The following is a 435,000-nucleotide window of genomic DNA, read 5'->3' as shown; positions in this document are numbered from 1 at the left end:
GACCTTGTCGGTCTCTTCATTCTATACAATCTAACTAGCACTATAAACAACAAAAACATAGGACTATATATAGATGATGACCTTATAATAGTTGAAAACTCAAATGGCCCCAAATGTGAAAAAATAAAGAAAACCCTAACTAAAGAAATGAACAGAATAGGCCAAAACTAGACATCAAATCCAACATAAAAACCGTCAACTTTCTCGATATAACTCTCAACCTCTCAAATAAAACATACGAACCCTACACCAAAGACAATACTTACCCACTCTATATACACCCACTATCAAACCACCCAAAACACATCATTAAACACATCCCCACATCTATCGAAAAAAGACTGAGCACCAATTCCTCCAAACTCGAAATTTTTAACAAACACAAACCCTTCTACGAAAATGCACTTAAGGAAAGTGGTCACCCTAACACTACCCTCAATTACATTAAACCTAATCCATCCAATACCCCAAACAAGAGAAATAGAATTAGGAAAATAATTTGGTTCAACCCCCACCCTTCAATACAATGGTCAAAATAAAACTTGGCACTAAATTCTTCTAAACTAATAGACAACCACTTCCTGCCCAACCACGTATTACACAAAATCTTCGACAAAAACACAATTAAACTCAGCTACAGTTGCACAGACAACCTAGAACAAATAATCAAGAAACACAACAGAAAAATACTTAACAAAGATGAAAATACAAACAACACCAACAAAAACAAGTGCAACTGCACCAACAAATCGGAATGTCCACTTAATCAACAATGCCTACAAACAGAAGTAGTATATAAAGCTACAGTCGCACCTACAGAAAATCCAAACGACAAAAAATACTATATTGGCCTGGCCGGCACCATGTTTAAGGATAGATTTAGAGTGCATAAATGCTCCTTCACAAACCCCAACCACCCTAACAAAACCTCATTAACTACCCACTATCTACATCTAATCCAAAATAACCTTACACCAACCATTAAATGGGAAATCCTTAGAAAATCCAGCAGATGTAAATCCCTAAACTCCCCTAAACGAGAAACTCCTTATCTCCAATTTTAAAGACAAAGACAAATTACTAAACAAAAAACAGGAAATCACAATAAATTGTAGGCATTACAAATCCCACCTCCTTAGCAACTATACACCTTTCTAAAACATCCCTTAGACAACACCAGCTTAAATCACCTAACTATACACCCAATACACCTACCATATACACCAAATTACCATAACATATACTCAACTAAACCCCCTTAACCAATTCTCCCTACACCCTACATCACCTCATCCCATCCCCCAAGAATCCCCCTAAATCCAACAAAATAACACATACCCTCAATCACCACCAACCCTAACCACCCCATAACCTTATCCCACATAACCAACCAAAAATCGGCGTCAATTCTTCTCCCCCTAGCCAAATTCACCCACCCAACCCCAGCACACCCTACATGCAACCTCCACGATTTAACATAGGAATTTGTTTACATATAACTGTGGATTTACACTTGCACAGGTAAGTACGTATTGAAATGTATAACTGACCAGTGTCACGTGCATAGACATATACCTTGGAGTAAGACATATACCTTGGAGTATGACACCCAATATAGTCTTCCGCCTAAACCGATCTATAATACCCTAAAAAAACAAATACCCCAACTTAGAACAATAACTACAGTACTTAATCCCCATAAAACTACCTCAAACTCCTCCCCAAAATCTATAAGTATGGCTACCTAGGACCACTATCCCGAGTGTGTGTGAGTTTATTATTGCGTATGTAGGTACATGTGTGTGGAACCTATGTCCATATTTTACGACATGTCATGCTGTATATCTGTACATATATGCGTGCATAGATACCGGTGCGTATGTGCGAGTGGGTGTGTATCTTTGCAAATGTATGTATGTGTGCATATTTGCATACATGTATGCATGTATGGGTGTGTGTATGCATGAGTGTGGGGATGTGTATCTGTAAGTGTGTATGTATATGCGTGTGTGTGCGTCGGTGCTCACGTGTGCACCCACATCAAATCATTAAAAACCTCCACTAATGAAAATATTGCGTCTATGCATCAAGGAATGAGTTTATATTTACATCTATGTATACTCATATCTACATTCAACGAAGGTATTACGTCTATATATTCCCGAAGGAATTTAGATTTACATCTATGTAGACGAATATATCTATACCAATAACTGTCTGTATATCTGGGTGTGTATGTGTATACATGCATGTATGAGTCCATGTGTGTGTTCGTGTGTACATGAGGGTATCGATAAATGTACATACCTATGTATATTTATATGTATGTGAGAGTATATGTGCCCGCTACCTGCTGTCTACATATGTATGTATGAGCGTGCAGCTGTGTGTATGTCGATGTATGTGTTCACGAATATAAGTATCTGTATGTGCGTGTATGCTTGCATATATATGCGCGGGAATGCATGTATGTCTGAGTCGATATATGCAGGTAGGCTCATGTATACGCTTGCATGGATGTATGGGTGTCGCTGAGTGTGTGTGTGTGTATGTGTATATGTGCATCCATGCTTACGCACACGTACTCAACTCAACACTTTAAGGCCAATTGAGGTCAACGGGAGCAATGCGGGTGCATATGTATGCATGTATGCATATGCGCATGTGTTTACATGTTGAGGCGGAGATGTATGTGTACAGGTGCGCGTTTCTTTATGTGTATGTGTGTGGGTATGCGCGCATGTGTGTGCTCGAACATGCGGCCCAAGGGTAACCTTATCAAAGCACTTAACAACAAATGAATAAAACAAGTATCAAAAAATCAAAAAATCAAAATCAAATAGATAAACTGAATCGAAGCTCCCCCCCCCGGCCTTCCAGCCTAAGTGAACACCCAACAGGTCAAGACATACTTACCAAGAAATCATCTCACTAACGAGATGCCAACAACCTAAACCTTAGAACCCGAAATTTAAAGTAACCCCCTCTCCTTATCCTACATATCTCCCTCCCCCTCCATATATCCCTATGTCCTTAGTCACACCAAAGAGGAACTTCCCAGACCCTCCCACAATCACCTAAAGTTCTTGAACTCCAAAACTAAAGCATTACCGACGACCAAGCATCTCGCCTCCCACCTTCTCACTTTTCTCTTTCCGCTTTTCTCGCACCCTCCCCTGACATCATTCATTTCTTCATTCCACCATAAACAAGCTTTTCTGTAAAGTCTGAGGAGGCTACATAACGGCCAAAAAATGGTTGTGTAGCTGAAACAAAAATGTAACTGAACAGAAAAAAAACGGTAATAAAAGATAAAACGCATATTTGCTCTACAACAGTATTGAGCACTTTCTTCAGGTTTTTATTAATTACCATTTCTCCTATATATATATATATATATATATATATATATATATATATATATGTGAAATGTTTTTGACTCCTAATGGGGGTAGAGATTTACTTGCTGCCCACCTCAGCAAAATGTGGCACAAGGCTGGAACGTGGGAAACCAGCAGGCTCCCCTAAAGGAGGGGCACTCCTGCAATGGGAAAAATTGCCTGAGTAACCCCGTAGGCATTCCCCGGTAGGGGGGCCTCAGGCAGTAAGCGATAAACTTACTCCACCGGAAAGCCCAGTGGCAAGGCCTGGGAGGGTGGACCTCCTAGGTATTACCAGGCGGCATACCTCAGTTCGTCAGGCTAAAATACATAGAATTCTTGTTACCTTGTTTTTTTTATATACAAGTGGTGCCCAGTTAAGCCGGACAGCCAATCAGATCTATTGCTAAAACAGAAAGAAAAACATAGTTGGATTTATTTATTTTTGTTTGGTTGTTCCTTATTTTACGGCACCAGATTGTGTGGGGATCCGAGAGATATTTGAACTGTAACGAACACAGTTCGAATGTAATGGCTGCGTTACACGTTGTGTGACTAGTCACCCTCCTCACTAAAAGAATCTAATGTGAAAACAGGTTCTATTATTTTAACCTGATTATTTTCTTGCAAACCTGCTAGCATTTCCTTCTATGAAGCACTTTTAGCCACCATAACCAGCTATCGGATTTTTATCCTCAGCCCCCCCCCCCCAATTCAACAAAAATTAGAGCATTTTTGTAACGATATAGTTTCTGTTGATTGCTGCTTAATTCTGTTTCTGTGCAATTCTAGGAGGTCCACTCTCCCAGGCGTTGACTTATCTTTATTGCTGATTACTTGAGGTGCCCTTACCGGGGAATGCCAACGGGGCTGCCTAAGCATTTTTTGCAGCTCAAAGTGCCCCTCGTCAGGGGCACTGACTACGCAATCGCACTTTCTAACCATGGTGTCGCAGTACTTGCAGTGGGAGAGAACTAAATAAACCCACACCATCACCAGAAATTACTGTGCCACGCCCATTTCAGACCCTTTTTTTTGTCATAATTCTTGTTATACCGACTTGCCCTCAGCCTCATTCATCATGTATCAAGTGTTTTCATATTTTTTACCTGCTTTTTGATCACCCTACCAAAAGGGGCAAAGTGAACGGTGAAGAAAGATGTTGGCCAATTTGACCCAATTATTACTCATTTCTCATTTCCTTTCGCCTGTTTCGTGGAAACCCATTTTCAGATTTTTAGATAAACAGGAAATGAAGGGCAAACTTTTTTTTTGTTGCTTTTTGGAGAAGCTTTGGTTCTTTTTCATTATTGTAGTGAAATTCGAAAATTGAAATATTGAATTTCAAGTAAAACCAATGGTATCTACTGAATTGTCATGTCACAGTAATAAACATATCCAAAAATTACGAAAAACAATAAAGTAGAAAATTAATTATTAATGAAAATACTTTTTCAAGACAATTAGTGAAAATTAAGTTTTGCTAAATTGGCCAAAGATTTTAAGTTTTCAGAAAAGATTTACCTCCCTTTTTTTACAATTAGAACGCCTCAGGTTTCTTTTTTTTAGCAAAAGTCAATTTTCGCTCTTTGTCTTTGAAAACTATTTTCATTAATAATTAATTTTCATTAATAATTAATTTTCATCATTGTTTTGTAATTTTTGGGTATGTTCATTACTGTGTCATGACAATTTATCATTGATTGAAATTTAATATTTCAATTTTCCAATTTTGCTACAATACACAAAGAAGCGCCAAAAGTATTTTGATGCTTTCTGTTTGTTTGTTTGTTTGTTTTTTTTTTTTTCATTCCAAACTAGGAACGTAAGAGACATAAAGGATCATGACTAACTGTGGGAGTTGAGCAGCGAGATGTCTGTTCACATTGCATTTAAACTTTTGCATATCAGTACAGTCAGAGAAGCAGGAAACAGGGAGGGAATTCCAAAGTCAAGAAGCTCAAAGGAAGAAACTATTAGAGTAGAAGGCTTTCTGGCATTTAGGGACCTCAACAATAAAGGGGAGGGATTTTGTTCCTTGTCAGATTAGTCAGGAGTATGTATGTCAAAGGGGGGGCACAAGTGCTATGAGTGCATGAGAGCACATTCAATTAAAGTAGTTGTAAAACAGACACAGGGATATGACATGGCAATGATGAGACAGAGGATGGAGCTTGCCTGATAGTGCAGGACTTATTAGATTTGAGATTCTTTTGTTGCATGTCTAAGAGTGAGAGACGAGTATTAGATGCACCAGACTAGACGCGGCAACAATATCGCATACATTGGAAAATTATGGCATTGTAAAGATATAGGATGCTCTCTGGTGTGAGAAGTTTTCTAGCATTGTAGAGGGAGACCACCTTCTTTGCGCCAGGCTTGCCAATATCCTCAATGTACAAGGTGCCTAAATAAGTTTCCAGACGTTTTTGTACAAACATTAAAAATTGGCATAGACTCTCGAAAATCCAGTATGTCATTGCTATACATCTTATGAGATGACTGACCAATTTTTATGATTTCAGGTTCAACTGAACAGCTAGAGCAGGAATTGGAATACCCCTACTAAAGCCTGATTGTCACAGCTAATGAATTTCAAAAATACAATCTGGATGTGAGGACACTTTAAAAGAACGATATGCAATAAAATTCCATTTTAAACTTGAAAAAATGCCACAGTACAGCATGCTCCAAACTACTTTCGCACCATCTTGCATCAATTGAGCATCAGTTTTTGAGTGACTTAAGAGATTAAAGAAAGACAGATTCTGTGAGGGATGATGAGATGTGTGGGAGGAGGAATGACGTCAGAACACCAGAGTTCATTGGCCAAATAAAGAATTTCATGTATAAGGACCTTTGTGTGTCTATGAATGATACAACAAGTACATTGCAGCCGGAGAAGGTTACTGCAAAGGGGACTAGAGTTTCATGTATGTACTATCAATAAAAGTACCCACACGAAAAATGTCTGGAAACTTATTGAAGGCACTTTGTATTTTTAAAATTCATGTTGCTTGTATTTTTCTAATTCATGTTGCTTGTATTTTTAAAATCCATGTTGCTTGTATTTTTCTAATTCATGTTGCTTGTATTTTTCTAATTCATGTTGCTTGTATTTTTCTAATTCATGTTGCTTGTATTTTTCAAATCCATGTTGCTTGTATTTTTCAAATTCATGTTGCTTGTATGTTCAAGTTCATGTTGCTTGTATTTTTCTAATTCATGTTGCTTGTATTTTTCTAATTCATGTTGCTTGTATTTTTCTAATTCATGTTGCTTGTATTTTTCTAATTCATGTTGGTTGTATTTTTCAAATCCATGTTGCTTGTATTTTTCTTATTCATGTTGGCTGTATTTTTCTAATTCATGTTGCTTGTATTTTACTAATTCATGTTGCTTGTATTTTTCTAATTCATATTGGTTGTATTTTTCAAATTCATGTTGCTTGTATTTTACTAATTCATGTTGCTTGTATTTTTCTAATTCATGTTGGTTGTATTTTTCAAATTCATGTTGGTTGTATTTTTCAAATTCATGTTGCTTGTATTTTACTAATTCATGTTGCTTGTATTTTACTAATTCATGTTGCTTGTATTTTTCAAATTCATGTTGCTTGTATTTTTCAAATTCATGTTGCTTGTATTTTTCAAATTCATGTTGGTTGTATTTTTCAAATCAATGTTGCTTGTATTTTTCTAATTAATGTTGCTTGTATTTTTTCTAATTCATGTTGCTTGTATTTTTCAAATTCATGATGCTTGTATTTTTTTAATTCATGTTGCGTGTATTTTTCAAATTCATGTTGCTTGTATTTTTCAAATCCATCTTGCTTGTATTTTTCTAATTCATGTTGCTTGTGAATGCAAGATGTAGAAAGGTAGGATGAAAGCCTCGCGTGAAGAATCATTTGATTATGAACATTTGAACACTCTTTAAGTAAGATGACTTTCTCAAATAGCCAAGATCACTCAGCCACTTCAAACAAATATATCTCTTTCATGGGACATACTAGTCATCAAATAGTCATCGTTGAGTACATAATAATAAACTATAAATTTACTGTTCTGATTTTAGTTATTATATGTAATTTTCAATCTTCTTCTTCTGGTGCGTCTTTTCAAATTTGGAAATGAACTTGAGAATATTTATTGCCAGACTTGGAAATCTGTATGGAATCTCTAATTGTTTACCCTCTTTCTTTCTCTGTTTCGATTGGATTCCTTTCTTCCTTACTTCCTAAAGTAAGTAAGTTTTTACAGTAAGGTACTAACTCAAATAATCTCCAACCTATGAAAATCGTTCCTACACCAAAAGTAAACCACGTATGTGAAAATAGTAAGCCTACACAAGATTAGAAATTCCTATGAAATAAACAGCCACAATCTAGACACGGAGAATTCTCAAGCCAGCCACAGTTCCAAGGACTCCAGAACGGCTGCTTGACATCTTCCTCTGTGCTTTTTGGAAAAGACTCAATGACTCGCATACAAGCTTTCTCCATTCTGTGTGCACATTCCGATACACTAATAACAGTCATGCAAACAGAAACTAGCTAAACATATATCAACAGCGATGCCTCCATTCAATCTCAAAAGACAATGGATAAGGGTAGCTGTGCATGTAATTTTGAGGCAAAGGGTGTGCAATCCTTGACCACACCTTTCCTGAATCAGCTTGGGTCCAATGGCTAGGAGAGGCCCAAGACTGACTAGAAACAATACCGAAATAAGCATCAAGTACGTCCAAGGATGGAATACTGTTGCCATATCTGGGCAGGAGCTGCTAAAAACAACCTATCCTGCCTTGACAGAGTACAAAATAGACTTTGTGGCTTAGTGGGGGATGCCCTTTTCTCTACCCTGCAACCTCTCTCCCACAGAAGAGGCGTTGCGAGCCTATCCTTGTTTTATCGTTATTTCCATGGCAGGTGCTCGTCTGAACTCCAATCTCTGGTCCCCCCTCGCCAATCTTTCACGAAAAACACCTGTCTAGTTGAATCCACTGTGAAAAATTTCCCCCACTCTATATCTGTGCCTAAATCAAAATGCGGATTCCATGAACAAAGCTTCTTTCTTAGAACTGCACGCCTGTGTAACTCTGTTCCGTCTGCCTGCTTCCCACCAGACTACAACTTGGATGTCTTCAAGTCCAATGTTAACAAATTCCTAATGAACCGCCCCCTTAAGTAAACACTTCATCAAATCTCCACACTAACATAATGTACTTGCAATAACCCTTATCCCTGAGTGGCTTCCGGGCCTTGATAAGTGGTGATCACTGTGTAAAAAAAAAAAAGCGAAAAGCATATACAGCACCTGCAATTTCAAAATGGTCACCCTTTTCAGTACTGACCAGGCTCAACATTGCTTAACTTTGGTGATCTGACAGAAACTGGTGTATCAATGTGATTATGCCGTATATATACATAAACAAGAATAAGGCAAACCAACTCACATACATACAAAATACCATGTTACAAAATACTTACAAAAGTATATTGTTTACATACACATGTATATTCACACTATGAACATTTTGACTTGTGACTAATAACCCAACTTTTTTCACCAAACATGATGTAAGGTTTCCGAGTCGACTATCGTCGTAGTCTTCGTTCTTCCCCCGGTGCGTGCGTGCTCTATATATACTACTAATCAGACGACGGTGTCACTCTTTTGTGTGTCCCGTCTTAATGGTCGTTCCTATTCTCTACATGCCCTCCCTCCACCATGCGACCACACTACCGTCGTTTTGTGGTCATGTGACTGGAGAATTCTGTGTAGTAGTGAGTTGGTCCTTGCATTTGAGGGGAAAGTGGCCTTGGTCCTCGTGTTACCCTCATGCTGCGTCGTAGGACCAGACTCGTCTGCATTGGCTTGTGGTTGATCGGATCTTGGTCCACCTCCATATCTGTTTCTGATGTGTCACAATCAGCTTCTTCCACCTCCATCATCTCATGCATGTTGCACGGTGGTTTGCTGTCCTCCCTTCTTGGTGTTTGGGGAGGTGGTTGATGGGGTTGTTGAGTGGGTGGATACTCCGGCGTATCCATGACCGGTTTAATTTTCCTGAGGAAACGGCAACTGCGTAATGTGATCCTGCCGCTACCATCCAACCGTATCCTGTACTGCCTGTTACCCATTGTCTCGACGACTCTCCCAGTTTTCGCCCATCGTTGTGGATTTGGTCCCTCCTGATTCTGCACCTGCACAGACTCGCCGACTCGGAGCTGTTGGAGGGGGCGGCTGTGTATGTCGTACTGTTCTTTGTTAAGTACGTGCCTTTTCGCCATCGCCCTCTCTCTCAAATCTCTGGTCTCCGTCCAACGCTTGTGGATGCAGTATTTTTTGCGAAGTGATCACTGTGTAAAAAAAAAAAAAAGCGAAAAGCATATACAGCACCTGCAATTTCAAAATGGTCACCCTTTTCAGTACTGACCAGGCTCAACATTGCTTAACTTTGGTGATCTGACAGAAACTGGTGTATCAATGTGATTATGCCATATATATACTTAAACAAGAATAAGGTAAACCAACTCACATACATACAAAATACCATGCTACAAAACACTTACAAAAGTATATTGTTTACATACACATGTATATTCACACTATGAACATTTTGACTTGTGACTAATAACCCAACTTTTTTCACCAAACATGATTTAAAATAACTTTCATATTCTTATCTCTTGCATAAAAATAATTTGTGCTAAAATTTTGTTTTTCTCCATCTTTTACTTTACAAAACTCTCTTTATATTTTAGGTAGCACTTGCTATCTGGTGATCCTTCTATTCACTTAATGTTTCCATTTTTATTGTTTGCATTCCTTGTGTATATTCTTCATTTTATTCCTTCACTAAAACATAATTTTTATACTCAATATATATTAAATGTCGATTTGGCTATATACAAAGATGCTAACTACCAAGATCACACCATAAAAACACAGACATAAATACGGTTATAGAAATAGCAGTTATGCTCCTTGGACTGGGCTGGAGGCAGGCAGAAGTTATCTCCACTTAGGGCTATAAATAGTACATGCACCAGGATATGCTTAAGACCAATAAAATTTAGCAACAAAGACAAAAAGGAAAATTAACTTTGGATGCTGAATTATGCAGGATTACACCATGGAACAGGAATACCTTAAACATCTGGTAGAACTCCAACAAGAAAACATAGAACTCAGAAAAGGAACGTTTCGAGGCCTCCCTAACTTGCCACAAGTTAAAAAACTGGAACTACCGTTGATAGGGCTAGACACCACTGAAGGAGAATGGGCACTATTTCTGGATTCCTGAGCACGTTAAAAAGACGCACGCCAACTGGACCCAGTTACTATACGGAATGAGTCATGAGCGACCCTCACACCCGAGGCAAACAGGTTAATGTCTGACTTGATGAGACCAGCTACACTCAACTCTGCAAAGGAGGAGTACCTTGATAACACACTTTCTATTTCGTTAATGTTTCCAAGCCAGATTTTGTGCATTTAAGGTTAAATGTAATACTGAACCATGTAGACAAGAAGTAGACTTCTCGGAGGACATGGTTTCTCGAAAGTTGTTTGCTGTGCTAGTGAATTTGGAATATTAGAGTAAGATATTGGCAGAAGCAGCTTTGCTCATCATTCTGAAACAGAAATTTAACTGGTTGGTTTGTCTGGAAGCATCAGACAAATCAATGCCCTAACCCTAACTTCCACAGTAGCATGTCGTCCCTTGTATCATCTTAAGGGCAAAAATCAAACCAGAAACGGCTGATACAGAAAACTGAGGCCCAGTCAGCCCCGTGATGTGTCGACCTCTGCAGGGGATGTGGAAGAACTTCATACCCGGGTGGTGAGGGTCAATTAGCTGGAAAGATTGTTTGGCAGTCAAATTAAAATTCTGGACATGTGAGGAAGGTGTACCGGAAAATGGCAGGAGATGAAAATGAGACCTTGAGTAAAATGCTAAAAGGCGAGAAGTTGTTTATGTTCACCAACAGCTCTCTGAAGTATTGATACACTTGTAAGACCAACAGCACAACCTACGTATAAACGTGCCTCATCTCAAGTGGAATGGGAAACGATTTTACAGGACTACTCCAGAATTATCTCCCTCAATAAGGGCAGAAATAACCATGATGCCAAGATTCATGTGACCTTTGGATGGATGCTGAGGAAACCTGTAAAGACGCGTGCCAACTGGACGATCCAGTTACTATATGGAATGAGTTATGAGCGACTCTCATCCCCGAGGCAAACAGGCTAATGTTTGACTTAACAGGACCAGCTACACTCAACTCAACAATGGAGAAGTACCTTGTGCAACAAATATGGCTGATAACATTGAAAGGGTTGCACAAGGGAGTACACAGGAACTGATTCCACTCGATAACACAAGAAATTGGTGAGTTTATGCTCACCAAGAGCTCTCTAGAGAATCGATACACTTGCAAGACTAGCAGTGCACAGCCAATAAACGTGCATCATTTCAAGTGAAATGGGAAATAATTTCACTCCAGGACTATCTTCCTCAATAAGGTCAGAAATAACCATGATGCCCAAGATTCATGTGATTATTGGATGGATGCTGAGGAAACTTGTAACTGCACTCACCAACTCAATCCAAGCATTTGCAGATACAAGGGCACAGACTTGCTTGGCCGAGCCTGAAATTCAGACAGTCCTCAAGTATCCTAATGAGTACTTGGTACCAACCATCACCGATAAGAGGCATAACCAATAACCGGCTACACATTAAGGGAGTCATATTTTTATGCATAAGAGTAGGATCAAAAGAAACATGGCAAGCAATATATGTATCAGACAACACATCCCGTTTCTACTTGTCACAAACTGCATTAAAAGATCTTGGCCATTTGCCTTCTGATTTTCTAGCATCATTGTCACAGATGGAGAAAACAGCCCCTTGTGGATGCCTGTGCAGAGCACCAGCTCCGACAGAGCTGGAAACTAAACCTTTCAAGCCTATACAAGCCAACAGGCACACACTTTAGCAATGGTTGCTACCACTTTAAATCTAGTGTGTTCAACACATGCCCTCATCAACCACTGTAGACGATGGAGGGTAAACCACTAGACATCAAATTTACTCCAAGTTTACACATGCCAATACCTGTCTCACACCACTTGAAGAAGAGTTGGACAGAGACGTTGCTCTATGAATAATAGAGCCAGTATCAGTAGGCATCCCCAAACAAAGAATGGTTGTCGCACCAAAGAAAGATAGCAAGTGTCTGTATTTTTATCAAGAAATATATTGCATAGTAATTGTCTGTATTTTTGAGATGAGGTGTTTTCATTGATTGAGATTGTCGGACTGACTTCCTTATCTTGGTTGTTATCGTCACAACGTTTCGGCCGTTTTGCCTTCCGGCCTTCATCAGGTGTTTTGTATCGAACTGGGGAACCGTTTGTTGGGAGTCTCGAACCCTACCCTTTATTATTATTACGGGGGTACCGTGTTCGGACTACAGCTAGTCTCTGGGACATAGTTGCTGATTCTCTGTTTTGAATGTTACTTTTTCACTGCCTTCGTTCAGGATTGAACTCAGCACCTTTGGGTAACTGTAAACTTTGATACAACATCTAGGACCCCTCGGCCATATGTCAATATGTCGCTACAATTCTTTGTTGGTTTTTGTTAATGTTAAACCTATGTTGTTATTCAAGGTTTTCTCTCTCTATCAGAGGTGTCCAAATTGCATTCAGCTCTATGCTTGGTTTGCTCAGTAGGTTGTTATGTCCGAGCATGTGAGCTGTTTCTTTAAGTTTTCTCACTTTCCAGTGGGTCTCTGTTTATTATTTTTACTTCATCCCATAGGGGGCGATGGTCCCCCCTCTCCATCCAGACATGGTTGGCTATACCCGATTTTTCTGTCTCCCCTTTAGTTACCGCTTTTCGGTGTTCTTCCACCCTTACTTTAAGGGGGCGGCATGTTTCACCCTTGTAAACCTTTCTGTAACTGCATGGGATGGAGTATATGCAGTTTTTGGCCATGTTCTCCTCCATGCGGGGTTTCACTCGTACCAGGTGTCGTCTGAGTGTTGACTCGTTCTTGAATACCGTCCTGATGTTGTAGGGGGCACATATTCTCTGAATCTTTTCGGACATGCCTCATATGTATGGTAGGCAGACCGTTGGAGGTTTTTGGGTTTCATTCTCCTCTCTTATACTATTAACATGTCTGGTGGATAGTATGCTATCGGGGTAGTTGTTAGCCTAGCTGGAGTCCGAACACGGTACCCCCGTAATAATAATAAAGGGTTGGGTTTGAGACTCCTAACAAACGGTTCCCCAGTTCGATACAAAACACCTGATGAAGGCCGGAGGGCAAAACGGCCGAAACATTGTGACGATAACAACCAAGATGAGGAAGTCAGTCCGATAATCTCAATCAACCAAAGAAAGATGGTTCCCTAAAGCGAACGGTAGACTAAAAGAAGCTGAACGATGTCACTATGAGAAAGATAGGTGATAGATATACTCGATGGTTTGATGACATCACAGTAGGTATGACCTGAAAACCCCATTGCATAGACGACAACCTCTTATGAAATGAATTCTCATTCTGACATATGATTGAGTACATCAGCCACTGCACGGACAAGGGCTTCATGTTCAACCCAGACAAGTTTAAATTTGCCGAGACAGAAGTGAAGTTCATGGGATTCAGAGTCACCAATAGTGGTATTAAGTCAACAAAGAAGATGATGGAAGCTATTCTCCATTTCACAACACCTACAAGTATTATCGGTACCAGGTCCTGGTTTGGACTTGTGAATCAAGTATCATATGCGTTTTCCTAAGCAAAGGTGATGCTACCCTTTCGGGAACTGTTGAAAACAAAGAATAGGAACTTCTGTTGGGATGATGTGCTGGAATGCCTATTTCAGGAATCAAAGAGGATAATAGTGGAGAAATGAACAGACCGACTGGATTGGCAACTGACTACAGTAAAACAGGGATTTTTTATTTTCTATTTCAAAAACATCATAGATGTCTTGGCGAGCTGAACATGGGGATGCAGGGAGGATCTCATTTCACCAGTGAGGCAGAATCTCGATATGCACCAGTGGAAGGTGAAGCCTTAGTCCTTGTCTATGGGATAGAATTATGCCGAATGTTTATACTTGGGTGCCCGGATTTATTGGTGACAGTTGATCATTTACCACTAGTAAAAATTTTCTCAGACCAGGTCTTAGAAAATATCAAAAATTCCCGTCTGTTTAATTTTAAAGAGAGGATGCTGATATACAGATTCAAGATAAAGCATTAAAATAAATTTAGCTCCTGACTGTGCATCCTGATATCATGTAGGCACCCTACTGAGGACTACACTCAGACCATCTAGTGGAAATTACATTTTCATTGACGTGCAGAAGCGACCCCAAGATGAATGCTATCACATAGAGGATTGTCACCGTCATGGCCACTGATGAAGAAAGCCAGACCTTAGATGACATAATCTGAAATAGCTCCCCAGAATCAGGGAATAATCTCCTGCTTATAGCTCAGGTGTTCTGGCAAGTATGTAAGGAATTGTACTGCTTAGAAGGGATAACAATCAAGACAAATAAAATAAACTCTGAGTGGAAATGTTGGAATCACTCCATGCCACACATCAGGGGATAAATAGCATGCTGGCAAACACAAGGCAGTGATTGTCCTGGCCATCAAGCAAACTAATCCCAATGCTGCATTTGTAACACCCTCCCAGTTAAGAGAACCCTTAATGTTACCGAAGGAACCGGAATTTCTGTTCCAACAAGTAGTGGTTGATTTTGCAGACATACAGGGCATAAGCTACTTAGTATATGCCGACCGGTATACAGGATGGGTAGAAGTAGCCCTGATGTCATTAGGAAAAGCTAGAAGTATTTGTGACAGGCTAAGGACTGGTTCTACACATACAGCGCAGCTGATGAGATATTCTCAGATGGAGGACCCCCATTCAAATCACAAGAATAGAACTCCTTTTTAGAGACTGGGGTATACGAACATACACATCGTCAGTCTACTACCTACAAACTAATGGGTGTGTGGAGCTGTGAAGATTGCAAGACAGATACTTCTTGGGTGTGTGGAGTTGTTAAGATTGCAAGACGGATACTTCTTGGGTGTGTGGAGTTGTTAAGATTGCCAGACAGATACTTCTTGGGTGTGTGGAGTTGTTAAGATTGCAAGACAGATACTTCTTGGGTGTGTGGAGTTGTTAAGATTGCAAGACAGATACTTCTTGGGTGTGTGAAGTTGTTAAGATTGCAAGACGGATACTCCTCAATAACATAGTCAATGGCCGATGCTTTTGCCATGATAGGGCTACTAGAGCACTACTGACCCATCATAACACTCCCATCCAGGATCTTGACATGTCTCCAGCTATTATTCTCTATGGTAGAGTTATTAAGGATCATCTCCCTCTACTAAAGGACAAGTATCGAACACAGTGACAATCGAAAGAGATAGGCGAACTAAGAGAGCTAGTGATGCTTAAAAGGCACAAGCGGAATGAACAGTTAACTCAACGAGCTTTAGGCCAGAGACTTGGTCATGATCCAGAACTGGATTTTACATCAAATGGATGATTGAGAGGGTAGCAGTTGCTATTCGGGATGGTCAACATGGAGGATTCACACTGAATAGACATATTTATAAGATGATATAACAATGCATAGTAATTTAATGACCTTATATAAATTAAATATTTCCCTCTTGTGTCTGTTTCTGTGTTTTCTTCTTCTTTGATCTTTAGTACACGTATATCAAATCTGTTGCCAAGGCCGCTGGAAAAATGGTGGGATCTTTCTATCGATCCAGTAGATATCTCACTGCTGATGCTATTCTCTATCTATATAAGAGCCAGGTACGTCCAAGGATGGAATACTGTTGCCACATCTGGGCAGGAGCTGCTAGAAAGGACTTGTCCTGCCTTGATAGAGTTCAAAATAGACTTCGTAGCCTCGTAGGAGATGTCCTTTTCTCCTCCTTACAACCTCTATCTCACAGAAGAGATGTTGCGAGTTTGTCTCTGATGTATCGTTATTTTCATGGAAAGTGTTCAACTGAGCTTCAATCTATGGTCCCCCCTCGCCAAACTTTCACAAGAAACACTCGTCTAGCTGTAAACACTATCAATAATTTCCCCCACTCTTTATCTGTGCCTAAACCTAAACATAGATTCCATGAACAAAGCTTCTTTCTTAGAACTGCACGCCTGTGGAATTGTCTTCCGTTTTCCTGCTTTCCGGCTGACTACAATATGGTTGTGTTCAAGTCTAAGGTAAATAAGTTCTTGATGAGCCGTTCCATATAAGTTATTAAATTTACCAAATTTTCATTACTAATGATTACTATATTGACCAACTTCTACTGTACACTCTTTAACCCTTATCCTTGAGTGGCCTCTGGGCCTTGATAATGTGGTGATGCCTTTGTAAAAAAAAAAAAAAAAGTACTAGATGACCAAATGAGAAGAAACATTATTAGGATGAGGTTGATTAATTGATGTTATGTTTCATTGTAACTGGCAAAATATTGTCAGTCCTTATTGTATTGTCAGTGTCCACACACACACACACACACACACACACACACACACACACACACACACACACACACACACACACACAAAGAAAACAATGTATGAATTGTTTGAATTTGTGTCATCGTATGGGAAACGATATAAGTCCTGTCTATCTATTTTTCTGTCTGTCTATTTGTTCCACTTTTTCTCTGAAACTACTGGACCAATTTAGATGAAATGTTGTACAAACCTTTATTATGATAAGGTACGATGGCCTAAAGGAAATAATATTGACTACTCACCACCATGCCATTTTTTCTCAGAAACTAAAGTGCCGATCTGGCTGAAATTTTGTATGAACCTTTGTTATCATAAGGTGCAGCGAACTAATTATTTTGGTATTCATTTGATGCACAATTAGTTATTAATAAGGATCAATATTTAATGCAGAAAATGTGCACACATTTAACCATATTCAACCATCAATTTGGCATAAAGCACTCATTCTAAATCAACAAGCTATAACTTTATCCAGGGATAAAATATTTTGTCTATTTACATACACTTCTATCTATCTATCTATCTATCTATCTATCTATCTACACAGCTATCTATTTATCTATCCAATTTAATCTATCTAAACATTTTTTTACTGTTTCTCTATCTTTCTTTTTATATTCAAAAGCACGTCTATTCTTATCTATTCTGGAACTTGTGACTTCCAAATCCCTGAAGAAAACATGAAAGGCAACATTAAGTGGCGTTCTGGGAGCAATGTTAGTTTTAGTTCCTTTATTTCAAAATTTCCGATTTCGGAGTGGTCGCTTCAAACGGTAACACCATTTATTTTAATGAGAGTTCCAATTTTACAACATCCACATAATACAAACATCAATATATATATATATATATATATATATATATATATATATATATATATATATATAATCTTGGAAGCTTTTCAACCTTAAAAACTATGTAAATAAAACTTTTAGTCCCAAGTCATCTGTTGAAAATTTCTTTGCTTGTAAAGCAATTAATTTCTTGCAATCACTGTATTAGCTTGCTAGAATTTATGTTAGTTTTAATACTATGTGGTGATCATCAGTTGTTTACCATGAAAATTTGCTTTGGGGATTTAAAACAGTGTTCTGTATCATGGCACCCCAGCTATGTTGATTAAACACTAACTTCCAATATATATATATATATATATATATATATATATATATATATATATATATATATATATATATATATATATACGTTTTATTTTTTATTACCGTATCTTTCTGTTAAGTTACATTATTGTTTCAGCTACCCGGCCGTTTTTTTGGCCGTCTGTAGCTTCCTCAGACCTTTACAGAAATGTTCGTTATTATGGGATGAAAGAGTGAACGAGCGAATGAGGTCAGGGGAGGGGTGCGAGAAGGGCGGAAAAAAGAGATACGGTAATAAAAAAATAGAACGCATATTTGCTCTACAACAGTATTGAGCACTTTCTTCAGTTTTTATTAATTACCATTTCCACTATATATATATATACATACATATATATATATATATATACATATATATATATATATATATATATATATAAAACCAATCATCCTCATCATCATCATCATCATCATCAGTTTAATGTCCGTTTTATATGTTGGCATGTGTTTGACAGCTTTTAGAAATTGACTTCTAAACTAACCTATCTCTTTCCCTCAGATCCATTTTTATCACTTTTTCTATTGTTTTCCTTGGTGTTTCCCTGGGAACTGAACCTCATTATCATGCAATAGTGCGCAATGTATAAAAAGAAACATATGTAATATGTATGAAAGGGAGCGTTGAGGACATGCAGTGCATGAAGAGAAGTTATATGAGAATTTTATGATGGAGATGACATGTGAGTCATAAAGCTAAGCTTAGTTCTGATGCGCTGAGGGAGATTTGTGCAGAAGAGTAGACTTCATTGGTATGGCCACATTGAAAAAAATGGTGACAGTTCTTGGATCAGTAGATAATGAGTCAGCAGGTTCAGTTCACAAGGGAAGACCAAGGAAAACAATAGAGGAAGTAATAAATAGAGATCTGAAGGAAAGAGGAATAAATTAAGACCTGGGCAGAGATAGATTAGTTTTGAAGTCAATTTCTAAAAGCTGTCCAACACATGCCACCATATAAAACGGACATTAAACCAATGATGATGATGATGATGATGATTGTTTTTTGTTTGCTTGTTGACCATCATTCATTCATTTCATATGAATCAGATGATTATTGTTGGCATTTGTTTCCCTGATATCTTTCTAGTTAGAATTCCTTCCAGGAAGACATTGGATACTTACAGAAGGGACCATGTGAAGGTTGGCAACATCCTAAAATGAAATTGTTTTTGTGAACAAATTGAATTCGAACTTGGCATACCCAGATTGTCAGTCTGTGTCGTTAACCACAGTCATCGTCACCTCTCTGATGATGATGATATATGTTCAGGATAGTTTGATTGCCGCTGCAACATTCCATACACACTTACATAATCATTTCAGCACTTGTAAAAGCCGTCCAACACATGCCAACATGTAAAACGGATGATGATGAGAAGGAGGGGGAAGAGGAGGAGGAGGAGGACGACGACGACAACGACGACGACGACGACGACGGTGACAATGATGTCACTTTCTGGCAGAGATATATTTTTTTGTACAAGTTAATCAAAGACTAAAGAGATTCATTCGACAGACCCCACCCCACCCCATCCCCAGCAGACACGTAATTCTATTAAGAAAAATAATAAATGAATACAAAATTATTTTTTTAATTTGTAGAGGATGGTGGCAAATGGTACCACAGAGAAGCATTCAAACATTGGAAGAGTAAAAACAGAAAAAAAAAAAAAAAAAAAAGAAGGAAGGAAGAAGGTGCCCCCAAGTCAAAACGTCTTCATTGAGCTACTTTTCAGCAGACCGTCTGTTTTACAAATAATCCAAGTCACGTGGTATACGAGGGGGGGGGTTACTACTACTTTTCAAGAGATGATGATCGCTTCCCTCCTCTATCTTTTACACACACACACGCACACGCACACACACACACACACACATACACACACATACACACACACACATCAGGTGTGTAATATGATATTTAAGGACATGTTTTATTCTTACATAAAACAAACTGAATTAGAAACAGTTAATATTTTCATATGGAAAAAATCTTTCAGAATACAAATAATATATTTGGACTACTTTTCTCATTTTGGATATTATTCTGGCAACGTTCCAGTCAATGTAACTTCTGATCTTCTTCACGTGCATCTTGCCAAAGTTAGGTATCGGTACAGAATTTAGAGCAGAACTCTTTATTCAATCCATGGAGGTACGTGCTCTCATTCACTCAGCCATGTACAAATCTTCAGTCACTGTATTCTTAGTATCACCCGCCTTAAAGATTGAACCTTATACTTTCAGAAGACTATCACTTAAAATTGATTATTACTTAGCACTTATATCCTTGGAGACAATTGTGGTATGGATTTTAAGAGTCTTAAATCTATTCTTGTTCCAGTTGTGTAGTCTTACTACATATAACAATGATATGTAGTCTTACATATTTGCACAGCTGGGGTGCAATGATATATAGTCTTACTACATATCATTGCACCCCAACTGTGTTGATCAAACACTACCTACTTCGATATATATACATATATATATATATATATATATATATATATATATATATATATATATATGTATATATATATACATATAATATTTTTATTTATATAGACGGATAGATTACACAATCGCTACATTGAACATGCTAATGTTTCGGACAATTGGTTGGCAAGAACCCAAAGTCCTCATCAGGCGACGTATAAATCTTGATAAATCTTGCCTTTGGTGGCACATAAGCTTTATTTTATTGCCTGACTTTTGGGACCTATATATATATATAATTGAATAATATATATTAGATTCTATCTTGATGAATAAATGCATTGATATAGTTAAGTTTTAAATCAAAAGTTAAAGTATTCACACCACACGTTTTTAGAAGCCACATCAACATTGTCAATTGGATGTAGAAACAATAGATGAAAAGAGCAGATTACAAATTACTTGTGAAGATGGCTTGAAAAGTACTTGTTGATATTCACGAGATCAATTGATGATGGCCAGATCATGGTGGACAACACAAGTGAAATTGCGACAGACAAGAGAAATTAGAAAACATTAACTAAACGTCTAACTTCAGCACGAGATCTGGATTTACAGAATATATCCTATTTTAGATAATGTTCATTGGTTTATAATGTTTAAATTTGAAACAAAATCATATAAATTGAATAACCGCATATTTAGAATTTGGTTGCGTTCATGTCTTGTCTCAATTTGTACAGCCACATCACCTGCCATCAATTATCCAAAACTCTCCAGAGTCCTACATTGATGCTAATGTCATAAAGCTACATGGTAGGCCACTTTAGATATGACGGAATCATTTGATGCTGACTTGGTCCTGGCGGGTGACACAAGAGAAATGGTAACAGACAAGAGAAGTTGAAAATCATTAACAAAACCTCTAACCTCAGTCTGAGACAAGAAACTGAATAATAATAATCTGTTATAGTCAGCAAGGAAGCAATCCTGTAGTCATATTTTGTGAAAAAGCACTGATCATTGAAATTTCGTTTGAGTTAAAGAACAAAGACAAAACAGGAAAGTTACTTGCAGTGGTGGTAGCTGGACAAGTACTTGCTGTGAAGGTTTTGCAAGGTAGGGGAGTAAAAATTGTAACTCAGTCGAGCACCTACCAACCATGAAAATAACAACAGACTCAAGAAAAACTAGCAATATCTTATTTGTGAGAGACGGACTGTATGGAAGAGAAGAGATCTAGATTGTAAAGTCAGTTTTGTAGTCTGTCATGACAAGTAGGACGGCACCACTCAAGATGTGGCAAACCTTCTAATATATAAAAAGCAAAATGTACACATGCATTTGTGTATGTCCACGAAAAGCTTTTTGCGTCGGGGTCTCGTGTCGGTTAGATTCCAGGAGAAGGTTTTGCATACTTCCAAGATCATAATATCTAAGATTTGCAAACGGACATTATATCTATCTTTTTTTTGATCAAGTTTTAATAAAATTCCCTTGTTTCGAGTGTTTGTTTGTCTTTTTCATATAAATAAAGCAAAACTAATCGAACGCAAACAAACTCCCGGCCTTCTGGCCAGATAGTATCTGTTCTGTAATTGGTCGTTGGTCAATGTAGGGGAAATCCTTCATACTGAGGCAATTATTATTTATTTGGATACTGCCAGAGTGCCCCCTTTTTGGGGGAGCTGCTTTCTCCCCACATTAAAAACGACCTTCGTGGGAGGTTTAAAAGCATTTAAAATCAACGCCATTTCTGCAAGTCATGTTTTTGATTGACTACGTTAAATTTGAAAGCTTTACACTTCCAGTCGCGTCATGGAGTAGCGGTAAAACGTCAGGTTTTCTTTCACTTTCTTTTCCACCTTCACATCGAGCCTGCCTGTCTATTACCGCTTTTTTTCTGTAATTAACACACACTTCCAAACACCTGAGCAATGCTGGGTATCCCCGATAGTAATCAATAAAGTCTCCTTCACACTCAGTAACGGTTTCCATGTAAGGTCTGAAACGCCTGCATGTTAAGATTAAGTAATCTGTTATGAAGATGTTTATTAACCTCTATACCAACTATCCTTCACACACAGTTGTTCAGTAGGTTAAAATCTGGGAATGGGGCCTAAGTGTTAGGGGTTACGTGGTCATAAAAATTATCTGCCATCCATATTAACATAGTTCTTTTATGACGAGTACTCTCCTAGCAAGGCAGTATCGTAGATTGTAGGATTGGATTCTAAAGCTCCTAACACCGACACTGATAATAATGCTGTCATAACATTATCACGGTACAGTAACATCGCAATAAGGATACATATCACCCACTCCCACCCCCACCCTAAGTAGAAGGTAATCCTTGGGAAGATATCATAACCACAAAAACAAATACTAAACACTCCCTCCTCCTCATATACACAAAAAGGAAGAAATATTGCCTGGGAGAACGGTGTTACAGTAAACACCTATATACTACACTACTTATTCCAAAGGAGGAGTAATGCCTGGAAGGGATGGTTTCATAAATGAACAGATACTACACTACCTCCTCAAAATGGAAGAATGGTCTTGCAAAAAAACGGATACTACCACTTGAATTGAGCATTGAAAGATAGTACATTAATCTAAAAGATTAAACTGAATTGAGATAATAAAATGGAATCTTAACAGAAGTAATTTTGTAATAGTACAATTTTGTCTTCAGACAGACAGGTATCAAATCTCCATTAGTAACAGTTGACTTAATTGATTTCTACGTAGCATCCCTTCCTTCTGTATAAAGTGCGTTTATGTTTATTTTGCAGGTACTTATCCAGTTTATGACTCGATCTCCGACAACTTTGCATTGCATCTTCTGGCAGGCTACAGAAGCAGCTGGAAGATGCCAAAGCAAAAACTGCCAGACAGTTAATTCAAAACGTAACATCTAATTTCATAAGTTAAGAATCGCTATCTAAATAAAAGGCCATTCTTAATATGAGGAAGGAGGGGATTTCATATTATGATAGTATGTTGGAAGTCATTTTCGGTTTTAAAAATTGCTCTTGATTTAATGAATTTCATGCTTTCATTGAAATTTGTCATCTTTTGACATCTGATTGGATAATCACTTCAGCATATTGCTTATGTAACCTGCCAGAAGATGCCAGTGCAAAGTTGAAGTAGATTGGGACATAAACTGGATAGATTCCATTTTGTGTGTATGTATTTATTTCACTGTGAGTGTAACTGTATTTGTGTATTTGTGCACTGTCCAATGTGGGTTTATATGTGTTTTTTGTTTGTAAATTTGTATGTGTTTTGCTTGTTTTGTTCTCTTAATGTGATATAAACAGAGAAGTGGTTAATCACCTCAACAGAAACAACCTACTTAGTGACGTGCAATATGGTTTCTGCTAGATTTACAGCTAATGTGCTAACAGTAATATCTCATACGATTAGTGAATCTCTTTACGTGGGCCTAGTTTCTAGGACAATTGCTCTTGACATACAAAGGTTTTAGATAGGATGTGGCATAAAAGTCTATTACACAAGATATCCAGCTACGGAATAGCTGGATATGTCTTCTCAATCATTAAATTATTCCTCTCTGATAGGTTTATAAGAGTAGTTGTTGATGGGCAGAAATCAGAAGCTCACAGTATTAATGCTGGCGTCCCTCAAGGTTCCATCCTGGATCCAACTCTCTTTCTGATCGTCATCAACGACCTCCCAAATCACATTCTTAGATCATTCTAAGACATTTACGCAGATGAAACTATCATCTATGGCAACACTTCAAGGGCTGGAAATGGTCCAGATCGCTCTCATTCTCTCTCCTCTGATCTTGAGCATGTGGTGCAATGGGGAAAAAGTGGCTGGTTGATTTTAATGCATCTAAAACCATTTTCTATCATCAACGCTCTGACCCACATCTGACCCCTATTGAAATGAATGGTTTAGACACGCTTCTTAGTTTGACTTTCACTCCTGATCTGAAATGGAGCATGTACATCAAATCTGTTGGCAAGGTCGCTGGAAAAATGGTGGGATTATTCTACCACTCCAGTAGATATCTCACTGCTGATGCAATTTTCTGCCTGTATAAGAGCCAAGTATGTCATAGGATGGAGTACTGTTGGAACATCTAGGTAGGAGCTGTTCAGTGCTTCCTATCCTGCCTTGACAGAGTTCAAAACTGACTTTGTTATCTAGTAGTCGATGTCCTTTTCTTTTCTTTGCAACCACTTTCCCACAGAATAGATATTGCGAGCATGTCTCTGCTTTATCATTATTTTCATGGCAAGTGTTCGACTGAGCTCCAATCTATGGTTGCCCCCTTGCAAATCTTTCACAAAAAACAATCGTCTAGTCAAAAACACTATCAATAAATTTCTCCACTAAACCTAAACGTGAATTCCATGAACAAAGCTCCTTTACTAGAACTGCCCATCTGTGGAACTCTGTTCCGCTGGTCTGCTTTCCATCTGACTACAATATTGTCATCTTCAAGTCTAACGTAAAAAAGTTCTTTCCACCACAAACGATTACTACCCAACTGTCCTACTGACTATAATAGACACATTAACCCTTATCCTCGAGTGTCCTCTGGGCCTTGATATATGGTAACCTCCTTGTAAAAAAAAGTGCATCCATGCATTTGTATAATAGAACATAGGTATGTTTTGTTCGTATATTTAATATGTGTTTGCCTGATTTAGTGTATGTATGTGTGTGTGTGTGTGTGTGTGTGTGTGTGTGTGTGTGTGTGTGTGTGTGTGTGTGTGTGTGTGTGTTCTTTTTAATTTTCAAACAAAGTGTCTAATAACTGTTGTTAAATTTTCATAAAAATGTGGAAATGTAGAAGTTTCAGAAGCAATATCTGGTCTTGTTATGATATATAGTGGAACCCTAGGCCAGTAAGTAGCGATTATGTTAATTAGTATGAATTTTGGTGAGGGTTACATTCAGTGATGGGACGATTCCAATATTTTTCTCAATTCTGATACAATTGCAGATTCTGTACTAAATTCCCGATTCTGATGCAATTACCGATTCCGATTCCGATTGTAATTGTAAATTTATTTTTGAGATTAGGTGTTTTCATTGATTGAGATTGTCGGACTGACCCAAAGGTGCGGAGTTCAATCCTGAACAAAGGCAGTGAAAAAAGTAACATTCAAAACAGAGAATCAGCAACTATGTCCCAGAGCCTAGCTGGAGTCCGAACACGGTACCCCCGTAATAATAATAAAGGGTTGGGTTCGAGACTCCTAACAAACGGTTCCCCAGTTCGATACAAAACACCTGATGAAGGCCGGAGGGCAAAACGGCCGAAACGTTGTGACAATAACAACCAAGATAAGGAAGTCAGTCCGACAATCTCAATCAATCCGATTCCGATTCTTTATAAATCTCTAAATATTTAACCATAAAATTGTTATTTTTGTTCCGATTACTGTAAATGTCCCTATATTTTCTCAAACGTAAAAACACACTTGTGAGAGGGTGATCTAGAGATTTTAGTTTTACTGGAAGTTTAAATTAATAAATATTTATTATTTTATTATTGCTACAAGCAGTGGAAGATGTTTCTTAAACCAAAATCAAATAAAAAAAGATAATTTAAGGAATTGGTTTTGGCATCGAAAATAGGCTCAAATTTTTCCGATTCCGATTCTGATACCCCAAAAAGCTACGATTTTTCCAATTCCCGATAACCAGTTGTGATGTGTGTAATTTGTTCTACTGTATATGGTCGGCCGAAAATTTTGCTAAAAGTTCAGCGGATAAATGTGTCCTGCATCTTGTTTAAAAGTTCCCGTCATGCTTTTTCTTGTCCTGCATCAGCACGTGCCTTTTTTCTCTCTTGGCTTTTCTTTTCCTTCTCTTCCTTTGATCCTGCTGTGACATCACACTAGTGCCACGGCTTGGTCATTTGCATAAATGTCAGTGGCTTCGTTACAGATGTAGAATGATTAAGGCAGTGTTTTCAGTTCACAGGGAAAGACCAAGGAGGAAAATATTGGATGGACTTGAGAAAATGATGTATTTATAAAGACCTGGCCAGAGATAGGCTAGTTTGGAAAACAATTTCATAAAGCCGTCCAATGCATGCCAGCACATAAAACAAACTTTATACTGATGATGATGATTTATTGAAATAAAAATGCCAAAAGATAAACAAAATTGTAGCAATACTGTTTACAAAAAGTCAATGACAAAATTAAATCCAACATAATGCATTTCACTTTCTTCTTTAAAATTCAGCTATTTAAATTTTTATGTAATATTGTTGGGATTAATTTTACCATGAAAAACGTTCAAGTCTCATACGTGAGAATGCGGTAATAATTCTGTGGATAAATTCTGGGACAGAAATATGGCGACAGCTTTTGTGAGATGAAACACGACAAATGTATTTAAAGCAATTTTGCTGGGGGAGTAAAAATAACAAATAATGCAAGATAAAGATGAATGTTCAGAAATGTTTGCGAACACGTGCTCTGCGGAAACTTATCTGAGTGAAGAGTTTGAGTAACAGATTGGACGTGTGCATCTCTCAGTTCTGGCTCTTTTCATGCTTCTTGGCTTTAGTCGCAATGTAAGCAGGAATTGGAGGATGAATGATGACTATCTTCTTCCTGCCGCAAGGGACTGCGCTGACAAGTAATCACTGTTCAATGTGATAATGGCGAAGAAGGGATGGCTTTCTGTGACTGCCATTGAGGGCTTTGTCACCGAAGCTTAGCCGCTGTTCTGCTGGGGTAAGAAAACAGGCCAGAATGCAACATGCGAGAGTTTTTATAGGCTGACTCATGTGACCCCTAAGAAAGTAGGGGTTGGAATTCCTGCTTGCCAATTCATGGGCCTTAAAGGGACTAGGAAACAACTGTTCCGTCTGCCTGCTTCCCACCTGACTACAACCTGGATGTCTTCAAGTCCAACATTAACAAATTCCTAATGAACCACCCCCTTAAGTAAACACTTCATTAAATCTCCACACTAACGTACTGTACTTGCAATAACCCTTATCTCTGAGTGGCTTCCGGGCCTTGATAAGTGGTGACCACCGTGTAAAAAAAAAAAAAAAGGGAAGGGGAGACATAAATAAATTCAAATAATATGGTTGGCTGGGCTAATACAGTAAGCAGTATAAAGTAGCCTCTATCACCCATTATATATATCTATTTACATTCAGAAATAGCCAATGACAAAACAGTGTAAAAGGAAACCAAAGATGAAGTTCCTCCTTAAAAAATGAAAAAAGCTATTATTATGATGATGATGATGATGACGACGACGACGACGACGACGACGACGACGATGATGATGATGATGATGATGATGATGATGAAGGTGGGAGAACTAACTTTACTTTATCAGATATATCATTTTCCTTGAAATACACGTTTGTACTGTTGGAATAATTTTCCTTGATTGCTCAGTAAAAAAATATTAGTAAAATTGAATAAAGCAGACGTTTTAATGTTCATACAAAAGAGAAAATCAAATGAAAAAATGTGCAGAAATTTGAGGAAATCTTTTTTTTTTTACTTTCATTTAAAATTCAACAATTTTTTTTTTTTTTTTAATTAAAATGTTTTATTCTGGCTTTTTGTCTTGTGATGTTTCTAACAGCTGTTAATTGCTACTTATGAGAGAGACAGAGATAGTGAGAAATAGATAGATAGATAGATAGATAGAGAGAGAGAGAAAGATAAAAAAAAGAGAGAAAGACAGAGAGAGAAAGAGAGAAATAGAAAAAGAGAGAGATAAAGAAATAAAGAAAAAGTGAGAGATATAAATAAATACAGGGTGAAACGATAAAATTGTTGTGTTAGAAAAGACAACATGATTCCATTTCCGTTTGATGAAAACTGGCTTTCTTTTTTTTTGTAGACCTTCTACTAGTTAGCCTGTTGTGTACACATCCCAATAGCAATAGGAGCCTTCTATCATGTCTGGAAGTGAAACAATGTTCAACAAGCAAGATCGGATATATGTCGTCGTATAACTCATGCTCTCCACCGATCCAAATTATGACAACAGGACCATCACCAGCACCCTCAAAATTCAAATCCGGGCAGTTCAACGCTTCAGAGCACAGCTCAATGCATCAGACGACCCATGGTTATGGTCTTTGGTGTGATTTCAAGTGAAGGCCACGTCATACCACCTCACATCTTCAAAGTCAGCTTGAAAGTCAATACCAAAGTGTACCTGAATGTGCTGAAGAGTGTGGTGACTCTTGGTGTAGTCACTTAACTAATGGAGCGCCAGAAATGGTTATGATGTATTGTTTACCAATGTAAACTGTGGATACTGCATTTATGACCTCTGTCAGACTACAGCTGACTACAATATGGTCGTCTTCAAGTTCAATGTAAACAAGTTATTGTTGAAGAGCCCTCTCCCCCTAAGTAATCCATTTTTACTCCATTTACACCACTAACTATTAATATGCTGTTGCCTTAGTGACTACTGTATACTCATTAACCATTATCCTCGAGTGGTTTTCGGGCCTTGATAAGTGGTGACTTCCATGTAAAAAAAAAAAAAAAGATTAAACACAAGGGTAAGGTGTAGGTTTGATGAAAATGTTTCTGTGGAATGAACTCGACTCGAACTTGAACAGGTTTTCAGTCCATGCCATTATCCACTTAGCCACCATCAGAGTGAAGGCATTATCTTCACTAATACCCTTAGAAAAATGATGAATTTATTTCTCATCCTTTCTGCTATGGCTTAAATAATAAGATAGACTACACTTTGAAGCCTCAGTACGATTTTTTAAAAATTCTGTTGTTGGCATAGATTTCTCCGAGTCTTTGAGGTATTTATATGAAAGACCACATAAAAGTTACCAATATCCATAAGTGAAAATGGTGCTATAAAAGACTGCTTTTGTCCAATCGAGAATCCATATTAAAAACAACATTAGGTGATGCTGCTTAAAACACCTGCAATGTAATAGAAATTGCATTATATGAAGGCAGATATTGATTGAGGGGCAATTTACTCTTCCAGACTGTTGGAAACAATATGCATTATTCGAAAAAAAAACAAAAAAACGAACGACCAATTTGGGAATTCCAGGCGCTGTATGTAGAAAGACGTTGACACCTCCCTGCAAGAGTTGCAAAAACCTAACGTCGTCATCTCCCCTAACAGAGATATACATGCGACTGGAGACCACTTGTGAATTTTATACTCCCATGGAGCTTCCTCCTTCAGAGGGAGCCAGTTAAACCAAAATAGGGTCAATGCTATTTCACACACACGTTTGAAAAAAGAGACAGAATAAAAGAAAGGGAGAGAGAGATGCAGGAGGAAAGAGAAAAGTATATATATTTCTTTATTTTTGTTCATTTTAAACAATGATAAAGGGATACTGTGATAGGGGCCTGATTTGTAGAAGGCCAACCTGGATGAATAGTTGGATATCAAGATGCTTGTTCACATTACATTTAGATTTCTGCATGTTGGTCAGGAAAACAAGAGACAGAGAGAGATTTCCAAAGACAAGTGGTTCAAGATAAGAAGTTATTAAAGTAGAAAATAAGAACCTCTAAGGAGTGGGATTTTGCTGCTAGATAGGCTGGTGTAACAGAATGTGTATGAGTGTGTGTGAACATATCAGCAGCCGAAGGATAGATGGCCAGCAAATGTATCATCAGCAGCAGCAGTTGTTCAGAAAGTGCATGCAAATTGGCAAGTGTGCGCAGGCTTACATCAGAAGAAAAAGAAAAAGAAACAAGAAAAAATGCACCACCTGGTGAGGAGCAGAAAGAGAAACGCAGCCTGGGTGAGATAGACGTGTGATTGCATGGTGGTGGCGAGAAACTTTTAAGCTGGTGTTGAGACGGCAGGGTGTCGTTAATCTCATGGCAGACGAAATGAACAGTTAAAAAAACAAGAAGGAGGTATTGTTGGGAAAGTAATGATAATAAATGTCTTTTGCTAAAACCGAAAAAAAAATGTCGGATTTATTTATTTTTGTTTGTTTGTTCCTTTTTGACGATATCAGATGGCCTTGAGGGTTCGAGAGAGGTTTGAACTCTAATGAACATGGTTCAAGCATAACGGCCACATTGAGAATATTTTAGCTGAGCGGATACAAGTGAAATAAGTTCATCAGAACACATTCTCTGGAAGCACAATGATGGAACAATGCAGTGATGTGACAGAGGTTATAACTTGGCAGACAGTACAGGATGAGCAAAATTAGAAAATATTTTTTGTTATTTTGACAAGTTATACAATTTATTGATAATACATTTTATGATTTTACGATCAAATATAAATACAATTTGTTGATAATACATTTTATGATTTTACGATCAAATATAAATACAATTTGTCGATAATACATTTTATGATTTTACAACCAAATATAAATACAATTTGTCGATAATACGTTTTACCATTTTACAACCAAATATAAATACAATTTGTCTTTGTTTCATTTGTTAAAAAAAATACTTATTATTGTCTGATATTGTAACAAAATACAAAAAAGCATTTATATTTAAAAAAAAAAAAAAATAGAACAGTCTGTCCAGTTCGATTATTAGTATTACAAACAGATTTTTGGTGTGTCCACATATACCTATATATTGATACGGCATAATCACATTGACACACCGGTTCTCGTCAGATCACCAAGTTAGGCAACGTTGTACAAGGTGGGTGACAATTTGGGAATACTAGGTGCTGTATGTGCTCTACGTTTATTGTTTTCAGTCATTCTGAACCTCCACTTGCCACTGGTATTTAACAATGCTGACTCAGGAGAGGTGCGATTGGAGTATGCACAATTTTTCCCGTAAAAATATGCACCCTTATAGTGAGTATCCATAGTCTGTCAAGACTGAAGGAAGATACCATATTGATGCAATAACACTGCAAACTTCACTGTTTGAAACTCTAACCTTCGCCTCCCCATTCTCAAAGTCATCATCTTATCATATGAATGCAAAGATTCTATTGTTGGCATTGGTTTCTATGATATTTTTCCAATCAGAATTCTTTATAAAAATATAGGGGGGATAATGAGAGGGACCATGCGAAAGCTGTCAATATAATAAGTGAAAGTGATTTTTGAGGAACCAACTGGATTTGAAGTTAGGACACTCATATTATCAGTCCATGACATTAACCGCTTGACCACCATCACCTTTGAGTTTTAAAATACTATTCATTCAAGCACATAAAACTACCATCAACAAGACTCGATATGTGGATAGAGGAGGAATATTAAAATGTTTAAAAAAATTTTTTTTAATATTAATATTAATTTTAATAAATCTACCAATTTTAAATGATGTCAACATCATCATGGGCTGAGGATGACTCATGCGAGTTAAAAGTATTTCTAATCATGGCGAGTTCCTACTCACACTGCAACATAACATCAGATCATGTCATGAGAGGACATTTTCCTCTTTAAAATATGAAGAAATTAAAATTTCTTACATAAACAATAATATAAAATGAATATAAAATATATAAATATAAATAATAATATAAAATATATATAATATAATAATATAACACTTTTACTATTAAAATGCATTACAATCGGAAAATAAACAGATTCTTTTTAAGCGTTTCTGGAGAGTTCTAAAAATAGAGCAGAAAAATGTTCTTTTTCCAAGGGCTTCAGAAAGTTCCAAATTGTAGTGTTCCATTTTAGAAATTCTAGAAAGTTCCATCCACAACGACTATAAATAGACGCCAATAGTGTCATAACTTCAGTTATTAAATAAGCTTGGAGAAGGGACACTATTTGGGGGCGACTTTCAACTATTTATGGCTCCGGCCTATTTTTTCCTGGGATAAAATCCAGTCATAAGGAATTCCTGAAACAAGCCAATTGCAAACACCCTCTCAAAGAATTTAACTCTTGGTAAATATTGATTATCTTATCTTATATTCTGACCAAAGCAAGATATTATTATTTCTATATCTCAAACTCGGTTATTATTCACACCACGTAAATTAACCTAAAACAGGATTTTTCTCCTTTTCACCTTTTTCTTGTAAATATTTGTTTTCACTGTTTATTTATTCAATAAATTCTTTTATTTTTCTATTTAACTCCTTCTTTTAGTTTTTTTTTAATGTATGTTGTGTGTCTTCCACTAGACATTTTCTTGCACGTGACAACCACTGATCCACCAATTGAAAAGAATAGGTCAAAATAAACAGAATCTTTGGTTTCTGTTTAATAAAACTTATGTCAATGAAAAAATGCTGGCTGAATATACAAATGTACCTATATACCTAGATATTATTTTTTGGGTGTATATTCCATCACTTATATTTTGCAAGGATTGCAGTGTTGGCATTCATTTCCTATAAGTCTATTTTGTAATAATTCTCTAGTGGAGGGGAAGGGGCTGCATTCTCACCGGATATCCATAAGCAACAAAGACAAAAAACTGTAGAAGTTAAAGAAAGGAATAAAATGATATAATTTTTAAAGTTGAGAACAGAACAACACTAAAATCCTCACTCATTCTCAGATAACTTCGGACTTGTCTGCTGTCCAAAGATATTTGCTTCCTGACTTAAAATGTACCAAATATTCATGTTATTGTCTTGTTTTTTTCTTTTCTCTTTGCAAAATTCAATCATTTTCTGCAAAGTTAATTCTTTTCAACAAGTTATTTCGGACTGCTGCTTTCATATGTGATGAATAGAGCTGTGACAACAGCATATTCTTTTCATTGTTTTGACTCTTGAGTATATATCTGACACAGTTAATCAACCGAGAACCACATCACTCTATGTAAAAGCATATAAGATATCAACACTCGAGAGTCTAAACAATGAAAAGAAAATGCTGTTGTCCCAGCCCTATTAATGAACACACACACACAAGACGCATACATGTTTTAATGACCATTTTCTTTTCCCTCCAGGAAATAACCATGTGTGTTCCCTCTCAACATGAAAATCAGTAATTATTGAAAAGAATCAATTCTCGTTCAATATGGTACTTTCCTTGCTAAGAATTTAGGTGTATGACACACGCAAAATCATATTGGTGATTTTACATCCTACAAGACGAAGTTGAGCAGTGATGTTGTTATTCGTAGAACTGCATCCTAGACTGATTTGATTTACACGCGCAAAAGCTTATATAGGCGAGTTCTAGAACATTCCTGACTATTTGTTGTTTTACTACATGTGATGCGTAACATAGTTGTCTCGGTGACTACTGTATACTCATTAACCATTATCCTCTAATTGTTTTCGGGCCTTGATAAGTGGTGACTCCCATGTAAAAAAAAAAAAAGATTAAACACAAGGGTAAGGTGTAGGTTTGATGAAAATGTTTCTGTGGAAAGAACTTGACTCGAACTTGAACAGGTTTTCAGTCCATGCCATTAGCCACCATCAGAGTGAAGACATTATCTTCACTAATACCCTTAGAAAAATGATGAATTTATTTCTCATCCTTTCTGCTATGGCTTTAATAATAAGATAGACTACACTCTGAAGCCTCAGTACGATTTTTTTAAAATTCTGTTGTTGGCATAGATTTCTTCGAGTCTTTGAGGTATTTACATGAAAGACCACGCAAAGGTTACCAATATCCATAAGTGAAAATGGTGCTATAAAAAACTGCTTTTGTCCTATCGAGAATCCATATATAGAAACAACATTAGGTGACGCATGCGTGTGAATGGGTAAATTACGATGTTGTGTTTTTATGCATACTTCATACGCATGTGTGTTGAAAACGGTGATTACTATGAAATGTCTACGCCGAAGATTTGTTCCAGCTTTATATAGCAGATGCTACATGATGTTATGTGATGTTACGTAATGTTATATTTGGTCTGTTTGTAAATCGAATAACTGTTGAATATCAAAGGATCCCATGCTGATCATGATGCTAGCATTTTCTTATGAGTCCCATAACTTTTATATTTGCTTAGTGTCATTTTTTCATAGTTTTGTGGGTGTATGTGGTGACACCAAGCCCAAACATATTACCGCTATCAAGGTGGTTATGTTTTCAGTTGAGTTTGTTTGTTAGTTTGTCAGTATGTATGCACATTGCTTGATCAATCGTCACCAAACTTGGTCAAAATATCTGTTATTATCTAACTTTAGACTATTTTTATATTAAAAAATCTAAGGTCAAGATCCAGGTCATGGAAAGCGAAAATCACACTTTTAACAATCATTATACAGTCCTATTCATTGTAGAAATTCGATACTTTGTTCATATCATAGCCAATAAAGTCTCACATAATATTTCATATAATATCTTATATAATATTTCATATAATATTTCATATAATATCTCATATAATATTTCATATAATATTTCATATAATATTTCATATAATATTTCATATAATATCTCATATAATATTTCATATAATATTTCATATAATATGGAGAAGTTGGACTCAGATAAAATTTTAGCCCATCCTTACGTTGTCATTTGGAGGTATGTAGTTTCACAACTGACCCATGTTCTTAGTTTACCTGCGATCTTGTCACAAGAATAATATTGATTTATTCCATGTGTTGAAATAGCAATGCATTATTGTAGTATCATATTAGTGTGCCTGATCGATTATTATTATCAATATTGTTAAATGTTATGGAGAGGAAAATATTCAGAGAAAATGTTTTAATAAAAAGGAAAACAAAATATGTCAGTTAGGACTTTTAGCTGACATTTAATTTTTTGATACACAAAATACGGACAATTTGCATCAGGGAATTTTGAACTTTTGGTTATGTGGGTGGTGACGTAATGAGATAGAGAAACAGTTTAGATGTACACATAGGTTTGAGTTGAGAAACTACACAGTGAAGAGTGGGATTTGCTAGTGGTAGGATCGAAAGAGATCGTCTCTATATCCGGGAACCAGGGAACATAAGATTAGCAAAATGTAGCCGTCACAAAATCCAGGGCGTGAAATAAACATTTATACATAAAAGAGATAGTTTGTGTTTTGATGTTTTCCTAAACGAAAGGAAGAAACTCGAAGCGTGGTAACATGTCAGAACCAATGAAAGAGAGAGTGGAAAAAACGTCCAAAAAATGAAGAAAGGTGTGTTTTTTTTTCTGTTTATTGATGTAAACCCCAGAAATGGTTATTCATCACTCGTAAGGAGTTGTCTGTGTTACGTTAATTGTCTCGTTGTTGAACTGTTGTTGAATGTCTAAACACAGACACGCAACCATACATAAAAAAACACCATAACTAACATTTCTAGACGATCAGATTTATAAATATATAAGCGCATACATTAAGAGACACGTATATATATACACCCATGTTATACAGATCTACTATATTATGTTACCACTAGGGCTATAACAACAGCATATTCTTACCATTATTTTGACTCTCGAGTATATATTAGTTAATATCTTATGTTTTTAGATAGTGATGTGGTTCTCGGTTGATTAATTGCATCTAACTGTGTCGGATATATACTCGAGAGTCCAAACAATGATAAGGATATTCTCTTGTCATAGCCCTAGCTATCACACACATATATTGTATGTGTGGCATGCTTACAATAATGTTGATCAGTATTTGTGTTAATGGCCGACAACTTGGAAACCAAGCATTTATGCAAATAACATAATTCCAAAGTTATGTCATCAGTTTTCCAAACACCCATATACATGCATAAATATATATGCAGGGTGTGTAAGGAAATTTTTATTGTTACACAAAGGTAATGGTAGAAACAGTTAACAGTTGAGAATAAGAATAAAATATTGTTTTATAAATTTATTCAACAAAGTCACTTTCCGCTTTAACAATGGTTTCTATGTGATATCTGAAACATCTACACCCTAGGATTAAGTAGTCTCAATTCGTATCGATCATTTCTTTGGTGTAATTATAGGAGCAACTGGAATCATGAAAAAGAATTTTAAAAATTACTTAGCAAATATACCTGGTGAACCAAGTGCAAAAGAGATTCAAACAGTTGCGCTAAAAGGAATGGTGAGAATCGTAAAAAGATCTCTCGGTTGAACTATCTGAGTTAGCAGGTGAATGTTTGGCATTGGGTAGGATGCTCCATCCCCAGCTTAAATAAACTGATAAGAAAAATAAGCAAAAAACAAACAAAAACTATAGAAACTTTTTGGTTATTTGTATTATTTGGATTCTTTAGACTACTATTCTCATCTTGAGTGTGATTTTTACAGCGTTTTGGTCGATGTAACCTCTGGCTTTCTTCAGATGTATCTTGTCGAACTCAAGAATGTGTCCGTCCAACTCGAGAATTTGGATGGAATTATGAACGGAACCCTTTATTTACTTATCGTTCCATCAGCCATGACTGGATAAAGGTCCTAAGTAATTTGCAACTGTATTTTTCGGCCACCCACACTGAGAATTGAACCTTCAACCTTCACAAGAATATCACTTTTACGATTGATTTTTCCAAGTACACTAACCACTGCACCACGAGTCCTTGCGGGCAAATTCCTGAATCCGACAGAAACACTTCTGAATTCAAGATACACCTGAAGAATGTTGAACAAGACATTGACTGAAATATTGTGAAAATGACACTCAAGATGAAATCAATCGTCGGAAGAATGCAAATAATATGAATGATAAAAAATTCAAAAACAGAGGCTTTTAGGTATTCTTCAGTGCTAAAAGCTGCTTGTTAACATGCTCATCCCAATTGTGTTATGATTGCTTCTCGTACATGAAGTAACTATAAGTACAGTTGAGGAAATAGAGAATAAGTAGATATACGAGAAAATGTCTGGGTTTACCTACAGGATTGCCAAATGGAGCACTATATAGCAAATGAGCCAAACTAAAATTGCCGCTCAAGTTTATTGCAATCAAATATAAAGCTGGAAAAGTCAGGTTCCAGATAATGCCGGAATAATAGTGGGGAAGACAGTGCAACCCTTTCTTCAGGCTGGAAGGAAGTGGAAAGTCTGTGAGAGGCTATAAAAGAGGCTAAAGAAAACCTAGCATCGGACTCACTCAAGCAGGAAGATCTGGGCTAGGAATGGTTAGCATGCAAAGATGGTCTACAGCTTCAGTAAAAGATCAACAAGATTTGATCATTTGGGGCAAGGAGTAAAGCAAAAATCCTGTAAAGGGAGTTTAACAGTCATTGCAGAGATAATGGACGAACTAGGACGAAGCTATTCAAAGCTCCCTTATGTGGAACTAGCCTGAGTGCCCGGCATTGATCGGATGTTTGGAGGTGTATGTTGAGCAAAAAAAAAAAAAAAAAAGTGGTAGTAGGCAGGCAGGCTCAAACCTGTACTGAAAACGAGGAAAAGAACGTGAAAAAAAAATGTGATGTCTTTGCTGTTGCATCCATCGCCAAACCGAAAGTGGCAAAGGTTTGAATTAAGGTTAGTCAATCAAAAAGGGTGGATGACTTCCGAAAATATTGGTGAAAAAAGCGACCCCTCCTTGTAGGAAAATGCCCAGTTGAGGGTGACGAAATTAATATTTTTAGCCAATTTTTCGATATTTGTTGTCCGAAGAGCCAGGCTTCAAAACGATTCCAATTTCATTAAAATCCGTCACTTCTGTCGAAAGTTTTACGCAGATATACAAAAATCATACATACATACATATATTTAAACAGATAGGTGAGATTTATATTATAGATGACATTTAACATATGGCACTGCTGAGTTTCAGCTTAATACACCCAACTTACTATGGGTTTCTGTTAATAACTAACCTCACCAAATGGAAGAAGGGGGACGATTCAACCTGTCTTTTATGCAAAGAAAAACTTCAGACTATGAAACATGTTCTTAGTTTCTGCAGAGTAGCCTTTGATAATGACTAATATATGTGGCAGTACAACAGGGTATTAGATGAATGGATTATAACAATTAGAAATCACATGAAGCCCAAAGCAGCTAACATAAACCACAAGTTTTTGCTGAAAAAGGAAAAATGAGGATCAGATCTAAGCATATATCTGGCTCAATACTAGTATAACAGAGTGCGTATAAGCATGTGTGAGAAAATCAGCAGCAGCTATAGGATAGCTGGCTAAGGAAAATATTAGCAGCCGCCGTTAAAGCATGTATGCAAATTAGCAAGTGTGCGCGAGATTGTATCACAAAAAAGGAGAAAAATACACCACATGGTCAAGGAGAGAAGCAAGTTGAGTGTTAAGGAAGATGGATGTGTGAAAGTCGAGGGCGAGAAAGCGCCGGTTACCATCAAGTGGCAGCAACAGAGACTTTTAAAAAGCACATGTGTGTGTGTGTGTGCGAAAAGACTTTGGAAAGATAATGAAATGTATTGTTTTGGAACGAATAAATGCATTTTATTTGCACTTAAAGAAAATGCCGAGTCGGATTTTTGTTTATTTCCTTATCTATTTATTCCTGTGATGTTACACTAGTACCCAACCAAATATTCTTAGATTGGATGGTGATTGGATGGCTGCCACAAATCTTCCTTTCTGGTGCAATAATTACTCCAAAGTTATAAGCTAAAAAGAGCAACAGCCATTGTTCTAATTTCTACGGTTCCAGATGAACATTGTCTGAAGATAGCGGTTTCAATCCCACCCAAAGCGTGCCAGAGGCAATTGGTCAAAAATGTGGTGAGACGACAACAACTACGGATGGCAGTGATGGCTGAGAATGCAGTTAGGAGATTCGAAGTTCCTATCCGTCGCGGTTACCACCTGACGAAGGCCAGAGGAAGTTGGCCGAAACGTTGTGAACCAATAAAAAGATTAAAAAAAAAAAAAAAAAAAAAAACAACTAATAAAGATGAGACTAATAGTCCGAAATAAAAATAAAATTAACATATAATGCTCATCTCAAAATAAATTCCAATTAAGGAATAATATATATATATAGCCATTGTTCTATCGTCAAGAACAAGCACAAGACACATCTTGGTTGAATTCGTAAATTCCCTCTGGCTTCGATGTCCATAATAAAAAAAATTAAAAAAACCCATCTTCATCACTTTGCTGCCTAATTTCTTCCAACTGCAAAAACGCAACACTCTGCTCACAAGACTCGCTCCTTCTGTCACCAAATCCTAAATCCTGGAGTCTCAGGCTTTTATACAGCAATCTCATTTGCATAAAGCAATCAGTTGGATTCGCATAAAACTAGAAAGGCACCCATTTTTTTCTCTTCTTTTGTTTTTGTCTGCATGGGACCGCACAAGAAACAGGTGTGTCCTGCTTTTTTAATGCCTTTTAATTACAGAATTTACAGTACCTTATGAATGCTGGTAGAAAAACAAGATCAATACGAGATAGAGAAATATGAAGATCTAAAAAAAGAGTTGATCCGTGAAGGTTATATCGTAATCCTTCGAACAGTCGAAATTGGAACAAGGAGTTTCTTTGCAGACTCTCAATATCAGCTTCTAGGTCAACTGAGAATTAAAGACTGAAAAAAAAAAAAAACATCACAGCTATTAAACGCTTTATAGAGATAACCAAACAATGTACAATGTAGCTCTTAGCAAAAAGGAATATCACATGGTGATATAATAGCAAGTGTCTATAGTGCAGTTATCTCTGTGAGAATATTTATTTATTTATTTTTAATATTTATTTTTAATTTATTTATTATTATTTATCATTTTTAAAATGTATTTATTTGTTTATTTTATTCATATATTTTCCTCTTTCTTTTTGATAAGAGTGCATGTTAATTAAAAAAAATATATCAGATGCTTAACGATTGAATGACATGTGAAATGCTAAATACAAGACACATTAAATCATTAAACGTTCAGTTTAATTGTATTAAAGAGTTCATTTAAATATAATTCATACAATGGGGCCTCATATCAGTGAGGGGAAGGGTTGACACACGAAAAAATCATTGAGAGGAAAGCCTCAAGCTTGTACATCTTCTAATGACACAACATTATCTAAAGGCTGAAATGAAATACTCCACAAGTGAAAACAACTGATAAACACGATTATATACAAGTCTGCAAGTCAAATAGCCAAGTCAAAGAAGAAGACCCCAAAATAGTGTATATTCTCTCCTGATGACCCAATATTATCTGGGAACTGAAATGAAACATATTGCAAGTGAAAACAGCCGATAAACACGATTATATACAAGCTTATAAGGTAAGCTGTTTCTTTCAGAACAAAATATCTTCTGTTGTCTGCTCGCTTCATAGTGAGTTTTTGTTCCAGTAGCAAATTTCATTCTATTCCTATTTTTTAAACATGCTCCATACATAGTAGTCAAATGGAATAAGATTTGGAGAACTATAAATGCTAAATGTTAGGGGTTATGTGTCTATGAAAATTATCTACAGTCCAATTCTCTGTTACAGGTGTGTGTGTGATGAGTATTGCTAAAGCATATAAGGTCTTCTAGTATATCTCATTATTTCATGGCTTAACCATTCGATTCAGAACCTTTATGTATGCTGTAGACTTTACACACATATATGAGCTTGGAAATTTTATTTCTAAACCCATCAGCCATTAGCGGTCTAAATGTAGTGATGGAGTATTGACCTTTCTTGCCTGATGTCTGTTCTCTTATGAGTCATCACCACCATATATGCCCTCACCTATTTGGCATGGAGGTAAGGCACTAGAAGTTGACAAGAGAGGGAAGGATAGAGTTGGGTGTTTGGGGATGGAATTCCTTTGTGTTTTTTTTTTTGTGCTTATTTTAAAAACATTATCAAGAAGCATCCTTACTAAAAGAATGCCCTTTTGTTCTGCATTGGTAAGTTAATTTCATTTATATCGACATAAATTTGTCTTTCTCTTTAATTAAGACCAATAAAGCTTTAAAACGAAAGAATAAAGAAAAGAATATTAAGGCGAGAAAACCCTAATGAATTTTGGACTAACCTGAACTGGTTAACTAAAAGATTCTACCGGCCAGCCTTAAGAAGTCACCGGCTGTTAATAGGAAACTTTCTTATTGAAGAAAAGAAGATCCTTATCAAGAGAAAAGAAAAGTCAAGACGATAAAGTTAAACACGAAGCTGTTCAAAAAATAATAATTACAAGAAAAGAAAAAGTTTGTTTTTCGTTTTTGAGGAAGAAAATCCATGAATGTTTAAGTTTTCTGTGAGCAAAAGATTTAGTCTGAAGCGACTTATTTAAAAGAAGGAAAATGTCGGAGGAAAAAAGAGTGACATGAAAGACTTTTGGAGAGACGGTTTAGAAAGACAATTTTATATTGAATTTTTATTGCATGTTTTTTTGTTTTCAGCCTTTGTGTTATGTTCCTGTCTGTAAGAGGTTGATCCGTCCAAAGCTAGAATATGCCGCAGCAATACATGATGCATGTATTGCTGTGGCCATACTGGTGTGGCATTAGAACCCTAGAAGCATTGCAGAGGAGGGCTATGAAATTGGTCGCAGATCTGCATGATTTATCCTACGAGGAGTGAATGAAGCAACTGGATCTTCCAACTCTGGTATTCCGTCAAATGATAGGAGATGCTATCCAAGTCTTCAAATATCTGTATGGAGAATATAACGCAGAGTGTCTCAAAATGCTTCCTTTGAAACAAGATTTTAGGACGCATGGGCATTCCTTGTGTTTGGATAAGCAGTGACATTGGAAGGAGGCAGCTGGGTCTGTTCGAGCACACTTCTCCCAATGTGGAGTGCTGGAAGGAGTGGTATCTGCAGAATCACTAATTACCTTCAAAGCCAGACTAGACAAACATTGCAGAATCACCTGCTTCACTTTAACTACAAATCTAGCGATGATGTGTATTGAGAGATTGTAATCTCTGGTGTTTAGGCCTGTGTTCTTTTTCACCGTATATTGTAAGTAAAACTGATACTGTTTTTTTGTCACTGTTTTTTGAGGTAGAAAAGCGAGAAGAATTTTTTTTTTCTCTGCTTTATTAGTATGTCCCAGGGCAATAATAAATCTAAGAATTGTCTCTTTTTTAGAGATTCATTTTTTATGCATTTTATATTTTCCTGTGTTTATAAATCAGTACGTAGGTTAACTTTGTTAACCGAACTTTGGAAAACAAAAGCAACGGCTTTTATTCTTTTTTCTTTTTTTTTTTTTTAAATAAAATTGGACTTAATTAATTTCTTTCTGGGTTTAGTTATCATTTGCTCCTTCTTTTTTGTTGTCTCCCGCCCCTCATTTTTCTTGTTGTTACCAAAAGACGGATTTTCATATAACGACTTCCAAATCTCGATAATATGAGTGTTATATAATATTTGAAGGCATATTATATTCTTACACAAAATGAATGTTAGAAACAGCAATACTTTTATATGAGAGAAATTATGAGAGAAAATAAAAATACAGTTTTGTAACTTTATTCAATGAACTCTCCGTTAGCTTCAATAACGGTTTCTGAAACGCCTACATCAAATGCTCTGTGTTCATATTGGTCAGTAATCTATGTAGACCTTTGTGTTATGAGGTTATTCATTAACTTCTTATTTAACTATACTCTATACATAGTAGTCTGATTAGTCTTATAATTATTGACATAACTCTAGGAAGCTAAGAGGTCAAATTTGAGGGGTTAAGTGGTAAAAAAATTATATACTCTCCAAAACTGCATTCATATAGCTTTATGTGATGGTGCTGAATCTTGTTGTAATTCATAAGATCCTCTGTTGTGCACCTTATAAATCCATGCCTTTAAATATTTAGCATCGCTTTTACATGCTGCAACGCACTGGATGATTTTCAAAAATTGATTTCCAAAGTAACCTATCTCTGTCCAGGTCCTTATTTATCCCTCTTTCTCTCAAGTCCTTTCTTATCACTTGGTCCCATGTTTTTCTACTTTGCTTTTCCCTATGAACTCTGCTACCTTAATTATTCTACATCTACTAACCCAAGAACTCTCATTCAGTCTTTCAATGTGACCATACCATCGAAGTCTCCTGTTATGTATACATCTCTCTATACTGGCAAAATTTAATCTTTTCCCTAGGTCATCAGAACTTTAAGAGTCATATACATCATATCGTATCATTGTCATATTATTTTTCTCCATGTAACGCATGTTCCAACCCTCACAGACCAAGTTCACTTCCATTCATTATTACATAAACATGCCTGATAGACGCTTCCACTGGTCGACAGTGGTAACGCTCTGCTCGTTAGTAATGACAGAAGTTCCTTGCACTAACTCTATCCGCTTCTAACTCTTGCATACTAGCACCTGCTCCACCCTGTGCTTCAATGCCAACACCAAGGTAGCAAAACTTTCTCCCAATGTTGCAAACATGTACTGAAAGAAATAATATATATATCTAATATATAAAGTAAAGTAAGTCCTCCGCCTACATAGGTCATTTTATTCATTTTGTTTTTTACTCACGTTCACCCCTAACAAGGCATATCGCCACTAGAACATATTTGGGGTCATACCTAGGAAAGATTAAGAAGATGTTGGTTTACGTTACATTTAAACTTCTGCATATCAGTACAGTCAGGGAAGCAAGTAGCAGGAAGAAAATTCCAAAGTCTAACTATTCGAAGGAAGAAACTATTACAGCAGAAAGCTTTCTTGCATTTAGGGAACTCAACAGTGAGGAGGTGTGATTTTGTTGCTAAGGGAGTTTCCCGGGAATATGTATGTCGAGGGTACACAAGTGTAATGAGGTCATCAGAGCACATTTCATTAAAATACTTGTAAAACAGGCGCAGGAATGCAACAATGCGGTGATGGGACAGAGGTTCAAGCTTAGTTGACAAAGCGGAACCTCACTTCTTCTTTCTCATCAAGATTTATTTATTTAATAGTTATTTTTACTGAAAGTTGCTCCAGACATGGCATGGAACCACTTGATGTATGGAGCTAAAAAATACCATTACAAGGTCAAAAAATAGCAAACGATGAGTGTTGGATGGATAGATTCTGATATAGAAAAGGGTAATTCTTTCTCCTTTGTCAGAAACATTGCCCATAGAATGCGAGAACTAAAGGACAAAAAAAGAGGAGCAAGAGTTTTTTTTTTTGCATAGGTATCACCACTTATCAAGGCCTTGAGGCCACCCAAGGATAAGGGTTAAAGAATGTACAGTAGAAATTAGACAATATAGTAATCGTTAGTAATGGAAATTTGGTAAATTTGTTAACTTATATGGAACGGCTCATCAAAAACTTGTTTATGTTAGACTTGAAGGCAACCATATTGTAATCAGCTGGAAAGCAGGAAAATGGAAAACAATTCCATAGGCGTGCAGTTCTAATAAAGAAGCTTTGCTCATGGAATCTACGTTTAGGTTTAGATACAGATAAAGAGTGGGGGAAAATATTGATAGTGATTTCTGCTAGAAGGGTGTTTCTTGTGAAAGTTTGGCAAGGGGGGAACCATAGATTGGAGCTCAGCCGAGCACTTGCCATGAAAATAACGATAAAGCAGAAACAAACTCGCAACATTTCTTCTGTGAGAAAGAGGTTGCAGGGAAGAGAAAAGGACATCCCCTACGAGGCTACGAAGTCTATATATATAGTTGCGAGATTGCTGAAGTAACATAAAATACATATCATTATTATCATTATTAATTGCCAAAGTTAAGCAGCATTCAATCTGGTCAATACCAGATGGGTGACAATTTAAAAATAGCAGGCTCGGTATGAGGGTAACTTCCTACAAAAAAATAAATAAATAAAAATAAAAATAATAACAACAACAAAAAATCCCTACCATTGTAATTTATTTACTTTTTTCCCACTGGAGAAAATGTGACAAAAGGTCAGAAGAAGTAGTAGGAGAGCCAGGTTTACTGAAGGTCTACTCTGGCTTTGCAAAGAGTTTAGGCTGTTTATATCAGTTTAGGATACATCCTTGACAATCAGTCCAATAGAGTCTGGTTCATTTTCAAGCTAGGTAACCCTTTTTTGTTTTTAGCTGAGGTATTGTTTTGTGAGATTATAGAAAATCCATCTTCCCAGGTTTACCTTCTTGCATTTTGAAAAGGGGTTAGAATATTGCTAATCGCCTGAGACGCTTCTACTGGGAATGCCAATGAGGGTGCTCAGGCATTTTTTTTGAGCTAGAGTACACTTCTTCTTGTACATTGGCTTTCCATCCTGATTTCCCCATCTTGTGTCACATCTTTTTGTGGTGGGAAGTAAATACTAGCTTCGAACAAACCTGTTGGCATTTCCTGGTAGAGGTTCATCATGCAAGCAACAAAACATTAACCCCTTCTTGAAAAGAGGTAATCCTTGAGAGAGTACATATATTTTTGTTGCTGTGACAGAATTCATGATCAACTTTGAAATCTAGTGGGTAATAATCTCTTCTTTTCCTTCCAGCCCCTTTCTTACAGAAGAGACGTTGTTAGTCTTTCTCTACTCTATCATTATTTTCATGAAAGTGCTTGATTGGTTCTTCCTTGTAAGAGATTCATAGCAAGAACTCGTTTTCTACCACAATGAACAAAAATTTTTCTTTCTACCTCAGCAAAATTTTTACAACCACAATGCCTTCACAAATGTAGAACACACTGCGGTGCTTATTAAGATGGAGTCTCTGGCCGGCTTTGTGTAGGATTGAAACTGCTACCTTCAGACAATTCTTACCTGAAACTGTAGCACAGTGGATAGAGACGTTGAATCTCTATGGTTCCAGGTGAGAATTGTCTGAAAATAGCTGGCCAGAGGCTTGCTTGGCCAAAACGTGGTGAGACGACAACTATGGATGGCAGTAATTGGTGAGAATTCAGTTAAGAGATTCAAAGTTCCTATCCCATCGCAGTTACCACCTGACGAAGGCTAGAGGAATAGTTGACCGCAACATCTAAGAAAGATGAGGATGATAATCTGCAATAAAATAAATTAATACAATAGCACTTGTTCTACTAGATGAATTTTCGAAATTTTTGGATATATTACTATTTTCGACATAACAATTAAGTAAGTACTGTTGTTTTTGCTTAAAACCATATATTTAAAAAATCGATCTGTCGGCTCTATCTTAACAAGCACCCACATTACTGCAGGTCTACTTTACTGTAGATTACAACTTGATCTTCTTAAAAGTTATCTCAAGAGATTCTTATCTAGAATTATTCCCACAACTATTCGAACTTGATTCTGACAGACATTCCATCTCATTGACCTTTACCCTCGAGTGGTATCTGGCCTTGATAAGTGGTGATTCCTTTTAGTGAAAATAAAATCTCCTAGGATTGAGTCGGACTATATCCCACTTCGACAGAAGAGGGCTTTGGGTTGAGTGTAGCGAATAATTGCAGTAAAATTGAGGTTAACACCAAAATAAGATTTATATTCGTCAATATGAAAAACATCAGGTTATATATTACAAAACAGACATGCAATAAAAAATCATTAAGCTATGACCTAAAATGAAAGTAAAAAAAAAAAAAAAGACTTAGTGAACTATAATAATCTTTTTTTTTTTTTTTTTTAAGTTGTTTGGGGCAAAATTTTGCCTCCTCTTGTGTGCTATGAGATCAAGGAATGTTATTATTTAAACAAGCACAGATCCATAGAAAGGAAGGGGAAAACGCACGGAGATGTGCAGACGGACGGTTCTTAGAGAAGCAATTCCCAGCCAGCACACAGCAAGGTGCTCCCTAGCTGCTGCTGATGATGATTCCTCTACTCCTCCTCCGCCCCCGCCCTCCTTCCCGTCCACCGCCGCTGCTGATGATAACATGACTACTACTCCAAAAACGTCGATTTTGACGACCACCACAACTACTAAATAAAGCAATTACATTAAAATCCTGCATTGGCTTCGTTCTTTCCTTCTTTTTATGTTGTTGAGGGGGGGATTTTCGCTGGCTGTGTGTGTTGCAAGGCAAAAAAAAAGTAGTAGTAGTGGAGGTGTCCGCTAAATATGGCGTCTCGAAATGTTAGAGTCAATTCTACACAACAGGAGGAGGTTTTCGACCCGGCCGAAAGGATCCAACAGTCGAACACACTCAAGGTAAATTCACTGGCAGTAATTGGCCTCTTTTTGTGGGCAGTCAGAAGGACACTCATTTCTTTTTTTTTTTTTTTACCGAATGCCGGGTGGGGCGGCCCACCCAGCGCCCTCACGGGGTCCGCGCCCCCATACGATCTGGGGTGGACCAGATCAGATCCCACTATTCTCTGACTGAATAAGAAAAAATATTTACGAGGAAGAAGAAAATTACCATATTCTATCTTTTCTCGTTTGTTGCATGTGCCCCCTCTGTTTTTAAAATTTAAAATTTAATGATATTCCTGACAAAATCGAAAGTACTACTGGGTAAACACATTTTCTGTTCAATTATACTATAGGGGCCATCGAAATATCACATCCAGTTCGTTTAGTTTTGGGATAAGATCAATTTTTAGTAATGATCTTAAATTATATTTAAATTTAAATTGTATTTATTGTCCTGATATAAATTTTTTAATTTATTCTCAAAGTCCTGGAATCAATCCAATGTTTTAATCGCTGGCGGCCATGTTTTCTTTTTCTTTTTTTTTTTTTAGATCAAAAATATTTTGTAGGAAACACAAAAACATTTGTTTAAAATATTTATTTTGCACTAAAACATATTTAAAAGCGAATAATATATATATATATATATAATATATATATATATATATATGAGTTTTTGCCGCTTCACTCTGTCAATGTAAAATTAAAATGACATTCTATTCCCCTTCCTAACAACTATATGTCAACATCCTGTAAATAGCTAGAAAATAATAATAATAATAATCTACAGTGGATGTAACGTAAAATGATCTCTCAGTTTTTGATCACACTGCGTGAGAGAACGAGTAACCATTTTTTTGTATTAAAACAATGGAGGCCATCATTAAAAAAAAATGGATATCCGTTCTGTCATATGATATGTCATCAAGGAATTCCGCGATCAACAATAGGAAGTGAGTGATCATTTTACACTATATTTATATAGTAAAGAGAACCCTCACTTAAAGTCTAAAATATTTATTTTTTTATTTATTAAAAAAAGAATTCTTGGCATTTGTTGGGTGATTTTTAATCGCACGAAAGATAAATAAAATCTCATTCTTAGTTTTTCCTTGACAACCTGGGAGTCAAGGGTGTTGATATCTAACAATAATAGTTAAAAAATAAAAAAATAAAGATGGCTTGAGAAAGATCTGTGATAGGAGTTCAAATTTATATACGTGAAAAAGTAAATTAGAATTTTAGGTGCAAACCCAGAGTTCAACATAATCAAAAAACAACAAAAGAAAACTTTATGAAATACGTACCCGTCACGAAACCAAGATGTCATATTTCAAAAATCACGTAAATTGATCAAGTAGTTTTTTTTTCTTTTTACTAAGAAAATCAAATTTCATGAGGAAGCAAGAACGTTGTATTGATCCGCCATATTTAATAACGAGAGACAACTTAATTCGAATTACTGAGATCAAAATCAGACTTGTAATAATTCCCACAATTTACTATTAAAATCGCTTAGAATCGTAAAAAAAAAATGAAGATAATTATCTATTAAAAATATACGTTTACGTAATTTTTGGAATATAACATTTTCGTTCCGTAACTGGTACCATCACCATAAAGACTTTTTCTGTATTTTTGTTTTTATTTAAGTTGAACTCTGAACTTACTCCGAATTAGAATTTAAAACACATTCTATCCAAAATGTGATTGAAATGGAAATAGGCAATATATTCCATCGACCCCTATACTACGATTGAACCCAAATAAAAGATCGAATAAAATGCAGTAACTAATTTCAAATTAAAATCAATTTCCATGATCCAAAATGAAATAATTGCTTTTGTTATAATCATAATTAATAATAACAATCAATTATTGTCTTTAATTTTTAATTAAAAAACTTTTTTTTTTTTTTTTTTTTTTAAATATATATATTAAAATCGATGTTTATATAGATCAACCCCCATGGCTACCTATATTAGCTGGATAGAATCTAATAACAACAGCGGAAAAGCAGCCACACAAAGTGAAACCAGTATTCCTGAAACAGAAAACACTTCCTGATTTATTTATATTTCATTTTATTAAAAAACGATAACAGAAACAACAATAATTACAAAAAAGACTAAAACAAAATAAAAAGCAACAATTAAAAACAATGCAACAGTGTCGCATATATATATATATATATATATATATATATATATATATATATATATATATATATATATATAATGCAACGTAAATCAGTACGTTTTATTCGTTTTGCGTTTCGAGAACCAAAGTTTAAGTTTGTATGGTTTCTTTTCTCTTCTTTGCGGTCAATATTGGCAGCCATGGAGGTTGATCCGTACAAGTACCAAAATCTAAATCGATAGACAATTCAATAGATGATTTAATATATTTTATTTATTATTAGAAGAAAATAGTTGACCTTTATAATTTTGCGTTATTGACTACATAAAACGCTGGTACAAAAAAGCCCCTCACTTTCTGACCACTTGGATAAAAAAAAACACACTCAACAAACAAAAGAGGCAGGTTTAATAGTGCAATTTATTATTAAAATAATAATAATAATGATAATGATAATAATAATAATAATAATAATAATAAAAGGAATTAGTTTTTGACCGTTTGTAATTTGAAAGGAATTTAGAAGCCTTTAAACTGTTGAAAAGAAAGTCATTTAAATTGGCTGTAAATTTGTTTTTTTTAGCAAATTCTCATGTATTTAACGAAAATATATAGTTTGGAAAGTCTTTACATTCAGTAATTTGGTAGAGATTGAAACGTTACCTTAACGGTTTCTTAATTTTATAACCGTTTTTCTGGAATTATTATTACAATACTATAATAATTACATTTAAATCTCTAAATCTTATTAAAAAAAAAAGTTGATAAAAAATAAATAAACATAAAACAAAAATGAAAGTAAAAACACGCCCGGGCAATGCCGGGAAGGCAATTCAACACAAATAATAATAAACTCGCTTGATGGAAATAGTCTTGAAAACTTTTCGAAATTTATTTTCTATCTTGATTTCAGTATCAGATTTATTTTATTTTATTTATTTATTATTTTTTTTTTTTGCGTTTAATTTTCGCGTTTAACGACGCCAACAAGCACCTGCCTTTGCTTTTCGCCTTTAAAGAAGAAGAAATAGTCGAGCGTGATTCTCTTTTTCTCTTCCTTATTCCTTTTTATCTTTTTTGCCATTTCCTTTTCTATTCGCTTTCTATTTCTTCTTCCTCATTTTTCTATTGTTTCTGTTATATCTTCTCTCCTTTCTTCGTCCTTTCTTTCTACCTACTTCTTCGTTTTCTTCTTGCAACACATATTAAAAATAAATAAATAAATTTCATTCAATTTGTGATCCTTACAGATATTTCGGCATTACGAAAAATGGGAGAGCAAATTTAATCATATACCCCCTCTACTTCTTTACTAAAAAAAATATGCATGAAATTCTCCAGAATAAAGTCCTGATTTTTATTTTTATGCAAAAAAAAAAAAAAAAAAAAAAAAGTAGGTAACTGATTTTATAACACATTACAAAACAATTTAACTGTTAAATTTTCTTAAGGTCTGCATGGTATCTCAAACGGTTTTGTTGTGGAGGAAGCAACACGGGAGTCGCCTTTCTGCGATGTTAAGTGTAGTTGCTAATAACGTGCCATTTTCTCCGTGCTTAGAAATAAAGGTGAAAGTTTACAATTACTTATCTCCCTTATATATATATATGGACCCCATTCTGGTTGGACAATTGCCAGAACCAGATCCCTAACAACAATAACAAAACAAAATCTCTTGTAAATCTGAATGAACTTAATTAACCCTAGATCCTTGTTTCGCATTGTTCTTTGAGTCTTGGAATTATAGAAGAAGCACATTTAACGTTTAATAAAAACAATTCTTCTCAACCATATTTTTTTTTCTCGTTTTCAAAATTATTCGTTTTAGATTTTTTTAAGAGTTAATAATTATTGTAGCAGCTCCCTCACCTCCAGTCAGATTTGTTTTTATTGTTTACCAGAATTTTTGTCTTGAAGCCGACACCACAGTTAGCTCTCTCTCTCTCCCCCTCTCTCTCTTTCTTTCTCTCTCACAGTTCTTGTTGATTCTTCTAAAATTTTACCCGTCTTTTAGTCGATCTCCTAGAGAGGCTTCCAATTCTGCTTTAAAATAATAAATCTGAAGTCATCCGACGCATACACATCCCAGGTGCGTTTATAGATTGCCCCCCCCCCCATGATTGCCAATATTGGTTCGGTAAAGTCCGATAGTTATAACGCGCCAAGACTACAACCAAAATGCGATCACACAAAATGAAAGACAGGTTCCAGAAACTAAAACCGATGTATTTGGTAGTTGCATATAATAATAATAATAATAAATAATAATAATAATAGTAATTTAATAGTACCTCATAATTATTTAATTGTTATTAAATTATTATTCGACGCTTTTTATTTACGAAATTTTTGGAAAAGGACATTATTTAGAATATTAACACAGAAGAACGGATCATTGAAATAATAAATTTAAATTAGGGGCTTGTACTGTACACATAGATTCGAAAAAGTTGTCAAAAAAACAAATATATAACAAATAAATGTTATCAAAGGCAAGATAAGTTACTTTTCTACCTAACTGGATATATTTTTCGTGTTTTTATTCAATGTAACATGTTTATTCAGCTCGAAAAGCATACAGTGTTTACCGATGTATTGGAAAATTCAAAATGGCGCCCGACACTCTCTTTAACACGGTAAGTTCAGGAAAAGATCTTATAAATAATAAACTAGACAAAATACTGTTAGAAATTCGCTCATTATATGTTACCGTGACATAAGTTGACATATATTCGGTGTTTTTTTAATAGTATTTTGTCTAGTTTATTATTTATAACACCTTTTCCCAAACTTACCATGTTAAAGAGAGTGTCGGGCGCCATTTTGAATTTTCCAATATATCGGTAAACACTGCATGTTTTTCGAGCTGAATAAAAACAAAAAAATATATCCAGTTTGGTAGAAAAGTAACTTATCTTGCCTTTGATAATATTTATTTGTTATATATTTGTTTTTTGACAACTTTTTCGAATCTATGTGTACAGTAATACAAACCCATGTTTTTATTTTAGGCTCTTACTTTTTGGCTGTTGTGAATGATTATCAGGTTTTGCCGATCCAATATCGGCCGCCATTGGGACCGATCTGTAAAAGCACTTTAAATTGTCCTGAGATAAAAGTGATAAAATTTCTAACTCATTTCCTCCAAAGATGAAATTTTATTTATTTTTTAGGCAATGGGATGGGCACCCTGAAAATTCTTGGGGAGGGGGGCAGAAAATTATTTCAGAATTTATTTAAAAGTAAAATAAACTCTATTTCCGAACCCTTCTAGCGTTTTAGGGCAGTTAACGAATTTTGTCTTTTTGCTAGAGGAATATTTTTTTTTTTTTTTTTTAAATAAGGAGAAGTCTACTTTTAGTTGTGATTTTAGTGCCTTGCCAGTCGGACTTATGGTTGGTAATAAAAAAATTAGCTAACTGGCCTTAAAAATTAGAATAGCCCGGAAATGGGTGATCATTTAAATTTATATACGAAATTGATTCTCTACTCTACATTCTATATTTGTTCTTTTCTTTCCAAGATTTTCAGGTCGTTACTGTTCATACATAATAATCACCTATAAGTTAAATCTCATTTTATGGGTGTGTGTGTGGGGGGGATGAGGGTTGGTATCTAGAAACCCGCTCCCCAAAATTAGTATTTCTGTGTAATTGCACGAAAGAAAAATAAAATAAAACAAATCTAATTTTTCTTTTTTCTTTTAACAGTGTGTTGGGGGCAAAGAGTGAAATTTACCCAGTTCTCTCCATTTTCTTTTTTTATCGACATTGTTACGTCAGAAGTCGGAGTCACGTAGTCGGCGTTTTGCTGTTGCTTGTTTAATAAACACGTTGTATTTAGTTCATATATTAAACTTGGCGAGTCGAAATGAAAAATGTTCATTTCAACTTGCCGACATATTTCTATTAGTTTTATGCATGCGCAAATTCATTTATAGCTTGAAGTGGTTTAATTTTAAATCTTATATATCTGTCAATAGTTCAAATTGTAGGGAATGCGGCTGGAGCGCTAATTGTTTTGTTTTCGATTCTAGCTGATGGCATCCACGTTTTTTTTTTAAACTTAGGTACAATATAATATTCAATCTCTCTCTCTCTCATATATATATATATATATATATATATATATATATATATATATATATATATATATAAAAGTGAACGTATCTGTGTGTCTGTCTGTGTACATTTTCCTACGCAATAACTCTGTCAATTTTCAGTCTACAGACTCGAAATTTGATATACAGGATACTGAGATTTGGGAAAATCTTTGTAATCCGTTTTCGGCCAGAAATTTGGCTGTTAAGTGGTCAATGTTCAACGATTTGACCTTTGAGAACTCTACCAAACTCCTCCGCCAATTTTGGGTCTAAACACTTGAAATTTTAGATATAGGTTCCTTTGACATGGATAGAACCTTATAACTTGATTTGAGCCCAAAATCATAAATGTTAAGGGGTCATAAGTTAAAAAAATTGACCGCTGTTTTTTTTTTTTTTTGCTCACCATACACCTCCAAACCCCCGGGCAACGCCGGGCTGAAATGCTAGTAGAGAATAAATACAAAATCTGCATGAATTGAAATGTATTTAAGCGTATTTTACGACCGGATAAGCACCTCCGTCCTCGCGCTAGTCTATCTATATATCTATAAAAGTGAGAATGTGTATGAGGACACGTCTTAACCTATATACTCAATTTTTGATCTACAAACTTGAAATTTGGTATATAGGGTATTTAGACATGTGGAAAATATTTTAATCAGTTTTCATCCGGAAAAAAGAGCTACTAAATTGAAAAATTGGTACGTGGGGATGATCTAATTTTTATCTGTTTGTCAACTGTCTCATGAATGCGCATGACAGATTACTTTTGTTAAGAATAAGGAGGTTTGGAAACACTTTTTCAAGATCGTATCAAGCTGGCCTAATGGTTATCGTACTTGACTCACTGTCTTTAGGTTTTATTTTCGATCTCAGCTCGAGTATCTTTTATTTTATTTTTTCAAAACTTATGAACTATTTAGAAAAAACATAATATTCGTCTCAGTTTCTGTATCAATCAAAATATAATATTTATGCGATTTTACGACCAAGCAACGCTAGGCAACCTGGTAGTATAGAATAAAGAAGAAGCTGAAATGCTGGAAAACTCACTAAATTAGTGTCTTTAAGACAATTTAAATGCATATAAATGTGTAAGACATATTTATATTTCATTAAAATCGAATATTTATATTTCATTAAAATTTCATTAAAATCAGATATTTGTATTTGAAATTCATAATTATTCACTTTTAATCAAATATTTACAGAAATTAAAAATAACATAAAATAAACTCGTACGAATCTTATAGGACCAAAGGACCACATCAGTCGAGGAAACGTCTTCAACAATCAGTTTAACAGTAATTTTGTTGCTGATGTATAGTTCTGATCAGTTCTAGAAAGTAAATCTTCCCAGGCTCTACCTTCTCTCTAAAAAGTGGTTAGTTTATTCCCAAGCACCCGAGCTTCCCTTATCAAGAAATACTGACGGGCTGCTCAAGAATTTTTTGTCAGCCAATGTATGCTTTCTCCTAGTGCTTTTGTTTTTTAAAATCACATCTGATCTTGTGTCTAACATCTTGGGAAGAACATACATAAATATAATCACACTGATCAATCTATGCGTGCCTATAACAAGAGTTCTCGACCTTGTTTGGCCCATGCACCCTTTTCATCATCTGTAAGAAGATCATTCCCCAACCTCCATTTTCTATCCTTCCCAAGATTGCCTGTCTCAAAAAGTGAACGGCTTTGCTATTTCAAGTGCTATGACACATGAAGCTCCAGTAACTTTTTGGTTTTCTTCTTTAAAATCTGTTGAAAACAGGTTCATCTTTTTGAGAGCATTTCAAAACAGGTTTCGTTCTTGTCTTTGTGATGAGGATGAACATTTTGAAAATGTTGCTTCATTTTTGCTCGTTTCATGGAATCATTTGTCAAAACTTTACTACAAATAATAACACACTGGGGCATTTTTTCTCCATTTATGATTGATCCATATTCAATATATGATTGATCATATTTTCTTTTTTTGATACTCATAACAGGCTCTGAATTCTGTAAATAAAAACAAGTTAACACTATAAATGGGTTGAGAATTCACTCCTGAGAACCCAAAATTCACCCCTGTGAGAAGTTATGGTCTATAAATTCCGATGGTGTTCCTAAACTCACGATAAACAATATTTCCAAGGGAGGTGGAGCTGATCTAGAAAAGAATCATACTTTTTTGTTTTTCTGTTTTGTTGCGATTCTCTGATTGTTTAACATGAAATTAGCTTTTCTTTTTGTTCTTGCCAATTTGTGTCTATTGTTTTGGCCTTTTTTTTTTCATGGAAACCTTATTCTGATGAAAAACACAAGACCATTTAACGTTGATCTAATTATAATGATTTCACATATAATTACTCGCGGAAAATTATTTGGCACGTAATTGAAACTCGGCAGAAAGAAAACAGACAATCAAATGCTCTTTATTACCACCACCACCACCACCATCATCATCATCATCATCATCAGTTTAACGTCTATTTTATACGCTAGCGTGTGTTGGACGACTTCTATAAATTGATTTCCAAACTAACCTCACTCTGGCCAGGTCTTTATCCTTCTTTCTCGCAAATCTATTCTTATCAGTTCCTCTAATGTTTTTCTTGCTCTTCCTGTGCGGGCTGACCCTGCTACCTCAACTGTTCTACATCTAGCCTAAAAACTCTCATCCATTCTTTCAACATGACCATACCATTAAAGTTTACTGTTCTGCATGCATCTTCCTATGCTGTCCAGATTTAATCTTACACTGAGCTCAAATTCTAGTCTGTTGCTAACTTTCTGGATCTGATAACTGAATGGCTGAATTGCATTGATCTTATTTTTAAAAATATTTGTGCATAGCCATTAAACCCACCTGTAAGCAGGGTTTAGTTGGCATGATGAAAATTTCGTCACATACTAAAGTTTCAACGATTCTCTTTTTAATTGTAAAGGACTTTAATTAGTTTCAATATATACACTTTCCATAAGAAAATATATACACTTCCATAAGAAATATGCAAAAGATCCCTTGTGTAAGTCTACCATGATAAATGGTTTCCAACTCTAATGGAGCATGTGTGAAGATAGGAGCAGCAGCTGAAGGATGGCTGACTAACAAAGGTATTAGCAGCAGCAGCAGCAGTTTTGAGCGTGTATGTAAATTGACAAGTGTGTGCATGCTTGCATTAGAAGAAAAAAAAGGAGAAAAATGCACCACGGAGCAAGGGGCAAAAAGAGAAACACACTCCAGGTGAGATGGACGTGTGGCTCTGTAGTGACGGTGAGAGACTTTTAGGTTGATGTTGAGACAGCAGGGTTTTGTTAATCTCATGCCAGACGAAATTAACAGTTATAAAAAACAGGAGGCAGCCATTGTTTAGAAAGTAATGATAATAAATTCCTTTTGCTAAAACCGAAAAAAAAGCCGAGTCAGATTTATTTATTTTTGTTTGGTTGTTTCCTTTTCGATTGTACCAGACAACGTGGGGGTCCAAGAGAGGTTTGAACTGTAACAAATATGGTTTGAGCGTAACAGCCACGTTACACAATGTCTTGTGGCACCATAAATGTTTTGGAGAATTGTTTATAAGATCCGAATCTGATTTTTTAAAAATTGTTGTTGTGTTATGGATAACAATCTGAGAGTCAGATTTTAAAAAAAATTGTCGGCATTGTGTTATGGAGAATTGTTTATACAAATATGAGAGTTGAGCGTTTGACAGTGGAGAGAATATGTTGAGGTTGTGGCTAATAATGTGTCGTGGGTGTGCTGGCAATTTCATTTTTTTTCTTTTTACATTGCAAACTATTTTGGCAAAAAAGTAAAATTGATGTGACCATGTCAAGAGTCGGACTATGGTATGAAGAAATTTTTAGTATGAGATGAGTCGGATCTTTTACAGTCAACATCTGCATGTTTTAGAGAATTATTTATACAATTTGAGACTTGGATATTTGAAAAACTTGTGTTATAGAAAATCTAAAATAATAATCCCATAGTCAGATTTTTGGCAGAGAGCATGCCAAAGTTGTGCTAATAACGTTCATGTGGAAGTACTGGGAATTTCTTTTTTTTTTTTTTTTTTTTTTCTGATATATTTTTAGACTACAATAAATGAAACTTCCATAACGATAATCCATTTAAATTAAGGAGAAAGTGGACTTTCAGTTTACTTTCAGCAGCCTCATAACTCTTGCGTCACTTACTTTAGTTCTCGCATTCTGTGAGTGATGTTTCTGATAAAGGAGGAAAAATTGTTTTTGGGGTTGGAATTTATCCATATAACATACATTGACTAGTTTTTGACCTTAAACAATTTTTTTATCTCTTTACATGACATAGCATAATGCCTTGTCTGGAGCAATATCTCTTTACATAATGCCTTGTCTGGAGCAATATCTCTTTACATAATGCCTTGTCTGGAGCAATATCTCTTTACATAATGCTTTGTCTGGAGCAATATCTCTTTACATAATGCCTTGTCTGGAGCAATATCTCTTTACATAATGCCTTGTCTGGAGTAATATCTCTTTACATAATGCCTTGTTTGGAGCAATATCTCTTTACATAATGCCTTGTCTGGAGCAATATCTCTTTACATAATGCCTTGTCTGGAGCAATATCTCTTTACATAATGCCTTGTCTGGAGCAATATCTCTTTACATAATGCCTTGTCTGGAGCAATATCTCTTTACATAATGCCTTGTCTGGAGCAATATCTCTTTACATAATGCCTTGTCTGGAGCAATATCTCTTTACATAATGCCTTGTCTGGAGCAATATCTCTTTACATAATGCCTTGTCTGGAGCAATATCTCTTTACATAATGCCTTGTCTGGAGCAATATCTCTTTACATAATGCCTTGTCTGGAGCAATATCTCTTTACATAATGCCTTGTCTGGAGCAATATCTCTTTACATAATGCCTTGTCTGGAGCAATATCTCTTTACATAATGCCTTGTCTGGAGCAATATCTCTTTACATAATGCCTTGTCTGGAGCAATATCTCTTTACATAATGCCTTGTCTGGAGCAATATCTCTTTACATAATGCCTTGTCTGGAGCAATATCCATAAGAAAATAAAAAAGTCAGTTTTGATTTCCCAATTGTTCTAAATAGCTTGAGTAATGATTTTTATCAGCTCCTCAATCAGTATGAGCTACCACTTCATTTTTTGTCCTGTTACATGTTTGTCATAGATACATTATATGAGTGAAGAAGGATAATTTTTTGTATTGAATATATCTTTGAATATGCACATTTGTACTTAAAGTCGAATTCATATTTGAAGGTAATTTCTCGAAATATTATACAACACAGAAATTCCATCTGACTATGCTGGCACAAGTAAAAACATTATGTATAAAATACAAGAATTAAAAAACATATACTGTTTGATAAAGGTGAATTTGTACAGCTTATTCCACCATTATACCTTAACTGGCCTGGGTGCCCGGCATTGCCCGAGTATAAAGGCAGATGTTTGAGCAAAAAAAAAAAAAAGGGGTAGTAGGCAGGCAGGCTCGAACCCATACCGTGAAGGAAGAAAAGGACAGGAAAAGAACATGAAAAAAAATGTGACGTCTTTGCTGTTGCGTTCATCGCAAAACCGGAAGTGACGTACGTCAAAATTAAGACTAGACAATCAAAAAGAGTGGATGACTTTCGAAAATATCTGTGAGAAAGCGACCCGCCCTGGTAGAAAACCGCCATGTTGAGGGTGAAGGAATTAATGTTTTTGGCCAATTTTTTGATATTTGTTGTCTGAAAGTTTGACGTTTAAGACGATCACGTTCTGACACATTTGTCAAAAGTTTTAGGCAGACATACGTGTCTATCCGTTACATCTCTGCATTGTATTTTCTTTGTATACACACCTAGACAATTCTTCAAGCAAACTACATTAGCCCTTTATAATTTTGTATCCAAAAAAATGTCAAGGATAACTTTAAAGAAAAAACAATTTTTTTTTATTACTTCGAAGGCCACCACTTATAAAGGCCCAAAAGTCACTCTGGTGAGACAGCAAGATCAGGCATGCCAGAACTTGGGTAGGTCTAGATTATAAGAGGACAACTAGATAGGAATTTATTCGCATTAGATATGAAGGTAACCATGTCATAGTTCACCGATAAGCAGTTCTAGAAAAGAAACATTGTTAATGGAATTTTTGTTTAGTTTTAGGCACAGATAGAGTAGGAAATTGTTAGCAGTTGTAGCTAGATGATTGTTTGCTGAAGACGTTTAATGGGGAGGGACCATAGATTGGAGCTCAGTGGAGCATCTACCATAAAAGTAACAATAAAGTAGAGATAGACTTGCGTCTCTTCAAGTGCTCATATGAACTTCAATCTATGATCCCCCCTCGCCAAACTTTCACAAAAAACACTCGTTTAGCCAACACCATTATCAACACTTTCTACACTCTCTGTGCCTAAACCTAAATGCAGATTCCATGAACAAAGCTTCTTTCCTAGAACTGCACGCCTCTGGAATTCTCTTCCGTTTGCCTGCTTTCCAGTTGACTACAATCTGATTGTCATCAAGTCCAATGTAAACAAGTTCTTGATGAACCGTCCCCTCAAGTAATCCAATTTACAAAATTTCTACTACTTATGTTTACTACGCTATAATCACAATGACTAATGTATGCCCATTAACCCTTATCCTCGAGTGGCCTCTGGGCGTTGATAAGTGGTGATTCCTATGTAAAAAAAAAAAAAAAAAAAAGGCGAAAAGATTATCATCCACTAAATTTTGAAGATGTTTTTGTACTCTGTCAAAGCATGAAAGGGTGTGCTCTTAGCAGCTCCATCCCAGATGTGACAACAGTGCTCCATCTTGGGATGTATTCGACTCTTGTATAGGTAGAGGATTGCATTGGGAGTGAGATGCTTTCTGAAGCAGTAGAACGATCTGAACATTTTCCCAGTGATTTTTGCAACAGATCTGATGTAGATCTTCTATTTCAGGTCAAGAGTAAAGGTCATCCCCAAAAGTTTTTTGAAGCAGAGTGCTTCATCAAGGCAAGCTCCATTCATTTCAACTGGGGCAAAATGGATATTTGAGTATTGGTGGTGAAAAGATAGAAGTTTGGTTTTGAATGCATTAAAGATAACTAGCCATTTTTTACCCCATTTGTACCACACACTCCAGATTGGAGGAGAGAGAATCCAAAAGATCCTGATCTTTGTCAGCTCTTGAAGTATGACTAATTACCTTTAATGCATCGATAGGCAATATGAATTGAAATAAATAGGTTGCTGCAAAGGAGTTGGGATTTCTCAACTGTGCTAAAATTTACACTAGAGAGTATCCTATATTTTTACAAGGTCACAATTCATCCATGCGTGGAGTATTGTTACCACATCTGGTGCATCTACTACTAGTCTCTCATGCTTAGACAGAGTCCAAAAATCAAATCAAATAAGTCCTGCACTATTGGTCAAGCTCTGACCTCTGTCCTATCATCACAATGTTGCATCTATGGACGGTTTCACAAGTAATTTCATGGAATGTACTCTGAACTTATAACACTTGTGTCTCTTTAATGTACATGTGTCTGACTAACCTGGCTAGCAGCAAAATCCCACCCTTTTCATTGTTCAGGTTTTGAGATGCCGGAAACTTTTCTACTCTGATAGTTTCTTCCCTTGGACTGCTACACTTTGGAATTCCTTCCTTGTTTCCTGCTTCCCTGACTGTATTCATCTGCATAAGTTAATATGTACTGCTCAACTCTCCACAGTTAGACATGATCTCAAATAGAAGTCCCTTATGTCCAAGTGGTAATATACCTTGTTTGGAATGAAAAAAGAGTAAAAAAAAAGAAGTAATTATTAGAAAACATCCACCTTGAAACATCTCCAATCAGCATATTAATCAGTGCAAACAAATGAAGTCATTTGGAAATTAGCCTAACATTGAAGTAACATGCCGAACATATTGATATTAAAATCAATTTAGTATTACGCTTGAAATAGAAAAATAAAACACTTTAAATTAGTAAATTAGCCGACATACTGGCATAGATATATATCTCTTTAAATCTAACTATAAAAAATAATCTCAGATAATAGTGTTTCTTTTTTCCTTTTTTTTTTCTAGAAGCAGCAAACTTAAATTAAAATAAATCACAGAAAAATATTTTTTATACAAATTTGTGGTTTATTCCAAAGATTAATTTTTTGGCATTAATAATTTATAAGTACAATTTTGGGCATATGGTTTGTGCATATATGGTATACTCTAAAGTTTTTTTTCACAAACTCTATGCATTAAAATAGGCTGTATTTTGTCAATAATGTGTCAGTGTTGTCTTATTGGTGTCTGTGTGGTTTATTAGCATGGTCATGAGACTTTACATATTCCCAAAGAAAATAATCTAATGGAGCTAAAACACAGAAACAAGGTGGCCAGTTGACAGATCCATTTTGCGAAATTATTCTTTCATCAAATGTTTCGCTCAGTAAATTGATCGTACAATTTGCAAATGCTGCTCAGGTATCTGTTTCTTCATGATAAATTACCAAACAAAGCTGAACTCAAAGTAACCAATAGTTGCCAAATCTGCAATGTAAAAGTCAATTTTAAAGTCCACAGAATCTAAAAAAACATCTTTTCATGAAAATTTGTGAAGAATTTTAAAACCAGTTTAAATAACTTTCTATTTGACAGTTTAAATGCTTCCAAATTTCTTCAAATTTTTAAAGTATTTTTCCTTTTTTTTTTTCTCAACTATTAAAAAAATATTATGTGGCTGACTTGTTTTTGAATAAACCGAAATGCATTTTGGTGGATTTAATTTTAAAAATAGGATTTACTTTATGTAGAAGAAGATTTAAAGCTCTGATCAAAATATATCTGCAAATATGTTGGTATGAATAAAAAAATTTTACCTAATAAACAGCTCTATTTATTTTTGTTCCTATCCAGAATGCCTCTTCTATCATCGAAGCCTTACTAATTTGAGTAAACAAACTCACCAAACAAACTCAATAGAAGTGAAGGTGGCATACTAAAATGTTTTTGAAATGGTTTTAATCGATTTTTTCAATAAATTCACCAGTTTTAATTTTATAACTTATATATTTGATTCTTGACTGCTATCCTCATCTTCATAGTTGCTGTTTCACCATGTTTTGCCAAACTCATCCTCTGGCCTTCTTCAGGTGATTAGCCATGACGGGATAGGAATGCTGAGTCTTCTAACTTATCTCTAGTTATCTCACCACATTTTGACCAACTAATCTGGTCTGCTTAAGTAGGTTTGAAACCGCTATCTTCAGACAATGTTCACTTGGAACTGCAGAAACTCAATGCCTCTATCCACTGCACCAGGAGGATTAGTTGGCCAAACATGGTGAGACAACAACTATGGAAGGCAGTAATTACGTGGAATACAGTTAAGACTCAGCATTCGTATCCCATCGCAGTTAATCACCTGAAGAAGGCCAGAGGATGAGTTGGCCGAAACGGCGTGAAACAACAACTATGAAGATAAGGATAACAGTCTGCAAAAAGAATGAATGCACAAATTATGAAGCCTCATTTCAAAGAATTCCCCCCCCCCCAAAAAAAAATGAAGACTCCTTTGAAAACTTTTGCACATATGATGAGTTTCTGTTCACACTTGAGCAGAACGTTGGCTCACCAACTTGAAAGGATGGATCAGAAAAGAAATAAATAGAAATTGTCACTGTTATTTAGTCAAACATTCATCAAAGATATAAATATATGGTGATCACACCATTTCATGACGTGTAAAAAAACGATAGCTCAAATCTTTTACTTTTAATTGTGTAATTTTATCAAAAAAAGGTAGCTCAAATTTTTTACTTTTAATTGTGTAATTTTATCAAAAAAACGATAGCACACAAATTGTATCTTTTTAGATATGATATGCTGAAAATACTGGCAATAGAATCATTTGTATGAAATAGAAAAAAATGATAGCACTTTTTAAATTAGTAAATCAGCTGATATACTGGCATAGATCCAACATAGCCAGTAGTCAATATAAAAATAGAAATGTAGAAGTGATCAAATGAAAAGAAGTAAATTTATATGTTATGAAAAGCAAAACTTATTTTCTGAAATAGATATTTTTATAAACATTAATTTTTTAATGAATTATTTTTATATAACTCTCTAAAAGATTTTACTTTTATCATTAAACGGAAACATATTTTTAGAATGTTTCGCAAACTGATGGGTCACTTTCCTATGTGTGGATGGCTTCAAATAATGACGGGCTTTATTAAACATTCTGCTACATTGAAGTGAGATGACAAAGACAGCGAAACCTCTTGGGGATGTATGACTGACACTTTCACCTGAGTAATGCAATTGGATTCTGCTCAGAGAGATTGATGTATGGCATAATCGTATTGACACTCCAGTTAGGTCACTGAAGTAAATTGTTATTGAATTTAGTCAATACCAAATGGGTTACCATTTGAGAATACCAGGTGCTGTATGTGAAAGGATATCGGCACCTCTCTGCAAGAACCTAACATTGTCATCTCACCTATTTGGGATATACATGTGACTGGGGACTGTTTGTGAATTTAATATTCTCCAGAAACTTTCTCTTTCAGAGATCGCCGACTAAACCCACCCAGAATGAATGCCATTTTATTCGTATGTAGGCCTGAATGAGCCAGATGTATGGGTGGACATAAGCTTGTTGGTGCGGGGAGTAGCACCTTGACATGGATGAAGATGTCATCAAAGACATATGTGCTCGCTGTGACTGACAAAGGACGCCCAACACAATGAGTTGGAACTAGATGCTGTACTAAAAAGAGTAAAATTCACGCTAAAATTGAAGGCTATGCTTATACACATAAAAACAGACTCTCTGCATGTAACACTGGATAACCAATGCCCTTAAAGGAAGAGCAATTGACTACATTGATTTTACTTGTTAAGAATTACAATGTGTTGGCTGATGAGGCATTAGTAAGATCTTACCAGAATCAGATTTACTGATGAGTTAAATGAATTGATGAATTCCTCAGAGGTGACACTGTGCAGGGGGAAAACTGAACTCCTGCAGCTGGTGTGTGCTGTTGCCATGGGGAAGATTAGTCTTGCACAGTTAACAGAAGTTCATAGACAGGCGAGTTTTGGATAGACAGTATCAAAAGTTGTGGTAAACTCCATCATTTGGAATGGTGAAAAGTGTCAGTTTGTAGACCTGGCTCCAGTGAAGTGTCAGAAAGGAGGTGGGGATTAGTGTAAATTGGAATCTGCTGGGGATGAACACTATGCGCTACAATGATTGCCACTTTTTGACATTCATTGATTGTGACCCAAAACGATTTTTCAGTCTGGTCGCAGCTGCTCCTGCAAGACACTGGTAATTGGAGATATTGTTTTTTTTATGTGTCCTCTCCCCAAACTCCTGACTGACAATGACACTGTCTTCTGCGGTCAACAATTCAGAAAGTTAGTGGATAACTAGTGCATTCAGTTCAGGTGATGTTGCTGTGCCTTTTTAACGGTCTGGAAATGGCATAGTAAAGATGTGTCATTGGGCAATAAAAAAAATTGCTGCACAGAAGAATTGCCTATCAGGGAGGTTGTATACAAGATACAACACCCAAGGAAAATGTATCTGCCTTATCCGCACATGCCAATATGCTGCATTGTATCGGATTTGAGTGAAAGGAGTTGATGTTGTGCCTATTCTGAATCATCAAGTGATGCTAAACCAATACAGAGAGGGAGTGCAATGTGGATTAAACTTTCACATGGATAGTGAAGCACAGTCGGTGGTTGTTGATAGCATCTTTTGACATGAGCCTGTCTAATGTTGACAATACTGATGATGCATCGACATGATGCTATGAATGGAAAGAACAAGGGTTCAGTGCAAGAAGTAGTGGCAATCTCTTTGAGAGCAAGGGAGAGATAGAATCAATTGTTGCTGAGACCCCTTATTCAACGGGGTCAGATTCAGGCCTCAGCTTGTCAGATGATTCAGCCAGGGAGAAGAAAGTACTTGTTCCACTATGAATCAATACCAAGGTAAAACAGTCGGCTCCACACTTGCCGATGTGATCATGTGATCAGAGTAGAAGTTTAATGCTAAATGTCTGTGTTATGTTTTCACCTGTGAGTGATCGAGAAACTAAATCAAAGTCTTTACAGATACATGCACATGTTTACGTGCTGATCTTTTATTTATCTACATTGCCATTGTTTCATGTCATCTAGTGGTTTTTGATCACCTGTTTAACTTAGATGAATAAACCACTCATGTATGAAAAACAGAAGGTTTTATTGGAGAGACTAAATGAAATTATTTTCTTAGATTTTTTTTTAACTTAGGAAATGGGAGATGCAGATGGACAAACATCAAAGTAACATTCGCTTTAGATTATTTTACATTATTTATTTTACATTATTGGGTTGTGTCCTGTCCGTATGATTTCCAAAGCAAGGCTGATTAGAAACCCTTTGTTTCTCTGGGTCGAAAACGTGATGTCATGTCATGTTCGTTAGAATTTTGTTTTGTTGTAGAGTTTGGCCTTGTCACCTATCTTTCGTTAACCCTGGGAACGATTCTGTTTTACAAATCTCGGTCATTCTGACCTGTATTAATATGACCCTTATAAAAATTCACACTAGCTAACTTAATTGCTATTTACTGGCATAGGGCCCTTACTATGTAACATTTGCATTTATCTCATTCAAAGTGTCCACAGTGTCTAGCAGCCATTTGTTAACATTATAAATTGCATGGTTGGGATAAGGAGTACAGACTAATACATGATTTGCATATTAGAAGTTCCTCCCGTGTAAAATACAAAGGATGACAAGGATTGTCAGAAGCATGCATTGAGTGACAGTGAGGAAACAATTGTTATTTACAAATTGAATGCTAAGAAGAAAGAGGAACTAATCGTTGACAAAGTTCTATTAAGACATTTTGAAGAGAAAATTTGAATTTTTGGTGAGAAAGAGTCTTCTTTTTTATTAGGACATCACTTTAGGATGAGGATTAATGAGTGTCGAGTACAGGGTGGTCAAAAAGTCAGGTAACATTTTAAAGAAAAACGATATTAGCAATACACGTATATTTAAGTACCATACATTGAAATATAAAAGAAAGAAGAATATAAATGACACAAAACATAGATTTAAAATTAAAGTTTATATATTACACTCAAATATTTAAACAAATAATATTAAACGAATAGAGATTATAATGGATCATATTGTTTTTTCTACCTTTAACATGTTACCTGACTTTTTGACCACCCTGTAGACTGTGGGGACAACATCATGATGATCAGTAATTGTGGAAATTGGGTAGGGTTTGATTATTTAAGTAGATGGCTCAACAAAAACTTATTTACATTAGACTTGAAAGCGACCATGTTATAGTCAGCTGGGAAGCACCCCGTGGTATTGTGTTCCACAGACCGACAGTTCTAGGAAGAAAACTTTGCTCATGGAATTTTAGTTTAATTTTAGGCACTGATACAGATTAAGGGAAATTATTAACAGTTGCTGCAGTTAGACAAGTATTTGTTACAAATGTTTTGCAGGGGGTGGACATAAATTGAAGTTCAGTCGAACACCTGTCATGAAAATAACGATAGGACAGAGATACTCTTTCCAGCCACGTCTCCCCCTACACCGCGAATGTACCATAATGTGTTGCAATGTCACATAGACAGCAGTCGCTGCAGTGAAATAGAGAGAGGAGCAGTAGAGGGTAACAGGATTGGTGACGTCACGCAGAGAGAACAGCAGGAGCAGTAAGACAGAGAGAATGGAGTGGAAGAGATGTAACGGCATGAACATCAGGCAGAAAGAGCAGACGACAATAAATTCCCGCTAGCCAGTGACAGCTCTGTCAAAATTTGTTTATGAAATGGAAAGTACAGACAGGAAATAAAAGTGTCTCTCAAAAAGAGTGAGTTCAAAGGATTTTCTTTTATTTGTTTGATGGGATCGACAAATGAGAGGAAAAACAAAATGAGAACGCCTTTCTATAACATTACCCATAGAAGAAATTTCCACATTGTTTCGATGGAAAAGCCTCTCAAAAAACTACATCTGAGTTCGGTCTCATGTACTATCACCTATTTTCTTTTATTTGTTTGGCACTTCGATGGGATCGACAGACGAAAGAAAGAAAGAAATGAGAATGCCATTTAAACATTGCACAACTTGAGCGGTTGTGTAACCTCATACTTTTGCAAAATTTTTTTTATATCATTGATAAAGGCTTAGCATTTTTGTTGAAATGAGTTTTTCCAATCAATTTACTTCTGAGCGTCTTTATCCTTGTTTAGATCAATTTCATTTAGTTAACCAGGATTTTTTCCTTGGCACCAAAGCCAACACAGTTTAGGCCATTGTTGAGATAGTTTATTCCCTGTCAACTGAGGTCTGGCCCTGTGCACCTTAAGAGGTCAATATTCCCAGACGTTGCCTTTTCCTTTTAAAAAGAAGTTAGTTTATTGCTAATTGCCTGAGCATTCTGGAGAATAGTGACAAGGTTGTCCAGGCATTTTTGCAAATCAGAGTGCTCTTTCTCTCATGCGCAGTTTTTTAAATCCCACTTTCTGGCTCTTGTATCACATTATCCCACTGTGGGAGGGAGATAAATAACTTCATCAGTTTTCCTGGGCAATGTTGGGTCATGTTTACAGTTCACTTGTTCAAATATAGTGAGATTTACAATTTTTAAAGAATAGTATCTTAAAAACAATGGTCGTCTTGGGTTTCATTTCAATAACTATTCGATTGACAGTAAATAAAAAATAAATGTGTATTAATCAAAGTTACGTATAGACGAGAAACACTGATATTTTTAATTAATACAAGCTTGAATTTTACTTGATAAGATTATGTGAATCGCTATGTTGTTTAAGCTATAGTTTAAACAACATGGCGATTTACATAATCTTATCACACGTCAATAAGGGTGAGCGTTTTGTGCTGCAGTAGATTTAGCTTCTAAGCAAACAGCAACATATATTATTTAATTGGAATTTATTATTGAGATGAGTATTATTTATTAATTTATTTATTTATTGCGAACTATCATCCTCATCTTTTCTTAGTTGTCCCATGACTTTTTGGCCAACTATTCCTCTGGCCTTCGTGTCAGGTGGTAACTACGACGGAATAGGAACTCTGAATCTCCTAACTGCATCCACTGCAATTACTGCCTTCCATAGTTGTTGTCGTCTCACCACGTTTTGGCCAAGTAAGCCTCTGGCCGGTTTTGGGTAGGATTGAAACCGCTATCTTCAGACAATTCTCACTGGGAACTGTATAGATTCAACGTCTCTATCAACTGTGCCACTGGCCTCAAAGGGTAATCAAGGTTGAATGTTTTGGTCTTTTAAATTCATGTTTATTTATTATCTGATGCATCATCGGGTCCATACCGAATGGTATATATTATTTAATTGGAATTCATTATTGAGATGAGTATTATTTATTAATTTTTATTTATTGCAGAAACATTGTGAAACAATTAAGAAAAAAATGAGGATAATAGTCCACAATAAATAAAAATCAAACCTCAAAATATTTAAAAAATTCTTCTCAAAATTTTTCAAAAGTATAAAAATTGAACAGTATTTTTTTACTTTCTTTCCACCTGAACACTAACCTTTGAAATGACGACTTTTATAGATTTTTTGAGTATGCTGAAAACGAATATCACATTTAAATTTTTATGCAAACAAGTAGTTTTCTGAATATTAAGACCTTTATTATAAAATGTAATCCATTATGTTATTACTGGAGGTTATGTTTTTTTCTAAACTGAAAATTACTAATTCACATGCGTGTTCTTCAGATGCTGCACTTCTATTTTTTGTTCTCTTTCGGTGGAGGAGAAATCCTTCACGACTGAGACAATTTTTATTTTTGTACCTTTTCTCCACGTTAAAAAACGACCCTGGTGTCTAACTCTGTCCCGTGGGGAGGCATAGTAAATAGGTACAAAACACCCCCTCCTCTCCATGTTAAGAATGGTGAATGCCCCTGACATTTATTAAATAATTATTTGGAAAAAATATCTTAATATCCAGAAAACTACTGGTCTGCACGAAATTTAAATGTGATATTCATTTTCAGCATACCTGAAAACCACCAAAAGTCATGATTATAAAATTGAGTGTTAAGGTGGAAAGAAAGTAAAAATTTGCCAACAGAAAAATTTAGAAAATAATGCTGGATTAAACAGAGCTGAAAGGGGGAGGGGGATAACGAAATACTAAGGTCTTCTTTACAACATGAAAAGAAACTGGAATTTTAGGAAGATTGCTATTATTCCAGTAATTATAGGAGCAACTGAACTCATAAAAAAGAATTTCAAAAATACCTGTCGAATATATCAGGTGAAGTAAGTGCAAGAAAGATTCAAACCATTACACATTATTGGACGGTTAGAATCTAAAAAGATCTCTTGGTTGGAATGTATGACATTCGGTAGGATATTTCATTCCCAGCTTGAATCAAATAATAAGAAATTTGAAAAAAGAAAGTGCAGGTAGATAAAAAAGTAACTTTTATTGCTTTTGGTAACAGTTATTTGGTGATTTCTTTCTTTACTGTTGACTATTCTTTGCAATCACCAAAAAATATCTTTGTTTGTAATTATTGCAATTGTTTTTTGTTATATATATATATATATATATATATATATATATATATACACACTTTTTTTTTTGTTGGAAAGAGTTCTAAGATTTTGATGTATTTAAAACGAAACCTATTAGTGTCATTCATTTTAAGAATGTAACGTTTTTATCACACCTAGAAATAACTTAAACAAGAGACCGCCCTTTTTTTTCTCTTCTCTTCACATTGGGTGTGTCTCTACTCAAGGCATTTTCTGTGGCGGGGAAAGAAAATTATTATTGTACCTATTTACTATGCCTCCCCACGGGACAGAGTTAGACACCAGGGTCGTTTTTTAACGTGGAGAAAAGGTACAAAAATAAAAATTGTCTCAGTCGTGAAGGATTTCTCCTCCACCGAAAGAGAACAAGAAATAGAAGTGCAGCATCTGAAGAACAGATACTACACTTTGATTGTAGACTCAATACTTGGGTTTTTATCTACTGCATGTTAAAAACTGCCAATAATCTCACTACTTGGTCTCCAGGCTTGGCTCAAGGTGTAGAATCTGTTTTTTTTTTTACTCGTGTATCACCACTTATGAAGGCTTAAAAGGCTACCCGAGGATAAGGGACAAATGAGTATCAAATGGACGGTGATGATTAGTAATGATGGTGGTGATTGTGCAGATTTTGCTTATTTAAGAAGGCAGATCAACAAGAATTTGTTTACATTGGACTTGAAAACGATCATGTCAGTCAGCTAGTAAATAGTCCAACGGTATTGTGTTACAGACTGGTACTTCTAGGAAAGAAACTTTACTCATAAAAGTTTCGTTTAGGTAGAGAAGACAGAAAAGGAAACTATTGACTTGTTGTAACCAGATGAGTTTTGTTAATATTCTACAGGGGTAGGTGGGGGTGGTGGAATTCATAGATTGAAGTTCAGCCGAGCATCAGAAGAGTATGACAGAATAACTAGCGACTATCACCCACCCACCCACCCACTTTTGATGACGTTGTGCCTAATTTGTTCAAATGTATTCTCATATTCTTGTGTGGAAGAACCCGGATGTATTCATATTCATTACGTCATTATCAGACTAGACATACCCGTGACCGATTTATTCCACTTTAATTTTATTTTAAAATTCATCAACTGTCACACAGATGTTAAGACATTTTGTTTTGCATGACTAGAGATGAAGTATTGCTATTAATACAAGCTACACAATAAAGTGTGTGCAAATAGATCCAATGAACCATGTCTAAAAAATTGAATATCCATTGTAGCAGCAAGTCCTGGGAACATACACCAGAAAGAACTGTTAGAAATAAATCATGTATCATTGAAAACGGGCCTGGAATACTGATATGGGACAAGGAGAAAGTAGTAACCCTAGTTAAAGTCAACATCGCTTAGGATGATGGTTTAACAGTGCTAAGAGGAAGAAGATAACAAAATACTAGGGTTTTATGTATAACATGGCAAGAAACTGGAATCTTGGGAAGATTGCTATCATTCCAGTAATCATAGGAGAGTGAGTTTCCCTAATGATGGAGGTCTGAACAGAGCTGAAAGAGAGAAACAGACCAAATACCAAGGTCTCATGTATGATATAAAAAGAAACTGGAATCTTAGGGAAATATCAATCATACCAGTTATTATAGGTGCTACAGGGCTTATGAAGAAGAACCTGAAACCCTACCTAACTAATATTCCTGGTGAACCAAGTGCAAAAGAGATCCAGACAATTGCACTTAAGGGAATAACGAGAATACTAAAAAGAGCTCTCGGTTGGTTTCAATAAAAAGCAGAACAATGTTGACAGCTGGTTTGGCTGCCCCATGCCCAACGTTACAATCTTCAACGAAAGAAAATTTTAACAAAAGATGGAAAAGAATTTAAAAAACTAATTGGTGAATATATCCAATGAACCAAGTGCAAGAGAGGTTCAAACAATTGTGCTTAAAACAGCGATAAAAATCCTAAAATGATCTCTCAGTTGGAATCATTGAAAAAGTAATAAATGTCTTGTATCTGTAGGATGCCTTATCCCCAGCAAAACGAAAAAATACTATTAAAAAAGAAAAAGCAATAAGTTTCTTTATTTCTATATTATTTTCATGGAGTTAATTATTTCCGTGTCTAATTTACAAACATTTTTGCAGTGTGTTTGAATGCGCTATGTAAATTAGCAAACTGAAGACTTGGATAGAAACAGTGAGAACAGATATAGAACTGGTGGCTGATTCCTCTGTTTTTGGTGTTCGACATTGGAGTCAGGAATGGCTGAAATATGCCACTGACTCTGCTGCCGGTTAATGGGGGTGGACCACCTTGTTGTTTCAGAATGTTGAGTACAAAATGGAAAAAAAAACAAATTCGCACAATTTTCTTATTCAATTCAAGCTAGGCCGAAAAGCAGCTGAAACAGCTCACAATATCAATATGGGATATGTACATCGAAGGGGCACAAGTGCAACGAGTTCATCAGAACACATTCCATTAAAATATTTGTAAAACAGGCGCAATGATGCAACATTGTGGCAATGAAACAGAGGTTGGAGCTTAGTTAACAAAGTGGGACCTATCAGATTGGAAACTTTTTTGGACCCTGTCCAAGAAGGAGAGACTAGTGATAGATGCACCAGCCCAAATATGGCAACAACACTCCATGCATGGGCGAATGATGGCCTTGTAGAGGTACAGGATACTCTCAGGTGTGAGTAATTTTCTCGCTCGATAGAGAGAATTCATTTTCTTTGCAGCAGCCTTTGCAATGTATTCAATGTATTTGTTTCAGTTGATATCGTCCATGAATGTTAGGCCACAGTCGGAGATGCGCCACTGTACAATTCATGCTCTCTACTGATCCAATTTATGACAACAGGATCATTGCCAGTACTCTCAAATTGCAAATTCGGACGGCTCAATGCAGTGAACGGCCCTTTAAAGGTGGTGAAGTGAAATGCCAAGGTCAAGGACATGGCCAGGAAGACCTGGAACAAGGAGTTCATCGAAAAGGTCCAGGCAATCATTGATGAAACTCCCCAGATACCTATTTGGCAGATTGCTTGAGATTTAGGTGTCTCACACACAACTGTGAATGCATGTGTGAAGGAGGACTTGAAGTGTAGGTCCTACAGGCACCCGACAGCCAGATGTTGACTGAGAAGACAACTTCCAGCTAATCAAGTCAGGTTGCTCAACAAATCAAAAAATCCCAAGAGGCCAGATATGCTCTGGTTCTTTTCAGACAAAAACAACGTTTGCCAGGACCAGGCGCACAACAGCCAGAGCCATTGCTGGATTACCCCACAAATAACAGGGATATGCTCAGGGTGATGATTTCCGGCTACGATTATGGTCTTTGGTATTGTTTCAAGTGAGGGCTACATCATGCTGCCTTAAATTTTCAAAGTCGGCTTTAAAGTCAACACCAAAGATGTGCTGAAGAATGTGGTGATTCCCTGCTGGCAGACCCTGAGTGTAGCAGCGGGACTTGACGCCAACCCACAAGTCCAAAGAGACTCGAGCAGAAGGAATGCCATGACTTTGTACCCTTCTTTCACTGGCTCTTCCCCCTCCTCCCCCAACCTGAACCTGCTAAACTACTTCGTTTGGTCATATATTGAGAACATCACCAACATGACCTCCCACAACACTAAAGCCAGCCTGATCCCTGCCTCTGCCGAGCTCCTGCTGGCACTTGTGAAAAAGGTATGCTCCCAGTTTCAGACCTGTATTAAGGTGGTGATTGAGGCTGAAGGCTGCTACATTGAATAGATGTCAGCACTACTACATAATCAAGTTACCTGAATTGATTTTTTTCAATGAAAGTTTTACAATAGTGTTGTTTTCTTTATGATGACAATTTTATCATTCCACTCTGTACAAGGTGTTCCAAAATTAACTATTTTGAAATATAAATTAGTATCAAAATAGATGATTAATTGTAGGACACCCTGTATATGAAGTTCAAATCCAAAACAAAGGTAACCAATATTTCGTCATCTATGCTGGACTCTTTTAAGCTTCTTTTTAGGCTAAGGAGAGTCCAACAGATATTGGTCTCCTTTATTTGTATTTGAAATCAATGGTACCAATGTTTTATTTTTGTTTCCTGTAATATATATATATATATATATATATATATATATATATATATATATATATATATGAGCAAACAGTTAATGAAATATGTTAAAAAAACACTTTGAAATGAGTTAAAAACATATTTAATCTGAAAAGGAAACACTAGATAAATGGATAGCCCTTAATCCGCGGAGTTTTTTTTAACTCATTTCAAAGTGTTTTTTAATATATTTCATTAACTGTTTGCTCATATTATAAGCTCTATTTCCTATTTGGTATTATCGAGCTTTTATATCTGGCTGAGATAATTTTATAAATATTAATTCTTTAATATTTATAATTTACTTTAATTTTACCATCTTGGATCATTTTGGTAAATTCAATTGTAATTTTCATTTTATATATATATATATATATATATATATATATATATATATATATGCAAACTAATACACACTACTCTTTATTATACAATTTCGTCTTGGTGCTGTTGAATCTGAAGGTATCTTTTGATAGGTGTGGCAGGCTTTTCTACTAGTTTAACTCAGTGTTGGTTTCACCTCTGCAAGAAAATGGGGTCACTGTTCTCTTTTAATCTCTACAAGAGCTGGTAATCCTGATTTTGACCCTCTATCTAATCCCCCCCCCCTTGCCCGACCACATCCTGATTGACATTTTGAAGTCTATAGATGACCTATTTTTCTTTTTTATATAAGTTTTATTTCTGCAGTACTAATCAAGAGACTTGGTTTGCCTTGCAATCCCACAATGCAATGCAGTTATTGTTGAAACATTTTTAGAGCAATTAATGTGTGAATTTGACATTTCTTATGCGTGAATAAATTATAACCTTCATGGGTGCTGTTAGTCTGAAATAGTGGTACACCCAATATCGATATCTTGTATATATTTATATGATGAGGATGAAATATATAATATGATAAAATCTGAAATAAAAGACAAGATGGATAAAAAGAACAAAATGAAAAACTATTAAACATAGAAAGAAATCAAAAACAGGAGATTTATAAGTTTTATTTAGATCAACAAACATCCTTTTGTCTTTTTCACATATATATATATATATATATATATATATATATATATATATATATATATCTACACAGTAGCGTTTTGGAAATAAATAAATAATTGTTATAATTCTTTTTCTATCAATTGCAAATGATAACGACTACCAGTTGGCAAAATTTCAGCTTTAGGTTTTAAAATTCTGTCCCTTAGTTTTGGACACTACTGTGTGTATATATATATATATATATATATATATATATATATAGTCATCCACATACAGTACTGTTTCGCTGTTTCACAGCTCATCAGTGCGGCTAGACAGGCAACTACCTCAAGCCAGGATTGAAACCCGACCGTTTGTACGGCAGTCAAGGCTCCTAACCATTACGCTATTGGCGGCTGCTTGAACGAGTAGTGAGTTTAACGATGTTTTTGATATCGTAAAAAGTATATATATATATATCGTAAAAAGTATATATATATATATATATATATATATATATATATACTTTTTATTTACTTTTACATAAACATTTAAGTATCGTTACACATTCATGAGTATGTTTCAGTCAACCAGTTATAACTAAGGTTGTGACAAGAGAATATTCTTATCATTGTTTTGACTCTCAAGTATATATCTGACACAGTTAATCAACTGAGAACCACATCACCCTATCTAAAAACATATAAAATATTAACTGATCTGTACGCGAGAGTCAAAATAATGAAAAGAATATTCTCTTGTCGTAGCCCAAGTTATAACCAGTTGGACACATTGTCAGGTGATGTTGCTTTTACAAAAGTCAAGTCCTTAATGGATATTGGATAAAATTCACAAAAGTGCTTGTCTGGAAAGCAATCATATGATATGATATTAAAAATAAAATGAATTAAAAATTAAGATAACTACGTTAAATTAGTGAAGAAGAAAAAAAATATATAAGACAATACAATGAAATAACCAACAAAACAAAACATAAAAACACAGAAATAAAACTGCAGGGAGACAGCGGTAAGGGGAGGAGGGAAATTCAATTAAATTCATTATCTGTTTTACTTCGAAATTATATAAACCTGGAATAATATATATATATATATATATATATATATATATATATATATATATATAAGCGAGATAAGACACTGATAGAGTTCAGATGAAAAATCCTTATAGATATTACTTGAAGTAATACTTTCAAGGTGATCCTAGCCAAAAAGGAAAAGCTCAATATTTAAGAATAGAGCAATGTATAAGTTTTGTGGTTAAATTTTAAATTCTGAAAAAAAAAACAACGTATAGAGACATATATTTGATTTAAGAATTTATTATTTGACAAAAGGAATATATAGGAGTTATTTTAATTTCCTTAATCCATGGATTTTCAACAATGGCTCATATCATCAGAGGAAATGAAATGCGGTTAGCAAAATGTTCAGCTGCAAATGGATGCTAATTTTGCTTTTCAGCACAATTATTGAAAATAGTTTTTTGAGTGGTTGTGGATAATTATATGGAAAAAATTATACGAAAAGAGAAGTTGATACAACCTGGGTAATCCATTATCGGAATGAGTCCAATGTCGTTCAAGGTTATAAATCCAGGTGGGCAGAAAATAATATTCCCATATAGCGAAAGCATATTGCTCCTTATTGATTTTTTGAGAAGTATACGGGCCAGCTTTATTCGTTGTTGCGTTGAGTGTGTGTTGGTTGATGCAGTCCAAATGCTTTCTCTGTGTTGACAAAGTGTATCCGATATTGGGTGGATATACCATTCCATTGTAATTATCCCCGTGAGTAATAGAATTTGAGCATTGAGTTAAGTATGCAATGGACCTTGAAATCAATAGTATAGGTAGCAAAATAGCAAAATAATCCTGGAGATGATATTCAGAACGGTGCATTGAACGACTTTCTTCTGGTGTGAGTCCCGGTAGAAAGAAAGATAGTTTGCTTTCTTGTTGATAGTGGGTGAGAGACGCCTTGGAGATGAGGGAAAGAGAAGAGTGGGGTGAAGTAGAAAGGATAAAGAGAGAGGTGGGAGGGTTAAAATTGGGCGAGCATACAGGTTGTTAATGGAATTTTTTTGGTGGGGGGGAATTGTATTTTAGTATTCTTTAAAAGGGTTGACCTCTTGATTTTAAGTTCAAATGGGAAATGGATATTCTTGTGATTTTCAATAGAGGTGTGCATGATAAAGGGTGGGTGTGCTGTTTTTGCTGTGCGGATGAGTAAGCGGATGAGGTGGAAATATAGATGAGTCCTGGAAATATGGAATGTTTGGAGGATTACTTATTTAAGTGAGTTTATGGTTGGGTTCTTTTAATTTTGAGTGTATATTTAAAGGTGACTTGATAAGTTGAGATAAGTCAGTTCATTACACTTGTTGTCGTAGTGTGATCTGGTTTAATAAAGTTTTTAAAATTTTATTTAAAATACATATATTTCTGTTTGGAGGCGATCTATAGATGAGCTTGTTTTGTTGTTCATTTCCTCTGATGATATGAGCCATTGTTGAAAATCCATGGATTAAGGAAATTAAAATAACCTCTTCTATATATTCCTTTTGTCAAACAATAAATTCTTAAATCGAATATATGTCTCTATATGTTGTTTTTTCAGAATTTAAAATTTAACCACGAAACTTATATATAAGCTACTGACCATCACTTCAATTAGATGGATGAAGATTCAGTCCCTGGCTATATGCTATTTTAACATATAACTTAAAACATCAGAATAACATTACATTCTTATTTACTTTAATCTGCTCTTGTGACCTCTGACCCCGTCGAACTTGGAATAGTCATGATTGTCTTTCCTCTGAGAGTTCTTTATAGGATTCCTCTGCGTCGCAGGCCTCGTTATCGGGTTGATATGCCGGTGTCCACTGAAAATAATTAGCTTCTCATGCAAGCCAAAAGAAGACGAACACAGATGTTTCTAATCTACTCAAATTAATTCACGAAATTTATAAGTGTGTTACATGTGTACAGTTGTTCAGTTCGATCTCGTTACACAAATAAAACATTGGTGGTCAAAGGGGGTGGCGTCTCCTTGGGTAGTGTTTACTTCTTTCGAGATTTGGCTCCAATCTGAGATTTTGTCGCAGGCATTTCCTTATATTTCGAGGAAAGGATTGGTAGGGGTAAACCGCTACACCAATCATTGATCAGCACGTCATTCTGGGGAAGTCCCGATGCCTGGCACAGCTTGAGAGTCTGTGATCACCACTGTTGCATTCACACGCTCAAAGGGGTTGACAGTTTGACCCCCGGTTAACCTTGTACTCAAAAAACCAGACGTCCTTGAGTTGGGTTTCGTTCTAGCTTTCAAATGACATCTCTTGTCATTTTTCCCAAATAATAAAAGTATATGTCTGTTCTACAAAAACACAATAAATTCATCCTTCCAGCTAGGTTACCTGACGTTGCACGGGCACCCAATAATGCTAAACAGTTAATATCAGCCTGCTTGCCCAGCCTTACTCAGTATTTTGGGGATCTCAATCTCCCCCCAATGGGGAGCTCCACTGCTTCCAGAGGCGGTCACGCTACCCTTTATTTTTTCATTCTTTCGTATACCGTGTTCGTAACACTCCCCAGCTAATGCCGGATAGGGACAGCTAGTACATTATAAAAGGACTTACATATCATAAAGCACTGACACTTATTTGTTTTTGTACATGTTTTTTACTTTGTGAGGTTTTAACAAAAATTTCATTTTTTTTTTTTTTTTTTTTTACTCTGAAACAAAGTTTTGAATGTTGTCATCAGGTTTGTTGACAGTTACATGTGTTCGGATGGGAAAGTTGAAAGAAAATGCTTGTATCGGTTTACAAGTTGTTGAACAAATTAGGTTTTAATAACAACATACAACAAGTGACTAGAGATGGGATTGCCAAGTAACCACTGTGATCATGCATCGATGTGTGATCGGTTGGTGATGGTCGGTGGAGGAGAGCAGTTTCACTCTTTTAGTCAAATTGCTTTCAGTGTCTCACTTTTCTGATTCAGAGGCTGGGTTTGATAAGATTATAGATGCTGCCCCCCCCCCCGCCTTCAGAATACAAACATGGAAAATAAATAACTTTACAGCTTTCATTGAATTATACTTAGATAAAAATGATGAAAAAATGTTTGATTTTTCAAACAAATCAAGTTTTTGTATTTGGATTCTTCGGAGTACTGTTCTCATCTTGAGTATTATTTTCACAACATTTCGGTCGATGCAACCTTCAACCTTCTTTAGGTGTATCTTGTTGAAGTCTGGAATTTGTATGGAATTTCGAACAGAACCCTTCATTTACTTCACAGGGGTAACATGTTCTCGTTCCGTCAGCAATGACTGAATAGAATTCCTAAGTAATTCGCAATTGTATTTTTCGGTTGCAATTACGTCAATAGGAATGTGGGTTGGAACTTGACTGATAATACGGGACCTAAGAGGGAGGGAGAGATAGATAGAGAGATAGTGCGAGAGAGACAGAGACATAATGCATGTTTTCAAAACTCATTTAAAAAATTAAATCAAATTTTGTTTTGCAATTTTTAGATGAGGATTTGTAATGTGTATCATTTTGATTATTCAAATTGTTTTTATTCTGGATCTTATTTTCACAAGATTTTGGCTGATATCATTTCCAACCTTGTTAAGGTGCATCTTGTTGAACTCTGGGAATCTATTCAAAATTTTGAACAAAATCCTTTATTATGTCACACCTTATTCTTGTTCTGTCAGACATGAGCGAGTAGAAGTCTTAGGTAATTTGTAATCGTATTGCTTGCACTAAGGATTGAACCTTAAAACTCTAGAAGGCTATCAGTTAGAACTGGTTATTGGTCCCCTGACAAAAGGAAGGTGGACCTATAAATTCACCCTTGTCTATTCATCCGTTTGTCTGTCCGTCTGTCTGTCCGCACTTTTCTCAATAACTACGCCTTGGAATTTTTTGAAATTTTGCCCAAACATTAAACATGATATGAGTAAAAAAGTAACAGAATGGATTTTTTGAGAAAACTCCGGTTACCCCCCTAGGGGTGCCTTTCGGGTTAAAATGGCTAAAATTAACACTTATTAAAAAAATTGATGCCTTGGATTTTTATAAAACTTTCTGAAAAGTTGTAACTAACTGTATAATTTTGTTTGTCTATACTTCGTGATAACTCTTGGGTCTGTCCCAGGAGCTCTTTTAGGCCTAATAAAACACTCAATTTTGGGGACTATTTTACCATATTTGTCCAAAATGTTCTGTGTATGTCTATTTAGCAGTTTTGCATGGTGCTGAACTCAAATTTAAATATATTAAAGCTTTGTGGACTTTTGTGGCTAAATGGGGGGAGCGGGCAAATGATAGACTTTGTCATTTCCTTTCTTGCATGGTGCAGAACTCAAATTTACGTATGTTAAGTTCTAAAACTGCACCGTTTTTTCATTTTCACAAGGATTATGGGGGTGGTGGGCAAATGCTGAACTTAGTAATTTTTTTATGCCTCGTTCACTATGCTCTCACGGGGGACCATGCATACTTCACTTGTTATTTTAGCACTTAATCTGTTACGCAAAGACCTGTGGCATCAAGCATGAAAAATAAATAACTATTTATGTTTCATCATATACACTCTCTATTAAAAATTACAAAAGATTATGCTTTGCCAATGTTAACATGAATATTCTTATATATATTTTATATATATATATATATATATATATATATATATAAAATGGGTGAAATTATCAGGAAAATTAGAAGGAAAGTTAAAAAAAAAAATGAAAAAAAAACGTATCAATTTATATTGAATAAAAAATCTTATGGAAATAGTGAAGGTTTTCTTTCTGAATTTATTACGGATGGCAGGAAGGGAGATGTCTGATTTGCTATTTGCTCTACCTTAAAAACTTGAAATGGTTTTATATGAAACATTTTGGCTCACTAATTTTTGTGTGATATGATGGATATATATTTATATACAAATAATTACACACTGGTTATGTATTAGTCATTATTATAAATATATAAATATTACTGTCAACAAGCATATTGTTTTGTATGACAATGACTTTTCCTGTTGTCTCAACTATTAAGTTTTTTGGTTTATTAAATCATCTATTATATAAATCTCACCTGTCTGTTTAAATGTATGTATGTATGTATGTATGTATGTATGTACTGTTACATATGCGACAAAAGGTGTGGTAAGGCAATTTATAACGTAGGGGTATGAACAGAAACTTAATGATAAAAGCAAATATCGTTTACCTTTGTAACACGTTGCCAAAAGGGGGGGTATAAGGGAATGTATGGGAAAGCAAAAACCCAAATATTTTTCTCTTTATCACATATGTGACGCAGCAAAATAAAACAAGTGAGTAGAGATACAAGGATGAACACAATAAAAATGCGATGAAATCACATAACAGATACTTTTCCAAATTATACAAAAATAGATTTATTTAGGATAAAAAGGAAGAGTTTAACGAAAGAAAAAAAATGTATTCAAAGTTATAGTATCTGAAGTATATCTACGCGTATTGAAATGAGCGAAAGTCTTTGAGGGGGGTAATCGAAGTCTTTGCACTTACAGGTCTCTTGTTTTCCCCTTTTTTTTTGTTTCTTTTGCTGGTGTATTTCACAACTCGTCAACAACGCAGTTAATCCAAGATATTTCCTTCGGTGAGGAAAAAGTTCGAATAGCGAATTCAAATGTTCTCTTTTCTTGCTCGCATTTTATATATCTGTCTCTTTCATGAGGGATAAGGGATCACATCGTCCACATCAGTACATCCGCATCTCCTTCGCATGATGGGGAAAAAGTCATTGTCTTTTTCGTGAGAAAGTAAATTAATCGCATTCTCTTGCATGACCGGAGAAAAGGGTCGCGTCGTCCATGTGTCGTGTATCCGTATCTCCTTTTTCGCGTGAGGGGAAGAAGTCGACCCCCCCCCCTCCTCGCATGAGTCGGTGACCCAAACCAAAAAGAGTGACTTCCGCTAGTGTCCAGTTAAAAAAAAGGGGAAAGGGGAAGCGATACCACTTCTGGTCCCTCCTCTTCCTCTCTGCTTCACAATCCGGTCTAAAAATAGACTTGACAAAATCTCTAGCCAGTAAAGACTCTGCAAGTTTTAAAGGGGAGGGACATTAGATTTTTGCTCAGTTTAAAACAGCTACTATATTAGCCTATCTTGTGGGAATCATGTTTTATTTTACCTCAGCGACAATATATAAAAACAGAAAAACGATATATCTCGTCAGTCTAAAACTAAATATATAAATTTTGATTTAAATACATAATCTAAGTTAAAGATTAGGTCACAGTATGCATTAGATATGGGACAATTCCAACATTTTTCCTGATTCCGATACAATTACTGATTTCGATTCTTTATAAATCTCTAAATAGTTAATTATAAAGTTGCTATTTTCCCTGATTTCTGTAAAACAAACACATGTTAAATATACAGATATTTTCTTAAACCTAAAATTAAACTTATGGGGGATGATTTTAGCTTTTTTTTTTTTTTTTTTTTTTTTTTTATTACATTTTCACCCCAAACAAGGCACATTGCCACTTTGGTGTAGGGGGCTACTATCAGGGGAAACATCTACTGGGGTACTATGTAGGGATTAGGGCAGCGAGATGTTGGTTCACGTTGCACTTGAACTTATGCATGTCAGTACAGTTGGGGAAGCAGTGACCCGGAATGGAATTCCAAAGTCTAGCAGTTCTGGGGAAGAAACTACTGGAGTAGAAGGATCTTTTACATCTAGGGATCTCTACAGTGTGGGGGTGGGATTTTGCAGCTTGTCGGGTCTGTCGAGGGTGTTCACGTCGTGGGGGCACAAGTGCTTGCAGTTCTTCAGAGCATTCACCATTATAATACTTGTAGAACAGGCAGAGGGATGCAACGTTTCGACGATGGGACAGAGGCTGAAGTTTTGATGCCAGTTTAGGGCCTATCAGATTTACGACTCTCTTTTGAACCCTGTCAAGGAGCGAGAGACAAGTAGCCGATGCACCGGCCCAAATATGACAGCAATACTCCATACATGGGCGAATAGTGGCCTTATAGAGGTACAGGATATTTTCGGGTGTTAAAAGTTTTCTAGCACGGTAGAGAGAGCCCACCTTCCTTGCAGCGGCCCTGGCAATGCCCTCGATGTAACTGTTCCAACTCATGTTTCCAGTGAACGTTAGGCCAAGGAGCTTGAGAGACGTACTCTCAGATAAAGAGTCGTTGGCCATTGCTATAGGTGGTAGAGAAGGTTTCTTGTAATTATTGAATGAAACCAGTTTTGTCTTGGTGGCATTGAACGTTACCATCCATTTTTGTCCCCATTCCACTACTGATTGGAGGTCATCCTCTAGTGTTTCTGCCATTACTTTAGATATATGTTCGTTTGTTTTCCTGTCGTGCCTGCTATAGAGTGTGGTGTCATCAGCATATATCCCCATCTCAGAGGCAATCTTGTCGGGGAGGTCATTTATGAATATCAGGAACAGCAGAGGTCCCAGGATAGATCCCTGCGGCACTCCCGCATTTATATCATATTGTTTAGATGTACGACCGTCGAGGACAACCTGGATTTTTCTCTTATCTAAGAAGGATTTAATTACGTTAAGTATTCTACCAGTGATACCGTAAGATCTAATCTTCCTGAGGAGACCCTCATGCCACACCCTGTCAAAAGCCTTAGATATATCTAGAGCTACCGCTCGTCCCTCTCCCGCTTTGTCCAGTGAATGGTATATGCGTTCAGAGATTACAGTGAGGATGTCTGCCGTGGAACGGGCTTGTCTAAATCCATATTGACGGTCGGTCAGAAGTTTAGCATCTGTAAGGTGCTGGACTAGAGCATGGTTAATCAAATATTTTGGCAAAAAGTGGGAGGAGGCTAATAGGGCGATAATTTAATGGGTCAGTTCTTTCGCCAGAATTCTTGAATACTGGTACTACAGAAGCAGTTTTCCAACAGCTCGGAAAGCAAGATTCATTAAGGCATTTGTTGTAGAGTTTGGAGAGAACTGGAGCTACTTCGGCTGAGCACTTTTTTAATAGCACAGCTGGGATGAGGTCGGGTCCACATGCTTTGGAAGTGTCAAGGTTTTTTATGATAGCATGCACCTGAGCAGGGGTGATTTTCAGGTCGTCTAGCGTGGCGTCTGTCCGCATAGGAAATTGAGGTAGGGGGTGGTTTAGAGGGTCCAGTGTGGAGTTTGAGGCAAACCGACTGGCAAGCATGTTAGCCTTCTCGGTTGCTGAGCAAAGAACCTCGTGATTGTTGGTTAATGGGGGAATTGTTGATTGCCCATTATTTACTACACTGTTGTAGATTTTCCAGAAGTCACGAGTTCCTAGTTTTTGTGCTTCGATGCGTTTTTTCGTGGTTTCCGTAAATTCCCTCTTAGCTGTCGCTATTTCTTTCTTAACGTTACTTCTAGCTTCTATGTACTTCTGTCTGTTTGAACTGGACTTATGTCGATTAAACCTGCGGAATGCATGCTGCCTTTGAGCAATGGCAGTTGCGCAAGTCGAAGTAAACCATTGGGGAGAGTGGGGCTTGCTATAGAATTTCCGCATGGGAACATGCGCTTCGATTGCAGTTTTGAACCATTCAGTGGTCTCGGTTGCACACTGTTCAGCAGGAAGAGAAAAAATATTTCCCCATGGGGCGTCTCTGATAAGATCTCTAATAGCTTCCCAGTCAGCCTTTTTATAATATCTCGTTGTTTTGAGCACTGGCTCTTCAGTTTTGGGTCTAGAGTTTAGGGCGATTTCAACCATTATCACCGCATGATCAGCGTTCCCAAGTGGGCTGTCGGCTTTCGTTACACAATCATCAGGAACTGTGGTCAAAAACAGATCTAATAGTGATGCGTGTTGTTCTTCCTGATCAGGGAAGCGGGTTGGAAAAGTAACAATTTGCGCTAGGGAGTGAGATACAGAGAAGCTATGAGTTGCGCTGCCTGCTGCATCTGTGTAAGTAGAGAATCCAAGCCAGTTTTTGTGATGGACATTAAAGTCGCCAAATACATGTACTTGGGCGCTAGTGTCGAAGGAGAGTGCTGTGTCTATGCTGTCAGATACTTTGTTTATTATGGTGCAGTCTTGGGTCGAGGGAGAGCGGTAGAGAAAGTAAAAGTAGCTAATGTTGTGTTGCATGATTAGTCTAAAGCACATAAAGGCTTGATCATCTGTTTCTAGGTTTGTTTCTCTAGTCAAGGGAAGGGTATTACGAATGTAAACTCCAAGTCCGTGCATATGTCTGTCAGAGTCCTTACGGCAGAGTGGGAGATATCCAGGCATGTTAAAGTAGTTAGAGGGGATGGAGGAGTGTAGGTTAGTCTCACTTAGTGCTAAGATATCCGGGGTATTTGTTAGGAGAAATGCTTCAACATCAGCTAAATTAGTTCTAAGCCCACGGATATTTGTGAATGCAAGCCTCAAGGGAGGAGGCAAGTTGGATTTGTTTGACCCTAAGCCTGGTTTAAGCTTATTTTTAGATTGTACTGTCATCATCTTTACTGGTATTTTAAAATCAATAAATATTTATTACTAGCGAGGGGTACCCGGCGTTGCCCAGGTGTTTGGAGGTGTGTGTGGAAACACCGGGAGTGGGGGGGGGGGTAAAAAATGTTTTGGTAGGTAAGTATGAGGATCAAATCCGAACCGTTGAGGCGAAGTTGTAAATTAAAGTGTGAAAAAAAAAATGTGCGACTTAACCACGAGATGCTAACGGAAACACGTTTGAATTTATTTAATTACTTGGATTTGGCAGGTGCCCATTTTAATGAGTTAATGAGGTCAAGTTTGACTGCAGGATTTTTATTTTCCCAAGATGTTATAGGAAAAACACTAACCCACATGCGGCGAGCAACAAATGTTGAATATTTATCTTCCCGAAATCGAGCAAATTATATAGACAGGTGAGCTTCGTTGTTAACTGTGAGATATTACGATTTCTATGTGATATAAAAAGTTTTAAAAAGTTGTGAAGCGACCGACCGTTTTTCTGAAAAAAGCCTTTTGTAGACATATAGAAAAAGCGAACACACATACAAACATTTTCGCTTTTATATTTATAGATTTTATCATTATTGGAAAATTATACTTTAAACAAAATCAAATAAAAAAGACAAAAGAATCGTTTTGGCATCGGAAAATAGGCACCAATTTTTTCGATACCAATTCCGATAGCCCCAAATTTAATGATTTTTCCGATTCCTGATTCCGATCAATCGTTCCAACACTAGTTTGTATGTCTGCCTAAAACTTTTGACAGAGGTGATACATTTTCACAAAATCGGTATCATTTTGAAGCTCGTCCCTTTGGATGACAAATATCGAAAAATTGGCTAAAAACATTAATTCCTTTACTCTCAACTAGGCACTTTTCTACAAGGAGAGGTCGTTTTTTTTGCCGATATTTTTGAAAGTCATCCCCTCTTTTCGATTGACTAAATTTTAAGTCATCCCCTCTTTTCAATTGACTAGCCTTAATTTAAACCTTCTCCACTTCCAGTTTGGTGATGGACACAGCAGCAAAGACGTCACATTTTTTTTCAGATTTTTTTCCTCCTTTGCGGTACAGGTTCAAGCCTGCCTGCCACCATTTTTTCTTTTGCTCACCACACACCTTCAAACACCCAGGCAACACCGGGCACCCAGGCTAGTTGTTTATATATCAGATTTTGTTTTGAAAATTTTGTTTGAAGAAGGCCTTGAAAAATTTTGAAAAACCTTGAAAAGTCCTTGAAAATCTGCATGAACCCTGAAAATGTACTTTAACACTTTATCTGTGTTACTGCATCACTAATACCCTCGGAAAAGGTATGAACCCACATATTTTTCAAATATTATTAACTGGTAGGATAGACTCGACTTTCATGCATGTTTACATATTTGCTTGAGAGGAAGACGACTCAACCTGACTAGAATGATAAATATTTCATGCACAAATAAGTTATAGTAATATAGAAACTTATTTATTCATCACTTTGTGCTATGAATGTCATGGTCTAATGGATACAATCATGACTATGGGAAATTTATAAAGTGGGTGGAGAATAATAAAACCAAATTTAATTTATTTTTTCTTTTCTATCTATATATCCACCTATCTATCATCTTTTTTCTTTTCTTTCTTCTTACATAATAAAATAAGCACATTTTTTCTTCTCTGGAAAAAAGTGTTGTAGGTTTGCAACCGCAGCCATTACATATGAATTCAGTATAGCTGGATAAATAACCTTTTTGTGCAACTTATCGCTCACTTTTTTCTGTTATTGCATGATACTATATTAATTTCGAAGAGTGTCACATCCCAAATTATGACATGTTTAACAGATGGAGCACGATTTTCACCCACTAACCCTTTTCTCCTTATACTACCCTTAATGTAACTGGGAATTCCTTTACATTAGGAACACTTTCTAAGAAGACACCGTCTGTGCTTAATTTTTCTTCCCTTCACTTTAGTTCTTTCTACAATATAACTTGAAATAACGATCTCTCCTTTTGCCAAGCTCGTTTTACTACAGATTAGTTGTTAGCATATCAGTCTGTTACACAAAACATTTGACTGATTCTAAGAATAAAGGATTGCTAACAAATAATGCTGTGAACTACGGCTATATTTTCATACTTTCTTTAAAACCAATTCCATTAATTTTTAGAATGATTGTTTTATCTGCTTCTGCTTGTTTTCCTTATTGCCAATTATCATTGTACTTTTTAATAGTTGCATCTCTCTCCACTTGATGTAACGACAGGGTTTCTGAATAATAACGTTTGTTGAAAGCGATAATAAAAGCTTTGTGTCCGTGTGTTCATTAACATCATGTTACACTATTTTGTCTCTTTTAATGTTTCATTTTTCAGTACTTGTACAGTTTAGTCAAGACATTAAAAAAATGAAAATATCGAAAAAAGGTTATATTGTACATATCCGTTTTGGACTGAAGATCTCCAAAAAAAATTTCATTTAATTTGATCGAGTAGTTTTTTTTTTTTACAGCGGAAAAACATGTTCTTATGAGAGCGCGTTGAAGTCAGCCATTGCAAAATTTGCTAAACACACCATGGAGAGATAACTTCATGTAAAGTGTTGATACTCCCTCCCCATCTTTAATTCTAGCTTTTCTTCCTAAAAATCGAACCTTTTGCTCGGTATCATAACAAATTGTTTTTCCGCTGTAAAAAAAAATCTACTTGATTAAATTAAGTGAAATTTTTTTTTTCGGAGAACTTCGTTCCATAACGGATACGTGCAATATAACCTTCTTTTTGATATTTTCATTTTTTAATGTTTTGACTAAACTGTACAAGTATCCATTTTTATTCTTTCTTTTCATTAGCGTTCAAGTGACACTTTCATTTACCGCTTGCAACAAGGTCGATTTCTTTGTTTCATAAAGCTTATGCAAATATTATGAGCAAATTCCAGCCCTTCACCCCAAAAAATGATGCACTCTTGATTATGAAAAAATTTAAATTACCTCAGTCTAGGAGGATTTATAGGTCACTAACAGTGGACCAAATACAAGCAACATTTTTTGTTATGCTATTGGTTCAAATTCTGTAGAAGCACAAAATTCTACAACTTGTGATTTACACAATATCGGGAAAGGCTGAGTATTCTTCCTCAATTGTGGAAGTAGATATACAAAGATTTACCAGTATGTATGCACTTAGTGTATCATGCTGAAATAATAAAATTATTATTTAGAAAGCCATTCTTAACATGGGAAGGAAGGCGGAATGCTTTGTAACTATACTGTACTTTCGTCTAAGAATTTAATAAATAAAAGATATTGTAACACTTGAAAATACTTTTAACAAAATAGCACAGCACAATAACTGCATAAGCACCTATATTTGATTTTTTACCACTTTTTAAAACGAACCCTGTTATATTTTCATTTATTGTATTTCCATTTTCTCCCCCCCCCCTCCATTGAAATTCGCACTAGGTAAATGTTTGGGTATTTTCTTACTTTAACAGCAACTTAGCATTAATCGTTAAATTGACGACTTTTAAAGGTATTTGGGCATGCTGAAAATGAATATCACATTTAAATTTTAGGCAGACAAGTACTTTTCTCAATAGTAAGACTTTTATTATCTAATGTAATCCATTACGTTTTCACTGGCAGCCATGTTTTTCCCAATTGAACAAGTACTAATGCGCATGCATGTTACCTCCCCCCCCTCCTTCACACATTAAGAATGGTGACCACCACTGACATTCATTAAGTAATACATTGCAAAAAATGTCTTAACATCTAGAAAATGATTTGTCTGCCTCAAATTCTAATGTGATATTTATTTTCAGCAAACTCAAGAACCTATCAAAGTCGTCATTTTGATGGTGAGTGTTCTATGCTCTCTCTCTCTCCCTTGACTGTTCAAAACTCGATGCCCTGTCCTCTCCAATTCGTCCTTCTTATAGCCACACTGTCCGAAGAATTGCAGCCAGGTGCAGTGTTCGATTCCAGAAGCTGTATGCTGATATAATGTGACACCCAAGGAGGATGTAACACTATCAACTGTGCCAGCTAATGGAATCTACCCCTACAAACAGCATATAAAAGGAATGGATGTCATATTTCATTGGCCAGAGTTTTTGACACCTCATATAAAGTGGGAGACTGTGTGGGTTTGTATTACTGTACACATAGATTCGAAAAAGTTGTCAAAAAACAAATATATAACAAATAAATGTTACCAAAGGCAAGATAAGTTACTTTTCTACCAAACTGGATATATTTTTTGTGTTTTTATTCAATGTAACATGTTTATTCAGCTCGAAAACCATACAGTGTTTACCGATGTATTGGAATATTCAAGATGGCGTCTGATTCTCTCTTTAACACGGTAAGTGTGGGAAAAGATGTTATAAATAAAAAAACGGATAAAATACTGTTAAAAACTCGCTCAATATATGTTACCGTGACATAGGTTGACATATATTCGGCGGGTTTTTAATAGTATTTTGTATAGTTTTTATTTATAACACCGTTTTCCAAACTTACAGTGTTAAAGAGGCTGTGAGACGCCATCTTGAATTTTCGAATACATTGGTAAACACTGTATGTTTTTCAAGCTGAATAAATATGTTACATTGAATAAAAACACAAAAAATATATCCAGTTTGGCAGAAAAGTAACTTATCTTGCCTTTGATAACATTTATTTGTTATATATTTGTTTTTTGACAACTTTTTCGAATCTATGTGTACAGTAATACAAACCTGACTGTGTTTGGATAAAACACCTGAATGATTGGTGCACTACCAGATTTGGAAGTGGAAAAAAAATTGATGAAATAATAAGTCTACCTCAGTTGTGTCTCTTTCGCCTCGGAGGAGAATGAGGAAGATAGCGTATCATTCAAGGATGGCATCAATCCTATACTGCCACTTTGGATGAGCTCAGAAATGCTGCCTACAGAACCAGAAGAGATGATGATAGAATCGGGCGGTGGCGGTGAAGAGGATGAAAGGGAAGCTACTCCTTCTATCTTATGCAGAAATACCCATTGAAGGCTATTACCATTTGTGTGATAGTGATAATGGAGAGTGGTGGGGGTTATAGAAGGTATAACTCAAACCAGCAGATGCACCTTTGTTTAGCCCATTAGATGACGGAATCAGGGAAGGAAAAGAAAAATGTCAAATTTAAGTTTGTAGATGGATTCGTTATATACAAGTGGCATTAATTTGCATATGAGGAGAATAGTGGCTAAATCAATTTATCAGACAGATTTTGCTCTGATGAAACTAGGGTAATGTCAACCTGCATGCAATATTCATCAACTAGATGCTTTACTATTTCTCCCTCCCTCGATCTAGCTCTCTCTCTCTCTCTTGCTATCTCCCTCTATCTAGCCCTCTCTCTTGCTCCCTCACTCGATCTGGCCTTCTCTCTTTCTCCCTCACTCAGTTTAGCCCCCTCTCTTTTTTCTTTCTAGCTCTCACTTCCTTTATGCTTGGATCTTTCTCTTATTAATTTAAGTGAATTTTTCTCTGAAGAATAATTCCATTTGCTCCATCTTGTTTTAAACTAATAAAAGCAATTCATCCTAATTATGTTGCCTCCTCCGCAACAAATTCCAATTGTTCATCTTTCCATCGACACCCCTTCCCAACCACAAGGATGAAAAATATTTGCCGAACAATTCAATCGATAATCTCATCAATAAATCAGCCCATGTGTCTCTGCACTTCATAAATGTGGCAGACGGGTATAAATTGGTCGGATTTAGTCGGACTTCCAGAGTGCTGGAAAGCCAATGATTTTTAACCAGTGTTCCATGGGGAAAACGTGGGTGTGCCGCAAACATTTTGGAAGATTATTAAAAAAATTAATTTTTGAAAAAAAAACAAATGTCATAAATCTCTAAAGAGGTTCCTGTGTTGATGCTTGTCGGAAAGATATTTTTGTAGTAGAATCTGTATTCAGTTTGATAGGACTTTATTTCTTTTTCTTTATAAGTTTTTTTTTATGCCAAACAAGGCATATTGCTACTTAGAACATAAGGAACTACTATTTGGGATTGTGTCTGTTGGGAGTTGAGTAACGAGATATCTATTCACATTACATTTAAACTTCTGCAGGTCAGTACAGGTAGGGAAGAAGGAAATAAATAGGAAATTCTAAAGTCTAGCAGTTTGGGGAAGAAACTATTAGAGTAAAAGGCTTTCCGGCATCGCAATAGTGAAGAGGTGGGATTTTGTTGCTTGTCAGGTTAGTTGATAGATTGTACATCGAGGAGACACAAGTGCTATGAGTTCATAAGAGCACATTCCATTAAAGGAAGAGTAAGAATTATCTCCCCTCCCGGTCACATGATTTTGCTGACTTCTGTTCTACTAAGATCACCTCTGACCTCTAGTTGTCACTTAAACTTAATGGATTTCATTGTGTAACAAATGTGTAATAATGACAACTAATAGTTAGTGGACATTTTTTTTATTAATATGTCTCTTCAATCTGGAAACAGATTTAAAAAATTGGATTTGATTCTGTATGGGAACCATTAATTAACCAAATTAAGGGAAATATAGATATATTTATTTTAATGGTGTTCTCAGTATTAAAATAAATATGTCTATATGATATTTCCCTTAGTTTGTCTGGTAGTTTGTCTGTCCCTCCACTTTTTTTCAGACACTACTGGACCAATCTGGCTAAAATTTTGTATAGACCTTTTTATGATGAGGTGCAGCGAACTAAGTATTATGGTACCTATTCAAAGGAGTTTATTTAATGCAAAAATGAATTTGATGAATAATTTAGTGTAGATGTTGAAAATTGATAATTGTTTTGTCTTGTACTTGTAAATTACCGTTAGTAATGGAAATTTGGTAAATTTGTTAACAAGTGGAACGGCTCATCAAGAACTTGTTTACGTTAGACTTGAAGACGACCATATTGTAGTCAGCTGGAAAGCAGGAAAATGGAAGACAATTCCACAGGCGTGCAGTTCTAAGAAAGAAGCTTCGTTCATGGAATCTATGTTTAGGTTTAGGCAATGGGGGAATTATTGATAGTGTTTTCAGCTAGACGAGTGTTTCTTGTGAAAGTTTGGCGAGGGGGGCCATAGATTGAAGCTCAGTCGAACACTTTCCATGAAAATAACGATACAGCAGAGACAAACTCGCAACATCTCTTCTGTGAGATAGAGGTTGTAGAGAAGAGAAAAGGCTACAAAATCTATTTTGAACTCTATCAAGGCAGGACAAGTCCTTTTTAGCAGCTCCTGCCCCGATGTGGCAACAGTATTTCATCCTTGGACGTACCTGGCTCTTATATAGATAGAGAATTGCATCAGCAGTGAGATATCTACTGGATCGATAGAAGAATCCGACCATTTTTCCAGCGGCCTTGGCAACAGATTTGATGTACATGTTCCATTTAAGATCAGTAGTAAATTACCAAATCCTTTTTCATTTCAAGAAAAAACAAAAAAACAACACTTTCCAACTATAGTTATAAACTAAAGGTCGCAGAGTGATGCTAAAGGCCTCAATTGATTGGATTTTTTATCGACCGTTCTTTTTTGAGTTAGCTGATTAAAAAAAGTTTTTCAAGGGGTCAAAAATGGGTCAGAATTGAAAAAATCGTTATACATTTTTTGCATTCATCTTAGTTTATTTTTAATTTTTAATTCTTAATCAGTTCATATGTGTGCCACGTTGGTACAGTGGTAACGCCACCAGCTTTGAATGCTACAGTTTCGGTTTCGATTCTAAATGATGGCACCTAAATACTTTTTTTTTTTACTTTTTGAATTAATATATACGAAATCTGGACAAATTAAAATATCATATTTAAGCATGTTTTATGCTCAGGCAAAACCAGCCTGCTCCCCACTAGTGTATGTGTGTATATATATATATATATATATATATTCAAAATATGAGGTTAGAAAGAACGACCATGTGCGTATTTGGATTTTTTTAAATAAACAAATATTTATTTATTTAAAGTTTCAAATTTTCGGCTTATAAAAAAGCCCACATCTGGATATTTTTTTTAAAGCAATACAATATATATATTTTTTTCTTACGTGCCATGATGTTATTTGGCAGAGTTTGTTTATCGAAGGTGGTGATTGTGTATTGCCAGTTCAGTGTCAGGTTTAGATTCAAGCCATAAATGTGTAAATTTTCCTATTTTTTGAGTTCTTTTCTTTTGCTGATATTAACGTTTTGTGAATGATTTCCACCTTGCCATGTCTGTTGGCATTTTACTTGTGCTGCTCGCTAGAATCAGGTTGTCATCAACTCCCCTCCCCCTCTATATCTTAAGGGACCTACCATGCAGCCTTGGGCCATTGATATCAATAAGGGATGCACTTTGGAGCATTTGGGATGACTGACATGATGTGGCGGCCTTACCATTTGAGATGTAATATATTTTCTGTAGTGAGACCAGCTTGTGTATTATACAACATTAATTATCTGTAAAAACCCTTTGATGTATGTCTGAACGAGTTCACTGTACAAGATATAATCTTTCACTCGTGCTCGTCCAAAGTTGGTATTCAATTCTGAGATCGGTTACGTTGTCCATTTAATCTCGATCAATGCTGTAACAAAAGAATTCTCCTTCTAAATAAAATTTCAACTTCTGTTTAAAACAATTACCAAAGTTTTATTCTTTTGGCACTTACAATGATGCCTGTGTTCTCTTGATTAACACACCTAAGTTTAACCTGATCAAATGTAAACATAACCTTAATGGCTGAGTTCCCAATGGCCTATTTTGCTTGGAGAGGCAAACAACGTCAACTGTCTGTCAGACTATTGAGAACCAAACTGATTCTCCAATCCAGAGGACATACTCTGACTCACACCTTCTGCCTATCTGATGGAATATATATAAATATTCTGGGACCATCTCATAAAAGTCTACTTGAGGTAATGGCCAACCAACATCCACTTGAAGGGGCCAATTTGTTGGTAATCTCTGACCATGAAAATTTACTTTCTAGGAAGTCTCATATCTAGCTAGTTATTATGTGGCCTACCGTGTGGCCTACTACATCGACATCAATGAAAGACACAGTTTGGAGCATTTCGAATGAGTGACAGTGAGTAATGTTGCCTTACCATTTAAGATGTTGTGTGCGATATTTTCTAATAAAGATGTGTATAGTAAGACCGGCTTGTGTACTATGTCATTAAATATCTGTGGAAAACCTTTTTTTTGGGGGAAGGGGGGGTCACCAATTATAAAGGCCCAAAGTCATTAAATATCTGTAGAAAACCTTTTATTTTATTTGTTTTACTTGGGGGTCACCAATTATTAAGGTCTGAAGTCATTAAATATCTGTAGAAAACCTTTGATTGATGTATGACTGAGTTCTGAGTTTATTCACTGCACAGGCTGTAATCGTTCGCACATTGTGTCAGTCCAAAGTTGTTATTCCGGCACCAATCACAGTATCAATTTGTTCTCAATCAGTGTTACAACTGAAAAATTCTTCCTCTAAACATTAGGTTCAGGAATTGAGATGATGATAGATTCAAGTCATAATTGTGGAAATGTGCTTGTATTATTTATACTTATTTTATTATTTTTTCATTTTTCATTTTCTTGTCTCATTCTGAGGTCAGAGATTTCGTGAATTGACTTTCAACTATTTCATGTTCTCAGTGGTCCACTATGGGGTATGCTTGGGAATGTTTTTGATAACTGACAGTTGGAGTATGTGGGTGTTTGGAAATCCCCTCCTTGAGGTTCCAATTTGGGAGGAATAGTGATATATATATCTCGAAATGTACAGCACAATCACATTGATGCACCAGTTCTCACCAGACCACTTAAGTTAAGCAACAATAAGCTTGATCAGTACCAGATGGGTGACCATTCATGAAGGCTAGGCACTGTACACTCATGGATAAAAAAAAAAAAAAAATGGGCCAAGAGTGAAAGAAGGAAGAAATCGATTTTTCAATATTTTTCCATGAATTTTTGTTAATTTTAACTGAAAATTTCTATTTTGCAGATCATTATTATTATAGCATATAATAATAAGTGGAAAAATTAATCCTAAATATGGTAGGACCACATCTTGGCGAGGATATAAAAAACCGAATTTCAGGATTAAGGCCGTCCAAAATGACTTACAAGCAGATTTTTGCTATTTTAAGAAAAGAAAAAGTGAAAACATCTCCTTCTGTAATGAAGCAAATTGGTCAAAGGTTCGAAGTCGAATGCTTGGTAAAAGGGAAATCTGGATCTGGTCGCCCTAGAGCATTCACTTTGAAGGATGACCACAACTATTTTGAAGGATTGAAAGAAAACTTATGTTGACCATAGCAAAGAATTCAAAACAGGGACTGGAAATTCTCTTTCTAGATATACAATATCTAGACGAATGAAAGAAATGTGATTTTCTTCTAAAAGGTTTGCAAAGAAGCCATTTTTATCTAAGAAGAACATCAATGATAGAAAGAGATTTTTCTCGTATTATAGTAAGAAAGATACAGACTGGTTCAGGAATGTTTTCTGGTCAGATGAATCAAGAATAGTGCAATCGAAGAACTGGAGAAAGATTTTCACCAAGTTGCATAAAAACGACAGTTAAACATGGGAATGGAGAGATAATGGTATGGGGAACTTTTACTGCAGCAGGAGTTGGGGAACTTATTAGATGTGAGAGGTCAATCAGTGCAAGGCAATACATTCGAATATTAGAAACAGAACTGTTACCAAGTGTCCAGAAGCTGGGAATATCTCAGAACATTATTTTTCAACACGATAATGCCCCTGCACACACTCACAAAAAAATGGTTTTCTGATAATTCAATTAATTAATGCAATATTTTGGGCAGGTCAAAGCCCCGATTTAATCCCAATCGAGAATATTTTGTCCATAATATCTCGTGCATTGGATGGAAGAACCTTTTCGAACAATGACAAACTGTGGGAAGCTGTGCAAAGTGAATGGAATAGCATCTCCTCTTCACAGTGTTCCACTTTGGTTGAGAGCATGTCTAAAAGGATTGATCTTTTAAAGAAATCAAAAGGGAATGCGATTCAATCCTAAGCATTTATTAAAGTAAATGTCTTGTTCTGTGTTATTAGTCTCGTTTAAATTTCCTTGTTCAATTGTTCATTGTTTAATATAGCTTTTAGTGCAATAAAATGTATAAAATTTGTTTGGCTGATTTTTTTTTGGTCACGGGTGTATGTACCACACCGAGTTGTAGAAATTTCCAGATTAGTATCTGGGGGCAGATTTAACTCACCGGGGGAGATGCACCGCTGAATCAAGACGGAAAGCAACGGGAAACTATTGTCTTTACTTGTTTTCTTGAGATTACCGTGGCTCTACAATTTGGAGAGCCGTGGTCGCTGACACTGTTAATAAAAAATAGCAGGGCTGCTGATGATAATGAATGTGAATATGTCTTGCTGCTTAGCTCCTTACCAAAGCTGACTCCCTCCAATTTAAATCTGGCCTTTATCACAGCAGCCCCTTGCACTTCAGCGGCAATACAACTGGTTTAGAATGAATAAAAGGAAAAAGAAATTTTAATTAAAAAAAAAAATCGATGTCACTATATTGATTTTTGTGATAGAATTTTTGTAATACAAGGAAAATCTATTTGTTTATGTTGGGAATCTAACAATGGCAAATGATAAGTGTCATTCTGATTTGTTGTTCACAGAATTGATTTTGGAATTTTACAGATTGCAGGTTTGGCCCGTGTTCATGATGCGACTACAAATGTTTCTGCTTGAACAGATTCTGGCAAATTTCTTCTGATCATTGATCAAGTCCAACAAGTAGAAATGACGATTGGGGAAGGCGGCAGGTGATAGGTTGAGGTGAGACATGTGGAAGGGATGCAGAGAGGATGGTGTGTGTCTTGCAGGCATCTGGCTAAATATTTCTTATGATGTGGGTCATGGTCCTGGCCTCTCCTCCCTCTCTTATCAATGAACTCCCTAGCCTGCTACTATGCCCCTTCCTCCTGCACATCTCCAGGAGGAAGAGCAGGATTCTAGAAGAGAGACTGCTGATAACCTACTTTTGCTTAAGGAGGAAAAGAAGATCTGTTTGATGAATGAGTAACTCAACTGATGTGGCTGACAGGGTTGGCACATGGCTGGTACTCCCCACCCCATCCGTGGGTCTCTCATAGTAAATATTGGGGGTGGGTGGGAGCTTGGACCTTTACCTAAGAGGTTATGTTCCACATGACGGTTTTATTTCCTAACTGTGCCTCTGTGTGTGTGTGTGTGTGTGTGTGTGTGTGCGCGCATGCGTGCGTGTGTGTGTGTGTGTGTGTGTGTGTGTGTGTGTGTGTGCGTGCGCGCGCGTCATCCCTATTTACTTGCCTCCCCACGAGGGAGTTAAATACAAAGTCGATTTTTAATGTAGGGAAAATCCATCTCCCCAGAAAGGAGCAATCTGGATTGTAACAAGAATTAAAATTTTCTTAGTCTAGAAGGATTTCTCCTTCACTGACTGAGGACAGAAAATATGAAAGTGGAATATCAGAACAGATAGTACACTTTGAATTATTCATTTGCAGAAAATATTAAAAAAAAAAAATTATATTTAAAACGAATTAGGCACAAAACCATCAAAAGTGCGATAAAAAAAAGTGTCGTCGATCATCTTTAAGTGATAAAAATATTTATTCTATCCCTAACTAGAATCATTTCAGTCCCCCACAATACCGCATTTACATAACAGCTCCTTCTACATATGATAACGCCAAATTTGTTAGAATTTCATATTTTTACGAATATGTTTATGAGCAAAGATTTTATTGGAAAAAAACCGTAAAAAAAAAAAAATTTCCGTAGTAAGATCTTCCTAATCTTTTTCGGTCCTGGATATGACCTTATGGTGAGGCCCCAGCTTGCAGGCCTTAGGGAGTGTGGAGCCACCCTTTAATTGCCATTGCTCCCAGGTCCACTCTGACCCGGAGTGGTAGTACCTGTTAGGGTCCCAACTATGGGTTAAATAGAATACGACTTAAAAAACAAATATACTATATTAAAAAATCGTTCTTCAAAACCACCAGATTCGGTATTAAATAACCTGAAAAGGGTTGATATGCCATAAAACAAAATAACCAAACCAAACCTAATCCTTTTCAATAATAGATTGCCCACTGTTTTCCAATTTGTCCATTTTGAAAGTTAAATTTTGATTTTGTCATAAAATTATTAATTGAATCAAATTGTTATAAAATTATAAATAATTTTCTTAATTGTTCTTAAGGTAATATTTTAATCTCTATTTATAAAGTTATTGGATATAAATAATTTCTAAAACTTCAAATCTTAACACATAAGCCTTTGCTAAGAATTTTAAAAGGCATAAATAACTTTTTTATTTAACAGTTTAAATGCTTCCATTGCAAATTTTAAAAGATCACAAAGTAATTCATTTTTTTTTTTTTTAATTATTAACGATAGATTAGTATGGCTGACTTGTTTGAGCGGAGATATGTTTATCTGAATTTAAAAGTAAAAAACTGCAAGAACTTTCTTGTCAACCTGATAGATTATAATATCGTTTAATGATTAAAATTTCTTTTTCAACTATAGCATCTTTTAAAAAGACCAAGGTAAACGGTTGTGTTTTTGTCTAAAACATTTTGATGCTATCCATCAGTTTCTTTGGTTTCTCTTATCCGGATAAGCTGACATGAGAATACTTCATCTTACAAGTAAGCCCTAACCAAATATTCCAAAAAGCAATAGTAGTTCCTGGGCCAAACGCTTTGTTGATATCGCAAGTTGTTTTAGCAGATTTTTGGCCTAGCTTGAATTGAAATAAGAAAATTGTGCAAATTTGTTTTTTTTCCATCCTGTATTCAACGTTCTGAAAAAAAGAATTGTTTTAAAACGATTGTAATTTAAACGATTAGATAGAACGAAAAACGCTATTTAAAATGATATATAAAGTAAAGGTATTATAATGATAACTTATATGAAAATACATAATTTGAAATCAAAATTAAAAACTCCACAAGAACTTTCTTGTCAGCCTAATAATTAAAAGATTCATTTTTGGTAATGCAAAATAGGTACAAATATTTCCGAAACCAATTCTAATAAACTAAAATAAAAATTTCCGATTCCTGATTCCAATTAATCACCCCAACACTAATTTATATATATATATATATATATATATATATATATATATATACTAGCAAAAGTACCCGTCGTTGACTGGGTTCAAAAACAGCCTACAGAAAATGGAGTCTGATTTATGAAAGTATGATAGGTTATGAAAAGGAAGGGTTGTAAAGAGAAAGCTTCGAATTTGGGGTTATCAAAACCAAAGCAAAATATGATGAAAGTAAAAATAAAATAAATAAACCCCATAATTTATTATACCATACCTGTTCACACTGAAACACTTATCACAATATTCTGTGGATTTATATTAAAAAACCTTGTTAAACTTTGTGACATATTTCCATTCTATGGAGGTCATGTGCGAATGAACACCCCATAATTTTATTATACCATATTTCTTCAAACTGAAACATAATTATCAAAGTATGCTTACGCAGATAGATATGAAAAGTCTTTATTAAAGTTTGTGCCTATTTCCATTCTATGGAGGCCAGGCGCGAACGCAGACCCCACAATTTTATTATACCATCCCTATTTAAGTTAAAACATACTTATCAAAGTATTCTTATGTACATCTATATCAAAAACACTTGTAAACGTTTTTTTTTAAATTTTTAAATCTTTTATTTCCATACTTTGTGGACCAGGTGCGAACGCAGATCCCACAATTTTAATGAACCACCGTTTTGCCAGATCAAACATACCCATTCCTGTGTCTCGATACATCTTCTATAATTATATGTAATTAGTTTTTTAAAATAGTCAACCATATAGGAGCCTATTCGTGACCAGACACACACACACACACACACACACACGGACATTCAGCTTTATATATATATATATATATATATATATATATATATATATATATATATATATATATATATATATTTATTATATATGACAATTAAGCTACACAGAATATTCCGTGAAGCTTAATATTCTGTGAAGTTTAATTGCCATATATATTTGTATAACTTACTTACCTAACTCTACCTATGTATTGAGCACCGTTGAAGTAAATACTGAAAATTTACACATAAAAATTATATTTTCATATATTAATTTATGTGATTAAATGAAGTTGTCATATATATATATATATATATATATATATGAAATTCTATTTGTGCGAATTTTACTTGTGCGAATGGAAAATTAATATTACACTTTCTTGGATTTACATTTTTGGATTTTACCGTCATTGGATACTTTACCTTTCACCTGACTATCCATTCACATGAAATCACCTTTTTCTTCACCCTATTCCCTCTGCTTCACTTTTTCTTATCAAGTAAGATCGTTGACTTACTTGCAGTTTCATCAAATACTTTTGTATGCAAAATCCGATCCCACATTTTGCTAATTTCCTACCCTCTGATGAGAGGGAAAGTATTTCTTCGAAACTCTGCGGATTAAGGACTATCTACATATTAAGTGTTTCTTTTTCAGATTAAATATGTTTTTAACTCTTTTTCAAAGTGTTTTTTAACATGTTTTATTAACTATTTGCTCTTATATATATATATATATATATATATATATTAGTGATGAGACGATTCCAGTATTTTTCCTGATTCCGATACAATTACCGATTCCTTACTAAATTCCTGATTCTAATTCCGATTCTTTATAAATCTCTAAATATTTAACTTATTTTGTCAGGATTACAGTAAAACGTGTGTTAAATGTGCATAGATTTTCTTGAAACATAAAAACTTGTGGAGTTGATTTAGAGCTTTTAGCTTCACTTAAATTCAATAAATATTTATTATTTTATTATTACTACCAGCAGTGGAAGATTTCGTTTCAAAGAAAATCAAATAACAAAAAAAAGATAAATAAAGGAATCGTATTTGGCATTGGAAAATAGGCACACATTTTCCGATTCCGATACGATAAAAAATTCTGATTTTTCTGATTCTAGATTCCGATTGTCCCAACACTATATATACATATATATATATATTTTTGTAGTCATCGACATACAGTCCTGTTTCATTGTATTACAACTCATCAGTGCTGTTAGATTAGTACCTCTCCCAAGCCAAGGATTGAACCGTTGTGTTGACAGTCGGCAGTTCTTGCATTCGACCACAGAAGCGATGCCCACAAATAACCTGTCTGAATGTCTATTTAAACAAACATCCGTCCACCACTTTTACAGTGCTCAAAGCACCTGTTTGTAAATAGACACACAAACAAATATATATATATATATATATATATATATATACACACACATTAAATGGAAAGTGTTGCCCAGGTGGCCATGAAGTTCGGTTTGGACACAGCTGCTATAGTAAGGATATTGAACAACACTCACAAAAGAACGGAATTGCCCCCAAAACAGAAGTGAGTGACAACTTCCCCACCAGATATTTTGGCAGCCCATGTGCTGGACCCCTCTCCCCCAAATAAATGAATCAAAACAATTTTTCTTACAATCAAAATAGCAGCGAGTGTTCGTGTGACTGCAAAAAAAAAAAAATTTGCCGCAGTAGGCAGGCTCAAACCTGAAATGCAAAAGAGGGAAAGAAGGAAAAAACGTTTGCCCATCAGACCATGACGACTTCTGATGTCATGACACTGAAAAAAAAGTTTCCAAACATATTTTCATATTGCTATGCATGACTTGCAAAAATCACTATGCGAAAAGTGACCCTCCTTGCAAGAAATCGTTCAGTTGATCACCACAAAATTAATCTTTTTGCCTAATTTTCACATATTATGCGTCCGAGGCATTGCTCTTTCAGATGGTACTGGTTTCGACCTGGTCCGATGCAGCTGACGAAAGTTTTTAGCGGACATATGAATACACAAACATACGCACAAACACGCAAACAGGCGTTTGAGATTTATCTCTCTATATATAAAAGCGAAAATGTTTGTATGTTTGTATGTATGTTTGTATATTTGTATTCTTAAACTCGGTATCATATTGAAGCCCCATCCTTCGCCCGAAAAATTGGCCAAAAACATTCATTTTTCCACCCCGAAATCAACAATTTTCGACAGGGGGAGGGTCAACAAAAACGGTCCTCTCGTGATGACGACCGGTTCTACGCATGCGTCAGATGACGTCATGACCTGATTTACTTTAAATAGTTGAAGAACTAACTAAATTTCATGTACGTTGCATTAGCTCAGTTGGTTAGCATGTTGGTTCCTTATCTAAACGTTTTGGGTTCGAATCGTGGTGTGAGATTTCTTTTTTTTCGATTTTTTAAATTTAAATATTGAACCAGTGTTATTTAAGCCATTTTTCACATAACGTTCGTTTTTCTGTTTTTTTTTTTACTTCGTACCCACCGATTTTTTAAATTTTAATATGGAAACAGGCTTATTTAAGCCATTTTTCACGTGTTTTCTTTTTTGGTTTTAACGTTCATTTTTCTGTTTTCTTTTTTGTTTTTTCGATTTTTACATTTAACATCGTTCGTTTGCCTTACGTTAGTTTTTTTTTTTCGATGTTTTGATTACCCCCCCCGCTTAAATTATAACAAACAAACCTGATCATTGACCTCATTTGCTGAATAGCTATTGCTTTTGTCGTCGTCGTAACGCTCTATGACTTCTGTGCGGGCACCTGTCAATTTGGTTCTTACTTAAATAAATTCAAACATCTTTCAGTAACTCATTCTGGCTGCCCGAACGGTTCATGTTTTTTTCACATTTTATTTTCAGACTTCGCTCAGGGCTTCGGGTTCGATCCTCCCCCCCCTCCCCCCCTCCCCCCGGTTTCTTTTTTATTTAAGAGCACACACACCTCCAAACACCCGGGCAACGCCAGGTACCCCCGCTAGTATAATAGAAAAACAAGAAAGTGAAAAGTAAAAATAAATTTATAAGATTTTTAAAATCTTTACTTTTCTATGTTCTCCCCTCCCCAGCTGCCAGTCTGCACTATTTATTTTTTTCATGCAATTTTTGGTTTGTGGTTACTCATTCTAGTTTTTTATTTATTTTTTATTTAAAAATTTTTTTTTCCCCTTTTAAACAGAAATTGATTTTCTAAAATAAAAAAAAGAAAAAATATATATGTACTTTTTGTCCCCATCAACTTTTGTGCTAAACATGGCTGACGATAGTTCCTCCTAAAGCAGCATCAGCAATTGATGAAGAAAGGGAAAAAAAATTGATGAGCAACACTAGTTCATATTGTCGAGGGGGGTGTGTGAAGATTTTTACTCCTCCACCCTGATCCTCGTTGGTGTGGAGTGGTGGTGGTGGTGGGGGGTAATGGGATATGTGTCTTTTTAAAATGCCGCCTGAAGGGCCATGTGTGCAGATTCAGCGCCATCATCTAATGACGACAAGACGTAATCTGTTGTTCATGAGAATTTGAACCGGTTGTCACATATGACTAATACTGCCCCCCCCCCCCTGTCCCGGCATCTTATTGGAGCGGAGGTGGGATCAGGATGAAGGGAGCTAGGGTGTAAATGACGTGTGTATTTTCCGCAAAGCACAATGACAGTTGATATCTTCGAGGGACGATGAAATTCTAACTGAAAATTCTAAAGGATCCTTCTTTCCCCAAATTCTTGAAAGAACAATCCAAAGATTTTTTTATTATTATTCAGAACACACACACACACACACACACACACACACACACACACACACACACACACACACACACACACACACACTGCCTTGTGTATATGAAATGATTAAAGAAGTATTGAAAATTCTAAAAGGATAAGATGACGAGATAATAAAAAAGCTCAACATGCGAGGTGGAGCTTAGACACAAGAGGAAAAAATATCAACAATATAAAAGTATATGCTGGTAAGGAAGATACAGTAAAAGAAGTAGGGGTTATAAAACTGTTTATGCCTAGGCATTTTGAAGCTTAATGCTTCTCATCAGAAAAGGAGAGCAAGTGCAAGGTAACATATAAAGAATACAACATCTAGTGATAGGCACATTAGGAGTGAAATATTAGGATATTTTGTATAGCAGGTATTAAGTAAAGGAGGTTGGGAAGGATAGCCAGGGGATTATTAAGATAATGGTGGGGGTTGTAATTAAGTTAGAATGGATTTATTGCACATTGGAAATTATTGGCACGGTATAGGATTATAGGGTATGCCATGATACTATAGGCGATATAATTAGGGTCCAAACGGTGTGAAATATGAAAACCGACTGCTTATATCGTTATTGGATATCTCCCATTCAAGGTCACACTAACTTGGCTGTTTTGATTGAGCCTCATTCTACCCCTTCAGCAGGATTATATAAATGAACAATCGGATATTTTATTATCCATCACTATATATGCATATTTATATGTACTAACGGGACCTGTGGAATTTCCACAGCAGCTTCTTTCATATGTAATATATTGCTGCTAGGCAGTCTGTGGATGTTCAGTGTGAATGGAGATCCCGCGATATTATTGTAGTACTTTTATTAAAACTGTAAAAGTATTTATCTAAGTAATCTGGTTAATTTAGTGTCAGAATATATCTGGTTATTACGGTTTATCTACAATATCCTTATAGGAGTCTGTGACATATTTCTGTTGTATGGACGCCCGGTGTGAACAGAAACCTCGCGATATCATTATACCATCTTTAGACAGAACAGATACTACCTTTGGATCCTAGTCAGAAGACCAAGAAGGTATATTTTAGTTTCATGTATGGTCCAAAAGCGACATCATTTTATTTTTATTTTTATTTTTTACATTGCGTCTTCGGTGATTGGGAGATTCTATTTATTAGAACGGAGGATAGGTGATAACATACTACGAACATTAATTAGCATATCTATATACTATATATACGTAGTATGTTATGACATTCTTACCTCATTTTTAATAAATAGGATCTTCCGATCTAATAATGTATAATATGGAAATCGTAACACACAGTATTAATATAAATTCATATAATTCAAAAAGACTGGATTACAAGAAAGGAAATGATGATCCATAACTCCTTAGAGTACTACATCAACAGGACCAATCTTATCTATGATCCAAATCATATTGAACTCTTCACAATCCCCTTGTGTACCCAATTTTCATTTTTCCTAAATTTAATTTTATTCTATATTTTTCTTTCATTAACCTACTCATTACTTTTTCCTTATACTCCGTTGCCTTTCTCTCCCTCTCCTATCTTTCCCTATATATTTATTTCCTATCTCCTTTCTGATTTTTATTTCATTTTATAAGACATTATTATTATTATCGGTCCTGGATATGACCTTAAACTATATCCGATGGTTAGGCCCCAGCTTGCGGGCTTTGGGTAGTGTGGAGCCACCCTTTAATTACCATTGCTACCAGGTCCATTCTGACCCAGACTGGTAGTACCTGTTAGGGTCCCAACTATGGGTTAAATAGAAACCGACTTAAAAAAAAACAAATATACTCTATTAAAAAATTGTTCTTCAAAATCATTGGATTCGGCATTAAATAACCTGGAAAGGGTTGATATGCCGTAAAACAACCAACCAACTTATTATTATTATCATTATTATTATTACTATTACTACTACTATTATTATTATTTTTTTATTTTTATTTTATTTTGCTTCATATTTTTTATGCTCCTACTGTTATTTTCTTAATCTCCATTTTTATTTACTCTAATCGATCTTATCTTATATTCCTTTATCTTATCTTAATATCATATCTGTACCCAATATATAGCAGTGATTAGTTTTATAACCACACAAGCCGTAAGGCCTAGCATATAAAACCAACAGTAGGTTCTTTGATATGACAAGTGCACCTTCGAAATGAATGTTTCTTTTTAGAGCACAATTGAACCATGATACTTGACTTTTTGCATTTTAAACTTTAATTCAAGCCATTATTATATATAAAAAATAATTTTGTAAAATCAACACGAGGTACTGTACAGTGCAGTGTAGACTACAAAGTATTGTGGACTAAGTCACTGTTGAGAGGCACCTGAACCTTCCCGATGCACTGCAATGAATCCTCAATCGGTAATTTCACTAATTTCGATGACAATAAAAATATGGGAGTGTGAAACATTCGTTGATCATCATTCAATCCCGGGCAACGCCGGGTCTCCCTGCTAGTCTATTAATATTTATAACCCATTAATTTTTATATCTATTAATATTTATAACCCATTAATTTTTATATCTCTTATATATGTAACCCATTAATTTTTATATCTCCTAATATTCGTAACCCATTAATTGTTATACCTATTAATATTTATGGCTCATTAATTTTTATATCTATTAATATTTATAACCCATTAATTTTTATATCTCCTGATATTTGTAACCCATTAATTGTTATATCTCCTAATATTTGTAACCCATTAATTGTTATATCTCCTAATATTTGTAACCCATTAATTGTTATATCTCCTAATATTTGTAACCCATTAATTGTTATATCTCCTAATATTTGTAACCCATTAATTGCTGTATCTATTAATATTTATAACCTATTAATTGTTGTCTATATTTTATCTATTTTCAGGTAACATCTGTTTTTACCATCTTCCTCCAAAATGAGTTATCCATGTTGTTGAGTCTTTATCAAAAGAAGGGAAGTGAACAGATAAGAACTTTTTTTCAAAATCTTTTTGTGTTTCTTTACAACCACTCCCCCATGAAAACTGTATCTTGTTTTATTTTTTATTGTTAGAGTAGTGGTAAAGGTGTTTAAGTAGGAAGAACAACAAATAGTGAAGGAGGAATGGACGAATAGAATTTGATATTTACATCCTTTGCTTTTTATTAGTTGAAAAGATCTACAGCATTTTCTTTGATGTCGTTGCTGTGTGAGTTCCAACATATGTAGGTGTGTATTATTTTGAAGCATTAAAGTTGTGCATGTCTATGTGTATGCATGTGTGTGTTGTTGTTAATCGAGTCAGATTTCTGCATAGAACTCATGAAAATTGTGCCTCAGGACTGTCTGGTTTGCATGAAGTTCTTTTCTTTGGTCACAGCTATTTTTTTCACTTTTTACCTATCACAGTAAAAGCAACAAGTCTTAGTAGTTGCAGTCAAAGACGAGGAAGGTTTTCTCAGAATAAACAAATAAATGGCACATAAAGGAATGTTACTCTCACTCCATTCATTTGCAGTTGTACATCTGACACGTCTTTGTCTGTCGCATGCAGAAGCTAAGATGACCTAAGGGCAACAAATCCTGATGCCATGTTGTTACTGTTAATTTGGATGATTATTGTTAGCATTTGTTTCCCTGATATCTTTCTAGTTAGTCTCTTTTCTTGAAACACATTGGATACTTACGGGGGGGGGGCATGTGGAAGTTACTAATATCCTTAAATGAAAGTATTTTTTTTTTTGCATTTTCACTCCAAACAAGGCATAGTGTCACTTTGATTTTGGAGGCTGCTATCTGGGACATAATTTACAGGAATACTATCTAGGGAGTTGAGCAGCAAGATGTCTGTTTACATTACACTTGAACTTCTGCACATCAGTACAATCAGAGAGGAATTCCAAAGTTTAGCTATTCTAGGGAAGAAACTATTAGAGTGTAAGGCTTTCTGGCATCTGGGCATCTCTTGCGTCCTAAAATGAAGTACTGTTGCCACATTTGGGCAAAATCTGCTCAGAGAACTTTTTCCTGCCTTCACATGTCACTTAACACTCCGGGGTCATGGGGGACATTGCATTATTTCATGCAGCGTGTCTTGGGTAAGAATAGCCTGGCGGCATCCATCTTTCTCCAGGCTCTGAGCACATAAAACACCTAGTATTACAAAATGGTTACCCATTTTATTATTGGCCAGCTTCAACATCGCTTAACTTTGTTTATCTAATAGGAACCAGTGTGTCAATGTGATTATACCATATATTTGTCAGGATTCAAAACCGACTTCGAAATCTAGTGAATGATGTTCTTTTCTCCTCTTTACAACTTCTTTCTTACAGAATGCGTCTTGCATGGCTATCTCTGCTCTACCATTATTTTCATGGCAAATGTTCGACTGAGCTTCAATCTATGGTCTCTGTTTCCTGCAAAACATTCACAACAAACACTCATCTAGCTACAACTACTATCAACAAAAAATAAAATTGCACCAAGCTATCAACACTCGCTATTCACTTCAAGGAAATTGTGTTATCACGATAAAGACTAATTTCATCAAGAACTGCCACATTGTAATCTGGAAAACAACAACAACAAAAAATGAATGAGACAAGCAAGTGAAAAAAGTTGAATTAAGAAGCAAAATATTCAGTGTTTGATATACAAAATACAGAATCTGAGAAATCTTACTTAGATTTAGTAACTCCTGCATCACAACATGCTTAAGACAGTCAAAGCAATCCATTGTATACATAAAAATTTGAATTTATTTTTGACTATTTTCGTAGTAAAAATATTTTGCAGGAACATGTTGCTAGCCCGAATTCAAACCATTAACATTTATGAAGTTAAGAAGTCTCTGACACCGAGGCCTAAAGGTTGCATATGAAGTTGGGGAAGGTTTAGCCCAGAACAAAATAAACAATATATTAGTATTCTCACTGCTATTCTCACTCCATGACTTTGTGATTCCATGACTTACCAGAGATGCAGAGGAAAATGCAACCAGAGGATGACAGATCTTAATGTTGACTCTTCTTGGATTTTCATCAGAGCCGTGTTAGCTCAATAGCTCTGACACGATCAAGTTGAAGGTTGAATTTTAATGTGTGTGTGTGTGTGTGTGTTTAACCATTGCAATGGGACCATAGCAATCCATGATGAGATTGGTTCTTGCACCATGCCTTTTGTACCATTGCTTGCCATGTCTTTGTGTCATTGCTTTCATATAGTACAATCGGATTGAAGCATCAGTTTGCATTAAATCACTAAAGTTAAGCAACGTTAACCTAGTGACCATTTGTGAATATAAAGTGCTTTATGTAAGAGAACAGCAACAATTCACTGCAAAAACTTCTAAGCCTACATTGTTAAAATGATCTTGTCTAAGTGGTATATACATATGATTGAGGACTGCTTGTGAATTTAATATCCATAGAAACTTCTTCAAAGGATGTACTAAAGCTGATCTTTTCGCTTGTAAGAAATGTTTGGATAAATTGTGTGGCAATAGTTCTAATTGGTTAATAAATATTAGATTAAAGGTTGATGTAGTTTGCTTGAAGTTTTATGTCATATATATATATATATTTTTTTATTTTATATATATATATATTTTTTTATTTATTTTATATATATATATATTTTTATTTATTTTATATATATATATATATAGCAAAACTGGTAATTAGTAAAAACCTGAAGAAAGTACTCAATACTATTGCACAGCAAATATGCGTTTTATTTTTTTTATTACCGTTTTATCTGTTTAGTTACACATGTTTCGGTTACCGAATCATATTAGCGATCCAGTAATCTCATTGGACTTTACAGAAATGGTTACAGAAATTGTCTATAGCCAGTTAAAATTGTTTTTAAGAGATCAAAAATGTGCCAAGATTGAAAAAAAACATTTCTGTAAAGCCTGACGTGGTTACTGGATCGCTAATACGATTTGGTAACCGAAACATGTATAACTAAACAGATAAAATGGTAATAAAAAAAATAAAACGTATATATATATATATATATATATATATATATATATATATATATATATATATATACCCGATATTGCTAGGTCAAACTTTGCTGGGCGGAGGGTTTAGTTACATACTATTTAAGATACACCAAATATCCTAATTTGTTATGATTTTCCTGAAAGTGAACCTCATGTTGGATTTATGGAAGCATAGAACGCATACATCTTTATCTATGAAAATCAAACTGAAAATAACTCTCAGAGTTCCAAGGGGGAATAACTCCCATTGTTTAAATAAACATAGTTTACTTCCGTTTTTAAACACAACTGATGTCAGATAATAATAATAAGTAAATGAAACATAATTTAAATAAATCAACTGAATGTTTCTAATAGAACAATTAAAACAATTCTATTACTAAAAATCATAAATAACATGGAGCTAATAATTGAAATAGATTTTTTTGAATTTAATATGCAAATGAGGCAACTTCTATTGAATAAATAGTATATATATATATACATATATATATATATAAAAGTTATGTTGGAATAAGTGTGTAAATGACCGTTTTCAGTTGTGAAACAGTTTAACTTTTCTTCATATTAATCAAATTGTAAACAAACAGACAAGAATGCGACTTTATTATCTAATATATAAACGGCACTATGTCTGTCTGTCTGTCTCCATATTTTCAAACTCTATCTCTGCTGAAACTAAAAGTTGCAGAGCAGCACTAAGGACTGCAAATGATTGGATTTTTCCCAGACTATTCTTTTATGGGTTTATAGCCAGTTAAAATTGTTTTTAAGGGGGTCATAGATGTGCCAAAATTTTTTAACCTTGGTGGGCAATGGTGTCTTCTTGATAAAAACACCTCATCACCTCACAAAGTTTCTGTCCAAAAAGGCATTCATGCTATAAAAAATTTAACCCTGCTAAGAAAATAATTTCCAAAAGAAATCTGAAAAGAAATAAGATTGAAAGTTTTTAAAAGCCATTCAATTTGTGATGTTAAACCAAATATGATGATATATAATTTATAAAAGATGTCTACAATGTGCACTGTGAGGATTTATCAGATAACGTTTTTAATAACAAAATAAAAGTCTTAGTACGTCTTTTATTCTCGCTCCTTTTCGTTGTCACCATTTTGTCTAGTGGTTGCTATAGAAATAAGCTTCGTTTTATGAAGAAAGAGGACACAAGGAGACATTCGTTGAGGTTTCCTAAGGTTTTATTTTGGAGAGAATGGACTCAGGAGAGAGAGACTAATATTTTCTTTGCTAATTATTTACTTTACTTTCTAACTTAACGTAAATGAGTGACACACACGGACAAAGTAACATTTTGCTTAGGTTATCAAGTTTTCTACATTATGGAAAACTTGTATTATTTAATGTTTCACAATTAGCTTCCACAGACAAACTGAGTTTAACACCTTTATTTCCCTCAGCTCCAAAACGTGACATCATTCATCATTGTCCAATTCATAACTTTGTTTGACCTTCTGAACCCTGTTTCAATGTTATGTCACCTCTAGGAATGATTCTGTTTTTGCAGATTAGGATTATCATGCCATGCACTAAGTATGACCCTTATTAAAGTTCACACTACCTAACTTAATCGCCACTGTAGGGTCCCTAATATGTAAGACTTAAGGTAACATTTGGATTCAACAAAGAATATTTATTGGCTTAAATAGTTGTAGAGACGTTAAAGAAATTATTTCTTGTTAAATTACCATTGCTTTTGTAATTCTTTGTTGTATGCAATAAATAGGCCATTACCACTACTTAAACAAAATCATTCAAAGAACAGAGTACTTACTTGTTAGGGCAAAACAGTAAAAGATCATTTGATGCATGTTGCGACCTACAACACCAAATGTAGAGTCCCAAATATGTAACATGAAATCAAGACAAGATTAATGGAAAAAAAACAAAAAAACGAATAATAATATTAAAATAATAAAAAGATATTAATATTAAAATAATAAAAAAGATATTAATATTAAAATAATAAAAAAGATATTAATATTAAAATAATAAAAAAGATATTAATATTAAAATCATAAAAAAGATATTAATATTAAAATCATAAAAAAGATATTAATATTAAAATAATAAAAAGATATTAATATTAAAATAATAAAAAAGATATTAATATTAAAATAATAAAAAAGATATTAATATTAAAATCATAAAAAAGATATTAATATTAAAATAATAAAAAAGATATTAATATTAAAATCATAAAAAAGATATTAATATTAAAATCATAAAAAAGATATTAATATTAAAATCATAAAAAGATATTAATATTAAAATAATAAAAAAGATATTAATATTAAAATAATAAAAAAGATATTAATATTAAAATCATAAAAAAGATATTAATATTAAAATCATAAAAAAGATATTAATATTAAAATCATAAAAAAGATATTAATATTAAAATCATAAAAAAGATATTAATATTAAAATCATAAAAAAGATATTAATATTAAAATCATAAAAAAGATATTAATATTAAAATCATAAAAAAGATATTAATATTAAAATCATAAAAAAGATATTAATATTAAAATCATAAATATATCACAATATTTATAGCATAGATTATTCCAACGGCTGTTATTAGCATATTTTAAGAACATACGAGGGGTGTGCAGTAAGTAATGCCCCTGACCCACTTCCCATAGCAGTAGAGCAACGAAACTTGGCACAAGAACCAGCCAAAGTTATGCATTTCTCCCATCGGAGACCGTTTTTGTAGAACACCTCAGGTTGGTCCTCCAACCATGAGGTGACTTCAGAAATCAAGTCTACATCACCTGGGAAATGCTTTCCTTTCAAAAACAACTTCATGGCTGGGAAGAGGTGAAAGTCAGAGGGTGCAAGGTCAGGAGAGTAGAGAGGATGGGGAGAATTTCATAACCACACGCCTGTGCTTCTGATCTGGCGACATGCAAGTTGTGGACCGGAGCGTTGTCCTGCAGGAGGACGGTACCTTTGCTGATCTTGCCCCACCTCTTGATTTTGATAGTTTCCCTTAATTTACTCACAAGTGAAGCATAATAGGCTCCTGTAATTGTGGTACCCTTTGCCAGGAAATCTGTCATCACTACTTCGTCCTGGTCCCAGAAGACTGTGAGCATGAACTTGCCAGCGGAGGACTGCACCCTTGCCTTCTTTGGAGGTGGTGAGTCCAAGTGCTTCCACTGCATTGACTGGGCTTTGGTCTCTGGATCATAGTGATGGACCCAGGTTTCATCCTGTGTAATCAGTCTTTTGAAAAACTTTGACTCATCTTCTTGGCACATCTCCAAATTCATCCTCGAGCACTCAACGTGTTCTCACTTCTGTAATGGTGTGAGCAACCTGGGAATCCATCTGGCAGACATCTTATGCATATGCAAATGGTCATGAATGATAGTTTCCACAGACCTTGTACTAATCTCAACATCTTGGGCTATTTGGCGAATAGTAATGCGCCGATCTTCCAAAATAGCAGCCTCAACTTGACGCACAGATGCCTCGTCAATAGCAGAAGGGGGGGGGCGACCAGGTGTGGGAGCTGTTTCCACAGACTTCCAGCCATCTTTGAATTCACAATGCCAGCGTTTTACAAGGTCATATGATGGGGTATTATCACCATAAGTTTCTTTCATTTCATCAAAAGTCTCCTGTGGTATGCGTCCTTTCAAATACAAAATCCGGATCACTGCTCGACATTCAACAGGCTCCATTTTACACCTGACTCAGTTCAACCACCTTTAAAACAGAAACCACAATTAGTTCAGAGCTTTAATTTGCCACATAACCCATAGAGATATAAATCATTGCACATGCAAAATTTCAGCTAGATCAGACAACTGGACGTAGGTCAGGGGCATTACTTATTGCAAACCTTCGTATTTGAGTATATACCTGCTGAAAGGATATTTTCTATAAATATTGCTATACAAACTTCACCATCAAGTTAAATTTTCGGCAAGTAAGGTTTATAACACAATTTATATAGCAAGATCTGATTGAATGAGGATCACTACTATATAATTTTTTATTTATTTATAGTAAGAAACTATCATATACATTTTCACTATGCTCATAACACAATATTACTATGTTTTTATTGATTCCTCTTCCTGTTTCACTCCCAAAAGGCTAAACTGTTGAAAAACTTTCTGAACTTTTTGTTGCAGTAGTAGCAACTCAATTAGTTGTGACGTCAGGGTGTTGTACTTATAGTTGTAATTTTTGTGCTTGTCAGCAACAGTAGTCATAGTGTTATGGCTCCACTATGTGTAGAGTTTGTCTACCTCTCTTTCTCTCTTTTCTTTGTAATACCTAATGTTATACTGATGATGCTGTATTTATTATAATAAACATTTTTCTATTTAATAACAGCAGCTGCAATAATAATTAATAACAACAGTACACATTTTGAGGCTTAATAGCTTTCTGTTTTCATTATTTTTATTTAAGTTTTGTCTGGGACCTAGAAAAAAGACTTTTACTTACTAACTTTTGTGTGACAGGGCAAATATATATTCATTTATATAAGAATATATAAATAAATAAATACACACTGACATTTATTATAGAATGAAGATCCCCCACAGTAATCACCTTCACCTCTATGGGGGTGAGGGATATCCTTGAAACACATCCATTCCTTTTCTACAGAAACAAACTAAAATAAGATTTTACTTGGGTTATTTGCCATATTTTCCTCTTGACAGTATATCTTGATGTTACATGTCATCGATTCAATAACTTTTAACACATTCAACAAACTTACAGATTAGATGATTATGTAGAGACCACTGCTTGTATGATGATTGAAGTTTGTAATGAAGACACATTTTGTTTACCTCTAAAACTCATATCCGACTCTTTCAAGGGTGATAACTCTGTCACTTTGGTCTAAGGGAAATAATTCCATCATCATCATCATCATCATCATCATCATCATCATCATCATCGGTGGTGGTTATATTTTTAGGTTGTACTAATAGATTTTGTGTTTGTGACGTCATTTTCTTCAAACATGTTAAGTTAGTAGAAATTTCCCATTTTATGTAATTTTGAATGGAAATTTCCTCTTTCTACTTAATCACACAACTACCTACCACTTACCATATTACTAACAAAAAATAAAAAGAAAATAAAAGGCGTTGACTTAACATTCCAATAATCGATTTTCTATTTTTTTGTCTTGTCAATAAGTCAGTGAGGGATTTTTAATAGATTCTTTATTTTTTTATGGAATTTGAACATAATAAGACAATGGAGATTTGTTTTCAAAACGAACAAAAACAAAAAAGTTGGCATTGTCACGTTTCCCAGACTTGACCAACCTATAATTTTTCTCAGTGACTTCTTCACTTTATACTAGGTATCCAAAACCAAAATCTCATATAAATACAACCGACAAACCATTCATTCCGAATGCTGATGAAACTGTGTGCATCATATATACGAACATAATGTACATACATACGTACCAAATCCACAGATGTTTATGCTTTCTTCCACTGGAGTACCTCTATCTCTGTAAGACCATATATCAGTTGTTGACCCCAACGTTTGTGTGCCACTTTGGACTGGATATCCCAAACCAAAATCTCAATTTTATTATATCCATAACCTGTACTGAACCTTAATGGTAAGGTATAAATACAATCGACAAACCATTCATTCTGAATAAGATACATGCTTACAAAAATATAAAATCCACAGATGTTTATGCATAGAGATTTGCTTTCATCCATTGGAGTACCTATATCTCCGTAAGACCATGTGTTGATCCCTTGACCTTAATGTTTGTATACCAGTGTTCTCATTGTCTTCATCTCTTGTTCTAGCCATGTCGGCTATCACACTGATCGTTGCTGAGGACACAAGCACTGGTTTACAGTTATACAAAAACAAAGCAACACAAACAAGAAAAACCATGCTCAGATACATTGGGTATTGATCTGTTGTGCTTTGGGCATGTGTATGACACCACCATGAAAACGAACTCCTAAACACATCCAGTTAAGTTCCAGTACATCAGCTAAGACAGACCAACATCTCATTGTCTTCAACCTGATCTGCTCTTGCATGACTATTATTTCAGTCTGTCCAATCTAATCCTATTTACCTTAAGCTGAACTCTGACTCTTAAATATATTTAGTTTTGACTGGAAATCCTAAATGTCTTGTCTTGTCTGAGAGTGACTGATAAGCGAAAATGACTCGCTCTCTCAGCTGCTCAGAAATTGACCACCAACTGTGAGGCATAATCCTGTCTTGAGAGTTCAAAAAATTTCAGCAGTTCATTATCATCTTGCTCCTCTTACTTCTAATCACTTTGGTGAATCATTTCCTCACATTCTGCAGTCTCTTGTCTCTGATGAGGGTTCTCTGCAAAGTTTTTTAGGTAAAAACTTTGGACATTTTTAAAAAGAACGAAAGTATATCACACCTCTCATTCTTTTGAATGTTGTAGGGTTGGCCTCCTTGCTGCTTCAGTTGCTTGGAGACCTAGGTAGAAAGTGCCAGTCAAGACTCTGTTCTTGACAATCAGCCCGGCAGATGAGGGACCAGAAACTGGCCCAGTACCTGTAAGACTGAGGTATGTTGCCTGGGTATTACCTAAGAGGTCTACCCTCCCAGGTCTTGACACCCAGTTTTCGGGTGAGGCAAGTTTATTGCTTGTTGCCTGAGGTGCCCCTACCAGGGAATGCTGATGGAGATGTTCAGGCAATTTTTGATAGGCCAAAGTTCTTCTCCTTTAGGGGCCCTGGCTTTACATCCCTACTTTCTGACCTTGTGCCACATCTTGCTGAGGTGGGCAGCAAGTAATTATCTACCACATCTAAGTACAAGTGATGACGTCATGAAAAAATAAACAGATGTCAGCAACATTGATTTTATGCAAGATTATTTAATTCTCTGTATAAACCCGATTTCAATGTCATGAATCAAAATTTTATTTTCCTTACTTCAAAAAGCTTTTAATGTGGACGCATACATTTTTGCAAAAACATAAACAATGGTACCAAATTATTGCCATCATAATTATCTTCCTAACTGGAATATTTTCTTCTTTACAAACAAATTTCAATTAAAAATGATCATAGATTTATTTTACTTAAATGTATTGCTGAAGATAAAAACTGAATTGGCCAAACACCGGAGGAATGAGACCTTTATAACAGTTGTTTCCTGGTAAATTTTATGCAATTCCAACATCACTAAGGAGTTCAAATATAGATGTAACTTATGTGTAGAAGAAAAAAAAAAATTGAGATATATAGTAGTATTAATGTATGTATGGTAATTAAACCATACAAAAATGTTCATGTTTGATTCATGAAGGAAATCATCAGGCTAAATGCTACTAAACTCTACTCACATATTGAGCACTGTTGAAATAAATACTGAAAATACATATATGCAATATATTTCATTGATTGAGATTGTCAGACTGACTTCCTCATCTTGGTTGTTATTGTCACAACGTTTCGGCCGTTTTGCCCTTCGGCCTTCGTCAGGTGTTTTGTATCGAACTGAGGAACCATTTGTTAGGAGTCTCGAACCCAACCCTTTATTATTATTATGGGGGAACCATGTTCGGACTCCAGCTAGGCTTTGGGACATAGTTGCTGATTCTCTGTTTTGAATGTTACTTTTTTCACTGCCTTCATTCAGGATTGAACTCAGCACCTTTGGGTAACTGTAAACTTTGATACAACGTTTAGGACCACTCGGCCATATGTCACTAGGACATTAGCCAATTTTTGGTCTAAACATTTGAAATTTTACATAAAGTGTATTCAGACATAGGGCAAGCCTTTTAACTGGTTTTTGGTCGAAAATTTGGCTCCCAAGGGATGAAAGTTCAAAAGATTTGACCTTTGCGGTCTGAAGCAAACTATTCAGCCAGTTTTGGGGTGAAAATTTGGCTGCCAAGAGGTCAAAGTTGAAAGAGTTAACCGTTGCAGACTCTACCAAACTCCTCTGCCAATGTTGGGTCTAAACACTTGAAATTTTAGATGTAGGTTACCTGGACATGAGTCAAACATTATATATATATGCACATAAAGTTATGAACAGTAGATAGGGCCCGAGCAAAGCTGTGCTTAACTGCTAGTATATATATATATATATATATATATATATATATATATATATATATATAATGTGTGTGTGTATGTATGTAAACAGATATGTACCATTTATATTTATATATCCATTAGAATTAACTGAACCACCATATACAGCCTTCCCATTTTGGTTGGCTGGCAAGCTGATATAACAACTTGGTGGCTGTTTTATTTATAGATCTTCTGCCAGTTGCACCGAGCAGCATTAAACTATGCACCTGCTGATTTACTGTTACGTCAGAGGCTCAGTCAGTCTCATGCAGTGGCTTGATTTTTGCACAGCATGTTATATGACCATCCAACTTACATCTGCATTTTTTCCCTTTTTTTCTTTCTCCTTCTTGGAAAATTCTCAAGTGTTCAAATGCTAGATGTTATTGCAGACTATTTCCCAACTACTGATAGCTTTGTTATTTTGGATCATAAAGAATTTAGTAAAAAGCCAAAAAAAAAAAAAAAGAAAGACATTAATCTTGCATTTGAAATGGAGTGCTCATGATTGCTTTGCTTGGATTTGAAATATTCAAATCATTTGAGCAGTTGTGTAGTTTCATCATCTATACTGATGCATGTTGATGGACGCAAAACATGTCTACGGATATTAAAAATATTTATTTATTAAAAATAATTAAGTTTCATAAGTCGAGCACTTAGAGATTAAACTGAGATTCAAAGTTAGCCATGTTGTGTGTTATCTCCCTTTAAGTAGATTGAACACTGTTTCTCATTAATGTTAATAAAAATACAAAACTTATGTCTCTCACATTTGAAATGAAATTATTATAATGGTCTCATGAGTGATGACGGCTAATCCTGCTAACGACATAAACTAGTACATTTCTCCAACTCTCCTGGACAAAATCCTTGTTTATTTGTTATCTCCCTCATGGAGGCAGAGTTAAACACAATAGTATACACCATGTTTCTTTTATGCAAATGACTTTTGTAAGTGTTCGGCAAATATAAACCAGTAATCGAAAAAATTTTACTGAACAGCCAATCAAATATTTTTTTACATAGGATTCATCAATTATCAAGGCCTGAAGGCCACTTGAGGATAAGGATTAATGAGACAATAGGACAATATTGCAGTAATCGTTAGTAGTGGAAATTTTGTAAATTGGTTTACTTAAGCATGTGACTCATCAAGAAATTGTTTATGTTGAACTTGTAATCAACTAGAAAGCAAGCAAACAAAAGAGAGTTCCACAGGCATGCAGTTCTAAGAGTTTATGGAATAAGATTTGAAATGGAAAAGAGCAGTAATTATTTACTTGGGGAAATCATAAATGGTGAAAAGGTTGGTTTTTAATATGGAGAAAATTCAGTTCCTCAAAAAATAAATGGAGGCATTCTGAATCTCGATAAAAATAAAAATTGCCTTAGTCGAGAAGGGTTTCTCCTTTACTGATCGTAAGACAGAAATAAAAATGAAGTGTAGTATTGGAACAGATACTGCATTTTACTCCTAGCCAAAAAAGCCTTCCGTTCTTAAATGTCTTTAGAATATTAAATTGTGACAATAGAATATTAAATTGTATGTATACTCTCATCAATCGTGTACCTTAGTTTCTTTTCTTCTTTTCTCATTATTTTTTTCTCCTTATTCATTTTTCTGCTGGTGGATTTTTTTTTTCAGTGTTTATAAACACTTGGCTTAGTTTCATTTACAGTTTATATTTTTATGCAACATAATCGTTAGGGCTATGACAACAGCATATTCTTTTCATTGTTTGGACTCTCGAATGTGTATCCGTTGATATCTTATATGCTTTTATATAGAGTGATGTGGTTCTCAGTTGATTAACTGAGTCTAACTATTTTTATGCAGCATAATCATTTATCAAGTCAATTTTATAAATTAGCATTTTTGTGCGTTCACTGCAGAAGTTGTGATAATTTACTCATTGTCTCTGTCTGAATTCGGGTCTTGATTTTGTTACTGGATTTCGTGTCAATCATGTGATCTCTGTCACTACTGTGACAAAATGACTTTCTTCTGAAACAAATTCACAACTCAAGTTTAAAACAAAAAACAATGTTTTACGCTTCTGAATTTTTGAGATGAGGTATGGTTATTTGTATTATTTGGATTCTTCGGACTACTGTTCTCATCTTGAGTGTTATTTTCACAACGTTTTCCTCCAAATTCCCCAGTTCAACAGAAACATTCCTGGGTTCAACAAGATACACCTAAAGAAGGTCAGAAGTTACATTGACTGAAACGTTATGAAAATGACCCCTAAGATGAGAACAGTAGTTTTAAGAATCCAAATGATACTAACACTATTTTATTTTGAGATAATTGGTTTGTCTTCGAATGATGAATTTGCAATTTGGAAAAATATTTCTTCTAACCAAAGTGCCTTTGTTTAAGGCTCCTTCATTTCTCAGCTCAACAGAGACTAAACTGAACCCCTTTGCCCATTTTCCTGGAATATATAGAGATATTGCTATTATTTAGAGTAGGCGAAACACTGTTTTATGAATAGACATAAAAACTTATTGACCAGGGTCTTTCTTATCTGTAGTGGACATTAATTCTATATGATTTCAAGTGATATGATTTCTTAGTATGAACGCATTATTTCAAAGATTTCAGCCAATTTCTTGTTTGGTTTTTTCTTTTTGCTAAATATTTTCTGCCTGCACCTCACTAAACATGCAAATTAAAGTGATGCATCATGTGCACATGTTTGCATTTGTTATCGTCTGGATATTTTCAGTGTGCATCTTTATTGTTAGCTTTTTAATAATAAAAAAATACATCCTTGTAGAAGTTGAAGGATTTAGTAAACCATGCAACAACAATTTATAATCAATTTCCAGCCAGGGCATATCACATTGACTATATAATGATTTCCCAGATTGAGAGAGAGAGAGAGAGAGAGAGAGAGAGAGAGAGAGAGAGAGAGAGAGAGAGAGAGAGAGAGAGAGTTAGTGAATGAGTTAATTATACATTGTTTCACTATATATATAGTGATGATATCTGCAAGTGAAACTTGCCCATTGAAGGTTTAGGACATGGTTTGCATGGAGAGAACTTATGAGAATGATATGATGGATGTTTAACGTCAGTCTTAAAGACAGGCTTAGATCTGATGAGCTCATAGAAAGATTTAATCTGAACAATAAAGAAAGATGTGTGCAGAACAAGAGACTCTGATGGTATGGCCACGTTGAAAACGTGGATGAAAGTTTTTGAGTTAGTAGATATAGACAGTTTAGGTAGTGTGCTCAGTGGGCATGAGTAGGCCAAGGAAAACATGGGAAGAATGGATTTAAGAGAAAGGGGGGATCAATGAAGATTTTCTCTGAGATAGGTTGGTTTGGAAGTTATTTTTAAAAAGCTGTCCAATGCATGTCTGCATATAACATGGGAATTAAACTAAATGTGATGATAATTAATATGTGCATTGCTTCTTCAACGCTTTCAAAAGACTGAGACATAGGACTTGTCTACAGCTTCATGTGACATTATTTCTATCAAATCAACTTCTTCTCATAATACAACAATCATGTGATTTCTTCTGATCGTTCTGTTTTTAATCGCTAATATGTACTAGTTACCGTATCTACTAGCCAACTTATCCACTCTAACATTTGACATTAACAGCTTTCTATATAAACATTGGACATTTATTAGTATAGACAACAAAATGAAAAAAAAAATGATAAAAAAACAAATATATACAGGATGGAATGATAAATTTGTCGCCCTAAAGAAAACAACACTACAACTTTATTTTAAAACTTTTATCGAAAAAAAAAAATCAATTCAGGTAACTTGATTATGTAGTAGAGCTGACATCTATTCAATGTAGCCACCTTCAGCTTCAATCACCCCTTCGATACAGTTCTAGAACTGGAAGCATGCCTTTTCCATTTTCAAGCCGACTTTGAAGATGTGGCATGTTGCCCTCACTTGAAGCCATACCAAAGACATAAGCATGGCCAGAAACTTAATTGAGCTGTGCCCTCAAGCATTGAAACATCTGGATTTGCATTTGAAGAGTGCTGGTAATGATCGTGTTGTCATAACTTGGATTGGTAGAGAGCATGAGTTGTACAGCGGCACATCTCCAATCTTGCTTGTTGAACATCGTGTCACTTTCAGACATGATAAAACGCTCCTATTGTTCTTGGGATTTGTACACAACTGACCAATTAGTACATGGTTTGCAACAAAAAAAGAAAACCGGTTTTTATCAAAGGGAAATGGAATCATGTCGTCTTTTCTAGGACGACAATTTTATCGTTCTACCCTGTACTGAATAAATGTTATCAAAGACAAGCAGCGGGATGAGTTTTTAGTGTTTTGATTTATTTTAAAGCGTTTATTCAGTTAAAAAAAACAAATGTGGAGTGTAATGTTAGAACAAGAAAGATATGGCACCCATGAGAGGATCATATCTTCCGAGTTTAAATAATCGTTTAAAAACAGAAAATTAAACGAAATATTGGTAGAAACCCACCCAATAAATATTATGGCATCTATTGGGTGGATTTCTAACGTAAAACTCGACAGTTTTTTTTTAACAGAATAAACGCTTTAAAATAAGTAAAAATACTAAAATCTTAACTAGCTGGGTAGAAGATTAACTTATCTTGTTTTTGATAACATTTATTTATGTAATATATATATATATATATATATATATATATTTTATCACTTTTTCGTTTTATTGTCTATACTAATAAATGCCTAAACGTTTTCTTATTCTGGACTTAGTTTCTTCTTTCTTGAATTGTATTTATGTTTGTGAATTACAGCTTAATGTGACAAACATTCATCTGTAATTTCTTCTCATCTTACAATTCTTCTCTTTTTTCTGCTTCCCAATTAGAATTGTCTCAAGGTAAGTTTTGATATTTCTTTTTAGTATTTTTTTTTTTAGTATATATATATACATTTTTTACTTTTGCTATTTTTTGTTGGTATTTTGTGGTGTTCTATTTTGAAAATCTTGGTGATTACAAGTTTTTGTGTCTTATTTTTATTTGCTTCTTAAGTAATTTTTTTTAGCTTTACAGTTTATTGAATGAAAAAGGAATGACATCAAGGAAAAAGTTATTTTTATCAGAGCTTTCAATTTTTTCTTTTTGAATTTAAATTTTTGTGAGATGCTATTCTAGGCTTTATTTTTTAAAATATTTTTTTGGTGTTCACTTCTGAAAATCTTGGTAATAATTTAAGCTTTTGGTTCTTTTTATTTGCTTCTTATAATTTATTTTTTTAGTTTTACAGTTTAAATGGATAAGAAAAAAGGAAGACTGGCATCAAGTGTCAGTAAACATGAAAAGTTGACAACCTTGTGTATTTACCAATTCAAGCGACTTTTGGTTTTGAAACTAGTCAAACGTAAACACTGTTACTTAATCTGAAGACCCTGCTATCATTATTTTTTAACAAATGCACTTTTCTTTTCATTATGTTTGTTTTATTTACGTAATTTTGATAATGTGAAAAATTCATTTTTTAAAACTATATTAAGTAAACATTAATTTTTTTCCCATTTATTTTAATTTATTATATTTAAAGAATATTTTTTTCTTTCAGTATTAATTATTTAAAAAAAAATAGTTTCTATAAAAAAACATATTTCGGTGAAAATAACCAGGATTATTTGAGTTCTTTGAACTACTGTTCTCATCTTAAGTGCTGTTTTCACACGTTTCGGTTGATGTAACCTCCAACCTTCTTCAATTGTATCTTGTCGAACTCAGGAATCTGCACAGAATTTCAAACAGAACCCTTTATTTAATCCATGGAGGTAGTATGTTCTTGTTCCACCAGCCATAACTGGATAGAAATCCTAAGTAATTGGCAATTGTATTTTCGATAGCTCACACTGAGGATTGAACCTTCAACCTTCAGTAGAATATAGCTTATAAATGAATTTTATCAAGTATTCTAACCACTGCGCTACGATTTCTTGCAGATGTAATATGATAATAATCAGTTTCTATATGTATTTGCTTGCCTACATTTTCGTCAGGGACTTTAGATTAAGTAGGACTGTTTACTTCTAACATGTTTAGTTGCTTGAATCAGTAAATTTCGCAAGATCAACAAAAAGTTACTTTTATCAGAAATTTTCAGTTTTCTTTATTCGTAAATTCTCTTAACATTTCTAGATGAAAATGCCAAATCTCTTTTCCATGTTCTAAAATGCTGGTTAATTTGCGTTATTTTTTTTAAATAGATAGAGATTAAACTTGTATTGTACCTGTTAAATAAAAATATGTTTCAGAATTTTGAGATCGTTGTTATTTTCACAATGTTTTGGCCAGTATAATTTCTAATCTTCTTAATGATTGGTTAATTAGTTTAGGAGTGAATGTTGTGCATAAAAATATAGAAATCTTAAGTAATTTGTAACTGAAAAGTTTGGTATGGATGACCATAGCGGAAAAAGGAAGCCATCTACTTTTGAGACGAAGTAAAAATTATATACAGAGAAGAATGGTGGAGAGTAAGCCGACTCAAAGATGTGGCAACAGTACTTCATGTTAAGGTATATCTGACTCTTGTACAGGTAGGAAATTGCATCAGGAGTCAAATACTTTCTGGAGTGATAGAATGATTTAACCATTTTTCGAGCAACCTAGGCAAAAAGATTGAATATAATTTTTCATTTGAGACCCGGGCAATAAAAAGAAAGATACCTAGTTCTATAATCCTCATGTGTAGTGGAATTATACTTTTGATTTCCGGAAAAAGGAAAGTGCACACTCTCATTCTTCGGTATAATTCAGGAGAGATAACTTGTAGGTCAGTTAACCATGAGTTGCATCACAGTTGTCTGTTGGAGCATCAATGTCTGTAGCTATAGAGGCTGTTGATGGATTGATGGTCCCTGCTGCAGAAAACGCATCGGTTATCTCACTAGTCTGCTTGGACCATCACTTTGCTTTTGTATCACTTATGTCAGCTTCTCCTTCCCTAGCAAAGTGTTTAGTGATGCTTCCTCTCTATTTGTATTGGTTGGCTGCCAGGCTCTCTCAGAACTCTGTTGGTATCCATGTCATCCATATCATACTTCACAACACTGCAGCATCGATATTACCGTAAAGGTAGAAAAATGCTCAAACCAATGCTGAGGAAAAACAAAAAAATTCAATACTGCTCAACATGAGAATCAAGTCAAGATTTTCGGCTGATTAAGTCATTCATTAAAAACCAATGATTGATTTTTCAATTAATAATAGAAAATGTTCCGAGCGCCAATCAATAAATCATTCATTTGTATGAAATCCAGGAAAGAACGACAGATCGAAACACTGACTTGTTTTAGTCATGAAAATTCTTTCAAATCTTTGTCTTCCTCTATTTTTAGGTCCTGGATATGACCTTAAACTATATCCGATGGTGAGGCCCCAGCTTGCAGGCTTTGGGGAGTGTGGAGCCACCCTTTAATTGCCGTTGCTCCCAGATCCACTCTGACCCGGACTGGTAGTACCTGTTAGGGTCCCAACTATGGGTTAAATAGAAATCGACTTAAAAAACAAGACAAAACAAAACAAAACAAATATACTCTATTAAAAAATCGTTCTTCCAAATCACTGGATTCGGCATTAAATAACCTGAAAAGGGTTGATATGTCGTAAAACAAAACCAACCAAACCAAACCGCTATTTTTAATCTCAAGATTGAATGTGGGTGTATATGAAAACAGAATTATTGACAGGTTCAATGGATATTTTTTGTCAAAGCCAAATGTAAGAGGAATGTAAAAAATATAATGAATAAAGGGCTGAAAACTATAGAAGAATACCCGTCCCAGAATAGGTAAAATTCTCTGAACACGGCAGTTTTGTGTAATGTTGCTGTTACATGCAAGAAAGAAAAAAAAAAAAATCCATTTTTCTCCCTTTTGCCAAACACATCACCGTTACTTTCGGCATGTTTCTCGCTGCCACATGTTCATTTTTACCTGAAAGCGTTTCTCCTACCTCCGATCACAGCCAGCCCATTCTTGTCCTCAACTTTACATGTCCATTTTCTTTGATGCGTAATTTGCTTCTGCCCCGAGCATGTGGTGCATTTTCTCTCCTTTATTTTCCTTTTTCTTCTTGCGCATACTTCCTAATTTGCATATGCTAAATTTTTGGCTACTGCTGCTGCTAATCTCTTCTCAAGCCAGCCATCCTCCACTGCTGCTGATACTTTCCCACACGCTCATATGCACTATATTACATTTGCACCACTTTTATCTCCATTTTTAAAGATTAAAATCAACATATAATGATACTAAACCTTCTCTCTAGAATCCTTATTCCAATTTTGATAAAAATCCATTACATGATTTTCCCTTTAGAAAATGTTTAAAATTTAAGGCTTAAGCTTAAGGGATCTTAAGAAGACATTGAAATTTAGGAAATCTTGTTTAGTTGATGTCTAATGACTGTGGATCAAATTTAATACAACTATGAGCTATATTAATTTTCAAATGGGAAGTTGTGCCCATATTGTGCTCCACAAGTACTCAATCAAAACTGAAAGTTTAGGAACATTTGCTAATTGACACCTAATATTTATTGTTAATTCCAATTTTTGTAAAATTTTAATGAAATATCTGAATTTTCACAAAGGACATCAGCCCCCCCCCCTTTTTACCTTCTTTGCATAAAACTAAATTAACCTAAAACACACATTTGAACCTCTTATGCTTAGCAGCTATGTTCCAAAATTAATAATGATCTGTTAATTAGTTCAGGAGTGAATACTATACATACAACTATATAAACATATACACATAGCTAACTTTAAATGTATATGCATTTGTTAAACAAAAGTTGTTAGTGTAGGATCATACTGTTTGTTTTCTCTCTTTCCTTAAACATCTGGAATGGTTTCGTCCAGCAGTGTTTTTTACTCATCAACTTTTATGTGACAAGACGGATATATATTTATTTACATACAAATCAATACGCATTAGGGTACTGGTACATGTTGTGATCTACGAGGTGCCTTCAATAAGTTTCCAACCAATCCTCATCTCAAAAATTCAGAAATATAAAGTGGTTATCTCGCAACTTACCAGTAATTTCGCTGCACTTCTTGTTTTTTTAAGTAACACCAAAATCCTTTTTTCCAAACTGAGCAGCAAAACTTGCACACATATCATTATCATCTTTCTACGGCACTTTTTGTAAGTACTTGAAAAAATTACACTGCACCTGACTCTCTTTCCACAAACTAAACAGGAAAATATTTGTGCTTTCCAACACTACTGATCATCACTTTGAACATTGAATGAATAAAATTCAAGATGGCTGTCACCTGGGATTTTATAATATAAATAGCAGCCTTGACTTTGCGACAAAAAATCAAGATCGAGTGAAATGAAACGAACCAAATAAAAACTGACAAGACAATGAAACAACTGTTATTAATATTTCTATGAGTAAAAAGAAATTAAAAAGAAAATAGTTTAAGCAACTTTTATTTTTACTTATGTAGAATAAATGCAAGAAAAAAAAAAACATGAAAAATAATTAATAAAAAGTAATTCACTGTTTGAAGGACTTGATAACAATTTAAAATTTAATGGTTAGAAAAACCAGACCAGTGTGAACTTGTTTTTAATAAATATTGATATTTATTAAAAAATAAAATTCAATTTATATTTTTTTCAAATTTTCGACGCCACAATACTGTAATCGGACATATAAACATCACTTTTAACTTAACTACAAACATCTCAACTCATGCTAGGAATTACCACCACCATGTCATATAAGAGAAAAAAAAAAAAACCCCCAAAAAACCTGTCCAATTTCCGTAAGATGAATATTTTACTATTCAAAAATTAAAAAAATTTTTTTTTATTTTTAATAAGTAGCAATATTTATTTTTAAAAAACAATTTCACACTCGTCTGATCTTTCTAACCATTAAATCTTAAAATGAAAAATAATTAACGTTATCACAGTAACACCAGTGCATAAGTACCTTAAGAACTTTTAAACAACTTTTATTTAAAAACAAATTATGTTAAAAATAAATGTTGGGTAAAAGTGGTTTAAATTTTTTTTCATTTTCTTCTTGCATTTATTCTGCACAAGTAAAAAATAAAAGTGGTTTAAATTATTTTCCTTTCAATTTCTTTTTACTTATAAATCTATTAATAACAGTTGCTCTATTGTCATTTTCCAACTTGTCAGGTTTGCCTCAGTTTGTTCCGTTTCACTTGAGCTTGATTTTTGATCGCAAGGTCAAGGCTGCTACCAGGTGACAGCCATCTTCATTATGTTTACTCATTTTAACCTGGCTTTACTTTGTTGGGGGACAAAAAAATATTTATATTTACAAAGGAGGGATTGGACTGAGTAATTCCCTCCCGTCCATCTGTTCGTTTGTTTTCACTTTTCTCAATAACCACATCTTGTTGAATTTTTTTGAAATTTCGCACAAACATTAGTTATGGTTAAAGTAATGTTTTGCCAGAATGGATTTTCCGGGAAAACCTTGGTTGCCCCTTAGGATCCATTGTAAGGGTAAAATTTTCCCAAAATCGTTTGTCCATTCGTACTTTTCTCAATAACCACTCCTCGAATATTTTTGAAATTTTGTATAAACATTAGTCATGGTATTTATTTATTGCAGCCTGTTATCCTCATCTTAGTTGTTGTTTCACAAAATTTCGGCCAACTATTCGTTTGACCTTTATCAAGTGGTTAGCCAAAACGTGGTGAGACGACAACAACTATGGATGACAGTAATTGCTGAGGACGCAGTTAGGAGGTTCGGAGTTCCTATCTTGTGGTTACCACCTGATGAAGGCCAGAGGAATAGTTGGCTGAAACGTCATGAAACAACTAAGAAAGATGAGGATAATAGTTCGCAATAAATAAATAAATAATACTCATCTCAATAAAGAATTCCAATTAAATAATATATATTAGTCATGGTAAAAGTAATTTTTTTTTACTTTTGGAGTGGGACCCTGCATGCTTGGCTTGTTTAATTATATTACAGAAATTAGAAAGCCAAATTGTAAATCCGCCCACCGGTCGCATATGTCGGATCATGGTCATGTTTATTTTTTTGCTCATTTCTCATTTGCTATTGAACTTGAAGATTTCTCTCTGCAATTTTAACCATAAAGCTTTTTCTCTGTCCATGTTGAATGCCAGATGTGCAGCCGGTTGTGGAATTTCTCTTGCAAATATTATTCCTGATTAATTTTTCTTGTTTCTGTTGTGGAAAAGCTGAAAATTCCTGCAGAGGAAGACACAAATCAATAGACAGATATTTAATACTAGAAATTCTATGGCGTCATTTTTCTGCTGTTTATACTTGTGCATATTTTTGCCTATAAGTTCTAAAACTATTGGTCAGAAGTTCGAATTTGGCATGAACTATAGAAGGAGAAACATGTTAATACTAATACAACTGCTTCTACTAGTATGAAGGAAAATAAATGTTTTAAAAGATTAAATTAAAAATAAATAAATACTTTTTAAAAAATCGATATTAAAACAAAGTATAAATAAGTTAAATAACTAGCAAATAATAATAAAGAATTTTTTTTTTTAGTTAATATTTATTAATTTATTCAAATATTATCAATGTACTGACATTATGACATAAATACCACATATATTAATGTTCTTTTCTAAGTTCAAAACCACTGCTGTTATAATAACTAGGCCTATGACAACAGCATATTCTTTTCCGTGTTTTTGATTCTGAGGTATATATCCATTGATATCTTATATGTTTTTTTTATGTACACTAATGTGGTTCTAGGTTGATTAACTGTGTCAGATACATACTCGAGAGTCAAAACAATGAACAGAATATGCTGTTGTCATAGCCCTAGTTATAACTTAAAATTTTATGTCTAGTCACATGACTAAAAGTCAACCAATGAGATATCTACCTTTTGTACAATAGTCTGTTGTTTCACCTCTCCATCAAATTTAAGTAATTTTTTGCATATGACACATCCTATGTACACTTTGCAATAATATTCTTTTAAACTTAATATGGTGGACATCTTGATGTTACGGGACAAAAAGTGGTCATACATTTTTGGCATTTCATCAACTGACTTTTAAAAAAAGCTGCCTTCTGACCGTAAATGTACCAAATATTGATGTCATTGTTTTATGCTTTCCCTTTGCAAAACTCAATCATGTTCTGCAAAGCTAAAAACTAAATCTACAATTTTTTTTTCTATAAAAAGCCCCCCAAAAAACAAGAATTTGAAACATAAAATCTTTTACCAAAATGTCTAGATTCGGTATTAAATAACCTGAAAAGGATTGATATGCTGCAAACTAAACAAACCAAACCAAACACCATGAATAAATATTTGAAAATATAATGAACTTGAAGTATAAAAACTTTTATCAAATAACTGGATTTGACATTAAATAACCCAAAAAGATAAACTATGATGAGAAGAACACTTAACTCTACAAAACTAAATATTTATTTGTATTATTTCGATTCTTCAAACTACTGTTCTCATTTTGAGTGTTACTTTTGCAATGTTTCAATTAAAATTCCGTGCAGATTCCAGAGTTCAACAGAAAAATTCCTGAGTTCAGCAAGATACACCCGAAGAAAGTCGGAGGTTACATCGATTGAAATGTTGTGAAAATAACACTGAAGATGAGAATAGTAGTCCGAAAGAATCTGAATAATACAAACAATAATCAATCCTCATCTCAAAAATTCAGAAACTTGATAAATATTTATTTATCATTTTAATATATGTTAAAACCCTCTGATAGAGATTTTATTCTGCAAAATTTGATGAGGGAGGGGGTGGTTTACACTATTATTTTCTAGTGTCTAATTTAACAGACTTTATTATAACAGTTGTATTTTTGGTCAGTTTGATCTCTTACCCTTATTAAAAGGTCTAAGTGTTTCTGTAAGATGAAGCCATGTAAGAAAGAAAGAATACTTGACCTATTTATAGTAATCTGTATATTATTAAATGAAACCACTTCTTCTGCTGTTGCTCTCTGTGTGTGTGTGTATGTATGTGTGTGTGTGTGCTTATTTCTTGCTTTCACAAAATAGCACTAACAGTCCTTATCCAACGTTGCCCAGTTGTTTTTACTTTTCACGTTTGTTTTGTGTTTATTACAACTCGAGTATACTATCTCTGGGATGTGTGTGTTTCGTGGAAACCTACAAATCTTGGACAGTTAGCATAAACTCTTATTGGCAATCAAAACTCTGACGCATGTTTATATTTTAGACGCAGGTTTCTTGAGCATCGACAAATGTAAAATATTGTTTCAGAAACACGTGAATACAAAATAAAGACAAGGTAGAGACTAAAATCTAAAGAGAGCCATAAAGCTTAATAAAATTACAGAATCGAAATAATTTTGAGCATTAAAATAAAACTAGAAAGGACAAAAAACAAACTATGGAGATTGGCGAGTTACGAACGAAGAGAAATGTAGGGAAAAGGTAAACAAAGTTTATTAAATAATAAAAATAACACTAAAATAATACTAACGCTATTTAATTCTATCCTTAGATAGAAGGAAGGTAATATTTCTTACTGGCAATGCCCAAAATGTCAGGATACTTAAAAAGATAAGGGTTTTGAAGAAGGCAGTTGAATTGATGAGTCTGAAGGAATCCCTTAAGAAAAAAGGGGCTAACAAAGGGAGATAATTGCTACAGGATCTATTCTACACTAGACAGAACATCCAATTTAAAACAAGTAACAAAGGTTTATTTTATTTAGTTTTTAGTGGACTCGTCTGTGTGTATTCACTGCACAGGCCATGGTCGTCTACTCTTTGTCCTGTTGTTGCTCGAATCCGACATTTGTTGCAATGTCAATGAAGCTCATTTTGTTTTCTTGAACAACAGAATTGCATTTCTGAATTCTTGAGATGAGGACTGGTCATTCATATTATCTGAATTCTTTGGACTACTGATCTCATGTTGAGTATCATTTTCATAACAGTGTCCGCAAGGACCCATGACATAGTGGTTAAAGTACTTGGATAAATCAATTGTAAAAAGTAATATTCTCCTGAAGGTTGAAGGTTTAATTATCAGTGTGGGCGACCGAAAAATACAATTGTGAATTACTTAGGACCTCTATCCAATCATGGCAAGAGTATACTACCACCATGAAGTAAATAAAGGGTTCTATTTAAAATTCCATCCAAATTCCCAAGTTTGACAGAAACATTTCCAAGTTTGTCAAGATACATCTGAAGAAGCTTGGAGGTTACATCAGCTGAAACGTTGTGAAAATGACATTCAAGATGAGAACAGTAGTTTGAAGAATCCAAATAATACGAACAGACTTGCCAATGAGAATTCTCAGCCTGACCAAATCAAAACGCAAGTTTAATAGCTCAGAACTCGATGGCCTGTCTCACTCTGAGAGACACACAACCCCAACTGTCTATGAGATGCCCAGACAAGCAACTGACAACCAAATGCCCAGAGGGCCAACTGATTTCCCCGTGTTTACCTGCTAGATAATATATAGACATTCCTTGGATCACACCAGAAAGATAAACCTAATCACTGTCTCCTTAGGCATCATGTGAGCTCAATCATTGGTTGTCTTCCTCAAAAATAAATTCCAATTTTGCCAAGATGGGGTTCAGTTTGGAGGCCTTTAAATAACATTGCCAAGAGTAGCTCCTTCAGAAAATTTAATTTGATTTTATAATAATATTTTGGAATAAAAAAAACCCAAAAAAACTCAGCATAGGTTAAAAAACGTAAAAATAAATAAATACACTATCAGGCAACGTCAAGTTGTAACAGTTGTTTTATATCCTTTTGGTGGCCAGGTCTAAATTATTTTTTAAAATATGAAAATGTTCAATGCCAATAGTTTTAGTTGATTCACTTAGTACCTGCTGCAATGTAGGATAAACGCATGTTATTGTTGGCCAAACACCATATTGAATATCCATCAGAAACAAGGGACAACTAAATTGTAGTTTGATATGCAGTAATTTGCATATCAAAATTTATATGCCAAAATGATATAATAAAAGACCTGAAGTCAAGATGGCGGCGAGTCGAATTTGAAGAACTGGACTGAACGGATCATAGATTATAACGCCATTCGAAGGCTGACAAGGGTCCAGTTTGATTTGATTACATGAATATAAAAAAAAAAGCCACCAAGTTCGATAACTCCACCTTTAACAAATAACATTTCAGGAGTCTAATAACAAATATTAAATAATAGTTAACTAAAAAAATGAAAAGAAAATTGAGGAAGCAAATTATAAGCTATTTATTTACTAATTCCTGAAACCAACATGCAAGTACCAGGTAGTTTCTTTGGATGTCCTGCTGGCTTGATAGGTCGAGAGAAGGCTCAAGGCATTTTCATGAATAGTGGTGACAGAGGCATACTTGTAAAGCCAAGTCAATCAATTATAGTCTCTGCTGGGGTATGTCATTAACAGACCCGCGCTTGTTACGTGTGGCATCGCCTATCACTCCACTCATTTCCACGGTGATCAGTTGAAACGCAAATCTGTCCGTATTTTTGCTGCTGCATGTTTCGAGTTTGTTACTGATTCTTTCAATGAAAAGGGCGCAAAAGTGTTGACACAAGTTGCTTCTCATATAAGTGGCTTGCTGTTTGCCAAGGGAAACTCATTTGCCAAAGAGAACCCTGTCAGGCTATTTGCTATCCGCTTTGTTGAGGCCAACTGGTTTGAGGATAGATGGGGAAACTGGTGTTGTTTTTCTATAATTTTATATGTGACAGACAGATGGATGTAGCTACTTAGAGAAGTGCTTCGGTTCAAGCTTTAGCATAACTGATTGACAGAGCCTCTTCTTATAAATGCATCTAATAGTAATATAAATTCCGGTGTATTTCCTTTTGATTCAACCACCTCCTCCATCATTCCATACCACTCCCCCATCACTTTTGCTTATCTTTCTATTTCTCTTAAGTATTTTTTTGACTTGATTTCCTTTTCTTTCTACAACCCCATCCCTGCCAAATCTTTCTTTCGTGAATCATTGTGGGCAGAGGGCATCCGGACGGCTTTTGAAATCCCAGCATAACAGCACTTGAGGTTCTGTTACATGTCAGCACTTAAGCTTTTCATGTCAAAGGAAGGTTTTGAATTTCGTTAAAAATCCGAGTTAATATCGGGACACTCATATCTAAGATCTCATCTTTTTATTTATATAAACTACAAAAAATGATGAAATTGAACGTGTTCAATCAAATATGTACTTACCGTGAGAATAATGTTCCAGGAGTTTTCACACTGAAGGTAAAGTTAATCAAACACACATACACACATCATAATAATCTTCTTCTTCATCATAATCAGTTTCATCATTAACTTCATCTAATCATTCATCTTCTGTGTCTTTATTTATAAGTTACAATATCAAACTGGATTGCAACCCACAGAATCATCTTTCCAACTCTTTTCACCTGAAACGCTAATTTTGTATTTATCTTCTATATTCTATAATTTAATTTTTTTGTGTGTATTGATATTCATATCAAAAACCTTTTTTCTATTTATTTAAAAAAAAAATACAACTTTCTTATGTATGGGGCATGGAACTGCATTCACTTGCAAAAATCTAGCTAATTTGCATATTCTTTTAAACATTCATTTTAATTACTTCCTTATTAGTTTTTTTGGTTTTCTCATGAGATGATCATCTTTACTTAACTATTATGTATATATTAACTATTAACTATTATGTATATATCAATGCAGATATTGTACATGATTTATACTTGCATAATATTTGCGTAAAAAGTTTATAGTAAACACAAAACTCTTTCCATATATATTTATGTATGCGTATATACATATTTAAAAAAATTTTGCCTACCAAACTCCCCCTAGAGTTTTTGGTTTACAGACATGAAACTTCATATATAAGATATTTGAACCCATGTGAAATTTTATATTTGGGTTGTTGCCCGGGAAATCGGTACAAAAGTGTGAAAATTCTTAAAAAAAAATGAGATTTACCAGGAGGGTCAAATGCCAGCATTACGAATATGCATGCATAACGTAGTAGCTATTGGTTCATATTTTAATTTTTAGCGTTGCAGCAAACATGTCTTCATAGCTCAGTCATTAATAGCAGAGGAAAAAATAAACCATAAGCTAAACGTTTTGGTTTCAATTCTCGGTGGTGACACAAGAGTCATTTTTTTTTTTTTTAACTTTTAAAATCATTACTATATATTGGGTTCAATATAATATAAAAATAAATAAATAAATATGAAATCTGCATTAATCAAAATATCATATTTAAGCATATTTTACGAGTACACAATGCTGGGTGCCCTGCTAGTAATAAAATAATAATAATAATAATAATAATAATGTTTCTGAATTTTTGAGATGAGGATTGGTTATTTGTATTATTTTGATTCTTCAAACTACTGTTCTTTATCTCAGACCTTCTTCAGGTATATCTTGTCTAACTCTTGAATGTTTCTGTCAAACTTGGGAACTGTTAATTATAAATAATAGCTAATATATACAGTAATAAGCATTAATGATTTAACAAACTCCTCAGCCTAAAATTTGCAGGCAATATGAACTGGAACAAATATATATAGGACATTGCAAAGGCTGCTGTAAAGAAGGTGGGTTCCCTCTATCGAGCTAGAAGACTACTCACACCTGAGAGTATCCTGTACCTTTACAAGACCACCATTCATCCATGCATGGAGTATTGTTGCCACATCTGGGCTAGTGCATCTACCACTAGTTTCTCCCTCTTAGATAAAGTCCAAAAAAGAGTTGTCAATCTAATCGGCCCCACTTTATCAACTAAGCTCCAGCCCCTGTCTCATCGCCGCAATCTTGCATCACTGTGCCTGTTTTACAAATATTTTAATGGAATGTGTTCTGATGAACTTATTTCACTTGTATATATATATATACAACTTGAGTTCCTTCAACTATAATCGAAACCGAAACCAAAACTTATGAAGAATTCTTGGTAAAATTATTTATTAAAAGAAATGGAAGGTCATAACAATAAATGACAGTCATTCAGGAGAAAAAAGATGTAAGCTTGACACCCAAAATGACACACACACACACACACACACACACACACACACACACACACACACACACACTATCGTATTAATATATAGATAATAATAATAATTATGATAATAAAATCTTTTTTTTTTTCCGTTAATCTACTTTCCCTTACTCAAGCTTACTCTGCAGTTCTCATGATTTAGCACTCTTCAAATTCCACTCGCTTGCTTTCAAGTTTTCCTTGGCCAACGTTCTTGTGATTTAGGAAATTCATGCTTCTGCAGCAGTTTATCTAGCGCAGAATAAACATTCCACATGACCATGTCAGCGTAATTGATTTGATCTTAGGTTACCTTCAGGTAGACCTTTCAGCAAATCCTCTGACCTGATGTGTTGGGTTTGGTCCGATTTCACAAATCCATCTAATTGATCTGTCATTGTTGCGATCATGTGAGAGAGGTCTGGGCAAGAGCCCAACATTTACTGTTGTATATTAGGATACTCCTTATACAATATACCCTGCAGTAGAGAATGAAAGAACTAATTGAATTAGAAAACAATAATAATTAATGAGATGCCATTTTTCAAATCAATATGTAAATTAGCCAGAAGTATATAGATCTCGATATTGATAAAATTAGACGTTTTACTTGGCACTATATGGCTTATACATTGAATTAATATTTTTGTTTTGTACCTCTACCAAAGTTTTAGGTCAAGTTTGTTGGTTTGTGTTTATCCTGTATTCACATAATTGACCAATCATTACCAAACTTGATCAAATTATTGGCCAAAGTCTAACTTAGATTTGTTTTAATTTTGGCATATCTAGATCAAATTTCAAGATCACAATAAAGATGGAAGTTATATTTTTGGCAATAACTTTTGCTCTGTTAATCACAGACGTCACACTGGGACCATATTGAATCTTGCCTCTTATATTGTAGCCAATGAAATCTTGCCTCTTATATTGTAGCCAATGAAATCTTGCATCTTATGTGACCTTGACCTTGAAATGGGCCAAATTTGATCTGACGCTTTTGTTGATGCATCACACTTTACTGTGAAATAACATTTTTTGATATTTTCACACCTCTAAAACCAGATCGATTTTTAACATGAAAGGGGTGGGGGATGAATAAAAAGGTTATTTTGAATAAGATATGTTTTTAAACATTATAAGTTACCAAATACTAGAAAACTAATATTGTCATTAAATTTACAATTAAAAAAAAACATAAAAATATTTTTTTAAATATTTTAAGTTACTAAATATTAGAAAATTGATATTGTCATTAAATTTACAATTAAAAAAAACATAAAAATATTTTTTTAAATATTTTAAGTTACTAAATATTAGAAAATTGATATTGTCATTAAATTTACAATTAAAAAAAACATTAAAATATTTTTTTAAATATTTTAAGTTACTAAATATTAGAAAACTGATATTGTCATTAAATTTACAATAAAAAAAACATAAAAAATTTTTTAAAAAATATTTTGAGTTACTAAATATTAGAAAACTGATATTGTCATTAAATTTACAATTTAAAAAAAAAAATATTATTAAAATATGTTTCCTAAAGTTTGCAATTCTAAATTAGAGCATAAAACCTTATATGAATTAGAAGTGTACAAAAAAAATAAAAAATATGAAATGAAAAGTTAAAACCAAAATTCTAAATAAAATAAAATTTAATTAAAAACCAAGGAAAGCAATACTCCATATTTTTTAGTTAAGAGATGCTTACCAGGGAAGATAATGTAAGTGTTCTCAAATTTCTAAGTGCATCCCTGAGAGGACTATGGGGCCGAACACCCTTAAACTTTAGATATATCCTATTAAAATAAAATTTAAATTGTATGTATAAAATTCATAGGATGACAGTGGAAATGTTCCCAAATCTTCAAGTTCCTTTCTATGTGCCAAATATTTGTTTCTAAGTGACCCATGGTCTAAGATGTATTATCATGTTGATACTTCTGTTCTTAGAAGTCAAGTGACGCTGAGTTTGGCCAGTAGTAAATGGGTCACCATTTGGGAATGCAGATATGCATAATAGCTCCAGGAGCTGGATACCCTTGCCTTACACAATCACAGGTCACCCTTGAACAAGATGTGACACCTTTTAACCCCCTCTGATATTTTAGAGGTTTAATATGCAAAAGGTAGATGGAGCTCCTCATCTAGGAGAAGGAAACTTTCTTTTATAAAAAAACAAAAAAAAAAATGGATAGAAAGAGTTTGTTAGTCCTGAAAGCTAATCTTCCAGTGATGCTGTCACAAACAAAACAACCAATTTGTTATGAGCCAGTACCGAAGTAGCAAGGGTCAGAAAACTGTCACGAGAATCTAACTGATTTAACCAGAGATAGTGAAAACATATAAATCAGATGAATAAGAAACTAATCCAGAAAATTTTCCAACGTTTCAGCCTTTTCGTACTATATTATGGGTTGAGGGTGCAGTAAAAAACAAGTAATAGATTTGTTCCCGTCTTTTCAAATTAAGAGAAGAAATGAGCTTCCAATTGTCGGAATCAATTTGTGTAAGAACCTTTTCCAATAAGTTTAGCCTGTTTTCAATTCAGTTAATTTTCATTTTAGCCCTAATCCTAAGCCTAATCCTAATCACACAGATTGAGTGGACGCATCATAAGAATTAAGCTTTGCTTTTTTTAAACAAACATTTTAATTAACAAAACCATGAATACAAATAAGCTGCAATAGATTATTTTTTTAAAAAGTCCAAATTTTTGGATTATCTTTTTATTTAATCCTTCATAATTTGTCCATTCAGATTATTCACTCTTTTGATGCGTGAGAAATAAATCCTGATTTGGTGTGGGGGAAAATTCAAATTATTTATTTTTTATTTTTGAGCCAGTTCAAAATCGTTTGCTGATTTTCTTTTGTTTGTATCAAAATAAAAGAAAAGCAAAAAGGAAATCCAACAATGGATCCTTAGGAAACAGGATGCTATAAACGGTATTAATAGGAAATAGAACAGAAGTAATCATATCTATCTATGTCAGCTTCTCTCTCTCTCTCTCTCTCTCTCTCTCTCTCTCTCTCTCTCTCTCTCTCTCTCTCTCTCTCTCTCTGTGGGTATGGAAATGTATACATGTATGCATATGGATCTATTTATGATAATAAAAGGATAAAACAAATCTGACGGTATGAGTTAAAAATTAAAAAGGAAGACCCAACTACTCAACGTTTTGCCCCAACATTTTGTGGGGTTTTCAAGAGCAAAGAAAATAGTTAAAATAGTACATAACCATTTTAGCTATTTTCTCAGCTCTTGAAAACCCCCACAAAATAGTTGATTAATTGGTTCTTCCTTTTCCACTTTTTAATTCCAATCTAAAAAGTTATGTATATGAATATGCTTATATATTTCTATGAATAAGATTCTATAAACTTATTAACTAATCATTACGAATTTTAGAGCACAGCTTCTAGATCCAAAGGATCCAAATATAAACTATATATAGTTCAAGTTAGTTTTATGCAAAATGGGATAGAAGCCCTTCATAAAAATTCAGGCCACTATGACTTTGTGAAATTTAAACAATATCAATTAAATAATTCCCCGTGTTTTAGTACAATCTTCTATTTGAAGCTGCAAATATTTCAGATTAATGGACTCTTTACGTTCAACACCGATATCAATTAATTTAATCAAAAGTTTGTTTACATTTTCAAATGAACAATAGCTAGAATTTAATCACACTAGTATTTCAAATGTAAGGATGTGATTATAATTTAATTTTAATTAACCAAGTGTTTAACAAATAAAAAAAAAGCATAAACAATATCGATTATTCCTCATGTTTCAGTTACTTTGTTTTCAGATTTGCATTAAATTTAACTCATAATAATTTGACACCAATTAAGCAAGCTTGTATTTTAATTTCTCAGGTTGTTAAGCCTTAAATTTGAGACATTTTTAGAATCAAAATCATGTATGAATTTTAATCAAAATTGGAATAAGTAATATAGACATAAAAGTTAGTATCACTTTATCGTGATTTTAATATTTATAAAAGGCTTTAAGAATGATACAAAACTTTTCTGTTCAGAGAAGTTTATCATTTCTTGGATGAGCATTTAATATATATATATATATATATATATATATATATATATATATAGCCAGTAGAGTTTAGTTTCCTAGAAGTACATCCAATGAAACAACATGTGTCTACCAAAATAGTGCTCAATGAGTGAACAGAGCAGGTATATTAATTTTATTTATACAAACATTAATGGCTACATATGTGCATACATGTTTCTGTAATCACCCACGTTGGGGGATTACGTCTTCAGGCCAAGAATTACCGTAATTCTTGGCTTGAAGACGTAATCCCCCAACGTGGGTGATTACAGAAACATGTATGCACATATGTAGCCATTAATGTTTGTATAAATAAAATTCAGATCAGCTTGCTTGGGCGTTTAAATCGTTGATCTGCTTTGTGACTAGGGATAGAACAAAAGAATATTCTTCTCATTGTTTTGAATCTAGAGTATCTATTCGACACAGTTGGACACAGTTACTCAACCGAGAAGCACATCACTCTATATAAAAACATATAAGATATCAATGGATATATACTCCAGAGTGAAAACAACGAAAAGTATATTCTAATCCTATTTGTGACTTTCAATTTCAAAACATTCGTCTGCTTTCCTATTTCATTGCCACCCTGTCTTCCCACATTAAAAACGGCCCCGTGCCTAATTTGTGTTGGTGGGGAAGCAAATACTACTGCTATTCAAAGCATACACAAGGTCATCAATATTTTTTAAAACTTATTTTAATGTGTTTTCCTTACAAATAAATGTCATTTAAACCCGTTTAGTAAAAAAATACCCCCCCCCCCAAAAAAAACAAAACAAACTGATTTAAATATAAATATATAATCTATCTATCTATCTATCTATCTATATAATTATAAAACTTAAATTGTCTTGTTTGATTGGGTGTTTAAACCGTCCTTCTGGTTCCGGCTTAAGGGTCCAGTTTAGAATCTCCGTTTTTGCACAAAAACTTAATACATACAGACGTTATAGGCGAGATTTATTAATTAGCAACAAATAACAGTAAGACAATTGCTTAAAAGGAATAAATTCAAAAGATGATTTTAAAAAAGTATTTTCTTTACCCAATATATATTTGTGCATTATTAAAACATTTCTTCTTTGGTTTTTGTTTAAGATCTTTGTTTCGGTTTAGGATCTCTGGTTTCGTGCAAATATTTGATATATACAGACGATATAGGCGAGATTTATTAATTAACAACAAATAACAAAAGACAAAAAAAGATACTTTTGCATATAATGACCATCACTGAAATAATAACGTTAATATTTAGAAACCTATTATTTAACATTTGGAGGGTGGAGTGTTTTGTAAGTATTCTGTACTTTCACCTTATAATTTACTCCAAAAAGAGATTGTAAAACTTGAAAATACTATTTAAAAATAGTACTGGTTGTTAAATGCAAAAACATCTTTTAAAAAGTCGTAAATAAATAAATAAAAAATAATGACGGGGGATAGTAAACCGAACTTTTCTCAGAAGGAAAAGTCGTAAAAAATAGAAAACAAAATAATAATAATGGCGAGGGTGGGGGTAGAGTGAAGGAGCCAACGTCAAATCGGAGCTGTAAATCGGTTCTGACAATGGGAAATCGATTTACAAGAACGTTGTATGTGGAACTGAGCCCCGTTCCAAATCTTTAAATATTTTTTTTCCATTTTTTTTTATAATCTGGTAGCTTAGTGTCCAATAATCTGCAGAAATAGTTAAAAAAGACGAAAAGGAAAAAATTGTAAGAGGGTGGGGGAGTGCCAATTGTTCAGGTGCACCTGCATATTTGTTAAAAATATTTTCTTTACCTAAGTTGTGCGTGATTAAACCTAGAACTTGATTTTAAAAAATACTTCGCTTTTGTGTCCAAAATTATTTATTTACAATTAGTTTATTTGTATTTTTCACTGCAAGTTGAAATTGTTTTCAAACAAAAAAAAACAAAGCAAATATGTTTAGTTAATGAAAAAAAAACTACTTGATCAATTTACATATTTAAAAAAAAATATTTGTTTTTTTTTTTTTTGGCTCCTAACCCAATATACTTTGCTTCCTAAATAGAAATGAAAATCTACTTTTTTTAGCTAATATGTTTCAATAGCCTTTAAAGATAATATAAAAGAAGGAAATTGTTTTTTTTTTAATAATTAAAATTTGACATTTTAGCGTTGGGGATCACTTTCCTATATACATTTAACATAAAATGAGATCCCACTTTTTAGCGACATAGTGATATATGTAACCATTAGCATTTTTCCAAGTTTGGTGGTGGAGGTGTGGGTAGAAAGAGGGAATGAGGTGGAGATCATGAGTTCCAAACATTTTAAAAATACGTAAAAACACTTCTAAACGTGTGTGTGTGGGGGACTTTTATTTTTTTTATTTATTTTTTTTTTTTCAAGATTTGCTTTGAAAAAGTCTCATCGTTAAATATTAGTTAGTTAATTATTATTTCCTGATATTTTTAAGGCTGTTAACAAACACAAAAAAACTAGGATAGACCTGTACAATGCACACTCCCTTCTTGTATTTTTTCTCTTTTCGTTTTTTTTTTTCAATATTTTTCAATGGATTACACCCTTATTACATAAAGGATTTTTCATTTAATCTAAGGGCAATGCTGTTAAGTTATTTATTATCCAATGTATTCCATATTGTTTTCACTGGTCGCCATGTTTGTTTTTGTGCAAGCGTGCATTTAATTTTTGCGCATTTGTAGTATATATATATATATACGATTATAGTCTCGTTGATTTCAATGTATAGAGTTTTCTACAACAACTAACTAACACACAGATGATTTGCTTTAAGTGGAATGCAGCACCAACCACACTTTTTGGTACAACTGCTAATCTCAGTCGGTGCAATGGCTGCCATAGGACAGACCTCAAGTTTTACATCAGTTTTTTTTTCTCCCAGATGCATGTCTTAATGAAGACCGAGAGTGAATCTCTCCCGGTGGATTAAATGTGCCCCAAAATCTCAGCCTGTTTTTACATCCTGACACACTACATACAGCACCTAGCCCTCCCAAGTTGTCACCCATCTGGTACTGGCCAAGCTTATCATTGTTTAACTCTGGTGATCTGGCGAGAACTGGTGTGTCAATGTGATTGTGCCGTTATGAGTTTTGGGATGATTAATCTGAAAAAATAAGAGCCTTTCGGAGTATCGGAATTGGAATCAGAAAAATTTTATCCTGATTTCAAATTCTACAAAAATTATTTTAATATTTTTAAAAACTCAATTTTCCATAAATATTTCATGGCAAGAAATGCATCTGGCCTATAAAAATCTTGCTTCAATGTAACATTGTTGTTAATCTTCTTCAACGTTGTTGATACATGTTAACATGTTGCATGCAAAGGAAAAAAAAAACGAAAGAAATTTGACTCTGCTTTTTCATCAGTTGAAATAAAATGCATTTATTCATGGTACTTTCCAACAATGCATTGCATCTTGTTTTAAAAATCTCTCATCCCATCACATAGCCACACGCCCATCTCACACTGGCATGTCTTGCCAGTAATCTCATCACATGGTGTCCTTTTTTTTCTGTTTTTCTTTCCTTTCTCTTCCTTCATTGTGACGTCACATGACACACTGGCTTGGTCATTTGCATATATGTCATGCGGTTGCTGCTCCATTAGATCAACTAAGGAAATAACTTCTAAAAAAAAATCTGTCACATTTTAGATTATGTAATTAAAATAATGACCTGACTAGTTAGGAAGTAAATATCTAAAAGCTGTCCAACACATGCCAGCATGTGAAATGGACGTTAACCTGAATATTATGATGATGATGATTATTATGTCAATTGCTATTGATTATTGAAGTGCAACATTTGTGATTTACCGAAAGAAGTTCTGGTCAAATGCCATTTTATTATTATTCAACATCTGCTCTCTGCTTAAAAATTCATATTTATTTAGTGGCAAAACATTATACATTTTTTTCCTTCATTTTTACTTCGTCAGATTTTACTGTTAAGATCTATATTAAACTATTAAACTGTGGAGCACAGGCAGGAGCAGGTTCTAGTGTGATTACAACAAGATTAAATGGAGGAAGTTTTGGAACTACTTTGTCCATAACAAGCAGAGTATTATTACCATTGTGTATATGTTTATACATTTCTATGTTAAAGATTCACTCCTAAACTGAACCGATCATCATAATTATTAAGTTATTTTATTGAATTAAATATGATTTCATATGATCATCATCATTATTTAGTTTTTATTAAATTAAATATGATTTTATATAATTATCATAATTATTGAGTGGTTATTGAATTAAATATTATTTCCTATGATTATTGAGTTCTCCTGAATTTAATATTATTTAATATGATTATCATTATTATTAGAGTTTTTTTATTATATTAAATAACATTTTATTAGATTATAAGATTATAATTATTATTGAGTTTTTATTGAATTAAATATGAGTTCATATGATTATGATTATCATTGAGTTTTTATTGAATTAAATATGATTTTATATGATAACCATTATTATTAAGTTTGTATTGAATTTAATATTATTTCGTATGATTATCATTATTATTTAGCTTTTTCAATTTAATATTATTTCGTATGATTATCATTATTATTGAGTTTTTATTGAATTAAATATTATTTCATATGATTACCATTATTATTGAGTTTTAATTGTATGAAACATTATTTTATATAGTTATCATTATTATTGAGTTTTTATGTATTTACATATTATTTTTATCAAGATTCACTCCTAAACTGAACCGATCATCATAAATTTTATTACACAGCTGTTAAGCGTATGAGTGGGTAATATGGGTTATATTTAGTTCAATTTAGTTTTATGCAATGAGGACAAACAGTGGGTGAAAGCCCTTTGTGAAAATTCAGATAACTGACTTTTGTGAAAATTTAAACAATATTAGATTAACATTAAATATTTCTTCAAATTTCTATGTCTTTGGAGTAAGACATGGTATGGCACAAACTCTTATTTGAAAATTCAAATATTTCAGATCCATAGTTACTATATATTAATTATGATTAGGGATGTACCGATTATCAAAGTGGCTGACTACTGACTAATCGACCTTTGATAATCGGCCGATTACCAATTAATCTGCTAATTAATAATTTTTTAATACTGATTTACCAGCAAATGTTGTTGTCATGAATGATACTAATATAAATTATATTGTAAACGAAGACAAGTTTTGCTTGCCAGTGAAAATTGATTGTAGAGACATGCATCGTCTATACCATATTATCAAGTAACAATAAATGACGCGCTGTTAACGTGTAGACTTTTACAACTGCACTGAATTTGTAGCAAATAGATGTAAACATATGGAAAATTTCCCTCCTTTCTCATCCGATTGAATTAACATTTTTTTTTACTTTAAAATCATTTGTTAAAGAAAATTATTACTTCATCTTTCATGTTGAGGAATTGTACAGTAAATTGCAACGATGTGTGAACCGAAAATAACGCATTCTTCAGTCATACTCTTGTTCCTCATTTTTGGACTCTTGCTACCATTACATATATTTTTTTAATTTTTTCTGGTTTAGATAATGTATATTCTATTGAGATAAATTATTATTTAGATATCAGACATATGTAATTTCAATATGTAAAAAATTAACTAAATATTGGCAATAACCTTCAACCATCATGACAACCAATTTCTGCTGGAATTATTTTGATGGCCACCCCAAGAATAAGAATACATCTGCTTGCAAGTTATGTCAAACCATCAAAAGGTAGCAAATCAGCAAAAACTTTTACAACGACTAATATGTTAAACCATCTTAGAAATGTTCATTCAGAAGAAACAAAAGTTGCAGATAAGAAAAGGAAACACAATGAATATTCAGGGACAGACATTCCAGGAAAAATGGCAGCAACCACGAGCCTCCAGTGAAACACCAAACTAGAAAATTGTTGACCAAAACGAAAGTTTGGAATACTAATGATCACAGATCACAAGAGATCCATTATCTGAGAAGAAGAATGATTTCTGTTGATATTCAACCATATTCTGTAACATCTGATATTGGATTTAAGATGCTTATTGCAAAGCTTTGTTTAAATTACAGCATTCGCCCAAAAAGTACTTCACTCAAATAATTTTCAATATTTTTCCAAAAGTAAAACAAAATTCAATTGTCTCTTGCTGAAATTAGCAGCATTTCATGATCTACAGACATTTGGACAACTGCAACAGATAATGCTCCCTTTCTGAGTTTGACAGGTCATTGGCTTTCAAATGACTTTGAACAATGCAAAGCTGTGCTTAGACTTGTTTCATTTTCTTGTGCACACACAGATGCAAGAATAAGTGAAACATTGCACAATGTTTGGAATGAGTATAAAATCTTCAATAAAGTTTTCTTAATCTTGCAGGATTCAGGAACAAATATGGATGCTGTTGTCAGAAATATGAGTTAGAATAACTATTATACATTGTAACTCAATCTGTGAAGACAATCATTACATCTAACAGAAATACAGTCTCTCATTAATCGCTTTCTTTTAGCAATTAGCAAGTTAACTGAAATACAGGTTCAGCTTAATTTGGACAAACTCATTCAAGGTGTGACCACCTGGTGGAATTCAACATATTATATGCTGAAAATAAATTAAGAACAATGAAAAACTCTTGTAATGTGAGCTGGTGCTACGATTCCTACCATAACAACTTACCAATGGGGACTTGTTTGAAAAAATATCCAGTTCCTGAGTCCATTTGAAGAAATCATCAAAGAAGCAATTCACAGAACTTCAACCATATTAATTATACATACAAATTTAGCTCTGAGGTTATTTCTGTCAAAAGCTGTTCAGCCTGATTCTAGTATTTCCGACTTTAGTGGAATCCTTCTTACCATTGTTGAACAATTTAGGTTATCAATGGAAAGAATTTCATTTTATCTGAATGATAAAATCTTGTGTATGTCTACATTTTAGACTTACAATGAAAATATTAATTTTAAAACCTTGGCATAGAAAACATATTTAGAATTGGATCCTACGTCTACTTTCCATTCAATGCTGCTAAGACTAAGCTTGTTTCCTTCAATAACTACAAGAAACCTTCTCTACCACCAATAGCAATGGCCAAGAACACATTGCCTGAAAGTACTTCTTTTAAACTCCTCAGCCTAACGTTTACAGGGAATATGAACAGGAATAGATACATTGAGAGCATTGCCAAGGCTGCTGCAAGGAAGGTTGGCTCCCTCTACCGTGCTAGAAAACTACTTACACCTGACAGTATCCTATACCTCTATAAGGCAACCATTCGCCCATGTATGGAGTACTGTTGTCACATCTGGGCTGGTGCATCTGCTGCTTGTCTCTCGCTCCTGGACAGGGTTCAAAAGAGAGTCGCCAACCTGATAGATCCTGAACTGTCATCTAGGCTTCAACCTCTGTCCCATCGACGAGATGTTGCATCCCTCTGCCTGTTCTACAAATACTTTAATGGTGAATGCTCTGACGAACTGCAAACACTTGTACCTCCCCGACGTAACTACCCCCGACAAACCCGACAAGCTACTAAGTCTCATCCCTTTACAGTAGAGATCCCTAGGTGCAAGAAAGCCTTTTACTCCAATAGTTTCTTCCCCAGAACTGCGGGTCTTTGGAACTCTCTTCCGAGATTCTGCTTTCCCAACTGTAATGATATGCAGAAGTTCAAGTGTAATGTTAACAAACATCTTTCTACTCTTCTCCCTTCATAATGACCCCACTAATTAAGTCCCTAATAGTAGCCCCCTGCTCCAAAGTGGCACTGTACCTTGTTTGGGGTGAAAATTGAATTAAAAAAAAAACAAAAAAAAAAAACACTACCCTGCTGAGGGTGAAGAAGCAGGGCCATGTGTAAATTACAACATGGCAACTGTGAAACCAACTGACAAAAAATTAACCAGCAAAAATGTCACAAAAGATATTTTCATCACTCTTTGTATAAGAAGATAATAAGAAGTAAAAATACAATTAATTTTTGAGGTGTGAAAAGTCAGCATTGCATCATTTATAACAGCAAAATTGCACTAATGGACAATTTTTAAAGTATCATCAAATAAACCTAAATTAAATGACAGTAAATATGAACATTCGATATAATTCTATATGATTATTATGCCTATTTTTTAAAAAACAATTCCAGCTGCAACTTATAAGTCGATAAAAATGCTGATATGTTCAATTTTGGTGGCAGAAATAAAGTACCAAATGTCATAAAGATATACTAATTTCAAAATCACATATCACAAAAACTATTAAAAGGTACAGATCTGGCATATTGCATGCCTAATTAATACATATTGTAGAACACTATATCCAAATGTCAGCTCTTTACACCATGTACTTCAAGAAAATGTAATAATTTTACGTAGTGTTTTTCACTTTCATGGCGATTTAAGTAAACGTACATGTTCAACATCAATTTAACTTTAATAAGAGAGAGCTGCATGTTATTAACGATAGAGTTCTTTATACAATTGGTATTTCTTTGTGATTCTGTTGAATTCTTCGCTTGGCACTGATTACATTCGTTCATTTGAGGTGGTTTCCTCAACCGCTTCCTCAGTCAAACACATACAGAGAAAAACAACTTCAGTTTTTCTTCTTGAGTACTTGTGGCACAAATCACTTGTTTTGTATTGTTTATTGTTTTGTATTGTTTATTGTTAGGTGAAACTACAGACTAGGTAGAAAAACGCCCTTTTCTCCATATGTTAAGAAATGGAAAAATTTGATTAACTCAAATCTATTCCTAATAGAAATTTGATTTCTGTCTGCCTGAAACTGAAACTATTATCATTTTGTTAAGCCACTATTTTTAACAGCCAGCATTTCTGTCCAAAAGGTAAGAGTGAGGATCGTGTCATTCATTAGGAATTTAACCCAGAATGTTTTGTTTACAAGATTTCATTAATACGCCCAGCCTTGCGCGACCGTAAAATATGCTTAAATATATTTTAATTCAGGCAGATTTTGTATTTATTATTACAGAGCAATTCTCTATTGAATATCATATTGTACCTAATATACTGTACTGATTTTAAAAGATAACAGAAATGACTTGGGTGCCATCAGCTAGAATTGAAACTAAAATATTTAGTGCTTCAGCTGTGTTCCCTACTGTTTGAGTTATCAACAGATAGGAAAGGAAGATTTAAAATTAAAATTTCAAGCTATAAATGAATTTGTGTATGCACAAAGTAATAGAAATATGTTGGCAAGTTAAAATGAACATTTTGCATCCAGACATATTTCTGTATGTATTATTCATCCATCCAAACAAAGATTTTATTCATTATAAGTCATCTTTGGTGTATGTTTATTATTTCCTGTTAATTTCAGTGTTATGTGACCTGTAGTTTAAGAGTTTACCTGTTAAATATTTACACATACATACATACATACATGCATGCATACATACATACATCTACTATTTTATTGATATAAAAAAGAGCATTGCTTTGTATTGGTGAATTCTTGTTGAATAAAGAGTAGAAACTTTCCTCCCAGTGAGAAAGGAAAGTTGACACGAGGACTTGGGATCACGTTAAGTGTTTAATGGAGCGAAAAAAGGTAACAATTGAGTTGGTGTCATTTGTATCAGTTTACTCGAATAAAAAGATTCCTATTTTGTTAATTACAATTTGAGGGTCTGACTTTTGATGTTTTTGTGCACATTTTCAACTTTCAACACTACTACAACCATCTTTCAACACTACTACAACCATCTTTCAACACTACTACAACCATCTTTCAAAACTATTACAACCATCTTTTAACACTACTACAACCATCTTTCAACACTACTGGCCCTGACGGTATTCCAATTATAGTACTCAAAAAACTTCAACCTGAACTAGCACCCATACTTACAAAACTGTTTAAACGTTGTCTTAAGGAGAATAGTTTCCCATCTCCCTGGAAAATCTCATCAGTATGCCCTGTATTTAAGAATTCAGGTGATCGCTCATCCCCCTCTCAGTACAGGCCAATAAGTCTCCTGTGCGTCATGAGTAAGTTGCTAGAATCTGTGTTAAATACAGAAGTAATCAACCATCTCAACAAAAATAACCTTCTTAGTGACACTCAATATGGTTTCCGTTCTGCTAGATCTACAGCAGATGTGCTTACAGTTATATCACATAGGATTAGCAAATCTCTCGACGGTGGCAATCTTTCTAGGGCAATTGCTCTTGACATATCTAAAGCCTTTGATAGGGTATGGCATAAAGGTTTACTTAATAAGATCTCTAGCTATGGTATAGCTGGAAAAGTCTTCTCAATTATTAAATCATTTCTTTCTGATAGGTTCATAAGAGTAGTAGTTGAGGGGCAAAAATCAGAAGCTCACAGTATTAATGCTGGTGTCCCTCAGGGGTCCATCCTGGGCCCAACTCTTTTCCTGATCTACATTAATGATCTTCCAAATCACATCCTTACATCATTTGTAGACATTTACGCTGATGACACTACCATTTATGGTAGCACATCTAAGACAATAAACGACCAAGTTCTCTCTGATTCTCTCTCTTCTGATCTTGAGCATGTGGTACAATGGGGAAAGGAGTGGCTGGTTACTTTTAATGCATCTAAAACCAAGCTTCTCTCTTTACATCATCAACATTCTAATCCACATTTGGCATCAATTGAAATGAATGGCTCTCGTCTTCAGGAGGCCTCAAGTTTTGACAAGCTTCTGGGCTTGACCATTACTCCTGATCTTAAATGGAACACGTACATCAAATCTGTTGCCAAGGCCGCTGGAAAAATGGTGGGATCTTTCTATCGATCCGGTAAATATCTCACTGCTGATGCTATTCTCTATCTATATAAGAGCCAGGTACGTCCAAGGATGGAATACTGTTGCCACATCTGGGCAGGAGCTGCTAGAAAGGACTTATTCTGCCTTGATAGAGTTCAAAATAGACTTCGTAGCCTCGTAGGAGATGTCCTTTTCTCCCCCTTGCAACCTCTATCTCACAGAAGAGATGTTGCGAGTTTGTCTCTGATGTATCGTTATTTTCATGGAAAGTGTTCGACTGAGCTTCAATCTATGGTCCCCCCTCGCCAAACTTTCACAAGAAACACTTGTCTAGCTGTAAACACTATCAATAATTCCCCCCACTCTTTATCTGTGCCTAAACCTAAACGTAGATTCCATGAACAAAGCTTCTTTCTTAGAACTGCGCGCCTGTGGAATTGTCTTCCGTTTTCCTGCTTTCCGGCTGACTACAGTGTGGTTGTGTTCAAGTCTAGAGTAAATAAGTTCTTGATGAGCCGTTCCATGTAGGTTATCAGATTTGCCAAGTTTTCGTTGCTGATGATTACTATATTGTCCAATTTCTACTGTACACTCTTTAACCCTTATCCTTGAGTGGCCTCTGGGCCTTGATAATGTGTTGATGCCTATGTAAAAAAAAGAAAAACTACTACAACCATCTTTCAACACTACTACAACCATCTTTCAACACTACTACAACCATCTTTCAACACTACTACAACCATCTTTCAACACTACTACAACCATCTTTCAACACTACTACAACCATCTTTCAACATTATTACAACCATCTTTCAACACTATTACAACCATCTTTCGACACTACTACAACCATCTTTCAACACTACTACAACTATGTTTCAACACTACTACAACTATGTTTCAACACTACTACAACTATGTTTCAACACTACTACAACCATCTTACAACACTACTACAACCATCTTACAACACTACTACAACCATCTTTCAACACTACTACAACCATCTTTCAACACTATTACAACCATCTTTCAACACTATTACAACCATCTTTCGACACTACTACAACCATCTTTCAACACTACTACAACCATCTTTCAACACTACTACAACTATGTTTCAACACTACTACAACTATGTTTCAACACTACTACAACCATCTTACAACACTACTACAACTATCTTTCAACACTACTACAACTATCTTTCAACACTACTACAACTATCTTTCAACACTACTACAACTATCTTTCAACACTACTACAACTATCTTTCAACACTACTACAACCATGTTTCAACACTACTACAACCATGTTTCAACACTACTACAACCATGTTTCAACACTACTACAACCATGTTTCAACACTACTACAACCATGTTTCAACACTACTACAACCATGTTTCAACACTACTACAACCATGTTTCAACACTACTACAACCATGTTTCAACACTACTACAACTATGTTTCAACACTACTACAACTATCTATCTCAATTCAGTGTGTGTGTTGGGGTGAGTAATGTAGTGTCTATTCTATCATGATTATCATCATCTTTTAATTGTAGTCAAGATGATGGAGTTCACACATTTTATTGTAATGATACCATCCTCTCAGTTTTGATCTTTTCTGTTTTTAACAGGAGAGGGTAATTAGTATCGGTTCTATCATTATGAGACCATCCTTCCAGGCATTATATATTTCTTTGAGTACTTGTTCTGTTGTAGCTAGACTATCCGCCAAGCCTCCCTCTTTAGAAAAGTATACGTCTGTTTGTCATGATACTATCCTCACATGCATTACCTCCTTCTTTGGGGGTTAGTCTAGTATACATTTGTCCGTCAAATATACTAATAAAATGTTTCCTCTTGTCACATACTTTTGCTAATAATTTTCTATTCATTTGATGTCCCTTTACCGTTGTTCATTGGTCAGACGTTTTCTGATACGATGCAAACTCACTCTCCACTAATGTTTCCGACTTCTTGATACGAAGATTGATATTCTGTTTGGATTATTCTAACTGCTGTTCTCATCTTGAGTGCTATTTGCATAACGTTTCAGTCGATGTAACCTTTTTTTTTTTTAACTTGGGAGTCACCACTTATCAAGTCCCGAAGGCTGCTCAAGGATTGGGTTAATGAATGTAAGATTGTAGTGTAGTAATTGTTAATGGTGTAAATTGGGTAGAATTTGTTTATTCATGGGGCGGCTCGACCAGAACTTGTTTACATTGAATTTGTATTCAACCAGGAAGCAAGCTAGCGGAACAGTGTTCCACAGGCGGGCAGTTCTGGGGAAGAAGCTTTGTCCTTGGAGTCCACGTTTAGATTTAGGCACAGATAGAGAGTGTGGGAAATCATATATAGTGGGTATAGCTAGTCATGCTTTCTGTGAAAGTTTGGCAAGGAGGAACTATAGATTGGAATACAGCCGAACACTTGCCATAAAAATAATGATAGAGAAGAGACAAGCTCACAACGTCTCTTTTGTAAGGACGAGAAAATGGCATCACCTACTAGGTTTCCAAGCTGGTTTTAAACTCTACCAAGGCTGGATAGAGTGCGCCAAGAAGTTCCTGCCCAGATGTGGCAACTGTACTCTATTTTAGGAGTACTAAAATGGCTTTTATACAGATAGACTGGAACAGTAGAGTGATCCAACCATTTTTCCAGCGATCTTGGCAACAGATTTGATGTATGTGTTCCATTTCAGATCAGGAGTGAAGGTCAGTCCCATAAGCTTGTCAAGACACAGAGGTTTCCCAAGACGAGAACCATTCATTTCACTTGGAGTGTGATGGGGGTTAGAGCAATTGTGATGAAAGGAGAGAAGCTTGGTTTTTGATACGTTAAAATTAACCAGCCACCTTTTCCCCATTGTACCACTTTCTCAAGATCAGAATGAGAGAGTCAGAAAGACCTTGCTCGTTGCTGGCCTTTGAAGTGTTGCCATAGATTGTGATATCGTCTTCATAAATGTCTATGAATGAGCTAAGAATGTGATTTCAGTGATCATTGATGAAGATCAAGAAGAGAGTTGGGCTCAGGATGGAACCTTGAGGGACGCCAGCATTAATACTATGAATTTCTGATTTTTACCCATCAACGACTATTCTTATAAGCCTAGCAGAAAGAAAGGATTAAATAATTGAGAGGACATTTCCAGCTATTCCATAGCTGGCGATTTTGTGAAGTTGACTTTTATGCCAAACTCTATCAAAAGCCTTTGATATGTCAAGAGCTATTGCTTTATAAATGAAGCTCCTGTTGAGAGATTCACTAATCATCCAACCTTCTTCAGATGTACCTTGTCGAATTTGGAGAATCTACATGAAATTTCAAGCAGAACCCTTTCATTCTGTCAGTCATGATTGCATGGAAATCCTAAGTAATTCACAATTGTATTTTTAGTGTTGCTCGCAATCAGGACTTTCTACCTTTAGAAGTGTGTAACTCCTGGCTAGTACTTTATCCACTACACCACAGGTCCTTATGGAATAACACTCAAGATGAAAACAATAATCCAAATAAAATGAATCGCTCTTCAGTTGTCACAATCCAGTTGTAATGGAGCCACTGAGACGCTTGTATCAGCAGCTGCATGACACATATGCAAATAACCAAGCCAGTGCATGGAGTGATGTCACAACAGAGGAAGAGAAGAAAAAGAAAAAAGGGGAAAAAGGACACTCGTAGACAGCCAGTGAGAGCAAATACATGTTGGCAGCTTCTGCTGAAGACTGGAAAAACACATGCTTTTAAACCTGTGACTTCCTCCCAGACTAGCTACTTGTGCTGCCAGATCAGACTGTCTAAAGATATTGTGAGATATCTAAGGCTGATGTTAAGTCCTAGGGTTTGTATTACTATACACATAGATTCGTAAAAGTTGTCAACAAACAAATATATAACAAATAAATGTTATCAAAGGCAAGATAAGTAATTTTTCTACCTAACCGAATAATTTTTTTAGTGTTTTTATTTAATGTAACATGTGTATTCAGCTCGAAAAATATACTGTGTTTACCGATGTATTGGAAAATTTAAAATGGTGCCGAACTCTCTGTTGAACATGGTAAGTTTGGGAAAATGAGTTAAAAATAAAAAAAAACTATACAAAATACTGTTAACTTTTTGAACAAGATGCAATGTGTTGGAAAGTACCGGTAGTAAATGCCTTTTGTTAAAACTGAAGAAAAATACAGAGTCAAATTTCTTCCTTTTGTTTGTTTCTTTGCGACTGTCTCAGACACAACGTATTGGGTCTGAGTGTTAAAATGTAACAACACTGTTGAAGAAGATTAATGACTGCGTTATACAATGGCTCAACTATCTCCAAATTCCACTGTGCAGTCATGCTTAAACACTTTCTCCCAAATTTTCCTGCGATTTAAGTAATTCATGCTTCTACAGTGGTTTTTCCGAGCAAGAATGATTCACATGACTTTTACAGTGTAACCAATTAATAATTAAAAACACTTGCAGGTCCAAAAATATTACATAGGATTCCCTCAAATATAGCAGAGAGGATGGTAGTGTAGTATATATTTGTTCACTATAATAGCTCCCAGGCATTACACTCCTTCCTTTTTGGAAATGGGTAATGTAGTATCTGTTCTGTTGTCATGATACCATCCTCCCAGATTAGCTACTCGTGCTACCAGATCAGACCGTCTGAGGATAGTTTTTCTTACCTAAAATTAATGTTATTGTTTTTCTTAGCTAAAATTAATGTTATTGTTTTTCTTAGCTAAAATTAATGTTATTGTTTTTCTTACCTAAAAATACATAAAACATTAATATTATTGTTTTTCTTACCTAAAATTAATGCTATTGTTTTTCTTACCTAAAATTAATGCTATTGTTTTTCTTACCTAAAATTAATGTTATTGTTTTTCTTACCTAAAATTAATGTTATTGTTTTTCTTACCTAAAAATAATGTTATTGTTTTTCTTACCTAAAAATAATGCTATTGTTTTTCTTAGCTAAAAATAATGTTATTGTTTTTCTTAGCTAAAATTAATGCTATTGTTTTTCTTACCTAAAATTAATGTTATTGTTTTTCTTAGCTAAAATTAATGCTATTGTTTTTCTTACCTAAAATTAATGTTATTGTTTTTCTTAGCTAAAATTAATGTTATTGTTTTTCTTACCTAAAAATACATAAAACATTAATGTTATTGTTTTTCTTACCTAAAATTAATGCTATTGTTTTTCTTACCTAAAATTAATGTTATTGTTTTTCTTACCTAAAATTAATGTTATTGTTTTTCTTGGCTAAAAATACATAAAACATTAATGTTATTGTTTTTCTTACCTAAAAATAAAACATTAATGTTATTGTTTTTCTTACCTAAAAATACATAAAACATTACTGTTTTTCTTTTTTTTTAATACATAAAACATTATTGTTTTTCTTACCTAAAAATACATAAAACATTAATGTTATTGTTTTTCTTACCTAAAAATACATAAAACATTAATGTTATTGTTTTTCTTACTTAAAAATACATAAAACATTAATGTTATTGTTTTTCTTACCTAAAAATACATAAAACATTAATGTTATTGTTTTTCTTACCTAAAAATACATAAAACATTACTGTTATTGTTTTTTCCTTTCCCTTTGCAAAACTCAATCATGTTCAATCATATTCTATTAAGTCAAAAACGAAAACAGTAAATTTCATTTACAAAATCTGAACACTTTTTCTAAAATTATGGGCCTTTGCATTAAATAACTCAAACGGTTGATACACAGTAAAAAAAAACAACCAAACCAAACTCCACCAATAAATATTTGAAGATATAAACAACTTGAAAAATAACAATTATTTTTCAAAATTACTAGATTTAGCATTAAATATCCTCAAAGGAATTGATATGCCATAAAACAAAACAACCAAACCAAACATCTTCAATAAATATTTGAAGATGTAAAAAAAAACTTGACTCATAAAACCTTTTCCCAAAATTATTGGATTCTGCATTTGATTAGGGTTGATATGCAATCGGGAGTATATATTTATTAGTTTAATATCATAATGGATGAGTACATACGATTTATTTTTTATGTGCGATAAATTGAATAGTAGTCTGCTTTAGTTCCCTCTAAAGAACAAGTGCACGGTGTATAATGAAAGGTGAATTTATATAGGTTGTGTTTTCTCTCTTTTTTTTTGTTTTCTTTTCTTGTGGGTGGGTTCATCTCAAATTTCAACAGGTTTTCCTGTCGCTCAGGCACGCCATAATATAAAATTGTTTTTCCTCATAATAATGCATCCGACATCTTGCTTCTGCTGCCGCCTACCCCGTCATTTGGTGACACGCCCTTTTTAGTAAAGCATTTGTCATCAAGTTCAACCTTTAAGCAGGTTACCCTCTTCCATACACTTTAGAATAATAATGAAATACGTTGACATAATTATCGAGTGTGTGTCTTTATACAAGCCTACTTCTCTCTCTCTCTCTCTCTCTCTCTCTCTCTCTCTATATATATATATATATATATATATATATATATATATATATATATATAATGCTAGCAAAGAGATTTGACGTTGCCCGGGATTGAATGATGATCAATGAATGTTTCACACTCCCATATTTTTATTGTCATTGAAATCGCCATTTTTTAATCAAATCAATTGTCTGCTCTAGTTGGGGACCCATCACGGTACACTCACATCCCACCCTGCAGTGACTTAGTTCACAATGTATTGTAGTCTACATTGCAGTGTAGAGGACCTAATGTTGATTTTATAAAATTATTTTTATATATAACGCCTTGAATAAAAGTTTAAAATACAAAAGTCAAGTATCACGGTTCAGTTATGCACTGAACAGAAACATTCATTTCAAACGTGCTCCTGTCTTATTAAAGAACCTACTGTTGATTTTATATGCCGGACCTTTCTGCTTGTATGGTAATAAAACTTCTCAAATGCACGTGTGATGTTAGGCTGTGAAATCAAAATTGCCCGTTCCTTCTTTCATTAGATTTTTTTCGATTATCAATACTTATCAAAGACATTCTGATACAAAACCTATCTAAGAACACTATCTGATACATAAAGTACATTTGTGTAAAATTTCATAAAAATCGCCCCAGCCGTTTTGGAGCCCATAGGGAACAAACTCTGTCTCTCACATACACAAACACAAAGTTCCTTTTGTTTAATACTAGATAGAAATATATATGATTGCTTCTTCTTGACGGAAGTTTGCCATCTCTTCAGTTAAGTGTTGCGTGGCTGTGTGCACGTAGGTGACTTTTTAACCCAATTTTAGTCATACATGAAAGTACACATATGTGACATAAAAAGTTTATTGTAAAGGTGTTTGCATGATAATATTGTGAATCCTCGAATGTCATGTGAGGCCACTTCTAGATTGACCACAAATATAACAACTTAGCGTTGCCAGGTGTGCTGTAAAAGCCTCCTCATATGACTATCGTTCCTGTCTTTGGTTGTATAATTTCAGATGATTTACAAAACCAGCTTTTGACAAAAGGTATCTGCCACATATAGTGCACTTCAGTTCCTGTTGTAATTTCTCTGACATTATATTTTCATCCTGTTTTCTTAAAACGCATTTTAAGACAACAAGGTCTACATGCTGCTCTTCAAGAATTTGAAAACTTTCTCTGATGGTTTTTCTTCCACAGTGATCGATCTTTCACTTGGGCTTCCTAGTTATGTACATCCATCTCAAGTATTTTCAAGTTGTTTTTCAAAGAATCCCTAAACCTTTTCCTTGGTTTGTGCTGTGGTCTTTTATCCCTATCTATCTCGCCATAAACAGTTGTTTAGGAATCTTTTTGTCTTCCATCTTAACCAAGTGTCGAGTCCAGCGCATCTGATTTTGAATGATTTTCATTTCTATTCTAGTACTATTTGATCGTTCAAGAACTACAGTGTCAGGCGTTAGAGTCCTCCAGTTAATATTAAGTATTCTCTGAATACAACTTTGATGACATCTTTCCAATAGCTTGGAATGTGTTCTATATGTCGTCCAAATCTCTGACCCCTATAGCAGAGTAGTGATAATGCATTATTCGTAAACACTTAGCTGTTTTTGATGTGATTCCCCAATCTGACCACACGTTTCTCCAGTTTGCCAAAAGCAGAACTGGTTTTGGCTATTCTGTGATTTATCTCAGCGTCAAGCGTACAGTTCTTATTCAGCATACTACCAAGATATACCAAGTTGTCCATAACATTTAACTTCTTACCATTGGCGAAGATGTTTGGTTCAACATATGGCGTTTCTATAGAAGGTGATTATATAACATGTTTTCTAAAGGCTGATGGTAATTCCAAAAACCTTACAAGCCTCTGATAACTTGTCCATAATTATCTGCGTGTCCTCCACTGACTGTGGAACAAGGTTTGCATTATCTGTATATAAAAGTTTAAGAACAAGGTTCTGGAAAGTTTTTGACTTTGCGTTGAGATATCAAAGGTTGAAAAGTTTACCTGATGAATGAAACTGAAACTTCACCCCAATATCGCAATTGTTAAAAGCATGCATCAGCATCACAGTGAAATATATGGAAAATAATGTAGGAGCAAGGATATTATCTTGTTTCACACCGTTTTCAACTGATATTGGATCAGACAGAAACCCATTAAAGTTCATGCAGACTTTCATATCCTGGTGTAACTGCTGAAACATCTCCACAAAACTTGTAGGACAGTCTAGTTTCCTAAGAATCTTCCAAAATCAATTGCGATTGATCGTATCAAAAGCTTTTGTCAGATCGACAAACACTTGATACAAAGGCACTCACCGCTCCGTACATTTTTCCATTAGCTGTCATGCATATTATGTCTATTATGCCATGATGAGATCTAAAACCACATTATTCTCTATCATAGAGGGACAAATCCATTTCATCAAACAATTTAACAACATCTTTGCTAGAACCTTTCTCACTGCTTCAAGCAAGTTAATGCCTCTATTATAACCACACTCGGATTTTGAACTCTTTCCTTTATAAATTGGGATCATTATTGCATCAATCCAATGTTGAGGGGCAGCATTACATAACAAGGATGAGTGCATAGACTATGTTTATACACTATCACCCCCAAACAACAATAATTCAAGAGATATCCCATCAAGTCTCCTGGTACTTTTCCCTTATTAATCACCCACACACCCGTGCACTCAAAGCCCAAACTTATAGGCTGATACACAAAACATTTGATAGACGTTTATACACTCATGACAACAAAGACACGATTTTATATGTGAAAAAAACATGACTGCTAATGAGAGTTTATCAACTAGACGATTGATGCATCCCTTTTGTAAAGACAATGAAAATGTTAAAACAAAATTACACATGCATGACGTTTCTGATTTTTTGAGATGAGGATTGGTGATTCATATTATTTGGATTCTTCAGACTACTGTTCTCATCTTCAGTGTCATTTCAATTTCGTGGCACAGTGGTTAGAGTACTTGGAAAAATCAATTGTAAAAAGTGATATTCTCCTGAAGGTTGGAGGTTCAATCCTCAGTGTAGGCGATTGAAAAATACAATTGTGAATTACTTAGGACCTCTATCCAATCATGGTTGAAGGAACAAGAGCATGCTACCCCCGTGAAGTAAATAAAGGATTCCACTCGAAATTCCGCCCAAATTCCCAAGTTCGACAGAAATATTCTCAAGTTTCGCAAGATACACCTGAAGAAGATTATATCGACCGAAGTGTTGTGAAAATCACACTCAAGATAAGAACAGTAGTCCGATGAATAATACAAATAATATGAAATTTACACCACTATCATGACTGCGCAGCGCATATTATACATACGTGTTTATATATCATATTATACATACATGTTTATATATCATATTATACATACGTGTTTATATATTATATTATACATACGTGTTTATATATTATATTATACATACGTGTTTATATATTATATTATACATACGTGTTTATATATCATATTATATATATGTGTTTATATATTATATTATACATACGTGTTTATATATCATATTATACATACGTGTTTATATATCATATTATATATGTGTTTATATATTATATTATACATACGTGTTTATATATCATATTATATATATGTGTTTATATATTATATTAAACATGTGTTTATATATTATGTTATACATACATGTTTATATATTATATTATAAATACATGTTTATATATCATATTATACATACGTGTTTATATATCATATTATACATACATGTTTATATATCATATTATATATGTGTTTATATATCTTTCTCTTCTCTCTATATTAGCACTTATCAAGGCCAATAGGCAACTCGAGGATAAACTCGACGATGAGAGTTCAAATGTGCACAGTATTCAAATTTGGGAAAGAGGATGGAACAACTTTCTCTTCTGCCCCTCTCTCACACTCTTTATCTTCTCTCTCTCTCACCCTGTTTCTCTTCTCTCTATATTAGCACTTATCAAGGCCAATAGGCAACTCGAGGATCAACTCGACGATGAGAGTTCAAACGTGCACAGTATTCAAATTTGGGAAAGAGGATGGAACAACTTTCTCTTCTGCCTCTCTCTCACACTCTTTATCTTCTCTCTCTCTCTCTCACCCTGAAAGATTCCTCTCCCCTAAGAATAAAACATATGTTCAATATCTGCTTTTGTTTTTTCATTGTTTATACGGTCCCGGGCAAATAATATGAAATTTACACCACTATCATGACTGCGCAGCGCATATTATACATACGTGTTTATATATCATATTATACATACATGTTTATATATCATATTATACATACGTGTTTATATATTATATTATACATACGTGTTTATATATTATATTATACATACGTGTTTATATATCATATTATATATATGTGTTTATATATCATATTATATATATGTGTTTATATATTATATTATACATACATGTTTATATATTATATTATACATACGTGTTTATATATCATATTATACATACGTGTTTATATATCATATTATACATACGTGTTTATATATCATATTATACATACGTGTTTATATATCATATTATACATACGTGTTTATATATCATATTATACATACGTGTTTATATATCATATTATACATACGTGTTTATATATCATATTATACATACGTGTTTATATATCATATTATGCATACGTGTTTATATATTATATTATGCATATGTGTTTATATATTATATATTGTTTATATATTATATTATACATACGTGTTTATATATTATATTATACATACGTGTTTATATATCATATTATACATACGTGTTTATATATTATGCATACGTGTTTATATATTATATTATGCATACGTGTTTATATATCATATTATGCATACATGTTTATATATCATATTATACATATGTGTTTATATATTATACATACGTGTTTATATATTATATTATACATACGTGTTTATATATCATATTATACATACGTGTTTATATATTATACATACGTGTTTATATATTATATTATGCATACGTGTGTATATATCATATTATACATACGTGTTTATATATTATACATACGTGTTTATATATTATACATACGTGTTATATATTATATTATACATACGTGTTTATATATCATATTATACATACGTGTTTATATATCATATTATACATACGTGTTTATATATCATACTATGCATACGTGTTTATATATCATATTATGCATACATGTTTATATATCATATTATGCATACGTGTTTATATATCATATTATGCATACGTGTTTATATATTATATTATGCATACGTGTTTATATATCATATTATACATACGTGTTTATATATCATATTATGCATACGTTTTTATATATCATATTATGCATACGTGTTTATATATTATATTATGCATACGTGTTTATATATCATATTATGCATACGTGTTTATATATCATATTATGCATACGTGTTTATATATTATATTATACATACGTGTTTATATATCATATTATACATACGTGTTTATATATCATATTATACATACGTGTTTATATATCATACTATGCATACGTGTTTATATATCATACTATGCATACGTGTTTATATATCATATTATGCATACGTGTTTATATATCATATTATGCATACGTGTTTATATATCATATTATGCATACGTGTTTATATATTATATTATGCATACGTGTTTATATATTATATTATGCATACGTGTTTATATATTATATTATGCATACGTGTTTATATATTATATTATGCATACGTGTTTATATATTATGCATACGTGTTTATATATTATATTATGCATACGTGTTTATATATTATATTATGCATACATGTTTATATATTAGATTATGCATACATGTTTATATATTATATTATGCATACGTGTTTATATATCATATTATACATACGTGTTTATATATTATACATATATTGAAAGACACGCAGTGGGGTCGGTATATACATGCATGTGTAACATGTGCAGATTTCTTGAAGACATGTTAATTGAAATGACTTTTATGTTTTTCTTCAAATCAATCATCTTTATAAAGTTTCAAAATAAAGATAAAACGTTAATGAATATATAAACAATTTTGGTTTGTCTTCTTTTTTTTTTTTCATTATATATACTAGCAGGCCACCCAGCGTTGCCCAGTAGTAAAATATGCTTAAATATGTTTTAATTTATGCTGATTTTGTATTTATTATTACAGCCAATTTTCTATTGTTTACTACATTTTAACCAATATATAGTAGTGATTTCAAATGTTTGAAAAAAAAAATGACTTGGGTGCCAACAGCTAGAATCGAAACTAAAACATTTAGCTCTTTAGTAGTATTAACTACTGTCTGAGCTAACAACACATGTATATCAAAACTTGACAAATTAACGACTTCACCGATTTTTCTGACAATAAAAATATGGGAGCAATGTCGAGTCTCCATGCTAATATGTATATATATATAGAGTGAGAGAGAAATAAATAAATATATATATATATATATATATATATATATATATATATATATATATATATATATATATATATTAGAAAAATTTCATCTATTCGATTACTATTTTCATTTTTTCCTTATATTGAATTAATTATATAATTATGATATATACACTAGCAGAGGTACCCTGCATTGTCCAGGTGTGGAGAGGTTTTATATTAAGGGTAATGAGCCTAAAAAAATGTTTCAAACGAAAATAATAAAATTAACCAACCCCCTAAAAATGAAAATAGCAGCGAGTACCCATGCGAGTTCAAAAAAAAAATAAATAAGGCTTGAACCTGTAATGCTATGAGGAAAAGGAAGTGAAAAAAATGCGAACAGTTTAGTCGCCACGCCAACCGCGACAAATGACGTTGACGACATTTGAAATAAGGTTAGTCATTGCAAGGCGTATGATAACTTTGCAAAAATATTGACAAAAAAGTGACCTCTCTTTATAAAAAACGGCCCAGTTTAAGATGGAAGAATGAATGTTTTTGGACAATTTTTGGATATTTGTTGTTTGAGAGACTGAGCTTTCAAATGATACCAATTTTGTTAGTGTTGGTTGCGTGTGTTGAAAGTTTTTGCAGACATACAAACATACATACACACACTAACAGACATTTAAGATTTATATTATAGAGTAGCGGTAGCAGGGGGAGGGTACCCGGCGTGGCTCGGGTGTTTGTAGGTGTGTGTGTTGGGGAGGGTGATCAAAACAACCCTGTTTTAAAAAAAAATGTTGGCCGGGTGTTTGGAGGTGTAAAAGAAAAAAAGTTTTAGTAGGAAAGTAGGCTTGAACCGCGAATCTTTGATGTGGAGATGGAAACGAAATGGAAAAAAACCCTGAGACCTAGTCATCTCGGCTACGAGAGAAGAGGAATGAAAAGCATCTTAATTTAACGTTTATGAAATGAAATTAACAGGTGCGAGAAACTTAAGTCGCGTGATGTTTAACCTTGAAACATGACGCGGCTGCAAGCCAGTTTTCGCTTGTTTTATACTGAAAAGCGAAAGATACACGGGACGCTCTAAAAATCTGGAAAAAATAACACGTGAAAGTCGGGGAAATTAAATAGACAGGCGACCCCCGTAACTCATATAATCATTTAGACGTGATATAAAAAGTTTTAAGAAGGAATGAGCCAACTGAAAAGTCCAGCAAAAAAAGATATACACAAAAAGCGAATCACTTACATACATACATACATACATGATGATTGCAACGTCTTGTCAGACGAGTGCCACTCCCTCAGACACTTGAATTCCATGAGCCCAAAAATGACTTCCATCGCCACAAGACCATTTTTATAGACAAATGCCTGAGAGAGTATCTATACACAGATGATGTTACAGAGTCTTAGCTTTGTACGACAGCTAAGTCTCTCTCTCGGTTCAAAATGCTGAGATCCAGCAACAAGCAAGAGCAAGATAGCCAGCAACAAGTTAAACTGCAGACCAGCTTAATGCGGGTACTGGTCTCCCGCTTTATGATTTTTTAAATCAGAGATTTTCTTCTCCTAGAAAGGTTGCCTTCACGGCTTATGGGAGCCCTCTCCACCCCAGCACACACATACATACAAACACACATGGTGCTAGTTGGCCGTTAACCCCAAAAAAGGGTTCATTCGCCCTTTGAAAGATCTTGTTTTTAATCCTTCAGGGAAACTAGCCGCCCTCCTCACCAAACAAATCTGGTGGGGGAACCAGTTTAGTCGCCGGTGACCCGACCATGAGGCAGGTAGTACTGGGTTACATGGTACCAGTAGCATATGACATGACCTGACATATACATACATACACACATACATACATACATACATACACACATACATACACACATGCATACATACACACATACATACATACATACATACACACATTTTCGCTTTTATGTATATAGATATAGATAGAGAGAGTGAGAGTGAGAGAGAGAGATAAAGGATTAAATGTGTAAATGGAATGGAGGAAGTGCGAGAAGTGGGGAGGTGCTAAATTCAAGTCCAAATAACCCACTTAAAAAAAGACAAACGGAATTTCAAGGAGATTTTGAAGGGTTTCGGAAAATAGTTATATACAATCATTATCACAGAGGGAAAAAATATGAAAAAGATACCTCCCCCCTTGACCACACTCCAGTTTTTATTAAAAATAATATTCATTGTGTAATTACTGAGAAAATAGACACAAACGTGTGCACATGTTCACTTTAAAGGGATGGTTAGAATCCTAAAAAGATCTCTTGGTTGAAATGCTTGAGATAGCAGGTGAATCTCTGACATTTGGTAGAACTCATCACCTGGTAGAACAAAATAAAAGTGAAGTTTTTTTAATTTTCTTAATTTAGGGGTAGACATTTTTTGTCAGTCAGTCTTGTAACCTTTTCCTTCCCTTTTGGGCTCTTGTAGGGATTGCCTTTAGGCTAGCCTATTTTAAAGTTTAGGGGATTGGATGCTCCTGATGAGGTCTCTTTTAGGCTGGTTTTGTCACTGATGAATTATAGAAGTAGTTAAACATCCTTCGTAGAACGTGAGGTCATGGCGCTTTCCCGGGTAATAGTACGTGAGATCGAACTCAGATGTAGTTTTTTGAGAGGCGTTTCCATTGAAAATGTGGAAATTTCTTCCATGAGTAATGTTATAGAAAGGCGTTCTCATTTTGTTTTTCCTCTCATTTGTCGATCCCATCAAACAAATAAAAGAAAATCCTTTGAACTCACTTTTTTTGAGAGACACTTCTATTTCCTGTCCATTCCATTTCACAAACAAATTTTGACAGAGCTGTCACTGGCTAGCGGGAATTTATTGTCGTCTGCTCTCATGCTGTCACGTCTCTCCCACTCCACTCTCTTCATCTTACTACCCTTGCTTCTGTCTTCACATGACGTCACTAGTCCTCCTACATATTACTGCTCCTCTCTCTATTTTACTGCAGCAATTGCTGTATACATGACATCACAGCACATTATGGTACACATGGAAGTAAAAGACTCTGAAGACCGGAAATTCGCAAGCCAGGACTCTTACCTTGAACATTTTCTTGATTCAATTTAGCATTGCAGAAGACATTGTGTCATAACCGTGCTCCAAAGCTGGTAGTTGACCTCAATGATTGTCCTCTTTGACTGAGGCAGGTCAAGAATCAAATAGAATTGCGATTTAATGAATCGTTACAAAATGATGAAGTTCAAACGAGATCATATAAGTCATAAGTTTCCAAGAATGTTTCTGTACAAATCCTTCCATTCAATTCTTATAGAGACAAGACAAGGTATATTTTATTTGAACAATATCAAACTGGAAACTCATTTTAGCGCCTTCAAAATGAAATTATGCACTTTCATACATGAGTAAAGAAAACTTCCGCCAAGAAGCTCAACTCCCATCAGCCATTGCCATATACTGGAATTGCTCCCAGCTATGCAAATTTCAATACAGAGAATTCTCAAATGACATGTTGTGCAAGTTTGGTCATGAAAACAAACTTCTCCAGTTATTATTTAACTCCCGTTTCATCATCGAAATTTGCATAAAAGTTATAAAAGCAGGAATACAAAATATGTTGAGTCAGAATTTTTTGTCACGTCAGTACTCTACTTGCTAAATGTCAGATTATTCTCAAGTGCCATATTGTGTCCCGTGAATTATTTCCAACATGGATGACTGCTAAACTTTTGGTTTTTAAGTTAAATTATTTTGCCTCAGAATTTATCGCTGTCAGTTAAAATATATTACTTTTGTTTTTGTTGTATTAAAAAAATGTGTTCTTTTTTGAACATGGGAGTCACCACTTATCAAGGCCTGAAAGCCAATCGAGGATAAAGGTTAATGGATATATGGTAGTCACTGAGACAACAGTGTATTAATGGTTAATGGTAGAAATTGGGTAGAAATGGATTATTTGGAGGATGCGGTTTAACAAGAACTTGTTTACATTGAACTTGAAGATGACTATATTGTAGTCAGTTGGAACACAGACCAGCGGAACAGAGTTCCACAGGCAGGTAGCTCTAGGAAAGAAGCTCTGTTTATGGAATTTGCTTTTAGAATTAGGTACAGATAGAGGGTGGGGGAAATTGTTGATAGTTGTTGTAGCTAGACGAGTGTTTTTGTGAAAGTTTGGCAAGTTGGGGCCATAGATTGAAGCTCAGACGAGCACTTACCATGAAAATAACAGAGCAAAGACAGGCTTGTAACGTCTCTTCTGTGAGAAAGAGGTTGCAAGGAAGAGAAAATTATATCATCTACTAGGTTCTGAAGATGGTTTCGAACTTTGTGGAGGTGTTATAGATTGGTCAGACAGAACCAGTAAATTATCTGTTTATCTGTCTATCTATCTGTTTATCTAATTATTTCTGTGTATCTATGTATCTATTTATCGATCTATCTATCTATCTGTTTATATAAATATCTGTCTATCTAGTGATGAGTGGACAGCGGAGATTGGAATAGCCATATTTTGACAGGTTGTTAAACCTGTCAAACTGTGACCATGGCAAGTTTGCACCGGAAAGTATCTGAACAGAGACTGAAAGTAATGTGTCACATGTCATGTGTTCCGGTTTGACAAGCATAGTATTGAGTTGGGTTTTAGTTTTAAGATGCCAAAGAGACAGATGGGTTAAACAAGTCTCACCATAAGGGAGAACCAGTCTCAAAATGGAGACAGAAACAACAAGCCAAAGATCGTTGGTCATTCCATTTCTGCTAAAACTAATACCTGGGAATGAATAAAATATCAAAAAACATATTATTTTGGTCTGTCTTGTGAAGAGTCTCCCTTACAGCAGATCCGGATCCCCAAGATGGTTAAAGAAATTCCCAGAAGAAACAATAGCAGAACAGGTATGCTGTTATGTATATCTTGTTATATGTTTCAACGCATACATCAACACTACTAGATGCGAGAAATCATGGGCCGTAAAACAGACAATTAAGGATACAAGGATAACAGTCCATTATTCAATGTACATACATACATACATACGGTCCGTTTATGATAAGAACGCACAAACATTTAGAAGTGTCATGCATACACATTCAAACACATCACGCATCACGATGAAACAGTATACACATATATAGAACTCTTCAGCGACACAAATATGTCACAAATGCAAACATGTATGTTTATTTAGTATGGTATATACGTGGTTGGATATGTAATCACCACACTACAATGCAACAAAGGCAGGATAGAGTGCTTTGAGCAGCTTTTGCAACAGTACTCCCATTTTAGGATGTATCTGCCTCTTATGTACAGGTTGTATTGGGAGTTAGATATCTTCTGGAGCGGTAAAACAACACAACCATTTTTCCAGCAAATTGCAACAGATTTGATGTAAGTCTTCCATTTCAGGCCAGGAATAAAGGTCAGACCCAGAAGTTTGTCAAAGCAGGGAGCCTCTTTTAGACGAGAGCCATTCATATCAATTGAGGCCAAATAGAATCAGAGCATTTATGATGAATGTGCCCATATATTGTTCAAAGTAATTCTGAAAAAGAATATCTCGTCTTTGTGGGTGTGTCTTGTGTAGGTTTTGATTTGTAGGTGGACACACATATACTATAAATTACCCTCCCTCCTCCCTTAAAAAAGAGAAACTCTTAAAATTCAACTAATTTTCTATTTTTCTCCTTTTTTCTTTCTGCAGCGTCATCCGAAAATGGATTTAAACAAAACTGATTTGTTACGCCTTCTTAGTTATTTAGAAGGAGAATTACAAGCGAGAGATGTTGTCATAGCAACGTTAAAAGTAAGTAAAATACACTTTTCTTTTTCTTTTTCTCCATTTTTTTTTTCATTTATAAAAAAAAATTGTTTTTTTTTTATTCTCATGGTTTTTATCTCTTTCAGTTGAGTAAAACATATCCTATCAGATAGTTATATCAATAATAGATGTATGTAGTGCCAAACTTTCCTGCAGTTTCATGGCATCACCAATCATTAGAAATCTACCGACCTCTGATATTATTCAAAAAGCAAATAAATTAACAGTATTTCCTCAATTGGCATCAAATATTTTTGGTCCCCCGATTTATCGGAGAGGGATGTATGTTTTCAGTGACGTCCGTCCATGCGTGCATGCATCTGTCCATTAGTCCGGACGATTGCCAGATAATCGTCCATTAGTTTTTCCTGAAATTTTGCCACAAATTTTATTTATAGATGTGCACAGTAAAAAATTTTTTTTTTGTGAAAATTCCAGTTGCGTCCCCAGGGGCTCAAAAGAGGTAAAAAATGCCCCCCAAATGGCCAAAAATTACATAACTTTTGATCCATCCATTAGATTTTTCTGAAACTCGGCCAAAATGTAGAGCCCATTGTTCTTAATATAAATCCAGTATGTATGACCTTGGCAAAATTCTGGTTTGCGTCCCCGGGGAGTTTTAGTGCTAAAAACGGCCCTTTTTATAGCTCTTTTTTCATATTTCTCAACAAGAACTTGATATATCTGACTATATAGTGGGTTTTCACAGTGGTCAACTCAAATATACATATGTTAAGACTTGAAACTGCACTGTTATCCATTTACAATGGGATTCTGTGTCCTCAGGGGTTCAAAAGAGATTAAAAATGCTCCCAAATGGCCAAAAATGACACTTTTTGTCCCATAGCGTTTGATCTATCCATTAGATTTTCCTAAAACTTGGCCAAAATGTGGAGACTATTGTTCTTAATATAAATTCAGTATGGGTGACCCTGGAAAAATTTTGGTTTGCATCCCTCTTAAGAAAAAACGTGCCTTTTTGGAGCTCTTTTTTCATATTACTTAAAAACTTGATATGTATGTCTATATAGTGGTTTTCCATAGTTCTGAATTCAAATATACATGTCTTAAGGTGTGAAACCGCACCATTTTTCCATTTTCACCGGGATTCGGCATTCCCAGGAGCTCAAAAGGGGGTCACAAATGCCTCAAAATTGCAAAAAATGACACTTTTTACCCCATAACATTTTCCCCATCTATTAGATTTTTCTGAAACTTGGCAAAAATGTGAAGGCAACGTTGGTCCTTCACACTTCTCACATTCATTATTTCTTCACCATTTTTTTGTGGCATCATCTCATATGCAGCCCAAGAGTGGGAGCACGCACATGCGGCTTGTTTATCTTTATACACTAGTGTGAAATACAATGTCATGTATAAACTCATCTAGCTGCAACCACAGCAAAGAACTTGCCGTTTTCTCTCTACTAAAAACGAAATGAAACTTCTATGAACAAAGTTTCTTTCCTAGAATATCCATCTTTAGAACAAAGCAATCCACTACCCACCCCATTTATTGTTTCCAGTCTTTTAATCCTTTGGGTTTGCTTTTTCAAATAATGCCGAAATTAAACACTAGTTGGCTACATTTCTGATGATTGGTGATTTTGTGAAACTGCAGTAAAGTTTTAAAGCTCAGTGTATATGCAGCAATATTTATATGCTGATGCATTAGAAGGTTAAAATCAAGCAGATAATGAAACATGCCATTAGCAGTTAGGACTATATGTGGCAAGATATGATGTAACAGATAAGCTGATCAAATCTTTCTCTTTTTTTCTGGATGTTTTCATGGGGAACGAAAAAATAAAAAACTACCTTCCATCCACTAAGTTGTCTTTAAATTTATATATCTTTAGTATATTATAATTTTTGCCCTGTCGCCTTCCTCCTCTTGAAAACTAGACCACCTATAAGTCATGAGTGGTGACCTGTGATGTCTCAGTGGCTTGGAAAATATGTTTCAGGCAGTGGAAACGGCAAGTAATAAATGCCTTTTCTTTTAACTAAAAAGCAAAACTTGAGTTGAATTTCCTTTGTTTCTATGCAAGACTTGTACACAGTGTTGAGTCCGTGTTAAAATGTAACTACCACGTTACAGTGTGTTCTAAGCAATTTTTTAAAAAATATAAACAGTTATCCTACTTCTAGAATTATATCTGACAACTTTATTCAGCATTAAATAACTCATAGATTGTTGATATTCCCATAAACTAAACCAAACTATTGTAACTTTAAAAACTAATCAATTTTTAAAAAATTACCTCCCTTGAAAATTAATGAATATAATATTAACAAAAAAAAATTTTTCATAATTTTTTTAATAAATTACTTTAATTACTATTAATATCAGCAAAACTGTTGCACATGTATAAGAAAATGGGACAATAAAATTCCAAATGAATAACATCAAACATCCAATTGAGTTATCTGTTCTTCGTTCAACACTTTATATTTTTAAAATATAAATTCATTTCAGTTGTCTCAAATGGTCTTCACAGAGTCTGAATTTTGTCACTACATGCTTGTTCTTCACGGCCCTGCTTCTTGGCTTGAAGTACGTCTATTCACTTATGTGACTAAACTCCAACTCTTCTTAACTGACTAAACTTCCCGACCTTCTTTGAGAAAGATGTAAAACAAGCTTGCAAAGCTCCAGGATCTGATAGCATACCCTCAGAGATATATTACATAGGTAATCCCGCATTGACAAAAAAGCTACGTGAGCTATTTCTTTCATTCGGGGCAAAGGACCTAATTCCCCAGGAATTCAAACATGCATTCATAGTAGATATTTACAAGAGGAAAGGAAGATAGGGTTGCGACAACCACAGAGGAATATCTCTGTTCAACATATCTAGTAAAATTCTTGCAAGGCTGCTACTTAATCGCTTAACCAAACACCTGGAAGATGGCCTCCTCCCAGAAAGTTAATGTGATTTTTGCATGGGGTGTGGTACAGCGGACATGGTATTTGCCGCTCATCAACTTTAGGAACAATACCAGGACCTTTACACAGCATTTGTCGATCTGACTAAGGCATTTGACACTGTAAACTGGGCAGGTCTATGGAAGATCATGACCAAATTTGGATGTCCTGATAAATTAATTTCATGAAACAATTTCATGATGGGATAACTTGTGTCTTAGATAATGGAGAGGCTTCTGATGACTTCCCAGTCAATGATAGTATCAAACATGGCTGCTTAATTACTGCTACGCATTTTAGCATGATGTTCTCGACAGTGTTGATGGATGCATCCAACACAAAAGACCCCAGAGTAAGCATCAACTACTAAACAGACGGGAAATTGTTTAACTTACGACTTAGTACTGTCATCAGGATTAAGATCACCATCATATGAGACCTTGTTTTTGCAGATGACTTTGCCTGCAATGCCAACAGAGCAACAATTCAGTCTGACTATTAATCTAAAGACCAAAGTGATGTACCAGCCTGCTCCTGGGAAAACGTATGTTGAATCTCGGATCTTAATTCATGGAGCTAACCGAAAAGCTGTGGACAAATTCACTTACTTGGAGATGATGAAGTCAATTCCAGGATAGCCAAGGCTAGTGTTTCTTTTGAACATCCCAGAATCACTGTGAGAGAGCATAGAGGAATTCGGCTGCAGACTTCAATTATTATATGATTCTTATCATCCTCATGTATGCTTGTGAAACTTGAACCATATATGCTAGACATGCCAAGAAACTTAACCATTTCCACATAACCTGCCTCTAAAGATTTGTTAAAATCAAGTTGCAAGACAAGATATCAGACACAGCGGTTTTAGTTTAGTCAAACCTTTCTTCAGTACACACCATGTTACAGCAGTGCCAGGTTTGTTGGGCAGGTCATATATGCCGTATGCCTGATTCAAGGCTCCCAAAACCACTCCTCTATGGTAAATTGTCCAAAAAAAAAAAGACCCATGGAAGGACAGCGAAAACAGTTCAAGGGAAATCTGAACATTTCCCCCAAATAGTTTAGTTTATATTCTAACTCATGGAAAAACTAGCCCAATACAAATGTTCCTGGCATACCACAACTCACAAAAGGAACTACAATTGCTGAATCTTCATATAATGAAGAACGCAAGAGAAAACGTGATGTTTGAAAAGACGGAGCAGTCAGTACCTTTGCTACAGAATCATCGCACAGGTGTCCAGTATGTGGGAAATACTTCAGAGCTTGAATCAGTCTAACAAGCCATTTTTGAACCCACAGTACAATTGCATGATCACGATCATCTTCGCAAGTGATGAAATACATTGAAAAGTTTCAACCATTACATTGAGAAAGGATCTTCAGATCAAGTAGATGACTTGCCTGACTTTTTTTTAGCCATCTTGATATAATGGTGTTGTCTACAACAGTATCATGGTCATATGCATTATTGATGGAATTGAGTGGTTATAAATAAGATTGCTTTTTGTAGAATTCAGGGGTAAATCCCAGTTCAGCTTATCCTGAAATTGATTGATTTTAGGTTGGACTAATAATAATGATATACATGCAGTACAGGAAAAGGGAGGGTAAAAAAATGGCAACTGGCAATATGTTTTCTTCTATTCACGAGTCAAAAACAGATTTGGATCATTTTCACACCAATGCATATACAGATCAATGGATAATAATGAGATCGCCTGGTCAGTGAGAAAATTAAAATTTTTCTAACACTTATTTGAAATTCCAAGTTAAAATCATTAATTTAAAAAATCAGCAATCAGCAATTACAAGAAACCTTTTCAACCACTGGTTGCCATGACTAATAACATCCTACCAGAGAGTCTATTTTTTAAACTGCTTGGCCTAACATTCACAGGGAATCGGAAAAGCCGGACGAGACGCATAACAAAATTTACTCTATACAGGTTATATCAAGAAATCCAATGAGTAGCACAACAAAGTTCACTATACACAGGTTTGAACCCTTCTACACCCCCCACCCACCAGCAACCTGCTTTTATGGTGCTCAGGCACACCTCAAAATCATGTGTGAGACGTGATTTTTCAAAAACTGCGAAACCGTGGGCATTAAAGGACCATGTAAGCCATCTTGGATCTTTTTGTTTTTCCTTCTTAGCCCGCAGGACAGACAGACACGAGCACGTTTTTGAAATAATGTTGTAATGAAAATGTAATGTAATGAAAATAATAAATTACCAACAGAGATGATTTGATCTTTGGAATTTTTGCAAACTATTCTATTACACTAATATATATATATATATATATATATATATATATATGCAGTTTTTGGGAAGTAAGAATTTTTTTTTCATGAGTTAAGGTTTGTTTGTTTATTATATTTTTTGTTTTGATACATTTTTTTTGAATTTTTAGAAAAACAACTGCTTATAGTTTTCTTAGAATCAGGATTTCCAAGAATATTGTTTTAGTTTTCAAAATTTTGCAGATTTTCTGATTTGCTCAATTAACGATTGAAAATTGTAACCTGCAGTTTGATTGGTTAATCGCCAGCTTCCAGTTGTTTACATAAAAGCAGATACTGAAAAGAAGTTTTAGCATGGGTTATAAATTGTACCAGTGCTTGTTTTCAATTAAAAGAAAAATTTGAGGCTAATGTATTCACATACACACATAGTAGCTAATGAAGACGATGATCAATGATAATATAAACAAATCAATATAGAAAGCAAATGAATAAACTAGGAGCCCCTTTCCTCTCCTCTCTGTTTTTTCACCCCTTGAAAGATCAATTGATCACCCCCCCCTCCCCACACTGTTTTGATGGTATTGGTTTTAAAAAAAAAAAAAAGTGAATAAAAAATAAAAACTGGAGAAAATGTCCAAATAAAGAAACTGGATTGAATACTCTGCTTTATAAAAATCCAATGATGATGATTATCATAATCATATTCGATTTAACATTCATTTCACACACTGGCATGTGTTAGGCTGCTATTTTTTTTTTTTTTTTTTTACACAGGCATCACCACATTATCAAGGCCAAGAGGCCACTCAAGGATAAAGGTTAAAGAGTGTACAGTAGAAATTGGACAATATAGTAATCATTAGTAATGAAAATTTGTTAAATTTGATAACTTATATGGAACGGCTCATCAAGAACTTATTTACGTTAGACTTGAACACAACCATATTGTACTCAACCGGAAAACAGGAAAACGGAAGACAATTCCACAGGCATGCAGTTCTAAGAAAGAAGCTTTGTTCATGGAATCTACGTTTAGGTTTAGGCACATATAAAGAGTGAGGGGAATTATTGATAGTGTTTTCAGCTAGACGAGTGTTTCTTGTAAAAGTTTGACGAGGGGTAACCATAGACTGAAGCTCAGTCGAACACTTTCCATGAAAATAACGATACATCAGAGACAAGCTTGCAACATCTCTTCTGTGAGATAGAGGTTGCAGGGAAGAGAAAAGGACATCTCTTACGAGGCTACAAAGTGTATTTTGAACTCTATCAAGGCAGGACAAGTTCTTTCTAGCAGCTCCTGCCCAGATGTGGCAAAAGTATCCCATCCTTGGACGTACCTGGCTCTTATATAGATAGAGAATTGCATCAGCAGTGAGATATCTACTGGATCAATAGAAAAATCCCACCATTTTTCCAGTGGCCTTGGCAACAGATTTGATGTACGTGTTCCATTTAAGATCAGGAGTAATTGTCAGGCCCAGAAGCTTGTCAAAACTTGAGGCCTCCTGAAGACGAGAGCCATTCATTTCAATTGATGCCAGATGTGGATCAGAATGTTGATGATGTAAAAAGAGAAGCTTGGTTTTAGATGCATTAAAAGTAACCAGCCACTCCTTTCCCCATTGTACCACGTGCTCAAGATCAGAAGAGAGAGAATCAGAGAGAACTTGGTTGTTTATTGTCTTAGATGTGCTACCATAAATGGTAGTGTCATCAGCGTAAATGTCTACAAATGATGTAAGAATGTGATTTGGAAGATCATTAATATAGATCAGGAAAAGAGTTGATCCAGGATGGACCCCTGAGGGACACCAGCATTAATACTGTGAGCTTCTGATTTTTGCCCCTCAACTACTACTCTTATGAATCTATCAGAAAGAAATGATTTAATAATTGAGAAGACATTTCCAGCTATACCATAGCTGGAGATCTTGTGAAGTAAACCTTTATGCCATACCCTATCAAAGGCCTTAAATATGTCAAGAGCAATTGCCCTAGAAAGGAAGTCTCCGTCGAGAGATTTGATAATCACATGAGATATAACTGTAAGCACATCTACTGTAGATCTAGCAGAACGGAAACCATATTGAGTGTCACTAAGAAGGTCATTTTTCTTGAGATGGTTGATTATTTCTGTATTTAACACAGATTCCAGCAACTTACTCATGACGCACAGGAGACTTATTGGCCTGTACTGAGAGGGGGATGAGCGATCACCTGAATTCTTAAATACAGGGCATACTGATGAGATTTTCCAGGGTTTTTGATTAGCTTGGCAACATCATGTACAGATATTTGTATATCACATAGTGTGTTTTCTGATACAGGAGGAAATATTGGGGGTTGGCGGCCTTGGTCGCCAAGGGTAGGATTAGCTGCAAAGTTCTTGGCAAAGAGTTTGGCTTTGTCTGATGCTGACGAGATTACCTCAGGTCCATTGATGATAGTTGGGATAGAGCACACGCTTCTGTTCAGGATTCTGTTTGCTATTTGCCAAAATTGGTGGGAACCAAGCCACTGCTCAGCTACTTTGGACTTGACGGATTGAGCATACACCTCTCTTGCGTTCTTTATTACTTTCTTACAATGGTTGTTGGCAGTCCTGAAAGCGGCTTTAGTTTCCATACATCTATTACGTTGGAAGCAGTGGAAAAAGTGATTTCTGTGCGCAATGGCAGCAGCACATTCTGGAGAGAACCATGGCTAGCTGTTAGGTTTTTGCTGGAACTTTTTCGAGGGTATGAAACAGTCTATACCTACAATCAACCATTCTGTCAGGTCTGATACTATAGAGGGCACATCCTTTTTAAACATGGAACGCAGAGGTAGATCCGATATAAATGTACGGAAGCTATCCCAGTCAGCATTAGTGTATCGATATACTGTACAATGGAGAGGTACGTCTGGGGACTTATTACATTTCATTTTTATCTTAATCGATACAACAGAGTGGTTGGAAGATCCAAGAGGAGACAGAACAGAAACTGAACATAGTTCAGGGCAAGTTGTGAGAAAAAAGTCTAGTAGACTCGCATACTGGCTGTCATTGTCGGGCACACGGGTAGGTTCGTGAACAATCTGAGTGAGGTCATAAGCAATGGAGAAATCATGACAGAATCTCCCCTCATCATCGGTCTTGTTTGAGTGGCTTTAAGAGATTTACTTCTAATTTAATCTATCTCTGGACAGGTCTTTATTCATCCATATTCTAACAAATCTATTTTTATTACTTACTTCCACATTTCATTGGCTTTCCTCTCTGCTACCTCAACTGTTCTACATCTGCTAAACCAAGAACTCTCCTCCATTCCGTCAACATGGTCAAACTACTGAAGTTTACTATTTTGCATACATCTCCCTATACTGTCCAGATTTAATCTTCCTCTGAGATCATCAAAACTAAATCTGTTTTTAAGACTCAGATTAAAATTCCACAATATCATTCTCATATCATTTCTCTCCGTGCAACACGTCCTCAACCTTCATTGATTAAATGATGATGACTGTTCAATAAATCTTTATTCACATTTAGTCAGTGGCGAAGCAGGCATCTTGTTTAACAGACGGGATGTTCTAGGAAAGGAATTTTGGTCATGAAAGTTTTGTTTTGGTTTTGGTAAAAAGAGAAAGGAATTTCTTTTCTCTAGTTGTAGCTCGAGGATTGTGAATGTTTTGCTGGCAGAGTATCAGGTATTAGAGCTTGGTTAAGCACCTACTATGAACATAACGATACAGTAGAGAGACTACCAACATCTCTTCTCTGCAATAGTGGCTGTAGAAACAAGAATAAGAAAATTCCTTACTATATTGCAGAGTCGATTTTATACTCTGTCAAGTCAGAAAAGAAGTTTTCGACTGGCACCTACTCAGATGTAGCAGCAGAAAAGTGATTTATTATTTGGGCTATCTATCATTTGATTTTTGGTAAGAAAAGAGAAAAAGGAAAGTTGTTCTTGCTCTGAATATTTTACAGTAAAGGTTGTACCAGAAATTGAGCTCAATTAAGCACCTACCATGAACATAGCAATACAGTAAAGAAAAGGTAGCAGTATCTTCTTAAGTGCAAAAGAGGATGTAAGGACAAGAAGAAAAACTCCCACTAGATTGCTGAGTCAATATTATACTTTGTCAACTCAGAAAATAATTTTTTTGACTGGCACCTCCGCGAATGTGGCAGCAGTGCACAATCTTAGATGTATCTGATTCTTAGACAGAACATTGCTTCAGAGGGTGCAGTATTTTCTGGAGTGATAGAATAATCCAAGCATTTTTCCAACACCCTTAGTAACAGAGTTGGTGTAAGTCTTCTATTTCAGGTAAAAGTTAGCTGTGGAAACTTAGCTATCAAATTTTGCATTTCCAGGTCTAATCACTTAAAGTCACTTTATTGATTACATAAACACAGATTTTTGAATGTAAGATTTTTTTTTACGAGTCTATCTCTGCTTTATCATTATTTTCATGGCAAGTACTCGACTGAGCTCCAATCTATAATTCTCTGCTTCCTGCAAATCATTTACAACAAACACTTATCTAGCTATAACCACTGTCAACAATTTCTCTCACTCTCTATCTGTGCCTAAATCTAAATGCAAATTCCATAAACAAAGCTTCTTTTATACAACTGCTTGCCCGGGGAAATCTGTACCACACGCCTGCTTTCCATCTGACTACAATATGGTCATCTTCAAGCCCAATGATACAGTAGAGAAAGGCTATCAACATCTCTTCTATGTGAAAGAGAAGAGAATATACTCCAGTAGATTACAAAGTCGATTCTGTCAAGACAAGAAAGAGTGCTCCATACAGTAGCTTCCCACATATGCGAGGAGTAGTCCATCTTAGGACGGAATTGACTCTTATATAGGTAGAGTGCTGTGTCAGAAGATGAGGTGCTTTCTGGAACTGGAGAATAATCTAACCAATTTTCCAACAATCATAGCAGCAAAGTTAATGTAAGTCTTCCAATTTAGATCTTGGGTAAATGTAAGTTGTCAAAACTTATCAAAGGAGAGAACTATTCATTTTGATTGGGGAGAAGTGAGCATCCGAACATTGTATCCGAACATTGCACCCAAACATTGCACCCAAACATTAATGTTGAAAAAAGAGAAGCTTAGTTTAGTAACAAGTAATAAGCCACCGTTTTCGTCCACGTGCCGCAAGTCAGAAGAGTTAGAAAGTTCATGATTATTTATAAAATCCCCCTCCTCTTCTATCTCTCCTTTTCAATGTTTAAATTTTCTTGTGTTTCACTCTCTTCAGCTTTTTCCCCCTCTCTTTCTACTCTTTCCCCTTTCTATCTCTATCTCCCCCTCTATTTCTCACTCTCTCCTCCATTCCATATTCTGCTCTCTTCCACTTCCCTTAAACCTTTCTCTTCTCTCCATAATTGCCTTCACCATTTCTCCTTTCTTTGCTCTCTTTCCACCTCTCATCTTCTCCTCTCTCTTACATGCTTTCTCACTCTCTCACTCCTTCTCTTTCTCTCACTCTTCTCTCTTTCTCCTTCACTCTCACTATCTTTTTATATATCTATAATTTTACTACTCCTCTGACTCACCAACTTTATCTTGCTCCCTCTCTCCTCCCACATATTTCCTCCAATGCACTCCCCCTCATTTTCTCCGTCCTCCTCGTTCTCATTCATTCTCTCTCTCTCTTATTCTCCTCTCTGTCCCTTCACTCTCTCCCTCTTTCTTCATTCTTTTTCCTCACACTCTCTACCATATCTCTATCTTGCTCGCCTGTACACACACACTTTTTCTCTCTCCTTCCACAAAGTTGTCTTCGCTTTCCTCCTCTTATTTCTTTCACACGTTCTCTTCCCCCATTCTCATCCCTTCAAACTCTCCCTCCCTCTCTCTCTACTTCTTTACCAGAAAAGGCAAAGATTTAAGAATTGCAATATATATATATATATATTTATATACTAGCAAAAGTACCCGTCGTTTACTGGTTTCAAAAACAGCCTACAGAAAATGGACTCTGATTTATGAAAGTATGATAGGTTATGAAAAGGAAGGGTTGTAAAGAGATAGCTTCGAATTTGGGGGTATCAAAACCAAAGCAAAATATGATGAAAGTAAAAAATAAAATAGATAAACCCCATAATTTATTATACCATACCTGTTCACGCTGAAACACTTATCACAATATTGTGTGGATCTATATTAAAAAATCTTGTTAAACTTTGTGACATATTTCCATTCTATGGAGGTCAGTCGCGAATGAACACCCCCATACTTTTATTATACCTTATTTCTTCAAACTGAAACATAATTATCAAAGTATACTTATGCAGATAGATATGAAAAGTCTTTATTAAAGTTTGTACCTATTTCCATTCTATGGAGGCCAGGCGTGAATACAGACCTCACAATTTTATTATACCATCCCTGTTTAAGTTAAAACATACTTATCAAAGTATTATTATGTACATCTATATCAAAAACACTTGTAAACGTTTTCTTTTTAAATTTTTAAATTTTTTATTTCCATACTTTGTGGACCAGGTGCGTACGCAGACTCAACAATTTTTATGAATGATCATTATGCTAGATCAAACATACCAATTTCTTTGTCTCGATACATCTTCTATCATTATATGTGATCAGTTTTTTATAATAGTCAACCATATAGGAGCCTATTCGTGACCAGACACACACACAGACGTTCAGTTTTATATTATAGATATATTCAGATATTTTTTCATTTTTTGGCAATGAATCAAATGGATCCATCTTTTTTTTGGGAAAAAATCTCATTCAATTGGTTTTTGGCATTTTTTCAAAGGAGAAAAACTGGTCTGGAATATTTGACCTTGAAAACTCGCTAAATATTTGATGATTTGATGCCAATTGGTCGAAAAGATAAAACGACTTATCAGTTCTGAGAAGATTGGATGGAATGAAGAAATGTATCTTTTTATATCAGCATTCTTCACTTTTATTCTCTTTCTTTTTGTTATCTCTCTTTCACTTCTCTCCATCTCTCTCTTAATATATAAATCTCTCTCTTTTAATATCTTTCTCTCTCTCTTAATATATATATATATATATATATATATATATAATTATTTTTTTTTTTACTATATATATATATATATATATATATTATGTCATATCTCTCTCTTCATTTCTCTTTTTCTCTCTCTTCATATCACTCCTCTCTTTTTTTCTCTTCATGTCACTCCCTCTCTCTTTTTTTTTCTCTCTCTCTCTCTCTCTCTTAGTTTTTATTATTTCTCCTTACCTCTGTATTCAGTTTAATTTGTAATACAACACGCCATCACACAATTTTAGATGAAAAATCCAGCCATTTTTCTCTTCTATTTTACTCATCATAATTTTGTCTACGAGAAAAAGTCATAATAAAAAGATCGGATGAACATTGTTGAACGCAAGCTAAATTTTATACTTTCCTTACAGTGAAGAGTGCCAGATCAATATTTTAGCTTTTCTATTTCTGTTATTTTCTTGAATAAATAATTTTATGTAGTAAATATATATGTAAAAATATTAAAATAATTTAATACAGTAAATATATATGTAAAAATATTGAAAATAATTTGCTGCAGTAAATATATATGTAAAAATATTGAAAATAATTTGATGCAGTAAATATATATGTAAAAATATTGAAAATAATTTGATGCAGTAAATATATATGTAAAAATATTGAAAATAATTTGATGCAGTAAATATATATGTAAAAATATTGAAAATAATTTGATGCAGTAAATATATATGTAAAAATATTGAAAATAATTTGATGCAGTAAATATATATGTAAAAATATTGAAAATAATTTAACACAGTAAATATATAAGTAAAAATATTGAATATAATATGATGCAGTAAATATATATGTAAAAATATTAAAAATAATTTAACACAGTAAATATATATGTAAAAATATTGAAAATAATTTAACACAGGAAATATATATGTAAAAATATTGAAAATAATTTGATACAGTAAATATATATGTATAAATATTGAAAATAATTTGATGCAGTAAATATATATGTAAAAATATTGAATATAATTTGATGCAGTAAATATATATGTAAAAATATTAAAAATAATTTAACACAGTAAATATATATGTAAAAATATTGAAAATAATTTAACACAGGAAATATATATGTAAAAATATTGAAAATAATTTGATGCAGTTAATATATATGTAAAAATATTAAAAATAATTTGATGCAGTAAATATATATGTAAAAATATTGAAAATAATTTGACGCAGTAAATATATAAGTAAAAATATTGAAAATAATTTGATGCAGTAAATATATATGTAAAAATATTGAAAATAATTTAACACAGCAAATATATAAGTAAAAGTATTGAATATAATTTGATGCAGTAAATATATATGTAAAAATATTGAAAATAATTTGATGCAATAAATATATAAGTAAAAATATTGAAAATAATTTGATGCAGTAAATATATATGTAAAAATATTGAAAATAATTTTACACAGTAAATATATATAAATAAAATATTTAAATAATTTGATGCAGTAAATATATATGTAAAAATATTGAAAGTAATTATTAAATAGAATATTTTGGAAGAAAATTCATAAATTAATTAAAAGTGTTGGCACGAATAGTTGGATTTAATGACTTTGTTTGATAAATAGAAAAATAAAAACGTATTTGCAGCTTGCCTTCCAATTTTCAGATTTTAATCATGTCAAATCAGACTTCAATTCCTTTTGACGGATTGATTGTTGTTATTTCTTCTGATGAGTTAAGGGCATAATAGATTCACTGATTGATATATTAACTAAGTGGTTGATTTTGCGCTACGAAACAAATACTCTCAAGAATTGTATATGTCAACTAATTTAAAGGAATAAATTATAAGATGGTCAACATCATGAATTTTGGAATATAACTTTTTGTCATTTATTCTCTGTCTCTCTCTCTCTCTCTCTCATATATATACATATATATATATATGAAATAACTTCTATTGTGTTCCCTGTCTGAACATTTGATAATTTAGTCTATAATGTAAATTTTTTTATCCCTCATTAGTTAATATTCTTTATGCACTTAGCAGGCCACCCAGTGTTGTGTAATCATAAAATACGTGTAAATATAATATTTTAATTTATGCAGATTTCATAATTATAATTATAACGCCAATTCGTTATCAATTATTATATAATATCCAATATAAAGTAATGATTTCAACAGTTACAAAAAAAAGAATGACTTGCGTGCTATCAGCTGCAATCAAAACCGAAACGTATATAGCTTTCCAGCTGTATTCATTATCATTTGAGCTAAGTAACAAAACTTTAAAAATAACATAAAATGTATATCTGCACATGCGTAGAAGATGACTTTATGACTTATGGCTGTTAAGTGCCTATTTTGTTCAATTTTGACCCCTTAGCAGCTATTTTTACCGGCTAAAAACAAAATTGAATTTATTTCACAGGTCCAAATCCCTTTACATATTAAGTTTTAAGTCTATAGACCAAAAATTGACAGAGGAGTTTGGTAGAGACTGTTTCTCACACACAGACAAGGTCACTTATATATATATATATATATATAGTAGCAGGCCACGCGACATTGCCCTGTCATAAGATACACTTAAATATGATATTTTAATTCATGCACATTACATATTATTATTGTGCCAATTTTCTAGCGAATATTATATTGTACCTAATATACAGTAGTGATATGAAAATTAAAATATATATATATATCCTAGCAAAAGTACCCGTCGTTGACTGCGTTCAAAAACAGCCTACAGAAAATGGACTCTGATTTATGAAAGTATGATAGGTTATGAAAAGGAAGGGTTGTAAAGAGATAGCTTCGAATTTGGGGGTATCAAATCAAAGCAAAATATGATGAAAGTAAAAATAAAATAGATAAACCCCATAATTTATTATACCATACCTGTTCACACTGAAACACTTATCACAATATTGTGTGGATCTATATTAAAAAACCTTGTTAAACTTTGTGACATATTTCCATTCTATGGAGGTCATGTGCGAATGAATACCCCATAATTTTATTTTATTTTATTTTATTTTATTTATTTATCTTTTTTTTTACACAGGCAACACCACATTATCAAGGCCAAGAGGCCACTCGAGGATAAGGGTTAAAGAGTGTACAGTAGAAATTGGGCAATATTGTAATCATTAGTAATGGTAATTTGGTGAATTTTTAGACTTATATGGAACGGCTCATCAAGAACTTATTTACGTTAGACTTGAAGAGAACCATATTGCAGTCAGCTGGAAAGCAGGAAAACGGAAGACAATTCCACAGGCGTGCCGTTCTAAGAAAGAAGCTTTGTTCATGGAATCTACGTTTAGGTTTAGGCACAGATAAAGAGTGAGGGGAATTATTGATAATGTTTTCAGCTAAACGGGTGTTTCTTGTGAAAGTTTGGCGAGGGGAGACCATAGACTGAAGCTCAGTCAAACACTTTCCATGAAAATAACGATACATCAGAGACAAACTCGCATCATCTCTTCTGTGAGATAGAGGTTGTAGGGAAGAGAACAGGACATCTCCTACGAGGCTACAAAGTCAATTTTGAACTCTATCAAGGCAGGACAAGTCCTTTCTAGCAGCTCCTGCCCATATGTGGCAACAGTATTCCATCCTTGGACGTACCTGGCTCTTATATAGATAGAGAATTGCATCAGCAGTGAGATATCTACTGGATCGATAGAAAGATCCCACCATTTTTCCAGCGGCCTTGGCAACAGATTTGATATACGTGTTCCATTTAAGATCAGGAGTAATTGTCAGGCCCAGAAGCTTGTCAAAACTTGAGGCCTCCTGAAGACGAGAGCCATTCATTTCAATTGATGCCAGATGTGGATTAGAATGTTGATGATGTAATGAGAGAAGCTTGCATTAAAAGTAACTAGCCACTCCTTTCCCCATTGTACCATGTGCTCAAGATCAGGGAGAGAGAATTGGAGAGAACTTGGTCGTTTACTGTCTTAGATGTGCTACCATAAATGGTAGTGTCATATACCCTATTTCTTCAAACTGAAACATAATTATGAAAGTATACTTACGCAGATAGATATGAAAAGTCTTTATTAAAAAATAATGTAGTTTTACCTTTGAATATAAGTTTGTGCATGTAAACATGTTTAGTCAACTATTTTGTTTTTAATTTTGACCCCTTACTGTAATTTTTGCGGGCTAAAAACCAAATTGAAAATGTGCTTAAGGTCCAAATACCCTATATATCAAATTTCTACTCTGTAGATCAAATATTCAGAGACAAGTTTGGTAGAGACTTTTCGAACACACACACACACACACACACCGACAAGATCACTTTATTTATATGTATATATAAGGAACTTTGTCTGTGTGTCTGTGAGTTTGTTCCATATGGACTCCAAAATGGCTGGGTCGATTTTTATTAAATTTTACACAAAGGTACTTTATGTGCCTGGCAGTGTTCTTAGATAAGTATCGATAATCAAAATAAGTTGATAAAAGAAGGATTTTGACCAAAGTTAACATCTTAGACAGCCTAACAGCACAAGTGCATTTGAGAAGTTTTATTACCACACAAGCGGAAAGGCTCTACATATAAAATCAACAGTAGGTTCTTTAATATGACAGGGGCGCATTCGAAATGAATGTTTTTGTTTAAAGCACAATTTCACAATGATATTTGACTTTTTCATTTGAATCTTAAATTCAAGCCATTATCACTGCACAACCAGTAATGCCTGGCATATCAAATCAACAGTAGGTTCTTTGGTATAACAAGGGTTCATTGAAAATGAATGTTTCTGTTTAGAGCACAATTGAAGCATGATACTTGACATTTGCATATTACACTTTAATGCAAGCTGTTATATATAAAAATAATTTTATAAAATCAATAGTAGGTTCTCTACAGTGCAATGTAGACTATAAGGTATTGTGAACTTAGTCACTGTGAGAGGCATATGAAACTTTCTCCAGGTGCATCATGATGGGTCCCCAATTAGAGCAATCAATCGATTTGATTAAAAAATGGTCGATTTCATCGATTTTGATGACAATAAAAATATAGAAGTGTAAAACATTTGTTGATCATCATTCAATTCCGGGCAACGTCGGGTCACCCTGTTAATATGCGTGTGCTGGAACGTTTTCATCTGATATTTTACACAATTATGCAGAAACTATACTTAAATAGAATTCAGTGTAATTGTGAAATGAAACCAATTATCTAATAAGAAACCATAAAAAAAAAATAAATTATTCATTAACACTCGTTTTTCAAAGGAATATGCAAATTAGTTAACCTTCATTTAGCCGTTCGCATATTTATGACAGTATATTACAAAGTTTGTTTTAATTTTTGAATAGGAAAAGTAGGCTTTTAATGTCAATGTCAGAGCAAGAAACAAACTCAACTTTAATGTGTATACTAGATGATATACCCGGCGTTGCCCAATCATAAAATGCACATATTTTAATTAATGCAGAATTCTTATTTATTCGAAACAGAAATACCGTAGGTATAATACATAACATTACATTCCTTTTAAAAAAATTAAGTAAAAAACCATAAAGAAACTGAGACACATGCATGTGAGTATTATGTTTTTCCTAAACAGTTTTTCACTTCTTGTAAAAAAATACTTCAGCTGAGATCGAAACCAAAACCTAAAGACAGTGAGTCAAGTATGATAACCGTTAGACCAGCTTGACATGACTTTTAAAGAGTGATTTCAAGCCAACTCATACTTAAACATTAGGAAACAGTCTTGTTGTGAAACAGTTGAAAATAGATAAAAATCTGCGGGCCTTCCACGTACTAATTTTTCAATTTTGACCCTTTTCCGGATGTAAATGGATTAAGAAGTTTTACACATGTCTAAATATCGTATATAATAAATTTCAAGTCTAGATAAAAAAATTGTTGAGTATGTAGGTTGAGAAGTGTCCTCACACACACACACACACACACACACACACACAAACTTTTATATAATAATGGCAACCTTCTGTCTCTTGAAACAATGGCATTCTGCACCTAGTTTGGTTTACTACAGCACCTGCTGTGGCTAACCAGGTGCAGGACTGGGCAGATAATAAGAGAACCTTGGTTTGCTCATTTATAAGGGTCCCCCTCTCGGCGTTGGAGGTAGATTCCAATGGAAAAGCAAGCAATACAGTTGGTGCCAGCACGGCTGCAGGAAACATGTTGCAGAGCTTCATCATCCGCCATCGAAACTCCAGACCGGATTTTTTTGTCAGGTTTTACTCCCTTAGCCTTTGCCTTTCCCATCGACAAGGCAATGGGGCTATTTGCCCATAGCTAGGGGATTCTTCATGGTACACAAGAAATAACTAAATGACCAAAATAAAAACAAACTTTTTTTTTTTACCTTCAGTCACTATTGTTGTTGTCGTTGTATTTTTTTTAAATTAGTGACGTTAAGGATTTCCGCTGACGATCGAATAACAAAATGACCAAAATAAAAACACCTTTTTTTTTTTACCTTCAGTCAAAACAAAAACAAAACAAAAAAAACAAATTTTGTGTTTTTATTTTGGTCATTTCGTTATTTGATTCTTATATGCATTGTGTCTGCATGTATTTTCCTTCTTTCTGGATTCCTGATTAATTTTTGAGTTTCAGGTGAATTTTCCATACTCGTTGTGTACTCTAGTACTTCAGGCCCTGTCGGTGGGGCATTAGAATACGCTGACTGCCCCTCTGCAGAGGGCAAAAGTCCCTCAATGGGGATCCTGGATATGACCTTAAACTATATCCAGTGGTGAGGCCCCAGCTTGTGGGCTTTGGGGAGTGTGGAGTCACCCTTTAATTACCATTGCTCCCAGGTCCACTCTGACCCGGAGTGGTAGTATCTGTTAGGGTCCCAACTATGGGTTGAATAGAAACCGACATGAAAACAACAAATATATTCTATTAAAAAAATTTTTCTTCAAAATCTTTGGATTCGGCATAAAATAACCTGAAAAGGGTTGATATACCGTAAAACAAAAACAACCAACCAATCTAGTACTTTAGTTTTCTTCGGAATCCATCGTCGGAGTTGTATCGAGTTGTATTGAGTAAAGATCCTGTATTTTTTAAATGTTTAGTGATGGTTTTGATGGGAATCGTGTGCTTGTGTTCGAGTATTAATAGAGTACTAGACTACCCATGACCCGTTGGGTCAGTATATATTAACTATGGAATTCATGTATGAGCGTGACTCTTTTGACGTAAAGAAAATAGTTTTTTGTGACGTAACAGAAACATTTCTATGAAAGTATATTAAAATGAAAAAGAATATAGATAGATTTCTATGAGTCATTCTGTTTATAATTGTTTATTCTTGAAAAAAAAAACTTACAGTCATTGAATTATAAGTGGTTTGCCATACTTATAGGAAAATGTGCACTGAACAGATACCATAATTCTTAAAGATAAATTCAAATTTTGATATATCTTTTGATTTAAACATGAAAAAAAAAAAAAATTGGGTCGCTGAAAACGTACACAGTAAAACAATACATTGTAAAATAGTAGATTTATTTGTAAGAAAACTACATTAAAATAACTTATACGGAAATGGACGATGTAAAAAAAAAAATGCAGAAAGTATTAACAATTGTTTATTTGGATAATTTAAAATGCAAAAAAAATTAGTCAACAGGTCAAAGTTGGTTTATTTATGAGAAAATTGCGACAGTATAGTTGTAATACAAAATAGTTGCAAAACATCCCCTAAGGGGTCAGTATGTTATATTAGCTATGGAATTAATGTATGAGCATGACACTTGTGACGTAAAGAAAATAGTTTTTTTGTGACATAACAGAAACATTTCTATGAAAGTATATTAAAATGAAAAAAAAGAATATAGATAGATTTCTATGAGTCATTCTGTTTATAATTGTTTAATTTTGAAAAAAACTTCTTCTCCATTAGTAGTAGTAGTAGTAGTATTAATAGTAGAAGTAGTAGAGTAGTAGTAGGGAAAATACATGTCAACCAATAGTAGTAATAGTAGGATAAGGAAGAGGAGGCATAGTAGTAGTAGTAAGAGAAGGAAGAGGAGGCGTAGTAGTAGTTGTAAAGAGAAGTAATAGTAGTAGCAAGAAGAGGAGGCATAGTAGTAGTAGTAGGAGGAGGAGGAGGAGGATAGTGCGCAAGCAAACAAGCAAACAACCAAGAACGACAGAGTTTTAGTATTATATAGAGTATTAATAGAGTATTAGTACTAAAGACTTCGCTGCAACCTCTGTCTCACAGAAGAGATGTTGCGAGTTTGTCTCTGCTTTATCATTATTTTCATGGAAAGTGTTCGACTAAGCTTCAATCTATGGTCCCCCCTCGCCAAACTTATACAAGAAACACTAGACTAGCTGAAAACATTATCAATAATTTTCCCCACTCTTTATCTGTACCTAAACCTAAACATAGATTCCATGATCAAAGTTTCTTCCTTAGAACTGCACGCCTGTGGAATTGTCTTCCGTTTTCCTGCTTTCCAGCTTTCTATAATATGGTTGTCTTCAAGTCCAACGTGAATAAGTTTCTGATGAGCCGTTCCACTTAGGTTAACAAATTTACCGAACTTCCATTACTATCGATTACTATATTGTCCTTTTGACTACTCTACACTCTTTAACCCTTATCCTTGAGTGGCCTATCGGCCTTGATAAGTGGTGACGTATATGTAAAAAAAAAAAAAAAAAAAAAGGATGTTTCCAGTTTTATCAAAACTGTCTTTTTGTTTTTATACATAATATATTTGCAATATCTGTAGTTTTAGTTTTTTATTAAGAACATAAACTCTTAAATGTTTAGTAATAGTTTTTGTGTGAACCCTTATGGTTAGTTGTAGTCTTAATAGTATTAGTGCTAAAGGCAATTAAGGACATTTTCACTTTTTATCAAAGTAATTCTATTTATGGATGACTTTCAAGTTTTTATGCATAGAACTTCTAATATAATATATTTAGTTATGTTGTCCCTGAAAATTTAAAAAAAATTAATTTGGAATCTAGAATGAGTCAAGGAAAAACATTTTCAGATTTAACAATATATAATAATATAACAATACAATATAATAACAATACAGAGTGTCTCAAGAAAATGTACTCGTATTTAACCGTTATCAGCATTATCTGGACATCAATTTGAACATTTGTAAACATTTGTCTTCTGTATTCAAAGCTATTCCATTTCATTTTGGGTTCATAAACGTTTTATCATTTTTTGAAGTGTGAGTACATATATCTATATATATAAAAATGTAATTCTTGGTTCGTTCAAAGTCGATAAAACCATATTTCTACATTACCAATTTATTTGAAATTTTCAGACACCCCATCTTTAGAGTCAAGGAATGTTTGCATGTTATTAAAATAATTTAACATTGTGAATTATAAAAATATTAAATAAAATAAAAATATTTTTCGTAACTGCGAGACTGTCCGCCATTTCATTTCCGGTAGAAATGAGCCTTTCACTTATTGAGATGAGTATTATTTATATTAATTTTTATGGTTACTCATGCAGAGAGTGGTCCGTGCTGACATAATAACGTTATTATTTAAAAAAGTCATTCTTAACATGGGGAGGGGAGGGTGTTTTGTACCTATTCTGTACTTTAACCTTACAATTGAATAAAAAAAACATATAAAACTTTAATTAAACGTGGAAATGCAATTTAAAAAAAATAGCGCAGATCACTCTCTGCATTAGCACCATTTTTATTTATTGCGGACTATTATTCTCATCTTTATTAGTTGTTTCACAACGTTTCGGCCAACTATTCCTCTGGCCTCCATGAAAAGAATTAAGCCAACGTAAGTATGTGAGAAATTATTAATAAATGTTTAGTAATTTTTTCCTTTTATAAATGTTTAGTAACTTTTTCTTTTATTATTCTTAAAGAGTAAAACTTTTTTTTATTCATGAAAAGAGTTAAGCCAATGTAAATAAATAAATAAATGTTTGTACACGTGACAAATTATCAATAAATGGTTTAGTTACATTTTTTAAAAATTATTTATGACAAGAGTTAAGCCAACGTAAATAATGTTTGTTAAAGTGCGAAAGGCAACGTTAGTGGCGGAGTTGTACACCCATCACCCCCATGCGTAATTTCTATACTTATAGGTTTTTTGAAATTTTTTTTCACTGGATTATTATTGATTGGACACTAATTAACCAGATTATGAAAAAAAAAAATTGAAAAAAGAAATCATTATTTCGACCTTTGAAAGTTGTGCTCACTTTTTAATTACAACGTTCTGATAAATCAGTCACCCATTTTGTAACCAATAAAAATGCGGGTATATCAAAACCATAGAAAGTAAAAATAATATGAGCCTCTACCGCATTTGTAAGTCACAAATATATTTGTTTCTCAAAGAAAAAAAAAATAGAATGAACATGAGTTTTTTTTATTGTTTTTATGAAAATAAAGTTTCGAGTTTAAAAAAAAAAATTTTTTTTACTTATTTAGTTAAAAGTCAGTTTGTGAGTGTTTTTTTTTTTTTTTTTTAAATAATTTGTTTTTATGAAAGGTTAGTTTGTGGGTGTTTCTTTACAATAATTTATCTGTTTTTATGAAAAGTGAGGTTTTTGTTTTTTGTCTTTTTTCTTCAAAACTTTTGTTGTTTTTTAAAAATTTTTTTTTAATTATTTTAAATTTCACTAACATGCTGGAGAAATGTATAATAATTTGGTAATTTTTAGATTAGGTCCACCTCCACAATTTTCTTTTAAATGACGACTTTTAAAGGTTTTCGAGTATGCTGAATACGAAAATCGCATTGAAATTTTGCAGAAATAAGTTGTTATCAAGATATAAAAAGTTGTATTATGCATTGTATTCTTTGGCAGCCATAAGAATACAATGCATAATACAACTTTTTATATCTTGATAACTACTTATTTCTGCAAAATTTCAATGCGATTTTCGTATTCAGCATAGTCGAAAACCATTACAAGTCGTCATGTAAAAGAAAATTGTGGAGGTGGACCTAATCTAAAAATTTACCAATAATTTTCCATCCTGTACGCCTCCAGATACATTACTTCGTCAACATGAGACTATTTTATATCTCCCGAAGACACTTCCGTATTTAGAAAAAAAAAAAATGGGTGACCGATTTACCAGACTGTGGTAACTAAAAAGTGAGCACCCCTTTCAAATGTTGAAATGATTTTTTTTCTTTTTTTTCAATTTTTTTTCATAATCTGGTTAGTGTTCAATCAATAATAATCCAGTGAAAAAATTTAAAAAAAACCTATTAGTATAGAAATTCGCATGGGGGTGATGGTTGTATAACTCTGCCACGTAAGTAAATAAATAAAAAAAATGTTACGTGCGCATGCGTTAGCCTTGACTAAGGGGGGGGGGGGCTAAGGGAACGACCATTAAATTCTGCGGTCGCCATGGAACTCAACGCCCAAGGAGTACCAAAATAGTTTTCATGATATGAAGAAATTTTTTTCGAAAAGTGGGTGATCACTTTTCCATGTAAATTTAACTTAAAATGAGCACCCACCTTCTGGCCACCTGAGGAAGGGGCATTTATTTTCATGTTTATTGGCATAAAGGATTTTTGACAAGGCAGTTTGGTACACGAGTGCTCACGCGTAGCATAAACAAAGGCTACGTCTGCAATGGAAAATAGTCCCAGAGTTCAGAGGTTATTACCATGCAAAAGAAATCAAACAAAAAACTTTTTAGCCAAGAAACACACAGAAAAATAAAAAAAAAATAGCATTCATTTTTTTTTCTATCTAATTCATTTGCTGTTTTTATTGAAAACTCTTTTTCCCTCGGATTTTTTATATAATTTTTCATTAAGGGCCGTGCATCTAACGTTTGTATATAACAAAATTTTTTTTTTGTAGATTTCGGTGTGCTAAAAACGAATCTGCAAACCGTTTCCGTCGCAAAAAAATAGTTTTTATGATATGAAGAAATTACTTTTTCGAAAAGTGGGCGATCACTTTTCCATATAAATTTAACTTAAAATGAGCACCCACTTTCTAGCCACCTGAGATTTTTTCCCATGTTTATTGGCTAAACTGCTTTCGTTTATGCTCACGCATAGCGTAATCAAAGGCTACGGCTGTGAAATAGAAAATAGTCCCAGAGTTCAGGGGTTATTACCATGCAAAAGAAATCAGACAAAAAACTTTTTAGCCAAGAAACACACAGAAAAATGCCCCTCTCTCAGTTAACCAGAAAGTGGGTGCCCATTCTAAGTTAAATTTACATTGAAAAGTGATCACCCACTTTTCGAAAAAGTAATTTCATGAATATCATGAAAACTTTCTTTTTGTTACGGAAACGATTTGCAGATTCGTTTTTAGCACACCGAAATCTACAATAAAATATTTTGTTATATACAAACGTTAAACAGGCCTTAAAGTAAAATAATACCGGATTTTTTTGGGAGCAGATTTGTTGTTTAGTTGTACAAATATCCTCAAACCAGGTAATCACTAAAAGGGACTCTTAAAAGTCGTCACCTGTATCGAGCAAAAGTTTAAAATCACCGCCAGCCTACGTCATGGTAATATATATTGAGTGAGTTCCTAACAGTATTTTGTATAGTTTTTTAGTTTAAACTCATTTTCCCAAAATTTCTCCAAACTTAACATATTCGATACAGTCTGCCGCTATTTGTATTTTTCAAATATACCGATAAACATTGAATGTTTTTGAACCAATTAAACATTATACATTACATAAAAACACTAAAATCTTATCCAGTTAGGTAGAACATTTACTTTTCTTGCTTTTGATAACATTTATTTGTTATATATTTATTTTTTGACAACTTCTTTGTATCTGTGTTTAGTAATACAAACCCTTTTCATTTAATGTAATGTTTAGTCGGCCTGAAAAACAGTGTTTATCGGTGTATTTGAAAGCTACAAATGGTGGCGGACACTGTTGATTACGTTAAGTTAGAGAAAGTGAGTTAAAACTAAAAAACTATACAAAATACTGTCAGAAACTCACCGATTATGCCAGCCTATGTCATGGTAACATATATTCTGTGGGTTTCTGACACTGTTTTGTATAGTTTTTAGTTTTCAACTTACTTTCCCAAACTTAACATATTCAACAGAGTCTGCGACCATTTCTGTTTTTCGAGCCGATTAAACATTTTACATTACATAAAAACACTAAACAATTATCCAGTTAGGTAGAAACGTAACTTACCTTACCTTTGCTTTCATTTATTTGTTTTTGGACAACTGTTTTGAATCTGTGTATAGTAACTCCTTCCCCATCACCCAAATATTAATTACTAACTCACATTTTTGTATACAGAAAGCAAAAAAAAAAAAAAAAAAAACATTTAGCGTTTCAACATTTTTGCTACGTTCGGCTTCATCCACTGATTGTTGGTCGAGCCCAAACCATGATTGACAGAAACTCTCGAGGATCCAGATCAAATTCTGCAAGAGTACCATTTTTTTTCATTTTCACCTTCTTTTTCACTTTGGAGTGGATTGCTGTACTAAGAATATAAGAAACATGCATTTTCTCTTATTAGATTTTTCTATTGCACCAAATTGAGCCACTGCAACGCGTGGCAGGGTACAGCTAGTATATATATATATATATATGTTTATTTATATAGACAAATATTACATAGTCGCTACACTGAACATGCTAATGTTTTGGACAATTGGTTGGCAAGATCCAAAAGTCATTGTCAGGCAACATAATAGAGCTAATGTCTCAATGAAGGCATCTGGATGCGGACTTTTGGTTCTTGCCAACCAATTGCCCGAAACATTAGCATGTTCATTGTAGCAACTATATAATATTTGTCTATATAAATAAAAATATTATATTTTGCTCTTTTTTATTGAGCACTCTTAATAACCTCATTTTAATTCATGAGACTTCCTTTTTGAATACCTTAAACTTTGTACCTATTTTTCCAAATAATCGCTCAAAAATCGAAAATTAAACATGATTTTCCCACGAATCGAACGCCGACGAAAGTCATTTAGCAGCAAAAACACACATGAACCTACAGATGAGAAATATAAGAATGAAAAAAACCATATTGGAATCCTTCAACCAAGAAATTTAAAATCTAAAAAAAAATAATTAATAAAACCTGAAGCAAAAAAATAAAACCTAAATAAATAAAATAAAACTAATATTGAAACAGATTAGTAAATGTGTCAACAGATTCACCGTTCTCACACAACTATTTTGTATCTAGAAATGTAAACAAAAAATAAAAAAGAAGGAAGGAAGGAAGGATAGAGAGTAGTAGAAGTAGTCTTGGCTTTACTACAATTGTTCTTGTTTGTCAATGGGTTAAAGTTGTTTAGTTGTAAGAAAATAGCGACAGTATAGTTGTAATAAAGAATAGTTGCAAAACACCCCCACTCTTCCCATGTTAAATAATAATTTCGAAGTAATCACGTTAATATTTCAGTGCGCATGTCAAAATCTGCAAAAGAAGCGATTTGTGTTTATTTGTTTACGTTGTTATGGGTTAATGTTTATGCACACATGCGCAACCGGATGTCGTAAACCGGAAAGTGGGTTACATCACTCGTTACAAGGTCATTTGAGTTTTATAATTATATAGATGTATATATATTTTACGTATTTTGTATGTATATTGAGAGAGGTACATGTTAATTTTTTTTGGGTGTGGACAGTACATCAGTCAGTCTGTCAAGCTTTAGTTTGGTCTGTCAAACTTAAATCTTAAATCACATTTTCATCGTTAAATGTGTTGTTTGTTCTTGTTTAAAAATCTTTTTCTTCTCTTTTTTAGGCAGAAAAAGCCAAGCAGTTATTATATCAAGCGAAATACGGGCGATTTGGGTTGGGCGATCCGTTTGTCGCCCTTCAGCGTGATTCGGACAATATGAAGGACAATAGTTTTGATGAAACGGCTATTAAATGTATGTATGACAACCAACTTGCTCAGCTGGAAAACCTGATTGCGACGCAAAGAAAAGCACAAGTGAAAATGCGCGAACAACTGGCGCAAGTTGAGAAACGCTATCACAAGGTAAATAAATGCGGATTCTTCACTTTGTTGAGCGACTAGCAGAGCTACCTGGCATTGTCCAGGAGGCATAGATAATAAAATAACTAGAGTTAAAAAATGTCTAATCTCTTTCTTTTAAAACTGCTCTCTCTGTCTCCGATGTCCCACCATTCTTTTTTACCTTTACCTCTTGGCCCTTTCTTTCCTTATTCCTACCCTCTCTTTCCTTACTCCTACCCTCTCTCTTTCTCTCTTTGCTTGCCTTTGTTCACACTCTTTTTACCTCTCTCACCCCCCCACCTCTCAAATAGCCCCCCTCTTTATTTCTCCACTATCCCTCTCTCCCACTGTCCCACCTCTAGCTTCCTCTCATTCCCCGTCTCTCCCTTTCTCTCTAATAACTGGTTCAATGTAATAGAAAAATCAGACTAAATGTTTGATCTAGTTTCAATGCTATTTTTGAAACAACTACCCATAAGAATTTGAGATTTAGAAACCAGATTTAGATCTCTTACAAGATTTGAATTTTACATGTAAGATGGCTTAGTTTGAAATAATCATCCTGTCTCAATCTTTTTTGGAACTTGAAAAATGCCAGAAACATCTGTAAACAAAAATGTTTAGTAGGCTGCATGTTTATGGTTCATGCAAATAGCAGACTTGCAGCAAGTAAGAAATATTTAGTTAAGAGAAAAGAGGATTGGAAATATATCTGATTTTGGAATTGACCACCCAGAATTTGAATTTTTCTGGAGAAAAATAAGTATCTCTTTAAACAGAGGTTCTCTACTGTAGTTATAACTCATTTGAGTTGTTGCTGAAAATAATGGCTGAGATCATAGATTGGGGCAGATGAGCATTTTCAACTCAGGCTACATTTATTCCAGCAGATGGGCAGGGGAAGTCAGACAAACCATTTAGAAATGGAAAATATTTCTTATTTGGAGATTAGACCATTCAGAATTCGATTTGTTCATTTTTATAAAAAGCAATATTCCTTCAGGTAAGAGATTTTCTGCTGTAATAATGACCCATTGAACACATGTCAAGAATAATAACCAGCTAGATATGAAACTTCTCAGAAGGTAGGTTTTTATGGTTAAAGATAGTCAGCAAATTAGCCTGTTCAAGTGGATGTTGGTTGGCCATTATCTCAAGTAGATTTTTATGAGATGGTCCCAGAATATTTATATATATTCCAGCAGATAGGCAAAACGTGTGAGTCAGAGTATTCCCTGTCTGACTGACAGTTGGGTTTGTTTGCCTCTCCAAGCAAAATAGGCTATTGGGAACTCAGCCATTGGAGTTGTTTTCATTTGATTGGACTAAACTTTGCAAGTCTGTTATTCAAAGGAAGAACATGAGCATCATTGTAACTGCTGTGACAACAGTCATGGAAAAAAGCATCCAAGGATGGCATGTGCATATTGTAAAAGGTCACAGACACTCGAACTTGAAACCCAACCGATAGGAAACAAAAAGGTGACATATGCAAATTAAGACGTACCCAAATTTGGGCATATAAAATGCTGGTATTTTTTTCATTGGCGAGAACATTTTTTGTTTGTTGACTGAGAGTCGTTTGAACATATGGTGAATTCGCATGTCATGGGAAGAAATAAATATAGATTTTCTACGATCATCGAAACAGGAAAAACAAAAATGGATTGTCATTTTTTTGTGTGCCGAGAACATTGCAAGCTAAAAAAAAATTTTTTTTTGCATAAACATTTAATGGTATTCGACAATTCAAAGACAAACTTTAATTTCTATTAAATAAAAGCTATTTCATCATTAAATATAAAGTCAATGCGACTGAGACGAACGTGGGATTTTTGAAAATCGAAAGCGTCAAGAAAGGGAAATATTAAATGATTTGCATCAAACTGTAAAAATTGAAAGTGCTGAGGAAGGGAAAGATTAAATGATTTGCATCAAACTGTAAAAATTGAAAGTGTTGAGGAAGGGAAAGATTAAATGATTTGCATCAAACTGTAAAAATTGAAAGCGTCAAGGGAAAGATTAAATGATTTGCATCAAACTGTAAAAATTGAAAGTGTTGAGGAAGGGAAAGATTAAATGAGTCGTGTCAAACTTTGAAATTTGAAAGTTTCGAGAAAGGGAAACCACTACCAATAATTTCCCACACTCTTTATCTGTGCCTAAACCTAAACCTAGATTCCATGAACAAAGCTTCTTTTTTAGAATTGCATGTCTGTAGAACTGTCTTCGATTTGCCTGCTTTCCAGCTAACTACAATTTGATTGTCTTCAAGTCCAACGTAAACAAGTTCTTGATGAACCGTCCCCTTAAGTAATCAAATTTACAAAATTTCCACTACTTATATTTACTACGCTATAATCCCATTGACTAATGTATACTCATTAACCCTTATCCTCAAGTGGCCTCCGGGCCTTGATAAGTGGCGATTCCTATGAAAAAAAACAGGGGGGAGTAGATTAAGAGTTACGTCGAATTTTGAAAATTGAAAGTGTCGAGAGATTGAAAATATTAAACGATTTGGGTTGAGAGATTAGAAATATTAAATGATTCGCGTTGAACATTTGAAAATTGAAAGCAAATTAAATGATTTGCATGGAACATCAAAAATTGAAAGCACTGAGAAATATTAAATGGTTCAAGTTGAACTTTGAAAATTGAAAGCGTCGAGAGATGGAAATATTAAATGATTCAAATTGAGCATAGAAAATTTAAAGCATCAATAAATGACAAGATTCAAATGTGATTTGAGTCAGACTTTTTTCTAATTGTCATAGTATAATGGATAATTATGATTCAACTGACTTTTTTGTGTTTGGGAGGCTAGTAAAATCTAACTGTGTTTTTTGAAGGCTAGTAAAATCTAAGGTGTTTTTTGAAGGCTAGTAAAATCTAACAGTAATTTTTGAAGGTTAGTAAAATCTAACTGTGCTTTTTGAAGGCTAGTAAAATCTAAGGTGTTTTTTGAAGGCTAGTAAAATCTAACAGTAATTTTTGAAGGCTAGTAAAATCTAACAGTAATTTTTGAAGGCTAGTAAAATCTAGCTGTGTTTTTTGAAGGTTAGTAAAATCTAGCTGTGTTTTTTGAAGGTTAGTAAAATCTAGCTGTGTTTTTTGAAGGCTAGTAAAATCTAACAGTAATTTTTGAAGGCTAGTAAAATCTAGCTGTGTTTTTTAAAGGCTAGTAGAATCTAAGGTGTTTTTTGAAGGCTAGTAAAATCTAACAGTAATTTTTGAAGGCTAGTAAAATCTAACAGTAATTTTTGAAGGTTAGTAAAATCTAGCTGTGTTTTTTGAAGGTTAGTAAAATCTAGCTGTGTTTTTTGAAGGTTAGTAAAATCTAGCTGTGTAAAAACAAGGCTAGTAAAATCTAACAGTAATTTTTGAAGGCTAGTAAAATCTAGTTGTGTTTTTTGAAGGTTAGTAAAGTCTAACAGAGTTTTTGAGAGGCTAGCAGTGCCTAGCATTGTGAGAAGTTGTAGCAGAAGTAGCAATAACTAAAATGAGGGGAAAAAGAGCTTACCTCGGGTACGTCTGTTGTGTCACCAGTTGGGGGGAAAAAGAGAATTCCAAGATGGCGTCCGGGGGTTTTTATTAGCATTTACCCCATGCAACTCTCGGAAAATCACGTTTCTGTCTCATGTGATTATGCAAATGGATAATTCCCGGCCACTATAAAAGCAGGAGGCTAGAGACGAGTCGGCAGTGTCCTGCAAACTGTGTGTGTGGGTGTTTCTGGCGATTGGAGTGTGTCTTCTTTTACCACGGTTATCACGGACAGGAATTCCCTCTCTTCTGGAGGTGGGCGATATTGACTATTTTGAAGTTGTACTGTTGCTGACAGAACATTTATTTAATAATTTTTTTTTTTTGCCTACTACATTTTTGTTTCAAGCTATTTCGGCCCGAATATGGCAAAGGTGCGGATAAGCAGTGATATTATCAAGCCGTTCTCTGGCGAGGGAGACGTTGTAGCGTGGCTGAAAAAAGTGAGACTTGTCGCACAACTTCAGCAGGTGGATGACGTAGCGAGTCTGCTACCTTTATACCTGGAAGGCGATGCGCTGGCCCTCTACATGGAAATGGAGGAGGACGATCAAAAGAAAATAGACCAGATTGAGGCTCGATTAAAGGAGGCATTTACTGATGACGCGTTTGCAGCATATAGAAAAATAACTATGGTTAGATGGGCTGGTGAACGTGTGGATGTGTACGCCAACAAGATCAGGCAGTTGGTTGGATTGGCCGGATTCACAGGAGAAAGCTCAGAGAGACTCACAAAATTAATTTTTGTCACTGGATTCCCTGACACCATCTCAATCGCTCTTCAACAGGTGCCGAACATCAAAGCCCTGACCATGGAATTGAACGTGTGGATGTGTACGCCAACAAGATCAGGCAGTTGGTTGGATTGGCCGGATTCACAGGAGAAAGCTCAGAGAGACTCACAAAATTAATTTTTGTCACTGGATTCCCTGACACCATCTCAATTGCTCTTCAACAGGTGCCGAACATCAAAGCCCTGACCATGGAATTGAACGTGTGGATGTGTACGCCAACAAGATCAGGCAGTTGGTTGGATTGGCTGGATTCACAGGAGAAAGCTCAGAGAGACTCACAAAATTAATTTTTGTCACTGGATTCCCTGACACCATCTCAATTGCTCTTCAACAGGTGCCGAACATCAAAGCCCTGACCATGGGGGAGCTAATGTCGAGAGCGAGAATTTTGACGACGACTGGCGAACAAAATCAGGATGTGGTTGCGGCCACACGCTCACCCAACAACAGGGCCCAGAATAATCCTGTTAACGTGACCTGTTTCAAATGCAATGTTAAAGGCCACCTTGCAAGGGACTGTCGAAAACGTGGAACACGGTGTTACCGTTGCGGTGAGAGTGGACACTGGGCTCGGAACTGCTCGGGAAACGAGCAAGGGGAGGACGCATAAGCGCCAGTCTCCTTCCCAACCAAGATGTGAACACGACGCTCCCGGTGATAAGCATCCATGTTGACGGGACGCGATGTTTGGCGCTTATTGATACAGGATGCTCCAGGACAATTTTACATGCAGACCGGTGCCGGTCTTGGAGAAAAACAAACGTAAATGTCAACACAATTGGTGGAATGTCCCATGCGTGCTGCGGTGTTGGAACGGTCTCTGTATCCACTGATGAAGGTGTGTCTGCCAGAGTCGATGTGTTGGTGGTGCATGGCAAGCCACTGGGATTTGACTTGCTTCTAGGGATCGACGCCATAAAAGCTCTAGGAGGTGTCATTGTCAAGCCTACAGGATCAGTGCGGCTGGGCGCCAGGAAAAGTATTAAATGCGCAGCCATTTCTATCGATGAACCAGATTTCACTGCTACCTTTGACCATCAAAACCGAACGTGGACCGCATCGTGGAAAATGGTCTGTGGACCACCCCCCTGAAAGGCTGCATAATTGGCAATCTTGCTATGGGGTTATGAGGTGACCTTTAAGGATCAGGGAGGAATGCAGTCTGATATGCATTAATTTGCATATCTATGACATAATAAAAAGCCTGAAGTCAAAATGGCAGAGAGTTGAGTTCTGAGAACTGAACTGAAGAGGTTGAAATTTACAGTGTTCGAATGCTACCATTGTATCTGGAAGAGGATGCATTAACCCTCTCCTTAAGATGGACGAATTGATGCAACTGAAGTGAGTCTGACCTTTTTTGTTTTTTTTTAATTGGCATTACCAATAGGATTCCGTTGGATTAAAAAAAAAATTGTCATCATATATTAAAATACGATTCAGTTTTATGTTAAATGTGCATTCAAAAGTCAAAGTGAAAATTCGTCATGCTGTTGATAAATTTAAATATGTATTCAAAAGCTGGACTTTGCAAAAATTTGCTATGCTGTGGAGAAGTTTAAATATGCATTCGAAGATCAGACTTTGTGATAATTTGTCAGGCTATAGAAGAATTTTGAATGACAATTTGATTACAATTCTAGCTGGATCTTTTGTTTTTGGTTTTTGATTAGCATTGCATCGTGGGCCAGTTTCGTCCGGCGGTGTATCGCGGGCCAGTTTCGTCCGGCGGTGTAGCGTGGGCCAGTTGTGGTCAGAGAGGTTAACACACAATGGCGATGGAATGGAGCCAGATGATTTACATGAGGCAAGAGTAGAAGCAAATGCTCCCGAAGAAGTCGCAAACACTCGAACTCAAAACCCGACTGTTGGGAAATAAAAAGCCGGTATTTCTTTCATTGGCGAGAACGTTTTTTTTTTTTGTTGTTGACGCAGAATCGTTTTAAAGTATGGTGAATTCGCATGTCAGTGGGAAGAAATACGGATTTTCTATGAACGTCACAACAGGAAAAAAAAAAAGGATTGTCGTTTTGTGTGTGCTGAGAACGTTGCAAGCTGAAGAAAATTTTTTTTTTATTTGCACAAACATTTAATGGTATTCAGCAGTTCAAAGACAAAGTTTAATTTTAACCGTAGAACTGCCAAAAAAAAAAAATGTTTTTAATTGTTTTAATCTGGAGGTGTGACTTTTTTTGGAAGGAGAATTCGTTTGTTGCATCATTAACTGAGTCAAATAGACAATGTGACCGCTCTCGGAAGTGAATACCAACTATTGAAAAGACCAAGACTATATGCAAGTGATAAACAGTCAGAAGAAAGAGTTCCACAAACTTACAGTTTTTGGAAAGTAGCAACTAGATTAGGAAAATGTATTATAACTGGTAAAATGCCTAGTTACTGCTTATAAGCAAATAATCTGATTTATAAAACCATGGCCTACTATACATATTATTATAGTAGGCCATGATAAAACTCACTATGTCTGTCTGTCTGTCTGTTTTCATATTTTCAAACTCTATCTCTTTGAAAACTAGAAGTTGCAAAGTGATGCTTGGGGCATCAAATGATTGGATTTTTTATTGACAGTTTTTTTATGCGTCTTTAGCTGGTTAAAATAATTTTTAATTGGTCAAAAAGGGGTCAAAATTGAAAAAATCGATATACATTTTGTACATTCATCTTAGTTTTTTCTTACTCAGTTCATATGCGTGTCACGTTGGTACAGTGGTAACGTCACCAACTTTTAATGCTACAATTTTGATTTTGGTTTCGATTCTAGCTGATGGCACTCAAATACTTTTTTTACTTTTAAAATCATGTCTCTATGATAATATACATAAAATCTGGACAAATTAAAATATCATATTTAAGTGTATTTTATGACCAGGCAAAGCTAAGTGCCCTCCTGCTAGTAATAGTTAAAAATTGCTACAAACTTCTCATTTTGGGCAGCATGTTGGGTCTGTTCACAGGTCAAAAAAAGAGAAAAAAAACAAAACAATAATTATTATTATATGCTGGTGAGTTTAGTGAAGTAAGGAGATTCCTCATTAATTCATATGCAAATGAGATGATTTTCGCTTGAATAAAAAGCCTGTTTTTCGGAGACAGTGGAGAATTTTGAGTCGTGACTTTGAACAGCAGTGTGACGACTTTAATCAAAAAGGATTTTTTGATGAAAGTACAATCTATATTTGAAAGTATAGAATAGTTTATTTATTATTTGACTATAATAACAAGGTACCTTAACAGTGAATTGATGAAGATCACTAGATACGCAAGTCGAATGAGCTGGAACAAAGGAAGCAGGGAATAAATGAAACAGTTCTGAAGAACAAACTTTGGTGTAGCAGTTTATTTTTTTTATTTGACTTTTTGAAATATAAATGCCATACGTCATATGATTTTTTTTTTACGTATGTTCTAAATATTTATTTTTCTTCATCTTAAGAATTTTCATGTCCATGTTTTTTTTTTTTTTTTGTAGGTCTTAAGCGAACTTGAAGATGAAAAGCAGAAACATGCTCAGGATACGGCACAAGGTGATGATGTCACGTACATGTTGGAGAAAGAACGGGAACGTCTTAAACAGGAAGTAAGCCATGACAACAAATCTATTAATAAAAATGAATTGAGTTTTCATATATGCAGGAGGGATAAGAGTTTGCTGCTTTTTTAGTGAAAATCTTTTTTTTTTTTAACTCAGAAAAAGCAGATGTCCACATAAATCTCTAGCATATCCCATGGATATGATTTCTACACTTTTTGGCCCAAATCATTTTTTATTTAAATAATAAAAAAACAATGAGGTTTTTATTTAAAATTCAATCTAATTGAAAACAAAACAAAAAGAAACAAAAACACAGAAAAATCTTTATGGTGTATGGACCCATAACGGAATGAAAATGTTGTATTCTAAAATTTATGTAAAATGATCAAGTAGTTTTATTTTTAAATAAGAAAATCAAATTTTATGGATGTTGTGTGGTTGTTACATTTTTATACGAACCCAACATTTTGTATGAATATCTTGTAAAGAAATGAAAAAAAGAAATTCAACACAATTCTTTCTTTTCTTTTCTTTCTTTTTTTTTTTAAGAAAAGGCATTTATTACTGGTTGTTTCCATACCAAGCCGCTTGACACGCATGTTCTAAGCCAGCAACACTATGGTCGCATTCCTGCCTTTTTCTTCAGGGTCAATTAACAGTTTCTTAGTCTGCAGCTATAACCAGCTGTTATATCTGTAATTCATTCCACTGTATATGGTCGTCTGAAATCTTGTTGAAAATTTGGAAGATAAAGGAGTCTTGCATCTTGTTTAAAAGTTCCTGTCATGCCGCCACGTGGTTATAAAAAACTGTACTCTGTTGACACATGCTTTTTTTTTCTTTTTTTCCCTTCCTCTTCCTGTGATCCTTTTGTGACATCATGCTTGTGCCACAGCTGGGCCATTTACATACATGTTGCTGGCTTTGTTACATGAGTAAGCAACAAGGGACTGTCTTTCATTGCCATCTTGAAAAAAACAAAAAACAAAGGCAGATACGTCCACAATAATTCAAACTTGTGAGATCACCCTTGTAATGTTACCGATTTCACATAATTCATTTTAAATCATTTAAAAAATGATTTTCTTTATAAAAATAAAACTACTTGATCAATTTACTTGATTTTTGGAATATGACATTTTCATTCCATGACAGATATGTCGTACATCATAAAGGTTTTTATGCAGTTTTATTTTTTTTAATTAGGTTGGATTCTAAATAAGAACAAAAATTTATTTCTGCCAAATTATTAGGGCCTTACCTCCTTATTTTTTTGTCATTATTTGATTGGATTTTATTTCTCTTTGTTTTCTTTCTTCCTCTCTTTTTTTGTATATTTTCATGTTTTTTCTTTTTTCTCTCTTCTTCCTTTCTTATCCTTGGAATCTATACCTGTGGCATAATGGATATAAGTACTAAATAATAATCAGTTCTGTTTGACAGTCTTCTAGAGTTTTAAGGTTCAATCCTCAGTACAGGTGATACTAAGAACATAATTACAAATTATTTAATACTTCAACCAGATCATGGCTGACCGAATGAGAACAAGCTGCTACAGTGGATTAAATAAAGGATTCCATTTTAAATTCAGTACAGATGCTAGAGTTTGACAACATGCACCTTAAGAAGGTTGGAGGTTACATTGGCGCTACCAGATCAGGCTTCCTGAAGATATTGGCTTCTTGAGAGGAAATGCACCTGAAATTGATGCCTTTTGTTTTTCTACTTCTTTTTGCAAAACGTAATTATGTTCTGAAACAAAAACAACACACTCGCCTTTCCTTCTTCCCATTTCCTCTTTCTATTTCTATCTCCCCCCACTTTCTGACAGATTTCCATACTTAAAATGTACCAAACATTAATACTGTAATCCTTTACCCTCTCCCATTTCAAAGCACATTCATTTTCTGCAGGGCAGGGAACAAAAACGATAAAATTCACTATAAAACAATCAAACCAAACACTACAAATTAGTGATTGAAGATACAAAAAGCTTGTAGAAAAAAAATCTTCTACAAAATAACTTGATGCAACATGAATACTATTTCCAAAATAACTGGATTCAACATTAAATAACGTGAAAAGGGTAGATATGCCATAAAACAAAACAACCCCCCCAAAAAAAAGATTGTCGTTTTTGTGTGTACTGAGAACGTTGCAAGCTGAAGAAAATTTTTTTTTTTATTTGCACAAACATTTAATGGTATTTAGCAGTTCAAAGACAAAGTTTAATTTTAACCGTAGAACTGCCAAAACAAAAATGTTTTTAATTGTTTTAATCTGGAGTTGTGACTTTATTTAGAAGGAGAATTCTTTTGTTGCATCATTAACTGAGTCAAATAGACAATGTGACTGCTCTCGGAAGTGAATACCAACTATTGAAAAGACCAAGACTATATGCAAGTGATAAACAGTCAGAAGAAAGAGTTCCACAAACTTACAGTTTTTGGAAAGTAGCGACTAGATTAGGAAAATGTATTATAACTGGTAAAATGCCTAGTTACTGCTTATAAGCAAATAATCTGATTTATAAAACCATGGCCTACTATACATATTATTATAGTAGGCCATGATAAAACTCACTATGTCTGTCTGTCTCCATATTTTCAAACTGTATCACTTCCAAAACTAGAAGTTGCAAAGTGATACTTGGGGCATCAAATGATTGGATTTTTTATTGACAGTTTTTTTATGCGTCTTTAGCTGGTTAAAATAATTTTTGAGGGGTCAAAAAGGGGTCAAAATTGAAAAAATCGATATACATTTTGTACATTCATCTTAGTTTTTTCTTACTCAGTTCATATGCGTGTCACGTTGGTACAGTGGTAACGTCACCAACTTTTAATGCTACAATTTTGATTTCAGTTTCGATTCTAACTGATGGCACTCAAATACTTTTTTTTTACTTTTAAAATCATGTCTATATGATAATATACATGAAATCTTGACAAATTAAAATATCATATTTAAGTCATATTTTTTTACTCTACAAATAAATATTTAAAGATATAAAGAACTTGAAGCGTAAGAACTGTTTCTAAAATAACTGGATTTGGCACTAAACAACCCCAAACGGGTTGGTATGCTGTAAAACAAAATAACCAAACCAAACCAAAGAATAACATTGAACATGAGAACAATAGTCCAACTAATACAAATTATCAATCCTCATCTCAAAATAAGCTGAATTATTTGTATTATTCAGATTCGTGTTCTCTTTTTGGATGTTATCATCACAATGTTTTGACCTTCTTCATACTAGAATTGTTTGCAAGGTGAAAGTGCTAAGTAATAATCAGTTTTAAGTGACAGTCTTCTAGAAGTTGATGGTTCAATCTTCAGTACTATATCAGCACTATATCAGGGCTTTATGTTGCAAGTGAAACATTTGTGAGTGATTTCTTAAAGTGGTGACTGGAAATAATAAAACGCTTATCTTTTGGCGATTGTGTTATTTTTTTTTTCATTGACAATCTTCCAGAGCTCATTAGTGAGTGAAAAATGTCTTTTTAACCTTTAGTTTTTTTTTTTAATAAAACGAGCAAAGCCAAATTATTTAAATAACTAGTGGGTGTACCCGGCGTTGTGTGTAAGGAGGGGGGGTAAAGTGAAGAATAAGCGAAGTAAAAAAACGATGTTAAATTTCTTAGAAAAAAATCGGCAAGATGCAAACAAAAAGAAAACAGCGGACAAAGGTAAAACTACTTTCAAAAAGAAATCGGAAAAACAAAAAGCAAAATTCATGGAAAAACGTGTTCAGAAAACCAAAAACCAGAAAACACAGCGAAAAGCGAAAAAAAAAAATGGAATAAGTAACCCTTCGATTTGATTAATTCCAGTTTTCTTAAGCAACTAAGCAAAAAAAAAAGCACAGCGAAAAGCGAAAAAAAATGGCATAAGTATTTTAAGTAACTACAAAGTAACCCTTCGATTTGGTTAATTTCAGGTTTTTAAGCAACTAAACAAAAAACACAGCGAAAAGTAAAAAAAAAATGGCATAAGTAACCCTTCGATTTGATTAATTCCAGTTTTTTTAAGCAATTAAATAAAAAACACAGCAAAAAGTGAAAAAAAATGGCATAAGTAACCCTTCGATTTGATTAATTCCAGTTTTGTTAAGCAACTAAGCAAAAAAAAAGCACAGCGAAAAGCGAAAAAAAATGGCATAAGTATTTTAAGTAACTACAAAGTAACCCTTCGATTTGGTTAATTTCAGGTTTTTAAGCAACTAAACAAAAAACACGGCGAAAAGTAAAAAAAAAATGGCATAAGTAACCCTTCGATTTGATTAATTCCAGTTTTTTTAAGCAACTACTACAAAGTAAAAAAAAATTAAACCGATGTTTCTTCGTATCTGTTCCTTGTGAACGATCTCACAACAGTGTTAAGTGGTGGTGGGGAAAGGATGAATTTATTAGCGAGAAGAGATTTTAACACTTCCATTGATTGCAACCGATTTTGGTGGTGAACTCTCAGCAGAAAAAATATAGGAATCTACGATTATGGAGGAAGTGGAGAGGTAATAGGCCTATAACACAACTCAGATATTCTGCTGCAGTTTGTGCATATTACATTTGCATGAAATGTCTTGAATTTTAATCCTATTAAGGTCAAAATCAAAGGGGAAAAAATGAGTTCATTTTATATATAGAGAGATAGACAAGAGAAGACATAGAGAAGATAAAAGTTTAATAGAACAGAATGCTTTTTTTATTAAACAAAGGCTGTTTAGAAATTTGAATGTTTATACTTTCAAGTTTTTACATAAAATTTGTGCATATTTAGAATTACACTTATTTACAAAATACAGAAAAATCGTCATGAAATGTCATGGACATACTCATCATGGAACGGAGATGTCATATTCCAAAAATCATATTGGTTTGGCTAATAATTTTTCTAGTTGGCTAGAAAACAAAAATATTTAGTTGTCAAAGGTCAACTAAAGACAAATTTGTCCATAAAGCCTTGTATATATATATTTATATATATAATATATATATATATATATATATATATATATATATATTTTACATGGTAGTCACCACTTATCAAGGAAGCCACTCGGGGATAAGGGTTATTGCGTGTACAGTAACCAATGGGATAATATCGTAGTAATCGTTAGTAATGGAGATTTCAGAAAGTGTTTTACTTAAGGGGGCGGTTTATCAATTAAGAATTGCTTAAAACTTCTAACTGGTTATGGTGGATTTAACAAGAGTAATCTACCCTGTAGATAAAACAAACGGTTCCGTTCCAAATTCTCTACAGATTTCAGAGTTTAACAGGACATATCTGAACAAGTTAGGAGTTACATTGGCTGAAATCTTGTGAAGATAAAATCAAAGATGAGAATTGTAGTCCAAATAATACTCATTGTCAATCCTCATGTTTTTGAAATTTTGAAATGAGAATGGATTATTTGGATTGCTGCTCTCATCTTTGATTTTATCCTCACAAGGTTTCGGCCAATGTAATCCCCAATCTTCTTCAGAAATCATCAGTCAATCATAATTGTATTGTGCGTATCATGCGCCTTCAACCTCCAGAAATGTGCGACTTATGTATTCTAGTACTTTCTCCATTATGTCATGAGATTTTTGATGAGAGATATTCAAAGACGCAAAAACAATTTGGATGCTTGCTTGTGTTGATTGAGCTTTTAAACCAATGCATTTCAGGTGAAAACATTATTACATCCTTACGTATCATGTTGAAATTAGTATGAATTCAAAAAATTATGAAAAATGATTTAGTAGATGTCCTGAAATCGCAGAGCCTTAATTTAAGTCAAGCGAGATAAGTCAGTTTGTCCTACTGAATTGGTCGCACAACTCTTCCATATTAAAACATACGATAAAACTCAATGATTTGATAAATTCTATTTTTACTTGTAATTATTTTTCTGCTGGATCAGTTTTCGTAATTTCTGAAATGTGTTGGTTCAAAAAAACAATCTACATATAAGCATTATAAACCCTTTAGTCTTTCCACAGCCATTTTATAAAAATGGGATCATTTCATTTACAAATGTGAAATGCAAAAAAAAAAACACATAATTATCTGGTGTCGCTGAGGGGCAAAATTTTCGATTTTTACCCATTTTAAAATCAGATGTAAGTTCTTCACTTTTAAATAGCATTTTGATTTTTTTTTTAATTCAGTAAAGCAAATTTAATGTCACTAAAATAGGGTTTGTGGGTGATACGAAAAAATAAGTCTGTGTAAGATGTTTTTCATCTTAAACATTATTACATGAGGAGTCATTTTGCGTAAAAAGTTTATTTTACCATCTAAACTCTAAACATGCACAATTAAAATGTGTAAACATTGAATTAATAAAATTCAAGATGGCCGTCACCTGGAATTTCATACCATATTCCATAGGGTTTATGGATGATTTAAGAAAAATAAGGCATTAAAAATGTTTCTTATCTTAAACATTATTACATGAGGAGTCATTTTGAGTAAAAAGTTAATTTTTTTATCTATTGAAACTCGAGCAGTGCACAATTAAAATGTGTAAAATTGCATAAAAAATATTCAAGATGGATGACACTTGCAATTTCATAGAGCAAAGTAGCAGTCTTGACCTCGTGATTAAAAATCAAAGTCGAGTGAAACAGAATGAGCCGAGGCAAACCTGACAAGTTGGAAAATGAAAGTGAAACAGCTTTTATTAATATTTCTCTAAATAAAATAAGATTAGAAGGAAAATAATTTAAACAACTTTTATTTTTACGTATGTAGAATAAATGCAAGAAAAAAAAAACGTGAAAAATAATTTAAACAACTTTAAACAATTTAAATTTAAATTAATTTTTTTTTTAAGTTAGAATGACAAATAATTTAAACAACTTTAATTTTTAATTAAAATTTGTAAAAAAATTGGATACGAAAACATCCTTTTTTTATGCATTTAAATTAAAAAAATGCAAATGTAAGTATTTTTTTGTTTTTATGTTGAAATTCATCTAAAAAAATTTCTCTTTCTTGTTTTCTGTTTCATTCTTTCTCTCTCTCGTGCTTTTTCTTCCTTTCCCTTTTCCTGTTTTCTTCTCTCTTTATCGTGTCTGCCTTGCCTCACTTCCCTTCCCCCTGTATGACAATTCTCTGACATATAAACATTTTAATTTTGCCATAAATTAGGTTTATTTTCAGCAGCCCTGTAACTTTCGCTTTCCTTATTTTGTCCTTTAGTCCTCACATTCTAGTAGCAATGTTTCTGACAAAGAGGAAAGAATTGCTGTTTTCTGGGGCGGAAACTATTTATGCAACACTTATCGTTGATTAGTTTTTGACTGTGAAATTTTAAAATTTTTTATTTTATTTTTAGCTCCTTAAATCAAGTAGCTTCATGTCTTGTCTGAAGCAATTTCTATATAAGAAAAAGTTCAAATGATTCATATTACGAGTAGGGAAGATGTTGAAGATTTTTGTTTCATCAAACGATGACTTCTTTCTTCCTCCATGTGTGCATGATCTTTATCTTCAGTTTGACTGCGGGATTTCATTTACTGCTGAACGCTTTCCCCCCCCCCCCAAGATGTTATAGGAAAAAGACTAACCCACATGCGGCGAGCGACAAATATTGAATATTTATCTTCCCGAAATCGAGCAAATTAAATAGACAGGCGAGCTTCGTTGTTAACTGTGAGATATTACGATTTATATGTGATATAAAAAGTTTTAAAAAGTTGTGAACCAGCCGACCGCTTCTCTGAAAGAAGCCTTTTGTAGACATACAGAAAAAGCGAACACACATACATACATTTTTGCTTTTATATTTATAGATTTTTTTGCCGTTGAGCATTTGCATCCCTATGAAATTAATTTAACTCTTTATATTAAGTGGCTTCATGCCTTGTCTGTCTGGAGTGATTTCCAGAAAAAGAGAAGAAAACATTAAAATGATTCATGTTGCAAGTAGGGAGAGGGAGTTGACGATTTTTTGTTACATCAAAGATGACCTCTTTCTCCCCCTCACACATGCACTTTGTCTTTATTGTAATTTTGATAGAAGGAGTAGGGGCATACCTCTTGGAAAATTTATTTAAATGTAGTTTTTGGTCCGTTGTCGACAAAGGAGGGATTGGACCTAGTAATTCACTCCCATTCATCCGTTCGTTTCTTTGCACTCTTCTCAAGAACCATTTTTTTTAAAATTTTGCACAAACATTAGTCATGGTGAAACTAAATTTTTGCCAAGTTAGGTTTTCAAGGATAACTCTGGTTACCCCCCTGCTCTCCGAGGGGCCATTATAGGGTTAAACTTGCCTCAATTCGCACTTTTCTCCAGAACTTCAACTTTTTTTGAAATTTTACACAAACATTAGTCATGGTGAAAGTAAACTTTCCGGGATAACTCAGGTTGCCCCCCTCCCCCAGGGGGCTTATAGGGATAAAATTGGCCCCAAATTGTTCATCCATTCATTTGTTTGCACTTTTCTCAATAACCACATCTTGGAATTTTTTTTTTTAATTTTGCACAAGCATTAGTCATGGTAAAAGTTTTTTTACTCATGGAAGGGGACCCCGCATGCCTGGCTTGTTTTTTCTTTTTTAAATGAATTGTTCCAAAATTGAATGTAATGTTGAAAAAAGCAAAAGAAAAAAATTCTTGTACTTTTTATTGATGAATGATTTGGATTTTTGTTTGGCTGTTGTAGGTTGAATTTGAGAAAACCCAAAACCGACGGATGGAGAAAGATCTGAAGAAGACGTTGGCAAGTCTTGAGGAAGAACGAGCCAATTCTGCCAAGCATAAACAAGTGGCGCTAATGCTGATAAGAGAACGTCGCAAATTGGTGGAACGGATTCTACAGGAGAAACACAAATGCAACGAGATGGAGCATGTCCTCAACGACGAGAAGGACAAAATGCTGAATATGGCAGAGGGTTTAGTGCAGGAGAGCCGTAAATCTCTCAAGATGGAGGCAGCCATGGAGAAGCAGTTGAGTGAGTTTGATACGGAACGAGAACAGCTTCGGAGTCGGGTAATACGTGAGGAAAATAAATCAAAGGAGCTTCAAAGCGAAGCAGACAGTCTACGACAACAGGTGGATGAGTTGCATCGTAAACTAACAAATTCCCAAAACGTAAAAGACTTTGAGGAAAAAAATATGGCAACCGCGTTGAGTAGTTGTCCGTCAAGTAGAGAACCATCTGCGGATCGTACTGTTTTAGTGGCACCATCTGCTTCCTCCTTCACAAAGACTGTACATATACCTCCTTCTTCTGTAGTCTTAGACAATTCTTCAACATCATCGCCAATCGATGCTAAAAAGTGCACAGTGCAGTTCAACAGTCATCATTCACCCTCATCACCAGAGAAGCGACCGATATCCCCAGGGGAAATGTTCAGCCCTGCCTCAGATGTTCGGATCATATCTGAAGGATCATCTGGCAATCGGATCAGCCTCAGTGCCGGTGGTACGACTGTAGTTAGCACATCCGGTGGAAAAATATCGTTCCAGATCGGACAAAGTTCAGGCCCAACCCGAAAGTCAGTATCTATTGGGCGGGGTACGCCACCCCCGATTCCACCAAATAAACCAGTTTTGGTTGCCAGCGGGGGTAGCGGGAAGCCCGCAGTGCCTCCTAAAGTGGGGATAACTGTGAGCAAAGAGCGATTAACTGTATCTGGTTCAGAGAGTGATTCTTCCTCGTCGGGAAGCAACCAACCAAAGTCGGTTCAAATCCCTGTTAGTGTCGTCACTAGTCAGTCGAATGTACCAAGCAGCCGGACAGCGAAGGAAAGCTCCCCCTTGCGGAAAACAACACAGGTTTGTGTAAATGCTAAATGAAGGGGGAAAAAAGCTTTTAACGTCCCAAAAACTTAGAACTTTTAGATGTCGTCTTTCGACAAACTCATTTTGATTTTGTGTTAGTTAAAAATCAACAAAAAACGAAATAAATTATTAGCATCCCTATCTCTCTCGCTTCTGTCTCTCTCTCTTTTCTCTTTTCCTTTCTATTTTTTTTTATTCTATTTTATTTAGCAAAAATCTTTTACCTATCCCATCCTCCTTCCCTCCTCTCCATATTTCCACCTCCTACTTCTCTCATTCTCTTCCTATTTTCCAAACTATCGATCCGCTCTTTTCCCCTCTCATCTCTCTACTGTCTCTTCCCCTTCACCTTCCTTCCCCCTCTTCCTCCCCAAAGCATGCATCTTAGTTGGAATTTTAGTTTATAACAGATCATTATATAAAAATTTACAAAAATGTTCTTTTCTCCCTGATGTCCATCAGAAATTACTTAAGCTCCAGCAATCTTAATATAATGGAGCAACTGTGTCATTGTCATTGATATGTTGAACAAGAAAGCATTTTTATATTTGTACAGAAAATTTGAACAGATATTTTTATAATTTTCTTTCCCTGCTCAAATTGAAAGAAAGAAAAAGATAAAAAAAAGGAATAACATATTATTAGCAGCATAATTATTTTATTTATTTATTAGCTGATCTTTTTAAAAAAAATCAGCTTATTATTATAAAATACAATATTTAACCAATTGTCATTATCTGGTTTTCATGTTTAGGGTGTATGAGTCTCCCAGACCTGAAGGTGGATAACAAAAGGCAACATTACACATCTTCTATTCATGCGATCTGATCCAAAGGATTGCATGAAATGAAAATGAAACTGCAACACTAATCCTAATGCGGATTTAATCAGCTTCCTCCAAAGGAGGAAGTTCCGTGAGAGTATGAAATTCACAAGCAGTCTCCAGTCGCATGTATATCCCTGTTAAGGGAAATAACGGCATTAGGTTTTTGTAACTTTTGCAGGGAGGTGTCGATGTCTCCTTACATACAGTACCTGGTTACCCATCTGGTACTAATCAGGCTTAATGTTGCTTAACTTCTGTGATACTTATTGAACTGGTGTATCAGCATCATTATTCCATGTAAGGATTTCTAGGTCTTCCTTGCTTTATCATGCTCCCCTGCGTCTAGTATATTCAGGTGTTTTATGATGCAAGAGATGCTATGTTCTATATGATTGTACCACCTGAGATGTTGGGCACGTAAGTCACTAATGCCCACTTTCTGATGAAATACATTTGAAAAGATCCTCTTCTCTTATTTGCAGCTGTATATCCACCAAATCATTACGGCATGGTCATTATGCCAAAGCCATTGCAAATCAGAAGTGTTTGAGACGTTATACCTCACTGTCATGCAAGATGGAAGTGTGAACACAAGATGGAAAGATATTGTCCGAATGCTTTTTTATTTTCTTCCAGATTTTTGTTTTCGTAATTAATATTTAATTTTCTGACTACAATTTTTGCAAACTTCTTCACTTGTTTGTCGCACAACTATCAGTGGCAGCCATATTGTTTGTCTATTTGCCAGGAGGTTAGGCACAAGGTCATGTGTGGTTTTGAGAACCCAGTGCACTAGAATAAGCTCATTCTAACCCCCCCCCCCCAAATGCTTGAGCAGCCTCCTTGACATTCTGTGGTAGAGGTACCTCATGCGATTAGTGATAAACGACTTTCTTTCTAAAAAGAAGGTAAAGACTGGGAGTGTGGACTTCCTAGGACTGAACAGAACTCTACCCCAGACGGTAACAAAATCACTGTCAGACAGATTTGTATTGTAATTGTTTGATACAACAGTTTTTGTATTATTTGAATTCATCGAACTACTGTTTTCATCTTGAGTGTGATTTTTCACAACGTTTCGATCAATGTAACCCCCCGACCTTCTTCAGGTATATCTTGTCAAACTCAGGAATATTTCTGTCGGACTTGGAAATTTGGACGGAATTTCAAACCGAACCCTTTAAATAACCTGTAAATAAAAGGTTCTGTTCGAAATTCCATCCAAATTCCCAAGTTCGACAGAAACATTCCCGAGTTCAACAATATATACACCTGAAGAAGGTCGGAGGTTTCATCATCCGAAACGTTGTGAAAATGACACTCAAGATGAGAACCATAGTCTGACAAATCCAAATAATATGAATAACAAATCCTCATCTCAAAAATTCAGAAATGTCACAACATTTTTTGTATTAAATACAAAAAAATATCACTGCAGGTAAATTAACCCTCACCCTAACCCCAACGTAGATAAACTAGTCCTAACCTGAAGAAGACTGAAGAGTACATCCGCCAAAACATCATCTGCATTATTTGGATTACTATTTTACACTTGATTTTTATTTTCACAACATTTCGACCTATGTAATCACTGGCCTTCTTCGGAGGAGATTAGTTAAAAATTTTAAAACCAATTTAAATGCTTTTGGTAACTTAAATTTTTTTCCCAATCCCTTTTTAACAATTTTTAATTCCACCCCTCCTGTGTCACCCTTCAATATAGTTGGAAAACACTGAAATTTATAAAAAAAAACCCACTCTGAATTAGTGTTTTATACATATGATTAAAATTCCATTAAAATCAGATATACGTATTTGAAATTTTAAAGGGGTTATGTGCTTAGACTTCCTTTACAAAAGGTACGTAGAAATTCAGCACATTAAAGGGCACATAAAGACTCCGGGACCACTTCCATTGTTTTCCCCAGAGAATTTTATACATATGATTTAAATTCCATCAAAATAGAATACAGTTGAAGTTTTAAGGGAGGGAGTAGATGAAGGAAAGCTGTCTATTTGAGCTACTAACCCTCTAAAGAACATTGATGTTATATTTTTATATAATGATTTATATTTAGTCATTTTTTGTTCTGTTCTTAAACAAAATTATCTCCCTTCATTTTAAATTCAGTTTTTAAGTTCTTTATTTCATTTGGTTTTAAAATTACCAAATTATTGTTTGACCTTTTTGTTTTTATTTCATTTAAATGTGAAAAAATAGTTTTATATTTTTATTTCGAATTTATTTATTTTTTAGTGTGTTTTACCGAGCTTCAAATCAGCCATCAACAAAAACAGCAAATTTTGGAACTTTTAAAATCCACTCGACTTTATCAAAACCCACTCTACTTTATTAAAAAGCAATAATACCGATATTATCAGTTATGAAACTCCTTTAATCGAAGTATAAAACAATGACATTTTTTAATTTAAGAAATCCAGGAGTTGTTGACATTTTTATTAGCGATTGAGTAGCTTTCGGAAATCTACACATGCTATATATATATATATATAATGTGTGTGTGTATATATATATATATATATAATGTGTGTGTGTGTATATAACCCATTTTATATAAATATATGTGTATATATATATATATATATATATATATATATATATATATATATACATACATATATATATATGTGTGTGTGTATGTATGTATGTATAAAAAATAGTAGCATTCGTGTCTGTGTGTACAAATCTCCTACAACCCAAACCACTGAATCCATCATGATCAAATCTGGCATCATGATGGTCCCCCACCTAGGGATGGTGCACACCATTTTTCAAGATTAGGGTAAACGGTTAAGGTCATTGCTTATGTATATATACTCTCCTATGGCCCATCTCGTTAAACCGATTATGACCAAACCTTCCATGATTATGCCGCCACTCCACCTAAGGATGGTGCATACCATTTTTCAATGATAAGGTCAAAGATCAAGGTCATTACCTATGTATATATACTCTCCTACAGCCTAAACCACTGAATTGATCATGACCAAACCTGACATGATGATGGTCTTTGACTTAGGGATAGTGCACAATGTTTTTCAAGGTCAAATGTTAAGGTCGGGACTTCGCTTGTATATATATATATATATATATATATATATATATATATATATATATATATATTTGTAAGCGTCATTCCAAAAGTAAGTTCTATTTTTTAATTTCAAAACTAAAATGTTAAAAAGCTATAAAGACAGGTGTAGTACCATTAAAACAAGCGGCCTTTTGTTTTTACATAGTGATCACCATTTTTTTGTCAGGCATTTCATTGATGCATCTCTTCTGACACACGTCTATAACGACTGAGGTCGTTTTCTTAGTCGCACACCATCAATATCTGCAACAGAGAATGCATAAGTTCAGTCATCATAACAATGCAATTTGCAATCTAGTCAGATCCATTTGTACGAAATAAAAAAAATAGGAAGCATTACTTTTGGAATGTTTTTTGTGTGTGTTATATAGTAAGTTATGAAACGATATTTATGGCAATTAAGCTACACAGCTTAATTACCATAAATATACTTTTTATAACTTATTACCTTGCTCTACTTAAATATTTTACACTGTTAAAATAAATATCGAAAATCAATAAATAATATATCTCCTTATGATATTTTTTGTGAATACATGAAATAATATATAGTGAATAAATGACAAAAGATTATATTCCAAAGATGTTGACCATCTTATAATTTATTTCTTTAATTCAGTTGACATTTACAATTCTTGACAGTATCGGTTTTGTAGCGCAAAATCAATCACTTAATTATTATATCAGTTAGTGAATCTATTTTGCCCTTAATTCATTAGAAGAAATAGCAACAATCAATCTGGAAACATATTATAAAGTATTTACTGCTTCTCTTCAAATTTTCGGATTTTAATCATGTCAAAACTCACTTTATTTTCCTTTTTGTGGATTGATTGTTGCTGTTTCTTCTGATGAGTTCAGGGCAAAATAGATTTCACTGATTGATATGATAATTAAGTGATTGATTTTGCGCTACGAAAAAGACACTGTCAAGAATTGTAAATGTCAACTGAATTAAAAGAATAAATTATAAGATGGTCAACATCATGAATTTTGGAATATAGGCGTTTGTCATTGATTCACTATATTGCTCTGTAATTACATTGAGCTTCTTAAATAAGGATTGGTATATATTATAAGGAAATAAAGTACATATCCACAGATATATATATATTTAGAGAGGTAGAGAGATTTTCTTTTCATATATATATACAAGTCGATTTTACATTAGAAGCTGTATGTTTGTTCGGATATAACAACAAAGCATATACAAACAACAATTTTGTTATATTAAAAAATTCAAGGTTTTATTTATCTTACCAATCATTTTTTCAAAATAAAAACTTTTATGGATCTTTTTCGTTCATAAATAATGATCAATATTTGTACAAAACAACCCAGAAAGTTCTCAAAGAAAGAAATGCATAACAAAGTAAGAGATAAAATTGAGAAAATATCAATGGACTGGCATCTTGTCCTATGAAGAAAGGGTGTCACAATTACTACTACCCCATCAAATTAAATTTTGTAAGATTCTTTTTTGGTTACAGGTTACATAAAATTTTTGTATAAAAGAGAAAGATAAAAGCTGTTTAGCTGTATCACAGATCTACAGTACAGCTAGACTAGCACCCATCCCAAGTCATCTAGTTGATAATTGGCAGCCCTAACCACTAGACCACAGACAGGTACTGTTGGTAAATGATATCTGCAGTATTTTTATATAAACATTGACTGCCATTTGACAGTGCTCTATTTGTTTATTTACAAAGAGTTTTGCATTACATTAAATAGTTTAAGGTAATATCATTAACAGTGCTCGACCTGAGAAAAGAGGCTATATATAGCTATCCACAGATGACTGTTTCGTTGTTTCACAGTTCTTTAGTGCGTTAAGACTCACAGTCACAGATCAAACCTATAGCCATCTTGATAGTTGACAGTTGTAACCACTAAACCATGAGACGATCACAGTTGGTAAATAATGTTTACAATGTTTTAGGGAATGATAGAGAAAAAGAAAAAGATTAAAATTGTTGAAATTCATAATTTGCTTCTTGAAATTTTTCATAAAATTATATGTTGAAAATAAATTTATGAATAACTGAATAATATATTTGAAATGATTTTTTCAAAATTAGGAATTTTTATTGGAATTTATGGATTATTTTTTATTTGTTCAACCATATGGATTTCTGAAGTTTCCTTAAATTATTTAAGAACTAAAAAGTAAAAAAAAAAAAAAAAAATGATGGGGTTTGATTTAGGTGAGGTAAAAACGTATCTATTTTTATTTGATTTGAACTTTTTAAAGTTTTTGTTTGTTTTTTGAATGTTTCACATTTTATTTTCTTCAATTTAAAATTTTAATTTATTTTTTATTTTTTTGTGCAAAAATTCTTTATTTAATACTCTGCAACGCTCTACCTATGACAAAAAATGTATTTTTAAAAACTGCTGCGTGAAAATCATTTCGTTCATTTTGTAAAAATTATACAAAAAAACTGGTTTGGCAATTATATTTTTGTTTTTTCATTTTTCCTTTTTTGTTTTCATTATTTCTTTCATTTTTTTCATTTTCATTCATTTTTTTTTTCAATTTCTTCATTAAAATATATTTAAAAATTATTCTCTGTAACCTTAACTAAAACAATTATTTCAAATTTATTTTTAAATTCTTCAATTCACTTTATGGTTTCTATTTTATAATTTTTAAAAAATTTATTTTTCATTTTTTAAAAAAATCCGTTTTTGTTTTCATATTTTAAGAAAATTTTTTAATCTAAATTTTTTTCTAAAAAGTTACATTTAAATTTTTTTTATAATTCTTAAAAAATTGTCCTTTTTGATTAATTTTCTTTTTCTCGTCTCTTCTGCTTTTTTTCATTTTTCCAAAGCCTATTTTTCAACTCTGTCTTTTCACCATTTTTCAACTCTTTTCATTGTTCCCTGTTTTCTATCAAGCGTTTTTTAAGATGGAAGGGAAAAAATCTGTTTCAACAATAATGTTTTTAAATGACAACCAAAAACAAATCCAGTTTTTAATATTGTATCTTGTTTTGGCTGTTTTTTTAATCAGCAAAAATTGTTTCCATTTTCTTAATTTTACTGATATGCACCACTTTCGATCAAACTCTGCCTTTCCTTTTCTCACTAACATTTGAAAACAAATGTCTTTGTTTTTATTAGGTTGTTGTGGAGAATAAAACTACAAATAATAATGAACATTAAAACTAATTTAACATATAGTTATCTTGTCAGATTATCAAAATCAGACCCAAATAGCATTTAAGTTGACAAATAAAACTTTGCTTATGATTTGCCAATTCTCATTTGTTATTGTTGTACCATGTTATCTAACATAAAGTTATCTTGCCAGATTTTCAGAGTTAGACCCAAATAGCAATCCATATCGATAGTTGATTCAAACTAGTCTATTTTTACATTTCTTCCTTCCACTAGTATTAGAAGGGGATTCTTGTCTATTTTTATATAAGAATACTGTCCCAAGACGGGTAAAATAAATTCCCTGAACATTTTTTCATCACTTTTATGGCCCCCTCATATAGATTAAAATTAACATTAAGTCTAGAATCCTTATTCCAATTTTGATCAAAATCCATTACATGATTTTGATTCTAGAAAATGTCTAAAATTTAAGGGATCTTAGGAATTAAAATTCAGAGAATCTTGCTTCATTTTGGGTCAAATTCAATACAAACCTGAAATATTGTAATTTTCAAATGGGAGGGTGTGCTCATATTATACCCTCCCCTAAAAACTCTTTCAAATACTTCAAATAAACTTAAATTCTGGACATATTTCTTAATTGATGTCTAATACCTATTGTTAAAATTTCACAAAAAATGAAAGGTATGTAAATTTCCACCCACCCTATTTGCATAACATTTGTTTATCTCTTTTACATAAAACTAAACTAAATATAGCTCACATTTGGACCCTTTTGTGTTCTGAAATGCATAAGGCTTGGTTAATTAGCTTAGGAGTAAATTCTATACATACAAATATATAAATATACTAAACTTTATAAAGATAATGTTTTCATGTGAAAATAAAAATGCTATCATCAACATCCTGACCATGAAAATACTTTCAGTTCATATCAAAACCAAATTCAGGTTTATTTCTCATCAATCAACAACTGGCATTTGTATCTCATGAACCAGTTGAACTGGCTTCATTGAATAATATTTAACTAACCCAAAACTACTGAAGTAGGGACCGCATTTTTTACCTGAATTCTTGACATCTTCAAAAAGAAGAAAAATTTGAAAACAAATATTTAGCATAGTACATTTTCATGCAGTAATCTGCACACACACACACACACACACACACACACACACACACACACACACACACACACACACACATATATGTACATGTAGAAATATATTTTCTTATAATATATACCAATCCTTATTTAAGAAGCTCAATGTAATTACAGAGCAATATAGTGAATAAATAACAAAAAACTATATTCCAAAATTCATGATGTTGACCATCTTATAATTAATTCCTTTAATTCAGTTGACATTTACAATTCTAGCGCTACGAAACATACTGTCAAGACTTGTAAATGTTAACTAAATTAATGGAATAAATTATAAGATGGTCAACATCATGAATTTTGGAATATAGTTTTTTTGTCATTTATTCAATATATATATATATATATATATATATATATATATATATATATATATCTTGATTTTTTTTTTTTTAAACGATAAATATGGTTAATAGCAGCTTTGCCTTGAAGCTCATTTTACTTAGAAAATCGCCCATATTTTATTTGGATGTATATAATATTTTTATTTTTTAATTTTTTAATTATTTTTAAAACAGTAATCTATGTACATGCATGTGTCGAGGTATCTACCTCTCTTCAGCGTAGCTTGAATGGAGTTCGATTCCTAGAAACAGTCAAGCTACGCTGAAGAGAGGTAGATACCTTGAAACATGCATATACGTCGATCACTGTTTTAAAAATAATAAATAAATAAAAATATTACATATATTAGTATATTTTGGCAACAAGTCATTATTCAAGCACGCCATGTTCAGTCAGACGTGCTTGAATATATATATTATTATACATTTTTATTCATACACCTTGTATCTACACATGGTCATATGTATTCTAGCCGTGACCTGATTTAGGGTCTAGCATCATCAGACTGTTGGCAGAGAAGAATCATGATTATGTTGGATTTGCTAGAGCTCAATGATTACGATTTTAGGTTCCAGAGAGTTCATATATTATAACTTAGAAGAATACGAAGTTTATGAGATAATCATTATGTAATCATATTTAAATAATTCAACATAATTTGAATAGCTAATCCATTTTGCATTAAAAAAAAATAACATTTGACTCTGAAATTTTTTTTTTTTTATTACATTTTCACCCCAAACAAGGCACATTGCCACTTTGGTGTAGGGGGCTACTATCAGGGGAAACAACTACTGGGGTATTATGTAGGGATTTGGGCAGCAAGATGTTGGTTCACATTGCACTTGAACTTATGCATGTCAGTACAGTTGAGGAAGCAGTGACCTGGAATGGAATTCCAAAGTCTAGCGGTTCTGGGGAAGAAACTACCGGAGTAGAACGATCTTTTACATCTAGGGATCTCTACAGTGTGGGAGTGGGATTTTGCAGCTTGTCGGGTCTGTCGAGGGTGTTCACGTCGTGGGGGCACAAGTGCTTGCAGTTCATCAGAGCATTCACCATTAAAATACTTGTAGAACAGGCAGAGGGATGCAACGTTTCGTCGATGGGACAGAGGCTGAAGCTTAGATGCCAGTTTAGGGCCTATCAGATTTGCGACTCTCTTTTGAACCCTGTCAAGGAGCGAGAGACTAGTAGCCGATGCACCAGCCCAAATATGACAGCAATACTCCATACATGGGTGAATGGTTTCCTTATAGAGGTACAGGATACTTTCGGGTGTTAGTAGTTTTCTAGCACGGTAGAGAGAGCCCACCTTCCTTGCAGCGGCCCTCGATGTAATTGTTCCAACTCATGTTTCCTGTGAACGTTAGGCCAAGGAGCTTGAAAGTTGTACTCTCAGATAAAGATGAACAATTGTGTTTTGTATGTTTGTAGTAATTTAACACTTGCATTATTTGCTTTGACTATTTTTGAACGAAATGATAAGGAGTTTTGTTTTTTTATTTTGTGCTAAATAAAAGATTTTAATTAAAAATTTCTGAAACATATACAGAAATTGATGCTGAATTTTTAGAACATGATTATATCATTTTTTTTTTTTTTTTACAAGAGAGTCACCATTATCAAGGCTTGAAGGCCGCTCATTAATAAATGTATGGTAATCACTTAAACAATAGCATAGTGATCGTTAGTGATGGAAATTGGATAGAATTAGATTATTTAAGGGAACAGGCAGGCAGTTATAAGAAAGAAACTTTGTTCATGGAATTCGTATTTAGATTTAGGCATAAAGAGTGGGGGAAATTGTTAATGGTCCTTGTAGCGAGTGATTTTGTGAAAGTTTGCGGGGGGGGGGCAAAGATTAAAGCTCAGATGAACGCTTGCTATAGAAATAAATGATAGAGCAGGGACAGGCTTGCAACATATTTTCTGTAGGAAAGAAGTTGCAGGGAGGAGAAAAGGACATGTTTAGAAGCTAGTTTTGAACTCTGTCAAGTTAGGATAAGAGGCAGCTCTTCCTCAGGTGTGGCAACAGTATTTCATCTTGGGAGGTATTTGCATCAGGAGTGAGATACCCTCTGGAATGGTAATGATTATGACATAAATTTTGTAATACACTAGCCTGGATGCCCGGCATTGCCTGGGTGTTTGTAGATGTGTGTTGAGCAAAAAAAGAAGTTGTAGTAGGTAGGTAGGCAGGATCGAACCTGTGACACAAAGGCGGAAAAAAAAGTGAAGGTCTGTGTAAGAGTGTTGTTTGAGCAAAAAAAAAAAAAGAAAGAAAAGTGGTCATAGGCAGGCAGGCTCGAACCCGTACCGTGAAGGAGTAATAGAGAGTGACAAAAAAAAAAAACGTAGCACGTCGGATTAAATCGCCAAACCAGAAGTGACGTAGGTTTAAAATCGAAAAGAGACAATGACTTTTGAAAGTATCGGCGAAAAAAGCGCCCCCTCCCTGTAAGAAAGTGCCGAGTTGAGGGTGAAGAAATTAATGTTTTTAGCCAATTTTTCGGTATTTGTCATCTGAAGGGGCGAACTTCAAAATGCTACCAATCTCGTGAAAATCCGTCACCTCTGTCAAAAGTTTTTGTGAGACATACAAACATACATACATACATTCATTAAAACAGACAGGTGAGATTTATATTATAGGTGAGCCCAGTGAGATTTAAAGCATGAATCATTGCGCAAAATTTACACCCGTAGTATAATGAATTCATACCAACCGCTATTTTCCACATTAAACGATTTTTCTCATTTTTCTTTCTTTTTCTTCATTCTTACTCGTTTTTCTTTTATATATATACTAGCGGGGGTACCTGGCATTGCCCAAGTGTTTAGAGGTGTGTGTGTGCTTTTGGGTAAATCAAAACAAAAGAATAATAAAAAATCGTTGCCCGGGTGGAGGGGAGTAAAAAAAAAGAAGTTTTGGTAGATAAGTAGGAAGGATCGAACCTGAAGCCTTGAGGTGAAGTTGGAAAATAAAGTGTGAAAATAAACGTGCGACGTTAACTGCTGGGCCAGCAAGAAATATTAACGGAAAGATGTTTGAATTTATGTAAGTATTAAGAATTGGCTGATACCCGTACTTAATGACTTAATAAGGTCAACTTTCACTGCGGGGCAGTATTTTTTTTTTTTTTTTGTTTCCCCAAGATGTTGGGGGAGGACCAGCTCCCCATAAAAAAGGGATTGTCCAAATTGAAGAGCAATTGTCTGATATAAGGAGAAACTCCGCATTGATCAAAGCTGATTGCTTTTGGACTTTCCTGGCGATCGCACCAGAAGCTTCGAATTAGTTTCGCTTTTATACGAAAAAGCCAAATCCACATGCGGCGATCCAAAAATGTGGAATTTTTAGCTTTTCAAAGTCGGGCAAATTAAATAGATAGGCGACCCCCGTTATTAACTCGTAGATATTACGATTTAGACGTGATATAAAAAGTTTTAAGAATGAGGGAGCCGACTGAAAAGCCTTTCGCGGACATACACAAAAAGTGAACATACATACACACACACACACACACTTTTGCTTTTATATATATATATATATATATATATATATATATATAATGTATAAAACCAATTAATGACAAAAATCTATATTCCAAATTTCAAGATGTTGATTATCTTACCATTTATTTCTTTAAATATGTTGACATGCACAATTCTTGACAGTACCTGTTTCATAGCACAAAATTATTCATTTAATTATTATATCCATCAATGAATTTATTTTATTTATATATATACAAGCAGGGTACCTGGCATTGCCTGCACGTAAAATATGCTTAAATATGATATTTTGATTAATGCAGATTTTGTATTTCTTATTATATTATATTGGACCCAATATATCGTAATGATTAAAAAAGTTTTTGAAAAATGACTCTTGTGCCACCACCGAGAATTGAAACCAAAACATTTAGATTATGATTTATTTTTTCCTCTGCTATTAATGACTGAGCTATGAAGACATGTTTGCTGCAACGCTAAAAATTAAAATATGAACCAATAGCTACTACGTTATGCATGCATATTCATAATGCCGCCATTCAATCTTTACCTGGCAAATTTAATTTTTTTTTTTAATTTTCACACTTTTGTACCGATTTTCCCGGGCTAAAACCCAAATATAAATTTTACATGGGTTCAAATACTTTATATATGAAGTTTCATGTCTGTAGAACAAAAACTCTAAGATCAGTTAGGTACGCAAAATGTTTTAAACAAAAATATATATGTATACATAAACAGATATGGAAAGAGTTTTGTGTTTACTATAAAGTTTTTACGCAAATATTACGCAAGTAGAAATTATGTAGAATATCTGCATGAATATAATTACACGTAATAATTAACTAAAGATGATCATCCCGTAAGAAAACCGAAAAAACTAACCGGGAATTAATTAAAATGAATGTTTAAAAGAATATGCAAATTAGCTAGATCTTTTGCAGATGAATGCAATTGTATGATCCATATATAAAAAAAAAGTTGTATTTTCTTTTTAAATACATAGTTTTTAATATGAATATCAATACATACAAAAAACAAATTTATAGTAGTGTGTGTGTGTGTATATATATATATATATATATATATATATATATATATATTTATATAATTAGTGATGGAAGGGTTCCAATATTTTTCCCACAATTCTGTACTAAATTTCCGATTGTGATACAATTTCCGATTCCGATTATTTATAAATCTCTAAATATTAAAATATAGAGTCATTATTTTTCCTGATTACTGTAAAAATACATACTACATGTGCAGATATTTTCCTAAATGGAAAAAATACACTTGTGGGAATCATCTATCGATTTTAGTTTTATTAATAATTAAAAACCAATAAATATTTATTATTTTTTAATTATTATCGGTAAAGGTGGAATTTGCTTTAAACATATTCAAATAAAAAAGCACAATTAGAAGAATCGTTTTGGCAACGGAAAATGAGCACAAAATTTTTCCGATTCCGATACCATTCACCTGCGCAATATTATTGTCACATCTAAGTTGGTGCATCAATAGCCTCTCTTCCTTTTAGGCAGGGTCTAAAAACAAGCCTTTAATCTAATATTGCACACTGTCTGTCAAGCTCCAACATCTTTCCCATCACCACAATGTTGCATTTCTGTGCTTATTCCTCAAGTACATTATAGTACTTCAATGTCTTCAATAATAGTTGATTACTAAAATGTCTTTTTGAAAACCAATATGCAAATTAGCCTTGTAACTTATATTACATCAGCAATATGTAAAAATAATGTTATGTCTTTTATGTAAATGTTGAATCAACTTGAAATAAGACGTTTTTACTTTACAATTAATGCAAAAAATGTGCCCAACTTTTTTTGCATTTATTTATTTATTTTGATTATTAAATTTCAACCTGTTTATTTAAACTTTGACTTTTTAAATCTTTAAATTTGTAAAACTCGGAGTGGTGCATATCTAAAACAAATTTCCTTAGATTTTTTTATTAGTTTTTTTTTTTTTTTAACTTGTTCGACTTTTTCTTTTAATTTTTTTTTTTTAAATTGTTTGATTTTTTTTATTAGTTTTTTATAATTGTTCGTTTTTTTTTTTTTTTTACATTCTTATTGTTGCAAAAATAAAAGAAGCAAATAAATGAACTTTATTTTCAAATTGATCCAAAAACAAATACATTTTTTCGGTACTGATACAGTATAAACATGGTTGATTGGTTCTTTCCATAAAATAGAAAGGTGACCTTGGGTTTACTCTCATTAGCTTTATACCTCTTGCTTCCTTGTATTTTATTCCTTGATTTTCACATTCCATGGCCAATGTTTCTGACAAAGGGGGGAAGAATTGCTGTTTTCTGAGTTTTTATCATTATCGTAAGCTAATTGGGTCATTATCAGTTATCATAAGCTAGTTTTGATATTTACTGGGGTTCGTTATATCAAGTGACTATATGACTTGTCTGGGGTGATTTCCATTAAAAAAACAATGAAGAAATTTTAAGAAAATTTATTTTATTTTTCATTTTTAGCAGAATTAGTACACGATATCAGGCAGAGCAAAAAGCTTATGGTAAAGAAACAAAATTTCTTTAATACAAGATGTGGTTATAGTCAAGATTGTCTGCTCTTTTTAACTTCCGGTTTTTGATGTCCATTTAGCTGGATAATTAGACATGATCAGGTGAACAAGAAAGGGGGACTTTCACATTGTCAGAGAGGAAGGTAATCATTAATCAAAAGAGACTATATCTTGCTTGTCACCGTTATCCCATGTGTAGAGCAGAAGCTGGAAGTTAAAAAACACAGATGATCTTGATCAGGATATAAATGTAAAGTTAGTAAAACTCAGAAACAAATTGGATTGAATAGAAGGAATGTGGACTGAAAGTTGGAACTCATGTAACTCCCAGCAAACAGAACTTTTTTTTGAGGTGAGGGGGGTGGATTATGCGTCTCCATTTTTTAATTCACCTATTGATTATTATTTGGAATTGACCTGATGATGGCTGAGGATGAAAAAAATCCACTTCATTAAGTACCTTTTCTTTCTGTTTTTTTTTTTTTGTAAATTTTTAAGGGTATTCAAAAAGTCTTTTTATTTTTTATTTTTTATTTTTTTTTTTTACCTCTGATTATTTTATTGACCTCCTTTCCAAGAAGTTAGACACAAGGTCAGGGGGAGTATTTAATGAAAATGTTTCTGTAGAACAAACTAGATTCGAACTTGGCACATACAGGCCTTCAGTCTGTGATTATTAGTATGTGTTCTAATATACTCTCTCGTGTTGGAGTACTTTTAACTTTCTCTCTCTCTTTTTTTTATTTTTATTTTGTTTTAAATTTCATGAATACATTTGATATATATTGGGTTGGCCTTAAAGTTTGTTCATTTTTGTCAGGAAGGAGGAACCCAAACATCGAGTTTAGAATGGAAATATTTCAAAAACATCTGCAAGGCTTTCAAAGATAGACTTCTATAAACACGGTAGCAATATACAACAGCATTAAGGATACAACTGTGGACTTTCTACAGGCCATGCTAGTTTATATTAAGTTAAGGAAAACGTTTGTGTGCAGTGTAAAAATAAATGCACAAATTTATTAAAAAACAATTCAAGATTTGTATATCATTTTTTTGCTGACTTATCCTCATTTTCATAGTGTTGTTTTACCACATTTCGACCAACTCATCCTCTGGCCTTCTTCAGGTGGTTAACCACAATGGGATATGAATGCTGAGTCTTGTAACTGTATCCTCAGTAATTACTGCCTTCCTAGTTGTTGTCTAACTAGGTTTTTGACCAATTAATCCTCTGGTCTGCTTTGGGTAGGATTGAAATTGCGATCTTCAGACAATGCTAACCTTGAACTAGAGACTCAATGCCTCTATCCACTGTGGCAACTATGAAAATGAGAATAACAGTTCACAAATTATGGAGCCTCATCTCCAAGGATTCAAAAAAATGAAATAAAAAATAATATATAACAATTTAAGAGTTTGAATGCAAAGTAAAATAAATCCAATTTGTTTAAATTGAAATCTTAAAACAATAAAAGGACAAATATCTTACATCAAGACTTGAATAATTGCAAACAAAGATAATAGGTTTGTCAAAAAGATTGTTCATTTTTTTTTTTAAGAAGGAGAAAGCCAAACATCAGGTTTGGAAACCAAGTTTAAGCAATGCATTTTCCACATACAAGTTGGAAATCTTGAAAATGTCTGCAATTTGGTTGTTAAACGGCAATCTTGTTCAACTACGGCTTTCACTTGGTTAATATCAATCATTTTTGGCCGGCCAGTGAGAGAGGAACATCTCTCTGAAAAATTTCCTTTTCGGAATCGAGCAAACCATTTCCGGCACCCCTAACAGCATTCTCGTCATTCACATGCTATGTCTTTACACATGTTTCGGTTGCTTTTTCCTTTTCTGTCATAAAAAAAGATCAGATGTTGGTAATTCTTTGTTGATCTTCCATTTCAAATACAAGCCAAAATGTAAAAGGTTTATTACACACTAATATTAAAATACTTCTACATCAAATACAAGATTTGAAGAATAGGAATATAAAATGCTGTTCAGTAGATCTAACAAACTTTTTAGCCAACCTAAATTTTTTTTTTTATTATAATTATTCAATTCATGAATAAAAAGTTAAGAATCAGAGAGGAAAAGTTAGCAAGAAGACCAAAAAAAAGAGAGGTGTTGGTTACAAGACAAATCCAAGGGGGGGGGGGGGAACTGCCTATATAATGTGAGCCTTATGTGCGAGTGAGCAAAGTGATGAAAAGAAATTGAATATTAATGAAGCTCAAGAACATTTTTTTATCGAATATTCTCTCAAGAGGGGAAGGAAGCTCTGGTAATAGTATAGTAGTATATGATTGATCTTTTGAAATGTAAATTTTAGACAGTGAAAATATCCACAATCAAAAATGGTTTTGAATCCACATACTATCTTTTCTTTCTTTATGTATATTAATTATAAATAGTTTTTTAGACGACAATTTTTAATTTTCATTTATTCAAAATTATAAATAATTTTTTTATAGTTATTGTTTAACTCTTCAACATGAAAAGACTTGAAAGGTTCATTATCTAATATATAAAAGGCACTATGTCTGTCTGTCTGTCTGTCTCCATATTTTCAAACTCTATCTCCTCTGAAACTAAAAGTCACAGAGTGACGCTAGGGGCCTCAAATAAGTGGATTTTTTTATGGACATATCTTTTATGGGTCTTTAACTGATTAAAATAGTTTTTAATGGTTAAAATAGTTTTTAATGGGTTAAAATTAAAAAAAAATCATTAAACATTTTGTACATTCATCTTAGTTTATTTTTAATCTGTTCATATGCATGCATTAAAAGTAATAAGACACCTCTTTCCCTATTGTACCACTTGCTCAAGATCAGAGGAGAGAGAATCGGAGAGAACTTGGTCGTTGATATTTTTTTATTATTGGAGGGAACTTGGTCTTAGATGTGCTACCATAGATAGTAGTGTCATCAGCATAAATGTCTATGAATGATGTAAGGATGTGATTTGGAAGATCATTAATGTAGATCAGGAAGAGAGTTGGGCCCAGGATAGACCCCTGAGAGACTCCAGCATTAATACTGTGAGCTTCTGATTTCTACCCATCAACCATTACTCTTATGAACCTATCAGAGAGAAATGATCTAATAATTGAGAAGACATTTCCAGCTATACTGTAGCTGGAGATCTTGTGAAGTAAACCTTTATGCCATACTCTATCAAAGGCCTTTGATATGTTAAGAGCAATTGCCCTAGAAAGGAAGCCTCGGTCGAGAGATTCGCTAATCCTATTAGATATAACTGTAAGCACATCTGCTGTAGATCTAGCAGAATGGAAACCATATTGCATGTCACTAAGAAGGTTATTTTAGCTGAGATGGTTGATTACTTCTCTGTTTACCACAGGTTTTAATTTCAGTTCTTGCTGATATTACCCAAATACTTTTCTTTTTACTTTTAAAATCATGACTATATCTGGACAATTAAAGTGTCATATTTAAGCATGTTTTATGACTGCACGAAGCACCTCCTGCTAATATTATATAGTTTTATATATGCATAAAGTATACTAATACTTACTACTAAATAAATTATGAAAATATATATAGCAATTAAGCTACACAGAATTTTCCGCATTTCATGACAAATCCTCACAAAAAAGAAACACAGAATTTTCTGTGTGGCTTAATTGTCATATATTTTCAAAACTTACTACCTAGCTCTACTTATGTATTGAGCACAGTTGAAGTAAATACTCTAAATATCCACATAAAATTTTATGTAGATACATAAAATAATAATACATATAGTATTATATAGTTTCATAAAGTTTCATATTACAATGAAATGGTATCCATTATTTAATATAATTTACATTTAGAAAACCACTTTTTGTATTGTTTAACTCTAACATAAAAAAACTTAAAAGATTCATTATAATTAAATTAGTTAAAAGTTATTACAATATTATTACAATGAAATGACATCAATTATTACAATGCACAGATATTTAAAAAAAATAATTGATGTAGTCGAATTTAAATATAATTTTAATTAATTTAAACAAAACTGAATGTTTAAGGAAGAAAGAAAAAAAAATAGAATGTGGATTTGGGCTATTTTTCAATTGTGTCGTCTTTCAGTGTCGCAAATTCATCTTTCAAAAAACTCGTAATTTGGTACCAATCTATTTAGAAAGAGTAAGAAGGATTTAAACTGAATTATTGTTTAATTTTTAACTCAAGTTTTAAGTTCTGCAAAAGTCAATTTAATTCAGTTCAAATTCTGTAGAAGCACACACACAAAAAAAATGAATTCGATGTAAATATCTGGGAATGAAGAGCATTGATGTTTAATCGTAAAAAAGAATTGAATTCTATTGATAACCTATGGATATCAAATTCTTTTGATAACTTATGATTAAACAGTAAACTATAAGATTATAAAAAGCATTTTTGAAAAAAAAATCTGTTTGTTTTTTTTTCATTTTATCAGAAGAGTTCTATTAGCTGTTTTGAGTGATGCTCATGCAAGCAAATTTGAGGCAGTGAATAGTTAAAACTGTTTAGGTACTTTTGAACTCAACAGGCAACAAATATAAAATTTAATACACACCATTTTGTATTGTCTGCATTTTGTTACCGTTGCTTTCTGGCCTGTTCTATAAAATGTTGCAAGGAAAGATCCAATCAGACATGAGCCATATATACTGTATTAGTAAAAAAATTTTTTTTTTTCTGGCTGTTAGTTTTTGTATAGTCATGTGAGATTTCTTGACCTTTATAGCGTTTGGAACCCCTCAACACCCTTCAGCCAGTGGTAGATATTACTTTGGGTATAGTCGGATGCTGTTTCTCGCCGATACAAGACAAACTGGTGAATATCAGTTGTCAGAGGCCAAAGTAAGAGAAATTCTACCCAATTAAATTCTTCTATTCTTCTCTGTCTTTTCAGCATTCTGGCCATTTTCTTTTTTTTTTCCATTTTACTATTTTTTGTATTTTTTTTAATCTAAATTTCGACTTTCGCGCTATCTTTTTTTTTTTTAATCTTTTATTTTGATGCTGGTCTACAAATTTTATTTCCCCCCTCCTTACCTTAAAGAAGACTGATGGTTACATCAATCAAAATTTAATATCAATATCATCTATGATGGAAATAGTATGTTTCGGAATTTTTGAGATGCGGACCTGTGATATAAAAGACATAAGTCTTACTCCTAAATGACAGCCTTCTCGAGGTTGAAGGTTCAATCCGGGGTGATGTAAGAATACAATTATGAATTAAAACTTCTAACCGGTCACAGCTGCTGGAACGAGAGCAAGCTACCTCTGTGCATTAGATAAAGAGACCTGTTTTAAATTCTTTACAGATTCGAGTTGGACAGAAAGAATCGCAAGTTCCAGAAGATGTACATGGACGTTACATTGGCTAAAATGTTGTGAAAATAACATCCAAGATGAGAATAGTAGTCTGAATAATCCAAATGAAAATAGTACTCTGAAGAAAACTAATTTGTAATAAAAAAATTTTCAAATTTTAAGCTTCACGTATTTTGGCATGGTGAGGATTAAGAATAGGTTTCTAGATTTTTCCCCAGATTTATCCTAAAACGCTGATTCTCACATTTTCATGCTCCGTTTTGTCATCATTTGTTCCACTGGCAGATGGACAATCAATCACATTGTGAGTGGGATGTTGTGTAGAACTTTGTCTGCCTCTAACTAAAGTGTCTTCTTAGATCAGAGCAAAGTGTAGTGCCTGTTCTGATATTACACTTCATTTTTTTTTCTGCGAGGGAGAAATCCTTTTTGGCTAAGGCAATTTTTATTTTAGTCTCAATCCAGTATGTTCCTCTTTAGGAAGCTGAATTTCACACGCATTAAAAGACAACCTTATTGGAATGACCATTGAGAAAAAAATTGTAGGCCAAAATGAGACCACTGCATAATCGTTGACTGCCACCATCTTAAAAAAAAAAAAAAAATTAGAAACGTAAGAAATTAGAAATATCAGACTTTACAGAAAACCCTTTTTTTTTTTTGTAAAGTCTGATGAAGTTACTGGATCGTTGATATCATTCAGTAAGCAGATAAAACGGTAATAAAAAATATATATTTGCTCTGCAATAGTATTGAGCACTTTCTTCAGGTTTTTACTAATTACCACTTTTGCTATATATATATATATATATATATATATATATATATATATATTGATTGGAAATGTCTATTCAAACTTTCTGAAAAAATGAAAATCAGATCGATTTTCTACCAATGGATAAAATAAAACGTTCACCTCCAAATTCTTAGAATGTTTCTGAATTTTTCTAAATTTATATGAAGAAGACCGAAGAGGTCAGCAGACCAAAATATTGGGGAAATGAAACTGACAACCACAAAGAAGATAACAATACTTCATTTTAGAAATATATATGAAGATTATCCTAAACTTTTTAATTTTGCCATACTTCAAACGATTTATCGGTAGAGGAGGGAGAAGACTTTTGTTTCATTAATGTCTCCTTTAAAACATATCAATCCATATTTTCAGTATGTAAAAAAGATATTGTAGAATAATGCTCTTCATGAAACCACCCCCTTTCCCCAATGAGATTCTACTTTTTTTCTAGGCGATTATGCGTAAACATTCTGGCCTTTTTGGTTGGGAAATTAATGTGTGGAGAGGCAGGGATCCACATTGAGAAATTCATTTTGATTTCAGATTTTATTGTAATTGACCACTCACATCTCTGGTTGCTGGCTATCCATACACTAAACCCATTAAACAGGCTAGGGATACCAGTTTAGTTGCTGACAGTCTTACCATGGAACATGTTTACATGGTATATACAGCTCCTAAGAAAGCCGACCTGATCTGACAGCTAGTTAAATATTACTCTGTTCTTAGTATAGATTGAAAAGATAAATTTCTCTGAATCTGTTTTTGTTCAGCTTCCATTAAAAAGGTATATACATTTTTTTGTTCAGTTTCCATTAAAAAGGTATATAAATTTTTTTGTTCAGTTTCCATTAAAAAGGTATATAAATTTTTTGTTCAGTTTCCATTAAAAAGGTATATACATTTTTTTGTTCAGTTTCCATTAAAAAGGTATATAAATTTTTTTGTTCAGTTTCCATTAAAAAGGTATATAAATTTTTTTGTTCAGTTTCCATTAAAAAGGTATATACATTTTTTGTTCAGTTTCCATTAAAAAGGTATATACATTTTTTGTTCAGTTTCCATTAAAAAGGTATATAAATTTTTTGTTCAGTTTCCATTAAAAAGGTATATACATTTTTTTGTTCAGTTTCCATTAAAAAGGTATATAAATTTTTTTGTTCAGTTTCCATTAAAAAGGTATATAAATTTTTTGTTCAGTTTCCATTAAAAAGGTATATAAATTTTTTTGTTCAGTTTCCATTAAAAAGGCATATAAATTAAAATAAAAACTTAAGATATTTTCGCCAGTGGCGGCCAATCACATCCATTTTTATGGTCATTGATCACACATTTTGCATGGTCACATTGAACCTTGCTCTAACTTATCAAGAAAGATTAAAAACTTGAAGGTCTGCACCAATTAGGTAGTGGAGTCAGAAGGAGAATGTCTTGGATTGATTATTCTGCTTTACAATGGTCAGCATGAGTGAGCCACCAAAGACATCGCTGCAACAATGCAAAGGAGACTGGTCACAGATTCAGTTGTTGATGCAGGCTGACACTCATTGCTCAGAAGAAGAATCTGTGATGTAATCATTCCTATCTCTCTGCCTGGGTGGCACAAGTGTATTGGTGGACATCTGAAAATTTGGCTGAGCTCTCAGGCATCCTTTTTAAAAGATTCTCATGATGCCAGTGGTGTTGCATCTGACATGGATGGCGTAGTTTAAATTTGGTCAGAGATGTGGATGTGTAGGATCAGCGCATGTCATAGACTTTTGGTATGTGAGAATTTTCTTTTGCATAGGGGCCAGGTTCTGCAGTTGTACAACAGCATTATGTGTATTAGTGCAGATTAAATTTAATAAGGCAAATTTATTGGGAAGAAGAGTAATTAAATGCATCCATACATTATATAAAAAGGCTTTGTCTGTCATTTTTATCACAACACACGTTTGATTGGCTTTTTTTTTTGACATTTATTATTCGTTCTCTGCAGTTCATAATTTTTACTGTTATTTTATTTCAAATTACTTATCTGGCACAGCTTGAGTAGGTGCTTGTACCATTCGAGCTACGTTGTTGACAATCAGTTCAACAGTGGATTTTTTGTTGTTCGGATGAGGAGGCATTTAAGACTTAAGATGTCCACCCGCTGAGGCCTCACCTCATCTCTGAGACGGAGATAGCTTATTGCTAATTGCTTGAGGCACACCTCGATGGGAATGCTAATGTAGCTATTCAGGCACATTTTGTAGGCCAGAGTGGCTTATCAGAACCCACATGACCTTGTGTCAAATCTCTTGCAGAGGAGGTAAATTTGGATTATTCAAACTACTATTCTCCAGTAATAGTGCCTTTGGAGTTTGTTCATGCACAAATAGAAAAGTGATTGATTGATAAAAAATAGAATAGGCAGAGTACACATTACTTAGTAAGTAGTTTTTATGATGTTAATACCTGAGTTCGAATTTCATAACTGGACACATGTTTTATAAATTTTAAAAAATTAATGGCATAAAAAATTAAAAGAAAGCAAACTGTTTCTTTGTTTTGATAATTTGTAAAAACAACAAACTTATAATGGTATTTGTAATTAATTGAAAGCAAATTAATTTTGCTTAGAAACAATTTTTAATGTATTTGCAATTAATTGAAAGCAAATTAATTTTGCTTAGAAACAATTTTTAATGTATTTGCAATTAATTGAAAGCAAATTAATTTTGCTTAGAAACAATTTTTAATGTATTTGCAATTAATTGAAAGCAAATTAATTTTGCTTAGAAACAATTTTTAATGTATTTGCAATTAATTGAAAGCAAATTAATTTTGCTTAGAAACAATTTTGAATGTATTTGCCAATACAAACAATATATAAATACATTCATTATAGTTACTTACTCTCTCACACTAAGTATCATATTTTTTCCACAAAATTTCACAAATATGTTTTCTCTATACTTGTTGTAAAACGGTGTAGAAGCTAAGCAAAGATGTGAAGTGACATATGCAGGTATTTTACCAATACCTTTCAAAGAGCAAATCTCACATAAATCTATTTACAAAAAACTGGATAGTGCTTTATAAATTTAAATAATTAATGTAATAACATGAAAAATATTATATAAATATTTCTTAAATGTAATGACCATTTTTATAATCCATAAAAAATAGAAAAGATATTCAGCCTTAATTCAAATCAAATTATTTGTGCTTAACACATATTTTCTATTTTTTGTCAATAAAAACAATACCTACGTTTGTAGTAATTACTTACTATCTCATGTAAATACTAAATATCAATGCCACTTAAGGAGCAAGTATAAACTAGTTCATTTTAAAAATATTTGGTCCCTGCCAATATGGAGTATTTTTGCTAGTACAATTTTTGTTCTATTTTAATTTAAAAATTTTGTCTTGTACTACTTCTTGAAACTATGACAATAAGTGAGTATGAACTATTTATCTGTTAAAATATCGGATATTTTTTTTACATCAGTTTTGTCTCCAGCATCTCAAAATTCCCTGCTTCATTTTCATCTTTAGCATCTCAAATGTCCCTAGAAGACAAAACCACTTATGATTTCTGAAACCTCATCATGAATGTAGGCCAGTGTGATATTTTTTATGTCTTTCTCTCCTCTTAAACAAGAGTTCCACTTGCTGTTGAAAGCTGAGAAGACATGATTCCTAGGGAAGAGGTAATTTCTTACCTCGCCTCATATTACAAAAATGCTTTAAAAAAAAATCTTTGGATAAATTTAGTCTTTTCAAGGTTATCAAGAGTTTATAAAACATATACGGCTTTCCTTTTTTTTTTTTTTTTTACTTTAGTGTGGCAAAGTAGGGGAGATAACTTATGTCAACTTATTTTTGGACTTTTTTTTTCAACAATTGATTTTAAAGATTGAAACAACAACAACAACTGAATATATAGTCTACCATATATTAGTGGTATAAGGACGTCTGAAGTCTGCTCTTTTATTTGTGAATTTTCCAAAAATATTAAATTCCAATGAAATTACATTTTTAGTGTTGTTTTTCTTCATTTCTTGCAATGGAAAAGTTGTATTCTTAAGTAGCCAATAAAAAAAGGTTTTCTTTGTTTTAAATTCAAAACAAATATAAAAAAAACATCTTTGTTGTTTTTGTAAATAAAAATCAATTGTTGAACAAAAGTTTTGTTAAAATAAATTGTTGACGACAAATAAAATCTAAAAATAAGTCAAAATGAAAAAAATATAAACAAATCTTAAAAATCAATTGTTAAAAAAAACAAAGTTGAAACAAGTTATTTTTCTTACTTTGTCAACCTTATGTAAAAAAAAAAGGTGGAGCCACATACACATTACTAGAAAAAAATATTTATGTAAAAAAGGTTTTATGGACTAAATAAAGCTTTAAAAATTTTGAGATGAGGGTTGCTAATTTATATTTGGATTATTCAGACTACTATTCTCATCTTTGTTATTTTCACAATGTTTCAGTTAATGTAACCTCCAATCTTCTTCAGGTGTATTGAAATCAGGAATCTGTATGAAATTTTAAACTAATTTTATTTAATGCACAAAAGTTACATACGATTGTCTTCGGGTACCATTTCCTGAACTTGTGAATCTTTGTTGAACTCAGGAACCTATAGGGAATTTAAAACTGAATCATTTATTTAATCTACAGTTGTATCGCTTATCAGGTAGAAGCATTAATAATAACTGGCAATAACACAACTTAATACTTTTATCTGGTCATGGCTGATTAAATAAGAACAATCTACCCTTCTGGATTAAGTAAAGTGTTCAATTTGAAATTACGTACTGGTTGCCTAGTTCAGCACAATAATCCTCAAGTTTAAGGTTTCTGAATTAAAAAAAAAAAGTACCAGAAACAGCTGACATTGGTGATAATGATGAAAACTTTCTAATCTGAAAAATGCAAACAATATAAACGATTTCTATACTGTTTTGGCCGATGTGCTCTTTTGTCTGCTTCAGTTAGTTCATCCATGATGATAAATGTTTTTTCTGTGATCGATATACAAATTATCGACACTGTTGAATACAGGATAAACATCAACATGAGTTAACAATAACCCCTGGAGATGGCTGCAAAACACAGATGCTAAGATAGAATTTCTGCCTGCTTCCCTCCGGACTACAACTTGGATGTTTTCAAGTCCAACGTTAACAAATTCCTAATGAACCGCCCCCTTAAGTAAACACTTCATCAAATCTCCACACTAACGTAATGTACTTGCAATAACCCTTATCCCTGAGTGGCTTCCGGGCCTTGATAAGTGGTGATCACTGTGTAAAAAAAAAACAAAAAAACAATTTTAATTATTAATCCTCATCTAAAAAATACTTCTAAAACAATAAATATTAACATTGATGAGTTTGAAGGCAACTGATGCAAAAGATAATCGCCAAAATTTAGTCCAAGTGATATAAATAAAGCCTTTTTTCATATTTGGATTCTTCAGATTAGTGTTTTCATCTTGAGTGTTATTTGCACAAGATTTTGATCAATGTAACCTCTGACCTTCTTTAGGTGTATCTTGTCAAACTTATGAATCGGCACAGAATTTCAAATAGAACCTTTAATCCACAGGGGTAGCATGCTCTCATTCCCCCAGGATCTGTAGCACAGTGGATAAAGTTGTAAGTTACACTTTTCTCGAAGTTGAAGGTTCAATCCTCAATGCAGGCGACCCTAACAATACAATTGCGATTTACTTAGGACGTTTACCCTGTCATAGTGATAGAATGAGAGCATGCTATCCCTGTGGATTAAGTAATGAGTTCCATGTAGATTCCTGAGTTCAACAATAAGTTTGACAAAATACACCTGAAAAAGGTTGGAGGTTACACTGACTGAAACTTTGTGCAAATAGCACTCCAAATGAGGGGAGTAGTTTGAATAACTACTACAAACTATCGATCGTCATCTAAAAATTCAGAAACGTAAAACAATACAAATTATTGATCTCTATCTCCTGAAAAATAAATATCAACGTTGATAAGTACAATAGTCTGAAAGCAAATGATGACAAGGATAAAACTCTTCTTCATCCCCAAAATTTAGTCCAAGTGATATAAAACCGTTTTTACAAAAGATTTTCTTGTTATTTTTATAACATACTGTTGGATACATTCTGCTCTTTTGATGCAGAGCACAAGGGTGCAATCCTGACAAGAATGTATAACAAAAAAATAAGGAACAAGGAATAAACGATAACAAAATATAAAACAAAATATTCACAAAAAAGCCACATGGTAATAATCAATATTTTTCCTCTAGTTTAATGGAAGTTTATTCATGGATAGAATGACGGCACAAAAATAGGATGCATTCATATAGAAAAATGAATGGTGAAGTTCTTGTAGAAGGCACAAGTATAGGAGTAGAAGGAAAGATTAGATTACCTGATATGGGAAGATCCAATAGAATGTGGTTTCTTTGTCTTCTCCAAGAACTTCTCATTTTTCTACTGTCTTTTTGTATGTACACAGACATGACAGAAAAGAATAGACACCCAAAGAAACAGTTTATTTCAATAAACATATAATTTATAGAACAAAATAAGAAATAAATGGTTACAAATTTAATAACTAATACTTGGTGGACATTCCTTTTGTGGTTTCTAGGCATTGCATTGATCAGTTGACGAATATCATCTTGAATTTCTTGCCATGTCTGACACAATAATGCTAAAAGTTCAGGCTTAGAAGATGGCTTCCTTTTCTTTTTGTAAAGGTTCTAGACTCATATGCCCCAAACGTTTTCAATTGAGTTCATATCTGGGAACTGATTTGGCTATGGAAGTTTATTAATCCCATTTTGACTCAACCAATGTTGTGTCGCCCTAGCAGAGTGATAAGGAGCTCCATCTTCCATAAATAGGGAGTTAACTTGGTTCATTCTACCATTTCAGTATATTGGTAGGAGTCCTTCATATAATATTGAGACATATTTAGCAGAATTGATGTTTCCTTCGCCAGGTCTTAGCTACCATCATTTAAAATTGCACTTCATACCATAACCAAGAAATCCCTATGTTTCAGCGTTGGCTGCAATCTTTTTAAGTTAAACTCTTGCTTAGGAAGCTTTCATACCCATAACTTTCCACTGTTGGGAAATAATACAAATCGTGACTCATCAGAGAAAATCACATTGGTCCAAAAGGTTATAGGTCTCTCTACCATCTCACGAGCCTAATCTTTTCTGCACAGGACAGAGAAGAGGTTTCCTTTACAAGAGTAGCTCAGCTTGTGAAGATACCTGACAGCTGTTCTGTTGCAATGTCAGATGCTTTGCACTGAGGATCCTTTTCAACATTTCTTTTCACAAGATACAAGGTTCTTTCAGAGGGCCTGACATGACCTGAATGAGGTTTTGTGCACTCTTTGTCCACTCTTGTAAATTGTACGGTCACTCTATTAACAGTTGAAAGGGATATTGAAAGATTTCCTGCTATTTTGCTTTGGCTTAGACCATCTTCATGTTGACCCACGATTCGTCCTTGTATGAATTTTGAGAGGTCTGATGCTCCTTTGGTTCGTGCAGGATTCAATGTTGTTAGATGCAATTTTAATGAGATACTCTGAGTTATTATCTGTAAATATAAATAACATATATTAATCTTGGGAAAAATATTTATCTTGATGTCTAATTATTTATACCATGTCTGCATATTTTCTATATAAATGCATTTTGTTAGTGGACTCTCTTCACTCTTGAATAAGCTTTCAGTAAACTAGAGGTGAAGTATCAATCCTTTCCACATGACTCTTATTTTGATTTTATTGTCTTATATTTGGTTTTCGTTTATCCCTTGTTCCTTTTTATTTTTTGTCTATGTATATAATTCGTTAAAAGAAATTCTTCACCCATGATAAATGAAGAATTCTTTTGTAATTAAATATTTTGGTTGTGAATTTAAATCTGAGAATTTTTTTCCAAAATTTCTCTTGTGATTTATAAAAAAAAACAAAAAAAAACAAAAAAATGTTTCTGTACAACCTTGAGACAATCACTATTTTGTCGTACATATTTTTTCTTACTCTGTTTTATTTTCCAAAGAAAGCATTTTTGTGTTTTGAGTCGAGGAAGATGTTGATTTATTTAAAAAGAAAAAAAAATACCCAGAAAAGAACTTTTAATGCAATTTATGATTGGCCGAGGCGTTCCAAGCGTTATTAGAATTTTATTTCTTTGTTTTCCCATTTGTTAACACCCATTATCGTACCTGATTGGCTGTTCTAAGATGTATGCTTAAAAGAAGGGGAGACCAATTAGTTCCCGGCACCCTTATTGCTTCTCAGCTTTCTCAGTCAAAGAAAGAGCCTCCTACCCCTAAACAAAATTATATTTATTTAAAAAAAAAAGTTTTTATTTTTATTTATTTTTTCGCAGCTTAAAGCAAATTGCATGCTGCTATGGTGTACATATTTATTTGTTTTGGGAGAATAATTTTTTGTGTGTATATATATATATATATATATATATATATATATATATGTATATATATATATATGTATATATATATATATGTGTATATATATATATATATATATATATATATATATATATACATACGTGTGTGTGTGTGTGTTCCTGTATATATTTCCGCTCACACACACACGTTTTTCTTTTTTTTTTTTTTGTATAGAGCACGATGAAATGATCCTAGATTAAAAAGTAATTCTAATATTTCAGTTTATTTAGTTTTCTTTCCTTTCTGAAGATTCTTTGGGTTTTTTTTGGTTTTTTTTTCAATATATTTTCATGTTGGTCATAAATTTACACCTTAAAAAAAAAACTTTTGCCAATTTTTTTGTATTGTCAAGTTTTAAAGCAAATTTCAATGCATAAAAGAAAATGTCTCAACAAAATGAAAAACCACTTCATTTAAAAAAACGTGTCTTATTTTAAAATCGCGTTTAAACACTGGTTCTTGATAGATGACTGAAGTTAAGTGACTTGAAATCTCACCTGTACCAGATGGGAGGCCATTTGAGAAGCTAGTTGCTGTATGTCATCTTGCGATGACTGGAATATACATGCAGCTGCGGACAGCTTGTGACTTTCATATTTCCTTATAATCATGTTGACACACCGGTTCTCATTAGATCACTGAAGTTAAGCAACATTGAGCCTGGATTACTTTTTGGGAATACCAGACGCTGTATGTAGGAGGATTATTTTAAAACTGAGTAGGCCAATACTCATAGAGTCTCTATAAATTTTGATAGTGAACACTGGAGTTTTATATTTGGATCATTTATGAATTTTCCTTCAAATTAAATCCAGTAATTGAATTAATAAGAATAATTCTGTAAAACATACACATTATCAAATGAGTTCATGCAATTTATTAATTAGTCCGGATGTCGACTATTTTTCTTGTAGTTTGAATAACTATTAAAATAATACTTCCCCCCTCCCTCAACCATATATCTTTTACAACTAGGCTCGATATTTAGAAAATTATTTAATTAATTGAAATTCACTATTATCCGCATCTTTTAGTTGTTGTTTCGCCCAACATTCCTCTGGCCTTCGTCAGGTGGTTACCACAACAGGATAGCTATTCTAATTGCTGAAGACACAGTTGGGAGATTCGGAGTTCCTTTCCCGTCGTGAAGGCCAGAAGTTGGCCGAAACGTTGTAAGATAACAGCTAAAAGATGAGGATAATAGTCCGTAATAAACGAATAAATAATCGATATTTGCTGTTTAAAAGATTAATTAACATTTAATGAATTTAAGAAATACATGTAAAAGTCTGACTATTCATATATATATATATATATATATATATATATATATATATAAATCGTATATAAATAGATTTATATACACATTGTAAGGAATCTACACAGACTGATAAATATTTCAACATTTCCATGTCATCGTAAAGCAGACTGCGACGTTTATTTGGAGTCCTAATGACAACATAGAAACGCTGATCAGTAGACTCCTTTTATAATGTCTATATAAATTTATTCATTTATTTTATTTATATATTCTATGCATGTATTGGAAAAATATTGGTTTTTAGTTCATTTTAACAATATACTTGAACTTAATTATATATATATATATATATATATATATATATATATATATATATATATACACACACAGAAAGATTGACAACACAAAGTATATACTAGTGCATATAGATTTAACAATCATCAATTCAATTAGAGAAATACATGAATAGGAGTGGGTATAAATCCTCTTTATACCTAGGTATTTCGAAGCCTAATGCTTCTCGTTATCAGCCTGATAAATCTCCTTTTAAAGAAAGTTTTAATTCCTCTTGAATCCCCTCATATATATATATATATATATATATATATATATATATATGTTTAAAGAAAAATAGAAAAAACCGAATGAAATTATTAAAAAATCAACGTTTCGTCCCTGTTTCAGAGGACATCTTCAGGATAATTGAAATAAAAATGTGATAAAAGAAAAAGTCATAGATCGTGCGAAAGAAAACAGTTTTTTAAAATCCAACCCATGTCGGGAAAGGACGAATATGTGTGCGTCTATATATATATATATATATATATGTCCGGTTCAGTTTAAGGCTGGTTTTATAGAGATCATTGTGCAGGGCGTCTGTTCGTTTCTTCATCGGCCTACCTCTCAGTTGTTTTCCGGTAACTTCTAATGCAAAGATGAGTTTTGCGATGGTGTCATTGTTGGCCCTCAGCACACAGCATCATCTCCTCATCTCTTACCTTCAATCAATGTGATGCCATAGGGCTTTAGGATATCCATGTTGTAGAAATGGCTAAGCAGTTTAATTCCAGATATCCACTGGAGCATTTTGATTTCCATAACGATGAATTTTCAATCCCCTGTCCTTGTTAGCAAGCACTCAAAACCATATAAAGTGACGGATCTGACAACATTCTGAAAGATCTTTGACTTGAGACAGTTGTTGATCTTGTGGTCATAAAAGATGGTGGTGGTGCATTGTCGCGTACAGATATTCCAACAGTCATCATGCTAAAATTCAAACAAATTTCACATGGTTTTTGATTTTTATTTAAACAAAAAATAGTTTTTAATTATCTCTAAATTTAACGGAGATCGAGTGGCAACAAGTATATTTTTAAAGTTGTAAATATTGACACCTTTTTGTTTGAATGTTTTTTGTTTTGTTTGTTTGTTGTTTGTTTGTTTGTTTGTTTGTTTGTTGTGTTGTTGTACAAATCATTCGGGTAAGAAAATTGAAATCATTTGGCGGACAAATTTTTTGCTCAGATCAATAATTGGTTTAAAAATTTTTTTTTTTTTAAATTACCAGAAAAAGTTTCTAGAAATTTGCTAGAGTATTTAATGGAAGAAAATTATGCACGGCTTTAAAAAAAAAAAAATTTTGATTTAAATTTTAAATGATGTTGCTTGTTTTTTCTTAAATTCGTAATTCTTTAAATAAAAGGTGACAATTCATATTATTTAGATTATTTGGACTGCTGTTTTCATCTAGAATGTTATTCGTACAACTGTCGGTCGATGTAATCTTCGACCTTCTTCCAGTGCATCTTTTGAAATGAGGATTGATAATTTGTATTAGTGGACTACTGTTCTAATCTAAGATGTTATTCTCACAATGTTTCGGCCAATGTAACCTTTGACCTTTTTCAGAACATTACAATACAACTGACCAGGTGAGAACAATAATGATCATACACACTCAACCAGGGGTTTTCCCCCAGACCTAAAGCTACTAGAGTCCAGGCCATTGTTGAGGTGGCTTGTTTTTTGTTGGCTGAGGTTTTCTCCTGTACAGATCTAGGTTTACCCTTCCAGGCTTTGTCTTCTCAACTTTTGAGAAGGGATTAGTATAGCCTGCAGTGCCTCGTCTAAAGAATGCCGATGGGGCTGCTCAGACATTTTTTGCAGGCTAGAACGCTCTTCTTCTAAAGCATTGGCTTTTCAAATTTCACTTTCCTAATCTTGTCACATTTTCCTGCCATGGGAGAGAAATGAACATTACACATTGAAATATTGTGTCAGACCCACCAAAAAATAGTTGGATCATTTTACAGCTGCAGACGGTATCTCACTCCTGAGAGAATTTTCTGTATCAGAACCTAATACATCTTATGATGAAGTACTGTTGCCACATCTGGGGAGGTACTACCTAGACCAGCCTTTTCTGACTTGAAATCAATGTCCCTTTTACTTCCTTCTCACTGCAGGAAGATGTGGAAGGTGATAAAATCAAGTCAGCATCCCTAAAAGATGAACACATTGCCGTTTTAAAAATTGCCTGGCCAGACTAGTCAGTATTCTCTGATGGGAGCGCCTCAGGTAGTAAGCAATAAAATTACTCCACCCAAAAAACAGCAGCCAAGAACGGGGAAGGTGAATCTTTTAGAACTACCCAGAACAAATGCTTCAGCCTTAGATAAAAAGTCATTGAAATGACTCAGTTTCTATTTAGAAAGACATTCTTAACACCGGGGAAGAGATGGAATTCCATGTTTTTAATTCATCATCTGGCAGTTTTTGCGTCAGCTTTTTCTGAATACCTATGTAATCTGCCGGAAGATGCCGACGCAAAGTTGCTGGAGATTGGATTGTAAACTGGACAAGTACCTTTCTTTTTTTTAATAAGAAAAATCTGAATTTTTTCTCTTCTGACTGTTCTCTAAGAAAACTTTCTCTCCTAGAACTGTTTCACTGGCCTGCTTCCCAACTGATTACAATACCTCCTTCAAGTTCAATGTAAACAAGTTTTTATTGAACCATCTGCTTAAATAATCCAAATTTTACCCAATTCACAATATTAACGATTACTACACTCACACCTTACATTCATTAACCCTTATACTCGAGTGGCCCTCCGGCCTTGATAAGTGATGACTTCCTACAAAAAAAAAGAGTAAGATGACTTCAGCAACTACTAACATGCAGAAAATCAAATGTAATGTGAACAGACATCTCGCTGCTCAACTTTCTACTTAAGGTGTCCCTGTTGCCATGATCCTTAACTCACAGTAACCCGTTACGTCCCAGTGCTGATTTATGTTGTTTCAGGTGAATATGAGTACAAAAAAAAACTTTATCCGTGGATTAAATAAAGGGTTTAGTTCAAAATTCCCGCGTTTGACAAACGTGCCTGAAAAAGGTCGAAGGTAACGTCGACTGATAAACATTGTGATAAAAACATTCACAATTGTCTGGATGAATACAAATATTGCAAATGTTTTTTTTTTGTTCTTTTATTTTTTTCTATTGTTTGTTTTTCTTTGTTTATTTTTCTGTGTGTTTTTCTTATACCCCCTCTCTTTTTTCCTCGCTCTTTATTTTCATGTGATTTCGTCGCCTTTCTCTTTCTTTCTCTTTTCTCCTCTTTCCTTGTATTATGTAATTTCTAAGGTGATTTCCTAATGTACGGTCGTTTATTATTTAGCTGTGGAATTGATTTCCGAAGTAATCCCAAACAACTTATTTTTTACTTAAAACCACGTTTTTTTGTTTGTTTGTTTTTTTTTTTTCAAAAATTTAATTGTACACATGAAATGGCGGGGGGAGGGCGGTTACGGATATAAACAAATGCAAAAAAGGAGATAATTCAAAATTTCTCTTTCCCCCTTGTTCTCCTTTCCTTCTATCTTTCTTTTTCTTTTTTATCATTTTCCCCTCTCTTTCAGCCCTATTTATTTTTTTCCTACCTCTTTCCTCTTGTTCCTCCTCTATTCCTTCTCTTTCCCTCTCTTTGTTTCTACTATTTTCCCTTCTCTCTTCCTGCCCTCTTTCTTCTCTTCCCCCTTTTTTCCTCTCTTTCTCCCATCTTTTTTCTCCTCGTCTCCCTTTCTAATCTCCCCTCTCCCCTTTCCTTTGCTCTCGTGTTTTTTTTTCTTACTAAAACCTGGTTTTAAGTAAAATAATAAGTCAAAAATCAATGCAAGTTTGCTAATACTGTTTTCATTACAGTAAATAATCAATCACATGAATCCAAAGATTCTGTTGTTGGCTTTGGGTTCCCTGATATTTTTGTAGACATTGGCTACTTGTGAGATGGATCATATGAAGGTTGCCAGTATCCTAAGTGAAAGTGATTTTTGTGGAATGAACTGGATTTGAACCTGAAACATTCAGGTCGTCAATCTGTTGTTAACTATTGAGCCAACGTCACTCTCCTACAATTATAATAAACGACCATAGATGAGGGAATGACTATTTTTGACTCATTTTGGTGGGGAATTGAAAGATGGACCATAAAAGTGCTAATCCGTTTCGTGGAGAATTTCCATCATTTTGATAAGTTTAATAAATTTGTTTTTAGAAAAATTTTCAAGAAATTAAAAATGAAACTTTTTTTATTTTGTTAAACAAAAAAAAACTCAAATGTCTAGAATGTTGCTGAGTATTTCATGAAATTTTTGCACGAGTTTTGCACGATTTATTTTTGCTTTTTTGTTCAGTTTGTTTGATTGTTTTTTTTTTTTTGTTTTTTTAATTTTGTTGTTGTTGACATTTTTGTGTTCGTGATTTTTTTTCTTTTTTTATTTTTCTCTTTCTGTATTTTTCCATTTTCCCCTCCCCACCTCATTTCCTCTTCCCTTTCTGTATCATCTTGGTGCTTGTGTCGATTAGGGAGGTTTTAAACCAACGTATTTCAGATGAAAACATTATGTACTTGTGTTTTATGTCGAAATTAGTATAAGATTTAAAAATTATGAAAAATGATCCAATTGAAGCTGGATGTATTTTTAACAAAAAAATTCATCTACAATTATGTTCTGACATTTTGTGTTTGAAAATGGCAGACCCTTAATTTCAAGCAAGTCAAATCAAAGGAGATAAGTCGATTTGTAATAATGAATTGGTTGCATAACTGTTCCATATTAAAACCTACGATAGAACTCAATAATTCGATAATTCTAATTTTACTTGTAATTAATTTTCTACTACATTATTTTTCGTGATTTCTGGAATTTGTACTAATTTCACCATAACATGCAAGTACCTAATCATGGTTTCACCTGAAATGTGTTGGTTTAAAACATCACTAATCTACGCAAGTATATCTTCTTTTTCCACTTTCTTTAATCTTTCTCGCAGTAAAGCAGTTAAGAGTTAAAAATAAAACAGGAAAACAGTAGACAATACTTACTTGTGATGGAAAAATATTAGCGTACATCAAATTTTAACAAAAAATAATCAAATAGAATTTTAATAAAAATGAAATGAAATTATCTATAAGATTAGCGATTTTATACTGGATTGAGATCATTTACCGGTTCTTGTCCAGAATTCTCCCTATATTAAAAAACGAAAAAGAAAAATCTATATGATGTATATATCTGTGATGAAACAAAAATATATTCCAAAAATTACATAAATTGATCAAGTGCTTTTTGTTTTTATGAAGAAAATCGTTTTTAAGTGATTAATGGGAATTCGTAGGCATTACAACATAAATCTTGCAAGTTTTCATTATGTTAAGTTATCACCCTTATTTATCTGCTTTTCTGACATCTATTCAATATAGCCATCTTCAGCCTCAATCACCACCTCAATATATGTCCAGAAAGTGGGAGCATTTCTGCAAGCGCCGGCGAGAGCTTTGCAAATACTCGGTGGATAGTGATGATTAGGCTGGCTTTGGTTTTGTGGTATGTCATGTTGATGTTCTCGGTGTATGACCAAGCGAAGTAGTCCAGCAGGTTCAGGTTGATGGAGAAGGGGGCCAGTGAGAGAAGAGTAGAAAGATGTAGCACTCCTTCTGAAGCCAAGCCTGGGTCTCTTTGGACTTGTGGGCTGCTGCTGAGTCCTGCTGCCATACCCAGAGTCTACCAGCAGCCACCTGATTACATCAGGGGATCATCACACTCTTCGGCACATCTAGGTACACTTTGTTGTTGATATTTAAGCCTCTTTCGAAGATGTGAGGAGGCATGATGTGCTTCTCACTTGAAACCACACCAAAGACCATAACTGTGGCCAGAAACTTTTTCATTACCCTGAGCACGCTCCTTTTATTCGTGGCAATCCAGCGGTGCATTTTGAGGGTACTAGCAATGTCATAACTTGGATTGGTAGAGAGCATTTTATACAGTGGCGCATCTCCAATCTCACTCATTGAACATTGTGTTGCTTTCAGACATGATAGAAGGCTCCTATCGTTCTTGTGGTTTGTACACAATTAGTAGATGGTCTGCAACAAACAAAGAAAACCGGTTTTCATCAAACGGAAATGGAATCATGTTGTCTTTTCTAGGGCAACAATTTTATCGTTCCACCCTATAAAACTACTTGTTCAATTTACTTGTTATTTGTCATATGACATTTTCTTTCCATCATGGGTATATACATCATACAGATTTTTCTTTATTTTTGTTAATATAGGGAGAATTCTGAATAAGCACCTATTTGCCTTTTGCTCTATTGAGCAGACATGCCAAAAGTTTGAATTATCTCCCCTGAATATCTAATAATGCCAGTGATTGTACCTACGGGACAGAGTTAGACACCAGGGTCATTTTTTTATGTGGAGAAAAGGAACAAAAATAAAAATTGTCTCAGTCGTGAAGGATTTCTTCTCTACTAACAGAGAACAAGAAATTGAAGTGCAGAATCTGAAGAACAGATACTACACTTTGATCTTGACCTGAAGGCCAAGAATAATGGCAGTGATTGTAGCCTCCAAATATAATTTGAATTTCTTAAATAAAAATACTGAATTATTTTCTGTAAATTTGTGTATACTAATATTTTTCTATCACAAGTAAGTATTTGCTAATGTTTTCCTGTTATTTTATTTTTAATTGCCATATTTCACTCATGTGTCTACCAGCAGAAGAACCAAATTTTTTAAAATTCTGATTGTTTTAGCTAAAAAGAACCCCTAAACCCCCTTCAAAATTACACTTTTTTCCCTTCTTGTTTTTGTCCTTAACTCACAAATATATTTTTCTATTATCCAACCTTATATTGACATACAACCAATTGTGATAACAAATTTATAGTTTTTCTTGTTTTTATATATTTGATTAAAAAAAAATTATATGATATATCAGTGTATGCCCCGTGTCAATAATGATGGAAAAAGTTAAGAATAAATAAGAAAGAAAACATTTTAAACTAGAAAGTTTAAAAAAGAGAAATAAAACATCAATCGGTATAGAAAGAAGAAAGTAAAAAATAAAAATAAAAACGTCTCATTATGGAATTGGATTTATTTCTGAATTTATTTTAGATAGCGGAAGAGAGTCGGCATAGGATTTGCCATTTGCTTTTTTTATTCACCTTAATATTTGAAATGGTTTCATCTCCAGAAATGTTTTTAGTTTCTAAATTTTGTGTGATGTGGTGGATTATAAGGTGGAGGATTGTTTGTGTCGGCCATTTTGCAAAATGCTGAAAAGCATTTCTTTTGAATCAAACTCCAGATTGAGACCTAAAGTTGTAAAGTCTACAACCAGCTTCCTTAACCTGATTACATCCCTACCATCACTTTTTAACAATAGTTAAAAACATTACTGCAAAAGAGTCAACAGCAGAAAAAGGGGTGAAGAAACAAATATTCAACAAATAATTATTACAAAAAAAAAAAAAAAAATTACTTTTCTTCTTCTGAAAGTGTTTTGAGATTCATATCAATATACAGCATTTCTATTTGCCCTCTACCGCCCACATAATGATCGAGTAGCTATCTCATGACCTAACATAGATTGTTAACGAATCCACTCTGGTGCCTGATTCTGATGAACAATTTTTAAATCTTTTAGATATTTTTCTAATTTTTTTCTTAATTTTCTTCCTTTGAAGATTGTAACGCTGGGTATGGGGCAGCCAAACCAGCTGCCAACATTGTCCTGCTTTTTATTCAAACCAACCGAGAGCTCTTTTTAGTATCCTTTCTGTTCCCTTAAGTGCAATTGTCTGGTTCTCTTTTGCACTTGGTTCACCAGGAATATTAGTTAGGTAGGACTTCAGGTTCTTCTTCATAAGCCCTGTGGTGGCACCTATAATAACTGGTATGATTGATATCTCCCTAAGTTTTTTTTTATATCATACATAAAACCTTGATATTTGGTCTGTTTCTCCCTTTTAGCTCTGTTCAGACCTCCATCATTAGGGACACTCACTCCAACCAAGGTTGCAACTCTGACTTGCCCTGAACTCATTCTCAGTTCTGTCTATGTTAGCATCTTCTGGGATAGATTCCAAACATTCATATCGGATCTACTCCTATGCTCCATGTTTAAAAAGACTACGTCTGCTATAGCATCTCACTTTACTGACTGTTAACCATTAACATAGACAGCTATATACCCTCCAAGAAACTCCAACAGAAACTGGACAATTAGCCATGGTATACACCTGAATGTGTTGCCACCATTGCACATAGAAACCATTACTTCAACTGTTTTAAATATAATGGATTTTTCTAAACTAAAACTGCCTTTAGAACTGCCAGTAATCACTGCAAAAAGATTATAGAAAATGTAAAAAAGTCGTATGTTCAGTCCATCAAATCCAAAAAGAAAAAGGAGAAGAATAAAGGCTTCCATGAGTTTTTGATGAATAACAAACTAACTCGATGCACATCCTCAATCAACAGGTCTGAGGTGATTTCGTCAGCATCTGGCAAAGCCAAACTCTTTGCCAAGAACTTTGCATCCAACTCAACTCTATGTGATCAAGGTTACTTTCCTCAGAATTTCCTCCCTAAGACCGAAAATAATCTGATCCATGTCCATGATGTTGCCATTCTCATCCAAAATGTCGACACCAGCAAGATCCTGACAATAATCAAGTTATGATACTCAAAAAGCTGCAGCTCGAACTAGTGCGTATCTTTACAAAGCTGTTCAATCATTTCTTAAAGGAGAAATGCTTCCCAACACCTAAGAAAACCTTAGTCTTCAGCATGTCAGTACGTGTGTCATAAGTAAGTTGCTTGAATCCATGTACGTGTGTCATAAGTAAGTTGCTTGAATCCATGTTAAACAGAAATTGTCAACCACCTGAACAAAAACAACTTACTCAGTAACAAGCAATATGGTTTCCATCCTGCGAGGTCTATAGCTGATGTACTTACTGTAATCTTGCATAGGATCAGTGAAACTATCGATGGATATTTCCTCTCTAGAGCAATAGCTCTTCACATATTTAAGGCATTTGATAGAGTTTGGCATACAGGTCTACTTCACAAGATTTCTGACTATGGAAACGTTTTCCCAATCATCGAATCCGAGTACTTTGATCTTTTAAAAATTGTCTGGGCAACCCATAATAATAATAAACTTACTCCACTCCCAAAAAAGAGGCAAGGTGGACCTCCTAGGACTTTCCATAATGGATGCCAGATAAAAGGCCACTAAAATGACCCAATTTCTGCTGGACTGATTGTCAAAATCAGAACCTCAACTGGCATATGTTCCTGATCAGAGTGGGACACCAAATGAGTGATCCAAACTACTGGGATTTACAGGAAGATGTGACACAAGGTTAAAGGTTGGAAGAATCAAGCCAGTGCTTGTAAAGAAGGCCTTTTAAAAATTGTCAGGGTAACCCCATTGACATTACCTAGTTGGGGTGCCTTGGGCAGTAAGCAATAAATTTACTCCTCCCAAAGGATGGGAGGAAAGGTTTGGGAGGGTGGACTTCCTAGGCCTACCTAGAACGAATGCTTCAGCCTGACAAATAAAAGGCCACCGAAATGCCCTAGTTTCTGCCAGACTGATTGTCAAGTTTCAAATCTGAGCTGATATCAGCAATTGGAGTGAGTTGTCAAATGTTTAGAAATAATTTTATTTATTGTCTCTCTTCATTTATTTCTGAAATAGATTGATTGCCGTAACAAATATAAAATTTCATTCAAATTTTCGTTAGTGATAATGGCTAGTGTAATTTTCCAGAAATCAGCGATGTCTGTTTTCATGATATTTTTTCTTTTCAATTAGGCAGAATAGTAAATTTTATTGCATTTGATAATAGTTATTTGTTGTAAGTATTTGAGTTTGTTTTTTTTTTCATCCAAAAAAATGGTGAAAAAAAACCATTTAATCAAACTTGGGGGATGCTCATCGTGTGTTAATGTCACCATGATGACATGGCAATACTAGTGGTAGGTGATTTGAACAAAATCTTATATTGAAAATAAAAAGGTTTTCAAACACTTTCAAATACAAAAAGAATTATGCAGTTAAGTATGAAAGTAATTTTTCTTGCATTTGGTAACAGTTATTTGTTGACTATTTGTTTTTTTTTCACACCTTTTCATTAAGTAAAATACACTTTCTGATGTTGCTAGTCCATCTTTCTATTGTTACTTCCATGGAAGGTGCTCCAATCTCTGGTTCCTTCTTGTAAGATATTCACTGCAGGAACTCGTTTTCTTACCACAATAGAAAAGATTTTCCTTTCTTCCTCCAGTCTTTGTACAGACTTTCCATCTGTGGGATCTATAAACATGTACAAGTACCTAGCTTTATATATTTATTTATAGATGTGTTACAGGAGATCAGGATAAGATCAGTATCATCAGTTTCAAATCCGAAACAAAGGGGACCAATAGTTTATTTCCTATTCGATACTCTTATTACTCTCTGTTTATGTCTGTCTCTTCAGAAAATAGCAGCTTGATTATAGTCTTCTTTGTTTTGGATTTGAAACCGATGGTATTGATGTAGTCCTGCTCTTCTGTAATACCATAAATAATAATAAATGAATAAATAAATATTATACTCTTATTTTTAAATCTTTTATAATAATTGAACACTCTACTGGAATTCTCTCTGACTAAATTTACTTATATACAAGCATCAGAAAAATCCCTACCTATGTTTCGACAATATTGATCATCCCATCAGGCGTTCAATATATATATATATATATATATATATATATATTAAAATATATAAAAACTTGACTTTAATTTAAATATTTTAAGTGTAAAATTTTAAATAATATGCTTTTTTTTTTAATTTTTGAAAATTATTTATTTTTTACATTTTTATTTAAAAAAGTTTTTATTTTCTTATAAATTATTTTTTTGATGTTTTATAAATATTTCTTTATCAAAAGTCTTTGAAATTATTTTATTAAAAAATTTTTTCTTTACAAATCACTAAATTTCGTGAAAGCAAAGTGACATTTTTTTGTATCTTACAAGATCCCTGGCTTGTCTGTTGTCATGGTAACATTTTTGCTTTTTGCATGTTAGCTGATTTCTTTTTTATGAGTTATTAGTGGAATGTCAGATTATATATTCTGTTATTCTAGAATATCTTTGCTTTCTTCCAAATTGTTTCCTTTTTGAAGTGAGCACTATTTGAATGTTAGAATATGTGCATTATTTGAATGTTAGAATATGTGGAAAAAAGAAAAATGGAGAGGTAGACAACTGCAAAAATTTCAAATTCAATTCAAAATAATCGAAACATACTATCAAACAACATATTGTATTTTTCCAGATGATTCTAGAAAAAATAATATTATTCAGGAATGCAGCATTCTTTTGGAAATAAGATAATACACTGATCCTTACATTCCTTCCACCTTCCCACATACTCTGGATTTGTGCTTTCCAATCCTTTTTCATATACCGTGATCCACAATCAAAATAAAATTTTGAATTGTCACCCATTTAACACATTGGATTTTTCAAAATGTGTTTTTCAACCTTGCTTTTATATATAAAAGGTGGAACAATGAAGTTGTCGCCCTAAAGAAAACAACACTATAGCTTTATTTTAAAACATTTTTTGAAATAATAAATTCAGGTAACTTGATTATGTAGTAGAGCTGACATCTACTCAATGTAGCCGCCTTCAGCCTTAATCACTGCTTTGATACACGTCCGGAACTGGGAGCATGCCTTTTCTACAATTCCCGGTGGGAGCTCGGCGAATATTCAGCTGATGGCGGCGATCAGGCTGGCTTCTCAACCTATGACCAAACAAAGTAGTCTAGCGTGTTCAGGTCAGGGGAAGAGGGGCCATTGAGAGAATTGTACAAAGTTGTAGCACTCGTTCTAAATCCAAGCCTGGGTCTCTTTTGACTTGTGGGCTGGTGTTGAGTTGTGCTGCCACACTCAGGGTCTACCAGTGGCCACCTAATTGCACCAGGAGATCACCACAATCTTCAGCACATCCAGGTACACTTTGGTGTTGACTTTCAAGTCGACTTTGAAGATATGAGGTGGCATGATGTGGCCCTCATTTAAAACAATACCAAAGACTATAACCGTAGCCAAAAAGACTATAACCGTAGCCAAAAGCTTGGATGAGCTAAGCGCTCAAGCGTTGAACCATCCATATTTGCATTTTGAGGGTGTTGGCAATGGTCCTATTGTCATAACTTGGATCGGTAGAGAGCATGTTGTACAGCAGCACAACTCCAGTCTCGCTCGTTGAACATTGTGTCACTTTCAGACATGATAGAATGCTCCTATCGCTCTTGAAATTTGTATACAACTGACCAACTAGTGGATCGTCTGCAACAAAAAAAGAAAATCGGTTTGGATCAGATGGAAATGGAATCATGTCGTCTTTTCTAGGGTGACAATTTAATCGTTCCTCCCCTATATGTTTTATTTTCCTTTTTTTTCTTTTTGTATTTCGCTCTCATTGTTTTTTCATTTTTGTTTTGTAAATACATTTTTTTATTTAAAAAAAGAACATATATCTATATATCTATAAAAGTGAAATCGTCTGTGTTTGTATGTGTCTCTGCGTGTGTACATTTCCCTACCAAACTACTCAGTCAATTTTTAGTCTACAGACTCGAGATTTGACATAAGGGGTATTGAGATTTGGGGAAATCTTTTAAATCGGTTTTCGGCCAAATATTTGGCTGTCAATTGGGTTAAAGTTCAACGATTTCATCTTTGAAAACTCTACCAATCTCCTCCGCCATTTTGGGTCTAAATACTTGAAATTTTATATAAAGGGTATTCAGACATGCAGCAAGCTTTTTAATCCGTTTTTGGCCGAAAATTTGGCTGCCAAAAGGTCAAAATTGAAAGAGTTGACCGTTGCATACTCTACCAAACTCCTCTGCCAATTTTGGATCTAAACACTTGAAATTTTAGATGTAGGTTATCTGGACATGAGTCAAACTTTTTAATATATATATATGCACATAAAGTTATGAACAATACGTAGGGCCCGAGCAAAGCCGGGCTGAACTGCTAGTATATATAGCTCGATTGCCTTGTGGATGCCTTGGGAAAAGCAAAGACTAGGAGAGTAAACCCTTAGAAAATTCCAGTATGAAGCCTGATAGGTTGATGGTGAAGCACTGCAACACCTTTCCGGCAATCCTGCAGCTGCACTGGCTCCGACCATATTGACTTGCCTTTCTGTCGAACTTTATTTGTTACACTGAGAAGGGGCCTTGGTAACTGGGAAAACTTAGATATTATTTCACTCCTTATTATCTGCCCAGGCCTGCATCTAGAGTTTCGACTGTATAGCCACAACAGATGCAGAAAGCCATTGTCGAGCGAGACAGAAGTTTACCATCATTTTTAAATTTGACTTTTGTTTTCAATTGATTGAATATTTCCATTGGCAATAGTCAAAATCTAAATTAGTCAACCAGAGTTGAGGGTGGATCAGAAAGCTATTTTTTTTTCAAAGATTCTTCCACTGATATGCAGTTTAAGGTGCTACTGTTCAAAAGACACTTTTAATGAAAATAGCTCCAGACAAGGCATGAAGCCATTTGATGTAATGAGCTAAAATGCCATTTCAAAGTCGAAAACCAGTCAATGATAAGTGTTATATTGATAGATTTTCTAAGAGTTAGTATTTTTTATTTGTTTTTAAAATATTTACAAAGCAGATTTTAATGTGATGAATCCAGGGTAGCACTGAATCGGAAAAGCTAGTATATAATCTTATTCAAAGAACATAGAAAGGTTACTGGACATAAATACGTTTTAATTTAAGTGAAACAAATGAAGAAAACAGAAGTGTGTCTTAAGAAAGTGGAAAAAAATTTTTTTTGTTTTACTTGCGTTCACCCCTAACAATGCATATCGCCACTTGAATGTAAGGGGCTAGTATTTGGGACCACACCTAGGAAAGATTAACAAGATATTGGTTTACGTTACATTCAAACTTCTGCATATCAGTAGAGTCAAGGAAGCAGATAGCAGGAAGGGAATTCCAAAGTCTACATGTTCAAGGGAAAAAACTATTAGAGCAGAAAGCTTTCTGGCATTTAAGGACCTCAAAAGTGAAGGAGTGAGATTTTGTTGCGAAGTGGGTTTGTTGGGGATATGTACATCGAGGGGGCACAAGTGCAGTGAGTTCATCAGAGCACATTCCATTAAAATATTTGTAATTGATGTAATAGAGATGCAACATTGCAGTGATGGGACAGGGGTTGGAGCTTAGTTGACAAAATAGGATCTATTAGATTGAAAACTATTTTTCGGACCCTAGCCAAGAGGGAGAAGCTAGTGGTAGATGTACCAGCCCAGATGTGGCAACAATACTCCATGCATGGGCGAATGGTGGCCTTGTAAAGGTACAGGATACTCTCAGGTGTGAGTAGTCTTCTAGCTCGATAGAGGGAGCCCACCTTCTTTGCAGCAGCTTTCACAATGTCCTCAATGTATTTGTTCATATTGCCCTTGAATGTTAGGCTGAGGAGTTTGATGGAAGAATTCTCAGTTAAGGTGTTGTCATGAATTCGTGTTTACTCATATGAACTTGTAAATAGTCTTTAGGGAGTGGAGTTAATGATTTTCGGGCACTCCCTAATAAAATAAATATTTTAACACAAGCTACTGAATAAACGAACAAACAACTTCGTAAAACTTGCAAAGAAAAGGTTTATTGAAGTAAGGCAAGATGCCATTTAGATATAGCTGGGATAGAACTCGTCTGCCATTGCCCGATAGTTATTCCCAAGTGGGGACCGTCGATACCGATGTAGGCAGAGAGAGAGAGAGAGAGTGAGGAAACAGGTTCGCTCTCCTTGACGTCTCGCTGGAAAAGGGAAGAGTTTTTCTTGTCTGGGACGGAAGCAGTTATAGTTCCTTAAGGGGGTAAGGAAGATCCCTGCGCTATGCCTCTGATTGGTCAGTATGTGCCATATCTCACAGTCAGGTGAGGCACTGACGCACAAGAAAAGAGTTCTATTTGTTTCTGCCACAAGTCCTTATTTTCGGAACTGAATGCTGATATATTTTTATACTTAGTTTCGGAAAACCACAAAAAACATATTGTGGAGGAGACACATGATCAAAGATTCAAGAATGTATATTTATACGAGCGAGCAGTTGAAAAGGTAAATTTAGATAAAATAGAGAATTTTGTTTTAACAAAAATTTGACCTATGACTGCTTGGTGAATTTTACTTTGTAATTCATCGATCAAACCTTCCATATACGACATAATCATGTTGACACACCTGTTTCCATTAGATCACCAAAGTTAAGCAACGTTGACCCTGGTCAGTACTAAAATGAGTGACCATTTCGAAATTCCAGGTGCTATATGTGCTCTCTGCTTACCTCGGCATTGTTTCTAGTTGTCCTGGACTTCGCCTTGTCGCTGGACTCAAACAGTGCCAATTCAGGAGAGGTGTGATTGGGAATTGTACAACCCTTGCCTCCTAATTACATGTGCAGCTACCCTTACAGTGGGTATCCATTGTCTTTCGAGACTGAACAGAGGTGATGATACCATGATTGCATTTAGCTAAGTATATATAGAGGGAATGTTTAGACCATAAGTGCTGTAGGAGGATAGCCAATAATAAGATTCCAATCCAGAAAGTGGCAATTCTTCCCCTTTGTCAGAAACATTACTCATGAAATGTAGCAGGATAGTATTTTTTTTTTTTTTTGTTATTTGTTGATAATTCTTTTTATACCGATTCAATTAGTTCCCACCTGGACTGAAGAAAAGCAATTGACTTCAGTTTTTTCTTGAAATCAGAAAATCATAAACTGAAGATTCATTTAGACAACACACATACTTCTTAAAATATCTTGGAGCAAAAATATGCTTCTCAAAAGGAAAAACTTTGGTGACTGTTCAGCATCCATCTTTTTGTATTATGGCGTGGCACTCACTCTGGGCAGGTTAAACCAGCTCCCTCTCTTCATCATCATCCAGTGCAGCCGCAGCTGAGATAGAACTCACTACATGAGTTTGTAGTGTAATTCAAATCTTGTCGGTAGCTGAATACTTGATGCTTCGCCAGGGCTATCAAGGGTATTTTTTATCATGATGCCATCACTAGATGGGTTGCCTACCACGGCTTAAGAGAGTCTCATCTACCTTCGAGATAGACGAAGGATAGACTGCGCCAGTTTCTAAACCTGGTATTTTACCTTGCAGTACATACAGCACCTCACTTTTCCAAATGGTCACCCATCTGGTATTGTCGAAGCTCAACGTTGCTTAACTGCAGTGATTTGGCGAGAACCGGTGTGTCAACGTCAGTGTGCCGTATATGTGGCACAATCACGTTGACAATCAATCCCTCTCTTACCCGCATATAAGTTCAGTAAAAATTCACCAGCAGTCCGCAAAATCTGCATAGGTATGCAAGTCAGAAGAGATGATTTTGACGATGTTAGTTCTTTTTTTTTTTTTGCAAGGAGGTATTATTATACATACAACAGATGGCATTACTATCTGATACTGATCAGGGTCAATATTGCTTGAGTAATCTAACTAGAACTGGTGTGTCAATATGATTATACCATATCGTGTTACAATCTATTTTTCTGTAAAAAAGCATAAATGCAAGACCAATACTAATGAGTCATCATGTATCAAAGTTGAATCATGAAGAATATTGTGAGAGGATTGAAAATGATAAATAGAATGAACAAAATTTGATTACTTATAAGGACATTATAAAATTTGATTACCTATAAGGACATAATAAAATTTGATTACCTATAAGGACATAATAAAATTTGATTACCTATAAGGACATAATAAAATTTGATTACTTATAAGGACATTATAAAATTTGATTACTTATAAGGACATTAGTTTGTGCTAAGTATTTGTTGACATTAGATTTGAAGATGACTATGCTGTAGCTTTCAAGGAAGGAGTTTTATGGTAATGTGTTCCATAGATGAAAGTTTTGTGAAAGAAACTCTATACATGGAAATTCATTTTTTTTTGTAGTAATCGCTCCAGACAAGGCATAAATTCACTTAGAGCTGAAAAATATATATAGTACTCCATATATATATATATATATATATATATATATACTTCAGAATAAAACATTTCATGTCATAAATTTTTAAATTCGTTGAATGACAAAAATTTGATATATATATATATAGTATTTCATGATCAAAAACTTGCCAACAATAAACGTTAAATGAAATAGATTCTGAATTAGAAAACAGCAATTCTTCCCTCTTTGTCATCTCGAGCATCTTTCATAGAAATAATAATAAAGTATAGAGAGAGACTAGTAACGTCTCTTCTGTGAGGCTGGGTTGGAGAGAAGAGAAGAGGTCATCCCCACTATATTGCGAAGTCAATTTTGTATTTTGTCAAAGTATGAAAATCCTATTACTAAATGAACCCTTTATTTACATACCCTGTTCTAATATCACAAAATCCCCCCCAGTCCTCTCATGTAAATAATTCCCTAAAATGTCCTCTACCTAAGACCATTTCCGTACCAAGTAACTCTCTACCTTCCAAATTTATTGGTCCTCGTAAATGCCATTTTCTGATATAATGAATGTGTTGACCCCCCCCTCCCAAATAATAATACCAATAATTTGTTTTTAATTTTTTTACGTTCTATCTGTTATTTTTTAATTTTATTTTGATTTTGTTTGTTTTACACTTTTTTTAGTTCTTTTTGTAAATTTGTATATGAGAATTCTCAGCTGAACCTAACCTCCCAAAAAATGAGATTCCACTTTTTTTTTTTAAACACTGTGAACACTGGAAATCTTTAGAGAAAAACGCAAAACAAAACAATCAGGTTTTTTAATTTAAATTTGGGAATAAGTTTCGTATATGAATATAACATAAAATGATCACTCATTTCTAACCGAGTAGCATTGTAAAGCATATAGTCAAAGTCCTTTTTGTTGACAAAAAAAACCTTCTTTAATCCTACCACTAACCCTAAGTCCGAGTGCTAGCCCTCTTTCCCCCAAAACCCCTTACTTAACCTTACTACTAACCTTAAGTGCAGGTGCTAATAGTCCCTGCTTCAAAAAAAAAAAAAAAAAAGAAAAGAAAAATGGTTATATTTAAAATTTAATTAAGATGCTTCTATGTTGTTTAAACGTTATCTGGTGAAAAAAATGAGTGATAATTTTATAAATTTTATAATTTTATTATAAATATATAATAATATAATTTTATAAATTGCATAAATTCATATGCAAAACTGAACCCCCATACTAAATTTGAAAATATTGATTTTTGTCCCCTAAGTTTTTCAGAGTGTTTACATAAAACCTCTAAAAAATGGTAGAATCTTTCGGGGTGATTTAACTGAGAGTTGTCATCTACATCTACAATAATAATTTTTTTTGTTTTAGTTTTAAAAAAAAAAATTTTTTTAATTTTGATTTTTTTTTTTTTTTTTTTTTTTTGCGGCTTTTATTATTCTTGCATGTTTTATTTCGCTTTCATGCCTGACGATTGCGGCTTCATTTTCATTCCAGTCTGTTGAATTCGCCTCGTCCCCTCCCTCCTCCCCCTCCTCCACTGCATCACCACCACTACCACCACCGCCGCCGCCGCCATCATTGCCACAATCATTGTCATTGTCCGGACAGGTATCTGAGTATGAATGCGATTCCATGCCCCTCTCCCCCTCCCTATTCTCTCCCTCTGCAGACTCTATGGAGTTTCTTGACCAAGAAATGGCACAGCTTCAGCAGGTCTTAGTTTCCATGGCAGCAGGTAAACAAACAAACAAAAAAAGAAAAACACAACAAACGGTCCATTTTAAGCAAATGTGTCTCTCCTTGAAAATTTAAACAAAAAAAAATTAATGATCAAGTTTTAAAAAAAATTATTTTTTAACATTTATAGAATTTTCCTCTACTCATACAGTTTGTCAGATTTTAAAAAATAATAGTTAAAAAAAAAAAAAAAAAAAAAAAAAAAAAGTGACCCGCTGAGTCAGCCATTGAACTTAGGTTAAATTGTTTTGTGTGGGACAAAAATGAGTTCCCAAAGCTTGTTAACCTTTATCCTGCTGACCATAGAAATAGAAAATTGTAGTTCTAAGCAAAAAAGAATGGCAGTATAAATCCAGATAAAGAAGCTTTGTTAGGCAGAGAATTAATCCAGTCATGATCAGCAGAAGCGTTTTTTGTTTTGTTTTCAGACAGAAGGATAGCACTGAAAAATGTAACAAGATTTTATTTTATTAAGCTGTTCTGGGAGCTGATTGGTTCGTTCTTATCACACATGGTTATAAATAGAATCCCCTAAATTTATGTGGAGTTCTATTATGCCAAAAATATTGAAAAAAATAGTGTATTTTGAGAGCAATATTTTGAAAGAACAATCTATTCTAAGAATATAAATATCTCACCTCTAGAATTATATTTGGCAACTTTATTCGGCATTAAATAATCCATAGATGGTTGATATGCCATAAAAATAAACCATTGGATCATCTTAAAAACCAATGTCTACAATTTTTTGTCAAATAATTATTACTCATGAGTAATCATCATTTCATACGATTGATCAATGTTAATACGTCCATAGTGTTCCGCATCTTTTGGTGGCTGAGAATCATTTTCATCTTATTAACCCTTATTCTCAAATGACACTTGGTCTTGTTAAGTGATGAGCCAGTAATAAAAAAACAAACAAACAAACAAACATGCTGTTAAGAACAAATCTCCAGAAATTTCTGCTGAAACACTTAATTTCAATGCATAGAGAAAAGCCCAACTTACTTGGCTAGCATGTGTGGCTGCTTCAAAGGGTCGGTTGTGTAAAAAAGAAAAAGGGGGGAAGAAAAGTTGAAATGGCAACATGTAGTTGGTTTTATGGTTGACGGTTACATGAGCGATGCAGTCTGTCGCCATTTATATGCAAATGAGACAGGTGAATAAAAACGGATGAAGGTATGCTACGTACATCGTTGTGTGCAAGTCAACTTGAAAGAATGTCGAGTGTTGGAGTTGGAAATTTTGACAACAGAATATTGGAGTTGGAAATTTTGACAACATATTTTGGAGTTGGAAATTTTGACAACATATTTTGGAGTTGGAAATTTTGACAACATATTTTGGAGTTGGAAATTTTGACAACATATTTTGGAGTCGTAAATTTTGACAACATAGCATGGAGTCGAAAGTTTTGACAACAGAGCGTGGAGTCGGAAGTTTTGACACCATATCGTGGAGTCGGAAATTTTGACACCATATCGTGGAGTCGGAAGTTTTGACACCATATCGTGGAGTCGGAAGTTTTGACACCATATCGTGGAGTCGGAAGTTTTGACACCATATCGTGGAGTCGGAAGTTTTGACACCATATCGTGAAGTCGGAAGTTTTGACACCATATCGTAGAGTCGGAAGTTTTGACACCATAGCGTGGAGTCGGAAGTCTTGACACCATAGCGTGGAGTCGGAAGTCTTGACACCATAGCGTGGAGTCGGAAGTCTTGACACCATAGCGTGGAGTCGGAAGTCTTGACACCATAGCGTGGAGTCGGAAGTCTTGACACCATAGCGTGGAGTCGGAAGTCTTGACACCATAGCGTGGAGTCGGAAGTCTTGACACCATAGCGTGGAGTCGGAAGTCTTGACACCATAGCGTGGAGTCGGAAGTCTTGACACCATAGCGTGGAGTCGGAAGTCTTGACACCATAGCGTGGAGTCGGAAGTCTTGACACCATAGCGTGGAGTCGGAAGTCTTGACACCATAGCGTGGAGTCGGAAGTCTTGACACCATAGCGTGGAGTCGGAAGTCTTGACACCATAGCGTGGAGTCGGAAGTCTTGACACCATAGCGTGGAGTCGGAAGTCTTGACACCATAGCGTGGAGTCGGAAGTCTTGACACCATAGCGTGGAGTCGGAAGTCTTGACACCATAGCGTGGAGTCGGAAGTCTTGACACCATAGCGTGGAGTCGGAAGTCTTGACACCATAGCGTGGAGTCGGAAGTCTTGACACCATAGCGTGGAGTCGGAAGTCTTGACACCATAGCGTGGAGTCGGAAGTCTTGACACCATAGCGTGGAGTCGGAAGTCTTGACACCATAGCGTGGAGTCGGAAGTCTTGACACCATAGCGTGGAGTCGGAAGTCTTGACACCATAGCGTGGAGTCGGAAGTCTTGACACCATAGCGTGGAGTCGGAAGTCTTGACACCATAGCGTGGAGTCGGAAGTCTTGACACCATAGCGTGGAGTCGGAAGTCTTGACACCATAGCGTGGAGTCGGAAGTCTTGACACCATAGCGTGGAGTCGGAAGTCTTGACAACAGAGTTTTGGAGTCGGAAGTTTTGACAGCATAGCGTGGAGTTGGAAGTTTTGACAACAGTGTGTTGAATTTACCTGAGAAATTGTTAGTTTAGCCAAACAATGATACTTATGGTATTAGCCATTTTCTAGTTTCGTAGTGATTAGATTTCTTTGATTGTTAGATTGAGCCACGTTGTCTTTAATCATCTCAGGGTCTTATTGTAGAATATTTTATTTCCCTTTCTCTCTTTCCCACTCATTTTTCAGTTGCTTTAACCTCTTCAGTCTCCTGGTCATCTTTTTAAAATAAATATAAAAAAATTTAAATCTGAAACAATATACATATTGAAATGAAACTGTCTTGTTTTTTTTTTTTTTTGGACATGTTTCAAACACGTTACAACAAACAAAAACGAGTTGACTAGCAGATCACCTTGCGGAAGATGAATAAACTTTTTCAATAAAATAGTCATATTTTTAAGTCAGAACTGATGGGTTTAAATAATAATATTACTGCTGTCATATTTTAAAAGTCTGACAAATTGTGTTGAGGATGTTTTAATAAATGCTATGTATAAAAATTTTTGGTACAAGCACATACTTACCCGAACAAACGCTTTCCTGCTTTGAAAGTGGCCCACATTAAATGGTGGAGCTCTTCAGCAATATCATCCACTGGATCTGTGTTTATTATGAAGTTTAATCAATTAGTTTTGAACAAATGAACATTTTATTTTCTATTATGTTTATTTTATTAAATTTAGAAAGATTGAGAAAAATTCATATTTTGATTTTTTTTCTATAATTTATTATATTTATAAAAAAAGATGTTTACTTTCATTATTAATTATTTCTGAAAAAAACATTTAATTTATTATGTTTATAAAGAAAGGTTTCTAAAAATAAACATACTCTAACGAAAATAATCAGTTTTCAGATATTCTTATGAATTGACCTACATTTTTGGTAGGGTATTTAGTATAGACTATACCGTTTAGTGTTGGGTACTTTGAAAGCAGGAAATCTTTTGGCACTTGTGTGCAGGTACAATTTTTTTTTGGTCCTCAGTTCGGACATTTGGAGAGTGCATAGCAGGGTCAGATAAATGCAATTTCAGGACAATCGAAAATCAAAAAGATTTTTTTTGTAACAAAAACAGAATTCTGAAAGTTTTAAATGCCTGTATCTCCTCTGTAAATAAAATCTCACATGATTGATTATTTAAAATTTTATTTTGACTGTAAATAAAAACTCACACGATTGATTATTTAAAATTTTATTTTGACTAAATAAAATCTCACACGATTGATTATTTAAAATTTTATTTTGACTGTAAATAAAAACTCACATGATTATTTAAAATTTTATTTTGACTGTAAATAAAAACTCACGTGATTATTTAAAATTTTATTTTGACTGTAAATAAAAACTCACGTGATTATTTAAAATTTTATTTTGACTGTAAATAAAAACTCACGTGATTATTTAAAATTTTATTTTGACTGTAAATAAAAACTCACATGATTGATTATTTAAAATTTTATTTTACCTACTTTCATTTATTCATTACAAACAAAATAATGTTGATTTTATTATGGAAATTTCAAATTTTGAAAGGAAAAAATAGTTTTCTCAAAATTCAGATGCATTTCAATAATACATGTTTATGTTTTATAAACTAGCAAGAGTACTCGGCGTTGCCCGGGTGTTTAGACGTGTAAAAGCAAAAAAAAATTGTGTTAGTAGTCAGGCAAGCTCGAACACGTGACACGATGACATGAAGGCGGAAAAGAAAGTGAAAAAAAATGTGACATTTTACGGCTATGCTACGAAGCCTTGGGAGTGAAAAGCGTTCAAATTTAGCGATGTCATCAAAAAGTTGACTTGCTAAGTGAATACGCAGATGCAGAAATGAACGTTGGCTGAAGGCCAGTTCAGATTTCTGCTGTTTTATTAATTTGTTTCCCCACGATGTTGGGGGGAAACCAGCTCCCCATAAAAAGGGAGTGTCCAAATGAATAGCAATTGTCTGATATGAGGGGTTTCCCCCGCATTGATCAAAGCTAATTGCTTTTTAGACATCTCTGCAGAAAAACTGGGAAGCTGCCTTCACTTTCGATTAGTTTTGCTTTTATACAAAAATCAAACAAACACGTGAGAGGGTGGAATAGCGTGAATTATTTTAAAGTCGATGTAAATAAATGTAGATTTTATGTCCGTTTGCAAATCGTATATTTTATGATCTACAGAGTATATAACAAGTTCTAAAAAATATGTATAGATAAAAAAAAATGTTTGGACTTTATTGTGAAAATTAAAAATTTTGAAAGAAAAAAGTTTTCTCCAAATTTATAGGAATTTCAATAATGCTTTATCCATGTTTTTTGTCAAATAAAAAAAAACGTCTATTTTATTGAAAAATCCTCTATTTTGTGTTATTGTAATTTTCCTATATTTATTAAAAAAAACAAAACTTTTTCAACAAAAAACATGTATTCAAAAATTTCAGAATTCTAGCTTTGTTATGAAATTCTTTTCATAACAAAGCTAGAATTCTGAAATTTTTGATTTTCGACTTTTGATTCAGTTCGGAAATTGCATTTATCTACTCCTGCTATGTGCTTTCCAAATGTCCCAACTAAAAACAAAAAAAAATGCTGTACCTATGCACAAGTGCCATTTGTTTGTTTGAGTAAATATGCGCAACTACTAATTTTTTATGTATTTATTTTTTGAAACAAGACTCCTTTGCTTAATATGTGTGCAAAAAAAAAAAAAATTAACAATAAAAATAACACTAATCTATTAAAAAACAAAACAACACCAACAAAAAACATTTACTTATTTAAACCTTAATTAAAAAAATCTTTGTTTTTCTATCTTTACTCATATTGTAGTCCTTTAGAAAACATAATTAAAACCAACTCAAACTCACTGTCTTTTTCATCTTACTAACTTACTAACTTTATTAACCGCAACTACTAATCATAACAGAAGGAAAATCTCTTAAAAAGTTTTTTGTTCTACTCAAAGTTTATTGATCTTTTTGGTGACTTAACCTTCTTCTCCCACTCTACCCTCTTTCTTGACAGGAGATCAATACTCGGTATTTCAAATACTATTATAAATATTGAACCAAATATCCAGGAATGGTCAGATTTCTGTATATTGTTTAGATATTAAATCTACAAGGGTTTTTACATTGCTATTATTTGAGTGAATGCCTTGAACCTGCTCTTGACCTGCCAAGTCAGCAAGACATTTAATAAAATCTTTTGGTTTTCCAAATATAGGTTTTCAAATTTGGGTGGTTGAAAAAAATGTTCATGAACTAAATCTAATATTCTCATTTATTCAAATGTTGAAATATATATTCAAATGTTGAAATATATATTCAAATGTTGAAATATATATTCAAATGTTGAAATATATATTCAAATGTTGAAGTATATATTCAACATTTGAATATATATATTCAAATGTTGAAATATATATTCAAATGTTGAAATATATATTCAAATGTTGAAATATATATTCAAATGTTGAAATATTTATTCAAATGTTGAAATATTTATTCAAATTTTGAAATATTTATTCAAATGTTGAAATATATATTCAAATGTTGAAATATTCTTTCAAATGTTGAAATATATGTTCATTGAATAAATCTTATTCATCATTTAAATATATGCAGAGAGCGGATTATATATGTTTATATAATTACTTAGTTTGTAAAATGATATTAAAGCTGTATTAGAAATCATAAAAGTCATATTAAAGTTTGGATATTAATCATATTAAAAATTGTATTAATCATTGACTTAAAAGTCAATTTAATATTGACTCTAATTATTAAAAATTAAATATTGACTCTAAATCATTTCCTTAATTATTGACTTAAAATAATCATTGGTTTTTAATCATATTCAAAATAATATTAGAACTCATATTTGAATATTAATCATGCGAAAAACACTAAAGAAAATTTCTTTAATCATAGATGTAAAAATAGTCATTGACTTATTAATCATGCTAAAAATAACATTAAAATTTGTAAACTCATATCCAAATTATTTTATTTGTAAAATCAATCAATGATTCATTATATTTGTTTGTCTTTGAAAAAATCAAGGTAGTTTCATTTTTTTGTCAATTTGTCGATTTCACTCAATGAACGTTTTGCAATAGTCACATACCCAATAGAGATATTAATATATCAACTAGGAATCAATTTCCAAAAGTAAATATGAAGTTCTATAATGAAAATTTATAATATCCAATAGAGCTATTAAAAAATCAAGTATCAAATTGAGAGTTAATAAACACGTCCAAATAGTGATTTCGTCCCAAAATTGTCATTAAATCATAAAATGATACAACTTTTCATTTAATATTTTATTTATATTTATTTATGTGTATTTACACATAATTACAAATCAGTACACATTAGTCTTTATTATGGAGTAAACATACCCCCCTACTTCTAAATATAAATTACAAAGTTTATGATGATGGGTCCATAAAAAATAAATTTAAAAAATTACATGTACCCCCTAAATGCTAATGTCCACAACAAAATTAATGTGCCGATGTTACTCATCGTATTTTTTAGAATATATTAATATCTATAATGATTCATATATTAGTTTAGGAGATTACAGATTGTGTGTGTGTGTATAGCACTGTTGAATTAAATACTAATAAAAATTGATATATAAAATATAACTCTTTATAAGATTTTATATAGACACATGAAATAATTATATATATATATATATATATATATATATAGACACGTATACACTCAGAATCTGATGAAGGCAGGATTATATGTTTTGATGAAATAGATATCTAAGGTATGGCTTGACTGCAATTACAGTATTTCTTTAAAAAACTAAAACCAATAGAAAATTTTTTTGTGGAAGATACAAATATTAAAATTGATGCGGCCAAATTGATTTCGGGTTTTAATAATCATGAAAACTTGTGTTGAACGCTACTATCAAGGTATTAGGATAAACAATGTCTTTTAAGAAGTAAACCTGAAGAAAAATAGAGAAATAATTGAATGCTGACAAATAATAGAGAGGGAGAGAGATATACCGAGGGGGATTAGGAATTGGAGAAGAGAGAGAGAGAGAGAGAGAGAGAGAGAAATTTTTGTCACATTTATTAGCTTTATTGTAGAGGTTATAGTTACCGTTAGGTGTCTGATTCCTCGTTTTTATTTTATTTTTAGCAATGAATTTATGGAACCTAATGAGACTTGTGTCCTAGCATTGTTAAGAAAATTTCAGAAAACTAAGTATTGCAACATTGTGAAATGAATTGATCAGTAAGGACTAGAAAGACTTTGTTCACTCAAAATGTAAAAGAATTTAAGGGTGGAATGTATATCAACTTGTTTGTGTAGGATGACATTAGATTGATTCTATTAATAGTTTAACAATTTAAAAAATAATAAATGAGAGAGAGCGAGAGAGAGACCTAATTGTTTGAGTTTATATAAGGTTGCTCACATAACCCCTAATAATTGGGTTTACCTTTTGACCAATCCATGTGACCCTTATTAGATGACGTCAGATATCGATAAAGGCAGAGTTCATATCTCCATGAAGGAGTCATTATTTGCAGTTAATTATTAAAAAAAATTATTTTCTTTTTGCTTCTATCTCTCAAGCAAAAATACCTTCTGAAAGGTTGCTTGAGTAATATATTTATCTTGCTATAGAGATATAATATTTTTTGCTCATTATTTTTTTAATTAAACAACATCTGTTACAAAACCGCAACAGATTTTGTTAAGGTAATATCGGTTTTGAAGGAATGAAAAATTGATATCAAAGTTCTTACTAATTATTCTAAATATATGAAGAAGGCTGTAGAATAGTGCTGCCAAAATTAGAAACTGCAATTTGACTTTAAAAAATGCTATCTCTGATTACATCAGATTGTGCATTGATGTGACAGTTTTCTAAGTTTTACTACTACCATGTTGGCTCATGACAAACTGGAAGCAGGTGTTTTTATTCGTGATACCATCACTAGGAGATTGTCGCACAGGGTCAATAGGTTTCCTCTGTACGGTTTGGTTTTTAAGCAGAGCATTGCTTTCCTAGATATATTGCCTCCACCACTACCGAGGAACTCCATCTACCACCCTGAATATCACTGGAAGGGTAACAGGTTCTACACCTTGCTCAGGCCAAGAGTTACCTCAAACTGTGAAAGGCAGAAGTGTTCATGTCCCTGAGGTATTATGCATACGTTCACATAAATACATAGAGGGTCTAATATTCCCAAATGGTCACCCATCTGGTACTGACCAGACTCAACATTGCTTAACTTTAGTGATCGAACGAGAATCATTGTGTCAAGGTGATTATGCTTTATATTTGACTAAATAATATTAAACACAGATCTTTTAATTACATTCTACACCCTTTGACTTTCATTTTAGGTCAAAGGTTAAAGGTTGTGGTCAGAAAAGAATGTTATAAAAATTCCATCTAAGCATAGAGATAATTTTATTTTGTTGTTTTCATTAAATATTATTACATGAGGAATCATTTCGATTTAAAACTCATTTAGTATTACGCATGTAAACTTGATAAAAACACACTTGAAATGTGTCAACATTATCTGAATAAGCAAAATAACACAACATCAGGTCAAATTTGGCTGCCATCTTGTTTTGATTTCATTTATTCATATAATGTTGACACATTTCAAGGATGCTTTTCTCAAGTTTACATACATAATTCTAAATGGATTTTAACTCAAAACGATTCCTCATTTATTAATATTTAACAAAAACAACAGCATAAAACCATTTTTAATGCCTATACAGAATTTTTTTGCATTCTTTTTTTTATTTACATAGACATCACCACTTATCAAGGCCAAGAGGCCACTCAAGGATAAGGGTTAAAGAGTGTACAATAGACAATTGGACAATATAGTAATCGTTAGTAATGATAATTCGGTAAATTGTTAACTTATATGGAATGGCTCATTAAAAACTTGTTTATGTTAGACTTGAAGACAACCATATTGTAGTCAGCTGGAAAGCAGGAAAACGGAAGACAATTCCATAGGCGTGCAGTTGTAAGAAAGAAGCTTTGTTCGTGGAATCTGCGTTTAGGTTTAGGCACAGATAAAGAGTGGGGGAAATTATTGATAGTTTTCTGCTAGACGGGTGTTTCTTGTGAAAGTTTGGCGAGAGGGGACCATAGATTGAAGCTCAATCAAGCACTTGCTATTAAAATAACGATAAAGCAGAGACAAACTCGCACCATCTCTTCTGTGAGAAAGAGGTTGCAGGGAAGAGAAAAGGACATCCCCTACGAGGCTACAAAGTCTATTTTGTTATATATCAAGGCAGGATAAGTCCTTTCTAGCAGCTCTTGCCCAGATCTGGTAACAGCACTCCATCCTTTGATGTACCTGGCTCTTATATAGAGAATTGCATCAGCAGTGAGATATCTACTGAATCGATAGAAGGATCCTACCATTTTTCCAGCTGCCTTGGTAACGGATTTAATGTATGTGTTCCATTTCAGATCAGGAGTAAAGGTCAAGCTTGTCAAAACATGAGGCTTCCCCAAGATCAGAGCCATTCATTTCAACTGATGTCAGATGGGGATCAGAGCATTGATGATGTAAAGATAAAAGCTTGGTTTTAGATGCATTAAAAGTAACCAGCCACCTCTTTCCCTATTGTACCACTTGCTCAAAATCAGAGGAGAGAGAATCAGAGAGAACTTGATCGTTTACGGTCTTAGATGTGCTACCATAGATAGTAGTGTCATCAGCATAAATGCCTACGAATGATGTAAGGATCTGATTTGGAAGATCATTAATGTAGCTCAGGAAGAGAGTTGGACCCAGGATGGACCCCTGAGGGACTCCAACATTAATACTGTGAGCTTCTGATTTCTGCCCACCAACCACTATTCTTATGAACCTATCAAAGAGAAATGATTTAATAATTGAGAAGACATTTCCAGCTATACCATAGCTGGAGATCTTGTGAAGTAAAACTTTATGCCATACTCTATCAAAGGCCTTTGATATGTCAAGAGTAATTGCTCTAGAAAGGTAGCCTCTGTCGAGAGATTCGCTAATCCTAGGAGATATAACTGTCAGTACATCTGCTGTAGATCTAGCAGAACAGAAACCATATTGCGTGTCACTAAGGTTAGTATTGCTGAGATGGTTGATTACTTCTGTATTTAACACAGATTCCAGCAAATGGCTGAATTCAGGACTCTACAGAAAATGTATCTTTAGTTGATCTTTGACCAATAGAAAAATTATTAGCCAAACCCACGTGATTTTTTAAATATTACATCTTTGTTCATCATAAAGATTTTTCTGTATTTTTTTTTTAAATAAGTGTAATCCTAAATATGCGCTGAATCTTACGTTGAGGCTTGAGGGTATAAACATTTGAATTTCTTAAGATGTTTTTTAAACAGCCTTTATTAATAAAAAAAAATGTATATTGTCCTATTGAACATTTTATTGTTTAAATAATTTAACTTTGCTCATAAAAAAAAAAAATGGTTGAAAAGACATGTTTCCCTCAGTAACAAGCTTTAGAAAATTCTTGGTGAAAAAAAAACACAATCACTGAAAGCGTTTTATTATTTCTAGGCGCCACTTTGAAAAATCACTCGCAAATGTGACTGTTTCACTCACAACGTAAAGCCCTGTAATGGTAACCCATTTATGTACCACTATCTGAACATTTGACCAACCCTCAGTTCAAAACCCCTCCTGCTTCTCTTAATCCAGGTATTTTAGTATTAATATAACATAATCTAACATTTCCTTCCACCTGTAGAAATTAGTGTCCAAATTAGTGTTAATTATTCTAAACCAGTTTTTTTTTTTTTTGATTTAAAATTATTTTATTATTTTGCAACTTGTGTTTATTCATTCTTTTTTTTAGCCAGAGCCGATTTCAAATAAGGGACCAGTATTTTACATAAGTACCTAACCATGGCCATTCCTATAATAGGTAAAGAGATCTAATATTTGGAGTCTTTAACTGGAGGCAAGTTTTACTTTCAATCAGCAGAGATCTTTTTAGTTTTCATTGCTCCTAGAAAATTTAATTCTGAAAAGATACTAACCACAGCCATGATTGATGACAAATTGTCTAAAAAGAAAACAATTATATATTGAATTAAAAATCTGATGCTTCTATATTATAATAGCGAAAAAAATAATGAATTTTCAAATAAAACAAATGGTACCTATGTAATAGTCATGTCGCAAATAGTAACACATTAAAAAATTACAGAAAATGATAAGGTAGAAAAATAGTGATGAAAAAAGACATTTGTAAAATCTAATGATTTGGTTTTATAATTTACCCATTTGAATTGGAGAGTTAATAGGGGAGGTAATTAAGAGTTCAATTTTTCACAAATTCAATCAGTTATTCATTTTATAATTTTTTTTTTCAAATTCAAATGGTTAAAAAAGTTATTTTTAGAAAATTCATAAATTATGTATATTATGTTATGTTTATTTTTTTTTTCTGAATAAATTCTGTCTGCTACATTTCAACTGAGTTACTTCTTTTGCTTACGTCATGTGATCCAATATGTCCGACTCAACATATAACTTTATCGAAACTGTTTTACATGATTAATTACTTTTTTACCTTATCGTATTCCATAATTTTTGGATATGTTACTATTTGCGACATGACAATTGTGTAGTTACCATTTGTTTTACTTAAAATTTAATATATTTTTTGTTTGTATAATATAGAAACACTAAAAATCTCATTACAATATACACTTGCAAACAATTTTCTTTATGTCCCATTTTACTATTTATGTTCAACTAAATTAGACATGACTACTTGTTGCTGCTGATTTGCTGTTCAAGCAACTTCGGCTCATCATTCGAGAAAACTGCTTTCAAGTGTATTTATTGTTTTATTTATTTGCAAACTGTTATCCTCATCTTCATAGTTGTTGTTTCGCCACATTTCGGCAAACTCTTCCTCTGGCCTTCTTCAGGTGATTAACTGCAATGGGATAGGAATGCTAATTCTCGTAACTGTATTCTCAATAATTACTGCCTTCCATAGTTGTTGTTGTCTCACAGCGTTTTGACCAACTAAACCTCTGGCCTGCTTTGGGTAGGAATGAAACTATTAGACAATGTTCACCTGGAACCGTATCCTATCTCATCATAGTTAATCACCTGAAGAAGGCCAGAGGATGAATTGGCCGAAACGTGGTGAAGCAACAACAATTATGGAAGATGAGGATAACAGTCCGCAAATAAATAAATAAATACATAAATTACTCATCTCAAAGGATCCCGATAAAAAATAATAATAATAATATTTAATGCTTTCAAGTGATCTCGGCCTGTCAGTGCAAAATATTGTTAAAATTTCTTGCAGCATTAAAATAAACAATAGAACACATTTAGTCACATTTTTCAGCTGAGAATTTATTTTTGGCAAATATCTTTTTAGGTCTGTTTCTTTAGTATTTTTTTTTTTAAATGATATATTTTTTGCACGTGGAATGTTTCAGCAATTTCAGGACTTTTTTCTTTTCCGTAAAGTAGTGCGAGCATTCTTTAAATACCTGGCATCAAATTGCGTCTTCATATTTTCTTGTTGCGTCTGCAATTCCCAAACCATTTTTTGATGTATGCATGGTGTAATTTTGAATAAGTAAAATATTTTAGCGCATTTTCTATGAATAAACCATGCTGTTCTTCATAAAAGGTCTTCACATAGTATCTAATTCACTCACGATAGGCATACCTGCAAATGGTAAACTTCATAAAAAAAAACATGTGTCCAGGTTGCTGGGAATATATATTCCTAATATTCATATAAAATTATAGAATTATGTAATTTAATTTTTCATATATAAATTATAAGTATTATAATCATAATTATAATAATTATAATAAATTATCATTATCATTTAAAAAAATATAAAGCAAAACATTTCTTTCTGAATTCATTTCAGGCACAGTAAGCCTGAGGTGGTTGTCTGAATAGCTATTTGCATTCGCATAACCACTTGAAATTGTTTCGTTGTGTTAGAAAATTGATCGATCTTCTGATATAACGGCACTTCTAGATTATAAAAACGAAAAAAAAAATTGAATTTCAAGTAAAACAAATGGTACCTATGTAATTGTCATGTCACAAATAGTAACATATCCAAAAATTACAGAAGACGATAAGGTAGAAAAATAATTATTAATGAGAAAATGTTTTCAATAAAGTTTATATGGGGGAATAAATTTTGTCCGACATTTTGAATTATGTTTGTCACATGATGTAAGCAACAGAATTTTATTATCTCCCCTGTCAACTTATCTCTTTTTTTTAGTAAACGTAATTTAGTGATTTTGCTTCCTTTCACAAATTTCTTTTTTCATTAAAAATTATTTTTCTACCTTATCGTTTTTCATAATTTTTGGATATGTTACTATTTAAGACCTAACAATTATGTAGGTTCCATTTGTTTCACTTGAAATTCAATATTTTTTCATGTGTTTCGTCGTCTACAACTCATCAGAGTGGCTGAATCGAGTGAGGCTCGAAATCGGGACCCCATAATAAGAAGCCTAAATCTCTACCATGCGGCTTTATGTGTAATATATATATATATATATATATATATATAAAATAAAAATTAAATTTAAATTTACCAAAATGATCCAAGATGGTAAATCTAAACTATATTATAAACATTAAAGAATTAATATTTATAAAGTAATCTCAACCAGATGTAAAAGCTCGATGAAACCAAGTAGGAGATAGAGCTTATAATAAGAGCAAATAGTTAATAAAACATGTTAAAAACACTTTAAAAAAGAGTTAAAAACATATTTAATTTGAAAAGGAAACACTTTTCCTTTTCAAATTAAATATGTTTTTAACTCTTTTTCAAAGTGTTTTTTAACATGTTTTATTAACTATTTGCTCTTATATATATATATATATATATATATATATATATATATATATACACCAAGTTAAAGGTATTCAAGATTATTAACTAATGAATTTAATGAGTGCTCAATAAAAGAAGAGCAAGATATATTTTTATTAATATAAACAAATTTACATAGTTGCAATACTGGACATGCTAGTGTTTTGGACAAATAGTCCTCGTCAACTGACTTAATAAATGGTTGCTTTCCGCAGAAGAATCCGAAAGCAACCATTTATTAAGTTGCCTAGCCATTTAATTCTAGTTTTAACTGACCATTTGTCTGAAACATTAGCATGTCCAGTGTCATGACCATGTAAATTTGTGATTTGACTGTGATTAATCTGTGACCAATGGGTAGACTGGGAGCAACTGGTAGTTTATTCTAAAAGATGGTGTAGAACTCTTTATAGTCAGATACCTGTTATAATAGAATGAACTTGGACGGATTTTAGACACATGAAAATCTAATGGACTGAGTCGCTTGAGTGAGAACTATTGACCTTAGTTGGTTGTCTCGATAAAACAGACAAACCCCTGATCTGTAATAAATTAGCTTTAGAACAGCATCATCATCATCATCTGCTTCATTTCTCATTATGACTGTACAGCCATAGAGATGAAAAGATTTCCCTTTTTTTGTGGATGTCTAAAGAATTTTAACGTTCAATCACTATTTACATCTTATTTTTTCGAAATTTTTTTTCTTTCATTTATGTCATTTTATCTGCATGTTAAATGTGTTTTATTTTTCATTTATTTTTATTTCAAATTTTATTATTTATCGTATGAGGATCAATTAAATACATTTTTCATAGGTTTTGAAATATTGAAACGTGTCGTCGTTATTTCATGTCATTTTTTTATGAATTTAGTTTGAGTTTTGAACAAAAAGATATGTAAAAGTTTTCTTTTTTTAATAATTTGCATCAAACACTATTTCTATTTTATAATTTTGTTTCTAAACTTTGAGATGAGGTTTTATATGGCCTGAGGTTTAAATATAATTGCTAAAACCTCTTTGTATTTACAAGGTACAGGGTGCAGACGATATTTATTTGCAAGATTACAAAGAAAAAAAAAATAACACTGTAATTTTATTTTTCTATTCATAACTTTTTTTTACTCTTACTCACCCCATGCAACACATATTGCAACTTGGATGTAAGGGGTTACTGTTTGGGACCATGTCGATTCAGAGAATTGAGTCGTGAGATGTCTGTTCACATTTCTACATAGTTACAATCAGGGGAGCAGGAGACAGGAGAGAATTCCAAAGTCTAATAGTTTGAGGGGAAAAAAACTATTACAATAGAAGGCTTTCCAGCATCTAGTGACCTCTATAGTGAAGAGGTGGGATTTTGTTTCTTGTTGGGTTACTTAAGGGTATTTATGTTGTGGGGGCACAAATGCTACAAGTTTACCAGAGAATATTTCATTAAAAAACTTGTAAAACAGGCACAGGGATGCAATATATGGTTGATAGTTAGGGTTAGGATTAGAATTAGGGTTAGGATTAGGGTTAGGATTAGAATTAGGGTTAGGATTAGGGTTAGGATTAGAATTAGAATTAGGGTTAGGATTAGAATTAGGGTTAGGATTAGAATTAGGTCTGAAACCACTAAGAGAACGAGACTTGTAGATGCTCCAGCCCAGATGTGGCAGCAATACTCTATGCATGAGCAAATAGTGGTCTTGTAGAGATACAGGATACTGTTAGGTGTGAGTAGTTTTCTAGCATGGTAGAGAGAACCTACCTTCTTTGCAGCCTTGACAACGTCTTCAATGTATTTGGTCATGAATTGTTCTGCCAATTTCACTTGACTTTGGAAATAACAACAGGTGTAAATATACGCTGTGGATATCTCAAGTAGTTTACTTCTGGGCGGTTAAATGATGACCACTAACAAAGGTGAGAATCTTTCAGGGGTGAAGGAATTCTATAAGATGGGGAAACACAAGCAGTCGAAGGCAGATAGTTGGAGTTGGATGCTGGAGAAGGCAATTTAGCTGATGTAGCTCTTTGGATAAGAGGAGGCCTTTGGGTTCTTAGTTGAAAGACTGTGTTAATGGAACTTATATGTTTTGGTTTGGTCATGCAAAAACTTTCATTTTGCAAGTCTGCTATTTAACTTAGGAAAACAAGTAGCATTTGTAATCACCCAAAAAATAAACACTTATTTGTTTTAAACTGGTTTCTGTTTGGAGGGAGAATTCCTTTGTTGCATTAAATACAACTTTGGATCAACACAATGAGTAGGACAGTCACAATCTATGTAGTATATGCACAAGTGCATGTTTATATAGGCTTTCATCACTGTCTTCTGACTAAGGCTCTGGTAATCCTGGCCATTAGCTCACCATTTGTATTGCAGTCAAATCTTTGATGTCCTCTGGCCTCTGTACCCCACACAAAGAAATTGAACACTTCTAGTCAAGCCATCTAAGAAGCTAGATATTAGATGACGTGTGATCAATAAAATTCTAAGAAGCTAGATATCAGATGAAGCGTGATCAAAAAAATTCTAAGAAGCTAGATATCAGATGACGTGTGATCAAAAAGATTCTAAGAAGCTAGATATCAGATGACGTGTGATCAAAAAAATTCTAAGAAGCTAGATATCAGATGAAGTGTGATCAAAAAGATTCTAAGAAGCTAGATATTAGATGACGTGTGATCAAAAAAATTCTAAGAAGCTAGATATCAGATGAAGTGTGATCAAAAAAATTCTAAGAAGCTAGATATCAGATGACGTGTGATCAAAAAAATTCTAAGAAGCTAGATATCAGATGAAGTGTGATCAAAAAGATTCTAAGAAGCTAGATATCAGATGACGTGTGATCAAAAAAATTCTAAGAAGCTAGATATCAGATGACGTGTGATCAAAAAAATTCTAAGAAGCTAGATATCAGATGAAGTGTGATCAAAAAGATTCTAAGAAGCTAGATATCAGATGACGTGTGATCAAAAAAATTCTAAGAAGCTAGATATCAGATGAAGTGTGATCAAAAAAATTCTAAGAAGCTAGATATCAGATGACGTGTGATCAAAAAAATTCTAAGAAGCTAGATATCAGATGATGTGTGATCAATAAAATTCTCTGACAGCATACCTTAGTTATCTAGTAGGTATGGCAGGGCACTGAATCTTGCTGCCACACGTAGAGCCTATCTCCAGCTACCTGCTTGATCCACGGTTTCACTACTTCAACCAGAACATGGGTGTAGAAATTTGTATTCAGTCTGAGGTGCCCAAGGAAAAAGTAGTTTTATTTTTTGAGGTTTATTCATCAAACTTGCGTTAGTTTATTTTCATAATTTATTCTGTTGATTTCATTTGACTGTGTAAATATGCACTGTGGATATCTCAAGTAGTCAACTTCTGGGTGGTTGAATGATAACCACTAACAATATTCAGAATCTTTCAGAGGTGAAGGGACTCAAGGAGATGTGAAAGAGAGGCAGCCAGAACCAGTCTTCCAGGAATGGGGGCAGATAGTTGGACACTAGAGGAGATAAGTTTATTTTTCTGATGGCTTGCACAAAGTTGAATTGATTTGCCTCTTTGGGCAAGGTGAGCCCTTGAGGTTCTTAGCTGAAGGACTGTATTAATGGAGTATATTGTTTCTGTTTGGTCAGGCAGAATTCTCATTTTGCAAGTCTGCTATTTGGTTTAACAAAATGAATATCACTTGTAATCTCCAAAAAATAAACATTTATTTGTTTTTATTGTAAACTGAAGTTTCTGTTTGGAGAGAGAATTCCTTTGATGCAATACTGACTGGAATGAACAATTTTGGATTGACACAACGAGTAGGACGATAACGGGCTGTGTCGGGAACGCACAAGTGCATGTTCATATAAGCCTTTGTCACTGTCTTCTGACTTAGGCCCAAAAGCTCTGGTGATCTTGACATTTAGCTCATCCTTTGTGTTGCAGTCAAATCTATTGGTGTCTTGTTCTACCAAAGAAGTTAAATCATAATCAAGCAAGCTGAGAGGCCAGATGTCAGATGAAGTGTCATGGATAAAATTCTCTGACAGATATGGCTACGTTTCCATCTTGGTGCTGATGTTGAGGAAGTCTGAAATCACTTTATTTGTCTTTTCAGTGTGGATTCCAAGCAAAATGATGTTCCTCTTTCTATAAATATGGAGGTTCAAAATCTGTCCATAATCAATTATTCTGCATGAATGGAAATATTTTTATTTTCATAAAGACAAGAATTTATAATGAAAGTAAAAAAAAAAAAAAAAGAAGATCAATTAGTCTATTAAAATTGCAAAGGAATATTGTCACACCCTGTGTGTGTGTGTGTGTGTGTGTGTGTGTGTGTGTGTGTGTGTGTAACAAATTTCCATGATTGTGACACTCGACATGCTAATGTTTTATACAAATGGTCTAAAAGTCTTTATCAGGTGACTTAATAAATGGTTGGTTTCTACAGAAGAAACCAGTCCTCAAAATGTTTTGAAAACTGGTTTCTTCTGTGAAAAGCAACTATTTATTAAGTCGCCTGAGGACTTATGGTTTTAACCGACCATTTGTCTGAAGCATTAACATGTGCTGCGATTTGTAAATGTGTTTTTCTTAATAAAAATATATCTTGCTCTTCTTTTATTGAGCACTTATAATAACCTTGTTAAATTCATTAGTTATCACTCTTGAATTCCTATAACCTGGTATATATATTAGAGTATAGTGGAATTCTTAATACAATTCACAATCCTCTCTACAATCCAATCATATTTGGTTCAAAAATAAGCTTAAATTGATGTTTGACTTGTCCACCAAGTTTCAAACATGAATGTCCAACAGTCTTTGTTTTATTGTGATTGAATGATATATAGGAACACTTTGATTATTGTTTCATCAGTAGGTGTGATAGTGAATAAGCGTCACACTTACCGTATATACGCTCTAGATTTTTATCTGTCAAGTTATATTAATTTATCCAATCCCTATACTATTCTTAGAACTCAAGAGGGTAATCAAAACCCAAATAAGGGCAGTGTCAAGAGATGAGTGTGTCACAATTATAGACAATTTCGCACATCGTGTATCAATGTGTGCTTATCATTGAACGAAGATAAAGCAAAGGCTGTTGGATATTTATGACTGAAACATGGTGGACAATTCAGGCATTAACTGAAAGTTATTTGTACTAAATATGGTTAGATTGCAAAAAAAAAAAAATCGAAATCACTTTCAGCATCTGATGAATTATCTTGTGTCTCTTTTTTGGGAAAAGACATTTGAGAGAATTCACTGGATGATGAAAGTACTGATCATTGGATTCCATGTTTTGAACTGTCTTCATTTCGTGAGGAGTCGAAGATTTGAAATGGGTTTGAAGGGCCTTTAAAAACAGTAATGGTCTACACATGGCAATGAAACTATGGTATGTCTCAGTAATATGTAATGTATAGTTTTTTAAATAAATAATTTATATATATATATATATATATATGGTCTGCCATAAGTAATTGTATAATCTTATTTAACATGAGAATTGCACCACCGAAACAAAGAAACTAAAAATACAGTGTTTAGTAAAACTCTGTATTCTCTTCAAGGAGTTCAACCATTTTGCTAGTATTTTAGGGAGTGAGCATCATACTTTGATGCACAGCTCCAACAGCACTTGAGTAATGGCAGCTCGGATTTGTTGCTTGCTACTATAGGAATTTGCTACTGATACTTTACTTTGTCCCCACAGAAAAATATTGAGAGGACTCAAATGTGACAAACAAATATATAGTTATTTATGGCAAACCCTATATATATATATATATATATATATATATATATATATATATATATATTATTACTGTTTTATCTGCTTAGTTACACATGTTTTCATTATTGAATGATATCAATGATCCGATAATTTCATCAGATTTACAGAAAAGAATTTTCTGTAAAATCTGATGAAATTATCGGATTGTTAATATGATTCGGTAATCAAAACATGTGTAACTAAGCAGATAAAACGGTAATAAAAAAATATCTATATATTTGCTCTGCAATAGTATTGCACACTCTCTTCAAGTTTTTACTAATTACCATTTTTACTATATATATATATATATATATATATATATATATATATATATATATATAATATAATCATCTTAAGCATTTTCTAATCATCTTTTTATCCTATGCTCAGAGTTCTACTTTTCTTCACATACATATATATCTGTCTTTCTATTATATATATATATATATATATATATATATATATCTTTAAATAAAATATCTATGTCTATTTTTTTCTCATTCTTTCTGCTCTAATTAACATAGGACTACGTGTAAGTAAGATTTTCTTCACTTTTGCCTTCATATTTTAGCTTTCAGTAATTTTTTTTCCATTCAATGTTCTCATAACCTTTGTTTTTTGATGATCGCTTAAAGTGTGAAACTGTCAGTCACCATATAAATTTAATTATGTTTCAAGACCCATTACATACAAAGTTGGTCCTCCTTCCCCTCAGAAAAAAAAATGTCACCAATAGAATCGTTGCAATTATTCACAATCCTTTTTACAAACTAACCATATTTAGTACAAATGGACTTCAGTCTGTGTCTGACTTGTCCACCAATTTTAAGTCGTGAATGATCAACAAACTTTTTTTATTGCAGTTCAATGATGTGGGAGTACACTTTAGTGATCATCTCATCAGTAGGTGTAATTATGAATGGGCTTCACACTCACCAGATCTTAATTCCCAATATTTTTATCTGGAGTTATGGGAAAAGATAATATCTATTAGAACAATTTTCAGACTTCTTGAACTGAAGAAGACAATTACTGCCCGGTTCAAGGCAATACCAAGGGAGGAGTTTGTCAGAGCTATTGACATTTTAACACCTCACATTTAGGTGAACCTGATATCTCACAAGTGAACACTTGGAGCATATCATTCGACGGGGATAACACAAAGACTGTTGTACATCCATGACCAAAACTTGGAGGACAAGTCAGGTAGAAACTATAGTTTATTGATACTAAATGTCTTTGGATTGCAGAAAGGATTGAGTTTTACTAATTATTTCATAGGGGCAATTTCAGGGATCATTCTATACATATTAACTTTATGTGTGTGTATATATATATATATATATATATATATATATATATATATATATATATATATATGAGAGTGAGATTTTTTTGAGGACTGGGTTCTTCTGTGGAAAGCAACCATTTATTGAGTTGCGTAATAAAGACTTCTGGTTTTAACCAACTATTTGTCTAAAACATTAGCATGGCCAGTGTCACGACCATGTAAATTTGTTTATGTTAATATACCTTGCTCTTCCTTTGTTGAGCACTCTTAATAACCTCGTTAAATTCATTAGTTATCGCTCTTGAATACCTTTAACCTTATATATATCTATATAAAATATATTATCTACGGACACGTGTTTTGTCATCATATGATGCATCACCGCAGCTCAACTAGACAAGAATTGAATCTAGGACCTTGGGGTCTCAAGTTTAGCACTCTGCCATTGAGCCAATCCTTGTCGTTTATAAATATACCACATTTTTAATAGTTGTCGTTGTTTATTTTGCCTAAAATACTTTTTTGGGTGGATTGCATTAACATAGTGCTAATTGGATAATAGAAAAATTATTCCCAATTAGTATTAAAGTAATACAATGCACTCAAAAAAGTACTACAGGCAAAATAAACAAAGAAATGACAATATTTTATATATATATATATATATATATATATATATATTGCAATTAAACTACACAGAATTTTCTACATTCTATTCTCGTAAAGATTTGTCATGCTAATTATGCCTTACAAGGATTAAACGTGGAAAACTCTGTGTAGATTAATTGCCATATATATTTTCATAACTTACTATCTCTCCTCACATATTGAGCACAATTGAAGTAAATACTGTAAATCAATACATAAAATTTTATGTAGATACATGAAATAATAATGAAACATATTATTCAAAATAATTCTGACCTCAATTCACTTGAAAAAGAGATGGTCTCTTGAAATATTGTTAAAAAAATATATAATAAGTAGGTGAGATCTGTGCTATCAAGTTTCCTTTTCAAATTACACACACACATGCATAATTACATTGACAGACTGGTCATCATTAGATCACCAAAATTGAACAATTATTAGCCTGACCAGTACCAGATGTGTGACCATTTGGGAATACCAGATGCTGTACACATCATGCCATAGAAATTTCCGGGCTAATATTTGCGTTCACGTTTAAAACCACTAGGAGAAATGCATCCTCCATCTTTTTTAAGCCATGCATCTAGGCTGATGTAAAAACCTAAGGTCTCCTATCTATTCCACTGACTGAGTTTATCAGCGGTTCCAAAAAGTGTGGATGTTTCTACACAAAGTTTTCATCATCTGTGTGGATTTCGGACAATTTACTTGTCTGAAACTCATAAGTTGAAATTGACGGAAGAGTCCATTTATTGTTTTGATATATATATATATATATATATATATATATATATATGTCTCAGAAGACATATATATTTATGTCTCAGAAGTAGAGTGAAAAGCACATCTTATTTTTCTTTTATTAATTAATATTATTGGAATCTTTTCTTTTTTTCCTTGTACACATTTTTGTGAATTATTCCATGGATTTCTGCCTTTGGATTATTATGGACCATCTTCTTCTAATTACGGGATTTCCTTGGATTTTACTTGTACAAATGGAAATTCTTTTAACTTTCTTGAAGTTTTACATTTGGATTTTACCGTCACTGGATTTTTTATCTTCCACCAGACTATCCATTCGTGTGTAATCACCTTTTTCTTTACCATATTCCCTCTGCTTAACTTTTTTTGTTTTCAAGCAAGATCTTTGACTTACTTGTTGTTTCATCAAATACTTCTACATGCAAAATCCGATCCCGCATTTTGCAAATTCCTACCCTCTTGTGAGAAGGAAAGTATTTCTTCGAAACTCCGCGGATTAAGGACTATCCATTTATCTAGTGTTTCCTTTTCAGATTAAATATGTTTTTAACTCATTTTAAAGTGTTTTTTTAACATATTTTATTAACTGTTTGCTCATATATATATATATATATATATATATATATATATGTAATTTAAGGAGATCAGATATTACAAACCTTGATGTGACAATGTTAGAAATTCAAATATATGATCATATGATATGAGATTTTCTGGAACTTAATAACACCATCCTATTCTGTTCAAGGATTAATATTCTATTTGGATACCAAAATCTCATATCCTTTTTTGTTTCGACCCTTATTCTCTTTCACTATGTCCCTTAAAGGGATTTAATCTTTAAAATATATTTTCTATGTATGTGTTGAATAGCAAAATTATATCAAGCCAGAATTAATATTTTGCTAATTACTTTTCCTCTGAAGAGATGAGCCTACAGCAAAAATCCATGAATTAAGGAAATTAATATAAATATGGTATTCTTTGTCAAAACAATAAATTTTTATTTTGAAAATTATATTTTTTCTGAATGTAATTTAAATATAAAACTGTAAATTTTTCATTTGCTCCATCTAGTGTATTGAGCAATTTTGTTTGGCTGGGATTGGGGATTGTTTTATATAAAAATATCCCCCCCCCAGACAAGATTCATTAATCTGGAATCTAATTCATCTCATTATAGTTCCAGTTTTTTTTTTTTCAACGTCTTTCATTTTCATTTCGATACTTTTTTGTGACTAAGAGCAGAGGACCGCTTGAAATATAAAAATAAAATATTAAATACAAAAAGTAACATCGTTTTCATGCTTCAAAAACCCCTCATAACCTTTATATATATATATATATATATATATATATATATATATATATATATATACTAGTGAGGTATTTATTCTATAAATAATATTATGAATTGTATTAAGTTCAATGAAAGTGACTTTTCATTTTCAGAGCATATATATCATTAGTTATTTTGGAATGATAACCAATAATATATAATATATATATATTGTGCCATCGCCAAAATGAAGGTCTGCACTTGTCATTTTTTCAAAAACCCCAAATTTAAGCTGAATTGAATGTAACTGTTTAAACAACCTATACCTCATTTGATTCGCCTTTTATTCCCCTACAATTTAACCTGTTCATATTTGACTTTTAATTGAAGTATTCTAGTGTTCTCGTCAATTTAAAAAATTAGCTTCAAATCGAGAAAGCAAAAATAAACTCCACAGCAATAAATGAGCATAAAATATCCACCTTTTAGCATCTCTAATCGTAATTGTTGTTGCTCCTAGGTTATATAATGTAACATTTAGTCCATATACCTCGAGTCTCTCTTAGTGATCATCAGGATCTTTGTAATAAGCTTTGGTAGATTGGCTGTGAAAAAAAAAACACAATCACCAAAAGATAAGTGTTTTATTATATCTACTTGGAAAAATCACTCGCAAATGCAACTGTTTCACTTGCAACGTAAAACCCTGTAACTTTGCAACTTTGATCACATACACATGATCAGTGTATTGTTCTTCTATTGTGTGAACTTGAAATCAACGTTTTAATTCCATTGTCAGAGCAAGAAATGGGACAACTTCATAGAGAAGACATCGTTAATATATAATAACTGCTGACTCAACGAGTCACAGATGCTCTAGTTAGAATTTAATGTTACCACCTTGCTTTCTAAAACAAATTGAAAGTTTATTATTTGTTTAATAATTTTTTGAATGTCTGTTTTCAGAATATGAGATAAGGTAAAATAAACAACATTTTGTGTATAATTTCTAATGAATGTTTCAAATTGATTCATATGTCATGTTTGCCTGGTAACAAAATACTTTTCTTGCAAAATATCAAATATGAATTGAAATTGAATTAAAAACAAGTAACCATGGAATGTGATGTCAATGATAACACTCACTAATTATAGAATTTGAAAAGGGAAACTTTAAATTTGTATATTTAAGTGTATCTTTTATATATAAAATTAAGTTAGTCTATTTCTCAAAGTTTATCTTCAATAACCTTGAATCTGACAAATCAATATTTGATTTTGTCTAACCAATTTGTCTTTCCATCATGTCCTGTACAATAGAAGTGTATTTTGTTTCAGTTTCTTAAAAAAAAAAAAAAAAACTTATTCCGGCTAGGAGCATTGCAAATATGGAAACATTTATTAGTTCAAAATTGGTTGGTTTGATATTTTTCAATTTTTCTGTGAATCCAGATTTTTCAGGCAGAGTATGAAGGAGTTGTGTGTGTACCACTATACAGACAGTTATCATTAGCTTGTTGTGCCGTTCCAAAATTGTTGCTCGCTTCCAACAACAGTTAGTTCTGCAACAGAATCTACAGAATCTCTTTCTAAATAAAACAAGAAATCCAGTTTTATAACTATTTGTTGGTATTTATTTTTTCCTTTGAAAAAGAGACTTGCAACAATGAGAAATTTTAGCCCTACCAAACTAAAAAACAAGTCCCATAGTTTAGAGCCCATCTCTTTCTGTTGCGTTGTTGAATGTATATATAATTTATACACACTGACAATTCTTTCGTTGTTATTCTCCAAACCAACACAGAGCCGAATTTCAAAGTATAAGTTTTATTTACAATTAAGCTTCTAGTTCATTGACAATGAAAGAAAGGGACATTAGTTGTAAAGGGTTGGTTGGTGTGTGGCTCGTCCACGAAGAGCTGTCAAGATGTCAAATCACGTTCGCCACTGAGTTTGCTCTCTGTTTTCTATTGTTTATTTTTCTCTTATATAGTCACAAATCGACATTCCTGGAATTGTAAACCTCAATATATTTAATTCTTTTTTTTTCTTCTAGTTTGTATTACACAATTCATAATTTCTGATCTTGGAATATAAACAATTCTTTGCTTTCATTTAATTACAATTTCCCTCATTTTTAGGGACACAAGAATGTAGGTCAACTCCAACTGGAATGTATGCATGTGCACACCTATGTTTTCAAATATGCATCACTACGTCTCTATATCCAACTGAGATCCAACCGACCGCCAGACCCTAGAGAAAAAGAGTTGAGAGGAATGAATAAGAAAATAAAAAAAGTAGTACACAGTACCTTTCTTTACTTTATCAAGTTTAAATATTTAATATTTCATGATATAATAGAAGTGAACCTATGTGTGTCTAGCCCCGAAGAAGGGTGGTGGTGGTAGAAGAACACATGAGAAGGTAAACAAGTCCACAAAGTAGCAGTGATTGTGCTGTTGCTGCTTCCTTCAAAGTTTGATCCCAGTCAACAATTCAGAGTTCAGTTTTGGAGCTGTTGGCATCTGCGGCTTCTGCTCAATATCGTCTAATAAATATTTTTTTCAAGACCTGATTGATCTTGTTTGTAAAATAAAACGTTTCTCTGCGATTTTTGATGGAATGTGTCTCGCACACTCATGTTTAAGCAAACTATCTTTTGTTTAACTCATTGAAAGTTATGTATGTTACTGTAGGTAGGTTAGAGAGAAAAAAAGGGAGAGATTGGAGAGTTAAGCTTAAAAAATAGCAATAGCCTTTTTAAACAAACTAATATTTTAGCTATTTAAAAGTTAAATTTGATTTATTCTCTAGAATTATTTTTTCCCCTGTTCTATAACGTTTCTTTAGTCGTGAGTATTTGTGCATATGTTTGTGAATGGTAGAGAAAGTTTTATTTAACAATAGCAGTAATTTTGTCTTATTTTTTTATTAGTTTTGTCTTATTTGTTTTATTGATAAGTTTTATCTGATCTTTTATTGGTTTTAGTTTTGTCTTATTTTTTTTATTGATTAGTTTTTTCTTATTTTTTTATTGATTAGTTTTTTCTTATTTTTTTATTGATTAGTTTTTTCTTATTTTTTTATTGATTAGTTTTTTCTTATTTTTTTTATTGATTAGTTTTTTCTTATTTTTTTTATTGATTAGTTTTTTCTTATTTTTTATTGATTAGTTTTTTCTTATTTTTTTTATTGATTAGTTTTTCTTATTTTTTTTATTGATTAGTTTTTTCTTATTTTTTATTGATTAGTTTTTTCTTATTTTTTTATTGATTAGTTTTTTCTTATTTTTTTTATTGATTAGTTTTTTCTTATTTTTTTATTGATTAGTTTTTTCTTATTTTTTTTATTGATTAGTTTTTTCTTATTTTTTTTATTGATTAGTTTTTTCTTATTTTTTTTATTGATTAGTTTTTTCTTATTTTTTATTGATTAGTTTTTTCTTATTTTTTTATTGATTAGTTTTTTCTTATTTTTTTTATTGATTAGTTTTTTCTTATTTTTTATTGATTAGTTTTTCTTATTTTTTTTATTGATTAGTTTTTTCTTATTTTTTATTGATTATTTTTTTCTTATTTTTTTTATTGATTAGTTTTTTCTTATTTTTTTTATTGATTAGTTTTTTCTTATTTTTTTATTGATTAGTTTTTTCTTATTTTTTTTGTTGATTAGTTTTTTCTTATTTTTTATTGATTAGTTTTTTCTTATTTTTTATTGATTAGTTTTTCTTATTTTTTATTGATTAGTTTTTTCTTATTTTTATTGATTAGTTTTTTCTTATTTTTTTTCTTGATTAGTTTTTTCTTATCTTTTTATTGATTAGTTTTTTCTTATTTTTTTATTGATTAGTTTTTTCTTATTTTTTATTGATTAGTTTTTTCTTATTTTTTATTGATTAGTTCTGTCTTATTTTTTTATTGATTAGTTTTGTCTTATTTTTTTTTATTGATTAGTTTTTTCTTATTTTTTTATTGATTAGTTTTTTCTTATTTTTTTATTGATTAGTTTTTTTCTTATTTTTTATTGATTAGTTTTTTCTTATTTTTTATTGATTAGTTTTTTCTAATTTTTTATTGGTTTTAGTTTTGTCTTATTTTTTTATTGATTAGTTTTGTCTTATTCTTTTATTGATTAGTTTTTTCTTATTTTTTTATTGATTAGTTTTGTCTTATTTTTTTATTGATTAGTTTTTTCTTATTTTTTTTATTGATTAGTTTTTTCTTATTTTTTTTATTGATTAGTTTTTTCTTATTTTTTTATTGATTAGTTTTTTCTTATTCTTTTATTGATTAGTTTTTTCTTATTTTTTATTGATTAGTTTTTCTTATTTTTTTATTGATTAGTTTTTCTTATTTTTTTTTATTTATTAGTTTTTTCTTATTTTTTATTGATTAGTTTTTTCTTATTTTTTATTGATTAGTTTTTTCTTATTTTTTTTATTGATTAGTTTTTTCTTATTTTTTTTATTGATTAGTTTTTTCTTATTTTTTTATTGATTAGTTTTTTCTTATATTTTTATTGATTAGTTTTGTCTTATTTTTTTATTGATTAGTTTTTTCTTATTTTTTTATTGATTAGTTTTTTCTTATTTTTTTATTGATTAGTTTTTTCTTATTTTTTATTGATTAGTTTTTTCTTATTTTTTTATTGATTAGTTTTTTCTTATTTTTTTTATTGATTAGTTTTTTCTTATTTTTTTATTGATTAGTTTTTTCTTATATTTTTATTGATTAGTTTTGTCTTATTTTTTTATTGATTAGTTTTTTCTTATTTTTTTATTGATTAGTTTTTTCTTATTTTTTTATTGATTAGTTTTTTCTAATTTTTTATTGATTAGTTTTTTCTTATTTTTTTATTGATTAGTTTTTTCTTATTTTTTTTATTGATTAGTTTTTTCTTATTTTTTATTGATTAGTTTTTTCTTATTTTTTTATTGATTAGTTTTTTCTTATTTTTTTATTGATTAGTTTTGTCTTATTTTTTTATTGATTAGTTTTTTCTTATTTTTTTATTGATTAGTTTTTTCTTATTTTTTTTATTGATTAGTTTTGTCTTATTTTTTTATTGATTAGTTTTGTCTTATTTTTTTATTGATTAGTTTTTTCTTATTTTTTTATTGATTAGTTTTTTCTTATTTTTTTATTGATTAGTTTTTTCTTATATTTTTATTGATTAGTTTTTTCTTATTTTTTTATTGATTAGTTTTTTCTTATTTTTTATTGATTAGTTTTTTCTTATTTTTTTATTGATTAGTTTTGTCTTATTTTTTTATTGATTAGTTTTTTCTTATTTTTTTATTGATTAGTTTTTTCTTATTTTTTTATTGATTAGTTTTTTCTTATTTTTTATTGATTAGTTTTTTCTTATTTTTTTTATTGATTAGTTTTTTCTTATTTTTTTATTGATTAGTTTTTTCTTATTTTTTTATTGATTAGTTTTGTCTTATTTTTTTATTGATTAGTTTTTTCTTATTTTTTTATTGATTAGTTTTGTCTTATATTTTTATTGATTAGTTTTTTCTTATTTTTTTATTGATTAGTTTTTTCTTATTTTTTTATTGATTAGTTATTTCTTATTTTTTTATTGATTAGTTTTTTCTTATTTTTTTATTGATTAGTTTTGTCTTATTTTTTTATTGATTAGTTTTTTCTTATTTTTTTATTGATTAGTTTTTTCTTATTTTTTTTATTGATTAGTTTTTTCTTATTTTTTATTGATTAGTTTTTTCTTATTTTTTATTGATTAGTTTTTTCTTATATTTTTATTGATTAGTTTTTTCTTATTTTTTTATTGATTAGTTTTTTCTTATTCTTTTATTGATTAGTTTTTTCTTATTTTTTATTGATTAGTTTTTCTTATTTTTTTATTGATTAGTTTTTCTTATTTTTTTTTATTGATTAGTTTTTTCTTATTTTTTATTGATTAGTTTTTTCTTATTTTTTTATTGATTAGTTTTTTCTTATTTTTTTTATTGATTAGTTTTTTCTTATTTTTTATTGATTAGTTTTTTCTTATTTTTTATTGATTAGTTTTTTCTTATTTTTTTATTGATTAGTTTTTTCTTATTTTTTTATTGATTAGTTTTGTCTTATTTTTTTATTGATTAGTTTTTTCTTATTTTTTTATTGATTAGTTTTTTCTTATTTTTTATTGATTAGTTTTTCTTATTTTTTTTTATTGATTAGTTTTTTCTTATTTTTTATTGATTAGTTTTTTCTTATTTTTTTATTGATTAGTTTTTTCTTATTTTTTATTGATTAGTTTTTTCTTATTTTTTATTGATTAGTTTTTTCTTATATTTTTATTGATTAGTTTTTTCTTATTTTTTTTTATTGATTAGTTTTGTCTTATTTTTTTATTGATTTGTTTTTTCTTATTTTTTTTCTTGATTAGTTTTGTCTTATTTTTTTATTGATTAGTTTTTTCTTATTTTTTATTGATTAGTTTTTTCTTATTTTTTTATTGATTAGTTTTTTCTTATTTTTTATTGATTAGTTTTTTCTTATTCTTTTATTGATTAGTTTTTTCTTATTTTTTTTATTGATTAGTTTTTTCTTATTTTTTATTGATTAGTTTTTTCTTATTTTTTTATTGATTAGTTTTTTCTTATTTTTTATTGATTAGTTTTTTCTTATTTTTTTTATTGATTAGTTTTTTCTTATTTTTTATTGATTAGTTTTTTCTTATTTTTTTATTGATTAGTTTTTTCTTATTTTTTTATTGATTAGTTTTTTCTTATTTTTTTTATTGATTAGTTTTTTCTTATTTTTTATTGATTAGTTTTTTCTTATTCTTTTATTGATTAGTTTTTTCTTATTTTTTATTGATTAGTTTTTCTTATTTTTTTTATTGATTAGTTTTTTCTTATTTTTTATTGATTAGTTTTTTCTTATTTTTTTTATTGATTAGTTTTTTCTTATTTTTTTATTGATTAGTTTTTTCTTATTTTTTATTGATTAGTTTTTTCTTATTCTTTTATTGATTAGTTTTTTCTTATTTTTTTTATTGATTAGTTTTTTCTTATTTTTTATTGATTAGTTTTTTCTTATTTTTTTTATTGATTAGTTTTTTCTTATTTTTTTATTGATTAGTTTTTTCTTATTTTTTTTATTGATTAGTTTTTTCTTATTTTTTCATTGATTAGTTTTTTCTTAATTTTTTTATTGATTAGTTTTGTCTTATTTTTTTATTGATTAGTTTTTTCTTATTTTTTTATTGATTAGTTTTTTCTTATTTTTTTTATTGATTAGTTTTTTCTTATTTTTTATTGATTAGTTTTTTCTTATTTTTTTATTGATTAGTTTTTTCTTATTTTTTATTGATTAGTTTTTCTTATTTTTTTTATTGATTAGTTTTTTCTTATTTTTTATTGGTTTTAGTTTTGTCTTATTTTTTTATTTATTAGTTTTGTCTTATTCTTTTATTGATTAGTTTTTTCTTATTTTTTTATTGATTAGTTTTTTCTTATTTTTTATTGATTAGTTTTGTCTTATTTTTTTCTTATTTTTTATCGATTAGTTTTCTTATTTTTTTATCGATTAGCTTTGTCTTATTTTTTATCGATTAATTTTGTCTTATTTTTTTATTAGTTTTTTATTTTTTTATCGATTAGTTTTGTCTCATTTTTTATCAATTAGTTTTGCCTTATTTTTTATCAATTAGTTTTGTCTTTTTTTCTTATTGATTAGTTTTACCTTTTTCTAATTGATTAGTTTATATATATATATATATATATATATATATATATATATATTATAGTGTTTTTTGAAGTTTGTCTATGTGTATGCACATACAAATGTGATTGGTTGACAAAAAGGAATAGGCAGAGTACACATTATTAAGGCAGTCAGTTTTATGATGTCAATGCATATTCATATCTCACATTAGTCTAAAAAATTTCTTTGTCTTATAAATTTAAAGAAATTAACATTATAACATAAAAAAAATTATTGAACTAAGTGACCGTTTATTTTTGATAATCTGCAAAAAAGTAGACTTAATTGTTATTCGGTATCAACACCAAGCAATTTCTTTTCCAGCATAGATTATCATGGAACACTCATGTTTTGAGCATAATACCGATTACTTATTTAGCTTTATCCTTGTGGTACAATCATGGTACAAGGCTATTTTTGGGGGGGACATCAGTTATACTAAAGTGATGATGACTTTTACATTGAGTCAACATCTGCAGGAACTACAATTACTTGACTTTGTTTTTATTTGCCAATCAAAACAATACATACATTCATTGTAGTTACCTACTCTTTCATGCAAATACTAAATATGTTATTCCATAAAATTTCACAAATACTTTTTTTTTTTAAAGCTAAGTAAAGAGAAAATCGACATACCTAAGTACTGTATGAAAGGAGTATAAAGTCGTATAATAAATAAATATTAATAAATTCAAGATTCTCTTTCCCTTATGTATCCTGTGTGGATTGCCTTGCTTGATCCAACAAATCGTTTTTGAAGATTAGTTTTTTTTAAATTAACAAATCTCATTCTGTCTTTTAATTGCATCATTGTTTTTACGTTTGCATTAATGTCTACAAATTCTTAATCCCTTTCGTCTCTTGAAGAAGAAATTAATATTTTTTTCAAGTTTTGTCTTGAAAAACAATTTCTCACCTGAATAATATGAAAATGACACACTATTGCATGAATGAATGAAAGCATGTTAATAAAAAAAGGACGCAGATTTTTTAGGTGATTTTTTTTGTATTGATTGAAAGTTGATTTGTATTGATTGAAAGTTGATTTGTATTGATTGAAAGTTGATTTGTATTGATTGAAAGATTTGCATTGATTGAAAGTTGATTTGTATTGATTGAAAGATTTGCATTGATTGAAAGTTGATTTGTATTGATTGAAAGTTGATTTGTATTGATTGAAAGTTGATTTGTATTGATTGAAAGTTGATTTGTATTGATTGAAAGATTTGCATTGATTGAAAGTTGATTTGTATTGATTGAAAGTTGATTTGTATTGATTGAAAGTTGATTTGTATTGATTGAAAGTTGATTTGTATTGATTGAAAGTTGATTTGTATTGATTGAAAGATTTGTATTGATTGAAAGTTGATTTGCATTGATTGAAAGTTGATTTGTATTGATTGAAAGTTGATTTGTATTGATTGAAAGATTTGCATTGATTGAAAGTTGATTTGTATTGATTGAAAGATTTGCATTGATTGAAAGTTGATTTGTATTGATTGAAAGTTGATTTGTATTGATTGAAAGTTGATTTGTATTGATTGAAAGTTGATTTGTATTGATTGAAAGTTGATTTGTATTGATTGAAAGTTGATTTGTATTGATTGAAAGATTTGCATTGATTGAAAGTTGATTTGTATTGATTGAAAGATTTGCATTGATTGAAAGTTGATTTGTATTGATTGAAAGTTGATTTGTATTGATTGAAAGTTGATTTGTATTGATTGAAAGATTTGCATTGATTGAAAGTTGATTTGTATTGATTGAAAGATTTGCATTGATTGAAAGTTGATTTGTATTGATTGAAAGTTGATTTGTATTGATTGAAAGTTGATTTGTATTGATTGAAAGATTTGCATTGATTGAAAGTTGATTTGTATTGATTGAAAGTTGATTTGTATTGATTGAAAGTTGATTTGTATTGATTGAAAGATTTGCATTGATTGAAAGTTGATTTGTATTGATTGAAAGATTTGCATTGATTGAAAGTTGATTTGTATTGATTGAAAGTTGATTTGTATTGATTGAAAGTTGCTAGAAAAAGCCAATGCTAACAATGCCAGGTGATAAATTCAAACTCTAAAAACACACATGAGAAAATAAGAGACAATAATTTTTTAGGTGATTCTTTTCCTATTGATATAGAACCTGACCTAAAATCATGTTGGCATTTTCCAGCAGTTTATGCTGAGCAGTCGTAAAAGTTGCTGGGAAAAGCCAATACAAACACTGCCAGACGATAAATTAAAAACACTGAAAACACAGAAGATAAGACTTACTGTAATTTTAGTTATATGAAAGAAATATTTTTAGTTTTTTCAAGAAAAGTATATTAAAAAAAAAATTATTTTCAATAAATATTAAAAAAAAAAAGATGTGTTTTTGAAGAGGAAAACGTGGAAACAACTATGATCGAAAACAGATCGTTTTCTCTTAATGGAACAATGATTGAAAATTTCTATTAGCAAAAACAACTTTTTCGTCTGCTGACAGCTGATTAGCTAATTGTGTCCATTTCTTTCCGGGTGCTTTTCCAGCAGCTTACTATAAACTACCAAAAGATGCTGATGCGACCTGAGGTCAGGTTCTTGATCAGTATGAATGTCTATTTTTAAAAAAAATTTCAATAGAATAAAAAATCAGCAAATTGTATGTTGGATAAATGTTAGTTTTTTTTGACATTCAGTCATTTGTTGCGTCATTTTATGTCTAAGCTGCACATATGTTGTAGTATACAATTGGTTTTGTTCTGTTAATTGTGATCAGGTACAATAGTTAATTTCTTTTAGTTCTTATAATCTTCGAGAACTGTCACAAGTTCTGTAGCTTGTTATGCCACAAGTCCAATGACTAAGAATAATATAGAATAATTAAACACTTCTACCCGGTCCTGGCTGATGGAAGGAGAACAATCTACCCTTGTAATTAAATAATGTATTTAGTGTGAAATTTCACAGCTTTCGAACGCTGTCAAAATAACACTGAAAATGAAATAATCCAAATACTACAAGTCAGTCATGTTGTTTTTATTTTTATCTAATTACAAAAAAAAAAAAAAGAAAAGATTTTCAAAAACAGATTAACAGTCATTTCAAAATGAGAAAAGACTCCCATGTTTACTGTTTTCAATAATAAAAAAAAATTATATGATGATTTGGTCAAGGATTGAACCCTGGTCTCCCTGTCCTGGGTCAGTACTGATTAATTGATGGCAACCTGAAATTTTCCTTTTTGTTGGGATATGAAAGAGGATACTAATCTTGGTATGACTCCATTTCCCCATGATTCACAACTTATAATACATTGAATAAAAAGGCATCTTAAAATACCATTTTTTTTTTTTTTTAGTTTTTGATATGACTCAACTAAAAATTGAACCCTCGAACACTCTAACCTTATACCAAATGGATTAGAACTAATAAATGAATCGATCATGCTTAAAGATGACAGAAAAACCTTGTTTTCATTGACTGTTATACAAATATATAGAGGAGGGCATCACTTTTTTCCTAAATTGCTCTACCTACGATTTATCCCTTGCTTATAATAGTGAATATCTAGCAAGGTGGCATCAAGTACCATTTTTTTTGTGTCTTTGATATGACTCTACTGAGAATTGAACCAAGGTCTTCCATCCCATTAGTGAATGCTTTAACTATTATGTCAGATGGGCTGATGCTAATAAAGCTTCCTTTTCATGGACTACTGCACCAAGATGTAGGGGAGGGCGTCACTCCAAAATTGCTCTACTTACCATTTATCTTCAGATGCAGAGTGTTTATCAAGGAGATATTTAACCTCTTAGCATGTTGTTGAACACTCTCTATTGGTTCTTAACTAGAGAAAAATTTTCCCCTGGGGTGAATTTCAGCATTTCAAGTGGATTTGCACTGCAAATTAGCGGACAAACTGGATTTAAAGTCACAAAAAGCACATTGCCAATTGCTACTGAAAGGGTGGAATATCATTCCAATACCTGATGAAAGGTTGCCATAACTGAGGGGGGTAATGTGCATAAAGCTCCTACTCTCTAAAAAAAACGCCCTTATGGTGTGCGCGTCTCAAATAGGCTCTGACAACGCAGTACAGCTCCTGGCCTTCTCATGTGGCTTAGCTACTAAACTGGGCAAAACTTTTTCTACTGACTGGGAGAAAGGGCAAAGGCGTTCCACTGGTGCCTTAAAACCAGTCACTTTGGGCAGGTGGGGCTCGTCAACTTTGGATGGTAGCCCACCTAGGAGAAATCAACTCTGTTTTTCCCTTGGATCCTCTAGCTTTGCGGGAAGGAGAGTACTGCTGCATGGACAACAACTATCCTTCCATGTTACAATTTACACACACACACAACTCTATAATCAATGTTGGTTCTCAGTATTATGTAAAACATCATGCAAGCTTCGTATTAAAAAAATAAATTGGGTAAATGTTGAGATTGAGGGTTGAAACATAATATGATATTTCTGTGTAAGCAATAAAAATGGTTTTATGCTGTTTTTTTTTAATATTAAATGAGGAACCATTTTGAATTAAAATCTAAAAAATCTCTTTAGTATTATACATGAAATCTAAAAAAAAACATCTTTAAAATTTGTAAATACAATAATTGAGATATTAAACAAAATGGAGTGTTACAGGGATCAGAAATGTTGTTATATAGTTTATGGAGCAATGGTTTTTGTTTTGTATTGTTCAAGATGAAAGAAGTGTGCAAACATCTTTTTTTCTCTCTTAACCTTTTAAATTCGTTCATTATTTTGCTCGTACCATCAGTGATTCTATTCTGTTTAAAGTTTATTATTATTTAATATTGATTCAGTTTGTTTGAAATAATAATTTTTCCTAGGCTTTTTTGTCAGAGTTGGCCTTAGAAATTCTTAGTTGAGGACTGACATTGATCATGTTTCTTTTCTATTTTATTAAAGTCTGTTTTTGAAATAGTAAATTGTGAGAAGGCTCCTCAGTAGGGCCACATAAGGTTTAGTTGTTTAGTCTTTTTACCAGTTCCCCTACTTAAATCTAATTTATTTTATTTAGTTTAGCAATCTTAACTCCTTTCTATTAGAGGATTTTTTCAAGTTGACTTACGGTTTTTGTTTTTATTTTTGTGATCTTATTGTCTGTGCTTTTCTGTTGTCAAAAAAAAAAACTCCTTCTAGGAATCATCATTTACCATTTCTCTTGCATGGCTCATCTATTGACTTACAAAACCTAAAAACTATTTACGGCTTATGAGAAGAAATTTAATCAACACTTGAAAGTTCTTTTTAGATTCAATTCCTTTTGATTCAATTTGGCTAATTAACTCTCTGGCCTTCTTTAAACGATGTTTTCAATTGTCCATTTTGTACAGAATTGGTTAGGTAGTAAACTGGAAATTAGAAATAGTATTTTCCTTGATTAATCTGTTGATTTCCAGAAAAGCAGAATTCACATCTTCAGTCTTGTCAGAAATGACAATGGCGTCATGCTATCTGACTTTTCGCACTTTTATATTTTGTATAGCTTTCCAAATTCAACGTAACGATTCCATATTATTTGGATTCTACAAACCATTATTCTCATTCTGAGTATTAGTTTCACAACGTTTCGTCCAATGTAACTTCCAAATTTTCTTTAGGTGAATCATGTTGAACTTGGGATTTTTTTCCATTTCTAGATTTTTATATGAAGATTGCTTATTCATATTATTTGGATTTTCGTCTGGAGTGTTATTTGCAGAACGTTTTTGGGCAGCAGTCTAAAGAACCCAAATAATAACAGGTTTCATTCGAAATTCTGTGCAGATTCTCAAATTCAACAGAAAGATTCCTGAGTTCGACAATATACATCTGAAGAAGGTTAGAAGTTACATCAAGTAAAACGTTGTGAAAATAACACCCAAGATGAAAACTGAAGAATCTAAATAATGAATAACCGATCCTTATCTAAAAAATACAGAAACGAACAATTCCCATATTAGAAAAATTGCAAAAACAAAGTCGGAGATTACATTGGATAAACTGTTGCAAAGAAAACAATGAATAGTAGTGCAAATAATCAAAATGATGCAAAGCAACAAAAGTTGTAGATATTCTGATAAAAAAAAAAGAAGTTTCAAGCCTGTTGAACTTCTTCAGAACTTTGAAGGAAAAAAATCCTGATTTTGATCAATATATTAATCTGCATTGCATGCCTTTTAATCCCTGTATCCATCTCACCCCTCTGCAATCACCGGAACTGATCCATTCACCATTTTTGTGTTCATTTTTTATGTCTCTTGTTCTGATCACAGGATGGTAGATGTCTAGAATCTTAGTTAACCCCTCCAATAGTTCTGTTCGATTTTTTTCATTTTATTTCACGTTGTAAAGCAAAAAAAATATTTTCCTTTTTTTGATTAATCCATTTGCTCTTGTATCATTACTTTTTTTGTTTCGCATTTGCTTTTGTGTCCTTTTGTGATTCATTTTAAGAATAACATTTTCAGGCAGCAGACAATCACCCATAATTGACAAATGACCCAAACACAATTCAATGGAATGGTCGAAGGTACAGATAACCATTTTTTTTTTTTTGTTCTTTGTTATTTTTTTTTGTGATTTGATGGTGGGTTGGAGCTCTAAAAAGATAATGTGGATATCTCCTTAATATATAAACTTTTGATCATCTGAAAGGTTTTCTTTTTATCATCGTTATTGCTGCAAATAACTTTATATATAATGTGACTCCCCAAAAAGCCATCCATGGAGTTAAGAGAAACGAGGGAATCATTAAAAATGATGATGGACAAGTCAAGTATAGACTGAAGTTTATCTTTCTCAAATATGATGGGATTACAGAAAGAGTTGTGAATTTTATTAAAAATTCCATGGATTGTATTTTGGTGGAGAGGTCTCATCCAACCACAAAAGTAAGGTTTAAACTTGGACGCTGGTGTTTTACTAACAGGACACCCCGCATTGCCTGATCGTAAAAATCTGCTTAAATATGATATTTTAATTTATGACTATTTAGTATTCATTATTATTAAGCCAATTCTCTATTAATTATTATATTGTACCAAATATATAGTAATGATTTCAAAAGATAAAAAAAATGACTTGGGTGTGATCAGGTAGAATTGAGATCAAAACATTTAGCACTCTAGCCTTAGTCATTACTGTTTGGGTTATGGTCAGACGAGTAAGAAATAGTTAAAAATAAATTGACTTTAACATATAAATGTATATTTGCGCATTCATACAAGAGCATGTTAAGTCAACTTATGCCTACCAAGTTTCAATTTTTTTCAATTTTGACGGCTTATATATATATATATATATATATATGTAAAACAATGGTCCACAAAAAATGCAATCATTTGACCTACCTCATGCCGCCCTGTAATCTTGTGTCTCAGAGAAGATGCACTTTGAAAAAAAATTGAAATAAACAGACACACAGATATAACAAATTTTATATATATTTATATATATATATATATATATATATATATATTATAGTAGCGTTCATGTGTGTCTGTGTGTACAACTCTCCTACAGCCCACATCATGACCAAACTTGATATGATGATGGTCCCCAACCTAGGGATGGTGCACACCATTTTCCAAGGGTAAAGTCAAGGTCATAGCCTATGCATATATAATTTCCTCCAGCCCACAGCATTTGACCGATCATGACCAAACCTGGCATGATGATGGTCCTCCACCTAGGGATGGTGCACACCATTTTCCAAGGTAAAGGTCAAAAGTCAAAGTCATATCTTTTAATCCTGCTACAGCCCACATTACTGTGCAAATCATAACCAAACCTTATATGATGATGGTCTCTGACCTAGGGATGGTACACACCATTTTCAAGGTCAAGACCAGTCATATTTGGTGTGGCTCTTACAACATCCACTTACTGTAAGTGTACCCGTGAAGTGGGTAGCCAAGCATACAGCAAAGTAACATGCTAAGCACATGTATCTTTGCTAGTATATATATATATATATATATATATATATATATATATATATATATGAAAATATTTCAAGAAGATATATATATGATATATGGAGAAATAATGGGCAGAAGCCAGAAAACGAGAACAACGATGAATAGGTAATTATACAGCTAACCATTAAAATATGTGAAAATCTTAGGAAATTACAACCAGTTATTCAGAATACTGCATATATATTACCAGCTCAATAGATGAACAGTTAGATCTAGAGCTAAAGTAAATAGAATGCAAACAAAATTAATGCAAGATCATTTGCATGTTTCAAGAATTCAAAATAACAAATTAGAAGTGTGTACGATTGTTTCAGAGATGATATTAACTTTATTCATATATAATCTATTCAACAGCATGAGGCGAGGTAGGTAGGAAAGTGTTGACATTAAGTGAACATTCAAATAAACATTTTTACATCAAATCGATGAGTGACTGGAAAAAATAATAAACGGAATATATAAATTGTCATATATATATTTTTCAAAAATTAATATATATATCTGTGTGTGTGTTTGCGTTCGATATGTATCAGGAATGTTTCTGATTCTTTATTGAATCATATTCAGGTTACAAAAACAAATGAACAAAAAAGCCAGAGAAAAAATAAATATATCTAATTAAGCAGAAAATTCTGTTATTTTTAACAATTCTTCATTATATATATCTATATATATAAATGTAGTAAAAGAAATAACTAGTGCAAGAGCATATATATATAAATATGTTTATATATATATATATATATATATATATATATATATATATATATAAATATGTTTATATATATATATCATTGTAAATTTTAGTTGACTCTTATTAGTTTAACCTTCCATTGATAATTTCGGTTCAATGGAAACATAGGAAACTCAGCCTATAGGGCTAAAGATACCTGCTTCCATATTTTTTTAAGTTGATTTTGATAGTGTAATGCATTGTAAGTCATGTTGGAATTATTTTAATACATACATCATCTAAAAAAAGGGAACATAATTCGTTTTGGAGAAAAAAATATTTTGGAAAAAAGATATGGAATAGTTAAAAAAACCAAAGTAAAAACAATTGCAATCATGGCAACGATTTTTGTTATTGATCACCTTTTAATAGAAAATCTGTATTTGATTCCGATTCACAAATTATTTTTTTTAATCTTTGCAACATGTTGTTAAGAAGAATAGAAGATAATTCGATTTATCTCTTTCCAGAAAATACTTTGACTTGGTAGGAATTATTTTCATATATATGCTTGCTTACTGTTAACACAGACTTACCTTTGTGACAAAAATATTGGTGGAGGGGGGAACAACAAAATAATGTTAAAGTTTAAAATGCAAAAGAAATTTAAAGTAAATGCAGTACAGACTAAGTACATTTAATAAAATAATCAGTACTTCTGCGGTTTACAGACTGTGCTTAAATAATAACTTATCATTTAGAAGCCATTCTTAACATGGAAAGGGATGCTATGCTATGCTATCTCTACTTTCAACTAACAATTTATGAACAAAAAATACCATAAGCATTTAATCTAACTTGAAAATCCTTTTTAAAATAGGACGGTCTATAAACCGCAGAAGTACCAAATAAGCTAATAATATATAAAGTAAAGTTTACTTCTTTATGGTTTCTATGTCATCGATAGTTTTCTTCCTACAAAATCCAAATTTGATTCTGGTTTGTCAATTTTTCTTGTGGATCTTTGCAACATGTTGTTGAGAATAATTAAAAAAGAATTTGATTTAATTTCTTTTCAGAAAACGTGTTCAGTTTGTAATTATTTTCAAATGACCGCAATTTTTATTTTTTTTTTTAAAAGGGACATAATTTTATATTTATCCATACAGAGTTACTTCCTTTATTTGCACAAAAAAATATTTAAAAAAAAATGTAAAAAAGTAAAAAAAAAGGAAAGCAAAACAAAGTAAGTATGCAACTGGGCAACACTGAATAGGTATTAGTATTTTCAAAATAAATGAATTTTGTTTCTAGAAAAAACGTAAGTCGTTTTATAACAAAATTCACTTTATTTGTTGACCCCCCCTCCCTCAAACTTGCATTATAAAATGCATAACAATACATATACTCAGGCTTTTGTTGCCTTCAAGGTCATTGCTAGCTATCCACCTCTTTCCCTCACTGCTGTCTGCAGATTCAGACAATGGTTGTACAACATAATTTTCTTATATGCCTAGTTCTGTAAAGACTTACACTGTCTCCCCCTTTCCATCTCTCTCTGTCTCACCACGACCCACATCTTAGATACATACCCCCACACAACTCTGCCAACCCTGTGGATCCAATGATTAAAAGAAAAGCAAGATGGAGTCACTTACTGGAATCAACTGCTTTTGTCCAGATCCAATTACAGCAAACATCAGTTGCAACAACAACAAAAAAAATCGATGGAGATTTGTCTGGTTCTTCATCTTTATAATATCCGTTTCCTCTCTTTCTACCCCGATCCTCGACTCTAAGAATCATCAACCCCCATCCCTGTGAGATTATGCTCCTCACCCACATGGTTCATTCAGATCTTCCACAATTCTTGATCAAACGTCTCAAAAGAAAGGAATGAGGGAGATTTTCTTTGTTTTATGCAATCTTTGAGAATCTTTGAAAATTTTTCAAAATTATGAGAGTCATTCCAAAAGTAAAGCCTCCTATTTTTTTAAACTCAAAATGTTGTAGAGCTATGAAGACGGATGGTACTATTAAAACCAACAACTTTTTCTCCTCCAGAATTTATTTTTCTATATAATCACCATCATTCTCAGTGCATTTTTCACAGGAATTCAATGAAGCATCTCTGCTTCTGACACACGTCCATGATAGGGGTTGCTTTCACACAGTCAATATCTGCAATAGAGAGATGAAACTTTCAGGTCATGAATGCATAAGCTCAATCATCATAATGCATTTGCAATCTCCTTGGATCCATTCAAAAAGAATACAAAAGAAAAAAAAAATAGGAGGTATTACTTTTGGAACATCCCTCATACATATTAGTATATGCAATAATCATGAATCCATTATAGATACGCACATTTTAAACCATTTTATCGTCATTGCAACCAAAAATGTCACACTGCTTCATTCTTTTTTCTGCTGACTTTTCAACACTCACTGTTTTGGTTTTGCTTTTCAATCCAGCACATGTTTTATCATAAGTTATTTAAATCCATACTCTAGGTCAATACTACCAATGTCACAGCAGGTTTACATATTATTAGGTATTCCAAACCAAAATTTTATCTAAATCATTTCTAAAACCATTTAATGTTGACATCTTTGCATAAGATAAAAAAATGATATATTCCTTCTGTTGCTGACTGTTATCCTCATCTTCATTGTTTTTGTTGTTTCACCACATTTCGGCCAACTCATACTTTGGCCTTCTTCAGGTGATTAACCGTGATGCGATAGGAATGCTGAGTCTTGTAACTGTACCCTCAAGTCTGAAGACAGCGGTTTCAATCCTACCCAAGCAGGTCAAAGGATTAGTTGGTCAAAACGTGGTGGGACAATAACAGCTATAGAAGGCAGTAATTACTGGGGATACAGGTACAAAACTCAGCATCCCTATCCTGTGGAAGTTAATCACTTAAAGAAGGCCAGAGGATGAGTTGGCTAAAACATGGTGAAATAAAACCTTTCAAAATTAGGATAACAGTCTGCAACAAAATAAACAGATTATGAAACCTCATCTCAAGGGAATCCAAAAACAAAATTAAAAAAAAAATAATAAATATATAATAAAAAATTATATCAAATTTGTTTTTGTAGCACAATTAGCCACCAAATTATGACAGTTAAAGATTGTCGGAAATTAGAAGACGTGCCATCTTGTACTATTAGTTTAGAAAACAATTTTCAAAATGGCTAACTAAAAATGCAAACTTCAAACAAATGAAAAATCCTTACAAATGTATCATGTCATCTTGTGGTAAATGAAAATTATAATGGAAACAATAATTATTAAAGAATAATTTGTGTTATTCAGACCACTATTTTCATTCTGAGTGTTATTTTCACAACGTTTCGGCCGATGTAATCTACAGCCTTCTTCAGATGACATCAGTTGATACTGTGAAAATAACACTCAAGATCAGAACAGTTGGCCGAATAACCCAAATATTATCAATCCTCATCTAAAAAATTCAGAGACATTAAAAACTTAATTGCTTGCCAATGATAATTATAACCTAGCTTAGAAAAGAAAATTACTAATGACACAAGAGAAAGAATTCTGCTTTTATAAAGCGGAAAAATTACATTTTATTTACATTCAAATCTGATCAAAAATAATTTTAAAAAGAAATGAGTAAACACAAATTGAAATTGAAATCTGATTGTTTTGTGATATCTAGGATTTTTAGATTGGATTATCATTTAAGTAAGTTGAAAAATATGTATAGATTGGGGTCATCTGTTAGTATAAGATTGATTTTCTTTTTCTTTAAATGAATGTATCTAGAGATTATTAGACTAGGATAATTTTCAGGAGAGATGGAGAATAATTATAGGCGTTTTGATCATCTATAACTATGAACTCTTATTTTCATAAATTAATGCTTGCAGCAATAAAGAAACATTAACATGTAGATCTTACATTTACTTTAATGAATGGTTTTTATTTACTTTTCAGTTTTATTTCTATGTATATTTTAAATCATAACTTAAAAAATTAGTCCCTCATTTCTATATAATCCCGTTATTTTTATCTATTATTTATACCAAGTTTTTTTATAGCAGATACTAAAACCTGAAAGCTGACAAAGATGTAAATCTGATGACTGCTTCATCATAAAACCCATAGTTATATCAAAATTATTCTGAAATGTCATTTTTATCTGTTCCATCTATCCAGTGCGACCATAGCCAAGATTGAACTTACTACACAAGTTTGTAGTGTAATTCAAATCTTGTCAGTTGCTGAATACTTGATGCTTCTCCAGTGCTATCAAAGGTATTTTTTATAGTTACACCATCACTAGACGGGGTGCCTACCATGGCTTAAGAGAGTTTAATCTACCTCCAAGAGAAGGATAGACCACGCCAGTTTCTCAACCTGGTATTTAACCTCGCAGTATTATCTGTTGATCGGTGTTTATATATATATATATATATATATATATATATATATATATATTAATAAGATTTTAAATCGCTGCCAGTTATTTTTTTTCACTAGAATATTGATAAAATTCAATTAATATATATTTTGTCACAATTATCAACAAAGGTTTTTATTTTTGTATATATTTTAAATCATAACTTAAAATATACAATATCAGTTCATAATCGCTATATAATCGCTTGTTATTTTTATACATTATTTCTGAAAATATTTTTGAAGCAAATAATCACATTCAAAACGTCTCAATAAAATGGCTCGGCTTCATCATAAAACCCCATAGTTATATCAAAATTATTGATCAGTTTTGGTATTTGAGTTTTTACAATGCTTTGTTATTTCTACTTCACTTTTCATGTATGTTTTTATAGAACATTTTTCACTTAAATATGAGTAAAATTCTTCTGATATATTTTTTTATTATCAATTATGTTTTTCCTCACTAGGAACAGTGAGAAAAGTAAAAGCTGAAATCTTGTTTATGACTTTTTTATGGAAATCGCTCCAGACAAGGCATAAAGCCACTTGATTTGATGTAAGGAGCTAGAAAAAAAACTATTTCAAGGTGGTAGGTGTTTGATTGAGCTTCAATCTATGTAAACTTTCGCAACAAATACTTGTCTAGCTACAACATGTGTCATCAATCTCCTTCATTTTCTATTTGCGCCTTAAACTAGACCAAAATATGAACTGACCATCTATGGAACACAATACTGTGGGCTGCTTCCCAGTTGACTATAACATGGTCATTTTCAAGTCTAATGTAAATACGTTCTAATTAAGCCATACTCAAGATCCACCATTACTGATTATCATGATGTTGTCTTGCTGTCTACCTAACACTCACTCTCAACCCTTATCCAAGAGTGGTCTTCAAAAATTGTTGATCCCCAAGTAAAAAAAAAAAAATTTTAAGTAAAAACTAGTCAAGGATAATTGTTAGATGGATAAATTCCAGAAAACACCAATTCTTCTCCCTTTGTCAGAAATATCACTCATCGAATATGAAGACTAATATTTGGATTCTTTTGCTTTTAATAATGAAAATAAATCCTCTGATTTTCTTCATCAAAGAATCCAAAGACTGTTTCTTACTACCAGTTCCGTCTTTGAAATTCTTACCAATTTTCTATGTCATGGTTGATTGAATTTCATAAAAGTGTCCAACATTGTTTAAAACTTTCCAATCCCATGATGATCTTGCGTTTCCATGGAAACAGCAGCCTCTAAATGTTATTAAGTTCATTATATAAAAGTTGATTCTTGCCGACACATCTCCATAACAATGTGGACATCATTTCTCAGATCAAATGGATTTGAGATACATCTGAATAGGAAATCACTAAAAGGAGACATTTTTCATAAACATGATCTGAAATCGAAGATTTACATCAAATCTGTTGCTAAGGTTGCTGGAAAAATAGTTGCATCATTCCAAGTACGTCCAAGGATGGAGTACTGCTGCCACATCTGGGCAGGAGCTGCTAAAAACAGCCTATCCTGCCTTGACAGAGTACAAAATAGACTTCGTGGTTTAGTGGGGGATGCCCTTTTCTCTTCCCTGTAAGCTCTCTCCCACAGAAGAGACGTTGCGAGCCTGTCTTTGTTTTATCGTTATTTCCATGGCAGGTGCTCGTCGGAGCTCCAATCCCTCATCCCCCCTCGCCAATCTTTCATGAGAAACACCCGTCTGACTGAAACTACTGTCAATAATTTTCCCCACTCTTTATCTGTGCCTAAATCCAAACGTAGATTCCATGAGCGAAGCTTCTTTCTTAGAACTGCACGCCAGTGGAACTCTCTGCCGCTTGCCTGTTTCCCACCTGACTACAACTTGGACGTCTTCACGTCCAGCATAAACAAACTCCTGACAAACCGCCCCCTTAAGTAAGACACTCTATCAAAACCCCCAATACTAATGATTACTACAATACTATCTCATTGATTACTGTACACGCAATAACCCTTATCCTTGAGTAGCCTTCGGGCCTTGATAAGTGGTGACCCCCATGTAAAAAAAAAAAAGAAGGTATTTTACTCCTGACACAATCCTCTACCTGTATAAAAGCCAGACACATTGTAAACTGGAGTACTTTTGCCACAACTGGGTAGGAGCTGCTCTGAGCACCATATCCTGTCTTGACAAAATTATTCTTATTTATTTTCGTGTTAAGTGCTGATATGAGCTTCAATATATGGTTCCCTCCTTGCTAAACATTCATAAAAAAGACTCGTCTAGTTTTAACCCTTATCAACGATTTCCCCCATTCTTTATGTGCCTAAATCTAAACAAATTCCATGAACAAAACTTTATCCATCTGTAGAACTCTGTTCCACTAGTCTGCTTTTCAGCTGACTACAACATGGTCATCTTCAAGTCAAATGTAAATAAGTTTTTGTTGAGTTGTCCTCTTAAATAATCGAATTATACCCAATCTCCATCCCTAACGAGTACTGCACAATTGTCCTGTTAACCACTGTGCACTCATTTAACCCCTATCCTCGAGGAGCCTTCAGGCCTTGATAAGTGATGACATCCTTGTAAAAAAAAAAAACTTTAACTTTAGGAACTTAATATTTAAAAACAGATGTTTATTTACAAAATGTTTTGGTTATTTTGATTAAACCAGTTTCTTTTTGACTTTTGCTCCTTGTTTAGTGAAAGTCTTGCCAAATTTTGAAGATAAGTGTCTTCTGATGAATACTTCCAGTTTAATTTTAAAACTTTATGCAATAAAACTAGTCTTTACGTTGAAATGCTTCTTTTTCAGAATGGTTTTATTTTAAATAAAATATGGTATAATCAAAATATATTTTTAAAAAAATTTTTTCAGAATAGTGTTATATAATAAAAATAATAATTTATGTAAACTTTCAAAATTTATTTTTATAATCATTTAAAAAACATCTTTTTAAAAAATATATTTTGATTATGATATATTTTATTAAAAATAAAACCATTTCACAAAGAACCGTTTCAAAGTAATCAAACTCTATTTTATAGAATGGTTTTATTTTTAATAAAATATTATTAATAAAAATTTTTTAATAATTTTTCAGAATTTTTTTATATAATAAAAATAATTTTTTATGTAAACTTTCAAAAAATATTTTTTATAATATAAGACCATTTAAAAAAAACATTTTTTTCTAAAATATATTTTTATTATAATATATTTTATTAAAAGTAAAACTGTTCCAAAACAAAACCATTTCAAAGTAATCAAAATATATTTTATGGAATTGTTTTGTTTTTAATAAGATATGTTTTTAGTTTTGACTTGAAAAATAGGTTGTTTTTTTTAAATGGTTTATATATATATATATATATATATATATATATATATAAATACATTTTCAAAAGTTTACACAAAAAATATTTTTTTACTCTATAAAACCATAGTGAAAAAAAAAATTGAAAGTAAGAACTATATAAGTTTAGAATATATTTTGATTCTAACATATTTTGTTAAAATAAAACTATTTTGAAAAAAGGAGCATTTCAAAGTAAAGACTAGATTTTTTTTATTTGGAGGTTTGAAATTAAACTAAAATTAAGTAAGTAGTTATCAGAAGTGACTAGCAAGATTTGGCAAAAGTTCCACTAAATAGAAAACAGAAGTTGAACAGAAACTGTTTTATTTTAAACTAGCCTGGGTTCCCAGCATTGCCCGGGTGTTTAGAGGTGTGTGTTAAGCAAAAAAATAAAATAAAAATAAATAAATAATAAAAAAAGTCGTAGCAGGTAGGCAGGCTTGAACCCATGATGCGAAGGTGGAAAAGAAAGTGAAAGAAAACCTGACGTCTTATCTCTACTCCATGGCACGACTTGAAGTGTAAACCATTCAAATTAAACATAGTCAATCAAAAAGATGACTTGAAGAAATGATGTTGCTTTTAAACCTCCCACGAAGGTCGTTTTTAATATGGGAGAAAACCAGCTCCCCCCAAAAACTGGGCACTCTTGTAGTATCCAAATAAATAGTAATTATCTCAGTATGAAGGGTTTCCCCATCATTGACCAAGGACCAATTACAGAACAGATACTACTCGGCTGGAATACCAGGCACCAGATGTTTGCATTTGAATATTTTCGCTTTATTTATACAAAAAAGACAAACAAACAGCTAACATGATGGGACGGTGGCAATTTTTTAAAACTCGATCAAAAAAAAAATTAGAGAAAATGTCCGTTTGCTAATCTGAGATATTACAATCTGGGAAGTATGCGGAAACTTCTAGAATCTAACCGATGCGAAAACTCCCACTGAAAAAGCCTTTCATGGACATACACAAACGCTTGTGCCCATTCTGCCTTTTATATATAAAATGCATATTTTTTTATACGCATATTTTGTTTTACACACAGTTTTACTTAAAAAAATAACAATTTTATTTACAAAATGTTTTGTTTTGTAAATGGAGGAGACTTATATAAAATAAATAAAAGCTGCTTCACAGCAATGTTGCATCTCTGTGCTTGTTTTATATCTTTACTTCCACGAAATGTGTTCTGGCCAACTTACTGCACTTGTAGCAGCTCAGCATCAATATCCCTGGCCAACTAGACTAAAATCAAAATCCCATCTCTTCAGCGTAGAGGTCCCTAGATGCTAGGAAACTTTCTTCTCTGATGACTTCTTTTCTTGGAATTTCCTCCCCCCCTCCTTGCCCCCCAACTGTACCAACATGCAGAAATTAAAATGTAATGTGAACAAGCATCTTATTGCACAACTCCCTACTCAGAATACCCCTATAAATTTTCCTCCTAATTCACAGTAGCCCCTTATGTCTCGGTGGAAGTGTGCCTTATTTGGGGTGAATTGAAGTAAAAATTATATCTATCTATAACAAATGAATGACAAAAGTCTATATTCCAAATTTCAAGGTGTTGAACATCTTACCATTTATTCCTTCAGGTATGTTGACGTGCACGATTCTTGACAACACCTGTTTCATAATGCAAAATCATTCATTTAATTATTATATCAATCAATGAATTTATTTTGCCCTTAACTCATCAGAAGGAAAAGCACTTATCAATTTAAAAAGAAAATAAATGTATGCCAAACATACTTGAAGGAATAAATGGTAAGATGGTCAACATCTTGAAATTGGAAATATAGACTTTTGTCATTTATTTGTTATATGTTCTGTAATTACATTGAGCTTCTTCAATTAAAGGATTGGTATGAATAAAAGGTGAAATATAATTGAAGAAGTATATTTCCACCCCCACCTCCCACCCACATATATATTTATTTATATACATACACACAATTTAATCAAAATGTATAAACATATGAAACATACAAGAATTATTCAACAAAGCAAAATAAAAAATAAAAATAGATTTTTTATCAGTTTTTGGTGCTTGTCTAGAATTCCTGAAAATAATTTTTTTTTTTAAATCTGTATAATGTATATATCCGTGCTGGAAAGAAAACATTGTATTCCAAAAATCACATAAATTTATCAAGTAGTTTTATTCTTAGAAAGAAAATCATTTTTAAGCAAATTTGCGTTTTTTTCAATCCTCCCCACTTTCATGTTAAAATGGCTTTCTAAAATCTATATGGAGTTCTCTCCCTTGTTTTTTCAGTTAGTTTTTCAAGATGACGTTGCAAGATTGTCACTCATCATTTAGCTGTAAAATTTGATTTTCTTATTTGAAAATAAAAGTACCTGATCATTTTACATGATTTTTGGTGCATTATATTTTCTTTCTGTCAAAGGTACATACATCATACAGATATTTTAATTTATACTTTTTCGTAGAGGGTGGGATTGTACACAATTACCGGGATTTTTTTTTTTTTTTTTTTTTGTGAGTGAGGGATACTGACAAATTCTTTTTACAAACTTTGCAGCATATTTGATAAGTAATTTTTTATTTTTCAGATAAAGGTGATACGGATTGTGTGAATGTAGACATAGCCTCAACCACTGCCCCCGCTCCCCTTGAATCCTCGACCCATAGCAAGAACATTGCCACCACAACAACAACAACAACGACATCTCCGTCAACATTTTTGAAAAGTAGCGTCAAACCTTCCCTTCGTTCTCTTTTCTCTCCTTCGCCCCCATCATCACCTGTGGTCATAACCACTACTACTACTGCTGCGACTACTACTACTACTACTACCAACACCTCCAGTCTTTCTTCAACAACATCGTCTCCCTCTTCCGCTTCCTACTTGTTTTCTTTGGTTTCGTCGTTGCCGTCAAAGCAGTCGCAACTTAACAAACACGCCGCCAGTGGAAATCTTCATGATTTGCAAATGTTACTTGAGCTCCACCACAAACAACACCAACACGAAAATAAAGATTTAGAAATTCTTCAGACTTCGATAGCTGCCGCCATGGTTTATGCAGCACAGTCTGGCCAGCAAGGTGAGTGATAACCGTTTTTTATGTAATCATGAGTCACCAACTAACTATCAAGGCCAAAAGCCACTTGAGAATAAGTTTTTTTTTTTTTTTATACAGGAATCACCACTTATCAAGGCGTGGAGGTCAGTCGAGGATAAGGGTTAATGGGTATACATTAGTCAATGTGATTATAGCGTAGTAAACATAGGTTGTGAGAATTTTGTAAATTTGATTACTTCTGGGGACAGTGCATTAAGAACTTGTTTATGTTGGACTTGAAGACAATCAGATTTTAGTCAGCTGGAAAGCATGCAATCAGAAGAGGTGTGCAGTTCTAAGAAAGAAACTTTGTTCGTAGAATCTACATTTAGGTCTAGGCAGAGAAAAGGAGTGTGGGAAATTATTGATAGTAGTTTTGGCCAGACGAGTGTTTTTCGTGAAAGTTTGGCGAGGGGGGACCATAGATTGAAGCTCAGATGAGCACTTGCCATGAAAATAACAATAAAGCAGAGACAGGCTCGCAACGTCTCTTTTGTGGGAAAGAGGTTGCAGGAAAGAGAAAAGGGCATCCCCCACTAAATTACGAAGTCTATTTTGAACTCTGTCAAGACAGGATAAGCTTCTTCTAGCAGCTTATCCTGTCCAGATGTAGCAACAGTACTCCGTCGTTGGCCGAACCTTTTTCTACTAGCCAATGCACGCTCGGTATGTATGATAACTTGGGTTATGACAACAGCATATTCTGTTCATTGATTTGACTCTCCAGTGTGTATCTGTTGATATCTTATATGCTTTTATACAGAGTGATGTGGTTCTTGGTTAATTAACTGTATACAACTGTGTCGGATGTATACTTGAGTCAAAACAATGATAAGAATATGCTGTTGTCATAACCCTAATGATAACTGTCTTTAATTTGAACTGGCATCTCAAAATAACACATATTGAATAGAATGTTTACAAGTTATCTCGCATTTGGTTCCTGCCATGTATTATGTGTTTTTTTCCAGCAAATACGTATATAAAATTATAAGTTAAATAATTCACTATAAATAAAAGCTGATTTGAGTTATTTTTATTAAAATAAAATATACAAATGAATAAAAACTGACAATTACTTTAGTAAAAGTGATTGTACCATAATGTGCGGTAAAGTCACGTCGACAACAGTCCTGCAGTGAAATAGAAAGAGGAGCAGTAGGAGGTTGCAGGACTGGTGACATCACGCAGAAATACCAGCAGAGCAGTAAGAGAGAGTTGAGTGAGAAAGATATGAATAGCAGACGACAATGATTCCCCGCTAACCAGTGACAAGTCTGTCAAAATTTGTTATGTAAAATGGAAAGTACAGACAGGAAATAAAGTGTCTCCAAAAAAACAGTGAGTTCAAAATATTTCTATTATTTGTTTGGCACTGTGTTGGGGTCGACAGACGAAAGGAACAACGAAATAAGAACGCCTTAAATATAAATTTAATACAAATTTAGGTTCTTGTCTATAACGGGGCCAAAACAAACCTTTTTTATAAGAAACATTTGGAAAAAATCTTTATAATGTACGTACTTGTCACTGGATGAAAATGTTATATTCCAAAAACCACGTAAATCGATCAAATAGTTTTTTTTATTTAAGAAAATCTAATATTATCAGACGTTTTATCGAAGCTTCACTACACACCATCTTGTTTGAGAGATAACGGCACTAACGGCCCCTGGCGGAAATATGGTGGAAGTATGGGTCAACAAGGGCAAACCATTGACTATTTTTAGTTTTTTTTTCTTAATAAATTAACTTATTTAATAAATAAATAAATAAATTGACTTCTTTTAATAAAGAGAATGTGGAAAACACTACTTTTTTTTTTTGTTTGTCTGAAAACAGACTTTAATTCCAAAAATGTTTCATTATGTTAATTTATTATTTTTTATTTGTATTATAAAAAAGTGTTTTCGACATTTAAGAAAAAAAACTTAAAATAGTCGATGGTTCAATATTCGCTTAATAAAGTCTATTTAAAAAAAAGAAGCTGTTTTAGACATTCTCGTTATGTTAATTTCTCATTTTGTATTTTTTTTAATTCCAAAAATGTTTCATTATGTTAATTTATTATCTTTTATTTGTATTATAAAAAAGTGTTTCCGACATTTAAGAAAAAAGAAACTAAAAATAGTTGATGGCAGCTCTTCTCAATTTTTAGTGTTCATATTCATTGCCTTTAGGTGACACTATTTCACATCCTTGTAGCCGAGTTTCTTCCCACCAATCTTTCTATATCCATTTTTCAATTCTCCACATAATAGGATTTTTGGAATGTCATTATTTCCATTCTGGCCACATGTCCAGTCCATCGCAGTTGTGTAGTGGTGAATATGGCTTCTATACCGTCCATGTAAGCTCTGTTGACTACTTGAATAGTTGGTATAAGATTGTTCCATTTTTTATAATTTTTCTTAGGTGGCGCTGTTGTATTGCTTCCAACCTCTTTATGTGGTCCCTATACAGTGTGTAGGTTTCTGCTGAATATAGTAGAGCAAGTAATAGCACTGATATGATGTAAAACTAAATTAATTTTGTTCTTTTACAGAATGTTTGAAACTGCTTCTAAAATATGTCTCGTCTGATTCTGCCTCTGAAATGGGATTCTATGCTCTCCACGCTGCAGCCAAAAATGGACACTTAAGGTTTGTGCAGAAGTTACAATTTTGTTTGCCAAATCTTAGCTCATTTTAAAAACCCAACTGTGTATGTTTTCTATTGTTCATTACCAAGTATTCTTCTTCTTCTTCTTCTTCTTCTTCTTCTTCTTCTAATATATAATGTAAAGTCAATCTTGTTATTGTTTTTTTGTCATTGATAGCTTTCTTCCTACAAAACCAACATTTAATTCTCATCAGTCAGATTGTTTTGTGGATCATTGTAGCATATTGTTAAGAAAGAAAAAAATGTAATTAGATTTTATTCCTTCCTGGAAATACTTTGCCGAGGTCAGAATTACTTTCAAATGACTGCAATCTTTAAAAAAAGGTGATGTAACTGTATTCGTTCACCCAGAGTTACTTCCCTTTAATTGGAACAAAAATTATATTTTCAAATAAACCTTAACAAATTGGCATATGCAAAAGAAAAAGAAACAAAACAAGTAAATTCACTAAATATGCTGTTCAATGCTAAGTAAATACAGTTGTATAACTAGCATAGATACCTAGCGTTGCTCGGGTCGACATGAAGTTCCATTTGGAACACACCTACTATGCTAAGGATATTGATCACTTTCATTGTGGGCAACGTCAATACCTCCACAACAATTTAAAAAAAAAGAATAAATAAAAACATGAAAATGTAATTCCCCCCCCCCCCCAATGAAGTATGTGACACCAGATATTTCAGCAGAAGGGATACAAGAAGAAGCTATTCTCTGGATATTGAGCACTTTTTGTTGCTCGTGTACTCAGGAAAAAAAATCCCCCCCCCCCTAATAAAATAAATGAATCAAAACAACTTTTCTTTCAATCAAAATAGCAGGGAGTGCCTGTGTGACTGAAAAAAGAAAAAAAATATGAGCTGCCGTGTCCGGGCTCAAACGTGAAACACCAAAGCAAGGAAGAAGGCAAAACTTACAGACACACTATTTTGCCCACATGGCCATGGGTGCTTATGACATCATGTTGTTGCAAAATAAGTTTTTTAAATGCATGCGTGACTTGCGAATAGTTTAAGAAAAAATGGAATTCCTTTCACTGGCTGTTTTTTTTTTTTTTTGTAAAGGCACTTTCTAATATGTATTAAATGTAATTTGCCACAGTTTGAAGAGTTTCCGAAGGAAAATATTGTATTTGATCCAATAGATGGCACCCAGAGGAAATAATTCGAAACTGGTTTCTAAAAAATCGATGTCAGTCATAATAATTTGAAATAAATTAAATTAAATATGTTATCAATATAAATCAAGTTGAATTAATAATCTTAAAAAGAACACTTAAAACAATTTTCTCACTATAAACAGTAACTAACATACAGTTATTTAGTAAAATCGATTTTCTTTAATGTAACATGAAAATGAGGTTACCTCTTGAGCATATATTTTGCAAGAATATATATATATATATTTTGCAAGAATATATATATATATATTTTGCAAGAATATATATATATATATATTTTGCAAGAATATATATATATATTTTGCAAGAATATATATATATATATATTTTGCAAGAATATATATATATATATATATATATTTTGCAAGAATATATATATATATATATATATATATATATTTTGCAAGAATATATATATATATATATATATATATATTTTGCAAGAATATATATATATTTTGCAAGAATATATTATATTTTGCAAGAATATATATATATATATATATATATTTTGCAAGAATATATTTTGCAAGAATATATATATATATATATATATATATATATATAAATAAATAAATGAAATAAAGTTTATATAAGTACCGTGCTAGAAAACTACTGACGCCTGAAAGTATCCTGTACCTCTATAAGGCTACCATTCGCCCATGTAAGGAGTATTGTTGTCACATTTGGGCTGGTGCATCTGCTACTAGTCTCTCGCTCCTAGACAAGGTTCAAAAGAGAGTCGCCAATCTGATAGGCCCTGAACTGGCATCTAAGCTTCACCCTCTGTCCCATCGATGAAACGTTGCATCCCTCTGCCTGTTCTACAAGTATTTTAATGGTGAATGCTCTGACGAACTGCAGACACTTGTGCCCCCACGACGTAGACACCCTCGACAAACCCGACAGGCAGCTAAATCCCACCCCCACACAGTAGAGATCCCTAGATGTAAAAGGTCTTTCTACTCCAGTAGTTTCTTCCCCAGAACCGCTAGACTCTGGAATTCCATTCCAGGTTCCTGCTTCCCTAACTGTACTGACATGCAGTATTCAAGTGTAATGTGAACCGACATCTTGCTGCCCAAATCCCAACAAAGTGCCCCAGTAGTTGCTGCCCCTGATAGTAGCCCCCTACACCACAGTGGCAATGTGCCTTGTGTGGGGTGAAAATGTAATTAAAAAAGAAAGTATGTAAATTGATTTGGACCTTAATTATCGACCTTTTGTATATATTAATCAAATTATGTTCATGGGAAAAATATGCTTTTTCAATAATGTTTCACCCTTTATTTATACAAATTTTTTTATTTATGAAGCTTGATGCATGGTAAGCTTAACTACAATAGCTTTCCTATTAAAGCAAACATGACTCTAATATCATATAACATGATGCAAATATTTTTTGGATTTTTTCGAATTTGTGATAATGCCCAATTCTTGTTATTTTCTTTTTAAAGTTTAAAAATTACTATTTTTTTTATGAGTCTGTACGGAAAATATTCAAAATTGACATAATAATTACATGATTATTTCTGCGCTACGCAACAGGTACTGTTAAAAAAGTGGACGTTTTGACATGTTGAAATAAATAAATGGTAAGATGAATAACATCTTTAAATTTTGAATATAGCTGTTTTGTCATTTATATATATATATATATATACTTTCAAAAACTAAAACAATATATGCATATATATACATATATATATATTAACAATACTAAGTTCATTTAAATAGCTCAATAGTGCAATACTATAAATACTTTTAATATTTTACTGCTTTATCTTTTACTGGTTTGTTTATCAACTATATAAGCAATTGTTTTGACTTATGCTGATCTATATATAGATTTGTCTGTGTTTTTATTTTTAATTCAATACGTGCCATGAACAGTGCTAAAAATATGCACAAAAACAACAACAAAAAGCCACATCTACCTGGGGATAATTTTCTTTCAGACAATCGATAAATTAATAATTAGAAAACTTTTTAAAAAAATTTTTTTATGGGTCATTATTATCTTGCATCATATGCCATACACAAGCTACAAAATCCGGTTTCATCTGTGCAAATAACTCAGAGATTTTAAAGTGCAACAAATCAAAACCTATATGGTCCCCTGACTTATACCTTGAATTTTAGGAGAAAAATTAAAATTAGCCCCAAAAGGAGTGTTTTTCACCCCTAAAACACCCTGGGGCTCAAGCCCCAGAATTTTCCCAGAGTCAAATATAACGTTTCCAGATGTGTATCCATGTGGTCTTGCTTTTGAGTAATTTTCAGCAAAATCTAATCGTCAGAAAGGATTCTATATCCTGGAAAGTGCTATTTTTTGCCATTTTGACCACTTTTGACCTCCTAGGGACACAACCAGAATTTTTATTAAAAATCCAAGAATGTTACATTTCCTCCCTTGGGTAGCTGTAACTTTATGTAAAATTTCAGAAAAATGTAATGAGTAGTTATTGAGAATTTTGGAAACATAAGGACGAGGATGAATTGTAAGGTTCAAATCCGACTAAGTCGGTGGACTAATTATTTTAAATGACTACACTAACCTTAAATTATTGTACTTTAATATTTACGAGTTATTATGGATTATGTGACATATGTTGTGCGCTTTTAATGACGAAAAAAAAACTTATTATTGTAGAAGACACAGCACAACTTTCACTATTTTTTCTTGTGAACTTGCATGGTGCTTGTTAAAAAGCCACCTCTTGTTTGCTAATAAAAATAAACTTGCACATATGAATTAAAAAAAAAAGTTTTATCCATTGTTCATCCCAAACAAGGCATATTGCCACTTGGACATAAGGGGCTACTATTTGAAACCATGTTTACAGGTGAATATGTGAGGAGACGAGAGACATATCTGTTCACATTACATTTAAACCTCTGCATGTTAGTACAGTCAGGGAAACAGAAAACAGGGAGGGAATTCCAAAGTTTAACTGTCCATGGGAATAAACTATTATAATAGAAGGCTTGTCGTCATCTCAGAACCTCAACAGTGAAGGGATGGGATTTTGATGCTAGACTAGTTTGTTGGGGGTATGTATGCTGGGAGGGTACACATACTATGAATTCATTAGAACACATTCCGTTAAGGTACTTATAAACAGACACAGGGATGCAACATTGTGGTGATGAGACAGAGGTTGAAGCTTGGTTGATAGTGTGCGACCAATTAGATTGGAGACTCTGTGTTGGACCCTGTGTAAAAATGAGAAACTAGTGATAGAGGTACCATCTTAGATATGACAACAATACTCCATGTATCGGTGGATTGCGGCTTTGTAGAGATACAGGGTACTCTCAGGTGTGAGTAGTTTTCGGATATGGTAAAGGGAACACTCATGTGATTTTTTAAATGAGTTGAGCACATGCACATTGACCTTTATTATATGCATAAATATATTAATGATTAAAGTCTTGTGAGTGTGAAACCGATTCAATATCGTACCTTTTACTGATGAGATGATCATCAAATATCCCTTCATATTATTTAATGATGATCAACTAAAAATATTTTATAATTTACTGATTGGTCTCTGAAGCCACTAGAGCATAAGTGTTAGAAAGATGTTCAGGTATTTTGTATTAACAGATCAAAAACGGGATTAAAAACAAAACAGATTTGCAACAAATAAATGTTACGAAAAGCAAGATAAGATGCTCTTCTACCTATATGTCTAAGTTTCAACTTATTTTAAAGCGTTTTTATATCAATCAAAAATTGGTATCAAAGACCCAAAAAATAGCAACTGGTGACCACATGAGACCTCGAGAATCACTTAAAAATGGAAAACTAAACTGAAATACAACTAATAACTGTCACCAATCATGTGAAAATTTTTATGTTCAACAGAATTATATATTTTATTAGGTGTGTTTCTATTCAATTTCAGATTTTAGAGTTATTCTCAAGGCCTTAGGTCATCTTTCTCCATTTCATTCTAAAGTCCTGTCAGTCTGTTCTAAGAAAGAAGCTTTGTTTATGACAGTTTCATTTAGTTTTTCGTACAGAAAGAGAGAAAGGGAAGTTCTTTGTTATTGTTGCAGCTAGACATAATGGTACAATAGAGGCCAAGAAAATCTCTTCCATGTGAAAGAGGCTGTAAGAATGAGAATAAACCATTTTCCAGTAAGAAGAGTAAAAAGTTAACCTTGGGTTTACATTTGGCAGCCTCATAACTCATTTCCCTTATTTTTTCCTTTAATTCTTACAATTGCATACTGACAAAGGAAGAAGATTTGCTATTTTCTGAGTTAGAATCCATCCATATAACAAATATCATTGGGTAGTATCTGATTGCTCCAAGTAAAGGATTGCTCCAGGATTGGGATACTCTCTGGAGAGGTAGGATGATCTAGCCATTACTCCAGTAACGGATTTCATGTCAATCTTTTATTTTAAGTCTGTCCTTACTTTTTTTTTTGCATTCCAATTTGTCTTAGAATTTCTTTCTTTTCAGATGTCTTGAAGTTTTATTGGATTCTGGTGCCAATGTGAATTCTGCCGATCCTTCTGGATGGATTCCTCTGGAATGGGCAGCAGCAAGTGGTTACAAAGATTGTTGTCTGCTGCTGCTAAATAAAGGATCCGTCGTGACTCTTACAGAAAAGGTATAACAATCTTTCCTTCCTTGGATACCTGTATACTAATTTAGTGGGCATATAACGTATCCCTTCTCGATTATAGTCAGCTAACATACTACCTAATTTCTGGTGTAGCGTTACCAGAAGCAATGACAAGGCAAATCGGTTCCTTTGCTTTTTTTCTTTCACGCTTATATCTCCCCTGTGAATGTACTCTTTTTTTTTAAATTACATTTTTCCGATATTTCTTTTTTTAAATGTTATACTTTCATAAACTTATAAATTCAAATAAAAAACTTTTATTTTTTAAATTTCATAAACATATATTTATTATGTAAATTCAAAACTCTGTTCCGTCTTCCTGCTTCCCACCGGACTACAACTTGGATGTCTTCAAGTCCAATGTTAACAAATTCCTAATGAACCGCCCCCTTAAGTAAACACTTCATCAAATCTCCACACTAACGTAATGTACTTGCAATAACCCTTATCCCTGAGTGGCTTCCAGGCCTTGATAAGTGGTGATCACTGTGTAACAAAAAAAAAAAATTAAAAAAAAACTTTTTAAAATTCCAAAAAGAAACTTTTCTATATATCTGTAAAAGTGAAAATGTTTGTGTGAGGACACTTCTCAACCTATATACTCAATGAATTTTTGATCTACAGACTTGAAATTTGGTATATAGAGTATTCAGACATGCGGAAAACGTTTTAATCAGTTTTCATCTATAAAAAAGGGCTGTTAAGGGGTAAAAATTGAAAAATTGGTATGCAGAAGTCATCAGATTTTTATCTGTTTGCCAACTGTTTCATTACTGTGCATGTGTGAATGGTTCACATGGCAGCTTCCTTATGTTAAGAATAAGTAGGTTTTAAAACATTTTTTAAAGAACATGGCAAGCTGGCCTGATGGTTATCATACTTGACTCACTGTGTTTAGGTTTTGGTTTCGATCTCAGCTTGAGTATTTGCTTTTATTTACAAGAAGTGAAAAAATTTAATACCGGGCAACGCTGGGTACATCTGCTAGTATTCATATGAATATATGATGTCCTGTTCCTCCATAAACATTTTTATTTCTCTTTAACAGGCAAATGTATCCACCATGTTTCATCACATGGCACGCAGCGGCAATACAAAATGTCTTGAAATTCTTTTGCTGAATTTGAATGGCAAAAAGGTTTGCAAAGCAAACATTCCAAGCCGGGAAATAATAACGGAAGTCATTAATCGTCCGAATGAAGATGGACAAACTGTTTGTCATTTGGCTGCCATGAATGAATCAGAGGTCAGTGAAAAATTCTTTTGTTCTTTTTTTTTCATGTAACAAATGACAGAGAAAACAAAGAAGCTTTATTCCGCCCATTAGCTACTTCAAGAGTTATTTCCCTTGAAAAATATACAAGTTATCTTCTCAAAATTATTAATTGCCAACTTGAGAGTGCACATTTCTATCTAGAAGTATTGAGTTGTCCAGAATGTCTGTTCGGTTTTTGAATGTCCTATTTCCAATCAACTAAAGATTGTTTTCGAAAGATTGTCTATAGTTTTTCCTTTTTTTAGAATTAATCCCTGTTAGTCACGTAAATTCTTTCAATGTCGAAGTTATGTTTGCATTCAACAAAACATTGGCTTATTCTTAAAGCAGAGAAAAAAGAAAGAAAATATAAGGTTCAGACTCTTAACTCTTGAACTCAAGAGACCTTTTCTCTACCACTACCTGTTTGCTTCTTCCCCAAGCAGCCGTTGCATTTTCTCTTTTCGTCCTGTTCTCGACTGACTACAGCTTCATGTGAGCAAGATCGTGTCACTTTCACAGAACAAAATAAATGTCTTTTTATGCTATTATCTCGAACCTCTATAACACTTAAATTTGCATTTATCTTCTTATTTTCATATTATTTTTCGTATCAGACATGTTTACAGGTTCAAGTGCCAGTACTTCTCTACATAGGGCACATGCCAATTGTGGGTGCTTATTGTTGTGACTCTCCACACCATTATTACAAGGGCTATGACAACAGCATATTCTTTTTATTGTTTTGACTCTCGAGTATATATATCCGACACAGTTAGACAAAGTTAATCAACCGAGAACCACATCACTTTGTATAAAAGCATATAAGATATTGACGGATAGACACTCAAGAGTCAAAACAATGAAAAAAGTATTCTGTTGCCCTAGTTATTACATTTTATATGCCTATTCTAATTCTGTATTTGGTGTCGTGAGCAAAAATGCAAGAACTCTTCCACTTGGAGGCTTATTATGACTGTAGTCATAATAAGCCTCCAAGAGGAGGAGTTCTTGCATTTTTGCTTGTATTAAGTTTTGCTAAATTGGCCAAAGATTTTCAGTTTTCAGAAAAGATTTACCTCCCTTTGGTTACAATTAGAACTCTCCAGTTTATTTTTTTGCAAAGCTCAATTTTCGCTAATTGTCTTCGAAATCTATTTTCATTAATAATTAATTTTCTACCTTATCATTTTTTGTAATTTTTGGATATGTTGATTACTGTGACATGACAATTCAGTAGTTACCATTGGTTTCACTTGAAATTCAGTATTTCAATTTTCAAATTTCACTATAATAACAAAAAAGAACCTAAAATTCTATTCATTTTTAATGACAATCTTGGCATAGTGACAGTTTCTCATTTTGTTTTTGTTGTTATTTTTAGGATTGTTTGGAAATGCTTTTGAAATTGTCCGATGCCGATCTCCTGCTCACAGACAAACACGATAAATCTGTTTATGATGTTGCCTCACCTGCCTGTCATTATTTTCTTTCTCATAAAAGTAAGTGTTTTTTTTCCCCCCTTTAAGAAAAGGAATTCCTGTATTTTTAAATTTTTGAGATGAAGATTGGTAATTTCTATTATTTGGATTATTCAAAGTGTTGTCCACATTGATGTAATGTTTGTAACATTGCAGTCAATGTTACCTCTGACCGTTTTCAGTTGTATTTTGTCAAACTCCGAAAATCTTTCTGTCAAACTAAAAAATTTTGAACAAAGCCTTTATTTAATCAACAGGGGTATTGTTCTTGTTCTAACAGCCATGACTGAGTAGAATGCTACTACTATTCGGTCTGTTTCATGAATTACTTCCCTTTTTGCGACAGTACTCACTGAAGCGACAATGTTACTATGGAAACCAGGCATCGCTCACAGCCGTACATATATTTTTACAATTTTGAACACCAGAAACTTCATAACTTTTGTTTTACTGAACAAGACAGAAAAATTTTTCCACAATATAGCTGAGATGGTGGTCTATAAACTGTTATAATTGTTTGAAATTTGGTCAAAAAATGAGTCAGCGGTGAAGCTTTAAAGCAGTTTTAAATGAGTAAAACTAACACTTAACCATATATTCAAACACTACCATGTTTGAATGATATGCATATGTGAGTATTTGGCATTTTTTATTTTTTAAATTATTTTATTTTAGTATCTTTTTGTAAAATAATCAAAGCTTCTTTAGACTATATATATACATATACATATATATATATATATATATATATATATATATATATATAGGACTTCTGATAATTTAAAGACAATTTAATTATGTTGACTTTGACTTTCCATGTCTCACTGACTTTAGCAAATAGGGTGCATACCTTTATAACTACTTTCTAATATTTTCTCTCCTCTGATGAAATGGTAGACATCGAAGCCCTATAGGTTAAGGAGATTAATATACTAAAGTATTCTTTGTCTTGTTTAGAATAATAAAAATCTTTGATATGAAACTCAACCACTTCATTTCAATAAGGGTTTTTTGAAATTCATTGAATCACAATTTAATATATATATATATATATATATATATAGTGTAAAGAAGCTTTGATTATTTTACAAAAAGATACTAAAATAAAATAATTTAAAAAAATAAAAAATGCCAAATACTCACATATGCATATATTCACACTGTGAACATTTTGATTTGTGACTATTAACCTAAATTTCTTTACCAACCACCCATTTGAACTCTGAATATTTTATTAACTGAAAGTGATTTTTATATTCTAATATTTTGTTATGAAAATATTTTGTTATAAAATTTCGTTTTTCTTCATTTTCATTTTCATTTTTCATTTGCAAAACTTTGTTTTAGGTAACACTTGCTTCGTAGTGACCCTTTTATTCTCTTCACATTTAATTTATTTCTATTTATGCATGCATGTTATATATATATATACATATATATATATATATATATATATATATATAACTACTTCATTTACTCATATAAAATTAATATACAAAAGTATAAATTTATGTGTAAACTTTAAGTATTTACTTCAAAAGTGCTCAATACGTAGGTAGAGCTAGTTAGTAATTTATAAAATATATATGGCGATTAAGCTACACTGAATATTCCGCGTTTCATCCACTATAGGATGCTTCAGTGCTATAGTGGATGAAACGCGTAATATTCAGTGTAGCTTAATTGCCATATATATTTTATAAATTACTATATATATGTATATATATATATGTATATATATATATATATATATATATATATATATATATATTACAATAGCAAAAGACGATATTCTAGTAAAAAATATAATAAGTTTATAACTTAAAATATTGCAGCATTAAGAATTGATTATATAATGTTATAAATTGAATTAATGCAGCAATATTTTAAGTTATGAATTTATTATATTTTTTACTAGAATATCTTGTCCTTTTCTTTTCCAGTTTTAACAACTAGTCCTTTACTTTTCCATGTTTAAGCTTAATCATATTACGTTTTATGCTAGCATTTTTCTATTGTAATCCATGATTTTTCCAGGTTTCCAATAAATTCACTTGTTCTGTGTTTAATTTCATTCTTATTTTTTTGACCCTATAAACATATGTATAACAATGTACGGCACTCGTCTGCTTTCAATAAAATACCCTCAATTATCTCTCTTTCATGCTTTCTGTTTCATGAATTGTTCTCTTTTTGCGACAGTATTCGCTGAAGCGACAATTTTACTATGGAAACCAATCATAAAAAGCATCGCTCACGACCTTACATAATTTTACAATTTTGAACACCAGAAAATTCATCATAACTTTTGTTTTACTGAACAAAAATGGGAAAAATTTTTTTACAATATAGCTGAGATGGTGGTCTATAAACTGTTATAATTGTTTGAAATTTGGTCGAAAAATGAGTGAGTGGTGAAGCTTTAAATGATTAAAACTGCCACTTAACCATATATTCAAACACTACCATGTTTGAATGATATATCTATTCTATTATTAAATAAAAGTTACTTTGTGTGTGTGTGTGTGAGAGAGAGAGAGAGAGTGTTCCTCATATGTTCTGAAACGACTGAGCTTATCTTTTGCGAATTTCACATAAAAGTAATTCATATTTTTGATAATGTTCTTAGATATGTTTTCATCCGATAAATATCGAAAATCGAAAAAATCTGATCTTAAAAATAATATTTCTTCAATTATAGATAAAAAAGAATCTTTACACTAGTGTAACGTAAAATATTCCCCCTGCAAAATTTTTTGGGTTTGTATTACTGTACACATAGATTCGAAAAAGTTGTCAAAAAACAAATATATAACAAATAAATGTTATCAAAGGCAAGATAAGTTACTTTTCTACCAAACTGGATATAATTTTCGTGTTTTTATTCAATTTAACATGTTTATTCAGCTCGAAAAGCATACAGTGTTTAGCGATGTATTGGAAAATTCAAGATGGCGGCCGATTCTCTCTTTAACACGGTAAGTTCAGGAAAAGGTGTTATAAATAATAAACTAGACAAAATACTATTAAAAACCACCGAATATATGTCAAGTTATGTCACGGTAACATATATTGAGCGAATTTCTAACAGCATTTGTCTAGTTTATTGTTTATTACACCTTTTTCCAAACTTACCGTGTTAAAGAGAGAATCGGCCGCCATTTTGAATTTTCCAATACATCGCTAAACACTGTATGCTTTTCGAGCTGAATAAAAACACGAAAATTATATCCAGTTTGGTAGAAAAGTAACTTATCTTGCCTTTGATAACATTTATTTGTTATATATTTGTTTTTTGACAACTTTTTCGAATCTATGTGTACAGTAATACAAACCCAATGTTTTTTTTTTTTTTTTAATCTATAACAGAAGAAAGACTATTTTTAAGATCATCAAGCCCAAATATCAGTTGACATGATATTGTAAACAACCGCAGACTGAATCAGAGGAATGCCATTGTTATTATTATTAAAAAAAAAAAATTTTTTTGCAAATTATTTCCACCTAGCAAATTATTCCTCGTAATATATATTTAATAAGAGAGTGAGTCTATGATAAATACATACACAATCTGCATAAATTCAAAAGATTGCTGATTTATTTTTATTTTTTTATTAGCGCTGTAGTATTTTTTTTTTTTTTTTGCTCTCTGGGTACTATTTTAAGAAAGGAGTTATCTGCCCTTTGTTTACATTTTTTTTTGTCGTCCCCCACATTTTTTAGGATGTATTATTTATTTAATATTTTAAAAGATATTTTTATTTAAATATTACTACGTTTATAAAAATAAATACACTATAGACATGAATGTTTCGGAGTTTATTTCTCATCAATACGGCTAGACTTAGACAAGGATCGAACGTGTCACCGCTTGATAAGTAGTCTGGTGTTTTACCACGAGACCACGGGAGGTCATATCAATTTTTATGCTCGATTTTAATCACCATAAATGCAAGATTGTTAATTAATTTATTTTTTTACTAGCGATTCTGTTGTATTTTTTTCTTTTCTCTCCCTGGACACTTTTTTTTTGGTATTATTTTACTTTAAGGCCCGTCTCATGTTCGTACATAACAAAATATTATTTTTGTAGATTTTGGTGTACTAAAAACGAATCTGCAAACCGGTTCCATTGCAAAAAAATAGTTTCCATGATATAAAGAAATTACTTTTTCGAAAAGTGGGTGATCACTTTTCCTGTAAATTTAACCGAAAATGAGCACCCACTTTCTGGCCACCTGAGAGATGGGGCATTTTTTGTGTGCTTATTGGCTAAAAAGATTTTTGTTTGATTTCTTTTGCATGATATTAACGCCTGACCTTGGGACGTTTTTCGATTTCACAGCCTAGCCTTCGTTTACGCTATGTGCAAGCATAAACGAAGGCTATTAAATGTGCACTCGTGTACCAAACTGCCTTGTCACAGTGTAGTATTGGCGAAAAATTAAAATTTGACGAAATGTGAGACGTACGAGCCTAAAAGTAAAATAATACCGATATTTCTGTATTTTTTAATTTCCTCGTGTCTTTATTGAAAGATGAAAACACAAAAAGAAATCGAAAAACCTTTTAGCCAATAAACACTAAAAGAAAATGCCCCCTCTCTCAGGTGGCCAGAAAGTGGGTGCTCATTTTAAGTTAAATTTACATGGAAAAGTGATCACCCACTTTTTTAAAAAATTTGCGATGGAAACGGTTTGCAGATTCGTTTTTAGCACACCAAAATCTACAAAAAAATATTTTGTTATATACACACGTTAGATGGGCCTTAATGTAAAATTTTACCCTTTTTTTAAGAAAGAGGTTATCTGCCCTTTGTTTACATTTTTTGTGACCCCCCCCACATTTTTTATGACGTATTATTTATTTATTATTTTTTTAAATTATTTTTATTTAAATATTACTTTTATGCACATAATAATATTTAAATAAAAATAATTAAAAAAAATAATATATGCATATCGTTATTTCATTGCCTTCTTTTTTTTCTTCACTTATTTAAATGCTGTTGGCTTTTTTTATTTCTAAATATCATGTGACTAACCACCTGATGTAAATGTGCTGGAATTTTTTTTACAATTTTTATTACCAACTTTACTTTTGTATGAATAATATTATCTGAAGCAGTCTCTAGTTATAACTAACGAAACATACTCATGAATGTGTAGTGACATATAAATGCTTATGTTAAACAAATAAAAATGTATATCTTGCCCTACTTCAGTATTGAGCACTCTTGTATGAATCTCTGTAAAAGTTCATTGATTACTTCAACTCTGGAAAATATTAACCTGGAATATATATATATATATATATATATATATATATATATATATATATATATATTCCAGGTAGAAAGATATCCAAAAATTAAGAATAATTGAATTTCAACAAGGGTCGTTGACAGTGCTCAATCAAAGAGAGCAAATTATATTTTTTTTTATTATTCTTTATATAAATACAGCCATATCTTACTATGATGTGCAAACTGTTCCAATCATAATTGATCTCATCAGGCAAGAAGATTTAAGAATTAAAAAAATTGAAAGAGGTTCAAGACCATTTTTCAATTCAATCTTGTTTCACGCCCGTCATGGCAAAATATATTTTCTATCCTCTTAAATTGAAAATGGTCTTGAACCTTTTCAATTTTTTTAATTTTTAAATCTTCTTGCCTGATGAGATCAAATATGATCAAAACGGTCTGCATATCATAGCAAGATATGACTATTTACATAAAAAATAATTAAAAAAATATATCCTTCATTTCCTAAAACATAACTTTTATACTCAATTCATATTAAATGTCTGTGGTTCTTGGAAATAAAGATGCTATCATTATCCAAAATGACCTCTGCCAAAGCCAAGGACCACACCACAAATTTACTAGATTACAACCAAGTGTCTACTGCCTTTCTTGCTTGTTGCATAATTGTCATTGTTGCATAATTGTCATTGTTGCATAATTGTCACTGTTGCATAATTGTCACTGTTGCATAATTGTCATTCTGGCATAGTTGTCATTCTGGCATAGTTGTCATTGTTGCATAGTTGTCATTGTTGCATAGTTGTCATTGTTGCATAATTGTCATTGTTGCATAGTTGTCATTGTTGCATAGTTGTCATTGTTGCATAGTTGTCATTGTTGCATAATTGTCACTGTTGCACAATTGCCATTGTTGCATAATTGTCATTGTTGCAACAATTTTCTCACAATTGTCAACTATATTAAATCCATTATTAAATATATTTTCTTTTGTTTCAGAGAAAGTTCCCAGTCGTAGTTGTTCAGTAATTCTTCAAGTGAAACAATTCCTGGATATTTCGGATCCACCAAAAGAATTAAAAGACAACAAAATTTCATCTGAAAAGATTCCGGCTGAAATTGCTATGTTCCATGTTGGATCTGTGAAAGTGCAACCGATTATGACCTGGAATCAGTTTCAAGACTCCATTCACGACATGGCTCATATTTATTATCGACTTCTCGACCGAGGATTTCACACCAACAAAACCAATCGACTTGATTCGGTTGCTGATCCAGAACAAATCCCTTTTACTCTAGATTTATCTTTGAACAACATCAAGAAATATTCCATTGGTAACTATTTTTTGCTTTTTAATTTTTCGATGCTTAAATACTGCTCCAAGCTGCGGCTGAACAGGCCAAACCTGTGATGATATACATTCATATTAGACCCTCTGCATAATCACACTGATGTTTGCTCAGACATGTACCGGTGATCTTCTTTTGTTCTGCAGTCCTGAACATGCTACCTCAGAATTGTGTGAATGAACATGTATCACTGTCACATTTTCGGAGTTCTGTATTGGCTAACTATTGTGATGTTCCTAAGTTTTATGCATACCCTACTAAGCTTAGTAGCCTTTGTCTATTACTAACAGTAAGGTCGCACATTAATTATTTTTTACAGCCATAAAATATTTCAGTTATAGTCATTTGTTTTCTTAGTTTTGCATATGAATTACAAAATATCTATTATTTCCCCAAAACATCTATATATATATATATATATATATATAGAAAGAGAGAATAAATGACAAAAAGTTATATTCCAAAATTCATGATGTTGACCATCTTATAAAATTCTTGACAGTATCTGTTTCATAATGCAAAATCAATCACTTAATTATTATATCAATCAGTGAATCTATTATGCCCTTAACTCATCAGAAGAAATAGCAACAATCAATCTGTCAAAAGGAATTGAAGTGCGATTTGACATGATTAAAATCCGAAAATTGGAAGAGAGACTGCAAATACCTTTTTATTTTTCCATTACGCCAGGAATAAATTATAAGATGGTCAACATCATGAATTTTGGAATATAAGTTTTTGTCATTTATTCTCTATATTGAGCTTCTTAAATAAGGATTGATATATATTATAAGAAAATATATTTCTACAGATACATATATATATATATATATATATATATATATATATACATATACACGTGTTTGTGAGCCCTACTCCTCTTCAGCAAAGCTTGACTGTTTTTAGGATTCAAATCCCGGACCTTGTACGTATTATTTATTATTTATTTATTTATTTATTATTTTTAAAAACAGTATATATATATATATATATATATATATATATATATATATATATATATATATATTTAATTTTTAAAAACAGTAATCTATTTAATTTTTAAAAATAATAAATAAATAAAAAACATGTCCAAATAAAAAACTTTCTAAGAAAAACACCGAATCTCCAAGGTGGAGATGTTAACCTTAATATCATTTAAAAAATCAACAACAAAAAACTACGTAAACAGATAAACGATAAAAAAACTAAAACAGTAAATTGTCTATGGTATCATAAGCGTAATGGGTTAGGGCAATGGACTGAAATACATAAGGTCCGGGGTTCGAATCCTAACAACAGTCAAGCTATGCTGAAGGGGAGTAGGGCTCCGAAACACGTGTGTCCATAGATTACTGTTTTTAAAAATAATAAATATATATATATATATATATACATATATACTTAAGCAAACATTATTAATGTAACGGAGATACTTTGCTTTGTGATTCGTTTTTTATTTTTTCGATTTTTCGTATAATTGTTTTTAATATTAATGAAGGTTCCATAATTGTTACTGGCACGAGTGCTTTCGATTTGCCCACGAATCATCTTCAGTTGTTGAAGAAATAAAAGTGTGAAAGAGAGAAAATGGAAATTAAAAAGTTAAAAGTAAAATATACTTAAAACGGTGTTGGGTGATGGTAAGTTAAATATATATATATATATATATATAATATTTAACCGAAACCTCTGGCCTTAGATGGAGGGGAGACTAAAACTTGCTGCTATGGTTTCAAATGATCTGAAAGAACAGCAATGGGAGGATTCCAAATATTTCTCATATGTTATATATCTCCTCTCTTTGGTTTTCACACATAAAGTAAATTTCACAGTGTATAAGGATTATTTGATACTAGAGATTCTACCCTATTTCCAAAAGAAACATATGAGAAATATTTGGAATCGAATCTCCCTTTGCTGTTATTTCAGATCATTTGAAACCATAGCAGCAAGTTTGTTCTCCCCCTCCATTAAGGCCAGAGGTTTTGGTGAAATATTATATATATTGTTTTTTTTTTGTTTTGTTTTTTAAATATAATTATCCACTGACATGTGTTTCGTTGTCTATGGCTCATTAGAGTGGCTGAATCTAGCGAGATTTCGAAATCGGGACCCACTAGATTCAGCCACTCTGATGAGTCGTAGATGACGAAACACATGTCAGTGGATAATTATATCTAAAAAACAAAACAAAAAAAACAATATATATACCGCTCCCCATGTGGTGGGTACCAGATTGGTTAAAGAGAAAATTATTCCCAACTCGCATTTAGGTAAAAAATGCACTTTCGTAAATAATTCATTCAAAACATATTACAAAAACAAATAACATATATATATATATATATATAAATAATAATCAACCTATATTTTTAATCGACTCCTCATCGACTTCATATATTTTAACTTACCATCACTTAACGCGTTATAATGTATATTTTACTTTTCACTTTTTAATTTCCATTTTCTCTCCTTCGCACTTTTACTTTCTCAATGCTTGAAAATGATTTGTCGACAAATCGAAAGCACCTGTGACAGTAACAATTATGGAACCTTCATTAATATTTTCAATTTTTATATAAAAAGATGAAACAGAAAATCAGAAATATAAAAAAAAAGAATCATAAAGCGAAGTGTCTCCGTTGCATTAATAATGTTTGCTTGATAATATATATATATATATATATATATATATATATATATATACTAGTGTTAGGATGATTAATCATAAAAATTGGAACTTTTGAGGATATCAAAATTGTGAAAATTTGAGCCTCGTTTTCGATTCCAAAAAGATTCTTTTATTTTTTTTCCTGGAAATTATAAAAAAACACAGATGTGTTTATATATTTATCAGAATAATATTTACTTATAACCTAGAAGTAAAGAATATTTACTCATAACATGGAAGTAAAGAGCAAAGAACCAGGATTTCTGGGTCCAATTTTATAATTTTATTGAAAAACAAAGTAAATAATACAACTTTTATTACCTTAGGAAACCCTTTGAAATGATTACACTTATTTTAGCACTTAGGTACTCCTTGTTGAGACACTTGTAGTCTGTCTAAACTGTACGAACGAACTGACTAAACCAAGATGGCCGACTCCTATTTATATCACCACAAGCAAGGGAGGTAACCATGTAACTGAAGCAAGGGAGGTAACCAATGTCTACATTAACATTGCTGCTGTCCTCAAGTGAATAATTTATTTCTGATTTAACAAGTCCCTTAGAAGCTCAGACGAAGCTCCTGCCTTGGTCAAACAATCAGAGACCTGATCACAACCCTTGATCCATTCTATCTGTATCTCTCCTCTACTCTTCATTTCCTTCAGCCTTGCTACATCTATTCTCAATCGTCGATCGCTTACCAGATTGTTGGAATTCAATGTCTCCACAAGTGATGCATTATCTGTCTTGCAGAGAACGTCTGGCAATTTAGATAACTGAAATACCTCTTGTATCATAACCGCAGTCAAAACACCAGCATCAGCTCCCTCATTCAGAGCAAGAGTCTCTGAGGCCAATGGGCTTTTTGTCACTCTGTCCAATTTCTTTGACGCCCAACACATGGGGGCCATTTTGTCAGTACTTCCTCCAATAAAGACAACAAAACCACCCTGTGAAGATCCATCTTCCAGACTGGCATAAGAGGCATCAGTATAACACAAAATGTGTAAATCTGAGGGCTTTCCCAATTTTGGAAATGTTATAGAACCCTTCTTGGATTTCAATTTTGATAAGGCTTTATTCGCCTCAAATAAGGCTTTTACTTTGGGATGCTTTCCAGTGTTGCTCATTTTACATACATCAAAAGCTATATCAGGGCGTGTTTGAGTTGAAACCCACATCATCTGACCTGCAAGTCTCTTCAACTCATGCTTTTCTTCTTCATTCAGTTCATCATTTTTCCTCAGTATCCTCCCTTTGCTTATTTCTATTGGAGATATGGAAGATACATATAGATCTTGTTCTACAGTGATCCCATTTTCCTGTTGATTAACATTCAGTCCAACATATTTGAATGTTCCACTTTCATGAGATCCCACCTTAAATTTTTCTTTCAATGTTGCAATCACATCCCTTTCAAACTCTGTGTTTCCACAGAAAACAAAATCATCCACGTGCATAGCAAGAATTCCAATCAAATTTCCTTTAATATCATGCCACAAAAACAATGCATTATCATAAGCACTTGCTACTCCTTTTAATTCAATCAAAGCCTGAGTAACTCTCTTGTACCATGCCCGTGGAGCATCATTCAATCCATAGATGCATCTTTTTAATTTCCACACTTGAGATTTAGGACAAACATCAGATGGTGGCCTCAGGTACACATCTCTCTCTAAAATACCACCTTGCAAAAAGGCTGAGGTAAAATCTATGGTCTGCAGCATCCAATTCTTTATTGATGCGGTTAGCATGACCATTCGCATAGCTTCACGGCTACATGTTGGGGAGTCCGTTTTCAGATTACTATTTTCTTCATAGCCTCGTGCTACAAGGCGAGCTTTCATTGTTTTCTGATTATCCTTGAATTTTTCAGTAATCACCCATCTTGTGGATATTGTTTTTTGACCTGTGTATGGCACACATTCAAATACTTCATAGGTGTTCATGTTTTTTATTTCTTTATGCTTGGCATCCATTACAGCTTTCGACTGCTCTTGTTCAGCGGTGAGCAGGACTACATTTTCCTGTTCAGTATATTGGGGCACTTCTCTCCAATGATCAATATGATTCCAGTTGATACAAACTTGATCCTCGTTTTCATCCTCAGGTTCTATATTGATCCAATGACTATATTTGCCAGTTGATTTAGGCTGTACTGACATAACCTTTCCTTTCTTCCACTCCCCACTTCCATTTATTTTATAAGTTATGGTCTTATTTCGGCCAGGTTTTTCAGTCTTATCTCTTAAACTGGTAGAACTATCAACAACTTCTTCTCTGTCTATATCTTCACTTTCTACCACTTGATTCTGCAACTCCTCCTCCTCAACTGAAAGGTATTCATTCTTCCCTTCTGTAGTGTTTCCCAGCATTTCAGCTTTTTTTGTTCTTTTTTCGTTGTTTTTATTCACTTTCATCAATTGGCACGGATGCATCCTATAAAATGCTCCGCCATGTCTGATTAAGACAAGCTGGCCTTCTCTGCCTAACACTTTTGCTGGACCACGCCATCCTTTAAAACCCTGCCTCCGATAATAGATTTGGTCTCCGGTAGCATAATCTTCATCAGCATAAGTTCTGACATTAGACCTGAGAGCTCTCCTAATTCTCTCACTGGACTCAGCTTCCAAAAAGTTTCTCCTTGCACTATGGAGAGCATTTAAATTTTTTCTCACCATGTCACTTGTAGTAGAGGACTCCATAGCAGGTAACTGGTCTGTCAGAATTGAGGGTGTATTTACATTGAAACCGAATACAAGTTCATTTGGACTGTGTCCAGAGTAATTGAGGAGGGCATTTTTTGCACAAATAGCCCATGCCAAGGCAATTTCAGGTTCACACTTCTCATCGTCAATTGTTTTTTTCATTGCCTCAGCAACTATCAAATTATGACGTTCTACAGTACCGTTGCTGAATGGACTTTCTGCGGCAGTAGTACAGGTCTCTATGTTGAGTTTTTCATTCATCTGTCTATAGTGTTCGTTGTTGAATTCACCCCCATTATCACTCAGAAGACGAACAGGAGATCCGAAATAGGTAATCCACATCATAAAGATGTTTTTGATGATCTCCTCCTTCTTCTTTGTTTTGATCAATGTTGCCGCTGAATACCTGGTAGCGGCATCAATGAGATGTAGTATCCACACCTCATTGTGGATGAACTCTTTCAAATCCATGTAAACTGTGTGATTAAATCTATTGCCAAGAGGCAATCCCACAACCGGTCGCAGTGGAGCTTTTTTAAATCTAAGGCAAATTTGACAGTTTTCACAAACCTCCTCAATCGCCTTTATAAATTCCTTGTCATTGAATTTGCCAATTTTTTTAACCAAGGAAACAAGTTTTTCCTTCGAGGCATGAGCAAACTGTCGATGAAGTTTTTCTGCTTTTTTTTTTTTTTCTGTGAAAGAACACTGACCAAAATTCTGAACATGTAATACAATGTTCTTAGTACCACTATGATCCAACAACTTATTTGTTAAGGGGAGACAATAGTGCCCTGAAGTTGTGGTCTTTAGTTCAATACATTTATCAAAAATCCAGCACATATCTTTCCGGAAATCTAGCACTATTCCTGCTGTCTTCATTGATTTGTGACTTAATAGAAGAGGCAAGTCGTTTTTCACAATATCTGCTTCGATATAAACTCTTATACCTCCGAGTGTAACCGGAAATTTAGCAACTTTAATTGCTGTGACAGCCACTCCATCACCAAAACAAAAACTCCGGTCTGAGTTCGTATACTTCACTAGTTGCAGGTCACTTTCATTTAAAGTATCTAAATAAACATCAAGCCACACTTCGCCAGCCAGTGTGCGAGTACAAGCAGAATCCAAGACTGCCATTCCAAATGTTTCCTTTACAAGATTTGAGATTTTTTCATTTGTACTGTTCAAATAAATATTTTCTTGAATGAACAACGTAATGTGTATTTGTTCTGTCGCTTCCGTAAACCTGAGCGTATTTCTAGGACACTCTCTAATTAGATCGTTCGGAGACTGACATTTGTAACACAACAACACGTTTCCACTTCGGTCACATGGATTAGATTGTCCTCGACGAAAACGCCTTTTGTTGTTACCCGGTTTAGAATAATTATAGTTGACGATTTCGGGCTCTGATTTCACTGCCGGTACATTTTCATCACGATAAATGTCACCAAATACTTTCTTTATCGATTCCTTCATGTTTTGATACGTCAAAACAGAACACGTTGTCCGCGCTAATTTTTCGTTCTCTTCCGATATGTTAACCGCGTTCAAAACAAGAAAAGCTTGCACTCCTTCCGGTAGAATAATGTAGAATTTTTTTAATCTTTGGTACAAAAACTCATAACGAACAAGAAAGTCATTTATACTGGTACCTGACGATCTTTTATAAGTGTAAAATTCCTTAAAAGTCATGTAAGCGCGCGTGTGTTCATCCTTTAAATATATGTCATCCAGTTTCTTTATTAAGATCTTCAAGCCATCTCGTCCGCCGATGTCACTTGTTGGCAATTCACGGACACATTCTCTAATATTCGGTGGTAGCGTCAAAAACACTGCTGGCCCTTTTTTTTCCTCAGGAAGATCCGTGAACAACGACCACATTTCAACGTCTTGTTTCCAGTTCTCGTAAACATCCTCCCCCTCCAACAATGGAGGTTGCTTGTTCGAAGTTGCCATATCCGATATCCGATCTGTCTAGTGCTACAGACAAGCTGTACAAAAAAAAAAAAAAATTTTTTTTTTTTTTTTTTTTTTTTTCGTTTTGTCGCACACAGAGGGATATCTCTGCTACCATTTGTTGAGACACTTGTAGTCTGTCTAAACTGTACGAACGAACTGACTAAACCAAGATGGCCGACTCCTATTTATATCACCACAAGCAAGGGAGGTAACCATGTAACTGAAGCAAGGGAGGTAACCAATGTCTACATTAACACTCCTCAAATTGGTGTGAATGGCTGTCACCTCAGGAGGAAGCCTCTTCTGAAGGCAATACACAAGAAAGCCTGCAAACAGTTTACTAAAGTCATGTCAACAAAGCCCATAGATTACTGGAATTATGTCCTATGGTCTGATGAGATGAAATTTAATTTGTTTGGTTCTGATAGCCTTAAGCATGTGTGGCGGCGACCAGGTGAGGGGTACAAGGGTAAGTGTGTCATGTCTACAGTCAAGAATGGTGGTGAGAATGTCATGGTCTGGGGCTGCATGAGTGATGCAGGTATTGGAGAGTTACATTTCATTGAGGGGAAACATGAACTCCAACATGTACTGTCAAATACTGCAGCAGAGCATGATCCCCTCTCTCCAGAAACTGGGTCGCAGAGCAGTGTTCCAGCATGATAATAACCCAAAACACACATTCAAGACAACCACTGCTTTACTGAAGAGGCTGAGGGTAAAAGTGATGGACTGGCCAACATGTCTCCAGATTGAACCCAATAGAACATCTTTGGGGCATCCTCAAGCAGAAGGTGGAGGTGCGCAAAGTCTCAAATATCCGCCAGTTCTGTGACGTCGTAATTGAAGAGTGGAACAACATTCCAGTGGCTACATGTGAAGCTCTGGTAAACTCCATGCCCAGGAGAGTAAAGACAGTTTTGGACAATGATGGTGGCCATACAAAATATTGAGAGTTGACATGTTGTATGCTAATATTGACGACTTTTCGTAAGGGGTGTACTCACTTTTATTGCCAAGGATTTAACTTTTAATGACTATATTTTAAGTGGAAAATAAATTAACTCTGTTATATATGCTGCAGACAGACTACTTTTCATTGTGACCAAAAAATAATTTTTTCAGTATTGCCCCATGAAGAGATATACTTAAATATTTGAAGGGGTGTACTCACTTTTGTGATACACTGTATATATATATATGATTGTTGAGCTGGATTAAATCCAACGATATGAAATAAAATGGAGGTGGAAGGACCTGAATACTCAACGTTTCGCCCGATTTATTCGGGCTTCTTCAAGAGGGATGGTCATTGATGAGAGAGTCAGAGGATTGGGGCTATATATAATGATGGGGGAGAGCAGCGTGTTTTCCTTATGTAAATTAGATGTCATATATACATATATATACATTTTATGAGAGAAAATAAATTAGAGTAAACTAGCGTGGTGGATTACGTCTAAAAGTTAAAATATCATAGAGATTAAAAAATTGCGTCTGGAAATATAGAGGTGATAGATTAATTAAATAAAATGACACGAGATTACGAATGAAGTTTTTTTTTTTTTAAATTAGAGATAATTGAATTGGGATAAAATAGCGTAGTAACTTAAAAGATGGTGTCTAAAAATAAGAATAGGTGATAAAAATGGAGTCTTAAAATAGATAATGATAAAATAAAAACAGTAAATAAGTAAAATAAAAATAATAAAATTAAGTGAAATTACGAATTTTTTTTTTTTTGTATGTATATATATATATATATATATATATATATATATATATATATATATATATATATATATATATATATATATATATCGCTTAACCGGTGTCTAAGTTGTTCTCTTTAATAATTATTTCCGACAGAAAGGGAGCAACGTGGAAAAAAACTTTTCTTTGCTTAATTATATTGCTGGAATGGGAGATTATAGCTGACTCAATTAAACGTCGTGTGGATCTGTTATGTATGTGTTTAAGGAAAGTTGTTTTGTTAAAATTAAAATAGTGGTCGTTCTCCATGATGTGACAAAATATGGCGTTGAGTGTATTGTTGTTTTTTACATCTCTTTTGTGTTCATATATTCTTTTATTTAAATTACACTGAGTTTCTCCTACGTATATTCTTCCACAATCAAGGCAGGGTATGGAGTTCCGGCTTTGGTGTTAATGTTGGTATTAGTCATAATTTTACGTGTTAGATCCCTAATTGTTATTCTTATTTTTAGACACCATCTTTTAAGTTACTACGCTATTTTATCCCAATTCAATTATCTCTAATTTAAAAAAAAAAAAAAAAAAATTCCTTCGTAATCTTGTGTCATTTTATTTACTTAATCTATCACCGCTATATTTCCAGACGCAATTTTTTAATCTCTACGATATTTTAACTTTTAGCCGTAATCCACCACACTAGTTTACTCTAATTTATTTTCTCTCATAAAATGTATATACATGTATATATGACATCTAATTTACATAAGGAAATCATGCTGCTCTCCCCCATCATTATATATAGCCCCAATCCTCCGACTCTCTCGTCAATGACCATCCCTCTTGAAGAAACCCGAATAAATCGGGTGAAACGTTGAGTATTCAGGTCCTTCCACCTCCATTTTATTTCATATATATATATATATATATATATATATATATATACACAGACACACTGGGTCCACCATAAATAACTATATAATTTTGTTTTTGTATAATAAATGAAGAAATGAAGAAATATGCAACTGAAATGTGAGTCTTGGCTGATTCTTACATTGTTACCATGTATTTCTCTTGTTTTATTGTAGGATCTTTTGGATTTTACCCAAGCGAAGAATTTCCATCCATCACTCCATATGACTTGGTAAGCAAAAATCGTGAAGGCGATGAAGCTTCGGTATCCATTACAATAGAAGGTCAGTAGAAAATACTAAGCATTTAACTGCTACTAAATTGTATCATATTTTTAATTTTGTTATTCTTACATATTCATATTGAGACTAAATTGAAGTCAGAAAGATAGAGAATGCGCGTTGTGTTTCATCATCCAGTTTTACTTTTTAAGGTGTTTCAAGTGTCCTTGGACTCCAGGGTGGGCAACATCAGACAATGGGGTTTGAAATAGAGAACTATTATTACATAATAGATGGCTCTACATAGCTTTATGGACAAATTTATCTTTAGTTGAACTTTGGCAACTTAATATTTTCATTTACTAGCCAAATAGAAAAGTTACTAGCCAAACCAATGTGATTTTTGGAATATGACATCTTATTTCTGTTACGAGTATGTACATCATAAAGATTGTTTTTATATTTTTTTAAGTAAGTGTTATTCTAAATATGCACCAAATTTTATGTTATGATTTAAAGGTATAAACATTCAAATTTTTTCAGATGTTTTTAAAATAACTTTCGTTAAAAAAAGAACTGTTTATTGTTCTAATTAACTTTTATTGTTTAAATAATTTAACTTTTATTTAAAAAAATTGAAGACATTTTTCACTCAGTAATTGGCTTTGGAAGATTGTTGGTGAAAAAGAGACAATCGGCAAAAGATAAACGTTTTATTATTTCTAATCACCACTTGGAAAAATCACTTGCAAATGCGACTGTTTCACTTGTCACATAAAGTTCTGCCCAATGTCAGATAGCGATTACAACAGCTAGTGTTAATCAGTACAGATCGAAGTGACACAAAGTTTGGGAAATAAACCAGTTTCCTCTGAAAGATAACAGGAAGGATAACCTGAAGGTTAGATACAGGGATAAATGAGGATTGAGTGGAAACAAAGAGACGTTGATTGACATGATGCATGACGTCATGAATATTGAAAGAAATGAGTGTGTTTATGTATGTACTGTGGTTCACATTGCCAATAATGCTGTAATAACTGAAAGGAAAGCTTGATAATTAACGAGAGTGAAATGACCCCTAAGGTCTCTAGTCACTGTTCCTACCTATTCATTCTTAATAAGATAACGAATTAAGAAAATACTAGTCTCTCACTTTCTCATATGTTAGCTATTTTTGTTTGAGAAAGATCATTTTTCGACAGCTTACTTTAGAATACGTATATTTAAACAGACAGAGATCTATAATATAAATCTCTGTTTTGTATGCTTGCCTAAAACTTTCGACAGAGATGATGGATATTCACGAGATTGGTATCGTTTTAAAGCTTGACCCTTCAGACGACAAATATCAAAAAATTGGCTTAAAACATTAATTCCTTCACCCTCAACTGGGCACTTTTCTACAGGGAGGAGTAGCAAAAAATCCTTCATGACAATTTAGCCATACACGCATGCGCAAAAAAGTTCTTTCTTGCATTAGTTTAATAAAAAAAAACAATAACCTGATTTCGCTCCCATCATCATAGACCAGGCGGTATAGTAGCAGTATTGTTATTTTAAGATTGCACATTCGAGCCGAGATGTCAGATATATATTTTTGACTTTTAAAGTTTTATTATTGAAACAGGGTTATTTATGCCATTTTAAAAAAAAATTATTTTTCCATCACGTTCTCTGTTTTTTTTTTGTTTTTGTTTTTCCGATTTTTTTAAGAAGTTTTAACATCGTTCACTTATTCTTTATTTTGTATCACGTTCGTTGTTTTTTTGTTGTTGTTAAATATTTAAACGGGGTTATTACGTTCGCTTAGTCTTTATTTTTGTTTTGATCCCCCCACACACACACACACACCTCACCACACCCGGGCAACACCGGGTATCCCTGCTAGTACATAATAAAAATGAAATAAAATAAATAAAAATTAAACTAAAACAACATCTATATATATAAAAGCGAAAATGTATGTGTGTATGTATGTACACTTTTCCTCGATGTCCACAAAAGGCTTCTTTCAGAGAAGCGATTGCTCGCTTCACAACTTCTTAAAACTTTTTATATCATCTATAAATTGTAATATCTCAGAGTTACCCACGGAGCTCGCCTGTCTATTTAATTTTATTGACTTTCAAACGTTAATTATTCCACATTTCCGGCATCGGCACGCGTTACATTCGGTTTTCGGTATAAAAAAAAGCGAAACTCGACTCTAATAACAGGCCCAGAGCCATCCCCCCCCCGCTTTGGCGGCACGGGGGACAAGATCAAAGTGTAGTATCTGTTCCAACAGATGCTGCAAAGCTATGACTAGCAAACACCAGCTATGACTAGCAAAGACCATATGTGGGGCCAACCCCACATATCTAAACTTGGTCACTGAAGGGGCAACGCTTCATACCAACAGTTTCTAATCCAGCTCCCATTTCCCACCTCTCGGGAGCTGGTATCCCCTTTCCCTCCATCTCCACATTAAAAAACGGCCTTGTGCCTAATTTGCTCAGTGGGGAAGCAAATAAATATCACAACAGGCCCAGAGCCAGTGAACGTTTGTCGACTTCGTCATATCAGATGGGGGAGCGGGTTTTTAAAAACAAACAAACTGATTTATTGACCTCATTAAAAACTGTCCCGCACAAAATTCTGACTGCTGAATACCTATCGCCGTCACATCAATCAAAAACGAGCACCTTTTTTTTTTTTTTTTCAAACTTTACGATTTTCCAACTGCGCGTCGTAAAAGCTTCGTTTTTTTTCACGGGCACCTGTTTTTTTTTCACACACACCTACAAACACCCGGGCAACGCCGGGTACCCCTCGTTAGTTTAAAATAAAAACAAAAAAGCACTCTAAGCAGTTATGTGCTAAAACAAGGTCATCTATTAATTCAACGCATTCACAAAAGCAGAAGAAAGAAGAGAAAGCGAAAATCATCCAAACCTTTGTTTGGGAGAAAAGGCCTAAAATTTACTAATGGGAGAATTAATCTGTAGGAGGAAATAACAATGAATCTGATTGGTTAGCTAGCTGGACTAAACACCATGTGCATAGAAAAAGGTACTAAAAGGAGTTTGAGATAATTATGCCAGGGAGATAAGAAGCATCAACGAAGCAAAAGTTTGCATTTTTGCAAGAGATAATTTGTGACGCTAAAATAATCGATCGAGCAACGAAACAATTTCAAGTAAAATAGACTTTGTCTCCACAAAAGCATAGTCCCAGAAATTGCCGAGGCAGTTTATAAAAAGGGAATACACTATGCAAAAATTTATTTTTGTTAGTATTATTGAAATTATTATAACAGGGTGGAACAATAAAATTGTCGCCCTAGTAAAGACAACATGATTCCATTTCCGTTTGATGAAAAATGGTTTTCTTTTTTTGTTGCACACCATCTACTAGTTGGCCAGTTGTGTACAAATCCTAAGAGTGATAGGAGCATTCTATCATGTCTGAAAGTGACACAATGTTCAATGCACAAGATCGGAGATGTGCTGGTGTACGTGCTCTCTACTGATCCAAGTCAGCACTCTCAAAATGCAAATCCAGATGGTCCAACACTTGAGGGCACAGCTCAACAAAGTTTCTGGCCATGATCATGGTCTTTGGTGTGGTTTCAAATGAGGGCCACATCATACTACCTCACATTTTCGAAGTCAGCTTGAAAGTTAACACCAAAGTATACTTGGATATGCTGAAGAGTGTGGTGATCCCCTGGTGCAATCTGGTGGCTCTTGGCAGATCCTGGGTGTGGCAGCAAGACTCAGTGCCAGCCAAAAAAAAATCTTATAGACCCAGGCTTGGCTTGAGAAGGAGTGATACGATTTTGTACCCTTCTATCACTGGCCTCCCTTCTCTGCTGGACTACTTTGGTTGGTCATACATCAAGAACATCACCAAAGCCAGTCTGATCACCGCCATCTGCTGAGTATTCGCCGAGCTTCCACCGGTACTATTGGAAAAGACATGCTCCCAGTTCCAGACCCACATTGAGGTGGGAGTTGTGGTTGAAGGTGGCTACATTAAATAGATGTCAGCTCATGATCAAGTTACCTGAATTGGAAAAGACATGCTCCCAGTTCCAGACCCACATTGAGGTGGGAGTTGTGGTTGAAGGTGGCTACATTAAATAGATGTCAGCTCATGATCAAGTTACCTGAATTGGAAAAGACATGCTCCCAGTTCCAGACCCACATTGAGGTGGGAGTTGTGGTTGAAGGTGGCTACATTAAATAGATGTCAGCTCATGATCAAGTTACCTGAATTGGAAAAGACATGCTCCCAGTTCCAGACCCACATTGAGGTGGGAGTTGTGGTCGAAGGTGGCTACATTAAATAGATGTCAGCTCATGATCAAGTTACCTGAATTGGAAAAGACATGCTCCCAGTTCCAGACCCACATTGAGGTGGGAGTTGTGGTCGAAGGTGGCTACATTAAATAGATGTCAGCTCATGATCAAGTTACCTGAATTGGAAAAGACATGCTCCCAGTTCCAGACCCACATTGAGGTGGGAGTTGTGGTCGAAGGTGGCTACATTAAATAGATGTCAGCTCATGATCAAGTTACCTGAATTGGAAAAGACATGCTCCCAGTTCCAGACCCACATTGAGGTGGGAGTTGTGGTTGAAGGTGGCTACATTAAATAGATGTCAGCTCATGATCAAGTTACCTGAATTGGAAAAGACATGCTCCCAGTTCCAGACCCACATTGAGGTGGGAGTTGTGGTCGAAGGTGGCTACATTAAATAGATGTCAGCTCATGATCAAGTTACCTGAATTGGAAAAGACATGCTCCCAGTTCCAGACCCACATTGAGGTGGGAGTTGTGGTTGAAGGTGGCTACATTAAATAGATGTCAGCTCATGATCAAGTTACCTGAATTGGAAAAGACATGCTCCCAGTTCCAGACCCACATTGAGGTGGGAGTTGTGGTCGAAGGTGGCTACATTAAATAGATGTCAGCTCATGATCAAGTTACCTGAATTGGAAAAGACATGCTCCCAGTTCCAGACCCACATTGAGGTGGGAGTTGTGGTTGAAGGTGGCTACATTAAATAGATGTCAGCTCATGATCAAGTTACCTGAATTGGAAAAGACATGCTCCCAGTTCCAGACCCACATTGAGGTGGGAGTTGTGGTTGAAGGTGGCTACATTAAATAGATGTCAGCTCATGATCAAGTTACCTGAATTGGAAAAGACATGCTCCCAGTTCCAGACCCACATTGAGGTGGGAGTTGTGGTCGAAGGTGGCTACATTAAATAGATGTCAGCTCATGATCAAGTTACCTGAATTGGAAAAGACATGCTCCCAGTTCCAGACCCACATTGAGGTGGGAGTTGTGGTTGAAGGTGGCTACATTAAATAGATGTCAGCTCATGATCAAGTTACCTGAATTGGAAAAGACATGCTCCCAGTTCCAGACCCACATTGAGGTGGGAGTTGTGGTTGAAGGTGGCTACATTAAATAGATGTCAGCTCATGATCAAGTTACCTGAATTGGAAAAGACATGCTCCCAGTTCCAGACCCACATTGAGGTGGGAGTTGTGGTTGAAGGTGGCTACATTAAATAGATGTCAGCTCATGATCAAGTTACCTGAATTGGAAAAGACATGCTCCCAGTTCCAGACCCACATTGAGGTGGGAGTTGTGGTTGAAGGTGGCTACATTAAATAGATGTCAGCTCATGATCAAGTTACCTGAATTGGAAAAGACATGCTCCCAGTTCCAGACCCACATTGAGGTGGGAGTTGTGGTCGAAGGTGGCTACATTAAATAGATGTCAGCTCATGATCAAGTTACCTGAATTGGAAAAGACATGCTCCCAGTTCCAGACCCACATTGAGGTGGGAGTTGTGGTTGAAGGTGGCTACATTAAATAGATGTCAGCTCATGATCAAGTTACCTGAATTGGAAAAGACATGCTCCCAGTTCCAGACCCACATTGAGGTGGGAGTTGTGGTCGAAGGTGGCTACATTAAATAGATGTCAGCTCATGATCAAGTTACCTGAATTGGAAAAGACATGCTCCCAGTTCCAGACCCACATTGAGGTGGGAGTTGTGGTTGAAGGTGGCTACATTAAATAGATGTCAGCTCATGATCAAGTTACCTGAATTGGAAAAGACATGCTCCCAGTTCCAGACCCACATTGAGGTGGGAGTTGTGGTCGAAGGTGGCTACATTAAATAGATGTCAGCTCATGATCAAGTTACCTGAATTGGAAAAGACATGCTCCCAGTTCCAGACCCACATTGAGGTGGGAGTTGTGGTTGAAGGTGGCTACATTAAATAGATGTCAGCTCATGATCAAGTTACCTGAATTGGAAAAGACATGCTCCCAGTTCCAGACCCACATTGAGGTGGGAGTTGTGGTTGAAGGTGGCTACATTAAATAGATGTCAGCTCATGATCAAGTTACCTGAATTGGAAAAGACATGCTCCCAGTTCCAGACCCACATTGAGGTGGGAGTTGTGGTTGAAGGTGGCTACATTAAATAGATGTCAGCTCATGATCAAGTTACCTGAATTGGAAAAGACATGCTCCCAGTTCCAGACCCACATTGAGGTGGGAGTTGTGGTTGAAGGTGGCTACATTAAATAGATGTCAGCTCATGATCAAGTTACCTGAATTGGAAAAGACATGCTCCCAGTTCCAGACCCACATTGAGGTGGGAGTTGTGGTTGAAGGTGGCTACATTAAATAGATGTCAGCTCATGATCAAGTTACCTGAATTGGAAAAGACATGCTCCCAGTTCCAGACCCACATTGAGGTGGGAGTTGTGGTCGAAGGTGGCTACATTAAATAGATGTCAGCTCATGATCAAGTTACCTGAATTGGAAAAGACATGCTCCCAGTTCCAGACCCACATTGAGGTGGGAGTTGTGGTCGAAGGTGGCTACATTAAATAGATGTCAGCTCATGATCAAGTTACCTGAATTGGAAAAGACATGCTCCCAGTTCCAGACCCACATTGAGGTGGGAGTTGTGGTTGAAGGTGGCTACATTAAATAGATGTCAGCTCATGATCAAGTTACCTGAATTGGAAAAGACATGCTCCCAGTTCCAGACCCACATTGAGGTGGGAGTTGTGGTTGAAGGTGGCTACATTAAATAGATGTCAGCTCATGATCAAGTTACCTGAATTGGAAAAGACATGCTCCCAGTTCCAGACCCACATTGAGGTGGGAGTTGTGGTTGAAGGTGGCTACATTAAATAGATGTCAGCTCATGATCAAGTTACCTGAATTGGAAAAGACATGCTCCCAGTTCCAGACCCACATTGAGGTGGGAGTTGTGGTTGAAGGTGGCTACATTAAATAGATGTCAGCTCATGATCAAGTTACCTGAATTGGAAAAGACATGCTCCCAGTTCCAGACCCACATTGAGGTGGGAGTTGTGGTTGAAGGTGGCTACATTAAATAGATGTCAGCTCATGATCAAGTTACCTGAATTGGAAAAGACATGCTCCCAGTTCCAGACCCACATTGAGGTGGGAGTTGTGGTTGAAGGTGGCTACATTAAATAGATGTCAGCTCATGATCAAGTTACCTGAATTGGAAAAGACATGCTCCCAGTTCCAGACCCACATTGAGGTGGGAGTTGTGGTCGAAGGTGGCTACATTAAATAGATGTCAGCTCATGATCAAGTTACCTGAATTGGAAAAGACATGCTCCCAGTTCCAGACCCACATTGAGGTGGGAGTTGTGGTTGAAGGTGGCTACATTAAATAGATGTCAGCTCATGATCAAGTTACCTGAATTGGAAAAGACATGCTCCCAGTTCCAGACCCACATTGAGGTGGGAGTTGTGGTTGAAGGTGGCTACATTAAATAGATGTCAGCTCATGATCAAGTTACCTGAATTGGAAAAGACATGCTCCCAGTTCCAGACCCACATTGAGGTGGGAGTTGTGGTTGAAGGTGGCTACATTAAATAGATGTCAGCTCATGATCAAGTTACCTGAATTGGAAAAGACATGCTCCCAGTTCCAGACCCACATTGAGGTGAGAGTTGTGGTTGAAGGTGGCTACATTAAATAGATGTCAGCTCATGATCAAGTTACCTGAATTGGAAAAGACATGCTCCCAGTTCCAGACCCACATTGAGGTGGGAGTTGTGGTTGAAGGTGGCTACATTAAATAGATGTCAGCTCATGATCAAGTTACCTGAATTGGAAAAGACATGCTCCCAGTTCCAGACCCACATTGAGGTGGGAGTTGTGGTTGAAGGTGGCTACATTAAATAGATGTCAGCTCATGATCAAGTTACCTGAATTGGAAAAGACATGCTCCCAGTTCCAGACCCACATTGAGGTGGGAGTTGTGGTTGAAGGTGGCTACATTAAATAGATGTCAGCTCATGATCAAGTTACCTGAATTGGAAAAGACATGCTCCCAGTTCCAGACCCACATTGAGGTGGGAGTTGTGGTTGAAGGTGGCTACATTAAATAGATGTCAGCTCATGATCAAGTTACCTGAATTGGAAAAGACATGCTCCCAGTTCCAGACCCACATTGAGGTGGGAGTTGTGGTTGAAGGTGGCTACATTAAATAGATGTCAGCTCATGATCAAGTTACCTGAATTGGAAAAGACATGCTCCCAGTTCCAGACCCACATTGAGGTGGGAGTTGTGGTTGAAGGTGGCTACATTAAATAGATGTCAGCTCATGATCAAGTTACCTGAATTGGAAAAGACATGCTCCCAGTTCCAGACCCACATTGAGGTGGGAGTTGTGGTTGAAGGTGGCTACATTAAATAGATGTCAGCTCATGATCAAGTTACCTGAATTGGAAAAGACATGCTCCCAGTTCCAGACCCACATTGAGGTGGGAGTTGTGGTCGAAGGTGGCTACATTAAATAGATGTCAGCTCATGATCAAGTTACCTGAATTGGAAAAGACATGCTCCCAGTTCCAGACCCACATTGAGGTGGGAGTTGTGGTTGAAGGTGGCTACATTAAATAGATGTCAGCTCATGATCAAGTTACCTGAATTGGAAAAGACATGCTCCCAGTTCCAGACCCACATTGAGGTGGGAGTTGTGGTTGAAGGTGGCTACATTAAATAGATGTCAGCTCATGATCAAGTTACCTGAATTGGAAAAGACATGCTCCCAGTTCCAGACCCACATTGAGGTGGGAGTTGTGGTCGAAGGTGGCTACATTAAATAGATGTCAGCTCATGATCAAGTTACCTGAATTGGAAAAGACATGCTCCCAGTTCCAGACCCACATTGAGGTGGGAGTTGTGGTTGAAGGTGGCTACATTAAATAGATGTCAGCTCATGATCAAGTTACCTGAATTGGAAAAGACATGCTCCCAGTTCCAGACCCACATTGAGGTGGGAGTTGTGGTCGAAGGTGGCTTCATTAAATAGATGTCAGCTCATGATCAAGTTACCTGAATTGGAAAAGACATGCTCCCAGTTCCAGACCCACATTGAGGTGGGAGTTGTGGTTGAAGGTGGCTACATTAAATAGATGTCAGCTCATGATCAAGTTATTTGAATTGATTTTTTCAATAAAAGTTTCAAAATAAAACTGTAGTGTTGTTTTTCTTTAGGGTGACAATTTTATTGTTCAACCCTGTATGTTTCATTTTTAGTTTTTTATTAATTTGTTTCATTTTCGTCAACTGTTTCGGCAATTTCCAGGACTAACAGTTCATGTAGAGATCATAATTCACGTATAGTATTTGTGTATAATTTCTGCCTTCGAATAGCGAGACTTTGAAATTCCCTTCCTGCTACCTGCTTCCCTGACTGTACTTATATGCAGAAGTTTAAATGTAATGTAAATCAACATATTGTTAATCTTTCCTAGGCTTGGCCCCAAATAGTAGCCCATTACGTCCAAGTGGCTATATGCCTTGTTAGGAGTGAATATGAGTAAAAAAAAAAAAAAGAAAAAAAACAAGTGAAGCAGTTCTGACTAAAAACAGAAAAAGCTGAATGGCCCATCCTCATCAAACGTTCATGAAAAACACTCGTCTCGCTGAAACCACTATCAATAATTTCTCCGACTCTTTATCTGTGCCTAAACCTAAATGTAGATTCCATGAACAAAGCTTCTTTCTTATAACTGCGCGCCTGTGTAACTTTGTTCTGTTTTCCTGCTTTCCAACTGACTACAATATGGTTGTCTTCAAGTCCAATGTAAACAAGTTCTTGAGCTGTTCCCCTTAAGTAATCCAATTTACCAAATTTTCACTACTAATGATTACTATGATACTGTCCCATTGGCTACTTTACACTCATTAACCTTTATCCTCGAGTAGCCTCTGGGCCTTGATAAGTGATGACTTTTTTGTAAAAAAAAATCAAGTTCCGAGGCTTATACACTATGAACTGAACTAGATCAGGTTTAAAAACTATGACTACAACATAGTTTAGGGTCAGATTAGGGTTAGAATAAAAAAACAGTTCATATTATGTAGATTGCCTGAAGTTTTTTGATGACTTAAGTACTGTAATTTTCATAGATAGCTATTCCTAAATTTACTAAATAAATATAAATATATTAATTTTTAAATCTTTTTTTTCTCTTATTCGTAGATCCGGATCTTTCAAGCATGTCATTGGCATTTTCGCTTCTGCTTCCACATCAAGCTATACAAAGTTATTTTCGTTTGGTAAGTTGGAAAAAATATTTTTGGTTTGAGAATATACATTCTTATCTTACAGGAAGATCTGTGGAAGAGGTTTTTGTTTTGTTTTTATTAAATAACTATCAGGAAGACCTAACGTCATTGTGATTTGGCTTTCAAACGCACTTGATGCGTATTTTATTTTATTCAAATTAAATCAACGTTTCTATATGGAACTCAAACCCTTGGTGTTATTCTCACATTGCCTATGCACTGGTTCAACATTTCAAAGCATAATAACTGAGATACAATGCGCGGCTCTTTTCAAACAGATTTTCTTTCTCAAACTTTACAACATGGCAAAAAAGAAGAAAAAAAAAAAAAGAAAACAAAATACTGAGGATGGAGTTTAGCTCCGAAATATGTTAATGTTATAAATTTCAAACAAGTAAAATAATTTTCTTTACATTACATTATGATTTGACTTTCAAGCACAATTGATGCATATTTTATATATATAAACAAGATTTCCAGCTATGGTATAACTGGAAATGTTTTCTCAATCGTTAAATCATTTCTCTCTGATAGGCTCATAAGAGTAGTGGTTGATGGGCAGAAATCAGAGGCCCACAGTATTAATGCTGGAGTCCCTCAGAGGTCCATCCTGGGCCCAATTCTCTTCCTGATCTACATTAATGATTTCCCAAAACATACTTAAATCATTCATTGATATCTATGCTGATGACACGACCATCTATGGCAACACATCTAAGGCCGTAAATGACAAAGTTCTCTCTGATTCTCTCTCCTCTGATCTTGAGTGCATGGTACAGTGGGGGAAGAGGTGGCTGGTTACTTTTAATGCATCTAAAATCAAGCTCCTACCTTTACATCATCAACGCCTGTCTTTGTTTTATCGTTACTTCCATGGCAAGTGCTCCTCTGAGTTCTAATCTCTGGTACTCCCTCAACAATCTTTCATGATAAACACCCGTTTAGCTGAAACCACTGTCAAAAATTTTCCCCACTCTTTATCTGTACCAAAACCAAAACATAGATTCCATGAACAAAGCTTCTTTCTTAGAAGTTCACGCCTGTGGAACTCTCTTCCATTGGCCTGTTTCCCACCTGACTACAACTTGGATGTCTTCAAGTCCAACATAAACAAATTCCTGATTAGCCGCCCCCTTAAGTAATGACACTTTATAAAATCTCAAATACTAACGATTATTACGATACTATTCCATTGATTACTGTACACACAATAACCCTTATCCCCGAGTGGCACAGAAATCACTTTTTCCACTGCTTCCAACATAATAGATGTACGGAAACTAAAGCCGCTTTCAGGACTGCCAGCAACCATTGTAAGAAAGTAATAAAGAACGCAAGAGAGTTGTATGCTCAATCCGTCAAGTCCAAAGTAGCTGAGCAGCGGCTTGGTTCCCACCAGTTTTGGCAAATAGCAAACAGAATCCTGAACAGAAGCATGTGCTCTATCCCAACTATCATCAATGGACCTGAGGTAATCTCGTCAGCATCAGACAAAGCCAAATTCTTTGCCAAGAACTTTGCAGCTAATTCTACCCTTTGCGACCAAGGCCGCCAACCCCCAATATTTCCTCTTGTATCAGAAAACACGCTATGTGATATACATATATCTGTACGTGATGTTGCCAAGCTAATCAAAAACCTTGATTCCAGTAAAGCAACCGGCCCTGACAGTATTCCAATTATAGTACTCAAAAAAAGTTCAACCAACTTACAAAACTGTTTAAATGTTGTCTTAAGGAGAATAGCTTCCCATCACCCTGGAAAATCTCATCAGTATGCCCTGTATTTAAGAATTCAGGTGATCGCTCATCCCCCTCTCAGTACAGACCAATAAGTCTCCTGTGCATCATGAGTAAGTTGCTAGAATCTGTGTTAAATACAGAAGTAATCAACCATCTCAACAAAAATAACCTTCTTAGTGACACACAATATGGTTTCCGTTCTGCTAGATCTACAGCAGATGTGCTTACAGTTATATCTCATAGGATTAGCAAATCTCTCGACGGAGGCAACCTTTCTAGGGCAATTGCTCTTGACATATCTAAGGCCTTTGATAGGGTATGGCATAAAGGTTTACTTCACAAGATCTCCAGCTATGGTATAACTGGAAATGTCTTCTCAATTATTAAATCATTTCTTTCTGATAGGTTCATAAGAGTAGTAGTTGAGGGGCAAAAATCAGAAGCTCACAGTATTAATGCTGGAGTCCCTCAGGGGTCCATTCTGGACCCAACTCTTTTCCTGATCTAAATTAATGATCTTCCAAATCACATCCTTACATCATTTGCAGACATTTATGCTGATGACACTACCATTTATGGTAGCACATCTAAGACAGTAAGCAACCAAGTTCTCTCCAATTCTCTCTCCTCTGATCTTGAGCACGTGGTACAATGTGGAAAGGAGTGGCTGGTTACTTTTAATGCATCTAAAACCAAGCTTCTCTCTTTACATCATCAACTTTCTGATCCACATCTGGCATAAATTGAAATAAATGGCTCACATCTTCAGGAGGCCTCAAGTTTTGACAATCTTCTGGGCTTGACCATTACTCCTGATCTTAAATGGAACACGTACATCAAATCTGTTGCCAAGGCCGCTGGAAAAATGGTGGGATCTTTCTATTGATCCAGTAGATATCTCACTGCTGATGCAATTCTCTATCAATATAAGAGCTAGGTACGTCCAAGGATAAAATACTGTTGCCACATCTGGGAAGGAACTGCTAGAAAATACTTGTCCTGCCTTAATAGAGTTCAAAATAGACTTTGTAGCCTCGTAGGAGATGTCCTTTTCTCTTCCCTGCAACCTCTATCTCACAGAAGAGATGTTGCGAGTTTGTCTCTGATGTATCGTTATTTTCATGGAAAGTGTTCGACTGAGCTTCACTCTTTGGTACCCCCTAGCCAAACTTTCACAAGAAACACTCATCTAGCTGTAAACACTATCAATAATTCCCCCCACTCTTTATCTGTGCTTAAACCTAAACGTAGATTCCATGAACAAAGCTTCTTTCTTAGAACTGCACGCCTGTGGAATTGTCTTCCGTTTGCCTGCTTTCCAGCTGACTACAATATGGTTGTCTTCAAGTCTAACATAAACAAGTTCTTGATGAGCCATTCCATATAAGTCAACAAATTTACCGAATTTCCATTACTAATGATTACTATATTGTCCAATTTATACAGTATACTCTTTAACCCTTATCCTTGAGAGTCCTCTTGGCCTTGATAATGTGGTGATGCCTGTGTAAAAAAAAAATGTGGCTTCTGGGCCTTGAAAAGTGGTCACTATCATGTAAAAAAAACAAAAAAAAAACACGTCTCAGGTGTTGTATTACGAAATCTGTAAATAAACTGTAGCTATTGCTAAGGTCCTTGCAGCGACCTAAACGCAGCCCATCACTGGCAGAACCAACGTTGGTAAGAGGCAAACACAGAGCTGGCTTTCAAGTCTGGAATTTTTGTAAAATTATATCGTTGAATTTTTATCCTTTTCTTATTCATATATATATATATATATATATATATATATATATATATATATATATATATATTCAGCAATTTTTTTTATAATAGTTGATAGAAAAAAGTGAAAATAAAATAAACAAAAACAAAAAACAAGTTACCAGGAGTTATTTTCTAACTACTCTAATAATTTTTTTTTGTTTTTTCAAGTATTTTAAAATGTAAAATTTGTTAAGCTATAGCAGGGTGGCAGAACCAGCTAGTACATATATAAATTGAAATAACAAAAAACTTTTTGAAGAAATAATAAAGGAATATATAGCAAAATTGCAACTGTGATTCTGGCTGTTGTAATAATTTTAATAAATATTTATTATTAGTTAATTTTACTAAATATGTATTATTAGTTAATTTTAACATGTATTACTAGTTAATTTTAATAAATATGTATTATTAGTTAATTTTTATATGTATTACTAGTTAATTTTAATAAATATGTATTATTGGTTAATTTTAATTAATATGTATTATTAGTTAATTTTAATAAATATGTATTATTAGTTAATTTTAATAAATATGTATTATTAGTTAATTTTTATAAATATGTATTATTAGTTAATTTTAATTAATATGTATCATTAGTTAATTTTAACAAATATGTATTAGTTACTTTTAATATGTATTACTAGTTAATTTTAATAAATATGTATTATTGGTTAATTTTAATTAATATGTATTATTAGTTAATTTTAATTAATATGTATTATTAGTTAATTTTAATTAATATGTATTATTAGTTAATTTTAATAAATATGTATTATTAGTTAATTTTAATAAATATGTATTATTAGTTAATTTTTATATGTATTGCTAGTTAATTTTAATAAATATTAGACTACCTGTGACCCGTTGGGTCAGTATGTTATATTAGCTATGGAGTTCATGTATGAGTGTGACACTTGTGACGTAAGAAAATAGTTTTTTTTTTACATAACAGAAACATTTCTATGAAAGTATATTAAAATGAAAAAAGAATATAGATAGATTTCTATGAGTCATTCTGTTTATTATAATTGATTAATCTTGAAAAAAAAATTACAGTTACTGAATTATAAGTGGTTGGCCATACTTATGGGTAAATGTGCACTGAAACGATACAATAATACTTATTATAGTTAAATTCAAATTTTGATATATTTGCTATTTTTTTTACATCGTTCATTTCTGTATTACGTTTAAGGTATTTTAAACCTCACTCTTTCCATGTTAAATAATAATTTCGAAATAATAACGTTAATATTTCAGCGTCCCAATAGTTCTTTTGCTTTTTGTTTATTTTAAACCCCACTCTTCCCGTGTTAAATAATAATTTCGAAATAATAACGTTAACATTTCAGTGCGCAGGTTATGCGCGCATGCGCAACTGGATGTCGTAAACCGGAAAGTGGGTTACATACATCGTTACAAGGTCATTTGAGTTTAATAATAATATAGATGTATTACTAGTTAATTTTAATAAATAGGTATTATTAGCTAATTTTAATAATATATATTATTAGTTAATTATTATAAGTATGTATTACTAGTTGATTTTAATAAATATGTATTATTAGTTATTTTTAATAAGTATGCAATATTAGTTAATTTTTAATTAATATGTAATATTAGTTAATTTTAATAATATGTATAATTAGTTAATTTTAATAAATATGTATTATAGGTTAATTTGTATAAATATGTATTGTTAGTTAATTTTAATAAATATGTATTATTAGTTAATTTTAATAAATAGGCATTATTATTTAAATTTAATAAATATGTTTTATCAGTTAATTTTAATAAATATGTTTTATCAGTTAATTTTAATAAATGTGTATTATTAGTTAATTTTAATAAATATGTATTATTAGTTAATTTTAATAAATATGTATTAATAGTTAATTTTAATAAATAGGCATTATTATTTAAATTTAATAAATATGTTTTATCAGTTAATTTTAATAAATATGTATTATTAGTTAATTTTAATAAATATGTATTGTTTTGGATATGACTTTAAACTATATCCAGCTTTCGGTCTTTGGGGACTGTGGAGCCACCCTTTAATTGCCATTGCTGCCAGGTCCATTCTGATTCGTAGTGATCGTACCTTTTAGGGTCTCAATATGGGTTAAATAGAAACTGACTTGAAAACAAATATAATCTATTAAAAAAATTTTCTTTCAAATCTTCGGATTTGGCATTAAATAACCCAAAAAGGGTTGATACGCCATAAAACAACCAAACCAAACCTAATGAATATGTATTACTAGTTAATTTTAATAAATATGTATTACTAGTTAATTTTAATAAAGTTTTATTATTAGTTAATTTTTATAAATATGTATTACTAGTTAATTTTAATATGTATTACTAGTTAATTTTAATATGTATTACTAGTTAATTTTAATAAATATGTAATGCTAGTTAATTTTAAAATGTATTGCTAATTAATTTTAATATGTATTACTAGTTAATTTTAATAAATTTGTATTATTAGTTAGTTTTAATATATATTACTAGTTAATTTTAATAAATTTATATTATTAGTTAATTTTAATATTTATTACTAGTTAATTTTAATAAATTTTTATTATTAATTAATATTAATAAATTTGTATTATTAATTAATATTAATAAATATGTATTACTTACGAAACACAAAACAAAGCTACAAATAATAAATTTGTTTTTATTTTTTACTATTTCAGCTTGAACAGTATAAAAATGTTGTGTTTTATGGTCCACGTCACACACAAAAAAGAAAATTATCGCAACAAATTGCAAGATATTTTGCTGTAAGTAAATTCAAATTACTTAAAAAAAATGTCATGTTAAAATTTTTTGTCAAACAATTTTGAATTCAGTTTAAAATCCGTTGGAGTGATGAGAAATTTGTTGTATCTCCATTTTGCTGCGTTTTTATCCTTCTTGATAAAAAGAAAAGTTCATCAGGTTTCTGTTAAAAAGACAAACTTCGGCAGTAGAGCACTCTAACTTACTGGAAGTATTTTTTTTATTTTTGTATTTTGTTTTCATCAATGATTTCCGAAATACCATTCTAAGTTCATTCGTCAACACATACGCAGATGACACTACCATTTATGGCAACACTTCAGAGGCCAACATGATCTCTGTTTCTCTCTCCTCCGACCTTGAGCACGTATTACAATGAGGCAGAAAGTCTCTGGTTAATTTAAACATATCAAAAACGAAGCTTCTATCTTTTCTCTATAAATGCTCTAATTCTGACTTGACCCCAATTGATACAAAAAACCTTCCTGCTTTGACAAACTTCTGGGTCTGACTTTTACTACTGACCTGCAATTGAAGACTTACATCAAATTTGTTGCAAAGGTTGCTGGAAAAATGGTTGCATCATTTTACCACTCCCTAACCCAATGCAATTCTCTACCTGTCTAAGAGCCAGATACATTTGAGTCGGAGTTCAAAACCGAACAGTTGATGTTCTTTTTTCTTCCCTGCAATTTCTTTCTCACAGAAGAGACATTGCAAGCTTGTCTCTATTCTATCAGTGTTTTCTTGGAAAGTACTTGCCTGAGCTTCAATTTGTGGTCCCCTCTTGTCAAAATTTCACAAAAAAAACACTCCTCTAGCTACAACCACTATTAGCAATTTCCCTCATTCTCTATTTGCCTAAATCTAAAGCAAATTCCATGAACATGGTTTCTTTCCTGGAACTGCCTGCCCGTGAATCTCTCTTTTGCTGGTCAGCTTTCCAGCTGACTACAATATGGTCATCTTCAAGTTCAATGTAAACAAGTTTTTGTTTAGTTGTCCTCTTAAATAATCAAATTGTACTTAATTTCCACCTCTATTAGTATACTGTTGTCCAGGTGACCACTGTACACTTATACTCAAGTGGTTATATGTTTTGTCATCTTCTGTCAATTTACGTAGAATGCTGAAAGATGCTGGCGAAATGTCAGTTTATAAACTGTGCCAGTACCAAATGATTTATTTAAGAAAAAATATTGTTTCTTTATTTTTTTCAGGCTAAAGAAGCCCAAGAAGGTCGTTATGCTTCAATTATTTATGTCAGACTTCATCCGAACTATACAAAGCAGGATATTACGAAAATGTTAATGGAGAATGGTAAGTTGCTCTTGGCATTGTGTGAAATTGTTAGGTAAAGTTTTTTTAGAGAATTTGGAACAGAAAATAATGCTATATCATTAACTGTCTTGAAATGATTTCCTAAACATCTAATAAATCCAAACTTTTTGCAAAGAACTCTGCCATAAACTTCACTCTTTATGATCAGTGCTATCAATTTTTAATATTGTTATTATATAATTTTATTATCAATTTTTTATACTGTTATTATATAATCTAATTATCAATTTTTAATATTGTTATTATATAATTTATTATCAATTTTTAATATTGTTATTGTATAATTTTATTATCAATTTTTGATATCGTTATTATATAATTTTATTATCAATTTTTAATATTGTTATTGTATAATTTTATTATCAATTTTTAATATTATTATTATATAATTTTATTATCAATTTTTAATATTGTTATTATATAATTTATTATCAATTTTTAATATCGTTATTGTATAATTTATTATCAATTTTTGATATCGTTATTATATTATTTTATTATCAATTTTTAATATTGTTATTGTATAATTTTATTATCAATTTTTAATATTATTATTATATAATTTTATTATCAATTTTTAATATTGTTATATTACCATCTTTTAATACCGTTATATTGTTTAATTATCAGCTTTTTATTATCAACTTTTAATATCGTTAAGATGAGTAAATGACGTAAATTGATGTGAGCTCTTGGTGCAGATGTGTATGCGGGTGGGTGTGGATATGTGCGTATGATACCGTCATGTAGCATACAAAACAGAACCCCAAACATTGTCTGTTACTAGTTGTCTGGTCACATTTGTTCCCAGCAATTGTCTACTTGGCCAGATTTTTCTCGGAGGACCTCCAAGCTGCTAATTGTCCCAAACTGGAAACTGATCTTAACTGTCACAAACTCAAGATTGTTTGTAAAATATCCCTGTCATAAACTGTCAAAAAATTCACTGCCCCTCCTAAAACTGTCCATACATCAATTCTAAATGTATCAACCCTTATGTCCGATCTTTCATTCCAGTTACTTGCCACACCTTGATTAACAATCCGATTTCATTTCCATTTATGCTCTTTGGTGAACAACTTCCTCTCCATTCTAAGTTCACTTTCTATAAGTTTTGTTCTGCTGATTAAGTTATTTCTTTTTTTTATTACTTATTTTGGGGAGGGGATGTTGATTGTTTTGGCTCTTATTTAGAAAGTTTGTTTTCATGCTATTGCTTTTTTATTTCAATAAATTTGTGATGAATAATAAATATTTCAATGAATTTTGGATGAATAATAAATATTTCAATAAATTTTGGATGAATAATAAATAAAAGCAACAATAATTCAAGCATATTTATTGGTCGAAATTTCTTCCGCTTTTGAAATCCATCAGAAATAAAAGATTTGAAGACACCAACGAAAATGTAGGTAAACACATATGAATATCCAGAAATTGATTTTTTTTCATTGAAATATGTTTATTTACAGAAAATGTTTACATAAATGATTAATATTCAAAGTAAAATATTTTTTTAATTAAAATAAATGGAAAAGAAAATGAATGTTTGTTTAACATAATTAAAATATGAATTTTTCATAATAAAATAATTGTTACAAAAATAAAATGTCCAAATATAATTAAACTACATAATAAATACGAATCAAGTAGATTGTAATAAATTAAATAAAGGCACGCAATATAACGGGGTCATCAGATTAAGTAACATGTTCTAGATCACCACAATTTAATATGTAATTATCAAAGTTACGCTAATGCAAGAAACACACATATACATGAAGTCTCATGTTTTTTGCTGAGTTTGTTTATTTGTATACAGCCTAGCATCTACATCGTCACCAAACTTGCTGAAAAGTATCCATTATTGTCTTAATTTGAATATTTCATAATGAAATCAATCTAAACCAAAGATCAAGGTTATGGAAAAGTCACACGTTTGGTAATAACTTTGGAATATTCATATTATTTGGATTCTTTGGACTACTGTTCTTATATTAAATATTATTTTCACAACATTTCGGTCAATGTGAACTTTGAACTTCTTCAAGTGTATCTTGTTGAACTCTTAAATCTTTCTGTTGGACTCTGGAATCTGCATGAAATTTCGAATGGAACCTTTTATTTAATACACATGTTCTGTCAGCCATGACTAGGTAGAAGTCTTAAGTAATTCGCAATTGTATTTGGAGTGTTGCTTACACCGAAAATTGGACCTTCAACCTCTGGAAGAGTGTAACTTACAACTGAATTTTGGCAAGTACTTTATCCACTACCATACAAAATTCCCAAGTCTGACAGAAAGATTTTAGAATTCAACAAAATATACCTGAATGAAGTCGGATGTTACATCAATGAAAATGCTATGAAAATACCACAAAAAATGAGAACAGCATTCCAAGCGGTTTTACTAAAGATGCAAAACTAAAAATTAAGTACGGTCAATGTACAACTAAATGCTGCTACTGATTAAAGCAACTTCGACACAGGCGATCGATTGGGTCCATCAACGTAAAATATCGTAAAACAATGTTGTCAACAATAAAACGAACTTACTTAGAAGTTTTGAGAGGTTATTTTTTGGCAAATATCTTTTTCATACCTAAAAAGATGTTTACTAAAGAAAACTCCTGATTTTTATTAAATATTTCCTGTTACATGGGCGACCTACTGAGTCTGTTAGTGCAAAAGATGTTATTAAAATAAACAATAAAACGACTTTAGTTACTATTGCGATTATTTTGGGCAAAAGATTGAGACATTTTTTTCAGCCCAGTGTGCTACTATTTTTTTATTTTTTAATCTTTGTAAAAAAAACAAACAAGTTTATTTTGTTAATATTTAAATAAAAAACAAAACAAATTTAGTCACAGTCACAACTTTCAGCCGAGTTTTTTTTTTTTTTTTTTTTTTTGGTAAATTAAATTTTGCAAGTGACCCTTTGTTTAAAATTTGAATTTTGTAACAATAACAATGTAACACTAGAAAATCTTTGTAATAAGTAGAAAAAATCCTTAAAGACTGGAGTTTCCAATCCCGTGTACCTCTTTCGGTGGAACAAGTTTTCCTAACATTTAAAACATTAGTGCCTAACTACTCTCGTGAGGAGGCAAGTATGTCTGTCTACTGTACATAACTTTATGCGCATATATATATATATATATATATATATATATATATATATATATATATATATATTAAAAAGTTTGACTCATGTTCAGGTAACCTACATGTAAAATTTCAAGTGTTTAGACCCAAAATTGACAGAGGAGTTTGGTAAAGTATGCAATGGTCAACTCTTTCAACTTTGACTGCTTGGCAGCGAAATTTTCGCCCAAAAACTGTTTAAAAAGCTTGTTGCATGTCTGAATACCCTTTATGTAAAATTTCAAATGTTTAAACCCAAAATTTGCTGAATAGTCAGCTAGAGACCACAAAGATCAAATCTTTCGAACTTTGACCTCTTGGCAGCCAAATTTTCGGCCAAAAACCGATTAAAAAGCTTGCCCTATATCTGAATATACTTTATGTAAAATTTCAAATGTTTAGACCAACAATTGGCTGAGTAATTTGATAGAGACCACAGAGGTCAAATTTTTTAAAATTTGACCCCAATTTTGACTCCTTAACATTTATTATTTTGAGCTCAAATCAAGTTAAAAAGTTTGATCCATGTCCAAGTAACCTACATCTAAAATTTCAAGTTTTTAGGCCCAAAATTGGCGGAGGAGTTTGGTAGAGTTTTCAATGGTCAAATCATTGACCTTTAACTCCTTGACAGCCAAATTTCTGGCTGAAAATCTAATTAAAAAGATTTTCCCAAATCTCAATACCTCAATACAATAAATCTCAATTTGACATAAGGTATGTCAAATCTCGAGTCTGTAGACTGAAAATTGACAGAGTAGTTTTGTAGGGAAATGTATACACACACACAATTTCACTTTTATAAGATATATAGATAATATTGCATAAAGTTCCATTTTATTATAATGCAACAGAGGTTCATTTCTCAAAAAAAAAAAAAATGGGAAAAAAAGTCATTTTTTAAAGTTTTCACAAACATTTATTTTTAAGTTATTATTATTGACTATTGCTTGTTTTTAGTTTGTTTTGTTTTTTAAATTAAACTTGAAACTGTCGAAGTTGCTTTGACTAATTAAATGCTTAACGACTGAGAATTATTTTTTCCAATACAGTGTGCTAAATAATTACCTCAGTCTTGATCTCAGTCAGATTTAATTAGACTGCATAAAATCATGCTTAATTTTTAGTCGTGCATAATAAGTATAATCAAGGCATGGCTGATCTAAAATGCAAACGTTTATTTTTTACAAAGATTTTTAATAAAACCATGAAAAAAAGTAATGCACAGAATTGGAAAAAATAATTGTTTCGATAAGGAATTCATTGTGCAAATAAATATTTATGTATCTATTTACTATCTGACTTGAGAGAGAATACTTTAAAAAAATTATTTTTTGTAAATACTTTTCATATGAATGTAAAAATATATTTGCCAAAAAATAATCTCTCATCTGAAACTTGTGAAAAAATTCATTTTATTGTTTATTTTAAACAAAGATTTTTACAGTATTTTGTGCTGACAAATGCAGTCATTTATTTGTGTTGAAGTTGTTTTAATAGCAAATCAGCATCAGGAGCAAACAATTGTATATTATTTAGTTGTACATTTTTAGTAAAGCTCCTTATGTATGACTAAAATTCGGCACAACTAAAATATCTGATTCAGATCCTGATGACTTGAGCAACTTTACATGTTGTTTCTATATGTTGTACATTGATTAGGCACATGTTTGGTTGTACATTTTTAGTAAAACCTGTATACTAAGGTATCCAAATAATTCTCATCTCAAAAATTCAAAAACGGTTATGATTTGAAGTTATGATGAATTGTAGAGACTCACTACTTGGCCCATATTGTAGTCAATGAAGCCCTATATCTCATAAGACCATTACAAATTTGGTTATGGTGAAAATTTTGATGGAATTTCAATTTCTGATTTACAGCAGAATTAGCAGAATGACTCAACGTTGCCTGGGATTGATGATCAATGAATGTTTCACATTCCCATATTTTTTATTGTCATTGCCTATTTTTCAATCAAATTAATTAATTGCCTGTTCTAGTTGGGGACCCATTGTGGTGCACCGGGACGAAGCTTCACATGCCTCCCTACATTGATTTAGTCCATAATACATTGTAGTTTACATTGCACTGTAGAGAACCTACTGTTGATTATATAAAATTATTTTTTATATATAATGACTTGAATTTAAGTTTAAAATACAAAAGTATCACAGTGCAATTGTGTTTTAAATAGAAACATTCGTTTTGAATGCATCTCTGTTATATCAAAGAACCTACTGTTGATTTTATATATCGAGCCTTTCGGCTTGTGTGGTAATAAAACTTCTCAAATGCACTTGTGATGTTAGGCTGTGTAAGGTGTTAACTTTGGCCAAAATCGCCTGTTCAGTCTTTTATTGAATTTTTTCGATGATCAATACTTATCGAAGACATTTCAACGCAAAACCTATCTAAAAACACTATCTGGCACATAAAGTACTTTCATGTGAAATTTTATAAATACTGACCCACCGTTTTCAAGTTCATAGGGAACAAACAGAAACTCGGACAACGTTTCTTTTATATTGTAGTAGATATTATTGAAATTAATTTTTTGAAAAGAATTATTGAAAACACTTTTTAAAATATTTAAAAACTATTTTGGGAATATTATGTATTGGATACGATTTTTATGATGTTTAAATGTTATTTTGATTTCAATAATTTTATTTTTATACTTTCATAAACATATATTTATTATATAAATTCAAATAATTTTTAAAATAAATAAAAAAATTATTTTTATGATACCATGAATATACTTATAAAATTTCAAATAAAATAAAGACATTTTTAAAAATTTTGTTATCAAATTTTATCAAAAAATGAAAATAAAGACTAATTGTGTTATCGTTATCTGTATAATTTAAAAAAAATTTTGTTGTATACTTTTCAATAGTGTCTTTTTATATTTTATTTCAATAAATCGCTTCACAATAGAACTCACACACAAACAAAGTTTCTTTTATATAATAATAGAGATCGAGATTTGATGTATGAATCTAATATGCTTTGATAACAATAAACACCGGGCAAAATTTCAGCATTATCAGATAAATATTTTTTGAGTTATAAACATTTCCATGGCGTAACTTTGAAAATACTTTATACAATATGTAAAAAGTAAGACCCAGATAAGATTTTAGCCCATCCTTATGTTTCAGGTGGAGAGTTAGGATAAGGTTCAAAACTGACTTATGTTCTTACAGATATTGAGATTAGACATTTTTTGTGCCATTTTTTACGATTGTAAAGATTTTGTGACTTTTTTTCATTTTTCTGCAGGTTGCATGGTTCCAATAAAGACAGAAAACACCAATCGTCTTGCGCGTATTCTGATTCTGGATGGTTTAGACACAATCAATATTCCAGAGATCCTCCATGATTTGCTTGAAGCCATCGAGCATCGGGGTCAACGGTATACATTCAAAGTGAGCACAGGTCAGCAATCGAGAATTTTCCTTTAATGTTTTGAAATCTTTTAACTTTTATTCTTGTAACAATTTGATTTCAGATGTAACAAAATATTTCTAAGCAATGTCAACATAGCCAAAGTCTTGTTTTATTGACATGTTGTAAGTTGTTGCTCAGTAGATAGTGATGTCTCTCTCTCTTTATTTCTCTTTTCCCTTTCTTCTTAATACAATTGTCTCCTTCTTAATAATGTTGCATTACCTCCCCTTCATAGGGAGGTTTAAATTTCTCACAAGTCATAGTCAAATTTTCATTACTTTCATGGCAAACTTGAAAGTGTAAAGTTAAGATCTTCTGACTACTAAGTGAGTGATTGGGTTTCACATCTCGGGTCTGTTTCTGAAAGCTGCCCAACACATCGATGCCTCTGATCAGTATTGAAAGACAAAGGATACCCTCTGTAGGGGCAGATGTGCATGTAATTGTGTGGTTGCGCAATCTTCAACCACACCTCTCCTGAATTGGCACTGTTTTAGTCCCGTGGCAAGGAGAAGTCCAGGAGGGCTGGAAACAATGTCAAGATAAGCGGAGAGCATATACAGCACCTGGAAGTCCTAAATGGTCACCCATTTGATACTGACCAAGTTCAACGTTGCTTAACTTCGATGATCCAGTGGGAACTGGTGTGTCAATGTGATTATGCCGTGTGACCTTACAAGCCAGTAATAATCAAGGCAAACATAGTTGTGTGATTAGCAAAAGTAGTATTGCTATGTGTTTATGTCTTCAGAACAGGATATGTCTACACAATATATGAATAGTAGTGGTTTGGTTGTTTTATGGTATATCAACCCTTTTTGCCAAATCCAGTAATTTTAGATAATGTTTTTATGCTTCAAGTTCTTTATGTACATCTTGATCCATTGATTTAATCTCAAAAGACAATGGATAGTCTCTGTAAGGGCAGCTGCACATGTAATTGTGTGACAAGGGTTGCGCAATCCGTAACCGCACTTCTTGAGTTTAGTTGCAAGGAAAAGTCCAGAACGATGCATGTCAGCATGCAAAATGGATGTTAAACCAAATATGCTAATAATGATGAAGCAAGTTTGGTGGATATGACAAATTGTACAAATAATTCCAAAATCAAATATGTTCAATACTATGGACTGTTTCTTTTCACAATTCACAAAAAAATGGATGACGGATTGCAAAAGACAAAACTTAAAAAAAGAAATAAAACAATCATCTCTAAACATTTTCTTTCTTCTTTGGTTCACAGATGATGGCACCAACCTGACATGCTTTTTGGTAGACAGATTCTATGTGATTGGGACGATGAATAAATTACGGTAAGGCTTTCTTGCATATTGGTTTGCAAAAGGACATATTCTTAATTCATTATTTGTTCTTAATATGTTCTAATTCAATGATGGTTTTCATCTTATATTAAAAATGTAGTGTGTTTGCAATGAGACGAAAGAATATATTTAAAAAAGTGAAGCTGTCAACAGTTACTATTTTTTTTTTTTTTGTTTAATGTTTTAGTGTATTATTATTCATCGGACTACTGTTCTCATCTTGATTGTGATTTTCACGTTTTGGTCGATGTAACCTCCGACCTTCTTCAGGTGTATCTTGTCAAACTCTCATGATGAGAACAGTACGGACTACTGTTCTCATCATGAATAATAATACAAATAACCAATCCTCATCTGAAAAATTCAGAAACGTCAAGTTTTAATATTTATTTGTTTTTTATTTATATTAATATGACATGTGTTTCGTGTTTCTCACTCTTCAGATATTATTTTGCTTTTATAATTTTGCAAGAATATTGTGCCTCTGATAAAAGTGGATTCATTTCTTTATATATATATATATATATATATATATATATATATATATATATATATATATATATGAATCAATGTTTGTGTGTACCCTATAGAAAGAAATGTTAGCAAATCTACATAAAATCTAAAAGTGTATTATCTAAAATTTATTTGATTTATAAGACAACTAGCCTGGGTGCCCGGCATTGCCCGGGTGTTTGAAGGTGTGTGTTAAGCAAAAGAAAGAAAAAAGTCGTAGTAGGCAGGCAGGCTCAAACCCGTACCACGAAGGAGGAAAAAAATGTGAAAAAAAAATGTGACGTCTTTGTTGTTGCATACATCGCCAAACCAGAAGTGGCGAAGGTTTAAATTAAGGCTAGTCAATCGAAAAGAGGGGATAACTTTCGTAAATATCGGCGAAAAAAGCGACCCTTTCCTGTAGAAAAGTGCCTAGTTGAGGGTGAAAGAATTAATGTTTTTGGTCAATTTTTCGATATTTGTCGTCCGAAGTGTCGTGCTTTAAAACAATACCGATCTTGTGAAAATCCATCACCTCTTTCGAAAGTTTTAGGCATACATACATACATACATACATTTAAACAGCAGGTGAGATTTACATTATAGATGACAATTTATTAAGGAACCCAAACATAAGCAAATTTATGCAATTCATTTTCCATGCTTAATTTAGAAATCTTGAGAATGTCTGCAATTTGTCTGGTTGTTAAACAGTAATTTTGTTCAACTATGGCTTTCACTTGGTCACTATTGATCATCTTTGCCGCCCAGAGTGAGGAGTGTCTCTCACTTGAAAAAATTCCTTTTCAGAATCAAGCAAACCATTTTTGACATGCCGTCTTGTTATAGAATTACACATGTTTATGCAGATTTTGATACGTTTTTTCCTCTTTTCTATCGTAAAAAAAGCATCCGATGTTGAGTGTTCTGCTTAATCTTCCATTTCAAGGTCTGAAATACAAGCAAAAATGTAAGAACTCCTTTGCTCAGAAGCTTCTTACACAGACGTCAACATACTCACTTACAGGATTTGAAGAATTTGAACATACTCACTTACAGGATTTGAAGAATTTGAACATACTCACTGATTACAGGATTTGAAGAATTTGAACATACTCACTTACAAGATTTGAAGAATTTGAACATATTGATTACAGGATTTGAAGAATTTGAACATACTGATTACAGGATTTGAAGAATTTGAACATAGTGATTACAGGATTTGAAGAATTTGAACATAGTGATTACAGGATTTGAAGAATTTGAACATACTGATTACAGGATTTGAAGAATTTGAACATACTGATTACAGGATTTGAAGAATTTGAACATACTGATTACAGGATTTGAAGAATTTGAACATACTGATTACAGGATTTGAAGAATTTGAACATACTCATTACAGGATTTGAAGAATTAGAACATACTCACCTACAGGATTTGAAGAATTTGAACATACTCACTTACAGGATTTGAAGAATAGGAATATAAAATGATCTTTACTAGGCTGGAAAGATGACATAAAAAAAACAAATGAACTTTTTGGCCAAGCGAACATGATTTGAACTACTAATCTCATCTTAGGTGCTATTCTTACAACGTTTTGGCCGATGGACACATAATACAACAGATAAAGTGTTGAATAATATGAGGTGGCAGGAGGAGGGCACTAGTTGCCCATGAGTTACTGTGAATGGAGATGTGATGTCATAAGTCAACTGACTTCCATTTTCTGGTGAGCTCAACCTTTTTCATTGCATCAGACGTGTGTCAGCTAGCAGTTGTTCTAAGCCTCTGAGTAACGTCTGGATACTTAAAACTGATCATGGTTCACAGGTATTGACTTTTTTGGAAAAGCCAATAATCTATTTGTGTTGTACTGTGGTTTATTTTTGGACATTTTCCCTTTTTCCAGCATAATCAGCAAGACACTTAATAGCAGCCATGATTACAAACAACCTCAATAACAGCAGCAGTAGCAGCGATACTTCGCACTTTACTTATTCGAATCTGTGTTTGGTTTATAAGTTCAATGCTGATTGGTGCTAACAGTTAACTTCCCTCCTGGCTTGCCCAATCAGAGGTAATCTCTAAGGTGAGCTGAGTTGATGTGACAGAGTTGATAAAAGAGGTTAAAACAAGGTTACTTCCTCTTTCCTTGATCGGTACCGATTCGACGTGGCTCAGACTAGTACAGCAGAACCCTCTTGGACCTTTGACCCTAGGTTAGACTTCAATAAGGATATGTATAATCCAAGAAACCTACTGTCAGACTTTTGAGTTCAACACCTGTGTACAATACATATACATGAACTCTATAATTTAATATGTAATGTAATATTTTTATCTTTGTCAATACTTATTACTAACCTCCTTCGCTTTTTCTATTCCTCTTTTACATAGATCTTAATTGTTATAAATGTCTTTCTATTCTGCACAAGAATTAAAGATGACAGATATCGTTAAGAGATAGGAATCAAATCCGGTTAAAAATGGAACGAATTGCTATATCCAATGAAAAGGTTTTAAGTAACAGTCAGTTCTAAGTGACCTGAAGGTCAAAAGTTGAAGGTTATATTGGTCGAAACATTGTGAGAATAATGTCCAAGATCAGAATTGTAGTTTGAATAATCCAAATAATATGAGAAGGAAAATATTAAAAAAATCTATATATATAAAGGACAAAATGGGTGCGCACATTTGTGATGTCCACGAAAGGCTTTTTCAGTCGGGGTTCTCGTGTCGGTTAGATTCCGAGAGAAGTGTTCTTATACTTCCTAGATTATAATATCTCAGATTTGCAAATGGATATCGTTTCTATCTTTTTATTTTTTTGATCGAGTTTTAAAAAATTCCTGCCGTCCCGTTGTCTCTGCCGTGTGTTTATCTTTTTCTATTCAAACACGAAAGCACTTCCTGTAGGAGAAACCATTCATGCTGAGACAATTACTATTTATTTGGATACTGCCAGAGTGCCCCCTTTTTTGAGGGAGCTGCCTTTCCCCTACATTAAAAACGACCTTTGTGGGAGGTTTAAAAGCAACGCCATTTCTGCATGTCATCTTTTTGATTGACTAGGTTTAATTTAAACGTTTTACACTTTCGGTCGTGTCATGGCATAGCGGTAAAATGTCAAGTTTTCTTTCACTTTCTTTTCCACCTTCGCGTCTGTAGCAGCAAAAGCGAATACGCATGGTATAAGATTTCAAATATGTTTAGTTAATAACATCAATACTGATTGGTTGTAACGGGCACCTTGCATTTTGGCTTGTTCAATCAAAGACCATCACGCAAGTGAGTTGAACATGTGACTGAGTTTATAAAATGTTAAACACACGGCAATTCCTTCTTTTTCTTCCCAACTATCTCTTGACACCACACTCCTTTGTTGGGGCGCAACTTTGCCTGGGTCTTTGGCCCTGGGTCGACAAGAAGACAAATAAGCCAATATGGCTATTGCTGCACAAGGACTTCAAAATATTACATGCATGGACTGTTACATCTTCCTATATAACTCTTTGATTTTTAGTGACGAACACTTCTACTACTAATTTCAACATACATCCATGAACTCTCTCTTTCAATATGGCTGTCTAATCTTCCATTGATGTCTCTTATACATAAACTCTTTTCAATTCTTTTCATACAAAGATAGACAATAAAGTTATTAAATGTTAGAATGAGACTCCTGTTTTCATTTTTTACCCTCGTCTTTTGTTTTTCCAGATTGTCAGGATTGAAGGCATCTGTGCAACAGCGCTTCCGTTGGGTCCAATTTCGTAACAATATGGAACCAATTCAGGGTCTTCTTGCACGACATCTCCTCCGCAGTTTCCTTCAAGGCAACAACGGAAAACTCCCCGGGTCTGATGACCCGGTTTTCCATGTTGTTGAATGGGTGATTTGCATTTGGCAAAAACTGAATGATTCACTTTTGAAACTAGGATTGCCCGATGCCGTTATTGGTCCGAGTCTTTTCATGTCTTGCCCTGTTCAAAACGGAACGCCCGATGATATTTATCGGTAAGTTTTCATACTTCTTTTTACTTTAAATTATCTTAAACAAGGCACATTAGTACTGCGACATAAAGGGGCCCGGGTAGACTAGAAGTTAATGTAGGAGACGAATGAACACAAAAGTTTTTGTTCGGCTTACTTTTTCTTTTGCACTTCTTTCACGAAAACACCACATCAGATTTTTACTTAGAGATGCAATTTGGATTCCAAAAAGCAAATAACTTTGTATTGCCACCCTCTTTCTATATTTCATTTTATTATGTTTTCTTCTTTACTTCCAAAAGCAAGTCAGAGTTTTCACAGAAACATCTTAACTCAATATTTTCCAACTAAAAAAAAATCATTTCAAACTCCAAAAGTAACAAGTCTATGTCAAATTAACTAAACCTATAAATAAAACAGTGACTTAGTCAATGAAATCAAAGTTCTTTTGGGTAACACCTGTGATATGCCTTAGCTTTCAGCATCAACGACACCTATCCTAGAAACATTGAGTCCCCTAAGCTGAACTTCTTTCAAGGTTTCCGCAGTAACAATTCAGCTACTCCAGAAGGTAAATTCACCCACCCACACACAACAAGACTTTGAAATATTTTGATTCTTTTGTCTATTCAAGAACTTCAAAACTTCTCAACAAACTTTGGTATTTCAAAGTATATTTTACTTCTCTGCAAAATTTTTCGCTTTCTTTTTGAAAATCTTATTGTTAAGTTTGCACTTGCTAACTGGTGACCCATTCATCACATATTTTCATCCATCCTTTCACCATATTACCTTCATATTAATTGTTAGCAGTGTTCTTGGCACTTTTCAAAGATGTTACTGTCGTCAACATGCAATATCTGATGCCAGGAGCTGCACCCTTTAGCTACTGTGATTAGGAGCCAGATTTATAGGGGTCATCCTAAATAGCGAGTTGGGCAACAAAATATTTGTCCACATTACATTTAAATGTTACATTAGTGAATTTGTTGTGTCATGTATTATCAACTACAGCAATCCGTGATTGGAAACGTTTGGATTAAGTTTTGGTTGATTATCTTTTATTATCAATGTCCGTTAAACGTCATTATGAATATTTTATTCAAGTTTTTTGGCGGCGAATGATAAAGATCCCTGTTTATTTTTAGGAGGGTGTAAAATACCAAAACTATTTGGGGATTCTGCAATTTAATACTACACTTGATAAGAAAATTATCATCATCTACTACTACTACAACTCTTCTCTTCTCCTCCTTATCTTTCTTTTTTACAAAGGAGTCACCACTTATCAAGGCCTGGAGGCCACTTGAGGATGAGGGTTAATGAGTGTACGGTAGTCAATGGGACAATATTGTAGTAATCATTAGTAGTGTAAATTTGATAAATTGGATTACTTAAAGGGATGGCTCATCAAGAACTTGTTTACATTGGACTTGAAGATGACCATATATTGTAGTCAACTGGAAAGCAGAGAAACTGAAGAGAGTTCCACAAGCATGCAGTTCTAAGAAAGAACCTTTGTTCATGGAATTTACATTTAGGTTTAGGAACAGAAAGTTTGAAAGTTTGGCAAGAAACCATAGATTCGAGCTCGGATGAGAACTTGCCGTGGATCCCAAACTTGATTGAAAACTTGTTGGTTTTGCCAATTGATTTTTTTCTAAGAGATCTGATCATTTTGATGTTCGATTTTCACAGATGGTTAAAAAATACATGGAATGAAGAAATTTCGCCTGCTGTTTACAAAGCAACTCTTACCAACCATTCATTGATGAAGGAAAATATTCCCGGAGGAAACGGAGAGAAAGTTGCCCACAAAGCATTGTACGTCTTGTTGCAAAAATCCGGATTCTCATCAGGTTGTCCACTAACAGGACAAGGTAAGTTGACTGACTCCTCCCTCCTCGCTAAAGAACAAAATATAAGAGCAGGAATTATGAAAAGAAATTCTTTGTTTTTTTTTCTTTTAAGGTTTGCATCAGCAAATCTATAACTTCACCATGCTTAAGTTTTTAATTTTAAGATGCCCCGTGACCTCTGGTATCTGTATTTGTTATATGTATAATTAAACTAGTAGGCCGCCTGGCGTTGCCCGGTTGTAAGATACACTTAAATATGATATTTTAATTCATGCAGATTTTTTATTTATTATTATAGAGACAATTCCTCATTGATTATTGTATTGAACCTAATATATGGTAGTGAGATAAAAACATATATATACGTTTTTATTTAACAATCAGTTGTTATGGAAACATGAGATTGTAAGGTTTACAAAATATTACTGGCAGTAATTTTCTATAAGTTATCCCATCTAAACAAGAATTGCTCGATATGCAAGATAGAGCAAATAAATTAAAGTTTGATTCAATGAATTTCAAAAAACTCTCATTGAAATGAAGTGAAGTGGTTGAGTTTCATATCAAAGAATTTTTATTATTCTAAGCAAGACAAAGAATGCTTTAGAAAATTAATCTCCTTAACCTATAGGGTTTCGATGACTACCATCTCATCAGAGGAGAGAAAATATTAGCAAATACTTATAAAGGTATGCACCCTATTTGCTAAAGTCAGTGAGACATGGAAAGTCAAAGTCAAAATAATAAATTTATCAGAAGTCCTGTAGCAGGAGGATTTGCAGAAAAAGGATATGAAAGTTTTTTTTTAGATCCAGCTTGCTTGGTAAAATCCATGTTATGCGTTCTTTACATCCGTTTGGTAATGAGGTCCAAGTTATATATCGGGTAATCCGCATAGCTGTGTAGATATCTGAATCGGGCAAGTGCTTGTATAAATTGCCAGATTCGAATATCTACACAGCTATGTGGATTGCCCAATATATAACTTGGACCTTATTACCAAACGGATGTAAAGAACGCATAACATGGATTTTACCAAGCAAGCTGGATCTAAAAAAATTTTCATATCCTTTATATGACTTGGGTGCCATCAGCTAGAATCAAAACCAAAACATATAACTCTCCACCCTCAATACTTAGCCTCTGAACACCACACACACACACACACATGATGAGTGACAAGAGAATATTCTTATAATTGTTTTGACTCTCAAGTATATATCCGACACAGTTAGACATAGTTAGTCAATTGATAACCACATCACTCTATCTAAAAACATATAAGATATTAACTGATATATACTCGAGAGTCAAAATAATGAAAAGAATTTTCTCTTGTCATAGCCCTAATGATGAGAATAATGGAAAGAGTATTCCGACAAAATAGAGAAATAAAAAGGAACAAACCGAGGTATGTGTTTAGTTACACACCTATATTTGAATTTTAACCGACATATTTTTTTCCAGAAAGAATATTAACTGCGTCATATCTTTTAAAAATATATTAATGGCTATAGGACATTATTAAAAATCTCCCTCTCTTTAACAATGCAAGCCCCCCCCCCCTCGTTTTTCGAATTTTCAACATCTTTTTCCGTTTCTAAAATGGAACTGCGTCACAATTTTCACAAGAAAATTTTCAAATATTTGTCCTGGAGTTTTTGTTTTCTTGATTTCATTCATTCAGAGGAAGTCTCGAAATAAAGACAAAATGTTGATGAACAAATAACTTGTTCCTTTATATATATATATATATATATATATATATATATATAGATCTTGTAATCTTAACTTACTTAGTTATAGTTTATCTTTTTTACTTATTCATTTTTTTATTTTTTATTTTATTTTTTTATATATCAGTATAAATAGTAACCGTATTGTTCTACATTTTCTTATTGGGGAAGTGGTATTTTCCACTGGAGAGCCATGTATTTAACAGATGTGCTGTTTTTAAATCTCCGAAACAGCTACATGGTAAACAGCTGAGGATCCCCGTTTTCTATTTACAAAATTTCAGGTTTCAGAGAATTTAACTATATAAAGATGAAAAGAGAAAACTTTAAACGTTTTCTCTTTTCATCTTTATATAGTTAAATTCTCTTGTAAAATTTAAAACCTTTGAGAAATCGGCTTATGCAAGTGCTAAGTCTATTTCTATTTAACAATTTTAGTTAAGGCTTTTTTTTTTCTCCTCTCCTTATATAAATGAATTCTCTTTTGTTATTATAAACTTTTTAGAAGTCTGGTTACGTAGGTGCTAAGTCTGCGATAGGTTAAAGCGAGTTGCTTTTTTTGGGGAATTTAAACTGCATCATTCATTTTTATTTTTACATTTTTTTTATTCAAAGCTTCTTTAGACTAATATATATATATATATATATATATATGTGTATATATATATATATATATATATATATATATATATATATATATTAATTCACCTGTCAAAAGATAAAAGATAGAATCCCCTGATTGCGGAATATAAGATTCAAGCAGTCAAGCAGGCATATATATATATATATATATATATATATATATATATATATATATATATATATATATATATATATATATACTTCAGAATAGTTTTTATTTAACAATCAGTTGTTATGGAAAAGTTAGATTGCAAGGTTTACAAAATATTACTGGCAGTAATATTCTATAAGTTATCCCATCTAAACAAGAATTGCTCGATATGCACGATAGAGCAAATAAATTAAATTGTAATTCAATGAATTTCAAAAAACTCTCATTGAAATGAAATGAAGTGGTTGAGTTTCATACCAAAGAATTTTTATTATTCTAAGCAAGATAAAGAATGCTTTAGAAAATTAATCTCCTTAACCTATAGGGTTTCGATGTCTACCATCTCATCAGAGGAGAGAAAATATTAGCAAATACTAATAAAGGTATGCACCCTATTTGCTAAAGTTAGTGAGACATGGAAAGTCAAAGTCAAAATTATTATTTTGACTTTCAATGTCACTTTGCAAATTTATACAGGATTTTCACAAAATTCTTTGTAAAACTTTCCCTCTTTTTCTGCCATCATAATCTCCTTCATTACCTCATTCCATATCATAACTTTCTCTTGATATCTTCATATAACACCAAGGCACAAAGCTACCAGACTCTGACAAAAAAATCTCAATCTTCAATAAGAACAGAAGACTATGTTTGGAAGTGTAAGCCATTTTGAGTTTCAGAACAGTTTCAGATGGTTCGCTGTTACACACAAGTCCTGGGAGGTGACTTGTTTGTAGTAGACAGTTCCACAGAATAAAATATTCTTACCGTGTCAAAACCCGTGAAAAGAACATGTGAAATTGCTCCAGAAAAGGTTTAATATTTATGAAGCAATTCTGGTTTCTGATTGGTTGGTAGCAGAACATGAATTAATTTGATTCGTCAGTTCTTAGCAGCATCGTTTATAAATAGAATCGTCCGACTGTGTGGGATCATACCCCATTATAAGTCCAAAATATTGCAACATCCTCCCTATTTTTTATAATGGGGAAGTCCCTTGTGTTTGTTCTGCTCAAAAATAAATATATATTTTTATAGTCACTTAGACATAACATTAATATCATTTTCGACCGGTGTAGAGCGTTTCTTGCACTCTCCCATTCCAAATTTTAATAGTATTTTGTCGATGTATCTCGATTGAGTCATCTTAACAAGTCCTTTGCTTTGAGTAAATTCTATCATCAGAAACCAGGATATTTTGCCAAGATCGGTCATTTTGAATCTTTTACTTAATTTGTTCTTAACATCAGTTAACATTATGTCACAATTTGATGCGATTAAAATATCATCGACCCACAAAACCAAAATCAGTAGTTTATCGTCTTTGTGTTGGGTATATAAACAGGGGTCTACAGCGCATTGTCTAAATTGTTGTTTAATAATATAATCATGAAATACTGTGTTCCAACACTGAGCACTCTTCTTTAGACCATATAATGACTTGTTAAGTCGCCACACGCTATTTTTATTTTTCATTATAAATCCCTCTGGAGGGGTAATATAAATTTCACAGTCTATTGGGGCATTCAAATAAGCATTTTTTACGTCCATTTGATGGATGTTTAGGTCATATTGTGATGCGACTTGCAGTAAAATTCTGATTGTCGTTAGGTTTGTGGTCGGTGAAAACGTAGAAAAGTATTCTTTACCGTAAATCTGAGAGTACCCCTTATCAACAAATTTTTCTTTGTACTGTTCTACGCCTGCTGCTGTACTCTTTTTTTGTAAAGACCCATCTGGTAGAAATAACATGTTTATCTCTTGGGAGAGGCACTACCATATAGGTATCATCTTCGGTTAAGGCATCTATTTCTTTTTTCATGGCAATTTTCCATTCAGCACAATGTTCTGAATTAATTGCTTCGTTGAAGCTTTTTGGCACATTTTCCATTGAATAGCAATAGTCGATTTGATAATCTTTTATATTGTCGACCACAAAAAAATCGGGTCGTCTTCTATTTCTTTTGGGATATCTTTCGACTTTATCATCATCATCATCATCATCATCATCATGGACACTCTTGTCTCCGTCATTTTTATTGTTTTCGTTTGTTCTAATTATTTGAGGTAATATAATTTCATCCTCTTCATATGATGGGTTTTCGTCTGTAAAATTAAACGTGCCTGTGAATTTTACACACCGGATTCTTTTTATTTTATTTTTTTCGGGAAAAAATATTAAATTGGCTGGACTGTTTTTATCATATCCAAGAAATATACCTCTGTCGGCTTTAATATTCAATTTACTCTTTTTCTCTATATATGCGAAGCAAGTTGAACCAAATATATGCATTCTGCTTAAATTTGTTTTTTTACCGCAGAAAGATTCATATGGAGTTTTAGAGAGTGTTTTGTTAAAACACCTGTTGCGTATATAAGCTGCTGCCATAAGTGCATACATCCAGAGGTTTTTAGGGAGTTTTGATTCAATGAGTAGGCATCTTGCCATTTCAAAAAGTGTCCGCCACGCACATTCAGCAGTCCTGTTTTGGTGTGGCGATCTAGGAGCTGATGTTTCATGCCTGATATGATGGTTAATTAGTAAAAGTTCAAAGTCTTTATTGGTGAATTCCGTACCATTGTCAGAGCGAATACACTTGATTTCACCGTAGGGGGCCATGTTGGCTAGATATTTCTTAGTTGCTAGCAGGGTATCAGATTTGTTCTTTAAAAAGTAAACCATTATTAAACCTGAATGGTCATCTATGAAATTCAACACATATCTATAATGTTCTCTGGCCATCGGTTCTATGGGACCGTTCAAGTCACAATGCACCATTGATAGGATTTTTTTGGCCATTTTGTCTGGTATCTTGTTTTGATAGTTTGTCATTTTCCCTTGCGTACAGATGTCACAGTTGAAGGTTTTTGATGTTTGTATTTGCATTCCATCAACTACAGTTGGCAACTTTTTGATATCAGGAATATTGCAGTGTCCAAGAATTTTATGCCATGTCTGTAGATCATGGCAGGCGGTTTTTGATGGGACTACGCTATTTAAATAATATAGTCTTCCATTTTCTTTAATGTCGAATACAGTTCCATTCGGGTATACCAGTTTTGATTTATTGGGGCTAAAGTTTATATTTGCACCTTGTTTTGTGGCAACTTGTACAGAAAATATATTTTGTTTAAATTTTGGGATTAGAAGAGCGTTTTCTAGAATACAGAAACACTGTTCACCTTTATTGTTCTTTAGCGAGATTTTCGCATTGCCTCTTTTCAAAACAATATCATTGACTCGACTCCCGTCAGCTAGTTCTACAAAATGATCTTGTGGCTTAAAGTTGGGATCAAAATTGATAAAATCAGATTCCTTTGTAATCACATGTGCCGTGGCCCCACAATCGACAAGAAAATTATTATTGTTTGTTGAAGCATCAAATGTACATGAAAATAAAAATGTATGTTCGCTAACAGAGCTCACTACATTTTTAATGTAGTCGCCATTTTGAGTCCTGTATCTACATTGGAAACTCTTGTGGTTAGGTCGTCCACAATTATAGCAAATAATTTTTGTACTTTTCTTAGGAAAAAACTTGCTTTTGGTAAAGTTGCGTTTTTTATTCCTGGCATGGGTATAATTCGATTTTGGTGTTTTTATGTGTGTATTTTTAAATTTCATGATATTTGTGGATTCGTTTTTTTCTCTGATCATTTTTTCAGTTTCTTCGTAACTTCTGAGTGCTACCTTTGATTGGCTAAAAGTCATGGGTTTTTCTTTCTGGGTTATCACGGTGGTAAATGGCTTGAAATCACTTGGTAATCCCTTAAGGACCATGGAAATTAACAGACTGTCACTTATAACTTCACCAGACATTTTTAAAGAATTTGCAGTTGTCTCGGCTCTTATAATATAATCAGTAATAGTTTCGACTTCCATTCGTTTTAGAGAGGTCAGTTCAGAGTATAAAGAAATAATTTTGTGGTTTTCCTTTCGATAAATAATGCTCTCTCAATATGTTTAATGCTTTGCAGCCGTCGTCCAGGGCTTCTCTCATTACCAGTGATAGACTTCGGTCATCTAAACACTGTATTAATTCCGCAAAGACGGTTGCGTTCTTTTCAATGAAGTCGGGGTCGTTTCTGTTTTCAGGTTGTGTTTGTTGTACTTTGTGTAGCTTTTGGATTCGTAGATATCCTAGAAATTTAACTTGCCACAATTTGAATTTTGATTCGGATCCATTGAAATAAAGACGCATGCTGGGCCCATAACCTCTAGAAGTGTAAGCCATTTTGAGTTTCAGAACAGTTTCAGATGGTTCGCTGTTACACACAAGTCCTGGGAGGTGACTTGTTTGTAGTAGACAGTTCCACAGAACAAAATATTCTTACCGTGTCGAAACCCATGAAAAGAACATGTGAAATTGCTCCAGAAAAGGTTTAATATTTATGAAGCAATTCTGGTTTCTGATTGGTTGGTAGCAGAACGTGAATTAATTTGATTCGTCAGTTCTTAGCAGCATCGTTTATAAATAGAATCGTCCGACTGTGTGGGATCATACCCCATTATAAGTCCAAAATATTGCAACAGACAATATGCTGCATAGAAAAAAAAATTGTATTTTCCTGATGAAGACTCTTATGGATCGAAAATTAGAATTTAAATAAATATTTTTTATTTAAAAAAACCCAACACTTTAACTGGTCTCTGAACTATTGTATATTTATCGAATAGCTATTTTAATCCATCTTTCCCTTCTATTGCACGTCATCATCTTTTTTGCAGATTCTTTTTCTTCGTCTTCAGATCAGAAGTTTTCCTTCTCATCGAGATTGTTTCAGGATTCTGATATTTGTCAATTTGTTTTTTTCTAACCCATATCTCTCTTTTCCTTTCTTATAAATCACCTCTGTTGATTTTTCCAATTTCTCTTCTGTGTTTCCTAATATTATTATAACTACTTCCTTATCAAAATTTTCATAAGTAGCAGTATCATTGGTTTTTGGCAACTTGAATGTTTTATAATCTGTTTTTTTTTAAATTTTTGGCTTACTTTCCTCAACAGTAGTGTTATTCTCATTGTGCTTTATGACCTGAGAGCCCGTTGACCTGCACTGTTGGAAACTTCTCTTCCACAAACTTTCCTTGATGTATTCACAGTCTTTGAAAAGTATACAAATTTACACTGCTCAGTTTCTTTGTCCTTATTTTTATAACGAGTTCATTATCTGATTTGTTGATCTGTTATCCTCCCTCTGTTTCCACAGATCTAACATGCTTCTAATAAAGACACAAACAGACTAATTATTTCCCTAATATGGTCTCAGTGATAATTCATACAGCAAAAAAAAGGAAAAATATAAAATAAATAAATTAAATAAATGAATAAATTAAATAAATGAATAAATAGATATAATTATTTCACCAGATGAAACTAAGAAAATTAAACAAGAATATAGAATTACTTCCCCTGGATCAGAAAATCGACAGAAAAAAAAAAAAATAGAATTACCTTCCTAAACAGCTAATGTAATCTAAACAAATGAATAAGTAAATAGATATAATTTTCCTTTAGATCTAACCATAAATTTAAACAGGAATATAGAATTACTTCCCCTAGATCAGAAAAATCTATAGAAAAGTAAATAATAGAATTACCTCCCCTTAGCTGTTAACATAATTAATTTAAATTAAAACAGCATTTGAATTTTATAGAAAAATTAAAACTCAACTGCCGCTTTACAGTTGACAGCTTAGAAAGTGGATATACATTTCTCCACTGATGATGAGTGATACATTCGAAAGAACCTTTGAAATAAATACCATCTACATTTTTACAGTTGAAAAAAAAAGAAAAGAGAAAAAACAAATCAATCAGGTAAATAAAAGAATATTATTGAATTATTTATTTTTAAGCCTTCAAAAACACCTTTTATTCGTATAACAATGCTTCAAGCAAACCACAACATACTTCTTAAACTGGCCATGTTGAAACACTGCCTACATTGTGATGTCATAATGGATCCCTTCTTTTTTTTCTCTCTTCTGTCACCCCCCCCCCTGTTCTCCCTCTTCATCTCTCAATCATTTGCATCATTCCATACCTGTTTCCATTTCTATTATCATTTATTAGCAGAAAAATCCGATGTTGCCCGGGATCAAAAATGAAGATAATTATTCTGTACTTTTTTTTACTATACTTATAATGCCATATTACGTTTTTACTGCCCCCCTCCCCCTTCCACTTTCTCATTTTGCGCCCTGATATAATCAGAAGAGGCTGAAATGTTTGAAAACTCTCTCAAATAGTGTCTTATACATATGGTTAAAATTTCATTAACAGCCTATAGATACATGTTTGAAATTTTAAGAGGATTCTATCTCCATAGTAATTGTCTGTATTTTTGAGATGAGTTGTTTTCATTGATTGAGATTGTCGGACTGACTTCCTCATCTTGGTTGTTAAAGTCACAACGTTTCGGAAATTTTGCAATCCCAGTGACATATGGCTGAGTGGTCCTAGACGTTGTATAAAAGTTTACAGTTACCCAAAGGTGCTGAGCTCAATCCTGAACGAAGGCAGTGAAAAGTAACATTCAAAACAGAGAATCAGCAACTATGTCCCAGAGCCTAGCTTGAGTCAGAACACAGTACCCCCGTAATAATAATAAAGGGTTGGGTTTGAGACTCCTAACAAACGGTTCTCCAGTTCGATACAAAACACCTGATGAAGGCTGAAGGGCAAAACGGCCTAAACGTTGTGACTATAACAACCAAGATGAGGAAGTCAGTCCGACAATCTCAATCAATGATTCCATCTCCATTGGTCACTTGGAGACAAAGAGATTATCGGTTCATAGAAGGTAATCTAGAGATTCTATGCGACTTCCATCTTAGAGAATTTTATACATATGATATAAATCTTTTCAAAACAGGATATATTTGAAATTTTATAAGAGTTTCTACTCCCTTAGATTATGAAAGCACTTAGATATTTGGAACCACTTCCATTGTCTTCCCCAGATTTTCAGGCTTAAGAGATATTGAAAATAATCAAGAATATTTTTGTTAAAACCTACAGTTATTTACCAAAAATAAGCTCTCGATTTTTTGATGCCTGGAAAAAAGAATTTTTTTACACAATGACATAACTGCATGAAATAAAAGCGATTTTTATTTAGATTAGCATGTTTTGTTTTTATTTAATCTTCAAAAATTCTTAACAAAAAAGCCAAAAACTCTGCAATACTGATGTGATCAGATAATTTATGATCAGTAATGAAACACAAGATGTGGTTTTGGAAAATTTCTACTTTCTGACATAGTTTTACAGTTGACATTTCGTATATTTCAGCATATAAGGTGATTGTCAGATAAGACGAGGTACAAAATTGGAGCACATTTTAATATATCATATATTGGTTGTATAAGACAACTGCTAAATCACAAAACTGTGTTTGTTTAGTCTAGGCTAGAGATTGCAACACCTGGTCTCTTATGAAATGTTAGTTTTCAAAGATGATTTTTTAACTTTAAGGGTCATCTTATATGCCAAAATATGCGGTAGTTTTACAAATCCATATAAAACTATAGGTCACACACCATCTACTATGACTGCAATTCATACAGCTACATACGCAGATAACAAAACTATTAAACCTGACATAATGATATGTGACAAGGAGGAGAAGGAACCAATTTTATTAAAATGATGCTAAATTAAACTGAGCTGAGGGGGGAAAATAATGAAATACCAAAGTACGATAAAGAAACGGGGAAAGTGAAATCTTTGGAAAATCTCCATCATTCCAGTAATTTTAGGAGCAACTGGGCCCATGAAAAAAAAATTTAAAAAACTACCTGGCCAATGTACCTGGTGAACCAAGTGCAAGAGAGATACAAACATTTGCACAGGGATGGTTAGAGCCTTAAGACAATCACTAGGTTGGAATGCATGAAATAGTGAGTGGCATCCTGTGGGATGCTCCATCCTCAGCTTAAACAAACTGATAATAAAAATAAAACATGAGACTATATTTATATTATGTACTTTTGTTATCGCTATTTAAAGCATTCGTGTACGAGTGGCGTTAAATAATTTGTTTTTTTATTTTAATCTTTTCAGAGAAAACATCTTACCTGATGGGATTTGATGGTTACCATAACACCGACACCATCAATAAGACATATCATGGAGAGTCGCAACGCCCCGAGACTTCTGATTACCCATTCTGTCATACATTCCACGTCACACCCGCATGTGTGACATCAGCAGCAACAGTGACAACTACAGCTTCAAGTACTTCACCGTTATCGCCGTGTTCAACGAATGGCAATTTTCAAACTTTAAATCAGAACGGGAATAAAAATGAAGAAAAGTAAGTTTACAGAAATTAAAATTCCTTAAAAAATAACCAATAATAAATCTATTTTTTTCTTCTTAGTTTCAATCGTATACGTTTTCATCAGGCATGGAATAAGTTTGTGTTTTTTCTTTTTCTTTCATGGTAGCATCGTGTCACTAGAAAAGCATATGTGACCTAAGGTCTGTTTTCAAATGTTTCAATTTAGAGAATCATGTGTGGCTTGCGTAAGTGAATTTGAATTAGAATTTGTAAGTAGCCAATACAACTTGGGAATAGATATGTTGAGAGGGCACAAGTGCTATGAGTTCATCAGAACACATTCCATTTAAGTACTTGTAAAACAGACGCATGGATGCGACATGGCGGTGATGTGGGAGACATTGGAGTTTGGACGATAATGTGAGCATTCCAGATGATTGATGGCGGGTGATGTTCCATATCAGTTGCAATGTTATTGTGCAACATACTTTCGCATAGACACCTGTAGAATAAGACCAGCGGTTCTCTCTATCTAATGCATTGAAGCTAGGATCATGTTTTTAAGTTTTGAACACTGAAGAGCTACATGTTTGGTTTCGATTCTAGCTGATGGCACCCAAGTCATTTTTAAAAGAATCAATAGAAATTGATTCTATAATAATAAATACAAAATCTGCATAAATTAAAATATCATATTAAGCACATTTTATGACTGGGCAGCATAATTAATATACATAAACAAAGAAAAGGTAGACTGTAAATTTGAGACCTTTTTTTCAATTGTGTAGGTTTTCAACATCCCAAATTCACCTTTCAAAAGACTAGAATTTTTGTAGATGCTTTTACCAGAATTCCATTTTACGTTTCAATTCAAAAATTAACAAAAATGAAATATTTTATTTGAGAATTATGGGAATAAAAAAAAAAAATATCGAACAAATTTAGAAACACTTGCCGTAAAAGATCACTTTGTTTAAGCCTCAATAATAAAACAAAAAATATGGTTACAATTTACAATTCAGGGGAGGTAGGTTGGAATTTTTAAAATAATATTTTAGAATTATCTCCCTTTGACTGATATTTAAGTATTAATACTAAAAAAATAATTTTTAAATTCGTTTTTTTTTCACCAGTGTTTCCAAAATGTAGAATATGATTTCTCAAAGAATTTACTGTTTTTTTTTTCTTTTTTTATTCCTAGTGACTTTGCCGAGTGGAAGAACCTTAACACATTCAGTTCAAAGCGGAGTCTTCCAGATTCCTCGCTCATCCCTAAAACCTCCAAGCCACTCAAAGATTTAACCGAGACGAATGAATCATGTCCAAAGATGCGGAAACTTGAAATAAAATCTCCAACCTCCATTTTCACACTGAATGACAACAGTGGTAGTGGCAGTTCTTCACCTTCCTCGAAAGCGGGTGGACGGATCTGTTTCTCGACTCCGAGCATCCGGCCTGGCCTCGGATTCTTCAAATCAAAATCAAGAAACAGTAGCAACACCGGAAACATTGAAACTGACAATGACAAAGCGTCCGATTCTCAGAAATCTTTCTCTGACGAAATGCTTTCGAGTCCACGAGAAAGAAGCAGGCGAAGTCCGTTGGGTTCTTTCACATTCTCCCTGGCTTCACCACCCCCGACGCTAAATTCTTTCAAGTTTCTAGAGACGGGACCCCCCAAGAAGCTTGCGCTCAGTTGCGAGCAATTGGAACGGCAGCAGGAACAAACCGCACCGGTCGATATCCATTTGGTCCCTGCTGTATCGGTTGACGATTCTGTTCCTGCTACCCCAACGGAGATTCTGCAGACCCCACATCCTTTGAAAGATTCAACTGAAACATAATTTTCTTTTTTATTTTTAATTGTTTTTAATTCAGACTTTCAAAAAAAAGATCTTTTTATATGCAAAAATTTTTTTTTTTTCCCAAATTTTAAAAAAGTTTTTTAAAAAAACATTTTTAAAAACTTTTTAAAAAAACATTTTAAAAAAGTTTTTTAAAAAAACATTTTTAAAAACAGAAATTCTTTCTTGATGCCTTTTTCACTCCCAAGCTAATATTTTTGTCTGATTCGTATCAGTGCGGCTTAAAACGTTGTTGCAAATTGATTTGGGAGATTTCTGCTTTTTAATTTACTGATAGAGTTCAACTGATCTATGTTTGTGATGGAGGCATGCAGATGAATCAATTTAAAATTTTATTTATAAACACACTCGCTTTATTTATCTCTCTGGCGTTATTCAGGAAAATTAAAAATGGCTGACGTGTTTACATAAAAAATGCAAATGTATTCTGGCAGATTTAATTTTAATTTTTTCAAAATTAGTTTCAAATATTGTGAAATCGCAAAGTAATTCTTTTTTTTTATTTAAACGATTAACTAAACGTTAAAATAACTTATTTCTTTTCTTCTAATGATTTAATGTAATTTTTCTCTGGTTTAGACGTCAAACGTTTTTCTGATGTTGCACAAGCTCACTCTCAATTGCTCATGGTTCAGAAGGTCAGCTGTTTCTAAATTTCACTGTGTGATATTGCTCAATCGCTTGCTTCCACGTTTTCTTTGATCAGCCAACCTTCTTGTAATTTGTGACATTCGTGTTTCTTTTACAGTTTATCTAAAAAGATAAGCATTTCACGTGACCATACTTGTATAATCGATTATCTTTTGGATGACCTCCATGTTGGGCAAGTGTAGTGCTTTTTGCAAATCCTTTGACGTGACGTATTAGGCCTGGTTTGGCTTCAAATTGCAGATCCATTTGATCATGGATCTCTCATTGTACATCAGATGGGTGAGAGAGAGCTGAGCAAGGGTCCAGTGTACACTGCCATATACATTATGACGTTTCTGACAAAGCTGCTGTACAAAATCCCCTATTTAATAGCATGTGATGCTGTCAGAGGTAAACTACTCACAAAATTTTGGCCAAGTTGCCTTCCACTTCCACCTCTTGCTTATTTACAAAAACATAAAAATCCATTCTGGTGGATTCGATTTTGTAATTTAAGTAGTTTGTTTTATAGGATTATTGGAAAGTTTATTTTGTTTTGATTTTAATAAGTAATCAATTAATAGTAAATTAATAAAAATAATGTGAACGTCACATAGAGGTGAGAAACGTACATATACACAGACATACGAAAAGTGGTCACATATTTTTATCAATGTAGATATAATTATAATACAGTAATGATCAGTAGATTTACCTACCTGTATTTAAAAAAGCTTCCCCCCCCCCACAAAAAAAAAAATTATTTTAGTTCCGAACGAGTAATAATATGAAATATTTTTCAATAACTGCTGAAAATCAAGAGAAATAACTCATTTTAATTTGGTTCTCCTTCCTAATTGTAGTGGAATTCGCAAATTGAAATATTGAATTTCAAATGAAGCTAATGGTATCTACTTACTTGTCATGTCACAGTAATGAAAATATCCAAAAATTACAAAAAACAATAAAGTCGAAAATTAATTATTAATGAAAACAGTTTCGAAGACAATTACTGAAAATTAAGTTTTGCTAAATTGGTTAAAAATTTTCAGTTTTAAGAAATATTTACCTCCCTTTTGTTACAATTAGAACACTCTGGTTTCTTTTGTTTTTGTTTGTTTTTACACAATTTTAGCTAATTGCCTTTGAAAACTATTTTCATTAATAATTCCTTTTTTACCTTATCATTTTTTGTAACTTTTGGATATGTTCATTACCGGGACAAGTCAATTCAGTAGTTACCATTGGTTTCACGTGAAATTCAATTTTCAAATTTCACTACAACAATGAAGAAAAACCTTTAATGGTAATAATATGTAAGAAGGAGTTTGCTTTAAGCAAAATTTTTTAATGTATTCCGGGGAATGCAAGACAATTATTATATATACTAGTCTGGGGGCCTGGCATTGCCCGGATGTTTGGAGGTGTATGGTGGGCAAAGAACGTTAAAAAAAAAAAAACCCTGACATCTTTGCTGTTGCGTCCATCGCCAAACCGGAAGTGACATATGTTTAAATTAAGACTAGACAATCGAAAAGAGGGGATGACTTTTGAAAAAAGCGACCACTCCCTGTAGAAAAGTGCCCAGGTCAGGGTGAAGGAATTAATGTTTTTGGCCAATTTTTTGATACGTGTTGTCCAAAGGGTGAAGCTTCAAAATGATACCGATCCCATGAAAATCCGTTGCCTCTGTCGAAAGTTTTAGGCCTACATACATACATACATACATACATATAAACAGACAGGTGAGATTTATATTATAGATAATCATTTGCAAATTAATAATTTAGCTTTATTTATAAAATTTATAGGAGTCTGCATATCAAAGATAGAACATACAATATAAAATGTGACCCAAGATAGGCACACAGCCTCAAAAGTTACCAATGTTGTTTGATCTCCAAATCAGTAAAAATAAGAAGCAGAAATTTTGAATAACACCTAAAATTTAAAAAATCGGTTTTCAATTCTTTGAATTTTACTAAAACAATCTTTTAAATATTGCAATAACAGAACAACTACAACAAATTAAATTATTTTTTCTTTTCCATATATTTGAATGGCTTTCCTAAGCCATGTTGGAACGGCAAAGACAGATGGTAAATTTAAAAGGCATTCCAAAAATTGAAAGGCAGTGGAACTTTTTTAATCTTCAAAGAAAGACTTGGTACTTCTTTCTAATAACCCCACCATGAAAAAAAATATTACTTTAAAATGTCCAATTTTTGGCGTGCGTAATAATAATGAAATCAATGTGCTCAGTACATGTTTGCAGGGAAATAAATGATTATTTCTGGTTTGAAAATTATTAGCAAATCTTTATTTATTAAAGATTGAATATTTTGAAAACTATTTACATCCAATGAGAAATCAAAGCTAATTTAAAATAAAAATTTATGATATCAAAGACAGGTGAGATTTATATTATAGATAATCATTTGCAAATTTATAATTTAGCTTTATTTATAAAATTTATAGGAGTCTGCATATCAAAGATAGAACATGGTTCACAACACCATATTTTTAAAAAGAAAATGGATAAAAGAAAACAATATTGTAATAATGCAACAATTTTCAGTCTTATTATCTACCTGTTACACCATTTTTAATTAATAATATCAGTGTCCAATATTAATATTTCAAGAATATATCTCCTTCTCAAAAATCCAAAATTCACAGTTAGATAACAATTTTTGCCTGTAAGTCAAAAATATCTGCTGTGCTATCAAAATGTTCTGATATTCTAAGAGTTTATTACTATTGTTGTGACAAAAGATAAGTCACTTTCTTCATGGAGGAGTCGTTGTAAAGAATTACCAATTATTTATTTGTCATTTTTGTAAATATTTTTTATATGTTTTATTTCCCTAGAGCTGTTTAAGAATATGAGAGAAAGACAAGCTATTTTCTAAATTAGTGATTCCTCCAATAAATGTTCATCTTTGGTTTATGAGTTCAAATGTCAGATAATTTGTTAAAATATTTAAAATAATTGTCTCACTTTTTTTTTTTTTTACCCCTTGGCATTTTTTTCTACAAACTCTCAATTTTATGCCTTTAAATAGTATTATCGAGTACACTCAACATCAAGTACGCTTAAAATCGTCTTACTATCAACGTTTACCCTATGAACTTGGAGTATGGGAAATTCCCATATGCACAAAATAAAATCACTGAAAAAAATAAAAATACCCTAAGGGTAAGGATAATGAGTAAACGTTGGATAAAATGATGGATAAAAAATTATTGCGAACTTGCCAGGATTCGAACCTGGAATCTTCTGATCCATAGTCAGACGCGTTATCCATAGCATCACAAGCCCTGTCTGTATGCCGAAAGATGTTATTGTGACAGTATACAGACAGTGCTAAATTCCGTTGACATGGGCAGGTAACTTTTTCGACAAAAGACGAAACGGCCCCAAATCCCTTATTTTGGGCTTTTTTGTGTGACTTGGCATTGTTCGTTACGAACCATATATAGATAAGGACAATCTAGGGACGCACACCTATCAGGGAAAAAAACGGATTTTTCAATTCGGTGCATCCGTTCGAAAGTTTTTATTGGTATATATACACACATAAATAAATAAATGTTTAGAATTTTATTAATAGTATAGATGAGAACACGAAAATGCAAAATTTTCACAATCAAATTTTACACACAAATTTAAGCTTAAGAGTGAATATAAGCGCTTTTTAACAGGTGTGTGTTCATTGTTATATATAAAAAATATAAAAAATAGCCACCGATTTATTTGGAGACTAATTTCTAGCGCAAATTAAAATTTATTCGTAAAGTCAACTATTATGGTCCATTTGTGCTCTTCAACCAAACATAAACAGTAGAAGTCACTAATCTAGTTATGCTTAAACAAATCAACAAATTATTTAAATATTTCCCTTTTTTCTCTGCGGTTGTGACCAGAAAGTTTGGGGTTGGAAAAACAAAATTATGTGTGCGGTAATAGTTTTGTAATTTTGTTATTTTTTTTATATCAGTTGAAAGTTTTGTTTGATAAACAAAGACATATGGATTGAAAACATCCATACTTTTTTTTATTATTAAATTAAGGTGAATTATTTCTTTGAATAAATTTTTACAGAATATAATTGACATATAATTGATTTAAAATGGTTAATGAAGAGAATGAAATTGAAATTTGAACAAGAATTACCAATAAAGAAAGGAGGAATGTTGTCAGGATATAAATTGACATAAAAAACAATTGTCATGCAAGATTGAAATAATAAACGGGTATTATTACATATTTAATAATGAAAATATTTCAGACATTTTTTTATCAATGAATCACCAATTATGAAGACTCGAGGACAAGAGTTAATGAAATAAAATTGTCAGTTAAGAGATGAATAACATTATGAGAGAATTGCGGATGATTAATGGAGTGGATCAAATTAGAATAATTGTGGGGATGGTTTATGGCAGGAATCTGTTGACATTGAAATTGAAGATGACCATGTTGTAGTCTGCAGGGAGCAGACCTGTGGTAATATTTTCCACAGATGGGAGACATGCACAGAAGCTCTGTTTGCGGAAAATCTATCTGACACTAAGCACACTGAGAAAGACAGGAAAGTTTTTTTTTTCTGTTGTGGTAGAAAATAAAGCAAGAAGCAGAGATTAGATTGGAGCTCATCTGAATAATGGACGGTTGACCCTCAGATGAACTGATGAAGCCATGTAGAGAAATGCGTGGCTGCAACTAATAAACACAAACAAAAACTAAACATATTTAGTGCTGAAAATACGATTTGAAAATCAAGTGTTACAAATATTCATGTCACGTTCTACGGAATCACTTGATTTCATGTTCTGCATGAGGGTTTATCAATAAACATCAAAATCTTTAGTCGATCCAATCTATGTACATCACATTATAAATGAATCTATGTACATAACATTATACATGAACAAATGAACTGTACACTTGAAAAAGGATAGAAGGCATGTTGTCTGGAACATAGTATAAATATCACAGCTAATAAGGACAATAGTCCAAAGAGAAACAGAATTATGTTTTTAAATTTTATTTTTTGTTATAAACATATTGTTTCTTCCATTCTTAAATTTACATCACATTCAATGGTTTTATGTCAAAATGAGTGTACACTCATCATTAAAAATCACAAAAAGAATATCCTGCTAATATTCATTCAAAATAATGTATTAATTAGTGAAGTAAAAACCAAAAAAAAAAAAACGTCACAAACTGGAAAGTTCTTTTACGAAAAAGGAAAGAAGAAACATATCAAATCAGTATAGAAAAGAAATGAAAAACAAGTCTCATTATGAAAATTGAGTAAAGGATTTCTTTCCAAATTCATTTCAAGCGAAGAGAAATGATTTTTTATTTTTTTCTTCTTTTATCTAAACACTCCAAATGGTTTTATTTGGCAGATTTTATATTTGCTAACTTCTGTGTGACTGGACGGATATATATATATATATATATATTTATATATATATAGTAGTTCAGGTTAAGAATGTACTCATAGGATAAAAATCCAGAGAATTTCCACTAGGTTTATATAATAGTGCTCAATAGTAAATAGAGCTACCATATATTTTGGCATATAAGACGACCCTTAAAGGTAAAAAATTATCTTTAAAAACCAATATTTCATAATATGCCGGGTGTTGCAATCTCTAGCCTAGGCTAAACAAACATGGTTTCGTGATTTAGCAATCATCTTACACAACCGATATATTATAAATTTATTAAAATTTACTCCAATTTTGTACCTCGTCTTATCAGACGGTCGCCTTATATGCCAAAATATATGGTATTTATATTAATATTTATTCATACAGACATGTACAGACTTCTCTACACTGGCATGGCAATGTTTTGATCTGTAGTTATTAATAACTAAAATATCCTCAGGTGGAAAGTCTGTCTTGTTATATAGATGTTCATATCGAAAAACTTGTATAAAAAAGTGACTTTTCACCCGAGTAAATCTTAGTTATTTACTACTATAGATCGAAATATTGTCATGTCAATGTAGCAAAACTTGTAATGTCTGTATGAATATATATATGAGCACACATAGGTCTTCATAATAAAGTAAAGGATAGTTCACAATACATTTCTGTTGAATCTTTACGCAGTCACAGTCTTTTTGAAATGTGTTTTAAGATCCAGTTTTCTAATTACACTCCAAATTCGAAGAAAAATGAAGATGTTAAAAATTACACAGAATAAACAATTTTTTTTTCCAAAGTCATATTTATGCAAAGTAAAAGTCATATTTATGCAAAGTAAAAGTCATATTTATGCAAAGTAAAAGTCATATTTATGCAAAGTAAAAGTCATATTTATGCAAAGTAAAAGTCATATTTATGCAAAGTAAAAGTCATATTTATGCAAAGTAAAAGTCATATTTATGCAAAGTAAAAGTCATATTTATGCAAAGTAAAAGTCATATTTAGGCAAAGTAAAAGTCATATTTAGGCAAAGTAAAAGTCATATTTAGGCAAAGTAAAAGTCATATTTATGCAAAGTAAAAGTCATATTTATCCAAAGTAAAAGTCATATTTATGCAAAGTAAAAGTCATATTTATGCAAAGTAAAAGTCATATTTATGCAAAGTAAAAGTCATATTTATGCAAAGTAAAAGTCATATTTATGCAAAGTAAAAGTCATATTTATGCAAAGTAAAAGTCATATTTATGCAAAGTAAAAGTCATATTTATGCAAAGTAAAAGTCATATTTATGCAAAGTAAAAGTCATATTTATGCAAAGTAAAAGTCATATTTATGCAAAGTAAAAGTCATATTTATGCAAAGTAAAAGTCATATTTATGCAAAGTAAAAGTCATATTTAGGCAAAGTAAAAGTCATATTTAGGCAAAGTAAAAGTCATATTTATGCAAAGTAAAAGTCATATTTATGCAAAGTAAAAGTCATATTTATGCAAAGTAAAAGTCATATTTATGCAAAGTAAAAGTCATATTTATGCAAAGTAAAAGTCATATTTATGCAAAGTAAAAGTCATATTTATGCAAAGTAAAAGACATATTTATGCAAAGTAAAAGTCATATTTATGCAAAGTAAAAGTCATATTTATGCAAAGTAAAAGTCATATTTATGCAAAGTAAAAGTCATATTTATGCAAAGTAAAAGTCATATTTATGCAAAGTAAAAGTCATATTTATGCAAAGTAAAAGTAAATAAAAATTATTGATTTTGTTTCTTTGCACATTTTTCAAACTTTCCAAAAGAAAAACAAATAAGTCTATTTGTAAGGGAGGCAAATCTTTTTAAATTCTTCAATTAAAAATATTTTGGTCATAATTGAAAATTTTTTTCCATTTTACCTTGTTGCTCAAGTGTGATTACATAATTTTAAAAATTAACTGCAGTGAAATATGCCATTATATTGTCGCTAAAGTATATATCAAGTGTGATTAACTGCTGTGATTATATTGTCACTAAAGATTAATATTTGCAACCAGAACTATTTTAGATTTAAGTGTGACTGAGCTTTAGATGAACTGACAAAATATTATCCCAAACATCAGTGTAACGCATTGACAAAACACAATTTATCATATTCCGTGGAATTGCTTGATATCATGTTCGGACCGACTGAGAAAACACTATTTCAAACACAAGTTTGACAGACCTTTGGATAGACAAAGAAAACACTCCTATCATTTGGATTCATTGCACTACTGTTTTCATCTTGAATGTAATTTTCACAACATTTCAGTCGATGTAACCTCTAATCTTCTTCAGTTGTATCTTGTCGAACTTGGGAATGTTTCTGCCGAGTTCGACAAGATACACCTGAAGAAGGTCGGAGGTTACATCGACTGAAACGTGAAAATTGCACTCAAGATCAGAACAGTAGTCCAATGTATCCAAATAATACGAATAACCAATGTTCATTTTAAAACTTCACACACATCAAAGAAAACACTATTTCAAACTTATGCATAACAGAAACTTGCTATGAAGTGATTGACTAACAGAAGATACAGCTTACCTTATATACTTGTATATAATTGTGTTTATCGGTTGTTTTCACTTGTGGGATATTTCATCCTGGCCTCCAAATGATATCTGCTCATCAGAAGGAAATATGCACCATTTTGAGGCACAACAATAAAAATGAAAGCCGGAATGAAAGTTTTATTCCAGCTTAAATGTTATTTAGGTGTAAGTTTTAAAATTACACAAGACAATATTATATTATGATTTCTCAGTGTGGTTAAATGTAGCAAAATTTGCAACTGAGACCTCAGTGGTTGACATCTGATATTAACTGAACAAACAAAACTGCTGGTGGCAGCAAAAGAAATTATATTTAATCTTGATAATATCTTGCCTAAACTTTTTCTATATTATTTGAAATTTTATGACCGTTGTGAAAATAACATCCAAAATGAGAAGTGTAGTCCAAACAAAGTATTTATTAAAATAAAAACATTAAGTTCTAATATCTAAGAAGATAATTGGAGTCAAAAAATATTTTGATCTTTTAATTTTTTTTTACTTAGGAATGCTTGATGGTCCACGATTTTAAAACTGAAATATATTCACTGTTCGATTCATATTATGTAGAAGTACCAAAACAGCATTTGTTTATTTAAAATTGTCTTCTTTTTTTGTTTAAAAATATAATTTGGAATAAAAGTTTAGCAGATATTTTGTTGGATGGTTTAAGTCCAGATATTGGAACACACACTCCAAAATGCAGGTTAAAAAAATGTGAACCTTTACAGTGCACAATGTTTTGTAAATTTTTTATTACTTTTATTGTGAATGTTTTGTTTTTTATATTTTTGTATATTTTGGATTTTTTTTTATTATTATTGATATGAATTATTATTAATAGTAGTTTTATTATAATTATTATTAATATTATTATCTATAGTTTAAATCAGTTATACATTTTTTGAAGTAGGGAAGGAGAAGAGGATAAAAAATGAAAGAAAGTGAGAAAAGGAAGGAGAGCAATGGAAGGAGAGGATGGATTGATGAAAAACGCGGTCATCAACAATTTAAAAACGAAATAATTGCCTTTCGTTGACATGAAACGTCATCTCATCAACAGTTTTTAAAATTCTGTTAAAAACGTTTTTTTTGTTTTTTTTAAATAATTTATACTTGATATTTATTTTATGGAGGAGTGATTAATAGTGAGAGATGAAAAAAAAAATTCATAACAAATAAATAATTCAACATTAACCAAAAGAATATATCAAAGTACAAGTTACTGAATTAAAAAATTCTTTTTCCAGATTTTCGATTTGTACATTTGATTTGATTAAGAAACTTCTTTCTTTCTTTTTTTTCTTTGAAAAATTGAAGGTGCATTAACAGATTTTAGTTTATTAATTTAAAATGCAAGGTGCCTTCAATAAGTTTAAAAAATTTTTTTGTACAGGCATTTAAAATTGTCATAGACTCTTGAAAATTCAGTATGCTATTGTTAAACATCTTATGAGATGACTGACCAATTTTTATGATTTCAGGTTGAAATGAACAGTTACAGCAGGAATTGGAATACACTCTACTAAAGCCTGATTATAACAGCTAGTGAATTTCAAAAATGCAATCTGGACGTGAGGCCATCTTTAGAAGAACGATATGCAATAAAATTCTGTTTTTAAACTTGGAAAAAAATTCCACAGAAACGTATGGAATGCTTGAGACTGCTTTTGTACCATCTTGCATGAATTGAGCATCAGTTTTTGAGTGGCATAAGAGATTCAACAAAGGCAGGGAGTCTATGAGTGATTATGAGAGGTGTGGGAGGAGTAAGGAAATCAGAACACAAGAGTTGATTGTCCAAATAATGACCGTTGTGTGTCTATAGAGCCATTACGTGCACAGTTTGATGTCAGTGTGGGAACCGTGCACACAATTAGTCGCAAGGAACTGAAGATGCAGAAGATTTGTGTGAAGTTTGTGCCACAGATGCTCCATCGACTATTTGAACAAGATGGGCATCAAGACAGTTTCTCACCCTCCTTATAGTCCAGACCTTTCTCCATGTGACTTGGTTATTCTCTAAGCTCAAGGAAAACCTTAGAGGCTATCGCTATGAGACAATTGAGGAGATGAAAGCGGCTGTGATGAGAGTCATTAACATCGTCACGCAAGAAGACTTCCATGGGATCTTCCAGACAGTGTTGGAACGGTACAAGTACTGGAGGAGATTACTTCGAATAGGACTAGAGTTTCAAGTGTGTACTATCAATAAAAGTACTATCAATAAAACTGCCTGTACAGAAAAAATCAGGAAACTTATTTAAGCCACTTCATACTTCGTAATTTGCACTGGTAAATTGGGTTAGGGTAATGGTCATTTTTGGCTGTGAGAGGAGAACAAAAGTGAGGGGGTTACGTAAGGGAATGAAACAATAGAAACGTTTGTCAGAAAATAGTAGTAGGATGATCACATATATATATATATATATTAGTGTTGAGCTGATTAATCGGAATTGGGAATCGGAAAAATCGACAAATTTGGGGATATTGGTATCGAAAAAATTGGTGCCTATATTTTAATTGTCCTCTTTTATTTAAAGCAAAATCTTCCATTGCTGGTAATAATGATAAAATAATAAATATTTATTGATTTTTAAAATACCAGTAAAACTAAAATCAATAGATCATCCTCCACTCTGGTAATTGTATCAGAATCGGGAATTTAGTACGAAATCGGTAATTGTATAAGAATCGGGAATTTAGTCCGGAATCGGTAATTATATCCGAATCGGGAAAAATATTGGAATCGTCCCATCTCTAACATATATATATATATATATATATATATATATATATATATATATATATATATATATATATAAATCTACAAAACAGCTACATGGTAAGCAGCTGAGGATCCCCGTTTTCTATTTACAAAATTTTAGTTAAGGTTTTCTTTTTTCATCCTTATATAGTTAAATTCTCTTTTATAATTGAAGACTCTTGAGAAATCAGCTTCTGCAAGTGCTAAGTCTATTTTTATTGAACAACTTTAGTTAAAACTTTTTTTTTTCATCCTTATATAATTGAATTCACTTTTGGAATTCTAAACTTTTTAGAAGTCGAATAATGCCAGTGCTAAGTCTGCGATAGATTAAATTTAGTTTCTTTTTTTTTTCCAGGAATTTAAACTGCATTTTTATTTTTACATTTTTTTTATCAAAGCTTCTTTAGACTATATATATATATATATATATATATATATATATATATATATATATATATATATATATATATACTAGCAGGCTGCTCAGTGTTGCCTGATCATAAAATACGTATAAATATTATATTTTAATTAATGCAGAATTCTTATTTATTATAAACAGAAATACCGTAAATATTAAATGTAAAGCTCAATTCCTTAAAAAAAAGAATAAAGTAAAAAAAACAAAAAAAAAACATAAAAAGAGTGAGACATATGCATGTGAGTATTACGTTGTTTTTTTTAACAGTTTACTTCTATAACTAAAACCAGCAATACTCGAGTTGAGGTCGAAACCCAAACATAAAGGCAGTAAGTCAAGTAAGATAACCATTAGGTCAGCTTGACACGATCTTTAATCTGTCATGTGAACAATTCACTCATGCGCATTAATGAAACAGTTGACAAACAGATAAAAATCTGACAATGCTCAAGTGCCAATTTTTCAATTTCGACCCCTTAGCAGCCCTTTTTCCCCATATAAAAACTGATTAAAAAGTTTTCCACATGTCTGATTAGCTTATATACCAGATTTCAAGTCTGTAGATCTAAAATCGTTGAGTATATAGGTTGAGAATCTCCTCACATACACACATTCTCCCTTTTATGTTATATATATATATGTGTGTGTGTGATTTTATTTGGTAGAGATAAATCCGACAGAGTGCTCAATAAATCAGAGAAGCATAATATTTATTTAATTTATAATGTTACAATCAGATCAAAACAACAAGATGCGATTCATTTCAGCCTGAAACTATTCCAAACCGAAACTCAATCTTTTACCGAGTTTGATTATAATAATACTTTATGCATTCTTTTTTTTTTTTTTTAAATTTTCTTTTACTCCAAACAAAACTTATTGCCACTTGGACATGAAAAGCTATTAATTGGGATCATGCCTATAAGGAACTATGCAGGGAGTTGAGCAGCAAGATGTCTGTCTACATTATAATTTAACTTCTGCAAATACAGCCAGGGATGCAAGAAACAAGGAAAAAATACCAAAGTCTAGTAGTCCAAGGGAAAAATAAAAGGTTTTTCGGCATCTAGTGCTGAAGGTGTGGGATTTTGCTGCTTATCTGAGTATGTATGTTGAGGGGGTCACAAGTGCTGTAATTTGATCAGAACACATTCCATTAAATTACTTGCCAAACAGGTATAGGGATGCAACATTGTGTCGATGGGACAGTGGTTGGAGCTTGACCGACTGCGTAGGACCTATTAGATTAGTGACTCTTTTTTAGACACTGTTTTAAAAAGAGAAATAACATATAAAATAACGTTTTTGTTTAATTCCAGGTAAGTCTGTATCACCAATTTAGGAAGGGGGAAGGTCATTATGTTAAATAATCCTAGGGTGTCATCTAGATCATTTAGTTTTAAAAGTCATTTAATCATTAATATTTTAATCAACTTAAAATCATACCTTTTGTTACTTGCCAGTGTCATTATGCATCCATGTGTGTTGCCTTCCTCCAAGGACTGAGGTTAATTCCATCAGCTGCAACAAAAACCACCTGCTATGCTTTCTTTGTTATTTTCCATTAATTCAAGAAGAATTAGAAGAATAATGTATTCATCATTCAGCCAGATGATCATTTCATAACTAAAAGATGAAATGGAGAGAGAATGAGAGTATTACTTATGCTTTAAGAGCATAGCTTAATTATTTACATATTAATATTAGAACATTTTAAAAATATGTATAAAGACACTAAAACATATAAAGTATATCCAAAGCATAAAATCTATAGTATAAACATATTAAAAAAAATTAACATTGTTAACAAATTTTTAAAACACATCTTGTTCCAATTAAAACCTACATCAGGATTGGTGGTCCTTTCATCAGGATCCTCTGTTAGTCATGTCTGAACTTATATCTGGCTGCTCCATTGGCTTCTAGTATTCATGACTCAGTGAGGTTAATCCTTTGACCCCTTCATGACTCCTTATCTGAAACATGACCTATTACTAGTAGATGTATCCCTATCAATATTCAACAATGAACCTCCAGAAACTGCAAGAGTAGGCTGGGGATCAGGAACCCCTAACAATGGAACTTCCTAAACTAAATTTATCTTCTCACCCCTCCATTGCTAACAACCATAATCTTTCTACCAATCCACAAGTTTGATACCTTTTCTGACCCACCCTTCTCAGACGAGAGATCCTTGAACTGTTAGAGTTTTTAAAATCAAGATATTTATTGTACGACTGCTGTTGTTGAGTGCTATGGCTAACAAGACCTCCTCCTTGTATATTGTGGCCTTGTGCCAGATGAAATTGTAAAATGTTCCCAGTGCCAGTCATGGAATGATGACTAATGAACAAGTTTAACTAGTATTGTTAAATGATGCTTACTGGGCGCTCTGATATTGTTGCCCTGTACCAGACTTAAGATTAGAAAAAAAATGTTAATTATCAAATCTATGTGTAAATCTCAGAATGTAAATATGTATTAAATATTCTTTCTTATTGAAATAAAATAATTTTTTGTGTTTGCATAAAAATATTTTTGTTATCTTTTTTTTTTTCTTTTCAATTGTTAAAATAAAATATCCAAAATGGTAGTCCAAGGATACAATGGTCAAGGAAAAGAAAAAAATAAGAAGCTTCATTTTATTATTATTTTTCAAACCAAGTGACCTCCTCAAAAATAATTTTCGCAGACACTGGGAATAATTTTCATGGGAATTTCAATGATCTTATTCTGTTAATTTGTCCCAAAAGTTTGTAAACACTTGAAAAAAATTGAATTGTGTTTATTTTTTTGTGGTTATATTGTTATAGTGATTTTTGTCTTTCTGTTCCAGTTGGCAATTGATAGAATTGCACGGCGAGTTTTGATTCGTTACTGCTGGAAGCGAGGTCTTCCAAATTAGGAAAGCCGCAGAAGAGATTTCTGCTGCTAAAGGTGAAGGAACAATTACATATGTAGCGAGTGGTCAAAGTGGTCATGTTATCAGTGACAAACTGTACTGTAAGCAACTGGAGTAGATTTACAAAAATTTGAAGCAAAAGTACCTGCTCTGATCAACCAAGCCTGGATGCAGCAAGACAATGTCAAGCAACGCACCGCCAAGAAGACTAAAGACAAGTTTGAAGTACTGGACAACTTTGAGATTTTGCCACATCCAGCGCACACTCCTGACTGTGCTCAATCAGATTACAGCCTTTTCCATACAATGCAACATTTTTGAAAGGTTGCTGATTCAACTAGTTTGGTGAAATTCTTTGATTTGAAGTCGGCTGAATGGTATTTTGATCAGATCCGAAGGCTTGCAGATTGATGAGAGAAAGTCTTGGAAAATATTTTTTATTTTGAGCATTTTTTTATGTTCATCTTTGTCCATTCCCAGGCATTGCCTATCCATCTTTTCTTCAGTCAATTTTTTGACTGGCTTCTTTGTATTATGGCATTAATGTATATGTTGCATAGATCTACATTAGAACGCTTAATATGACCAAACAGGCTGCTGGAAAAATGGTAGGATCCTTATACTGCTCCATTCCTGGTGCAATTTTCTACCTATATAAAAGCCAAGTATGACCAATGATGGAGTACTGTTGCCACATCTGGACAGGAGTTGCTAGAAATAGCTTATCCTGCCTTGACAGAGTTCAAAATAGGCTTTGTAGCTTAGTGGGGGATGCCCTTTTCTCTTCCCTGCAACCTCTTTCCCACAGAAGAGACGTTGCAAGCTTGTCTCTGCTTTATTGTTATTTTCATAGCAAGTGCTCGTCTGAGCACTTGCCATGAAAATCTATGGTCCCTCCTCACTAAACTTTCATGAAAAACAATTGTCTAGCCAAAACTACTATCAATAATTTCCCACACTCTTTATATGTGCCTAAACCTAAACATAGATTCCATGAACAAAGCTTATTTCTTAGAACTGCACGCCTGTGGAAATCTGTTCTGTTTGCTTTCCAGCTGACTACAATTTGATTGTCTTCAAGTCCAACGTAAACAAGTTCTTGATGAATTCCTAAGTAATCCTATTTACAAAATTTCCACTACTTATGATTACTATGCTATAGTCCCATTGACTAATGTATACCCATTAACCTTTATCCTTGAGTGGCCTCCGAGCCTTGATAAGTGGTGACTCCTTTGTAAAGTCTTTACATTTGATTACAAAGGATAATAATGGTTTGTCATTGTTTGCAACTTTGCAATACTTATGTCATCAGATATTTTATAATCAATAATGAAGCACATGTGGTTTTGGAAAATTTCTACTTTGTAATGTAATTTTACAGTCCAGTTGACATATTCAAGTCTGTATAGACCATATGAAGAGCATTTGAGTTATAGATCTTCGCTTTGATTTTGTATGGTGTGCATTTAGAAGTAACGACCGTTTTGTCTCTTGTGAAAGCAACCAAACCCAAACCGATTCTGTACAGCTGTTTGCATATTACTACATGAAGATGTTTGCCTATTACTATATGAAGATGTTTCCATATTACTATATGAAGATGTTTGCATATTACTATATGAAGATGTTTGCATAATGTAAACAAATTCTGTAATTTGTTTCACATGTTGAACTACAGGGAGCCAAACTAATATGTCGACACATTCACAGCTGATGTTGTTGCTATTGAGCATTATTCATTCATTTTCTTATGTATCAAATGATGCTATTGTTGGCATTGGTTTCCCTGATATCTTTCTAGTTAAAATTCTATAGGTACTTATGGAAGGGACATCGTGAAGGTTGCCAACATTCCTAAGTGAAGTGTTTTTGTGGAACAAACTGGATTCGAACATGGCACACCCAAATTGTTAACCACTTTTACCTCGCTGGTGTCTGTGCTCGCATGGATCCAAGATATCCTTGCTGCAAGTCAATCACTCAATCATTGTGACCATTTCAGATGATGATGTTTGCAGTAGAAAGTACTGCTTTACCAGAGTTTTATTTTAAACGTAGTAATCATCGGTCTATGTAGATGGCATTTATGTGAATGAAAATGTATCATCGCAGCACGTGAGAGGTTAACTGGTCCAGGTATGGTGCCTGTGTATTAGACTTGGATATTTGGGGTGGAGAGAGCAAACAATTCCATTTTATATGCCAACTTAACAAGGTGCATCATCTTTTCTGCATACAGATGACTTGAAGGGCACCTGGCGATGTGCAAATAGCTTTGCGTGGCAATGGGTATAAAGTATAGAGCAAGTACTGTCACCAAAGATTTGGTTGATGAGATCAGGATCATCATCATCATCATCATCATCATCATCATCATCAGAGAAGTGACAGTTGCTAAATGGTTAATGATATGTACTGACAATCGAGGTGTGTCAAGTTCATTCCACAAAAACATTTTCAATTAGGGATGTTGGCAACCTTCATGTGGCCCCTCCTGTAAGCACCTGATGTCTTCATAGAAATAACCCTAATTAGAAAGATTTCTGTGAAACGAATACCAACAACAATCATCTAATTCATTCAAAATTAATGATTCTTAACAACAACAACAATTATCATCATATTCATCATCATTATCATTGAGTTAAGACTCAAACGTTTTCTGACAGCCTGCAATCCCATTTTTCCAGCTTGGCTATCTTGAGGAATGGTTCCATTAAAATTCTATTTTCTATGATTCGTGTTGATAGTTTGCATCCAATTTTTCTTGAGTCGTTCAGCGAAAAGAGAAAGAATAGTAGACAGGATGTGAGGGTAGGCTGTACGCCCCCTTGTGGCCAAGAATGATATTACCAGGGTTAAAGGGTGATAATCATGTTTGTCTGTTTGCTTGTGTGGCGAACTCGGTTTCCATAAGCTGGGCCCCCTGGATAAGGAGAAAGAGAGAGTTTGAGTTTAATGTTTGAAGCAGGGAGTTGATTTTCCTGGGAGCTTCCAGGTGGTTGGCTTTTGCTGGTCCTCATAAAAAGAGGGTCCCTTGTGTTGTTGGATTGGTGTTTTTCAGTTGGCTGGGTTAGAAAAAAACCAAACCCTCTCATTCTGTAAGTCTGCCATTTAACGTTGGAGAAGCGAGAACCACCTGTTACCACCAAGAAATAAACATTGTTATTTGTTTATAACCTGAGCTTGTTGCTTTTGTATTGTGAAAAGTCAATTCTTAGGTAGCGTTGATAACAACTTTGGACTGGCACAACAAGGTGAGACAATCGTGGCCTGTGCAGTGAATGCATTCGAGGCACGTCCAGACCTTTTCTACGTCCACACTATAAGACATATTATCCTCTGCTACCAACCTCATTTTCTCTTATTACACGTTAACAAAAATCGTCAATAAAGTTGTTTTAAATATTAGGAATTAACTTCATTTTTTTTTTCTAATTTTTCTCCAAGAAGCAAGATGAGTACGGATGCAGTGACGCTACTATAAAATGAGAAAATATTTTTCATCTCAAACAGAGTTAAAGATCACTGTCACAGCAGAATCTGAAAAAAATCTTTATAGGCATTAAAAATAGTTTTATCTTGTTTTAGTTAAAATCCGTTTAGTATTACGCATGTAACTTGAGAAATGCTTGAAATGTGTTGATATTATGTAAATAAGCAAAATCAAAACAAGATGGCGACTGAATTTGTTTTCATGTCATGTGATTTTGTTTATTCAAATAATGTTGACACATTTAAAGCATGTTTTTGTCAAGTTTAAATGCGTAATACTTAATGGATTTTAAATCGAAATGATTCCTCATTTATTAATATTTAACAAAAACTCAACACAAAACAATTTTTATGCTTATACAGCATTTTCTCTTGCATTTTGATCTGGCCATGTTCGTTAATGATTACCGTTTTTGTTTGTATTAAAAGTACTTGTACCTTCAACCTAAATATCCCTGATCAACCAGATTAGCAACAAAATCTCACCCCTTCACTGTATGACGTACTTGGCTCTTGTTTTGATTTTGTTTATTCACATAATTTCAACCCATTTCAAGCAAGTTTTTTTTTTCAAGTTACATGCGTAATACTAAATAGATTTTAACTTTTGCCACGATGCTGGAATACTTTCTACTCTGATAGCTTCTTTCCTCGGACAACTTACCTTTGGAATTTTGAATATTAGAAATGGTATCGTCTTTTTTATATTTTTTCTTCATTTCAAACAATGTTAGACGCAGCGACGCTACTGTAGTGGACTGGTGGATATAGAAGTATATATTCCTCAGTCGTACAAAATAGGAAAAATGAATTGAATTGAGAAAGAAACGAACAACGCGTTTATTGAAATAAACAAACTAGAATTTATTTCATGAAGAAACAAATGAAAGAAAAAGGTACAGCACGTGTTTAGTTTGGCGTGCGTCTCTCGCTGTTAACTGGTGAGAGGGAAAGTCTATTGTTGCAGAGAGAGAGAGTGAGAAAGTCAATCCAGTTTGGCGTGCGTCTCTCACTGTTAACTGGTGAGAAGGAAAGTCTATTGTTGTAGAGAGAGAGAATGAGAAAGTCAATCCTGGCCATGGAGATAGAAAGTGTGTAAGGTGTATGTACTGTCTGTTGGCTCTTGCCCCACACAAAGTAGCAGGTGATGTGAGGTGCGCAGGCGCGCGCCCCGAAAGGGAACGGTTGGTCCATCGACCGCCCAGGTCAGGAGCCGAATTAAAAAGGAGCAAACAGCTCAGGTCTCTTGCTTTTATAGTTGTTTCTGGTGGTCTTTTGTGCATGTGTGGATTTCCTTCAAAGGGGAAGTGACGTTGCCCATGTATGCGTACGTGTGCGCGTATGTATGCGTACATGTGTGCACGTTAGCCTATGTGTGTATGCACGTGGATGTGAGTATATGCATGTGTGTGTACGTGCATGCGTATGTTTGTTTGCGCGTATGTGTATGACAAGAAAAATGGCTTGAGATGTGAACACGTGTTTTTGTGCCAGCCTAGAAAGGGCTCGTACACTACTAGAAAATTGCATCTTGACAAGCATCTCATCACCCAACAAATTCTACACAACAGCCGGTAACATGCATGGTGACATTTCAAAATGTTACTTTTTCATTGAGAAAGTGGGACAAAAAGTTTAAATTTCACTAAAGCTAATCTTCCAACGGCACAGCCTAGGAAAAGAAAGAAGAGAAAACAACGTTAGCAGTTACAATGTATATTTTTTTGTACTTATTTATCCCTCCACAAGTGTTTACATGTATGTGCTGATCCATGCAAATTCACTTTACTATATGATAAGAACACACTAACAGTTACGTGATTAAGATCTATTTTTCTTTTGGCTTACATGTAATCACTTGTGGAGTGATTGATACGTGATTTGGTGAGATAACACAAGCATGTTTAGACTCGCTTAGTGATACATGGGTGATTAGAACACTTTTTGCACACGCGCCTTTTCCTATTTCCACCCAAACCATTTAGCAGTCAAATATAAATAGTTCCAGTAGAGATGCCAATATGACAAGATGTAATATCCTTTGTTTGCTGCTTGTAATGATTTGAACAAGTGATGAAACTAAAAGATATGGAATGAATGCCCTTTCTCTAATAGATGTCAGCCGAAACAACTTGTCTCACATTCTTTTATTTTATTCTTTTTATTTCATATCTTTTATTCCTTTTTACAAGGGGGGGGGGGAGTCACCACTTATCAAGCCCCGAATGCCACTCGAGGATAAGGGTTAATGGGTGTATGATAGTCATTGGGACAAAAGTGCCTAATTTGATTATTTAAGGGGATGGCTCAGCAAGAACTTGTATACATTGGACTTGAAGACGACCATATTGTTGTCAGTTGGAAAGCAGGCCAGCGGAACAGAGTTCCACAGTTGGGTAGTTCTGGGAAAGAAGCTTAGTTCATGGAATCCACATTTAGATTTAAGCACAGATAGAGATTGAGGAAAATTGTTGATAGTGATTGTAACTAGACGAGTGGGTTTTTTTTCGTGAAAGGGAGAGCCCACAGATTGGAGCTCAGGCGATCACTTGCCATGAAAATAACGATAGTTTAGAGACAGGCTAGCAACGTCTCTTCTGTGGGAAAGAGACTGCAGGGAAGAGAAAAGAGTAACCTCCACCAGGTTTCAAAGCTGGTTTTGAACTCTGTCAAGGCAAGATAGAGTCTCCGAGTAGCTCCTTCGCAGATGAACCAACAGTACTCCATCCTAGGACGTACTTGGCTCTTATACAGATAAAGGATTGCATCGACAGTGTGTTAATGAAACTGTTTGTAGAGACAACTGTTTACCTTGTTTTAACTGAGTGACCCCCCCCTCTTGTTCTTCATCACAAAGCAACACTTGTCAGCTGAATACAAACGCAGCAACACAATTTCAAAATGGCTCCAACAAGTACCTCATTCATCTCAACAACCTCTACACAACAGCCGGACATGCATAGTAACATGCAAAAATGTTATTTTAATCTTTAAGGGGCCTCACGCCAGCAGAGTTTTTTTTTTATTGTATGAATTACAAAAGAATTAGAAGAATGAGATATTCTTGCAGTTAAATGGGCTGGTAAACAGCAAAATAATAATAATATTATAATAATAATTTGTCTGGTTAACTAATTCGAAAAAAATAATAAAATAATAATAATAATAATAATAATAATAATAATAATAATAACAACAACAACAACAACGAGAACCACAAAATCCTATGGGACATGGACATACAGACGGACAAACCCATCCAAGTAAGAAGACCAGATGTCGTAATAATTAACAAGAAAGAGAAATCCTGTCAAATCGTAGACTTTGCTGTCCCAGCTGACCACAGAGTGAGTATGAAAGAAAAAGAGAAACGAAGCAAATAAACAGAACTAGCCAGAGAGTTAAAAGGGATTTGGATGATGAAGAAAATCAAAATAGTACCGATAATAGTAGGAGCACTAGGAACAATCCCAAAAAACCTGGAAAAAAAGAATGGCTGAAATTGGAATCAGAGGAATAGCTTCAAAAATACAACGCCTAACAATAATGAAAACAGCTGAAATATTAAGGAAAACCCTTGAATGCGGAGAATACAATATAATGAAGAAGTGTTACAGGGAATGAAGAACACCGAAGCTGCAGATCTACATGTTCTACACCCCCACCCCCATCATGCATCTCTCCATTGTTTCACCACCGTTCCCGCCCCCCCCCAAAAAAGTGATAACAAAGAGCCGAGAATGGTCAAGGAGGATAGAAAGACCGAGGAGGGAACACTGGCCAGACCTCCGTTGGACAAGTGCGAAGAGAACTGGGATCTTGGGGAGGCTGTTGAGAAATCAATGGTAAGAGGATGATGCAAATTTATTTGCAAATGCTATCGAAGGAGGAGGAGAGAGCTGGACGTCTGGGGAGACTTATTGTCACTCAGCTTCCAGAGAACACCACAGGTCTTCAATCAGATCGTTTGCTGACTCGTGTGAAAGCTCCAGGTGAGCCAATAAATAAATAAATAAAAGTTCAGCTAGAATTCATCACTGTCAACTTTCTCAACATCCTGCACGCGTTCTCCCCACCACCTCTTCCAACAGGTATTTTATTAGAAAATTAACTCCATTCCATTTGCATATGTGTGCAGTGAACGAGGAGATCTCGTGCGATTCCACGAGACTACATCTTATAAATTCATCCCATCTGAAAGTAAGTCGTATAGCCACATAATGCACACGCACGTGGACGCTTTCTTCTTTGCTTATTACATTCAACTATACAAGTTTTCTTCATGATAACAATTTATTATGAATGATGAATTAACAGTAAATTATCGCTACATTGGCGTGGGTGTGTTAATTCCCTATGGACTCTGAAACAGCTGGGCTGAGTTTTTGGAAATTTCACATGAAGGTACTTGATGTGTCTAGAAATGTTCTTATCTAGGTTTTGTATCCGAATGTCTTTGATAAGTATAGACATGGACTGAAGTACATGTCGGCCGAACCAATATGTCTTACAGTCTTGTATTCCTGTGTTGATGAAACTTAAATGATGTCGAAATAAAATTGTAGAGAAAATGTTTGTCTTTTTTCAACTGGAACCTTTTCTTCATCACAAGCAAGACTAGTTAGAGGTCTCGTGTATGATATGAAAAGAAACTGGAATCTTAAGGAGATATCAATCATACCAGTTATTATAGGTGCCATAGGGATTATGAAGAAGAACCTGAAGTCCTACCTAACTAATATTCCTGGTGAACCAAGTGCAAAAGAGATCCAGACAATTGCACTTAAGGGAACAACGAGGATACTAAAAAGAGCTCTCGGTTGGTTTCAATAAAAAGCAGGGCAATGTTGGCAATTGGTTTGGCCGTCCCATACCCAGCGTTACAATCTTCAAAGGGAGAAAATTAAAAAATATGCATAGTAACATGTAAAAATGTTACTTTAATCTGTAACGTGACTAACGAATACACGTAGACTTAAACGTAAAAAAACAAACACAGAAGATTTTATGTTTCTGAATTTTCTTTTTTTAGATAAGAATTGTTTATTTGCATTATTTAGATTCTTCAGACTACCGTTTTTTATCTTGAGTGTTGTTCACACAACGTTTCGGCCGATATAACCTCCGACATTCTTCGGGTGTCTCTTGTCGAATTTGAGAATCTTTCTAGAGAACACAAGAATCTATACATCTAGATAAAGTACTAAGTAAAATTCAGTAAAATGTGACACTTCTGGAGGTTGAAAATTCAATCCTCAGTGCAAGCGATATTAAAAATACAATTACGGATTATTTAAGACTTCTAACCGGTCATGGTTGATGGAATGAGAACATGCTACCTTAGTGCATTATAGTCGTTCGAAATTGCCGGACAGATTCCAGAGTTCGACAAGATACACTTGTTGAAGGTCGGAGATCACATTGGGCGAAACGTTGTGAAAATAACAGTTAAGATGAGTAGTTTTTTGAGGAGTCCAAATAATACGGAAAATTTTGTTGTTTATTTCGGCCAAGAGCAGATAATGACGACTTGAATCAAATCTCGTAATATTTTTGGCAAAAAGTCGACTTCCGTTTCAAAAGAAAAATCTTTTCTTCTTTTTCTCAAATTGAATAATTAATTCCTTATTGTTTTGTCGTCCAAAACAATGCGTCAACAATTTTGCGTTTCTTCATGCACGACCATTTTGGCATTTTGTTCCGTTTTTCTCAATTAAAAGAAAACAAAATAAAATTCAGTTTTGGCAATTTCGTCTTTTTGAGGGAGGCAGACGGGGGGGGGGGGAGCTTTTTTCTTTTTCTGTCTCAAAATTTCTATTTCAAAATGAGAAAAAACGCAACGAGGCATTACCTTAAAAATCGTTACTGCTGAAGAAAAAAAAAAAAAAAAAAAAAAAAAGCAGAAATCCTGATCGTTCTAACTTTGCTTTAAAGGTAAGCCCAAATCTTTTAGACCCTTAGCCACTCCCCCAAAATAAGATTCTACATTTTTAGGCGATTACGGGTGAACATTCTGAACAATTTGGGGGAAGAAATTATGCTGGAATTTAAAGTGATGGATCAGTTTTGCATATAAATTAACCGTAAAATGATCACTCACTTTCCGATTAGATAACATTTGAACAGAATGTAACCTTTTATTTGAATCTCAGATGTGACTTTTTTTTTTTTTTTAAGAGGGGGTGGGGGCTGATGATACCAGGACGTACAGTTAGTGGTAAGGTTGATTTGTTTTGTCGGAGAAGGCTGTTGCCACTGGAAACTTAGGTTTGTGGTAGGTTAAGAGACAGTTTCCTTTTAGCATGAAAATTTCAGTAAAAAAAAAAAAAAAAATTGATATAGTGTCTTTTTTAATCATTTTATTTACGTTTAATTTTTCGCTAAAATACGATCTAATTGCCCAAATTAAAAATGGCTGCCCTCAGTTTTCGGAAACCACCGAAATCTAACTTTTTTCTTCATTTTTCTTTTTTTAATTAGACAAAAAAGTGCATTTTAATGCGATATTCGTTTTTAGCATACCCGAAAACTTTTACAAGCCATTTTAAAGGAAAATGTTGAGGTGAAAACTAAGTAAAAGTTTACAAATATGGCTGCCGCGTTAATCACTACATAAAACATGCGGACACGTATCTTTACAGTATCGTGAAAACTAGTTACCGGCCCCAATTTTAAATGCAATATTCGTTTTCAGCACAACCGAAAAACCAATTTAAAGTTTGTTTTTTTAATGTATCAGGCCACAATTACCAAAAAACACGCAGAGGTTAAAGTAAATTTTCTTTCGTTTGGTAATAGTTATTTATTGACTACTGGTGGGGGGGGGGCTTGCTGGGTCGTAAATACGGGTGAACATATTTCAATTCACGCAGACTTAGTATTTATTATTACAGTGCCAATTCGCTATTGAATATTATATTGTACCTAATATATAATACTGATGTCAATACATGGTAGTGGCTCAAATAGGTAATATTCTGGGATTAGTTTTCTAGACCACAAGCCACTTCTCGTCCGCATGACTGATCTTAAAGAATTAGTTTTCTCTTATGGTAAGCATGTAATTTCTTGACCCATGCCAATGTGCAATAGCTCAAAATTGTATTTTTAAAAGGTTATGATTAGGTCTGTGACAACAGAATATTCTTTTCATTGTTTTGACTCTTTAGTATATATCCGTTAATATCTTATGTTTTTTTATGTAGACCGATATGGTTCTCGGTTGATTAACTGTGTCTAACTGTATCGGATACATACTCGAGAGTCAGAAGAATGAAAAGAATATGCTGTTGTCACAGCCCTAGTTATGATATAGCTGAAAAATGCTGTTTTTTTTTTAATAGTATTAAAAAAAAGGGTAAATTTATACAAATACCGTGACAGCGAATTAGTAGAAAAAAATGTACCCTAACCCTAACCCAGTTTTCAGATTCGTGTTCAGCACACCGAAACGTAACAGAATACTACGTAAAAGATTTTACTAATTCGCTGTCACGGTGTTTGTATAATAATACCAATCAATGTAGTATTACGTATGAAATATGGAGACAAAATAATGTTTAAATTAGTAAATTAGCCGACATGCTGGCATATATCCAAGATGGCCATCTGTACGCTTTCTGTAATGTAACTAGTCGATATGAAAGTTAGAGAATAGTTAAGACGAAACGAAGTAAAGCGAGTTGTAATTTTTTTTTAAACAAAACCATTTGTTTTGCACCATAATTCTTTTGTCTTTGCAACATATCCAAATATATTTTCCGTTTCAAGTTTTATATCGACTGGCTTACAGGAAGCTTACAGATGTCCATCTTGAATATATACTAGTGCGTCGGTTAATTAAAAAAGACTTCCGAAGTTTCAATTTTTATGTCCGGAGATTAACAGTTGATTATTCTCAAGTGGACTTATTGGGTTGTCCAATAGGATTAATAACTAATATTTATATAATTGTTTGGCAACTAAGTTTCCATCATTTTCGATTTAATATTTTTAAAAACAATTATGCAATCAATAATGTTTATAATTTTTTTTTTTTTTTACAAAACGTTCGTCAATTCTACGTGTCGCAAATGTTCGTTTTTCTTAACTTGATATCCGACTTTAATACTCTGAAAATAATCAGGAAGTAGTTTAACTCGAAATAAATAAAATAAGATTTAAAATGGTCCCTAAAATCGAGAAAAAATACGGCAAGAAAGAAAAATGGCGTAACTTAGTTGACAACCCAATGTTTCAGGCGTAGAAAAGGAATTTGTGAGTCTAATCCGTTTGTTTTAGGGGGATTCTATCGCTCCGATTACAAATCTGTCGTTTGGTAAACAAACCAAATATTATTTTCACAAAAAATTATAAAAAAAATCGTTACTTGTGTTAAAAAGTAAAGTAAAATTGAACCTTTAGTTTATTTTCAGCAACTTTGAATTCTCACTTCCTTTATTTTATCCTTTAGTCCTCACGTTCCATGAGCAATCGCATCATTAGACGTAGAAGGGGACGCAAGAGGATTGGTGAAACGGATTTCTCTTGCGGTCTTAGCGTTCGCAAAGTGGTTCTTTTTATGGCAGTTTTTACACTCTTCCTCGGGCTAGGTGCATTGAAAAGTATCCGCAATAGTGGCTGGTCTGTTGTCCGCCCATCTTTTTTGTAAACCACGTCGTTCGTTATTCGAGGTGTCATGGCGGCTATTTTGCTGCCAGGATTTTCTTGTTTTCTGTTGGTGCTATTTTTGTCACCGTTACTGTGTGTATAATGTGTGTGGTTTTCACTGCTATAAAACGTGTAATTCATTCTGTTCCACGTCTGTATGAATTAATTCAATCGCTTTAGCTTTGTCCAGAACTTGTTTCCATGTAAAATTATCCCTTAAAGCCTTTCTTCTGACGATGTACATCCCTGTAGAATTTGGGCTAGGATCTCCCGGTCGGTATTTTCAAAATCGCACATGGAGGCCATAGTCCGTAGCCGTGCTTGGTAGGTGTCTAAACTTTCATCTGGATTCTGCATAGCCCGTCGAACCTTGAAAATTTTGTACGAAGTATTTTTTGAAGCGTAAAATGGTCAGTCAACTTTTTTGTAGCTTCATACTCGTTCGAATTGTTGTCTGAGATGGTAATTGCGCCTATTCATTTTTGCTAATCTGTGAAATTATGTAATATATAGAAAACTTAATTCCACGCGTAATTAGGAAGAGTTTTTTTTTTGTTTCTTGTTTTTTTTTGTTTCTTGTTTTTGTTTTTTTTTTGTTCTGGTCGATGTCCAGAGCAACGAATGGATTTTCTAGCTTATCTATCCATTTTTTTCCAACGAACGGCGGTCATGGCGTGGTCTATGTGGACACTGAAATTTGGGAAAGCGCTGCTGGCTATCTATAATATAAATCTCACCTGTCTTTAAATGTATGTATGCATGCAATCATATATGTATGCCTAAAACTTTCGACAGAGGCGACAGATTTTCAGGAGATCAGTATCGTTATTGACGCTCGATCATTCGGACGACAAATATCGAAAACTTTGCTAAAAACATTAATTCTTTCACCCTCGACTGGGCACTTTTCTATATGAAGGGGCGCTTGTTTCGCCGATAGTTTCGAAAGTCATCGTCTCTTCACAATTGACTAGCCGTGATTTAAACATTCGTCACTTCCGGTTTGGCGATGGGCGCAACAAAGACATCACGTTTTTTTTTTTTTTTCACGTTTTTTTCCTCCTTCACGGTACGGGGTCGAGCGTGCCGGCCTACTACCACTTTTTTTTTTTTTTTTGCTTAACATGCACATCCAAACATCCGGGCAACGTCGGGTACCCAGGCTAGTTATTAATATTTCCAAACATTTGTGGTGTGGGCTCTTGAAAAATTTCGCTTTACCTCGTCGCCAGATATGATATTGTAGGTTTCTCAACTTGCGAGAGTTAAGTTGTGAAAAAAAGAAGACAAGACACAGGCACGCGATGACTAATGCACGATCGCCATTAAACTGCCTCGCCTTGTTTATTTCTGCGCATGCTTATCAAAGGTAGATAACTCTTTAGGATTATGTCCCTTTAATTATAAGCATCACACCTTCGACAACATCAAAGCCAGCCTGATCGTCGCCGTCCGCCGAGTATTCGCCGATCTCCCGCCGGCGCTTGTGGAAAAGGCATGCTCCCAGTTCCGAACCCGTATCGAGGCGGTGATTGAGGCTGAAGACGGCTACATTAAATAGATATCAATGTTACTACATAACCAAGTTACCTGAATTGATTTTTTCAATAAAAGTTTTAAAGTTGTAATGATTTTTCTTTTATCGTTCCACCCTGTAAGAATGAAGTATCCCCATATCAGGTTGTCATGTACAGAGAGACCTTAGACACTCGAGTATTGTGTCTAGTAGGCATTCAAGTTCTCTCCAGTAGGCATTCAATTTTATGAAAACTCGTATATGTAAGTAGTCATGTGCGTATGTGTTAGTTGTCAGTGTGTGCATGTGTACCCTGCCGTTTGTTAGTGTGTGAATAGATCTGTGTGCAGATGCGGTTGCCTTTTTTTCCAATGCGCGAATATGCTTCAACTTCTGTGCGTATGGAAATTAAGTATTCATCTTGTATCCTCTTCAAATTGCTGATGTAGCTTCACGAAGGAAGAGACGAGGCGGAACCAAAATAAAAAAGAAAAGTTATCGCATGTTGCAGAACGACTGCAGCAACCGTCAAGTCAACTGAACAATAACCGTAACCCGAACGTTCCGTCTATACGAACAACATCGACGATATGACCCGACACGACGCAAATAATTCCGTCGATACGAACTGACATGAAGCGAACAATTCTGTTGATACGACTCGATACACTACCAGAGCAACTTTGGTAGTTACTCTCTGAACGACTATGGCGTCGTTTATTTTCTAGCTCTTAGACGATCTCATTTTCGCTATGACACTAACACAAAATTCTTGAGCGATTGCCTGTCACGGGGAATTCCTCGTTTAATATAAGTACAATTGAATATCATAAAACGTTTATGTAGTAGTTATTCGTGAAAATCGCGAACATTTCAAGTATATAGTATATATATTTAGTAGTTGATGCAAAAAGAAAAAAAAAAAGAAAAAAAAAGTTAACATTTATATTCTAGAATAATGTCTAATTGGTAATTCAAAGTGTTCCCCCACCCCACTTAAAAAAAAAACAAAAAAAAAACATTTCTCATCATTTTGTTCTGGCTGAGTATGGAACATTGACTGACATTCATCTACTATCTCATACATTCCAACCGAGTGATCTTTTAAAGATTCTAAACACCCCTTTTAAGTACAATTGTGTGTATCTCTCCTGCACTTGGTTCACTGGGTATATTTGCCAGATAGTTTTGAAAAATTCTTTTTCATGAAACCGGTTGCTCCTATAATTACTGGAATGATGAAGATCTTCCTCAGATTCCAATTTCTTTTCATGTCATACATAAGCCCATGGTATTTCGTTACCGTTTCCGTCTCAAACATCAATGGAGGCACAAACTTCTACTAAGGTTGCTTCTTTCTCCTTGTCCCATACCACTATGTTGGGGTTTTTGACTTCAGAATGCTGTTACATTGGTAATTTAATAACCGTAATCCGCGAGCTAAAATACCAGGTTGAGAAACTGGCGCGGTCTAACCTTCTCTCGAGGGTGGTTGGAACTCTCTTAAGCCGTGGTAGGCACCCCATCTAGTGATGGCGGCACGATAAAAAAATACCCTTGATAGCCCAGGCGAAGCATCAAGTATTCAGCTACCGACAAGATTTAAATTACACTACAAACTCGTGTATTGAGTTTAATCTCAGCTGCGGTCGCACTGAATCGATGGATAGAATCCGTTCATACCAACATCAAACTGTATAAGAAAATGACAGAAAGTCTTTCACATAAACAATTATATTTAACTAGCAGGACCCGTAGAAATTCCACAACGGCATCTTTCATATGTAAAATATTGCTGCTGGGCATTTTGTGGACGTTCAGCGTGAAATGAGACCCCGCGATATTATTGTATCCCTTTTGTTAAAACTGTAAAACTGTAGATAGTAATCTAGTTTATGTAGTGTCAGAATATCTCTGGTTATTACGATTTATCTCCAATATCTTTATAGGAGTCTGTGACATTTTTTTTTTTTTTTACACAGTGATCACCACTTATCAAGGCCCGGAAGCCACTCAGGGATAAGGGTTATTGCAAGTACATTACGTTAGTGTGGAGATTTGATGAAGTGTTTAATTAAGAGGGCGGTTCATTAGGAATTTGTTAACATTGGACTTGAAGACATCCAAGTTGTAGTCCGGAGGGAAGCAGGCAGACAGAACAGAGTTCCACAGGCGTGCAGTTCTAAGAAAGAAGCTTTGTTCATGGAATCCGCGTTTTGATTTAGGCACAGATATAGAGTGGGGGAAACTTTTCACAGTGGATTCAGCTAGCCGGGTGTTTTTCGTGAAAGATTGGCGAGGGGGGATCAGAGATTGGAGTTCAGACGAGCACCTGCTATGGAAATAACGATAAAACAAGGATAGGCTCGCAACATCTCTTCTGTGGGAGATAGGTTGCAGGGTAGAGAAAATGGCATCCCCCACTAAGCCACGAAGTCTATTTTGTACTCTAAGGCAGGATAGGCTGTTTTTAGCAGCTCCTGCCCAGATATGGCAACAGTATTCCATCCTTGGACGTACTTGGCTTTTATATAGATAGAGAATTGCATCAGTAGTGAGATATCTTCTGGAGCGGTAGAAGGATCCCACCATCTTTCCAGCGACCTTGGCAACAGACTTGATGTACATGTTCCATTTCAGATCAGGAGTAAAGGTCAAACCCAGAAGCTTGACATATTTCTATTGTATGGACGCCCGGCATGAATGGAAATTATTATATCATCTTTAGATAGAACAGATACTTCCCTTGGATCCTAGCCAGAAGACCAAGAAGGTATATTTTAGTTTCATGTACGGCCCAAAAGTGACATCATCTTAATTTAATTTGTATATTTTTACATTGTGTTTTCGGTGATCGGGAGATCCTGTTTATTAAACAGGAGGATAGAAGGTGATGGCATACTATGAACATTAAATTAGCATATTTATATATTAATTTAATGTTCGTAGTATGTTATCACTTTATTCTCTTTTTTAATAAATAGGATTGCCCGATCGAATAATTCATAATCTAGAAACCGTGACACTGACACACATACGTACGGTACGTTAAAGTTACTACGGTATTAATATGTGTAGGGTTGTGTGTGTGTGTGTGTGTGTGTGTGTGTGTGTGTGTGTGATAATTTTGTATTCGGCGAGGGTGAGTTTGTGACTTAAGATAAGTAGCCGTGTCCCGTGTGTGTGTGTTAACAAGTCATGTCAAATATTGACTCATTAGTTTCTATTAATAGTTACAGACAATTATGCCATGATTGATCGAATTGTTGTACGCGTTGACCAATTGAAAAGTAATGTATGCTTGCTTTTCAAGAAAAAAAAAAAGAGCAAAATTTAGAATTTGCAACTAAAAAGATAACATCTACATTTTAGCACCGAACCAAATGTCACCAAGGGAGATAACTCTGGCTTAAACAATATATAGATCTATTTCCGTAAATTAACCGTGGAATTTCAACAGGTCGCGCTAATTTTGTAATAGCTTGCACAGAAATGACCTAGAAAGTAAAAAAAAAAAAAAAGACCCCCCCCCCCCCAAAAAAAAAACTTCTCTCATATAGTTTCCTGTTGGGCTTTTATGAAATTTGTAAGACGAGTCACAAATATTTCTTTCTTTTTCGTCGAGGGCAAAGAAAGGAAACATAACGACAATGGACACGGTCAAAAGTCGGTGAGTCTTCTCTGGATGTTATAATTAAGTCGTCTCTTCTCCGGCCGACACTCTTTTCCCACCTATCCTCTCACCTCGAGTTTTTTTACTCGAGAGGAAGGTGGGGGAAGGGGGTTGTCGTTGTTGGTCGTCACTTTCTATATCCGTAAAGGAAGGGGGGGGTATTTTTATTTGTTTTTGTTTTATGTTTGATTAGAGCAGGGGCTAATTTTATTCAGAGCCCATTCGTACATTTTCTTGTCACACACATTCCTTAAGACGAGAGTGTTGCACTGTTGCATTCATTCTCCTATTCTCTCTCTCTCTCTCTCTCTCTCTCTCTCTCAATTCCAAATGCTTCTTCTTCTTCTTCTTCTTCTTCTTCTTCTTCTTCTTCTTCTTCTTCTTCTTCTCAAAATGATTCATCATTGTATTGAAGCTCTGACTTTTTGACTTGAAAACGTATATAAATATTTTTTATGACATGAATAACACCGAATATCCGGTACAGTAACCTCGTAATAACTTAGTATTACCTCCCTCTCTATCACAGTGAAGAGATGCGACACAAGGTTGGAAGGTGAGGTTACAAAACCAGCGCCCTAGAGGCAGAACACTCTGGCCTGCAAAATATTCCTGCATAACCCCGTCGACATTCCTCAGTAGAGGCAATTAGCAATAAACTAATCCCTTCTCAACAAGAGAAGATAAAATCTGCCAAGGTGGACCTTCTAGGATTGTACAGAACCGTACATTAGTCCAATAGAAATAAAAAGGTCGACTAACTGAAAAGATCCAGATTCTGTCGGACTGATTGTCGAGGATATATTTCAATTTGATATAACAACCCCAGCTCTCTGCCTCCCATCAAATAAAATCAGTAGGAAACAATTTTTTTTTTCAAATAAAAAATTATTTACATTTCAAAAGGCTGATTAAGTCACAGATTCATTGAGATTCATTCGGATTCATCGGAGTACTGTTTTCATTTTGAGTGTGATTTTCACAACGTTTTGGTCGAGGTAACCTCCGACCTTCTTCAGGTGTATCTCGACGAACTTGGGAATGTTTCTACCGAATAAACCGGGAATTTGGACAGAATTTCGAACGGTACTCTGCTCTTGTAGCATGCTCTTGTTCTGTTAAGCATAACTGGATAGAGGTCCTAAGTAATTCGCAATTGTATTTTTCGGTCACCCACACTGAGGATTGAACCTTCAACCTTCAGGAGAATATCACTTTTACTATTGATTTTTCCAAGTACTCCACCCACGGACAATTGCTGACAATCCTAGTACGAATTTTAGGAGCTTTAAAACTATTTTATTTCTAGTTACAATATCACTATTTATTACTAATTATTATTACTATATATTACTGTATATAGATATTATTTTCACTTATTATATATATTATCTATTATTCATATTTATAATTTATAAAATACAAATTGCGAATTACTTAGGACCCCTATCCAGGTCTAGCGGAACAAAAGGATTCTACTTCCGTGAAGTAAATAAATGATTCTGTTCTAAATTCCATCGAAATTCCCGAGTTTGACCGAAACATTCCCGAGTTCAACAAGATACGCCTGATGAAGGTCGGAGGTTGCATCGACTGAAACGTTGTGGAAATTACACTCAAGATGAGAACAGGTGAATCCAAATAATACGAATAACCAATCCTCATCTACATCGAATGTGCTCTTAGTGTTCGATTTTTTACAAAGGTTTTGTTTTCAAAGGAAGAGTTTGCATTGTGTGTATTATTGTCCCTTTTTCCTAGTTCACTGACTATGTCGATGTAAAATGCAATGCTTTATCTAGTGTTTCTTTTCTAATAGAAGGATGAAAAATCTATTCTCTCAAGTGGAGTAAATGTGAATCTACGTGCCTGGTGTCTCATGAAACCATTGTAGCAGTGACTATGTGTTTTATTTGAGGTCTAAGTTAGTTTTACGGATTATTCTTTTGAATATTTCTCCGATAATTGTATAACTGGTCAAACCTCTCTCACTTATTGCTGGGTTTATGATTGTTCAAGTTGCTCTCTTTAAGAAATCTCTCTCACCTCTCTCTCTCTCTCTCTCTCTCTCTCTCTCTTCTCTTTCTCTCTCTCTCTCTCTCTCTCTCTCTCTATATATATATATATATATATATATATAAGAGCAAATAGTAAATAAAACATGTTAAAAACACTTTGAAAAAAAGTTAAAAACAAATTTAATCTGAAAAGGAAACACTTAATAAGTGGATAGTCCTTAATCCGCGGAGTTTCGAAGAAATACTTCCTTTCTCATCAGGGGGTAGAAATTAGCAAAATGCGGGTTCGGATTTCGCATACAAAAGTATTTGATGAAACTGCAAGTAAGTCAAAGATCTTACTTGATAACAAAAAGTGAAGCATATATCATATATATAATCAAAAGGTAATCAGTAAAAACCTGAAGAGGGTGCTCAATACTATTGCAGAGCAAATATGTGCTTTATTTTTATTACCGTTTTATCTGTTTGGTTACATATGTTTCGGATGTTAGATCATGTTTACGATCCAACAGCCTCGTCAGACCTTGCAGAAATGGTTGTTAATATTTGGAAGAAGTGTTTTAGAGGAAATACGAGAAAGAAAAAAAGTGGGGGGGTAAAAGATAATAAGGGGGAGGGAGACGGGTATCGACAATATTTAAGTTTTGAAGGATAAAATACATTAGATTGTAGTGTGTATGGGGGGTATCAGATTCAGGTAGGCGTTGGTGGAGATATATGAATATAGGGAGAGGGAAGGGGAGAGAGGATGGTAAGAAAGGGGGGGGAGGAATTTTAGGTTTTTAAAGTTTGGCTGCTTTTGGTTGTGTAGCTAGTTATATGAAATAGATGAGAGAAAGAGAGAGAGAGAGGGAGAAAGAGAGAGGGGGATAGAAAGAGAGAGAGAAAGGGTTTGTGTACGTGTCATATGTGTTTGATAAGTAAGAGGTTCCATTTAGAATGTTCGTAGTCGCTATAAGTCGACTCGTTAATTTTAGTTGACAATGAGTTGTTTTTAGGTAGTTAAGGGTTAATACATACGCCAACGCACGCGCAAATACGCATACACACAGACACATACATATATACATTTCTACACATCCGTATACAGACACATACGCACATACACATATATATAAACAATGTATATGCAAACATACATGAATCTATATGCAGACATACACACACATACACACAACTCATGTACACATATACATATATATACAGTCCTGGTCAAAATCATAAGACCACTTAAGAAAGTAAGCGTTTACGCATAATATCGAATTTTTAATCAAACAAATGGTTGAAACCATTGCCAAAAAAAGACATTATTTTGCATCTCTTTTGTTTAGTGAGAAAAGTCGGTTTACATTAGATATAGATCTAGAAGTGTAAGCCATGTTTAGTTTCAGAATAGTTTCCGATGGTTAGTTGTTCTACACAAGCCCTGGAGATGACTAGTTCTCAGAAGACAGTTCTCAAGTTGGAATCCACAGAGCAAAAGATTCTTCCCGTGTTGACACGAAGAAAACATGCGAAATTGCTACAGAAAGGTTGAATATTTATGGAGCAATTCTGGTTTCTGATTGGTTGGTAGCAAAACGTGAATTAATTCGATTCGTCAGTTTCTAGCAGCATCGTTTATAAATAGAATCTCCCGACTGTGCGAGGATCATACCCCATTATGAAATGATGGGATGTGTCTCCTAGCGGCTTTGGCTGCAGGGAGACAGGGTAGAGTACTCGTCAAGAGTTCGTTCTTGTCACTCAGCCCGACAGGTGAAAGGCCGGGAACCGGCCCATCACCTGTTGGACTGAGGTACACCACCTGGGTAATAACCAGGAGGTCAACCCTCCCAGGCCTTGCCACCAGGCTTTCCGGTGGGGCAAGTTTATTGCTTGTCGCTTGAGGCGCTCCTACCGCGGAATGCCGACGGGGTTACTCAGGCAATTTTTGCAATTGCAGGAGTGTCCCTCCTTCAGGGGAGTCTGCTTTGATCCCTACTTTCTGGTCTTCTGCAAAATATTGCTGTGGTGGGCAGCAAATAAATATCTACCCCATTATAAAAATGTTCGGCCTTGTGCCAAATTTTTCTTTTAAATTGTTTCTGTAACTTTTTAAACGAAAATAAATATCTACCCCATTATAAAAATGTTCGGCCTTGTGCCAAATTTTTCTTTTAAATTGTTTCTGTAACTTTTTAAACGAAAATAAATATCTACCCCATTATAAAAATGTTCGGCCTTGTGCCAAATTTTTCTTTTAAATTGTTTCTGTAACTTTTTAAACGAAAATAAATATCTACCCCATTATAAAAATGTTCGGCCTTGTGCCAAATTTTTCTTTTAAATTGTTTCTGTAACTTTTTAAACGAAAATAAATATCTACCCCATTATAAAAATGTTCGGCCTTGTGCCAAATTTTTCTTTTAAATTGTTTCTGTAACTTTTTAAACGAAAATAAATATCTACCCCATTATAAAAATGTTCGGCCTTGTGCCAAATTTTTCTTTTAAATTGTTTCTGTAACTTTTTAAACGAAAATAAATATCTACCCCATTATAAAAATGTTCGGCCTTGTGCCAAATTTTTCTTTTAAATTGTTTCTGTAACTTTTTAAACGAAAATAAATATCTACCCCATTATAAAAATGTTCGGCCTTGTGCCAAATTTTTCTTTTAAATTGTTTCTGTAACTTTTTAAACGAAAATAAATATCTACCCCATTATAAAAATGTTCGGCCTTGTGCCAAATTTTTCTTTTAAATTGTTTCTGTAACTTTTTAAACGAAAATAAATATCTACCCCATTATAAAAATGTTCGGCCTTGTGCCAAATTTTTCTTTTAAATTGTTTCTGTAACTTTTTAAACGAAAATAAATATCTACCCCATTATAAAAATGTTCGGCCTTGTGCCAAATTTTTCTTTTAAATTGTTTCTGTAACTTTTTAAACGAAAATAAATATCTACCCCATTATAAAAATGTTCGGCCTTGTGCCAAATTTTTCTTTTAAATTGTTTCTGTAACTTTTTAAACGAAAATAAATATCTACCCCATTATAAAAATGTTCGGCCTTGTGCCAAATTTTTCTTTTAAATTGTTTCTGTAACTTTTTAAACGAAAATAAATATCTACCCCATTATAAAAATGTTCGGCCTTGTGCCAAATTTTTCTTTTAAATTGTTTCTGTAACTTTTTAAACGAAAATAAATATCTACCCCATTATAAAAATGTTCGGCCTTGTGCCAAATTTTTCTTTTAAATTGTTTCTGTAACTTTTTAAACGAAAATAAATATCTACCCCATTATAAAAATGTTCGGCCTTGTGCCAAATTTTTCTTTTAAATTGTTTCTGTAACTTTTTAAACGAAAATAAATATCTACCCCATTATAAAAATGTTCGGCCTTGTGCCAAATTTTTCTTTTAAATTGTTTCTGTAACTTTTTAAACGAAAATAAATATCTACCCCATTATAAAAATGTTCGGCCTTGTGCCAAATTTTTCTTTTAAATTGTTTCTGTAACTTTTTAAACGAAAATAAATATCTACCCCATTATAAAAAATATTGCAACAATACACGAGCATGTTTTTATTGATAACGTTTGTTATTATTAAAAGGATAATTTGCTTGCTTGTAAGCAACTGGGCAATTCGTTGTGGAACTCAACTATAGGCGAAAAAGAGCTGCCACAGTCTGTGAAGATTATATCATTTTTTCATTTCACTTCGAGTTTGGGTGTTTTTTTTTTAGATATGGGAAGCGTTCCAAAATAATGACTCGTTTTATTCCGACAGAATATATTATAGGGGATTGCAAATTGCATTGTTATGATGATTGAATTTATGCATTCATAACCTGAAATTCTCATCTCTTTTGCAAATATTGATGATGTGAGACTCCAAGTATGCAACAGGTGTGTTAGAAACAGATGCGTAATTGAATTCCTGCAAAAAATGCATTTAGAATGGTGGTGACTATGTAGAAAAATAAATTCTGGAGCATAAAGGGTCGCTCGTTTTTATGGTACTACTCCCGTCTCCATAGCTTTTTCAACTTTTTGAGCTAAAATATAGGAGGCTTTACTTTTGGATTGTTTTCTTTTACTTCGGGTTGTCTCAATCCTTTTACCGCTCTCCTTCTACATTACATCGGATATAAAAATCCAACATTTTCCCCTCATATTCACACCAAACAAGATAAATTGCCATTAATACATGGGGCCACTATGAATTAGGGACCACATCTGCAGGGACACTATGTAGAGAACTGAGCAGCAAGATGTTTGTTTACATTACATTTAAACTTCTGTATGTTAGTAAAATCAGAGAAGCAGGATATAGGGAGTCAATTCTATAGATAAAACTTTAAGAATAAACGGCTCCCTGGCACCGGGAAACCCTTACAGCGAAGACATGAAATTTTACTGCTTGTTGTGTTAATTGCAAATATTTATGTTTAAAAATTTTTTTTTTTTTTATTACATTTTCACCCCAAACAAGGCACATTGCCACTTTGATGTAGGGGGCTACTATCAGGGACATAAGCTACAGGGGTGCTATCTAGGGAGTTGGGCAGCAAGATGTCGGTTCACGTTACGCTTAAACTTCTGCATGTCAGTACAGTTGGGGAAGCAGGGACCCGGAAGGGAATTCCAAAGTTTAGCAGTTCTGGGGTAAAAACTACTGGAGTAGAAAGCTCTCTTACATCTAGGGATCTTTACTGTGTAGGAGTGGGATTTAGTTGCTTGTCGAGTTTGTCGGGGGTATTTATGTTGAGGGGGTACAATTGGTTGCAGTTCGTCAGAGCATTCACCATTAAAATACTTGTAGAACAGGCAGAGGGATGCAACATTTCGTCGGTGGGACATGGGCTGAAGCTTAGATGACAGTTCAGGACCTATCAGGTTGGCGACTCTCTTTTGAACCTTGTCTAGGAGCGAGAGACTAGTAGCAGATGCACCAACCCAAATATGACAACAATACTCCATACATGGGCGAATGGTGACCTTATAGAGGTACAGGATACTTTCGGGCGTTAGTAGCTTTCTAGCACGGTAGAGAGAATCTACGTTCTTAGCAGCAGTCCTGGCAATGCTCTCAATGTAATTGCTCCAACTCATGTTTCCTATGAACGTTAGGCCGAGGAGTTTAAAAGATGTACTTTCAGATAAAGAGTCTTTGGCCATTGATATTGGCGGTAGAGAACGTTTTCGGTCGTTGGGTATCGCCATTTTGTTGTATATTAACGGAGGAGGGGTTTCTGGACTTGCTTTGATTGACAGAAAAGCAGTGGCATCATTAACATAGTTCGCCACGCCCACTTTCTTCATTCATCAACGGCCTTCCCATTTATTAGATTTGGTCACCTCTTTCCTCTTCTCCTCCTCTTCCTCCCCCTCTACATCTCTTTGTCCATGTCATCATACCCCCTGTATGACCTGTCACCTTTGCTCCTCGTTCACTCCTTCTCTTTCTATTTCTATCTCGCTTTCTGCTTCCACGCCTCGCTATGCTTTTCTATTGTTTCCCAAGCGTCACGGACAAGTTTAAAAAATTATTATTCAAAAAAATAATTTGAAAAATAAAACAAAATAACAAAAAAAAATATCAAACTTACAAAATCGCGACTTATGTTTTCCACGTGTGAGACCAGAAGACGAATAAAAACGCACCCAAAATTTGAATCTTTTATTTCTAAGTAAAAAAAAGAAAAGAAAAGAATATCTACATATTACGATTGTTCGCAGTCAAAGGAGATTAAAAAAAATAATAAAAGAAGAAAAAAAAAAAAAGCAAAAGAAAGAATTATATACCTTTAAACGATTTGTTTTGACCCCTTCTGAACCTTCCTTCGACGGAAACGACCTAGCATTCGGTTTTTTTTAATCAATTTCTGATCTGTTCAAATGTGTGCAACTGCCATTTCCCGCAAATTCGCGAAGAGTTTTAACCGGGAGGACAAAAAACGCTACCAATTCCAAAGATTGGATGACAAAGAAGGTAGGAGGATTTTCAAACGGACGATTCTGATTGGTTAATTTATCCTGGCTTTTCTTTTTTTTTTTCTTTCTAATTTGTCTTTGTTATAATGAAATAAGAAAAAAACATATATATTATTCCTTAATTGGAATTCATTTTTGAGATGAGCATTATATATTAACTTATTTTTATTTCGGACTATTATTCTCATCTTTATTAGTTGTTGTTCTATAGAAGATCAGATAATAAATAAACATGGATTTATGAGATCAAAGAATCCAACCTTGATCGCCCTTCGGGGCCCGTGGCGCAGTTGACGTAGAGACGTTGAATCTCTACAGTTCCAGATGAACATTGTCTGAAGATAGCGGTTTCAATCCCACCCAAAGCGTGCCAGAGGTTAATTGGCCAAAATGTGGTGAGACGACAACATCTACGGATGGCAGTGATGGCTGAGAATGCAGTTAGGAGATTCGAAGTTCCTATCCGTCGCGGTTACCACCTGACGAAGGCCAGAGGAATAGTTGGCCGAAACGTTGTGAATAAACAAAAACCAATAAAAGATAAAAAAAAAAAAAATAAAGATGAGAATAATAGTCCGAAATAAAAATAAATTAAGAAAAAAACAAACAAAACATTATGTTCTGCAATTCTTGAGATGAGAATTGATTAGTTGGATTATTTAGACTACTGTTCTCATCTTTGTTGTTATTTTTGGAAATGCTTTTGAACCGGAAAAAAGAAAAGAAAAAACGATTAGGACAAGGTGAGATTAAAATTAATTTAGAGTTAATTTAGGGTTAGGTTAATGTTAGGGTCAAGGTGAAAAACGTAAGGTTTAGTAGTCTTAACTAGTAAAAATTCCACAGTCAACTCTTTCATATGTAACATGGTTATGTTGGCATTCTGTGGATGCTTAGCGTAAATTGAGACGTCCTGATATTATTGTACCTATTTGCTATGCCTCCCCACGGGATAGAGTTAGACACCAGGGTCGTTTTTTAACGTGGAGAAAAAGTACAAAAATAAAAATTGTCTCAGTCGTGAAGGATTTCTCCTCCACCGAAAGAGAACAAGAAACAGAAGTGCAGCATCTGAAGAACAGATGGTATTTATTTGCTCCCCCACTGAGCAAATTAGGCACAAGGCCGTTTTTAATGTGAGGTAAAAAACCAGCTCCCCTAAAAGTAGGCAAAAAGGGGGCACTCTGGTTACCAAAAATAATAATTGTCCCAGTATAGAGGGTTTCCCCTCCATTGACTGGTACAAATTATCTTAAGTGCAGCATCTGCCGGAACAGATGCTACACTTTGGTCTTGGCCAAAAGCCAAGGCCTGATATTATTGTAGCTGTTTTGTTAAAACAGCAAAAATATATATCTACGCTAGCAGAGACGCTTGGCCCGGTCGTAAAGTAAGCTTAAATATGATATTTTAATTTATGCAGATTTCGTATATATTATTATAGAGTCAATTTTTTATCGATTCTTATATATTATAAAGTTGTGACTTCAAAAATAAAAAGAACTATCCATATGACTTGGGTGCATCAACTTGAATCGAAACCAAAACCAAAACTTATGAAGGAAAAAAAAAAAAGAATATATATATATATATATATATATATATATATATATATATATATATATATATATATATATATATATATGTTGGGACGACTAATCGAAATTGAATTGGGAATCGGAAAAATCAGAGCTTTTTGGGGTATCAGAATCGGAATCGGAAAATGTTTTAACCTACTTTCCGATGCCAAAACTAATTCCTTAAATTATCTTTTTTATTTAATTTTGGTTTAAGAAACATCTTCCACTGCTTGTAGCAATAATCAAATAATACATATTTATTGATTCAAACTTCCAGTAAGACTAAACTTTTTAGATCAGTCCTCACAAATTTGTTTTTACGTTTAAGAAAATATAGGCAGATTTAAGATGTGTTTTTACAGTAATCGAGACAAAATAACACTTTCATGGTTTAATATTTAGAGATTTATAAAGAATCGGAATCAGTAATTGTATTGGAATCGTGAATTTAGTAAGGAATTGGTAATTATCGGAATCGGGAAAAATATTGGAATCGTACCATCACACACACACACACACACACACACACACACACACACACACACACACACACACACACATATATATATATATATATATATATATATATATATATATATATATTAGCTTGAGTTCCTTTAGCTATAACCGAAACCGAAACCCAAACTTCTGAAGAATTCTTGGTAAAATTATTTATTTCAAGAAATGAAGGTCGTAACAAGTAAACGACACTCAATCGACCGAAAAAAGATGTAAGCGTCACACAGAAAATAACACACATACTATCATATTAATATATAGATTTTGTTATGTTTTTGCTTAATTGGGTTTAGTGTTGTTGTTTGTGTTTTATGGCATATCAACCATTATTCGGTCATTTTAAGTCGATGATACGTTGTTTTTTTACACACTTGATTTGTAGATTAATTAAGATTTGAAAAGGTTTTGGCTATACGCAGTACAAGGTCTTCTCAAACCCATTCAGTACTGATCAGACGCAACGTCATTTTTAACTTCGGTCGTCTTACCGGAACTGGTGTGTCCAAGTGAATGTTTTTTTTTTCAAAGGAGTCACAACTTATCAAGGCCTGGAAACCACTCGAGAATAATGGTGAATGAGTGTATGATAGTCAATAGGACAATATCATAGTAATCGTTAGTGGTAGAAATTTAGTAAATTGGATTACTTAAGGGGACGGCTCATCAAGAACTTGTTTACGTTGGACTTGAAGACGACTATATTGTAGTCAGTTGGAAAGCAGTGAAACGTAAGAGAGTTCCATAGTCGTGCAGTTCTAAGAAAGAAACTTTGTTCATGGAATCTGCGGTTAGGTTTAGGCACAGATAAAAAGTGAGGGAAATTATTGATAGTGGTGTCAGATAGACGAGTGTTTTTCGTGAAAGTCAGGCGTAAATTATAACAGTAGTCGTCGACATTTATGCAGACGGTGCTACCATCTATGGCAAACTGCAAAGGTTGACAATGACCAAGACCTGCCTGACCCTCCCCGACATTGAGCGCGTAGTTCGATGGGATAAAAAATAAAAAAAAGTTACTTTTAATGCATCCAAAATGCAAGCTTTTTATCTTTTCACCACCAATGCGTAAATCCCTATTCTGCCCCAATTAGAATGAGTGACTCTCGTCTTGAAGAAGACAAACTCCTGGGACTGACCTTCACTTCTAACCTTAAATGGAAGTTCAACATCAGATCTGTTGCCAAAATCATTTGATGAAAAAATCATTTGCTGAAAAATTGGTTGAATCATTCTATCGCTCCAGAAAGTATCTCACTCCTGACGCACTCCTCTACCTGTACAAGAGTCAAATACTCCTAAGATGGAGTACTGCTGCCACATCTGGGGAGGAGTTGCTAAGAGTCCTTTCCTGCCTTGACAGAGTACAAAACGTCTTTGAAATCTAGTGGGCGAGAACCTTTCTACCTCCATGCTTCCTCTTTCTCACAGAACAGACATTGTGAATCTATGTCTGCTTCATCTTTATTTTTATAGCAGGTGCTCGACTGAAATTCAGTCTATGCCCCCTCTCCCATACTCTCCTATAAAACTTTTGCAACAGACTTTCGTCTAGCTAAAACAACCGTCAACAATTTCCTTCACTCTCTGTCTGTGCCTAAAACTAAACAGAAATTACATCGACAGAGCTTTAATCATAGATCTGCTCGTTTGTGAAACACAATACCGTGGGGATTTTTCCCAGTTAACTATAACATGCTTTTTTTCAAGTTTAATGCAAATAAATTCTTGTTGAACAGTGCTATTATATAATTAAACTCTACCAAAGTTCTGTCATAACTGATCGTCACGGTTTTGTCTCACTGTCAACCTAACAGACATTAACCCTTATCTTAGAGTGACCCCTGGGCCTAAATAAGCGTTGAGTTTCAAGTAAAACAAAATCCGTATTGTCATATTCCGAAATCCAATTGTCATCACTAAATGCATAAATGTACTTCTTGACCTTTTGACTTGGAGTAAAGTGTAGTATCTGTAAAATATATGCCAATGTTCTAAATTTGGTATTACATTGCATAACAGAGTGAAATAGTACACTTCATCTATTCTGTTCTCGGCCAGCAATAAAGAAATTCTTCCAGACTGAGTCAATTTTAATTTTTGTTCCAATCCTGAGTATCCCATTTAGGAGGAGCTGGATTTTCCCCACATTAAAAAGCCCTCGTGAGGGAGCAAGTAAATAAGGTTCCATAATTGTATCTTCTTAATTCCGCTATCCCCTAGACCAACTTGCAAATAAGCATTCCAATTGTTTTTTAGTCCACACATTCCATGAACGATATTTCTGAGAAAAAATAAATACAAAATAAACAATAAAAAAACAAAAACTCACTCTTTCTGAAAATATCAAGTGATGCGATTGAACAGGTGCTACATTTTGATCCTAGCTTTCTTATCTATCGATGTAGACATTTTTTTTTAACCAATGATTCATCACTTATCAAGACAAAAAACCACCCGAGGATAATGGTTAATTAAATGGATACATTGGCAGTTAAATGATGACAAATAATGTAAGAGGATTGAAAATCTCAATGTACCATTCTCTCAAATCAACAAAACAATTCTTTCCCCTTTGTCAGAAATATTGTTAATGGAATGCAAAGACTAAAAGATAAATAAGGGTGGGAGAGATAATCACAAGATATGAACCGGGTTTACTCTGCCACTCCCCCTTTCTCTCTTTCTCTCTCTTATTTCTTTCTTTCTAAAAAATGCCCTTGGTAGAAATTGTTTGGTGTCTTTATTATACGGCATATCAATCCTTTATTTATTAACTAACTTGATGCCCGGCGTTGCCTGTCATGCAATACACTTAAGCACGATATTTTAATTTATGCAGATTGCATATGTATTATTATCGAAGCAATCCTCTATTGAATATTAAATATTACCAGGAATAATTTGTTCGGTGGACTAATTAGTAAAAAACTAAAAAATAATAATGATAATGTCGTCCATAAAATTCCGTCTGTGTTTGTTTACA

General features: G+C 33.4%; 1 protein-coding gene across 1 annotated transcript; it reads left to right on the top strand.

The window, feature by feature from the left end:
* Nucleotides 1–47,244: 47,244 nt before the first annotated feature.
* On the top strand, nucleotides 47,245–391,928 carry LOC145265397 (cortactin-binding protein 2-like). The gene is made up of 22 exons (XM_080121218.1): nucleotides 47,245–47,462; nucleotides 170,306–170,407; nucleotides 197,433–197,672; nucleotides 205,479–205,586; nucleotides 214,211–215,326; nucleotides 264,787–265,027; nucleotides 316,046–316,537; nucleotides 319,101–319,197; nucleotides 324,876–325,026; nucleotides 326,090–326,287; nucleotides 327,681–327,798; nucleotides 334,043–334,378; nucleotides 344,544–344,651; nucleotides 355,148–355,224; nucleotides 361,451–361,537; nucleotides 362,756–362,855; nucleotides 369,313–369,468; nucleotides 370,724–370,793; nucleotides 375,021–375,317; nucleotides 376,992–377,173; nucleotides 387,751–388,003; nucleotides 389,172–391,928. Exons 1-22 carry the CDS (start codon nucleotides 47,373–47,375, stop codon nucleotides 389,812–389,814), a joined length of 5,262 nt encoding a protein of 1,753 aa, XP_079977344.1. The 5' UTR covers nucleotides 47,245–47,372; the 3' UTR covers nucleotides 389,815–391,928.
* The last annotated feature ends 43,072 nt before the right edge of the window (nucleotides 391,929–435,000 follow it).

The sequence above is a fragment of the Euprymna scolopes genome, chromosome 40 (assembly GCF_053919585.1).
Source record: "Euprymna scolopes isolate OS-2025 chromosome 40, ASM5391958v1, whole genome shotgun sequence".
NCBI classification, from domain to species: Eukaryota; Metazoa; Mollusca; class Cephalopoda; order Sepiida; family Sepiolidae; genus Euprymna; species Euprymna scolopes.
The sequence above is the reverse complement of the archived record's forward strand: the minus strand, read 5'-3'. Positions and strand labels throughout refer to the sequence as shown.

Bases quoted from the DNA above. Each gene is read 5' to 3' on its own strand.
- LOC145265397 (XM_080121218.1), top strand. From the start codon at position 47,373: ATGGCGTCTCGAAATGTTAGAGTCAATTCTACACAACAGGAGGAGGTT. The intron at 170,408-197,432 runs GTAAGTAAAATA...TCTCTTTTTTAG, and splicing joins TTGTCATAGCAACGTTAAAA to GCAGAAAAAGCCAAGCAGTT. The intron at 319,198-324,875 runs GTTTGTGCAGAA...CTTTCTTTTCAG, and splicing joins GCCAAAAATGGACACTTAAG to ATGTCTTGAAGTTTTATTGG.